The sequence below is a fragment of the Adiantum capillus-veneris genome, chromosome 5 (assembly GCF_014529385.1).
Source record: "Adiantum capillus-veneris isolate H3 chromosome 5, ASM1452938v2, whole genome shotgun sequence".
NCBI classification, from domain to species: Eukaryota; Viridiplantae; Streptophyta; class Polypodiopsida; order Polypodiales; family Pteridaceae; genus Adiantum; species Adiantum capillus-veneris.
In genome coordinates, this window is record NC_140935.1 from 119816643 (window position 1) to 120393358 (window position 576716).

At 41.2% G+C, this 576716-nt stretch overlaps 2 protein-coding genes and 2 pseudogenes across 6 annotated transcripts; 1 reads left to right on the forward strand and 3 right to left on the reverse strand.

Moving 5' to 3' along the window:
* Positions 1 to 14990: 14990 nt before the first annotated feature.
* On the reverse strand, positions 14991 to 15857 carry LOC147458000 (uncharacterized; annotated as a pseudogene).
* A 192626-nt stretch (positions 15858 to 208483) lies between these two features.
* On the reverse strand, positions 208484 to 212110 carry LOC147458001 (uncharacterized; annotated as a pseudogene).
* Positions 212111 to 419400: 207290 nt separating this feature from the next.
* Positions 419401 to 420854, forward strand: LOC147458002 (uncharacterized). The gene is made up of 2 exons (XM_086512750.1): positions 419401 to 420142; positions 420333 to 420854. The coding sequence occupies exons 1-2, from the start codon at positions 419876 to 419878 to the stop codon at positions 420513 to 420515; spliced, it is 450 nt and encodes a 149-aa protein (XP_086368876.1). The 5' UTR covers positions 419401 to 419875; the 3' UTR covers positions 420516 to 420854.
* A 141601-nt stretch (positions 420855 to 562455) lies between these two features.
* Positions 562456 to 565372, reverse strand: LOC147458003 (putative mediator of RNA polymerase II transcription subunit 26b). Of its 5 annotated transcripts, XM_086512755.1 has the most exons (9): positions 564636 to 565370; positions 564334 to 564402; positions 564037 to 564119; positions 563888 to 563949; positions 563653 to 563747; positions 563531 to 563564; positions 563167 to 563453; positions 562993 to 563071; positions 562456 to 562896 (listed from the first exon to the last, which is right to left on the reverse strand). In XM_086512755.1, exons 1-9 carry the CDS (start codon positions 565149 to 565151, stop codon positions 562793 to 562795), a joined length of 1329 nt encoding a protein of 442 aa, XP_086368881.1. In that variant the 5' UTR covers positions 565152 to 565370; the 3' UTR covers positions 562456 to 562792. The 5 variants fall into 5 exon arrangements, with proteins under 5 accessions (XP_086368881.1, XP_086368879.1, XP_086368880.1 ...); XM_086512753.1 differs by having other exon boundaries at positions 562456 to 563071; positions 563167 to 563447; positions 564636 to 565372; XM_086512754.1 differs by having other exon boundaries at positions 562456 to 563071; positions 563167 to 563447; positions 563531 to 563561; positions 564636 to 565371.
* Between the last annotated feature and the right edge of the window lie 11344 nt (positions 565373 to 576716).

Sequence of the window (576716 nt, forward strand, 5' to 3'; positions counted from 1 at the left end):
GGATCGTTCCCAACTTTAGATCCAATCTTAGAGGAAAGTCTTTCTGATAGTACTTTCGAGAAATCATACACCTATCTGACTGAAGGATTCAAGAGTGTGATCTTCAAGGAGAAAACAACCATGGGAGACGGACCATCTCAACTAGCACCAAATATGAAACTTTTGCATTTGAAATTTCAATTTGAAAATGAACAGGGTGCTAAAATTTACAAAGAGGTGTGGATCGCTATTGTGTGAAGTTAGAAGAGAGACCTATGGAGTTAAGGACATAGTTCTCGTGGACTATAGCGGCGATCGATACTTTGATGATGAGGGAACCATGTATTTAGTTGTGCAAAATACCTATATTGTGGACAACTGGGGATTAATAGGCACCAAAGATAAGATTGATGTTGAGCCTGAAGAAAAGCCGCCAAAGCTGGACATCCCTACTACAAAGCTCATGCGAGTAAATATGGCAACTTTCATCAACACTGACAATACACATGTGGGTTTGTACAAGTACAACAATGGAGAGAACATTATCTACTATAAGTGTGATGAGCCCAACATTGGGGAATTAACAGAGCAAAAATGCTTATATGTTTTCATGTACGAGGAAGGTAGAGATAGCCAAGTGATAATGCTTGATAAGTATGGACGAGGATACCCTATCATAGATCGCAAGGAGCTGGAGAGATATACGTACTTTGGAGGACCTCTTCACTAGTACTATGTCACTTCTAGCACTCATAGAATGGCTATCTCCGAAACAAGTTAAAAAATGCAAGAGAAAGTCCAATGAAAACTAGAGTGGAAGATTCATTCAGTTGATCAAATTTTTATGTACCTAGACCGTCTAGCAGTTTCTGTCGTACCTGCTCCACTTCTTCTTCTGTAAAAGGTACATGCGGGATATTTTCTAATGTGGCATCAAGAATCTCAAAATTTTTAATGTAATCTTCGAATCTATCCCTTTGTACCCTTCGGGATGATCCCGACATTGCTTTTATAGACGGCTTCCAAAAATCACTCAAATCGCCTTTAAGGGCTCTTTCTGCTCTGAAGCTCTCCATCAGCCGCTCTAGTCTTGCCGCTTTTTGTGACTTTGTCTCTTTTGCTGGCACTTGGGCAAATTCTTTCTTTCCCTTCTTTTGCTCAAGCTGGTCTTCTTGAACAGGCTCTAGCTGTCTTTTCAATCTTGTGGCAACCCTTGGTGCTCTTTGTGGCTCGTCTTCTTTGTCTTCTTTGAGCCTCAGCCAATCGTTCTGTGACGGGGGGTCAGGCCATCTTCCTTTTGCGTGCAATGCCCCATAAATCACCTTAGTGATTAGTTCTCCTGGGACAATATAAATTGGCTTCTTGTTACCCATATTCACTAGGTTGTCATGTATATATGCTGCATAATTGTTTATCTTTGGAGTGCTCTTCATCATTGCCCAACTGAATGTCATGGCAATTGCACCTAGTGGCATTCTGTACTTTTGTGGCCTCTTCGTACACATATGGAAGTATTGGTTGTACAACTCACTCATGATTACCACTTTTGGGTTGGCAATATCTTCAAAAGTGTAGTTACCTTTCTTCTTAGTGTACACCTTGACCTCATCCCTTTTTTTAGTTACACTATCTCCCATGTTGGAGAGGTCTAGTGCATCTACTACAACTTGCTCAGTGATGACTATTTCTGTTTCTGGCCTGCCTTGTAGATCGGTTACTCTGGCCACTTCATCTTCTTTGATGGTCGTCACAAACTCCCAGACTCTCTTTATGTCAATCCCTGCCGGCACTGCTTCAAAATAGTTGTGGAGATCAATCTTCTCCAAGTACCCGGCCATCTTGCTTCTTACGAACTCATTGAGTTCCCACGGTAGCATTGGTAGCTCGGTCACATTACCTTCAGTGTCTTTGAGCACTCCTTTGTAGATCTTTAGGTCGTTCGACTCTAGCAGATCTTCTTGGATCCATGTGCTGGTGGGCTTTAGTGTTCCTTCTAGTATTACGAACGGCTCCACTTCTTATAGGTAATCCTCAATGGTCATTCTTCTCTTCTTTGCCGGTGACTTCGCGGGCGGCTGCCATAGATCCTGTTGCACTCAGTAGTCCGAAGTTAGCGTTTTTTTCATATTATCTGAGAAACAGAGTTTTACCTATCCAAATGACTTGAAAATTGAAAATAAAGCTTAAAAGGAACTTGTGAAACTGTGCATGTGCTCATAGTGCAATTCTGGCCAAAATTTTCCATTTAGACATTCTACGCGTAGGATGTCTTTTTCATCAGAATTGGGTGATACTTGACATGCTGGTAGTCCTTGGCCTATGGAACATGGCTATGCTGGGATATGGATTTGGGCATCAAAAAGTGGATTTTTTGGGCTGATTCAGGCTTTAGGTCACAAATTGGGTAGAAAGTCCATAACAGGTAGCATGTGATGTCCAAATGGGTTGAAAATTGGTATATGGGCTCATTTCACCATGGCATTGGCTCCCATGATGTCACTCTTTGCACAGAAGGTCCAAATTATGCTGGAGACATCCTACGCGTAGGATGTCTATTTCATCAAAATGGCATGAGATTTGTTATGTGGGTAGTCCTTGGCCTATGGAACATGGCTATGCTCTTGGATTTGGATTTGGACAAGGATTGATGCTTGTAAGAGCCTGTGTAGTGTTTTTGGGCTCAAAAAGTGTATCTTGAAGGTGTTGGGGGTCCAAATTGATTAAAATGGCTTCAAAATTGATATATGAGATCTTGAGGATGAGGTGATTGGATCTGGAATGGACAAACATTCTCTGTAGGCCAAAAATGTCAAATAGACATCCTACGCGTAGGATGTCTACTTCATCAATTTTGCTTCTGACCACACAGATTGGTTGGTGATGTGCTTGTGAATGTGTTGTGCAAGTTTCATGTGATTTGGACAAGATTTGGTAGGTCTATGGCCCATTATTGCCTCTATGCCCTAACTTTGCATTTTTTTCATGCATATGAGGTCAATGTTGGTCCAAATGTGATGAAACTTGGTGGCTAGCATGTAAAGGTCATTCAGAAAATGTGTGTGATGAAAAATGTTGGGATTTGTGCCCAAAAAGGCCCTTGAGACATCCTACGCGTAGGATGTCTCCTGATGATTTTTTTATGGAATGTGCCACTAGTGCCTGCCCTTGGTCCCCCTGAGTCCCTTTTAAGCCTAATTTCAACAAAAAAGTCAAACGGATAGAAAGTACCTCCCTATGTGGACTTCAGAGCCTCCGAGCCATTTTCTGACTTTTGGAGTGCTTTTTGGCGATGAAATTTCTTGATGTTGGTCTCCATTGCTTCTCGATCGATCCTTGCCGTATGGTTTTTGTCGACTTTGGCTTCACCGGAGCTTCATTTGGAAATTTGTCGCTCTAGAAGCACCCATGATTGCGTTTACATGTCTTTGAATACTTTGTGGTGGTCCACCACCATAGGACTTGGTTGTTGATGGTCTAGGAAAGTCGCTCGTGAAGTTTGGTGGCAAACGGGCATGTGATTTGGCCGCGAGAGATATTTGACGCTTTGTGTGTCTGATGCCGTTTTAGCCGCTTGGGTCATTTTTTGGTCATGTGGGTCACATAGACTTGTCGAGCATGTCGAGATGCTCCTTCCCATGAATTTTGGTAGCATTTGGGCGCCTTTTCACCGATTTCCCATTTGGTGGTCTCTTGCAGGATTCTAGGAATTAGGGTTTTTCCTGATGGTTTTGTACTTCCTTTGGACATCCAAGACTGGTCTCCTATGCTAGGGTAAGATGCCGATGATGTCTCTTTGCTTTTGGGTTAGCCATTAGGTCGCCACCTCTACTTGTAGGTCTCTACCGCCCGCTTTGTGTGTGAACCCTATGCTAGTTTTCGCGACAAAACGACAAACATGCGCAAAAAGCTCAAGGTGGTGAGCTTACCTCTCATGTCTGAAGCTTGTCGGGTAGTCATGCGCGTCGTAGAAGCTGGTGGAAGGTCCGTCCGCTCTAGGTGGCAGAAGCTCTCTCCAAAAGGTCAATAGTGAAAATGAGCTAAAAATGAGGTGAAAATTTCTTATAATGGAGGTCCCCGAACCACTTTTCATGAAATTTGACATGTGCTCCCATCTTCTTGCGAGATGCGGTTTAGGCTCAAAATTTTTTTGATTTGCACTCCATTTGCTCTGTTTACTAGAAATTTGGCATTTCGGTCAAAACCTGGCCAAAACACGCTTTCCGCTCTAGTCTCATAATTGCACCCCCACTAAACCATAGGTTGTCCTATAGTCACTAATCATCCCCATATCTTTTGTTTTTCGTTAAGATCGTTTTTCACCTGCTTTTTGTATTTTTGAAGTTTTTCTGCCAAAAATTAGCAAAATTAAAAGGAAAATAGCAAATCAAACCCAAAAAATCCCCAAAAATCCTAATAAATCACAAACATCACCGCAAAACATTATATACACTCACATGCAATTTTTATGGTCGGATTTCTCCGTTTTACCAATATTTTACCCGAAAAATGGCTATTTCTACTTATATACACACACCTAGGGGCTTGATTTGGCGTTTGGCCCCATATACCTATAGATACATGTTGTATAAGGGCATATATACTTGGGTTAGTCCAAAAAAATTTGCAATCAAACAACAACCCTTAAAATAGTCGAAAATCATGCCCTTTTTTGCTCTTTCTGCTATTGGTTCTGCATTTGAGAATGCCTCCCCCCCTCCTAGCCGGAGTCCTCCCGGAGGACAAGGTATTGCCTTGAAGTATGTGCCATGCATAGGTTGAAAAATTTGTGCTAATGCTTGGCCGATTAATGTGGCCCTAATTTATGCATACTCGGTCAATGCATGGAAAAATTAATGTTGTGCAAGAGAAGGGAATAAGCCATATGCTTATTGGCATTTGTCGTCGAGGTTTCCTGTTTTCTTTGCAAGTAACAGTTGTAACTCTACTGCTCTCAGTTTTAATTGTCTTTTTTGCAAAAGGCAATCACTTTGCTGCTATTGTTGATATAACCGTAGTTGTTTCTATGGAGAGGATTGGCTTGGCCAGAATGGCCGTGGACCGTATTTCTTTTGCTGTCCATTGGTAGCTTGTTTTTGTCAGTTTTTGTAGGTGTTTTACTACTTCCTCAGTTGCCACTGTTTCGTTGCGGATCGGCATCCACTTAAGTCGGTTGTCCTTTTTCAAATGTAGCTGTCTACCTTCCGTTGTTGCTTGTACTGAAGCGAGTTCTTTTTGCTTTTGTTTTGGTATCCAAATGCGAGTAACATTTGGGTTATTACTGAGCATTTTCTTTGGGATCCATATCTGTTTTATGCCCTTGGTTTTTGGTTGAACTATCGGCTTCAGTTGAATTCTTTCGTTGCATTGTTGCTTGTCTGTCATGTCATTTCTATCCTTCTGCATCCATACTTGTTTCCCTTGTTTTGGTAATCTAGATCTTTGCATTGCGGTCGGTGACGTTGTATGTATGTAGTTAGCATGGTTGGCTTTTATCTGTCTGTTGGCCTTGGGTATCATGTTGTTCTTTGGTGTCATTCTTGCTTTTGGTTTTTTTGCCAGTGATTGCATTGCTGGCAGCAGCTGATTATTCCGGTATTGCTGAGCAAAGGCTATCAACTGTTGTTCTTGTGCATGCTAAATTTTGACTGCATTCGCATTCCAATCTATCTGCACATTGTACTCTTTTTGCCAAGGTTGTCCCAACATCATTGGGTGTTGTGTGCTTTCCTCCTCTACCACATAGAATTTGTGTGGGTAAATATATTGATGTACTTGTACATGCAATATAGTCCAGCCCAATGTTGTCAACGAGTGTGATGTACTACTTTACAACACTTGAGGAGTAGGATGAAGTTGGCCTGCGGATTTGAGCTATTGGTATAATCCGTAAGAGATCAAATTTGCTTGAGCTCCAGAATCAAGCAATGCCCTCGATTCAACTTGATTGCTACCCAGTTTGACTGCAATTATTGGCTCCACTGTGTCTTCATCCAACTTCGTTAGTCAAATGGCATTTATTTGCAATGGTGCTCCACTTTGTTGTTTTTGTCACAGAATCATCTTTTTGCAATGCGTTCTTGTGCTTCTGCTTGAGCTTCCTCTCGTACTCTCTGTTTTTCCTTCATTCGTTGTTTTCCTTGATGGATTTGTTGGAGCATCTCCTGTGTGAGTGGTAGATGATATTTCTTCAGTCGACATCCACTAATCCAGTTCGGCATTTCTTCACCTGCTAATGTAGCAAGTCTTGATAGCTCCGCTTTGTGATAGATTACTAATCACAAAGGGTCCCATCCCTCGCTTTTTAAGTTTCTTGGCATGTTGCTTCAAAGTATAAACAAGTACATAATCACCTGTTTTGAACTTTTTAGTGCGCACATGCTTGTCAAAAAACTCTTTTTGTCTTCTCTTTTTAGCATAGATTGAAGCTACAGCTCTCAAGCGGAGTTCATCTAGCTTTTCAAGATCATCTATTCTTGAAGAGAGTTCATGCCATGTCCATTCTAAGCGTTTCGCTACTCGTAGAGTTGGAATTAAAAACTCTATGGCTAGTACAACATTTAGGCCAAACACCATGTTGTACAGTGTTGTTCCTATCAATGTTTTGTAAGCTACCCTGTATGCCCAAAGTGTTGAGTGTAGCTGCTGATCCCAATCTGTTATTGACTGTGATACTATTTTCGTGAGAACCGTGCATAGTGTTTTATTTGTGGCCTCAACTTGTCCATTTGCCTGTGGATGGTATGGAGCAGATTTCCTATGTATGACCATGAATTCCTCTAGCAGATATTCAATGACTTAATTAAGAAAATGTGTCCCATGATCACTGACAATTTCTATTGGTAAACTGTATCGTACAAAAACATTCTCATACAAAAAGTGTGCAGTAGTTCGTGCATCTGCTTTTTGCGTTGCCTTGGCTTCGACCCATTTTATGAGACAGTCCGTAGCCACAATGATATATTGGGTATGGGTGCAATATGCAGGGAGTGAGATAGGTCCCACAAAATCAATGCCCCATTTTGCAAATGCTCTTGCTCCCATCATTGGCCGTAGTGGCATCTCATCTCTGTTTATCGGCACCCTGGTGCGCTGACATGCGTCACAACGCTTTACAAACTCTTCAGCATCCATGTGCAATGTAGGCCACCATATACTTGCGCAGTTAAGACAATTTTTGCCGTCTTATCGCTCGAAAAATGGCCTCCACTTATTCCGCTATGTGCATGTTCTAGAATCAGCAGATATTTGCTTTCACTTGCACAGATTCTAAGTTGATTGTCCTTTCCTCGCTTATAGAGTTGGTTCCCAATTCACTGAAAGTCACGGGCTTCCAGCTCTATAGATTTTTTTCGTGCTCTTGTTATGTTCTCAGGAAACGTCCTGGTGGTTAAGAAATCAATGATATATTGACTCCATGCAGGTGCAATGTTTACCTGAAACAATGTCGCGTGATCCACTGGTTGTTTGGAACTACATATAGTACAATTGGTAACATAAGAATGTGTGTTCTCATACATAGTTGGACAATAAACCCCTAATTGTTTCAGTCTCTGGTGTGTTTTCATTGTTGAACAATAAAATGCACAATCTTGGACATGTGCTTCTTCAAGGTAGCACTCAAATTCTTCAAGATTTATACACAATCGTAGGATTTGGTCCGATCCTAGATGATATAGCCGTCCTGCTATCAAATGGAGTTTTTTGTTTGTCGAATTTTTTGTTGTTTGGATTTGTATTCCGTATTACAGGAGCTTCCCCGTTGTGTATCCTTGAAAGATGATCCGCTCGTAGATGGGTTTTACACTTTTTGACCACCACTGTGAAGTCAAACTCTAGCAATATAATAAACTAGCGTACAATTCTCCCTGTATTGCATGGTTTATTTACCAGATACAAAAGAGCTTGATGATCTGGAAAGAACACAAATTTGTTTGCGAGCAAATAATGCCGGAATTTCTTTACAGCATAAATCATTCCTAACCCTTCTCATTCGGTGGTTGTGTAGTTCTTTTCCGCACTGTTTAACTGTTGGCTTGCATAACACACTGAAAAATCCATTGTTCTGTCTCCAGGTTGAGCCAGAATACTCCCGTTTGCATATGCAGAAGCATCAATGTAAACATGGAATATCTTTTCTCAATCCGGTGCTTTAAGTACGGGTGCTGATATAAGGTTTTCCTTCAGCTTTTGGAATGAAGTTTCACATGCCTCGGTCCAGTCTAAATTGACTACAAACGATACAGAGGTTGTGCAATGACTGCATACATGTATATGAATCTTTGATAATATCCGCAGTGTTCCATGAAGGATTGCACTTATTGCGCATTAGTGGGCTTGGGTAGGTCGACTATGACTTTGACTTTGTCTAGGTCAGTGGTATGCCATTTCTTGAGACAATGTGTCTTAAGATGCGGCCTAATTGCTTAACCATAAAGATACACTTTTCCGGGTTAAGACAGATTCAATATGTTCTGCATTTTTCAAATACCTTTTGCAAATGATCAATATGTTCCTCTCGTAGAAGAGAGTGTACACAAAGATCATCCATGTATATTTCTAAGAATATCCTCAGGTATTCTTTGAACGCGTGCGTCATTAACCTTTGGAAAGTAGCTGGGACATTAGTTAAGACAAACAGCATAACTCGATACGCATAAATTCCCCATTATGTTACAAACGTTGTTTTGTGTTGATCCTCCCTTGCAATTGCCAGTTGGTTGTATCATGAAAACTTATTCAGAAAGGAATAAGCCCGTTTTCTAGCCACCCGCTCAAGTACATATTTTGTGATTGGAAAGGGATAATTATCCCTTATGGTGGCTGAATTTACCTTTTTGAGGTTTACACACACTCGCAGTTTTTCGTTCTTTTTGGGAACTACCACAATGGGTGACACCCAATCTGTATGTTCAATTTCATAGATGAATTCAGCTTCGATCAACTTATCAATCTCCTCTTTGATTCGTTTAGCAAATGTATCATTATATGTATAAGGACGTTGTTTGCTAGGTTTTGCATCCGATTTCAAAGGAATTGTATGTTGGCATATCGATGGATCAACTCCTTTGAGGTCTTTATAGGACCATGCAAACACATCTTTATATTTCTTTAGAAGTTGTGTTAGCCGTTCTTATTCTTCAGGCTCTAAATCGTTTGCTATGTAGACCGGCTGAGGCTTTTCACCTGGTTCCGCGAGGTCTATTCTTTTTGCATTTTCTGGCCCATCGTAAGATTCTTGGTTGGTTCTTTCCCTGACTGGTGGCATCATGATGATTTTTCTGTCCTGGATGGTAAATTTCTGATAGTGTGATGGTACATTCATGTTTCCTTTCTCTGACTCCCCTTTACCATCACTATCATCTTCAGTAGTCCATATCTCACATAAAGACCGCTTCAGTTCTTGGTATTTTTTTTTACACTACAGTTTGGTCCACTCTTGGCCTCTTGTTGTTTTTTTTTTTTTTGATATTTTTATGATTTTTTTCTGTTTTAGCTTTTCGTTTTTGTTTTATCTCCTCTCGCTTTCTTTCCCTTCGATCTTTTGAGAATCTTCCTGATATTTGATATTTTACACACTCCTCTGCTTTTACAAGCATCAAATAGTGAGTTTTACCTTTTATCCTGGGCATCAGGTTCTTTCTCGCTTTGTTTCTTTCTCGATTTCTCCTATAGCGCTCCTGGCATCTAGGGTGCTGATTAGCAAAATCATAAAAGTTGATATTCTCAGTTTCCCTTCCGCACTCACTTGAGGTGTCTGAACACTCATTATCTGCATCATCATTTACTTCCAGATGTTCAGAGGAGTTATAAAATTCCTCTTGTTCTGGTGGTTCTATCGTTTCATCTTCTCTTGGTATAATGCTTACCATGTAGTAGGGTAGCACATCATAGCCATCCTTATCGCAAAATTTTGTTGTTGGACTATCTGTAGTGGTACAGACATCCAATCTTGCTAGTATGTGTTCCCATTCTAGAGGTTCCAAGGCATCTTCAGGGAAAGGTTCCGGAATATACTCCTTGTCCTCTATCGCTCTTTCTAAGACGCATTTCTCTCTTCTTAAGCTTCCACAATGTGAAGCTCCGCACATCCATGGCTCCTTTTGTTGCCCTAACCATGCTGGGGTTCACATCTTTGTAACTATGGTCTTTCAGGTGTATTTTAGTTGTTGTCTCGCCATGTCTGAGGTATATGTGGTTGTAACCCCAATCTTGGACCATCTTCATCTGTCGCTTGAATGATCTTCCCAAGATGATCTCATAATTGTTCTTTTTGTCGAAATCGACTATCGCAAATATATGCTCATACTCGATTCCACACGAAGTGACAATCACCTTTTCTAAGAGTCCTAGAGGCTTCTCCATGAACCCATCTGCCAATTGCAATTTCATTCTGGTATCTCTTAACGCTTTTTTTCTCCATTTTTTCCAGATTTCCTTGGTGACGATAGCAACTCCCACTCCACTGTCAAGAATAGCTTTGGAAACTACTCCTTGGAATTCTACTGGTAGCGTGGTGTTTCCATCTTCTCCCTCGTAATACTCTCCAACCTTGTTAAATGGTACTGGCCTAGTGTTTAGTTGAGGCTTGTCCAACTCTCGGATCCCTTCCTGTAGCTTCAAGGTGGGGTCTTTCACTCCAAATTTTTTTAGGCATTTACCTACTGTGGTCCACATGTTTGGTCGTAACCTTAGGAGTTCTGCTAATGTGATTGTGCATGCCACCGGGGTGGACAATAACTCAATCAATCCTTGTGAATCCATCACTTTGTTAGAAGAAAGTCTTTGAGATGGGATTTCTCTTACTTCAAACTTGGCCTCATACTCTCCTAGGTACGAAGGTAAAGTTTTCAGCGAGTCTGGTTGGCTGTGCCCCGAACTAATTGATCCCTGGTCTCCCCCTTGTGAATGTATCTCAAAGTTCATTTGTGACCTTGCCTCAAACTATTCAAGAGGAGGTAAGATCACATTATTCTCTTTTATCGTGTTATTCATATGGTTACTCATCTTGTTAGCCTCGTTGGCCTCACGGATTTGCTTCCACAGATCATCTAGACCGTTACAGTCCTTACCCATTTTTGTCAATGTTTTAGGTTGGAAACCGTCACTTGCCTCATCTGTTGTATTTGGCACTATGATAGGCTCTCCTCTGGACTCATAGGCATTAGTGAGTCTTTCCTTTGTTTCTACTTGTTCCTCCAAAGTTGGATGGATAGGGGTTGGAGCTGGTGCTTCATGCAAATTTGCAGGTTTACCCAGAGGGTCTTCCATAAATGATTGAGTTGTTTCAATCATCTTTTTACACATTTCCAACCTTTGTTTTTCTATTTCCCCATATGGATAAGTCATCCATCTTCCTCCTAATCCTACACTTTTGGACTCTGCTATTTCCTTGGCTGCTATGGTCGTCATGGTGTGTGAGCTTCAGCTAGCTAAATCCTCTAACCGCTCTAATCTATCCTTTGTATGTTTCAACTCCTCGGATAGAGTTGTTTGCTCTCGTTCTTTCCTGGCTTTCATATGCACCTTTCAAGCTTTCCAAGTGCTTCTTTGATTTTTCATTTCTGAACTTTGGGTATCTGTTTTTGGCTCTTCAACTATGGGTTCATTCGTCATTCTTTGAGCTTGGGCTTGTGTTACCGCCTGAATAGGTATGATTGTTTCATTTTCCGACCCTCCACTAGAAGGTACTGTTTCTAGCATGTTCAAGGTGGTTTTTGCTCCTTTGCTCGAGTTTTTAGGGCAATCGGGAATCAAATGAGTAACTCCACACTCGGTGCAATATGCGTTGACTCTAATGATTTCATCATGAGGACAGTCTCTTAGCCAATGGTCTCCACCACACTTGTAGCAGGGTCCCTTGGGTTGTTGAGGTGCTCCTTAAGCTCCTCTTTGTTGGTATGCATGTCTCTGTCCGCCCATGCCTCCGTTGGCTATGAAAAACAATGTTCGTTCATCTAAGCTATATCTTCCTTCTCCTGCTGCCTGTGCAGCTGTTGGTGGTCCTGTACTTCCTATCATGCTCCATGGTTCTGGTGTTGAGGGTTCTTCCGGTGGATAATAGACAGAGTTTGCCGCATATTCGTCGGGATCTTCATAATATGCATGCATAGGTACCAAAGCCTTATCCTCTGATTCGGTTACGGTTGGTGTGTATCTTATACAGACGACTGGTCGTAATCCTGGTAGGGGTGGTTGTTGCCCCAACACCGGTTGTGGTCTTTCTACACCTACAAGTCTTGGTAGGTTTCCTGCTTGATACCTAGGCATCGGTGCAACTTGAGGAGAAGCTACCGGAGATTGGGGAGCGTAAGGTCTCTCTCTCACATATTCCTTGTTATAATAACATTCCTCTATCCCATGGTTTCTCCATTTTTGTTCAATAGCACACCACTTGGGCTGTTTAGCCTGGGGTTTGGCGTACAAGTTAATCTTTTTTAGCACTTCATCTACAAGCTTCTCTTGGTTTACAGCTTCTTCTCCCTTCGATGTTGTCTTAGAAGACTTGCTTCCACTTTGTTGTGAAGATGAATCGTCGTCAGGGTCCTTGAACTCCCCCTCTTTGTATACCGCGCAATTGTCCACAAGGTAGAGAGCCTCCTTGGTCAATTCATTCAACGTCGTTCTCCTCTTCATATGTAAGTCTTTCTAGAGATCTGCATTCCTTAGTCCTTGGATGAATATAAGCATAAGTCTGAACTGAGTTGGCAGTTCTTCCACAGGACATAACTTAACATATCTTTTTAGTTTTAGGGTTGCCTTTCGTTTAGATTTCCCATCTTTCTTTGAATTTATGGAATTGTGAGACGGTGGAAAGGGGGAAATGGGAAAACCACCAGCACATAAACTCGATGTCTCTATATAGCTCAGTGATCTCATAGCACCCCTATCCCCTAACAATCACACATCCAGATACACAATCCGCAAACAACCAATGTGCAAGCCCGATCCCAACCAACCCTGACTAGATAGATCTGTTTGCAAAGTAGGTTCAGACAGCCTCCATCTATAACACTGTAGAGCACCATATGACATATAGGCAGTCCAATAACAATCGACACTAAAAACCCCAATCAAATCTTTGGCAAGCACATGTTTCCCTTCAATCTTGTGGATTTGAACACACCAACATCCTTATAGAGAGCACACGCTCAACACCCATCGGAAGCACACATATGTCCGACTTACTATTAAACACAAAAGCGAGAGAGAAGATTAACACTAATTTGAGAATAGAGTGGACAAATATCAAGGAAAACTCTTCATAAAAAGGTGTATGATGCTCCAAACACGCTGATGATCTCCCACTTTCAGTGCTCGATTGATTCCTTGCCTCCTTCGCTTTCGATCATCTTCACCTGATATGGCATGCCCCTTGTGAGGAAACCCCGGCCTCACCAAGCAACTGTGTGGTGAACAAAGCCGCCGACTTCCTGTACTCACTTGCTCGTTCAATCCCTCGTGACTCCAATCCCCGCCATCACGGGCATCACCCCTTGCTCATGGCCGTTCCCTCCCGTTCGTAGTCCTGGCGGCCTTCACCTTGGTGGGACCCGACTCCAAAAAAGTCCCAACTCTGCCGCGCCTTCACCCGTATCCACTGGCTTCTGGCAGCTCTTGGCGGCTCCTTCCCTGCCTTGCTATCCCTCAGGCCCTCGATATGCACCTCCAAGATGGCGCGCCCCTGTGCTATGGCCGCTCCCTGTCTTGTATAGCTGCCCGGCAGTCCCGTACTCAGGCCCCTGGCGGCGTCTCCACTAAGGCCAGCCCCTAATTCGAGTCCCTAGCTGCCTTCAACCAAAAAATAAGCCCCGCAGGTCTTGCGGCTCCTTTTACTGCACTTGGCGGCCTCTGTGCCCCCCTACAAACCTGAGCCTTCTCCCTCTTCTAGGCCAATAGCGACCTCGCTATTGGTCGCTCTCCCTCTCAACTGGCCCGACTCCCGGCTTAATGCAACTAGCGCCCCAGCCCACCAACTATTCCTCTGGCCATAACACCTGTCTTCATGCCCTCCAGATGGCTGCTTGCCTGCATGCAGGGCCTCCAAGTGCTCTCCTTGCTTTTCTTGGCACGCTACCAGATGGCGCCCTCGCTTTCAGCCGACTAAAGACTGCAGCGTTTTTCTTTTTTTTATTATGGCATCTTTTTTTTAAAAAAAAACTTATCCTCCAACTTGGTGGCCATTCCCACCAAACGCAACCGGCGGAAAACTCATGGCCGATCATTCCGCCAACACCCATGGCACGGCTTCAATGCCGATGACCAAAAAAGTTCACATAATTTCCCTTCACTTGTTGAGAAATTGCCCTGTCGATTCGAACGTTGTCTCCATTGAGAAGGCAACACGGCCACAAATCGAACATCCAAACCACTAAGACGCCATAATTAGGGTCCTGCTTGACAAAGGTCTTCAAGCACAAGGTAGCTTTGGTGCACATATCACAGCAACACTTCGCGACGATTTCCATCAAGCTTCAACACTTTGATGCTTCTCAACGTGGCAAAGCTTCGGAATGGCCTTCGACCAACTCCCAGCCACATTTAGCATACATACCCTAGCAAGTAGTGTCGCTTGTAGTCATCTCGCTCCAAATCCCATAGCATAAACTTCATGGTACTTGCATCCATGTCCCTTGCCTCCTTCCCAACCTTGTGGTATACGCATTTTCTCCTGTCACCAGTGATAGCAAAAAAACACTTGCAGTTTTGACTAGCTAGTGCTCCAACTCGGTGTACCTGTCTCCTGGCTCCATCAAATATCTGCTCAAGGTCCTTGCCATTTACCTGTAAACTGCCATGCCTCGACTTCTTGCACTTCCATAGATCGACACAGTTTGGCTGTACCATCATTGCCCACCCCCTTGTTGAGCATTTATGCTCAACCACAATATTATTTAGGTATAATAAGTCTGCACGGAGAGAATGATATAACATAGAGCTATAGACATCATAAGAAAAATGATAGTGGCTATATAGATAGGATACATATAGAGAGAAGAGAATCTGCTAATGCATCACCCGCCAGGGTCAAATGGAAAGCTCGAATCTTCCCCAAGCATGACGTAGAATCCACCTGGATCAAATATAAAGCATTGGTTGTGGACATCCACTTGTAAAATATGCCCATTGCAGAAGCTCATCTTTGCACTTGTCGGCCAATATACACGCCACCCTTCTTGCTCTTTATAGCATGGAGATTTGTCACCCTGCATCAACAAGCCCTCGTGCCAACCATAAACATGCTTTTGCTCACTTGAAGCACCTGTGCCATAAACTGCTACCATACCATCCGCTATAGAACCCTCCATATCATCATCTTTATCACATGAGCATTGAAACCTGCATAGTACACCTTGCAAAGCAACCTACAACAGCATAGCTATCAATAGCATAACATGAAGCAACAATACCCTTCTATTTGCCTCCACTTGCTGCATAGCCAAGCAAACCTGATCCCTTTGCAAACCTGTATCCCAACCCTCTGTAAACGGAACCAACGCCCCCTTCTCATACTCAAGAACATGACCTGCTGGAGCTTCAACCTGTTTGTCAAACACCTCGTCACTTGCAAGGTTGATGGCACCTTCCTCGTTGCATGGAGCCTCACTCTCATAGGCTGCACCTGAATTAGTTTCCATAGAGTCATCTGCCGAAGTTAGCTCTCCATGGCTACACACAAACTCTGGAACTTCAAAGCACACCTCTACATGCTCACCAAGGCAAGGTTGCCCCACCTCTTGTATAGACAAATCACTTTGACATACCTCTATTTCTGCTTCTAGCTCCTGCAAGTCATTCTTAAAAACCTTCTCTTCAATCAAACTAGAGGCACAATCAAACCATACCTCTTCCTCCAATAGGCACTCACTATCACAATCCATTTTATAGGGCTACTCGACTAGAAGATCGACACAAGGCATCTCCACACCTGCACTATGCGTCTCCTCGACCTTCAAATGGCTGGCAAGCAACTCGCATACATCGTTTTCAGCTTCATCTACATGAAAGACATCATAAGTTTCATACCTAGAAGACATGGACTCCATCTCCGATATGCTATCTGTGTCCAAATTACTGCTAGAGCTATGAAAATTGTCGGATTTCTCTTTTGATCTTGCCAATTCTTGGACCACTGCTGTCACCCTCGTTGTTGCTAGCTCTGGAACTCACACCTCTTCTTGAAAAACTTTTATGACCTCGCTCTCTTGAGGAAGCAAACTATGTGGCACCCTGAATATACCTCTCTGCACCTTTTGAGCCCTAACTGGCACTTCTTCTACCTCTTCTAGCTTGGCATCAGCTTCACGTGATTTGATCGCATGCATATCAACAAAAGGAGCTTTTACCTCATGATGCTCTTCAATCTGCTTGGGCTTAGGTCCACTGGCTACGGTGATTGCCGACTGTAGTAACCCTGCCTCCATCTTTTTCTTCATCTTTCAACTCTTTGCTTTGGAAATTCTGACAGCTTCATCATAAGTGCTTGGATCTTCATAATCGACTCTCTCACGAACATAGGGATGCAAGCATGATAGAAACCTTTCGAGCTTCAAATATCCCGCATTGGTTTCTTGGGTAGCAGCCGCCAAATCCCCCCAATAAGCTTCAAATTTATCAACAAAAGCATCAAAATTGGCACTTACGTCCTATTGCAAACCTTTGATCTTTGCATCTTCTTCCGAAGCCGAAACCAGCTTTCGATACCTTTGTAAGAATTGCTCGCTAAATCCGATCCAAGTCTGCTTGTGCAACTCTTCTAAGCCATCGAACCAAACTTGGTGGCGGTTCTTGAGCTTCTGAAACCATTTTCCCTTTCGCCACATTATCTCTATATCTGTTGTAATCTTCGGGGTTACCGACTATTAGATAGTGGTTCCCCTTTTCGTCTCGGAATCTATCTCCATCATCATAGACTCGAATTATCTCCAATCTTTGTGCTGGCCTCTCTTCGATACAAATGCACTTGCATCCTCGATAGTCAAAATAGACTAAGGCTCCCCTCGAGTTTGTTCCCTCTAAGAAGATCACAGTGAGCTTGGAATCATTCAAAGGATTTAGGGAGGTGCTTCCATTGGCATTGGTCCGTCATAGGTGAAACCTCCTGGCTGTTGACTACCCATCATGAAGAAAGATTTGTCTGACAAAGTGTCAGTATCACTACCTTCCTCAATAATCGGTGCTAGTGGATCTAGCCTTGCCTGAGTTACACTCTCCTCGGTGGACACTAAGCTACCTTGGTCACCTGCCACCTTCTGGTCTCTAAAAATGTATCTTCCTGATCTTAAATTCATCAAACTTATCAATGCAATTAATCACAAATCCAACCACTCACCTGGCAAAGGATCAGTCTCCGCACAACTTCTTGCTTTGTTGCTGAATATACCTGTCCACAAGCGTTTAATTTCGACAATCGAATCCAACATTTATCTGCTAGAGGTTATCTTAGTAATGATTGGTATAACTGGAGATTTAATCTCAACCACTACTGTATTTTATACATTGCTGATGTTCTGGATTAGGTCTGCTATTCTGGAACTGTACTTCCCTCAGATGTTGGTCAATTTACGCAAAAAAGTCTGAATTCAGTCTTTGATCCATCCAATGGACAAACAAGGTCCAAATTTACTTCTGAAAGAAGTTCTGAAATCCTTAAGCCAAATGGAATCTCACTGTCTAAGCCCAATCAAATTTTCTCTTCAGTAGTCCCCAATAGACATTCTACGCGTAGGATGTTTCCTGCTTTGTTTTGCCTGGATTTTTGCACTATGGAATCCCCTTCTTGTGCTGAGTCCACAGCTATTTTTACTTTTTGATTTGGACACCTGTAAGCTGGTCAATGGATGAGAAATCTGTTCCGACAGCCTGTTGCTGATCTTGATCAGTCTAATCAGCTCCAATTTGGACCAAAATTGACCAGGCGACTTGCCTCAGGGTATACAACACCTTGCTATGCCCCCAGTCAGTGTATGGCTTCAATTTCTTGCTTTAGACATCCTACGCGTAGGATGTCTTTTTCATCAAAATGGCTTCAAATTCAAAACACAGGCTCCCCTTGAGTTGCTGATCACTTTGGTATGCTCAAAATTTGGTTTGGAGTGCAAAATCACACAGAAGACATCCTATGCGTAGGATGTCTTTTTGGCCTGTTTGACCCTAGACTTGACCCACAACTTCCCTTGATGTCAGCAACCCAGTGGTACGCTTAGATTTTGGTTTGGATTTCAAAAGTCTTCAATTTTAACTGTTCTTGCCTTTTTCAGTCAAAAGTGCTAAAGTCTGCTTTGAGCCCAATTTTCTCACCCAAATGATATGAAAACCCTCCCAGTCACTCAATATATCATGCAAGTCATGCTCATGCAGCCATCTTATGGTTTTGGTCTTAAAATAATGCTTTGGCACAATTTGGGTAGGATGTCTGGCAATTTCAGTCTATCTAGCCTTATCTTGTTAAGATATGGTCAAATTTCAACTTTCGAGTTGAAATTAGGGTAAACCCCACCTTCTGAACACACTGGTCAACTCAAAATCCCAAAATTCCCACCAAATTAGCTTGTAGACATCCTACGCGTAGGATGTCTTCTGGCTTGAAATTAATTTTTTTCCTGACAGAAATGCTCTGTAGCTCTATCAGAAACACTCACACTAACTTTTGGACTTCACTTAGGCTTTCAAACACACTTTTGCGTCTTTTTGCGTCTTTTACAAACTTGTGATGACTTTACCATGCAAGTATACATGGATGAAGTGCTTCAGATCCTAAATCATGATGTCCTACTTACTCTACTCCTACTCATTATGTGAAATGGTGATAATGGTGTTTTGGTTGCTTTCTGGCCTCTCTGGACTCTCAAGCTCTCCCCTCACCGCTTCTACCACTCCAACTCCTACTCAAGAACACAACTAATACCTAAAAATATCTTAGTCTACCTAATTCTACCTAAGTCAAAGGATCTAGGCCAGACACACGCTCCCTAGACTCCCTCTAAGACCTAGAGAGTCCTCCACCCTCTGATCCTATCTAAATGTAAAACGAGACTCTTGGCAAGCCAAAAATCCATATCCTCAAGGACTAGTCTCGGTCACCTACCTAAGGTTTTCGTCCCCGACAGCGGCGCCAATGTTGCACGGATACGCCGCGACGGACGTCAGCACAACAAGAACTCACCTAACAAGATTTGTTAGCTAAGGACGAAGCTCAACCCGCAAGCGTGTGGAAGCAAGCATAGGATGGTAACCTACACTCAACCGACTCCTAACTAATTCCTACAGAGGTCTCTACCAATTGTCTAAGTCTCAGCCTTCAAGAGTGCATAAGACGAACTTCCTACAACGCTTTCTAGAGCCGAACATCCATCAAACAATCTCGAAACACCATAGAACTTGAAGGAGACCCTACTAATACCAATAGGTCACTCTCCCTAAGGTCTATGAACCAAAACCCCAGCCCAAAACACCCGCTGCAAAATCACATAGGATGTCTGGCCGAAATTTGTAGGTCTTCGTTTCCGAAACCTAAAGTGCCTAATGTGTAGCTCTACTCAATGTGTGCCTAATGTGTAGCTCTACTCAATGTGAATGCATGGATATGCTGCAATGCAAAATCGGACAACGTATGCTCACCAAATCACCATACGAAGCTCGTAGAAGGAGCTCGCAAAACTGGACCGTACGCGTGCAATGTAGGTATTGGCGCATAGCTCTTGTCGGGGGCAACACGCTGCACTTCTCCGCACTCGATTCCGACCACCGGTGCACACGTAGCGTCAAGATGAAGCTCACACTCTCTCTCGTACACAGTACGCTCACTCACAAACTTCAAAACTTGTTTTTAAAAATGACAAAAGGTTTTTTCATTAAGGTCAAAAAGTAGTATATATACCTTACAATTCTCAAACCCTAAAGTTCTAAATCAACCATCTACTCCATCTAGCTATCAAAACTGGGATACAATCTGGAAACTTCTGTAAGTCCCAATATTTACAAGGTGAAAAATCAGGTTTCGTCAATAAATGAATAATTACAAAAAATAATAATCTTCCGAGTAGTCAGTTTTCGTGGGGTGTATCCAGCTTCTAACAAGCAGGCTGATTGCTTGAGCTGTTGGTAGCACTTTTGACTGTTGTCGAGCTTTTTCTCACCATTGGTAGGTTGGCTTGCTTGGTGTGGAATGGTGTGGTGGAGTCTTTTGAGATTTACCTCTCCATTGCTTGATTGGTTTTATAGTTTGTGGATAAGATAAGTGCTCCTTTTTTTGCCAAATCCATTTCAAGTTAGTTTCCTTGCTCAGAAATTCTCTTCTCTGTGTTTTGACCTTTGGAACCTTCTTTGCTTTTCTTGGTGATGTTTTGGGCACCCGGATTTGAATCGACTTGTCCCTAAGCTGTGATTTTGGTACTCAAGTTTACCTGACTCCTTGCATGCTACTTGTAGCATTTTCTTGTCAAGACGATATAGAAGATTGATTATGGTTTGGTCTGTTGATTTCTTCCTTTCCATTCCTCCTTGCTTGGTGCAATTGGAACAATGAGTTACCCACATTTAGGTGATAGCTTGAGCTGATTTGTATTCCAATCTGGTACTACTTTGTATGTTCGCATCCAGGGAATTCCAAGAATCATCGTCTCATTCATGTGTTCATCTGGTAAGTATACAAACTGATGAGGACATGAACATCCATGTACTATCACATACAGGTTGACTACTCCCAATGTTGCTGTTGGGTTCTTGTTGCATCCTTTGATTGTCCCTATTCCTGCTATCAAAGACTGACTTGTTCCTTGTCCCCAAGGGTGAAGAGACTCTCTCTATAGTACGAGTTACCATATTGGCCTCGACTCATGATCAATCACTTGCTCGATCCAATGCACATATTCAAGAATGTGGGTAATCTGCTATGGGACCATCTGACCGGTAAGAAAAATACTTTGGGAGCCAGGGTTGACCTTAGAAATGTGGATCGTATTGAGAAATATTGGTCGCAGACAGCATCCGATGGATCAATAAAACTCCCTAAAGCGCCATGGATTTTCATAGGAGCCTAAGAACGCAAAGTAAAAGAGACCATCCGATCTGTGCGGACCCCCACTGGCATAATGCACTCGCTCCCAACGTGTTTTACTAAATAAGGAAAGATTACCGGTTTAAAGTCACACGACTGGCATAAAATGTGTCAGGTATGTTTGAAGTGGAATATATGATAGTGGAAATTGTGTAAAAAATTCGTGTGTGGACTTAATATCATTGCTAGATGTGTTTTGCAGTTTATTTTATCGGTGGCCATTGAGGGATGTTTGTCTCTTGACGTCCATAACACAATCTACAAACTTGCGAAGTTGGTGCAGTGGATCTCACAAACAGAGATCAATGTAGACTCCATACCATTCGCCAAACTAAATACTGCGGAGGTTGTGTGCATATTTAAGAAACACTTTCTTACTACCATGCTAGCCATTCGGGTGCATCTTCTTGTTCACATAGTTGATGAGGTGGAAATAGCTGGCACGGTACATTCCAGATGGATGTTCTTTTTAGAAGGTTTCATGAAAACAGTTAAGGGATATGTGTGTTGGAGCCCCATTTGTCCAACTGTTGTAATGAGCCCATCTTGTAAAGCATATCAAATTCCCATTTTATGTCAAAGACGTCTTATCATTTTGATCCATTCGTCTGGGTTATGTAAAGATTAATCAGTTAGTCGGGACTCAGATTTGTTCACACTTTGTAATAATGAGTAAGAGAATCCCATGTACATTTTTGAGCTAAGGTGACTAAAGTATAAAAGTCACCTTAGAACCATTTTTGAACAACATTTTGAATATTAATTCTGTGTCGTTCGAGCCAGAGAGGGAGAGAGAGAGAGTGTGTCTTATCCTCTTCGCTACGCGCTTCTCCCTCACCGAATTCACGACGTGACTACACCATCGCGGTAGACTCTCCAAGAGCTACGCGCCTACGCCACGCATTCACATTTTCGAGCTGTTCGCGATCGATCCTTCCTCGAGCTTGTTTTCCTTGTAAGTAGCACAAACAGTGTCTGTTTTCAACAATCAGGTGCTTTATGGAATGAGAAAGAGATTAGATACACATAGATACTCATAAACTTAAGTTTCGCCCACTTTTGGATTATGACCTGTTAGTCTATCGCGATTGTATTCGAGATAACTAGGGTTCAAATCTGGTGAGATTAGACTTATAGGTAAGTATATCCTAGTGAGAGGATGGTGCCTAGTAAGTTTGATGCGATTCCGAGTTCATTGGAAGTGTAAATGGTGTTATGAGCGTTCAGGGATAGAGTGGGTTGCATTCTACTAGAGTTAATGATTGATGCATCATAAAAGTGCGTATGTGTAGATTGGTCTCAGCCTGACAAGCTAACGAGATTGCCTACGTGCACCTACGGGTTAGTCGTGTCATCGAATGATAAGTATGTTGTCTGTGTCGTGCTCTTGAGTATGAACAGGAGAGTAGTCAAGCCCTAAAACATTGGCGCCGTTGCTGGGGACACAAGACCTTAAGTAGGGAGATCTACGTCACTTGTGTGATGGTTAGCTTACTTTAGTTTTGACTAGAGAGAGATTAAACTTTTAGAAGAAGATCCAGGATAGAGTATCTTGAGCTCTAGTGGATAGCCAGGAAGCCTGTGTCTTGCCGAGGTTCTTCGACTAGTTAGATTTAGTTAAGTAGGATAATGTGGAGTTATGGTTTTTGGTTTTGAGTGCTTGTTATACATGTGAAGAAATAGAGTAGCAAAACGCTGTAAAAACGCAAAAAAAAAAACAAAAAAGAAGAAACAATAAGGCTGTTTGCTTGCCTTGAAAGCAAAACCCACCCCATATACCCTTGAAGGGGGTGAAAAGAGTTGACATTGAAATTTATGATCCAACACTCAAGAAAACATAAAAATTGCGACCAAAACCAACAAAAAAGAAATATGTGATTGTCATAAGGAAACACTAAGTGAACCTAAAGAGGCCAAGAAGAGATATAACCATTAGCCTAGGGTAAACTAATTGTGTCCTGACGTACGACTGATGTTCACAAGTTTAAGATGAAGTGTCATCAAATTTGCATCACTTCAAGTGCAATGGAGTTGTGAATTGTCAGAGAAAAGTGAAATTTGTGAAGTGCTTGAGTTTAAGGTCAAAATAAGTCCAAACTTCATAAAACTTGGGAAATAGACTTATATGGGCACAGGGAACAAGACTATGCAAAAATAGACAAAAAATTAAGTCCCCATTGCTCTCTGCCTAGTTTATCGCGATAGACTGATGAAGGTGATGATTGACTAGCAACAAGGAAAAAACCTTTATACCACAAGTTTAACACATCAATACAAGGGTACTCACAAAAATTGAGTGAAATTGAACACCATCTTGACCACAAAACTTCAAAACTGGTGTTTAGAGTCTGAATTCAGAGACAAGGGCAAGAAGTCTTTGACCAAATGTCCAAACATTGCCAAAATTGGTCAATACACTACACAAGGGGAGGCTGAACCAACTGTGGAGAAAACTTGAGAAAAATGCTAAAAAAAGGAGAAAATGCCAAGTCTATCGCGATAGACCAGGTAAACTACTGTTGGGGAGCTTTTCTTTCAAATTTTCCCTAGGGAGAGCTTTATCAGGGCCTATATAGTAGACACACCAAAATTCAAGGCATTTAGATCACTGAAGGTCAATCTGAGGTTCAGATAGAGAATCAAGCTCTAACTGAAATACTAAAAGGGGACCAAAACCCAACCCAAGTGTGAAATTACATAATAATTAATATCTAATTCTCCTAAATGATTTTCTCATATTAAACTGATCATTTAATGTGGGGAAGTGCCAAGGGAGAAAAAGCTAGAATATTGGTTAAGCTAGCAGACCGGCCACAATAGGGATCCAAAGGAGGGAAAATAGGGATCCAAAGGGGGGTCCATCTGCAAAAGATCCATGTGCAACAATGGGCTAAAAAGACCCTAAGGTTCAGCCCATTAAGTCTTCCAAAATGCTAAGGTTCCAAAATTCAAAGGTTGTGTCCAAAGGTCAACCCTAGGGAAAATTGGATGCTTTGTGTGTGCCCTAAAAGTCTTTGCACATCCCTACATGGGAGGGGGCGGGCCCCAAAGGTAGGGGATGAGAGAGAAAGCCACACACACACACACACAGGCTCCCTTTACACAAAGGGAATGAGGGACACATGTCAGCTCCCTAGGCCAGATGTCCACAAGGTGTGCCCAATTCCTATTGGAAGACCCTTGAAGTGGACCAATGAGAATTAAGCTAGAGTAAATGTAGTTTAATTAATTTAAAAACATTTAATAAAAGAAACCAATGAGAATTAAGTCTCCTATAAGACTATTGGGCAGTCTCCCAAAGGGTCCAATGAGCATTCAGAAGCCCCATGGCTTGCCTGATTTCTATTGGCCAGGAGGCAAAGAGGTCCAATGAGAGTTTAGTTTAATTATTTAATTATCTAAAGCTCTCACAAAAGGGGAAAGGGGGACACATGTCAGAAGGCTATCACTTATGCTGCTTAATACCCATTGGCTTGACTTGGGGAGGTCCAATGAGGCAAAAGCCAGACCAAATTAGCAACAAGGGCTTGCTTAAGAGAGAGAGGGGGCTGATTTTTGCTGGGCATTGACACACACACACACACACACTCACACTTGACCATGTGTGAAGGAAGAATACTCTATCTCCTCCCAAGCTTTAATGGAGAGCTGATCACCTACTCCAAGCTTGTGAGATAGAAGCCTACATCAACACTCTCTTGGCATGTGGATGCAAATCCAACCAAGAGCCAAGCTTCAATGCATGCTCATCTCCTCTACCAAGCTAATTACTAAGCTAAGCTATGCTAATATGAATGATTATGTGAGGAGATGTACATCTTTCTCGTAAGATACTCCTTCTTCCTCTCATACCCTGCTAGCTCTCACCATCTTCGAAGGTGTGTGAGGTCTTGGGTCTGAGAACGGGGATAATTCAAGTTGTGTTTGATTAAGTGTTTTGCTTGGTGTATGAAGCTTCCATCTTCATTGCACTAGCTAGTCTTGAAGGAACACAAAGAATTGTATTGTACAATGTCTCTCTTGATGGGAGAAACCATAATACAAAGCCTTTTGGAGGGGGGACCGGCTCCATGCAAATCCGGTCCTCAATTGTTGTCAATAGCTTAATTTCTCTCTCTTTTGAAAGTATTGTTGATGTTATCTAACTAGGTGTTATGCTTTTTGTTGCTCTCTCTCCACCCAAGCACTCTTGTAATTCTCATTAGGAATCTATTCTAATGAAATGCCCACTATGTTCATGCTAATTTCCGCTACACATAAGTTATTAGGCCATTAAATGTTACATTGGTATCAGAGCTCAAGGTTTCTCTTTTTTTGCTCAAGAAGGGAGGTCCTCAAGCTAGCTACAAATGGTTGGTACTATTAATTGCCTGTGAGTAAGTAGAATAGGGATTTTTCAGCCCTGCAGTGCGCCTGCCTTTGTGCAGTTAACGGGGCATCACCGTCGAGAGCTATGGTCTTAATAGTGGAGTCCTACGGGGCTTGCCTACGGCTTATTAACCACTATTGAGCTATTAGAAGCTTGACAGGAGCCGGTGCTGTTTTGGTGTCGAAAGACCCTCTCTTCTATTCCTTGCAATTAATGGTATTCGAGCTGCGGGTACAGTAGCTTGAGTGCTTTTTCTAAAGGGGTAAAGAGGAGTAGCAACTAGGGCTTGAAGTGCCAAAGTATACCTAAAAATTTTACACCTAAAAGTTGTTAGAATGGCTGACAATAGTAAAGAGAGTGAAATTAATGTTGATAACTTTGATTTTGCTCATGAGCAAGCTACTAATGATGCTTCAATGCTTGTTAACTATCTTGTTTCTAGGCTTCAACAAGCCATGGGCAATCCATCTCTCCAAAGTGAAGTGCAACGGCAGCTCCGTGCTCACGGGATTCTTCAAGCTCATCACCATGACGAGAGAACACCTAGGAAGCCTCCTTGTGAGACTACCAAAAGAGGTCTCTCTCCGATTCGGGAAGAAGAAGAGAATCCATATGAAGGTCTCAAGAATTTACTTCTTGATGATGCATCTCCTTCCCAAAGGAGAACTCAAGAGCCTCCATCGAAGGAACGAGAAAGAAGCGAGTCTCCCGCCACCTCGACGGAGATGGCTCCACGAAGACGGCGGGCTAAACGCTCTCCATCACCACCAAAGCGGAGAAGACCATCGTATTCTTCTCCTCACCACAATTCAAAGAGGGATGATAAAAATCAAGAGAAGAAAAAGGCGAGAAAGAGGACACCCTCTTCTCCATCTTCTTCATCCTCTTCCTCTTATGAAAACTATGGTGAAGATGACAAAGATCAAGACAAGAAAAAGGCGAGAAAGAGGTCACCCTCTTCTCCACCTTCTTCAAATTCTTCACCTTCTGAAGAAAATGATGGTGCATCTTTTGAACCATCAAAAAGAAGAGACCATAGGAAATCCTATGCCGCATGGAAGAGGTCGTCCAAGCTTAAGAAATTCAAAGAGGGAGGGAAGAGCATCTCTTTCCTTACCTATGATGGCACCTTCGGTGCTACGGACAAAGTCTTGGCCTTTATCCAGCAATTCGATGCGGCGTTTGGAGATGAGGGCTTCACGGAGTCCTCTAAGCTACGCCATGTAGCTATGCACTTTCAAAAGTCCGCCAGACAATGGTGGTCTAGCCTACGAGCCAACGGAGAAGCTCCACGAACATGGAAGGCTTTAAGAGCTTCCATTATGAAGCAATTTTTGGCCACCGATGCCAAAGACAAAGTATTCACCGAATGGCGAAGCTTAAATCTCTCTCCCAATGAATCCATCCACAAATATGTAGACAAGTTTTGGGACCTACAACTCAAAGCCACTGTCTTCAAAAAGTTGGATTTTGGAGAGCAAAAGCAACAATTTTGTGCGGGCTTAACCGAAGAAATGGCGGAGTATGTCAACTCCCAAAGGCCACGTACCATATCGGCGGTAATACACCATACTATGGTGGCCTCTTGCATCAATTTCCAAGCGGGGGGTAAAAGAAATAATAAGCCCCCGGAAAACAAGGGTTCCAATGAGCCTAAGGGGAAGGACAATGTCCAAAAGTCTCCTAAGGGAAATTCCAACAAAGCTAAAGAGAAGGGAGTTTACAAAGGAAAGAATAAACTCTCTCCTGAAGAGCTTGAGCGTTATCGTAAGGATAACCGGTGTTTCAAGTGCGGCGAACAAGGGCATGCGTACCACGCTTGTCCCCAAAAGAACAACCGCCAAGATCCTCCTAGAGCTTCTTTGGTTGAAATCCAAGAGGAGGAGACTCACCAAACTCACCACAAAGGATCTCCTCTATGCCATGCTTGGGGAAAGGTAAGAGAACATGATGCTTTTATTCTCTTTGACCCTAGTTCTACTCACAATTTCATATCTATGGAGTTAGCCACCAAGCTAGGCATACAATCCTACGAGATGGGAGATATCCTACCCGCAGACAGTGCCTTCAAGGGGCAAGAAGCTTCAGTCACTCCCTTAATCGGGAAATTGAGGCTTCATGTCCAAGGCTATGTGGACAAAGAGGACTTCTTTATCTCTCCTCTCAAGCATGAGGATGTAATCCTAGGGGCACCATGGTTTGACCGCCTGGCTGCCGATGTTAAATTTCCTGAAAGGAGAATCTCCTTTAAGTTCAGGGAAAAAGACATGTATATAGATGCTAAGGAGACGGGTAACACCATCCCCATTGTACATACACCAGCTTTCAACAAGTCAATAAAGAGCTCTATTTCCGTGTACATGATTTTTGTTAAAGATTCTCAAAATGAACCTAATGCTTTAGCAAAAGAAAATAAAAGCAACCAAAAGGAATTAGAGTTATCCAATTTTCTCAAGGGGTTTCAAGATGTTTTTATTGACGACATCCCTTGTGAGCTACCTCCTAAACGAGGTAATGATGACCATGCAATTGAACTTCTTCCAGGAAGTTCACCGCCTAACAAACCTCCTTATAGAGTTTCTCAAGCTCAACAAGAGGAGATTATGCGGCAAGTGCATGAGTTAGTTGAGAAGGACATGGTTAGGCCTAGCTTATCTCCATTTTGCTCACCTGTGCTATTAGTGCAAAAGAAAGACGGCACATATCGTATGTGTGTCGACTATAGATCACTAAATAGGATCACTATCAAGAATAGGTTTCTCGTTCCACGGGTAGAAGACCTATTTGATAAGCTACAAGGATCGACCTACTTCAGTAGGATTGACCTAAAAAGTGGCTATCATCAAATAAGGATAGTTGATCAAGACATTGTAAAGACCGCATTTCGTACTACATTTGGTCTTTACGAATACATTGTCATGCCTTTTGGCTTGACCAATGCACCAGCCACATTCAACCGCTTGATGGAGAAGCTGTTCAGGCCTCATCGAACCTTCACTGGAGTGTTCTTTGATGATATTATCATCTACTCTAATTCATTGGAGGAACACAAGCAACACCTCCAGGTAATATTTCAAGTTTTAAGAGAGAATAAACTTTATGTTAATCGAAAGAAAAGTGAATTTTTCTTGCAAGAGATTCAGTATTTAGGTCACATTATCTCTCAAGATGGCATCCAAATGGATCCATCCAAGTTAGAGGTAATAAAAGGATGGCCTAAACCAAGGAATCTTCATGAACTAAGAAGCTTTATAGGTATGTGTGCATACTATAGACGCTTCATAGAAAAGTTCTCACAAATTGCGGGACCATTACATGATCTACCAAAGAAAAGTGTTAGGTATACATGGTCTGCTAAGGAGAACAATGCTTTCGAAAAGCTTAAAGAAAAGCTTATCTCTCAACATGTGCTTACACTACCGGATCTCTCAAAACCATTTGAGGTCCAATGTGATGCTTGTGGTGATTGCCTTGGAGCTATTTTGCTCCAAGAAGGGCACGCCATAGGCTATGAGAGTCGAAGGCTCGACCCTGTTGAGCAATCTCTAGGCATATACGAAAAGGAACTCCTTGCAGTTCTACATGTCTTAGACTCATGGAAGCACTATTTATTGGGGACTACTTTCATTCTGTGAACGGATCACCAAAGTCTTAAGTACTTCATGACACAGACCAAGCTCTCCGACAAACAAATGAGGTGGGCAAATTTCCTTTCGCAATTTCATTTTCATATTGCTCACATTGCTGGCAAGCATAATCAAGTAGCCGATGCACTCTCAAGACGACCGAGAGTGAATGCGGTTTCCATAGCAACTCACAATGATCTATCTTCAATGATAGACGAGTATGCTATTGATCCCGATTTTAGAGATGTGATTTCAGCCCTTGCATTAGGGAAGAAAGAAGAACCATTTACCTTACAAGATGGTTATCTTCTCTATGGCAATAGACTATGCATTACTAACTCACTACGTGAGAAAGTAATGTATGAATCTCATGCTCCACCTTATGCGGGGCATAGAGGGATTCAGTCTACCTTAAAGGGAATTGAAACATATTTCTATTAGCCTACCATGAAAGTGAACATACAAGAATATGTTTCCAAATGTGTGGTATGCCAAAAGACAAAATTTGATAGAGGGAAGCAACTTGGGTTGCTTCAACCCTTGCCAATCCCTAATTCACCATGGGAGAGCATATCCATGGATTTTATCTTTGGATTGCCTAAGTCTATCCATGGGAATACGGGAATATGGACGATAGTAGACAGGTTCAGTAAACAAGCTCATTTTATACCTGTCAAAAAGACTATCAAAGCCCATCAAATGGCAACCCTCTTCATTTCACAAATTTTCAAGTACCATGGCTTGCCAATGTCCATAGTGTCGGATAGAGATCCTAGAATGACCAGTAATTTCTGGAAGGGTCTCTTTGAGAATTTAGGAACAAGGCTAAACTTCTCTTCGGCCTATCATCCACAAACTGATGGCCAGAGTGAAATAGCTAACCTAACCATTCTCGATCTACTAAAAGCCTATGTAACGGAAGTAGATCAAAGATCCCAATGGGAGAAGTACTTACCCTTAGTAGAGTATGCTTACAATAACACTGTACATACTTCCACAGGAAAAGCACCTTTCGAGGTAATTGAGGGAAGATCAAAAAGTCCCTTGCTACTTAAGGTACATGGGAAGATCTTCGCTGCAGATGAGTATAGTCGAGACCTACAAGAATCTTTCCAAAAGATTAAGGATGCTATCTCTATCTCACAGCAAAGGCAAAAGGCTGCTGCTGACAAGCACAGAAGAGCCCAAGCCTTTAAAGAAAACGATTGGGTCTTGTTAAAGTTTCCCAAGGCTTGATTAAGGCACACGACGGGCAAGAATCCTACGGGCCACCAAAAGTACTATGCTAAACTAGCAAAAAGGTACTATGGTCCCTTCCAGATTCTTAGACCAATCAATGAGATGGCCTATCAACTTAAGTTGCCCAATCATTGGCTCATACACAATGCTTTTCATGTGAGCCTATTAAAGCCTTACAAAGGAGAGCCACCTCAAGAACCAACTATTGAAGACCCACCGGAGATCGAGGACCAAGAGGAGGTGCTGCAGCCCAAGTCCATTCTCCGACATGAAGACAAGGTATTAAGAGGCGGTAAGACTATCCGACGATATCTTATTAAGTTTAAGAATTATCCTTTCGAAGATGCTAGATGGATGCAAGGCATACAATTAAAGGATAAACTAAACCTTGTCAATGCTTACAATGCTTCCCAAGAGTAAGCAAATGTACAAAATGTTAAAAATGAACAAAATTTTTGTCTTATAAGACTCTCTTTTTCTTTATTTGTGCACAAAAATGAAGTAGTATGCATGCTTAGATCAAGTTTGCGGAGACGACGTCTCCCAAACACCAAGTAGAGCTTGTCACTCTACTATGGAAGACTGATAGGACTAATGTGCAAACATGCTTGCGGCAGCCTCAGGCTCTCAAGCGCCAAATGGACTAGTCATCCATTATGGAATGATGTCGTAGGGTAACATAGGGATCCTCTACCCGCTAAGAAAAGGACTCATGAATATGCTTTATCTTCTCTACACCATAGTCGAGGACGACTATGATTTTAAGAGAGATGTAATGTCATAATAAACAATATCTAATTCTCCTAAATGATTTTCTCATATTAAACTGATCATTTAATGTGGGGAAGTGCCAAGGGAGAAAAAGCTAGAATATTGGTTAAGCTAGCAGACCGGCCACAGTAGGGATCCAAAGGAGGGAAAATAGGGATCCAAAGGGGGGGCCATCTGCAAAAGAGCCATGTGCAACAATGGGCTAAAAAGACCCTAAGGTTCAGCCCATTAAGACTTCCAAAATGCTAAGGTTCCAAAATTCAAAGGTTGTGTGCAAAGGTCAACCCTAGGGAAAATTGGATGCTTTGTGTGTGCCCTAAAAGTCTTTGCACATCCCTACATGGGAGGGGGTGAGCCCCAAAGGTAGGGGATGAGAGAGAAAGCCACACACACACACACACAGGCTCCCTTTACACAAAGGGAATGAGGGACACATGTCAGCTCCCTAGGCCAGATGCCCACAAGGTGTGCCCAATTCCTATTGGAAGACCCTTGAAGTGGACCAATGAGAATTAAGCTAGAGTAAATGTAGTTTAATTAATTTAAAAACATTTAATAAAAGAAACCAATGAGAATTAAGTCTCCTATAAGACTATTGGGCAGTCTCCCAAAGGGTCCAATGAGCATTCAGAAGCCCCATGGCTTGCCTGATTTCTATTGGCCAGGAGGCAAAGGGGTCCAATGAGAGTTTAGTTTAATTATTTAATTACCTAAAGCTCTCACAAAAGGGGAAAGGGGGACACATGTCAGAAGGCTATCACTTATGCTCCTTAATACCCATTGGCTTGACTTGGGGAGGTCCAATGAGGCAAAAGCCAGACCAAATTAGCAACAAGGGCTTGCTTAAGAGAGAGAGGGGGCTGATTTTTGCTGGGCATTGACACACACACACACACACTCACACTTGACCATGTGTGAATGAAGAATACTCTATCTCCTCCCAAGCTTTAATGGAGAGCTGATCACCTACTCCAAGCTTGTGAGATAGAAGCCTACATCAACACTCTCTTGGCATGTGGATGCAAATCCAACCAAGAGCCAAGCTTCAATGCATGCTCATCTCCTCTACCAAGCTAATTACTAAGCTAAGCTATGCTAATATGAATGATTATGTGAGGAGATGTACATCTTTCTCGTAAGATACTCCTTCTTCCTCTCATACCCTGCTAGCTCTCACCATCTTCGAAGGTGTGTGAGGTCTTGGGTCTGAGAACGGGGATAATTCAATTTGTGTTTGATTAAGTGTTTTGCTTGGTGTATGAAGCTTCCATCTTCATTGCACTAGCTAGTCTTGAAGGAACACAAAGAATTGTATTGTACAATGTCTCTCTTGATGGGAGAAACCATAATACAAAGCCTTTTGGAGGGGGGACCGGCTCCATGCAAATCCGGTCCTCAATTGTTGTCAATAGCTTAATTTCTCTCTCTTTTGAAAGTATTGTTGATGTTATCTAACTAGGTGTTATGCTTTTTGTTGCTCTCTCTCCACCCAAGCACTCTTGTAATTCTCATTAGGAATCTATTCTAATGAAATGCCCACTATGTTCATGCTAATTTCCGCTACACATAAGTTATTAGGCCATTAAATGTTACATTGGTATCAGAGCTCAATGTTTCTCTTTTTTTGCTCAAGAAGGGAGGTCCTCAAGCTCGCTACAAATGGTTGGTACTATTAATTGCCTGTGAGTAAGTAGAATAGAGATTTTTCAGCCTTGCAGTGCGCCTGCCTTTGTGCAGTTAACGGGGCATCACCGTCGAGAGCTATGGTCTTAATAGTGGAGTCCTACGGGGCTTGCCTACGGCTTAACCACTATTGAGCTATTAGAAGCTTGACAGGAGCCGGTGCTGTTTTGGTGTCGAAAGACCCTCTCTTCTATTCCTTGCAATTAATGGTATTTGAGCTGCGGGTACAGTAGCTTGAGTGCTTTTTCTAAAGGGGTAAAGAGGAGTAGCAACTAGGGCTTGAAGTGCCAAAGTATACCTAAAAAGTTTACACCTAAAAGTTGTTAGAATGGCTGACAATAGTAAAGAGAGTGAAATTAATGTTGATAACTTTGATTTTGCTCATGAGCAAGCTACTAATGATGCTTCAATGCTTGTTAACTATCTTGTTTCTAGGCTTCAACAAGCCATGGGCAATCCATCTCTCCAAAGTGAAGTGCAACGGCAGCTCCGTGCTCACGGGATTCTTCAAGCTCATCACCATGACGAGAGAACACCTAGGAAGCCTCCTTGTGAGACTACCAAAAGAGGTCTCTCTCCGATTCGGGAAGAAGAAGAGAATCCATATGAAGGGCTCAAGAATTTACTTCTTGATGATGCATCTCCTTCCCAAAGGAGAACTCAAGAGCCTCCATCGAAGGAACGAGAAAGAAGCGAGTCTCCCGCCACCTCAACGGAGATGGCTCCACGAAGACGGCGGGTTAAACGCTCTCCATCACCACCAAAGCATGGTGATTGCGGTGATGGTGATGGTGTGTGTGTGCACTAGGCACACACAGTGCATAGTGTGTTCTTTGGTGATGTTGTGTGTGTTTAGTGTGATAGTGACCCCTCTTTATATAGGGTAGGAGGGGGGAGAAATTCTAGAATTTAGAAATGAAAAAATCATTATCTACACAAACCATGTGACTGTGGGCCCCACTTGTCTGGCTGTGTGTATATGTGCCAGAACAGCAGTCTCATGAGAGAGAGACTAAGAGAGAGAGATGGGTTGATGAAAAAAAGTGAGAGGTGACATGGAGAATAAAGTAATTACAAGAGGGGAGAGAGGGGAGTGTGTTAAGAGGTGAATCTGTGTGCAGATGTGTGTGAACACAAGAAAATCAGGTAACCACTGGGTGGGGATGGATCTGTGGGCACCTTTTTCAGTGAAACTGAATGTGTGTGAGTGTGGGGGAGGCCATCTGGCTACAATACAAGAGAGATCTCGAATTTTAGAGGGAGAGGAGGGTATTTGGATCATGGGAGAGTGTAGGAGAGAGAAAAGGGGGATGGTGTATACTATTTTGGAAGATAGGGTAAGTTGCATGTGAGTTAGGGTGCATTATTTGTGAGTTATAATGCATTATTGGTGAGAGGTGGGGTAGCTTGAGGGGAGAGAGAAAGGAGAAAGGACAAGGGGAAGAGAGAGGGGGTTGACCTTTTGAGTGGAGGAGAGGAAAAGGGACACCCGGCGGGACAACAGTGAAGAAAAAGGAGGCAAGGTGAGGATGGGCTGCCCCGCAGGCATGAGGTGGCCTATTTTACCTTTCTCATATATTTACATAATCATACTTTATTTTTTTTCTTACTTTTCCAATGCCTTTTATCACTCCCTCCCTAAGAGGAGGTTTCCATGGGGTGGGGACGAGAGAAGAGGGGTATGGGAGCTTGGCTTGTGAAAAGCCCCCATCAGTAGATAAGATCAATGAACCCTTAGATGCAATCTTGCAAGCATACGAAGGAAGATTGAAGAATAGACAGACTCTAGAGCAACGGTGGATGACATATCCATATCCAGAGATAGAAAAACAGAGACTAGAGATGTGCAAACAGCTGATTGAAACTTCACAAGCTTTACTGGAGCCTCCACCTATGGAAGCGGGAGATAGAGTAATCAAACTACCAAACAATGAAACACCTCACAAAACCGAACAAAGGATACCCGACAAGATAGAAAACGTTAAATCCTTGCCAGATGTAGAGGATGCAAGAGACGTGCCTAATAGCACTGATGAATCACTGAAAGATTTTCCACCATATTCCCCTATTGTGGAAGACAATTGGCCTAAAGAGGTATGGGAAATGGTGCAAAAAGCTCAAGAAAAATATGAGACAAAAACAGTTGAGTCGGCGCCTTTCTCGGAGTTGAACTTGAATAAGCCTCCATGGGATTTAGACGTTAAATCATTTCAAGGGGATAATGGTTCAGTTGCATCCAAAGATAGCAAACCAGAATCACTCAGAACTTTGCCATCATATATGGGGGACTATGAGGCAACGTCAGAAATTCGAAGAGTACCTTCTCAAAGAATAGGCGGGTCAAACCAATTAGACACTAAAATCCTGACAGACTTGTTGACCACTCCGGTCAATTGTACAATCACATTGGCAGAATTGTTAAAAATTAGGCCAAGCATGTGGACAGAAGTGGGCAAATGTCTTGAAAAATTTGGCATAAGGAGACCTCTTAAGTTCTTCGAAACCGAGCTTAATGACACAAAACCGAAGAGAGTCAACACTAGACCAGTGCCACTCAACAAGGTAGGAGAGTATTGTGAAGGTGAAGATGGAAATACAACCCTACCAGTTGAGTATAACGGCATAGAGACTAAGGCAATACTTGATAGTGGAGCTGGCATTGCCATTGCGAACAAAATGCTATGGGAAAAATCAGCAATACGAACAACTAGAATGAAATTGCAACTGGCGGATGGGCACATAGAAAGGCCTATAGGATTGCTTGAGGCAATTGTGGTATCTTCCTGTGGCATAGAGTACAAACATACCTTTGCCATAGTAGATTTTGGCAAGAAGAACAACTATGAAATTATCCTTGGTAGGCCATTCATGAGGCAACTCAAAATGGTCCAGGACTAGGGGTATGATTTTGTATCTAAGACATGCTGAAACTACTACACGTGTAAACATGAAAAATCATAGCGACCATGATGTCACGAGAACCCCTGTGAAAGAGTTTGACTCAGCCACCATTAGTGGATCAGAAGTCCCAGCATGGCTTTTTAAGAAAAAAGAGATATGGATGTGTGGGGCATCTCAATGTAGTGAATTTGACCACAATGAAAGGACACTAGAGAGGGTCTTGGAAGACGACGCATATATACGAGAACCTTTTCTTGAAGAGAAGCTCGAACCCCTAGAATGGTCTCAAATTTTGGCTACATTGGATGTATGCGTCAATGAAGTCACTCCCACCAAATTTTGTGATGAGAATGGCTACGATATCATACCATACTACATGTTGAGCAAAATTGTGGAGGAGGATGAGAACGATGGAGGTACTGAGAATATGAGGATCAATAAAACAGAAAGGAAACTTGAGCTTAAGATAGTGGGCTATGTGGACATCCCCACTAAAGAAATCAAGCAGGAGGGAGAAGAATTTTATGATTTTTTTGATCAAAGTGAAAACAAGGATAACGCGGATGATGAGAAGTCGGAAAATACGGAGGGAGACGACAATCAAGATCAAGACAATGACGTCTTCTACAATTTCCCAAACCAAAGTGAGAGACGCCAAAAAAGATACAAGAGTAAACGACATCATATCAGTCCACCAACCAGGTTGAGACCCATGCCGGAGTTTAAGGGTAAGACACATTTCCTTATGAACATTCATGTTGTTGATTGTGCTAAGGATAAAGTGTCAGGAAGATTTCTTAAGGTTGTTGAAGACTCAGGATTTAAGTCCAGACTGTTGAAACCTAAGAAAACCAGCAAAGCAAAAAAAAGAGTTGCAACAGAAAAACTAGATGTCTGTGGTAGTCCAATTATGACGAAAATTGAACGGAAAACAAGGTACAATGAGTTGAAACAAAAAATTAAAAATGTATGGACAACTGAAATGGAAAGTAGCGATGGAACGAACGCTAGTGATGGGAGTAAAAAGATAGATGTACCTCCTCACTATTGTAAGTACACCATTCAGGAAAGAAGATTGGTGGTTCATCAACCAATGAGGGAGCCAAAATCAAACGAGTCCTACGATGGGCCACAGAATGCCAAGAAAATAGACTTAGCAGAGCCAGGAGAAAATCCTCGACCTGCTTACATTGCCACAGATCTAGGTCGAGAAGAAGAGGACTTACTGATCAAAACACTTAAGGAATTTCGAGATGTATTTGCATGGTCGTACAAAGATTTGAAGGGAGTGAATCCTAACATTTGTGAACATTCAATCCCTCTAAAGTCTGATGCAAAGCCAAGCAAACAACGTCCATACACGTATAATGAGACATTTGCCAAAAGGATAAAAGAGGAGATAGACAAACTTATGGAGGCTGAATTTATTTATGAGATAGAGCACACGGACTAGGTGTCCCCGATAGTGGTGGTACCCAAGAAAGACGGGAAATTACGAGTGTGTGTGAATCTCAAGAAGGTAAACGCAGCAACAATAAGGGAAAACTACCCTCTTCCTATCATTGAACACGTCCTGGAACGAGTAGCAGGCAAGCAAGCCTATAGCTTTATGGACGGATTCTCTGGTTATAACCAATTGGGGGCCAAACTAGAAGATCAATACAAAAAAGCATTTGCAACAGAATGGGGCATATATGCGTTTAGGGTAATGCCATTTGGCTTGACCAATGCTCCAGCCACATTTCAAAGATTAATGACAAACGCTTTTAAAGAATACTTGCGAATATTCTTGGAGAAGACCATATAGATCATCTTAGAAAGGTATTCGAAAAATGCAGAATGTATAGGATTTTCCTCAACCCAAAAAAATATGTATTCATGGTAAGACAAGGTAAAATCTTAGGCCACATAGTGTCGGCTAATGGAATTACCACTGATGAAGACAAGGTAAAGGTGATCATAGAATTGCCAAGACCAAACACTGTACGAGAGGTACAATCATTTATGGGACATTGTGGATACTACCAACGTTTTATCTACATGTATGCTGTAATAGCAAAACCCTTGTATAGTCTAATCATGCTCTTCATTTAAACCAATGAATGTGAGGAGTCATTCCAAAAGAAGCATTGGTATCTGCACCAATTCTAAAAGCACCAGATTGGTCAAAGATCTTCCATGTACATGTAGATGCTTCGGCATTTGCAATAGGCTGTATATTAGCACAACCAGATGAGGGTAAGATGGATTTTCTAATCAGTTATGCTAGTAGACAACTCAACAGTGCAGAAAAGAATTATACTACCACTGAAAGAGAAGGATTGGGTATGATATATGCGATAAAGAAATTTCGGCATTACTTACTCGCTAACAAATTCAAATTCTTTGTGGATCCTCAGCACTCTTGTACTTAGTAAACAAACCTTGTAACACAGGACAAATTGTAAGATGGTTCATTGTGTTGCTGGAGTTTGATTTTACGGTAGTAGTTAAGAAAGGAAAAACTCATCAAAGAGCAGACCACCTTTCTCGATTATTACATGGCGAAAAAGCTACCGCGGTAGATGATGATCTCCCAGACGCATACCTGTTTAATATAGAGATGGTACCGAAATGGTCAGAGCAAATTATTCCGTTGCTGACATATGGAATGAATCTTGACGACAAACACACGGTGGAAAACGTTAGACAAGCACAAAATTACACAATGCTTGCGGGAAGAATGTACCATCATGGAAACGATGAAATTCTAAGGTTGTGTATAGGCCCAGAGGAGTACGAAGCGTATCTAGAGGAGGCCCATACACAAACAGGGGGATTCCATAGAGGAAATCAAATGATGTATTAACAACTAAGAAGACTTGGAGTGTATTGGCCAGGAATGGCAGGCGATGTAGCTAATTACATCAAGAAATGCGACTTTTGCACATCCAATACCACTGTGGATTATGCCACATTATACCAAGTGACAGTAGCACCCGCATGGAGTCATGCTATTGTGGAATATTTGACTAATAAGGAGTTGCCAAGAGATTGGTCTAAAGCCAGACAAAAGGCTTTACAAATCGAAGCGAATAGGTATACCCTCATTAGTGACCAATTGTATAAAAGAGGAACTGATGACCAGCTAAGGTTAGTTCCTCATGAAAATGACTACTTTCCATTATTGTAACAAGCTCATGCAGGCATAGCAGGAGGTCATTTTTCAGCAGAGAGAATCGTAAAAATCATTATGGTTGCAGGTATATGGTGGCCGACCATGATTCAAGATGCAGCTGAATTCGTGAAAAGGTGTGATGAATGTCAACGCACTAAGGTACTAGTTAAAAGAGACAAAATGCCTTTAAGACCAATGATGAGTGCTCGAGCATTCGCTAAATGGGGATTGGACTTTGTTGGTCCTATCACTCCACCAACATATCGTTCACAAGCACAATATATCATAGTGGCCACGGATTACATGACCAAATGGGTGGAAGCAAAAGCCACAACGAAAGCAGACGCTAGAACCACAACACAATTCTTATATGAATATGTGTTTACACGTTATGGCCTTCCAATCAAGCTGATGAGTGATAGAGGGACACACTTTGTAAATGAAGTTATCCAACATCTCTTAAATGAGTTTATGGTGATTCATCGCAAATCTGCACCCTATCATCCACAAGCCAATGGCCAAGCGGAAGCGACCAACAAAATATTCTGCACAGTTCTTACAAAACTGGTTAGTGAAACAAGAACAGATTGGGATCAGATGCTCTATTCGGCATTGTGGGCTTATCGAGTTGCGTATAAAACAACACTCAATGCTACACCATTTAATATGGTATATGGTTTAAATGCAATATTGCCTATTGACTTTTTGATCCCCACACTAAGGGTAGCCACACAATTGGACTGGATGGGGCATGAACTTTCAGAACGGTTAGAGGACCTTGAAAAATTAGATGAGTTACGACTCAATGCTGTAGCGGCCATATATGCAAAAAAAAGACAACATAAAGAGTTTTTTGACAAACATGTCAAGAACAAGGACTTTCAAACGGGCGACTATGTCTTAGTATACACCCTTAAACAGCATGCCAAAAAGCTAAGGAAAAGGGGAATGGGGCCTTATTTGATCCAAGAAATATCGTCCAGCGGAGCAGTAAAACTGTCGACACTAGATGGAAAAGAAATTCCGAACTTGATTAGTGGGTGTCGTTTAAAAAAATATCATATACCTTTAACACCGGAAATGTTGTTTCAACTGCATTATGGAAAAACCTATAGACAGGAACAACAAAGAATTCAGGACAAGGCACAACAAGAAGCAAAGGAACGGATTGCTAAACAAAAGCAGTTTCTCAGGACAATAAACATGGTTACCACAATGATGACTGACGAATATCCTCTTTCAACATCCCAAACAATCGAAGCGGATATACAAAGCGAAGAATTAGAAAAGACCATGACAGACCTTAGGGCTCAAGACGATAGCATCATTGACAACTTGGAAGATACGTGGTGTAGTCCTTACATAAAAGCTTATGCAGGCACAAAACAAGTTGAAATTTATGCATTGCTTGACATTGGAGCAAAAATGAGTGTCATCAGCTTTGAGCTCTTTCAGAAACTTGGACCAATGAGGAAAATACCAGAGACACACCGGTTGAAAGTAGCATTGGGTGATGAGGTGACCAAGTTGTGGTCTATTATAATACCAATCACAGTGCAGGCACACCCGTACACTACAAAATTCCATGTACTGCCACCAAGTAGATCAGCAACGTCGTGTATCTTAGCAGTGTCATGGATGAAAGCTAACAAGGTATTCATTGATTTGGATACTAATGAAGCACTGTTCAGAAATGAAAACTTTTCAGAACCCTTCTTATCATATAACCAATACATGTCGAGGAGGAAAAAAAAGTCAATACAACCGCAAAGATCTGCCCAACAACAAACAGAGTTTACAAGTCCAGCAACGTCTTATCAAAAATCAACAACCATGCAGGGAACCAGGAAAGTTTGGGTATGATGTACAGAGCTAACCGAGGCACAATTACATCAAAAGAGGAAATACAAAGTTTGGATAAGGCACGACAGCCTAATTCCTATAAAAAAGGGGTCAGAAGAACAGACAAAACACCGAAAGCCAGCAAAACTTCAAAGAACCATAGTCAAGAACCATAGTCAATTTGTCGAATACGCAATGGACTATATTGGTATGGCGGCCAAAATTTCCAATTCAAAACGGGCCAACAACACAAGAAGGGAGGCCAAAGATGACAATCGATGAGTTATCTACAACTGTCAAGGTCAAGCCACATCATGCAAACAACACGAGGAAACAAACAGAATCAACAACAAAAACTACAAGGATCTATAAGACCCAAGTCATCGAAGCAAAAAGAAAGAATGTTCCACCATATACGACAATATCAACTTCAAAGAAACCACATACGCCAATTCAAAACCAGTGGAAAACAATCAAACAAAGAGCGGCAGATTTACAACTACTCCTTGCAAAGAAAATCTTCCAGCCAACTCAAGCTACCACAGGAAGCCTCAACGACAAATGCCAATAAGCGAATCGCTTATACCTTCCTCTTACACTGCATAAATTCTTTCTACATGCATTGACTGCACATGCATATAGGGCTATATTACAAGGCCTGCATTAGCACGAGTTCACACCCATGCACAGCACATACCCTTGACGATACCCTGTCGTCCAGGAGGACCCCAACTAGGACGGGGGGAGTCATTCTAAATGCGGACTCATGTCATATATTAGAGGGCAATGTTTGTGAGCAATTTTTCAACCATTTTTGCGTTTTATTGTGTGATTTTGGGAAAAAGAATATGCCCTCGTAATTAATCAGAATTGGGGACCAAATCATCATTCATGAGCCCCTAGGGATGTGTATAGACAATAAAGAGAGTCAAATCTGGCCAAAAAATGTCTAAAAACAACAAAAAATAGGCCAAGGTTGACAATAATGAGAGAGAATGTACATAGACGAGAGAAAAGTGAGCTACAAAGTGTTTTGCTTTTCATTGGTATTTTTATAGGTTAGAATTGCTATTTTCGGGTTATTTTGGGATTTATTTGCTTTATTTTAGCCATTTTCTAGCAAAAATTATAGAAAAAAATCCGTAATCCAGATGGAAACACAAAAGAAGAGACGCCTGATCGGAGCAAGGTAAAGAAGACACATAAAACATAGGGACTGCAAAAGTGACAGGGCAAAATGACCACCGTCATGAAGGGACCTCCAACAGGAGAAATCTACAAAAATGGTAAAACTGGAGCAACCGAATTCCAAATCAGAAAATTTGCGAGTCTAAACCGCATCTCGCAAAAAGTTATGGCCACAGGTAAAATATGGGAAAATTTGGTGTCGGAGTCTCGATTACATATAGAGAGGCTAGGCTAGAAATCTCTCATTTGAGTCATTTTCCATAGTGAGAGAGAGAGCTCCCTACAGCAGTTGAGACTTCCAGAAGCTCATCCATCGTGCACGGTCACCAGATCGATATCAGATATGAGAGGTATGCTCGTCAACATTGACTCTAAGTGTTGTTTACTTCAGTTAGTCGCAAAACCTTGCCGGCATCACAATCACAACCTGTGCACACATACACAAAACTGGTTGTTAGAGAGACCTAGAGGCCACCAAATGGAACCAAAATGGAAAGGCACAATGCCTATAGCTTAGGGATCAAGCCTATGACCTCGGAAAGCGCGAATGAAGCCGCTCAAAAAACCCTAATTTCACAGGACCTACAAAAGGGCAACTGAACCAAGGTGATCGGAAATGAGCCAAAACTCATAGACAGCAAGCCAATAACCTCGACAAACCGACTGAAGGGTTAGACCATGAAAAAGTTTGTGAAAACGGAGCCTAAAGTCCCTATCTGACGAAGACCGCACAAAGCTTCACGATACTCTAACGAGCCGACCAAGTGACAAAATGACACCAAATTTAACAAGGTACATCCAAAAGAGGTCAACTACGAGATGGAATGTGTCCACTCAGGAAAAAAAAACTCTTCCACTAGGGCAAATGCCGGCAACAGGCCAAAAAGATGTTCAAATGGTCGTTCTTGGTGTTGTAAACACCAAAACAACAACTGACTGCTTGGATCAAAGGTCAAAAGGAAATAAAAGACAGTCGGAGTCATACAATGACCAAAAGGAACGGCGACCATCACCTAAGTGGTCTACTGCGACTCTAGGAACAACTAAGTGCTGCAAACAGGGAGTACACTCTTCTAAATTGATTAAAACTTGATGTGTGTGTCTAGGAGGGCCTATTAACACCATTGTGGTCAACTAACATCAAAAAAACTGGTAAAAATGACCAAGTACTAGTCTATCGCGATAGACTTGAATTTACAATTAAACAAGGAAATTTTGACTTTGGCTTCATGAGGGGTGCTAACAAGGAATATTAACCACCATTATCAAATCAAAGTGCAAGAGGGATCATTTTTGGCCAAATAACTTAGTCTATAGCGATAGACTTGCTACACCAATAATTGGGGGAAAGACTTTTCAAGATTTCAACAAAATAGACTTGGGGAAGCACATGAAGGCAGTACACCAAATTTGGTGACAGGATGGACTCCTATGGCAAGCTGAGAAAGACATGATGACAAATCAGAGTCAGAACATGACATCTCAAGGGTAGACAGCTAAAATTCACATGTGAAGGGTCAAGAAACCTTACATCAACTGGGAGAAGGCAGACAGATGATCACAGAGCCAAAAAAATAACAAAGTGACACTAAGTAGCAGTCTATCGCGATAGACTAAGCAGAGGGATACTAGGCCATCTTATCAAAAACTGGAATTAACAGTTGGCTTCAACATGATGCAAGAGAGCTACCCAAAATGGGAGTTGATCCAAAAATGGGTCACTTGACATTCATTTGAGGTGAAAATGGGATCAGATCATGTGCAAGGTATGAGAAACCAATTGGTGGAGGCACAACTGCAAAGTAGGACCCTTGTCAAAAAAAGGCTAGTCTATCGTGATAGACAGAGAAAAAGTTGCAAGTGAACAGATTTTCAGTTTGGGCTTATAGAGTGACCTTACATGCCCTCTGAACATACACCACACAAAATTTCAAGGCATTTGGACTTGTTCTCCTTCACCAACAACATTAATTTGAAGCCGCTAGAGTCGCACAATGGAAGATCTTGTCTATCTGCTAACATTTTACCTGAACTAATCTTGGGACTAAGAAGGCTCATCTAGATGCATGATTAAGTGGTAATCAATTTAGAAGATTAGTACTATGTTTGTGCATTAACTGTTAATTGTGAATACAGGATCTATGGATGCTTCTCCGGGAAAAAGAAAAGGCAAGAACCTGGCAACGGAAGTTGCAGTACCCTATGCACTTCTACCCAATTCCCTAAAGCCAGTAGCCACTTGGATACCTGCAGACGTGCAACAGGTAGCAGCCTTTCAGATCTATCAAGGTTCATATGTGGATGACAAAAGAAATTTAGTGGATACAGTGATGATCCCTAAGGAGGCAGAAAATTACTTGAAAAGATCACCGCAAAGGTCATGGCTCAAAAAAGTTGGCTTGTGGAACTTTGTATCACTACCACTAGTAGGGATAGATTTCAAAAGGGTACAACATCTAATTGAGACTATCCAAGAAGATGGAACTTGCAGAGTGGCAGGCATGGATAATGAAGTGATGGAGATCCAGATCACCAAAGAGATCATCAAAGAGGCATTGAAATTGTCCGATCAAGGAGCCAACATGAGAGAAAGAAGGAAAAACCTCACAGTCTACTTGCAAAAGTCCAAACTACCTTCTTTCGAACTCATAGCAAACCCGAAAGTAAGAGAACTGACACAGATCTATAGTCAATGTTTGTTGAGCTACAACAAAATACTGCCAAGATACACTACACCACACAGGAGCATCTCAACCACACTGACATGGGCTATGAGAATGACCCATGAGTTCTATATAGATCACGCGTAATATCTGTTTGAAGAAATGACAAAGCTAAAGCAGGACAAACCAAATTACATTGCAGAAGGAGAAGTCCTAACCAGAGTAATATACTAGGACATAGGCGCGGCAGCTCAGTTGCCACCTGCCCCTCATCAGAACGACTGGCTGGTATTAAGAAAGAATATCGAAGACAGATCACAAGGGAAAGTACCGGCCTCTATTAACACCATTGGAGGACGTAGGCTGGAAAGAGTAACAAGAAGTACACAAGAAAAGATGGGAGAAGAAAGAAGAACTAAAGAGGAAGATGCCCGACTAAAGAAGCGGAAAGCGAAAATGGAAAACAACACCAAGTTGCAGAAGATAGCAAAAGTGGAAAAGATGCTAGAAGGATTTGCTCTAGAGATATCTCTACGAGGAGATATAGGCGCTACTTGGAAACCTTCTAGTAGCACTTACACACTGAGAACGAAGAATAGAAACAACCCAGCTTTTGAGTTGGACTGGTTCGAGAGGTACATCCAAGAAAGAAATGCTAGGGACGAACCAGAATTGCTACTAGAAGAGGAGGATCTCCAAACTTTGAGAGATCAGTTGAGGCCAACTTCAGGAGATCAGGAAACACCACCGCCATCTCCAAGGCCACACACAAGTGAGAGGCAATCGGCCCCACCTGCTGACTCTACTTTGCATTCAAAAAGCTCACATCGTGATGAGAGAGTTTATACACCACCTAGTGAAGAAAGAAGAAGAAGAAGAAGAAAGAACAGATGGTCGCCCAAACACTGGAACCATATCACAAAGTGATAAAGGCAAGCAAAAGGAGGTGGATCAGACAAAAGATAAAGCTTCCTCCTCTCAAGAAATTGAGCTGGAAGCTACTATAGATGAAGATTTGCAGTCAATGGAGACAATACTAAACCGAACAAGACTGCATAGTCAATGGCTAGCTGATCAGAACAGGTCCAACAAAATGAGGTTACAAAAAACCCATGGAGAAGTTCAAAGACTGTAGGAGCAAAGGGAGGACACTCTAAAGCTGATCAGCATCAGAGATGCTGAGATCTTGGGGCTCAAAAGCACAGTAAATCTCCTCAAAGACAAATTACAGGAGTCTGAAGACTTCAATGCCATTTGCGAAGATACAATCAACGTATTCCTTGAAGATGTCAGTGACAGATATGAACACATCCATAAGTTGGAAAAAGAAAAGCAAGATGCGTTGGAGACAATCAAAAGTTTGCAAGTCGTCATCGATGACTTACAAATTGAAGTCAAAGATTTGAGAGCAGTAACAGATATACAAGCAAGGGAAATTGAACGAGCTAAGAAGCAAAAAACGTCGCTACCAACAACACCGGTAGTCCACCCAGAAGAAGAAGTGGCTGCACTGAGGAGGGAGCTGGAGTTGGAAAGAAAACAACGCTTAATGATAGCCGAAAGTGCGCTTAGAGCAGAAAATCAACTACAAAGGCAAATTTCAGACTTACAAAGTGAACAGCAACAAGGATCAGCTCTTGACAGTGAAATGGAAAGCATTGTTTCCAAATCACTCAGGGAAGAAAATGAAAACTTTCACATCAGGTTAAAATAGTTAGAGGAGTCTACCGCTAAAAAAGAAATGGAATTTCAAGCTCTACAAATCAATAGTAGAACAATGGCTGCGCAAATCGCAAGTCTACAAACTGCAAGGCAACACCAAGGATAGGTACGAGTGCACCTGGAGCAAGCAACAACGAATTTGGCTGGACTCGCCAAAGTATATGGGTGTCAAGATGAGTATGAAGAAGAATCAGATGAACAAGAGGCCCCAGATACACAGACTGATCAAACTGGCTCCAAAGACCAAGAAATAGAAGAAGATTCAGTCACAAAATTGGAAGAGCAAAAGCTGGCCGAGCAGATGGAAAAGCAATCAGAGATAATATGGTACAAGGCAATGCAACTAGAAAAGGAAATGCTACAAGGGCTCTCCAGATCAGGCAAAATAGCAGCAGAGCTACAAAAGGAATGGAATGCCCCTATGTTACCATATGCTCTGCTGAAATACAAAACTCTAAGCACAAGTGCCAGTGTTCAAAGGAGAAGTACAGGATTGGGAACAACAAAACACAATAGTAGACAGCCAGCCAAAGTGGAGGCGTCAATGGCTCTTGGATCATCCTAATAACCTGATCCACTTAGTCAACGCACCGCCTGAGCTGAGGAATGATAGAACTTTTTGCCCAACTCCCCGAACATACACCTACAGCCAACATAAAGCACTACAGAGCAGAAATCCAACATGGCTAAATTATCCAGTATTGCCAGGGCCAGCAGAGGGAGAGAGAATATCCGGTTCTTACATGGTGAAAATCCTTCAGGGCGCCATCGCAGAATTCGGAGGCTCTCCCGACCTATCCTGCAAGATGCTATGTAAAATAGCTCGAACCTTTTTGGCCTGTCTCACAGTCTTCTCAGAAAGCTGGACATCAGAGTATATGAATACCGAAAGAAGCATCTTAGAGCTGTCATACGATCTAAGTGGGCCACCTACAGAGCCAGTATTGTATGCCTATTTCAAACGGCTAATGTTTCTGCCAAGCTATCATCTCCAAACCTTCGAAGAAGCATTTTACACAGGCTTCTTCATTTACAAGTCAAAAATTTTTGGCCCATTAATGGCAAGCGAGTCTATGCGATATGATGCGTTTCTACATCAAATCAACCAAGAAAGCAAACAACGACAATGAAGACAAAGACGATCATGTCGTGGTAGACATGAATTAGGAGGGGGGGAGTGTTGGAGCCCCATTTGTCCAACTGTTGTAATGAGCCCATCATGTAAAGCATATCAAATTCACATTTTATGTCAAAGACTCAGATTTGTTCACACTTTGTAATAATGAGTAAGAGAACCCCATGTACATTTTTGAGCTAAGGTGACTAAAGTATAAAAGTCATCTTAGAACCATTTTTGAACAACATTTTGAATATTAATTCTGTGTCGTACAAGCCAGAGAGGGAGAGAGAGAGAGAGAGTGTGTCTTATCCTCTTCGCTACGCGCTTCTCCCTCACCGGATTCACGATGTGACTACACCATCGCGGTAGAATCTCCGAGAGCTACGCGCCCACGCCACGCATTCACATTTTCGAGCTGTTCGCGATCGATCCTTCCTCGAGCTTGTTTTGCTTGTAAGTAGCACAAACAGTGTCTGTTTTCAACAATCAGGTGCTTTATGGAATGAGAAAGAGATTAGATACTCATAAACTTAAGTTTTGCCCACTTTTGGATTATGAACTGTTAGTCTATCACAACTGTATTCGAGATAACTAGGGTTCAAATCTGGTGAGATTAGACTTATAGGTAAGTATATCCTAGTGAAAAGATGGTTCCTAGTAATTTTGATGCGATTCCGAGTTCATTGGAAGTGAAAATGGTGTTATGAGCGTTCAAGGATAGAGTGTGTTGCATTCTACCAGAGTTAATGATTGATGCATCATAAAAGTTCATATGTGTAGATTGGTCTCAGCCTGACAAGCTAACGAGATTGCCTATGTGCACCTACGTGTTAGTCGTGTCATCGGATGATAAGTATGTTGTCTGTGTCATGCTCTTGAGTATGAACAGGAGTAGTCAAGCCCTAAAACAATGTGTGTCAGAAGGCACGTCCGGAGGGTAGCATGGTAGAAGGTTGGCTGGTATCAGAGTCGCTAGTTTACATTGGAGAGTGGCTAGACGGGTTTGATAAAGCCCGGGACACGCTATGGAGAACCATAGATGATGAGCGCATATCTGGGATTGTCATGTGCAATCTCGGTGTTGAGAAGAATATGAAGAAAGATCTAGAGGCTAAAATCAATCGATTTTGGATGCTTCACAATCTAGTGATGCAAAAGTGGATTTCACAATACTAGGATGCAAAGCAAGAGCCACAAAGGACACGAATCGAGTGGAGATAGGGAAGACGACCATCGATGCATTATCCGGCGGGTCTGGAGAGCCTACCAACATTCATGAGCTTAAGATGGTTGCACAACCAATTGAAAAGTGCACAACAGTGCGGTGAAGAAGTGACTGAGGAGGAGTGGAAGTACTCTCGGGGTTGCACAAGCACAGTAAGTTTGCAATGTACGACTAGTGACTTTCTAGATGTTTGAACGGCCACTCATAATCTTTGTTGGTTGAGTATAAGTCATACACAATAGCATGGTGTAAAGGTCGGCATTTTAGGGTGGAACGGATCGACAAAAAGCGTTTTACTCAAGATTGTGGAATCAAGTTGACGACGGTCCTCGAATGCAGATCCTGTGGTGGCGGAACTCACTTACTCCGGCACGCTACAAGAGATTTTGAGGATCGATTATAGAGGATTTTTTGTGGACTTTTTTGACGTGTAATGGTTCAAGATAATCAAGGAGGGTCGCGACGCTACTGTGCGGAGAGGAGAGTCTGGTTTCCTTGAAGTGGATTCAACTAAGAAATGGATGGACCTAAGAGACATTTTCGTACTACCCGAGCATTGTGAACAAGTAAGTATGTAGATAGTTAACATCCAATTTTAGGACTTATGTGCTTGGAAGCTCTCATATAAGTTATGTGGCTCTAGCAGGTGATATTTCATCCTACAAAGTCTGCATCAAATTGGCGGTACGTCATAGAGGTAGCCCCTCGTAGTGCACGGACGTATGAGGGCTACCATGTGCCAATCACAACGGCATCAATGGAGGATATCGGAGAAGATGCTTAGTCAGAATCCGTTGAGGTGGTGCCAGATGAGCATCAAGCTACTACTCTCTATGGGGTGAATGCACAGGATCTACAAAATGAAACGGAGGACATCTGTCTAAACGAAAAGCTCTATATAGATATAGGAAGTTATGCTGAGCTATGCGAGGATGAGAGAGAGACCTCTTAAAGACATAAATATTGTATTCGAACAATTTTACTCCGTTTTATAATATATATTGTATTCACGTGGCTTTTTGTCCATTCCTGTCTATATGAATCATTGCGTCATTGTATTTAATCATCATTGCGTCCACTCCAGGTACGTATGCTCCAGGTATATTCTCACAAGCAGGGACAACGAACAGTGTGCTCCAAGTGCAATGGAGACTGAAGCTGCAATCACGAAGGAAGTGATTTGTCTCTGCTCATAGATGCTGATCGTCCCACCACAAGATCTACTTGATCGGGTGAAAGAGACACTAAGAAGCACTCTTTCATCCGATCAACTAGATCTAGTGGTGGGGCGAGCAGTATCTATGAGCAGAGACGGATCACCTTTGCAATTGCAGCTTCAGTCTCCATCACACCCGGAGCGTAGTGCTTTTACAAATTCACAAGAACTTCAACAAAATCTCGCTACACAGGAATCCCTCCTCCTTTATGAGTCCCCCTCTCTCTCTCTCTCTCTCTCTCTCTCTCTCTCCTTGTCCATGTTTTCTTCTCCATTCATTCAATATTAAGATTAAATGTTCGTGTGTTTAATGCAGGTATGGATGATGATGAGTTTCTTTCTTCTTTGTTACCCTAGCAACAGAGGTGGTACGAGGAGTGTCATCGCTCTGGATCACCACCACGTCGTTCTACTCCCTCTATTTTGGAGCATTCAACACGCTCTGAAGCTTTGGTGTCAACGCACGATCTTCACACTGGTCTAGGCACCGACGCTCTAATGGTGGCGATGTCGGTTGTTGTGGAGAAGCCACTGCTGATGCCTCGACACCGCCTCGTGTTCAACGAGTCTCTTTACCTTCCCCTTATTTGCCCGGCCCCACATCAGCCACGACATCACCATCTACGCCAGGTTTTATGCAGTTGACGGTCGTTCCTGGCTACACACCACTACCTACTCCTCCGGGAGTCACCTAGTCGACACTCCTTACTTCGGGGCCCAAACTCTAGTGGAGACACATGACATCTGTACCCCCATTGACATGCCGCTAGAGAACCCTACTGAGACACCCAGGTTCACGCACACAGGCAAGAGGGCTTGCCTTACTCCGTCGACTTTAGCGGTGGCATCATCTTGGATGATGAAGGCAAGAAGGTGATCTCGCATATGCTCCGTCTTTGCTCTTAGGTCTTTAGACACTACATACTAAACACCTGGAGTTAAGTACCAAGTGAATTAAAAGACAAAGTCATCAACATGTTGCATGAAGAGTTTTCGATGTCAACACGGGATGACCGCTTCAATGAACACATGATGAAGGTTCAAATGCACAAATACTGCAATCACAAGCGTTCTGAAGTGCAAAAATCAATAAAGCATGGGTGGAACATACCAGATTGGCTTGCCAAAGAAGATTGGAAGAATGCAAAGAAAGCAGCGCGCGATAATCCCGACAAGTGGAAGCAACAAAAGGAGGCAGCCAAAGCGCGAGTAGAGGCAGGGATCTCGCACCAGATGGGCATCATTTGAGGCCGATTTTGTAATGTTTTTGCATTTCTCTTTAAGTTTTCTAGTTTAGGGTTTAGGGGTGTTTAAATTCTAGCATAATGGATTCTTTGTATGTTTTGAACAGTGGTCGATGATAGGACGTGACCCCACACCGTACGAGCGCAAGTACGCAGACAGGAAGGGCTTAAACGCCTTGATGGACATTCTGAGTTCTTGCGGTGGCATGGTTAGTATTAGGGTTTACTCTTTTCTATTTGTTGTATTGTTTGTAAATTATATGTTTATACTTACAGAAAGCAGTCTTATTGTTTTTTTTGCAGAATCCGATAGATATGCCGCTTGGACGCGATGAGACGTCTGATTAGACGACATCAGTCTAGTCGTAGCTAGATAGCATTAGTTTCCTTTTGTCATAGCCGCTATGTATCATGAGATGACATGTATACGTCTTTTTGTAACTATTGGAAAATCATGTATATTTTCTCAATAATGACAAATGGTGTTGTAACTATTACATTTGCAAAGCTTAACAATCAAGTGATTTTGCCTATGATGTGTAAAATTGTCATTGATTTACTTTCATCAATTTACTTTTGTCAATTTTGTATCTTTATTCTGCAAACAATACTATGGATGATGGAGTTAATGGTTATATTGTCTTGTGGGTAACTACTTTGGGTCTATACCTAAGCTTGCACTTTCTTTCAAAGGTGAATCTGGGCTTATCTTGGATTCATTTAGGTTTACTCTATTATTGAAACATTCAATATGGTTGATGGGTGAATGCCCTGCCACCAAATGTTTTTACTCTCGAGCATCGCTATAAGTGTCTCTATATAAGGCTCTGCAACGTTGCTATAAGCGTCGCTATAGGTAGCCTATCAACGTCCCTATATGGGTCGCTATATAACGACCATTATAGCGACGCTCATAGCAAATTTCTCATATCAACGCTATTAGCAACTCTCTTAGCGACGTCAAGGAGTATAAAAACCCAATGTATTTAAGTCGCTAAAAACGTCATAAGTGCACACAACCTCTTGTAGTGGTACTATCACATTGAAGTTGACTACTCCCAATGTTGGTGTTGGATTCTTGTTGCATCCTTTGATTGTCACTATTCCTACTGTCAATGCTTGACTTGTTGATGTCTTGTACGTGGAATAACTGACTGCATTTACCCCAGCTCGTGTGTCGACCAAAGCATTGGTGCTATGATTGTTGAGCTGTACTTTGAGCAGGTCCATTCCGTCTAACCATTCATCATCTGATGAAACTGCATCTTTAGGAAATTCCCATTGTCAGTCATCTATTTTCAGAGTGTTGATGGAAATCGGTATCTGTTGATTCCTAAGAGCAGCTTTCCATTTGAGTACCCGAAGCCGAGCTTCCTCTTGGGCTTCATCAATAACCTACTGTTGTTTAAACCTTCTTTGCTTGGCTGCATGCATTCTTTCTAGCAGTTCATTGATTAGCGGCAAATTTTATTTCTTTAAACGGTATCCACTAATCCAATTAGCCATTGGTTCACCATTTAGGGTGGACAACTTTACTGCTCCACTTGGAGATACATCTTCAATAATAAACGGTTCGTTTCCCTTTTTCATTAACTTGGGAATGTGTTGCTTAAAGGGACTAGACTAAAACTAAGTCCCCTTTCTTGAAGATTTTTTTTATTAGATGGGAATCAATAAACTTTTTTTGTTTTCGCTTTTGTGCATAGATGTGAGCTACGACAGTTAGCCTTTGCTCATCTAGCTTCTCTAAATTTGCAAGTCTTTCTGACAATTCATGTCTAGTCCACTCAAGATCCTTAGCTACTCGTAATGTCAGCAATAGAAATTCTATGGGCAGTATGGCATCAAGACCATAAACCAGGTTAAAGGGTGTAGCATTTAAAGTTGTTTTGAGTGAAACTCGATAAGCCCATAGAGCTGCATGGAGAATCAAATTCGTCTCCCAGTCTGTCCTTCCTAAACTAACCACTTTAGTTAGTATCGAGCTAAGAATTTTGTTTGTATGCTCAGCTTGTCCGTTTTCTTGTGGGTGATAGGGAGTTGATTTGTTATGGATGACCATAAACTCATGAAGCAAATACTCAATTCCCTCATAGACGAAATGAGTTTCCTGATCACTGAAAATTTCTATTGGCAGTCCATATCTCATGAATACATACTCATATAAGAATGTGGCACTCGTTGTGGCATCATTATTTTGAGTTGCTTTAGCCTTGGCCCACTTAATCAAATAGTCTGTAGCTACAATGATATATTGAGCTTGGGTTCTATAAGCAGGTGGCTGTATCGGCCCAACAAAATCTATCCCCCATTTTGCGAAAGCTCTAGCCCCCATCATTGGTCTTAAGGGCATGCTATCTACACATGTTGGCATTTTTGCTCGTTGACAAGCATCACACCTTTGACATATTCTTTGGCATCTGCAAAAAGTGTTGGCCACCATATGCCTGCCATTAAGATTGCTCTTGCGGTGGTATCACTAGAAAAGTGACCTCCAACTAATTCAGCATGTGCTTGTTCTATAATCAGAATATACTCGTCTTCATTTGCACAAAGAAGTAAATGCTAATCTTTACCTCTCCGATAAAATTGGTTCCCAATAAGAGCATAGTCTCTTGCTTCAGTTTCAATTGCTCTTTGACAGCATTTACTCATATCCTCAGAAAATGTTCGGCTTGAAAAGTAAGTAACCAGATAGTTACTCCATTTAGGAACAGGCAACATTTGGAACGAAGTTACATGAGGGTATTGGTTTTTGTTTTTGACATTGAGGACAATCCTTTACAAAAGATCGAACATCATTCCTCATAGTCAACCAAAATACTCCAAGTCTCAAAATTTGACGCATAGTTTGGTCTTTTGCAAAGTGAAGTCCTATTGTGCTTGAATCAGGTACTGGTTTTTCTCCTTAGGATTAATGCATAAAATCAATATTCCATATCAATTTCTTTTGTATAGCCTACCAGCTAGTAATTGATACATAGCCAATTTCTCGATTAATTTGATTGTAATAGGAAGTGGTATTTGTGAATTCACTTGAGCTATTGTCATCAATGATACCATGTTTTTTGACCATCGAGGTATCATTTCCACGGAGAACAAATAGGCATCTGGTAGATAATCATCCACCCCTTTAGGTGATTCTCCTGAAATAATCCTTGACAAATGATTTGATCTTTGATGTGTAGTGCCCTTTTTTACAACCACAGTGAAATCAAATTTTGTTACCATATACATGTGGTAGTGATGTGTGTGAACACACTAGGACCGCCGGGGCATTTTTTCCCTCTTTAGGAGGTTTTTTCCCCCGTGCATTGTATATATGCCCATCACTCTAGGGCTATCTATCTTTCTATTGCACACTAAGTAACACACTCTCTATTGTGTGCCTTGAACTTCCTTCGTCTTCTCCAAGGTGTGTGTGTTCTCTGCAACCCTAATTCCAACAATTGGTATTAGATTAGGTCACGTCCTCCCGGGCTTAGTCGCCAGCTGCTCCAACACACGCCTGCTCACTTTCTCTGATTTCAGTGAGCTTTGGCAAGCGTTCGCAGGTCGACAAAAATTTTGGGAGCGCTCGAGGAGCTTGGTCTGCTCAGAATTTTGATTTGGGCTCATTTCGGCCTCCGTTTCCACTACAGGCAGTACTGCACAGGCTATTTTGTCATTTTGTGCAGAATTTCTGTCAGTGCCGTTTTCTGCATAATAGGTGCCTTATAGTCTTCTACGGTTTGTGCTATATGGCACAAGTTGTTCCCACTCCGTTTCTCCTATTTTCGGGCAGTTTTCACATCAGGTGCAACATTTACCATGGCTGACAACAACAACACAGATGTGTTCAAGATGTTTGCTGCTGAGGACAGGTTGGATGGGGACAACTACCCTATGTGGGCTTATATGATGCAACATGTTCTTGTGTCAAAGGGTGTCTGGAACATTGTGCAGGGCATTGATGTATGTCCTGGTTCTGAGGATGTAGGCGATGTTGAGGATGTTGCAGGTCTTGCTGCAAGGATTGCAGCTGTTAGAGTTGTTTTGCCTACGACAGAACAAGCTCATTGGGATGTTAAGGATGCACATGCTCATGCATTGATTGCGTTTTCTGTGAAGCGCACCATTGTTCCTCACATCCGTTCAGAAAAATTTGCAAAAGAAGCTTGGGATATTCTAGCAGGTCTTTATGCAAGCCGCAATGAGGCTAAAATTGCTTTGCTGCGTAAAGAGCTAGAGTCGAAGATTATGCATGAGGAAGATGATATGGACACTTTCCTTGCTAGTGTCAAGGATATCAATGAGCAGCTTATTTCTATAGGTGAAGTCATTTCAGACAGTTCCCTGGTGCAGACTGTTCTTGATGCCTTACCAGACTCCTACCAGACTTTTGCTAGTACTTGGAGACTGATGACCCAAGGAAATCCTCAAGTTGTCAAGTTTGATGCATTATGCACGTTGCTATTGCAAGAGTCACTTTCTAGAAAAAACAGGACTAGGCAGCGTGCAGTTGAACATGATTTTATTGCTTCTCAAAGAAAGGATGGTAACAGTAATGCAGCCACTTCTTATGGTTCTGCTGCGAGTGGCAAAAATTTTGTTCCTAATGCTTCTGCTGGTAGCACTTCGTCTGGAAATTCTGGTGATAAGGGAAAAAAGAAGATGCGTTGCCATTATTGTAAAGCTAATGATCACTTGATCAAGTCGTTCCCTAAGTTGATTCCACTGCAAATGCTGGTTCCACTACAAATGCAGCCATTGTTGAGTCTTCTGTGAAAGGAGACTATGTTGTTGATGTTGATGCAGAATGGGCTTTTAGCGCAGAGTGCACTTACAATCTTGTTGTCCATGATTCATGCTTCTCAGTTGCTGCAGATTCACATGTGTGGTATTTCGATAGTGGTGCTACAAAGCACATTACCTCACATCGTGAATTGTTTACCTCTCTCGAGTCTGTCCCTCATGGGAATTCAGTCACTTGTGCCAACAACGCCTCTTATCCAGTTCAGGGAGTTGGAAAGATTCTGCTCACTGCTGCTAATGGCAGTTCCTTCACACTTGTTGATGCACTTTATGTACCTGGGATTAAGAAGAATCTCTTGTCTGTGTTCTCACTTGCTAGACTTGGACTTGTAGTCAAATTTGTGGATGACAGATGTACAGTTCATGATCTCAATTTTGGTGATGAAATTGTTGCATCTAGGCTTTTGTGCCGTGGGCTCTATAAGATCACTTTGTATGACAAGTGTGGACAAAATTTTGCAAATGCTATTCCAGATTCAAGGGCTATTTCAGATGAAAAACTTTGGCATGCACGTTTTGGTCATCTGAATTTTGCCAGTTTGCTTCGTTTGCAGAAATCTAATATGGTTGCTTCTTTGCCGCCTCTTGAAGCACCTGTAACACATGTTTGTGAAGGCTGTATTTTGGGTAAAATGTAGCGTTCTAAGTTTCCAAAGGATGGTTCAGTTCGGGCCACATGCAGGTTGCAGCTTGTGCATAGTGATGTTTGTGGGTCCATGCAAACTCAGTCCTTGGGCAATTACCTGTACTTCGTGACTTTCATTGATGATTACTCCAGGCATGCATGGGTATTTCCGCTTAAAGCAAAGTCCGAAGTTTTTATGTACTTCAAACAATTTCTGGCTATGGCTGAAAATGTCTCGAAATTTACTATGGGCACCCTCCGTTCCGATCGAGGGAGGGAGTATATGTCTCATGAACTTAATTCACTTCTGGCTAGTCATGGGATAAAACACCAATGTACAGTGCCTTATACACCTCAGCAAAATGGTGTTGCTGAGAGGAAAAACAGGTCACTGACGGAAATGGCACGATGTATGGTCAAAAGTCAAGCTTTGCCGCATTCTTTTTGGCTTGAGGCCATCATGTGTGCCACTTATGTACTTAACAGGTGTCCTACAAAAGCTTTGCAGTCTATTATTCCATATGAAGCATGGCATGATAGAAAGCCTTCTATTGAGCACATGCGTGTTTTTGGCTGTTTGGCATATGCTTTGGTGCCACAAGTGCAGCGCAGAAAATTGGATGATAAGGCTGTCAAATGTATTTTTGTTGGTTATAGTGCTGAAAGCAAAGGTTACAGGTTGTATCATCCAAACAAAACATATTCTAGTTTTGCGGGATGTAGTGTTTGTGGAAGATTCTGTTCAGCTCTTGCTGTCATGTACTAGAGACATTAATGTAAGCTCACAGGACATTTATGACACTTTGTTGCCTCTTTTTGGTGGTGGAAATACGAATGTAAGTTCCAATGAGGCAAATGTACAGCCTATGGGGGTTTCTGAAAATGTTTTAGATCAGCCTATTACTGATGCAGATGTACATGATGTACTTGATGAGGAAAGGGCTGAAAATGAGCAGGCTAGAGGTATGCCAAAATGGTTGGTGCACACTTTGTGTGACAGTAAATTGGATGTACCTTTGTCTAGTCGTACTCATTCAAGCTCTCTCCATGCATCTTATGCATCAGATTGTTATGCTTTGGTTGTGTCTAGTTTACATGATATTGAGGAGCCTCTGTCTTTTGATGAAGCACAAAATTCAGAAAATTGGATGGCTGCCATGCAATCAGAATATGATGCACTTATAGAAAATGACACATGGACTTTATGTGATTTGTCTCCTGGCAAAAAGGCTATTGGTACGAAGTGGGTATACAAGTTGAAACGCAAGCCGGATGGTGAGATCGATCGCCATAAGGCTCGACTTGTTGCAAAGGGTTATGCACAGCAAAAAGGCATAGATTATGAAGAGACTTTTGCTCCCACTTGTCGTATGATTACTGTGTGTTTTCTATGTGCATTGGCAGCTCATTTTAGTTGGGATGTACATCAATCAGACATTGTTACTGCTTTCTTGAATGGTGACATATTTGAGGAAGTTTATGTAACGCAGCCTCGCGGTTTTGTCATAAAAGGACAAGAGGACAAAGTGTGCAGATGTAAGAAGGCTTTGTATGGGTTGAAGCAATCTCCTCGTGCTTGGTATGAGAAAGTTGACACTCATTTGGTTAAACGAGGCTTTCGTAACAGTCCAACAGAAAGCACATTGTATGTAAAGCGTGAGGGTGATGTACTTCTCATTGTGGTTCTTTATGTTGATGACTTGCTGATCCCTGGACCAAATGAGAGACGTATTTCTGAATTTAAGGCTGATTTGAATGCTACTTTCAAGATGAAAGATTTGGGGTTGTTGCATCATTACTTGGGTATACAGGTTAAGCAGTGTGATGGTGGTATTTCCTTGTGTCAGAAAAGTTACATAGAGACATTGCTATTGAGGTGGTCTGGGGCGGGCAACAAGAAGAGTGGCCTCTAAGCACCCTTCTAGGCTCCTGTGCTGCTCAATTGGGTTGGGGTTGGAAAAAACAACAAACACACACACAAATCCGCAACCTAACCCTACACAAATTTGGGGCACCACCTAGTTTTGGATGCGAACTAGGACGCGTAGAGAGAGAGAGAGAGAGAGAGAGAGAGAGAGAGAGAGAGAGAGAGAGAGAGAGAGAGAGAGAGAGAGAGAGAGAGAGAGAGAGAGAGAGAGAGATCTCGGGATGCTTTGAAATGTATCGACAGTGATCAAGCAAACACAATTATATATGTAAGAAAGAGAGAGAAGGGGGAGGGGGTGCTTGTTGCATTAATACCTTCTTACAAATCTGTCATGACCAATCAAAGTGAGATTAGTATTTTTTCAACATAGCTTGAGTAAATTACACCACAACACATCACAAGAAAAGCCACCCCAATCACTGTCTTAAGGCCAGGGGAGTCCTCTCCACCCTGTCGCTCTCTTACAGTATGTGGGATTTATGGCTAAATTGATGACAACACCCAGAGACAAGCTATCAAGAACTTAAAAAAACACCAAGACACTTACACATCATTGTTGTCCATTACTTCACGTTGGAAGAGAGACAAAGTATCCAAGCTTAGTCCAAATCCACCCTCCTTGATTCAACAAATGTTGGGCTTACACTAGTAGGAGAAATGATAGATTTCCAACTCTCAATTGAATGATCACTCTCTCTCTTACAATGGCATAGAGTTCCCTTGCTAATCACCCCTATTACAACACATGCACAGACATAAGGAAATGAGCTTCCACTCAAGAGCTCCTTTTAGAGAGGTTGAGCTTGGCTTCTCAAGCTATAGCATAGTGCTCTTGCTTATGACTCCCCCCTTTTTGTGCTAGCTACACCCTCCTTTTATAGCAGTTTTGAGGGCTAGGGTTACTCCTCTAACCATGGTTGGGTTAGATTTTCAGCACTTATCTAATTTCTTTTGCTTGGAATTATCAAGAAGTTGGTGGGATAGATGAAGAAGAGAGAGAAGAGAGAAGTGGAGGTGATAGGACTTTTCATACTAGGTTAGTGTTAGTAACTTAGTAGAGTTAGTATTTTTATTGATTTACAAATGGAATTGGATATTTACAATGGGAGTATCCATGTAGGATACAAATAAAGAAGAAAAAACTCTTAATAGGTAAGAAAACATACATTTCTTACAATGTCGATGCTCCAAGTGTCTTGAGTAGGGTCAATTTTGATGCTTGTTGATGGTCCACTAGCTTTGACAGTAAGTTTTTTCTCCACTCTTGACCTTCCTTGGGAGCCAAGGTAAGTGAACATGAGTAATCAATCACCATGATGCTATCTTTCAAGAGAAGAGGCTGAATTTTGTGGTTTTTTTTATAAATATGGGTAATATGGAAGAGAAAAAATGAGACTAGGTGGTCAATTTTGGAATGGAAGTGTGTGTAGGAGACATGAGTTCACCATAGTTTCTCTTATTCTTCAAGGTTGAGAATAAGGTGAGTAGGGTGTAGAGAGGAATGGTGAGAGAGGTGGGGATGATGAGTGGAGAGGTGTGTGTGAAAGAGGAAAATGGTAAAGTGGAAGAGGGAGTGTGGCTCCATAGCATGGGCAAACTGGGGTCCACCAATAAAATCATAGCTCACAGCTCGTAGCTCAAAAAAATATGAAAAAATTTGAGGTGAAAGTTCAGCTCACGAGCTACAACTTTTGTTTGTATCATCTTTTCAAATTCAGGGAGCATGTGATCTTTAAAATTTCAGCAAAACTGACTGTTTTTTCCACTGCACAAGGTCCTTGTGAGGTCCTTCTTTGGATGATTCTTTTGAATACCTCCAAGAGTGAGCTCCCCATGGTGCATGCATGCATTCCACATACCCTTGACCTTATTTGGTAGGTCTATAATTGAAGATATTGTTGAGATCATGATATAAGTGAATAGTACAACTAAGAAAATCAAATATTGAGGGGTCTAAAAAAATATGTACATGTCAAATATAAATAATATAGGTGGAAAAAATATAAAGGGGTCAAAATAAATCTCTCTCATTATAAGTATACCATAAAAAGATGAATATTTTTGGTGTTCTAATTTATAAAAGTAAAAAAGAATAGATAAAGGAAGGAAAAATCACAATAGTGAAAAAATATACACATAAGTAAAACTAGTTTTTTTGGATTTTTGTTGGGATGGAGTTACACCAAAAATAAGAGAATCTTGCATGAAATTATTTTTATATGGAATAAAGAGTATGCAAAATGGTAAGAAAAAATAAGGTAATGGTGAGTTAATGTACATAGCATAAATAACACACACCTAGGTATAAATATTTAAATAAATACCAAAATAATTATGAAAAATCCTTATATTTAGACCCTATATACAATGAAATATTTACACACAAATGGGCCATAATATAATTATATTTTTTATTTTTTTTATTTTTTGGCTCAACTAGCCCAGTGACTAGCTAATTGAGGGTTTTTAAGAAGATATGGGAAAAGTCCTCTAACTCACACACACCTATATATAGTGAAATGGTAGGGATAGCCACAGTGTTTGGATGATTTTGGTAGGGTGGGTTAACTCACTATGGCATTTACGGAGAGCCAAAAAACGTCTATCACTATGTAAGTTTGGACTTGAGGATTGCAAACCTATTGCCACTCCCATGGAAACAGGTTTGAAGTTGAGTCTACATGATGATGGTGATCCTACTGATGTCACTCTTTACCAAACTGCTATTGGCTGCCTCATTTATGTATGCAACACGAGGCCGGATATTCAGTTTGCAGTCTCACAGGTCAGCATATTTATGCATAGCCCAGGGTCTAAGCATTGGCAGGCTGTCAAGAGGATTTTTTGCTACCTTAGTGGCACTTTACATCTTGATTGTTTTATCCCAAGGGGGGATCAGTGCCGCCAGACTTACATGCTTTTTCGGACTCAGATTGGGCTAGTTTTTTTGACACGCGAGTGTCCACAAGTGGTTTTTGTTTCATGCTTCACAGTTCATGCATATCATGGTTGAGCAAGAAGCAACCTATTGTGGCCACTTTGAGTTGTGAGGCTGAGTACAAGGCAGTCTTCACAGCTATGGTTGAGTGTGTATGGCTCAGACGCCTTATGGCTGATTTGGGTGTTGGACAGGACACTGCCAACACTATCTACACTGACAGTCAGAGCGCATTGGCAGTTGCGAGGAACCCAGTTTTTCATGGTCGCACAAAGCACATTGAGGTGCATTACCACTATGTCAGGGAGAGGCTCTCAGTAGGAGAGATCAGCTTGGCTTATGTGCCAACATAGGACAACCTTGAAGATCTTTTCACAAAGGCATTGTATCATGAGAAGCTTGAAGCTTTCCGCAAAGCTTTGGGCTTACTCCCCTTTGTGGACTGATCCTGTCCTCAGGGCATGGCACTACCCTCTACTCATGTGCCAGCTCTCATTCACCACATCACTCTAGGGGGGATTTGTTACCATATACATGTGGTAGTGATGTGTGTGAACACACTAGGACCGTCGGGGCATTTTTTGCCTCTTTAGGAGGTTTTTTCCCCCGTGCATTGTATATACGCCCATCACTGTAGGGCTATCTATCTTTCTATTGCACACTAAGTAACACACTCTCTAGTGTGTGCCTTGATCTTCCTTCGTCTTCTCCAAGCTGTGTGTGTTTCTCTGCAACCCTAATTCCAACAAATTTTAGAATAATGATGAACCATCTCACTATTGTTCCTGTGTTATATGGCTTGTTGATCAAATACAACAAAGCTTGGTGGTCTACAAAGAACACAAACTTGTTGGCTAGTAGGTAATGTCTATACTTTTTAACGACGTAGATCATTGCTAACCCTTTTCTTTCAATGGTAATGTATTTCTTTTCTTCCATGTTCAACTGTCAGCAAGCATAAAAATAGGATTGTCAATTTTTTCGTCTCCTAGTTGACAACCTATGGAAAAATTGGAAGCATCTACATGTATGTGGAACATCTTATTCCAATCTGGTGCTTTCAATATTGGAGCTGAGGTGAGAGCTTGCTTAAGCTTCATGAAGGATTCTTCACATGCCTCGGTCCATTCAAAATGTGTAATCAAGCTATACATGGGTTTTGAAATTATAGCGTACATGTAAATGAACCGTCTGTAATATCCACAATGCCCCATGAAGGCTTGAACCCCCTTGACTGTTGTTGGTCTAGGCAAATCAGCAATGAAATGAATGTTTTCAATATCAGCATCTATGCTATTTTTAGACACTTGTATGTCTAAGAATTTTTCCTTGTCTACCCATGAATGTGCACTTTTCAAGATTTAGGCAAATCCTATAAAGTCTATATTTTTTGGATACCTTTTCGAGATGTTCAAAATGATCAGCTCGGATTGATGAATGTACGCATAGATCATCCATGTATACTTCCAAGAATTTCCTAAGATATTCTTTAAAAGCATGGCTCATCAATATTTGAAAGGTGGCTGGAGCATTAGTTAACCCAAAAGGCATAACCTAATAAGCAAAAATACCCCATTCCATTGCAAAAGCAATTTTATGATGATCTTTTGGGTCAACCAGAAGTTAATTGTATCCCGAAAATCCATCTAAGATAATGTAAGCTTCTTTTTCTGCAACTCATCTAACACATGCTCAGCGATTGGAAAAGGAAAGTTGTCTCTAATGGTGGCTGCATTTATTTTTTTGAGATTGACACACACTCATAATTTTCTATTCTTCTTGGGTACTACCACAATTGGAGACACTCAATCTGTGTGTTCAATTTCGTAAATGAATTCGGCTTCCTTTAGTTTCTCAATCTCTTCTTTGATTTTCCTGGAAAATGTTTCATTATATGTGTATGGCCTTTGTCTACTTGGTTTCGTATCATCTCTCATGTGTATGGTATGTTGAAATTTTTTTGAATCAACACCCTTGAGATCCTTGTAAGACCAGGCGAAGATATCTACGTATTCTTTTGGCAAACTTAGCAAAAGTTCTTCTTCTTCCTCTATTAGGTCGTTTGCAATGTAGGCAAGCCTAGGTTCTTCCCCTGGTTCAGCCAAGTCTATCTTTATCGCGTTTTCGGGCCCTTCGTAGGACTCGCCTTGTTTCCGTAATTCCCTAACAGGTTTTCGACTATGATTTTTCGATCTTGGAGAGTATACTTTCTGTAATGGGAGGGAACATTCATTACATGCTTACCATCCTCTTCTGTGGTTTCCATTTTGGTCGTATATATCTCCTTTAGGGACTTTTTCAACTCCTGATATTTCTTTTTTGTCTCAACTCGTGTCATGATTGGTCCCTTGTCCTATTTTTTTGGCTTTGCTTGAGTATTCTTCCTTGTTTTTCTCGATGTGTTTGACATTTTCGGATTTTTGTTTGAAGGATATCTGCCAGTCATTTTGTCCTTGACACAATCATGTGCATCTATCTGCATCAAGAATTGTGTTCTTGTTTTTACATTTCTGGTGTCTCTTTTTCGTCTATACCATTTTTTTCTTCTTGATTTCTGGTTAGGAAAGTCAAAAAAAAATTTCTCCCCTCCTTTCAAGAGTAGCTTAGCTCTCACATGTTCTGTTTCTGACCCCGAATCTTCTGAGGTAGTTGAGTAGAGTTCTAAAAAGACTTGTTGAGCTTTCATTAAGTCCATGGGTTCATCAATTTCATCTTCAATGTTGAGGAAATCATTTGGATGGGAATTATGTCGTAGTCGTCCTCATTGAAAAATTGAGTAGGCATAGACGTATTCAGACATACATCCATTGTCACTAAAATTTGAGTCCACTCAAATGGCTCAAACAAATGCTCTTGAAAGGGTTCAGGTACATAGGCTTCGTCTGTGCAATCCCTTTCTAAAATACATTCTTTTCATTTTAAGCTCCCGTTTTCTGAAGCTCCACACATCCAAATAGGAGTGTCTTTGTTTAACCAGGATGGAAGCTTAATTTCAGCCGAAGAGACTGAATCAAAATCTTGTATGGGCGTTTTCAAGACATCTCTATAAGTGTGATCTTTTAAATTGACCCTTGTTATAGATCCCACTTGCTTCAATTACAGATAATTGTTTCCCCAATCTTGGATAAGCTGTACCTGTCACATGAACGGTCTTTTCAATATGATTTTGTAATTGAGTTTTTTCCCAAAGTCTACTATGGCAAAAGTGTGTTAATATTCAATACCAGAGAAATTGACTATCACTTTTTCAAGCAGCCCTAATGGTCTTTCAATGTGTTAGTCACCCAATTGCAATTTCATTCAAGTTTTTCTAAATGGATGGTTGTCCCCAGGATTCCCATACTGCTTTTGTGGCTATGGTTATGCCTGCTCCACTATCCAGAATTGCCATGGTTTCAATGTCATTATATTTTACTGGAAGTGTTGTGTTTCCTTCTTCTCCTTTGTAGTATTCTCCAACTTTGTTCATTGAAACAAATCGAATCTCTTTGTTGTCCATTTTGTTTTTCAAATTTTGCAAAAATTTTGAGATCAACCCCGTTATCCCCACCTTCTTTAGGGTTTTATGTAGATCATTTCATAAATATGGTCTGAGTTTTAACAGTTCTCCCAAGATAAGAGTGCATTGGATGGGTGTAGACATGATTAAATGAACGTTTTCTACTTCTAGGGTCTGTTCAACTCTTTTTACTTGAGTGGTCTTACATACTATGGATTCATCTTCGTTATCTCCCAAGTAAGAGGGTAATGTTTTCAAGGTCAATGGTTTAGACATTCCTGAAGCTTCAGACCCGCAATCCCCGTACAAGGATCCTTTATAGGAGATGACTTTAAAGTTAGGCTCCCATCATTGATCTCTCTAACTTTTTCCCATAAGTGTCCTGGCCAGCCTTCCTCTACGAATGGAGTTATGTCTAAGGCATATTCGCTGTCCAACACTATAAGTTCTGGTTCTTTTGTTTCAAGATGGGGTTCTACCACCGCTCCGATTTTTTTTTTAGTGTCTCTTACCACAAGCTCCTTAGGTTTTGTGATACTTTCAAGCTTGGGTTTTTGTTTTTCCAGCATCTCTTGCGTGATTCTTACCAAATTTTGATAAGCTTCAAGCTTAGCTGCTTCCATGTCTGAAGAGGGATAGTTTTTCCATTTGTTTTTCATGTTTTGGCCTGCTTTAAGTCCCGCTTGATAAGCTTCCAAGGTTGCATTAATAGGCTCAAAAATTTTATCAACCAAAGTTGATCCTTTAGATTTCACGGTTGTTTCCTTGATTTCACTTCCGATTCTTTCATCTTTCCTAGAATAGATTTTTTGCTTTCTCCTCGATTTCAGCCCGTTGTTTTTGTTTTCTCATCTCATATCTTTTGCTTTGGCTTGTTTTGATCCTTTGAGAGGAAATTTTTGTATTTTCCAAATCATCAGAGGAGTTGTGTTTCTTTTTCTTAGCCTGGGCTCTAGTGATTACCTTGATTGGAACAATCGATTCACTCTCAGATGAGCTACTAGGTATCACTTGGATTATGTTTACTACCGTCTTACTCTTGTTTAAAGGATTTTTAGGACAATCTTTTGGGAAGTGTGCTCCCCCTTTTGCAACATTTTATGCAATAACCTTCAACTGGCTTGAGGTTTTTATGAGACTCTGGGCATTTATTTTTCCAATGATCATTTGCACCACAGTTGTGACAGTTTCCCATTCTTGGCTTGATCATGGGTCTTACCATGGGAGGTCTGACACATTGATTAGCTACATAATACATTGGTGCAAGCTCTGGTGGAGCATAAGTCATAGGTTCTTCCATTAGTGCATGGTGGATGTGAATTGTACCAATCTCCCTCTACCATTACTGTAGATGGACTAGGCTCCGCATAGGGTGTAACATGCACAAGTTTGGGAGTGCAGGTGGACCAACAGATTTTCATCCATTGTGACAACCTCAGCAGCATGCAGTTGGCTAGGAACCCAGTGTTCCATGCCAGGACCAAGCACATAGAGGTCCATTACCACTACGTTCGAGAGAGAGTGTTGGCGGGCGACATCGACTTGGTCTACGTCAGCACAGAGGAGCAGATAGCGGATATCTTTACCAAGGCCCTCAGAGCTGAGAAGCTTCGACGTTTTTGGACTATGCTTGGACTCTGCGACATGCAAAGCTCAAGGGGGAGTGCTGAGATGTCGAGCTCTACATCTTGAGCTGGCATCCAGTACGGGTCTTGTTAAGTATGGAGCCTGATTTACCCTTGTAATTTTCTGTGGTAAAAGCGTACATTTGTAAGGCCCCCATTATGAGGAGAAGCCATCGTGCGTGAAGGAAAATCACTCACCGGAAACCAAAATTTTCACGGACAAGAATCAGGGGCAACTTTAAAGGCCTCGGGGGCGGAGGCCCCTGAGACTTTTTTTTCGCCGAAATATTCTTTTTCGCCGGAATATTATGGCCGGACGGCGGTCGGAAAGTGGTTGGAAAACAACCGGTCGGTTGGCCGGTAGTCAATGGCCGATGGCCGGTGGTCGGAAGTCAATGGCCGGTGGCCGGTGGACGAATTCGAAAGCGGACTTGTCTTCTCAAGGGCTGCCACACATGGGCGGATTGGAGGGTATGATTTGGACTTATTCGCACAAGGGCGGCTACACATCGCTGTCTCTCATAAGAGAGGGCAGCCCTTTTGGCCTATAAAAGGAGGCCATTTCTACACACATTATATAGTGTGAAGTTGATGCAACAAGGTGAGTGTGAGGTGGTGAGAGTGAAGCAAGGCGGGAGCTCCATTAAGGGTATAATCCCTTTGCAAACTACTTCTTGTTTTGAAGTACTAAAGCCATTGAGTGGCTGCTTTCCCGTGGACGTAGCCCACATTGGGTGAACCACGTATATCGTGTGTACTCTCTCTCTCTCTCTCTCTCTACTCTATAATCTCGTGTATATAAATCTGTCTCTCTCCATTAAGTAATCTACTCAATTATCTATTTAGCTACGTCTTATTTCCTAACAACTGGTATCAGAGCAAGGTTTGCTCGTAGCTAAATTATCTCAAGGAAAGGATTCCTTGAATTGAGTGGGAGTTATGGCGGAGGAAGGGAAGCTCAAGATTGAGAAGTTCAACAGCAAAAACTACCAACATTGGAAGATGCAGATTGAAGACTATCTCTACCAGAAGGACCTCTATTTGCCACTAGGCGGTCTTGCGAAGAAGCCCGCAACAATGGCAGATGAAGCATGGATTGTCCTTGATCGAAAGGCACTGGGAAAAATCCGGTTAAGCTTGGCGTCAACGGTGGCCTTCAATGTTTCGGAGATGAAGACCACGGAGGACTTGATGAAGTCACTTGACGACTTCTACGAGAAACCATCGGCATCCAATAAGGTATTTCTTATGAAGCGCTTGTTCAATCTAAAGATGGCAGAGAATGGTTCAGTTGCAGAACACCTATATGACTTTAACACAAACATAAGTCAACTTCGATCAATGAAAATCAATTTCGATGACGAAGTGCGAGCTCTCCTTATACTATCATCTCTACCGGATAGTTGGGATAGCCTTGTGATGGCTGTAAGTAATTCTATCTCTGGCACAAATACTCTTAAGTTTGATGATGTTGTGGGTGTTCTTCTAAGCGAGGAAATGCGAAGGAGAAGCACAGGAGAATCATCAAGTGCTGCACTATCAGTGGAAACAAGAGGAAGGCCTAAGGAGAGGTTCAAAAACCAAAAGGGTCGTGATCGCTCAAGGCGGAGCAAGTCACGCACAAAGTCAGTTCTTGAATGTTGGAACTGCGGCAAGAAGGGCCACGTCAAGAAGGATTGCTGGTCCAAGAAGAAGAAGGAGACAGAGTCTCAAGACAACAAGCCAACATCGGAGGCCAATGTGGCAGGTAAAGTAGAGCAAGATGCTCTAATTCTCTCATTAGACAATGTGTCTAATTCCTGGATAGTAGATTCCGGGGCTTCATTCCATGCGACACCACACAAGCAACATTTCCAAGACTACACCAAAGGTAATTTTGGGTATGTATACTCGGGAGATGATGAAGCTTGTGAGATTGTCGGCAAAGGTACAGTTTCTGTCAAAACTGCTAACGGAAATGAATGGAAGCTTAAAGATGTTAGGCATGTTCCATCTCTTCGCAAAAATTTGATCTCTACAGGACAATTGGACGATGAAGGTCACAACATTGCATTCGAAAACAAACGGTGGAAGATCTCAAAGGGATATTTGGTGGTTGCCAAGGGTGAAAAAGTCGGTACACTTTACTTGTGTACTGTTAGCACGCAACCTTCAGCTTGTGCAGCAACTACAGAAGTTGACAGTGCGGTGTGGCACTACCGACTTGGGCATATGAGTGCCAAAGGAATGCAAATCCTTCAAACAAAGAAGCTTCTACTAGGTTTGAAAGAAGTGGACTTAGAGTTCTGTGAAGATTGTGTTTATGGTAAACAAAAGAGGGTAAAATTTCAAAAATCAGGAAATGAAAGAAAAAATAAAAAACTTGAGTTGGTTCATTCTGATGTTTGGGGTCCTGCAAGTACACCATCACTTGGTGGCTCATTGTACTATGTAACATTCATAGACGATGCGACTAGAAAAACATGGGTTTATGTCATGAAGAATAAATCCGATGTATTTTCCATATTTCAAAGGTGGAAAGCCTTTCTGGAGAATGAAACAGGTACCAAGGTTAAATGCCTCAGATCCGACAATGGAGGTGAATATTGCAGCCAAGCTTTTGAAAGCTTTTGTGCTAGCAATGGAATTCGGAGGCAAAGGACAACCCCAAGGACACCTCAACAAAATGGGATTTCGGAAAGGATGAACAGGACAATCATGGAACGAGCACGAAGCATGCGGCTACATGCAGGCCTACCACTTGAACTTTGGGCGGAAGTTGTAAGTACGTCTGTGTACTTAATCAATCGGTCACCCTCAACGGCATTGGATGGGGGAGTTCCAGAAGAGTCATGGACAGGTAAACCGGTGAATTATGCATTTCTCAAAGTGTTTGGGTGTGAGGCTTTCATGCACATAGATAGAAGCCTAAGATCAAAGCTAGATGCAAAGTCCAAAAAGTGTTTCTTCATTGGCTATGGAGAAGGAGACTTTGGGTATCGCCTATGGAATCCTGAAGATGGTAAAATCTTAAGGAGTAGGGATGTAATTTTTAACGAAAAAAATATATACAAAGATTACTTGGAAAGAAAACAAACAAAAGAAACAGGTGATGAGTACATGGAGCTTGAGGACGGTGAAGACTCAAGGACTGCAAACGGTGACAATGTGCAACAACGTCAACCAAATGAGGAGCCTCAGTCTATTCCCCGAAGATCTACAAGAGCAAGTAGACCTCCAGAAAGGTTTGTTCCTTCCTTCAACCATCTCTTGATCTCAGATTCTGGAGAGCCGGAATCATATGAAGAAGCTATGCAACATGAATCCAAAGAAGAATGGACGAAGAGCATGCAAGTGGAGATGGACTCACTACATCGCAACCAAACATGGGAGTTGGTTGAGTTGCCTAAAGGTAAGCGGGCACTTCAAAACAAATGGGTGTACAAGCTGAAGGAAGAAGAAGGTGGGAAGAAAAGGTACAAGTCTAGGCTTGTGGTAAAAGGTTTTTCTCAAAAGAAAGGTATTGACTTCAATGAAATATTTTCTCCTGTTGTAAAAATGAACTCAATTAGGCTTGTCTTAAGCCTTGTGGCTGCTCATGATCTAAATCTCGAGCAAATGGATGTAAATACGGCATTCCCTCACAGTGACTTAGAGGAGGAAATCTACATGCTTCAACCAAAGGGGTATGAAGTAAAAGGTAAGGAGAAAATGGTTTGCAGATTAAAGAAGAGCTTGTATGGTTTAAAGCAAGCATCAAGACAATGGTACTTGAAGTTTGATCGATGGATGTTGGATCATGGATTCACAAGAAGCAACTCGGATCACTGCGTCTACACGAAGAATTTGGGAGATGGGAAATTCATCATCCTAATGTTGTATGTTGATGACATGCTGATTGCAAGTGCTAACATGCAGGACATCAAAGACCTAAAAGAGGAGCTGTCCAAATCTTTTTCAATGAAAGATTTAGGTGCTGCAAAGAGGATACTTGGTATGAAAATATCAAGGGACAGGACGAAGAAGACAATAAAGATATCTCAAGAAGATTACATCAAGAAGGTACTAGAAAGGTTTGCAATGCAAAATGCAAAACCATTTTCTACACCTTTGGCTGGTCATTTTAAACTAACGAAGGATATGTGTCCAAAGACACAAGAGGAGATAGCCTATATGTCTAAAGTTCCATATGCTGTAGCAGTAGGTTCTCTAATGTATGCTATGGTCTGGACAAGGCCAGACATTGCACATGCAGTGGGAGTTGTGAGTAGGTTCATGGACAACCCAGGTAAAGAGCATTGGCAAGCTGTGAAGTGGATACTTAGGTATCTACAAGGGACAACAACAAATGCTTTGTATTTTGGAGGAGCTGATATTTTTCTAGAAGGGTATGCTGATGCAGATATGGCAGGTGACAAAGATACTCGAAGGAGCACTACTGGCTATGTGTTCACGGTTGGAGGCACAGAAGTAAGCTGGGCTTCAAAGCTGCAGAAAGTGGTTTCACTTTCTACCACGGAAGCAGAGTATGTAGCAATGACGGAGGCAAGCAAAGAAATTATGTGGCTTCACAGATTCTTAGAAGAGCTTGGATTCAAACAAGACAATTGTGTCTTGTACAGTGATAGCCAAAGCGCTATCCATCTTGCGAAGAACTCAGCCTTTCATTCAAGGACAAAGCACATTGAGGTGAGATATCACTTCATACGCACTCTTTTGGAAGAGGGACAACTAAAGCTAGGAAAGCTGCATACAAGTGAAAATCCTGCAGACATGTTTACAAAGGTGGTCAACAAGGAGAAGTTGAGCTTTTGCTCATCTTCAATCGGCATTCAAGGATAAGAAGCCAGAATGGAAAGCAATCACAGGTTTGGTTTGGAGATCAGTCTCCAAGTGGGAGATTGTTAAGTATGGAGCCTGATTTACCCTTGTAATTTTCTGTGGTAAAAGCGTACATTTGTAAGGCCCCCATTATGAGGAGAAGCCATCGTGCGTGAAGGAAAATCACTCACCGGAAACCAAAATTTTCACGGACAAGAATCAGGGGCAACTTTAAAGGCCTCGGGGGCGGAGGCCCCTGAGACTTTTTTTTCGCCGAAATATTCTTTTTCGCCGGAATATTATGGCCGGACGGCGGTCGGAAAGTGGTTGGAAAACAACCGGTCGGTTGGCCGGTAGTCAATGGCCGATGGCCGGTGGTCGGAAGTCAATGGCCGGTGGCCGGTGGACGAATTCGAAAGCGGACTTGTCTTCTCAAGGGCTGCCACACATGGGCGGATTGGAGGGTATGATTTGGACTTATTCGCACAAGGGCGGCTACACATCGCTGTCTCTCATAAGAGAGGGCAGCCCTTTTGGCCTATAAAAGGAGGCCATTTCTACACACATTATATAGTGTGAAGTTGATGCAACAAGGTGAGTGTGAGGTGGTGAGAGTGAAGCAAGGCGGGAGCTCCATTAAGGGTATAATCCCTTTGCAAACTACTTCTTGTTTTGAAGTACTAAAGCCATTGAGTGGCTGCTTTCCCGTGGACGTAGCCCACTTTGGGTGAACCACGTATATTGTGTGTACTCTCTCTCTCTCTCTCTACTCTATAATCTCATGTATATAAATCTGTCTCTCTCCATTAAGTAATCTACTCAATTATCTATTTAGCTACGTCTTATTTCCTAACAGTATACTGTTTTGGAAGATAGCATAAGTTGCATGTGAGTTAGGGTGCATTATTGGTGAGTTATAATGCATTATTGGTGAGAGGTGGGGTAGCTTGAGGGGAGAGAGAAAGGAGAAAGGACAAGGGGAAGAGAGAGGGGGTTGACCTTTTGAGTGGAGGAGAGGAAAAGGGACACACGGCGGGGCAACAGTGAAGAAAAAAGAGGCAAGGTGGGGATGGGCTACCCCGCAGGCATGAGGTGGCCTATTTTACCTTTCTTATATATTTACATAATCATACTTTATTTTTTTCTTACTTTTTCCAATGCTGTTTATCACTCCCTCCTTAAGAGGGGGTTTTCATGGGGTGGGGACGAGAGAAGAGGCGTATGGGAGCTTGGCTTGTGAAAAGCCCCCATCATTAGCCCTCCCCTTTTGGCTAGAGGCATTCATGTCTCTAGCTCATCTGTTTGATCATTATCGTCGGAGGTGGTGGCTGATGGTGTGTTCTCATGTGGAATGTCAATTGGTGGAGCCTGGTCAAATCGAAGAAAATAAGGTTTAAGTCGCCAACCATTTACCCTGGTTTTATGAAGTTTTCCATCAACCTCCATAAGCTAGTAGCTTCCATTGGCATACTTTTTCCTGATGATGAAAGGGCCTTCCCATTGGAGTAGGAGTTTCTTATCCTTGCGCGTGTCGAAGAGATTGTCGTAGCGGAGCACCAACATTCCTTTCTTCAATTCTTTTTTCCAGAGGTGCTCGTTAAAACTAAGCCGTCTATGCTCTTCTTGTGCTGCATAATAATTTATTGATTCTTCTCTGTCCAGCTGCAGTCTTTCCAAGTTGATGATGTGATCTCTCAAATGCATGTTGGGCTGTTGAAGCTGGCTTACCATTACTCTGAGACTTTGTAGTTGCACTTCAATGGGCAAGATTGCTTCCTTACCAAATACTAGATGATACGGTGTGAATCCCAAGGATGTACAAAATGAAGTTCTGTAGGCCCATAAAGTTGGTAGGAGATACTTATCCCAGTCTCCAGGATGATTGTTTACCTGCTTGGTAATAATTTTAGGAACCATTCCATTTACCTTTTCAACTAGGCCATTACATTGAGGGTAATATGGTGAAGAGTGCCTCCTTGTAATGCCCAGTTTCTGCATTAATTCTCCTACCAAGTCTTCTCTGAAACCTGGCCCTCTATCAGAGATGATCTCTAAAGGTATGCCAAACCTACAGCATATGTGCTCGTAGATAAATTTAGCTACCTATACCGTTGTGATTCTAGTGGTGGATGTAGCCTCTGCCCATCTAGTCATGTAGTCGACCCCCATGATAATGTAGAATTTTCCTGAGTTGGCCCTAGGTAATGTCCCAATGGCATCGATACCCCATTTTTCAAATGGGCCATATGAGAGAATAGGTGTCTGTGGTTCAGGCATAAGTGACCTAGTGCCGGCCTTTTGACACAACTTGAGTTGGCCCTAGGTAATGGCCCAATGGCATCGATACCCCATTTTTCATATGGGCCATTTGAGAGAATAGGTGTCTGTGGTTCAGGCATAAGTGACCTAGTGCCGGCCTTTTGACACAACTTACACGTTTTGCACCAATGGTGTACATCACGGTTGAGGCTAGGCCATATGAAGCCTGCTTGCAAGATTTTCGTACTTGTTATGTCTAGGGCAAAGTGACCACCACAAACCTCGTCGTGACAGCTAGCAATTACTCCCATGATTTTCTGAGAGAGAGGGACCTTCCTGAGTATTTGGTCCTTACCCTTACAGTACAAGCCGTCATTGATGAGTCGATACCTTGTGGCCTTCCGCATCAGCCATTGCTTCTGTCCCTTTGTTAAATCTGATGGGCATTCCCCTGTTTCCAAAAAATGCATGATGTCAGGCAAGGCATCACTGCCTTGAAATAGAGGGAGCTTTAGTTTTATTGCTCCAACCACCACTTCCTGTAGTCTTTCACTTGCTAGGGCATCTGCTTCTTGGTTTTGAGCCCTTGGGATATGGTGTATTTGAACTTCTTCAAACTTACCCAACAAGGTTTTTACACCACTTAAGTGAGTCCTTAAACTAGGATTCTTGCATGTCCATGCTCCATTTACTTGCCTTACCAGAAGTAGAGCATCCCCAAATACATTAAGGCGTTGTACACCTTGTGAGACGCACCATTGTAGACCCTTGGTTAGTGCTGCATACTCAGCTTCATTGTTAGAATGTGAATCTAACAATTGGCCCAACGAAAATACCATTGTCCCTTTGTCATCAAAGACCACTATGCCTGCAGCTGCTTTGTCGAACGCTCGCTTGTAGGCTCCATCAAAGTAGAGAGAGTATGCTCCTTCTACCATTGGTGGTACTGGAGGTAATCGGACTTCTCCTTCCTTAGATTGCTTCTCCTTCCCTTCAAAGACTTGGTAGGTCATGAGTCCCCCCAAACTTGCCCTTGTCGTGCTTTCTACTTGTACCGTGTAGTCAAACTCTTGCAGACGAACTAGCCATTTAGTAATTCTAGCAGACACATCCATGTGTTGTACAACATAGGGAAATATTTCATCCGTGGTTAGAATCACAAATTGCTTAGGCAGCAAATATGACCTAAACTTTGTAGTTGCAAATCTAAGAGCTAGGACTAAGTGTTCCACATGGGTGAAACCTTTCTCTCCTGCTGTCATCATTCGACTAGAGAAGTAGATTGGCCTCATGAAAGATGTCACCGTATCCTTTTGGAGTAGCACATCCCCCAATGAGTCATCACCAACACTTGAGGTGACATAGAATTTTTCATCCCACTTAGGTGGTGAGATAGTTGGCAGAGTGGCTAAGACCTCCTTTACCTTGTTGTAGTGATGTTCGCTTTCCTCGTCCCAAGTGAAAGTTGATCTTTGAGTGAGTTGTTGCAGTGGTAGAACAAGTTGTGATAGTAGATGTATGAATCTACTTAAGTACCTCACCTTCTGTAGAAAAGAGACCAGTTGACGTGCGGTCGTTGGTGAAGGTAGGGCTATGAGTGCGGACACCTTACTTGGGTCGGCGTTGATACCTTTTGCTGAAATTTCATGGCCTAGTAGAATGACTTTACTCTCCCCAATGTGGCATTTATCCACATTTAATTGCACACCTAGGCTCTGCAACCTGGCCAAACCTTCAGTTACCTTTTCTAAATGTGAAATACGGGAGCTATATATACAAAAATCATCAAAGAACACTCTTATGGATGTTCCAAAGAATGGTTGAAAAACATATGTGACATATCTTTGGAATGTGGCAGGTGCATTTGTGAGACCAAATGGCATAACCCTGTATGCAAAACAACCCCATGGCATGATAAAAGTGGTTTTTAGATGATCTTCCAAGGCTATGCGTATTTGAAAGTATCCAGAATAACCATCACAGACGGTATAGCATTCAAAACCCGCTACTTCATTCAGAATTTCATCCAAGAAAGGGAGAGGAAAGTGGTCTCTCTTTGTAGCTGCATTTAGTGGTTTGTAGTCAACACAAACCCTCCACTTACCATTCTTTTTAGGCGTCACCACTACGGGTGACACCCATTCTGAGTTTTCTACAGGATAGATGAATCCCGCCTCCAACAGTTTCCTTACCTCGGCCAAGAGTGCCTTTTCTTGTATGACCCCCAGTCGTCGTAGCTTTTGCACAACTGGTTTTACCCCTTCCTTCAGCTTAATATGATGTTCCACCACTGTAATGCCTGTGATTCTTTCATATTTGTCAATGAACAGGTTAAGAAATCCCATCAACATTTGCAAAAAACTATCTTTCTCCTCAAGTGTTAATTCCGTAGACAACATACCCTTCAACCTACTTCCTCCTAGGCCAGGTGATTTGCTCTCCTCTTCATTGGGTTGCCCTTTTGGTGATGGATCACCAGTTGTGCTTACCCTTTGTGGATCCTTCATAATGATACCCATCACATCAATGGAACTGTCACTTTCGTCGGTGGATGTGGTCTCCTCCTCAGAACTGGAAGATTCGCTAGTGGTTTCATCTGCCGATGTTTCCAGATTCATTTGCTTCTGCTTGCCAATCCTCATGTCATAGTAGATTGTCTCCCCTTTCTTACCGGTCTTGCGTAGAAGGCCAGTACCCCACTCCTATTTTGCCTTCATGGCCATCAACCATGGCCTTCCCAAAATTAGTGGATAGCCCTCCCCCTTAGTAGGCATTACAAAAACATCTACCTCTACCTCAGTGTTGAAAGCTTTGATTTTCACGGCACTTACCACACCCACACACTTTACTTTTGCATTGTTTGCCATCTTTGCCTTGCATGGAGAAGGCCTGTCAACCTCGAGCCCTAATCGAAGCATCATAGCTTCGCTCATTACACAGATTTGTGTGCCTCCATCAATGTAGGTGTTTCCAACCCTCTTTCCTTTTATGTTTACATCGACAATTGGAAGGATGTCATCCATGTTGCATCCCGAAATTGCTCCGGCTACCTTTGTTTTGGAGCGTCTTGTACTTACCATTTTAGACCATTGTCGCCTTACTTTAGGTACAAGATGTAGCAGTTGTGGCCATGTAATCTTCGGTCCTTGCTCTGCCACATCCAATGTTAGATCATAGGGCTTTGAACTTTCCCCTAGATGGAAGTTGGTGATGCCCAATTTCCGTCGTGGCCTGGATGGCCTCTTGCTAGTTTCTCCTCTCATGCTTCTCTCATCATCTGATTGTGTAGCCTTCTCCCTCCTAGCTCTTTTCACAGTCATGGCTTCAAGTGGTTCTAAAAAGGTTACCTTCTCCTTACCCTTGTCCCTCTCCTTTGCTCTGGGTGGATCCACTACTACGGCTTTTGCTTTCTCTTCTAGCCTTATGATGTTTACAGGGCAATCAGGTGGTGGGGCTGGTGGAAGAGGTGGGATGGATGCTTGTAGTGGTGTCTGGGGTGGACGTAGAATTTGTGTTGGTGGGGGTGGTGCTCGGGGTGGGGGTGTTCTTTCTCTAGGGGGTGACAATTGGTTCCTCCTACCTCCTCTATTATAGTTTTGTCGTGGTTTGGGACAATAATACATACCGTGACCGTCTTCTCCGCACTTGTAGCAATGATACTCCCTGTTTTGTCGTCGTGCTCTTCCAGGGTCTTGATCTCTTTCTTGACTCCTCCCTTGCTGTATTAAGTGGACAGACAAATTCTGCAGTTGGTCAGTAATATGGGCCAACATATCTTGTTGGTCATCTCTTACCCCAAGAGCCGGTGGTGGTGGTATGGTGGTTGTCGTAGTTGCTGGTCGACGCGATGTTCCTACTTCTGTTGATTCGGTTTCCTTGGCTTTCATTCGCAGCTTCTTGTCCTTAAGGCGAGCAATCTCAACGGCTAACTCGTACGTAGCCGGGAATCTACCTTTCACCTTCTCCTTGAGAAGCGGCCATAAGCCATGCGTGAACCGATCTTTTTTTAGGAAATTGGGTGCAGCTTCCCCCCTAGCCAGTGACTCAACCCACCGTTCCCACAAATCCACAAATTTGGACTCATAGGTGGCATATTCTAAAAGACCCTCCTGCTTCAAGTCTCTCAACTTGTCCCACAACTTTTCTGAAGTGGTACCTCCCCCAAAACGCCTCTTAAAAGCGGTTTTTAAGGGTTCCCAGTCATCCTTGGTTGCTTGTGGAAGTGCATTGTACCATGATCTAGCTTCTAGCTTCATGAGATGCTTAAAGATTCTAACCCGGGATTCATCCGTATCTTTGTTGCTCACTACACATGCTACTTCAAAGTCATCTAGGAAGTCTGTTACCAAATTCTCCCCCTTCTTTCCTTTAAATGTTGGAAATGCTACACTTGCCATGATTACTGAGAGAGAGCTAGAAAGACACACTGCTTAACTTGCAAAAGTTTTTTTCTTCTTTACAAGGAGGCGTGTATACCCTCTTATACTAGGACATAGATTAAAACTTCAAACGGTACATTGCCTTGTACCAAAGGTAAGACAAATGGTTGATCTGATGCCAGAACCTCCAAAAACCGCTCCCCACCCGGCATGGTGTCAATGACGTGCTGGTAGTGAGCCTTCAAATCCAGTATTACCTTGATTGAGCGTACACGTGTTGGTATGTGTGATCTGTCTCGAGGTAGGTTGTACTGATTCATGTGAAGCTTAGAGGTGCTTAGTCACTGTCCAAGCTTGTGGGAGAGGGTGGTGTTCTTTCCTGAAACAAACTCAGTAGATCCCTAGTTTCTCTAGTGAGAGTGTGAGCCAATGCTTCCGTTATCTGTGCTGCAGCATCAGGTGCGACTTGAAAAATGACTGTGATAATTACCTCGGTGACTTGAGTTACCCGATTCTCAAAGTAGAATAGTGTTGATTCTCTATTGTGTAGTGCTCCTTCCATTTTGTTGTTGTGGGTTGGTTGTAGGTTGCGGACATGGTTTCGACCTTCTCCTTCTTCTTCTTAGCACTTGGCCTATGTATATCCACTGGGTTTGGCGTGTTGGTTGACTCTCCCACTGCAAATCGATTACCGTTACGCCTGGCACTCGAGCTTCGATGGAGATGCGGAGTTTGTCTAGTTGTGCTTGGAGCTCTTCTTCTTCTGTCGTCCAATTAGCAAATCCTGCTAGCCATTCATCCATTCACAATAGTTTAAGGGTTTCAGTCTTGTAAACTGAAGGGTTTCATGAAAAGATCCTCAGTGGGGGCACCAAATGACGGGAGCAAAGCGAACCCCGAACCCCGACGGCCTCTAAAACATCGGGGACCGAATGGCGCGGCTCGAGCCTATCATGGTAAAGCAAACAGGGGCACCACCTTGCTTCAGCGGCTAGGACGCAAACAACACACCACCATAACAAAGTTTTCATCCAAGAGAGATGGATGCTTGGGAGTAATGATGAAGAGGAAAGGGAATGAGATCAAGTGAGAGAGAGAGAGAGAGAGAGAGAGAGAGAGAGAGAGTGAGGGAGGGGGTATAGCGGCTTAGTACTTAGGCACCACAAAAGGATGGCGAATCCGCACACCCTTCACACATACACAAGCTCACTCCAAACACAAGACTAGGTGGCGATTCCGCACACCTCACATGGGCAAAACATTGCAAGAAAACATACTCACAAAACCTCAATCTTTATTTAGAGAATAAGGCGATGAAATGGGGAGCATAGGGTAGGGGAATGAGAAGGGAGAGAGTGGTAGAGCACATGGCAGATAGGTGGGAGTTGATGGCGAAGACTTGCACGAGGATTATGGCCATCATCCTTCATTTAGTTTCCCTTCATCTTCCATAGCCAAGGGTGTAGAGGTCATGCTCAAGACAAGCATGGTGATTGCGGTGATGGTGATGGTGTGGGTGTGTGTGTGTGTGCACTAGGCACACACAATGCATAGTGTGTTCTTTGGTGATGTTGTGTGTGTCTTTAGTGTGATGGTGACCCCTCTTTATATAGGAGAGGAGGGGGGAGGAATTCTAGAATTTAGAAATAAAGAAATCATTATCTACATAGGCCATGTGACTGTGGGCCCCACTTGTCTGGCTGTGTGTATATGTGCCAGAACAGCAGTCTCATGAGAGAGAGACTAAGAGAGAGAGATGGGTTGATGAAAAAAAGTGAGAGGTGACATGGAGAATAAAGTAATTACAAGAGGGGAGAGAGGGGAGTGTGTTCAGAGGTGAATCTGTGTGCAGATGTGTGGGAACACAAGAAAAATCAGGTAACCACCGGGTGGGGATGGGTCTGTGGGCACCTTTTTCAGTGAAACTGAGTGTGTGTGAGTGTGAGGGAGGCCATCTGGCTACAAGACAAGAGAGATTTCGAATTTTAGAGAGAGAGGGGGGTATTTGGATCATGGGAGAGTGTAGGAGAGAGAAAAGGGGGGTGGGGTATACTGTTTTGGAAGATAGCATAAGTTGCATGTGAGTTAGGGTGCATTATTGGTGAGTTATAATGCATTATTGGTGAGAGGTGGGGTAGCTTGAGGGGAGAGAGAAAGGAGAAAGGACAAGGGGAAGAGAGAGGGAGTTGACCTTTTGAGTGGAGGAGAGGAAAAGGGACACACGGCGGGGCAACAGTGAAGAAAAAAGAGGCAAGGTGGGGATGGGTTACCCCGCAGGCATGAGGTGGCCTATTTTACCTTTCTTATATATTTACATAATCATACTTTATTTTTTTCTTACTTTTTCCAATGCTTTTTATCACTCCCTCCCTAAGAGGGGGTTTTCATGGGGTGGGGACGAGAGAAGAGGGGTATGGGAGCTTGGCTTGTGAAAAGCCCCCATCACCATATTCTAGAGCACCAACTCAGCATCTCAAGCACCTTTACCTATCACCCCAACCGGACCAGTCTAGGACCTTTTTGGCCTAAAAAACTGCATCACGTATACATTTCCGCTGCCACTTGCCTGCCCAGGGCCTTCATACCTGCTTTAGTCCTTTAAATTGCACCTACTAGCACCCTTTGCATTGCATAGCACACTTCCTAGCATGGATCACCTTTGGTTGCACCAACGTTTCAAAATGCAGCTCCCAGTTTGGTGCTCGTTTCAACTGCATTCACTACAACATAACCCAAAGTTATCGACACCTTATATATCGACGCCCGTGCCTTTCCACGTCCATATCGACGTTCTTACCATTCGTTGATATCTGCATCGATAACTCTGTCGATATGCCTGTGGATATAAGCGTAGAAAGAATTTGGGGGGAAAAAAGCCGAACCCGCGCGAAGGGGCCATTTTCGCCCTCAACGTGCCCATTCTCAAATCTTGGCCGAAACCTCCGCAGCAGGTATTATGCCACTCTTCCCCCCCCCCCCCCCCCCCCCCCCCCCTCCCAACCCCTCTCTCACTCTCTCTTTCTTTGTCTCTCTCTCCACATCATGTGTGTGTGTGTGTGTGTAGGAAAGAGATAGAGATAGAGAGAGAGCGGTGTGTGTGTGTGTGTGTGTGTGTGTGTGTGTGTATGTAGGAAAGAGAGAGAGAGAGAGTGGTGTGTGTGTGTTTGTGTAGGAAAGAGAGAGAGAGAGAGAGAGAGAGAGAGAGGTGTGTGTGTAGGAAAGAGAGAGAGAGAGAGAAAGAGAGAAGTGTATGTGCGTGTAGGAAATTAAAGAGAGAGAGAGAGTTATGGTTTGCGTAAAAAATTAAAATTAAAGAAACAAATGAAATGAAATGTTATATTAACTCTTCAAAAGGCCAAAGTGACCTATGAGACCAGAAAGTTACAATGTGGTAGACTGATACAAAGTCAGAATAACAAGATGACAAAATGACAAAATAAAATATAATGAAATCCTAAACTGTTGGGTGTGGACTAAGCAGCTAAAATAGCTAGCTGGGATAGGTAGATCATAGGAGATCCAACATCTTTCACTGGAGGACCCCATCAATCTCCTCCATGGTCAGTAGTCTAACCGGGGGTTGTGCATGTCGAGCTAAAGTGACCTGGATCGTCTGATGCAGCCTATGACTTCATTTCACCAGCTCAAAATACATTCGAAGCTCAACTCTCACCTTTACACATGAAAGTCCTCTAGGGAGCAACAACAGCGCCCTCATTGCTCTTAGAGACAAGCTTCCTCCTCAAAAAAGGTTGGGCGGAGGCATATAACAAGCCGTAGGTCAAACGGATAGAAGAAACACCCAAAATACAAGCCGTTTTTGAAGTCCGGTTGGGTTTTCCTACGGAAAAACGCAAACGGACTTCATAAACGTCTTCTACGCCGTAGGTCAAATCCGGTTGCGTTTTCTATGGAAAAACGCAAACGGACTTCGAAAATGGCTTCTATGCCTACCGAAACCATCCGTAGTCCATAAGGTAGTCTTAAGGCAATGTTAAGAGCGTGTATGGCAAGCCGTAGGTCAAACAGGCAGAAGAAACTTCAAATACACAAGCCGTAGGTCAAATAGGAAAAAACGGACTTCATAAATGTCTTCTGTGCCGTAGGTCAAATCCGGTTGCGGTTTTCTACGAAAAAACGCAGACGGTCTTCAGAAACTGATTCTATGCCTACCAAAACCATCCGTAGTCCATTAGGTAGTCTTTAGGCAATGTCAAGAGCGCGTATGGCAAGCCGTAGGTCAAACGGATAGAAGAAACGCCAAATACACAAGCCGTAGGTCAAATCCGATTGCGTTTTTCTACGAAAAAACGGAGACGGACTTCAGAAACTGATTCTACGCCTATCAAAACCATTCGTAGTCCATTAAGTAGTCTTAAGGCAATGTCAAGACCGTGTATGGAAATCCATAGGTTAAATGGACAGAAGAAACGTCAAATACACAAGCCGTAGGTCAAATCCGGTTGCGTTTTTCTACGAGAAAACGCAAACGGAATTCAGAAATGGCTTCTATGCCTACTGAAACCATCCGTAGACGATTAGGTAGTCTTTAGGCAATGTCAAGAGCGCGTATGGCAAGCCGTAGGTCAAACAGATAGAAGAAACGCCAAATACACAAGCCGTAGGTCAAATCTGGTTGCGTTTTTTTACGGAAAAACGCAAACGGACTTCGGAAATGGCTTCTATGCCTACCAAAACCATCCGTAGTTCATTAAGTAGTCTTAAAACAATGTCAAGAGAATGTATGGAAAGCCGTAGGTCAATGGGTTTAAATTAACGCCAAATACACAAGCCGTAGGTCAAATCTGGTTGCGTTTTTCTATAGAAAAACGCAAACAGATTTCGGAAATGACTTCTATCTATGCCTACTGAAACCATCCATAGTCCATTAGGTAGTCTTAAAGCAATGTCAAGAGCATGTATGGCAAGCCGTAGGTCAAACGGATAGAAGAAACGCCAAATACGCAAGCTGTAGGTCAAATCCGGTTGCGTTTTCTATGGAAAAATGCAACGTCTTCTATGCGTACCGAAACCATCCGTAGTTCATTAAGTAGTTTAAGCAATGTTAAGAGCATGTATGGCAAGACGTAGGTCAATGGGTTTGAATTAACTCCGAATACACAAGCCGTAGGTCAAATCCGGTTGCGTTTTTCTACAGAAAAACGCAAACGGACTTCGAAAATGGCTTCTATGCTTACTTAAACCATCCGTAGACGATTAGGTAGTCTTTAGGCAATGTCAAGAGCGCGTATAGCAAGCCGTAGGTCAAACAAATAGAAGAAACGCCAAATACATAAGCCGTAGGTCAAATCAGGTTGCGTTTTTCTATGGAAAAACGCAAACGGACTTCAGAAATGGCTTCTATGCCTACCGAAACGATCCATAGTTCATTAGGTAGTCTTAAGGCAATGACAAGAGCGTGTATGGCAAGCCGTAGGTCAAACGGACAGAAGAAACGTCAAATACACAAGCCGTAGGTCAAATCCGGTTGCGTTTTTCTACAAAAAAGCGCAGACGGTCTTCCGAAATTGAATCTATGCCTACTGAAACCATCCGTAGTCCATTAGGTAGTATTTAGGCAATGTCAAGAGCGTGTATGGCAAGCTGTAGGTCAAATAGATAGAAGAAACGCCAAATATACAAGCTGTAGGTCAAATCCGATTGCGTTTTTTTACAGAAAAACGCAGATGGACTTCGGAAACTAATTCTACGCCTACAAAAACCATCCCTATTCCATTAAGTAGTCTTAAGAAAATGTCAAGACCGTGTATGGCAAGCCGTAGGTTAAACGGACAGAAGAAACGTCAAATACACAAGCCGTAGGTCAAATCCGGTTGCGTTTTTTTACTTAAAAACGCAAACGGACTTCGGAAATGGCTTCTATGCCTACTGAAACCATCCGTAGACAATTAGGTAGTCTTTAGGCAATGTCAAGAGCGTGTATGGAAAGCTGTAGGTCAAACGGATAGAAGAAACTCCTAATACACAAGCCGTAGGTCAAATCCGGTTGCGTTTTTCTACGGAAAAACGTAAACGGACTTCGTAAATGGTTTCTATGCCTACTGAAACCATCCGTAGTTCATTAAGTAGTCTTAAAGCAATGTCAAGAGCGTGTATGGAAAGCCGTAGTTCAATGGGTTTGAATTAACGCCAAATACACAAGCTGTAGGTCAAATCCAGTTGCGTTTTTCTATGAAAAAACGCAAACAGATTTCGAAAATGACTTATATGCCTACTGAAACCATCCGTAGTCCATTAGGTAGTCTTAAAGCAATGTCAAGAGCACGTATGGCAAGCTATAGGTCAAACAGATAGAAGAAACGCCAAATACATAAGCCGTAGGTCAAATAGGAAAATAGAAAGAGAGAGAGATAGAGAAGTGGAGAGCGAGACAGAGAGAGATAGGAAAAATAGGAAAATAGAGAGATAAAGAGAGAGAGAGAGAGAGAGAGAGAGAGAGAGAGAGAGAGAGAGAGAAAGGGAGATAGCCGTTGGATGTTGAAGAAACTATGGAACTAAAAGAGGCAAAGGGGTTTTGTCCGCTACATGCATTGCCATGTACACCTGGGAGTGCACGTATGTTTCTACCCATATAGGATTTGACCAATAAAGACGAGATTTTGACCCGGTGGTATGATCTCCGTACACCTCTGGACCGAGGTGTACGGAGATTGGGCAAGACTAGAGAATGCGAGGTAGTTTACATTGTGAGGAGTATATATATTAAAACAACATTCATAATCATTGTAGATGGCAACGTCATCAACTAACATGGAGGAAAAGATTGCATGCTCGTGCACGCTCTACAAGTATCAAATCTTGCGTAAGCGTAGGATATGTAATGAGCATGTGCACAAGTACGGAGAGTTTACTAAAGAAACCGTACAGAATCTACGATACGACTCCTACGAAACGGGCATTGATTTCGTGACATGGCACCTACATCTGAGAGAGTGAGAAAAAAGATTATGCGTGAAGGTCCGACCAATATAGAGCCAAGGATGGAAGCAGAAAAGAACTTGCAAACAAAGACGACGGCATGAAGGAGATGCTGGATGCCTTCTTCCAGACAAGCGAGGAGAACGCTAAAGAAGCAGCACCAGAGGCCGTGCGCCTATCTCCTGAAGACATGTTGAGGAAGTTGGCATGTTAACCAATTTATGAAGGCGCCAACATATCGACGCTTTGTACTTGTCTGGCATTTTTGAATCTTCAGTCAGTGTACGGGTGGTCAGATGCAAGCGTCACTGCTTTGTTTAGGTACGTAATTTACAAAAGAGATTTTCCGATTTCAACGGTGGCGTGCTTGGAGAGATTTTTAATTTAATGTGGCTTAAATAGGTTGTTGCGGGAGCAACTTATCCCGGTTGGCAATGAAATGTCCCCCTCCAGGCCAGACGCAAAGCAACTATTGACCTCAGTTGGCTTGGACTACAACAAGATTCATGCATGTCCAAATGATTGCATTCTTTTTCGCAATGAATTCGCAGATTGTCTCTCGTGTCCTAAGTGCGGAGCAATGCGCTACAAACAAGATGCAGTCGGCGAGACAATGCCAGCTAAAGTGTTGTTGATCCAGAAATGCCCAACTAAAGTGTTGCTGACCCAGAAATACCCAGAAGTTCTATCCGTTTCTGACCCATAAATGCCTCGACTGTGGAGCGATGAGGAGGATGCAAGACTGGTGGGAGAGGAGCCGCAAGGGCAAGGGGTGCGGAAGAAAATGAACGACGCCATGCGATAAAAAATCATGAAGTTCTGTATACTAAATTCAGCACGATGCAAAAATGGCTTGAAAGGTACGAAGAAGAGAAAGAGAGACGCAATAGGGAGCGACAAGATTTCAGGCGAAGCCGAACGACAAGAGGTTTACCCTTGCCAGACTATCTCGCTCCTCTACCTGAATTCCCTACAATGGCATGGTTGGACAAGAAAGTGAGAGCAGCTCGACAGATCGGAGAACCCATATCTCAAGAAGAGGAAGAGTTGGCTATTGGATGTGACTGGAAGTATCATACATACATGGCACTGTGGTCGCATGGAAATCATTTCATAACACAAAAAATTGATAGCAGAAGAAACACGTTTGACATTGGTTTAATGGTTAGTTTCATGCAAAAGAGAAGGGCTAGTGCCAGAGACACAAATGAGAGCACTAGCAACCTAGATTACTGTGGTCTGCTGGTGTCAGATATCCTGAAAGTAAGCTTCAGGCGGTTTGAGAAGTTTTTGTTGGATGTGAAGTGGTTCAAGGTGATTACTTATGGTCACAATGCAACGGTACGCAAAGATGGAAACAAACTTGTGCAAATAGATTCTACAAAGGTTTGGACAGATGCGAGCAACACATTTGCTCTCCCCGAACATTGCGAGCAAGTGGTCTTTGTACCGGACCCTCAAGAGCGACAATGGTGGTTTGTGGTTCAGGTTGCTCTACGAAATAAACAAGTATTTGAAGGGCAAGATCTCCTGGAGAAAAGTCAATCATACGACGTCCATACTATTGTGACATTAGATGAGATGGCCGAAGGTATGGCAGAGGAAGCTGACAAATATATGAGGGATGATGCAGACGAGCTAGAATTGACACTTGTAGATGAAGATGCAATGGATGAAGACAATCTGCTAGAACGAGTTGGGACATAGTTATGTTTGCAATTAGAGATAGACGATGAAACGGTGCAAGATCTTATCCATGATGCCTCACTCGTCGAGGCCTAGGCCTGTAAGTGTTTATGTGAAGACGTTGATTTAAAATTAAGCTTAAAGTTAATTTAAACAACTGTGTTCTGACGCTTTATTTTAATTTCTTTGTGTAGGAATTTAGTATGGCAGACCTGTTTCTAGATCTCGCTTCTATGAGTGCAGATGCATTCATGGGCTTCGTTACACGGATGACACCTACTCAGATGGCAGAGGCTTCTCAGTACTGGGTAGCCAGAGGCATGGATACTACGCCTCCGGGCTTCATACCCGAGGGTCCGACGCCTAGGGGGGGGACGCCTATGGGTACGACGTTATGACCGCTTCGATACCTAGGGGTGGGGCAAAGGCGAGTACTTCCTCATCTCCACAGCACAGGTGCACTCGCCGATCTCGGCAATCGTTAGGTGGAGGTGGTGGTTGCTGTGGAGGAGGGTCCACAGATGCTTCGACCCCTCCTCGCTCACCACCCCTGTCCTACCCAGGCACACCTCTCAACACACCTCTTAGCACACCTCAGACACCTTGGGGGGCACACGATCCTAGTGCCTCCAAGCTCTATACTTTAAGGCATGATGGTTCTGTTGACATGGATAGAGTCGGGACTAAGATGAGACAGCGGATTCGCCAGCTTGTGGAGCTACAGTTTTCGACTAGCATTCTGACGTCTTGGGATCAACTGGAAAAGGACAAAGTCACTTACATAGTGGAGACCATCCTGAGAGAGTACCAGTCTACTCCGGGTTCTGACGTTGTTCCAAGGAGGTGGATCAAAGGTGTTGCACGGGACACCGTGAAACATTGACGAGATGCAGCTCGAAAGGCTTTCAAGACCGGCTCGCCGAAGCCTTCGGGCATCCCACACGAGACGTGGCTGCAGATCAGGGAGGATGAGCGGACAGCGGCCACGCGGTTCAGACAGCAGCGTGAGGTCGCACATATACGACAGATGACCAGGGGGACATCTCATCTTGGCAGCGGAGGCTTCGACACCTTTTGCTATGAGTTTGTGAGTTTCTAATCCAATCTTAACTATGACGTTTTTTAAAATGCGATGAATCATGTATTCTTATTACTTTAATTTTTGTATAAACGTAGAATCTTGCTATGCATCGAGCCCCGACACGTCAGGAGGAGTCAGATGGATATCACAGAGGTATCTATGAAGTATTGAATGATCTTGATGCTTCAGGAGAGCCTGTAGATTGGGCGGTCTTACAGTCTCGCTGATCGCTTGAGGTGAGATGTTAATATGTGTGAGTTGATTTAATTAAGTAAGTATATGTGAAGTAATATCAATACTAATTTTGTGAGTTGTTCTATGTGCAAGTTGTGACACCTAGTCATCAGTGGACCGGATTTCATATATATGCTTTGTGAGACACAGACACGCTTCTGTGTCTCCTTTTGTATAGACATATATATATGGTTATGATTATTGTTCAAACAGTTATTGTTTTCCTTATGGTTATGGTTATTGTCATTGTCATTGTATAGACATGGTTATTTCTCCTATTCTTGTATAGACATAGTTATGGTTCAGGTTTTGTTTATGGTTATGTTTAACTTTCTGGTTATGCCTATGGTTATTGTTAATGTTGTTTCTATTTATGATCAAAGTGGTTATATTGGTTGGTTATGGTTTTAAGTTATGGTTATGGTTCGTTATGGTTATGCTTTCAAGTTATGGTTATGGTTATTTATGGTCATTGGTCTTAAATCTCATGTGAGATCCTACATGGATAGCATGTAGGAGGAGTATACATGATATATTTCTTTTGAAACGTTTATTTAAAAACGAAGGGAACTCTGCCGAAATTTCTGCGGGAGAGCACGGTTGCTTTTGGTGATGCTCGCTTTCTTGGGCAGAGGGCAGGAAGTCTGGCTGTGGTGGCTGTGTCCATCTTTTCACTGGGCACAGGCCAGGCTACCTGCCCTCTGCCCAAGATTTTTTTTCCTGTTATAGTCGTCGATATCCGCGTCGCTATCTACGTCTATATACGCGTCGCTATCTGCGTCGCCAATAAACCATTTCCACAGGTACATCGACGCTCTTTGCGACAGTTTCATAAGGACGCATATAGTGACGCGTATAGCGACATTAAGCGTCGCTATATACGTTGATAACACCTTTTTTTGTTGTAGTGATTCTCTGCTTGCATCTCAAAATGCACACAAAACTGCGTCTAATGCATTCCCAAGCCTCTTTAAGAGGCGCTAGATTTCAAGAGGTATGGACTCACAAGACCTCAAGGGAATGGGCGTTTCAAGTGGGTAGTCAAAATTATTTCCACTCCATTCATCTGGTAGCATCTCAAGATGAAACAAAAAAATGTAGAACTCACACCCCTCACGCCTTTCAAAAGGCTCGCCAAGAATGTTGGTATTGCATAGGTAGATAAAGGGCGGTGCCAAGCTGGACTCGCAGAGTTTCAAAATGCTAATCGACGAGGAGCCTTCAAGTCACTATTGAAGATAGGATTTTTCCTAGCATCTCAAAATGTTAGTTGAAAAACAATGGCTTCCCTGAGCTCCAATATGCAGACTCCTCATGTGCTCCTACTCACGATGTTGGGCAAAAGAAAAAAAGGGACACCTCTATAGATATATAGCCCAAGAGCGTTAAAAAATCAACCTCAGCACCAAAAATTATACGAAAACCACTCTTAAAAAAACCCATTCAAAAGGCCTATGCTCCCTTGGGAATCTACAAGCACACGCCCACGGACTTACAATACATGCCGACCAATGCATGTGAAAAAAAGGCATTTCCTTTCACAATTGAATATTAAAAAACCCATAATTTCAACATAAATTCCACAATTCATAGATGCATGCCCTCCCAATCTATCTGCACACAATTTGCCACTAGGCTGCCATAGCCATAACCTTGCAGAGAACTAGTAGTAACTTGAAGATCATAACTCCAATTGGGGAGCTTTAATTCTTGAGATGAATATTGAAAAATTAATGGCAATAAATTTTAATATGATCAAAATTTAATCTATATGCCGCTACATGAAAAATTGACACGAACAGATAGTTGTCCTGACACAACTACATGTAGAGAAGACAAGGCAAGGGCAAAACCTGCATCAGAAACCATCAAGGAGGAATAAAAAACTAAAACCTAAAAATTTATGAACTTTGGCTAGATTTTTTTAATTTTATACATGATTTGTAGTTATATACAAGTCTCACTTCAAAAAACTCACTCACGAGCACTTGTAATAACCCGACATCCGACACTATGCTAGTGATTTTCCTTGCATGTACATGTGCTCGCTAAAGCAACCTTAAAAACTCACAAAAACAAATCCCACACACCCTTTTGACATCAAGTGTCATGTCCATATGTACAAATTTACAAAAAAGTGGTTCTCAAAATATGTGGAACATAGTTTGCCAACCCCATAGTCTGCTAGAGCATTCATGCTCAGCAGTAGCAAAAAAATCATGTCCACTTGGATCAAAAGTCCATATAGAATAAGCACAAAATGCATGACAAAACACCAGCCATGTCAATTCTTCCACTCCCAGTATCAAAGCATAAACCATAGGTAACACACAATTCCTCTTTAGGCATAACTCAACAGATAACTCAACCAGTTTCATATACTCATACATATCCATCTCATTTTACCCACTTTTCATTGCGCATCCATCCAATTCAACCACACCATGCTTGATAGGTAAGCTATCTTCCATGCATACCTTAGGTTCCTTAACAAGAGGACCAAACATAGTAGTATCAACTATATTCATATAGGGAATAGAAAAAAACATCTCCATAATTTTTCATATTCTCTAAAGCCTCAATATTCTCTTTATTGATCAAGGGATGGACACATATATCACTACCAATGCAATCACAAGAGTCCTCGAGAGAAATCACCTCATTAACAAGGTCCACAATAGACTCAATAGCATCAAAATTTATTGGAGAAAAGTCAACAATAGCATGCATTTCAGAAAGCTCTTCATTCACATCATTCACTTCCATATGAGTATCCTCATTGACTTGCAAATCATTCTCAACTACTTCACGTAAACCAAAGGGATACTCGACATCCACTTTCACATCACCCACATGCTCACCTTTCACATTGGACACATCAACACTGGAATCCACAACTTTATTCTCATCATGATCATTCTTCAATATATCACTAATTGCATCCTTTTCCTTCTCATTAGCTTTCACATTGGTAGAAACATCATCTTTTGTATGTGAAACACCATTGAGTGGCATAAACAACTTGGATGGCATGGTGGATACATTAATCTTAGCATTTCTCCTCATTGTATGATTTTTTTTCTTTCCCAAGAGAACCATCATAATACAATATTAAATTAGAGGATTTATTTGCATCCACATCAATGCATGGAGAAACCTTTGGCTCCATATCACCGTGCAACCCAAGCTCTTTCAATCTCTCTAGCTTCAATTCCTTATGATTTGTACTCTTTACTACATCCTCAAATGTCTTTGGCCTTTTAAGCTCAACATTCTACCTCAAATCAGCCCTCAAACTTTGCATAAACATACACATTTTAAGCATAAGAGGAGGAACATCACTTCCCAAAGCAACACACCATCTTATGCATAAAGAATTGAACTCCTTGACAAAGGCATCTACACTCTGACCATTTGTTAGTAGCAAGCTAACACAGATACCATTTTTCGGAGTTCTCTTTGTAAAACATTTATTATTTTGATAAATCGAGAATATTGTAACTCCTATTTTCTTCGATAAACTCTATAATTAATGAGTCGGGGCTATAGGCTTTCAGATTGTATCAGCCAGTCATTTTCGAGCTTTGGTAGAACTCCAGATTATTAGTTTTGACCACCCAAAAACCTTGGCTAAGGTATAAAAGCCAATTTTTGTAAGTTTTTTAGAAGTTTTGGATAAGAAATACAAAACGTGAGCTAGCGGCGCTCACTCCTCTCCTTCTCGCACTTCCTACTCCCTCCCCGGTTGTCACATTCGGATTGCATTTGTTGCATTGCAATTGCAGGTAAGATCTCTATGCATTGACGTAAGCAGTTCACTGTATTTCGTAGCTTTTAGCGTTGTCGATCTGCGGCCTAATTTCATCATAACTAGGAATTTACACTTTCAAATAAAAAACTAAGCATAGGCAGGGTATTAGGGCATCATTGCTAAGCATTTAGATGCATTTTGGGTCGAAAATGACTAGGTCAAAAATCCACTGTTGTTAATAATCACAATTTTGGAACTTGACCTAAAGTGGGGTTTGAGACCATAAGCATGTGTGCTTAGGTCTTATAAACATGTCCTAGAAGTTTCTTTACGTTTGGATGTCGTTTGATGCTATAACGGATGTGAATTGTTTGCCGATGAGCGATTGACTTTTGGTGATTTCAGTCACTTGAGTGTAGCTTGAGTTAGGTGCGAGTTGTTAGTTATTTTCCGAGACATTGACAATCTCTTGTAGCCTCTATGCACTAGTCGAGTCAGCTTCGTCTCATGGTTTGACAAAATAATCGTGGTTCTCGCTAATACTGTAATAAGATAGGATGGTGAGGTTAGACATGCGTCCCACATTTGGCGCCGTTTTCGAGGATCGAAGAGACCTAAACTAGGAAAAAACACAAGCGTCTTGTGTAGTTGTCCTTTAACTTCCTCTAGGTTTTCCTAGAGTTCAAAACTTTCTTTTAGAAATCGCATAGCTTAAGATTGTCGTCTTTTGCTATGTAGAGGTAGCTTGGAAGAAATCGTACTTGCTGAGTGCCTTTAGGATTGTTGGATTGTAGAATTAGATTAGGATTTTGAGAATGATTGGTGGAAGAGGCAAGTCTTGAGATCAGTGCTCAAAAGAACATAAAACACAAAAAAATGAGTGTTGGTGGACACTTTCCACAACCCCATTGCATGAGAATCTAGGAGTAGGGTGAGTAGGATCCGAGGTGGATTTTAGAACATTGCTCTCTCTGAAAGAATCAAGTGTGAGTTGTGATTGGAAGTTGCAAAATTTAAGGTCTACGGCTAAAAGTAGCTCGAAAAGACTCGGAACCACACAATCCGACTGGAGAGTAAGCTTAAAAGCTGTTTGAACCAGTTGGTAAACTCAAAGACGCTTCGAGGTAAAAATTTCAAGAGTTGGCCAAAACTCAGATTATTTACTTTTTCTTGACATTTTAGGCCAAATTAAGTTTTGACTTGATTTATAGGCTTAAAATAGCTCATACAAAGACTGTCTTTGAAAAAATTGCAAAAAAGTGTTCATTCTAAGCTTGAAGTTAATAATCATGATTATTAACTTTCTGCTCTAAATTGACCAAGGTTCATGTCATTGACTCATTGCATGTGTACAAACAACTTTTGTAAAGGCCTAAGAGATTTGGATCACTAAACTGGCAAAAAACTGGGTAAAAAATAAAGTTTGTACTGACTTTTTGAATCTTGAGTATAAATTGGGAGAAAATTTATCCAAACTTGTTGAAAATTGATTCTATGTTGATATGATAAACATGTGTACATGTTCAGTTGACCAAAATTTGTAACAATTTATCAGAAGTAGATAATCGTGATTATTTACATCTGCCCCATTTTTCAACCTTTTTGACCAAGTCAGTATACCACTAGCTTTAACATGTTGTAATAAGTCCACAAACCAAATTTGGTAAGATTTGGATCACTAGATTGAAAATTGTGATTAAAATTACAAAGTTAGACCATTTGACAAAAAATTGTCCAAACTTGATGAAACTTGGCTAGTGACCTTAACTTAAGGTGCTTAACAGATCTGTGTCAAAGTTGGGACAAAAAGTTTCAAAATTATAGCTAGAGTAAATAATCGCGATTATTTACATCTGCTTCAAAACTTGAGAAATTTGCAAATTTGAGTATACCACAAGGTGAAGCATATCAAGTAGACCTCACAAATCAATTTTGGTGAAATTTGGATCCCAAAAGTGAGACTTAAGCCAAATTCTCGAAATCAGAGTCTGTGGACACAAAACAGTTGATAAACTTGATAAGATTTTATCCAAACTTGTTGAAACTTGTCCAGGGACTGTAATAAGTTGTATAGTGGCCAAACCAATCCAAAAAGTACAAAAAGCTGACAAAAGTAAATAATCATGATTATTTACTTCTGCTATCCAGACACATCAATTTTGACTTTTGAACTTAGACAGTGTTAGAACAACATAATATAAAGCCACAGGCAAATTTGGGTTCAATCGGATCAAAATTGATACATGTACACTCAGTTTATAAGTTACAGATCAAACCTTTGAATTTTTTGCTAAAGTCGAATCTTAAAGTCAAATTTTGACTCCCATAGCTCGATTTGAAGTGATACACAGAGACCAATCATGAGAGTCAAAACTCTATTGTCTTTATATAAGAATAACTAACTTGATCAAATTTGTATAGGAATCAGGTTGCAGACGAAATTAGTGGCTTGACAGAAAGTTGCAATTGAATCAAGTGAAAATTGACGACAAGTCAATCCAAAGGTGAGTACTCTATCCAAGGATTCATAAGTCTATATGAACCTTAGATCTGGTCGTGTACTAGGAAATCAGGGCATACTCGAAGAAACCTCCAATAGAGTATCTATCGAAGAAAGCGTGAATCAAGGCAATTCCTTGCACACAATTTTTGAAGAAGTCTCACACACTTTTTCAGATTCAACATCCAAAATGTCTTCTTACTTTCGAAAACTGGAACGATAGTGCGCTATAAGCATATAATATTTTTTTACAAGACTAGCCATCATGGAGCCCAGATTTACTTAGACCCTAATGAGGAGTATGTTATTTGCATTGATGACCATGGTATTGAGTTCGAAGAAGAGGTTAGGGAAACCAAACAAGGAAAAATGTACATGGATCGAAACGGAACTCAATATTTATAAGTCCAAAACCCTGACGTGATAGACAAATGTGGGTTAGAAGTAAACACCATAATCCCAGATATATTAGCAAAAGAAGGACCACCAACTTTAGAATTCGAGGGATCCGATCAAGTAGACTTGAAGCCTTTGAAACGGCTTAATACGGATAATCTTAGGATCGGGGTCTATTTTTGGTAAGATAGAAACCTAAAAGATCTTTTCTGGACTTCCCATGCCAAACCAGGATAACTAACGGCCGTTAAGATCATCTATATCTTCTCAAGATCAAAGATAAGGGATCAGCGGACCTACCAACCTACCTGTTTAGGGATTGTTATAACAACAACTTTGTTATGATGACTCCTGAGGAGGTAGAACAAACCAAATACCAAGGGTATTCCATACGTGTTAAGTATGGCGCCTGATTTACCCTTGTAATTTTCTGTGTGGTAAAAGCGCACATTTGTAAGGCCCCCATTAAGAGGAGAATCCATCGTGCGTGAAGGAAAATCACTCGCCAGAAACCAAAATTTTAAAGGCCAAAAATCAGGGCAATGCCCTCGAGACTTTTTTTTTCCCTCATCGGAATATTACTTTTTGCCGGAATATTATGGCCAGACGGCGACCGAAAAGTGGTCGGAAAACAACCGTCGGTTGGCCGGTGGCCAGTAATCAATGGTTGGTGGCCGGTGGTCGGAAGTCAATGGCCGGTGGCCGAATTCAAAAGCGGACTTGTCTTCTCAAGGGCGGCCACACATGGGTGGATTGGAGGGTCCGATTTGGACTTATCTACACAAGGGTGGCTACACATGGTTGCCTCTCATGAGAGAGGGCAGCCCTTTTGGCCTATAAAAGGAGGCCATTTCTACACACATTTCATAGTGTGAAGTTGATGCAACAAGGTGAGAGTGAGGTGGTGAGAGTGAAGCAAGGCGGGAGCTCCATTAAGGGTATAATCCCTTTGTAAACTACTTCTTGTTTTGAAGTACTAAAGCCATTGAGTGGCTGCTTTCCCGTGGACGTAGCCCACATTGGGTGAGCCACGTATATCGTGTGTACTCTCTCTCTCTCTCTCTACTCTATAATCTCTTGTGTGTGAAATCTATCTCTCTCCATTAAGTAATCTACTCAAATATCTACTTAGCTACATCTTATTTCCTAATAGTATGGGATTGGATATTGAGACAATGACCAGAAACAATTCCCAAAGATGAACACCCTGAGAGATCATCTGAGAGTAATTTGAAGAAACCAGAAACCACCTCATCATGTAGAAAACCGGGTGACACTAAGGCTAGTCCAGGGCTACATGAGTCACTATTTCCAACAGATCGGTTTGAAGGACTCAAAACAGGACCAACTGCTAGAAGATCGGGAGTTGAACGAAACAGACGCGTCAGACCGGCTGATTTTCAAAAATGGGTCAGAAAATACAGTGGATCACTGGATCCATACGACCACTTAGCAAGCTTTAAGCAAGTGCTAAGAGTAGAGCATATATTCAATTTCCATACTCAATTCGAGGGGTTTGGAATGACATTAGAAGGAAAAAGATTGACATGGTTCCAAAACATTCCACCAAGGTCAATCATGGACTTGAAAAAATTAGCTCAAGGATTTGTAGCTGCTTGTTCCAAAACGGGGATCAAACATAATACGGTAGTTCAAATCTACAGCTTTAAATAGAAACATGGTGAGTCTGTTAGAGACTGTGCAACTCAAATGAAACAATACGTTGCGAGTCTATGCCTAGATCTGGAGATACCTGTAGAAGAACGACTTGTATCTTTGCTTCTAGAGGGACTGTTAAACAAAGAACTTCATGCTATACTCTATAGTAAAAAGCATACAACCCTAGAAGCGTGTGTGTCAGGCAGATGCTATTGACTTAGGAGACAATTGTGAAATTTTAAACAAAGAAGATGTCCCTAAGGATAACCAAAGCGAGAAAACAGCATCCACTAAACGAGAACAAGTGGGAACGGCTGCTACAACACCACTCTCGGCCATAGAAGGTATGCTTAAAAGGATGAACTACATGATGAACAACATGCAAAAAGCACCTATGAGGGGACCAGGACAAGGGATACCTCCACATGGACAACCAATTAGGCCACAAAAATGGTGTGCAATCGAGGGTAAATGGACCAACCATAAGACCCACGAGTGCTACTTCAGACCAAAGTATGATGGAAATGTTCAGTATGTGCCTATGAGGCCACAAGGACAACCCATGTACAGATATAAGCCTAATATGGCCCAAGCTCAAAGACCACGAATGGGTATGGAAAGACCTCAACCTGTGTTACGACAACAACCTCCGTATCCATGATATAATGCAGTGCCTGTAAAATACATGCACTCTGAAGGAGTCATAGATGAACAAGCATTAGTGCCTGTTACACCCTATGCAGAGCCTAGTCCATCTACAGTAATGGTAGAAGGAGACTGGTATAATCCACATCCACCACCAATGGAAGAAACAGTGACTTATGCTCCACCAGAGCTCGCACCAATGCGTTATGTAGCTAATCAAGGTGTCAGACCTCCCATGGTAAGACCCATGATGAAGCCAAGAACAAGAAATTGTCATAACTGTGATGCTGATGATCATTAGAAAAATGAATTTCCAGAGCCTTAAAAAAATCTCAAACCAATTGAAGCCTATTGCATACAATGTTGTAAAAAGGGAGGACACTTTTCGGAATATTGTCCAAAAAATCCTTTGAGCAAGGGTAGAACCGTAGTAAACGTGATCCAAGTGATACCTAGTAGCTCATCAGAGAGTGAACCAATTGTTCCAATCAAGATAATCACTAGAGCCCAGGCCAACAAAAAGAAACACAACTACTCTGATGATTTGGAAAATAGGAAAGTTTCTTCTCAAAGAACCAAAAGAAGCAGAAGCAAAAGATATGAGATGAGAAAACAAAAACAATGGGTTGAAATCGAGGAGAAAGCAATGAATCTATTCCAGGAAAAAGTTGAAAGAAACTAGAAGTAAATTCAAGGAAACAACCATGAAATCCGGAGGATCCATTCTGGTTGATAAAATTTTTGAGCCTATTAATGCCGCCTTGGAAGCCTACCAAGCAGGACTTAAAGCATGCCAAAACATGGAAAACAAGTGGAAAAACTGTCCTTCTCCAGACATGGAAGCAGCTAAGCTGGAAGCTTATCAGAATTTGGTAAGAATCATGCAAGAAATGCTGGAAAAACAAAAACACGAGCTTAAAAGTATCACAAAACTTGAAGATCTTGTGGTAAAAGAAACAAAAGAAAAATCCGATGTGGTGGCAGAACCCCACCTTGAACCAAACGAACCAAAGCTTATAGTGTGTGACAGCCAAGATGCCATAGACGGAAATCCATTCGTAGAGGAAAACTGGCCAGGAAACTTATGGGAAAAAGTGAGAGAGACTAATGATGGGAGCCTAATTCTAAAGTTAGCTCCTATAGAGGAAGTCTAGTTGGATAACCTACCTTCTGATATGAACATGGATGTACAATCCTTGTACGGGGATTGCGGATCGAAAGCTTCAGGAATGTCGAAACCATTGACATTGAAAACATTATCTTCTTACTTGGGAGATAACGAAGATGAATCCATCATGTGTAAGACCACTCAAGTAAAAATAGATGAACAGACCCTAGAAATAGACAACATTCATTCAATCATGTCTACACCCATCCAATGTACTCTTACCTTGGGAGAACTATTAAAACTCGTACCATACTTGTGGAATGATTTACAGAAAACCCTAGAGAAGGTGAGGATAATTGGGTTAATCTCGAAGAATTTGGGAAAATTGAAAAATGAAATGGAAAACAAAGAGATTCAATCAGTTTTCATGAACAAAGTCGGAGAATAATATGAAGGGGAAGAAGGAAACACCACCCTCCCAGTGAAATATAATGACATTGAAACCATGGTGATACTGGACAGTGGAGCTGGCATAGCCATAGCCACTAAAGCAGTATGGGAATCTTGGGGACAACCAGCCATTAGACAAACTCGAATGAAATTGCAGTTGGCTGACAGACACATTGAGAGACCATTAGGGTTGCTTGAAAAAGTGACAGTCAATTTCTGTGTAATTGAATATCAATACACTTTTGCCATAGTAGACTTTGGGAAAAAACTCAACTATGAAATCATATTGGGAAGACCTTTCATGCAACATGTACAGCTTATTCAAGATTGGGGAAATAATTATATGTACTTGAAGCAAGTGGGATCTGTAAATTTATAAGATCACACTTATAGAGATATCTTGTAAGCACTCATCCAAAAAAAATAATTGGCAGATATCCTTCAAAAAAAAACTCAAAAATGTCTCAAACATCGAGAAAAACAGGGAAGGGTACTCAAGAAAAATCATAGGATAAGAAACCACTCATGACCAAGGTCGGCGAAAAAAGAAATATCAAGAGTTTAAAAAAGCTCTAAAGGAGATATACACAACTAAAATGGAAACCACGAAAGAAGATGGTAAGGATGTAATGCATGTTCCATCCCATTACAAAAAGTATACTCTCCAAGATCGGAAAATTATAATCAAACAACCTGTTAGGGAACTACGGAAATAGGGCGAGTCTTACGAAGGACCTGAAAGCGCTAAAAGAATAGACTTGGCTGAATCAGGAGAAGAACCTAGACCTGCTTACATTGCAAATGACCTAACAGAAGAAGAAGAAAAGCTTTTGCTGAGCTTGTTAAAGGAATACGGAGATATCTTTGCTTGGTCTTACAAGGATCTCAAGGGTGTTGATCCAGAAATTTGTCAACATACCATACCCATGAGAGATGATGCGAAACCAAGTAGACAAAGACCATACAAGTATAATGAAACATTTGCCAGGAAGATAAAAGAAGAGATTGAAAAACTAAAAGAATCTGAATTCATTAATGAAATTGAACATTACGAGTGTGTGTTAATCTCAAAAAGGTGAATACAGCTACCATTAGAGACAAATTTCCTCTTCCAATAAGTGAGCATGTTTTAGAACGAGTTGCAGGCAAAGAAGCTTACAAATTCTTAGATGACTTTTCAAGATACAATCAACTTTTGGTTGACCCAAAGGATCAGCAGGTTTGATGCTTGTCCCAACGAACAAACATGCCAACACGAGTAGATAGCATGCCCTTAAGACCAATGATGGGGGCTAGAGATTTCGCAAAATGGGGTATAGATTTTGTTGGACCAATACAGCCACTTGCTTATAGAATTCAAGCTCAATATATCATTGTAGCTACGAAATATTTGACCAAGTGGACTGAGGCTAAAGCAACTCAAAATAATGATGTCAGAACCACTGTTGCATTCTTATATGAGTATGTATTCACGAGATATGGACTGCCAATACAAATTGTCAGTGATCGGGGAACTCATTTTCTCAATGAGGTAATCCAGTATTTGCTTAATGAGTTTATGGTCATCCATAACAAATCAGTTCCCTATCACCCACAAGCAAATGAACAAGCTGAGCATACAAATAAAATTCTTAGCTCGGTACTGACTAAAGTGGTTAGTTTAGGAAGGATGGATTGAGAAATGAATCTCCATGCTTCTCTATGAGCTTATCGAGTTTCATTCAAAACAACTTTAAATGCTACACCCTTTAACCTTGTTTATGGTCTTGATGCCATACTTCTAATAGAATTTCTATTATTGACATTAAGGGTAGCACAGAATCTTGAGTGGACTGGACATGAATTATCAGAAAGACTTGAAGATTTGAAAAAGCTAGATGAGCAAAGGCTAACTGCTGTAGCTCATATCTATGCACAAAAGCGAAAACAAAAACAGTTTTTTGATTCCCACTTAATCACAAAAATCTTCAAGAAAAGGGACTTAGTTTTAGTCTATTCCCTTAAGCAACACACTCCCAAGTTTAAGAAAAAGGAAAACGGACCATTTATCATTGAAGATGTATCTACAAGTGGAGCAGTAAAATTATCCACCCTAGATGGTGAGCCAATGGCTATTTAGATTAGTGGATGTTGTTTAAAGAAATACAATTTGCCACTAACCAATGAATTGCTAGAAAGAATTCATGCAACCAAAGGAAGGAATATTAAACGACATCAGGTTATTGATGAAGCCCAAGAGGAAGCTAGGCTTCGGGTACTCAAGCAGAAAGCTGCTCTCAAGAATCATTCGATACCGATTCCCATCAACACTCTGGAAATAGATGATCGACCAATGGGAATTACCTAAAGGCGTAGTTTCAACAGATGATGACTAGATAGACGGAATGGACTTGTGCATCAATGTACAACTCAACAATCATAGCACCAATGCGTTGGTTGACACATGAGCTAGAGTAAATGCAGTAAGTTATTCCACATACAAGAAGGAAACAAGTGAAGCATTGATAATAGGAATAGTTACAATCAAAGGATGCAACACGAACTCAACTCCAACATTGGGAGTAGTCAACTTGAATGTGATAGTACATGGATGTTCATGTCCTCATCAGTTTGTATGCTTATCATATGAACACATGAATGAGACGGTGATTCTTGGAATTCCCTGGATGTGAATATACAAAGCAGTACCAGATTGGGATACAAATCAGCTAAAGCTATCACCTAAAGGAGGGCAATTCATTGTTCTAATTGCAGCAAGCAAGGAGAAATGGAAAAGAAGCAATCAACAGACCAAACCACGAAGTAGTCAATCTTCTCCATCGCCTCGACAATCAAATGCTACAAATAACATGCAAGGAGTCAGGCAAATCTGGGTACCAAAAGCAGAGCTTCAGGATAAACCAATTCAGATCTAGATGCCTAAAGCTTCACTGACAAAACAAAAGAAGGTTCAGAGGGTTAAAACAGAGAGACGAGCATCCCCAAGAAAGAAACCTAACATGGAAATGGTTTGGAAGAAAAAGAAGCACTTATCTTCTCCACGAACCATAAAACCAATCAAGCAATGGCGAGTTAAGTCTCAAAAGACTCCACCACACCATGCAGCACCAATCGGATCAAGCTGCCAATGGCGGGAAAAATCTCGACAACAATCAAAAGTGCTACCAACAGCTCAAGCAATCAGTGTGTTGAAGTATCCTGATGGTACAATCAAACAGAGAGCACACAAGCTACAAGATATGCTCTTTGGAAGACATCAGCAACAAACCTCAATATCAGAAACCATTGAATTAATTACTTAAGACCCAGTTCTTGCACCGCATATTGGTTTGAATTGCATGAACTTCATAGCATGATAGAGCCAACCACGGCTATGCATAGACACAATTGTTCAACCCATGCACAGTCGTCCCGGAGTACGCCATCTAGGAGGGGTGGAAGGGCACTAAGTACTAAGTAATTAAGGGCAATGTTTGAACAAGGAGGAAAAAGTTTGATGTTAACATGTGATTTTTTGCAAAAATACCTAATAATGCCCTTATAATTCATCATCAAGGGATATACTATCAGAAAATCATCAAAAATAGTCCTTTTTGGGTTTTTTTTTTTTTAATTGATAATGAGGCTTAAATGTAGAAAAATCCAACAAAAAACAATAAAGCTATGTTTTTCAACGGATTTTCTCAATTATTGGATTTTTACTTTATATTTTTAGAGCAATTTGCTATTTTATTTGATTATTTCAAATAAACAAGTCAAAAAATAATAATAAATAGGAAGGAAGCTCATATAGAAAAACGAAAGACACGATGGTGATCAGAAAGACAAGGCGGACAAGCACAAAGTGCTTCCTAATCTCCGGGGTCATTATCGCCCGACCCTCGAAGTGCAGTCCCAAAAGGCAATCGCGACGCGGGATTGCCTTTTGGGATGGAAGATAAAATCAGAAGATGGAAGCGGGAAGCCTAAATTAGGTGGCCAGCCTACTTTTGCAAAATTCTTGCAGAATGAGCTACAGGAATCCGATCAGGGAAATTTTTGATTCTAACATAGATTTCACGGCCTAGTAGGACTAACGGGCGATTCTAGGTAAAATTGGTCCGGGAAGTCCGGGTATAGATATCCAAGGTAGGCTAAAACTATCTCATTTCCACTTGGAGCCTTTGCAGAGAGAGATTTTGGCCTCTTTCGTGCGACTTTTCAAGAGCCCACAATTGACCATTTTCAGCGCCGTCTCACATGAGACATGAGGGATAAGTTCTTTACTCGTTAATGATCCATTTTGTATGGCCGGTAGCTAGTCTAAAGCCCTAGAAAAAACCCTAGAAACCGAGCAGTGCACGAAGATCTACGACCTCAAACTGACCATAGCGGCCTGGCAGCTCGACCAAACCAGATGGGATTTGAACCATAGCATGCCCTAACATAATAGAACCTTTCTATATCATCAGTTGACCATTCGACAGGGGTCGAGGGGGTCCCCAGTAGAAAAGTTAGGTTTTTGGCAAATGCCAGAATTCCAACCTGACTCCACAGATGGCTTCCTTAGGAGGTCCATATACAATGTATATGATTGGTTTGGTGAAATCCATCAAGAAAAGCCCTCGAAAAGCAAAAAACGGATCGAAGGTTACAAAGCATCAAATTCAACATACGGGGTCAAACTGACTCCAAATGAGCCAAAATTGGACAGGTTGCTTCACGACTATGTTGCGAACAAGTCCAAAGCCTAACATGCAGTGCAGTCACAGAAAACTGTGATTTCAGAGTTCGACAAAGCACAAAGGATGCCGGCATTACCAAACTTGACAAAATTCAATTTAGGACTTGTTTTAGGTGTATATAACATGTCTAGGTCAAAATTTGTAAGTTTTGCAAAGATTTTGTCACTGTTCTAAATAATCGTAATTAATTAATTTTGCATTATTTTTTCTTGGAAATTGTCATCTCACCTCACCTGTCATGTGTACACACCTGTTACATGCCAAAAATTAAGTATGAGCCAAAATGACCACCCATTACTTGAAAAATTGTCAAAAAATGCAAAGAAGTCTTTGCAAGCCAATGTCTTGGTTATGGACCACATTTCTTGATCCAAATCACCTTATATCTCATATATAGGGTTTATACAATGCCTAGAACCAGTTTGTAACAAAAAATGTCAATTTTGGAAGAAAAGTTGATAATTGCGATTATTTACTTTCTGGTCAAAATTAGGAAGTTTTGATATTTTGCCATCATACATCCAAAGTACATGATATGTTAAGCCCACTAGCCAAGTTTGAACAAATTTGGAGCTCAAAATCTCAAATTTCCTTTATATCTATTGTTTCAGAGACTTAAAACCAAAATCTGGTACCATTTTCACCCTATGCATTTAAATGAGCCCATATTTCACCCAGTGCATGTATTTGGTATATACTTCAAGCCTATGAAGCCGAGTTTGCAAAAAGCTGAAAATTTTGCTCAGCTGTAAATAATCGCCATTATTTACTTTGGTTGCAAGTATTTGTTTTGACTTTACAGTTTTGTTCCTTGCATGTTTTTATGCATCTAAGCTAGTTCAAAAATTGATTTGAAGCAAATTGGACCAAAATTGTCAGCATTTCAACCGAAAGGACATTTCAAAGAAAATTTTGATAAATCTGCTAACTTTGTACTCTATTCACTGAACAAAAGCCATGCAAGCAGCGGAGAGGGCCAAGGGCCAAGAAGAAGCTCAACCAAAAGGAAAAGCTACAGAAACTGCCCGCAGATCAGTTGGATCCAGAATCAGTCAAAGCCGCCAAGGCATCATACCCCTCTAGAGAACAGCTAGAAGAGCATCACACTACAATCTTCATTGGCAGATTCAAGAGTGAAGAGGGGCATCAAGTGGAGTTGCAACTCCTACCCAAGAAAGTCTATGATGTAGCCGCAAAGCCAAAGACTAAAGAGGCTAACTGCAGGCTGGGACTTAGGGATTTCTACCAACAGGAGCCTTGCGGAGTGGATTTTCAGAAAGCTTACGAGCTTCTATCCACAATTAAAGAAGATGGAACCACACAGATCTCTGACACTCAGGGAAACAAGGTCGAAGTGGTCATCACTAAAGAGGTAGTGGCAGAGGCACTCAGATTTCCCACTCAAACGCAACAGAAAGACACACATGAGGTTGCAGGCACATCTCAGTTGGCAAGACAGGATGATTGGTAGTCGACGAAGTTACACTGCAAGTTAACAAATATGCAAGGCAGATGCAAGACATGATGGAGAGACTCCGTTCAGCAGCACTAAACCACAGCACAAAGGCCAAAGAGCTTGACATTGTGATCGACGCTCTCCAAGGAGAGTTAGAAGACAGGATGACTGTCATCACCGATCTTCAGAGACAAGTGCAAGAGATGAAAGCAGAAGCTGAACAACACCAGCTAGCCAGAGATCGTCATCAAAAAGAAATGGAGCTAGGTGATCTGCTCACCAAATTATCCGATGCCTGCAAAGCAAAAGACGAGCAGCTGACAGAAGTGAAAAATGAACTTCTTATGACACCCCTGTTAGCTCAAAAAATTCAAGTGCAATTAGATGTTTCCAATGCTTCTCTACAATACTCTGAATTGAGAATAAATGATTAGGCAATCTTCTTACGGAAAATCAGAGAAAATCCAGCCGTGGCTTTGATCAAAGGGACTGACAAAGTATACAAGGCACTAGAAAAGAAGAACAAAGATCTTGAGTTGGAATTAAAGCTGGAGCAATCACAGCGCAGAGACCTGGCATTGATGCGGGTCAAGAGAGAAGAAGAGCTCCTAAAGGAAATACAGAGCATAAGAGAGTTAACCAACTCCTCATAGATTGAAATCCGGATATGCAAGAAGAGGCAGGCACTTCAGAGCCGCCACAGATAGATATACCCTCGGTCTCATTTGCTGAGTTTGAGACACAGTCCACAGCAGAGCCGAGTGGTGATGAGGATTTTTAGTTTAACATCACAGATGCAGACACAATGCCAATGGTGTCCAACTATCAAAAACTGAGGAGGATGCACTGAAAGAGAAGATCACCCAAGAGGTGGATGAGCAGTGGAAAGCCGCAATGGATTGGGAGTTGAGATTTCTACACTCTGTCAACATCACTCAACTCTCTCCCAATCAGATCAATGCGCAATGGAACAATCCTTGCCATACCCTCTCATCAAAGTGGAGTTATTACAGGTAAAAGAGAGGATGTACAAAGACATGCAAGAAGATGGTGCAGATAAAGACCACCCAAAGTGGAGGTTAAGCTGGTTGAACAAGAATCCGAGATACCCGATTCTGTTCACAAGAGCACCAGAAGCTCTTCAAAAAGATCCAACTTTCTATCCTGTACCTAGAGTAAGGACATGGCAAGAGTATGAATCACTGACAAAGAAGAGGCCAACTTGGCTTAACTACCCTAGACTGCCAGCTCCACAGAGAGGACAAGCAACAGAGGAATACATGGTGAAAACCCTAATGGGCTCCATGTCTTTCTTCAAGAGTCTACCAGATCTCTCCTACGCCATGTTATATAAAATCTGGAGAATGTTGCTCACATACATCCAAGTCTTTAATGAGCGTCAGCAAGCAGGAGCCCCATGGATGTCATTTTTAGAAGGTAACAAGGGGTTATGCTATGATCTGAGTAGTCAGCCTTCCTAAGAAATTCTTTACGGCTTCTATGCCAGATGTATGTTCTTACCATCAAGCAATATGTTGGCATTTGAGGAAGCTTTCTACACTGGATTCTTCACCTCTGGCGAACGAAAATATTTGCGTCAATTATCAATAACCTTACATCCGGATTTGTAGGCTACTTAGCGGTGGAGGTGAAGAATAAAGTGACCATGCAATTTCTGCAAGTGCCAGACAAAGAAAGAAAAATCAGATACCAAAACGCACTTGATGCGCTTAAAGACCGCCTCACCAGCCGTCAACCCAAAGACTATTTCAGCCCATAAAGCTGTGTCAAGGGACGACGCAGGGGAGGAGGGGGGAATGTTAGCAGCAAGCTAACACGGACATCATTTTTCAGAGTTCTCTTTGTAAAACATTTATTATTTTGATAAATCAAGAATATTATAACTCCTATTTTCTCGGATAAACTCTGTAATTAATGACACAGGGCTACAAGCTTCCAGATTGTATTAGCCAGTCATTTCCCAGCTTTTGTAGAACTTTAGATTTTTAGTTTTGACCACCCAAAAACCTTGGCTAAGCTATAAAAGCCAATTTTTGTAAGTTTTTTAGAAGTTTTGGATAAGAAATACACAAGTGAGATAATGGCACTCACTCCTCCTTCTTGCACTTCCTACTCCCTCCCCGGTTGTCACATTGCAATTGCGTTTGTTGCATTGCAACCGCAGGTAAGAGCTCTACGCATTGACGTAAGCAGTTCATAGTATTTTGTAGCTTTTGGCGTCGCCGACCCGTGGCCTAATTTCATCATAACTAGGAATTTACACTTTCAAATAAAAAACTACGCATAGGCGGGGTATTGGGGTATCATTGCTAAGCATTTAGATGCATTCTGAGTTGAAAACGACAAGGTCAAAAATCCACTGCTGTTAATAATCACGATTTTGGAACTTGACCTAAAGTGGGGTTTGAGACCATAAGAATGTATGCTTAGGTCTTATAAACATGTCCTAGAAGTTTTGTTACGTTTGGATGTCATTTGATTCTATAACGGATGTAAATTGTTTGCCGATGAGCGATTGTCTTTTGGTGATTTGAGTCACTTGAGTGTAGCTTGAGTTGGATGCGAGTTGTTAGTTGCTTTTGAGAGATTGACAACCTCTTGTAGCCTCTATGCACTAGTCGAGTCAGCTTCGTCCCATGATTTGATAAATTATCGTGGTTCTCGCTAATACTACAATAAGATAGGATGTTGAGGTTAGACATGCGCCCCACACCATCACATTGCACAAGTCCTTCAATGGAGTGCCATACATCCGTTGGTCCTCTACCTTCTTGAGCTTCTCAAGAAAATCCTTCTTTATGCATCATAAGTCATCACCTGTGGAGGTTGAGATGATTTCAACCAAAACTCCTACTCATCATACTATATCCTTGCATCCTCTTTCAAGAAAATGAACAAAATTTTGAGCATAATCATTGGATCTTCCTTATTTGCTACAAGCAAACAAGAAAACTATATCTTATCAATGAATGCATGAGCATCCTCACCTACATGACCATAGAACCTTGGAGAATCAGTCATCATGGCCATCAAAGTTGTCAATTGAAGGTCACTTGAAGAAGATCCTTGGTGACGGGCACCAAAACACTAATGGGCAAAAGAAAAAATGGGACACCTCTATGTTATATATCCCAAGATCATTCAAATTTCAACCTCAACAACAAAAATAAACCAAAACCACTCTTTGAAAACCCCAACCAAAAGGCTTATGCTCCCTTGGAAATTAACAAGCACACGCCCACCTAAAGGGCTATAACACATAGAAGCAAAACCCTGTCAAAGCACGGATTTATAAAACACGTTGCCCAATGCATATGAAGACAAGGGAATCATCTTTCACAATTTAACATCACAAACCCACAAATTCAACATAAATTCCACAATTCATAGATGCATGCCCTCCCAATCTGTCTGCACACAATTTGCCAGTAGGCTGCCATAGCCATAACCCTGCAGAGAACTAGTCGTAACTTGAAGAGCACAACTCTAATTGGGGAACTTTAAAGCTTGCAAGAAAGATTAAAAATTGACTGTCAAGGAATCTAAAGATGAAGAAAATTGAATCTATACGTCTCTACATGCAAAATTGACGCGAACAGAGAGCTGTTCGGATACGACTACACGTATGGAAGGCAAGGCGAGGACAAAAACTGCATCACAAGCCATCAAGGAGGCACAACGAGCTAAAACCTGAAAATTTTTAAACTTTGGCTGATGAACGTTGGCTGAATGTTTTTAAAGTTTTTACATGAGTTCCAGCTATAAACAAGTCTCACTTCAAAAAACTCCCTCACAAGAACTTGTAGTAACCCGACAGCTGGCGCAATGCTAGTGACTTGCCTTGCATGTACATGTGCTTGCTAAAGCAAGATATAAAACTCACAAAAACAAAGCTCACACACCCTTTTGACATCATGCATCATGTCCATATGTACAAATTTACAAAAAACAGGGCTCTCAAAATGCACGCAACAACCTCTCAAAACGTACTCCAAACAGGCACCTCCTTCTCCTCTTCCTTTTCTTCACGGTGATTCCCTCTCCCATGATCAATGAGCACCAAGCTCTAATACCATGTCAAAATCGATGATGTGAAAGCCTAGAGACCAAGGGGAGAGAGAGAGAGAGATAGATAGATAGATAGATAGTTCTATTATCGTCCTGGGAGGTCAAATATGACCTATGGGACCAAATGAACATGTCACGTGGTGTGAGTGGAGTTCATAAGTGACTCTCGATGCTCAAAAATGGATGAAATGAGCGTCGCAATAGAGATTCCACATCGTGGTTGGGAGAGGAAGGTATGTAGGGAGAGATCATGGTTGAATATATGGGGAAAAGAGGACCTAATGTGGTCAAAAGCTTAGCACTCAAGTAGTGTGTGGTACTCACTCTCTCGCACTTGACGAGGGCATAAGGTGCAAAGTCGATGACACTCCTCGCCAGTGCCCCAACGTCGTGTCTCGCAGCGTAGAGAATGGGAGCTAAGACGAATGGAGGCAATGGTGCGGATCGCACTCAACGGGATGGGCTCAAGGATGTAGGAATGGGTTCGGTTACCTCGTTCCGAGAAGAAGAGAGATTTGTAGTTTGGGGCAACGTGTGTGGTGTAATGGCTAAAGCGAGAACCTTCGGATTTCTCCCAAGCCGTGATACATTGGCGTTGTAAGAAGGCCTCATTAACTTGGGAGTCGATCGACGTATCCTTGACCAAGTGACATTGCATCCCATCTTTCAAACCATTTCTTGATATCAAGCATCCACCCCGAACTTAGTATTTTGCTCTTGCATGTCTTTTGAACCATTTGACTTGCTTCATATGCGATTCTAGGAAGTCGATGCAAAGGGCTACATTGTGTCTTACGCATGTACTCCACAACCCTTTGCATGCCCAAGACCTCAATGGAAAGCAATCCAGACTCAAGAAGTAAGATCAAGTAGGGTGTTTGTGTCTTGACTTGGAGAAAGTTGGTGAGAAAACGCTTTTGGACATTCTCAAACTCTTTCCAAGTAGACTTCCCGATGCTTCCACCCCACACCTCCACTCCATAAAGAAGCACCGGTGTCACCAATGTGTCAAAGAGGTACTTTTTGAGAGCCCAACACTTGATCTCTCCTGCATTGCACATGTTCTCAAATGCATAATAGGCCCTCTTTCCGGCTTCCAAGTGACGCATTGCACAATCCTTCCATTTATGATTGGACGGAACCTCAAGGCCAAGGTACTTGAAGTGATCTACCACTTCAAGTTTCTCATTGTTATATACAATGCATGGATTTTCATCATTGAGGGTCTTTACAAGCATAACCTTGGTTTTGGATCCATTCACGATCAGCCCGCTATGTAGGAAAAAGCGTTCCAAGACACTCATAAGCTTTTGTGCATCTTCTAAGGTATGTGCCAAGAGCACTACATCATCGGCATAAAGCAAAAGCATGATCACCGCATTTCCAATCTTAACCTCTTCTATGCCTTCTTGCTGCATAAAATCAAGAACCATGCATTCCAATTCATCAATGAGTAGCCCAAAGAGGGTTGGAGAAAGTGGGCATCCTTGTTTGACACCAATAGTGCTTGCAAAAAATTCTAAAATTCCATCTCCCATACGTAATCGACATATCACTTTTTGGTCGAAAGACTGCATGCATAAATTCTCTCGGCACTTGAAGGCTTTGCATACGTCTCCAAAGATTTCCTTTCGGTACCATGTCAAAAGCTTTCTTGAAATCCACAAAGCAACAATATAACTTTTTTCCTTTCAATCGAGACGCTTCCATAAGAACTCGAAGAGTGACAAGGTGATCAATAGTGCTATGATGCTTTCGAAAACCTGCTTGGCCAAGTGCACGTTTGCCATTCTTTTCATCCCATTCACTTATCTTCATCTCCATGATACATCCAAATAACTTTGCCATTAAAGAACCAACCATTATAGTGCGATAGTTGTTCACATTGTTTACATCTCCTCCTTTGTGCAAAGGTTTGATCCAATTTGCACTCCAATCATGAGGCATGCCATACTGAAGTGCAAGGTTAAACATATCGCATATCCAATATCGTGTTTTCTTGCTTGTCCATTTAATCATTTCAGCCTTGACACCTTGAAGGTCACCTGCCTTGCGAGTAGCAAGTTTCTCAAGCGCGCGGCATACATCTTCAATGGTAAAGAAGGGAGACATAAACGGAAGGGAGCTACAACACTCCATCTTATCAACATTGGGTTGCTCATAGAGGTTCTTACAATGCATATACATATCCTCAAGAGTCAAGTCACCAAAGCTCTCAACGCGCTTGTCTTTTAGATTTTGCCAAAACTTGCCACATGCATGTGCTTTCTCTTGTGCTAAAAGAAGTTGTTTTTCGACTTCCCACCTTCTCCTCTTCTTTTGAACAAGTGCTTTGTATGTGTGTGAACATTCCAAGTAAACTTCCTTGTCTTTGATTACATCCAATCTTAGCAAGTGTTTTCGGGCTTGACTACATTCCATGTCAAACCATTTCTTCTTGGTGCTACCCTTCCTAGACCTTTTGCAAGACATGTGTTTCACCGAAAAGCATTCCTTCGCACAAGAGAAAATTACTTCTTTGAAACATTTCCACTTGCATTCTAATGTTGGGCTCTCTTGATGCTCTATCATGCTTAACACTTGGTCCACCATATCAGCATATATAAGTGCTCGTTTGAAGTCTAGACGTAGGTACAAATGATTCACATCATGATTGGAGGCTACATGCTCGGGCCGTGTACCACACCCGAGGTCAATACATAACATCCTATGATCCGATTCTGGATTCCATTCACCAAGTGTAAAGCTTTGTATGCATTCTAGAGTGGCTTCCGAGAACAACATATAGTCAATCACGCTAGCACCATTGTGCTTTCTACACTACAAGAGGCTATTCATATTAGCGACGCTCACACAGCGACGCTAAAAAAAAAAAAAATTCCGGCGTCGCTAATTTACAAGTAAATTTGCGACGCTCATAGCAACGCTCATAGCGACACCGGCTGGGCTAAAAAAAATAACAGAGAGCGCCCAAAAACTCAGATCTCAAATCTGAGTTTTTCGGCGCCCTCAAGCAAGGAGCAGGTAACGCTCTCCCTCTCTCTCTCTCTCTCTCTTTCTTCTCCACACATACACATACACACACACACAAGGAGAGGAAGGAGAGCCAGGTATGCTCCTTCCTTCTCCTCACTCTCATGTTCCCTTCCCCTCTTTCTCTCTCCCTCTCTCTCTCTCTCTCTCACACACACACACACACATAGTGTTTTTGAGAGAGAGAGAGAGAGAGAGAGAGAGAGAGAGAGAGAGAGAGAGAAAGAGTACAAACATAAACAAAAACGCACACACACATACATAAATAAAGAATGCACACACACATTGAGAGAGGAAAAGAGAGAGAGAGAGCATGCATAAACAAAAAACACACACATTGAGAGAGGAAAAGAGAGAAAGAACATGAATAAACAAAAAACGCACACATTGAGAGAGGAAAAGAGAGAGAAAACATGCATAAACAAAAAAACGCACACACATTGAGAGAGAAAGAGAGAGAAACTAATTTAACGTCGTAGGAAACTAATTAAAATTAAAAGACCTAAAGATCTAGCCGACGAGGAGTTGAACTCAAGACCTATTATTCAAGAGGGAAATGGCATAACCAATCTATCATACTTGGCATGGGTGATAGAAAGGTTATACCATTTATCTCTTTTTATTGGCACACACATCCACACACGCACACACACACAAGAAGAAGAGAGTTATAACGTCGTAGGAAACTATCCTAAAAGACGTTAAAGACTAGGTTAGATGTAGACTTACGTTAAATTAGATTTAGGTTTATTTAAGTTAAATTAGATTAGATTTAGGTTTATTTTTAGTTAGATTTACGTTTATTTACGCTAGATTTACGTTTATTTACGCTAGATTTAGATTTGCGTTATATTAGATTAGATTTAGGTCTCCATAGACTGCGATGCCTGCATGAAGCGGGTCAAGAAAGCCCTCAATGGAATATAGGGTATTGCTGCCTTCACTCATGGTGGGCTCCGTCGATCCAAAAGTACTGGTGAAATGTCTTCAGAAGATAGGGAAGAAGGTGGATCTTCAGGGCGGCAAGAGTCACTACATCCCCGACAATGACCATCTAGACAACCTCTAGTCATTCAACAACAACTTCAAAGTTAGTAACAAGAGCAAGAATGGTCCAAGGGCCAATTTCTGTCGTCAGATGTGGATGGAGATGAGGCAGCGTCACCGCCGGAAGTTAACTCTCACATCTTTAGTGATGAGAATGCCAACTCTTGCCGAGTTATATGAAAAATTATGTGTTAAATCAGTTTTAAGGTTCTTATAATCCCTGTTAGTTTAGTTCTTTGTTTTTAATATAACATAATTTACGTTAGATTTAGATTTATGTTATATTAGATTAGACTTGGGTTTATTTAGTTTTACCCACACACACACACACACACACAAGAAGAAGAGAGTTTTAACGTCGTAGGAAACTATCCCAAAAAACGTTAAAGATTAGGTTAGATGTAAACTTACGTTAAATTAGATTTAGGTTTATTTTTAGTTAGATTTACGCTTATTTACGTTAGATCGAGTCCACGCAAGAATTACTTACAGTTTAGGGTTTAGAGTTAGACGAACAGTGAAAAGATCTACTGTGAAAAGATGTTAAGATGCTGTGAAGTGCTACAGCTAGAGAAGAGGCAAAGGGGTTTTTTCCACTACATGCAGTATCATGTAGACGTGGGTCTGTAGATTTCTTGTACCCACAAATATAGGTATTGACCAACAAAGACGAGATTATAACCCGGTGGTTCTGATCTCCGTGCACCTCTAGACCGAGGTGTGCAGGGATTGGACATGACTAGAGAATGTGAGGTAGAGAGAGAGAGAGAGAGAGAGAGAGATAAGACGAAGAATGCCAATAGAATATTAAATTTGTTGTCCAGGTTATAAGATTTTTATCCTCATTATAAGTAGTGATGAGGATGTGGGACCGTCCAACCGAAACACCTATCTCTCAACGAGGGTCTTATGTCCTTGTAATCAATGCAATTATGTTGTGCGACGGACAAGACGTGTTTCTTTGCAGCACGTTCGCGAATTTGGCGAGTTCGATCCATCTATTATAGATCGAGTTGTTGCCAATTATAACTCGTCAGACTCTGACGCTCGCCAACAAGCAGCAATCTTGCAACCCAATAGACGTGTTCGCAGGCGCTTTGGTCAAGCAGCATATGTGAGGCCACAAGATGTAGCCTCTGACAGCTCGGGGGATGATCATGCAGAGCACATTCCCAACGAGGCAATGTTTGAGCCCGAGATTGATGAAATGATCGAGACGATCATGGATTCAGAAAGGCTTATCTATGATGATATGAAAAGTGAAGCCGATACGCCATTGTATAATGGAGCACGTATGTCTAGATTGAAAGCACTCCTGGTTCTTCTCGACAAGCAGGCAAAGTTTGGATGGAGTGACACTAGCGTCACAGCGCTTTTCATGTGATCTATTACAATTACTTTACTTTAATAAAACTCTAAATGTATAATGATCTGATAGATTTTTACACGACTGTATCGTATTTTTATGTTGTGTAGATTGCTTAAAGAGCACATACTACCAGCTGACAATGTGATGCCAGATTCCCGAGATGAAGCAAGAAAGATTTTGCGAAACTTGGGGATGGATTACAATTCTAACCACGCTTGTCCTAATGACTGCATTCTTTTCAGAGGGGAATACATGGACATGGAGAAGTGTCTGAAATGTGATTCCGAAAGATATCGAGTAGATCTCCACGGGACAAAAATTCCACAAAAGGTTTTGCGACATTTTCCTCTGCTTCCTCGCATCAAGCATTTCTTCGAATGTAAGTCCATGGCCGCCCTAGCATCATGGCATGAGGAGAATAAATCTTTGGATGGTGTGCTACGAATTCCTGCAGATTGCGCAGCCTGGAAACATATAGATGCAACATGGTCGGATTTTGCCAGGGAAGCTCGAAATTTGCGCTTAGGCCTGGCTATGGATGGCGTAAATCCATTTGGTCAAAGATCAACATCTTACAGTGTATGGCCCGTTTTCATCGTCAACTACAACATTCCCCCGTGGTTGACTACAAAGAAGGGGCACCTATGGCTAAGCTTGATTGTGCCAGGGCGATCTAAAGTGGAGAATATGGATGTGTATCTTCGTCCACTATTGGAAGAGCTACAACAATTGTGGATTGGCATAGAGGTGGTGGATATGAGCCGACACACAGGACGACGGAATGGTTTGATCAGAGGAATTCTAATGTGGACCATGCATGACTATCCCGGGCTAACAGAATGCTCAGGTGATCTATTGACACTCCTCACTCAGACACTGTAAATCTTGTTTTTTCCCATAGTTGATCTATTATCATGTGTATACATGCAGGGCTTCAAACAAGCGGATACAGAGCATGTGTCACATGTGGACCTAGACTGAATGCACGTAGGGCGCCCTCACTGAAGAAGCAAATCTACGAAGGTCATCAAGCGTTGTCGTGTTGTGACATGTACATAGTGGGAACACATGCTACAAGAGTTATCTTGTAACTTTTTAGATACATAATTATATTTCCTATAATGTACATATGCATATGTAAGTATAAAAATAAGCTTTCTATCTCATCTTATTATCTCAAGGGTAATGTATTCTTACTTTACCATCAAAAAATACTATGGGAAAAGTGTCAATAGCTCCACCTCTTTAACTTGGGGCAAAAAGCATTGATTCTTTCTTTCTACCATCTCATTATCATCTCACACCCTATCTAGATCCTATATCTAGAGTAATTTCCAATCTATATATATTCTATGTATTTTTCATATTTTTCTTATATTTCTTTTTAAATAGCTACTAGGAGGGAATCAAATCCTAGTGGGACACTAGGTGGCATGATTTCAAAGATACACTTATTTTAATGCATTATTGCAAGCATGATTACAAAACTTTGTCAAGGAGCAATGTCATGCTTTCATATGGCATGAGGTGTCCTTTGGAATCAAATGAAAGTCTAGGCTAAGGGGACCACATGAAGACTTTTGCTGCCAGAAATGGACCCTATTTTGATGAATTTTTTACACAAGGTTCCAATCCGAATTGGAAAATGATTTTAAAATGAAAATCGTAACTAATGAGCTGAAGTTTCTGCCCATATTTTTACTTTTTTATTTGGAGCTATGGTTGAGGAGATATGATCAAAATACTGGACCCCAGTCTGCCCACATCATGCAGGGACAGCTCATTTCCAACTTTTCCAATTCCTGTTCACACTCGCTCCTCTCTTCTTGTGTAAACCCTTGTGGGTTCCCTTCACCTATAAAAGGGGACCTCTTCTTCCTGAGAGGAATTCTTGAGGGAGTGAGTAGTAATGCCTAATTGTACTTAGCCCCATTAACATAAGCCCAAGCCTACACTTTCTCCTAGAGGAAGACTAGCCATTCTTGTACGCTATACTTGGAAGATCAACTCTAATCAAAGAAGGTGTTGTACTTGGCGTATCAATCAACATTGAATTCTCCCCTCTTCTTCTCTCTCCCATCAATAATGGTGCCGAAGGGTTTTAAGTAAGATGTGTTCTACATTGATGTTTTCTTGATTTCTTGTTGTTTTCATTTTCATCTCTAATCCAACATATATATATATATGTATCTAATCTCATCTCCTTAACCAAACCTATCTCTCTCATTCTTAGTAATTCATCCTCTCGAGGTTCTCTTTGCTACAGGTACATCTCTCCCCGCAGTATCCTTATTGCCTACGTGCAAGAATAGGGCTTGGGAGGGAAACTTCACATCTCTTCACTTCTCTCATATCTACATTTCTCACATACTATCCTAGATGAATAACCCACATGATGATCATTTCTATCGCTTTCACTCTGTAAAATCTATTAGAATTAACGTATGGATTAGCCGTAAAATACACTTTCAACAACGTATAGTGTTTCTCTTTGGCCCTGAAAGGCTCAATGAAATACTTCTATCACCGGATCCCATCATACTACCTCTCATAGACTATAATTTTTCTTTTGATGTAAGCGTAGTTATCTTGCTATGAACCAAGAGGATTTGTACACACAATTAATCCCAATCACTAAACAAAATATATATATTATGGTAAGCACAAAACTACAATTCCAAAGAACAATTCGTAGCCTATTTGGTCAGCCAAGATTGAATGCCATTAACTCATCCATTAACCCTTTCATATTACACATGATACGATATGACCATAGCCCTGATGTTTTCATCTTCGTATTGTTTTGACATTCTCTTTTGCGTTCTTTCTTTGTGTGTGTGAGTGCAAGAGAGAAAGAGTGAGTCTTCTTTGATTGCACTTCTTTCCAAACCCTAGTCTTCATGGCATCTATGGTTTAACTCCTTCATATATTTTTTGTTGAGTTCTCTCACAAACTCTCATAGCCATAAGCCCGGTGCTTTCCTGGCAAGACCGCAAATTTCTCGACAGCGTATCTTCCAGAGAATCATGTGTTACGCGATGGCTTTTTGGGAAGAGAGCCACCAAGGATGTCTGCACAAGCATGGTTAGAGCAAAAGGAGATGTGCGATGACGGATTGCCTCCAGGGATGAAGAGACTATCTCTATGGTACGAGTTACCATACTGGCCCCGACTCATGATCAATCACTTGCTCGATCCAATGCACATATTCAAGAATGTGGGTAATCTACTATGGGACCATCTGACCGGCAAGAAAGATACTTTGGGAGCCAGAGTTGACCTTAGAAATGTGGATCGTATGGAGCAATATTGGCCGCAAACAGCGTCTGATGGATCGATAAAACTCCCTAAAGCACCATGGATTTTCACAGGAGCCCAAGAACGCAAAGTAAAAGAGACCATTCGATCTTTGCGGACCCCCACTGGCGTAATGCACTCGCTCCGAACGTGTTTTACTACAGAAGGAAAGCTTACCGGTTTGAAGTCACACGATTGGCATAAAATGTGTCAGGTACGTTCATAGTGGACTTTAATATCATTGCATAAAATGTGGACTTCAATATCATTGCTGCACATACTTTACAGTTTTTTTTACCGGTTGCCATTGAGGGATGTTTGTCTCTCGACATCCGTAACACAATCTACAAACTTGCAAAGCTGGTGCAATGGATCTCACAAAAGGAGATCAACGTAGACTCCAAACCATTCGCCAAACTAAATGCTGCGGAGCTTGTGTGCATGTTTGAGAAACATTTTCCTACTACCATGCTAACCATTTAGGTGCATCTTCTTGTTCACATAGTCTGGAGAGCCTACCAACATTCATGAGCTTAAGATGGTTGCACAACCAATTGAAAAGCGCACAACAATGCGGTGACGAAGTGACTGAGGAAGAGTGGGAGTACTCTCGGGGTTGCGCGACCAAGGTAAGTTTGCAATGTACTACTAGCTAGTGACTTTATTTCTAAACGTTTGAACGGCCACTCATAATCTTTGTTCGTTGTAGTATAAGTCATACACAGCAGCATGGTGTAAAGGTCGACATTTTAGGGTGGAACGGATCGACAAAAAGCGTTTTACTCAATATTGTGGAATCATGGAAAAATGTGAACAGTTTAGTCGACGACGTTCCTCTGATGCAGATCCTGTGGTGGCAGAACTCACTTACTTCGGCACGCTACAAGAGATTTTGAGGATCGATTACAGAGGATTTTTTGTCAACTTGTTTGACGTGCAATGGTTCAAGATAATCATGGAGGGTCGCAATGCTACTGTGCGTAGAGGAGAGTCTGGTTTTCTTGACGTGGATTCTACTAAGAAATGGACTGACCTAAGAGACACTTTCGTACTACCCGAGCATTGTGAACAAGTAAGTATGTAAATAGTTAACATCCCCCTTTTACAAGTTATGTGCTTGAAAGCTCTCATGTAAGTTATGTGGCTCTGGCAGGTAATATTTCATCCTACAAAGTCTACATCAAACTGGTGGTACGTCATAGAGGTAGCCCCTCGTAGTGAAAGGACGTATGAAGTCTACCATGTGCCAATCACAACGGCATCAATGGAGGAGATCAGAGAAGATGCTCAATCAGAAGCCGCTGCGGTGGTGCCAGACGAGCATCAAGATGCTACTACTCTATATGGGGTGCATGCAGAGGAGCTACAAAAGGAAACAGAGGATATGTGTTTAAACGGAGAGCTCTATATAGATATAGGAAGTTATGTTGAGTTATGCGAGGATGAGAGAGAGATCTCTTAAAGCCACAAATATTGTATTTGAACAATTTTGCTCCGTGTTGTAAAAGCTCTGGCTCTCTAAGTACCTTCCATGGTGTATAACGCTCTTTTCTACTCGCGCTCACATCTTTTGATTGAAAATTTTGAGTTTTCGACTTGCCTCTTCTATCACTCAATTCATTGCAACATTGTATTTATATGCGTCATTACGTCATTGTATTTAATGGTCTTTGCGTCATTGTCTACTCTATTCATTCAATATTAAGTTTAAATATTCGTGTGTTTAATGCAGGTATGGATGATGAGGAGTTTCTTTCTTCTTTGTCACCGCAGCGGAGACAGTGGTACGGGGAGCATCATCGCTCTGGCGCATCATCGCGCGTTCCTACTCCATCCACATCTCCCTCTCTTTCGGAGCATTCGGTGCGCTCCGAAGCTTCGGTGTCGACGAGACGATCTTCACACTCGTCTAGACACCGGCGCTCTAGTGGTGGCGGTGGCGGTTGTTGTGGGGATTCTGCCGCCGATGCCTCCACACCGCCTCGTGTTCAACGAGGCTCTTTACCCTCCCCTTCTTTGCCCGCCCCCACACCAGCCACAGCATCACCATCTACACCAGGTTTTGCGCGGCTGACTGTTCCTAGCAGCTACACACCTCTACCTACTCCGCCAGGAGCCACCCCACTCGACACTCCTCGCTTCGGGGCCCAAACGCCGGTGGAGACACCTGACGTCCGTACCCCGATCGACACGCCGCTAGAGACCCCTGCTGGGACACCCAGGTTCACGCGTCACCGGCCAGAGGGCTTGCCTTACTCCGTCGACTTCAGCGGCGGCATCATCATGGATGATGACGGCAAGAAGGTGATCTCGCGCATGCGTGGTCTTTGCTCTCAGCTGTTTAGACACTACATACTAAACAAATGGAGTGAAGTACCAAGTGATTTAAAAGCCAGAGTCACCAGCATACTTCATGATGAGTTTCCCGTTCCAACACGGGATCAGCGCTTCAATGAAGACCTGATGAAGATTCGAATGTGTGAATACTGCAAACACAAGCGTTCCGAAGTGCAAAAAGCAATCAAGCATGGGTGGAACAGGCCAGATTGGCTGGCCAAAGAAGATTGGAAGAATGCGAAGAAAGCAGCGCGCGAGAATCCCGACAAGTGGAAGCAACAAAAGGATGCAGCCAGAGCGCGAGTAGAGGCAGGGAGCTTGCACCACTTGGGGAGCGGTGGATGGACATCATTTGAGGCCGATTTTGTAAGTGTTTTCGCATTGCTCTTTATGTTCGATAGTTTAGGGTTTATGAGTTTTTTAATTCCAACATAATGAAATCTTTGTATGTTTTGACAATGGTCGATGACAGGACGTGATCCCACACCGTACGAGCGCGAGTACATAGGCAGGAAGGGCTTAAATGCCCTGATGGACATTCTCAGTTCTCGCGGCGGCATGGTTAGTATTAGGGTTTACTCTTTTCTATTTTTTGTATTGTTTTATAAATGTCGTTATATGTTTATACTTACTGAAAGCTGTCTTATTGTCTTTTTTTGCAGAATCCGACAGATACGCCGCTTGGACGCGATGAGACGTCTGACTAGACGACATCAGTTTAGCCGTATCTAGATAGCATTAGTTTAGGGTTTCTCATAGCTTATGTATCATGAGACGGATTTTATACGTCTTTTAGAACCATGTATATTATTACATTTGTCACCGCAGTTTATTTTGCCAATCAATTCTTTATGCCTATGATGTTGTACAATTGTCATTATTACATTTGCCGATCAATTCATTTTGCCTATGATGTGTACAATTGTCAATTTTGCAAACAATGCGTCTTGTGGGTGACTATTTTGGGTCTATTATCTACCCTTGCACTTTTTTTAAAAAGTGAATCAAGTACAATATAGTTGATGGGTGGCAGGGCATTCAATGTCCTGTCACCAAAAAAAAATTCTCTCGGGCGTCGCTATAACCGTCGCTATTTATGGCTCTGGAGCGTCGCTATAGACTTCTGTGTAAACGTCGCTATAACTGTCGCTATGATCGTCGCTATGAGCGTCTCTATATAGCAACGATTATAGCGACACATATAGCGACGCTCTCGTAGCGACGCTATTAGTGACGGTTTTAGCGATGCCGGGGGTTATAAAAACCCAGTGTATTTCCATCGCTAACAGCGTCACAAGAGCACACAACCTCTTGTAGTGCTACATGTAAAGTCATTGGTGCCTTGCCATAGAGATACACCATTTGCAATGAGCATTCCAGTACTATTTCACATATGTAGAAGTGACTTTCCATAGTGATCCACTTCTTTTGCATCATTAGAACTTCGATTATACATGTATGAGTCATCCATTCTTCTTGAGACATGCGGCATGTCTACTTGTTGTGTGTTGTGTTGTAACATATTTGTGCGAGCATTCATGTCTCCAAAAACAATGACTTCACCTTGATCCTTGTAATGAGAAATGTCTTCCTCTAGTTCAACAAAGGGTTGATCTCTATCCATATTCAAGCAAGCATAAAAGTTGAAGTCATAGTGAGGAATGTAGCAACCGGCCACAAACATGACTTGACCATTTGGTGGGCTGATTTTCAGCCATAAGTAGCGTTTATACTTATCTTCTTTGACAATGGAAACATCTTTCAAACCCTTTTTGGTCATACATGCTACGCCTCCTTGGCCTCTTCGTTGCTTTGCATTTTTGGTCCACATCAAAGAATGCACATCGTATTTGTCAAATCCAAGAATTCGTTGCGCATCATGCTCCCATGTTTCGACAAGAAGTATCACATCGGAGTCATTGGTAAGCTCATCAATGCCAATTCCCGCATTCCATGGATACCCGTTACAATTCCAAAAGCTTATTCGCAAGCGTGAGTTGGTCTCATAGATCATGTGTCCCTATTTGTTGGGTGGACTTGCATCCTCCTTAAGTGGCTTTTCTTCTTGAGGTGATACCTTAACCTTCTTTCTTCTTTCCACATATGATTTGCGACGTGCATTTTGTTGCATAAGAGTGCGATCCTCATATACATTACAACCTGTTCCTTTGAGGTAGATCCAACCATTGTCAAGGATGATCTTTATCTTTACCTCATCAGCCATGGTACATACAATAGGTCTTTCTCCCGAGCGAGGGACTCCTTGTTTTCCAACTCGATGTGCACCATAAGCTATGATTCCTGACATGCCAAACTGTGTAGCAAAAAAATCTTCAATAGCAACGGCAAGAGATTGGGGTGTTTCCATGCTTTCCTCCTTGATTCCACGAATGACGATGTTCTTTGAGCGTTTTTGTTGTTCGTGCAATTCTTGAATGTCCACATTCTCTACATTCTTTGCTTGGACAACGGATTGCGTGATAGGAGATGTAGAAACCACATTATCCTTACATATATCAGCCCATGATTTGGATGCATTTCTCATCTCACATACATCATGTCGTATTGTATCTATTGTTTCCTCTTTCAATACATGATCACTCTCAACTTTGCTCAAGCGCTCTTTCAATACATTCATGTCAACAAGAGAGCGTTTACATTCTTGAACTTCATTCTCAAGATGCATCAAGCGTGTTGTTTGCATTTCAAGAACCTTCTTGAGGTGCTCATTCTCCACAACGAGAACTCTTAAAGTACCATTCTCCATTGCAAGTGCGCGCAACTCTTCACCTTGTTTGTTGACGGTTTCTTGTAACGAGATCAAGTAAGCCATGATCATTGCTTCCATTGTTGTAGATGATGTGGTTGGATTAGCATCCAAATTCCTTGGAGATTTTGCATCATTCTCCATGGTGAGTGTGGCTTTTCCACCCTTGCGAGTTTTGTCTGACATTGCCTTCAAGTCGGCAACAAAAACGCAAAGTTTTGACAGTTTTTTCAGTTCTGAGATGCTATTACAGCAAAGCCTTCCATTACACAGAAAAATTTTGTCTTTACATCAATGCGTAGAGGGCTTCATGCTTATATATATATATATATATATAGAGAGAGAGAGAGAGAGAGAGAGAGAGAGAGGAGAGAGATTCTCTTGAACCAATAAACTTTGGCAATGAATAACTGAATGTGTATACAATGGAGGCAAGGGATTGCTTATATAGAAACCTCATTAAATTGCCCTACCTAGACTTTGATAAAGAAGTAAACTAAATACCTAAAAGGCAAAATATATAATGGGATCACATTCGGCAGTTCACTTGAGATGCCAAAACTCTAACATCCCCACCTCAACAATGAAAAATAAGTGTGTCAAATGAACCCTTTGAAAGTGCCTATTCACTGGTGTAATTATAGTCAACAGAATTTGTTGAACATGGATATCCGCTATCTGCTCCTCTGTGCTGACGTAGACCAAGTCGATGTCGCCCGCCAACACTCGCTCTCGAACGTAGTGGTAATGGACCTCTATGTGTTTGGTCCTGGCATGGAACACTGGGTTCCTAGCCAACTGCATGCTGCTGAGGTTGTCACAATGGATGAAAATCTGTTGGTCCACCTGCACTCCCAAGTCCTCAAGTAATGTGCGTAGCCAAGCTACCTCGCACGCCGCAACTGCTGCACCTCTGTACTCGGCCTCTGTGCTCGATAAAGCAACCGTAGGCTGCTTTTTGCTGCTCCAAGTAACAGCAGCACTCCCAAAAGAGAACACGAAGCCACTCGTAGATCTCCTATCAACAATGCTACCTGCCCAATCTGCATCTGTATACCCATACAATGCTAATGGTGCATCTGCTGCATAAAACAATACGTAGTCAAGAGTCCCTTGCACATACCTAAGTGTGCGTCGTACTCCATCCAAATGTGGCTTCCTCGGAAGCTGCATGAACTGACTCTCCAAGCCTACTGTGTAGCTCAAGTCTGGCCTTGTGATAGTCAAGTAGATTAGACTACCCACCATCTTCCTGTACATATTGACATCCTCAACAACATCACCCTTCTCTGCACTCAGCTTTGCATTCACATCCAAGGGAATGGAAATCGGCTTACAATCAGCCATACCATACTTTGACAACATGTCCAAAGCATATTGTCTCTGTGACAACCATACACCCTCTGGAGTCCTGATCACCTCAATGCCAAGAAAGTAGCGCAACTCGCCCAAATCTTTCATTTCAAACTCCTGTTTGAGAAGACCCTTCACATGGTCAATCTCCATAGCATTGTCACCAACAATAATAAGGTCATCTACATATATGGTAATGACCACAATCCCCACATCACTCTCACGTACATAGAGTGAATGATCAGCATGAGCTCTCCTAAAACCAATACTGACAAGATACTTGGCAATCCTGTCATACCATGCTCTAGAGCCCTGCTTCAAACCATACAAAGCTTTGAGAAGTCTGCATACATAATCTGGGTAACCTGGATCGACATAACCAGGTGGCTGATCCATATACACTTCCTCTTGCAACTCACCATTCAAGAAGGCATTCTTTACATCCATTTGATGCATAATCCATCCTCTAGATGCAGCCACTGCTATGACAGCTCTCACTGTCGTCATCTTTGCCACTGGAGCAAAGGTCTCCTCATAGTCTATGCCATACGTTGTGCATAACCCTTTGCGACCAGCCTTGCCTTGTGACGCTCAATGTTACCATCAGCCTTATGCTTGGTTTTATACACCCATTTACAGCCAATAGCTTTCTTGCCACTTGGCAATGGCACCAACTCCCATGTGTCATTTTCTTCCAATGCAGCCATCTCTTCATTCATTGCATCATCCCAATGCACATTTCCAACTGCATCCTCAAAACATGTGGGCTCCACATCCTGTATCACCTTAGCCATGTAGGCTTGGTGATGCGCTAGATACCCATCATAAGTCAATTTCTGAACTGGATTTCTGACTCTATTGGATCTGCGCGATCCTGGGTCACTCCTTTGCCCTCTAGCATCTTCTTGTACTTTCCTTACTCCAGGTGTCCTGACAGCCGGAATTCCAAATTCCTCATCAAGACTTTGTTCAGAACCATCTGAATCCATGTCTACATGTGAAAAACCTGATGATGCATCAACCATAAAGGGAGGTTCATCAACCTTTTCCTTTCCTTTTCGTGATACATTCCCTGTACCTGTTGGTGGAGTAACCTGCGTACGTAGTCTACCATTCCATGGTTTCTCAACAGAGCCACGAGAAGAGGACTCTTGTGGTCCACTTAAAACCTGTGACTGTGGCCTCACATTTTGTACAACCACATCATCTTTTACATCAGCCCCAATAGTGCCATGTGCATTACTGTACTAGCTTCTCATCTCATCAAAGACTACATCTCTGCTCACTCGTAATTCTCGTGTAGTAGGATTGTAGCACCTGTACCCCTTTTGTTCAAGGGAAAATCCCACAAGAATACATTTCTCTGCTTTAGGATCCAATTTCCTATGCAACTCATCTGGTACATGCACGTAAGCTATGCAGCCAAACACTTTTAAGTGTGCCAAATCAGGCTTTGTACCTGTAAACTTTTCCTCAGGTGTTACATCATGCACCGCAGCTGTAGGTGTCCTGTTCATAATGTACACAGCTGTCTTTACAGCTTTAGCCCAGAAATGATGAGGCATGTTCTTCTCATTCATCAATGCACGTGCAACCTCTGCAATGTGCCTGTTTTTCCTTTCTGCGACCCCATTTTGCTGTGGAGTATATCTGCATGTAAACTGCCTGTGTATACCATGCATTCGCAGAAAATCTGAAAAATCATTGGAGAAGTACTCTCCCCCTCCATCTGACCTCAATGTCTTGATTTGCATATCTGTCTCCTTCTCAATCATGACTTTGAAGTTTTGAAAGTGACCAAACACTTCACTTTTGTTACGCATGAAGTAGACCCATACTTTCCTTGTATGGTCATCAATGAAAGAGACATAATACCTGCAACCATGTATACTTGCAGTATCGGTTGGACCCCAAACATCTGTGTGCACCACCTCAAGTGGATTTTTACATACATTGCGCTCATGTGGAAATGAGCCCTTTGACTGTTTTCCAAACTGGCATGCTGCACACACTTTATGCATACCATCCACCTTGAATTTGGGCAAACCTTTTACAATCTGTTTTTATTGCATGCTGCGCAATCTCTGCTCATTGACATGGCCAATGCGTTTGTGCCAAATGTCAACATCAGCCACAACACCTGTGCCCTGTGCAAATAATGCAGCTTTTACCTCAGGCATGTCTACATTCAGCGTAAACATTCTGCCCACACATTTGCCCTCTGTGATCAGCTTACAGCCATTCTGGAAATCTTCTACATAACAGCCATTTGGATTGAAGCGAACCTACAAACCCTGCTCAACCATTTGTCAAACAGAAACAAGATTCTTTGTAATGTTTGGGACATGAAGTACATCTGCTAAGTACTTTGATTTCCCACTCTTCGTATTTAGAGGTATGTCCCCTACATGAGCAATGGGGTGAGCTGTGTCATCTCCTGTCTGCACATAGCCTGACACATCTGGTTTGGGCATATCTCTAAACCACTCTCCACGAGACGTCATGTGATTAGAGGCACCTGAATCCACATACCAAACATCATCTTGGGTGGAATTCTCTGCAGTCATTGTATTCATTACATGTTGCATAACAAACATGCGCTCGTTTTTGCTGTCATATGCATCTCTGCTAGTAGATGCATAGTTGCTCTGTTCTCTCTTTCTACTTGCTTTTCCCTTTGGACAGTCACGTGACATGTGACCTCTTTCACCACAAGTCCAACATTCTCTACTATCTGGAGTATGTTGCTGCCTGCTTGATCCTGCACCACGACCTCTTTGACTCCCCCTACCTTGAGACTGGTTTCCCCTGCCACCTGTATTGTTTTGATTTGATTGACCTTCCAGAAATTGGCCCCTACAACCCCTTGGGCCTCGACCACGACCTCTACCTCTACCTCTGTTGGAGTTAGAATAGAAGGCCTGTTCAGAATTATTTCTGCCATGAGAAGAAGATGTGTCAAGGTTCTTCTCCTCAAGAATAAGCATAGAAATCAAATCTTGGAACACGGGGATGTCGTCTCTTGTATTCATGGAAGACCTAAAATGTACATACTCATCTCCCAGACCATTCAAGCATGCACGGACAATGTCATCGTCTTCCACTGAGACTTTAATAGATCCAAGAGCCTCAATGATACTCTTGATCTTCAAGGCATAATCATTGATTGAGAGGTTGTTCCTCTTAACCTGATTTAGCTCCGACTTTAGTTGAAGCTTCCTGGCCTTGGTGTTCACCTCGAACACTCTGCCTAAGTTTCTCCATGCAATGGCGGGGGTTTCAGCATCCTGTAGATAGCCCATCATGCCATCTGTGATGCTCATAGACAGCCAATACATCACTTTGCTCTGGCCTTGTTGCCAGTCCCTCAAAGCTTTCCTTTGTTCTGCTGTAGCATTTGCCTTGGGAATCTCTGGTTCCTTTTCATTGTCTCCTTCTACATAGTCCCAATAACCTTTTCCTTTTAGGAAATTTGTTATTCTGAACTTCCATGCAGGGTAGTTATTTTTCTCAAGCTTCTCAGTAACAATCTGACTGAAACCGTCAGACATCTTGAAGCACTAAGACAAAATAGCTGCAATCTGCAAAAACCTGCAAATCTGCTGAACCTGCTATCGTGGTTCCTGTAACGCTTTCTACACTCAACGAGTGTCCACAATCAAGCGTACATACAACCATTGTACTTGTACAGTAAATCTTTGTATATTGCACTTTGGAGACCTGTTCAGAAACTTGTCGTGGATTGCGAACGAAGGGATTGTGATGCTCTTGCTCTCTTAGCCTCTCTTGCCTGCACCAGGCTCTGATACCATGTAAAGAATGAGGATGCAAGAGAGCTACACAAGACAAGCACAAAGCACACAGAGATGGAAAGCTTCTTCTTCTTCTTCACAGAAAAGAGAGTACAAAATGACTAAGTGCTAAAGCTGAAAAGTAGCACATATGTACATGCGGTCAGTAAGTGTGAACTCGCTAGAAGCGTACTAGGCTGGCACTATAAGTGTAGTCCAGCTGTAGAATCACTGGCAGAGATCCTCCATGTCGGTCACCTAACGCGCCAGTGAGTAAATGCCGTAAGCGGCCAAGACCCGTAGTGGATGCCAGCTCAAGGTGTAGAGCTCGACATCTCAACAGGAATCACTAGTACATAGCCTATGGCAAGGTCATGAAAAGGGTTCTCCAGCTACCTGTATCACCGAAAGGATCTCCACATTTGAGAATCTCCCAACTCAATAAAACCTCACGCTATCGACCCTCATACAAATGCTTATGCAAATCTCGTATAGTCAAGTCTCAGAAATGACTATCTTCCAGACCAAGTCTCAGAAATGGCTGGGACTGCCAAATAAAACAAAGTATGGCTCCACAAAGGCGTACAATGGCAGTTTCCACAAGTAACGTACAATCCAGCAGATAATGCACTCAAACAGGTGCCAAATGGTGCATACCCATGGCAACTGCAAGTGACTCCCACTTGCCAATGTATCACTCTACTCCAGCTACTTGTACCTGTGTGAATCACCTATACATGTACCTGTCCCTGTAACCTATAACCTGTAATCCCGAATCTCGAAGCTTGAAGCTCGAAGCAGAAGGTACTCGAAGAAGATCCTCCTTGGGGCCGCCAAAAGAATGTGAGCGGGATGGAAACACACAAAACGCCTCTATAATGACCCGACACACACACTTGGGATGATACACACACACACACTATGGGGCACCACTCGGCTTACACAACCCACCTGGCCGAGACAGGGAACACACCTATGGAGCAAGAGGAGAGAGATTATCTGTTTACCCACTCCACACAGAGAGAGAGACACAAACACACCCAAAAAACTCAGCTTAAAAGAGGAGAATTTCTGATGTTTAGATACAATTGAGCTTGGTTCAACACCAATGGGGAAAATAGCTCACAGAATATAGGTAAAATATGCCAGATACAATCACAAATTGGAGCAGAAGCTTCGCTCACAGGAGAACCTTACATAGCCAAAACAACAGAAAAAATAGTGAGGAATGTGGCAAAATGGATAGCATTATCGCGTCTGGAACGGCCCAAAACCCCAGTTTACAATGTCAAAGTGCTCAAATCCGACCTCGGATGAGCAGTTTATGGCCAAAACAGGCTCCAAAATGAGCAAAAACACAGTTACGGCTGTTCCTCCTCTTCTCTCCACGTTTCTTCTGGTCTTCTCTCATTTTTTTTCAGTTTTCACACTTAGCTTTATTACTTGGGCACCCTTGGCCTTTTAGTTGACCTCAAACGGACCCTGAACATGCCAAAAAGTGACCACGCAGTGCATAGTTGTCACCTTTTTGCATCCATCCGCACACCTAGCACTCAACCTTTTTCGATAATTCATCCCACCACCACGTGAAGTGGCCCCCCAAAATATGATCCTCATGATGACCTCTCTGTATAATTATCACAAGAAAACACCCACGTTGTGTCCGTACTTATCCACGTGCAAGTCTTGACCCCATTCGACCTCCTGACGCCACTAGATGCCATCTGACGTACCTGCTTACCTTATGTCGTCGGCCTGTGGATAGCTTCCTGGAGAAGTTTTCCGCGCCACCAACTCCTCATCATTATAGAAAAAACACACTGGTACTAGTAATGGTGAAAATCGATGCACTATGTACATGATGTCCTACTTGTACACATGTGGGCCCCACGTAACCACCTGGCTCTGGAAAATGGGCAATCCTTTATTCGATGCACCATGCATGGGTATGTACATACCCGCAATCTCTTGCTCCAAAAGTACATTTATAGTAACAATGCGCACTTGTTTTCATGATAAGAGAGAGAGAGTGAGAGAGAGAGATATATATATAGTGAAATACAAAGAGAGAGAGAGAGAGAGAGAGAGAGAGAAAAAGCGTGCATAGACGACCTCTATGAGAAGGAGAAGGAGATAGCTAACTTAAAAGTCAACCTCTGCGAGTGATAGGAAGAGACAGAGAGGACACATACAGCCGAGATATCCTTTGCAACCAAGTCCCAAGGCTCCTACACGCGTTTTCGTCCATTTGAACCCCTCATAGAAAGGTATTTCCATGGTGATTTTTGTAGATGAAGACCCAAAAAGAGATAAAAACAGAGAGAGAGAGAGAGAGAGAGAGAGAGAGAGAGCTATATTTGCTGATAGTCTGTTAGGTTTGGAAGCTAAAGACTAAGAGAGATCAATGGAGAGAGTGTTAGAGATAGTATTTTGCAGAGAACGATAAAGACAAGGAGAGGGTTTTCATAGAGTGGATCACGGCGCGCTGTAGAGTGTTCTCTTTGCTTGCATTTGTGTACGCGCACCGTGATCCATACAAAAAGAGAGAGGGAGAGAAAGAGAGAGAGAGAGAGAGAGAGAGAGAGAGAGAGAGAGAGAGAGAGAGAGAGAGAGAGAAAAGTATACTACAAATGTTTTTCAATAATCTTGTGGATCACAGCACGTAGATAGCTAGAAGCCTGGCTTGAAGACAAACCCGCGCGCCGTGATCCACAAAAAAAGGGGTGGTGGGAGAGAGAGAGAGAGAGAGAGAGAGAAAGTAAGAAAGTATACTACAAATGTTTTTCAATACTCTTGTGGATCACAATGCGCGGGCAGCTAGAAGCCTAGCTTGAAGACAAACCCGCGCGCCGTGATCCACAAAAAACGGGGTGGAGAGAGAGAGAGAGAAGGGGGGGGGGGGGGGGGGGGGGGGGGGGGGAGGGGGGGGATCTAGAGAGGGAGGGGGAGAAAGAGAGAGAGAGAGAGAGAGAGAGAGAGAGAGAGAGAGAGAGAGAGAGAGAGAGAGAGAGAGAGAGAGATTGATAAGGAGATAGGGAGAGAGGGGCAGAGAGAAAGAGTGAGAGAGAGAGATAGAGAATGAGAGTTAGAGAGCGAAACAGAATGAGAGAGAGAGAGAGAGAGAGAGAGAGAGATAAGGGGAGAGAGAATTCCCCTTGTGGATCACGACGCGCAGTAGGCTATTAGCCCATGTCAAATCTGAGCCCACGCGTCGTGATCCCAAAAAAAGGAGGAGAGAGAGAGAGATATAGGGATTAGAGAGAGAGAGAGAGAGAGAGAGAGAGAGAGAGAGAATCTCTGCTTTTTTCTCTTTCAGGGTAATGGCAAGAACCAAGGCAACAATAAGGAAGGCAGGGAAAGGACCAGGGCTTGCAAAGAAAGCATGTGGAAGGTCTGCTAGTAAGGAGAAAACTTCAGGTAAACCAATGAAGATATTGAAGGGCCCAAGAATGAATAATATTCAAAGAAACATGGGTTTATTTAGGGAGATCAGGAAAGCTCAGAAATGTATTGAGCTGTGTGTCCCTAAACTTCCTTTTCAAAGAGAAGTGAGACAAATCTGTGAGGAAGCATGTCCTGGTACAATGAGGTGGAATGCAGTTGCCCTCCTGTGTCTTCAAGAAGCAACAAAAGATTTTCTTTTGGATTTTTTTTACTATTGTTGCTACTCATGCTCACCGTTTGACAATAATGGACAAGGACAGTGAGACTCTTAAGAGAGTGCGCTGGAGATATGATAAGCTCCTTATCCCTAATGAGTTTATTGATCCCAAAATGAAAGATATACTGCTAATACCACCAGGCCGGCGAGCTCAAGGGGCTAAGATTCATGAGGTTACTCATGAGGTGAACACAAGAGCCAGAGCTGAGCAAGAAGAAAGACGGCTCTCTGAAGTAGAGAAGTTAAAGAGTATACACTCTGCTGCAGCTGATGAAGAGGTCCAGAGGAGAACTTATGGGCAAGTTACCACAGAGCTAAATGAAAGAAATAATGATGTATTACACTCCATGACAGAGGGACTATTAACAAGCATTCCCCTTGCTGATGGTAGTAGGCAATTAGCACTGGATTGTGTTGATATTGGGATATTGAAAGATCAAAATGCACAAATTAGCGACACTATTGTTTATGTATGCCTAAAGTAAGTGCTCATCTCTACCTTTAAGATCTTTCTTTGTTGGTACTTGGCCTTTAATTAAATCCTTGTTTGTGATTGTAGCTTAATAAAGAGCCAGCTCCCTCAAGAAACCCAAAATGAAGTTTTTATTTTAGATCCACAAATGTCTATGCCACTCCGAATAAAGAACACCCCACACGGCACATTGGAAAGATGGTTTATACATTGTCCAATGCTCCAGGTGACAACACTGGTGTTGCCATACGAATCAGCAAATCATTGGAGCCTTGTATGTATATAATTGGACAAGCAAGTGGTATGGACTATCAACTCCATACAAGCAACACATTCAGAGATAAGAGTGTCAGTGTTCATAAAACCTTTAGTGTTTATTTGGGGAATGGTTGATGTTCTGAATATTGTTAATAATAAATAACCTTCATTTTTTACATATGTATAAAAATATTACTTCATGTCTATGGAAAACTCTGTGGAAATCATGAACTGTACAAGTCCACCTTTAAAGCTGTCAAAGTGCCTAATCAGACAGATCCAAATTCCTACGGTTGGAGATGTCTTCTCCATGCAGAGTATATGCTCCAGAGGTTTTTTGCTCTTCATCCATTTATGTCAAAGGTATTTCCTTGTAATGGTATGGTCCAACATTAGTGCTATTATTAATTAAAGTATTGACCACAAGTTAACTTGATTTTGCAGAATGCTCTAGAAAATTATACAATAGAATATTTACAAAGGTACCGCGCTTCAATGATTCAACATCTACTATCTCTTTCAACCCCAAGAATTTTAGATGCAGAGGACAGTTTTGTCGACGACCATATTATAGCTTTAACAATGATCGGTGAAGAGGTAGTCAAGCCAGTTTCCAACATCTTAAACCAAATTCCTAAAACTGACCCCATATTAGAGGAAAAGACACCGGTAAACTTTGCAGTTGGAGCGGCTGAATCCAAAGCTGGGGTTGAGCAATGTGAAGTAGACCAAGTCCCTGAAAATACAGATGTAAAACGACCTCAGAGATGAAGAATGCAACAGAGGTTCTAGTCGAAGCAGAGGAGAATAAGGGAATGTTAGGGGAGGAGGCCAATATTGCAACTCAAGGCCAGGAACAGACCACAAAACAGATTAACCATTCGGCCATGGAAACACAAGAGTCATGTACTGCATAAGCAGAAGAGGTGGATACGCTTGGCAATACACAAGGAAACATCGACACTCAACAACAAAATGTCAACATTAGAAATGACCACTATGGACTCTTTCTTCAAGTAGATATGGTTGTTCCGGTAATATCCATTGTACTTAAATAATTAATTCTTTTTTGTTTCTAACTACTTATATGTATGCACACAATGATTGAAGAGACTGATTATCTTGGATCTCAATGGATTGCTACTCCTACGACAGTCGTACACTGTACATACAGAGTTCTCTGATTTACGTAGTTTTTGCTTGGTAAATGTTAGAGTATTAATTCGACCAGGCATAAAGGAATTTTTGAATTTTTTGATTCCAAGGTTTAGGGTGGCTATCTAGTCTTCAATGCAGGCCCAAAACCTGAATCCCCTTGTTTCCATACTTTGTAATTTGGCTGAAATTCAGTGATCGGCTTTGATTTTGTGTATAGTCAAAGGAATTGTAATACCATTGCGGGACATTTCCACCCAAATAAACCTACTGTACCACTTTTCTAAAAGCCCTTTGAGAAGATCAATGTACCTTATGATGATTTCAACACTTTGTTGATTGATGACACACCACACAAGGGTTTACTTAATCCATCCGGCACTACTATATCCCCACCTTCGTTTGAAGGGCATCTTCACGATTTTTACCTAGAGGATATTTTGGTTCCATATCTGCAAGCAATGTACTTAAGCCAATTGAGCACATTGGAATTTGTACTTACAAATGTACTTAGTAATTCATTGATTATACCTTAAATTGATACTGTCTATCTGTCTATGTGTTTCGAATACTCACAGAGAGAGAGAGAGAGAGAGAGTGAGTGAGCCTTGAGCAAACACTTGATATTAAGATTAAACTAGTCAAAAATGTTACATTTCATTGAAGCCATTCAAGGATGATTACATGGGCACAATTTGAATACGGCCAGAGAGATCTCCACATAGAAAATGCTTCTCCCTTTGTTGCATTACTCTTCGTCCGTTCAGCAAGAAAGAAAATTTTACGGAGTCAATGTCAGCAGTCTCCTCCACTATGTCATGTCAAAGTTGCAAAAGATTGCATTGCTACCTTATTGTAATTACTATCATAAGATTTAGGTCTTTGTCCACCACTTCCACGTCTATGACAGCATTGTTTGCCAAACTTGCTGCTTCTTGATCCATAGGCACATAGCAACCTTCAACAATGTGAGAACGCTTGTACCAAAAGGAGATCATTAATGTCTGTGTCGCAAGCATATACTTGACAATGAAAGTGTCAAGAGAAATCTCACAACATGTGCCATCTATTTCTTTCACATACCACCCTCGATCAAGAAGCTTATCACACAAGAGGGAATCAAATGATATGCAGAGCAGCATTGTTTTAGCAACATGTACTTTGCAGGTATGAAATAACTAAACAAAGAGACCAATAGGACAAAAGTTTGCAAGTTTCACCAATTTAGTAGGTACAGATTTTCGGAGAGACCTCTGAAAATCCCTGTAGAGCCTGCTCTTCAATGCCTCACTCATTGTTGTGTCGGGAACGGGCCAATCCACAGAGTTCTAGTTGGTTGGTAGGGGAACCTTCACCAACACTCCTCTCTGATTCCTTTGATTGAGTTGGTAGAAATGGTCATAGAAGAAAATACCCTCGTCTGCAGGCTTTTGCTAGTTCTGCCAGCATATTGCAAGACTCCAATATGAGCATGGGTCAAAGAGATGAGACCTATAATGCACTCCAATGGCTCCCATTCTTCAAATGACGAAGGATAAACATTTGTGAATGTAATAGAATAGAAATAAATACAAACATCTGTATAACCTAATTATATACCTGTGATAAAAGAAGAAGAAAAACAGATTTTCATTTGAAATTAAGATAACATTTGTAGAGGAGTGCTAAATAATTAACTTACAGTTGCACTGTGGCTTATGCACCATGGAGACATCGCCGCCATTAGAAATCACATCGGAGTGAGTGAAAACATGTTGAACAAAGACTTCTTTCACAGTCTTCTTACCGACCTCGACTTTGAAATCCAGAACTCTTGCTTTCCATGCAAAACAAAATATGTTTGTTGCTTTCGAGCTTTTTCTCCTTCTTGGCTGCATAAGAACCCAAGAACCTTTGCTTATCCTCTACTCTTGCCACCTATTATCTGTAGTGAGAGAGTTTGAGATTGAGATAGTGCTTATGCTACTACATGGTCTTCTTGGAACACTAATGGTGAGGCTGGTTGGGAACAGTGTAGAGCAACCTCTAGAACTTCTTGGGAACAGTGTAGAGCAACCTCGACTTTGAAATCCAGAACTCTTACTTTCCATGCAAAACAAAATATGTTTGTTGCTTTCGAGCTTTTTCTCCTTCTTGGCTGCATAAGAACCCAAGAACCTTTGCTTATCCTCTACTCTTGCCACCTATTATCTGTAGTGAGAGAGTTTGAGATTGAGATAGTGCTTATGCTACTACATGGTCTTCTTGGAACACTAATGGTGAGGCTGGTTGGGAACAGTGTAGAGCAACCTCTAGAACTTCTTGGGCGGGTAGAAGACAAAGCCATAGGTAAAATGGAGGGAGAATGAGGTTTGAAAGCCTTTCATAAAGGTAGTGGATATCTTTTAAAGAAGAGAGAGAGCTAGCTATCAATGAGTAGTCAGGTGTCATGAACTTGACGACTACTAGTAGTGGGCCCTACTTTGTGAAACCAAGAAGTTACCTTACGAAAATGGGACAAAACTCAATATTTTAAAATCTTTTCTTTCATTTTTGTGTTGCTTTCCATGTATTTCTACGTTACCTAAGGTTGCTACTCATTGGCTGCGCCTTCTTTTCTCTCTCTTCAATAAGGCCCTACAAATGACCTCCAAAATTTCCTAATGGCGTGACATTACTCCCCCTTGGAGAAGCATTTTTGTCCTCGAAAACAAGACTGGTGATACACTAATGTTTTCCATAGTGGAATTTGTCATGGATCCTGCTATTCGCTTGATTCGAACACGGTTCAGTAGGAGGTTCAATGGAACCAAGAGTAACATCTTGATTTTCCACATTGTCTTCCATTTGCAACCTTCTTGTGTTACCAGCTCTATCCAACATAGTGTGTAGACTCCATTTAGAATGCACATGAGCATGCTAAACAAGTTATCACAACAACAAAGATGTACCCAAAAGAGTACCTCTTTTCACTTTCCATGAAAATAACTGGCTGACGTAACTTATCAGCAAAACATAATTCCTTGTCTTGTTTTCAATTTTCATTAGTAAACAACTCCATCATAACTAGTGTTCAAAGAAACTGAATTATACATGAAGAGACTAAATTTAGTCGCAAACATGCTTTAACTTATAGCAATCAAAATCCAGCTAGAGCAATAAATGATTACTGATTGGATTGCTTTGTGCTAACGTACGCACTTTGCATATCCTTTAGCACAAGATTACACTACCAAGTCATGACCTCTATTGGTGATTGTGAGATCTATGTCATGAATGTGCATTTCATTCCAATTTAGCACTTGCTAAACACTAGGGCCCATAACACCTAGTGTGCATGTATTTAGCAAAATTTGAACCCGCATATCCATGTCCTTCCTGACATTGGCCCATAATAGGATGTGAAAATCAATCACATCTAGGTACTAATAAACATGTTCATCAACAGAACAGAGCCTTGCTAGATATATAAACAACCATCCACTAAAGTTGTTTAGCAACACTTATACCTTAACAAGGGTGACTAGGTATCTAACAATTTTTGGCCACTGAAACTGTTCTTGATACGTGGTGCATAAAATGGTCTTAACCACGGAATTGACCGGCACCTAGGGACTTTGTTGCGACACGTAATTAAAATAACAGGCGCTAGTGTCGGTCCTAGAGACTCATATTCTCCACATGTAGGATATGTCTCAGGTAAGGAGGTCTGAAAAAATAACATCCTTCAAGTACGAGATGAACTTGTGTGTGGAGGTAGTTGCAAAAATTCTACGACGTGAGTGAGAGGGACCCTCATTAACCTTGCTTCACACTGGCTAAACCAAACTCCTTGAGTTCCGAGACCATGTTGTATCCCATGTGACAACATGTGCCATCACCAATCAATTTGTACTTGTATGCTCTATGCACAAAACCATACTTCTTAGACTTTTGAATGTCCTTCAGAATGATTCCTGTTAGCAAAAGCTCCTCTTCTTGAGCCAAACTTTCCCGATAATGATAAAGAGGTAAATTGGTCCTCAACACAAATAGCTCCCCAATCATGCTTTGAGCTGCTTCATATGCCTCTCCATTTAGAGCACATACAATGTGTCTGATGCTCCATGCTTCAAACTTTTTTAATAAGCCTTCAATTCTGAAACACATTTCCTTCAATGAGGTGTTCTTTCTCTTTCACACACCCAACACTTGCTTCACAATTAGCAAGGCATCACCTTTTATGCTCAACCTTCTAATTCCATGCTTCAAAAAAATGTATAATCCGGCTTCCAATGTAGCATTTTCAGCATCATTGTTACTATGTGCATCCAATTTGAACCCTCTCTTACATACTAGCTTCCCCTATGGATCATAAAGTGCTATACCCCCTCAAGCCGCATCATGGCTCTTTCTATATGAGCCATCAAAGAACAACACATGTGCATTGCTAATCTCTGGCACTTCTTCAACTACCGTTCTCACCACCTCTTCCTTAACAAGGAGGGGATTCTCCTTGTAAGTCAACAAATCAGCTAGGGTAGCTCTTGTAATGTCTTCCACTAAAAAGGGAGAACTCAAACTCTTGCAGCTCAATTACCCATTTCTTCACCACATTTGACATGTTAGTGCCATTAATTAACTGTGGCAAAAAGGTGTAGCTTGTTAAGAAAACAAAAGGTTGTGGTAGCAAGTAATGACGAAATCGTTGAGACAGGCACATATTACACTGGCCATCACTAGATCTACTTCCGAGAATTTTCTCTCTGCTACCAACTTCACTCGGCTTGCACAATACACTGGCCTCATATAATGGCTACCCTTCCCCTTTTGCAATAGCATGGCTCCAATGGCATCATCCCCTACTAATGGATTTACATAAAACACTTGCTCCCAATTAGAAGCCTGCATGGCTGAAAACCCCCCTAACACTTCTTTCACCTCTTGAAACACTTCTCACACTTGTCATCCATTGCAATGGATCATGCTTTGCCCCTTGTTGTAAAGGATAAAGGAGCTATGAAGACAATGGAATAAACCATGCCATGTACTTCACTTTGTGTATAAAGGTTGCCAATTGCTTTGTACTTCTAGGTGATGGAATTAGAAGAATAATCGACTTAACCTTGTCTAGATCAGCATCACTGCCATTTTCGGACACCATGTGGCCCAATAACTTCACCCTTGGCTGTGCTAGATGACATTTCTTTGGATTTAGTTGTCCTCCACATTCATCATATCGAGCCAATACCATCTACAGCTTCTGATGGTGTTCAGTCCTACTGCTGTAGACACAAAAGTTGTCCATAAAAGCTTTAACACAACTACCAATGAATGGTGCCAATACCCAATTTTCTCTCTCTTGATAGAAAGATGATCCATTTGCCCAACCCAAATGGCAATACCATGTAGCAATAACAACCCCATGGCGTAATGAAAGTTGTCTTTGTTCGGTCTTTAAGAGCAATCTTCAATTGAAAATAGCCTGAAAAACCATCACACACTGTACCTCTCATAACCTTCCATTGAATCCAAGATCTCATCGATGAATGGAAGAGGATACGGGTTATTCTTAGTGGCTGCATTTAAGGGTTTAAAATCTACACAAATCCTCCACTTCCATCCTTTTTTGGGCTGACTACTACTGGACTCACCCATTCTGTGGTCTCCATTGGGACTATGAACCTTGCCTTCAATAACTTGTTCACCTCTTCCCGCAAGGCTTCCATCTGCTCTTGAACCATCCTTCTTAGACTTTGCCGCACTGGCTTAGCACCTTCCTTTAGCTCTATATGCATCTCTTCCCCTTTGAACCCTCTAATATCTTCATATGAAGTAATGAACAAATCAGGAAAACCAGCCAGCATGTGCAAATATATATCCTTCTCCATGCTGAGAGGTCTCCACTGATCATGAGTGTCATCAATTCCTGCTTCTGTGACAATTCAGCCCTGGTTTGCATCAACCCTTCAATCACTTCAAAAGGCCCTTCACTTGTATCTTCAATCTCATTTGCAAATGCAAATAAACGAGGATCATGGATTTCTTTGTCCACATCAGAAGAAATGAAACATCAACATCCTCATCATTGTTGGTATTACTATCACTGTCCTCGTTAGTTAGTGCGGAATAGTCTTCATCACTAGACTCCTCTCATCTTCATAAAGTTCCTCCAGTAGTTTCCTTGTGTCCATATTATATAGCTTCTTGGCACCTATCTTTCCATAGAGGCTAATCGTACCACGTCTCCAATCTTGAACATCTCTCACTGCACGTAACCATGGTCTGAAAAATATAATAGGATATCTTCCCAACCCCGCTGGAATCACATGACAATCAACCACCACCTTTGCATCATATGCCTCCACTTCTAAGCTCTTTACAAATCCCAAAAATTTTACTTTCTGATGGTTTTTCAATCTGATATGAAAGCCTAACACCCCAGTGATTGTAAGACCCATCTTCTCAACGCATGAGTGTGTTATGACACATATCTGGGCTCCGCCATCAACATAACCTTGTTCCATATTTTTTCTTTTGTGCCACACATATACTATTGGGAAAATGTTTGGTAGCTCATCCATCACCAATACCTTCACTGAACCTCTCTCTGGTTCTTTCTCCATTGGGTTAACCATCCTCTTCCACTGTCGCTTTAGCTTAGGCACCATCTCTATAAGCTGCCCAAAAGTAACATCTATTTTCCTGCTTGTCATATCCTCCTTCAAGTCATAGCTTAATTGCCCATCCCCTAGTGGAAAATCTGAAAAATGAAACTTTAAACGAGCCCTTCTTTTCCTCTTGGGCTTGACTTCCTCGCCTTCATGGCTCTTTCCCTTCTTCTTGCTAGGACCTGGGGTGGGCATTTCTTCCTTCCTTGCCTTGTGTGTTCCTCTTCTTAATAGGCATCACTAATGTATCCCTCCAACTTTACTACCTTCTCCAAGGTGACCACACTTATCACTTTTTTCTTTCCCTTTTCCTCTTGAGTTAATCCATTGGTTCCTTCTTCTCCCTTAATTTCAATGCCATAATCATTTGACCTAGTTAGCACCTCTCTTGGAAATGGATACATATCTCCCCCAATCCTTGGTGGCTTATCACATTGTGGACTGATGTGGCCCAACACTCCGCAACTATAACACATGGACGTCTACCTCCAGACTCTACCATTGCTTTGTCCAACACCATTCCTGGGTCTTTCTTCACCTCCTGGCTGATTTGCAAGCCTCCCCCGACCTCGATTATTTCCCATATTACCTAGCATGTTTAGGCTGAGATTCTTCATTAAATCTACCACTTGCCTAATGTCTTGACTTAGCCCATCATCTTGCATTGTTGTAGTGGCCACTGCTGGCATAACCTAAGGAGTAACAGAAACCACTGGTTCATGATAAACCCCTAGCATGCGACCTTGCAAAGAATCCATAGGCTAAAATTTAGACCTCCTGGGCAAAGACTCTACTCCTAGCTGACTCATTCTTTTCAGCTTCCACTCTTTGTTCCTCGCTACATCTAGTGCATCTTCATATGTCCTAGGCTTCTTTAGCTCCACTCTCCAATGTATATTCTCCAAAAGACCAGCCAAGAACCTGTCCTTCTTTCTCATATCAAGTGGGGGTACCTATGGTGCTAAGGGTTGCACATCTGCTCCCATGCCATTGAGAACTTACGCATGTACGCATCTACTGGCTCACCTTCCCTTTGCACCGAACCCTGTACTTCTTGCCACACTTTGTCAGGATCTTCTATCTTCACAAACTCCACTTCCAATCCATGCCTTAGATTGTCCCAACTTAATCTCGCAGGTGGATCAGCCGCACGCAAGTCCTCTTCAAATTCTTTGGACCAAACTCGTGCATCACTCTTCAAACAAATGTGGAGAAGACGTAACATTTGTGTAGGATCATGAATCTAGTTGCTAACGCAAGCAACCTCCATCTTTTGCAAAAAGTCTTTCACATCTTCATCACTTGTTCCATGAAATTCTGGATAAGAGAAAGCCATGGCTACCTAAGTTTTGATTCTTTGAGAACCCCTTCTAGCACAGGTGCAAGAACCCAAACTTTTTATAGACTGAATCTCAAGAAACTTCAATGGATCTCATCTTTAGATAAGGACAAACACATGCACATCAAATGGGTTTTCATAGTTAATCATCGGAATTACAACAGGCAAAGAGGATTCTATTATCTCTCTTAATCTTCTTGGCAAGAACATAAAGACTATGCGCTACTGGAAAAAAATCTTCTGGACACATGAACATTTATCTGGATTCTTTGTGTTAAATTAAAAGGAGTGAATTGAGGTCCGTCATGATTATCCATGAAAGGCCAACCATGCCATCCCAAGAAAGCACACTTGACTAATTACCCTATGATTTTGCTAGAATTCCAGCATCATAACAGCATAAATGGCTCAAAAGACCAAAAAACCAGCCATCATAAATTCAAAAAAATTTGGCAGAGTTTCCCCAAAAGTAGAGCAATAAGAACCCAAAATATAGACTCTATATGTATGCATAACCTGCCAACAATGGAACCTGAGCATCAAGTAGGAATCACTAGTACATAGCCTATGACAAGGTCACGAAAAGGGTGCTCGAGCCATCTTATCACCGAAAGAATCTCACATTTGAGAATCTCCCAGCTCGATAAAAAAAACCTCACCATGACCCTCTCACGAAGGTTTATGAAAATATCATATAGTCAAGTCTTAGAAATGACTATCTTCCAAACCAAGTCTCAGAAATGGTTGGGACATCCAAATAAAACCAAGTACGGTTCTACAAAGGCGTACAATGGCAATATCCACAAGTAAGGTACAATACCAGACAATGTGCTCAAGCAGGCGCCAAATGATGCATATCCACAACAACTGCAAGTGACTTCCACTTGCCAGTATATCACTCTACTCCAGCTGCCTGTACCTATGTGAATCACCTGTACCTGTACCTATAAGCTGTAACTTGTAATTTGTAATCTGTAATCCCGAATCTCGAAGTTGAAGGTACTTGAAGAAGATCCTCCGTGGGGGCGCCAAAAGAATGTGAGCGGGATGGAAACACACACAATGCCTCTATAATCACCAAACACACACTCTTGGGATAATACACACACACACTATGGGGCACCACTCGGCTTACACAAGCCACCTGGCCGAGACAGGGAACACACCGATGGAGTGAGAGGAGAGAGACTATCCATTTGCCCACTCAACACAAAGGCACAAACACACAGACGCACATCCCCAAAAAAATCAGCTCAAAAGAGGAATATTTCTGATGTATAGATACAATGGGTAAAATAGCTCACACAAAATGGATGAAATATGCCAGATATAATCACAAATTGGAGCAAAGGCTTCGCTCAAAGGAGAAACTTACACAGCTAAAACAACAAAAAAACAGTGAGGAATTTTAAAAAATGGACAGTTCCATTGTGTTCGGAATGGCCAAAAACCCTAGTCTACAATATCAAAGTGCTCAAATCCAACCTCGGATGAGCAGTTTATGGCCAAAACAGACTCCAAAAACAGCAAAAATTGAGTTGCGGTTGTTCCTCCTCTTCTCTCCACACATTTTTGGTTTTTCTCTCAGGTTTTAGAGTGTCCATACTTCACTTTATCCCTTGGGCACCTTTGGCCTTTTGATTGACCTCAAACAGACCCCGAACAGGCCCAAAAATGGCTACGTAGTGCGTTTTTGTTACCCTTCTACATCCATCCACACACCTGGCACTCAACTTTTTCCAATAATGCATCCCACAATCACGTAAAGTGATCCACAAATATAGTCCTCATGATGACCTCTTTGCATAATTCATCACAGCAAAACACCCCCGTTGTGTCCTCGCTTACCATGTACAAATATTGATCCCATTCGACCTCATGATGCCACTGGATGCCATCTGATACACCTGCTTACCTCATGGCGTTGGACTGCTGATAGCTTCCTTGAGAAGTTTTATGCTCTACCATCTCCTCATTATTATAGAAAAATACACTGATACGGGTGATGATGAAAATCGATGTACTATGTACACGTTGTCCTACCTGTACACATGTGGGCCCCACGTAACCACCTGGCTCTCGAAAATGGGTAATTCTTTATTCAATGCACCATGCATGTGTATGTACATATGCACAATCACTTCTTCCAAAAAACTCCTAACAACGTGTAAGGGTAGAGACCCTGTACAGTCTATCTGCTTGGAAAAGATTATTTGTGTATATGGAAAGTACTAATGCGTTTGGAATCATGTGTTATGTTTCTCATGGCAGCGTCGCTACAAGACTAGGATCACCTACATCGCTTAGCCTTATACTAAAGGGTCATTGACTTGGGGCTTTGCTGGATCGGGGGTGTTGCATCGGTCTTCTTCTTTTTGTTAGGTTCATCTACACGGTTAGTGCATCGGGGGTTGAATGACCTACACGGCTAATGCGTCGAGGATTTTGCATTGGCTTTGCCTAAATACCTAGTGTTGGGCATCAAAGAGGCTTGGCGCCTAAACTGTTATGGTTGGTTTCTGGGCAGAAATGTTTATGCCACTTGAACATACACAGAGTGGTGTGGCCCATCAGCCAAGACCCAATATATGAGAGCATGAAAAGCCATTTCAGAACTTTTAAAAAAGAACAGACAATGATTTACTACACACTTTCGATTTCAATGCCTAGAGAAAGCCATTTATTCTTAATCCACTATTTTAGGGTGTCAACAGGGGCGGTGAGGGCCAACTAGAATGCCAATGAGAGCTTTCGTTTCAAGTAGTTTTTCTTGAGTTTTAATATGAGCCTTCTTAAGTGCCGCCTTGGCTTGATGGAGGATAACCAAGGCCTTCTCCTTGGAGAAGGTCTTTGGGAAGGTCGTGGTCATCAGGATGGGCGGGAATCGACCCAGCAAGTTCCTGAGGCGACGCTTCAAGGGCTTGGGCAAGGACAGTGGACTTCCCATGGAGGATAGATTCACCAAATGACAGGAGGGAGCTTCTGCAGGGCAGCCTCGATGCCAGGAGAATGATGAACAGGGGCAGCTGGAGTGACTTCTTCTCTTGGCCCAAGGGGGAGGGGCGGGGGACCTGGCTTTGCACGAGAGAGAGGGGTGAGGGGACATTCCAGGCAGGTGAGACGAGAGCAATCATGACAAGGGGAGGGAGGGCCCCGGCCCACCCCCCCCCCCGTGCGAGCTGAATTCTGAGCCCTCAAGGCGCCATCACTTCAGAGTTTTTCCTACTATGTTTCCGACATGGGTATTTTTGGCGTGGGGAGCTTGTCATTGGGAATCTACCATTGACATTAAGCATCACAAAGCATGGAAAGTGTTTGTTGTTGGATCAAGGTGGTGAACAAACTAAAGGTGAATGAAGGATTAGGTTCTGACATCAAGATGGGTGAACTAGGTCCTTGTTTCACCACCTTGATCGCACCCCATGCTTCATGACACCTAATCTCGGCAAATAGACACAACCCACCCCCCCTCCCCCCCCCCCCCCCCCCCCCCCCACCCCCAACATACCCAACACCAAAAAAGAGCATCACGCACTTCATGCCATTTTTAAGATGCGGAAGAAACACTAAAGTTGTAGGTAGGGTCCAAAAAATCGATACACACATAGAAGCAAAATATTGTACGATGGGTGACCGCCCCACCCCATCGGTGCTTGACGCCTAATCTAGACAATTAGAACCCCAATCGCCCCCCCCCCCCCCCCCCCCCTCTTCCAAAAAACATATTTTTCTAGCATAGCCTGTTGCTATGGCCTAACCCTAATCAGCGCTCCCTCTACTGTAATCCCGCCTGTCGTTTCTGTTTTCACCTCGCCCTGAGCGAAGTTACTCCCCCTCTCCGCCTTTGGGCGAGATGTCCGCACATGACATCTCTCCCCCCCCCAGGGCAATGTATCAACAAAGCCTCACAGCCATGGCAGTCCTCTTCGAGCAACCACCCGTCCTTGCTGCATTACAATACCCCAGGCACTAGCCAGAAGTCATTCACCCAAGCTGTCGAGGGAAGTTAGACGTTGAGCCCTATTGAAGTGTTTCTTAAATCCACACAGAATACGCTCCCTAGCGAGGTCATAAGACAGCTCGAGGAATCAAGAACTCTTAGGCACGGATTCGACTGGTTCTCACAGAATGTCCCTACCCAAGACAATGCAAACCAGTATTCATGGGCTACCGAAGGGCCTCAGCCTTGGCCTACGAAAGGACTTCCACACAGAGGAGCAGATCCTATCCTCGAGGGTCCTCACAAAGAGCAAGGCAGAATCCCTACTGAGGCAGGTGAAAGACAAGCTGAAAGAGATAAGACCACTGTCATTCGGCCTGTTGCTCAGATCAGGAAAGCATAGCAAGACCTAGAAGCTAGAGCCTTGATTGGGATGTTAGTAGGCCCTAGGCCGCCAGCGGATGTGCTTAAAGGATGGATAAAAATCAATGGGGCACCATAGGTGCAGAGGTCGAAACGATACAAGCACTACCTAAAAATCAGTATGTATTTGTGTTTAAATCTGCTGAAATGGCGTTTAAAGTTCTGAGTACTGGTCAGTGGCTAGTTAGGTCATCTCCCCTTTGCTTGTTCAAATGGAATAAGGAGTATAATCCTGAGAGAGACGCTCTGACTCATTTCCCTGTGTGGGTCGAGTTCCCCAATCTCCCCTTGCATTTTCATAATCACCTAAGACCCATTGGTGCCCAGTTAGGTAGAGTGCTAGGAGGAAGAGCAAGAGGCGATTATATCCCCTCTTGGCATCCACAGGCTCTCATTGAAATGGATATTACCAGAGACCTGCCAATTGAGATCATTATTGCCTTGGACGATGGTGAGTCATTCTCCCAACCCCTGGCCTACAAATACTTGCCTAATGTGTGCTTCCATTGTGGGGCAAAGGGGCATTTTGTCAAAGACTGCCAGGTAAAAAACCCTAAACCAGAGAAGGTTCCCACCAGTAAGCCGAAAGAAGGGGCGAACGCAGAAGCTAATGTCAACCGTAAGCCTCATCCCTCCCCCCCAACTAGGCAGACGAACAGAGGGAAATAAGAGAAGAGCAGTGATTCCAAACTTAAGGGGAAACAAGTAAACAGGTTTGCCTCCTAGCTACCTTGCCTAAATGGGAGGACTCAGAAGTGGCCGATCCTACTTGCCCTGACTCAGACTACGAGGAGGACTCCGCAGCGAGGCTGGAAAGGCAAGTCAAGGAAGCTGATTATGAGATGAAATTGGATCTAAACAAATCCGATAAAGTTGATGAAAGCAACAAGGAAAATGTGGCCCGTGTCCCATCTGTGAAGGAAACAGGGCCTGCTCCTATGGATTGCCATAAGGACAACAAGAGGGCCCATAACTCTGTATCTCAGAGTTCCCCTAAGGGAGGTCAGAACAAGAATAGGAGAGATAGGAGGGTTAATAAATGAAGCTCCTATCGTGGAATGTCAAGGGGATCTCAGACCCCCACAAAGCTCAGAAAATCAAAAACTGGGTTTTGAACTACCCGGTCGATGTCATTGGTCTACATGAGATTAAAACTACAGGAGAGGAGCTTCGGCAAAGATTGAAGACAATCTCACAAACCCTTTGCTGGCATCACTCCAACCATAACAGAGGTTCAGGAGGCACTGCGTTAGGGATCCCCCTCCACTGGAGGATACACCCTCAGAAGTCACTCGCTGGGGACCATTGGGTATCCGTGTGTATAGAAGAGTCAGTGCGTTGCACCCTTGTTTCAGTGTATGCTACAGGTTCTACTGTGGATAGAACCAAACTCTGGCAAAGTCTCACCAAAGTAGAAGGACCTGTTGTTCTTTTTGGAGATATGAACATGGTTGAAACTTCAGAAGATAGGTACAAAAGGAAGGGGACTACTATCTCCGGAACCGAAAGGGCCAGCTGGGACTTGTTGAAAAACAAGTTAGATCTCTGGGATGTAGGTGCTCCACGAGATTTCACTTGGCAAAATTATTCTCAGGGAGACAATGCCAGAAAAGCGAGACTTGACAGATGTTATCTAAGCATTCAACTTGCTAATGAATTTAATAGGGTTAAAGCCAAGCCTAGGTACACCTCTTGTGCATCAGACCACTACCTGCTGGTTATTACCCTAGATGATAAGCACACAAAGATTAGGAACCATTGGTTCCATACTGACGCAACTTTATTCAAGCTTCAGGAGGTCCAAGACCACATTAAAGCCATTTAGACTTTTTCCAAAGGAATCACCCCTGCCAAAGCCTGGTCTGAAGCAATCAAGCTGACTCAACAATATCTGATAAGATTCAGGAAAGAAGTAGCTGACATAAGGAGAGCCAGGAGAGACCTAATCTACTCAGAGCCGGTGGAACTCGAAGCCAAGAGCAAGGAAGATGAAGAAATTCAGCTCAAAATAAATATACTCAGAAAACAAATCAGATTTGAAGAGGATCTTACGATGCGTCACTCTTCCATCTTTTTCAGAGACTGGTGGGCAGGTAGAATAGACAAGCCCTCGAAAGAGATGTTCAGAAAGCCAAGAGCAAGGAAGATGAAGAAATTCAGCTCAAAATAAATATACTCAGAAAACAAATCAGATTTGAAGAGGATCTTACGATGCGTCACTCTTCCATCTTTTTCAGAGACTGGTGGGCAGGTAGAATAGACAAGCCCTCGAAAGAGATGTTCAGAAAGCTAAGGAAGAAACAGCAAAGGGAAGTGGTTCCTATGCTATCTTCCCCCCAAGGAGTATCCAGCACTCCGGAGGAAAACCTAGAGATAGCAAGGAATCATTTTGATGAGCTCTTCAACCCCTAGAGAGCCTTCACCTAGAGAAAATCAGAGCACGCAATATCATATGGGAATGTAGGAAAAGGGTCATCCCTCCTCGGATTGCTGATCAACTAGAAGCCAACATGTCAATAGAGGAAATCAAGAGAGCTATTGAATCCCTCAAAACGAATAAAACTCCAGGGATAGATGGATTGCCTGCTGAATTTTATCAGATATTCAAGGCCACTTTAGCTCCTATTTTGCTAATGATTTGGGAAGAATCTGTCCATCACAAGGCTCTCCCGAGTCCTATCAATACAGGCATCATCAAGCTGCTTCACAAGAAGGGTCCTAAAGAAATCCTTTCCAATTGGAGACCTCTGACTATGTTAACTTCGGCATACAAAATTTTTGCCAAAGCTATTGCTTTGAGAATCACTCCCACCCTCATGAACTGGCTCTCTTCCGAGCAAAAGGGTTTCATTAAGGGGAGAAGAATTCTGGAAGCTGTGATCTCCATGTGGGAAGGCATTGAATATGCCGAGGAGATAGGGCAGGATTACATTTTTGTCAAAATTGATTTTGACATAGCCTATGACAGGCTTGAGTGGTCTTTCCTCACAGAAAGCTTACTTATGATGGGTTTCGGTCCCAGACTGGTTTCTTTTGTCCAAACTCTTCTTGGGAATGCAAAAGCACGTGTTGCTATAAACTGTGGGCTATCCAAAGCTTTTCGCTTAGCAAGTTCTGTCAGGCAAGGATGCCCCCTCGCGCCCTTACTTTTTGCTATAGCAGCTGATGCCTTAAACTGGCTAATTAAAGACAGAATTCAGAACGGGACCATTAGAGGAATTACTCTGCCTAAAGGTAATCAGCAATGTCTCTCTCAGTTTGCGGATGACACTAATGGTCTGCTAAACAATGATGAAGAATCCCTCAAAGCATTTTGGGACTGTCTCAACATCTTTGCTCTGCCTCTGGCTCCAGAATCAATCACGAAAAGACAGGCATTAGAGCAGCCAGAGCACCTCTTCCTAAATGGATCCAAGATCAGGGTTGTTCAGTAATCCAAGAGGGAACCATCTTTAGATTATTGGGTATCCCTATGGGGTTCAAAGTCACTCTAGCTCAAAGGTGGAACTGGGTCAAAGAAAGATTTGCTTCCAAACTTAACAGGTGGATGGGTTTTCAAGCCTCTCTAGCAGGTAGGGGGATGGTGATCAAACATTTTCTCTCAGCGTATGTCTTATTTTTTTTGTCGTGCTGGAGACCCCCTGAGTCACACTTGGAAGATATTTCGAGAGTATGTAGGAACATCTTGTGGTCTGGGGATCCCCACAAAAGAGGATTGGCCAAAGTAAAATGGAAAGTATGTTGTTTGCCTAAGGAATTAGGGGGCTTAGGGCTCACTGACCTTAGCTCCTAGGTAGACAAACTATCATTCAAACTTATTCTTAGGGCTCTTGAGAACCCAGAACAAGAATGGGCTACACTTCTATTTCGACATCTTGACGGGTTTCAACTCAAAGGTCATAAAGGATGGCAACATATGCCTTGGGTCACGAATTTTTTCAGCCCATTCCCTACTCTCCCACAGGGTTCAGAGTTAGTGAAGACATTATGGGGAGCTTGGAATAGATACAGACAAATGATAAAAGTGAACTGGGAGTCCAAGTTCAGTTGGCCCATCAGAGCCGAAGAATCCTTATGGTGGTCCCTCCCCCCCATCCCCCCTCTGGGCACAAACCAGCTAAGGTCTGCTAGGAGAATCCATAGTAAAGGGATAAAAACTTGGAAAGACCTATGGCACTCTCAGGACCACCGGTGGTTAACGGAGGCTGAACTTATAACCAGGCACAAGCTACAGCCGTGGGAACTTAGGTTAATCATCACCAGAAGGACATTGTTTCCTCAAGACCAAATATGGACGTTATCCTGCAGAGACCAACTATCACCTAAAGCCCTATACTGGAAAGGGGGATTCAAACTGTCCCACCCACCTAGCATACCTTCAGCTCTTGAGGAGCCCCTGCCTGCCACACTGAATAGGAGATGGCGCACAAATTATGACACGAAACAGTGGAACTTTAAATTCATAAATATATGGGACAGAGGAATTCACGCCAAACATTCTATCCTTTTGTGGTTGCTACTACACAAAGCAACATGGACAGGCAAGAGAATGAAGGATATTAATATCAACAATGGTATCTGTTGCAGGTGTAGTAGAACCATAGAGGACATCCCTCATCTTTTTATCAACTGCCCTGGGTCAAGCAAAATATTGTCACCATTGATAACTGCCCTCAGTTACACCCCAAATTGGAAACAATTGCTTTTAGGAGACTCGATCAAAACCTTTGCTGCGTTGTGGAACAGAATCGGAGCTGAGTTTCTATGGATTGTGTGGAAAGATGGGAACAACAGGCTATTTGACGGTGCTTACAAGACCAATAGTCTGAGAAAATTATTTTCTAATGTCAACCTACAGGTACACCAACTGAAGCTAGACAATTGTCGTATTTACAAGGCCAACTACAAAGTCCGTAATGATTGCCTGGGGTTTTACAATGGTGCTAATCGCAGCAAAATTGAAGAGGTCCTCCTGAAGTTTCCAACGACCACCTGCATCAGATGATGGAGGAATGCAAGGCAGAGAGAGATAAGGCTGCTGAGCTATATGCTACTGGTTTGAGGCTGGTCACAAATATAGAGGAATTGATCAACAATCTATCTAATGACTAAGATCGAAGTGAAGCTGTGTTCAGTTTTGGAGCTGTCTGAGTATACCGGACTCATTAGAAACTCATTACAAGTTCTGGGTTCTATTACCATTCAACAGTTGTATTTATTAGTCACCTTGGTCTGACTCATATTTTGTAATTTTGCTCTCTCTTTAATATTATACATCTCGTGCCTTATTATGGTTTTTTTTTTTTTAAACATATTTTTTCCTTTTTTCTCACTCATTTCATGCCATTTTAAGAGGCGGGAGAAACACGAAAGTTGTAAAATCGATAAACACATAGAAGCAAAATACTATGGACCATGTCAATGAGTGCTAGCTCCGTTGGTGGGGCAAGAGCCCCTTGTGTCCAAGGTCTTGAGTTCAAACCCCCTTGACAACTTGTATGACATGTAACCCTTAAGGGTTGTTCCTCTAGTACATAAGATGGGTTGGCCATCGTTACCCAGCCAAGAAGAATCCGGGGTTGGGGGTGTGTGTGTTGTAATTTCAAACGTGTAGGTAATTCTAAAATAAAAAGTAAAAAATTGTATCTCACCTCTCCCTTCCTTTTCTCTCTCTCTCTCTCTCTCTCTCTCTCTCTCACACACACACACACACACACACATTCACACGGCAACAGTATTCATGTGAACTTCTCCCTATTCACAAGAGTTTCTGGAGATGGGTCTGGCTTGAAATGCAGCAGAGGAGGAAAGTTTGAATGTTCGTTGTGGGAACAATCCCAAGAGACCTCAAAGATCGATCAGACGAGTCTTGAACTCAAGATCTGATACAGATGGTTCTACTTTGGATTATGACACTAAAGAGGATACACAAGTTGACGTCACGAAGGTTTAGAACATCAGACAATCCACTAGGAACACTAGGAAGGTTTGCTACAAGGGTAAGAGTAGTAAAGAGGGGGGAGAGAGGGCGAGGAGCACAGAGGGAGAGAGGAGAGACGGTGGCAAGGAAAGGGAAGCCTGAGGGGAGGTGGAGGTGGCGGAGGCGGCGGCCGCATGGCCGGGACAGCAGAGAGCTGGGCCAGGAGGTGGTTGCTGAGGAAAAGGTCCACCATGTGGGGGCTCACAGTCTTGTGAGCCACTTCCACTACAAGCTGGCAAGCCTTCTTGAGCTTGGAAGCCATAGAGCGAGTAGAGCTCTTAAGCTTGGATTTGGCGACTCCCATGCGCCTCATGTAACACGAGGCCTTGCCACTTTTATTGTGCGTGAGTGACTCGCCTTCCTCTCCGGCCGCCGCCTCCAGCTGCTGCTGCCTGCCAGCTGCTGTTGATATTGTGCTCTTCGACTTACAGCCCCGCCTGCCCACATGCAGGCTCGACATTAGTGTACTCATTCCCATGCTTTGCTCGTGCACGGTGCTCTGCTCGACTCCCACATCTATCCCGCCAAAGCAGCCCAGTAGCGACGCGCTGCTACTCTGGCGCATGAGTAGCTGCTGCCTCTGCTCGCAACAGCCTGGATCCTCCTCTATTGTGTACAGGCCTCCTAGCATCCTTCCTCCTCTGTGTGTGTGCGCGCGCTCGCGTGTGAGAGAGAGAGAGAGAGAGAGAGAGAGAGAGAGAGAGCTTTGAGCTGACCAACACTACTGCCATACTTATACTGTTCTACTTGAATATAAGGCTAGAAGAGGAAGAAGAACAGAGACAGAGAGAGAGAGAGAGAGAGAGAGAGAGAGAGAGGAGAAGGCGCCACTCTCGAAGTCTCAGAGAAGAAACAGAGCATCTCAATAACTCTGTGTTACTATAGTATACTCATAATCTACATCGGCTCACACATGGACAACCATTTACTTCTTTTGTTGGAAAGAGTGTTTATGATCATCCCCCAACAAAATACCCCTTTTCAATAGCTTGGAATCTTGGATTTTAATTTCTTAGAAGTTGCTGAGCATCTTTCCCCCTTCACAAGGCTCAGTAGAACCCTAATTTGCCAAGGTTCCAACTTCCAACTTCGAGCTCGGACTTATACTAGGCCGTGTGTAGTGTAAATTTCCCAATCGAATATGATAAAACTTGGTAGTAATTCCATTGGACCTTGAATTTGAAGCTCAAAAGTTGGCTATTTTAGTTAGAAATCCCGAAAAACACCCTAGATTTTGGCATAAATTTTGGTTGTTTGATTACTTTGCCCTTTAAACAAGGTGAAAGTTCACTATGGCTTGCATAAGGCTATGAAAGAATTTGATAGTAAAATGTTTCTTTGTGGGAGAAAACAAGAAAGTGACACTAATTTTTTAATACATTTGTTATCTTGATAAAATATTATGTTTTTTCTTGAAAAAAAGTTAGCAATAAACTATTTAGAGTACTACAATATATTCCGGACACATAAAAAATAAGGTGAAGAGGCATGAATGCCTCCTAAGTTAAGGGGAGATAAGGGACAGTAAGTTTAAATACGTGCTTACAATCACATGAAATTTTTATTGTGTTTTAATATAAAATTATATTATCTATTATACATATATAATTACAAATGTTTTGTATATTACGAAAGGCCTCACTTAAATAATGTTAAAGTTGCACATTGCAATCAATATTTTGAAACAAAATAAAATGAGAAGGAAGTTTTCTTTAAAAATCAAAAAAATATTTTAGTGCTTTTTCCACAAGAAAGGATAAATTTAATAAACATAAAATATAATAGAATAAATGAATGAAATAAATTTCTATGAAGTCGTTAAATCATTAAAGAACCCTCAATCAATACTTTACAGCGCGGGATCAAGCTCCTATGAATGCACTTATTGATCCAAAAATGTGAATGCAACTTTAGAAAATAGCATTTAAAAGACCATGGTTTCTTTTCTCGGACCCACTTTTAAGCCTCTTGGAGACACTTATAGAGCAATGAAAATTGAAACACCTTCATCCATAGCGCACTAATGCCTTTAGTATGCCAATAATGTCTGAAAAAGCACTTGGAAGCATTGTAGCAAATTGAGAGAAAAAAAGGTGGAAGAGGACGAGAAAGATTGTATGTGACCCAATATTCAATAGCCCTCTTTAAAGAAAGAGGTACACAAATGTCAACACCTAGAAGAAATATTTAAAAAGAATTTTTTTGCCATGTGGCACCAATTCGTAAGCTTTATCCAATGGTTCACAATTGCACCAAAAGTTCAACGCTAAGGACTCCTTATCTAGTCCAAAAATTGCCAAGAAAATGGTCTTTACGAGCAGTGTACTAGGCCCATTTACCTTGCTAGGCCTCACTTTGCATCTCATTTTCTCAGGTTAGGGACATGGTGTTTGTGTCCACCCAAGGAGGACCTAGGCCTGAGGTTCCATACAATGAGAGAGGGACCCTCGCAAGCCACCTAGCTATGAGTGACAATGTTCTTGGTACTTATATCTTCAAATCTTAGAATAGCTACCACTATATCAACCCTTTAAAGTGCATTTATAATTGACAAGGCAAGAATGGGTTCCTTCTTGCTTTTCCATGTGACAAGAGTACTTGCACATGAAAATGTACCTACCAAGAGATGTTGCTGAGATATATTCCAAGCACGATCGACATTGACGCATCCAAACAACTCCAAGGTACATCAAGCCCATAAAAGGATGCACAGTCTAAAGAGTATCCACATAGCCATGGTGTAAGTAAAGGCATCTGCGTGTGGCTTCCTAGAAATCTACACAACCAACTCTTCCATCCGTTAACATAATTTGCATTTACCAGCTCAAATTTTTCTCACATGTAAGGCTTCCCTGAGAGTTTGTGTAACGTTTGTAGAATCCTAGTCGTCCTAGCTTCTCATCATGAGAAGAGCTCACTTGTGAGCTCTTTCCTTTGGACCAGTGCATAAAATTGTCCACCCAACCATTGGAGTCTCATGCTTGTATAATCATAGACTAGTTGTTTGCACTTGGACATGACCCAAGTCTACCGTGTGTGAGGATCCACATGTTTGTGGTCATGTGGGCCTCCTCAAATCCCATGTGAACTCCACCCTTAAACTCTAGATACACATTGTGCTTTACGCACTTATCCATGCAAGCCATCTATGCTCCATGGTCCTGATGCTATAGAAAATAGAGATTTAATGCCATGGCACTTGTTCTCACTCTCACAAGGGAAAATAATATGATCAAGGAGCTCATGGAGTTCAATTTAGCCATATAAATACAAAATCTTTTTGGTGAAGGAGACTGGCATAGATGGTCAACCCATCAATCTCATTTTGAGACATATTCCACAACAAAAGAGTAGGGTAAAACCCCCAATATTGGGACACCCCCCCTTTTATAGGATTATTGGGGTCCCAATAAAAAGAAGTATTGTGTGCTAGTAACAGTCCAACAGCCCGTGAGTGTTGACTAGCATATTGAGCGCATCACGACTTTTGAAACGTCCGGTTCGAGTTCAAGATTTTTTGGATTTTTGTCCCACCTCACCCCATTGGGCGTGTCCTGAAACATCCGTGTACTCTTATTACAAGGCGTTTTGCAAATGCCCTGTGCGCTCGCTAAATTTTTTGCCGACATAGGTTGCGCTCTTTCTGCAGGTTGCCATACATGAAAGCTGCAACTTGTGTGTAGTGGATATTGATAACATAGTGAGAATTTCATTAACAACAAGTTCCTAATTAGCATAGATAGAGTACTTAATTTGAGAAAGCAACATAGCAATTTACACCTAGCTAATCTGGCATTAATGACAATACTTGAAAAGAGATAAAAATAGAACAATTGACGACAATTGAGGACCAGATTTACATGCAGTAGGTCCCCCCTCCATAAAGGCTTTGTATTATAGCTTCTCCCATCAAAGGAGACTTTTGTACAATACAATCTTTGTGTTCCTTGATAAAACTAGTTGGTGTAATGAAGATGGAAGCTTCATACACCAAATTATACTTGTAGAACACACCTAGTGTCCCTAGCCTCAGTCCCAATACCTCACACACCTTCAAAAATGGTGAGAGCTAGCACGGAATGAGGATAGATTGAGAGGAAGAAGAGGTATCTTACGAGAAAGAAGTATTCTCCTCACATAATCACTCTAATAGCATAGCTTAGCTTAGTAATTAGCATGGTAGAGGAGATGAGCATGCCATTGAAGCTTGGCTCTTGGTTGGATTTGCATTCCATAGCCAAGAGTTGTTGGTGTAGGCCTCTACTTCTCAATGCTTGGAGAAGGAGATGGAGTTCTTCTTGCACACATGAGTTGTGTGTGTGTGTGGCAATGAGTTAGAGTAAAATGCAGCCTTCTCTCTCATCTTGGTTGACCCCTCTTGCTATTTGCTCATGCTGGCACCCCATTGGCCCCTGTAAAGCTTAGCCAATCACAAATTCGAAGCATAATTACTAGCCTTGTGACATTGTGTCCCCCTTTCCCCTTTTGTGGGAGCTTTAGGTAATTAAATAACTCAATTAAACTCTCATTGGACCTCTTAGTCTTCTGGCCAATAGGAATCATGCAAGCCGTTCGGTTGCTGAATGCTCATTGGACCCCTCGGTAGACTGCCCAATAGTCGTCTAGGGAGCCTAATTTCTATTGGTTCTTTTATCAAGCATTTTTAAATTGATTAGACTAAATTTATTCTAGCCTAATTCTCATTGGTCTACCTCTATGGCCATCCAATAGGATTTGAGGGAAGCTTGGGGGCAGCTAGCCTAGCAGCCTGACATGTGTCCAATATTCCCTTTGCGTAAAGGGGGAGCTTTGGAGTGTGTGTGTGTGTGTGTGTGTGTGTGTGTGTGTGTGTGTGTGTGTGTGTGTGTGTGTGTGTGTGTGTGTGTGTGTGTGTTTCTCTCTCATCCCCTACTATCCTGGCTCACCCCCTCCTTGATAGGGATGTGGGAATACTTTTTATTCTTCCCAAGACCATCCAATTTTCCCCTACATTGGCCTTTGGACAATGTAGGGGAAAATTGGACAATTGAATTAAAAAATTGGACATTGGCCTTTGGACAATTGAATAAAAAAATTAGGAACCTTAGCCTATGGAAGTCTTAATGTATCTGAACCTTAGGTCTTTTAAGCCCCATTGAAGCACATTGTCCTTTTGCAGACAGTCCCCCTTTGGATCCCTATTTTTCCTCCTTTGGATCCCTACAGAGACCGGTTTGGAAGCCTTACCAATATTCTAGCTTTTACTCCCCTGATACTTCCCCATATTAAATGGTCAATCTAACATGAGAAAATCATTTGGGAGAACTAGATATTAGTTTTTATGACATTACCTCTCTCTTGAAATTACCTCAACTATGAGGTATAGAAGATAGAGCCTAGTGATTAGTCCGTTTGCTAGCGGGTAGAGGATCCCTATTTTACCCTACGACACCATTCTAGAATGGATGACTAGTCCATTTGGTGCTTGAGAGCCTTAGCTGCCGCAGGCATGCCTGCACATTAGTCCGTATCAATCTTCGATAGTAGAGTGACAAGCTCTACTTGGTGTTCAGGAGACGTCGTCTCCACAAACATTATGCTAAGTATGCTACTCATTAACATGTGCACACAATAAAGAAAAAGAGAGTCTTATAAGACAAAAACTTTGTTCGTTTATACATAATTGCATTTGCTTACTGTAGGGAGTCATTAAAAGCACTGACAAGGTTTAGATTATCCTTTAATTGTATGCCTTGCATCCATCTAGCATCTTCAAAAGGATAATTTTTAAACTTGATAAGATATCATCAGATAGTCTTACCGCCTTGCAATACCTTGTCTTCGTGTCGGAGAATGGACTCGGGTTGCAGCACCTTTTCTTGGTCCTTGATCTCCAGTGGGTCTTGAATGATTGCTTCTTGATGTGGCTCTCCTTTGTAAGGCTTTAATAGGCTCATGTGGAAAGCATTGTGCGTGAGCCAATGGTTGGGCAACTTGAGTTGATGGGTCATCTCATTGATTGGCCTAAGAATTTGAATGGGACCATAGTACCTTTTTGCTCCGGGGGATTCACGCTATATAAAAAATGGGACGCCACCTGCGAGCGGACAACTTTGATAAAACCCCTATATATTACTCATAGTAGGGAATATGACCCCCCTTTCTACGCTTATACGATAATCAATGCAAAAAACTATCATACCCCTATCTTACATATAAAATTTAGGTCTCACATTCTCTAACTGAGTAAAACTAGTCAAAGGGCGTGTAGCATAGTGACTGGCAACGCACTAATGAACCACTTCTGTTGATAACTAGATGTACCCTCAATGTGTCTTAGTTTGACTTTCAAACTATGTGTTCATTTAGCATGCACTCTAGCTACTCGTCCAATTTTGACCCATCTAAATTACTCAAAAAACATGGTTATAAAGTTGTGTTAGGTTCTCCATGTAAATTTGCATCTATACAAACTCTTTATAGCTTTTATCCATCAACAAATAAACTATAATCACAAAACAAACAATTGATACAAAGCAGTGTTAGTTCTTGCATGTATCTTTGTAGCTATTGACTCACAAGTTCAAGGAAAGCCTCTTTTGGGAAGCCATAATTTTGAAACACAAAACTTCCTCTCATTTTCCCCTTTTCTCTCACCCCCCCCCCCCCCCCCCCCCCCCCCCCGGCGCGCGCGCATAAATATGATACCCCCTTCCTTATTTTAAGCTTGGGAGATAAATTGTTGGGGGCCTACCCCTAACTTATATGCTTATGTAACTTGTAAAAAAACCCCCTCCCGTGCACTTACGTGGTGAGATAAGTTTTCCATGGTGAGTCCCCCGGGCTTTTTGCTAACTTAGCATAGTACTTTTGGTGTCCTGTAGGATTCTTGCCCATTGTGTGCCTTAATTGAGCCTTGGGAAACTTGAGCAAGACCCAATCATTTTGTTTAAAGGCTAGGGCTCTTATGTGCTTATCAGCAGCAGCCTTTTGCCTTTGCTGTGAGATGGATATAGCATCCTTAATCTTTTGAAAAGATTCTTGCAAGTCTCGGCTATATTCATCTGCAGCGAAGATCTTCCCATGTACCTTGAGTAGCAGGGGACTTTTTTATCTTCCCTCTATCACCTCAAAATGTGCTTTTCCCGTGGAATTATGTATAGTGTTATTCTAAGCATACTAAGGGTAAGTACTTCTCTTATTGGGACTTTTGATCTACTTCGGCGACATAAGATTTTAGTAGACCAAGAATTGCCAGGTTAGCTATTTCACTTTGGCCATCCGTTTGGGGATGATAGGCCAAAGAGAAGTTTAGCCTTGTACCTAAATTCTCAAAGAGACCCTTCCAAAAATTACTGATCATTCTAGGATCTCTATCCGACACTATAGACATTGGCAAGCCATGGTATTTGAAGATTTGTGATATAAAGAGGGTTGCCATTGGATGGGCTTTAATAATCTTTTTGACAGGTATGAAATGTGCTTGCTTGCTAGATCTGTCTACTATCGTCCATATTCCTGTACTCCCATGGATAGACTTGGGCAATCCAAAGTTAAAATCCATGGATATGCCGTCCCATGGTGAATTAAGGACTGGAAAAGGTTGAAGCAATCCACGTTGCTTCCCTCTATCAAACTTCGTCTTTTGGCATACAACACATTTTGAAACATGCTCTTGTATGTTTGCTTTCATGGCAGGCGAATAGAAATATGTTTCTATCCCTTTTAGGGTAGACTGAATCCCTCTATGCCCTGCATAAGGAGGAGCATGAGATTGATACATTACTGTCTCACGTAGTGAGTTAGTAACGCGTAGTCTATTGCCATAGAGAAGATAACCATCTTGTTGGGTAAATGGTTCTTGCTTCTTCCCTAGTGCAAGGGCTGAAATCACATCTCTAAAATCGGGATCGATAGCGTACTCATCTATCATAGAAGATAGATCATTGTGAGTTTATATGGATACCGCATTCACTCTCGGACATCTTGACAGTGCATCCGCTATTTGATTATGCTTGCCAGCAATGTGAGCAATATGAAAATGAAATTGCGAAAGGAAACTTTCCCACCTCATTTGTTTGTCAGCGAGCTTGGTCTGCGTCATGAAATACTTAAGGCTTTGGTGATCCGTTCACAGAATGAAAGGAGTCCCCAATAGATAGTGTTTCCACAAATCTAGAGCATGTAGAACTGCTAAGAAATCCTTCTCATATATGCCTAGAGCTTGCTTAACAGGGTCGAGCCTTCGACTTTCATAGGCTATGGCGTGCCCTTCTTGGTTCAGAACAGCTCCAAGGCAATCACCACAAGCGTCACATTGGACCTCAAATGGCTTTGAGAGATCCGGTAGCGTAAGCACAGGTTTTTGAAAGCATTCTTCTCCTTGGTCGACCATATATACCTAACATTTTTCTTTGTTAGGTCATGTAATGGTCCCATGATTTGTGAGAACGTTTCTATGTAGCACCTATAGTATGCACACATACCTATAACGCTTCTTAGTTCATGCAGATTCCTTGGATTAGGCCATCCTTTTATTACCTCTAGCTTTGATGGATCCATTTGGATGCCATCTTGAGAGATAATGAGACCTAAATACTAAATCTCTTGTAAGAAAAAAACATTTTTCTTTCTATTAATATAAAGTTTTTTCTCTCGTAAAACTTGAAATATTACCTAGAGGTGTTTGTCTAATGAATTAGAGCAGATGATTATATCATCAAAGAGAACTCCAGTAAAGGTTCGGTGAGGCTTGAATAGCTTCTCCATCAAGCGTCTAAATGTGGCTGGTGCATTTATCAAGCCAAAGGGCACGACAATGTACTCCTAAAGACCAAACGTAGTGCAAAATGTGGTTTTTACAATGTCTTGATCAACTATCCTTATTTGATGGTAGCCACTTTTTAGGTCAATTCTATTGAAGTAGGTCAACCCTTGTAGCTTATCAAATAGGTCTTCTACCCGTGGAACGAGAAACCTATTCTTGATAGTGATCCTATTTAGTGCTCTATAGTCGACACACATATGATATGTGTCGTCTTTCTTTTGCACTAATAACACCGGTGAACAAAAAGGAGATGAGCTAGGCCTATCCATGCCTTTCTCAACTAACTCATGTAATTGCCGTATAATCTCCTCTTGTTGAGCTTGGGAACCTCTATAAGGAGGTTTATTAGGCGGTGAACTTCCTGGCAGAAGTTCAATTGCATGGTCTTCATTACCTCGTTTGGGAGATAGTTCACAAGGGATATCCACAATAAAAACATCTTGGAACCCTTGAGGAAATTGAATAACTCCAACTCATTTTGATTGTTTATATTGTCTTTTGCTAAAGCATTAGATCCATTTTGAGAATCTTTAACAAAAATCATGTACACGGAAATAGAGATCTTTATTGACTTGTCGAAAGCTTGCTTATGTACAAGAGGTATGGTACTACCCAACTCCTTAGCATCTATGTACATATCTTTTTCCTTGAACCTAAAATAGATTTGCCTTTCAAAAAATTGAGCATTGGTAGCCACGCGATCAAACCATGGTGCCCCTAGGATTAGATCCTCATGCTTGAGAGTAGAGATTAAGAAATCCTCCTTGTCCACATAGCTTTGGACATGGAGCCTCCATTTTCCAATTAAGGGAGTGATTGAGGCTTCTTGCCCCTTGAAAGTACCATCAGCAGGTAGGACATCTCCCATATCATAGGCTTGGATGCCTAGCTTGGTGGCCAACTTTGTGGATATGAAATTGTGAGTAGAACTAGGGTCAAAGAGAATAAAAACATCATGTTCTCTTACTATTCCCCAAGCATGGCTTAGAGGAGATCCTTTGTGATGAGCATCCTCTTCTTGAATTTCGACCAAGGTAGCTCTAGGAGGCTCATTATATGTATTCTTGTGGGGGTAAGCACGATAGGCATTCCCTTGCTCCCCGCACTTGAAACATTAGTTTTTTTTTTGATAATGCTCTAGCTCTTCAGGAGAGAGTTTATTTTTGCCTTTTTAAACTCCATTCTCTTTAGCTTTGTTGTTGTTGGCGTTGCCTTTGGGAGACTTTTGGACGTTGTCCTTCCCCTTAGGCTCGTTACGGTCCTTGTTTTCCGTGGGCTTAAGATTTCTCTTAGCCCCTTGTTGGAAGTTGATTTGTGAAGCCACCATGGTATGGTGTATGACCGCAGATATGTTGCGTGGACTTTGGGAGTTAGCATACTCTGCCATATCCTCAGTTAAACCCTCACAAAATTGTTGTTTTTGCTCTCCAAAATCCATCTTTTGAAGACAATGGCTTTGGGATGTAAATTCCAAAACTTTTCTACATATTTGTGGATATATTCATAGGGAGAGAGCTTAAAGCTTCGCCATTCGGTGAGTACTTTGTCTTTGGCATTGGTAGCCAAAAATTGTTTCCTAATAGAAGCTCTTAAAGCTTTCCATGTTTGTGGAGCTTCACTGTTTGCTTGTAGGCTACACGACCATTTCCTGGCGGACTTTTGAAAATGCATAGCTACATGGTGTAACTTAGAGGACTCCGTGAAGCCCTCATCTCCAAACGCCGCATCGAATTGTTGGATAAAGGCCAAGACTTTGTCCATAGCACGAAAAGTGCCATCATAGGTAAGGAAAGAGATGTTCTTTCCTCCCTCTTTGAACTTTTTGAGCTTGGGCGCCCTCTTCTAGGCGGCATAGGATTTAAGTGGTTCAAGAGATGCACCATCACTTTCTTTAGAAGAGGAAGAATATGAGGAGGATGGAGAAGAGGATGACTCTTTCTCGCCTTTTTCTTCCCTTGTTCCTCCTTGTCTGCACCATCACTTTCTTTGGAAGAGGAAGAGGATGAAGAAGATGGAGAAGAGGGTGACCTATTTCTCACTTTTTTCTTCTCTTGTTTTCTCTCGTCCCTCTTTGAATTATGGTGTAGAGAAGTATGCGATGGTCTTCTCCATTTAGGGGTGTTGGAGAGCATTTTTCCCGTCGTCTTCGTGGAGCCATCTCCGTTGAGGTGGTTGGAGACTCACTTCTTTCTCGTTCTGTCAGTGGGGGCTCTACCATTAAAACTTGGGTTCATCTTTGGGAAGGAAATGCGTCATCGAGTAGTAGATTTTTGAGCCCTTCGTACGGATCCTCTTCTTCTTTCCTTATAGGAGAGAGTCCTCTTTTGGAAGTCTCACTAGGAGGCTTCCTAGGTACTCTCTCTTCTTGGTGAGGAGTTTGGACAATGCCATGGGTACGAAATTGCTGTAGCACTTCACCTTGGAGGGATGGGTTGCCTAGGGCTTGTTGAAGCCTAGAAACAAGATAGTTTACAAGCAAAGGGGCATCATTAGTTTCTCTTTCATTAGCAAAAAAAAAGCTATCAACATTCATTTCAATATCTTTTCCTTACTAGCAAATTTAAGATGTAGACTTTTACTTGTACTCTGGCACTTCAAGCCCTAGTTGCTACTCCTATTTACCTTCAAAGATAAGCACTCAAGAATCTATACTAAATATTATTAATTGCAAGGAATAGAAGAGAGGGTTTAATAGAGCCAAGATAGCACCGGTTCCTGTCAAGCTTCTAATAGCTCAATAATGTTTAAGCCATAGGAAAGCCCCGTAGGACTCCATTATTAAGACCATAGCTCTCGACAGTGCCCGCTCACTGCATAAAGCAAGCGTGCTTCAAGGATGAAAAATCCCTATTCTACTTACTCTTTTGCCATTAATAACACCAACCATTTTTAGCAAGCTTGAGGACCTCCTTTCTGGAGCAATAAAAGAGAAACCAATAGCTCTGATACCCATGTAACATTTAATGCACTAGTAACTTGTGTGTAGCTGAAATTGATAGCATATTAGTGAGCATTTCATTCAGCAAGTTCCTAATGAGCATAGATAGAGTACTTAATTTGAGAAAGCAACATAGCAATTTCCACCTAGATAATTTGACATTGACAATACTTGAAAAGAGAGAAAAACAGAACAATTGACAACGGTTAAGGACCGGAACTACATGGAGTTTGTCCCCCCTCCATAAAGGCTTTGTATTATAGCTTCTCCCATCAAACGAGACTTTTGTACAATACAATATTTGTGTTCCTTGATAAAACTAGTTGGTGTAATGAAGATGGAAGCTTCATACACCAAATTATGCTTGAAAAACACACCTAGTGTCCCTAGCCTCAGTCCTCCCAAGACCTCACACACCTTCAAAAATGGTGAGAGCTAGCAGGGAACGAGGATAGATTGAGAGGAAGAAGAGGTATCTTACAAGAAAAAAGCATTCTCCTCACATACTCACTCTAATAGCATAGCTTAGCTTAGTAATGAGCATGGTCGAGGAGATGAGCATGCCATTGAAGCTTGGCTCTTAGTTGGATTTGCATTCCATAGCCAAGAGTTGTTGGTGTAGGCCTCTACTTCTCAATGCTTGGAGAAGGAGATGGAGTACTTCTTGCACACATGATTTGTGTGTGTGTGTGTGGCAATGAGTTAGAGTAAAATACAGCCTTCTCTCTCATCTTGGTCGACCCCTCTTACTATCTACTCATGCTGGCACCCCATTGGCCCCTATAAAGCTTAGCCAATCACAAATTAGAAGCATAATTGCTAGCCTTGTGACCTGTGTCCCCCTTTCCCCTTTGGTGAGAGCTTTAGGTAATTAAGTAATTCAATTAAACTCTCATTGGACCTCTTAGTCTTCTAGCCAATAGGAATCAGGCAAGCCATTGGGTTACTAAATGCTCATTGAACCCCTTGGTAGACTGTCCAATAGTCTTCTATGGAGCTTAATTTCTATTGGTTCTTTTATCAAGCATTTTTGAATTGATTAGACTAAATTTACTCTAGCCTAATTCTCATTGGTCCACCTCTATGGCTATCCAATAGGATTTGAGGAGAGGTTGGGGGCAACTGGCGTAGGAACTTGACATGTGTCCATATTCCCTTTGGGTAGAGGGGGAGCTTTGGTGTGTGTGTGTGTGTGTGTGTGTGTGTGTGTGTGTGTGTGTGTGTGTGTGTGTGTGTGTGTGTGTGTGTGTGTGTGTGTTTCTCTCTCATTCCCTACTCTCATGGCTCGCCCCTTCTTGAAAGGGGATGTGGGAAGACTTTTTAGTCTTCCCATGACCATCCAATTTTCCCCTACAGTGGCCTTTGGACAATTGAATAAAAAATCAGGAACCTTAGCCTATGGAAGTCTTAATGGAGTTGAACCTTAGGTCTTTTAAGCCCCATTGAAGCACATTTCTCTTTTGCAGACTGTCCCCTTTGGATCCCTATTTTCCCTCCTTTGGATCCCTGCAGAGACCGATCTGGCAGCCTTACCTATATTCTAGATTTTACTCCCCTGATACTTCCCTATTAAATGATGAGTTTAACATGAGAAAATCATTTGGGAAATTAGATATTAGTTTTTATGACAAAGTCTATCGAATACACTCCTGAGACCAGGAAATGAGCCACTAGAGCATCTGATAATTGGCTTCCAATTTCGGTGTCCTTAAGTTGGGGGTTTTACCCTATGAGTTCTCATGGATTATGACTCTGGAGCCACATTTTCATATGTGTCAAGACGAGTCCCACATGTGGATCATTCTTATTCTATGAGAATCATAGAATAAAGGAATCATGCCTGCATTCTCTTTTTCAGAAAATTACATGTGTAGCACTCTTATTCTATGAGAATCATGGATGCATTCTATTTTTAGAAAATTACATGCCCAAGGTTGTCTGTTTAGATATGATTATGATTCTATTTTGTGAAATCAGTCGCAAGTCAAGTACACAACCTTGTGATTAGTTGTATATTAGCAATGCACATTTTGGTAATCTTTACATACGATTCTTTTTAATAGGTGCATCCAAAGATTCCACTTATGAAGTGCTTATGCTATGAGCATTCTGATTTTCTTTTACATCATCTAAATCCACATGGTTGTTTGTGGAGATTGTACTTTTATGATGTTTATGAAGTTTTTAGCCAAGTGGACAAACAAACATGAAGAAGATTCCATATGGCAGAACACTAAGAAATGATTCTCCATTTTTGTTTTCTAGGACGAAAACTCATCTTCAAGGGGAGAGTAGTGTGAGGACAAGGGTCCTAGTAAGGCTAGGGCAAGGAGACCTATAATAGCAAGGGCTATATAGATGTTGGATGGGTTGATAGCTATATGCTAGTACTTAGGTCAAGGGACCTATGATAGCAAGGGCTATATAGCTATTTTCTCTATGTGTGTGTGTGTGTGTGTGTTTTGCAATTCAGCCTCACTCCTATTTTAGAGTATCTAAATAGTGATCTCTCTCTTTAAAGGATCTAGATTCTTGACCAATACATTATTAGGTATTTTGAGGTCTTTTGTTAATAGAGGTCTTGCTTGATGGACTATTAAAAGCCAAGCTGTCAAAGGTCCTAGCGCTTATAGTTGGCTTGCATGAGATTTTACTTACCTAAGTGAGGGGTTGTAAGATAATCATGGTTTCAAGAATATTATCATCTGTAGTTGTAGAGGCAAGGGGTCTCTCCTTTTATCTATAAACACACACATGGACACACGGACGGAGTGCTACCAAGGTCGCTTGGTAGCACTGGAACCCATGACCCGGGTCAAAGAGGTCGTCGAGTGCTCAACCAACCAAGTTAGCTCCTTTCTTGGTGACTCCTTCAAACTTTATACATAGGACGGAGAAAAAATAAAAGGTTGAAATACAAACCGAGCAGAAGTCGAAGACCAAGCTATCGAGTGTTGAGCCCGCACGCACGCACACACATACACGTAAAGATTAAGCTCTCCAAACGCCGTTGCGCTCGTTGCTGCTCCACCGTTCCTTTCCTTCCATTAGCCGATGGCTATCAAAGGTTACATCTCGTTTCTCGATGTCCTCCGATGGAAGGTAAGACAAGAAAATCCAAAGCATGGTAAGACGTGCAAGCAATATCTGTAAACAAGTCATTGAGAAGAGCAGGCGTCATGGAAAGATGGCCAAAGTTGAAGCTCCCCGAGGACGAGGCTGCTGCCTATTGGCGGGCAGGCGGGCGGGCGCTGGCAGGCCCTCGGTGGTTGGTGGTTGCTTAGCACCTCTCTCTATGCGTGGACCTTGGACTTTTTCTTAGCTTTGGCTATAAGGTGGTGTCCATATGGCATCTCCATTAGTATGAGCATCAGCTAGTTTTACGGAATCGTGACAACACATTACACGTGCATGTAGCTTATTTTCGTCCTATAGATCTCATTTCACAAAACCTCCATCAAATTTTGCAAATGTTATTGCAAATTGAAGAAACCTCTTCCCCTTAAATGTGCTCAACAAGACCTTTCTTTTGGTTCAACTGAGCTCAATCTCCCCTAATATAGTACAAGAAAACTTCCTCTCGATTTCACCATCTTCAATGTGGCCTCTCTACCCTTTTCGATGAATGTTGAGTAAACTACCTAAAACAAAATTTATAGTGAGAAGGCTCCCAGTTGAATGCATTGATGTCTAAGGGAAATACTTTCCTCCCTCCCTCCCTCCCTCCCTCTCTCTCAATTGTACATAGATTAGGTGTCAGAATATATTGTCTGGGGAGATGGGGTGAGAGCTAGCTTGGCAAGAGTGTCGCTCCTCTCACATTCACTAGAGAGCTTGCAATGACATCTAGCCACACTACATTCCTTTGTGGGGACAAAAGCCTTAAAGTGAACCTAGGAAAACCCAAGCCATGGTAATCAAAACACTGATGGCATGCACCTATTCACGTGTGAAGGAGAGATAGTGGACCATGTACCGGAATATGTGTATCTTGAAGTGACTCTTTTTAGTCCAAGATTTTCACTAGGAGGAGCACCTCATGCATGACTAGAAGCCATAAGGTCTTGGGATCTAGCCTATGCCATAGATGATTGAGCAGCTTATGGATCATATTCGTCCTAAGAGGGAATGTCATAGTGGTTTGAATAGTTTTGAGAAACCACTGATCATAATGATTTCATGTAGGATAAGGTGTAATTCCTCCTCCACACCTTCTATTGGCATAGTCGAATTGAGGCCCACATGCCTGTGGTGGTGGAGGCACTTTTCAAAGTTGTCACTTTCTGTCACTTTCTTACACAAAGTTATGGGAAATCCCTCAACAAAGGTATTCTCATAATGATCTCTTCCAAGAAAGTAACAGAAGGGAAACACGGATTTATAGTATTTCCACATGACTACTTGGATGAATTTACATGGATTGAAATTGACTAGCTTCTAGACTTCAATCATAATTGGATTTCCCCATGTTCAACTCAGAAGAGAAAAAATGAAGCATACTATTAGGATTGATGTTTTGATGATTAAGATAGAGAGGACATGAACCCAAATGTTACTCCCTTTGCCCAAAAATGGATTTTTAATGCATCATTTTCTAACATATTGTCGAGTATGGATTTATTGCTCAATCACAATACATGGATGCACACCTCTATCATGAAATAGAAGTTGTCATAAAGAAGATATTCACTTCTTCACACATGCTAAGAATAAAGATAGGAAATGGAAAAGAATTCCATGACGAGAGAGAATATGTGAGCTTTGTGATTGTGAGTGTGACATCAAGGGGCCTTAACTATGTGCAAGGTGAGAGATTTGGACTATCCCATTGAGTCTAATGGAGCAAGAGGAACAAAGATGTCTTTGACTCTTTTTTTTAGAGATGTAAAGATGCTCCATACCACTCGTATGAGAAAGACCCATATCACAAGCAAATCAAGGCCGTCCTCGTCAAACATTGAAGAATTGCTTTTTGACACATCAATGATGCATCTCTGGACCATACTATGGAAGGCATCATCAGATGATTATGAGAGGATATTTTGTCTTATAAAGCTCAGTAACTTGTTAGTTAAGCATGCTACTTTGGTGTTTTTTGTTTTTCACTCATTTTTTTAATATATGATGATATCTAACATGGTTGTAACTTGGTGCCTCATAGGCCACATTGGCCTTTTGTATACGCTAATAAATTTGTTGTTCTCTCTCTCTCTCTCTCTCTCTCTCTCTCTCTCTCTCTCACACACACACACACACACACACACACACACACACACACACACACATCAAACTTGTCTACAACACTAGACTCTAGAGATCCCAAATGCATGTTTATAGCATCAAAAGGTTGTAAAGTAAGACATACTTGAGCTTCAAATCAGGATGTTGGCAATGTACAAATTATCAATCATACTAAAAGCTAGTAGGAATTCTGGCCTACATCGGACCTTAGTAAAGCATGGAATTCTTTGGAGCATTTCTGGAGTGCAACATAAAGCTGGTTGATTAGTGGAACATGAAATGTTAATGATGGATCTTTTTTTATTTTTATTTTTTTGCAAAACTCACAATTGTGAGTGGATTATATTAACACAACCAAAAAAATTACAATTTTCTGTCATGCTCGTGACAAGCCATGACAGCTATAATGGGACATAACTACATCGGCTGATAGGGGAGCCACCCCAAGGCAACACGTCCGCTTCTTTATCCTAGCATGTTAGTCAAAGAAGTCTTGAAGGTCTTGTTCCATTCATCAGAGATTGTTTGCTTCCCAATGGCGATGATCACCCCCCTGCTTTCTTGGATTATCTCTGAGAATTTAGCTGCTATAATGGTGTTCTAAAAAATGCGGCAATTCCTTGCTTTCCAAACATGTTTGAAGTAGCAAAATCTCACTACTTGTGTAATGATAAGCAGCACTTGACTTTAATATACTTTCCCTCTTAAGAAGAGATCATTCTTGTAAAAACCAATTTTCCAGGCTATTTGAACCCATTTTCAATTTTTTCTTGCCAGGCCGCTAACTGCTGGGCATTGAAAAGATGAGCGAGATATTCACTAGCGGATCTGCATTGTGTGTAGCGATCCGGACCAATTTCCCTAGTGAGAACCTTCACGCCAGTCGGCAAGGCTCCCCATAACACCTTTCAAACAAAGAGCTTCATTCTATGTGGCCAAAGCAGGTTCCATATGTTTTGTAAAATTATTTCCCATCTTGACTTTGACCTTTGCTTGCCCCAAAATTTGTTGAGTGGAGAGAAAAAGTCCTTTGAATACCCAAGTGATAAGTACACTCCCTTGGTTTGTGGCTTCAAGAAGTGCTTGTTCTACGGCCAATGCCAAGCTTTCCAATCACTATTTGGCAAATTTGAGGTTAAACTGAATAGCTAGTTGGTTTGTTCTGTTTCGGCAAAACCTGTTGTAGTTCCAAAGTTGACCAATATGTTTGATACCTTTGTTATTAATTTGTTTGACAACTTCCCACTAGAAAGGGGCACTATATTCTAAGCATTGTGTTATGTATATAAAGGCCACACATAGTGTCATGAAATCTAATATCTAACCAACCCAAATGATTTTTTCATATTAAACTGATCATTTAATGTGCGAGAATAAACGGGAACAAGGGTTAGAATATAGACATGTGCTTACAGATCTATCTCAACATGGGGCCAATGGTAAAGGGTTCCGAATGAGATATAGTATGTCAAAGAGCCAGGCTAACGAATGGAGCTTAAAAGACCTTAGGATTATCTTCATTAAAGACCTCCAAAGGTTAGTGTTAAAAGTCCTTTGACAAGTTAGGTAAGCTAGGGATGTGCTTGATGTGGGAACCCGGCCCAAGATTGAGGTGCTTGTCGTGCTTGATGAGACTGAGATGCTTGAGATTCTTCAAGTGCTTGATGATTGAGATTCTTGAGGTGCTGTTCATGCTTAAGATGCTAGGGTTGTACTTGAGGTGAGAACCCAGCGCAACCTTGAGGGGCTTAAGGGCCGAGCTTGTGGTGAGAATTGCGCCAAGGTTGAGGGGCTTGAGGCGTCACAAAATTCAATGCATATACCTACAAGGAGGGGGCGAGCCATGCACGTAGGGGGGGTGGTTTCTTGACCACTCTCTCTCCCAAAGGGCACCCCTTGCTCAAGAGGCAAGTAGGAGACATGTCGAGCCCCTAGCTAGGTTACCCTCAAGGAGTGCCTAAAGCCTATTGGTTGGCCTCCCAAGGGGTCCAATGATAATTAAGTAGATTTAATTAATTGGTTTTGCATTTATCAAGTTCTCTCTCTCAAAGGGAAAAGGGGGACACTTGTCCCAAGGCTAGCATGCTGGCTTGATATGAATCATGCATGTGATTGGCCAGGCTTGTAGGGGTCCAATGAGCTTTAAGTTTGTGCTAGAAGAGGGGGTCAACCAAAGCAACAAGTAGAGGTCATGCTTGAGGGGTATACTCTCCCACACACACTCACACGCACTCTCATTGTGTGAAGTGCAAAGTGCAAGAGCTCAATCTCCTTCTCCAAGCTAGTAGAGAAGTTGAGAGCCTACACCAACACTCTTGGCTATGGAATGCAAATCCAACCAAGATCCATGCTTCAATGCTTAAGCTTTCCATCTTCATTACTATGCTATTATGTATGCTAGCAGGAAGAGTGATGATAAGTAAGGAACTAATTCTTTATCCTATGAAATATTTCTTCTTTGTGACATTTAATGGTCTAGTAACTTGTGTGTAGTGGAAAATAGCATGAACATAGTGAGCATTTCATTAGGATAGCTTCCTAATGAGAATAACAAGAGTGCTTGGATGGAGAGAGCAACAAAAAGCATAACACCTAGTTAGATAGCATGAACAATACTTCGAAAGAGAGAGAAATTAAGCAATTGACAACAATTGACCGGATTTGCATGGAGCCGATCCCCCCTCCAAAAGGCTTTGTATTATGGTTTCTCCCATCAAGAGAGACATTTTACAATACAATTCTTTGTGTTCCTTCAATACTAGCTAGTGCAATGAAGATGGAAACTTCATGCACTAAGAAAAAAACTTATCAAACACAACATCACTTCCCTCACGATCTCAGACACAAGACCTCACACACCTTCGAAGATGGTGAGAGCTAGCGGAGTATAAGAGTAGATTGAGAGGAAGAAGGAGTATTCTTACGAGAAAGATGTACATCTCCTCACATAATCACTCATATTAGCATAGATTAGCTTAGTAATTAGCTTGGTAGAGGAGATGAGCATGCATTGAAGCTTGGCTCTTGGTTGGATTTGCATCACAAAGGCAAGAGTTGTTGATGTAGGCCTCCCTTCTCACAAGCTTGGAGTTGGTGGTGAAGGTGGTCCGGGGCGGGCAACAAGAAGAGTGGCCTCTAAGCACCCTTCTAGGCTTCTGTGCTGCTCAACTGGGTTGGGGTTGGAAAAAACAACAAACACACACACAAACCCGCAACCTAACCCTACACAAATTTGGGGCACCACCTAGTTTTGGATGCGAACTAGGACGCGTAGAGAGAGAGAGAGAGAGAGAGAGAGAGAGAGAGAGAGAGAGAGAGAGAGAGAGAGAGAGAGAGAGAGAGAGAGAGAGAGAGAGAGAGAGAGAGCTCGTGCCGCTTTGAAATGTATCGGCTGTAATCAAGCAAACACAATTATATATGTAAGAAAGAGAGAGAAATGGGAGGGGGTGCTTATTGCATTAATACATTCTTACAAATCTGTCATGACCAATCAAAGTGAGATTAATATTTGTTCAACATATCTTGAGTAAATAACACCACAACACATCACAAGAAAAGACACCCGAATCACTGCCTTAAGGCCAGGGGAGTCCTCTCCACCCTGTCGCCCTCTTATAGTATGTGGGATTTATGGCTAAATTGATGACAACACCCAGAGACAAGCTATCAAGAACTTTAAAACACCAAGACACTTACACATCATTGTTGTCCATTACTTCACGTTGGAAGAGAGACAAAGTATCCAAGCTTAGTCCAAATCCACCCTCCTTGATTCAGCAAATGTTGGGCTTACACTAGTAGGAGAAATGATAGATTTCCTACTCTCAATTGAATGATCACTCTCTCTTACAATGGCATAGAGTTCCCTTGCTAATCACCCCTAATACAACACATGCATATGCATAAGACAATGAGCTTCCACTCAAGAGCTCCTTCTAGAGAGGTTGAGCTTGGCTTCTCAAGCTATAGCATAGTGCTCTTGCTTATGGCTCCCCCCATTTTTGTGCTAGCTACACCCTCCTTTTATAGCAATTTTGAGGACTAGGGTTACTCCTCTAACCATGGTTGGGTTAGATTTTCAGCACTTATCTAATTTCTTTTGCTTGGAATTATCAAGAAGTTGGTGGGGATAGATGAAGAAAAGAGAGAGGAGAGAAGTGGAGGTGATAGGACCTTTTCATAGTAGGTTAGTGTTAGTAAATTAGTAGAGTTAGTATTTTTATTAATTTACAAATGGAATTGGATATTTACAATGAAAGTATCCATATAGGATACAAATAAGGAAGAAAAAACTCTTAATAGGTAAGAAAATATGGATTTCTTACAATGTTGATGCTCCAAGTGTCTTGAGTAGGGTCAATTTTGACGCTTGTTGACGGTCCACTAGCTTTGACGGTACGTTTTTTCTCCACTCGACCTTCCTTGGAAGCCAAGGTAAGTGAACATGAGTAATCAATCACCATGATGCTGTCTTTCAAGAGAAGAGGCTGAATTTTATGGTTTTTTTGATAGATGGGTAATATGGATGAGGAAAAATGAGACTAGGTGGTCAATTTTGGAATGGAAGTGTGTGTAGGAGACATGAGTTCACCATGGTTTCTCTTATTCTTCAAGGTTGAGAAGAAGGTGAGTAGGGTGCAGAGAGGAGTGGTGAGAGAGGTGGGGATGATGAGTGGAGAAGTGTGTGTGAAAGAGGAAAATGATAAAGTGGAAGAGGGAGTATTGCTGCATAGCATGGGCAAACTGGGATCCACCAATAAAATCATAGCTCACAGTTCGTAGCTCAAAAAAATATAAAAAAATTTGAGGTGAAATTTCAGCTCACGAGCTACAACTTTTGTTTGTATCACCTTTTCAAATTCGGGGAGCATGTGATCTTTAAAAATTCAGCAAAACCGAGTTTTTTTTCCACTGCACAAGGTCCTTGTGAGGTCCTTCTTTGGATGATTCTTTTGAATACCTCCAAGAGTGAGCTCCCCATGGTGCATGCATGCATGCCACATACCCTTGACCTTATTTGGTAGGTCTATAATTGAAGATATTATTGAGATCATGATATAAGTGAATAGTATAACTAAGAAAATCAAATATTGAGGGGTCTAAAAAAATATGTACATGTCAAATATAAATAATATAGGTGGAAAAAATATAAAGGGGTCAAAATAAATCTCTCTCATTATAAGTCTACCATAAAAAGATGAATATTTTTGGTGGTATAATTTATGAGAGTAATAGAGAATAGATGTAGGAAGGAAAAAATGACAATAGTGAAAAAATATACACATAAATAAAACTAGTTTTTTTGGATTTTTATTGGGATAGAGTTACACCAAAAATAAGAGAAGCTTGCATGAAATTATTTTTATATGGAATAAAGAGTATGCAAAATGGTAAGAAAAAATATGGTAATGGTGAGTCAATGTACATAGCATAAATAACACACCATAGGTAGAAATATTTAAATAAATACCAAAATAATGATGAAAAATCCTTTTATTTAGGCCCTATATACAATGAAATATTTACACACAAATGGGCCATAATATACTTATAAATTTTTATTTATTTTTATTTTTTTGGCTCAACTAGCCTAGTGACTAGCTAATTGAGGGTTTTTAAGAAGATATGGGAAAAGTCCCTAACTCACACATGCCTATGTACAGTGAAATGGTAGGGATAACCAAAATGTTTGAGTGATTTGATAAGGTGAGGTAGCTTACTATGGCAATTATGGAAAGCCAAAAAACGGCTATCAGTGGTAAGCTTTCCATTAAAGCTTGAGAAGGAGAGAGAGTCTTCTTAGCTTCACACATGAGATTGTGTGAGTGTGTGTGATAATGCCTTGCAAAAATCATTTTAAATTATTTAAACTAGATTTACTCTAGCCTAATTCTCATTGGTCTACCTCCATGGCCATCCAATGGGATTTGAGTACACCTTGTGGGCATCTGGCCTAGGGAGCTGGCATGTGTCCCTCTTTCCCCTGGTGTACAAATGAAGCTTGTGAGTGTGTGTGGGTGTTTCTCTCTCATCCCCTACTTATTGGGCTCGCCCCCTCCTATGTAGGGCTTGCAAAGACTTTTTGGGACACAAACAAAGCATCCAATTCCCCTAATGTTTAACCTTTGGACACAACCTTTTAATTTTGGCACCTTAGCATTTTGGAAGTCTTAATGGGCTGAACCTTAGGGTCTTTTGAGCCCATTGTTGCACATAGCTATTTTGAAGATGGCCCCCCCCCATTGGATCCCTATTTTCTCTCCTTTGGATCCCTACTGTGGCCAGTCTGCTAGCTTAACCAATATTCTAGCTTTTTCTCCCCTAGCACTTCCTCATATTAAATGATCAGTTTAACATGAGAAAATCATTTAGGAGAATTAGATATTGATTATTATGACATTACGTCTCTCTTGAAATCATAGTCATCCTTGACTATGGGGTAGAGAAGATAAAGCATATTCATTAGTCCTTTTTGTAGCAGGTAGAGGATCCCTATGTTACCCTACGACATCGATCCAGAATGGATGACTAGTCCATTTGGCGCTTGAGAGCCTAAGCTGCCGCAAGCATGTCTGCACATTAGTCTTATGAGTCTTTCATAGTAGAGTGACAAGCTCTACTTGGTGTTCGGAACACGTCATCTCCGCAAACTTGATCTAAGCATGCATACTACTTCATTTTTGTGCACAATAAAGAAAAAGAGAGTCTTATAAGACAAAAACTTTGTTCATTTTTAAACATTTTTCCATTTGCTTACTCTAGGGAAGCATTGTAAGCATTGACAAGGTTTAGGTTATCCTTTAATTGTATGCCTTGCATCCATCTAGCATCTTCAAAAGGATAATTCTTAAACTTAATAAGATATCGTTGGATAGTCTTACCGCCTCTTAGTACCTTGTCTTCATGTCGGAGAATGGACTCAAGCTGCAACACCTCTTCTTGGTCCTCGATCTCCGGTGGGTCTTCAGTAGTTGGTTCTTAAGGTGGATCTCCTTTGTAAGGCTTTAACACTAGGTTGGTAACCTAACAGGACATAAAAGTGTCCTTTCAGGGTTTTGAAAAAAACCTCCAAAACTATAGTAGATCCACTCATTTTGTAAAATCCTTTCATGAGGTTATAGTTCAAGGCCTACTACACATGGAAAAAATAAGAAACTTGTAAAATTTCTCATCTTTTGGTCACACCAAGCCTCCAAAGTTGATGGACCATTACATTTTCATCAAAACAGTCATTTCTTATGTTTTGTTGCATAAAAATAAGATTAGGGATTTTTGTAGGACTTGAGATAAATTCCCTATTTAACTTCAATGGGTTGGTGATCAGAACATATGAGTGCTTCTCACTCACTATTTTTTGTTTTGCCAAAAGAAATAGGTAAAAAAAAGTTGAATTTTTACCAATCTACAAACCTATCATCAAAGTTTCTATAGCCACGCTCAATACAAATATTATATGCATGTTTTCTTAGTTCCCTATTGTCCTTTAGGTTCATAAGGATCCATGGAGCATGTCAAAAGAATAATACATCTCTTACCAAGGGGAATATTGGGGACAAAGATGAAGTGCTAAATACAGCAAACATGAAAAAATTGGGTTCAACATTATGAGTTGTAGAATCACATAGAAACTATTCAATATCTAGCCAAATTTGATCCTTATGACTAGATATGGTTACTATCTACAAAATTCATATAGTTGTCACAAGAAACTAACAATATTGAAAAAGCTATACTTGATATACTAGACTGTTTTGTTTTCTTCTATAATTGAAAAAATCAACCATCGTTGTGTACTATGCAAAATAGGGTATTAGGTGCCCCAAAACTTAGGGAATATTAGCTTTATGTCACAATATGCGACATAGAAAATCAAAACTGCATTTGGATATCATGAAAGTCACCAAAAAAATCATAGAAGAGCAAAGATTGGCTAAAAAACAGGATTTGACAATTTTTGTAATTTGGTCATAACTTATAACTTTGACATTTATTTATCCCTAGAAGCATCAAGACATGTTGAGGACTACTAAAGATAGGTCTCTAGCATTATAGACCTCACAATCATGAATTCTAGAGTGGTATAGTTGCAAAAAGTTGAAAAAAGCCAAAAACAGGACCCGTTTTCTCACACAGTTTAGGTTGTGAAATGTTGTGCAAGGACAAGGTTAAAGATGGAATTGATATTCCAAAAAAGTTTCAATTTTTTTTCAGCTCATGAGAAAACTTTCTAGATAGATAGAACCTCAAAATCCATTTTGAAACTCTTGATATACTTCAAGGAAAATGGTCGCTTAACATGACATAAAAGTGTCCTAGGACATAAAAGTGTCCCATTACCAACCTAGTGGTAATAGACTCACATGGAAAGCATTGTGTATGAGCCAATGATTGGGAAACTTGAGTTGATAGGCCATCTCATTGATTGGCCTAAGAATGTGGAAGGGACCATAGTAACTTTTTGCTAGTTTAGCATAGTACTTTTGGTGTCTCGTAGGATTCTTGCCTGTCGTGTGCCTTAATCGAGCCTTGGGAAATTTTAATAAGACTCAATCATTTTCTTTAAAGGCTTGGGCTCTTCTGTGCTTGTCAGCAGCAGCCTTTTGCCTTTGCTGTGAGATAGAGATAGCATCCTTAATCTTTTTGAAAAGATTCTTGTAGGTCTCGGCTATACTCATCTGCACAGTGAAGATCTTCCCATGTACCTTAAGTAGAAAGGGACTTTTTGATCTTCCCTCAATTACCTCGAAAGGTGTTTTTCTTATGGAAGTATGTACAGTGTTATTGTAAGCATACTCCACTAAGGGTAAGTACTTCTCCCATTGGGATCTTTGATCTACTTCCATTACATAGGCTTTTAGTAGATTGAGAATTGTTAGGTTAGCTATTTCACTTTTTCCATCCGTTTGCGGGTGATATGCCGAAGAGAAATTTAGCCTTGTTAGTAAATTCTCAAAGAGACACTTCCAAAAATTAGTGGTCATTCTAGGATCTCTATCTTACACTATGGACATTGGCAAGCCATGGTACTTGAAGATTTGTGAAATGAAGAGGGTTGCCATTTGATGGGATTTGATAGTGTTTTTGACAGGTATAAAATGAGCTTGTTTACTGAACGTGTCTACTATCGTCCATATTCCCGTATTCCCATGAATAGACTTAGGCAATCCAAAGATAAAATCCATGGATATGCTCTCCCATGGTGAATTAGGGATTGGCAAAGGTTAAAGCAATCCAAGTTGCTTTCCTCTATCAAACTTCGTCTTTTGGCATACCACACATTTAGAAACATACTCTTGTATGTTTGCTTTTATGGTAGGCCAATAGAAATATGTTTCAATCCCCTGTAGGGTAGATTGAATCCCTCTATGCCCTGCATAAGAAGGAGCATGAGATTCATACATTACTTTCTCACGTAGTGAACTAGTAACACATAGTCTATTGGCGTAGAGAAGATAACCATCTTGTAAAGTAAATGGTTCCTCTTTCTTCCCTAGTGCAAGGGCTGAAATCACATCTCTAAAATCTAGATCAATAACATACTCATTTATCATAGAAGATAGATCATTGTGAGTTGCTATGGAAACCGCATTCACTCTCGGCCGTCTTGAGAGTGCATCAGCTACTTGATTATGCTTGCCAGCAATGTGAGCAATATGAAAATGAAATTGTGAAAGGAAATTTTCCCAACTCATTTGTTTGTTGGAGATCTTGGTCTATGTCATGAAGTACTTAACACTAGTTCTGTAATTGGACACTTAAGTGTCCTGTTTTTCTACCAAGTTTTGGCAATTTATTTGTCAAGCTAGAAAGAATTTTTTTGCACCTTTCTTCTACCATAGATTGGTTATGAGGGAAAGAAAACACGGGATTTTTCTCCATATCCAAATAAAATCTATATGGAGAGAATTTTGATAAGTTCTAAAACATAAATTTTAGTAAAATTTCAAGCTCTTTTACCAAAAAAATCATAAAATTATTATTTCTTTTTGTAGAGATGGTCTTTTTTATGTCTATAAAAGCCAAGTGTTAGCACTTAGTGTTACAAAACAATGGAATGCACTTCAAAGATAATTTTTGAAGTCACATGCAAGCTATAGACATAATTTCATACTTGAGAACATGCTGAATAAGAGAATAATTTTGGCAGTCCAAAGGTCCCCTCATGAAATTGGTACTATTCTAGTACAATTTGACAACTACAAATGATTTTATATGTTTAAACCAAGAAACTACATATTTTTTGGGCTCCCTAACTCAATAAATCTCGTTGCTTGAACTCTATCTTGATTTTTCTATTGTGTAAAACCTCTTAAAAATCTTGAGTTCTCCATAATAACATTGAAACCAAGGTTTTAGGCACCCCAATCATGTCTGTACCATGTAATTTGATACATTTAGTTGATTTACATGGAAAGTTTGATACTATTTGAGGTTTGAATGCTTATGTCTCAAGAATGAAAATATCAAAGTTTTCTCTTATGCAATTTTGATAATTTAAAATGATCCAATAATTGTTGCATACCAAATCCCTTCTACTTGCCACCTTGTGTGCTCAACGGAAAGGGCAAGAAATGTATCACTTTTTAAAACTCACAAATACATCAAAAACATATTGTTCTTTGTATACACCGATATGCTTGAAATGACCATATCAAACACATGGAACTTTTCATTATTTTATATACTCCAAAGTCAAATTTTTTTCATATGAAACTTTCAATTATCTATAACAAAATTGTGGAAGAGTCACCTAAACTTTTCTTGAGCTTATAAAGGTGATTTCTTCAAAGCATCAATTGCAGTCTTACGAGGGTCAACTTGATGAGTATAGTTCTTGATTATGATAGATTCTAAAATGCAAGGTTATATTTTTAGAAGACCCTCTAGCTACCATATTTAAGCATATCAAGAGGGTTTTCTTAAATAAACCGTCGAATGCAAGAAGAATTTAATTTAAATTTGTTAAAAAAGGACACGTAAAGTGTCATGTTTTGGTACCAAACTAGTGTTAAGACTTTGGTGATCCGTTCGCAGAATGAAAGGAGTCCCCAATAAATAGTGCTTCCATGAGTCTAAGGCATGTAGAACTGCAAGGAGTTCCTTTCCATATATGCCTAGAGCTTGCTCAATAGGGTCAAGCCTTCGACTTTCATAGCCTATGGCGTGCCCTTCTTGAAGCAAAACAGCTCCAAGGCAATCACCACAAGCATCACATTGGACCTCAAATGGCTTTGAGAGATTTGGTATATTTGTAAGCACAAGTTGAGAGATAAATTTTTCTTAAAGCTTTTTGAAAGCATTTTTCTCCTTGGCAGACCATGTGTACCTAACATTTTTCTTTGTTAGGTCATGTAATGGTCCTACTATTAGTGAGAACTTTTCTATGAAGCATCTATAGTATGCACACATACCTATAAAGCTTCTTAATTCATGAAGATTCCTTGGTTTAGGCCATCCTTTTATTATCTCTAACTTTGATGGATCCATTTGGATGCCATCTTGAGAGATAATGTGACCTAAATACTGAATCTCTTATAAGAAAAATTCACTTTTCTTTCGATTAACATAAAGTTTATTCTCTCTTAGAGCTTGAAATATTACATGGAGGTGCTGCTTGTGTTCGTCTAATGAATTAGAGTAGATGATGATATCATCAAAGAACACTCCAGTAAATGTTCGGTGAGGCATGAATAGCTTCTCCATCAAGCAGTTGAATGTGGCTGGTGCATTGGTCAAGCCAAAAGGCATGACAATGTATTCGTACAGACAAAACGTAGTGCAAAATGCGGTCTTTACAATGTCTTGATCAACTATCCTTATGTGATGATAGCCACTTTTTAGGTCAATCCTACTGAAGTAGGTGGACCCTTGTAGCTTATCCCAACTAGGTCTTCTCCTCGGTGAACGGGAAACCTATTTTTGATAGTGATCCTATTTAGTGCTCTATAGTCAACACACATATGATATGTGCCGTCTTTCTTTCGCACTAGTAGTGGAGGAGAGAAAAATGGAGATGAGCTAGGACTAACCATGCCCTTCTCGACTAACTCATGCACTTGCTGCATAATCTCCTCTTGTTGAGCTTGAGAAACTCTATAAGGAGGTTTGTTAGGCGGTGAACGTCTTGGAAGAAGTTCAATTGCATGGCCATCATTGACTTGTTTAGGAGGTAGCTCACAAGGGATGTCTTCAATAAATACATCTTGAAACCCCTTGAGAACATTGGATAACTCAAGGGGTTTCAATATGTCTTCAATAAAGACATCTTAAAACCCCTTGAGAAAATTGGATAACTCTAATTCCTTTTGATTGTGTATAGTTTCTTTTGCTAAAACATTAGGTCCATTTTGAGAATCTTTAACAAAAATCATGTACATGGAAATAGAGCTATTTATTGACTTGTTGAAAGCTTTTGTATGTACAATGGGTATAGTGTTACCCATTTCCTTAGCATCTATATACATACCTTTTTCCCTGAACTTAAAGGAGATTCTCCTTTCAGGGATTTTAACATTGGCAGCCATGTGATCAAACCATCATGCCCCTAGAATTACATCCTCATGCTTGAGAGGAGAGATAAAGAAGTCCTCTTTTTCCACATAGCTTTGGACATGGAAACTCAATTTCTCGATTAAGGGAGTGACTGAAGATTTTTGCCCATTGAAAGCACCGTCTGTGGGTAGGACATCTCCCATCTCGTAGGCTTGTATGCCTAGCTTGGTGGCCAACTCCATAGATATAAAATTGTGAGTAAAACCAGGGTCAAAGAGAATAAAAGCATCATGTTCTCTTACCTTTCCCCAAGCATGACATAGAGGAGATCCTTTGTGGTGATTTTCCTCCTCTTGAATTTTGACCAAGGTAGCTCTAAGAGGTTCATGGAGGGTGTTCTTTTGGGGACAAGTGCGGTACGCATTCCCTTGCTCGCCGCACTTGAAACGACGGTTATCCTTGTGATAATGCTCAAGCTCTTCAGGAGAGAGTTTATTTTTGCCTTTATAAACTCCCTTCTCTTTAGCTTTGTTGGGGTTGCCCTTAGGCTTATTGGAATCCTTGTTTTCCGTGGGCTTAAAATTTCTTTTAGCCCCCGTTTGGAAATTGATTCGAGAGGCCACCATAGTATGGTGTATAACCGCCAATATGGTGCGTGGCCTTTGGAAGTTGACATACTCTGCCATTTCTTTAGTTAAGCCCACACAAAATTGTTTCTTTTGCTCTCAAAATCCAACTTTTTGAAAATAGTGGCTTTGAGTTGTAGGTCCCAAAAATTGTCTACATATTCGTGAATGGATTCGTAAGGAGAGAGCTTTAAGCTTCGCCATTCGGTGAGTACTTTGTCTTTGGCATCGATGGCCAAAAACTGCTTCATAATGGAAGATCTTAAAGCTTTCCATGTTCGTGGAGCTTCACCATTGGCCCGTAGGCTAGACCACCATTTCCTGGCACACTTTTGAAAGTGCATAGCTACATGGCATAGCTTAGAGGACTCCGTGAAGCCTCATCTTCAAACGCCGCATCGAATTGTTGGATAAAGGCCAAGACTTTGTCCGTAGCACCAAAAGTGCCATCGTAGGTAAGGAAAGAGATGCTCTTCCCTCCCTCTTTGAATTTCTTGAGCTTGGATGACCTCTTCCACGTGGCATAAGATTTCCTATGGCCTCTTATTTTTGATGGTTCAAAGATTGCACCATCACTTTCTTCAGAAGATGAAGAATTTGAGGAACATGGAGAAGAGGGTGACCTCTTTCGCGCCTTTTTCTTTCCTTGATCTTCTTTGTCTTCACCATCACTTTCATAAGAGGAAGAGGATGAAGAAGATGGAGAAGTGGGTGTTACCTTTATCGCCTTTTTCTTCTGTTGCTTTTTGTCATCCCTCTTTGAAGTATGGTGTGGAGAAGTATGTGATGGTCTCCCGAGGGTTCACCATGGAAAACTTACTGCACCACGTAAGTGCAGGGAAGGGGGGTTTTTTTACAAGTTACATAAAGCGTATAGGTTAGGGGTAGGTCCCCAATAATTTATCTCCCAATATTAAAAATAAAGGAGGGGGTATCATATTTATGAGGGGGTTGGCCCGTGTTGATTACTTGTAACGATTGGCCTCCATTGTGCACTAGAACTCGGATGAATTTTGGGGAAGTTTTTATCAGGTCACACATCAAATTGTGCATCAAGCCAGTCATAGATAAGGGTTGATTTGGAGCAAGTCAAGGGTTGATTTACACCAACTTCGGATGGGTCAGAATTGGACGAGTAGCCAAAGTGCAGGCTGATCGGACACATAATTTGAAAGTCAAACTAAGACACAGAGTACATCTAGTTATCAACAGAAGTGGTTCCTTAGTATATTGCTAGTCACTATGCTACACACTCTTTGAATACATTTTGTATATATAGTGAATACCCCGGGGATGGTCTTCTCCGTTTTGGAGGCAATGGAGAGCGTTTAGCCCGCCGTCTTTGTGGAGCCATCTCTGCCGATTAATTTCACTCTCTTTACTATTGTCAGCCATTCTAACAACTTTTAGGTGTAAACTTTTTAGGAGTACTTTGGCACTTCAAGCCCTAGTTGCTACTCCTCTTTACCCTTTAGAAAAAGCATTGAAGCTACTGTACCCGTGGCTCAAATTCCATTAATTGCAAGGAATAGAAGAGAGGGTCGTTCAACACCAAAACAACACCGGCTCTTGTCAAGCTTCTAATAGCTCAATAGTGGTGAAGCCGTAGGCAATTCCTATATGACTCCACTATTAAGACCATAGTTCTTGACGGTGATGCCCCGTTAACTGCACAAAGGCAGGCACATTGCAAGGCTGAAAAATCCCTATTCTACTTACTGCAATCAATAGTACCAATCATTTATAGCTAGCTTGAGGACCTCCTTCTTGAGCAAGAAAAGAGAAATCTTCTTCTTTGATACCAATGTAACACTTAATGGTCTAGTAACTTGTGTGTAGTGGAAAATAGCATGAACATAGTGAGCATTTCATTAGAATAGCTTCCTAATGAGAGTAGCAAGAGTGCTTGGATGGAGAGAGCAACAAAAGGCATAACACCTAGTTAGATAGCATGAACAATACTTCAAAAGAGAGAGAAATTAAGCAATTGACAACAGTTGAGGACTGGAATTGCATGGAGCCAGTCCCCCCTGAAAAAGGCTTTGTATTATGGTTTCTCGCATCAAGAGAGACATTCTACAATACAATTCTTTGTGTTCCTTCAATACTTTCTAGTACAATGAAGATGGAAACTTCATGCACTAAGCAAAACACTTATCAAACACAACATCAATTCCATCACGGTCTCAGATCCAAGACTTCACACACCTTTGAAGATGGTGAGAGCTAGCGGGCTATGAGAGTAGATTGAGAGGAGGAAGGAGTATTCTTATGAGAAAGATGTACATCTCCTCACATAATCACTCATATTAGCATAGCTTAGCTTGTTAGAGGAGATGAGCATGCATTGAAGCTTAGCTCTTGGTTGGATTTGCATCACAAAGCCAAGAGTTGTTGATGCGGGCCTCCCTTCTCACAAGCTTGGAGTAGGTGGTAAGCTTTCCATTAAAGCTTGAGAAGGAGAGAGAGTCTTCTTAGCTTCACACATGAGATTGTGTGAGTGTGAGTGTGTGTGTGTGTGTGATAATTCCTTGCAAAAATCAGCCCTCTCTCTCTCTCTCTCTCTCTTGGTCGACCCCCCTTGCTAAATGCTCATGGTATAGCCCTATTTGACCTCCCCAGGCCTAGCCAATGGAAATTAAGCAGCATAAGTGATAGCCTTCTGACATGTGTCCCCCTTTTCCCTTTTGTGAGAGATTTAGGTAATCAATAAATGCAACTAAACTCTCATTGGACCCCTTTGCCTCCTGGCCAATAGGAATCAGGCAAGCCATTGGGCTGCTGAATGCTCATTGGTCCCCTTGGGAGACTGTCCAAGAGTCTTTTAGAGAGCTTAATTCCTATTGGTTCTTTTATTAAGTGTTTTTAAATTAATTAAACTAGATTTTCTCTAGCCTAATTCTCATTGGTCCACCTCCATGGCCATCCAATAGGATTTGAGTACACCTTGTGGGCATCTGGCCTAAGGAGTTGACATGTGTCCCTCTTTACCCTTGTGTACAAATGAAGCTTGTGAGTGTGTGTGGGTGTTTCTCTCTCATCCCCTACTTATTGGGCTCGCCCCCTCCTATGTAGGGCTTGACAAAGACTTTTTGGGACACACACAAAGCATCCAATTCCCCTAATGTTTGACCTTTGGACACAACCTTTGAATTTTGGCACCTTAGCATTTTGGAAGTCTTAATGGGCCGAACCTTAGGGTCTTTTAAGCCCATTGTTTCACATAGCTCTTTTGTAGATGGACCCCCCTTTGGATCCCTATTTTCCCTCCTTTGGATCCCTACTGTGGCCAGTCTGCTATCTTAACCAATATATCAGCTTTTTCTCCCTTGGAACTCCCCCATATTAAATGATCAGTTTAACATGAGAAAATCATTTAGGATAATTAGATATTGATGATTATGAAATTCTTCCTCTTCGCTAACCTCATTTCTTGCTAGCTCTCTCCACCTTAAAATGTGTTTGAGACCTTGGGATAGTTAATGCTTTCCACAAAGTTTATGTTATGCTCGTGATGCATGAAGATTTCCATCTTCATTGCATCACCTAGGTCACAAGGAGCACAAAGATTGTATTGTACCAATTCTCTCTTTATGGGAGAAACTATAATACAAATGCCTATTGGAGGGGGGACCGGCGTCACATAAATTCGGTCTTGAACTGTTGTCATGTTCTCTAAAGTCTCTCTCTTGCAAAAGTATTGTTCATGCCAACTTAACTAAATGCTATGTTTAAGTTTCTACCATCAATTAAGTTCACCCTCTATGCTCACAAAGTAATTTCACAAAAGTGATGCTTCTAATTTTCGCTACTCTCAAAGTTCATAGGCCATTTCCATTACATTGGTATCAGAGCATTTGGTTTCTCTTTTCTTGGTTAAGAAGAGAGGTCCTTAAGTAGCCTATGAATGGTTGATTTTGCTAATTATATTAGGGTAAGTGGTACTAGGATCTATTATCGGTTTTGTTGAGGCCACTATGTGGGATATGGTGCACATCTCAGGAGCTTTGGACTTAATAATGGGGTCTTTTTAGACTTGCCTTTGGCTTTACATTATTGAGCCATAAGAAGTCTGAAAGGAGCTAGCCCTTGGCAATTTTGAAATATTAGACCCACTCCAATACTCTCTATAATTAACCACTTCAAGCCATGGGTGTAGATACTTAAGTGCTAATTTTCAAAGGCTAAAAGAAGTTGCAACTAAGGTTTTGAATTGCCAAGAGAGTAGAATGAACATTGATAACTTTGATGTTGCACATGAAGGTGCTAATGATGATGCCCCCATGTTTGTCAATTATCTTGTTTACTAGGTTGCAGCAAGCTATGGGCAACCTTGCTTTGCAAGCCGGAGTTACTCAACAACTTTGCGCTTATGGGATTTCCCTTCCTCTCCAAGAGGAGAGAGCTAAGGAGGCCACTTGAAGAGACCCCCAAAAAAGGACTCTCTCCCATACAAGAGGAGGAATCCAAACAGGAAGAAAGTAATGAAACTTTAAGCTCCTCTGAAGATGTGGCTCCACAAAGACGGCGGTCCAGATGATCGCCAACTCCTCCCAAGAGGAAACATTCAACCCACAGTCCTCCTCCTCATCACTCCGAAAGGGAAGATAGGAAACAAAGGAAGAAAAGGGCAAGAAAGAGTTCACCCTCTTCTCCTTCCTCTTCACCTTCCTCCTCTTCCGACAAAAGCTATGGCTATTCTCATAGATAATACAAGAGGGGAGGACATCACAAATCATACCGTGTATGGCAAAGGTCACAAAAAACTCAAAAAGTTCAAAGAGGGAGGAAAGAGTATCAAAGAGGTGCTACAACCCAAAACTATCATTCAACATGAAGACAAGGTACTACGACATGGTAAGATTATCCGACGATATATTATTAAGTTCAAAAATTATCCTTTTAACACTAGGTTGGTAACCTAAAAGGACATAAAAGTGTCCTTTCAGGGTTTTAGAAAAAACCTCCAAAACCATTGTAGATCCACTCATTTTGTAAAATCCTTTCATGAGGTTATAGTTCAAGGCCTACTACACATGGAAAAAATAAGAAACTTGTAAAATTTCTCATCTTTTGGTCACACCAAGCCTCCAAAGTTGATGGACTAGTACATTTTCATAAAAACAGTCATTTCTTACGTTTTGTTGCATAAAAATAAGATTAGGGATTTTTGTAGGACTTGAGATAAATTCCCTAGTTAACCTCAATGGGCTGGTGATTAGAACATATGATTGCTTCTCACTCACTATTTTTTGTTTTGCCAAAAGAAATAGGTACAAAAAAGTTGAATTTTTACCATTCTGCAAACCTATCATCAAAGTTTCTATAGCCACGCTCAATACAAATAATATATGCATGTTTTCTTAGTTCCCTATTGTCCTTTAGGTTCATAAGGAGCCGTGGATCATGTCAAAATAATAATACATCTCTTACCAAGGGGAACCTTGGGGACAAATATGAAGTGCTAAATACAGCAAACATGAAAAAACTGGGTTCAACATTATGAGTTGTGGAATCCCATAGAAACTATTCAATATCTAGCCAAATTTGATCCTCATGACTAGATATGGTTACTACCTAAAAAATGCATATAGTTGTCACAAGAAACTAACAATATTGAAAAAGCTATACTTGATATACTAGAATGTTTCGTTTTGTTCTATAATTGAAAAAATCAACCATCGTTGTCTACTATGCAAAATAGGGTATTAGGTGCCCTAAAACTTAAGGAATATTAGCTTTATGTTACAATATGCGACATATAAAATCAAAACTGTATTTGGATATTATGAAAGCCACCAAAAAAATCATAGAAGAGCTAAAATTGGCTAAAAAACAGGATTTGACAATTTTTGTAATTTGGTCATAACTTACAACTTTAACATTTATTTCTCCCTAGAAGCATCAGGACATGTTGAGGACTACTAAAGATAGTTCTCTAGCATTATAGACCTCACAAACATGAATTCTAGAGTGGTATAGTTGCAAAAAGTTGAAAAAAGCCAAAAACAGGACCCGTTTTTTCACACAGTTTAGGTTGTGAAATGTTGTGCAAGGACAAGGGTAAAGATGGAATTGATATTCCAAAAAACTGTCGAGTTTTTTTCAGCTCATGAGACAACTTTCTAGATAGATAGCACCTCAAAATCCATTTTGAAACTCTTGACATAATTCAAGGAAAATGGTCACTTAACAGGACATAAAAGTGTCCCATTACCAACCTAGTGTTAAAGATGCTAGATGGATGCAAGGAGTACAACTTAAGGATAGTATGAACCTTGTCAATGCTTACAATGCCACATTAGAGTAAGCAAATGTATAAATTTCTTTTAAATGACCAATGTTTTTGTCTTATAAGACTAGTTCTCTTTTTATTGTGCGCAAATTTAGATAGTATGCATGCTTAGAATCATGTTGGTGATGACGACGTCTCTCAAACACCAAGTTGAATTTGTCACTCTACTTGGGAGAATAAAATGGACTAAAGAGCAGACATGCTTGCGGTAGCTATGTCTCCCAAGCACCAAATGGATTAGTCATCCATCTTGAAAAGATGTCATAGGGTAAAAAGAGATCCTTTACTCGCAACATAGACTAATGACTAAGGCTTTATCTCTTCTACCTCATAGTCGAGGAAGACTATGATTTCAAGAAAGAGTTAATGTCATCAAAATCTAAAATCTAACCAACCCAAATGATTTTCTCATATTAAATTGATCATTAATTGTGGGAGAATAAATGAGAGCAAGGGTTAGAATATAGACATGTGCTTAAAGATCCATCTCAATAGGGGGCCAATGATAAAGGGGTCCAAATGAGAGATATTATGTCAAAGAGCAAGGCTAACCAATGGAGCTTAAAAGAAATTATGGTTAGCTTCATTGAAGACCTCCAAAGGTTAGTGCTAAAATTCATTTGACCTTAGGTAATCTAGGATTGTGCTTGAGGTAGGAACCCGACTTAAGCTTGAGGTGCTTGTTGTGCCTGATAATTGAGATGCTTGATTTGCTTGAAGTGATTGATAATTGAGATTCTTGAGGTTCTTTTCATGCTTGAAAAGTTAGGGCTTTACTTGAGGTGGGAACCCAACCCAAGCTTGAGGGGCTTAAGAGCGAGCTTGTGGTGAGAACTAGGCCCAAGGTTGAGGGGCTTGAGGTGTCACAAAATTCAATGCATATCCCTACAAGGAGGGGGCAATCCATGCAAGTAAGGGGGGTGGTTTCTTGACCACTCTTTCTCCCAAAGAGCACCCCTTGCTCAAGAGGCAAGTAGGACACATGTCAAGCCCCTAGCTAGTTACCCTCAATGAGTGTCCAAAGCCTATTGGTTGGCCTCCCAAGGGCTCCAATGAAATTAATTTAATTAATTGTTTTTGCATTTATCAAGTCCTCTCTCTCAAAGGGAAAAGGGGGATAGTTGTCCCCAAGGATAGCATTCTTGCTTGATATGCATCTTTCATGTGATTGGATAGGCTTGCAAGGGTCCAATGAGCTTCAAGTTTGTGCTAGAAGAGGGGGTCAACCAAAGGAAGTAGGGGGCATGCTTGAGGGGTATACTCTCCCACACACACTCACACACACTCTCATTGTGTGAAGTGCAAAGTGCAAGAGCTCTGTAATGGAATTTGCCTATTCAATTTGAGAATAGCGGAATTTAATGAGAGTACTTTCAAGAAATGATTTTGTGAGCATAGCGGGTAGACATAATTGAAGATAGAAACATAACCATAGCAATTAGTTAACTTGGCATAGACAATACTTTTGCAAGAGAGAGAGTTTAGAGAACATGACAACAGTTGAGGACCGGATTTATGTGGAGCCGGTCCCCCCTCCAATAGGCATTTGTATTATGATTTCTCCCATAAAGAGAGACTTGTTACAATACAGTCTTTGTGTTCCTTGTGACCTAGGTGATGCCATGAAGATGGAAGGCTTCATGCATCGCAAACATAACATAAACTTGAAGAAAGCTTTAACTATCCCAAGCCTCAGTCCCAAGACCTCAAACACCTTCGAAGGTGGAGAGAGCTAGCAGGGAATGAGGGTAGGGAAGAGGAAGAAGAAACATTTCGTAGGAGAAAGAATTAGTTCCTCACTTATCATACTCTTGTTGCTAGCATACATAATAGCATAGTAATGAAGAAGAAGAAGATGGCAAGCTTAAGCATTGAAGCATGGCTCTTGGTTGGATTTGCACTCCATAGCCAAGAGTGTTGGTGTAGGCTCTCAACCTCTACTTGCTTGGAGAAGGAGAGGGAGCTCTTGAACTTTTCATAGTACACAATGAGAGTGCTTGTGAGTGTGTGTGGGTGAGTATACCCCCTAAGCGCCCCCCTAGCTTGCTTGGGTCGACCCCCCCTTGTAGCTCATTCTTGAAGCTCATTGGACCCCTCCAGGCCTAGCCAATCACAAGCAGAGCCTATTACAAGCAACAGGGATAGCCTTGGGACAAGTGTCCCCCTTTCCCCTTTGAGAGAGAGAGGACTTGATAAATGCAAAAACAATTAGATAATTCAAGTAATTTATCATTGGACCCCTTTGAAGCCTAGCCAATAGGCTTCAAGCAACACATGAAGGTAACATGGGTAGGGACCTGACATGTGTCCTTGTTGCCTCTTCAAGCTGGGGCTTCCCTTGTGAGTGTGAGTGTGTGTTCTCTCTCTAATCCCTAGGAAAAGGGCTCGCCCCCCCTCTTGTAGGGATGCTTTTGACTTTAGGAGATCAAGCACCTTAGTCATCAAGCATGACAAAGCACTTGGACTAGGGGGTATTCCCACAAGCATCTCAGGCAAGCATTTCAAGGCACCTCAAGCACCTTGATCAAGCGGCAAGTCAAGCACCTCAAGCATGGAGTAAGTCAAGCACCTTAATCAAGCACCTCAAGCAGAACAAACACCTTGAGCTTGGGCCGGGTTCCCACCTCAAGCTTAGCCCTAGCTTACCTAAGGTCAAAGGACTTTTACACACATTATTGGAGGTCTTCAATGAAGCTAACCCTAAGGTCTTATGCTCCATTGGTTAGCCTTGCTCTTGATAGACCATCTCCCATTTGGGCCCCTTTACTATTGGCCCTGTGTTGAGATAGATATATAAGCACATATCTATATCTTAACACTTGTTCCCGTTTATTCTCCCACATTAAGTGATCAATTTAATATGAGAAAATCATTTGGGTTGGTTAGATATTAAATTTTATGACAAGCTTCATCTCCTTCTCCAAGCTCGTAGAGAAGTTGAGAGCCTACAGCAACACTCTTGGCTATAGAATGCAAATCCAACCAAGAGCCATGCTTCAATGCTCAAGCTTGCCATCTTCTCCATATTCATTACTATGCTATTGTGTATTCTATCAAGAAGATTGTACTGTACCAAGTCTCTCTTGATGGGTCCTCAACTGTTGTCATGTTCTCTAAACTCTCTCTCTTGCAAAAGTATTGTTCATGCCAAGCTAAAGAAATGCTATGTTTAAGTTGCTACCATCAATTAAGTTCACCCTCTATTCTCACAAAGTGATTCCACAAGAGTGCTTCTTCTACTTTGGGCTACTCTCAAAGCTCATAGGTCATTTCCATTACACATAGAGAAAGTTGACAACTTGATATTGTAATTTTATAAATAGAGGCATGTATTAGGGGGTCACAAATGAACTCTTTCTCATCCTCTTTAAAAGTGATACACCACCCTTTATCATCATCTTGCTCATTGCTCAAAGCTTTTTGAAGGTGTGGCTCACCGCGAATGGATAAGGGTGGTGAACCCCCATATTTCCATTGCCTTCAAGTTTGTTTCCGTGCCCTTCATGGTGAGGCTTTATTTTTGCATCTAGGATTGAATGGTGGCCCTACTCCCCCTAGGAGAAAATGTGCGTGCCATGGTGGATTGATGGTCAAATCTATGGTTGAGCTGCTTTGAGGGGTGGCGGCGTGCATTCCCCGGTGGTAGATGGGGACGCATGGTGGCACCTCATTCTTTCAAGGTTGCTTTGGTGGTGTTTTCTTGAATGCAGGTGCTTTGACCACCCTAATGGATTGACTCTCGGTGATATCTTCTGACTCTTCACTTCTTCTCCCATGGCTCAAGGGGCTTGCCAGCGTCAGAGTGAGAGACCTTAACAAGGTGGCGCTCCTCGGGAATGGTCACGGTGATGGGGACTATTGGCCCCACCCCTCTCGCCTTTATTGATTTGTGTTTTATTTGGGTGGTGTCCCTTCATGTGGTAGGGGTTGTGGCTCTGATGGCATCTGACTAGGACTATGTCAATTCTCCTAGCATGGGTGGCTCCCATGTCAGCCGATGTAAGCTGTATGTGTTTGGTTGTTCGGGTTGTGGTTGCTTCCCTAATTGCTAGGTTTGGTCTATGATTACATGGATCACTCTAAGCATGGATTTGCTTGTAAATATTTGAATTTCTAATTTATCTACTACTCACAATTGTGAGTTCTAAAAAAAATAAAATGATACACCACCCTTCATCATCATATCCATATCCTTACAAATGCTTTGATGATGAATGATGATATGAGAGAGTGACATTGAATCATGATATACTCCATCATACTATGGTGAAGACTAAATAGTGAATTTATGAAAACTCATAACAACCCAATATACTCTCATCTAAATATATCTCTTATTTTTGCAAATGGTCTTTGTAAGATGCAAAGAGAGGAGGTTTTCTTTGAATCTTTTCAAGCTCACTTTCAAGTCTATATTTATGGTGTGGAAAGGACAATTGTTAGACCATGTAGTGTCCATAAATGGCATTGAAATGGCTAAAGACAAGATCCAAAGTGTCTAGCATGCCAAAGAACCCACAAATGCGTATGAATTAAGATCTTGGGGTATATTAACTTTTACAAAAGATTCATTCATATTTTTGCAGCAAAGTTTATTTGGTACCTTGAATGTGAATCGGCCTTTCAATCTCTTAAAAACGACATTAGCACAAATCCCATCCTTCACAAACCAAACTGGGATGTAATTTTCATGTGAACACAGATACATCTGGAATGATGATGGATGGTATATTAGCTTAACCCAAAGGAAAGATGGATTATCCAGTATATTTGTCAAGGTTCAACAAGACATAGCAAGGAGATTCACAATGATAGAGAGGGAAGCACTGGGAATGGTTCACAATCAAGCTTTCTTTTCTTACATTTCCAGCCATGCAAATATCTCTGGCATGCTGAATTGTCACCTTCCTGCATGATATGTGAGGCTCCATACTCTTTCCTACTCTTCCTTCATCCATCTATGACTAGTAGCCCAATGCAGATGTCTAGACCATTTATATACCTAGAAATGGCCTACAAACTATGAGTCTGTCTATAACTATCAATTAGGTCTCATTAAACCCTAAATTATCCCTAAAAACATTAGGATGGATCCAAATACATGTAGCTTATATCGATAGTTGACTTGGTCTCTATCAACCGTAACCCTAAACTTATCCTAAACAAAGCCTAAACGTATCTCTAATAGAGAAATACTTGAATAAACTACGTAGAAGTAGTATAAGCAAATGGAGAGCCCATTGCTATCTCGATGGTGATAAGGCTTGCCGTCGTATCGGCCTTCAAAACAAAAACTCTCTTCCTCTTGTTCTTCTTGCTCTCTCACATCCTTCTGTTACTGCTTTCAAAAAAATCTGTCTGCCCAAAAACTATGAACACTCTCTAAAAAATGACCAAAGTATTGGGTTTTTTAGAGGCCATATGCTACTTTTAGTAAGCCCCCAAGCATCGGACACTTGTCCAATTAACTCCTAGATCTTATCATGTGAATGTGCCTCTTAATAGGCATTTCTACCACTTCTCTCTCTCTCTCTCTCTCTCTCTCTCTCTCTCTCTCTCTCTCTCTCTCTCTCTCTCTCTCTCTCTCTCTCTCTCTCTCTCTCTCTCTCTCAATGTACTTTGCTGGAAGTGTCCCCTGGCACTAGCAATATCGCTAGTAGGGCCCGCCCCTTTCTCTTCAAAAAGTTTTGCGGCCAATGCCCGTGATAACCCACCTTGCCTTAATTACCACACTAGCATCACCATTGCAAGGCCGTTGGCCGTCACCACACCGAACACCACAATCAACAGTGATGCACAAAACACCACCATCGGCACCCAACAGAGCCACCACCATCACGCACGATAGGGAGCTTACCGGGTGGACTACCATGGCTATGAGCATTGATGCCTATGGAGGGTGATTTGCCTAGGATGTATACACCACCACCTCAAGAGGGAACTTCATATGTGGGATTTCTCCCCTTCCTTCCTGCCACGTGGCAGCTCTAGCTCTCTTGGCCCTCAAAGGCCTTGCAAAACCAAAACTTCCCCCATAACTAATATACAAAAATTTCCTCTTCACTTTAATGGCTTGCTGGTTGCTATATGAGAGTTTGTTTTCCGAGCCATTAGTTTCCATCGAAAGCTCTATAATCAGGCTTCAAACTGTTTTGATTCCATCTCTCAATCACATTTTTGAGCCCTCCCACTCAGGTGTCAATAATCGAGAAAAGTCATCTCCACCTCACTAGCAGTAACTAATGCCAACTTCAATCCGCAATATATTGCCGGTCCAAGCTCCAGTTAATAGATATTGTAGAGTATCTATTACGTGTTCCAATTCTCTAGCCTTGGCACTACAGCTAAGTGCTTCTTTTTGCATCTTTTTAGTCATTAGCTGCATTTGCTTTGCATACTCATTAACCTGAATGGTGGCCTCATTTGTGATTTCCCATTCTTCAGGTTCTACACGGGCTTACAGGTTTTAGTAGATTTGATTTGCGGCTCTTTTGATGGTGCAACAAATTTTTCTTGTGGCCTTGTAGCTGGTTCAATTAATTCTTCTTGAGGCTTTGTGGCTGCCTCAACTGATTCTGCTTGGGTTGTTGTAGAAGGTCCAGGTTTAGTTTTTTTTGCTCCCTTGGGTTGTTCAAAACTGGCCTCTTCTTGTTGCTTCTCTTTGCCCTTTGCTTCCTCACCTTCATTGAATCTAGCAGTTGGTGAAGGTTATTCTGATCCGGCAAGTTCTCGGCCATCCCAAGATCATGGTATGCAATTCTTGTTAGAACTTCTGGAGCACCCATATTATATGTTATCTCCCCTTCCTTATTTGTGCTCTTGAGTGTTGTAAGCACGTATTGTGCATGATCTATTGCCTGTCTTGTTGTTGACTTCAACACTTGCGTGAAAGTAATTGCAATTGCATGATTTGCAGTTGTGTATCTTGGTGGTCTCTTTGAGAGGAAATGGAAGTGTTGATGATAAAGACGAGCTGGATCCTCCACTTGCCTTAGAATGAGATCAGAGAAGGTGGCGGAAACTGTATCGTTGGTGAATGTACTTACTGTTTTCCTATCCCTGGTCCTCATTGTCATTCCTTCTGTTGGTAGCTTCAGTGCCTCGGCCATTATGTCATTGTTGATAACCACTTCTACTTTTTGCCCCTGCTGATCCGTGATCTGAACGGATCCATATTCTTTGATTGTGGACGATAGTTCATAGGCTCTTTGGAACTCCACTCCACATGGCTCTTGGTCATAGATTTCTCAAAGTCCCGGTCTTCTATTGGCTTCTTTAGTTTTTGGCCTTGCAGCTACATCATAAACTTCCTTGGGTAGAAGTTGTAACTCTACCTGGTGTCCATCTTCACTCTTGAACCTATCGCCCGATGAAGACTGTAGTGTTGTTTTCTTCAAGGTGTTCTTTGGATAGGTAGGTTGCCTTTGCCATTTTCACAGAGCTTGGCTCCAATTTGTATGGTGGCAATTCTTGCAGCATTTCTTTCTGAGACATCCTCTTCTTTTCCTTCTCAGCCGCTTGCACTGCACCTATTAGGAGAATACAATGTCAAAGTTAGAAAATTCCCTCTGAAATTCCCTAAGTCTAAATTACTAGCAAATGATGTCCATTTTGCTTCAACTCAATTTTGGAGCATGCATAGATGCATAAAAACATGTAGAGACAAAATCATGCAATCCAGGTAAAATTTGCAACTAAAGTAAATAAATCGCAATTATTTACAACTGGAGAATTTTTCTAACTTTTTGCATTTTTGACATCATAGGCTTGACACATGTGGCATTTAGATACTCTGAGTGAAGTGTGGGCTCGTTTGAGTGCACAAAGTGAAAAATAGTGTCAGATTTAGGCTTCAGACTTTGAAAAAAGTAGATATAAAGGGCTTTTGAGGTTTTGAGATCCAGATTTGATCAAACTTGATTGGTGGGCTTGGAACATCATGTTCTTTGGTCCCATAAGGTCAAAGTTGAAATTTGAGCCCATTTTGGTAAAAAAGTAAATAATCATGATTATTAACTTTTTTCATCAAATTGAATATTTTTTGTTGCAAGGTGGTCCTAGACATGATGTAAAGCCTCTGTGTGAGATATGGGATAATTTGGATCAAAAAATGTGACAATTAACTCAAAATTTGGACAGAAGAGCCTTTAGTGCATTTTTTGACAAACTCTGAGATTTCTTGATCTTTTGGGATCATACTTGACATATGGCATGTGATAGATGTGTACAAGTAATAGATGAAGTGACAAGATAATTTTCAAGCCAAATATGCAAAAAAATAATAACGATTATTTACAGCAGTCAATTTTTTCCATGGAAAGATAATTTGATGACCTAAACATCTTTAATACATCTAAAGCAAGTCCTAAAATGAATTTGGTGTGGTTTGGTCGTGACACTTTGTGCTGTTTTTGACGCTGAAATCACGAGTTTTTGTTACTACTTAGTGTGTAGAGTTTTTTGGTCACTTTTGAAGCCATGGACTTGTCCGCTACATAGTTCTGATGTTGCTCATCCAGTTTGGACTCATTCGGAGTCAATTTGACTTCATATGTCAAATTTGATACTTTGTAGTCTTCGAGCTGTTTCTTGCTATTTGAGAGTTTTCGTTGATTGTTTTCTTGACACCATCTAGGTACATTGTGTATAGACCTTGTCTATAAGCTACCTATGGAGTCAGAATCCAATTCTGGCATGTGGCAAAAACTTAGATTATTTACTTGGGACCGCCTCGACCCCTGTGAAATGGTCATCTAGTGATATGGAAGTGTTTTACTATATAGGGGCATGCTACAGTTCAAGTCTTGTCCAACTTGGTTGAGCTGGCAGGCCGCTATGGTCGTTTTTTTGTCGTAGGCATTCGTGCACAGCTGGGATTCTAGGATTTTTTCTTGGACCTAGACTTGATACTAAATTGTATAGAGACATTCTTTATGAAGTTTAAACTTAACCCTCATGTCTCGTGTGAGACAGTGCTGAAAATGGCGACTGTGGAATCTGGGAATCTCGCGCGAAGAAGTAAGAAAGTTCTCTCCTCCAAGAGTGACTAGTGGAAATGGGGTGATTTGGGTTGCCTTGGATATCTATACTCGAACTTCCCAAACTATTTTTCCTGAGCTTCCCCTGTTAGTCCTACTAGGCCGTGAAATCTATGTTAGACTCAAAAATTTCCTCAATCGGACTTCGTTAGCTCATTCTACAAGAATTTGCAAAAGCAGGCCTTGGCGGCCTAATTTAGGCTTCCTGCTTCCATTTGTCATTTTGATTGAAACTTTTTGTGCCTATCCGCTTTGTTCTTTTGATCATCAACGTATCGTCAGTTTCTCCATCTGAGCTCATTTGCTATTTATTATTAATTTTTGACCTATTTATTAAAAAAATCAAAGAAAATAATAAAATGTACTAAAAAAGAAAAGTAAAAAATCAATAATTAAGAAAATTCATCAAAAAACGCTACATTATTACTTTTTGGTGGATTTTTCTATTTTTAGGCTCCAATATCAAGAAAAATTGATGAAAATAAGAAAAAAAATGCTATCTTTTAATGTATTTATTAATAGAATATACACTATTTACACTCATCAGGGATACACTATTTACACTCATCAGGGAGATGTTATCAGTTGAAATTACCTTGTTGATGATTTTTAAGGGAATTATTAGGTAATTTTGCAAAAATCACACATCAACATCCAACTTTTTCCTCCCTCTTCAAACATTGCCCTTAATTACTAAGGTTCCCTTCCACCCCTCCTAGATGGAGTACTGCGGGATGACTGTGTCCATAGGTTGAACAATTGTGTCTATGCATAGCCGTGGTTGGCTCTATCATGCTTTGAAGTTCAATGCAATCCAAACCTGTATATTGTGCAAGAGTTGGATCTTGAGTAAATAACTCAAGGGTTTCCGTGGTTGAGGTTTCCTGTTGATGTTTTCTAGATAGCAGATTCTATGATTTGTGTGCTCTTTTCCTGATTGTACCATTTGGATGCTTTGGCACACTAATTTCTTGAGTTCTAGGTATCAATGATGAGGGTTGCTGAGATTTAACTCTCCATTGGTATCTTGGTTTTTTGTTGATGAGCTGCTGTGGTTGACTGTTTTGAGACTTAACTTTCTACTGCTTCATCGATTTTACAGTTTGTGGAGAAGATAAATGCTCCTTTAATATTCCCATAGTCCTTCATTTGGTTCTAAAGTGTTGATGGGAATAGGAGTTTGTTGATTTTTGAAAGAAGCTTTCAACTTAAGTACCTGAAGTCGAGCTTCCTCTTGGGATTAATCAATAACCTGCTGTCATTTCATCTTTCTTTGCTTTGCTGCATGCATCTTCTTTTTCAAATCATTGGTTAGTGGCAAATGTTACTTCTTTAAGCTGCATCCACTAATCCAGTTAGCCATTGGTTCACCATCTAGAGTGGGCAACTTAACTACTCCACTTGGAGATACGTCTTCAATGATAAACGGTCCATTTCCATTCTTCTTGAATTTAGGAATGTGTTGCTTAAGGGAGTAGACTAAAACTAGGTCCCCCTTTTTGAAGATTTTTGTGACTAGATGTGAATTAAAAAATTATTTTTGCTTCTGCTTTTGTGCATAGATGTGAGCTACAGCTATTACCCTTTGCTCATCAAGATTTTCTAAATCTTCAAGCCTCTCTGATAGTTCATGTTTGGTCCACTCAAGATCTTTTGCTACCCTTAGTGTTGGCAATAGAAATTCTATTGGTAGTATGGCAGCAAGACATAAACAAGATTGAAGGGTGTAGCATTTAAAGCTGTCTTGAATGAAACTCTATAATCCCATAGAGTGGCATGTAGATTTATTTCCCAATTGGCCCATCCTAAACTAACCACTTTAGTCAATACCGAGCTAAGAATTTTATTCGTGTGGTTTGATTGTGCATTTGCTTGTGGATGATATGGAGCGGATTTGTTATGGATGACCATAAATTCATTCAGTAGATACCCAATTACCTCATTGAGAAGTGAGTTCCCCTATCACTGACAATTTCTATTGGAAGTCCATATCTTGTGAATACATTCTCATACAAGAATGCGGCTGTGGTTCTAGCATCATTCTTTTTGGTTTCCTTAGCCTTTGTCCACTTGGTCAAATAGTCCGTAGCTACAATGATACATTGAACTTGAGTTCTATAAGCGGGTGGTTAAATTAGCCCGACAAAATGTATGCCCCATTTTTCAAAAGCTCTAGCCCCCATTATTGGTCTTAAAGGCATGCTATCTACCTTGGTTGGCATTTTTGCTCATTGGAATGCATCACACCTTTGAACATATTCTTTGGCATCTGCAAAAAGTGTTGGACACTATATGCCTGCCATTAAAATTTCTCTAGTGGTGGTTTCACTAGAAAAGTGACCTCTTTCTAATCTAGCATGTGCTTGTTCTAGAGTGGGGATGTATTCATCTTCATTTGCAAAGAGACGCAAATGTTGATCCTTTCCTCTTTGATACAATTGGTTTCTAATAAGAGCATAGTCTCTTGCTTCAATTTCACTAGTTCTTTGGCGGCGTTTACTCATATCCCCTGGAAATATTCTGCTTGATAGGTAAGTAACTAGATAGTTACTTCACTTAGAAACAAGTGAAATCTGAAATAATGTCACATGAGGTATGGGTGCTTGATCCTGGCATTGAAGGCAGTTTTTCACAAATAAGTGAATATCACTTCTCATGTTGGCCAAAATACTCTAAGTCTCAAGATCCGTTGCATATTTTGGTCTTCCGCAAAGTGAAGTCCTACTATGGTAATGTGCGCTTGACTTAGGTATTCGATTTTCTCCTCAGGATTAATGCGCAACAACAATATTCCATCTTGATTTCATTTGTATAGCCTTCCAGCTAGTAATTGATACATAGCTAATTGCCCAATTAATCCAAGTGTAATAGAAGGTGGTATTTCAGAATCCACTTGAGCTATGGTCATCAATGAAACCATATTTTCCGACGAACAAGGTATCATTTCTACGGAGAATAGGTATGCATGTGGTACTTCATCGTCTACCCCTTTTGGTGGTCCCCTGAAATAATCCTTGATAAATGGTCTGCTCTTTGGTGTGTGGTGCCCTTTTTTACAACTTCAATGAAATCAAATTACAAAAGAATGATGAACCATCTCACTATTCTTCCTATGTTGCATGGGTTGTTAACCAAGTACAATAAATCTTGATGGTCCACAAAGAGCAATAATTTGTTGGCTAATAGGTAATGTCGATACTTTTTTACGGTATAGATCATCCCTAATCCTTCTCTTTTGGTGGTTGTATAGTTTTTCTCTGCCACATTCAATTGTCTACTAGGATAAGAAATAGGAAAATCAAATTTTCCATCTCTTGGTTAAGCTAATATACATCCAATGGCAAAATTGGAAGCATCAACATGTATATAGAATATCTTATTCCAATATGGTGCTTTCAATATTGGGGCTGAAGTGAGAGCTTACGCTTCAGGAAAAATTATTCACACTCATCAATCCATACAAAGAGTGTAATCAGGCCGAACATGGGTTTTGCAATTATAGCATTCATGTAAATGAATCGTTTGTAATATCCACAATGTCCCATGAAAGCTTGAACCCCTTTGACTGTTGTTAGTCTAGGCAATTCAACAATAACATAAATTTTATCCATATTATTGCTATGGCATGTTTAGACGCTATATGTCCAAGATTTTGTCCTTGTCTGCCCATAAATGTGCACTTTTCATGATTTAAGAAAATCCTATAAAGTCTACATTTTTCAAACACCTTTTTCAAATGTCCAAAATGTTCAGCTCGGATTGATATTGAGTGTACACATCAATCATCCATATATACTTCCAAGAATTTCTGAAGATATTCTTTAATACCATGGCTCATCAATCTTTGAAAGGTGGTAGGAGTATTAGTTAACCCAAAAGGCAGAACCCGATAGGCTAAAATACCCCATTCAGTTGTACAAAGGCAGTTTTATGCTGATCTTTGGGATCAACCAAAAGTTGATTGTACCCTGAAAAGCCATCTAAAAATTTGTAAGCTTATTTTCTTGCAGCTCATTCTAAAACATTCTTGGTGATTGGAAGAGGTTAGTTGTGTCTATTGGTGGCTGCATTCACTTTTTTGAGATTAAAAAACACTCTTTTTTCATTTCTCTTGGATACTACCACAATTGGAGACACCCAATCTGTGTGTTCAATTTCATAAATAAATTTTTGTTCCTTGAGATTTTCTATCACTTCTTTGATCTTTCTGGTAAATGTTTCATTATAAGTATATGGCCTTTGTCTACTTGGTTCTGCATCATCTCTCATAGGTATGGTGTGTTTAGAGATTTTTGGATGAACACACTTGAGATCCTTATAAGACCAAGCAAAGATACCTTGGTATTCTTTCAGTAAGCTTAGCAAAAGCTCTTCTTCTTCTTTAGTCAAGTCATTTGCAATGTAGACAGGTCTAGGCTCTTCTCCTGGTTCGTCTGCTAGATCTATCTTCTTTGCATTTTCAGGTCCTTCATAGGACTCACCCTGTTTTCCTAGTTCCTTGACAGGTTATTTGACTATGATCTTTCGTTCTTGGAGAGTATATTTCTTCTAATGGGATGGAACACTCATTACATCTTTACTCTCTTCCTTGGTTGTTTCCATTTCATTGGTATACATCTCCTTTAGAGCTTTCTTCAACTCTTGATATTTTTTATTTTGCTCAATCCATGTCATGGATAATTCATCCTCCTGGCGTTTAGATTTTGATTGAGTTTCCTTTCTCAATTTTGTTGATTTTTTTAATGTCCTTTTTTTGTTGTTTGAAGGATGTCTACTTTATCATTGACACAATCATGTGCCTCTATCTACATCAAAAACTGTTTCTACACCATAATCATGGCAGTTTCTAGTCCTTGGCTTAATCATGGGTCTTACCATAGGAGGTCTAACACCTTGATTAGCTACATATTACATCAGTGTAAGATATAGTGTAGCATAAGTCACAGGTTCTTCCATTGAAGGTGGATGTGAATTGTACCACTCCCCTTCTACCATTATTGTAGATGGGTTAGGCTCAACATAAGGTTTAATAGGCACTAGTACTTGTTCATCTATGACTCCTTCTGAATGCATTTTACAATACCACTCATTGGTCTCATTGTTGGTCCATTTATCCTTGATAGCACACAATTTTTGTGGCCTAATTGGTTGTCCCTATTGAGGTATCCCTTGCCCTGGTCCTCTCATAGGTTCTTTTTTTATATTACTCATCATTTTGTTCATCCTTTTGAGCATGTCTTCTATGACTGTAAGTGGTGCTACAGTAGTTGTTTTCACTTGTGTTGGTTTTGTGGATGTTGTTTTCTCACTCTGAGTATCTTTAGGGCCATCTTATTTATTGAAAATATCACAATTGTCTCCCAAGTCAATAGCATCTAATATACACTCTTCTAGGGTCATATGCTTCTTGCTATACAATATAGCATAAAGTTATTTGTTTAGAAATCCCTTTAGAAATAATGACAATAATATTTCTTATGCGGGTATTTCTAGTTTTGGGCACCTTGCAATGTATTGCTTCATCCTAGTTGCACAATCCCTAACAGACACACCTTGTTTCTGTTTGAAGCTATAGATTTGAGCTATCGTATTATGTTTGATTCCAATTTTAGGACATGCAGCTACAAACCCTTGGTCTAGTGTTTTTAAGTCCATGATTGACCTTGGTGGAATGTTTTGGAACCATGTCAATGCTTTTCCTTCTAATGTCATCCCAAATCTCTCAAATTGAGTGTGGAAATCAAATATGTGTTCTGCTCTTAGCACTTGCTTAAAGCTTGCTAAGTGGTCATATGGATCCCCAAATCCACTGTATTTTTTGACCCATTTCTAAAAATCAGCTGGTCTGACACGTCTATTTGACTAAACTCTAGTTCCCTGGCAGTTGGTCATGTCTCGAGTCCTTCAAACCAATATGTTGGAAATAGTGACTCGTGTAGCCCTGGACTGGCTTTAATGTCACTCGATTTTCTTTGTGATGAGGTGGTTTTGGGTATTTTAACATTGCTCCCAAAATATCTCTTGTGGAGTTCCTTTCTTGGAATAGCTTCTGGTCCTTGGCCCAATATCCAATCTCTTATAGAGTACCCTTGGTATTTGGTCTGTTCTACTTCCTCAGGACTCATCATAACAAAGTTATTGTTATAAAAATCCCTAAATAAGTAAGTTGGTAGATCTGTTGAACCCTTATCTTTGATTTTGAAGATATAGATGATCTTCATGGGTGTTAACTTTCCTGATTTGGCATGAGAGGTCCATAAAAGATCCTTGACGTTCCTATCCTCCCAACAATAGACACCGATCCTAGGATTATCCGTGCTAAGCCGTTTCAAAGGTTTCAGATCAACTTAATTGTATCCCTCAAATTCTAAAGTTGGTGGACCTTTTTTTGTTTCCATATTCGGAATTATGGTATTCACCTCTAACCCCCATGTATCACATCACGATTTTCACCTTTAAACACAAAGTCCCGTTTTTATCCATATACGTTTTTCCTTGTTTGTTTGCCCCAATTTCCTCTTCAAACTCTATGTCATGGTCATCAATGTGCATGGCATACTCCTCATTAGGATCCACGTAAACCTGAGCTCCATGTGTAAGAAATGCGGACTAAAATAAGAATCTAGTAGCAAGGAGAGTAGAGAGAGATACGATGCAAAGTAGATTAGTGGCAAATCAAAAACTTTAGATTAGCACACTATGAAAAAGTGATGGCGTCATCCACCCATGCACTCTCAAGGTAGAGCTTGGATGGAGATTTAGACAACTAGAGTAAGTAGGAATACAAGGGACTAACAATCCTTACACAAGGATGTGTTGTGTGTGTCAAGTTTGCACACCATTCTACCGAATTACTCATGAGAAGGACTCCTTATATAGATATAAGGGAGTCTCTAAACGCCCATGTGTAGCCTCTTTTGGGTAGACAAGTCCTCCTAGAAATCCGGCCACCGGCCAAGGGAATCTAGCAACCGACGAAAGACCACTGGCCGCCGACCACCAGCCCCCACCGGATGGCCATTTTCCGATTGTCTTCCAACTGTTTTCCGACCAAGATAATCCAACAAAAAGGACTATTCTAGCATTGCCCTTGAATTTTCTTCGTACCATCCACGATAAAAAATAGAGATATCATTAGCGCACAAAGCTGGTATCCACCAAATATATGTGCACCATTGGCCCGGGGAGGTCACCTAATTAAAATGTAACCTATCACGTGAGTTCAACAGAAGGGTATTTAAAGTTCTTGAAACTTACAAAAATATATATACAGAAGGGAATTATTTTTTCAAGTTTGAAAAAAACTTACACATTTTAAAATAAAAGGGTACATTATATACTTAACAAAGTTCATAGATAAGAGATTTTACAAACATGTCTTGAACGCACGTGATATAGTAGTTTTACACATAGTGAACCCCCCGAGACCATTGGCTTCTCCTCATATGGGGCCCTTACAAATTGTGCAGCATATATTGTGGTGGCAAAACTGAGAGAGGTGGGCATTGCAAGTATATCAATACCATGGCCATTAGTCTTATAAAAGGTGAGTATGTGCTTATATCGCACTATTGTTCCAATTCTCGAATGAGTTGAATAGGAAGATGTTTCAGATATTGAGTTGGAATAGGTGTCTGAGACTTCTTCAAAGATAGTACCCAAGTGATTTCCTTGATTCCCACTCTCTTCGGTGGATACCCTACTAGCGGTCTCTCCAAATATGCCTCGATTTGCTAGTATACGACCAGATCTAAAGTTCATATAGGCTTGTTAAGCCCTGGATTGAGTACTTACCGGTGGATTGAATTGCTATCCGTTTCTTCCACTTGATTTGAGTTCAACTGCAGTCAAGATCTCAATTCTTTGCCTGCAACCTTGTTCCTGTGTCAATTTTAACCAAGTTAACTGTTTTCTCTCAAAGACTGTACAATTTTGGCTAACTATTGTGATTGGTCTGTGTATATCACTTCAACTTGAGCTAAATGAGTCAGCAAATGATATTTTTAAATTTTAGCCTTGCAAAGAGCTAAAGGATTAATGTGCAACCTAGAAACTGAGTTAACATGTACTAATTTGGACCCGATGAAACCCAAAATTGACCAGTGGCCTTGTATTATGGTGTACTAACACTGTACAAGCTCAAAAGTCAAAAAAGTCCAAAACCCTGTCTCTGGGTCTCGACTAGTGAATAGAGGCTACAAGAGGGTGTCAATATCTTAGAGAACAACTAACAACTCGCATCTAACTCAAGCTACACTCAAGTGACAGAAATCACTATAAACCAATCGCTCACCGGTAAACAAGTCGCATCCGTTCAGTATCAAATGACATCCAAACGTAGCAAAACTTTTAGGACATGTTTATAAGACCTAAGAGTACATACTTATCGTCTCAAATTCCACTTTAGGTCAAGTGCCAAAATCGTGATTATTAACAGCAGTGGATTTTTTACCTAGTCGTTTTCGACCCAGAATGCATCTAAATGCTTAGCAATGATGCCCCAATACCCCACCTATGCTTATTTTTTATTTGAAAGTGTAAATTCCTAGTTATGATGAAATTAGACCGCGGGTCGGTGATGCCAAAATCTACGAAATACCGTGATGTGTTTACGTCAATGCGTAGAGCTCTTACCTGTGGTTGCAATGCAACAAACGCAATTGCAATGTGACAACCGAGGAGGGAGTAGGAAGCGCGAGAAGGAGAGAGGTGAGCACTGTTAACTCACGTTGTGTATGTCATTATCCAAAACTTAATAATAACTTACAAAAATTGGCTTTTATACGTTAGCCAAGGTTTTTGGTGGTCAAAACTGATAATCTGGGAGTTCTACCAAAGATGGGTAATGACAAGTTGATACAATCTGGAAGCTTGTAGCCCTCGCTCATCAATTACAAGGTTTATAAAAAAAATAGGAGTTACAATATTCCCGATTTATCAAAATAATAAGTGTTCTTACAATGAGAACTGCGAAAATGGTATCCGTGGTATCTGTGTTAGCTTCCTGCTAGCATTCCCCCCTCCTCACCTGTGTCGTCCCTTGACACAGCTTTATGGGCTGAAGTAGTCTTTGAGCTGGCGGGCGATTGGTGAGGCGGTCTTAAAGTGCTGTTAGAGCCTTTTGATATCTGATTTTCCGTTCCTTATCTAGCACTTGCAAGAATTGCATAATTACTCTGTTTTTCAGCTCCACTGCTGAGTAGCCTACAAACCTTGAGATTAGATTGGTGTTCACCGATGCAAATATCTTCATTCGCCAAGTGAAGAATCCCGTGTAGCACGCTTCCTCGAACGCCAGCATATTGTGAGAAGGTAGAAACATGCATCTAGTGTAGAAGCCATAGAGGACTTCTTCAGAAGGTTGCAGAAACCTTTGTTACCCTCAAGGAATGACATCCAAGGGGCGCCTGCTTACTCTGGCTCACTGAACACTTTAATGCAGGTGAGAAGCATTCGACATATTTTGTATAGCATAGCACATGACAAATCTGGTAGAATTTTAAAGAATGACATGGCGTCCTTTAGGGTTTTCACCATGTTGTTGGACGGATACGCCGCGACGAACGTCCGCACAGCGAGAACTCACCTAACATATAATGTCAGCTAAGGACAAAGCTTGACCCGCAGGCGCGTGGAAGCAAGCATAAGGTGTCAACCTACACTCGACCGACTCCTAAATAATTCCTACAGAGGTCTCTACCAATTGTCTAAGTCACAGCCTTCAAGAGTGCATAAGAGGAAACTTCCTACAACGCTTTCTAGAGCCGAACGTTCACCCATCAAGCAATATCAAAACACCATAGAACTTGAAGGAGACCCTACTAATACCAATAGGTTGCTCTCCCTAAGATCTATGAACCAAAACCCCAACCCAAAACACCCGGTGCAAAATCACGTAGGATGTCTGGCTGAAATCTGCAGGTCTTCGTTTCCAAAATCTAAAGTGCCTAATGTGGAGGTCTACCGTAGCCCGAGCGAGCATGAGCGAGCATACAAGAACCCGAGAGAATATCTATGATGGTGTTGTTGTTAATGCAAAAAAAATTGGATAGAGCTTCCTTTGTACATAGGTCAATATTTGAGAAAAATTGGACAGAGCTTCCTTTGTACATAGGCCAATATTTCAAAACAAACCCATTAGCCATTTAAGGCACCTCACAGGAGGATTTGAAATTCTAACCAAATTGTTATAAAGAGTGAATACTTCTCATCCACGACTCAAAACATTGGAACATCAACTCAAAATTTTCCATCAAAACATGATGAAAACCATATGAAAATAACAAGACATGAATTTCAATTCTAACATCAATGCTACGAATTTCTCAATTCTTATAATTAGTCACATTCATTGTCGATGTAGAATTTCCCCCTCCAACGCATTGTCAATGCATATGACCTAACAAGAAAACAAAGAAAAACTAATACTAGATTTTGAGAAAAATTGGACAGAGCTTCCTTTGTACATAGGTCAATATTTCAAAACAAACCCATTAGCCATTTAAGGCACCTCACAGGAGGATTTGAAATTCTAACCAAATTGTTATAAAGAGTGAATACTTATCATCCACAACTCAAAACATTGGAACATCAACTCAAAAGTTTCCATCAAAACATGATGAGAACCATATGAAAATAACAAGACATGAATTTCAATTCTAACATCAATGCTATAAATTTCTCAATTCTTATGATTAGTCACATTCATTGTCGATGTAGACTTTTCCCTTCAATGCATTGTCAATGCATATGACCTAACAAGAAAACAAAGAAAAACATAATACTAGTTTTTGAGAAAAATTGGACAGAGCTTCCTTTGTACATAGGTCAATATTTCAAAACAAACCCATTAGCCATTTAAGGCACCTCACAGGAGGATTTGAAATTCTAACCAAATTGTTATAAAGAGTGAATACTTCTCATCCACGACTCAAAACATTGGAACATCAACTCAAAAGTTTCCATCAAAACATGATGAGAACCATATGAAAATAACAAGACATGAATTTCAATTCTAACATCAATGCTACAAATTTCTCAATTCTTATGATTAGTCACATTCATTGTCGATGTAGACTTTTCCCTTCAATGCATTGTCAATGCATATGACCTAGCAAGAAAACAAAGAAAAACATAATACTAGTTTTTGAGAAAAATTGGACAGAGCTTCCTTTGTACATAGGTCAATATTTCAAAAAAAACCCATTAGCCATTTAAGGCAGCTCACAGGAGGATTTGAAATTCTAACCAAATTGTTATAAAGAGTGAATACTTCTCATCCACGACTCAAAACATTGGAACATAACATCAACTCAAAATTTTCCATCAAAACATGACAAGAACCATATGCTACAAATCCCTCAATTCTCACACTCATCGTCAATGTAGACATTCCGTCTCCGACGTGTCTCACAGATTTCAGAATCGTATCGCATGTCCGCTTCCATGCTCCGAGCCATCTCCTCAACGTAGACCGGCATGGAACTTCCAACCAACAAGAAAATGCATCATCAAGACAAAATACTAAACAAGACATAGAAACAATATCCATAAACACTTAATACCAATGTTGACATCAAAAGGATAAAAAAACATAAGTAATGTCAATGGCATAGTAAGACGTGGGCCTCACTAGTCATCAAAGGGATTGACACGCGATGGCATATCACCCTCATCATCAATATCTAAGGAGGTGGAGGGGTCCTCTCTGCTCCACTTTCTATGATGGAGTAATGGTAGCACATATCCTCAAATCAATGGCTCATCAATGTCGAGCGCAACACATGTTCGTCCTGATCCCACACAAGCCGCTAGTGCAGAGGTTGTACCACATCCAAGCTCCAAGCAAATACCTCCACGCCGACAAAGGAGCTCCACAAAGCATGCAACAAAAGAATGGCTCCATTGCAATCCACCTCGCAATGGCTCACCTGATGATGATCTAGCTTGAGAGAGCTTCGGAACATGATGCATCATAAAAGAATCCGATGACTACATGCCAAGGCGAGAAAATAGAACAATGCTCTCTGCTATGAAGCACGGTGGACGCATACCTACTCCATGAACCATAAATAGCACAGAGCAAATACACTGTAACAAAAGAGGCACGGTTAGAGAAAGCAACAACATAAATCATTAGAGTATTAATACAAAGCAAGTGTGTCACCGCAACAGGACCGCCAAAACTCTCAAAATGACCATAGGCTCCATGATGGAGTACTACAATACGTCGATGAACAACCATTTCTACAGCACGACAAAACCTCTCCACCCACCCAATGGCCTCTCCTGCTCAAAGCATTAATTATTACAAACACTTACAATGATTATTACTATCTTATGTCATTATCATAAACAAAAGGATCTCACCCGCCGTAGACACCATGATTAGAAGCTAGCCTGAATCTGCTAGCGTCGAGAATGCCAAATGAACTCCAGCACGCACATGATCCTCACTGCAAATGTCTCAGTGAGGTAGAGTAGAGGAGCCTACTAGAGACCCACCAAAGGGGAGATCCAAGAAAATGAAATCAGCAGCCCATGAAAAGACTCTCCCCGCGCGAGTATATAGTGTAGCCTCCGAACGTGCCCGTGAAAGATGCTCATATACGAGGATCCATATGGGATTCCGGACTCCCGCTCTGAAGTCTGCAGCAATGGCAATGTAGTCCCCCACTATGGCCATGCACCGTGTGTCAACAAAATTGGATATGTTTTGTAGTGGAGACTCCACAAGATAAACAAATGAGATAGTCTTCCTAGCCATGATGGTGCCAGAAGACACTGAAACATCACAACAAGATAAAATTAGTCATCTATGAAGCATATTTTTGGAAAGCATTAACAAACTTTTATAAGACATACCAGGCATTGAGCCCACATCCTCCTCTACGATCGTATCCACAAATGTTTCCTTTTCCTTTTGAGAGTTGCGTACATCTTAAACAAAACATTTTAAGTCAAAATACTACTAACTTATGGTTGTTTGGCATGCCAAAGAGTGAAACATACATGCATGTCATGCCTCTCGTCTATCTACTGGTGGATTTTGTATCACAGCATCCCGCGACATCATGTCATGCAGCTCTCTTTCACGACCAAGAACATGGTCTTTTTCCATATCTATCCACCACGGACAATTCTCAATCTCCCATGCACTCAAGGTGCGCATACTAGAGGGGTACATGCATGTGTCTTGAGTAGCCATCTGAGTCCACTGTCTTGCCAAAAAAGGCATGGCAGGCAACACATTCTTGGATACCATAAACATAAGGAATCTACAATGAACAACTAACAAGTTACATGAAGCTCATTACATAAACATAACGAATTAATAAAATTGCAATTAATAAATTTTTCACCTGAAAGACAAACGTTGTGCTGCCATTCGCAATGTATCTACCTTATTCAATGCCTGCTTCTCCACATCCTTCGTCTTTGCTCCAAGAGACACTTCAATTGGAAACAAAAAGGGCCTGGCTTCAAATTTTATCTCCTCAAAATAGAATGTGAGGGTAGAGTCATGTGGCAAAGGCACAACGCCAGGCACATCCATAAGATCTGACACAATCTGAAATGCTCTTTCAACGACTCGTGCCAAAAAACCCTCTCTAGGAAGCTACCTACAAGTCCAAAAAGAGTGAGAGAAAAAAAAGGCAGTACAACAAATTCAAGATTAATTATCAAGGGTCATCTTACATGCGGAAGACGTGATCTCCTTTCTTAAGACCATATGCACCCCTTGTAATCATGTCCGCCTCAAGCAAAGAAATCCAATGAATCTTGTTTTGAACGGGAGCATCTTGGAGTGCTATTAAGTTCAATTTCTCCAATGTAGCCCACCTATCATTACCCCATTTCAGAGACAAAACCCTTGCTAGCCAATCCATCCCAAGGTTGGTATCCACAATGTTAAATAACTGCAATATGAGTATAAAATGACAATTACTCTAATTACATATTGTACCATTTGCCACGAACAAAGGGTAGATGCAAACAAATAAAGTACCTTCCTAATACGATCTTGATATTTGTGTGTGATCTCTTGGTGAATTCTCTCCTCTTCTTTTTTGAAGTCTTCGTCAGACAAACCATGCTTCACATTCGACATTCTCTTCTCTTTCTCTTTTCTCATTTGAATCTAAAATCCAGAATAAGCAAGACTATATTAATAATCACTCACACCAATGAAAAAAGAAAGCAACTTATTTTATTCATACATCATAGACCAACTTGCCAAGGTAACGTCGAGTGAGCGGATACCAAGGCTCGGAACCTTTGGCATACTTTTTCCGTACGACGGCAATAAGATTTTGATCCTTTTCGGGTAAACCGTTTGAGTACATCACATGATCCGCCGCACAAATGTGTGTGGTATTAACGATCTCATCACGAAGATGAGTGGAAACCACACCATGAGTATTCATGCTGCATTGACATATCATGTAAGCATTCAAATATACGATAACTTAAATACTAGCAAAGTTGAACAAGCAAAACACTTACAAGTGCATTCTTTGCAAACTGCTTAGCAACGCAATCTCAGGCACTTTGGTAGGATCTATGATAGTGCACAAAACATGACAATGCTTCTCTTTAGAAGTGGAAAACCTTTCTTTAATTGCCTTTGTCCATGCTACAGTACGATGATTCCCTTCCCAAATATAGAACATGTGATTGACAAGATCTTGAAAATTTGGTTTATTTTTCAATTCACATTCGAATTCATCATTGATCTCATTCCATAGAGGTCCTCATGTTTCTTTGATCTCATCTTGAGTACACACAATAGGTAAACTTTAAACAAAATCCAAAGAATGTGAATAATGGCAAAAAGATAGAAAGTATTGACATACCTGTCACAAGGCTCTCCTCTCTTTTGTATGTCAATAAAGAGACAATAAAAGCTCCTTTTTCTGGCATATAGCCTTCTTTTGCAAAGGCAGACTTCAACCCACTAAGATCGTCTCTCAACCATCTCACCCTTGTATATGGAATCAATCTGCACAAGGGAATAGAGGGACAATCAAAGCAGCTAAATATACGTGTGCTCTCAAGCATATCTGCTCCCCTATGCATGATGATTTTTTGTTCATCCTCCATTTCTGCGGCTGCAGTAACCTCGTCCCTTATCTCCCATGGGACTATCTACCCCCCATTCTCCTCAAGGGCTAGTGTCTCATCTATCTCATGTAAAGATCCCTGCCCCATATCCATAGATAAAATCTCCTCTTCTTGTGTTTCTAGCTCCTCTACCATGATAGAAGCTTAAACCAAAGAGACTTGATCACTACTGTCCACTTGACCACAAGAGATTTGGTCACTACTCCTCCCTCTCCGGGCACGACCACGGGATCTAAGACTGATCCAACGTAAATAAACAAGTCAACATTTTTAGTAATCTTCAAAAAGAATCAGTTGTTGATGCAAACACATAATGAAACATAAAGTATTGTTATGGAATAAGAAAATGAAACAAAATTTAATATATATGTAGAGCACTATTTCAAATACTATGCATAACCCATGAGATACATCTCCAACAATTTTTTTCAACCAAGGCTATAAAATTTATTCCAACATTATTATAAAACTTTGAAAAACCTGGCAGGAGGACGCCCTCTTCGAGTAGATGAACCATTTTTGCCTGCCATCGATTGCCCTTGTCTCGTGAATTGACCTACACAAGTCATAAACTTAAACTTGCAGACATGGCATAAGTAGCTCTACAGAAAATTGTATTAGCGAAAAAACAAACGAAATGCACAATCTCTAGTTGGACATAATGATACATCATTGAACACCATTCGATAGGAAGCAATTGGCTAAGAAAACCAACTAGGGAAAAATTTCAAGCCAAGAGTTTAGTTGTTAATAGAGTCGCGCGCCGGCCTTTGGTCATTGCGACAATTTGCAAAGAGTAAATTTTTAAAAATTAGATTTTTTTAAAACACATTTTGTCCTTACACACGTGATACCACTCTGAGCACTTCTCGCACGGTCTTCCTCGATTGATAACACAATTACATCACCAAATTTAGATGTATCAGCTCCGACTAATAGCCAATAGCACTTCAACTCATCGCATGAACTCCAACACCTTCACCTATGGCCCTTGGTCTCGGCCACACTAGCTCACACACACCATATCCAAGGGAAGACACACTCGTTGAAACGGACAATCCAATGATCTCACACAAGGAGGGGAGATTAGGTCGAACCTATGAGGCCCTGCCAATTCTTGAATCTACCTCTACTCGCCCACGCGAGGAGGTACATAGAGCATGAGGTCAATGAATGTAGCTCCAACTACACATTCTCGATCCCCTCAAGCTGTCGCGTTGGCTAATTCTAGCTCTGCACGGCCGGATCTTTCATACGAGCTCAAGCTCGGCTCCATCTCATTATGTAGGTGGCTGCCCCTCCCGGTGAGATCCAATCTGTGGCGCCCCAATCTGCTTGCATCAGTGGCGCCCCAATCTGTGGCTGCCCCTCCTCAAGCTCGGCACCATCCCATTCTGTGGCGCCCCAATCTGATTGCATCACCTTGCGACCTCGGCACCGTCCCATTTTGTGGCGCCCCACTCTCTAAGGACATAGTTGTTAATTCACAACACACAAAGAATGCAGTGCCCTTTAACTGTGTGTAAGTGCTTAATGCACAACACACAAAGAATCTCTGGCAGCACAAAACGGCTTCAAGAACATTAAAAAAAGTTACCTGTGTTGTCAGTGCTAGATGCAGAGCGGAAAAACACTATCTTGAAGCAACACGAAGAGCAGCAGGGGATTCGAATTTGGGAGCTATCGCAACCAGCGCGCGCCGGCCCGCGCTCCTTGCAGCAGCGAAGAAATATTCCCCTGCGTCCTCAAACCTGCGCCCTCTGTCATGCTCTATCTGTCATGCGACGGGAGTTGAAGCTCGACAAAAACTTTTTTTGTTTAAAAACTTGGCAAACCTACATATGAGAACTTAGAAGCACTTGAGTTAGGGCAGTTACAGCGGTTACAAATTGTCTGCCCAAAGTTGCGTGCACTTGCGTGGACTCCAGACGGCGAGCTCCTATTCGGCCTGCAAAAGGTTCAACGTCCAAGAAGATGGACAGCGAAACCCCGCTGCCCAAGGTTGGGCAGGGATGGATCTCGCTACGCGACAGGTCATCGTTTAATCAATACTAAATTCAACTTGGACAGGCAAGTGTGTAAAACACGCCCGCCCACCCCAAAAAGATGGTGGGTGCCTGCCCATTGGTCTGTAACCGGCCTTAAATGGACTAAATTTGAAGGTTTTTACACGAGATTACACTTTAATTTTTAGAATTTTGTAGGTGACTATTCTCTGCTGCAATTTTGATTTATATAAAATTCTCACAAAAAACCTCTCAAATATTGTAAGTTCTTTAAAGGCCTCCAATATTTTGTCATAAATGCCGTAAAAGCTACTAGGATTTTCAAAAAATTTCCGAATATCGTGGTGACCGTCTATCATAAGAAGAGTGACTATCTATCATAAAAACATATGAGTTAATTTGAAGTAAAAAAATAGCCAACTCGAACGTGATGTGGAAAAATGGAATTTTACATGATTGATAGGAGATGTTCTTGAATGCTCCACGACTGAGGCGTCTCCACCATCACACACTGCAACTAAATCAATTAATTTTGGTCTTTTTCAATTTCCCCACTTTGTTTAATGTTTGTATTACCCAGCACCATAACTCAATTATCCTACAGTTCTTGAGAATTAATCCTATTTCTCCAACTTCCATTAGAATAGTTTTATGTAATGGCTAGGCATATCACTATCTATGGACCGCAAGGTGGCCAAAAGCTTGTTCTTATCTTTGAAAGTAGCACATATGCCTTGCTTGTAGCCTCTGTGAGACAACATTTTGAATTAACTGCTGCCTTTAATTTGCATCCCTTAACTTTAAGTGGCAATCATGTAAAAATGGAAGTAATTGAAACTTCTCCTGGTGATGAGTTTTTCCTTCTAAATCACGACCAATGTCAGTTTTTCAAGGTTCGCATTGCAGTACATGACAGTAAAATCAAGTCTACACCAGCAATAGTCGATTTGGAATCTGATGAGTTTGAGAAGCTTGGTTCTTCTAGCGTGCTTGAAATAATACGTTCAATGCCTTTGTAGAGCAATCTTTATTTGGCACTATAACAAGAAAAAAATATCATTCAAGTTCAAGAGCTGCCTGTGCATTATGATGGCTATGTTACGTTTGAGTTGCCACCTTCTGGTGACGCTAGTGGAATGATAGGGATGGATCAAAGAAATGATAGTCCCATGTGGACAGAATATGTCACATGCAGTAGTGACACTTTTCCAGGCATTGTTCGGTTCAATCGATGCTCAGGTCACTTGTGCTGTCATAACATTGATTGTCCATATTATCTAAGGACTAGATTATATAATGAGGTTCATTGGCATGGTCTACTTTCAAAGTCTTCCCCACAAGGCATGCTTACACCTGACTATGGCACCTTGATATGCAGTCATTTCTCTCAAATGCCTGAATGTGTGGCCATCTGTCCAGCAGTTATTTATTATTGTAAGCCAAGAGATAAGCAAAGTTGGACCCGATGTGTGTTACATTTAGGTGAGCATCACCATCCATGTGGAACAGGAAGGTCCAGATCAAATGAAGAAAAAGTTGCATCAGTGCTACAAACTCGTGCTTTTGCAAATCCATTTACCACAGTGAAGTGGTTGGAGCATACAATTGCTCAAGATTTTATAATGGAAAAGCTCATCATGGAGAATGCTGAGAACACCAAATGTATTGAAGACGGTGAGTTTGCTGAATTTCTTGACACAATCACGCCTTTGTCAAACAAGCGAAGGATTGAGAGAAGCTTGGAATGTGCCAAACGATCAAAAAACATAAGTGTAAAAGGTTTAGAAGTAGTGCTTGATCTAAAGAGCAAGAGTACGTATCCATACATTCACGATGTTCTTTTTCCTGGCCAACTTGGAGATGGACAACAGCCACATGTATTTAAGATGTCAACCATTGGTCCGGGAAGTGGGGTTGATCTAGTTAATAGAATGCGCCCGGGTGGAAACTTGGAACACATGTGGGTGCACTTTGGTCATGTGCATCGTGTGCATGGATGGCCAACAATGTCTGCACATGTTTATGATCCGTTTGTGCGTGAACTTCTGACAATTGCAACATGTGAATTTACTGTGGAGAATAAGTTTGCACAAATAGAGTTTTGGAGGATGCTCAATAAGGTGGTTGAAGTCCAAGGGTATGATAAGCCCGAGTTTAGAGGTTTCATGGCTGATGAAGCAAATGCAAATTGGATAGCAGTCAGAACCGTTTATTTTGGAGGTCCCAATATGGCTATGCCTGCCAAGGAACGATCATGTGTGTTCCATTGAGAGCAATCCATGATCCGCCATACTGTGAAGTGCATTAAGCCTTCCTCCCAAGAAGAACACAAGATTAAATGCCGTAATTGGAGAATTACATCTTCAGAGAATCAAGCAAAAATGTACAAGGGAGAACTTCGTTGCTATTGGAGAGCTGGGCATGCTATTGATGGAGAGGTTTCATGTCTAGAGACTTAGTTGGCTTGGTGGGATGTCAGAGTTTCACATTGGGGAGGACGATTTGTTATGCAAGATGAGTTTGGCATTGTTATCCCTAACACTAACTTGTCTGAGAGAAAACATGCTAGCATGCGGGCATGCTTTGGTTTCAAAGAAAAAATTAGTTTGTATGAAGCTGCAAGGGTAGACATGGCAATGGCAGTGCTACAAAGTGTAAAGTGTAATGCTTACCTCAAAGGTGCAAAGACATGCAGTGGTCTGGGTATACAAGACCTTGCCCAACGATTCTTTAATCGATCGTCCACAGCTTCGGGTGCTACAAAATTGGTCAATCTTACTCACTCTACGATGAAAGAAATGGGTTTGCAAAGTCCATAGATGAATAGGTCATATAGCAGGGAGAAGCGTGTGAAGAAAAAGAGGTCAATCTTTGTGGATGGTGGTGTTGTGCTAGAGGAGGATAGCCACAGACCTGATTTTGTTACAGTTACTGAACACATTAGTGGAAAAGATACAAAATATTGGCCAGAGGTGAACATTGCAAAGACGGTATGGGCAATTAGGAGAACTGAACCCGAACATAAGATGACATGTTTTGGGATTTTGCAAGATCAAACAGAGAGATGTGGAAGATTCATTAATGAAGGCTCTAATGACATTAAGAGAGGGGTTGCAACACCTTGTTATTGGGGTCGAAGAAAATATCCCTCATCTGGGTCAAATCTTGGGGGGATAGTAGAGGGTTATGTTTGGTTTTGCAATGCTAGTAACTTGCACACATGGAAAATTCATGACATGGTGGTGGGACCACCTGGACCTGCACCAGGTGTTTGGAGTGTCGTTGAGGGTACTAATCTTGTGCCATATGAGGCAAAACAACTACAAGCTAATGGATTTGTGCTTCGTCAGCAACATGGAGCAAGAGGTGTAGTTCTGAATGGGGGGATTCGAGATGCAATTAGAGTTCCAAGTGCCTTTCGACCAAGATTTAGGGATGGCAAGATTGTCAAGTGGTGATCCAAACTAACAAAGGAATTTCAGACAAGAATTGATTTGGGGACATGCTTGGTGGCAGAATTGATTAAAGAAGTTATTATTGTGTGCAATGAAACACATGTTTTCTATGTTGGCACAGAGGGCTCAAGGATAAAGGGAGTTTCATACTTGTGACATTATCAGATTTTCCAAGGTGCACTTGTGAAGATTTTCAGAAGAGAGAGTCCAAGAGGCTAACATATGTGCCATGCAAGCATATATACTATGTGTTTCTTCATGTTTTAGGTTTGGACTCTCATGCCCATGAGTTCATGCACCAAGCGGCTTTGACAAAGGTAGAGCTCTTTCAAGCTCTCGGGGAGTACGACCGAACACGCAGTAATAGATCAAGTTTTGTGCTCTAAAGTTTTTGTATGTAATTGTGGGTTTTTTTGGCCCCTTTAGCCGTGCCTTTGGGTGTGAAGGTTTTGCACTTTATGTGTTTTGTGGTCCTATGCTGAGCCTTGCTGTGCGAGAGAATATCTAAGGTTTTGAGCAAATTTTTGAGTATGTACCAATGAATTAGATGTGGATGTATGGTTCTTTTATTTGAAAAAAATCAAGATATGACTGGTTCATTTTACTACTCTATGTTCAATATCTGAACTATTGCAATATTGATATACTCTTTTCTATTGTACATATTCGCTCGGTTTCCTATTCGCTCGGAAGTATTAGCTCGGGGTTAGGGATTCCTCCCTAATGTGTAGCTCTACTCAATGTGATCGTGTGGATATGCTATAATGCAAAATTGGACAACGTATGCTCACCCAATCACCAGATGAAGATTGTAGAAGGAGCTTGCAGAACCGGACCATATGCGCGCAATGTAGGTATCGGCGCGTAGCTCTCGTCAGGGGCAACATGCTGCACTTCTCCGCACTCGATTCCGACCACCGGTGTACACGTAGCGTCAAGATGAATCTCACACTCTCGTACACAGTACGCTCACTCACAGACCTCAAACTTGTTTTTTTTAAATGACAAAAGGGTCCTTTCATTAAGGTCAAAAAGTGGTATATATACCTTACAATTCTAAAACTAAAGTTCCAAAATCAACCAACTACTCCATCTATCTATCAAAACTGGGATACAATCTGGAAACTTCTGTAAGTCCCAATATTTACAAGGTGAAAAATCAGGTTTCCTCAATAAATGAATAATTACAAAAAATGATAATCCTCCGAGTAGTTAGTCTCCGTGGGGTGTGTCCAGCTTCTAACACTCCCCCCCTCCTTGCTCATGTCATCCCCGACATGGCCGTTGATCCGCTTCTTCATTGTATGGTTGCACGCATCTTGATCAGTGATTCGTATCTTGCATGCAGGTTCATCATTGTTGGGCCGAAAATATCTGTGTTTATTGTGAAGAAGCCTGTGTAGAACGCTTTTTCAAAGGCGTGGAGGTGATAGGATGGTAGAAACATTATCCTTTGATACAGCGCATGTATCACCTCCTTCGAAGGCTGACCAGACAGATCATAGGCGCATCTATAAGTATCCTGGAAGAAAAAGATGTTGTCTGTCACCTGGCTTGGCTTGAAAGTCTCAAATACTGCTAAAAGTGTTTTGTAGATCTTCTTTATCATGATGCACATAAAGTCAGGTGAGCTAGTGAACAATTTGATGGCACCCGTTAGGGTTTTCACCATGTATTGGACACTTATTCTCTCACCTGCCTTCAAGCCCGACAGCTTAGTGTAACTCAGCCAAGTGGGTTGGCTCCTTTGCAAGATCTCCTGTGCTTTCCACGTCTTGATCCTTGGTAGAGGACAAAAGCTGAGGTTGTCTCTTATGTCTTTTGGTGCCTCTACCAAGTGGATGAGATATTGTGGGTACTTTGTGAGCCAGGCCTTCCTCCATTTTGGCTGAGAGTCAACAATTAGCCTGACCCCTTCTGGTTGTGAGGTATGTGCGTTGTAAAGTGGTACGGTTGTCTCTTCTCTTATCCGCTTGTTGATGGTGGCTGCTTCATATTTCAGCAATGGATATGGGAGAGAGGATTGAAGCCATTCCAAGTTGCTGGCGTCGATCTTCTGAATGGTCATAGACTTGAAAACCCTCTACTCCCACTCCAAGGCTTCCTTTGTCGTCTCTCTGATCTCCACCTCTATTTCTTTACACAACGTTTCTTCCTCCTCTTGTGTTAGATCCTGTGGCTCTTGAGAGGATCCTTCTAAGATTTCCTCTTGCATAGGCGTGTCCACCAAATCTGCGACATTCTCAAAATCGATGCCCTCATTGGCTGCTGGCCCTGTGCCCTGTTGCTCGCCTGCTTGATGTCCTCACAACTCCTCAATCTGCTTTAGGAGTGTTTGCTTTTCTGATTCAGCTGCTTCTCCCATATTCACGAGGAGGTCATTTAATTCGGCGTTTATTATTTTCGCCTCATCAAGCTTTATTTTCATACTTTCTATTTCCTCTTGCAGGGATTTTCGGCCTTCTTCCATTCTTGTTTGCATGACGATAGACCCTTCTGCCATCATCAATCTTTGCTTTTTCTCTAGATTCAGCTTCTTCTGAAGTTCTTGCATCTGTTCTTCATAGAGTTGACTTTCCGTAGTGATGTGAGTCGAGCTAGTAGCTTTGACTCTAGTAGGGGATGCTCGCAGCCTCTCGATGGTATGATCTTTCACTTTGAGTTGGTCCTTGAGCTCAAGGACCTCATCCTGGTTGGCTTCTTGATCTATCTCCGCCTTTTCTTTGGTGTTTCTCATGGCTTCAACTTCTTTAGACTCTTCCGCCAGCTGTAGGGTCAGGTTATCTCTTTTCCTCTCGGCATCTAGCAGTGATTTGTTGAGTTGCTGATATTCCTCTTCAACTCCTTGCATTATTTTTGTTGCTGCTTGATTTTCTTCCTCCATTGCCTGGCATCTTTGCAGTGCCCTTGCTAGGTTGGCTTATAGCTCAGCTTCTCTCTCTTTTTGCCTTTGGCTTTGTCCTTGTAGAGAATCTACTTTCAGCTTTATCTTTATTTTCGTGGCCTTGAGAGCTGCCATCTCACTTTCTGAAGCCATAGACTGCGCTCTCAACCCGGTTAGCTTTGTCATCACCACATCCCAGTTGTTGGAGGGTGGGTGCAGGTCCACTATATCTGTGTCTTTCTTTTAGTTCCACTAGCCTAATGCCTTGCTTTTGTTCCTTAGGCCCTGTGCTTGCCAAGTCAAATGCGATTGTGACAGCCTCTTCTTTTGTATATCCTGCAGCTAGCAGGTCCAAAAATGTGTGATATGAATCATCTGACTCTTGTTGCTCACTTCGAGGCTTAGCCTCTTCCTTTGGCTTCGGCTCCTGGCTTGCTCTTGCCTGTCCTCTTCCCGTTCTTCTGGTTTGTCTTCAACCTCTTTATCTTCTTGTGGAAGGATAATAGGAGGTGGTGAGGGCGGTGGTGATGGCTGTGGGTTGGGTTTAGGGCTGGCCTTAGAGATGTAGGCTTGCTCTTTAAATCTCTGTGTGCTTTAGTTTTTCTTTCTCTCTCTTGGCTCTCTTGCTCATCTAGCAATTTCTGCCATATTTTCTCCACCTCCTCCTCTGTGAAAGGTTCATGCGGTATATTCTCTGATGCGGCATCAAGAATCTCAAAATTCTTGATATAATCCTCGAGTCTATCTCTTTGCACTCTTCGAGATGATCCCAACATAGCTTCTAGATAAGGCTTCCAGAGTTCACTTAAATCACCTTTAAGGGCTCTCTCTACTCTGAAGCTCTCCATCAGCCTCTCTAATCTTGCCGCTTTTTGTGACCTTGTTTTTTTTGCAAGCACTTGGGCAAATTCCTTCTTTCCTTTCTTTTGCTCTGGTTGCTCTTCTAAAACAGGCTCTAGCCATCTTTTCAGTCTTGTGGCAACCCTTGGTGCTCTTTGTGGCTCATCTTCTTTGTCTTCTTTTAGCTTCTGAGACGGGGGTTCAGGCCACCTTCCTTTTGCGTGCAGTGCCCCATAAATCACCTTTGTGATTAGTTCTCCTGGCACAATATATGTTGGCTTCTTATTACCCATCTTTACTAGGTTGTCATGTATATACACTGCATAATTGATTATCTTTGGGGTGCCTTTCGTCATTGCCCAAGTGAATGTTGTGGCAATTGCACCTGGCGGCATTCTGTACTTTTGTGGCCGCTTCGTGCACATATGGAAGTATCGGTTGTACAACTAGCTCATGATTGCCACTCTTGGGTTTGCAATATCTTCAAAGGTGTAGTTTCCTTTCTTCTCATTGTACACCTTGACCTCATCCCTTCTTTTAGTTACACTATCCCCCTTGTTGGAGAGGTCTAGTGCATCTGCTACAACCTGCTCAGTGATGATTATTTCTGTTTCTGGCCTGCCTTGTAGATCTGTTACTTTGTCCACTCCATCTTCTTTGATGGTTGTCACAAACTCCCAGACTCTCTTTATGTCCACCCCTACCGGTACTGCTTCAAAGTAGTTGTGGAGATCAATCTTCTCCAAGTACCCAGCCATCTTGCTTCCATTGAGTTCTCGCGGCAGCATTGGTAGCTTGATGACATTGCCTTCAGTGTCTTTGAACACTTCTTGGTAGATCTTTAGGTCGTTGGACTCTAACAGATCTTCTTCGATCCATGTGCTGATGGGCTTTAGTGTTCCTTCTAGTATGACGAAGGGCTCCACTTCTTCTAGGTAATCCTTGATGGTCATTCTTTTCTTCTTTGCCGGTGACTTCGCGGCTGCCAAAGATCTTGATGCACTCAGTAGTCCAAGTTAGCGTTTTTTCCATATTAGCTGAGAAACTAAGTTTTAACTCCAAATGACTTGAAAATTGAAAATAAAGCTTAAAAGGAACTTGTGAAGTTGTGCATGTGCTCACAGTGCAAATCTGGCCAAAATTTTCCATTTAGACATCCTAGTCTTTTTCATCAGAATTGGTTCACACTTGGCATGCTGGTAGTGCATGGCTTATGGAGCATAGATATATGCTTGGATTTGGATTTGGATATCAAAAAGTGGATTTTTTGGCTGATTCAGGCTTTAGGTCACAAATTGGGTAGAAAGTCCATAATAGGTAGCAATTGATGTCCAAATGGGTTAAAAATTGGTATATGGGCTCATCGCACCATGGTATTGGCTCCCATGATGTCACTTTTTGCATAGAAGGCCTAAATTATGCTGGAGACATCCTACGCGTAAGATGTCTATTTCATCAAAATGACATGAGATTTGTTCTGTGGGTAGTCCTTGGCCTATGGAACATGGCTATGCTCTTGGATTTGGATTTGGACAAGGATTTATGCTTGTAAGAGCCTGTGTGGTGTTTTTGGGCTCTAAAAGTGTATTTTGAAGGTGTTGGGGGTCAAAAATGATTAGAATGGCTTCGAAATTGATATATGAGCTCTTGATGATGAGGTGATTGGATTTGTAATGAACAAACATGCTCTGCAGGCCCAAAAAGTCAAATAGACATCCTACGCGTAGGATGTCTACTTCACTAATTTTTGCTTCTGACCACACAGATTGCTTGTTGATGTGTTGGTGAATGTGTTGTGCAAGTTTCATGTGATTTGGACAAGATTTGGTAGGTCTATGGACCATTATTGCCTCTATGCCCTAACTTTGCGTTTTTTCATGCATATGAGATCAATTATGGTCCAAACTTAATGAGACTTGGTGGATAGCATGTAAAGGTCATTCAGAAAATGTGTATGATGAAAAATGTTGGAGTCTGTGCCCAGAAATGCCCTTGAGACATCCTACACGTAGGATGTCTCCTAATGATTTTTGCATGGTTTTTGCTCCTAGTGCCTGCCCTTGGTCCCCCTGAGTCCCTTTTAAGCCTAAATTTCAACAAAAAAGTCAAATAGATAGAGAATAACTTCCTGTGTGGACTTCAGAGACTCCGAGCCATTTTTTGACTTTTGGAGTGTTTTTTGGCGATGAAATTTCTTGATGTTGGTCTCCATAGCTTCCCGATCCCCTGGGGATCCTTGCCATATGGTTTTTGTCGATTTTGGCTTCACCGGAGCTTCATTTGGCAATTTGTCGCTCTAGAAGCACCCGTGGTTGCGTTTACATACCTTCGATGATTAGTGGTGGTCTACCACCATAGGACTTGGTTGTTGATGGTCTACGAAAGCCGCTCGGGAAGTTTGGTGGCAAACAGGCATGCGGTTTGGCCGCAAGAGCAATTTGACGCTTTGTGTTTCTGATGCTCTTTCTAAAGTTTAGTGCCGCTTCGGGTTACTTTTTGGTTATGTGGGTCACATAGACTTGTCGAGCATGTCGAGATGCTCCTACCCATGAATTTTGGTAGCATTTGGTCGCCTTTTCGCCGATTTCCCATTTGGTGGCCTCTTGAGGGTTTCTAAAAATTAGGGTTTTTTCCGATGGTTTTCTACTGCCTTTGGACATCCAAGACTGGTCTGCTAGGCTAGGGTAAGCTGCTGATGAAGTCTTGTTGCTTTTGGGTTAGCCATTGGGCCGCCGTCTCTACTTGTGGGTCACTACCGCCCGCTTTGTGTGTGAACCCTACGCTAGTTTTCGCGACAAAATGACAAACATGCGCAAAAAGCTCAAGGTGGTGAGCCTACCTCTCATGTCTGGAGCTCGTCGGGTAGTCGTACGCGTCGTAGAAGCTGCTGGAAGGTCCATCCGCTCTAGGTGGCAGAAGCTCTCTCCACAAAACAATAGTGAAAATGAGCTAAAAATGAGGTGAAAATTTCTTATAATGGAGGTCCCCGAACCACTTTTCATGAAAATTGACATGTACTCCTATCTTCTTGCGAGATGCGGTTTAGGCTCAAAAATTTCTTGATTTGGACTCCATTTGCTCTACTTACCAGAAATTTGGCATTTCGGTCAAAACCTGGCCAAAACACGCTTTCCGCTCCAGTCTCATAATTGCACCCCCACTGTACCATAGGGTGTCCTATAGTCACTGATCATCCTCATATTTTTTGTTTTTCATTACAACCGTTTTTCACCTGCTTTTTGTATTTTTGAAGTTTTTCTACCAAAAATTAGCAAAATTAAAAGGAAAATAGCAAATCAAATCCAAAAGATCCCCAAAAATCATAATAAATCACAAACATCACTGCAAAACATTATATACACTCACATGCAATTTTTATGGCCGGATTTCTCTGTTTTAGCAATATTTTGCCCGAAAAATGGTTAGTTCTACTTATATACACACACCTAGGGGCTTGATTTGGCATTTGGCCCCATATACCTATAGATACATGCTATATAAGGGAATCTATACTTGGGTTAGTCCAGAAAATTTTGCAATCAAACAACAACCCTTAAAATAGTAAAAACTCATGCCCCTTTTTTTTGCTCTTTCTGCTATTGGTTCCGCATTTGAGAATGCCTCCCCCCCTCCTAGCGGGAGTCCTCTCGGACGACAAGGTATCGCCTCGGAGTATGTGTTATGCATAGGTTGAAAAATTTGTGCTAATGCTTGGCCGATTAATGTGGCCCTATTTTATGCATACTCGATCAATGTATGGAAAAATTAATGCTGTGCAAGAGAAGGGAACAAGCAAGATGCTTATTGGCATTCGCCGTCGAGGTTTCTTGTTTTCTTTGCAATTAACAACTGTAACTCTACTGCTCTCTGTTTAATTGTCTTTTTTGCAAAAGGAAATCGCTTTGCCGCTTCCGTTGTTATAGCCGTAGTTGTTTCTATGGAGAGGATTGGCTTCGCCGGAATGGCCGTGGACCGTATTGCCTTTGCTTTCCATTGGTATTTTGCTTTTGCCGACTTTCGTAGATGTTTGGCTACTTCCTTTGTTGCTAGTGTTTTGTTGTTGATTGGCATCCACATAAGTCGGCTGCCTTTTTTCAAATACAACTGTCTGCCTTCCGTTGTTGCTTGTACTGAAGGGAGTTCCTTTTGCTTTGGTTTTGGTATCCAAATGCAAGTGACATTTGGGTTATTGCTAAGCATTTTCTTTGGTATCCATATCTGTTTTATGCCCTTGGTTTTTGGTTGAACTATCTGCTTCGGTTGAATTCTTTCGTTGCATTGTCGTTTGTTTGCTTTGTCATTTCTATCCTTATTCATCCATACTTGTTTCTCTTGTTTGGGTATCCTAGGTCTTTGCATTGCAGACGGTGACTTCGTATTTCTGTAATTAGCATGGTTGGCTTTTACCTGTCTGTTGACTTTTGGTATCATGTGGTTCTTGGTTGGCATTCGTGGTTCTTTTTCTAGTGATTGCATTGCTTGCAGCTTATTATTCCAGTATTGTTGAGCAAAGTCTATCACTTGTTGTTCATGTGCATGCTGAATTTTGACTGCATTCGCATTCCAATCTATCTGCACATTGTACTCTTTTTGCCAAGGTTGTCTCAACATCATTGGGTGTTGTGTGCTTTCATCCTCCACCACATAGAGTTTGTGTGGGTAAATATATTGATGTATTTGTACATGCAATATAGTCCATCCCAATGTTTTCAACGGGTGTTTTGTACTACTTTCTAGCACTTGAGGAGTAGGATGAAGTTAACCTGTGGATTTGAGCTATTGGTAAAAGCCGTAAGAGATCAAATTTGCTTAAGCTCCAAAATCAAGCAATGCCGTTGATTCAACTTGATTGCCGCCCACTTTGACTGCAATTATTGGCACCACTGTGTCTTCATCCAACTTCGTCAGTCGAATGGCATTGATTCGCAATGATGCTCCACTTTGATGTTGTTTTTGCAGAAGTCTTCTTTTTGCTATGCGTTCTTGTGCTTCTGCTTGAGCTTCCTCTCGTGATCTCTGTTTTTCCTTCATCCGTTGTTTTCCTTGATGGATTTGTTGGAGCATCTCCTGTGTGAGTGGTAGATGATATTTCTTCAGTTGACATCCACTAATCCAGTTCGGCATTTCTTCACCTGCTAATGTAGCAAGCTTGACAGCTCCACTTTGTGATAGATCACTAATCACAAAGGGTCCCATCCCTCTCTTTTTAATTTTCTTGGCATGTTGCTTCAAAGTATAAACAAGTACATAATCACCAGTTTTGAACTCTTTAGTGCACACATGTTTGTCAAAAAATTCTTTTTGTCTTCTCTTTTTAGCATAGATTGAAGCTACAGCTCTTAAGCGGAGTTGATCTAGCTTTTCAAGATCATGTATTCTTGAAGAGAGCTCATGCCCTGTCCATTCTAAGTGTTTCGCTACTCGTAGAGTTGGAATTAAAAACTCTATGGGTAGTATAGCATTTAGACCAATCACCATGTTGTACGGTGTTGTTCCTATCGATGTTTTGTAAGTGTTGACCGCTGGGTCAACAACACAACATAACTCAATTTTCGTACCAAAGTCTTATCTTTTGCGAGTTATGAAATGCTGCGGATTATGGATATAAACGTCATTTGTAATGAGTAGTTATTCTAGTTTCAGAAGCCGGGGTGCAATGGCACTTCCAGATTGTAAATACAAAGCCATTTGACCCTTTCAACCCCACTTTTGGTTAAAACTAAGGTAGCCTTAGTATATAAGGTACCTAGGTCATTTTGTAAAGGGACTTTTATCATAATCAAGTTTGAGCGCTGCCGTCTATTGTGTGTGAGAGAGAAAGAGAGTGAGCGTGAGCTTCATCCTCTCGCTACGCCCGGCTCGCGCAACACATTGGAGATCCGACTGCACCATTGCGGTAGGCTCGAGGAGAGCTACGCGACAACGCCAAGCATTCCCCGCGAGACGAAGCACACACGCCAACGCATCTACGAGCTATTTGTGGCCGTAAGTGTATCAAACGATGTCTGTTTTCTGCGTGCTAGTAGTCTATAGAATCGTGGCGACATAAGCTACGCATAGGTACTCATAAATTTCAGTTTCGGGCAATTTCAAAATTTGGCTCTGTCATCCTACGCGTTTTCCGCAAATGGGTTTTGAGTGAGGGTTTTCAGTGTAGAAGCTTAGGGACAGGTGTATCCTAGTGAGGGGATGGTGTTCCTTAAGTTTCGTACGAATCTGGCATGATTAGGTGAGTTACCTTCCGCATGTGTGTATGTGGCTAGGTGGTGTAGTTGAGAGCAGTGAGGTTCTTGATTGTGGTTTAGTTGGCCTTCCTGAGTGTTGTATGTGTAGGATGGTCTCAGCCTGACAAGCTTAAGAGATTTCCTCTGTGTGCCTATCGTGTCATCTGTGTCCTCGATTGACATTATGTTGATCTAGGTAGTGTTTGCATGCACTTCATGGGTGTGTGAGTATCTTTCCGTCCAACATTGGCGCCGCTGCCGGGGACACAAGGACCTAAGTAGGTTTCCTACTAACACTCATGTGATGGTTGCTTGATTTAGTTTGGGCTAAAAAAAGCATTTTTCTTAAGTGGATCCGGAAGAGGACATTCCGTGATCAAGTGGATAGCCAGGAAGCGTGTGTCTTGCCGAGGGTCTGCGACTAGATAGTTTTAGTTAGGATATGTGGATTAGAGTAGTTGTTGGTGGTTGAGTGATTTGTGAGGTGATAAAAGCGTTTACTAGTCCGTGTGTGGCAGTGAAGCGTTTTTCTACTCATAGATGCAAAACCCCATATGATTTGTAGGAGTAGCTTTAGGTAAGTGATCTAGAGCTATTCAACATTGAATTATCTGCTAAAGTGCATGATTGCATTTGAAATCACGGAAAAGTGTGCTTTTGAGGGTAAAAATGCAATAAACAAGCTTTTGTGGACATTTTTATATGACTGACTGATGCTGTGCATATAAAACAGCATTTGCAAGGGTTCTGTGAAGAAAACCTACAGTTCTGTAAACATAGACATCCTACGCGTAGGATGTCTCAAGGGGGTTTTGGAGACCAAATTTGAAAATTTTGAGTGTACCAGTGGGTTCAGAGGGTAGGTTTTACCCTAGTAACATATTGACTTGGGTGTTTTTTCCTATTTTTGTTGACCAAAAGCCAAAAGGCAGAGTCAGAAAACGTAAAATTTTAGAAAAGGCTTAAATTGAGTGTTTTTTGCATGTTTTTGCAATTGTGAAGCATACTTGCACTTGCTGAGAGCATAAGGAAGCATCAGGGACACTTCAGTCTGAAAAAATAAGTAGTAGACATCCTACGCGTAGGATGTCTACAGGGTGATCTCTGCACTTTTTGGAAAATCTGAGGTGACCAGTGTGTTCAGAAGGTAGGTTTTACCCTATTTTCACATGGAAAGGGGAACTTGACCATATCTTGACAGGATAAGGCCAGATAGACTGAAATTGCCAGACATCCTACCCAAATTGCGCCAAGGCATTATTCCAAGACCAAAACCATAGGATGACTCCATAGGCATGTTCTAAATGATGTTTTGAGTGCATGTGAGAGTTTTAAGCTCATTTGGGTGAGAAAATTGGGTTCAAAGTGGACTTTAGCACTTCTGATTGACAAAAAGAAAGAACAGCTAAAATTTGGGACTTTTGAAATCCAAACCAAAATCTAAGCATACCACTGGGTTACTGACATCAAGGGGAAGCTGTGGGACAAGTCTGGGGTCAAACAGACCAAAAAGACATCCTACGCGTAGGATGTCATATGTGTGATTTTGCACTCCAAACTTAATTTTGAGCATACCAGAGTGATCAGCACCTTAAGGAGAGTCTGTGGTTCAAATTTGGGGTAATTCTGAGCTGTTAGACATCCTACGCGTAGGATGTCTAAGGCATAATTCTGAAACCAAAATTTTACTATGACCATATCATGAGTTCATATAGCCTTAGGCAAGCCTCCTAGTCAATTTTGGTCCAAATTGGAGTTGATTTGACTTAGGAATTCATCACAACAGACATCAAGCTTTTGAAACAGATTCTTGATCATTTGACCAACCATAGGTGTCAGAATCAAAAAGTAAAAATAGCTGTGAGTTTAGCACATCAAGGGGAAGCTACAGTGCAAGTTTGAGCTGAAACAGAGCAAAAAGACATCCTACGCGTAGGATGTCTCCAGCTTGATTTAGGACTCCAAACCAACTTATGAGCACACCACTGTGATCAGCACACCAAGGAGAAGTTGGGGTGAAAATTTCGAGTCATTCTAAGCAAAAAGACATCCTACGCGTAGGATGTCTCAAGGCCATTTTTAAATCCAAATAAAAATCTGAGCATACCATTGTGTTGCTGGACTTAAGGGGAGTCTCTGGACCAAATTTTGTTAAATTCTGAGCATATAGACATACTACGCGTAGGATGTCTCCAGGCCAGATTTAGGGTCCAACTGTACTTTTGACCATACAGAAGTGTTCACAGTGTCACAGAGATCCCAAGTCTTCTTCCATTCTAAACTGCATTTCACTGTTTTGGCCATAACTTTCACAAACGGTATCGGATCGGAAAAGTTTTTATATCAAAACGTAGCTTGAGAGCGGTTCTACAGATCTTAGTGCAAAACTTGAACCAAATGGAAGCCTATGGAAACCATTTAGTTCAACGTTGAAAAAAACATCGTTTGAGGCCTCAAAATTCATCCGGAAGTCAGAGGTGTCTGAAAGCGACAATTTGCAAGAATTGTGACGAAACGGTTGCGGTTTTGGACATAGTTTCGACTTTTTCCTAACCAAAGAACTTGAACACAGTGGAATAAGTCTACCTGAACCAAGCAAAAGCTCTTAAGCCTAGAAATCATGTCTACTTTAGATTCAAACACAGCTTACACAAGCTTGGAGATCCCGACGATAGAGGAATATCCTCCCACAATGGATCTTCCAAACTTGCAATTGATAAAGATCCATCATGTTGAGAGAGTTTGGATGATTGGTCATGAGAGTGAAGGACTATATAGATACATTGACGACAATGAGGTCAATCTTTATAGGTTCTCAGATCCATACCTAGAAGAGATAACATATTACAAGCTCTTATATGTCTACACATATGGAGTTGACTGTCAATGGAGATCTATAGTTGTTGACAAGTATGGACGAGAATACAAAGTTGTAGAAAGCACAAATCCACAAACTGTACTAGAAAGAGGTGGATATTTGGTCAATGAAGGACCACAAATGCCTCCACCAAACAAGAGAATTCCTATAGGAATTCCAAGAAGAGAGCCACCAGGATTCCCTTCAAGAGCGATAACGAGAGAAGGATTGGGAGAGTCTCTAGTTAGACTTGTAGACAATCGACGAGTTAGACCATCCCAAGTCCAGAAATGGGTAAACAGAAAATACTCCGGAGATAAAGATCCGAGAGATCACGTAGCGGCTTTTAGAAGAGTGATTAGAGCAGAGGAAGTTTCAGATTTTGCGATACAGTTTGCTGGATTTGGATTGACTCTAGAAGATGATGCAGCTACATGGTTCGACTCGGTGGAAAAATGGGAATTTGAGACCCTAGATGAGCTGTTTGAGGAGTTTATTGAAGAATTCTTGCCAAAAGGCATTGCTCACAACATGGTCTCGCAAATCCATAGATTCAAACAGAAAGAGAATGAATCAGTACGCAAAGCATCATTACAACTCAAGAGATATGTTAAGCTCTGTCCGAGAGCGGAATTACCTACGCAAGCACGACTGATGCTGATCTTTATCCAGGGAATGAGAGATGAGGGCCTTCAGAAGGATCTGCATATGATAAGGAGGATGACGCTAAACGAGTTGATCAAAGAAGCTCTTTATCTAGCGGATAATTGTGAGGCATAAAAAGAAAAGGACTTAAAGAGTGAAGGAGATGACACATCCTCTCAGCACAATGTTTCACAGATAAGTGAGTCCATTGCCAAGCCAACGGCACCTATTGATCAAGAAAAGCTTATCGACGACTTGGTCAAGAGGTTGATTCCTCTTGTAAGGTCTGATTCGGGAGAGCCGAAGTGGTGTGAAATTGAGAGAAAATGGACGAACCATACGGGGGAAGAGTGCTATTATAGCATGGATAATGCTAGGGAGAGGTATGTACAACCTGTTCCAGAAGAACCTACTCCACCTAGATACATTACGGGGAATGCGTCAAGACCAGTAGGAGTTTTAAGGCCACAGCTTGTCTTAGGACAACAACTTCTGCTGCCAGGTGCTAGAAGGTCGGTAGACATGAGATACATGCCAATGATGGAAGCATCAAATAAACCAACGCCAGTACCAACTACAATGTGGTATAGCAACCAAAGTGAGTACCACCCTTCGGAGCAACAACATGTGAGAGAAACACATGGAGTGGTGAGGCCGGTACAACCTCCACCTCCTGGGTTTCAGTCTAAAGAAAGAAGGTATGAAATGGACAAAAGGACATTGCGATTCATTGCAAATAGCGGCTTATCTAGGTCAAAGATTGCTTATAGCCAACAGGAAATGCTAAAAGAATCTCCTCAACCAGAGACAGATTGTCACAAAAGTCATGACAACCACTTGGTCAAACAATGTCCTCATACAGAGATCACTGAAGTAAATGCCTATTGTCTTGAGTGTGGCATCACTCACTTGATCCCCGATTGCCCGAAAAAACCAAACCAAATCAGGAAAATCACGACAAATGTATCAGGGATTGTTCAGCTCCCTAGTAGCTCAGAAAATGAAAATGTCGTTACAGAAGTGGTTACGAGAGCACAAGATCAAAAGAAAGCTGATGAGAATCCAGAGACAAAGAACACGGAAAGTGACATGAGTCCAAAGACAGATGATGGACCAAAGACAGACGCACCTAGTCAGAAAACCAAGAGCAAACAAAATAGTTGTAAAGCTAGAAATACTAGGATGAAAGCATGCAGGGAACGAGAGCAAAAATCCCTAGCTGAGAAGCTTACCAAAGCTGAGGAGAAGATAAAACAACATGAGGAAAAGGAGGCACCTTCTCTTACACAGATGGTTAAACCTCTAGAAGAACCATCCACGGATGAGAAACCAAGAAGTGCTAGTTCAGGAGGATCTGTGTTGGTAGATAAGGTTAATGAGACATTAGATGCCCTCTTGAAAGCCTATGATGCGAGACTCAAAAACAATCAAAACCAAGAACAAAGGTGGATGACATATCCCTATACGGAACTAGAAAAGCAAAGGTTTGAAATGTGCCATAAAATGATTCAAACAGCCCAAGCTTTACTAGAACCACCAGTTGCAAAAACTGAGGATGTGATCCGTGTCATGCCTACACAAGTAATCCCACCAAACCAGGAACTAAAAGAGCCAGATTCTAGTCATAAGCACAGACCAAACCTCAAAGACCCAGCATTAGAACCAAGGATAGTACTGAATACCACGGATAACTCTTCCGAGGGATTTCACCAAGCTATACCTGAGGATTGTAAAGAGATAGATGGTCTTGACGAATTGTGGAAACAAGTCAGAGAGGCCAATGAAGCCGATGACCTAAGAAGACGAGTAGACAAGACTGGTGATGAACGAGGAGTGTTTCTACCACCAATAGAGGAATTTGAGACTGGATCTCAAATGAATCTAGACGTGAGATCGTGTTGGGGCGACAAAGGATCTGTACAATCTATGGATAGTCAACCCCATTCGCTAAGAACACTACCGTCCTACATGGGAGAGTACGAGACCAAGTCAGATGTGGTTGCAGTCCCATCACAGAGACTGTCTCCCAACAAGGCCATCGATTCAAAGGGGCTAGTAGATATTCTATCTACCCCAGTCACCTGTACAATAATGTTAGCCGAGTTGCTCAGAATAAGACCAAACATGTGGGCTAATGTGGGTGAATGTCTAGAGAAATTTGGTGTAAAAACCCCAATGACTCAAATTGAGGAAGGCATCAAAGAGCTTGAAATGCCTCAACTAAATACTAGGCCAGTGCCATTAAACAAGGTAGGCGAGTATTACAAGGGAGAAGATGGAAACACCACCCTTCCTGTGGAATTCAATGGTGTAAAAACCATGGCAATCCTTGACAGTGGAGCTGGCGTGGCCATTGCAACCAAAGAGGTTTGGAAAAAATGGGGAAAACCTCCCTTGAGATCCACACGAATGACCCTACAGCTTGCAGACGGACACAAGGAAAAGCCCCTAGGACTGCTAGAAAAAGTACTTGTTACTTCTTGTGGCATTGAATATGAACACACTTTTGCTGTTGTCGACTTTGGCAAGAAGAACAACTATGAAATCATTATGGGAAGACCATTCATGCGACAATTGAAAATGGTCCAAGATTGGGGTTATGACCATATATACCAAAGACATATGGAAACCATAACAAAGATAAACTTGAGGGACCATAGCTATAGGGATGTGACGAGAACACCGGTAGAGGAGTTTGATTCCGCCACAGTAGCAGGATCAGAACCTCCAGCTTGGTTAGGGAAGCCTAAAGAACTGTGGATGTGTGGAGCTTCACAATGTGGTAGCTTGAAACGTGAGGAATGTATCCTAGAACGGGTTATAGAGGATATGGACTATATCCCAGAACCATTTCCTGAAGAAGAGTTAGAGCCTTTTGGATGGGAACACATCTTGGCTACTCTGGACGTGTGCGCCGTGGAGGATGCTCCCACAACAAAGTTTTGTGATGAAAATGGCTATGATGTCGTTCCTTATTTTGCAGTGAGTGTAATCTAGGAAAACGAAGAAATCCAGACATCAACAAGCTCTCGAAATAAGGAGCAAACAAAGAAATGTGGAGAATCAAAAGATGAAGAAGACGACGAGTTCTATGACTCTGTAGAACACTTCAAGCTTCAAGAAGATCAACGACCCGGGAATCAATGTCATTGTTACATGAATCAGGTGCATCAAAAGTGGATTCCAAAGTCCTCCGTGAAGACACAGCCACCACAAGAATCCTCATACATGGCTCCTAATAAGGATGCAAAGACTCCACTAGGAGGAATACGACCAGAGCAACGAGCTAACAATGCTCTAATCAATGGTCTAGAAAAGTTCTCCAAGAAACTACCACCCACGAGCAAACAGATAGTAACTTTCCACTACTAGCCAAAAAATCAAGGGAAAGTAGAAGAAGTCAACCTTGCTGAGGATAGTAGCGATAGTGATGAATCTTACGACATCCCCTATCATCAACTCAGACCATCACTATCACCAACCCCTTCAACAAAAACCATGACAGGTCAAAAGAACAGGACAACAAGTCAAAGCCAAAAAGCTCGAAAAATCTGGATACCAAAAAGCCAGATCGGCCAAAAACAGATATGGATCAAGAAGACAAAGATCTCTAATGACAAATCACAAGATCCAACACCAAAACAAAAACAAGGAAAGTGTGCACGAACGGGTAAGAATATCACAAAATCGCAAGCTTTCACAACTCAGGTTTGGGCTCCAAAGAAGTTGATTCAAGCACAAAAAAGTCAGGAATTCATTTGGATTCCCAAACAACCACAGCATCAACTTTCAAATCCTGAATCCCGTCACCAACCAAGCATACAAGGGCTGAAGTCATACAAGTCAGAGTCGAGTAGCTACGCCACAAAATGAGTGAGGTGTTAGTCCCAAAGCTTCAAGTAATATTCTCTGTGGTCTAAGCGTCTTAGCTATTCTAGGTACTGCTCAAGCTGGAAGAGTTGAGCATATTTACGTTGTGTCGCTCATGCTGGTATAGGTGAGCAAAAGAGTCGAAGTTTAAGTACTTAAGTCTGGTGAAGTGAAGGAGAAGGTCCAAAAGACACTCACGTACTGAGCACAGTGAGATACGAGTGGAGAAACTTCTACATCGAAAACCCTTCTTGGAAAGGTGGAAGCTATTGAGACATATTTTGATGTCACATGTGCTACATTTATTCCTCGAAACACCCATCATCTCCTTCTTTCACATTGCATGCTTTTGTTGACAAATTTCTCATATGCATATAGAGTATCCCATAATTGGCACTTGCATCAGGCACTCTTTCCGTGTTTCACCCAAGCACTCACCTTTCATGAACATGTACTTCACGTTCAACTACTCGACTCCAATAAGAGCGTATACCAAAGGCATTTTTTTTTCCCACCGGGTTTTTTCCCTTTGGTCATCCAGGTTTTAGACCCTAATCTAAAGACACCTATCACCATCCTCTTGTACATATTCCTTCTACATCAACAATAAGGAAATGCTACTCAAATCAATTGAAAAATGAATTGGAGCACCAATTTCAGATCATAGCATACTTCTCCTCAATGGCGAGTCGAAGAATGGCCTACACTGACAAAGCTGCAGACAACACTAACAACATGATTGCACAAGAACAAAGAAATCCCCAATGAAGAAGAGCAAACTTAAAAGTAATCAGAGGATCTCAAAAGATGAATGGTTATGATGACACACGTCCGCTCTAATGGATCATAGTTCTTGTTGTGGTTCGATAAAGATACAAGCAGTGCAACAGATGAAGCCAAAACAACAGCAAAGTGTTGACCGCTGGGTCAACATCACAACATAAATCATACAAAGTTGTCATTGGCTCACAAGATCAGAAAGCCAATCACTCAATTCTACAGATTGTAGAAGTTGTTTCTGAGAATCACAAATACTCCGAATTGATAGATTTGCTGGAGTAAGTGATGGATGGAGCTTTCTCTATCCATGATGATAAGAGTCAAGTTAAACGACATTGGGTTCTTTTTGAATTTAGATCTGGCAGTAGACCTATAATGACAGAAACAGATGCTGCAGCTCGGAGTGTGGGTGTGAAAGACATAAAGTTCGCCATCAATTATGATTTTCCTGAATCATGTGAAGACTATGTACATCGGATTGGACGAACAAGACAAGCTACTGCAAAGGATATAGTCTATACTTTCTTTACAACAACAAAACGACAACAAAGACCACATCACCATCGACAATCAGGTCATGTCGGGGACGACATGAACGCGAAAGGGGGGAATGTTGACCGCTGGGTCAACAACACAACATAACTCAAGTTTCGTACCAAAGTCTTATCTTTTGCGAGTTATGAAATGCTGCGGATTATGGATATGAACGTCATTTGTAATGAGTAGTTATTCTAGTTTCAGAAGCCGGGGTGCAATGGCACTTCCAGATTGTAAATACAAAGCCATTTGACCCTTTCAACCCCATTTTTGGTTAAACCTAAGGTAGCCTTAGTATATAAGGTACCTAGGTCATTTTGTAAAGGGACTTTTATCATAATCAAGTTTGAGCGTTGCCGTCTACTGTGTGTGAGAGAGAAAGAGAGTGAGCGTGAGCTTCATCCTCTCGCTACGGCCGGCTTGCTCAACACATTGGAGATCCGACTACACCATTGCGGTAGGCTCGAGGAGAGCTACGCGACAACGCCAAGCATTCCCCGCGAGACGAAGCGCACATGCCGACGCATCTACGAGCTATTTGTGGCCGTAAGTGTATCAAACAATGTCTGTTTGAGAGCAGTGAGGTTCTTGATTGTGGTTTAGTTGGCCTTCCTGAGTGTTGTATGTGTAGGATGGTCTCAGCCTGACAAGCTTAAGAGATTTCCTCTGTGTGCCTATCGTGTCATCTGTGTCCTCGATTGACATTATGTTGATCTAGGTAGTGTTTGCATGCACTTCATGGGTGTGTGAGTAGCTTTCCGTCCAGCAGTAAGCTACCCTGTATGCCCATAGTGTTGAGTGTAGCTGCTGCTCCTAATCTGTTCTCGATTCTGACACTATTTTAGTGAGAACGGTTGTCGTTGCCATGATGAGAAAAAGAGCAGAGAAATACAAGTTAGCTTCTTTGAAGCCTACATTTTTACTGGGCAGTGACCAGGGCTTGTTAACAGGCCAAGTCTAATGATTAGTGTATGCCAGATGCGGCTTGAAAGGGCCAACAGATGCCTCAATGATGCCAAAAATGAGTATGCTTGAAGTGAGCACAGATGGGATAATATGATCTAAAACTGTAATGCATTGGAAAACTGATCTTGAATGTGATTATGAAGATTCAGAAGGGGTGCAGACTCCTTTGACATGCTTCTATGACCTAGAGCTACCAATCTGGCAGACTGACCCTAAATTTGATGATGGTGATTTAGAGAGGAATCAAACTTCTTCTCTACTAACAATCTGCGACACACAGCTCACACTAAGGCAAAATGATCATGACCTTGATGATGCTGATTCAGAGGGGGTGCATAGTGAAATGCAATCTCTTGTTGATGAATATGATTGGTTTCATTGTGCCGATGATACAGACAGGGCAATAGATGAAATTTTCAATGTGCATGCTGAACTTTGTGCTACAAAAGTGCAAATATATCTGGATGAGGGTGCAAGACTTGAAGAGGAGTTTACTGCAAATACGGTTAGTATGCATGTCATATGTGGAAATCTTGGTTTATTGTAGCAACCTAAGATGCAAGATGGAGGAACCTTCTGAAGCGGTGGACCTAGATCTTATGTACTTATTGGACGAAGCTTTGGAAGGGTTCTCAAACACAGATGCTAAGGATATCAATCAATCCAGATTCATGCATGAGCCAATTTGTACAGATGCAATAGATGATGACCTTATGCAGCTGTTGGATGATGCTTTACTTGATTTTGAGCCTCTGCAAGATAGAGAATTTCTTTCAGATGCATCTTTTGAGCCTAATGAAGAGAGTTTTGCCAGAGATTTGATGTATCCATATGTGCATGATAGGGATTCCATTACTAGTGAGAGTGAAGGTGCACTGCCAATGATTTTACCTGTGATTGATGATCGACAATTGGATCAGCCAGTTGCATAGGGGATATGGCAGTATCTGGTGCTACCTGATGCTATATGGAATATGATGTTGCCCTATGATGTAGGGATTTTGAGCTAGCTTTTGACCCAGAAGATGACAAATATATGCATGGTCCTGGGCAATTGACGTATATGCCATATGATCCAGGTGGTTTGTATGGAGATTTGTGGGTTAATGTATATTTAAACTTTATTGATTGGAAATTCTTGTATTTTCCCTATGATCCTGGAGGATGGTGCAAATTTTTTAAAGGAATGCTCACACTGGGACAGATGATTAGGTTCCCGCTTGATCTCGGGGGCTAATAAAGTGCAAAGTTCCAGATTTGAAGAGTACCAGCTATCTGTTGCAGCAGGTTGCATGGTATAAGGTTTTGTTTCTTAGATTACGTTAAGTCAGAAGAGTTTTCAGTTATGCAGTCAATAAGATTACATGGCTGGCTTCTAGTTGACTTCTTTGGATAATTGATGAAGTATCTTCATATCTATTGAGTTGGTTCTGCTAACAGAACTTGAGGTAAAGGACTTGACGGCCATTGCGTGTGCAGACAGAGTAGGGCATACTTGAGCTTGACAAGGTTCCCTTAAGAGAGCTTAATGGTCAAGCCGTGTGCATCATTAACTGGAGCACTTGAGTCTGGCGGGGTTCACTAAACAAGTTATCCATGATTGAATGCTTTGAAGATACGACAGATACAGTTGAGAGAATTTTGAGGCAGCTACCTAATGATTAAGTTAGAACATTGATGATAGGGTATAAGCCTTATTACATTTTTCGTATAGTTATGTGACTCTGATGATGGTAAGGAGCTTAAGGTACCTGTAGCAGTAGCATATGCATATTGAAGTGTTGTTGGCACAGACCGGAGACTGTGCAGGTTCAGAGGGGGTGGATGTCGTGCAGCTTCGCTGCCATGATGAGAAAAAGAGCAGAGAAATACAAGTTAGCTTCTTTGAAGCCTACATTTCTACTGGGTAGTGACCAGGGCTTGCTAACAGGCCAAGTTTAATGATTGGTGTATGCCAGATGCAGCTTAAAAAAGCCAACAGATGCCTCAATGATGCCAAAAATGAGTATGCTTGAAGTGAGCACAGATGGGATATTATGATCTAAAACTGTAGTGCTTGAAGTGCTCTACCGGCCTGTCTTTACGGCTCGTCGATTGGAGCTACGGTGAAGAAGTTATGGCAGTTTAAAGTTTAAGTCGATTGCACATCCGTACCAGATTGGGCAACTACAGCTGAGGTAACAAAATTGAAATGAATGCACGGGCCCAAAGTGCTCACTTTGTGGAGCGAATCGGTCTTTTCAGATCAGTGATCGGAGTTCCGATCGCCAAGATATTGGCCGTTAAAGATTCATCGAGGGTCGGTTCCGTACCGGTCCGGTCGGCTCGGTTGGCGTCTCAACTGGGAGTTTTGAGCTTTATCCGGGTTTTGGAAAATGGTGGAATAAGTGCTCGAGGAATATCTTTTTCACAATTGAATCTCTTGCAGTGCATTGATAGCTAAAGCTCCAGTTAAATTGAATTCCATGGCCGGCTAAATCATGATGTGCTTAACAGAGCTTTGGCCGATACATATGCCAAACAAGGAGGTTCATATTAATTTACAGTAATGCTAAAAAGATTTGGAGCCAAATGTCAAGCTTAACATCGCCTCGGTGATATGCGTGCCAATTGTGGTGCCGTTACGAAAGCACAAAAAGTTCTCTTAGTAAAAAATGTCGTCTTTTGGAATGCAATGATTGCTTGGCGATGCTTTAGTCAGCATGCATGCCCGAATGTGGTGCCCTTACAAATTCAAAAGGCCGCTCACTTAAGCCATAAGGCCGTCCAAAGTCGGTGTCCGCCCATGAACTCGAGGGGAGGGGCCGCCCATGGGATGGCCAATCAATGAAAGTGAATTATTTTTCTTAGTGTGGACAAAGAGGGAGAAAAAGATAGAGGGCAACTACGGCGCCGTCGTTGCCTCTCTTGAAAAGCATGACACTTTGGTTTTTTTAAGGAGGGGAGAAGAAAGGAAAGAAGTCATGCAAGGTTAGGGAAGAAAAAAGGAAAAGGAAGAGGAAGAGGAAGGAAGAGGAAGCGCCCAGCCCTGTGGAGAGAAAGAAGAAGAAGAAAAGAAAGAAGAGTAGGAAAGAAAGAAAAGAAGGAGAAGAGAAGAAGAAAGAAGGAAGGAAAGAAAGAAAAGAAGGAGAAGAGAAGAAGGAGGGGTTTCGCACGGCAAACTTTTTTTCGTCTTCGGTTACGACCATCACGAAGCAAGGATTCTCTCCCGCTCTCTTTCTCTAGGTAAGCAAGCTTTTCTCTCTTCCTCTCGAGCATGAACAAGAAGCAAGCCAGGTTCGAGAAAAGTCTTGTCGAGGCAAGCAAGCAAAGAGAAGCTTGTCGAGGTTAAATCGAGCAAACAAAGCGTGAAGTGATTAAAGCAAATCAAGGTCGAGAAGAGTTTGTCGAGGCTTGAGCAAGCCAAGGCTTGGTTGAAGCGAGTGCGAAGCATATAGAACGGGAAGTTGCAGCATTGTTGGTTATTATTGAAGCATGATGATCGCCACAGCGAACTTACATGAGGTTTGCAGAATCTTGAAAGTAGAAGAGACAAATAAAGCGATATGAGAGAGTTTCCATCACCGTCATCAGCTAGAGATTGATTTAATATTCTGTTAAGTCCGGTGTCGTTTAACGGCCCGGTTAATCCTGTAAATGGGAGTTTAAACTCCTAGTTAGCAGATGATCCAAGTGACGGCGCTGTTAACAGTCCGCCTTGGCTAAAGATTAAGTTTTACTCAGATGTATTAATCGATTAATTGATGATTGCGATGATTGCCAGAGTTATCAGTTGTTCTTGTTCTCTCTCTTTCACACCTCCCACAGCCATAGACCCGGCGCCTGCCCAACTCACGTAGCGAACATATATCCCCGACACCGTGCATAGTGTTTTATTTGTGGCCTCAGCTTGTCCATTTGCCTGTGGTGGATGGTATGGAGCAGATTTCCTATGTATGACCATGAATTCCTCTAGCAAATATTCAATGACTTCATTAAGAAAATGTGTCCCACGATCACTGACAATTTCTATCGGTAAATCGTATCTTACAAAAACATTCTCATACAAAAATTGTGCAGTGGTGTGTGCATCTGCTTTTTGTGTTGCCTTGGCTTCGACCCATTTTGTGAGATAGTCCGTAGCCACAATGATATATTGAGTATGGGTGCGATATGCAGGGGGTGAGATAGGTCCCACAAAATCAATGCCCCATTTTGCAAATGCTCTTGCTCCCATCATTGGCCGTAGTGGCATCTCATCTCTCTTTATCGGCACCTTGGTGTGCTGACACACGTCACAACGCTTTACAAACTCTTCAGCATCCATGTGCAATGTAGGCCACCATATTCCTGCGGTTAAGACAATTTTTGCCGTCTTATCGTCCAAAAAATGGCCTACACTTATTCCGCTATGTACATGATCTAGAATCATCAGGTATTCGCTTTCACTTGTACAGATTCTAAGTTGATTGTCCTTTCCTCGCTTATAGATTTGATTCCCAATTAACTGAAAGTCACGAGCTTCCAGTTCTATATCTTTTTTCCGTTCTCTTGTGATGTTCTCAGGGAATGTCCTGGTGGTTAAGAAATCACTGATATATTGACTCCATGCAGGTGCAATGTTTACCTGAAACAATGTCGCGTGATCCACTGGTCATTTGGCACTACATATAGTACAAGTGGTAACATAAGAATGTGTGTCCGCATACATAGTAGGCTAATAAACCCCTAACTGTCTCAGCCTCTGGTGTGTTTTCACTGTTGAACAATGAAATGCACAATCCTGGACATGTGCTTCTTCAAGGTAGCACTCGAACTCTTCCGGATTTATACATAATCGTAGGATTTGGTCCGATCCTAGATGATACAGCCGTCCTGCTATCAATTGAAATGTTTTTGTTTGTTGAATTGTTTGTTGTTTGGATCTGTATTCCGTATTATCAAACCCACTTCCAAAGGAAAGAATGCTAACAATTTCTTGAGACCATTTGCGTACCATTTCAATATTGAAAAGATAAGCATCTGGTATGTCATCATCTACTCCTTCAGGAGCTTCCCCGTTGTGTATCCTTGAAAGATGATCCGCTCGTAGATGGGTTTTACCCTTTTTGACCACCACTGTGAAGTCAAACTCTAGCAATATAATAAACCAACGTACAATTCTCCCTGTATTGCATGGTTTATTTACCAGATACAAAAGAGCTTGATGATCTATGAAGAACACAAATTTGTTTGTGAGCAAATAATGCCGAAATTTCTTTACAGCATAAATCATTCCTAACCCTTCCCGTTTGGTGGTTGTGTAGTTCTTTTCCGCACTGTTTAACTGTTGGCTTGCATAACAAACTGGAAAATCCATTGTTCCGTCTCCAGGTTGAGCCAGAATACTTCCAATGGCATATGCAGAAGCATCAATGTGAACATGGAATATCTTTTTCGAATCCGGTGCCTTAAGTACAGGTGCTGATATAAGGTTTTCCTTCAGCTTTTGGAATGAATTTTCACACTCCTCGGTCCAATCGAAATTGACTAGCAAATGATACAAAGGTTGTGCGATAACCGCATACATGTATATGAATCTTCGATAATATCCGCAGTGTCCCATGAAGGATTGCACTTGTTTCGCATTAGTAGGCCTGGGTAGGTCTACAATGACTTTGACTTTGTCTAGGTCAGTGGTTATGCCATTTCTTGAGACAATGTGTCCTAAGATGCGGCCTTGCTTAACCATGAATATACACTTTTCCGGGTTAAGATAGATTCGATATGTCCTGCATTTTTTAAAGACCTTTTGCAAATGGTCAATATGTTCCTCTTGTAGAAGAGAGTGTACACAAAGATCATCCATGTAAATTTCTAAGAATATTCTTAGGTATTCCTTGAATGCGTGCGTCATTAACCTTTGGAAAGTGGCTGGGGCATTAGTTAAGCCAAACGACATAACTCGATACTCATAAATCCCCCATTCTGTGGCAAACGCTGTTTTGTGTTGATCCTCCCTTGCTATTGCCAGTTGGTTGTATCCTGAAAACCCATCCAGAAAGGAATAAGCCCGTTTCTCGGCCACCCGCTCAAGTACATGTTCTGTGATTAGCAAGGGATAATTATCCCTTATGGTGGCTACATTTACCTTTTTGAGGTTTACACACACTCGCAGTTTTCCATTCTTTTTGGGAACTACCACAATGGGTGACACCCAATGTGTATGTTTGATTTCATAGATGAATTCATCTTCCATCAGTTTATCAATCTCTTCTTTGATTCGTTTAGCAAATGTGTCATTAAATGTATAAGGACGTTGTTTGCTAGGTTTTGCATCTGATTTCAAAGGAATTGTATGTTGGCATATCGATGGATCAACTCCTTTGAGGTCTTTATAGGACCATGCAAACACATCTTTATACTTCTTGAGAGTTGTATTAGCCATTCTTCTTCTTCAGGTTGTAAATCGTTTGCTATATAGACCGGCTGAGGTTTTTCACCTGGTTCTACAAGGTCTATCCTTTTTGCATTTTCTGGCCCATCGTAAGATTCTTGGTTGGTTCTTTCCCTGACTGGTGGTGTCATGATGATTTTTCTATCCTGGATGGTAAATTTCCGATAGTGTGATGGTACATTCATGTTTCCCTTTTCTGACTCCCTTTTACCATCACTATCTTCTTCAGTAGTCCATATCTCACGTAAAGATCGTTTCAGTTCTTGGTATTTCTATTTATGCTCCAATTTGATCATCTCTTGGTCTTTTGTTGTTTCTTTTCTTTATTTTTGAGATTTTTGTGATTTTGTTTCTATTTTAGCTTTCGTTCCTGTTTAATTTCCTCTTGCGTTCTTTCCCTTCGATCTTTTAAGAATCTTCCTAATATGTGATCTTTTACACAATCCTTTGCTTTTACAAGTATCAAATAGTGAGTTTTACCTTTTATCCTGGGCATCAGGTTCTTTCTCGCTTTGTTTACTGCTCGTTTCCTCCTATAGAGTTTCCTAAAACTTGATATTCTCGGTTTCCCTTCCACGCTCACTTGAGGTGTCTGAACACTCATTATCTGCATCATCATTTACTTCCAGATGTTCAGAGGAGTTATAAAACTTTTCTTGTTTTGGTGGTTCTACCGTCTCATCTTCTCCTGGTACAGTGCTTACCATGTAGTAAGGTAGCACATCATAGCCATCCTTATCGCAAAATTTTGTTGTTGGACTATCTATAATGGTACAGACATCCAATGTTGCTAGTATGTGTTCCCATTCTAGAGGTTCCAAGGCGTCTTCAGGGAAAGGTTTCAAAATATACTTCTTGTACTCAATTGCTCTTTCTAAGATGCATTCCTCTCTTCTTAAGCTTCCACAATGGGAAGCTCCGCACATCCATAGCTCTTTTTGTTGCCCTAACCATGCTAGGAGTTCTGATCTTGCTACTGTAGCTGAATCAAACTCTTCCACAGGTGTTTGGTTCACATCTGTATAACTATGTTCTTTTAGGTGTATTTTAGTTATTGTCTCGCCATGTCTGAGGTATATGTGGTCATAACTCCAATCTTGGACCATCTTCAATTGTCACATGAATGGTCGTCCCAAGATGATCCCATAATTGTTCTTTTTGTCGAAATCAACTATTGCAAATGTATGCTCATACTCGATTCCGCACGAAGTGACAATCATTTTTTCTAATAGTCCTAGAGGCTTCTCCATGAACCCATCTGCCAATTGGAATTTCATTATGGTCGCTCTCAAAGTTGGTTTTTCCCATTTTTTCCAGATTTCCTTAGTGGAGATAGCAACTCCCACTCCACTGTCAAGAATAGCTTTGGAAACTATTCCTTGGAATTCTACTGGTAGCGGGGTGTTTCCATCTTCTCCCTCACAATACTCTCCAACCTTGTTTAATGGTACTGGCCTAGTGTTTAATTGAGGTCTGTCCAACTCTCTGATCCCTTCCTGTAGCCTCAAGGTGGGGTCCTTCACTCCAAATTTTTCTAGGCATTTACCTACTGTGGTCCACATGTTTGGCTGTAACCTTAGGAGTTCTACTAATGTGATTGTGCATGCCACAGGTGTGGACAATAACTCAATCAATCCTCGTGAATCCATCACTTTGTTAGAAGAAAGTCTTTGAGATGGGATTGTTCTCACTTTTGATTTGGCTTCATACTCTCCTAGGTAAGAGGGTAAAGTTCTCAGCGAGTCTGGTTGGCTATGCCCCGAACTAATTGATCCTTGGTCTCCCCCTTGTGAATGTATTTCAAAGTTCATTTGTGACCTTGCCTCAAATTCTTCAACAGGAGGTAAGGTTACATTCTTTTCTTTTCTCGTGCTATTCATGTGGTTACTCATCCTATTAGCCTCGTTGGCCTCACGGGTTTGCTTCCACAGATTGTCTAAACCGTTACAGTCCTTACCCATTTCTGTCAATATTTTAGGTTGGAACCCGTCACTTGCCTCATCTGTGGTATTTGGCACTATGATAGGCTCTCCTCTGGACTCATAGGCATCATTGAGTCTTTCCTTTCTTTCTACATGTTTCTCTAAAGTTGGTTGGATAGGGGTTGGAGCCGGTGCCTCATGCCAATTTGTAGATTTACCCAGCGGGTCTTCCATCAATGATTGAGCTGTTTCGATCATCTTTTTACACATTTCCAACCTCTCTTTTTCTATTCCCGCATATGGGTAAGTCATCCACCTTTACTCTTGGGTTTGGTTCTTTTTGAGTCTAGCTTCATAAGATTTTAGAAGCGCATCCAACTGCTCATTTACCTTGTCTGCCAGTACAGATCCTCTTGATCCTGCACTTTTGGGCTCTGATGTTTCCTTGGGTGCTATGGTTGCCGTGGTGTGTGAGCTTAAGCTAGCTAGATCCTCTAACCTCTCTAATCTATCCTTTGTATGTTTCAACTCCTCGGATAGAGCTGTTTGCTCTCGTTCCTTCCTGGCTTTCATACGCGCCTTTCTAGCTTTCCAAGTGCTTCTCTGATTATTTTTTTTCTGAACTTTGGGCATCGGTTTTTGGCTCCGCAACTATGGGTTGGTTCGTCATTCTTTGAGCTTGGGCTCGTGTTACTGCCTGAATAGGTATGATTGTTTCATTTTTCGACCCTCCACTGGAAGATACTATTTCTAGCATGTTCAAGGTGGTTTTTGCTCCTTTGCTCGGGTTTTTTGGATAATCGGGAATCAAATGAGTAACTCCACACTCAGTGAAATACGTGTTGACTCTAATGATTTAATCATGAGGACAGTCTCTTAGCCAATGTTCTCCACCACACTTGTAGCAAGGTCCTTCGGGTTGTTGAGGTGCTACTTGAGCTCCCCTTTGTTGGTATGCATGTCTCTGTCCGCCCATGCCTCCGTTGGCTATGAACAACAATGTTCATTCATCTAAGCTATATCTCCCTTCTCCTGCGGCCTGTGCAGCTGTTGGTGATCCTGTACTTCCTATCATGCTCCATGGTTCCGATGTCGAGGGTTCTTCCTGTGGATAATAGACAGAGTTTGCCGCATTTCCATTGGGATCTTCATAATATGCATGCATAGGCACCAAATCCTTATCTTTTTATTCGGTTACGGTTGGTGTGTATCTTATACCGACTGGTCATAATCCTAGTAGGGTGGTTGTTGTCCCAACACCGGTTGTGGTCTTTCTACACCTACAGGTCCTGGTAGGTTGCTTGCTTGATACCTAGGCATCGGTGGAACTTGAGGAGACGCTACCTGAGCGTGGGGAGCGTAAGGTCTCTCTCTCACATACCGCTTGTTATAATAACATTCCTCTGTCCCATGGTTTGTCCATTTTTGTTCAATAACACACCACTTGGGATGTTTAGCCTGGGGTTTGGCATACAAGTTAATTTTTTTTAGCACTTCATCTACAAGCAGCTCTTGGTTTATAGCTACTTCTCCTTTCGGTGCCGTCTTAGAAGACTTGCTTCCACTTTGTTGTGAAGATGAATCGTCGTCAAGGTCCTTGAACTCTCCCTCTTTGTAGACCGCACAATTGTCCACCAGGTAAGGAGCCTCCTTGGTTAACTCATTCAACGTCGTGCTCCTTTTCATATGTAAGTCTTTCTGGAGATCTGCATTCCTTAGTCCTTGGATGAATATCAGCATGAGTCTGGATTGAGTTGGCAGTTCTTCCATAGGACAGAACTTAACATATCTTTTTAGTCTTAGGGATGCCTTTCGTACAGATTCCCCATCTTTCTGTTTGAATTTATGGATTTGTGAGATGGTATTATGAGCTATCCCCCTTTGTGAGAATTCCTCGATAAACTCGTCAAACACTTCTTCCATAGACTCAAAGTCTCTACGCTCTACAGAGGTCAAACCAAGTGGCAGCGTCATCCTCTAGGGTTAGTCCAAACCCTACAAATTGGGTAGGAAAGTCTAACACCTCTTCAGCTCTAATTACACGCACAAAGACTGCTACATGATCTCTTGGGTCTCTGCTTCCTGTGTATTTCTTGTTTACCCATTTTTGCACTTGAGAAGGTCTAATTCTCCGATGGTCTACAAACCTCGTCATTGGATCTCCACGTCCTAATCGATATACCTCCTCAGGTCTTCTGTAATAGGCTGGTTCCTCTCTTAGTGGTGCTCTTAAGCCATAATTTCTAACAGTTCTCGCCAGAGATGGTTCATCTCTTCGAACTCGTTCTATGGGTGGCCCTCCAGGCTCTGTTGACCCTTGAGTCTTTGGCTTACTCTCTCCTTGATACATTGAATAGAGTGGTGGTTCTTGCAAATCCCTTAGCCCTCGTGCGGCTTGATAACCCTCTCGGTTTTGGTCTTGCTCCATAGTTGCACTCTGTCTGAGCCATGCCTGCAATGATGGTTGGTTTGCTGGTTGGTTTTGGTTGTTGAATGCTTGCAGTCGGGTGGAATGTGAGGTAGCGTCATACTCATCAGAAAAGGGATTTGTCGACTTACTTGGGGTGTAGGTGGCTCTTGGTACTTCTTCAAGGGCATATGTTGATGCTCCTAGACCTGTTGCCCTTTCTACCTCCTCTGGGAAAATACGTTGGTATTATCGCCCGTATCTATCAACAAAAACTATACCCTTCCCCATGGCAGTTTCATAAGAGAATAAGTAAATAACCTTGTCTTTGCTTAATTCATTTACGTATGGTTATTTGCTGCGAAAGTAGGCAACTATGCCCTCACTCTCATGCTTGTAGATTCCCACGTTCTCGTTATAAGTTGGAACCCTGGTTTTTTTCTTATCATACATAAAAATAGCTCCGGGTCGATCAATGTTTGGTGGCGGTTCTTGAGCCTCTGAAACCATTTTCCCTTTCGCCACATTATCTCCATATCTGTTGTAATCTTCAAGGTTACTAACTATCAGATAGTGGTTCCCCTTTTCGTCTCGGAATCTATCTCCATCATCATAGACTCGGATTTTCTCCAATCTTTGAGCTCGCCTCTCTTCAATACAAATGCACTTGCGTCCTTGATAGTCAGAATAGAGTAGGGCTCCCCGCGAGTTTGTTCCCTCTAAGAAGATCACAATGAGTTTGGAATCATTCAAAGGATTATGGGAGGTACTTCCCCCTGGCATTGGTCCGTCGTATGTGAAACCTCCTGGCTGTTGACTACCCATCATGAAGAAATATTTGTCTGACGAAGTGTTAGTATCACTACCTTCCTCAATAATTGGAGCTAACGGATCTAGCCTTGCCTGAGTTACACTCTCTTCGGTGGACACTAAGCTACCTTGGCCACCTGCCACCTTCTGGTCTCTAACAATGTATCTTCCTGATCTTAAATTCATCAAACTTATCAATGCAATTTATCACAAATCCAACCACTCATTTGGCAAAGGATCAATCTCCACACAACTTCTTGCTTTGTTGTTGAATATACCTGTACACAAGCGTTTAATTTCAGCAATCAAATCAAAGCATTTATCTGCTAGAGGTTATCTTAGTAATGATTGGTATAATTGGAGAGTTAATCTCAACCACTACTGTATTTTATACACTTCTTATGTTCTGGATTAGGGATGCTAATCCAAAACTGTACTTCCCTCGGATGTTGGTAAAGTTATGCAAAAAAGTCTAAATTCAGTCTTTGCTCCATCAAATTGACAAACAAGGTCCAAATTCACTTCTGAAAGAAGTTATGGAACCCTTAAGCCAAATGGAATCTCACTGTCTAAGCCCAATCAAATTTTCTCTTCAGTAAGCCGCAATAGACGTCCTATGCGTAGGATGTCTCCTGCTTTGTTTTTCCTGGATTTTTGCACTATAATTTCCCCTTGATGTGCTGAGCCCACAATTGTTTTCACTTTTTGATTTGGACACCTATTAGCTGGTCAATGAGTCAAAAATCTGTTCCGACAGCTTGTTGCTGATCTTGGTCAGTCTAATCAACTCCAAATTGGACCACAATTGACCAAGAGGCTTGCCTTAGGCTATACAACACCTTGCTATGCCCACTATCAATGTCTGGCTTCAATTTCTTGCTTCATACATTCTACACGTAGGATGTCTTTTTCATCATAATGGCTTCAAACTCAAAGCACAGGCTCCCCTTGAGTTGTTGATCACTTTGGTATACTCAAAATTTGGTTTGGAGTCCAAAATCACATAGAAGACATGCTACACGTAGGATGTCTTTTTGGCCTGTTTGACCCCAGACTTGACCCACAGTTTCCCCTTGATGTCAGTAACCCAGTGGTATGCTTAGATTTTGGTTTGGATTTCAAAAGTCCTCAATTTCAGTTGTAATTGCCTTTTTCAGTCAAAAGTGCTAAAGTCCACTTTGAACCCAATTTTCTCACCCAAATGAGGTGAAACCCCTCTCAGTCACTCAATATATCATGCAAGACATGCTCATGCAGCCATCTTATGGTTTTAGTCTCAAAATAATGTTTTGGCACAATTTGGGTAGGATGTCTGGCAATTCCAATCTATCTGGCCTTATCCTGTCAAGATATGGTCAAATTTTCACTTTCCAGTTGAAATTAGGGTAAACCTCACCTTCTGAACACACTGGTCAACTCAAAATCCCAAAATTCCCACCAGATTAGCCTGTAGACATCCTACGCGTAGGATGTCTCCTGGCTTGAAATTAAAAAGAAATTTCTGACAGAAATGCTCCTGATGCTCTGTAGCTCTATCAGAAACACTCACAGTAACTTTTGGACTCCTCTTAGGCTTTCAAACACACTTTTGCGTCTTTTACAAACTTGTGGTGACTTTACCAAGCAGGTATACATGCATGAAGTGCTCTAGATCCTAAATTATGATGATCTACATACTCTACTCCTACTTATCATGCAAAATGGTGATAATGGTGTTTTGGTTGCTTTCTGGCCTCTCCGGACTCTCAAGCTCTCCTCTCACCGCTTCTACCACTCCAATTCTTACTTAAGAACTCGACTACTACCTAAAACTATCTTGGTCTACCTAGTCTACCTAAGTCAAAGGATCTAAGCTAAACATACGCTTCCTAAACTACCTCTAAGACCTAGAGAGTCCTCCACCCTCTGATCCTATCTAAATGTAAAACAAGACTTTTGGAAAGCCAAAAATCCCTATCCTCAAGGATTAGTCTCGATCACCTACCTAAGGTTTTCGTCCCTGGCAGCGGCGCCAATGTTGGACGGATACGCCGCGACGGACGTATGCACAACGAGAACTCACCTAACATATAATGCCAGCTAAGGACGAAGCTTGACCCCCAGGCACGTGGAACCAAGCATAAGGTGTCAACCTACACTCGACCGAATCCTAACTAATTCCTACAGAGGTCTCTACCAGTTGTCTAAATCACAGCCTTCAAGAGTGCATAAGAGGGAACTTCCTACAAAGCTTTCTACAACCGAACACCCATCAAGCAATCTCGAAACACCATAGAACTTGAAGGAGACCCTACTAATACCAATAGGTCGCTCTCCCTAAGGTCTATGAACCAAAACCCCAACCCAAAACACTCGGTGCAAAATCACGTAGGATGTCTGGAAAAAATCTGCAGGTCTTCGTTTCCAAAATCTAAAGTGCCTAATGTGTAGCTCTACTGAATGTGATCGCTTGGATATGTTGTAATGCAAAATCGGACAACGTATGCTCACCCAATCATCAGATGAAGCTCGTAGAAGGAGCTTGCAGAACCGGACCGTACGTGCGCAATGTAGGTATCGGTGCGTAGCTCTCGTCAGGGGCAACACGCTGCACTTCTCCGCACTCGATTCTGACCACCGGTGCACACGTAGCGTCAAGATGAAGCTCACACTCTCTCTTGTACACAGTACGCTCACTCACAGACCTCAAACTTGTTATTTTAAAATTACAAAAGGGTCCTTTCATTAAGGTCAAAAAGTGGTATATATACCTTACAATTCTAAAACTAAAGTTCCAAAATCAACCAACTACTCCATCTATCTATCAAAACTGGGATACAATCTGGAAACTTCTGTAAGTCCCAATATTTACAAGGTGAAAAATTAGGTTTCCTCAATAAATGAATAATTACAAAAAATGATAATCCTCCGAGTAGTTAGTCTCCATGGGGTGTGTCCAGCTTCTAACACATGTATTCTTCAGTCGTCGCTAGTCCCTTTTCTGGAGCGGGCACCTTGGGATAATTCAGTCAAGTTGGCCGCTTCTTTAGTAGTGTCTCATGTGCTATCCAAGTCCTTACTCTTGGTACATGACAGAAGGTGGGATCCTTTTGCAAGGCTGCAGGTGCTCTTGTGAATAGAATCAAGTACCTTGGGTTCTTGTTCATCCAGCTCAGTCTCCACTTTGGGTGGTCTTTATCTGCGCCCTCGACTTCCATGTCTGTGTAAAGTCTTTCTTTTACTTGTAGCAACTCAACTTTAATGAGAGGGTAGGGCAGGGATTGTTGGTGCCATTGCACATTTATTTGATTAGAAGTGAGTTGTGTGACATTGACAGAATGAAGTACTCTCAGCTCCCAATTCATTGCTGCCTTCGACTGCTCATCTACCTCCTGCTCATCTACCTCTTGTGTAACTTTTTCTTTCTGTGCATCTTCTTTAGCCTTTGAGAGCTGGACCATGGGCACTGTGTCTTCTTCTGTGATGGCTATCTGAAATTCTTCCTCGCTGCTTAGCTCTATTGCAACCTGTGTCTCCAAGTCAGCAAATGATACTAAGGGGATTTCTATCTGAGGTAGCTCCAAAGTGTCTGCATCTTCTTGCGTTTTTGTCCTTCCCTCTCTCAGTAGTTGGTTGACTTGTTGAGATCAGCTATATCCTTTAGCAGCTTTTCTTCTCTTTGGACCCGCATCAAGGCTAGGGTTCTACGCTGAGACTGCTCTAATTTCAGCTCCAGCTTGAGGTCTTTAATTTTATTTTCTAACGCCTTGTAGACCTCGTCTGTTCCCTTGATCGAGGCGACGATTGGATTTTCTCATATTTGTCGCAAGAATATTGCCTGATCATTGATTCTTTGTTCTGAGTACTGTAGAGAATCATTGGCCACATCTAGCTGTACCTGGATCTTTTGAGCCGCATCTGACAGTTTTGTAAGCAACTTACCCAGTTCTTCCATTTCTTTCTGTTGCTTGTCTTTTGCGAGCTGATGTTGTTTATCTTCCGCTCTTAACTCTTGCACTTGCCTCTGGAGATCGGTGATGACATTAAATCTGTCATCTAACTCTCCTTGGAGTGCGTCGATCACCTTCTCTAACTCTTTGGCCCGTGTGCTATGGCCAAGTGCTATTGAGCGAAGTCTTTCTGTCATCTCCTGCATTTGCTTAGCATATTTGTTCACTTGCAGTATGACTTTATCGTTCGATTTCCAGTCTCTGCTTTGTGTTAATTGCCTTGATGTTTTTCAGATTCTCTTACCTCTGGCTATGTCATGGCTGTTGATTGCTGCTGTTACCCTTGTGTCATTTGATCTTTTCCTTTTAAGGTATTGAGTTGTATAACAGCCTTATCTTGTTGTGTTGAGGTAGAGGGTGTTTCCTCAGCCTCTTGTTCTCTTGTGTGCTCAACTTTTGCGGAGTCCTCTTCTGATGTAGGACTAGCTACCTTTTCTGTCTCTGGCTCTTTCTCTCTTTGCTTCTCTTGAGTAGAGACATCTGCTTGTTGTGTTGTTTTCGCTGCTTCTTGATGTTCAGATTCTTGTGTAGCTTCAACTGCTTTTTCTTGTTCAGCTTCTACTTCTTTCGTTGGCTCATTTGTTGTGTCTTTAACTAGTGATCGTGGTGGGCTTGGCATTGGTTGATCTTGGTGTTCAGAGACAGGAGAAGAGATGCGTGGAGAAACATCACCTTGGGCATGTTGTGCTTCTCCTTGTGTAGTGGTTTCCTCTGCTCTCTTTTGTTGTTCTTCCGCCTCTTTTTCTTTTCTCGCCGCTTCTTTGGCTTCTTTCAACTTTAAAGCTTCTACTTCTTGGTACATCCATTCCAATACTTCAGTGGGTTCTTCAGCCTGCTTCCTGGTGTGATACTTGGTTCTTGGTCCCTTAAGGCCACCGCGCACCCACTTTTCCGGGTCCTTTCCTTGTGCTTGGTGGCTGCATTGGTATTTGTGTTTCTCTCTTTCAAACTGGGCTTGATTTTGCACACGCTCTTCTTGGTGTGCTGTCATGGCTTTTCTCTTCATTTCCTCCCTTTGTGCTCTCTTTTCTTCATTATCCGAGCTTTCACTGATGTGCCTTTCCGGCGAGCTTTCAGCAAACTCTTCATCAGATTTGTAGGATGTAATGGTGAGAAAGAAAGTTCTTGAATGGAGAGAGCAACACTAACACATTACTTCATTAACATGGCATGAGCAATACTTGTAAAAGAGAGTGAGATTTTAGAGAAATTGACACCAATAGAGGACCGGATTAGTTCGAGTCAGTCCCCTCTCCAATAGGCATTTGTATTATAGATTCTTCCATGACGGAAGACTTGTTTACAATACAACGGTTTGTGTTCCTTGAGACCTTCTTGATGAGATGAAGATGGTAAGCTTCACTCACCACGAATTAACATGGTAGCAACAATAAACATAATTAGCATGAACTTGGAAAATGCCCAGCCTCAATCCCAAGACCTCAAACACCATGAAAGGTGAGGACAGCTGGTGGGGAGTGAGGAAGAAGAGAGAAGTACAAGTAGCTAAACGAGAAAGAAATAACCCCTTGCACATATTCACTCGTAGCTCTTGTAGCATGGCTTAGCATAGTGATAATGGAGATTAGAGATATTGATAAGCAAGCATAAGAATTCTCTTGTGTGGATTTGCATCCATAGCCAAGAGCTTGTGGTAGTAGGCACCCAACTTCTCAAGCTTGGAGAAGGAGATGGAGTTCTTCACAAGAGTGTGTGAAGGGAAGAATGAGAGTGAGAGAGCTCGTGGGATGCTCAAATGAGAGGGAGAGAGAGCTAGCTAAGTCGACTCTCTTCCCTAGGCTTTCCTTGAAGCTTATTGGGCCATGTAGCCTTCTAGCCAATGAGATTTTGGCTCCCATTGGCGCAAGATGTGTAGTCTCTTGACAAGTGTCCTTCTTTCCCTCTTGTGAGGTTAAACTAGCACCCCCCTTGCTTAAGCACAGCCCTTGCTTAAGCAAGTTTCCCCCTTGCCTGCTTGAGTAATGTGCCTCTACACTTGACATGTGGCCCCTTTCCTTTCATAAGAGTATGGGTCATTGGTGAGGTGCTCACATACTATCCACCTCCCTCCTTTGCAGGGCTCGCCCCCTCATTAGTAGCAAGTAATTTGAACTTGGTAAGCAGGCAAGCCCCCTGCTTAAGCACAGCCCTAGCTTAAGCAAGCTGCCCCGTTGCCTGCTTGGACCCTAGTGACTAAAGAGTAAAAATTAAAGACTATGTCTTTAAGGCTTTTAACAATTACCTTTGGAGGATTTAATGAAGACAACCCTAAGGTCTTTTTCTCCATTGGTTAACCTTGCTCTTTGATAGACCTTTTCTCATTTGGGCCCCTTTACCATTGGCCCCGTGCTGAAATAGATCTATAAGCACATCTATATCTTAACCATTGTTCTCGTTTATTCTCTCACATTAAGTGATTAGTTTAATATGAGAAAATAATTTGGGTTGGTTAGATATTAGATTTTATGACATTACCTCCCTCTTGGAATCATAGTCATCCTCGACTATGAGGTAGAAGAGATAAAGTCGTAGTTATTGGTCAATTTTACTTAGCGGGTAGAGGATCCCTTTTTACCCTATGACGTGCGCGTATGTCACACGTGTCAATGCAAGGAACTTGCCGCGATACACTGTGTGCGAGACACAAATGGCTCCAAGCACACAACAAGCCTAAACTAGTAAGCTCAAAGATGGCGTTGGTGTGTCACTCACCGCTCTACGCTTCCTGTCGTGGAGGATTCCTCGCCGCGAAGAAGAGGGAGACACTGCTACACCACACTCAACCGCCTTGCCACCGTCGTGCCACCGCAATGCTCGATCGCACTCTCTCTCTCTCTCTCTCTCTCTCTCTCTCTCTCTCTCTCTCTCTCTCTCTCTCTCTCTCTCTCTCTCTCTCACGCATACACACACACACAAGGAGATGAAGAAGAAGAAGATGGAGATGGAGCAAGAGCACTCTTTAATTGCACAAATGGGAGAATGATTGAATTTTAGGTTTAGTTGACTTTTATATGAGCTCGTCCCATTCACACTTGGGTGCCCATGCTTAGCCAACTAATCCCTTGAATGTTCCAGTTAGAGTGCGCCTCTCATCTGCGAGATCACTCTTACCCTTTTCCTATTGGACCGACAAGCCCGGTACCTGACTCTACCAAGTAAATAATACAACGTCCGTCGTAGGTGATAGGGTGTCCGTGAGCCGTGAGGGTTAACATGCCCCCCTTCCTAATGTAGATTCCGTCCTGGGAAGCTATTGAGTTGAAGCTCGTTCGTCGAGGTGGAAGAGCTTTTGAGATGAATGTCCTTAGCCTCCTTCAGTCACTGCAAAATCAAACAACATCGGCACAATAATTGCATTCTCATAAGCAATTAAAAAACATATGCAGTTGTAGGCAGACAATTTGATTGGTAACAGAATTTTAAACCATTTGTCAGCAAAAATAAACATTAAATTGCAATATAATCAAATGCATAAACAGCTGTAAAGGTAAAAAATTAAACAAGTTTGGGGTCGCTAATTTAACGGTCGAAAGGCACTAAAGATCGACTATTAATACCATGGGTAAGCTTCTCAATTTTCTCTGGTCAATTAAGTTGTTTAATCGCGAGAGCCAAGTATTTCATGTCCAAGGGCTGACTAGAGGCTATACCTAGAAGACCTTGTAGTTAAGCTCGATAAAAGGAATTGCTCATGAAATCATCGCCTGGCTGATTACCTTTTCTTTGAGCCCCCAAAAGTCTTTTCTCATTGATTTACTTTTGATGTGTGTGCTTATTTTGTATGCCTTGGGTTTTTTGCTTTTCAAGGAAAAGCGCCCACACTGGGAACCTCTAGGGACCTAGTACCATAGGCGATACATGTGAGTGAAGTACCAAATCAAGCTGAGATTTCTCTTCCAGCTTAAGATTTTACCTTGTGGCACTTTGATTTTTTTTGTTTGTTCGTTTTTAGCATTTTAATTTTGTAACTTTGGGGGGTCATATAACACTATTACACCTCCCCAAGCTCATCACACTAGTAAACTCCCTTTATAATACTTAAGCTAAAGGTCAATAGGGACTAAGCCCACTAGAAATCCCTAGTACATTTCACACAATGCTGCCTAAATCAGATTAAGAACCTAAGTAACCATTGATTATTAGGAAGGCATTCCCCATGGTATTAAGAGAAGATCTGTAACACCTAACTTGGTCAAACTAGCTTAATTGGACTGCTTGATTTTTAAATCTAGATAAGTGATTATGACAAAAAATTACATTGAATTTAAGGTTTGGTACTAAGCAAATGCGCTGAATATTATGCTACCAATCACAATCAAAGCAGACAAACATGGATGCAAAAAAGATAAAGGGCAATGCTAATGGACAAGAAACACCTATTTGTGTTGATGGTTGCACTTGATTTGAAGTTTGAACGAGAGAAAGATTCCATGAAGGTCCAAATCCTAACAACAGCAACACGTTCCTGTACACACTATGAAACACAAGGATACCTCTAGGAGGCACATCAGTGGGAAAAAAGAACTTTGCTAATCACTAAACTCTAAAACAGAAACACTCCTATTGTACTAATCCTACCTACCTTCCATCACTCAAGTGATGAGGATTAAAGGTGTTTTATGACATAGGTTTTTGTTTCAGTGTATCGGATGTGAATGTGTAGGTCTGGGTCAATGTTTTGACTTTTATTGTGCATACTCATTTGCTAATTGCTCTTGCTCTTTACTTTTTTTCTGTTTTTTGTGAGTATAAGGCTTTATATATACATTCCCTAAGATTGAGAGATTGAGAGGTCAGGGAGGAAGGTTGAGAGGGGAGTGAGTGAATGATGACTGTCAGCAAACACCCCCCCCTTCCTTGGGTAGATCATACCATTTGAAATGTGCTCATCACCCTTTGAAACCAATCGTTCCAGTTGGTGATAGGTGAGGATTTTTGCCAGTATTTTTCTATTACCTTAGGTGCCTCGTCGAGTTGCAAGGGTGGTAAGGTACTCTCCCAGGATCGAACTTGAAGTGGTTCATCAGGTGACTGGGAGGTATGGATTCCTTTATAGCTTTATGGAGGTTCACTATTGTAGGTGGAGGCTGTGGAGAAGCTTTTACCTATATGGATGCATTACATGAGGAGCTAGAAGCTTCATGGGACTCCCCCCTTCCTGAGCTGGGTGGAACAAATTGTTCTTTCTTTGGTACCCAAACTAGCTCTAGAGTGGGTGTGTAGCATTCTGTGATTTTTTTCTTTCCACGATCGTCAATTTGTTTTGGAGCTACTGGATTGGGCGCACATGGGTCCGGTGACAAGTAAGAGCACAATCTACATTTTGGCACCCAGATTTGATCATTTCCTTGGAGAAACGTTTACCTCTATGGATGCATTACATGAGGAGATAGAAGCTTCATGGGACTCCCCCCTTCCTGAGCTAGGTGGAACAAATCGTTCTTTCTTTGGTATCCAAACTAGCTCTGGAGCAGGTGTGTAGCATTCTGTGGTTTTTTTCTTTCCACGATCATCAATTTGTTTTGGAGCTACTGGATTGGGCGCACATGGGTCTGGTGACAAGTAAGAACACAATCTACGTTTTGGCACCCAGATTTGATCATTTCCTTGGAGAAGCTTTTACCTCTATGGATGCATTACATGAGGAGCTAGAAGCTTCATGGGACTCCCCTCTTCCTGAGCTAGGTGGAACAAATCGTTCTTTCTTTGGTACCCAAACTAGCTCTGGAGCGGGTGTGTAGCATTCTGTGATTTTTTTCTTTCCACGATCGTCAATTTGTTTTGGAGCTACCGGTGACAAGTAAGAACACAATCTACGTTTTGACACCCAGATTTGATCATTTCCTTGATAGTAGCCTTGGGCTTCCAATAGTCGTTTAGGAATCCACCGCCACGTTTTCTTACATTTCTTGGAGCGAGTGGGATGTCTCTTACCAGGCTTCTGTCTTTTAGCACTAGCTGTGGTCGCTAAAGAAGCTTTAAGGACCCACTTGTATCTTTTCTTCGTTACATTAGGATGAGTCTTGTGAGAAGCTATATGCATGGCTTCTAGCATATTTAAGGGTACAAGTGGTGGCATTTCATCCCCCTCAGGTGTTACCCAGGTTGTCCCCCTATTTCCCCAAGTGTCTATGGTTGCTGCTAGGTGGACCCAATCCACATTGTCTGAATCAATCATCCCAAAGTAGTACATCCATATAAGGAGAATCTTCCCCAACATCAGTGTCCGCTTTACGCGTGTAACAATACTGCAATGGGGCCGAGTGAACTGTGGTGTCAGATCTATGATCAAATTATAAACTTGTTTCCTAGAGGATGTGCTCGACCAATTACAAGATCCACTCGAATGACAGAATCTTGGAACTGCAAGTAGACATGGTTTTTAGACCAGTCATGCACCATTTTTGCTTTCCTCATGAAAGGACGTCCTAAGATCATCTCCAATGCCATAGTGTGTTTGGAGAAATCCATAACAATGAAGGTAACTCTTATTTTATGTCCAAAGACCTTGATCTTGAGATCTTCTAGCATCCCAATAGGTTTAACAATAGACCCATTGGCCATCTTCACTACTATGGTTGTGTTCGCAAGATGAGGTCTTCCCATAGTTTCCCAACAATTTTTAGTCACAATGCTAACCCCAGTGGCACCATCAAGGATTCCCTTCACAGTTAATCCCTTAGTAGTGATTGGTATGGTCACATTGGATTCATCACCCTCAAAGTATTGTCCCAACTTGTTAACAAGTATTTCTATAGCAAGGTTCTCATCTAGGTTGGGTAGTGGATCTAAGTGTTCCTCCTCTATTGGCATCTTCGCAGCTCCATCCATCTGTGCAAATTGTGGTAGCCCAAACTTTAATTCTCCATTGAGGAAGGCTCGAAGAGGTGAGACTAGCTCAGGGTCTTTATATAGTTTGAACATGATGGTGGTTCTAACTTTTGAAGACATGAAATCCATCAATTTGGCAATGTTTAACGGCACCTTTTGGACTTCAGTCCCTTGATGTGGGGAAGATGGGATCTCCATTTCTTCGATAGGATCAGGTAGTCCCTCTATAAACATTCTTTCCATCAAGAAGTGAGTACGCCCACTTTCCCATGACTTTAAGTCACTCTCTTCTTGGACGACAGTAGGTATGGCTAAGGGTCTATGGACTTGGTGAGGTTGTTGTTGCGTAAGGAACACGGTGTCTGTAATCTGGATCTGCCTAGGTGCTGGTTCTAGATCCCTTTGGGTATCTTCCACCAAACTCCTTATTTGCTTGACTCGCTCAATCTCCTCCGTAGGGTTTGGATAAGTTCCTAAGGCTTCTTCTTGGATCCTAGCCATTGTGGCTCATGAAGATCTTCCTTGTTGGTTTCTATCTTAGTGGTCATTTTGGTCTCCATGGTTTCACCTGAATCAGAATCCTCTTCAGCGTTGTTCATATATACGGGGTCGTCAACAGTCCCTATGTTGGTCTTTGAACTAGGGTCTGACTTCGCTGCTTTTTGGGATCTCTTCCTTCGTGTTTTCTTCTTTTTCTGATATTGGCCAATTGATGCCGTGTCTCTTTCCTCAAGAATATAATTTTGTTTTTGGAGCATCGATCGTGTGAGTACGTTTACTGGTACCACAGGTGTACTTTGTGATGGCTCCTTGGTAACTTCAATCAAGTTTAATGGCGTGATCTTCGGTGCATTTGGATTATTTGTACATTGGGAAATCAAATGATCTATGCCACATTGATTACACATGAGTATCGGCATTGTAGACGTGCTCGCTTGACTGGTTTGCATTAGTGTGGAGTTCTTTTGTAGCCTAATAGGACACTCGGCTACATGATATGGACCTCCACACTCATAGCATTGAAGAAGTGGTCTCTTAGCAGTGTAATTGATATCTTGGCCTCTTGCCGCAAGAGCAGCTACTTGATAGACATGTTTGACTCGTCCCCAATAGTCCTCCATGTAGTATTGTGGACTTTCTTCAAGCACATCCATCCCATAGGAAATAGTAGGGTTTATATCTTCCTCACAGCCTTCCAAACAAGCGATAGATGACTCACAACCCACTTGATTTACTAAAGTGGTTCTCGGATGTGGTGGTTGCGGTCCTAGCACTGGAGGTGGTAAGGGTGTTGTTTGAACAACATTTTGGGCCCTAAGGACCATGTGTTGTGTTGTTTGTTCAAGAGGTGGGGCTGGCATCAATGCAGGCACTCGAGGTGTATCTGTCCATGCTAAGGTTGGTCTATTGGCCATCTCACGCTTAAATACTATGAAATCCTTAGCTTGATGACCATACCTCCCACATGCATTGCAGTTCCCATTGAATTTTACTCTAAAAGTATGGTATTCACTAGTACTATGCGATCCATAGCATACTGAGCACCATTGTTGCTCCCTTCTTGGATGCATATGATTGTTTTGCGGAGCACGATTGTCTCTAAGACTCTCTTGAATAGCCTTGGTGAGATCTGCTAAAGTCATCTCAGATATCTTTGGCTCCCTAGCAATAGGCTTTAGGGTCATTGGTTGATGCCCTGATGCTTGCGAGCTAATAGATTTAGGCTCGACAGACACTCTTTCTCCTTGAATCATTAAATTATCCTCCAATTGGATCGCATTGGTGGTGACTGCTTCCCAAGTGGTGATACCTCTAATGACTAGGCCATTGTAGATATCCTCATGTCGTAACCCCCTAATGAATCTATCAAGAAATTGGTTATTGTTGAAGCGCTCATTTGGATTACAACGAGAATTCAAATGCTTCAAGCGACTTATAAAGTCTCTCACCGACTCTCCTTCCTCTTGTTGGGCTTTCTGGATTTGAGAGGCTACACCCCAAAGCACTCCCTCTCGTATGTATTCTTTCAAGAACAGTCTCCTAAGAGTAGGGTAAATCGTTTTTTCTTCCACCCTTAGGGTTCTATACCAATCCCCTGCCTTCCCACTTAAGGTTAGGCTTAAAGCATTGCTCTTATGTAGGTCATTGTGTTCTCCTAGAGAATCACATATTTGTTCAAACACTTTGATATGCTTTCTCACATCCCCGTCTCCACTAAATTTTTGTGTGAGCTTGGCCATTTGTAATGCCTTACTTCTAGGCTCTCTATCAGGCGTGTTACACATATTCTCACCAATAGATCGACCAATAGCTTGAGCAAACGTTGCCAGGTCACCTAAGTGAGCAGGAACCGTGGGTGAAGGCGCTCCAGAGACTACATGTGGAGTAGGTATTGGCATTTGGCTTGGTGCCTAGGAAGCCCTTGGGTTCCACGTTGGGTACGATGTTGTGCCATGTGGTGGCCCAAAGTTCATATGTGTGGCCCTAGGCATAGCAGACGTCGGATGTGACATGCTAATGCTAGCCGTATAGTCCCATGGAAATAAGAGCTTGGGTGTTGTGGTTGTGGAGCATAGGTTTTTGAAACAATGGGAGGGGTAGGAACTACATGAGTGCGATGACCCATAGGTGCATACGATTGGTACACACTTGTAGGTACTGTTGTAGGCATTGAGCTACCATGTAGTGGTGCTTAACTAACAAATGAGGTCTATGGCGTGTTTCTTGGCATGCCCATCATTGGGGTAGGCATGGCAGCCGTGGTGTTATCAAGGGAAAGATGAGCTAGACTTGGAAAGGTAAAGATATCACTTGTGGGCTCAGATTGCACCGAGACCCCTGGCGAAACAACATATGGGGGATCCATCAGACTTACCGAGGGAGTCTCCATTTGCGATAAGGTCGTTGTTTAGCCTTTCCTGTATCCAAGAATCTCATGAGACTCGTTGAAGGCATGTTGATCCCCTTGTTCTGTCTCTCTAACTCAATGACCCTATGGATGACCTCACAAACTCTTTGTTGTTGAACCTCCACACTAGTAGCACCCATTGTGGATTGTAGGACATTTAACCAACCCACATGATAGGTGTGACCTGTGTATAAGTCGGTCATAGTTTTTGTTTGTAGTTCGTATTCCCAGTTCTCATTTAAGAACACTCCATCTAGGATTGAGTTGCTAGGGGTGTCCTTTGAGCTAGATGTAGTGTTGCTTTCTAGGGGTTGGCCCTTAGCGGTTGCTAAGTCAGGAGCACTCGATTGCTCTCCTAGCAAAGATATTGACATAGGACCTTTTGATTTTAACTCTGTTCGTTGCTCCGCCTTGCGTAAGCTCTCAATTTTCTTTTCCCTCTGTTGAAAGGACGCCCTTTCAACAACATTTCCACAAAGATTCCATTAAGATTCCTCAAAGATTCTAAAGATTCCACATGAAGATGGTGATGAAGTAATGAAGATGAAGATGTATGCTTCAACATGAAGATACGAGTTCATGGACGTCATCGAATATCCCGTTATTATTATTTTGAGCCATTACGGCCACTTTTGTAATGTTTACGGGAACCTCATATTTCAAATCGGCACTTGTATTTTGGCCATAGATTCTTGTATAATGAGTAAAGCCAACTGAGTTTCTTGTAATTAAGCTCTGTAGAAGCATAGAGACAATTCAGGTCATTTGGCCGGACATTAGGTTTGAAGGCTTTGTATATAAGCTGAAACCTAAGGCTTTGTAAAAAAACACATTACGTTATCTCAATTAATATACAGTCGTGGATTCTACAACACACAGTAGTGAGCTTCACACACACACACACTGTCGCGCACACTAATCACATTGCAGATATGAGAGTAGGAGCGTGTTAGCATCCAGGAGCTCTCTGTGTCGATGCAAGCAATGCAAGCCAAGGACCACATCGCGAGTCTGCCTGCTACGCGCTATATTCGGTCGTAAGTACCTCAAACGACATCCGTTCTGAATGATTGAGTAGTCGTTAGAATCAGCGCAAAAAGCTCTTCGTGTTGATGTCTTTGTAGATCAGTTCCGGACACTTTGGAAATTGTTGTTTTGAGTCTATCGCGACAGCGATTAGAGATCTTACAGTTATGGTTTTCAGGGTTTAGGTGTTTGCCCATATATGATATATCCTTGTGAGTCTTGCCCTCCGATTTCGAGTCATTCTGATATGATTTGAGACTGTTTCGAGCTTGTAGTGTTTCGTAGGATGCGTTGTCTGTTTCTTTGCTTTATGGTAGTGTTGTGGTAGGATTAGTGACTGTAGAGTGTTGTTCGTGTCTAGCTCAGGGTTGACAACCCAGAGATTGCCTCCATGCCCTAGTCGGGTCAGCTACGTCCTCGGATTGGCAGTTTGTTGGTCTGTGTTCTCGCTGTGCTCCATCGTCCGTCGCGACGTACCCGCTAACATTGGCGCCGTTACCGGGGACGAAGCGCCTAAACTAGCGTAGACCGCATCACTCGTGTTTGATAGTATAGTGTTTCTCTAGAGTTTTCTAGAGTGTTGTCACCATTTGCCTTCTTAGTGGGAAGTTAGAGAGCGGATCTCTTGACTGAGGGATAGCCAGGGAGCCTGCATCTCGCCGAGGTGGTCCACCATGAGGTTGAGATATGGTTATTTTATTTTGTTGTGTGTTTATATTAGGTTTTATGGTTTGTGTGTTTGGTTGCGAAGAACTTGAAAGAGAAAAAAAAAACGCAAAGAAAAACGCAAAAGGTAAGTAGGAGGCTGTTTGATTGCCAGAAAGCAAAAACAACCATTCAACCATCCAAAGTAGGACTTTAGGTAGTGTAGGACATCTGATGTTGATCTAGAGCAATTTTGATATGAAAATGTGCTTGAAAACACAAAAGACGGAATTGTGCTGACTATGGTAAAAGTGCTCTAAAATGGTCGTTTGAAAGCCGATTTGAGTGCTTGTTTTTGCATTGGAGACCTTAAGGTAGGGGGGAAACATAGATTTGGTCCAATCCAAAAAAAAAAAAAACTCTAAAAAACCCAAAAAAAACCAAAATCTGAAATCAAATCTGCAATTTTTAAAAAACAAAAAGTTTGACCTCAAGACCTTGTTTTGCATATGCTCTAGAGCTTGTATGTGAAATTTCAAAGCATTTGCATCAGTGCTTGTGTATCTAAGTGGGAATTTGCTTTTTTCAAGTGTAAGGAAGTGAACCGTGAAATACTTGAATCCAAAGGAAAAGAAGTCCAAATTGAATGAAACTTTGGGGACAGGCTTCTAAGGGCATTGGGAACCAAACTGTCCAAAAAAAAAAAAAAAAAATCACTTCCCAGTGGCTCTCTACTGATTCTATCGCGATAGACTGGTGAATTGGAGATAGACTCACAATCAGGAAAAACCCCTCATACCACAGGTAAAACACATCAATACAAGGCTGCTCCCAAAAATTGAGTGTACTTGGACACGTGCTTGACCACTAAACCTCAAGTCCGGTGTTTAGAGACAGACTTCAGAGACAAATTGGGTAAAGGGACTTGACCAAATTTCCAAACCTTATGAAACTTGGTATACATGATCTACAGAAGGTAGGGAACACATCTGTGAAGAGAAAATTAGAAAAAAATGTCATTTTAGCATACTTGGTGAGTCTATCGCGATAGAGTAAGAACCCAGTGATAGAAACTGATTTTTTCAAAAACCTCTGTGGCATAGCTTGGAAAGGTGCTATCAAGGACACATAAAAATTTTGAAGTCATTTGGACATCAGAAAGTGGGTCTAAGACCATTTGAGAGGATTCAGCTTGTAGAAAACACCAGATTTGGTCTAACTGACAAAGTAAAAGTCCAAACCACTTGAAAATTGGTAGGAGGACTAAGGAAAGGTGTTGGAACACAGTGGTATAGTCAAAGTTCAAGTTTGACATATAAAAGGGGTACTTGCTGAGTCTATCGCGATAGACTCAAAGCAGGGCCAAAGAAATTGAAATTTTCAAAACCCTCTGGAGCATAGCTTGTTTAGCCTCTCAGGAAACCGGTTACACACAAAATTTGGTGGATTTTGGACATTGGGAAGTCATCCTAAGTCTATTTTCTAGTGATCAGATAAACTTAGAATTCTAGAGTTGGAATTAGAGACCTAAGAAGAAGTCCAAAACAAGTGGAAATTGGTGAGCAAGGTGTACAGAGCATAGGGAACACAGTGGTGAAGAGAAATCTAGAAAATTTTCAAAACTGAAGAATCTGCTGAGTCTATCGCGATAGACTAGGGTTTTCTCACAAAAATTGAAAATTTTGAAAACTGACCTTAGGGCCTTGTTCTTCATGTTGTTGTGAGCCAATGGTTAAAATTTGAGTAAATTTGGAGTATTGTAAGTGCATCTAAGAGGATTACTTCATAAGATTTGAAAAGAGACTGTTGTTTGATGCAAGTTACAAAGGAAAAATATTCCAAATATTGGTTGAAACTTGATGAGTAGTATCTCAAGAGAAGGGGGAACTCAAATCTGTGAAAACAGTTGAAAAACTGTATCCCAGTAACACTTTGGTGAGTCTATCGCGATAGACTCAGAAATTAACTGTAGAAAAATCAAAATTCAAATCTGAATTCATATTTGGGTTCAGAAGGTCCATTATACCCTGTACACAAAGTTTGAGTGCATTTGGACATCTGCAAGGGGTACTTCGTGAGTCTATCACGATAGACAAGTCAGGAAAAAAAATTTGAGAATTTTTTTTGAAACCAAGTATACCACTGGGTTTATCGTTGCCTAAGGAGTTCACACACCAATTTTGGGCTCAAACTGACCACTTGCAAAAACATCAGATAGAGCAACTTTCCAAATTACATCTCACTATTTTGGTCATAACTTTCACATACAGACTCCGATTCCAAAACTTTTTTTTATCAAAACATAGCTTGAGAAAAGCACTACAGATCTTAGAGTAAATTGACAAAATGGTTGCCAACGGCATGTATTTTGGTCAGTTTTGAAAAAAACGCTGTTTAAGGCCTCAAAATGCGTCCGGAAGTCAGGGGTGTCTAAAACCGACAATTTGAGAGAATTGTGAGAAAACGCTCATGGTTTTGGACATAGTTTTGGATTTTCCCTGACCAAAACACTTGAACACAGTGAGAGAGGTATTACTACAGCAAGCTAGAGCTGTTAAGCCTAGAAGTAATGTCTACATCAGAATCAGACTCAACTTATACAAGCACATGGATTGCAGGGATAGATGAGCACCCGCCCAGAATAGATCTTCCAAACCTACAATACATAAAGACCAATTTTGTGGAGAGAGTTTGGAAGTATAACCATGAAAGTGAAGGACTATATAGGTATATTAATGGAAATCAATTCAACCTTTACAGTTGCTTAGAGCCTTACCCAGATAAGCTGACAGAATACAAGCTCTTATATGTCTATACATACGAGGTCGACCGACAATGGACATCTTTATTTGTTGACAAGTATGGACGAGAATATAGAGTTGTAGAAAGCACAAATCCGCGAACCAAATTAGAGATGAGTGGATATTTGGTCAGTGAAGGACCTTAGATACATCCACAAAACACAGAAACCTCTAAGAGAATTCCAAAGAGGGGACCACCACCTGGATTTCCTCCTAGAGCGATAACGAGAGATGAAATGATATGAGAGAGGAGTATGGTTCCATACTTTGCACCCCAAAGTATAAGACCATCTCAGCTTAGAAAATGGGTAAATAGAAAGTACAATGGCATAGGAGACCCATACGCCCATGTCTCGGCTTTTAAGCAAGTCCTACGAGCAGAACGAGTAGAGGACTTCCACACGCAGTATGAGGGTTTTGGACTTACATTGGAGGACAATGCACAAGCATGGTTTGAACTATTGAACCAAAGAGAGTTCACAACCATTGAGAAAATGTTGGATGAATTTGTTCAAGAATTCTCCAAGAGGGGCATAAAACATAACACCCTTACTAAGAGTCTGGAATTTAAACAAGGAAAAACAGAAACATTGCGACATGCAATACTGTGTTTCAAGCAATATGTTGCTAGATGTCCTACCCAAGAGTTACCCATGCCAGAACTTCAGATCCTATGCTTCAGCAGAGGACTTAGGAATGAGAATCTCCAAAAGGACCTATACATGAAAAGATACCAAACCTTGGAAGAGGTGACCAAAGTGGCAGTTGACCTAGTTGAGAATTGCAAATTCTATGAAGATGGTCAAAAGAAGATGAATGATGCGAGTGAGAAAAAGAAAACCGCTGATCTTGAGGATCAAAGAGGGAATCTAGGACAAAACCAAGTAAATTTTGAGGAGAAAATCATAGAGAATGTGATGCAATGCATCAACCACTCTAACAGAGTACCAGCCTATAGAATTCCTCAACAACGAAGGTGCATGACATGTGGAGGGGACCATCCGACGCAACATTGTCCTGACTATAGACCTAAGACTCCACCAGGGTTTGAGCATGTTATGTCTCAACCGCCTAGATATCATCCTGTAGCGGAATAAGTGTTCTTAAGTGAAAGACCCATAGCTACTAGAAATGCATGTGTGAGTCATGAGCTTCAAATAGAAAGATATGTGGTAGATCAGGGGCCACTTCAAGGTCAATATCAAGTATTTCCACAACAACCAATACGTCCATGTGACAGATGTGGTAGTAGTGATCACTTGATAATGGATTTTCCACACCATGATATCATGATAAATGTATATTGTAATGAGTGTGCAATCACACATATGATTTTGGATTGTCCTAAGAATCCAAGAAAGAAAGGTAAAATGCAACCACATGTTACCTTTCCTTCTACCAGCAAATCAGAGAAAGAACGAGCCACAACAAAAGGAGAGACGACAACAACAACAGAGAAAGAAACAATTAAAAAAGAACAGGTGCTTAAACAACAAGAAGATGAAAGTAAGCAAGTTGCCCCAGTAAACGTTGTCACAAGAGCACAAGAAAAAGTGCAAGAGCAGAAGCCTACAGATGGAGAGACTAGTAAGAGTTCCAAAAGCCGTAGAAACTCTAGACGAGCAATAAGGACTAGAATGAAAGCAAGACTAGAAAGGGAAAAAGGGGAAGAAAAGGCTGTTACAGCTGAGATGGAAACAACTCAAGAGCAACAGACACAGCAAAGGGAAGTTGAAACCCTTAAACCAGCTGAAGCACCCAAGAGTGCTAGTTCAGGAGGATCTGTCCTAGTGGACAAAGTGAATGAGCCTTTAGACGCAATTTTACAGGCCTATGAGGCTAGATTGGCAAATAGAAAGACCTTAGAACAAAGATGGATGACTTATCCTTATCCTGAAATAGAGAAGCAGAGGCTAGAAATGTGTAAGCAGCTCATTGAAACTGCTCAAGCATTGCTATAACCACCTCCACCAAAATTGAAGGATAGGATAGTCACCCCAGTGCACAAAGATGAGAGAATTAAAGTAGACGAATTGCCTATAGAAGAGGTGGATCATAGGGAAGAACCATTGCCAAGGTCGCAAGACTCGAGGGTAGTCCAAAATACAACAGATGAATCAATGAGGGATTTCCCACCTTATGTTCCTATAGTTGAGGAACAGTGGCCAGAGGAGTCATGGAAGGCTGTCCGAGATGCCCAAAAAAGAGAAGAGGATGCTGGACCAGCACCATTTCTTGAAATCACATTAGATAGACCACAAATGAGTGTTGATGTGAGGTCATATTATGGTGATGTAGGATTGATAGCCTCCGAAAACAGTAGACCTGCATCGTTAAGAACTTTGCCACAGTATATGGGAGATTTTGAGGCAAAGTCTGAGGTTGTGATAGTTCCATCACAGAGGCTAGGGGGGACAAAAGAATTGGACACAAAAATTTTGACTGACTTGCTATCCACGCCAGTGAAGTGCACAATTACGTTGGCAGAACTTTTGAAAATTAGACCAAGTATGTGGACGGATATAGGAAAATGCTTGGAAAAAATTGGGATCAAAAGCCCGTTAAGGTTCCTGGAAAAAGAGCTAGATGAGATCAAGAAGCCTAGATCAAATGTAAGACCGGTACCTCTGAACAAAGTAGGAGAGTACTGTGAAGGAGAAGATGGTAATGCCACTTTGCCTGTCGAGTACAATGTGATTGAAATGAAAGTTATACTTGACAGCGGAGCAGGAATTTCCATAGCAACAAAACGAATATGGGAGAAATGGGGTAGGCCCGCATTTAGAACAACCAAAATCAAATTACAGCTAGTTGATGGGCATGTGGAAAGACCCATGGGATTGCTAGAAGCGATAGTGGTGTCTTCTTGTGGTATAGAGTATGCGCATACTTTTGCCATAGTTGACTTTTGCAAGAAAAATAACTATGAAATCATCCTTGGAAGACCATTCATGAGGCAACTCAAGATGGTACAAGATTGGGGTTATGATTATCTATACTTGAGACATGCTGAAACCACAACACGTGTAAATATGAGAAATCATAGTTACCAAGATGTAACTAGAACGCCCGTGGAAGATTTTGATTCTGCAACACAAAGTGGATCAACAGACCATATGTGGATGGGCAAAAAGAAAGAAATCTGGATGTGCGGAGGATCAGAATGTAGTGACTTTGGGAGGAATGAGAATTCCTTAGAGAGGGTCTTAGAAGATGATGCTAGAGGCGTTAGAACCGCTAGAGTGGACTCAGATATTGGCTACTTTGGATGTCTATGTTAATGAGACCACACCAACAAAATTTTGCGATGAGAATGGGTATGACATAGTCCCCTACTACATGCTAAGGGTTATGGGTGAGACAGATGATGAATCTGAGTATGATTTCGAAACAGGGTTATCAGCTATGGGAATAACACAAAACCAGATACCTAGTCCGAATACTGGTCATATAGAAATAGGTGCTCTTTGCGATAAGTGTGCGATAACACACTTGATTACAAATTGTCCAAATCGAATGCATAGTACAAAGGAGGAGCCGCAAGTCAACGAAGCAAAGTTGCAGGAAGAAGGGCTAAGATCCAAAGAAGATGCTTCAGGTCCAGTGCCTACAAACGAGCAATATGAAGACTTGGAATCAATCAAAGAAGAGGTGCAGCAAGTGACAGGAAGTTCAGACACTATTGGTGACATTTCAACAACTGAAGTCGAGGAAGAAGAGCCTATGACTCTACAGGAACCAAATGCTGATTTTGTCTCTCCAAAAGACATATCAAAGGAAATGGTGGTCAAGCAGGAGCTAGAACACACAGATGAACTCAGAAGTGTGAACAATGAAGAAGAAGACGACAAGGAGTCCAGGCCAAAGATTTCTCAAGTCACTCAAGAGAACACAGGCAATCTAGTACCAAAGAAGATCAACTTTTTGCTAAGTGCACAAGACGGAGTCAAGATGAATTTTATGGCAGAAATTGATACAAATTCCACGACTAATGTCATGTCATATGGCATGTGGTTACTTCTAGGTAAGCCAAAGCTTTATGATATTCAATTAAAGGTAAATCTCTCACCATAAGTAGATGTTATAAGTATGGGGATTGCTGAAGCTACTCTCCAACTACACTCACAGAATATCAAAGAAAAATTCTTGGTGGTAGATTCTCGACAAATGGGAACACACTTGATTTTGTCCAAGCCATGGGCACAAGTCTTGGAAGACGAGCCTGAATCTTCAACAATGGTCATCACGACAAGCTATCAAGTGGCAAACAGAGGTCAAACCTACAACAGTTCAAAGATTCTTGGCTATTGAAAAAGGCAAAGCTAAAATAAGCCCACACTCTCTAGCCCAACCAATGCAAGTGCAATACAAAGCCTCTACATCAAAAGCCAAACCATCAACAAAACAATGGAAACCCAAGCAAAAAGTCTATCAACCAAAGTTTCCATCACCCGAAAGTCTCCAAAGGAAGTCAAAACAGGTCAACCAAGTGCTAGTATCCAAGGCACATATTAAAGTTAATGATCCAATTTGGATACAATCACAGGAACAACCTCAACAAGCAAAGGTAACAGGATGGATCACATCAAGCGCATCAATTACTGCACAAGGCTACAAGAAAGGAAATTCAGATGTTTGGGTCAACAAGCCCAAGATGGCAGCCTGGCGATATCCATCCCATGACAACCACTCAGTCAGGAATTAACAAAGCCGTTGTCAGGATTTTTTTGGAGCAAGGGATTGCGCATATGTACATACACATTCATGGTGCATCGAATAAAGGATTGCCCATTTTCCTTAGCCAGGTGGTTACGTGGGGCCCACATGTGTACAGGTAGGACACCATGTACATAGTGCATCGATTTTCACTATTACCAGTACCAGTGTGTTTCTTCTACAATAATGAGGAGTTTTTAGCGCGTAAAACTTCTCGAGGAAGCTATCCACGGGCCGATGACATGAGGTAAGCAGGTGCGTCAGATGGCATCTAGTGGCGTTAGGAGGCGAATGGGGTCAATACTTGCATGTGGAGAAGTACGGGCACACCGTGGATGTTTTCTTGTGATAATTATGCAGAAAGGTCATCATGAGGACCATCTTTTGGGGCCACTTCACGTGGTTGCGGGATGCATTATTGAAAAGAAATGAGTGCCAGGTGTGCGGATGATGCAAAAAGGTGACAACTATGCACTGCGAGGTCAGTTTTTGGCCTGTTCGGGGTCCGTTTGAGGTCATCTAAAAGGCCAAGGGTGCCCAATTAATAAAGCTAAGTGTGGGAACTGAAAAAATAGAGAGAAGACCAGAAAAAATGTGGAGAAGAGAGGAGGAACAGCCGCAGGTGTGTTTTTTGGGTTTTTGGAACCTGTTTTGGCCGTAAACTGCTCATCCGAGGTCGGATTTGAGCACTTTGACATTGTAGACTGGGGTTTTGGGCCGTTCCGGACGCGATGGCACTGTCCATTTTGCCAAATTCCTCACTCTTTTCCTGCTGTTTTTCTGTGTAAGTTTCTCCTACGAGCGAAGTTTCTGCTCTAGTTTGTGATTGTATCTGGCTTATTTTACCCATATTGTGTGAGCTATTTGCCCCATTGGTGTTGGCCCAAGCTCAATTGTATCTAAACATCAGAAATTCTCCTCTTTTGAGCTGAGTTTTTTGGGGGTGTGTGTATGTGTGTGTCTATGTGTGGAGTGGACAAGTGGATAGTCTCTCTCCTCTCACTCCATAGGTGTGTTTCCTGTCTCGGCCACGTGGTTGTGTAAGCCGAGTGGTGCCCCATAGTGTCTGTGTGTATCTTCCCAAGAGTGTGTGTCAGGTCATTATAGAGGCGTTCTGTGTGTTTTCATCCCGCTCACATTCTTTTGGCGCCCCCACAGAGGATCTTCTTCGAGTACCTTCTGCTTCGAGCTTCGAGCTTCGAGATTCGGGATTACAAGTTGCAAGTTGCAGATTACAGATTACAGGTTAGAGGTTACAGGTTACAGGGACAGGTACAGGTACGGGTGATTCACATAGGAACAGGTAGTAGGAGTACAACGATATACTAGCAGTGGTGTCACTTGCAGTTGTTGTGGGTATGCATGACTTGGCGCCTATTTGAGCGCATTGTCTGCTGGATTGTACGTTACTTGTGGAAACTGCCATTGTACGCATTTGTGGAGCCATACTTGGTTGTATTTGCCAGTCCCAGCCATTTCTGAGACTTGGTCTGGAAGATAGTCATTTCTGAGACTTGACTATACGCGATTTGCATTAGCCTTCGTGTGAGGGTTGATAGCGTGAGGTTTTTATTGAGCTGGGGGATTCTAAAATGTGGAGATCCTTTCGGTGATACAGGTAGCTGGAGCACCCTTTTTGTGACCTCGCCATAGGCTATGTACTAGTGAGTCCTACTTGATGCTCGGGTTCTATTGTTGACAGTTTATGCATACATATACAGTCTATATTTTGGGTTCCTACTGCTCTATTTCTGGGGAAACTCTGTCAAAAACTTTCCAAGTTATGATGGCTGGTTTTTTGGTCTTTTGAGCCATTTATGCTGTTATGCTGCTGAAATTTTGGCAAAATCAGAGGATAAGGCAGGTGTGCTTTCTTGGGAGCTTCATGGTTGGCTTTAATGGATGATCAAAATGGCCCTCAGTTCACTCCTTTTCATTTAACTCAAAGAATCCAGATTAATGTTCATGTGTAGAGGAAGATTTTTTTCCAGCAGCGCATAGTCTTTATGTTCGGGCCAAGAAGATTACGAGAGATCTTGGAATGTCCTTTGCCTGTTGTAATTCCAATGATCAACTATGAAAACTCATTTGATGTGCATGTGTTTGTCCTTATCTAAAGTCAAGCTCCATTGAAGTTTCTAGAGGTTGAGTCAGTGAAAAGTTTTGGGTTCTTGCACGTGTGTTCGAAGGGGTTCTCAAAGCATTGTAACTTGGGTAGCCATGGCTTTCTCTTATCCGGAGTTTCATGGAAGAAGTGATGAAGATGTGGAAGATTTTTTGGAAAAGATGGAGGTTGACTGCATTAGCAACCAGATTCATGACCCTATGCAGATGTTACGTCTTCTCCAAATTTTTTTGGAGAGTGATGCACGAGTCTGGTCCAAAACATTTGAAGAGGAGTTGCGTGCAGCAGATCCACTTGTAAGATTGAGTTGGGACAATCTAAGACATGGGTTGGAAGTGGAGTTTGTGAAGATAGAAGATCCTGACAAAGTATGTCAAGAAGTACAAGGTTTGGTGCAAAAGGAAGGTGAGCCAGTAGATGCGTACATATGTAAGTTCTCATTGGCATGGGAGCGGATGTGCAAGGCCTTAGCACCACAGGTACCCCCATTTGACATGATGAAGAAGGACAGGTTCTTGGCTGGTCTTTGGGAGAATATACATTGGAGAGTGGATCTAAAGAAGCCTAGGACATATGAAGATGCACTATAGGTAGCAAGGAACAAAGAGTGGAAGTTGAGGAAAATCAGCTAGTTAGGGGTGGAGTCTTTGCCCATGAGGTCTGAATTTCAGCCTATAGAGTCTTTACAAGGTCGCATGTCAGGGGTTCATCATGAACCAGTGGTTCCTGTTACTACTCAGGTTATGCCAACAGTGGTCACTACAGCAGTGCAAGATGATGGGCTAAGGCAAGACATGAGGCAAATGGTAGATTTGATGAAGAATCTCAGCGTAAACATGCTAGGTCAAGTGGGAAATAATCAAGGTCGAGGGAGGTTTGCAAATCAGCCAGGAGGTGAAGGAAGGCCTATGAATGGTGTTGGACAAAGCAATGGTAGGTTTTGGAGGCAGACGCCCACATGTTACAATTGTGGAGAGTTGGGTCACATCAGCTCGCAATGTGATAAGCCACTAAGGATGGGGGGAGACATGTATCCATTGCCAAGAGAGGTGTTAACTAGGTCAAATGATTATGGCATCGAAATTAAGGGAGACGAAGAAACCAGTGGACTGACCCAGGAGAAAAAGGGAAAGACAAAAGTGCTAAGTGTAGTCACCTTGGAGAAGGCATCAAAGCTAGAGGATACATTAGTGATGCCTATTGGGAAGAGGACCATAGAGGACAAGGAAGGAAGAAGTGCCCCAGGTCCTAGTAAGAAGAAGGGAAAGAGTCATGAAGGTGAGGATGTCAAGGACAAGAGGAAAAGGAGATCTCGTCGAAAGTTTCATGTTTCAGATTTTCCACTAGGGGATGGGCAATTAAGCTATGACTTGAAGGAGGATCTGACAAGCAGGAAGGCAGATGTTACTTTTGGGCAACTTATAGAGATGGTGCCTAAGCTAAAGCAACAGTGGAAGAGAATGGTTAACCCAATGGAGAAAGAGCCAGAGAGAGGTTCAGTAAAGGTGTTGGCAATGGATGAGCTACCAGACATTTGTCCAATAGTAGATGTGTGGCATAAAAGAAAAAATTTGGGACAAGGTTATGTGGATGGCAGAGCCCAAATATGCGTCATAACACACTCATGCGTTGAGAAGATGGGTCTCACAGTGGCTGGGGTGTCAGGTTTTCGGATCAGATTGGAAAACCATCAAAAAGTAAAATGCTTGGGTGTTGTAAAGAGCTTAGAAGTGGAGGCATATGATGCAAAGGCGGTGGTTGATTTTCATGTGATGCCAGCAGAGTTGGGAGCATATCCTATTATACTGGGAAGACCATGGTTACGTGCAGTGGGAGCTGTTCAAGATTGGCGACATGGTACGATTAGCCTCTATGGAAAGACAGGTACCAAGAAGCTTTATAATATGGACACAAGGAAACGATTAGAGGAGCTTTATGAAGATGAGGATGAGTCTAGTGATGAAGACTCTTCCATGGTGACAGATGAGTACAGTGATAGCACTACCAGCAGTGATGAGGATGCTGATGTTGCATTTCTTTTGATGGACAAAGAAATCCAAGAGTTTGTTTTAGTTGCATTTGCGAATGAGGTTGAAGATGAAAGTGAAGGGCCTTATGAAGTGATTGAAGGGCTGATGCAAACCAAGGTTGAGTTGTCAAAGAAGCAGGAATTGATGACACAAATGATCAGTGGAGACCTCTCATCTATGGAGAAGGATATATATTTGCACATGCTGGCTAGTTTTCCTGATCTGTTCATTACTTCATATGAAGATATCAGAGGGTTCAAGGGCAAAGAGATGCATATAGAGCTGAAAGAAGGTACTAAGCCAGTGTGGCAAAGGCTAAGAAGGATGGGTCAAGAGCAAATGAAAGCCTTGCGAGAAGAGGTGGACAAGTTGTTGAAGGCAGGGTTCATAGTCCCTGTGGAGACCACAGAATGGGTGAGTCCAGTTGTAGTCAGTCCAAAGAAGGATGGGAAGTGGAGAATTTGTGTAGATTTTAAACCCTTAAACGCAGCCACTAAGAAGAACCCATATCCTCTTCCATTCATCGATCAGATCTTGGATTTAGTGGCAGGTTATGAGAGGTACAGTGTGTGTGATGGTTTTTCAGGGTATTTTCAATTGAAGATTGCTCTTAAAGACCGCACAAAGACCACTTTTAGTACGCCATGGGGCTGCTATTGCTACACAGTATTGCCATTTGGGTTGTCAAATGGACCTTCCTTCTATCAAGAGAGAGCAAATTGGGTGTTGGAACCATTCATTGGTAGTTGTGTTAAAGCTTTTATGGATGACTTCTGTGTTTATAGCAGTAGGGTTGAACACCATGAGAAGCTGCAGATGGTATTGGCTCGATATGATGAATGTGGAGGACAACTAAATCCAAAGAAATGTCATTTAGCACAGCCAAGGGTGAAGTTATTGGGCCATATGGTGTCAGAAAATGGCATTGAGGCTGATCCAGATAAGGTTAAGTCTATTATTCTTCTTCCATCACCTACGAGTATGAAGCAATTGGCAACTTTTATACACAAAGTGAAGTACATGGCACGGTTTATTCCATTGTCTTCGCAGCTTCTTTATCCATTACAGCAAGTGGCAAAGCATGATCCATTGCAATGGGATGACAAGTGTGAAGAAGTGTTTCAAGAGGTGAAAGAGGTGTTAGGGGGGTTGTCAGCCATGCAGGCTCCTGATTGGGAGAAAGTGTTTTATGTAAATCCATCAGTAGGGGATGATGCCATTGGATCCATGCTATTGCAAAAGGGGAAGGGCAGCCATTATATGAGGCCAGTGTATTGTGCAAGCCGAGTGAAGTTGGTAGGGGAAAGAAAGTTATCGGAAGTAGAGCTAGTGATGGCCAGTGTAATATTTGCTTGTCGATGATTTCGTCATTACTTGCTACCACGGCGTTTTGTTTTCTTGACGAGTTATGCCTTTTTGCCACAGTTAATTAATGGTACTAACATGTCAAATGTGGTGAAGAAATGGGTAATTGAGCTGCAAGAGTTTGATTTCTCTTTTCTAGTGGAAGATAGTACAAGGGCTACCCTAGCTGATTTGTTGACCTACAAGGAGAATCCCCTTATTGTTAAGGAAGAGGTGGTGAGAAAGGTAGTTGAAGAAGTGCCACAGATCAGCAATGCACATGTGTTGTTCTTTGATGGTTCATACAGAAAGATCCATGATGCAGCTTCAGGGGGTATACCACTTTATGATCCAGAGGGGAAGCTAGTATGCAAGAGAGGGTTCAAATTGGATGCTCATAGTAACAATGAGGCTGAATATGCTACTCTGGAAGCCGGATTACACATTTGTTTGAAGCATGGGGTTCGAAGGTTGAGCATAAAAGGTGATGCCTTGTTAGTGGTGAAGCAAGTGCTGGGTGTGTGGAAGAGAAAGAACACCTCATTGAAGGAAATGTGCTTCAGAATTAAAGGCCTGTTAAAAAATTTCGAAGCATGGATCATCAGACACATTGAACGTGCTCTAAATGGAGAGGCACATGAAGCAGCTCAAGGTATGATTGTGGAGCTATTTGTTTTGAGGACCACCTTACCTCTTTATCATGGCCGGGAAAGTTTGGCTCAAGAAGAGGAGTTTCTGCTAACAGGAATCATTCCAAAGGAGATTCAGAAGTCTAAGAAGTATGGCTTTGTGTGTGGAGCATACAGGTACAAATTGATTGGTGATGTCTTATACATGAAAGGGGCTGATCTCGTGTTGAGACGTGTACCTTGGAGGGAGGAGCTTTACAGAGTGTTGGAAGAGAATCACGAAGGCGCATGTGGCGGCCATTTTGCTTTAAAGATCACCTTGCATAAGATCTTGCAAGAGGGCTATGTATGGCCCAGTTTGCACAAGGATGTTCACCATTGGTGTAGGTCTTGCAATAGGTGTCAAGCATTTGGGAAGAGAGTGTTGAAGCCAGAGCTACGAAAAACCATTATGGCATTTGATGTGTTTGAAAAGTGGGGGATTGATGCAATAGGCCCGTTACCTATCACAAGCAGGGGCAAAAGCTATATCTTGACGGCAGTGGACTATCTCTCTAGATGGGCAGAGGCTATAGCAGTAAAACAGATCACTGCAAAGGATGTGGCAAAATTTGTGTATGATGAAATATGTTGCAAGTTTGGGGTGCCATTAGAGCTACTTTCAGATAAGGGGCCAGGATTTAGAGCTAAACTGCTAGACTTCTTATGCACAAAGATGAAGATTAGGCACCAGCATACCACTCCTTATTACCTGTAGTGTAATGGCTTAAATGAAAGATTCAATGGTGAGTTGGTACAAATTCTTTCTAAAGTGACAGAGCACCAAGGAAAGAATTGGGATTTGGAATTGCCTAGTGCATTATGGGCTTACCGTACTTCGGTGAAGACAGGTACAGGGTTTACTCCATTTCATTTGGTATATGGAAAGGAAGCACTATTGCCTGTGGAGGTAGAGTTGCCTGCGGTCAAGATGTTAGAGAAGTTGCTTGGGCTGCCAAGTGATGCATTCAAAGAGAGGCTCTTGTAGTTACAAGAGGTTCAGTTGGATAGGATGAGCGCATTGGAGCATTATGGACATATGCAGGATAAGGCTTTGGCAAAGATAAATGAAAAGGTCAAAAGTAAGGGTATCAAGAAACATGACTTGGTTTTGCGCTACAACAGTAAGCTGGACAACACCTTCCAAAAGAAGTTTCAAATTAAGTGGGAAGGCCCTTTCAAGGTAGTGGAGTGTTTCCCGAATGGTACATATCAGTTGGCTAACCTGGATGGGTTTCTACATAAGTCAAGGATAAATGGATTGCGTCTTAAATTGTATCATGCCAGGTTGATGATGGTCGAGCAAGATGAGCTGTATGTGGATCAAGGAGTGTTGGTTAGGGATGAGGAGACCCGTGATGCGGCGAGTCTCATATCTCTTTTTGCTGCTGCTGATCATGAATGATCTAGCAGGCTAGGGGATGGACAAATTATGTCAGGAGTTTTTTGGAGCAAGGGATTGCGCATATGTACATACACATGCATGGTGCATCGAATAAAGGATTGCCCATTTTCCTTAGCCAGGTGGTTACGTGGGGCCCACATGTGTATAGGTAGGACACCATGTACATAGTGCATCGATTTTCACTATTACCAGTACCAGTGTGTTTTTTCTACAATAATGAGGAGTTGTTAGCACGTAAAAATTCTCGAGGAAGCTATCCGCGGGCCGACGACATGAGGTAAGCAGGTGCGTCAGATGGCATCTAGTGGCGTCAGGAGGCGAATTGGGTCAATACTTGCATGTGGAGAAGTACGGGCACACCGTGGATGTTTTCTTGTGATAATTATGCAGAAAGGTCATCATGAGGACCATCTTTTGGGGCCACTTCACGTGGTTGCGGGATGCATTATTGAAAAGAAATGAGTGCCAGGTGTGCGGATGATGCATAAAGGTGACAACTATGCACTGCGAGGTCAGTTTTTGGCCTGTTCAAGGTCCGTTTGAGGTCATCTAAAAGGCCAAGGGTGCCCAATTAATAAAGCTAAGTGTGGGAACTGAGAAAATAGAGAGAAGACCAGAAAAAATGTGGAGAAGAGAGGAGGAACAGCCGCAGGTGTGTTTTTTGGGTTTTTGGAACCTGTTTTGGCCGTAAACTGCTCATCCGAGGTCGGATTTGAGCACTTTGACATTGTAGACTGGGGTTTTGGGCCGTTCCGGACGCGATGGCACTGTCCATTTTGCCAAATTCCTCACTCTTTTCCTGCTGTTTTTCTGTGTAAGTTTCTCCTACGAGCGAAGTTTCTGCTCTAGTTTGTGATTGTATCTGGCTTATTTTACCCATATTGTGTGAGCTATTTGCCCCATTGGTGTTGGCCCAAGCTCAATTGTATCTAAACATCAGAAATTCTCCTCTTTTGAGCTGAGTTTTTTGGGGGTGTGTGTATGTGTGTGTCTATGTGTGGAGTGGACAAGTGGATAGTCTCTCTCCTCTCACTCCATAGGTGTGTTTCCTGTCTCGGCCACGTGGTTGTGTAAGCCGAGTGGTGCCCCATAGTGTCTGTGTGTATCTTCCCAAGAGTGTGTGTCAGGTCATTATAGAGGCGTTCTGTGTGTTTTCATCCCGCTCACATTCTTTTGGCGCCCCCACAGAGGATCTTCTTCGAGTACCTTCTGCTTCGAGCTTCGAGCTTCGAGATTCGGGATTACAAGTTGCAAGTTGCAGATTACAGATTACAGGTTAGAGGTTACAGGTTACACGGACAGGTACAGGTACAGGTGATTCACATAGGAACAGGTAGCAGGAGTACAACGATATACTAGCAGTGGTGTCACTTGCAGTTGTTGTGGGTATGCATGACTTGGCGCCTATTTGAGCGCATTGTCTGCTGGATTGTACGTTACTTGTGGAAACTGCCATTGTACGCATTTGTGGAGCCATACTTCGTTGTATTTGCCAGTCCCAGCCATTTCTGAGACTTGGTCTGGAAGATAGTTATTTCTGAGACTTGACTATACGCGATTTGCATTAGCCTTCGTGTGAGGGTCGATAGCGTGAGGTTTTTATTGAGCTGGGGGATTCTAAAATGTGGAGATCCTTTCGGTGATACAGGTAGCTGGAGCACCCTTTTTGTGACCTCGCCATAGGCTATGTACTAGTGAGTCCTACTTGATGCTCGGGTTCTATTGTTGACAGTTTATGCATACATATACAGTCTATATTTTGGGTTCCTAGTGCTCTATTTCTGGGGAAACTCTGTCAAAAACTTTCCAAGTTATGATGGCTGGTTTTTTGGTCTTTTGAGCCATTTATGCTGTTATGCTGCTGAAATTTTGGCAAAATCAGAGGATAAGGCAGGTGTGCTTTCTTGGGAGCTTCATGGTTGGCTTTAATGGATGATCAAAATGGCCCTCAGTTCACTCCTTTTCATTTAACTCAAAGAATCCAGATTAATGTTCATGTGTAGAGGAAGATTTTTTTCCAGCAGCGCATAGTCTTTATGTTCGGGCCAAGAAGATTACGAGAGATCTTGGAATGTCCTTTGCCTGTTGTAATTCCAATGATCAACTATGAAAACTCATTTGATGTGCATGTGTTTGTCCTTATCTAAAGTCAAGCTCCATTGAAGTTTCTAGAGGTTGAGTCAGTGAAAAGTTTTGGGTTCTTGCACGTGTGTTCGAAGGGGTTCTCAAAGCATTGTAACTTGGGTAGCCATGGCTTTCTCTTATTCGGAGTTTCATGGAAGAAGTGATGAAGATGTGGAAGATTTTTTGGAAAAGATGGAGGTTGACTGCATTAGCAACCAGATTCATGACCCTATGCAGATGTTACGTCTTCTCCAAATTTTTTTGGAGAGTGATGCACGAGTCTGGTCCAAAACATTTGAAGAGGAGTTGCGTGCAGCAGATCCACTTGTAAGATTGAGTTGGGACAATCTAAGACATGGGTTGTAAGTGGAGTTTGTGAAGATAGAAGATCCTGACAAAGTATGTCAAGAAGTACAAGGTTTGGTGCAAAAGGAAGGTGAGCCAGTAGATGCGTACATATGTAAGTTCTCATTGGCATGGGAGCGGATGTGCAAGGCCTTAGCACCACAGGTACCCCCATTTGACATGATGAAGAAGGATAGGTTCTTGGCTGGTCTTTGGGAGAATATACATTGGAGAGTGGATCTAAAGAAGCCTAGGACATATGAAGATGCACTATAGGTAGCAAGGAACAAAGAGTGGAAGTTGAGGAAAATCAGCTAGTTAGGGGTGGAGTCTTTGCCCATGAGGTCTGAATTTCAGCCTATAGAGTCTTTACAAGGTCGCATGTCAGGGGTTCATCATGAACCAGTGGTTCCTGTTACTACTCAGGTTATGCCAACAGTGGTCACTACAGCAGTGCAAGATGATGGGCTAAGACAAGACATGAGGCAAATGGTAGATTTGATGAAGAATCTCAGCCTAAACATGCTAGGTCAAGTGGGAAATAATCGAGGTCGAGGGAGGTTTGCAAATCAGCCAGGAGGTGAAGGAAGGCCTATGAATGGTGTTGGACAAAGCAATGGTAGGTTTTGGAGGCAGACGCCCACATGTTACAATTGTGGAGAGTTGGGTCACATCAGCTCGCAATGTGATAAGCCACTAAGGATGGGGGGAGACATGTATCCATTGCCAAGAGAGGTGTTAACTAGGTCAAATGATTATGGCATCGAAATTAAGGGAGACGAAGAAACCAGTGGACTGACCCAGGAGAAAAAGGGAAAGACAAAAGTGCTAAGTGTAGTCACCTTGGAGAAGGCATCAAAGCTAGAGGATACATTAGTGATGCCTATTGGGAAGAGGACCACAGAGGACAAGGAAGGAAGAAGTGCCCCAGGTCCTAGTAAGAAGAAGGGAAAGAGTCATGAAGGTGAGGATGTCAAGGCCAAGAGGAAAAGGAGATCTCGTCGAAAGTTTCATGTTTCAGATTTTCCACTAGGGGATGGGCAATTAAGCTATGACTTGAAGGAGGATCTGACAAGCAGGAAGGCAGATGTTACTTTTGGGCAACTTATAGAGATGGTGCCTAAGCTAAAGCAACAATGGAAGAGAATGGTTAACCCAATGGAGAAAGAGCCAGAGAGAGGTTCAGTAAAGGTGTTGGCAATGGATGAGCTACCAGACATTTGTCCAATAGTAGATGTGTGGCATAAAAGGAAAAATTTGGGACAAGGTTATGTGGATGGCGGAGCCCAAATATGCGTCATAACACACTCATGCGTTGAGAAGATGGGTCTCACAGTCGCTGGGGTGTCCGGTTTTCGGATCAGATTGGAAAACCATCAAAAAGTAAAATGCTTGGGTGTTGTAAAGAGCTTAGAAGTGGAGGCATATGATGCAAAGGCGCTGGTTGATTTTCATGTGATGCCAGCAGAGTTGGGAGCATATCCTATTATACTGGGAAGACCATGGTTACGTGCAGTGGGAGCTATTCAAGATTGGCGACATGGTACGATTAGCCTCTATGGAAAGACAGGTACCAAGAAGCTTTATAATATGGACACAAGGAAACGATTAGAGGAGCTTTATGAAGATGAGGATGAGTCTAGTGATGAAGACTCTTCCATGGTGACAGATGAGTACAGTGATAGCACTACCAGCAGTGATGAGGATGCTGATGTTGCATTTCTTTTGATGGACAAAGAAATCCAAGAGTTTGTTTTAGTTGCATTTGCGAATGAGGTTGAAGATGAAAGTGAAGGGCCTTATGAAGTGATTGAAGGGCTGATGCAAACCAAGGTTGAGTTGTCAAAGAAGCAGGAATTGATGACACAAATGATCAGTGGAGACCTCTCATCTATGGAGAAGGATATATATTTGCACATGCTGGCTAGTTTTCCTGATCTGTTCATTACTTCATATGAAGATATCAGAGGGTTCAAGGGCAAAGAGATGCATATAGAGCTGAAAGAAGGTACTAAGCCAGTGTGGCAAAGGCTAAGAAGGATGGGTCAAGAGCAAATGAAAGCCTTGCGAGAAGAGGTGGACAAGTTGTTGAAGGCAGGGTTCATAGTCCCTGTGGAGACCACAGAATGGGTGAGTCCAGTTGTAGTCAGTCCAAAGAAGGATGGGAAGTGGAGAATTTGTGTAGATTTTAAACCCTTAAACGCAGCCACTAAGAAGAACCCATATCCTCTTCCATTCATCGATCAGATCTTGGATTCAGTGGCAGGTTATGAGAGGTACAGTGTGTGTGATGGTTTTTCAGGGTATTTTCAATTGAAGATTGCTCTTAAAGACCGCACAAAGACCACTTTTAGTACGCCATGGGGCTGCTATTGCTACACAGTATTGCCATTTGGGTTGTCAAATGGACCTTCCTTCTATCAAGAGAGAGCAAATTGGGTGTTGGAACCATTCATTGGTAGTTGTGTTAAAGCTTTTATGGATGACTTCTGTGTTTATAGCAGTAGGGTTGAACACCATGAGAAGCTGCAGATGGTATTGGCTCGATATGATGAATGTGGAGGACAACTAAATCCAAAGAAATGTCATTTAGCACAGCCAAGGGTGAAGTTATTGGGCCATATGGTGTCAGAAAATGGCATTGAGGCTGATCCAGATAAGGTTAAGTCTATTATTCTTCTTCCATCACCTACGAGTATGAAGCAATTGGCAACTTTTATACACAAAGTGAAGTACATGGCACGGTTTATTCCATTGTCTTCGCAGCTTCTTTATCCATTACAGCAAGTGGCAAAGCATGATCCATTGCAATGGGATGACAAGTGTGAAGAAGTGTTTCAAGAGGTGAAAGAGGTGTTAGGGGGGTTGTCAGCCATGCAGGCTCCTGATTGGGAGAAAGTGTTTTATGTAAATCCATCAGTAGGGGATGATGCCATTGGATCCATGCTATTGCAAAAGGGGAAGGGCAGCCATTATATGAGGCCAGTGTATTGTGCAAGCCGAGTGAAGTTGGTAGGGGAAAGAAAGTTATCGGAAGTAGAGCTAGTGATGGCCAGTGTAATATTTGCTTGTCGATGATTTCGTCATTACTTGCTACCACGGCGTTTTGTTTTCTTGACGAGTTATGCCTTTTTGCCACAGTTAATTAATGGTACTAACATGTCAAATGTGGTGAAGAAATGGGTAATTGAGCTGCAAGAGTTTGATTTCTCTTTTCTAGTGGAAGATAGTACAAGGGCTACCCTAGCTGATTTGTTGACCTACAAGGAGAATCCCCTTATTGTTAAGGAAGAGGTGGTGAGAAAGGTAGTTGAAGAAGTGCCACAGATCAGCAATGCACATGTGTTGTTCTTTGATGGTTCATACAGAAAGATCCATGATGCAGCTTCAGGGGGTATACCACTTTATGATCCAGAGGGGAAGCTAGTATGCAAGAGAGGGTTCAAATTGGATGCTCATAGTAACAATGAGGCTGAATATGCTACTCTGGAAGCCGGATTACACATTTGTTTGAAGCATGGGGTTCGAAGGTTGAGCATAAAAGGTGATGCCTTGTTAGTGGTGAAGCAAGTGCTGGGTGTGTGGAAGAGAAAGAACACCTCATTGAAGGAAATGTGCTTCAGAATTAAAGGCCTGTTAAAAAATTTCGAAGCATGGATCATCAGACACATTGAACGTGCTCTAAATGGAGAGGCACATGAAGCAGCTCAAGGTATGATTGTGGAGCTATTTGTTTTGAGGACCACCTTACCTCTTTATCATGGCCGGGAAAGTTTGGCTCAAGAAGAGGAGTTTCTGCTAACAGGAATCATTCCAAAGGAGATTCAGAAGTCTAACAAGTATGGCTTTGTGTGTGGAGCATACAGGTACAAATTGATTGGTGATGTCTTATACATGAAAGGGGCTGATCTCGTGTTGAGACGTGTACCTTGGAGGGAGGAGCTTTACAGAGTGTTGGAAGAGAATCATGAAGGCGCATGTGGCGGCCATTTTGCTTTAAAGATCACCTTGCATAAGATCTTGCAAGAGGGCTATGTATGGCCCAGTTTGCACAAGGATGTTCACCATTGGTGTAGGTCTTGCAATAGGTGTCAAGCATTTGGGAAGAGAGTGTTGAAGCCAGAGCTACGAAAAACCATTATGGCATTTGATGTGTTTGAAAAGTGGGGGATTGATGCAATAGGCCCGTTACCTATCACAAGCAGGGGCAAAAGCTATATCTTGACGGCAGTGGACTATCTCTCTAGATGGGCAGAGGCTATAGCAGTAAAACAGATCACTGCAAAGGATGTGGCAAAATTTGTGTATGATGAAATATGTTGCAAGTTTGGGGTGCCATTAGAGCTACTTTCAGATAAGGGGCCAGGATTTAGAGCTAAACTGCTAGACTTCTTATGCACAAAGATGAAGATTAGGCACCAGCATACCACTCCTTATTACCCGTAGTGTAATGGCTTAAATGAAAGATTCAATGGTGAGTTGGTACAAATTCTTTCTAAAGTGACAGAGCACCAAGGAAAGAATTGGGATTTGGAATTGCCTAGTGCATTATGGGCTTACCGTACTTCGGTGAAGACAGGTACAGGGTTTACTCCATTTCATTTGGTATATGGAAAGGAAGCACTATTGCCTGTGGAGGTAGAGTTGCCTGCGGTCAAGATGTTAGAGAAGTTGCTTGGGCTGCCAAGTGATGCATTCAAAGAGAGGCTCTTGTAGTTACAAGAGGTTCAGTTGGATAGGATGAGCGCATTGGAGCATTATGGACATATGCAGGATAAGGCTTTGGCAAAGATAAATGAAAAGGTCAAAAGTAAGGGTATCAAGAAACATGACTTGGTTTTGCGCTACAACAGTAGTCTGGACAACACCTTCCAAAAGAAGTTTCAAATTAAGTGGGAAGGCCCTTTCAAGGTAGTGGAGTGTTTCCCGAATGGTACATATCAGTTGGCTAACCTGGATGGGTTTCTACATAAGTCAAGGATAAATGGATTGCGTCTTAAATTGTATCATGCCAGGTTGATGATGGTCGAGCAAGATGAGCTGTATGTGGATCAAGGAGTGTTGGTTAGGGATGAGGAGACACGTGATGCGGCGAGTCTCATATCTCTTTTTGCTGCTGCTGATCATGAATGATCTAGCAGGCTAGGGGATAGACAAATTATGTCAGGAGTTTTTTGGAGCAAGGGATTGCGCATATGTCCATACACATGCATGGTGCATCGAATAAAGGATTGCCCATTTTCCTTAGCCAGGTGGTTACGTGGGGCCCACATGTGTATAGGTAGGACACCATGTACATAGTGCATCGATTTTCACTATTACCAATACCAGTGTGTTTTTTCTACAATAATGAGGAGTTGTTAGCACGTAAAAATTCTCGAGGAAGCTATCCGCGGGCCGACGACATGAGGTAAGCAGGTGCGTCAGATGGCATCTAGTGGCGTCAGGAGGCGAATTGGGTCAATACTTGCATGTGGAGAAGTACGGGCACACCGTGGATGTTTTCTTGTGATAATTATGCAGAAAGGTCATCATGAGGACCATCTTTTGGGGCCACTTCACGTGGTTGCGGGATGCATTATTGAAAAGAAATGAGTGCCAGGTGTGCGGATGATGCAAAAAGGTGACAACTATGCACTGCGAGGTCAGTTTTTGGCCTGTTCAAGGTCCGTTTGAGGTCATCTAAAAGGCCAAGGGTGCCCAATTAATAAAGCTAAGTGTGGGAACTGAAAAAATAGAGAGAAGACCAGAAAAAACGTGGAGAAGAGAGGAGGAACAGCCGCAGGTGTGTTTTTTGGGTTTTTGGAACCTGTTTTGGCCGTAAACTGCTCATCCGAGGTCGGATTTGAGCACTTTGACATTGTAGACTGGGGTTTTGGGCCGTTCCGGACGCGATGGCACTGTCCATTTTGCCAAATTCCTCACTCTTTTCCTGCTGTTTTTCTGTGTAAGTTTCTCCTACGAGCGAAGTTTCTGCTCTAGTTTGTGATTGTATCTGGCTTATTTTACCCATATTGTGTGAGCTATTTGCCCCATTGGTGTTGGCCCAAGCTCAATTGTATCTAAACATCAGAAATTCTCCTCTTTTGAGCTGAGTTTTTTGGGGGTGTGTGTATGTGTGTGTCTATGTGTGGAGTGGACAAGTGGATAGTCTCTCTCCTCTCACTCCATAGGTGTGTTTCCTGTCTCGGCCACGTGGTTGTGTAAGCCGAGTGGTGCCCCATAGTGTCTGTGTGTATCTTCCCAAGAGTGTGTGTCAGGTCATTATAGAGGCGTTCTGTGTGTTTTCATCCCGCTCACATTCTTTTGGCGCCCCCACAGAGGATCTTCTTCGAGTACCTTCTGCTTCGAGCTTCGAGCTTCGAGATTCGGGATTACAAGTTGCAAGTTGCAGATTACAGATTACAGGTTAGAGGTTACAGGTTACAGGGACAGGTACAGGTACAGGTGATTCACATAGGAACAGGTAGCAGGAGTACAACGATATACTAGCAGTGGTGTCACTTGCAGTTGTTGTGGGTATGCATGACTTGGCGCCTATTTGAGCGCATTGTCTGCTGGATTGTACGTTACTTGTGGAAACTGCCATTGTACGCATTTGTGGAGCCATACTTGGTTGTATTTGCCAGACCCAGCCATTTCTGAGACTTGGTCTGGAAGATAGTCATTTCTGAGACTTGACTATACGCGATTTGCATTAGCCTTCGTGTGAGGGTCGATAGCGTGAGGTTTTTATTGAGCTGGGGGATTCTAAAATGTGGAGATCCTTTCAGTGATACAGGTAGCTGGAGCACCCTTTTTGTGACCTCGCCATAGGCTATGTACTAGTGAGTCCTACTTGATGCTCGGGTTCTATTGTTGACAGTTTATGCATACATATACAGTCTATATTTTGGGTTCCTACTGCTCTATTTCTGGGGAAACTCTGTCAAAAATTTTCCAAGTTATGATGGCTGGTTTTTTGGTCTTTTGAGCCATTTATGCTGTTATGCTGTTGAAATTTTGGCAAAATCAGAGGATAAGGCAGGTGTGCTTTCTTGGGAGCTTCATGGTTGGCTTTAATGGATGATCAAAATGGCCCTCAGTTCACTCCTTTTCATTTAACTCAAAGAATCCAGATTAATGTTCATGTGTAGAGGAAGATTTTTTTCCAGCAGCGCATAGTCTTTATGCTCGGGCCAAGAAGATTACGAGAGATCTTGGAATGTCCTTTGCCTGTTGTAATTCCAATGATCAACTATGAAAACTCATTTGATGTGCATGTGTTTGTCCTTATCTAAAGTCAAGCTCCATTGAAGTTTCTAGAGGTTGAGTCAGTGAAAAGTTTTGGGTTCTTGCACGTGTGTTCGAAGGGGTTCTCAAAGCATTGTAACTTGGGTAGCCATGGCTTTCTCTTATCCGGAGTTTCATGGAAGAAGTGATGAAGATGTGGAAGATTTTTTGGAAAAGATGGAGGTTGACTGCATTAGCAACCAGATTCATGACCCTATGCAGATGTTACGTCTTCTCCAAATTTTTTTGGAGAGTGATGCACGAGTCTGGTCCAAAACATTTGAAGAGGAGTTGCGTGCAGCAGATCCACTTGTAAGATTGAGTTGGGACAATCTAAGACATGGGTTGGAAGTGGAGTTTGTGAAGATAGAAGATCCTGACAAAGTATGTCAAGAAGTACAAGGTTTGGTGCAAAAGGAAGGTGAGCCAGTAGATGCGTACATATGTAAGTTCTCATTGGCATGGGAGCAGATGTGCAAGGCCTTAGCACCACAGGTACCCCCATTTGACATGATGAAGAAGGACAGGTTCTTGGCTGGTCTTTGGGAGAATATACATTGGAGAGTGGATCTAAAGAAGCCTAGGACATATGAAGATGCACTATAGGTAGCAAGGAACAAAGAGTGGAAGTTGAGGAAAATCAGCTAGTTAGGGGTGGAGTCTTTGCCCATGAGGTCTGAATTTCAGCCTATAGAGTCTTTACAAGGTCGCATGTCAGGGGTTCATCATGAACCAGTGGTTCCTGTTACTACTCAGGTTATGCCAACAGTGGTCACTACAGCAGTGCAAGATGATGGGCTAAGACAAGACATGAGGCAAATGGTAGATTTGATGAAGAATCTCAGCCTAAACATGCTAGGTCAAGTGGGAAATAATCGAGGTCGAGGGAGGTTTGCAAATCAGCCAGGAGGTGAAGGAAGGCCTAGGAATGGTGTTGGACAAAGCAATGGTAGGTTTTGGAGGCAGACGCCCACATGTTACAATTGTGGAGAGTTGGGTCACATCAGCTCGCAATGTGATAAGCCACTAAGGATGGGGGGAGACATGTATCCATTGCCAAGAGAGGTGTTAACTAGGTCAAATGATTATGGCATCGAAATTAAGGGAGACGAAGAAACCAGTGGACTGACCCAGGAGAAAAAGGGAAAGACAAAAGTGCTAAGTGTAGTCACCTTGGAGAAGGCATCAAAGCTAGAGGATACATTAGTGATGCCTATTGGGAAGAGGACCACAGAGGACAAGGAAGGAAGAAGTGCCCCAGGTTCTAGTAAGAAGAAGGGAAAGAGTCATGAAGGTGAGGATGTCAAGGCCAAGAGGAAAAGGAGATCTCGTCGAAAGTTTCATGTTTTAGATTTTCCACTAGGGGATGGGCAATTAAGCTATGACTTGAAGGAGGATCTGACAAGCAGGAAGGCAGATGTTACTTTTGGGCAACTTATAGAGATGGTGCCTAAGCTAAAGCAACAGTGGAAGAGAATGGTTAACCCAATGGAGAAAGAGCCAGAGAGAGGTTCAGTAAAGGTGTTGGCAATGGATGAGCTACCAGACATTTGTCCAATAGTAGATGTGTGGCATAAAAGGAAAAATTTGGGACAAGGTTATGTGGATGGCGGAGCCCAAATATGCGTCATAACACACTCATGCGTTGAGAAGATGGGTCTCACAGTCGCTGGGGTGTCCGGTTTTCGGATCAGATTGGAAAACCATCAAAAAGTAAAATGCTTGGGTGTTGTAAAGAGCTTAGAAGTGGAGGCATATGATGCAAAGGCGGTGGTTGATTTTCATGTGATGCCAGCAGAGTTGGGAGCATATCCTATTATACTGGGAAGACCATGGTTACGTGCAGTGGGAGCTATTCAAGATTGGCGACATGGTACGATTAGCCTCTATGGAAAGACAGGTACCAAGAAGCTTTATAATATGGACACAAGGAAACGATTAGAGGAGCTTTATGAAGATGAGGATGAGTCTAGTGATGAAGACTCTTCCATGGTGACAGATGAGTACAGTGATAGCACTACCAGCAGTGATGAGGATGCTGATGTTGCATTTCTTTTGATGGACAAAGAAATCCAAGAGTTTGTTTTAGTTGCATTTGCGAATGAGGTTGAAGATGAAAGTGAAGGGCCTTATGAAGTGATTGAAGGGCTGATGCAAACCAAGGTTGAGTTGTCAAAGAAGCAGGAATTGATGACACAAATGATCAGTGGAGACCTCTCATCTATGGAGAAGGATATATATTTGCACATGCTGGCTAGTTTTCCTGATCTGTTCATTACTTCATATGAAGATATCAGAGGGTTCAAGGGCAAAGAGATGCATATAGAGCTGAAAGAAGGTACTAAGCCAGTGCGGCAAAGGCTAAGAAGGATGGGTCAAGAGCAAATGAAAGCCTTGCGAGAAGAGGTGGACAAGTTGTTGAAGGCAGGGTTCATAGTCCCTGTGGAGACCACAGAATGGGTGAGTCCAGTTGTAGTCAGTCCAAAGAAGGATGGGAAGTGGAGAATTTGTGTAGATTTTAAACCCTTAAACGCAGCCACTAAGAAGAACCCATATCCTCTTCCATTCATCGATCAGATCTTGGATTCAGTGGCAGGTTATGAGAGGTACAGTGTGTGTGATGGTTTTTCAGGGTATTTTCAATTGAAGATTGCTCTTAAAGACCGCACAAAGACCACTTTTAGTACGCCATGGGGCTGCTATTGCTACACAGTATTGCCATTTGGGTTGTCAAATGGACCTTCCTTCTATCAAGAGAGAGCAAATTGGGTGTTGGAACCATTCATTGGTAGTTGTGTTAAAGCTTTTATGGATGACTTCTGTGTTTATAGCAGTAGGGTTGAACACCATGAGAAGCTGCAGATGGTATTGGCTCGATATGATGAATGTGGAGGACAACTAAATCCAAAGAAATGTCATTTAGCACAGCCAAGGGTGAAGTTATTGGGCCATATGGTGTCAGAAAATGGCATTGAGGCTGATCCAGATAAGGTTAAGTCTATTATTCTTCTTCCATCACCTACGAGTATGAAGCAATTGGCAACTTTTATACACAAAGTGAAGTACATGGCACGGTTTATTCCATTGTCTTCGCAGCTTCTTTATCCATTACAGCAAGTGGCAAAGCATGATCCATTGCAATGGGATGACAAGTGTGAAGAATTGTTTCAAGAGGTGAAAGAGGTGTTAGGGGGGTTGTCAGCCATGCAGGCTCCTGATTGGGAGAAAGTGTTTTATGTAAATCCATCAGTAGGGGATGATGCCATTGGATCCATGCTATTGCAAAAGGGGAAGGGCAGCCATTATATGAGGCCAGTGTATTGTGCAAGCCGAGTGAAGTTGGTAGGGGAAAGAAAGTTATCGGAAGTAGAGCTAGTGATGGCCAGTGTAATATTTGCTTGTCGATGATTTCGTCATTACTTGCTACCACGGCGTTTTGTTTTCTTGACGAGTTATGCCTTTTTGCCACAGTTAATTAATGGTACTAACATGTCAAATGTGGTGAAGAAATGGGTAATTGAGCTGCAAGAGTTTGATTTCTCTTTTCTAGTGGAAGATAGTACAAGGGCTACCCTAGCTGATTTGTTGACCTACAAGGAGAATCCCCTTATTGTTAAGGAAGAGGTGGTGAGAAAGGTAGTTGAAGAAGTGCCACAGATCAGCAATGCACATGTGTTGTTCTTTGATGGTTCATACAGAAAGATCCATGATGCAGCTTCAGGGGGTATACCACTTTATGATCCAGAGGGGAAGCTAGTATGCAAGAGAGGGTTCAAATTGGATGCTCATAGTAACAATGAGGCTGAATATGCTACTCTGGAAGCCGGATTACACATTTGTTTGAAGCATGGGGTTCGAAGGTTGAGCATAAAAGGTGATGCCTTGTTAGTGGTGAAGCAAGTGCTGGGTGTGTGGAAGAGAAAGAACACCTCATTGAAGGAAATGTGCTTCAGAATTAAAGGCCTGTTAAAAAATTTCGAAGCATGGATCATCAGACACATTGAACGTGCTCTAAATGGAGAGGCACATGAAGCAGCTCAAGGTATGATTGTGGAGCTATTTGTTTTGAGGACCACCTTACCTCTTTATCATGGCCGGGAAAGTTTGGCTCAAGAAGAGGAGTTTCTGCTAACAGGAATCATTCCAAATGAGATTCAGAAGTCTAAGAAGTATGGCTTTGTGTGTGGAGCATACAGGTACAAATTGATTGGTGATGTCTTATACATGAAAGGGGCTAATCTCGTGTTGAGACGTGTACCTTGGAGGGAGGAGCTTTACAGAGTGTTGGAAGAGAATCATGAAGGCGCATGTGGCGGCCATTTTGCTTTAAAGATCACCTTGCATAAGATCTTGCAAGAGGGCTATGTATGGCCCAGTTTGCACAAGGATGTTCACCATTGGTGTAGGTCTTGCAATAGGTGTCAAGCATTTGGGAAGAGAGTGTTGAAGCCAGAGCTACGAAAAACCATTATGGCATTTGATGTGTTTGAAAAGTGGGGGATTGATGCAATAGGCCCGTTACCTATCACAAGCAGGGGCAAAAGCTATATCTTGACGGCAGTGGACTATCTCTCTAGATGGGCAGAGGCTATAGCAGTAAAACAGATCACTGCAAAGGATGTGGCAAAATTTGTGTATGATGAAATATGTTGCAAGTTTGGGGTGCCATTAGAGCTACTTTCAGATAAGGGGCCAGGATTTAGAGCTAAACTGCTAGACTTCTTATGCACAAAGATGAAGATTAGGCACCAGCATACCACTCCTTATTACCCGTAGTGTAATGGCTTAAATGAAAGATTCAATGGTGAGTTGGTACAAATTCTTTCTAAAGTGACAGAGCACCAAGGAAAGAATTGGGATTTGGAATTGCCTAGTGCATTATGGGCTTACCGTACTTCGGTGAAGACAGGTACAGGGTTTACTCCATTTCATTTGGTATATGGAAAGGAAGCACTATTGCCTGTGGAGGTAGAGTTGCCTGCGGTCAAGATGTTAGAGAAGTTGCTTGGGCTGCCAAGTGATGCATTCAAAGAGAGGCTCTTGTAGTTACAAGAGGTTCAGTTGGATAGGATGAGCGCATTGGAGCATTATGGACATATGCAGGATAAGGCTTTGGCAAAGATAAATGAAAAGGTCAAAAGTAAGGGTATCAAGAAACATGACTTGGTTTTGCGCTACAACAGTAAGCTGGACAACACCTTCCAAAAGAAGTTTCAAATTAAGTGGGAAGGCCCTTTCAAGGTAGTGGAGTGTTTCCCGAATGGTACATATCAGTTGGCTAACCTGGATGGGTTTCTACATAAGTCAAGGATAAATGGATTGCGTCTTAAATTGTATCATGCCAGGTTGATGATGGTCGAGCAAGATGAGCTGTATGTGGATCAAGGAGTGTTGGTTAGGGATGAGGAGACCTGTGATGCGGCGAGTCTCATATCTCTTTTTGCTGCTGCTGATCATGAATGATCTAGTAGGCTAGGGGATAGACAAATTATGTCAGGAGTTTTTTGGAGCAAGGGATTGCGCATATGTACATACACATGCATGGTGCATCGAATAAAGGATTGCCCATTTTCCTTAGCCAGGTGGTTACGTGGGGCCCACATGTGTATAGGTAGGACACCATGTACATAGTGCATCGATTTTCACTATTACCAATACCAGTGTGTTTTTTCTACAATAATGAGGAGTTGTTAGCACGTAAAAATTCTCGAGGAAGCTATCCGCGGGCCGACGACATGAGGTAAGCAGGTGCGTCAGATGGCATCTAGTGGCGTCAGGAGGCGAATTGGGTCAATACTTGCACGTGGAGAAGTACGGGCACACCGTGGATGTTTTCTTGTGATAATTATGCAGAAAGGTCATCATGAGGACCATCTTTTGGGGCCACTTCACGTGGTTGCGGGATGCATTATTGAAAAGAAATGAGTGCCAGGTGTGCGGATGATGCAAAAAGGTGACAACTATGCACTGCGGGGTCAGTTTTTGGCCTGTTCGGGGTCCGTTTGAGGTCATCTATAAGGCCAAGGGTGCCCATGTAATAAAGCTAAGTGTGGGAACTGAAAAAATAGAGAGAAGACCAGAAAAAACGTGGAGAAGAGAGGAGGAACAGCCGCAGGTGTGTTTTTTGGGTTTTTGGAACCTGTTTTGGCCGTAAACTGCTCATCCGAGGTCGGATTTGAGCACTTTGACATTGTAGACTGGGGTTTTGGGCCGTTCCGGACGTGATGGCACTGTCCATTTTGCCAAATTCCTCACTCTTTTCCTGCTGTTTTTCTGTGTAAGTTTCTCCTACGAGCGAAGTTTCTGCTCTAGTTTGTGATTGTATCTGGCTTATTTTACCCATATTGTGTGAGCTATTTGCCCCATTGGTGTTGGCCCAAGCTCAATTGTATCTAAACATCAGAAATTCTCCTCTTTTGAGCTGAGTTTTTTGGGGGTGTGTGTATGTGTGTGTCTATGTGTGGAGTGGACAAGTGGATAGTCTCTCTCCTCTCACTCCATAGGTGTGTTTCCTGTCTCGGCCACGTGGTTGTGTAAGCCGAGTGGTGCCCCATAGTGTCTGTGTGTATCTTCCCAAGAGTGTGTGTCAGGTCATTATAGAGGCGTTCTGTGTGTTTTCATCCAGCTCACACCGTCAACGTCAATCGCATAACTCAACCAAGAGAAAGGACAGGTACAAAAAGAAAAAGAGAAGGTCTTCCATTGGACAAACCATACGACAAGTTTGGGTAATGAAATCAAAATTCTACCAGACTACCCAACAAAGTCAAGTGAAGATCACCTCAAAGCAAGTCCAAAGATTCATCCTTGTGCTTCGAGTTACTCGAAGCACAAGGATTCTATGAGGGTAACTTTCAAATCTGGTTACCTAAGGTAGTAGCTTATCAAGGAATCACCAAGGAAAAGCAAGAAACATCAAGAAATGAAGAGCAGCCACCCGCTACACCCAAGAGTACTACAACCTATAGATGGATCCCTCATCAATGACTACAAGAGCAAGGCTTTTACAAAAGTAACAGCCATATTTGGAAATTAAAGAAAAGGTACCATCAAGTCAAAGAAGAAACAAGGCAAGTGGCAAAGGACATCACACCAGGCCCAAGAACAATGTGGGTTCCAAAATCCACGATTGAGGCTCAACAACAAGAAAGATACACAACTCCTTTACAGCCTCTTAACAATAAAAAGAAAGCAACGGTAAATGCCGAGGTCACAGTTTGAAGAACACTATCTGGAAGAAGAAGACTTCATCAACCATTGCTTCAACATCAATACCTGTCTCATCAAGCAACCACAATTTGCTACCAAGGAAAGAAGAGCAGATATATGCCAATGTATTGGACAACATGGCATCTCAAACAGAAACTAACGAGAAAGGCCTAAACATCAAAAACATATGGAATTGGATTTTAGGCCGTGATCAGGTAAGTCCAAGTCGCCATTAAACCTACATGGGATAAGAGTCTAGAGTCGGGCAGCTAAGCCACTAAATGAGCAAAGTGTCAGATCCAAGCTTCAAGTTAATATTTTTCTGTGGTCTATGAGTCTAGCTAATAGGTATAAGCTCAAGCTGGAGAGTTGAGCTTACATAAAGTCATGTCGCTCAGGCTGGAAGAGGTGAGCATAAGAGTCAAAGTCCATATAATATATAAGGTGGAGAAGGCGGAGTAGTCCAAAACAAAAACACTCACGCACTTGACACATTGAGGAAGAGTGGAGAAACCTCGACAGCAAAAACCCTTCTTGTGAGTAGTGAAAGTTTTTGAAGCACTCATGCTATATGTTTTGCTTCCTACACTAACTCCATGAACAACCCATCAATACTCTTCTCTCGCACCGCATCTTGTTTAACATGCATAACTCTGTGCAAGCATATAGATGTCCCATCATTGGACATATGCATTAGGCACTCTTTTTTATTCCACCCATGCACTTACACAAACAAATGACGATGACCAAGTGGAAACAGGTTTTATAAACCTTTGCTCAACAACAATGACTCTGACTTCAAGCTACTAACACTTATCCATGTATATCAAGTCCATACTAGTAGCCATATGGCCATATGTACTTTAACTCAGCATAACTCTATAACATCAGAACCTAAGTACATATAGCTTCACATTTAATTATGACTAAAAACATTTTTTCCCACTTGGTTTTTTCCTTTAGTCTTATCCAGGTATCTAAGACCTTCATTTTGTATATAGGCTACACTTTACTTTTACTCTTTTATTTTTTATAACAACAAAAACAAGAAGAACCACGATATCCCCACACTACTAATTGCAAATCTACTGACAAGTCAAAAGGGAGAGGCAAAAAAAAACAGCTTGACAAAGCTTCAAGTCAACTTACAGGTACAACTGCGAAATAACAACCACAGGAAAAGCAAATACTAGAGCTATAATGACAACGACCTGCTGCACCAACAAGTCGATACAACCTCATGCAATTCAAGATACAACAACCAATCAGAGGGGGAGAGTTCTAGGCTTCAGATACACTACAGGTACAACTTCAAGGCAGCTTTAACATCACGCAAAGCACCCAACTACAGAAGAGGCTGCCACAACAACTTCAACCAACACCAAGACATCAAGAACTCGTCAAGGCTAGCAAAGACATAGGGTCTTGTCGGGGACGACAAGAATTCGGAGGGGGAGAGTGTTGAAAGGACACCCTTTCAACAACGTTTCCACAAAGATTCCATTAAGATTCCTCCAAGATTCTAAAGATTCCACATGAAGATGGTGATGAAGTAATGAAGATGAAGATGGATGCTGCAACATGAAGATACGAGTTCATGGATGTCATCGAATATCCCGTTATTATTATTTTGAGCCATTACGACCACTTTTGTAATGTTTACGGGAACCTCATATTTTAAATCGGCACTTGTATTTTGGCCACAGATGCTTGTATAATGAGTAAAGCCAACTCAGTTTCTTGTAATTAAGCTCTGTAGAAGCCTAGAGACAATTCAGGTCGTTTGGCCAGACATTAGGTTTGAAGGCTTTGTATATAAGCTGAAACCTAAGGCTTTGTAAAAAAACACATTACGTTATCTCAATTAATATACAGTCGTGGGTTCTGCAGCACACAGTAGTGAGCTTCACGCACACACACTGTCGCGCACACTAATCACATTGCAGATATGAGAGTAGGAGCGTGTTAGCATCAAGGAGCTCTCTGCGTCGACGCAAGCAATGCAAGCCGAGGACCACATCGCGAGTCTGCCTGCTACGAGCTATATTTGGTCGTAAGTACCTCAAACGACATCCGTTCTGAATGATTGAGTAGTCGTTAGAATCAGGGCGAGAAGCTCTTTGTGTTGATGTCTTTGTAGATCAGTTCCAGACACTTTGGAAATTGTTGTTTTGAGTCTATCGCAACAGCGATTAGAGATCTTACAGTTATGGTTTTCAGGGTTTAGGTGTTTACCCATATAGGATATATCCTTGTGAGTCTTGCCCTCCGATTTCGAGTCATTCTAAAATGATTTGAGACTGTTTCGAGCTTGTAGTGTTTCGTAGGATGCGTTGTCTATTTCTTTGCTTTATGGTAGTGTTGTGGTAGGATTAGTGACTGTAGAGTGTTGTTCGTGTCTAGCTCAGGATTGACAACCCAGAGATTGCCTCCATATCCTAGTCGGGTCAGCTACGTCCTCAAATTGACAGTTTGTTAGTCTGTGTTCTCGCTGTGCTCCATTGTTCGTCGCGGCGTACCCGCTAACACCCTCGCTACAAGGATATATCGCTCAACCTCTTGCACTTCGGCAAGGCTTCTACCATCAGGTAATATGACCTCGGAGGAGAATAACTCTAAAGAGTCAGGAGATGTGGTGAATGAAGTATTCATGTGTACATTCTCTAAGGGCATAGGGTCTACGTTGGTCATGAATGGAGAATTTACTTCTCCACCCCCCTCATTTACATCATTAGCTCCATGTTCGGAGCGAGTGGCTCTACTAAAGGTTTCCTTCAAGCGGCTAAGCACGCTCGGCCCGGACCGTGGACCCATGGCATGCATGTCCTGGCTTGAGCTATCGGGATTAGGCATTGGAAAACCCTCCATGATGTCGTAGTCAGAGGAAGAGTTACTAGCTGCTATGTTCGGGTCTTGGTTTGTACTACCTTGGATCTCCACCGAGGGCCCGGAACTTAAGGTAGGTAGATAATGAGAACTTGCGTAAGTCAAAATACTCTCTAGTTGCTCTGTCTCTAGCACACGACCAGAGCACAGATGCATGTGCCTTTGACAACTCACAAGCATCGGCGAATAACTTCGAAGGTTAACTGCTTACTTTTTTAATTGTCCGTTTTCACTCGTTTTTTTATGTTTTTTAATCTTTTTTAATGATTGGATTTTTTTATTAAAGTGTGTGATAGCTCAAAATGAGCATATCACTCAGAGGATCATAGTGTGCTTTACAGCACAACGTTCGGTCACTTGAAGCTCCGTTGGTCCTCAAAAAAGCCGATTTTTAGTTATGTGTGAAGCTAAAATAATAATTTTAAAGGACGAATGAGGCCTAAGCCTGAGTGTGAGCTTGGGCTTGGGTCTAGGAGATATTTTCGATCCCGGTCCTACCTTTAAATTTTTATTTTTTTTAAAAATTTATTATTATTATTATTATTATTTTTTAATAAAGAATAAGGTCGCTACGGCCTGTGTGAGAGCGCACACACACTCTACCTACCTACTTCCAACTAATACACCTACTGTTACACACTAACACACTCTATTATCTCTCACAGATCTACTTTCTACTTATTGTACATTACATTACATAGAACTAACAACCTTAATATTAACACCTTACGCAGAGAAAAAACACAGTACCTTTGAAAACTCCATTAATAAAAAAATACACAGTAGTAACACAAAATTCTTCTTCTCAACACACACACCCTCCTTCCTTACCTTTCTTACAATTGAAATTGCACCACAAAAGAAGCACAGAGTGCCATTCAAGCTTAGTGTATGGCATTCCCTGGCAACGGCACCAAAAATGTGCACATATGTTGCACGTGTCAATGCAAGGAACCTGCTAATACACTGTGTGCGAGCCACAAATGGCTCCAAGCACACAACAAGCCTAAACTAGTAGGCTCAAAGATGGCGTTGGTGTGTCACTCACCGCTCTACGCTTCTTGTCGTGGAGGATTCCTCGCCGCGAAGAAGAGGGACACGCTGCTATGCCGCGCTCAACCGCCTTGCCGTCGTCGTGCCGCCGCAATGCTCGATCGCACACACACACTCTCTCTCACGCATACACACACACACACACAAAGAGATGAAGAAGAAGAAGATGGAGATGGAGCAAGAGAACTCTTCAATTGCACAAATGAGAGAATGAGTGAATTTTAGGTTTAGTTGACTTTTATATGAGCTCATCCCATTCACACTTGGACGCCCATGCTTAGCTAACTAATCCCTTGAATGTTCCAGTTAGAGTGCGCCTTTCATCGACGATCACTCTTACCCTTTTCCTATTGGACCAACAAGCCCGATACCCGACTCTACCAAGTAAATAATACAACGTCCGTCGTAGGTGATAGGGTGTGCGTGAGCCGTGAGGGTTAACATATGATATCTTTCCAAGATGGATGATTAGTACATTTGGTGCTTGGGAGACATAGCTGCCACAAGAATGTCTGCTCTTTAGTCCATTTCATTCTCCCAAAGTAGAGTGACAAATTCTACTTTGTGTTTGAGAGATGTCGTTCTCACAAACATGATTCTAAGCATGCATACTATTTAAATTTGTGCACAATAAAAAGATAATTAGTCTTATAAGACAAAAAAATGTGTCATTTAAAAGAAATTTGTACGTTTGCTTATTCTAATGTAGCATTGTGAGCATTGACAAGGTTCATACTATCCTTAAGCTGTATTTCTTGCATCCATCTAGCATCTTCAAAAGGATAATTTTTGAATTTAATAAGATACCGTCAGGTAATCTTACCATGTCGTAGTACCTTGTCTTCATGCCGAAGTATAGATTCGGGTTGTAGTACCTCTTCTTGGTCTTTAACTTTGAGAGGGTCTTCAATAATTGATTCACTTGGTGGCTCTCAATTGTAGGGCTTGAGTAGGCTCACATGAAAAGCATTGTGTATGAGCCAATGGTTGGGAAACTTAAGTTGATAAGCCGTCTCATTAATGGGCTTCAAGATTTGGAAAGGACCATAGTATCTTTTTGCTAGTTTAGTATAATACTTTTGATGGCCCGTAGGATTTTTACCCGTCGTTTGCCTTAATCAAGCCTTAGGAAACTTGAGTAAGACCCAATCATTTTCTTTGAACGTTAAGACCCTTATGTGCTTGTCAAACAACAGCTTTTTGCCATTGTTGAGAGATGGATATAGCCTCCTTAATCTTTTCAAAAGATTCTTTGAGGTCACAACTATACTCATCAGCGACGAAGATCTTCCCATGTACTTTCAGTAGCAAGGGACTTTTAGGTCTTCCCTCAATAATCTCAAAAGGTACTTTTCTTGTAGAAGTATATACAATATTATTGTAGGCATACTCTACAAGAGGTAAATACTTTTCCCATTGTGATCATTGATCTACTTCGGTAACATAAGTCTTGAGTAGATCAAGTATCATAAGATTGGCTATCTTACTTTGGCCATCCATTTGTGGGCGACAGGCCGAAAAGAAATTCAATTTTGTTCCTAGATTTTCAAAGAGACCATTCCAGAAATTACTTGTCATTCTAGGATCTCTATCTGACATGATGGATGCTGGTAATCCATGGTGCTTGAAAATCTGAGCTATGAAGAGAGCTACCATTTGATGTGCCTTAATAGTCTTTTTGACAGGAATAAAGTGTGCTTGTTTGCTAAACCTATCAACTATTGTCCATATTCCCGTGTTCCCATGGATAGACTTGGGTAATCCAAAGATGAAATCCATGCATATACTCTCCCATGGTGAATTTGGGATAGGCAATGGCTGGAGTAATCCACGTTGCTTCCCTCTATCATATTTGGTCTTTTGGCATACTACAAATTTTGAAACATACTCTTGTATGTCCACTTTCATGGTAGGCTAATAGAAGTATGTCTCTACTCCTCGGAGAGTAGGTTGAATACCTCTATGCCCCGCATACGGAGGAGCATGGGATTCATACATAACTTTGTCACGAAGGGAATGTGTGACACATAGACTATTGCCGTTGGAGAGGGGGAACGGGGAACACACCCGACACACACGCAACGGCCCCTATATAGCTCAAGGTATTCACAGCACCCCTGTCCTCTCGAAAACACCTTCAAAGAAGACGATTCACACTAGCAGGTGCTCGCCTACACTTCGCCCAATGCACACACAACCTACACAAGTCTCAGAGAGCGACCACACCGATATTGGCCTCTTCCAGCTCTTCCACAACTCGACACCTCTCTCTCTTTCTCTCTCACACACACAGGGGGCCCGGGGGATGCACACGCTCACACACCGGCACCACACACCTGGGAGACGAGCAAAAAAGAAAGGGGGGAAGGGGGGAGAGACGACAACAAAAATCGGCAATGACAACTTCTTTACACACCATGTACAAAACTCATGTGGCCTGTTCTAGGTCACGCCATGGCCATCACTAATCCATACATAGGGCACACACCTCCCTCGCCACTCGACTCCGTCGGCACACACCTCGACGAGAACATTCACCGTTGGCTTTACTTCGATAACAACTCTTCCTCCTGGCCTCGCTGACTGCCTCTTTTGTAAGCCCTTTTTCTCTTCCGAGCTGCGTCCCAGCAATCCACAATCTTGTGTGGCTTCGACTCCTCGAACGTTCGAAGCTCCTCCTCGTGGTAGCTCTTGCTAGCTGCCTTCTCTGCAAGGTGCCCGCTCTTTTCGTACCGCTTCACGGACTACACCTTGTGTGGTCTCTTTTTTAAGCCATAGCGCCGGGAGCCACTCCCTATGGCCCCTTCACTCACTTTCTCTTTTAATTTCCTCTTTGCCTCGTTAGCATAGAAGTTCACTTCTTGCTTTTTTTTTTTCCCCCAAAATTGAAGTTCTAGTATTTTCCTTTATCTTCATAAAATGAGAGTTGGAATCCCCGATTCTTATGGTTCCGGTGTTCGCATGTGCACAGGCCTGCTGAATATTTGTGGCAACTTCACTTTTCTACCATCGAACCCCAAGAGTTCTGCCGCATCTCAGCCATGATTTGACTACTCCAGGTCCGCAAAACGCAAGCGAGAAAAAAATTGGCCGAATCATTTGTACACACCTCCTCGTAAACTGCATTCCACTTTGCCGAGCCGTATCTTGCTGAATGTAAATCCGATCATCGAGCTGTCACTTTTGGCTGGCCCTACATAGTGCAGACTCACTTCTAGAACCCTGGTGAGGATAAGAGACCTCCACAGAGCATGTCCATCGAGACGGTCATACCATGCCAAAACTGCCTCCCAACAAATGTTCATCGGCCCGTAACTTGCACATCCGGACCTCAATTGACAATCTGAAAAGATCGGCATGCTCCACAGCTCAAACAGTTCACGTGTATCCACTGATTCTGATTCTATTTGCCTGTCTATACCTGCCCTGTCCATCGAGGATCTGCAAAGCCTGCTAACTTCAGATTGGCATATCTTTCACACCCGGACTCCGTTTGAGGAGCCGTCTGGACCAACTTGCAAAGCATCTGGAAGACCATATTCTAGACCATCAAATCAACATCTCGGGCAGCTTCACCTGTCTATCCACATGGACCATTCTGGAGCCTTTTCGGCCTTAAAAAACCACATTAAGCATACATTTTTGATGCCACTCTCCTGTTGAGGTCTCCCACACTAGCTTTAGCCCTCTACCATGCACCTATCAGCATACATAGCGCTGCACTGCACACTTCTCAGTACGGACCAATTTACCACCCCCTTGTTAAACATTCATGTTTAACCACACGCATATGTACAAAGCTTAAAAGCTGCCACACCACACAAACACATTGTACAAACCAAAACGTGCTACCATATGTACAAAACCTGGCTTCTGCTACCCGCTACCGTTTTTCATGCGGGTTGCCCAGCCCCGTGCTTTACCCGTCATCAACCGCCTAGGTCAAACACCTTGCATTGATCCCGTCCACCTACCTGTAGCATGCTCACATAGTGCCGCATCCTAGCGCATAGCCAATCATCCACATAATTTTCCCTCGGCATGCTTCCAATGCTCCTAGCATTCATAGGCATATTGTCCACTTCCAAAAAAACAGTATCCAAAGCATCACCGCTTCCATCAGACATATTATTATTGACATGAAACATACCATGCCCTCCCTCCCAACCATATAATGCAAGATCCCCCTCAAGCAAATCCATCACCTACTCGACAGCCCACTGCACAGCTGCGTTTATCAGCATCCCCTTCAACCACCATATGAAAATTTCCTTTGACAGCTCGAACAAGTCCACATCCTTGGACTTTTCTTCATGTTCAAGAGAACCATTCCGCTTAGCGGGCAACTCTTCCAACATAGGCACCCCGGTCACCATCACTTCCATACTCACCTCCATACCTGCCTCTGTCGGCACCACCATAGTAGCAGACTTTTGCTCTCCGAAAGGAATTGTGAGCTGTAGAGGGACAGACCCTCGTATCACTTGAATTCTGGTTAAAGCTTTCCCAGCAAGCACTTTTGTCTCTTCATCCATCTCACCCACTGGGTCATCAAACCCCCAATCAACCTCATCATCCAAGTATACCTACTCAAAAGAACCCGTATCCAAGGCATCTCTCGTGCAATCCATGGCTAGCTGGAGCTCCTCTTCGTCTTTATGAGCGTCCAATTCCTCTTGCATGCCATCTTCTTCAACCTGTTCTTCCTCCTTAGCCACAATAACACTCTCCTTCTTGGGAAACTTTTGTATCTGATGTACAATCAAAGCACTTTCCATCGCTACCTTGATGAGCATCGTCATTAGCATGGTGCCGCATAGCACCCTCATCTGCATGTCTCTATTCCCAAGCTCTGACACTCTTCTGTGCTCTTCATCCATAGTGGCAACCACCACATCTTCATGCATATAATAGGGTAACCTTACCTTTACCAGCATCGACTCTTCGGATTCTGTCTCCCAGATCGTATCTCTATCCTCCTCGCTCGTTTCCCAGAAGCTTGAGCTTGTAGACTCCTCATCTTCACCATAGGCTGATTTGGTATCAGCATCATCATTCTCTAGCTGATCCACAAAAGCTTGACCATCATCGTGCCCACTTTCATCATTCAACCCCAAGCTTTTTGCATCTACCATTTGGCCCGATCTGTTACCCTTTCATACAAGCACTCCACTAGAACAGGCTCCACCTCTTCAAGTTGCACTGGACACTTAGCATCTACTAACTCCTCTACACACATGCTCTCTTTAACAAAAGGCTCATCTTCGCTGACAAGCTCCTCCACAATCGGCATAGACACTTCACCAATAGGTCATTCCCAAGGAACATAGTCAATCATAGGCCTTACCCTAACAGGCTCCACACTTCGCATCACTGGCACCATCCTCGACGAGCCCATAGAACAAATTGCTGCTTCAACATGCACACAATCTACAGGCTTTAACAAGCCTAACTCCATCTTTCTTTTCATTTTCTTGCTCTTCACCTTGGCAACTCTGACTGCCTCAGCATAAGTCTTTGGCTCTTCATCATCCACTTTATCTCAAACTCGAGGACACAGGCAAGCTAGGAATTTCTCCAGCTTGAAACCATCCGCATTGACCACTTGGGTGGCAGCAACCAGATCACTCCAACAAGCTTCAAACTTATAAAAAAAAGCATCAAAATTTCCACTTACTTCTTGTCGCAGTCCTTTAATCTTTGCATCAGCTTCAGCAGCCGACACCACTTTCCGAAACCTGTGTAGAAGTTGCTCTCGAAGACCAGCCCAATCTTGCTTATCCGCAGCTTCCAGACCATCAAACCAGGCTTTTGCTTTACCTCGCAGCACCAACGGAACTGTCTCTTGCTTTTCTTCATCACTCCACATTTTCAATGAGAGCATAAATAGCTCCAAATCTGCCAGCCACTCGTCCGCATCTTCATCACCATTGAAAATCGGACCAGCACTCTGCCACATTTTTGCTTACAAACACATCACCAAGGAGCAATCAGTGTGCTCCTCAGTGGGGGCACCAGAAGATGGAGAGGGGGAACAGGGAACACACCCGACACACACGCAACGGCCCCTATATAGCTCAGGGTATTCACAACACCCCTGTCCTCTCGAAAACACCTTCAAAGAAGACGATTCACACTAGCAGGGCCTCGCCTACACTTCGCCCAACGCACACACAACCTACACAAGTCTCAGATAGCGACCACACCGATATTGGCCTCTTCCAGCTCTTCCACAACTCGACACCTCTCTCTCTTTCTCTCTCACACACACAGGGGGCCCGGGGGATGCACACGCTCACCCACCGGCACCACACACCTGGGAGACGAGCAAAAAAGAAAGGGGGGAAGGGGGGAGAGACGACATCAAAAATCGGCAATGACAACTTCTTTACACACCATGTACAAAACTCATGTGGCCTGCTCTAGGTCGCGCCATGGCCATCACCAATCCATACAGAGGGCACACACCTCCCTCGCCACTCGACTCCGTCGGCACACGCCTCGACGGGAACATTCACCGCTGGCTTTACTTCAACAACAACTCCTCCTCCTGGCAGTCGTCGTTCACTACCTCTTTTGCAAACCCTTTTTCTCTTTCGAGCCACGTGCCAGCAATCCACAATCTTGTGTGGCTTCGACTCCTCGAATGTTCGAAGCTCCTCCTCGTGGTAGCTCTTGCTAGCTGCCTTCTCTGCAAGGTGCCCGCTCTTTTCGTACCACTTCACGGACTACACCTTGTGTGCTGGCTTCGATCGTTGAGTGCATGCGCACAAAGCTTCCTTTCTTTTTTTCCTTCCTCCAAACTCATTTCTCCCTCCCCCAAGCCAAAGAAAAAGACCCTTCTCGATAAACGTCGCCCCCCTTTTTTCACTTCACCTCCTTCTCTTTACAAGGCAAAGAAAAAGGTTTCTTTTTTAAGCCATAGCGCCGGGCGCCACTCCCTTCACTCACTTTCTCATTTATTCCCCCAAAATTGAAGTTCCAGTATTTTCCTTTATCTTCATAAAATGAGAGTTGGAATCCCTAATTCTTATGGTTCCGGTGTTCGCATGTGCACAGCCTACTGAATATTTGTGGCAGCTTCACTTTTCTACCATCGAACCCCAAGAGTTCTGCCGCATCTCAACCATGATTTGACTACTCCAGGTCTGCAAAATGGAAGCGAGAAAAAATCGGCCGAATCATTTGTACACACCTCCTCGTAAATTGCATTCCACTTTGCCGAGCCGTATCTTGCTGAATGTAAATCCGATCATCGAGCTGTCACTTTTGGCTGGCCCTACATAGTGCAGACACACTTCTAGAACCCTGGTGAGGATAAGAGACCTCCACAGGGCACGTCCATCGAGACGGTCATACCATGCCAAAACTGCCCCCCGACAAATGTTCATCGGCCCGTAACTTGCACATCCGGACCTTAATTGACAATCCGAAAAGACCGGCATGCTCCACAGCTCAAACAGTTCACGTGTATCCACTGATCATTATTCTATTTGCCTGTCTGTACCTGCCCTGTCCGTCGGGGATCTGCAAAGCCTTCTATTTTCAGACTGGCATATCTTTCACACCCGGACTCCGTTTGAGGAGCCGTCTGGACCAACTTGCAAAGCATCTCGAAGACCATATTCTAGACCATCAAATCAGCATCTCGGCCACCTTCACTTGCCTTTCCACATGGACCATTCTGGGGCCTTTTCGACCTTAAAAAACCACATTAAGCATACATTTCTGATGCCACTCTCCTGCTGAGGTCTCCCACACTATCTTTAGCCCTCTACCATGCACCTATCAGCATACATAGCGCTGCACTGCACACTTCTCAGCACGGACCAACTTTGGTTGCACCACCGTGGATAAGATAACCATCCTGCAAGGTGAATGGTTCCTCTTTCTTCCCCAAAGCAAGGGCTAATATTTTGTCTCTAAAATCAAGGTCAGTAGCATACTCATCTATCATAGAAGATAGGTCATTGTGAGTAGCAATGGACACTGCATTAACTTTTGGTCGTCGTGAAAGTGCATCAGCCACTTGATTGTGCTTACGAGCAACGTTAGCAATATGAAAATTAAATTGCGAAAGAAAATCCTCCCACCTTATTTGTTTGTCGGAGAGATTGGTTTGCGCCATGAAATAGTTGAGACTTTGGTGAATTCCCTAATAGATAGTGCTTCCATGTGTCGAGGGTATGTAGAACAGCTGAAAGCTCTTTCTCATGAATGCCCAAGACTCGTTCATCCATATTGAGTCATCTTCTCTCATATGCTATGGCATGCCCTTCTTGAAGAAAAACTGCTCCAAGGCAATCACCAAAAGCATTACATTGGACCTCAAATGGTTTTGACAGATCCGGAAGCATGAGAACTGGTTGGGAGGTAAGATTCTCCTTCAGCTTATCAAAGGCATTTTGCTCTTTAGCAGTCCATACATACTTAACGCTATTCTTAGTTAAGTCATGTAGTGGTCTTGCTATTTGAGAGAACTTTGCTATGAAACGTCTATAGTATGCGCACATACCAATAAAGCTTCTTAGCTCATGTAGATTCTTTGGGTTAGGCCATGCTTTTATTACCTCTAACTTTGATGGATCCATACGAATACCATCTTGAGAGATAATATGACCTAGGTATTGAATCTCTTCAAGGAAAAATTCGCTTTTCTTTTGGTTGAGGAAAAGCTTATTCTCCCTCAATGCTTGAAAAACCACTTGGCAATGTTGCTTATGTTCCTCTAGAGACTTGGAGTAGATGATGATATCATCAAAAAACACTCCAGTGAATTTGCAGTACGGTCTAAAAATTTTCTCCATTAGATGATTGAATGTAGCCGGTGCATTAGTCAAACCAAAAGGCATGACTAGATATTCATAAATACCAAATGTTGTGTGAAATGCGGTCTTTAAGATATCTTCATCCACTATCCTTATTTGATGATAGCCACTCTTAAGGTCAATCCTTCTGAAGTAGGTAGAGCCTTGTAGCTTATCAAACAGACCTACTCGAGGCACGGGAAATCTGTTTTTGATAGTGATATGGTTTAATGCTCGATAATCCACACACATGCGGTATGTACAATCTTTCTTCTGCACTAAAAGGACTAGAGAACAAAAGGGAGAGGAACTAGGCCTCACCATCCCTTTGTCTACCAATTCTCGTACTTGCCTCATGATCTCCTCTGTTGAGCTTGTGAGACTCGATAAGGAGGCTTGTTAGGTGGTGAGATTCCAGGAAGGAGCTCAATGTGATGATTATCATCCCCTCGTTTTGGAGGTAAGTCCATAGGGATATCATCGATGAGCACATCTTGGAATCCTTTCAGAAAATTAGACAAGTCTAACTCTTCTTGATTCCTACCATTCACTTTGATGAAACATTAGGATCTTTTGGAGACTCTTTGACAAAAATAATATACGCAGAAACTGAGCTCTTCATTAATTTATCAAAAGCAGGAGAATTTACAAGTGGAATAGTGCGACCACGCTCACTAGCATCTATATACATATTCTTTCCCCTGTAATAAGTGAAGTAAATTCTCTTTTCAGGGAACTTCATATTGGCATCCATGCGATCAAACCATGGTGCCCCTAGGATAACATCCTCATTGTTGAGAGGAGAGATGAAGAAGTCTTCTTTGTTGACATAGCTTTGGACATGAAGCCTCAACTTCCCAATCAAGGGAGTAACAAAGGCCTTTTGTCCCTTGAAAACTGCGTCAGCCGTTACCATATCTCCCATGTCAAAAGCTTGAATGCCCAACTTGGTGGCCAACTCCATTGATATGAAGTTGTGAGTAGAGCCAGGGTCAAACAAGATAAATGCATCATGCTCTCTTACCTTTCCCCAAGCATAGGAGAGTGATGAGCCTTTGCAATGAGCATCCTCTTTCGGAGCTTCGATGGTGGAAGCCCTAGGAGTCTCATTGCGAGTATTCTTCTTGGGGCAAGAACGATAGCTGTGTCCTTGCTCCCCACACTTGAAACACTTATGGTCCTTGCGAAACGCTTCAAGCTCTTCAAGAGAGACTTTGTTTTTACCTCTGTAAACTCCCTTCTCCTTGGACCGGTTGTTGTTGTTGTTGTTAGAAGTGCCTTGGGAAGAATTTTGAGCATTGGTCTTCCCCTTTGCATCATTTTTTCCTTTGTTGTCCATTGGTTTGACATTACGTCCAACCCCTTGATGGAAATTGATACGTGAATCAACCATGGTGTGATGGATTACTTTGATAATATTACCAGGCCGTTGAGAGCTGATGTGTTTGGCCATCTCTTCAGGTAATCCCGCACAGAATTGTTGCCTTTGCTCGGTAAAGTCTATCTTTTGAAAGACAGTAGCCTTGAGATGTAAATCCCAAAACTTGTATACATATTTGTGGATAGACTCATGGGAGAGAAGTTTCAAACTGCACCATCCGATAAGCACTTTTTCCTTTGCATCACTTGCAAGGAATTGCTTCATGATGGAAACTCGTTATGTTTTCCATGTCTTTGGGGCTTTGTCGTTGCCATGAAGGCTGGCCCACCATTGACGAGCTGATTTTTGAAAGTGCATAGCTACATGGCGTAGCTTGGAGGACTCTGTAAAGCCCTCGTCTCCAAAGGCTGCATCAAATTGCTAGATGAAGGCCAACACTTTGTCGGTAGCACCAAAGGTGCCATCATAAGTGAGAAAAGAGATACTCTTTCCTCCCTCCTTGAACTTCTTTAACTTTTGGGACCTTCTCCATGCAGGGAATGATTTGCGATGTCCTCCCCTCTTGTATTCTCTAGGAGAATATCCATAGCTTTCATTGAAAGAGGAGGAAGGTGAAGATGAAGGAGAAGAGGGTGACCTCTTCCTAGCCCTTTTCTTCCTTTGCTTCCTCTCTTCTCTTTTGGAATGACGAGGAGAAGGACTGTGTGTTGATCTTTTCCTCTTGGGAGGAGTAGGCGATCATCGAGACCGCTGTCTTTGTGGAGCCACATCTTCAGAGGAACTTAAATTTTCATTGCTTTCTTGCTCGTTGGATTCCTCCTCTCATATGGGAGAGAGTCTTCTTTTGGGGGTCTCTTCAAGAGGCCTCCTAAGCTCTCTCTCCTCTTGGAAAGGAAGGAAAATTCCATAAGCACGAAGTTGTTGAGTAACTTAGGCTTGCAAAGCTCACATACTATCCACCTCCCTCTTTTGCAGGGCTCTCTCCCTCATTAGTAGCAAGTACTTTGAACTTGGTAAGCAGGCCCCTTGCTTAAGCACAACCCTAGCTTAAGCAAGTTGACCCCTTGCCTGCTTGGACCTTAGTGACTAAAGAGTAAAAATTAAAGACTATGTCTTTAAGAATTTTAACGTTTACTTTGGAGGATTTAATGAAGACAACCCTAAGGTCTTTTTCTCCATTGGTTAACCTTGCTCTTTGATAGACCTTTTCTCATTTGGGACCCTTTACCATTGGCCCCGTGCTGAAATAGATCTATAAGCACATCTATATCTTAACCCTTGTTCCCGTATATTCTCCCACATTAAGTGATCAGTTTAATATGAAAAAATCATTTGGGTTGGTTAGATAGATTTTATGACATAGGATCTCTTAGCCGATCTTGTAGCTCGAGGAGATGGTTGAGCTGACACTATCCAATTGTTTTGGTATGGGGTAGGTGGTAGGTTGTTGGCCATGCCGATGGCATGGTATGCAATTCTTGTCAACACCTCTGGTGCACCCAGGTATGTAATCTTTCTTTCTTTATTCCTTTCAAAGTGGTCAAGACATATTGAGCATGGTCCACCGGTTGCTTGGTTGTTGACTTGAGGACTTGTGTGAAGGTGGTGGCAACTGCATGATTGGGCATGGTATACCTTGGTGGCCTCTTAGCCAGGAAGTGGAAGTGTTGGTGGTATAACCTGGCTAGCTCTTCCATCTGCTTGTGAATAAGGTCCGCAAAGGTGGCTGCAGCGGTTTCTTTTGTGAAAGTTCCAGCTGTCTTCCTATCCCTTGCCCTCATTGTCATTCCTTCTGTGGACAATCTGAGTGCCTTTGCCACTATTTCCTTGGTGATCCCCACTTCAACTTTGCGCCCTTGTGGGTCAAAAATCTGCACACTTCCATCTTCCTTGATCATGGAAAAAATCTCGTAAGCTTTTTGGAAGTCCACTCCGCACGGCTCTTATTCGTAGAAATCTTTGAGTCCTAGCTGTTGGTTGGCATCTTTGGTTTCGGGTTTTGCGGCAACATCATACACTTCTTTTGGTAGGAGTTGCAACTCTACGTGATGTCCCTCCTCGCTCTCGAACCTGCCAGTGAACACTGTGGTGTAATGTTCCTCAACCTGTTCCTTTGAGAGATAGGTTGCCTTGGCGGTTTTGATTGAATCTAGTCCAGTTGGTATGCTGGTAGTTCTTGCAACTTTTCTTTCTGGTTGAGCTTCTTCTTAGCCCTCTCTGCTGCTTGCATGGCTCTTGTTCAGTGACTAGAGTGTCAAAGTTACAGATTTGACAGATTTTTCTCTAAAGTGTCCTTTAGTCTGAAATGCGGATAATTTTGGTCCAATTTGCTTCAAATCAATTTTTGAACAAGCATAGATGCATAAAAACATGCAAGGAACAAAATTGTAAAGTTCAAACAAAAATTTGCAACCAAAGTAAATAATTGCGATTATTCTTTATTTGAGTAATTTTTTCAATATTTTGCAAACTTGGCATCACAGCCTTGAAGTATATACCAAATACATGCTCTGAGTGAAATATGGGCTCATTTGGATGCATAGGATGAAAATGGTACCAAATTTTGACTTTAGGTCTTTAAAACAGTAGATATAATAGAAATTTGAGAGTTTGAGCTCCAAATTGGTTCAAACTTGGCTAGTGTGCTTAACACATCATGTACTTTGGATGTATGATGGCAAAATATCAAAATTCTCCCATTTTGGCTAGAAAGTAAATAATCGCGATTATTAACTTTTCTACCAAAATCAACATTTTTTTGTTCAAATTGGTTCCTGGCATTATATAGACTCTATGTATGTGATATGACATGATTTGGATCAAAATAAGTGGTCCATAACTCAAAATTTTAGCTTGCAAAGACTTCTTTGCGTTTTTTGGCAATTTTCCAAGTTATAGATGCTCATTTTGGCTCATAATTTATTTTTGGCATGTAATAGGTATGTACACATGATAGGTGAGGTGATGATACGATTTCCAAGCAAAAATAGTGCAAAAGTAAATAATCGCGATTATCTACAGCAGTCACAATTTTCTTGCAAAACTTAAAAATTTTGACCTCAACACATTCTATACACCTAGAACAAGTCCTAAATTGAATTTGGTCAAGTTTGGTCTTGTTGGCATCACTTTGTGCTTTGTCGACTCTGAAATCACCGATTTCTGTGACTACACTGTCTATTGAGTTGGTTTGTCACTTGTGAGACTTTGGACTTGTCCACAACATAGTAGTGAAGCAACTCATCCAATTCTGGCTCATTTGGAGTCAGTTTGACCTTGTATATCGAAATTGACGCTTTGTAACCTTCAAACCGTTTTCTGCTTTTCAAGGGCTTTGCTTGACTGATTTTACAAAACCAACATATACATTGTATATAAACCTCGTATAGGCAAGCTGTCTATAGAGTCAGAACCAAATTCTGGCATCTGCCAAAAACCTAGCTTTTCTACTAGGGACCCCCTTGACCCCAACCGAATGGTCAACTAATGATATATAAAGGTTCTATTGTGTTAGGTCATGCTACAGTTCAAATCCCATCTAATTTGGTCGAGCAGACAGGTCGCTATAGTCAGTTTTTGGTCGTAGGTCTTCGTGCACTGCTCGGATTCTAGGGATTTTCAGTAAAGAACTTATCCCTCATGTCTTGTGTGGGACCGCACTGAAAACGAGCAACTGTAGACTCCGAAACGTATGCGTGAAAGAGGTCAAAAATCTCTTTCTGCAAAGGTGACAAGTGGAAATGAGGTTGTTTTAGCCTACCTGGGATATATATACCCGGACTTCCCGAACCATTTTTCCCCAGATTCCCTCCTCAGTCCTACTAGGTCGTGAAATCTATGTTACACTCAAAGATTTCCCCGATCGGATTCCTGTATCTCATTCTACAAGAATTTTGCAAAAGTAGGTATGGCCGCCTAATTTAGGCTTGCCGCTTTCATCTTTCGATTCATTGAAAAATTTTGTGCCTATCCGCCTCGTCTTTCTGATCACCACCGTGTCTTTCTTTTTTCCATCTGAGCTCCTTTGCTATTTATTATTAATTTTGACCTGTTTATTGAAAAAACCAAAGAAAATAACAAAATGTGCTAAAAAAGCAAAGTGAAAATACAATAATTAAGAAAATATTTTGAAAAATACAACTTTATTGTTTTTTGTTGGATTTCTCCATTTTTAAGTCTCTTTATCAAGAAAAATGATAAAAAATAACCAAAGATGACTATTTTCTAATGATTTTCTGATAGTATATACACTACTTACATTCATCGAGAAGATATTATCAGTGAATTCTTCCTTGATGATGAATTATAAGGGCATTACTAGGTAATTTTGCAAAAAATCACACGTTAACATTGAAACTTTTCCTCCCTCTTCAAACATTGCCGTTAATTACTTAGTGGCCTTCCAACCCTCCTAGATCGCGCGTACTCCGGGATGATTGTGTGCATGGGTTGAACAACCATGTCTATGCATAGCCGTGGTTGGCTCTATCATGCCTTGAAGTTCAATGCAATCAAAACCAGTATGTTGTGCAAGAGTTGGGTCTTGAGTAGTTAACTCAAGGGTTTTTGTGGTCGAGGTTTCCTGTTGATGTTTTCTAGATAGCAGATTCTATATTTGTGTGCTCTTTGCCTCATTGTACCATCTGGATGCTTGGCACACTAATTTCCTGAGTTGTAGGTATCAATGATAAGGATTGCTGAGATTTAACTCTCCATTGGTATCTTGGTTTTTCGTTGATGAATTCAATTCAAACCACTATGCTTTGCAAGAGGTGGGTCTTGAGTACTTAACTCAAGGGTTTCTGATGTCGAGGCTTTTTGATGTTGTCTTCCAAAGAGAAAATCTTGTAGCGGTGTTTGCTCTCTGTTTGATTGTACCATCAGGATGCTTCAACACGTTGATTCCCTGAGTTGTTAGTAGCACTTTTGACTGTTGTCGAACATTTTCTTGCCATTGGTAGGTTGGTTTGCTTAGTGTGGAATGGTGTGGTGGAGTCTTTTGAGACTTAACTCTGCACCATTTGCAAGCTAGGGGACTTGCTTGGGGTGTCAGAACCTGCCAGAAACTACCCGGGGCCCAGAAAAACTATAAAAAGACCCCCTTCCCTTCATAAAAATTTAGACTCGGAGCCTTGACACACTCTCTCTCATCTAGAGAGAACGCTATGCAGAAATCACTAGAGATTAAGCTCTAGTTGATTAACCTAAACGGTAATTAGCCTAATCCTTCTTAATTAGCAAGGCTAGATTAATCTATTTTCACAATAAATTAAATATTAAGACTATGTATACTCATAAATCCTCTCTTAATTAAATATTCTCTGTTGATTGTTGTAATTAATCTTGGAAATATTAAGCTAATTAATTATCCTATCATATTAGGACTGAAATTATCCAAATTAATCATAAATTAATGGGAAATATATTAGTTAAGCTTAGATTCAATTAAGGGAATTATCAGAGCTGCATTAGACAGTCATTAAGCTAGAAAAATTAATTTTCATAATTAATTCGGCAGAATTACATTGTTTTTAGAGAAAATTAAAGGAGAAAATAATCAAATTGATTCAAAATGTCTTGAGTTATTTATCAGAGGTTAATTATATGTTAGGGAACCCGTACTAATTATCTCAAGCTCAAATAACTAATTTATCTAATTATTTTAGTAGAAATACTCTATTTTTAGAACAAATTAAATAGGGGAAATTAACAAATTGATTCAAAATTATTTGAGTTATTTATCAGAGATTGATTATATGCTAGGTAACCATTGATGATTATGTCAAGCTCAGATAATTAATCTATCTAATTACTTTAGCAGAAATACTCTATTTTTAGAACAAATTAAATAGGGAGAAACTAGCAAATTGATTCAAAATGATATGAGTTATTGATCAGAGGTTTTTTATATGTTAGAAAACCTGTGATAATTATTTCAAGCTTAGATAATTAATTTATCTAATTACTTTAATAAAAATACTCTATTTTAAAGACAAATTAAATAGGGAAAATTAGTAAATTCATTCAAAATGCTTTGAGTTATTTATTAGTGGTTAAATATATGTTAGGGAACCCATGATAATTAGGTCAAGCTCCTATAATTAATTTATCTCATTACTTTAGTAGAAATACTCTATTTTTAGGACAAATTAAATAAGAGAAATTCTCAAATGGGTTTATATTGGTTTGAGTTATTTATCAGAGGTTAATTACATGTTAGAAAACTTGTGATAATTAGTTCAAGCTCAGATAATTAATTTATCTAATTACTTTAGCAGAAATACTCTGTTTTTAAGACAAATTAAATAGGCAAAATTAATAAATAGATTCAAATTGGTTTTATTTATTTATCAGAGGTTAAATACATGTTAAGAAACCTGTGATAATTATGTCAAACTTAGATAGGTAATTTACCTAATTACTTTAGCATAATTACTTTGTTTTTAGGACAAATTAAAAGGGAGAAATTATCAAATTGATTCAAAATATCTTGAGTTATTTATCAGAGGTTAATTATACCTTAGGAAACCCATGATAAATATGTTACCCTCAGATAATTATTTTACCTAATTATCTCGGTAAAATATATTATTTTTAGGGGAAAATAAAAGGAGGAATATAGTAAATTAATCCAAAAACATTTGATATAAATATTAGAGGTAGAACACACTTTGAGGAATCCATGATAAATATTCCAGTCTTAGAAAAATAGTTTAGGTATTTATCTTCAATAAAAGTAACCGATTTTGTGTATAAAATAGAGAAAGGAAATTAGTAAATGGATTTATCTAATTACCAAATAAGTACCTGAGATAAGTTAACATTGCATACATAAGTTAACATTGCATACGTAAGGTTAGAAAGGATAAACTGGCTGTAAATGGAAGGTAACTTCCACGAAACCAACGAGCAATGATTTTAAATAGAAAAAATGATTGAATTATGACTTATTGACCTAGGAAATAAATGTTTGACCATCCTTAAGACAGCTTGTCTCAAGACACTCTGATTCCTTGAAAATATTTTACTCTAGGTAATGAGTAATGATGAGCACGCGTGGAGTCATTACCCCGTGCTTGTTTGTGTTTGTGGATAGTACTTTCAAGTTTATCCTAGAGGAACCACCCGGTTGTATGGGCAGCCGGTTGGCGTATGGGCGCCCGGACTTTGGGTGATGGTTTTTCCACCCCGATTTTTATAAATAAGGAATGGGTGTCATTTTTCACCCTTTTATAGGTGGTCTTGAGACAAGCCAGTACTGGTTAAAGATACTTCAGAATGACAGTACCTTGTCTTAAGTCTTAAGATGTTTGTCTGCTAAAAGAATGTCTTCAATACTATTTTCAAAGGTTGTCTTAATGAAATGCAGTTGTGAAAGTTAAAAGGAATCATTGTTTTAATTGTGAAAAGAATGTGGTAGTAATTAAACAACACAGAAATCATGTGTAAGTGCGGGGTGGTAAGTGGGGAAACTTCTTTACTTGGAAGAGGAATCCACCAACGGCTGTGCCCTCACATATGTTAGGGGAAAAAAAGTGTTGGCTAAGGAAACCATAATCTAAATGATGAGTTATAGGGCCACAACTCTTTTTTTATGGTCCCGTTTCCACTGCGAGACAGGACTAGGTTTCTTTCTAGGGCTATAAACCTAAACCATTGTCAATGGTAAGGGTGAATTTCTTGGAATTTTTCTTGTTTAAGGACTCTGACTTTAGTAGGCCTGAAGACCTGTCAATGGTACCATCCCGTTTTTGGTGTCGACGGGATTGGGGTCCTTACAAGTGGTATCAGAGCATGGTTTATTAAGGTCCTGACCTTAGAAGGGTAAAAGTAGAAAAAATAGGCACAAGTTATATTGCATTTTTAATTATGGTATATTGTGAAATGAGAATTTCCCTATCAATACAGGAAAATATCCGCCAAGCTTACCAAAAGTTTGTGATTTTCAACATCATGTTCAAGGCTGCTTGCAGCTCCAATAACTTTGTACTTCACAAGAGCATCATGCAATTGTTAGATTTAATGTTTCCCCCTCCTCCTACATGGGAAATTAGCTGCTCACAGTTTGGCGGAATTTTCCTGATTGATGTGGGACAATTAGAAGGGTTGACACTCAATCTGAAAAGACTCAAGTGGGTAGAAACACTTCGGACCATCGAAGTTTTCTTCTTCAGTGGGACTAAAGATCCAGATCAGACCATTATTATAGATGGGATAGAAGTGTCACAAAATTAGTGGGTATATGATCAGGTAGCCACAGTAATATACCAGGGTAGGATCAGGCCCATGAGGGTAGGCCGAAAGTTTAAGGGACCAAAAGATGTCATATTTTTTTATCCCCTATCAGACCCACCGGTGGTGAAGAGAATGTTGATCTAGAGAATTACACATTGTATATAGTATGAGTCCATCTTGTATATAGTATGAGTCCATCTTGTACATAGTATGAGTCCATCTTGTACATAGTATGAGTCACTGTTGTATTAACCTTTGTATATACCATGGTTTTATGACATGTTTGTGTAGTTTAAGTAAGATGGTAATAATGATTGTCAGATTTTTGTTTTCATTGTTTTAAAAGTATATAGAATAGAAAACTTGCATGACAATAAAAGTAGTGTAATCACTAAAAGATTTTCATTAATTACAAACCCAGGGAAACGCAAAAAGTCTCTATACTCCCACCCAGGAAAAGAAACTACTGTTAAAACAAGTTCAACTCCCAACTTTCAAGGGAGAAGGAACCAACTTAGAACGTGATGCTGAAGCATGGCTCGATGCCATGGATGATTATTTCCTGGCAGCAGGAACTGCTTCAAAAAATCAGGCAATGTTAGGAATGTTTCGACTCACCGGAGATGCCAAACTCTTGTGGAAACAATACTGTAGAGATAACCCTTCCATTAGTCCCTCCTGGGAAAGAATGAAGCAGGCAGTGAAAGAAAGATATCTTCCTCTAGCTCACCAAGCTATTAAAATGAATGAATTCTTCGCCCTCAAACAGTTAGGGATTACTTTGGAAGAGTACTACACCAAATATGCGTCTTTACAGCGTTACGTACCACCAATGCATATGAACAACAGATTGCTTGTTTCTGTCAGAGACTAAACAAACCTTTAAGTACCCGCTTAAAAGCTATGAGACCCATCTCTTCTAAGAGATAAACACTTGCAGCTGAAGGAAACCCCCCTGCCAGGAGCTATTACAACTACAATAACTTTAGAGGAAGAGCAAGGGGAAACTATAACCAAGGAAATCAACGGAGGGCAGTGTCTGTTGCAGCCACTATAGAGCAGAACTTTCCAAACATCAGATGCTATGGATGCAATAGAATGGGACATTACAGGAGTCAATGTTCTGAGGGGAAAAATCCCCGAGTTGCTATCGGAACCACTCCTCAGACTCAGATAGGACAAGGAAATAGTCAAAGAGGTAGAGGCAATAGAGGACGAGGTAGAGGAAGAGGTAGAGGAGCCAGAGCTCATGCTGCAGTAGGAGAGCCTACCTTGCTGGATGAGGAAGATGAAAGAGATACTTTTTTTTCCGCCATTGATAACCCTAGATCTCGGCAACAGTATGCTATCATCCAAAACACTACAAACAGAGAAGCTGAAAAATTTGAACTACTTATAGATTGTGGCAGCACACACTCTTTTCTCTCCCCTAAATGTTTAAGGAAACTTAAATTGAACCAATATCCCACCAAGAAATTAGTGGTAGAACTAGAAAATGGGAAAGAGGTTCTATCTCAATTTACAACTAGGGAAGTTGAGTTTGAATTAGGGGAAACCTTGACTTCATCTTACTTTCGGACTCTACCAGTAGGAATCTATGATGGTATTCTAGGAATGGATTGGTTAATCAAAAATCAAGCCCAAATTCATTGTGCTCAAGGGAACTTAACCTTCAAAAATCACTTAGGTGAAGAAACATTAGTACAAGGATTAAATGGGAAGCCTAAGGCTCATTTAGCTAAGGCTAGTCGACTTCTGAAGGGGTTACGTAAGAGGCAACAGATCTTTGTAGTAAAACTTAATAAGGCAGATGATTCAAGGGACGAGACAACTCTAGAATGGATTAAAGAATTCTCAGATATATTTTCGGAAGATCTCTCGAATTTACCTCCTCCCAGGGATATAGACCACGAAATAGAAACCTTTCCAGGTAGTGAGCCAATTTCAAAAAGACCCTACAAAATGTCCCTCCCTGAAGCTATTGAATTAAAAGAACATCTTCGTCAGCTTATTGAACAGAGATTCATAAGACCAAGCATTTCACCTTGGGGAGCGTCTGTTCTATTCCAAAAGAAGAAGGATGGATCTTTACGTCTCTGCATCGATTATATGCGGCTTAACCAGGTATTAGTAAAGAATAAGTACCCTCTTCTTTGCATCGATGAATTGCTTGATAGATTACATGGAGCCAAAGTATTCCCAAAAATTGATCTCAGATCAGGTTACCATCAAATCCGGATTAAGGAGGCAAATATTTACAAAACTGCTTTCAACACCTGGTATGGGCATTATGAGTTCATCGTGATGCCTTTTGGTCTTACGAATACTCCAGCTACTTTTAACCGTCTCATGCAGGATATATTCAGAGAATATCTGGATGATTTTGTGTTGGTGTTTTTCGACGATATCCAGGAATTTCAATAGACCCCACAAAGATTAAAGATATAATAAACTGGCCACAACCCAAAACGGTCAGTGAAATTCAAAGATTTTTGGGCATTACAGGATGGTATAGAATCTTCGTCAAAGATTATGCAGTTATCGTCGCACCCTTGACGCAGCTACTTAAAAAGACAGCCAAACTTACATGGGGAAAAGAACAGGAGGATTGCTTCCTCAAACTAAATCAAAATCTCACATCAGCCCCTGTACTCAAACTTCCCGACTTCATTCAAGAGTTTGAAGTAGTGACAGATGCCAGTGGTCTTGCTATAGAAGGAGTTTTAAACCAAGAAGGCAGACCAGTCACCTTTATTTCGCGAAAATTAAGAATCCACGAGCTGAATTATCCAACTCATGATCTGGAACTCCTAGCTATTATCCATGCTCTAAAACTCTGGAGGCACTATGTTCTAGGAGGGAAGTTCCAGTTAATCACCGATCATCAGAGTTTAAAATGCATTTTCTCACAAGCAACACTCAACATGAGACATAGAAGATGGATAGAACTCTTACAGGAATATGACTTTGAAATAAAATATAAACCAGGGAAAGAGAATGTGGTTGCTCACGCTCTTAGCTGTAAGGTTTTTCTTGGGGCTATTTCCACAGTCGACAATCCAATCCTAAACAAGGTTAAGGAAGCTTCCCTGGAAGATAAGGATTATCAAGAACTTCTACAGGTTATCAATCAACAGGACCTAAAAGAGAAAGACAAAGACAGAATCAAGGATTATTCACTTGAGGATGGGCTTCTCTATTATAAGTATCGGATTTACATTCTTAAAAATCCAACATAAAAGGAGTTAATCCTTTATGAAGGACACAACGCTCCAATTTCCGACCATCCTGGTTATGCAAAGAACCTTAATGCCATAAGGAAAAGCTATTTCTGGCTAGGAATGAAAGGAGATATACTTCACTACATCAGACAATGTCTTTCCTGTCAAAGGATTAAGGCTGAACGAGTAATAATGCCAGGGAAACTTCAACCTCTGGACATTCCTCAAATGAAGTGGGAACTCATTAGCATGGACTTTGTAACAGGCCTTCCCACTGTTCAAGGGGGTTACGACTCCATTATGGTGGTAGTGGATATGCTGACTAAAGTATCCCATTTGATGCCTGTAAAAACAACTGACACTGCATCAGACATAAGCCTTCTCTTTATCAAAGAGATCTTCAGATTACACGGGCTTCCTAAGAGAATAGTCAGTGACAGAGATGAAAAATTCACTTCAAAATTCTGGAAAGCTTTATTTGAATCCTCAGGAACTCATCTATGTTTCAATACATCCTATCACCCTCAGACAGACAACCAGACAGAAAGAGTGAATCAAGTTATTGAAGACATCATTAGAGCCTATTGTGGTACAGAACCCCGGAAATGGATCCAATTTCTTCCTCTGGTGGAATTCGCCTATAACTCTTCCTTTCATAAAAGCATTGGGATGTCACCATTTAATGCTCTTTATGGGCATGAATGTATATCACCCCTAAACTTTCCTGACCCTACTACAAGAGTATAAGCTTCAAAGCAAATGTTGGAGGAGATGGATGCCCAAACCAAATCCATAAGACAAGACGTTCAGGCAGCCAAGGACCACCAAAAAATAGTATGCTGATAAAAAATGGTCTGATCGGGTTTTCAAACAAGGGGATAAAGTATTCCTAAGGGTACGGCCAAAAAGAAGCACTCTATCCTTGGGAAAATGCAAAAACCTAAGTCCCAGATATAATGGACCTTATGAAGTGATTAAAGTAATCAGTGATTAAGCTTACAAACTAAAATTTCCTGAGCACCTCAAGGTCCATAATGTATTCCATATCAGTCTTCTAAAACCCTATATCCCAAATCCAAATCACACTCTAGATGACGAACAGATTGTGATGCAAAAGCAGGGAATTCTTGAACTCCAACCAGATTGTATTCTCGATACTAGGGAAAGGAGTCTAAGAAACAGAGTGATCAGAGAACATTTAGTAAAATGGAAGGACTACCCCACTGAAGACGCCCCCTACGCGCATGAAGTATCACTTCGCAAAGATTTCCCCAATTTCGGTTGAGATGAGAACATCTCAATTCCTTAAGTTGGGGTGATTGTAAGGTTTCCACTTTCCGAAACCTTAAAAATTGTACAAAGCTTGTAAAATTAATTTAAAAACCACTGTTGAAGGATTCAAACACGGCTAATATAGGTATTTTTGGAATCATAAGCAGAGCTTTACTATGGTTAGTAATTTTTAGAACCAGAATCCGATAAAAATTGAAAAAGTTACAGACCCTGGAAGGTTACAAGAGGAATTGAATTAGTTAATAAAAATTGGATGATTTCAGTAATAATTATTAACAAAGACTTTCTTATCCTAAGGTTCTAGAATTAACTGATATTCCAATTTTCATCATTAGAAATCAGCAAAATTAACCAAAATCGATTTTGGAAGGTATGGGGGCAGTGTGGAGCTGGTGGGGAACCTGCCAGAGACAAATTTAGTAGCAATTGGTGCCATTTGCAAGCTGGGGGCCTGCTTGGGGTGTCAAAACCTGCCATAAGCTGCCCGGGGCCCAGAAAAACTATAAAAAGACCCCCTTCCCTTCATCAAAATTTAGACTCGGAGCCTTGACACACTCTCTCTGATCTAGAGAGAACCCTACGTAGAAATCACTAGAGATTAATCTCTAGTTGATTAACCTAAACGATAATTAGTCTAATCCTTCTTAATTAGCAAGGCTAGATTAATCTATTTTCTTAATAAATTAAAGATTAGCCCTATGTATACTCATAAATCCTCTCTTAATTAAATATACTCTTCTGATTGTTGTAATTCATCTTGGAAATATTAAGCTAATTAATTATCCTATCATATTAGGATTGAAATTATCCAAATTAATCATAAATTAATGGAAAATATATTAAGTAAGCTTAGATTAAGTTGAGGTAATTATTAGAGCTGGATTAGACAATTATTAAGCTACAAAAATTATCTTAAAATTTTCTAAGTAATTTTCATAATTAATTAGGCAAAATTACATTGTTTTTAGAGAAACTTAAAGGGAAAAATAATCAAATTGATTCAAATTGTCTTGAGTTACTTATCAGAGGTTAATTATATGTTAGAGAGCCTGTGATAGTTATGTCAAGCTCAAATAATTAATTTATCTAATTACTTTAGCAAAAACACTATGTTTTTAAGACAAATTAAATAAGGGAAACTAGCAAATAGATTCAAAATAATTTGAGTTATTTATTAGAGATTAATTATATATTAGAGAACCCATGATAATTATGTGAAGCTCAGATAATCAAGTTAATTAATTACTTTAGAAGAATTACTCTGTTTTTAGGACACATTAAATAGGAGAAATTAGTAAATAGATTCAAATTGGTTTGAGTTATTTATCAGAGGTTAATTACATGTTAGGAAACCTCTAATAATTATTTCAAGCTCAGATAATTAATTTACCTAACTACTTTAGCAAAATTACTACGTTTTTAGGACAAATTAAAAGGGGGAAATTATCAAATTGATTCAAAATGTCTTGAGTTATTTATCAAAGGTTAATTATACCTTAGGAAACCCATGATAAATATGTTAACCTCAGATAAATATTTTACCTAATTATCCCAATAAAATTACATTATATTTAGGAGAAAATAAAAGGGAGAATATAGTAAATTAATCCAAAAACCTTTGGAACACACCTTGAGAAATCTATGATAAATATATTAACCTTAGATAAATAGTTTGGGTATTTATCTTCAATAAAAGTAACCGATGTTACGTATAAAATAAAGAAAGGAAATTAGTAAATGGATTTATCTAATTACCAAATAAATACCTGAGGTCCAAAATCACCATTGAAGGGTGGAAAAATTACCTCAGTATAAATGGGTGGTATAACAAATTACTATCAGTAAAATTCAACCTAAATTAAACCTAAGCATAGGAGGGAAAGGTTATAAATCAAATTTATAAAAAATCCTAAGGATAGAACATATTCAATTGCAATTTAGGGTGAGTAATCCATTAGCCGATAGAAATTATAATTTATTAAGGCTAAAATGGAATATAGACTAAGGATATACCTAGTTAAAAGGGCTTTCCAAATTAAATGGTAATTATGGGAGATTACGTATAGCATAAATAAGTCACAGGAGGAATATCTCATCAAATTAACTATTAAAGATATCTACTTACTACAAAAATCTTTATTTTTGGAATTTTTTTTTTAAAGAAAAAAGAAGATTATTCAATTAAACTTCTAATGGATTAAGTCTTTTTATAAGGCTGCCGACATGGCTCCAAAGAGAACCAAGGGAAATCCTCTTACTGCGGAAGTGGATGTTAGCAACAAGCAAAACAAAGCCACTAATGACCATGAGGTTGGGCCTAGCCATAGGCCACCAGAGTCGACGGGCACCCGCCCCACAGCACATGGACGAGCAGTCCTAGGAGGATTTCTATTTTGTTCACTTAAAATCTTCTAAAGTTCATTTTTAAGTTAACATTGCATACGTAAGGTTAGGAAGGATAAACTGGCTATAAATAAAGGTAACTTCCACGAAACCAACGAGCAATGATTTTTAATAGGAAAGAAATGATTGGGTTATGACAGATTGACCTAGGAAAGAAATGTTTGACCATCCTTAAGACAGCTTGTCTCAAGACACCTCTGATTCCTTGGAAATATTTTACTCCAGGTAATGAGTAATGATGGAGATACCATCATGGATGAGTCGGTTTCCTCAACACGCGTGGAGTCTTTACCCCGTGCTTGTTTTTGTTTGTGGATAGTACTTTCAAGTTTATCCTAGAGTTGGCGTATGGGCGCCCGGACTTTGGGTGATGGTTTTTTCCACCCTGATTTTTATAAATAAGGAATGGGTGCCGTTTTTCACCCCTGTATAGGTGGTCTTGAGAGAAGCCAGTACTGGTCAGAGATACTTCAGAATGACAGTACCTTGTCTTAAGTCTAAAGATGTTTTTCTGCTAAAAGAATGTCTTCAATACTGTTTTCAAAGGTTTTCTTAATGAAATGCAGTTGTGAAAGTTAAAAGGAATCAATGTTTTAATTGTGAAAAGAATGCAGTAGTAATTAAACAACACAGAAATCATGTGTAAGTGCGGAGTGGTAAGTGGGGATTGACTAAGGTTGTCAATCATGGATGGGTGGACCTAATTAATCAAGTAACTATCCATTCCCACGCACTAAAACGTTTAGAAACTTCTTCACTTGGAAGAGGAATCGACCAACGGTTGTGCCCTCACATATGTTAGGGGAAAAAAAGCATTGGCTAAGGAAACCATAATCTAAATGATGAAGTTATAGGCCGAAATGTTTTTTTTATAGTCCCGTTTCCACTTAAGATTCAGAAAGTCAGTACAAACTTTAGTTTTTACCCTGTTTTTTGCCACTTTGGTGATCCAAATGTTTTGTGCCTTTATAAAAGTTGTTTGTACACATGCAATGATTCAATGGTATGAACCTTGGTCAAATCTGAGCTAAACGTTAATAATCGTGATTATTAACTTCAGGCTTGAAATGAACCAATTTTTCCCCAATTTACACTGAAGATTCAGAAAGTTAGTACAAACTTTATTTTTTACCCTGTTTTTTGCCAGTTTGGTGATCCAAATCTTGTGTGCCTTTACAAAAGTTGTTTGTATACATGCAATGAGTCAATGGTAGGTATGAACCTTGGTCAAATTTGAGCTAAAAGATAATAATCGTGATTATTAACTTCAGGTTTGAAATGAACCAATTTTTGCTTTTTTTTCAATGGACAATCTTTTCATGAGCTATTTTAAGCCTATGAATCAAGTCAAAACTTAATTTAGCCTAAAATATCAAGAAAGAGTAAATAATCTGAGTTTTGGCCAACTCTTGATATTTCTACCTCGAAGTGTCCATGAGCTTACCCACTGCTTCACACAACTTTCAAACTTACTCTCTAGTCGGATTGAGTGGTTTGGAGTCTTTTTGTACTATTTCTAGCCGTAGACCTAAAATTCTGCAACTTCCAATAACAACTCACAATGATTCTTTCAGAGAGAGCAATGTTCTGAAATCCACCTCGGATCTTACTTACCCTACTCCTAGATTCTCATGCAATGGGTTTGTGAAAAGTGTCCACAAACACTCATTTTCTTGTCTTTTATGTTATCTGAGCATTGATCTTAAGACTTGTCTCGTCTATGAATCATACTCAAAATCCTAATCTATTTCTATAATCCTACAATCCTAAAGGCACTCAGCAAGTACGATTACTTCCAAGCTACCTCTACACAGCAAAAGACGACAATCTTAGGCTATGTGGTTTCTAAAACAAAGTTTTGAACTCTAGGCGATCCTAGAGGAAGTTAAAGGATAACTTCACAAGACATTCGTGTTTTTCCCTAGTTTAGGTCTCTTCGATCCCCGGCAACGACGCCAAATGTGGGATGCGTTTCTAACCTCACTATCCTATCTTATTGCAGTACTAGCGAGAATCAGGATTAAATCATGGGATGAAGCTAACTCGACTAGTGCATAGAGGCTACAAGAGGGTGTCAATCTCTCGGAAAACAAGTAACAACTCGCATCTAACTCAAGCTACACTCAAGTGACAAAAATCACTAAAAACCAATCGCTCATCGGCAAACAAATCACATCCGTTGCAGCATCAAATGACATCCAAACATAACGAAACTTCTAAGACATGTTTATAAGACCTAAGCACACATGCTTATGGTCTCAAATTCCACTTTAGGTCAAGTGCCAAAAAATCATGATTATTAACAGCAGTGGATTTTTGATCTAGTCATTTTTAACCCAGAATGCATCTAAATGCTTAGCAATGATGCCCCAATACCCCGCCTATGCTTAGGTTTTGATTTGAAAGTGTCAATTCCTAATTATGATGAAATTAGGCCGCAAGTCGGCGATGCCAAAATCTACGAAATACCGTGATGTGTTAACGTCAATGCGTAGAGCTCTTACCTGTGGTTGCAATGCAACAAACGCGACTGTAATGTGACAACCGGGGAGGGAGTAGGAAGCGCGAGAAGGAGAGAGGTGAGCGCCGTTAGCTCACATTGTGTATTTCATTATCTAAAACTTAATAATAACTTACAAAAATTGGTTTTTATACCTTAGCCAAGGTTTTTGGTGGTCAAAACTAATAATCTGGGAGTTCCACAAAAGATGGGTAATGACACGTTGATACACTCTGGAAGCTTATAGCCCCAGCTCATCAATTACAAGGTTTATCCAAAAAAATAGGAGTTACAATATTCCCAATTTATCAAAATAATAAGTGTTTTTACAATGGGAACTCCAAAAAATGGTATCTGTGGTATTTGTGTTAGCTAGCTGCTAAGACTTGTATATTTTAGTGCCTAAATTGAATGTAAATCATTACAATGCACTAAAATTGAGCTTTGTTGAAAGACCAAAGGGTACTATTTTGAATTTATCATTGAGCTCAATATTTTTGGTTCTTGATGTGCATGTATAAATGCTTTGGCACTAACAATTGTGCATTGTTTTGAAGGGTTGTAAGAACATGTGAGCTTTCATTGATCCAAATTTCTTTGGCATAACAGTATATTGTAAATCCTGGCTATTTAGAGGCATTCAACTTCATTGTATTTAAAGTTTCAATAATCTCTAGCTCATAGCTTGCTCCAAAATTATAAAATTTCATGTGAGCTAGTGTTTGGCCAACTTGTTTGGAGCTTTAAATTGCAAAATTTGGATTTCAAGAGCCACTTCATCTCATCAAAGTTGTATATTTCTAAATCTTGGCTCGTTTTAAATTGCACATTTCATTTGAGCTAGAAATTAATCATCTTTTTATCATGCGTGAGAGGTTGTAAAAAATTAAAAATTTGATTATTTAGAAGCATTTTGATCTCTCTCATTATTTTGATGTGTATGCATAGACTTGTTACTAAAGAGCACCATGTGCATAACCAAAAGCACTTTTTCCCTTTGGGTTTTTTCCCTTTGAAATATTTGGGTATGTAAGACTCTAGCATTAGGGTTTCATTAAATTTTTTTCCGTGCATTGGCTTTCAATAAATGGCCTTTGGAGCTTTTGTTTACACTTAGCTTCAAGAAGCTTGGATTGTAAATAAAAGGATTCAAGATACTTCTCTACCAAATGGATGCTTTGCTCAACAATACTCAGAAGAGCATGAAGAGGTGAAATCCTTCCATGATAATGCTCTTTTGTTTATCTCTCCATTCTCTATCCTTGGATTTAGTGAATTTGCCTTTAAGCTATGGTTCTTTCATTTTCAAAAACTAAGCATACTAAAGTTTTAACACTTTGGTTTGTGAATATTAACTCATTCAAAATTTGGTTTTATTTGTGCTAATCATAACTAATTGGCCCTGACCTTAGGTTAATGAGGATCATTGCTCATTAGTCCTAGACTCTTAGTGATAGTCTTAATACTCCATTCATTTTGAACATGAACTAGGTTTATGATTAGGTTTTAGTCCCTTAGTCCATTTTCCATCAGCATCTTATGATGGAAGCATTAAAAAAGTGTTAAAAATGAAATAATGAAGCAAAAAAGTGTAAAAAAAAAGTAGCAAAAATGCTACTAGATGCATGAAAAGAAAATTTCTATGTTATGTTGTGCCTTGTGGGGCCTAATGCCTTATTGGCACTTGGCAGGCGAGGAGAATCACCTTGGCTCGCTTGGTCAAGGACCTAAACCAATGCCCTCGGATGATAGGGGTTAGTCGGCACCTTGGTAGGCTAGTAGATTCTTGGAACACCTCCTCGAGGGCTCAAGGAGCTGAGAGTCGTACCTAGATTTGCCTTGGGGTGGTAGCCTTGTATTGTGCTTTCCTTTTTTCTATGAATGACAAAAATAATCTTCCATGAGCTTCAAAAAAGCTGTGATAATGTACTAATAGATTAGGAGCTTTTTAATAGCCCATAGACATGATAGACTTGGATGCTTTATTAAGATTAGTCATATAGTTTTTAGGCTAGTAGGTTTATGAACTTGCATTAGCGTAGGGTCATAATTGATTGCTTGTGTTTCATGCATAAAACTGAAATTTCACGTGGTTCATGATAATTTAGGTGTTTTTTTTCTTATGTTGTTTAGTTTTTTACTATGATTGACCCATCTTTTAGAAGCAAAAATTCACTTTGCATGATTGTTCACTCTACTTCATGTTTTATTTATCCATGTTGGCCTTTGATACTCATTACTCGTATTATGTTTTGTAGCTCAACATTTCTTCTATGGACGTGCTTTCTACCATGTCTCTGTGCTCTGCTTTAGTAGCACACGAGGACATGCACCAAACTAGGAAGGGGGGAATGTTACCAACGGCTAACACATGCGACACCAATTATGCACCAAGTTGGAGATGTGCTATGGATGTGCACAATATTTCCTATTTACATTGTATAAGGTCTTGGGCTCATTGGGAGTTCCAAATTGTATATTCTAGCTAGAGAGCTCAAACTTAATCCCATAGTAGAAAGAATTGTGGTGAAAGCCTTTATGCAAGGAAGCTTCATTCTTGAGGATCCATTATTGAGAGCTCTCTCTCGAGTGTTCACTCTATGGATGGCCTAGCCTTGAGCTTAATGTCCATGCTTAGAAGGCTAGTGCTAATCCATTGTAATTAGAGAAGCATTTATTCATCTAATATCTAATTTCTTCATTAGTCTTAATTCTTCTATATTACATTATGTCATGAAGTAGTTTCACCTTCTTATTATTCTAGATTTGAGTGTGTGATGAGTTCTTGCTTATTGACTACTCCTATCCTTTTGTGAGCACTTGATTTGCGATATTTAACATATGTAAATTGGTTGATTAAGTTGGTTCTTAATCTTGTGATTAGTGTATGTGACATATTGTTTTCTTGTGTGTGGAGGGGTTTAATGAAACTCTAGCACCTTTCACTTAGTGTGTGGATGGGTTTAATGCTTGTGTGTGGATGGGTTTAATGAAACTCTAGCACCTTTCACTTAGTGTGTGTAACTTTTGATGAAGTACCTTGAATGGCATGTGGTGATTGGAGAGGCCAACACCAATGCAATTAGTGTGTGCTTGTTATGAATGTGCTTTGGGATTCTAGTCTATGGCAAGCCGGACTTTGGTGGGCTTAATGTGCATAGGTGATGCTTGATTGATGATGTGATTAGAGTTATTGATTCATGGCTAATCTCTATTGCATTGGAAGAGCTTACCAAGTTGTTAAGCACAACAAAACAAGCTTACAGACCAAATTTGGGCCAATTCTGAGCACATAGACATTATACACGTATGATGTCTCAAGGCCATATTTGAAAGTCAATTTTCACTTTTGACCACATAGGGGGTTGGACATGATGTGTTAATCTTGCTTGCAAGATTTCAGCTCATTTGGACACATACTTTTGCATTCAAAGAGAATTTTGCAGATACATGAAGGTAAAGGTTAAAAATTGATAAATTTGAGCAATTTTGACATCCAAAATTTGTTGTGACCACATATTCTTGTTGTACGTATTAAGGAGTTCCTTGGGTAGAAATCTAAGTGAATTTTGAGCCAAAAGACATTTTACGCATATAAAACCTCATAGGCGAGATCTGGGTCAAAACAAACATATGAGTATACCTCGATGTCCTAGAGCATAAAAAGTCCCTAGCCAAAATTTCATTGAATTTGGAGCTCATTTGACCTTGTAAAGGCCAGAAGATAGATCTAGAGAGATTCATGCTTGTATTGATTAAAACTTGCACAAAAAATGTCCAAATTGAATTTTGAAAGATGCTAAGAGTTGCCCAAGTGATAAAGATCCTCTAGAGTAAAAATCACTTGATTTGGCCACAGTAGACATCATACACGTAAGACGTCTCTAGCCCTAATTTGGAGGTGAAAAATCACGTTGAGATTCTAGAAGTGTTAAGCACTGTAAAGTAAGCCTAGTGAACAAGTCGCAACAAATTTGGGTCACATTTGGTCAAGATACAAGCAAAAATACTTGGTCCTGAAATTGTTTTGAGTGCTGTTTCAAGTGCATTTCATTAAAACTGTTCTAACTTTGATACACAACTTCAAATTGAGTCAGGTATAACCAGGAGAAAATCTTGAGGGTTTTAGAGCTGAATTTTCCCAGGTTTCCTAAATCCAAACTTTTAGGGTACCCAGAACCAGTATCCAGAGGTCTAAGATCACCCAGACTTGACTTCAAACTTAAGAGCTAGCACCAATTGCTCAGTTGCGCTGAAACCCTTTTCAGCAGCTGTCATCACTCTACTAGAGAAGTAGACTGGTCTCATGAGAGATGTCTTTGGGTCTTTTTGCATCAAGACAGCTCCTAGAGCTTCTGGACCTACACTAGGATTTACATAGAATAATTCACCCCATGTGGGTTGTAGGACGACAGGCAATGAGCTCAAAATGGTTTTAACTTCTTGAAAGCACCTTTCACCCTCCTCACTCCATGTCAATGTAGTGTGTTTAGTGAGCTGCTACAAAGGATAGATTTCCTGAGAAAGGAGATGTATGAATCGTCCCATGTAGCGAACCTTTTGAATGAAGGAGACTAGTTGCTTCACGTTTGAAGGAGTAGGTAAAGCTAACAATGTCTTTACCTTTTCAGGGTCAGCCTCAATACCATCTTGAGACACAACATGGCCTAGTAGAGTGACCTTGCTCTCACCTATGTGGCACTTGTCTTTATTCAATTGCCCACCCAATTGGGCCAGACGGGTGAAACCTTCATCAACCTTGGACAGATGTACTTCCCTAGAGCTGTAAATGCAAAAATCATCAATGAAGACTCGTATGGACTTACCAAAGTAAGGTTGAAACACCAAGTTCATAAACCTCTGGAAAGTAGCTGGGGCATTAGTTAAACCAAAAGGCATAACTCTATAAGCAAAACACCCCCAAGGTGTTATGAAGGTAGTCTTTCTTTGGTCTTCATCTACAATTCTGATTTGGAAGTAAACTGAGTACCCATCACACACTGTGTACCTTTCATGACCAGCCACTTCATTTAGTATTTCATCTTGAAAAGGCAAAGAAAAATGGTCCCTTTTTGTGGCTGCGTTTAGAGGCTTGTAATCCACACATACCCTCCACTTCCCATTTTTCTTTGGTGCTACCACAACTGGAGACACCCACTCAGAATCTTCCACTGGGTAGATAAATCCTGTCTTGAGTAATCTTTTTACTTCTTTTAAGAGTGCATCTTGTTGCACTAGCCCTAATCTCCTTAGCCTTTGCACCACTGGTTTGGCACCTTCCTTTAATTGGATATGGTGTTGGGTTACCGTCACTCTTTTAATGTGCTTGTAATCAGTTATAAAGAGGCCAGCATGCTTCTCTAGTACCTGTAAATAGGGTTCTCTCTCTTCTTCTAGTAGGTCCTTAGCTAGCATCTCCTCTAAGTCTGTGGCTTCTTCCTTGTTTAGAGAGTCTTGACCACCTTCTCCTTCTGGTTTTCGCAGTATTATACCCATGACTTCCAAAGAGCTAGCATCCTCCTCAGATGACTCATCCTCAGATGAAGAGCAGCTGCTTGTGCTCCATTCATCCATAGAAGTCTCCATCTCTAGGTCTTGTTGTCTACCTTGCTTCATGTCATACACAATTTTTTGTTGCTTGCCACCTACCTTATGATTTGGTCGCAACTCAAGGGAACCTATCTCCCAATCTTGCCTAGCTTTCATAGCCATAAGCCAAGGTCTTCCAAGGATTAGTGGATAGCCCTCCCCCTTAGTTGGGATCACATAAGCATCAATTGAGATTGCCACACCAAAAGCTGAAACCTTCACTCCATTAACCTTTCCCACACAAGCCACCCTTACATTATTTGCCATCTTAGCTTGTAAGGAAGTTTGCTCGTTTACTTCCAAACCCAACCTGTGCATTAATTTCTCTGTCATAACACAAATCTCCGCTCCACCATCTACGTACACATTGGAGACTCACTGACTCTTAATCTCTGCATCAATGACTGGCACGATATCCTTCATGCCTCTTGCACTAATAGACCCAACTGACTTTGCCTTAGCCCTCCTGGTGCTGACCATCTTAGACCAGGTTCTACGCATCTTTGGGGAAAGGTGGAGGATTTTCTACCATGAAATCTTTGGTCCTTGCTTACTCACATCTTCTACCAGGTCGTAAGGTATGGATCCTACCCCAAGTGGAAAGTCTTCTACTCCTATGTGCCTCCTTGACCTACTCTTCCTTTTCTTGTCTCCTATCACTTGGGAGGAACCCTCATTCCCTTTATCCTGCTCTGAAGATTCCATTTCATCAGTTCTTTGTCTCCTAACTCTCTTTATTGGCATGGCAATAACTTCCTCCATTTTTTCTTTCCCTTTATCCTTACCATTGTCAAGACTTATGACAGAGACAGCCCTGTCCTCCCCTCCCGATGGTAGTGGAGGGATCTCTGCTGGTGCTTGTGGCGGTGGAGGAGGGGGTCTCAATATTTGGATTGGTGGAGCCACGTGTGCATTTTGTCCATTTAGTGGCCTAGCTCGAGGAGGAGTGACTTGCTGGCGAGGAGGCCGTCTTTGATTACCATTTCCTTGATAGAGTCGTGGATGGGGGCAATAATACATGCCGTGACCTACCTCTCCATAGTTGTAGCAAATGTACTCACGTGCTTGCCTTTGTCCTTCTTGTCTATTTCGTTCATTTTATGGCGGGGGAGCCCTTACACCTTGAACCAGATTGATGGACAGGCTCTCTAGTTGATTGGTGATTTGTTGAAGTAATTCTTGTTGAGAGGACTCTTGGTCTGTTGCTCCTGTCCCTGCTACTACCCTTGCCGTAGGTTGAGCTAGCGGTGGAGGCTCCATTCCCCCTTGTAGTTGAGCTTGGAATTTTAACTTCCTATCCTTCTCCCTTGCATAAGTCATAGCTTTATCAAAGGTATCTGGGAATTTACCTTTTACCTTTTCTCGAAGGATGGGGTAAAGCCCTGCCAGGAAACAGTCCTTCTTTAGGCATTCTGGCGCCCTTTCTCCTTCACTTAGTGATGCACACCATTTCTCCCACAGGTTGAAAAACTTTCCTTCATAGCTTCTATAGTCATTGGGTGATGTTTGGCGTAGCTCTAAAAGCTGTCTCCATATCTCCTCTGGAGGCTCATGGCGGCGAAATTCTTCGATGAAGGCCATCTTTAAGGACTCCCAGTCTCTTCTTTCTTCAGGTGCCAAAGTTTGATACCATAATTTTGCACCTTCCCTCAAGACCAAAGGAAAGGCCCTTAACTTAGTAGCTTCTTCATCCCTTCCCGATACCAGAAAGGCCATTTCCAAATTATCCAAAAAGTCTGGAGCAACCTCCCCAGGCTTACCATAAAAATTAGGGAAGGCCATAAGTGAGAGAGTAAACAATTACACAAACAGCTCCAATTTATTTTAAAATAGAGTATGGTAATTACAATTTGGAGCTTTAGCACAACTTAGCTCAAAATAGGATGAAGATCGACACATCAAAGGAATGGTAATAGTCTAGTAAGGGTAGAATGACAGGATGAGGAGAGCTCAAGATTTCCCCAAGTCTCTCAGCTCCAAACAACATGGCTATTCTTTGCTAATAAAATATTTTTCTATCAATACAAATATTCTCACGGATATGACGCACAAAATGGAAAGGAAACATGCGGGGATCATCATTCTCATTATTGGCATCCATACATACACACAAGAGCCTAGCTTAGTTGCACCACCTTGGTACCAATGAGCCTGATCAGCCACAGAAGGTCAGCACCTCGGATCACTTCGACTCTTCCTGATGCATCTGTGAAGACGTAAGGCGTGATGGCAACACTTTGTACAATGCTGAGCCTTTTAGCAAGCAACAATTGGATGCTATTACCATAATCAGCATGACGAATGAAAGTGACACCATTAATGTGCAGCACATCATCAACTAAGATAGTTTCCTTAGATTGAGATAACTTCTTGAAAATTAGCAGCAAAGGTAGGGCAGGGAGGCTTTTCACCCGGTCTCCAAAGCACTTTGGACAATATCCAAAGTGAAACGTGGACAGGAGGTTGGCTTGGGATTGGTGGTGTCTGGATTCACAAAGTGCACTGGGAGCACTCGCAGACGGGCGGCAATCTTATAGGCAAGCCTTCGCCTCTTTGCTTCATGAGGATTTAGGGGTGAGAGTCGTGGTTGCAAGTTGGAGGTTGAAGTTGGTTGCTCACTAGCCTTTTTCTTGCCTGTAGTGGTCATGTAATCCCTTATTAATGAGATTAAGCCAAATGTTACCTTACGCTTGAGCACGCGCTGCGGCCTTGGGCCACTTAGGTGTAGAGGTGATCTTCCTCCTCTTAGTCAGCTCCTTAGGAAAGAGAGGTCTGGTGATGCTTTCTCTTCCCTTAATGTGTGTCACAGTACCTTCATGTATGTTGATGTAGAATATTTCAAGCTCGTGTGCGTTGGAGGTTTCTGGAGCACTCATAGGTTGAGAGGAGAGGTATATCAAGCTCTTCTTCTTACTCTCCTTCGTTGGCGACGATCACGAACAAGGCATGTAGAAGAACTTACTTCTTGAATTTCAATGACACTGCAACCTGGTAACAAGACCTCGATTAAAGCTTTTAAGGCCTCTAAAGCCTCCTCCTCTTCTGTTCTCCAATTTGCAAACTCCTCACGCCATTCGTCCATGTTGTAGATTGCACATCTTCATTGCTTGTGGACTGAAGGTCTGTGTAGCCCTCCTCAGTGGGGGCACCAAAATGATAGCGAGAAAAAGAGCAGTGCAATCGGGTGGCCTCTGTACTCGTGCACACTCCACAAACCACGCCTCATGCAAACAATCAAAGAACAAAACAAAGGGGGCACCACCCTAAATTAAGAGGTTTAGGGACCTCACACATAGTGCACATAGGCAAGTGAGACTTCTGGCATTATGATGGCATCAAAACATATGGCAAAACACATAGAAACGAAGCTTAGGGACCTTATGTAGCATATATATACACAAGACATCAGCTTAACAATACAACGGCATCTGATCATACATAACAAGGATATAGAGAAGCAAGCCCAGGATGGCATAATCCCTTGTCAAAAACAATCAACCCAGCAAGTAGGTATGATCCTACTAGCAACACATCAATACCTTAGAGAATGATGGCGAGGATGGTGGCCATGGAGCATGAGAGAAGACTCCTTATTTAGGTTTTAGGGCTAGTAATGTAGCATACTAGAGGGAGAGAGAGAGAGGGAGAGAGAGTAGAGCTCCATCCATAGCTCCTCGTTGTGAGCAATGTCGTCATAGCTTCATTGCTTGGTGAAGTGGGTGAAGTGTTGGTTTTGAGTGAGAGAAGGCCTCCTTATATAGGTTTCTGAGAGGGTTTAGGATTAGGGATAAACATGCTTAAATCCGCTGATTGGGGTTACTTTTTGCTTAGGGTGGTCAACAGATTGAGGTCACCTGATATGTCACCATCAAGATATTCTCTAGAGTGATGTGAGAGGGGAGGGTAAATGCTGATTTTTCTAATTGTGACACATGGGGATAAGGCCTTGACCAGCATTTAAGAGCATATAAGGTGGCTGTTGAAACTGGAGGTTCTGCACATGTCAGGGGGGGACCTGCGGGGGAGAGGTGGCAGCTGGGTCCTCCTGAATATCAAATTCTCAAAAAATCCTCAACCATGGCTTCTTTTGACATGTGTTCTTTGAAAAAATCAGCATGTCTCTTTTCAACTCAAAACTCTTTATCCCTGTTGACTCACCTTTACCATAAGATTTTCTCTTTTTCTCCTCCTGTAACTGCATTGTTGATGCCCAATCATTGCTTCTAGTAACAGTGAACTGTTACCTACCAAATACTTATGGTGCAGTAAAAAATATTTACCATGGGTAAAAAAAGTTATTGTAGGTAAAAAGTGATTTGTATTTACCATGTAGGTGAAAAATATTTACTGTAGGTAAAAAATATTTACTGTGGTAAAAAATATTTACTGTCGGTAAAAAAGTGAAAACGGAGTATGCTGTGTTGTGAGTCCACACGAACATCCTCATGTAAATTTCACTAGAAATTCACACCTAGGATGGGCTATTCTATAAGATATAGGTTGTAGGCATGCATAAGAGCTCGTTCCCACGTATCTTCTGTCCATGGCACTTTTTACTCTTTGGTGCTTGTGAAGTTGATTTTTCTTCTCTTTCGAGATCCCTTGGACTAGAGTATCCTCATCTCCCCAACAACTGACTGTGCCTTTATTGCATCTTCAAAAGGGGTCCTAACAACCATGCATCACAACCTACACTGCCAGGTGCTAGAATGCATATAGATATGAGATACACACAAATGATGGAAGTATCTAATAAATAAACACTAGTACCAACTACAACGTATTATAACAATCAAAGTGGGTACTTCCCTTCAAAGCAATAGAAGATGACAAAAACACATGGAGTGCGGAGGCCAATACAACCTCCACCTCTTGCGTTTCGACCTAAAGAGAAGGTACGAGATGGACGAAAGGACATTGTGGTTCATTGCTAATAGAGGGTTAACAAGGTCAAAGCAAGTTTACAACTAAGAGAAATTGGAAGGAAAAGATTCTCAACCAGAGGCAGATTGTCACAAAATCTGTGACACTTGGTTAAACAATGTCCTCAAACGAAGGTCACCCAAGTAAATGTCTATTGTCTAGACTGTGGTGTCATTCACTTGATCCTTGACTATCCGAAAAACCCAAATCGAGTCAAAAAGATCACAACAAATGTCTCAAGAATTGTTCAACTACCCAGTAGCTCAAAATATAAGAACGTCGTACAAGTTCAAGTAGTTACAAGAGTGCAAGCTCAAAAGAAAGCTGTTGAGAACCTAGAGGCTGCGAAAACAGAAGTTGAGGTTTCTAGAGATGGGTGAGCAAAAGACAGATGCCCCTAGTCAAAAAACCAAGATCAAACAAAACAGATGGAAAGCTAGAAAGGATAGAATAAAAGCACGTAGGGAACGAGATCAAAAATCCCTAGCTTAGAAACTTACCCAAGCTAAAGAGAAGATAAGACAACATGAGGAGAGGGTTTCACCTTTTCTTACGCAAATATATCAACCTCCAGAAGAACCATCCACAAATGAGAAACCGAGTTCAGGAGGATCAATGTTGGTTGAGAAGGTTAATGAGCATTTAGACGCCCTCCTAAAAGCCTATGAAACACGGCTCAAAAACAACCAAACACAAGAACAAAAATGGATGACATATCCATGTGCAGAACTAGAAAAGGATAAGCTTGAAATGTGCAAGAAAATGATTAAAATAGCCCAAGCTTTACTAGAACCAACAATTGGAAAGCTTGAGGGTGTGATCTTTGTCCCACCTACACCAGTAATCCCACAAAACCAAGAACAAAAAGAGCTAGATTACAGTCATAAGCACGGACCAAAGATCAAGGACCCCGCATTAGAACCAAAAATAGTGTTAAATACCACGGATAACTCTTCCAAGGAATTCACATAGCTATACCTAAGAGTTAGAGAGGCCAATGTGTTGGGGTATAAAGCCCAATGTGGTCGCCCAGGTAAGTGGGCGGGCCGCCAGGTATGTACACATATTCTTTTGTAAAAACCTAATAAGAACTCACTATGCTCTACACATTACAGTAGAGCGAGTTCACCATATCATCGTGCTCTTCTTCTCGCACTCTCTCTCGCGTCGCACTTCCGCTCGTACTCCTTCAACTGGTATCAGAGCTCAGATCGAGGCTTGAGGCAGCACTGCAGGAGGCTAGAGTCACCAGCTTAGATTGGAGTGAAATTCGACAGGCGAAGACACGGCCCCAAATCTTGGTCATCTCGGTCACCGTTCGGCTTCGACAAAGTTCTACGCAGGTCATTTTCGACTACGTGGTCTCGACGGGTGCAGATCCGACTCTGCAAATTTGGGGTTTTCGGCCTACGACTACAGGTGCTGAGGATATCGACACTCCCAGAGTGTTGATTTGTGGCTGTCTACACATCGAAGGACGACTCACAGTTCTTGGAGGCGTGTCACATACGACACGGGCGCATCTACACACAGACTGTAGGCGACATCCACTAGTTCATCAGGTAGCTTGTGTTTGCTGCTTGATATTCCAGATTTCATCTTGACATTGCAGGTACTTCCATATGGGATGTATTGTCAGAGATGATGTATGTTTGTTGAGGGTTTGCTGGCTGTGAGTCACACAGCAAACAATCGCCGCAGCGGTTACAGCATATAGTGGGAAATTTGTGGATGTATGACTGTGTGGGAAGTCTATGTACTGTCAGATTTACTGCAGCCTTTTTTGAGGGTCGAGTGAGGTTTTATTGAGCTGGGGGACTCTCGAATGTTGAGATCCTTTCGGTGATACAGGTCTTGGAGCGATCCCTCGAGCATCCTTAGATAGGCAGCTAGGATATATTGACTGTGAGTTAGACAGTTGGGATTGCATCTTTGCTTTACTGCCGTTGAGGCATTGTCACAGTCTATGCTTACAGGACACTGACAGGACAGTGAGAGACAGTACAGGTGCAGGACAGGTTTACCCGCAGCTTACAGTGTCAGAGAGACAGTGGTTTTTTGAGCTGTTTTTTGGTCTGTTTTTAGTACACCAGAGCCATTTTACAAAGGAGACTCTGCCAAAATTTCACAGAATCTGAAGCTTTCTTGGTTCATTTGACAGGTTGATATTGGTTCAGAGGTCAGTTTACAGGGGAAACTCTGCCGAATTTTTCCCAGGAAAGTAAACTACTCTAAAGCATAGCTATGGCTGGATCACAGGACACTGCTCTTTACAATATCAAGAAGCTGGATGGAACCAATTTCCCATTGTGGAAGAAGCAGATTTGGCACGTGTTGGTACAAAAGAAGCAGATAAAACCTATAAAGCTCAAGGGGATAAAACCAGAAGATATGGACGAAGATGAATGGAGCGAAATGGATGAATTGGCACTTTCTACCATTATGCTGATTTTGGCAGAAAGCGTTTACTTCAATGTAGTAGACGAGATGTCGGCTTATCAAGCATGGTTAAAGCTGAGTGATCTTTATGAGAAGCAGAGTGCAGCTTCACAGGTATACTGGCTTAAGAAGCTTGTTGACTTGAAGATGAAAGAAGAGACACCTATGTCCAATCATCTGAATGAATTCAACACAATCTACAGTCAGTTGTCAGCTCAAGGTGTCAAGTTTGATGAACCTGTTAGAGCAATGTTCCTGTTGATCACATTGCCGGAAAGTTGGGACACTTTTCGCACAGCTTTGAGTAATTCTGCACCTCCAGATGGTTTGAACATAGCAGGTGTAGAAGGAAGTCTGCTTACTGAAGAAACCAATAGAAAGACAATGGACAAAGGCAAAGGAACTGCCTTAGTTGTCAGGGGAAGGACCAAAGAAAATTACAAAGGTGGAAAGAGGAATCAGTCTCGTAGCAAGTCCCGTAGTGCTAAAGGCAAGAGTGACATAGAATGCTACCATTGTGGCAAGAAGGGTCACATGAAAAGAGACTGCAGAGAATGGAAAGCAGAAAAAGGCAAAGAGAAAGCTGAAGACCATGGTGAGAAGAACAAGTCCTCAGTGAAGATTCAAGAAATAAATGTGACAAACAGTGTTGCAGAGGATGACAGTCTAGTGTCAGGAGACATCTACTTCTTGAAGAATACAATGGACTCAGCTCTTCTTACAGCATCTGATGGAAATGCACTGAGTGAGTGGATTATAGTCTCAGGGGAATCACTTCATGTGTCTCCAAACAAGGAGTGGTTTACTTCTTATGTGACCACTAAAGATCATGTTCGGCTAGGCAATGGGCAGACATGTGAGATCTTAGGTGTTGGAGATGTTCAATTGAAGTTTCAGAATGGCTCTTCTTTCACACTGAAGAATGTGAGACATGTTCTCGTAATTACAAAGAGCTTGATCAGCACAGGTTTACTTGATGATGCTGGCTACGTCACCACTTTTGGACAGAACATGTGGAAGATATTTAAGGTTTCTATGACAGTAGCACATGGAGTAAAGTATGGAGGACTTTACATGATTTATGTATCAAATGTCTCTAAAAATGTAATCAATGTAACCGAGCAGCCGAAAGTTTCTTTGTGGCATAGCCGGTTAGGACATATGTCCAAGATGGGAATCGGAATCTTGTCTCGTTTTGGTTATTTGCCTGGCTTTTCATTTAATGATTTTGAATTCTGTGAACATTGTCTATATTGTAAGCAAACACAGCAGCCACATAAGCATAGAAGCAGTAGAAGAGATACACAGTTGGCACTTGTTCATAGTGATTTGTGTGGACCTATGCCTAACCTATCTCTAGGGGGAGCTTCTTACTTTATGACATTTATAGATGATTACTCGAGGAAAGTATGGGTTTACTTTCTCAAGCACAAGGATGAAGCGTTTAGTGTTTTCAAAACGTTTGTGACACTTGTGGAGAATCAGAGTGGCAAGAAGCTTAAATGCTTACGCACTGACAATGGTGGAGAGTATGTTTCAAAGGCCTTTCAGGACTTTTGTGAGTCAAAAGGTATAAAACGTGAACTTACTGCTCCTTACAATCCTCCTCAAAATGGTGTTGCTGAGAGGATGAATAGGACCATACAAGAGAAGGTCAGAAGTATGTTGTCTAATGCACAGCTGCCAAATGGGTTTTAGGCTGAAGCTGTATCAACAGCTGTTCATCTTGTAAATAGATCTCCTAGCAAGGTTTTGCAGAAGGATTCAGTGCCACAGATGGTATGGTCAGGCAAAATGCCCTCATACAAGCATCTCAGAGTCTTTGGATGTGAGGCATATACTCACGTTCCAAAGGAATTTAGGAACAAACTTGAGCCAAAGAGTAGAAAGTGCATCTTTCTAGGCTATGGTAATTCTGGTGAGATGGGGTACAGACTTTGGGATCCGGAATTCAGAAAGGTTGTCCGCAGCAATGATGTTCACTTTAATGAATCCAAATATCATTCTAAACCAGAGAGGGTTGAGGAGATTAGAAGAGTTGTCTTCCAAGAACATGGACCTACACGTGCAAGACAAAATGTCAGGGCTCAAGAGGAGCAAGGACATGATAGAGTGGAACCACAGGTTGTGGCTAAGCCTGAGCCACCTATTGTGCGTAGATCTGGACGTGTCACGCGACCTCCTGATAGGTTTGTTCCATCTATGAACTATGTCATGTTGACTGATTGCAATGAGCCTTCATGTTACAAGGAAGCAGTGCAAATGAAGGACTCCGGGAATTGACAATTGGCCATGCAGTCAGAGATGACAGATCTGCATAAAAACAAGACATGGAAGCTAGTTAAATTACCACAGGGCAAAAAGGATCTACCTTGTAAATGGGTTTACAGGTATAAGATCACCGCTCATGATAGCCAGCCAAATTACAAAGCAAGGCTTGTTGCCAAGGGCTTTAATCAAGAACAAGGAATTGACTTTGATGAAGTCTTCTCTCCGATGGTCAAAATGACTACATTGAGATGCTTTCTTGCATTGGTTGCCATACTAGATTTGGTGTTGCACCAAATGGATGTCAAGACAGCGTTCTTGCATGGTGATTTAGATGTGGAAATTTACATGCAGCAGCCAGAAGGGTTTGTTGAGAAAGGCAAGGAAGATTGGGTATGCCAGTTGTTAAAGAGTCTTTATGGATTAAAACAATCACCGAGGGCATGGTACCATAAATTCCACAAGTTTATGCTTTCTCAAGGCTACAAACGTAGTGAGTTCGATCACTGTCTATATACAAAGAAGGCTAAGGATGGTAGTTGGTTGATCCTTATTTTGTATGTGGATGACATGTTGATTGCTGGCAAGCACTTGGAAGAAATTTCAGCTTTGAAGTCAAAGATGGCAAAATCGTTTGCCATGAAAGACATGGGTGAGGCAAGTCATATACTTGGTATGCGCATTGAGAGAGACAGATCAAAGAAGTTGATTTGGTTATCTCAAACAGAGTATATTGACAAGGTTTTGCAACGTTTCAATATGGAGAAGGGAAAGGCACTGAGTGTTCCATTGCCACCATATGTGAAACTTAGCAAACAAGATTGTCTTGTGTCTGAGGAAGAACAGGCTGAAATGGATAAGATTCCATATGCGTCTGCAGTGGGTAGTTTGATGTATGCAATGATTGCTACTCGCCCAGACATTGCATTTGCAGTGGGAGTAGTAAGTCGATACATGTCAAACCCAGGCAAGAAACATTGGGAGGAAGTGAAAGGAATATTGAGATACCTGAAAGCTACAAAGAGTATGCGTATATGCTATGGGAGTTAGGAGCTAAGTGTAAAGGGTTTTACAGACTCAGATTATGCAGGTGACTTAGACAACCGAAGTTCTACGTCAGGGTATGTCTTTACATTGGCTGGTGGAGCAGTATCATGGCGTTCTAGATTACAAGATTGTGTTACTCAGTCTACTACAGAGGGTGAATATGTTGCAGCATCAGAGGCATGCAAAGAATCAATTTGGTTTAATCGACAAGTAACAGATTTGAGAATCAAAGAAGAGATGCCTGTGTTATATTGTGATAGTCAAAGTGCTATACAATTGGCTCGCAATCCAGTTTATCACTCAAAGACAAAGGATGTGGATGTGAAGTATCATTTCATCAGGGAAATGCTCGAGGATAAGCGACTTCAGCTTATCAAAGTTCACACCATAGAAAATCCTGCTGATCTACTTACAAAAGGGCTTCCCTCGGAGAGCTTTGCGCATTTTTGCAAGCAGTTAGGTGTAGGGTAGTACATCACTTCTCTACATCTCTTGTATATTAGCTTCTCTCACACTTAAAGTACCACATTGGACTTTAAGTGGGAGGTTGTTGGGGTATAAATCCCAATGTGGTCGCTCAGGTAAGTGGGCGGGCTGCCAGGTATGTACACATATTCTTTTGTAAAAACCTAATAAGAACTCACTATGCTCTACACATTATAGTAGAGCGAGTTCACCATATCGTCGTGCTCTTCTTCTCGCACTCTCTCTCGCGTCGCACTTCCGCTCGTACTCCTTTACAATGAAGCAAGTGAGATATGCAGACTAGTATACCAAACGAGTGATGGAAGAGGAGCGTCTCTTCCAGCAATAGAGGAATTTGAGGCTAGATCTCAAATGAGTCTAGAAGTGGAATCATGTTGGGGAGACAAAGGATCTGTACAATCTATGGACAGTCAGCCCCATCCATTAAGAACACTACCATCCTATACAAGAGAGAACGAGGCCAAGTCAGATGTTGTTGTAGTCCCATCATAGAGACTGTCTCCCAACAAGATCATCGATTCAAAAGGGCTGATAGACATTTTGTCAATAGCGCCAGTCAACTATACAATAATGTTGGCCGAGTTTCTTAGAATATGACCAAACATGTGGGCTATTGTGGGAAATTTCTTAGAAAAATTTGTTGTAAAAAACCAATGACTCAAATTGAGGAAGGGATCAAAGATCTAGAAATGCCTCAACTAAACACTAGGCTAGTGCCTTTAAACAAGGTCGGAGAGTACTATGAGGTAGAAGATGAGAACACCAATCTTCTTGTGGAATTTTCCTTGACAGTGGAGCCGGCATTTCCATCACAACAAAAGAGGTCTAGAAAACATGGGAAAAACTAGCAGTCATCAGGGCTACAAGGATGAGACTATAGCTTGCAGACGAACACATGGAAAGGCCCATAGGACTGCTAGAAAAAGAAATTATTACTTCTTGTGGCATTGAATATGAACAAACCTTTGCTATGTTTGACTTTGGCAAGAAGAACAACTATGATATCATTCTAGGAAGACCATTCATGAGACAACTGAAAATGGTCCAAGATTGGGGTTATGACTATATCTATGTGAGACATATGGAAACCACAACAAGGATAAATTTGAAGGACCATAGTTATAGGGATGTGATGATAACACCTATGGAGGAGTTTGATTCCGCTACTGTAGTAGGATCATAACTTCCCAGCACGGTTGGGTAAGCCTAAAGAACTGTGGATGTGTGGAGCTTCGCAATGCAAAATTTTAAAGCGAGAGGAAGGAATCCTAGAAAGGGAAATTTAAGATAAGGATTATATCCCAGAACCCTTTCCTGAGAAATAATTAGAGCCACTTGAATGGGAACACATCTTGGCTACTCGTGATGTGTGCGCTATTCAAGACAATCCAACAACAAATTTTTGTGATGAAAATGGCTATGATGTCGTTCCTTACTTTGCACTGAGTGTGATCCTGGAAAAAGAAGATGAAGAAGAAGATGAGTTCTACAACTCTATAGAACACTTGGAGCTTCAAGAAGAAGCAAACAACAAAAATCCAGATGAGCCTGCAGTTTGACAAAAAAACAAAACTTTAACTAATGCACGATTTTATGATTGTCTAGATCAAAGACCAAGGAAACAATGTCATTGCCACAAAAATAAAGTGCATCAAAGGCGGATTCCAAAATCCTCGATGGAAATGCAACTACAGTAAGCATCCTCATACGTGGCTCCTATACATGAAGAAAAGACTCATCAAAGAATAACAAAGCCATGTCAACGAGCTACCAATGCTCTAACCAAGTGGATATCAAAGTCATCCCAAAAACAACAATCCAAGAGCAAACAGACAGTAGTTTTCCATACCCAACGAAACCACAAAGGGAAAGTGCTAGAATGTAACCTTGTTGAGGATAATAGAAATAGTGATGATTCTTTTGACATTCTTTACCAGAAACTCAGGTCATCACCATCACTAGCAGCTTCCATGACAATCAAAGAAGGCCAAAAGAAAAGAACAACAATTTAGAACTAAAAGATTTGAGAAATCTGGATACCAAAGAGACAGATTGGCCAAAAGCAAGTATGGATCAAGAAGACGAAGATCTCTAATGAAAAATCACAAGATACAACACCAAAAGGAAAACAATCAAAGTCTACAAGAACATCTACAAAATTCACAAAGTCGCAAGCTTTCGCAAATTGAATTTGGGTTTCAAAGAAGTTGACTCAAGCACAAAGAGGTCAGGAGCTCATTTGGATTCCAAAATGGTTGAATTGTCAACTCCCAAAGTCTGAATCTCGTTGCCAACCCAGAGTACAATAGCTGAAGCAAAGACCATTGAAGACTCACAGAAAGACAAGGTGTATCCCAAAAAAAAAATCCAAACACAAACAAAGCAGGGACAAGTATGGGTTCCCAAATGAGCATCATCAATGAAACAACCAGTCATCATAAAGAAGTGGGTCCCAAAGGGAACCAATAAACCTACAATCATTGCACCGCCGCTTGAAATCTTTCAATTACTCTTACAATTATAGTACAGCTAGAAGAGAACCCGCTCTATGGAACAATGTCAAATATGAAAACCAACCACAAGGCTAAACTGGCTTACAAAGAAGCATCAAACAGATAAGTAAGCCTTCAAAAAATCTCTACAACCTTCCATCAAGCAAAGACACATGAGCTTCAAAGATAATCACATTGCTTAGAATAGGAAGCTTATACCCACATCTTGCACATCATGAATCTTTTCCATGCATTGACCATGTATGCATAATAGGGCTACATTACAAGGTCTGCATAGGCACATTTTCTGATTGCCCAAGCACAACACATACCCTTGGTGATACCCTGTCATCAAGGAGGACTCCAAATAGGAGGGGGGGGGGGGGGGGGGGGGGGGGGGGGGGGGGCATTTTTTGATTGCCCAAGCACAACACATACCCTTGGTGATACCATGTGATCAAGGAGGACTCCAAATAGGAGGGGGGGGGGGGGCATTTTTTGATTGCCCAAGCACAACACATACCCTTGGTGATACCTTGTCATCAAGGAGGGCTCCAAATAGGAGGGGGGAGGCATTCTAAATGTGGACCTAATATATGAATATAAGTGGGAAATTTTTTGTGAATTCTATTGAATTTTTGCGTTTGATTGTGACATTTTTTGACAAAATTCAGAGTATATGTCCTTATAGTAGAGTTACAAGAGGAGTACGGGGACAAAAGCCATATATGAGCCCCTAGGGAGATTGTACAATGTACATAGCATTTAGAATTCTATTGGAATGATTTTGATTTTTTGAGTTGAGTTGATTTTTTATTTTATTTTGTTATTTTTGAGATTTTTTAAAAAAGGGGGGAGAAAAAAATCCATAATCTAGGTGAAGGACACACTCAGGAGTACAAAGAGAGGAAGGTGCATGAAAAGGTCTTCAAGGGACTAAACAAAAGCACCCATCAAGTGTAAAGTTTCCTATCGAGCATTTCATGCGACTACAAGGCCATATACAAGGAGTAGATCTTTATACTATAAATCTTCTATCTTGTATGTGACTTAATGAAGCCTAACAAACAAAAGGTACTAATAGTATTGAAAAGAACAAAGGGGTCATAAATGAAAATTTAGTCACCTATCATGATAGATAAATGCAAGGGAAACCAGAGATCAAGCCCAATGCTGATTATCATCATTGGTTCTACAAGTGTTTGCTAGCCAAAAGGTGTCATAGATGCCCATCATCCTTTCTCAAGACTCAAATCCAAAAAGTTATCTTGTAAAGCCAAATGAAGCCAAGCTTTGTCAGGAGGCTATGCAAAGAGAGTACAAGCTAAGGGTTTCACCCAAGAAAAAAAGAAGGTATAACCCCTAGCTATCCAAGATGCAATTTTTTCAAATTTAAAGCCATGATAGCCATCCACATATCCTGTACATCATGTATATGAGTTTTGAAGACAAATGGTCAATGATAGCTCATCGATGGTCATCTATCACAAATTATGAAAGTTCTGGCCGTCTTCCTATCCCTTGCCCTAATTGTCATTCCTTCTGTGGGCAATCTGAGTGCCTCTGCCACTATTTCCTTGGTGATGACCACTTCAACTTTGTTCCCTTGTGGGTCAGAAATCTTCACAGTTCCATCTTCCATCATCGTGGACAAAAGCTTGTAAGCTTTTTAGAAGTCCACTCCGCACGGCTCTTGTTCGTAAAAATACCTAAGTCCTAGTCTTCGATTGGCATCTTTGGTTTTGGGCTTTGCGGAGACATTATACACTTATTTTGGTAGGATTTGTAACTCTACCTGATGTCCCTCCTTGCTCTTGAATCTGCCAGTGAACACTATGGTGTGATGCTCCTCAAGCTGTTCCTTTGAGAGCTAGGTTGCCTTGGCGGTTTTGACTGAATCGGGGTCCATTTGGTATGCGGGTAGTTGAGCTTTTTCTTGGCTCTCTCTGCTGCTTGCATGGCTCCTGTTTAATGAATAGAGTGTCAAAGCTAGCAGATTAGTTTTCTCTGAAATGTCCTTTAGTCTACAATGCTGTCAATTTTGGTCCAATTTGCTTCAAATCAATTTTTGAACAAGCATAGATGCATAAAAACATGCACGGAACAAAATTGTAAAGTTCAAACAAAAATTTGCAAGCCAAAGTAAATAATCGTGATTATTTACAACTAGGTAATTTCTCTAACTTTTTGCAAACTTGGCATCACAGGCTTGAAGTATATACCAAATAAATGCTCTGAGTGAAATATGGGCTCATTTGGATACATAGGGTTAAAATGGTACCAGATTTTGGCTTTAGGTCTCTGAAACAGTAGGATATAATGGAAAGTTGAGATTTTGAGCTCCAAATTGGTTCAAACTTGGCTAGTGAGCTTAACACATCATGTACTTTGGATGTAAAATTCCCTCACTTTGGCTAAAAAGTAAATAATCGTAATTATTAACTTTTCTACCAAAATCAATCCTTTTTTGGTACAAATTGGTCTTAGGCATTGTATAGGCCTTGTATATGTGATATGAGGTGATTTGGATCAAAAAATATGGTCCATAACTCAAAATTTGGCTTGCAAAGACTTCTTTGCGTTTTTTAGCAATTTTCCAAGTTATAAGTGCTCATTTTGGCTCATACTTGATTTTTGGCGTGTAATAGGTGTGTACACATGATAGGTGTTGTGGTGATACAATTTCCAAGCAAAAATTGTGCAAAAGTAAATAATTGCAAAACTGAAAAATTTTGACCTAAACACATTCTATACACCTAAAACAAGTCCTAAATAGAATTTGGTCAAGTTTGGTCTTGTCGGCATCACTTTGTGCTTTGTCGACTCTGAAATCACCGATTTCTGTGACTACACTGCCTATTGAGTTGGTTTGTCAGCTTTGGACTTGTCCGCAATATATTCGTGAAGTAACTTATCCAATTCTAGCTCATTTGGAGTCAGTTTGACCTCGTATGTCGAATTTGACGCTTTGTAGTCTTCGAGCTGTTTTCTGCTTTTCGAGCGCTTTGCTTGATTGATTTCACAAAACCAATCATATACATTGTATATAAACCTTGTAGGCAAGTTGTCTATGAAGTCGGAACCAAATTTTGGCATATGCCAAAAACCTAGCTTTTCTACTGGGGATCCCCTTGACCCCTGCCGAATGGTCAATTGATGATATAGAAAGGTTCTATTATGTTAGGGCATGCTACAGTTCAAATCACATATGATTTGGTCGAGCTGACAAGCCGCTATGGTCAGTTTTTGGTTGTAGGTTTTCGTGCACTGCTTGAATTCTAGGGTTTTTTCTAGGGGTTTAGACTAGCTACCAGCCGTACAAAATGGATCATTGATGAGTAAAGAACTTACCTCTCATGTCTCGTGTGAGATGGCGTTGAAAACGGGCCACTATAGACTCCGAAAAGTACGCGTGAAAGAGGTCGAAAAGCTATCTTTGCAAAGGTGACAAGTGGAAATGAGGTTGTTTTAGCCCACCTAGGATATCTATATCCGGACTTCCCAAACCATTTTTTCTCCAGATTCCCCCATTAGTCCTACTAGGAGATGAAATCTATGTTAGACTCAAAAATTTCCCCGATCGGATTCGTGTAGCTCATTCTGCAAGAATTTTGCAAAAGTGTCTGGCAGCTTAATTTAGGCTTCTCGCTTCCATCTTCCGATTTCATTGAAAATTTTAGTGCTTGTCCACCTTGTCTTTTTGATCACCATCGTGTCTTTCGTTTTTCCATCTGAGCTCCTTTGCTATTTATTATTAATTTTTGACCTGTTTATTGAAAAAATCAAAGAAAATAACAAAATGCGTTAAAAAAGCAAAGTGAAAATCCAATAATTAAGAAAATCCATTGAAAAACACAGCTTTATTGTTTTTTGTTGAATTTTTCCATTTTTAGGGTGTCATTATCAAGAAAAATGATGAAAAATAACCAAAAATGACTATTTTTTGATGATTTTCTGATAGTATATACACTATTTACACTCTTCGTGAAGATATTCTCAGTGAGTTTTCCCTTGATGATGAATTATAAGGGCATGATTAGATAATTTTACAAAAAATCACTGGTTACATCGAACTTTTTTCTCCCTCTTCAAACATTATCCTTAATTACTTAGTGCCCTTTCGCCCCTCCTAGATGGCGTACTCTGGGACGACTGTATACACGGGTTGAACAATCGTGTCTTATGCATAAATGTGGTTGGCTCTACCATGCTTTGAAGATCAATGCAATTCAAACCACTATGTTGTGCAAGAGCTGGGTCTTGAGTAATTAACTCAAGGGTTTCTGATTTCAAGGCTTTTTTATGTTGTCTTCGAAAGAGCAAATCTTGTAGCTTGTGAGCTCTCTGTTTGATTGTACCATTAGGATGCTTGAGCACACTGATTGATTGAGTTGTTGGTAGCACTATTGACTGTTGTCGAGCTTTTTCTCGCCATTGGTAGGTTGGTTTGCTTGGTGTGGAGTGGTGTGGCGGAGTTTTTTGAGACTTAACTCTCCATTGCTTGATTGGTTTTACGGTTTGTGGAGAAGATAAGTGCTCCTTTTTCTGCCAAATCCATTTTAAGTTAAGTTCCTTGCTTGGAGATACTCGTCTTTGTGTTTTGACCCTTGGAATCTTCTTTGGTTTTGTCAGTGATGTTTTGGGCACCCAGATTTGAATCGGCTTATCCTTAAGACGTGCTTTTGGTACCCAAATTTGCCTCACTCCTTGCATGCTACTTGTAGCCTTTTCTTGTTGAGAGGATGGAGAAGATTGATTACTTCGTTGTTTGGTCTGCTGATAGCTTCCTTTCCATTCCTCCTTGCTTGGTGCAATTGGAACAATGAGTTGCCTGCCTTTAGGTGATAGCTTGAGCTGATCTGTATCCCAATCTGGGAATGCTTTGTATGTCCGCATCTAGGGAATTCCAAGAATCATCGTCTCATTCATGTGTTCATCTGGTAAGCATACAAACTGATGAGGACATGAACATCCATGTACTATCATGTTCAAGTTGACGACTCCCAATGTTGGTGTTGGGTTCTCATTCATGTGTTCATCTGGTAAGCATACAAACTGATGAGGACATCAACATCCATGTACTATCATGTTCAAGTTGACTACTCCCAATGTTGTTGCATCCTTTGATTTTGTCGCTATTCCTACTTTCAATGCTTGACTTGTTGCTTTCTTGTACGTGGAATAACTGACTGCATTTACTCTAGCTTCTGTGTCAACCAAAGCATTGGTGCTATGATTGTTGAGCTGTACTTTGATGTGCAGGTCCATTCTGTCTAACCAATCATAATCTATTGAAACTGTATCTTTAGGTAATTCTCATTGTCAGTCATCTATTTCCGGAGTGTTGATGGGAATCGGTATCTGTTGATTCTTGAGAGCATCTTTCCGTTTGAGTACTCGAAGCCGAGATTCCTCTTGGGCTTCATCAATAACCCGCTGTTGTTTAATTCTCCTTTGCTTGGCTGCATGCATTCTTTCTAGCAATTCATTAGTTAGCGGAAAATTGTATTTCTTTAAATGGCATCCACTAATCCAATTAGCCATTGGTACGTTCACCATCTAGGGTGGACAATTTTATTGCTCCACTTGGAGATGTATCTTCAATGATAAACGGTCCGTTTTCCGTTTTCCTTAAACTGGGGAATGTGTTGCTTACGGGATTAGATTAGAACTAAGTCCCCTTTCTTGAAGATTTTTGTTACTAGATGGGAATCAAAAAACTTTTTTTGTTTCCGCTTTTGTGCCTAGATATGAGCTACAGCAATTAGCCTTTGCTTATCTAACTTTTCTAAATCTTCAAGTCTTTCAGATAATTTATGTCCAGTCCACTCAAGATCCTTAGCTACCCTTAATCTCGGCAATAGAAATTCTATTGACAGTATGCCATCAAGACCATAAACAAGGTTAAAGGGTATAGCATTTAAAGCTGTTTTGAATGAAACTCAATAAGCCCATAGAGCAGCAAGGAGATTCATTTCCTAGTCTGTCTTTCGTGAACTAACCACTTTAGTCAGCACCGAGCTAAGAATTTTGTTCGTATGCTCAGCTTGTCCGTTTGCTTGTGGGTGATAGGGAGCTGATTTGTTATGGATGACCATAAACTCATTAAGCAAATACTTTAATACCTCATTGAGGAAACGAGTTCCCCGGTCGTCGCGCTCGCTGACAATTTCTATTGGCAGTCCGTATCTCGTGAATACATACTCATATAAGAATGCGGCAGTGGTTCTAGCATCATTCTTTTGAGCTACTTTAACCTCGGTCCACTTGGTCAAATAGTTCGTAGCTACAATGATATATTGAGTTTGGATTCTATAAGCAGGTGGCTATATCGGCCTAACAAATCTATCCCCCACTTTGCGAAATCTCTAGCCCCCATCATTGGTCTTAAGGGCATGCTATCTACACGTGTTGTCATTTTTTCTCGTTGACAAGCATCACACCTTCAACATATTCTTTGGCATCTGAAAAAAGTGTTGGCCACCATATGCCTGCCATTAAGATTGCTCTTACGGTGGTCTCACTAGAAAAGTGACCTCCAGCTAATCCAACATGTGCTTGTTCTATAATTGGAATATACTCATCTTCATTTGCACAAAGACACAAATGTTGATCTTAACCTCTCTGATACAATTGGTTTCCAATAAGAGCATAGTCTCTTGCTTCAGTTTCAATTGCTCTTTGATGGCGTTTACTCATATCCTTCGGAAATTTTTGGCTTGATAAGTAAGTAACAAGATAATTACTCCACTTAGGAACAGGTGATATTTGAAACAATGTTACATGAGGTAGGGTGTTTGTTTTTAACATTGAGGACAATCCTTTACAAAAGATCGAACATCACTCCTCATATTAGGCCAAAATTCTCCAAGTCTCAAGATTCTTTCAATAGTTTGGTCTTCTGCAAAGTGAAGTCCTACTATGGTAATATGTGCTTGACTTGTACTAGTTTTTCTCCTCAATATTATTTCATAAAAGCAATATTCCATCTCGATTTTTTATGTATATCCTACCAGCTAGTAATTGATACATAGTGGATTACTCGATTAATCCGATTGTAATAGGAAGTCGTATTTGTGAATCCATTGAGCTATTGTCATCACTGATACCGACCATCGAGGTATCATTTCCACAGAGAACAAATAGGCATCTGGTAGATCATCGTCTACCCCTTTAGGTGATTCTCTTGAAATAATCCTTGACAAATGATTTTCTCTTTGATGTGTAGTGCCCTTTTTACTACCACAATGAAATCAAATTCCAGAAGAATGATGAACCATCTCACTATTCTTCATGTTCTGCATGGCTTGTTGACCAAATACAACAAAACTTGGTGGTCTACAAAGAACACAAACTTGTTGGTGGCTAATAGGTAATGTCTATACTTCTAACCCTTCTCTTTTCGTGGTAGTGTAATTATTTTTTTCCATGTTCAACTATTAACTAGCATAAGAAATAGGAAAGTCAATTTTTCTGTCTCCTGGTTGAGCTAGTATACAACCTATGGAAAAATTGGGAGCATCTACATGTATGTGGAATATCTTTCCAATCTGGTGCTTTCAATATTGGAGCTAAGGTGAGAGCTTGCTTAAGATTCATGAAGGATTCTTCACATGCTTTGGTCCATTCAAAGTGTGTAATCAAGCTATACATGGGTTTTGCAATTATAGCGTACATGTAAATGAACCGTGTCTAATATCCACAATGCCTGTCATAATAATCAATATCTAATTCTCCTAAATGATTTTCTCATGTTAAACTGATCATTTAATATGGGGAAGTGCTAGGGGAGAAAAAGCTAGAATATTGGTTTAGCTAGCAGACTCGCCACAGTAGGGATCCAAAGGAGGGAAATAGGGATCCAAAGGGGGGGCCATTTGCAAAAGAGCCATGTGCAACAATGGGCTAAAAGGACCCTAAGGTTCAGCCCATTAAGACTTCCAAAATGCTAAGGTTCCAAAATTCAAAGGTTGGTCCAAAGGTCAACCATGGGGGGAATTGGATGCTTTGTGTGTGTCCCAAAAGTCTTTACAAATCCCTACATAGGAGGGGGCGAGCCTTGCTTGTACGGTATGAGAGAGAAAGTCACACACACACACAAGCTCCCTTCAAACAAAGGGAATGAGGGACACATGTCAGCTCCCTAGCCCAGATGCCCACAAGTGTACCCAATTCCTATTGGATGGCCTTGGAGGTGGACCAATGAGAATTAGGCTAGAGTAAATCTAGTTTAATTAATTTAAAAACACTTAATAAAAGAACCAATAAGAATTAAGTCCTCTAGAAAAGTATTGGACAGTCTCCCAAGGGGTCCAATGAGCATTCAGCAACCCAATGGCTTGTCTGATTCCTATTGGCCAGGAGTCAAAGGGGTCCAATGAGAGTTTAGTTGAATTTGAAGTCGCAGAGCGGAGCGTGGGTTGACTCTCTCACACACACACAGTGATACACAGTGAGCTTACACAGTACACAGTACGCAGAGAACTGTTAGAAGGGTTATCTCCCAAATCCTTAGTATTCACAAAGTATAAGTTAGTATATACAAAGAGTCAGAGGTAAGTGAGTTAGGCGGGCGGCCGGCCATATCCGCATAAGAGGCCACTTGGGCTTTAATCCCAACAACCTCCCACTTAAAGTCCAATGTGGCACTTTAAGTAACTGTAAATCTATGAACATAAATGTACAAAGATTTACATGGCTGCCATCTATCCAATGCCCAATAACTCACGAAAATGCACAAAGCCCTCTCCTGGAAGTCCCTTTGTGAGTAGATCAGCAGGATTGTCCTTGGTGTGGATCTTCAGCAGTTGTATCTGCTTGTCTTCAAGTACTTCCCTAATGAAGTGATATTTGACATCAATATGCTTAGTCTTCGAATGGAACACTGGATTCTTTGCCAATTGTATAGCACTTTGACTATCACAATATAACTCTGGCATATCTACTTTGATTCCCAAGTCTGCAACCAATCTACCAAGCCAAATAGCTTCTTTGCATGCCTCATTTGCTGCAACATACTCAGCTTCTGTAGTAGACTGCGTAACACAATCTTGTAATCGAGATCGCCATGATATGGCACCTCCAGCCAATGTAAAGACATAGCCTGATGTAGATCTCCTCTTATCCAAGTCTCCTGCATAATCTGAGTCAGTGTATCCTCTGACACTCAAATCCTGACTACCATAGCATATGCGCATACTCTTTGTATGTTTTAAGTATCTCATGATACCTTTCACTGCCTCCCAATGTTTCTTGCCGGGATTTGACATATATCTGCTAACCACTCCCACTGCAAATGCAATATCCGGACGTGTAGCAATCATTGCATACATCAAACTACCCACTGCAGACGCATATGGAATCTTATCCATTTCAGCCTTTTCTTCCTCAGACACAGGACAATCTTGTTTGCTAAGTTTCACATATGGTGGCAATGGAACACTCAATGCCTTTCCCTTCTCCATATTGAAACGTTGCAAAACCTTGTCAATATACTCTGTTTGAGATAACCAAATCAACTTCTTTGATCTGTCTCTCTCAATGCGCATACCAAGTATATGACTTGCCTCACCCATGTCTTTCATGTCAAACGATTTTGCCATCTTTGACTTCAAAGCTGAAATTTCTTCCAAGTGTTTGCCAGCAATCAACATGTCATCCACATACAAAATAAGGATCAGCCAAATGCCATCCTTAGCCTTCTTTGTATATAGACAGTGATCGAACTCACTACGTTTGTAGCCTTGAGAAAGCATAAACTGGTGGAGCTTATGGTACCATGCCCTCGGTGATTGTTTTAAGCCATAAAGACTCTTTAACAACTGGCATACCAAATGTTCCATGCCTTTCTCAACAAACCCTTCTGGCTGCTGCATGTAAATTTCCACATCTAAATCACCATGCAAGAACACTGTCTTGACATCCATTTGGTGCAACACCAAATCCAATATAGCAACCAATGCAAGAAAGCATCTCAATGTAGTCATCTTGACCACTGGAGAGAAGACTTCATCAAAGTCAATGCCTTGTTCTTGCTTAAAGCCCTTGGAAACAAGCCTTGCTTTGTACTTTGGCTGACTATCATGAGCGGTGATCTTATACCTGTAAACCCATTTACATGGTAGAGCCTTTTTGCCCTGTGGTAATTTAACCAACTTCCATGTCTGGTTTTTATGCAGAGCTGTCATCTCTGACTGCATGGCCAACTGCCATTTTTTCGAGTCAACCACTTGTAATGCTTCCTTGTAACAAGATGGTTCTCCGCAATCTGTGAGCATGACATAATTTAGAGATGGCACATAACGATCAGGTGGTTTGGAGACACGCTCAGAACGTCTCACCACAACTGATTCTGCCTCTCTAGCCACTATAGGCTGTTCCTGAGCCTGACCATGCTGTCTTGATGTGCTAGCACTAGGTCCATCTTCCCTGAAGACAACTCTTCTGATCTCCTCTGTCTACTCTGGCTTAGCGTGAAACTTGGCTTCATTGAAATGCACATCATTTCTACGAATAAGCCTTCTGGACTCAGGATCCCAAAGCCAGTAACCCATCTCGTCCGATTCTCCGTAGCCAAGAAATATACACTTCTTGCTCTTTGGTTCTAACTTATTTCTGAACTCCTTAGGAATATGGCTATAAGCTTCACAACCAAAGACTCTGAGATGCTTATACGAAGGTGCCTTGCCTGTCCATAGCATCTCGGCCACAACACTCTTATCCAGAACCCTACTAGGAGACCTGTTGATCAAATGGACTGCTGTACCCACTGCTTCCGCCCAAAATCCATAAGGCAACTCAACATTTGACAACATGCTTCTGACCTTCTCTTGTATGGTCCTATTCATACGTTCTGCAACCCCATTCTGTGAAGGATTATATGGTGCAGTAAGTTCCCGCTTAATCCCTTTTGCTTCACAAAAGTCTTGAAAAGCTTTGGAAACGTACTCTCCACCATTGTCAGTTCTCAAGCACTTCAGCTTCTGACCACTCTGATTCTCCACCAGCTGCAAGAATGTCTTAAAGACCTTGAGCACCTCATCCTTGTGCTTCAAGAAGTAAACCCATACTTTGCGAGAATAGTCATCTATGAATGTACAAAAGTGCGCTGCTCCCCCTAGTGACAAACTAGGCATTGGTCCGCATAGATCACTGTGTACAAGAGCTAACCGTTCGTCCCTACGATTCCTCTTTGATCTGTGCGGTTCCTGTGTTTGCTTACCATAAACACAATGCTCACAAAACTCAAAATCTTGAAATGAAAAGCCAGGCAAATAACCATAATGAGAAAGTATTTCCATTCCTCTTTTTGACATATGTCCCAACCTACGATGCCACAGTGACACACTTGGCTGCTCAATCACATTAATTACATGGTTTTTAACCTCTGAAACATGTAAAGTGTACAGAGTTCCTGACTTGCTGCCATGTGCTACAGTCATCGAACCTTTGGAGATCTTCCAAGCGCTGTTCCCAAAAATGTCACATAACCCGCATCATCCAACTTCCCTGTACTAATCAAGCTCTTTCGGATTGCTGGAACATGTCTGACATTCTTGAGCCATAAAGAAGAGCCATTCTGAAACTTCAACTGCACATCTCCCACTCCAAGTATGTCACAAACCTGCTCATTGCCAAGTTTGACATAATCTTTAGTAGCCACATATGATGTAAACCACTCTTTGTGCGGAGAAACATGTAAAGATGCCCCTGAGTCGATAATCCAATCACTCATAGCATGTCCATCCTATGCAGTCAAGAAAACAGAATCAAGATTGCTTGTAAGGAAGATGTCACCAGCTGCTATACCAGAATCACTGTCTGAACCAGATCCTGTGACATTCACCTCTTCAATCTTCACTGAACTCTTCTTGTCATCTTGCTCAGAACTCTTTGTTTTTCCTTTTTCTTGTTTCCACTTCGTACAGTCTCGCTTCATGTGACCCTTCTTGCCACAATGGTAGCATTCTATGTCATCCTTTGACTTCGAATCACGAGACTTACTTCGGTTTTGTGCCTTCTTACCCTTCTTCTCTTTAAACTGTTGTCTCCCTCGAACAACCAAAGCACTATTGCCTTTGCCTTTGTCAATGTTCTTCCTGTTCACTTCCTCTATGAGAAAGCTGCCTTCTACATTGGCACTTGTAAGACCTTCTGGCGCGACAGAATTACTTAACGCTGTACGAAAAGTATCCCAACTGTCTGGCAAAGTGATTAAGAGAAACATAGCCTTCACTGAATCTGGAAAGACTATCTCCTGTGCTGTTAACTGGCTGAAAATTGTGTGAAATTCATTCAGATGATTTGACATGGCTGTCCCTTCCTTCATCTTCAAATCCACCAATTTCTTGAGCCAGTAAATCTGAGAAGCAGCACTTTGTTTCTCGTACATACCACATAGCTTTTGCCATATGCCATACGCTGTAGTCTCTTCTGCTACGTTGAAGTAAACATTTTCTGCCAGTGTCAGCATGATTGTGGAACAAGCTAACTCGTCAAGCTCTTCCCACTCATCTTTAGCCATACCTTCTGGTCTCTCCCCTTTGAGCTTCAGTGGCTTCACTTGTTTTTTCTGCACCAAAACCTGCCAAATCTGCTTCTTCCAGAATGGAAAGTTTGTGCCATCCAGCCTCTTTATGTTGTAAAGAGTCTCACTTTGAGAAGATGCCATATCTGCCAAACTGCTTACTCCTGAGAAAAATCCGGCAGAGTTTCCCCTGTAAACTGGCCTCTGTACACAGTAAACAAGCTGTAATCAACAAGCTGAACACCTCTCCTCAGGAACTGTCAGTATTTTGAAAATTTTTGACAGAGTCTCCCCTGTAAACTGAGCTCTGGGAACCAAAAGATAGCTCAAAAAACAATCATAAATAGCTGACCAGTGACAAATCTAAAAAATCTCTGTAATATGCTGTCCTGTAAGCATACACTGTCTCCTCTCTGGGCGATGACAGAACCTGTATCTGTCTCAAGACTGAACCCTGAACAATGCCTCAACGGCCTGACGCATAAGATGCAATCCAGTGTCTACACAAAGTCATACATCCTAGGGGATAAAAGTCGCCGAAGAGGATGCGTGTAGAGGGGTACTCCAGCAACCTAATCCACCTCACACTGGGTAACCCAGCCCCCAGTGCTTGGCTTCAAAAAACCTCACACACGACCCTCTCAGATGGCTCAGCAAACTGCCCAGAACTAGCATACATCCTATAATAGACCAATCACTGTCCTATGACCGCTGCGGCGGTCTGTCAGCTAGTGTGACTCACAACTAGCAGACCCACAATCACAGTACATCAATCTGCAATACATGCCAGTGGTGTCAAGCCGTCGTATGGCCACACCTCCCCTGGAACCTGGCAAGCACAAGAAGTAGCAATGCAGACTGCAATATATATATCTGATGATATATATGTGTACCTGGTCTATAGATGATGCTCTGAAGACGAATAAGTGATGTATGTCGATGTCGATATTGATGTCGACCACCTCCTGCTTGCCAATCTACACAAGACGGATTTCTTTGCGGCTGAAATCTATCTTCTGCTGTAGTGCTCAGAACGAAATTCTGAGGGCATAAACGGCTTCGAAAGGGAGGTAAAACCTCACGTCGCCTGCTGAAAACGCTCCCGAAACGCCGAGTGTGAATTTTCGAACTCTGGATCCAGAATCTGCCGAAAAAGTGCGCGCGCGCGATTGCGCAAATCCGCACCTAACCAAGGCTCTGATACCAATTGAAGTCGCGGAGCGGAGCGTGGGTTGACTCTCTCACACACACACAGTGATACACAGTGAGCTTACACAGTACACAGTACGCAGAGAACTGTTAGAAGGGTTATCTCCCAAATCCTTAGTATTCACAAAGTATAAGTTAGTATATACAAAGAGTCAGAGGTAAGTGAGTTAGGCGGGCGGCCGGCCATATCCGCATAAGAGGCCACTTGGGCTTTAATCCCAACAGAATTATTAAATTACCTAAAGCTCTCACAAAAGGGGAAAGGGGGACACATGTCAGAAGGCTATCACTTATGCTGCTTAATTGTCATTGGCTAGCCCTAGGGAGGTCCAATGAGAGGGTAGCATGAGAAAATAGCAAGAGGGGTCGACCAAGAGAGAGAGGGGGGCTGATTTTTGCAAGGCATTATCACACACACACTCACACAATCTCATGTGTGAAGTAAAGAAGACTCTCTCTCTCTCTTTCTCAAGCTTTAATGGAAAGCTTACCACCTACTCCAAGCTTGTGAGAAGGGAGGCCTACACCAACAACTCTTGGCTTTGTGATGCAAATCCAACCAAGAGCCAAGCTTCAATTAAAACTTGAAATATTACCTGGAGGTGTTGCTTGTGTTTGTCTAATGAATTAGAGTAGATGATAATATCATCAAAGAACACTCCAGTGAAGGTTCGATGAGTCTTGAACAGCTTCTCCATCAAGCGGTTGAATGTGGCTGGTGCATTGGTCAAGCCAAAAGGCATGACAATGTATTCGTAAAGACCAAATGTGGTGCGAAATACGGTCTTTACAATGTCTTGATCAACTATCCTTATTTGATGATAGCCACTTTTTAGGTCAATCCTATTGAAGTAGGTCGATCCTTGTAGCTTATCAAATAGGTCTTCTACCTGTGGAACGTGAAACCTATTCTTGATAGTGATCCTCTTTAGTGCTCTATAGTCGACACTCATACGATATGTGCCGTCTTTCTTTTGCACAAATAGCACAAGTTAGCAAAATGGAGATGAGCTAGGCCTAACCATGCCCTTCTCAACCCCGGGGCGGTCACTTTTTAGAATGTGTATGATATCACGTGAGTTAACCGGAGAGGATTATTAAAAGACCAAAATGTATAAAAATGTATACATACAGAGGGGGGTTGGGGTTTTTTAAATAGGCTCACAGTGTAAGTATAATATGTATATTGGGGTATTATTAATTACCTCTTGAACGCACGTGATATAGGGGTCTTTTGATAAGTGACTGCCCCGGGTTCTCAACTAACTCATGAACTTGCCGCATAATCTCCTCTTGTTGAGCAGTGTTAGCAGCAGCAAGCTAACCCATATAATGTTTTTTGGGACTTTTATTGGAAAAACACTTATTCTTTTGATAAATCGAGAATATTGTAACTCCTATTTTCCAAGTGGATATTGTAATCAACCTTCCAGATTGTACCAACTTATCCTTAGTTAGAGATCCCAAATTATTAGTTTTTGACCAAAGAAACCTTGGCTAAGGTATAAAAGCCAAGTTTTGTATGTTATTCTAAAAGTTTTGGATAATAGAAACACAGTGTGAGCTAACGGCTCTTACTTCTCTCCTTCTCGTGCTTCGTACTCCCTTCCAAGCTGTCACATTGCACTGCCATCTGTTGTGTTGCAACCGTAGGTAAGAGCTCTACGCATTGACATAAACATATCATGGTAAACTGTAGATTTTGGCATCATCAAACCGCGGCCTAATTTCATCGTAAGTAGGAATTTAAGCTAGAAAATCACAAAGTAAGCATAGGTTGGTATTGGGGCATCATTGCTAAGCATTTAAATGCATTCGGGGTCAAAAACGCACTGCTGTTAATAATCATGATTATTGCACTTCATCAAAAGTGAGGTTCGAGACTATAAGCATGTGTGCTTAGGTCTTATATACTTGTCCTAAAAATTTCGTAACATTCGGATGTCATTTGATGCTGTAACAGTCATGTTTTGTTTGTCGATTAGCGACTAGCTTTTGATGACTTAGGTCATTTGAGTGTAGCTTGTGTTAGATGCAAGTTGTCTACTGTTTTCCAAGAGATTGACACCCTCTATGGAGTAGTCGAGTTAGCTTTGTCCCATGGATTGACAATTACATTCGTGGTTCTTGCTATGTCTGCAAATAAGATAGGAGTGAGGTTAGAAACCCGTCCCACATTTGGCGCCACTATGTCGAGGACAAATAAACCTAAACTAGGGAAAACATGAGCGTATTTTGTAGTTGTCTTTTAACTTCCTCTAGGTTCACCTAGAGTTAAAACTTTCTCTTTAAGACCGCATAGCTTAAGATTGTCACCTTTTGCTCTGTAGAGGTAGCTTGGAAGTAGATTGTACTTGCTAAGTACCTTTTAAGATTGTAGGATTGTAAGATTAGGATTAATTTGAGAACGATTGATGGACAAGACAATTCCTAAGATCAATGCTCAGGAAACCATAAAAAACAAGAAAACAAGTGCTTGTGGACACTTTCCACAACCCCATTGCAAAAGAACCAAGGAGTAGGGTAAGTAGAATCCGAGGTGAGATCTCAGAACATTACTCAATCCAAAAGAATCAATTGTGAGTTGTTTATGTGAAGTTACAAAATTTCAGATCTACGGCTTGAAACAACACCAAAAGACTGTCAACCCCTGAATCCGACTGGAGATTATGCTCTAAAAGTTGTATGAAATTAGGCCAAATTATTTACTTTTTCTTGAGATTTTAGGCCAAATTAAGTTTTGACTTGACTCGGAGGCTTAAAACACGTCATAAAAAGACTGTCTAGTGAAAAATTTGTAAAAAGTGTTCATTTTAGACCAAAAGTAAATAATTGTGATTATTCATTTTCAGCTCAAAATTGACCAAGGTTAATACCAGAGACTCTATGCATGATTACCAACATCTTTTGTAAAGGCTCATAGAATTTGAATCACAAAACAGACCAAAACCTTGAGAAAAACTGAAATATGTAACTGATTGTCGAGAACTTGAGTGTGACTTGGTAAACCTTTCTCAAATTTTGTGAAACTTGACTCAAAGGCTTAGATTGAAGTGTTAAACATATTTATATGCTTAGATGACCAAAAATATGCTGGAAGTAAATAATCACGATTATTACTTTTGTCCTATTTTTCATTTTTTTGACCAACTAAGCATACCACAAGTTTTATCACGTTGTATTGAGCACATATATTAAATTTGATAAGATTTGGATCATTAAAGTGAAAATTGTGACCAGATTTGTAAAGTCAGTCTGCAAATCAATAAAATTGTTCACTTATTGAGCAAGGATTATATAGACTTGGTGAAACTTGGTTAGGGAGCTTAATTTGAGTTGCTTAATCAGTTTGTATCAACATTCTGGCAAAAAGTTGCAACAAAATTCCAGGTGTAAATAATCGCGATTATTTACTTCTACTCTGGAATTGGACAATTTTGCACAATTGAGTATACCACAAGATCAAGCATATCAAGTGGACTCCACAAATCAAATTTGGTAAAATTTGGATCACAAAAGTGAGACTTAAGCCAGATTCTTGAAAGTGATGAGGATGCTGATGTTGCATTTCTTTTGATGAACAAAGAAATCCATGGTCTGGTTTAGTTTCATTTTCAAATGAGATTGAAGATGAAAGTGAAGGGCCTTATGAAGTGATTGAAGGACTAATGCAAGCCAAGGTTGAATTGTCAAAGAAGCAAGAATTGATGACACAAATGATCTGTGGAGACCTCTCAGCTATGGAGAAGGTGGTATATTTGCACATGCTGGCTAGTTTTCCTGATTTTTTCATTGCTTCATATGAAGAGATTAGAGGGTTCAAAGGAGAAGAGATTCATATAGAGCTGAAGTAATGTGCTAAGCCAATGCGGCAAAGGCTAAGAAGGATGGGTCAAGAACAGATGGAAGCCTTGCGAGAAGAGGTGGACAAGTTATTAAAGGCAGGATTCATAGTCCAAGTGGAGACCACAGAATGGGTGATTCCAATAGTAGTCAACCCAAAGAAGGATGGAAAGTAAAGGATTTGTGTAGATTTTAAACTCTTACATGCAGCCACTAAGAAGAACCCATATCCTCTTCCATTCATCGATGAGATATTGGATTCAGTGGAAAATTATGAGAGGTACAGTGTGTGTGATGGTTTTTTAGGCTATTTTCAATTGAAGATCGCTCTTAAAGACCGAACAAAGACAAACGCCATGGGGTTGTTATTGCTATATGATATTGCCATTTGGGTTGTCAAATGGACCATCTTTCTATCAAGAGAGAGAAAATTGGGTATTGACACCATTCATTGGTAGTTGTGTTAAAGCTTTTATGGATGACTCAAGGTGTCTACAGCAGTAGGGTTGAACACCATGAGAAGTTGCAGATGGTATTCAGTAGTAGGGCTGAACACCATGAGAATTTGCAAATGTTAAAGCTTTTATGGACGACTTCTGTGTCTACAGCAGTAGGGTTGAACACCATGAGAAGCTGCAGATGGTATTCACTCGATATGATGAATGTGGATCCAAAGAAATGTCATCTAGCACAGTCGAGGGTGAATTTATTGGGCCATATGGTGTCAGAAAATGGCATTGAGGCTCATCCAGACAAGGTTAATTCTATTATTCTTCTTCCATCACCTACGTGTACAAAGCAATTGGCAACCTTTATACACAAAGTGAAGTACATGGCACGGTTTATTCCATTGTCTTCACAGCTCCTTTATCCATTACGACAAGGGGCAAAGCATGATCCATTGCAATGGGATGAAAAGTGTGAAGAAGTGTTTCAAGCGGTGAAAGAGGTGTTAGGGGGTTATCAGCCATGCAGAGTCCTGATTGGGAGCAAGTGTTGTATGTAAATCCATCAGTAGGGGATGATTCCATTAGAGCCATGCTATTGAAAAAGGGGAAGGGCAACCATTATATGAGGCCAGTGTATTGTGCAAGCCGAGTGAAGCTGGTAGCAAAAAGAAAATTCTCGGAAGTAGAGCTAGTGATGGCCTTTACAAAACAAAATGTGGAACAAAAACTGAATAATTACCTTAAAATTTTTGATAATTTTTGGAGCTACCACCGGTGAAATAGAATTTTTTTGGTGGACCCTAGTCTCTCCACTTTTCTCACAAGTAACCCATAGTCTCCTCTAATCTTCTTTCCTACTTTCATACACACACACACACACACACACACACACACACACACACACTCATTTCTCTCTATTCTTCACTCAAACATGAAACTTCCATGGTTTTCTCTCACCCTCTTCACCATTAGCCTCCCATAGCTCTCTTTTGAATCTCTACCTACATTCACCAATCTCCAAATCTCTCTCTATTACTCCCATATTACAATTTTATTATACCCTTTCAAGAATGGATAAAAATTAGAAACCTAATCATACTTGATCTCTGCAAAATGGGGGTTGTTTATGAACAAAACCCTCATTTTCTTTGTGGTGACTCAAATATGGCGGCGACCTGAAAAGAAGAAGAAGAAGAACGGTAGTCACTTTTGACAATCTATGCACGGGTGAGTCCAAGATTCCTCAAGATTCACCATCTCAAGGGGACACCCATATCATTCAACCCTCTTTTCTCATCCTTCAAGTAATTTTACCCGTTGTAAATATATTACTAACTTTTTCTAGTGATTGCTAACACTAACTACTAGCCTACTAGCACAAACACCCATTAACCCAACTCTAAAAAGCACCTTTCCTCAAGACATGTACATATAATAAAGTTCTCTCTCTCTCTCTCTCTCTCTCTCTCTCTCTCTCTCTCTCTCTCTCTCTCTCTCTCTCCCCTTAAAAATTTACTATCATCTTATCTACCATCAATTATGCGATCTCTTGATCCCACATCCATGACTCAAGCAGACAAAGAAGGCCCACAATGTTTTGATATTTAGAAAAAATCATAATCTTGATTTGTTAGCTTGTAAATAAGGATTTCCAATAATCTTAATGAGGGGTCTCCAACCTATAAAGGCCCCTCTCCTTCTTGCAAAAAGATCCTCAAGCTCTCACATAGCACCCCCACATTGTAGGCGTGAGGAGAGATTTAGGTGTAGTCATCACCTTGTGAGCTTTACATTTGGTGTGAGAGAATCTTTGATGCAACACATCCCAAAGTGAAAGGGTGTTAGTGCTTGATCTAAAAACATTATTATATATGCTCTTTCATTTTCAAAATCTGAGATTTTGGTGCTTTAAAGGCGTGTCTGGGTTCTAGAATAGTCGTCCTTTCACTTGTGCTGCGTGGTTTGGTGAATGCAAGGTGATTTGTATCTTTTAAGTTCCATTATTTGAGCTTCTTTAAGAAAGTGGTTGATGTGTTTTCATTGCCATGTTTCTTGTTCATTGTAAGAGGGTTTTTTGGCGAGAGGTTTCCCACACCCTAAGACAATGTATGTGTGCTAGCAATGTTTACCATCCACCAATTGTTTGTTTAGTTTATCCAAGCTCCGTGATAGTGTGATAGTATACAACCTTACCTTGCAAGTTGTCAATCAGGTATTTGCACAAACTCCATTGCTCTCTCTATTTCTTCCCTTTGCTCTAGCTCTCTCTTGATCTATTTGGTGTGTGTCTTGGTGTGAGATTGTTTGTGTGCGTTTTGTTGCATCTCCTCTTGGTCGTGACAAGATCTCTCTTGCGTCCTAATTTCATCCCATAACTAGGTGGTGCCCCTCACTTGTTTGGATGTGGATTTTTTTGTTTTTTTTTTCTTACTTGCAATTGTCCCAACCCCAATTGAGCAGAATGAGAGCCTTGAGGGGTGTTTAGAGGTTGCCTCTCTTGCTACCCGTATCGGACCGCCTCAATTTTGGTGCCTCCACGGAGGAGGTCTTGTATATGTTTTTGTGTAGGTTCAACCTTTAGAATAGTCAAGTAGTTTGCATGAGTTGAATTACGAGAATTTTTATGATTATTTCATTCCCATTGCAAGTCAAAAGGTACACATAATTGTTAGTACTAAGTTGCAATTTCAATGAGTAATTTATAGAATTTTGGGCCATCTTAGGCTGGCCGAGGTAAATGCTTTAGTAAATCCTTTTATTTTGCCTCTCATTAGGTACGACCTTAGTTTGGACGTCTATATTTTTGTTTTGTTTTAAGCATTAGGTCATGCATAGACCATGGATAATGACCCAAAAATAGAAGGTTTTCGCTTCCATTTCACTCACCACATTAGAATAAATGTTGCAATTAGTAGAAAGATCCATTTTCAACATATGTATTGATGTTGGGTGCCCAAAGAGTAGGATAAATTCTCGCGTCACCAAACCCTGTCATACTGCCTCTTGTTGACTATCATTGATCATTTGATGTACATATTTTTATTTTGTTGTAGAAAACATTATTGTGTAAACCTTTTAAGAAAGAAAAAAAGCGTGTGTCACTTTGAAATCAATTCAATGGAGGCCCAACACCAAATGCCAGGATACCCCCTCTTCTTTGGATAGCCTGGCAAGGATGCCAAGATGTTTCGAACAAATTTCAAAATGTCTTGCCACATAAAAAGATTGATAGGAGATGATGAATGCTTAGAAATGTTTGGGGTAGTTTTGTAGAAGGATGCTAGCACTTGGTTTGACTCTACATCTCAAGAGGTAAAGGGAAACTATAAAGAAGTCATTGATCATTTCAAGTGATACTTCTTTGATCCCCAAAACACTCAAAAGATATGGCAATATATTTTTTCTCACAAGAAAAAATATTTGGATGACTACTACATGTACAAACAAGAGTTTCTACGTCTTTTGGCTGTGTGGGTGAGAAATGTTGCTAACCCTGGTGATGGTACAGAGTTCCTAAAGAAGGAGAGGTTCATAGCCGGTCTCTTTTCCACACTCAAGATAAAAGTTGAGGTGGGTGCGCCTGCTACCTTTGATGCAGTCGAAACTAGGGCTGCTGAGAAGTATAGAAAACTCAAGTGCCTAAGGGAAGAAATTCCATTAGAGGTCCCTAGACCCAGGGAAAAATTGCAAGCATCACCATCTAGGGAGAATTTTCAGGTAGCTGAGGTGATTGAAAAGTTAAATGAATCCTTAAGCAACATGTCAATTCATCTTACACAAGCTGTAGGCCCCAAGGAACAAACAAAGAAAGACGAGGATCAAGAGCTACAACCCAAGCGAGTACTACAATGTTGGAACTGCGGGGAATCTAGGCCTAGGATGTATAGTTGTCTTTAGCCCATGGGGAGTTAGGGAGGCCTAACTTGAATTACCCAGTGCTGAATGCAGGTGAAGGAACTGGTCAACAACCAAGGCTTCTACAAAGGCCAAATGGAGCAAGACCACCTCCACAAGGAGTGGAAGGAGTTCCACCTTTACGAGATCCAAATGTGCATATAGTGGAGGTGACAAATTCAAATGAGATTGACATGAAGCAAATGGCATCAAGCGTGGCCATGGAAAAGGTAAATAGAAAGAAGGAGTCACATCACAGAGAGTGACCCAGGATGAGGCAAGAAGGCAAAGGAGACCAAAAAATCCAAGAGGACTCACGTTGTATCAACCTCGAAGACTTCCCTCATGGACATGGTATGGCTCCATACAACCGGTTGAAAGACATGAGAATTAAGGGTTCTGATATCTCATGGCCTCAGTGTCTTGCATTATATCCACAAGTTAGGAGGGATTTAATGAAGGCAATTAGCACTAGGAGAAAGGTAAATGCCTGTTGTAAAAATTGCACAAGCTGAAATGAATGAGGATATTACACATGTGCTAGATTGTTACATCAAAAAAAGGTTGATTAGGAAAGGTCTAGTGGATGGGGGTGCACAAATTTGTATCAGAGCAGAGGGACTTATGCAAAGACTAGGCATGCACATCCATGGGACACTTGAAATAAAAGTAAAAATGGTAAAAAATAGCAAGTCTAGGTGCATAGGCATTCGTAAAAAAAAATTTGTGGAGGTCTTTGGCATCAAGAAGATAGTGGATTTCTATGTTATGTCCAACGAAAGGAAATAGTTACCCATTTATCCTAGGAAGACCATGGATAATGAAAATGCAAGCTTTGCACGATTGGGAGAGTGGAAAGTTAATTTTCAAGAATGACAATCATAAGAAGGTTTTATTTTGACATGAAGGAGCAACGCCAAGAGGAGCTCCATGAAGAATCATCTCAAAGTGAGACAAAGGAAGGGCCGATAGCACTTCAGAAGAAGAAAGTAGCAGCAACATTACTAAAGAGGAGTCTTCCATTGAAGTCATGGGAGTAAGCTTTAAGCCAAGCAACCGAGAGACCTCTTGTCAATGCTTGGAAGATGTAGGTCCTCAAGAGAACCAAGGTGTGGAAGATGAAGGAATGATAGAAGGTATGCTATCAACAACACCTACAAAGAAAGAAAGAGAGGATTTCAAATGTGTGCTAAGGAAGTTTCCTAGGCTTTTTGCTAAAGACTATACAAATGTGTGTGAAGTAGATGTTGTACAATACAAGATTGAGTTAAAACCAAAGGCCACATCTAAGGCTCAAAAGCTACAAAGGCTAGGAGTTATCAAGGAGCAGGATTTACTCAAGGAGGTAAGAATGCTTTTAGCAGCATGTTTTATTTATCCAGTGAAGAATTCAGAGTGGGAGTCCCTAGTTGTGGTCACTCCCAAAAAGAATGGAAAGTGGAGGGTGTGTGTGGATTACCGTCCACTCAATGAGGCAACAAAAAGAGATCATTTTTCCCTCCCATTTCAGGATGAGATACTAAATGTGGTAGCCGGTCATGAGAAGTATATTGTGTGTGATGGATGCTCAAGCTACTTTCAAATAGGGATTGCATTGGAATATCAATTGAAAACAACCTTTGTCACTCCTTGGGATTGTTATGCTTTTAGAGTAATTTTCTTTAGCCTGACAAATGCTCCGGCAACTTTCCAATGCTTCATGAACATGGTGTTTCAAGCATTCTTTAGAAAGTCAATCAGGGTGTTTATTGATGATTTTTGCATTTATAGCTCAAAATTTTTGCATCTACAAAAGGTAGAAGAAGGTTTGAAGAAACTTTACAACATGGGAGATCAACTCAATCACGACAAATGTCACATAGGTGAGGATGAAGTGATCTTGCTCAGTCACAAAGTTTCCTATAAAGGCATTGAGCTAGATCCTTCAAACGAAAAGGCTCTTATTGAGCTACCATCACCCAAGAGTCTTAAGGAGGTCATCTCATTCATTCAAAAGGTGAAGTATATGTCACGCTTCATTCACTTAGCCTCAGAGTTACTTATTAGCACCTTGAAAAAATTGACACAAAAAGTTGAGTTTGTTTGGTCTGATGAGCTTGAAGAATATTTATGTAACATTAAAGTCATTCTGTCAGAACTACCAACACTCATTCCTCCTTGTTGGGAGTACACATTTTTTGTTATCTCTAGCATTGGGAAGGAAACAATTGGGGCTATTTTGTTACAACAAGATATCCACAAGACCAGGATGTGGCCCATCTACTTTTCTAGTAGGGTCATGAATGCTTTGGAGAGAGGCTACATGGAAGTAGAACTGATGATGCTTTCTCTCATGTTTGCGGTGAGGAAGTTTAGATCCTACTTGCTACCAAAACCTTTTGTAATTCTCACTGTAGAAAATTTGTTCCCTTGGGTGGCATCTCAAATAAAGATTAGTACTAGGATCTCAAAGTGGATATCGGAGTTGCAAGAGTTTCAATACTCTTTCAAGGTAGAAGATAGTGTGCATACACAATTGGCAGGGATTTTCACTTATAGGGTACATGAGAAGGAGATTAAGGTGCCTAAAATGAAGACCCTACCATTGCCACCACCTAAAAGTATTCCTAATGCTTTTACCTTGTTCTTTGATGGAGTTTTCTGACGAGCCATAGGAAAAGCAGGGGGAGGGCTAGTGTTGTTCAACCCAAGTGGAGAGGTGGTCATAAAAGAGAAGGTCAATCTACCAGGTTCAACTAGCAATAATGAAGCAGAGTATGGCATACTACTTCATGATTTGAAGATGTGCATCAGCCAAGGTATTCAACGTCTCATGGTAAGAGGGGATGCACTTCTCATTGTGAAGTAGATTTTAGGAATTTGGGCATGCAAGAATGAAAGCCTAAGGACAAAATTTCATGCCATTCATAGGTTGTTTAATCAGTTTGAAGAAGGGCATCTATATTGTATTCTTAGAAAAATGAAGATGCCAATTTACTTGCACAACAAACAATTACATTTTTTGAGAAAGAAGTGCAGGTAATCATGGTGGCAGAAGCTGTCAAGCAACCGAGATACTAAGGATTGGGGTCATTGGCTCCCATTATTGGCTACATTTTGGAGGGCGATTTTCCACAAGACTTCACAAAAACTCAAAAGAGGAGACACATGAAGAAGGTAAGTTCCTATCTCTTCCTAGAAGGCTCCCTCTATCAAAGAGGGAAGGATCAAGTGTGCAAAAAAGTACCAACTATTGAGGAAATTCCAGCCATTCTAGAAGGTTTGCATGAAGAAATATGTGTGGTCATTTGGCCCAAGAGTTAACCGTGAAGAAGATTTTGCTTGCAAGGTACGTTAAGCCAACTCTACATGTGGATGTCCAACATTGATGTAAACGCTGTCACAACTGTCAGGTAAATGAGAATAGAAGATTGTACATGGTCCAAGGAAAGTTGTGCTTGCAAATGGACCCTTCAAAAAGTGGGGCATTGATTCTATGTGTCCTCTGCCTAGAACAAAAAATGGTAAATTCTACATTTTGGTGGCAATAGACTATATGGCTGGGTGGGTAGAAGCACAAAGTGTGGCACGGGTAAATGGGAAAACAGTGAGCATGTTTGTCTACACTAATATGTGTTATAGATTTGGCACACCTTTGGAGATCGTTTCCAATAATGGTCCAGGGTTCATGAAGGATTTACTCACGAAAATTTGTGAAGAGCTTCAAATTTTACATTGTCATAGCACACCCTACTACCCACAATCAAATGGCTTGGTGGAGAAGGCTAATGGTGTCATTGCAGGCATCATTAGAAAGATGGCGCAAAACAAGACAAAGTTGTGGGATGACTTCTTGGATGGTGCCTTGTGGGCGTATCGAACCACATATAGAGAAGCCACAGAGTTCACGCCATTTCACTTGGTCTATGGTCAAGAGGCTTTGTAGCCTATCGAGCTCAACATTCCAACAATGTGGTTCCACATCAAAGGGACAGGAGGAGATCAAGATGCATGGATGGATTGACTTCTAACTTTAGTTGAGCTTGAGTGGAAAAGACAAGCAGCTTACGAGTGCTACAAGAGAAAAAGCTTGATAAAAAGGTTAAGGACAAGGGTATCGAGGAAGGTGGGTTGGTGTAAAGGTATGACAATCGAATTGACAATAGATTTGATGCTAAATTCAACACCAGATGGCAAGGTCCATATGTGGTCAAAAAATATTTTAATTTAAGTTACTATCAGCTCAGGAATTTAGATGGCAAGGATCATCCTAAGAAGGTTGATGGGTACAGACTAAAGCCCTACTTGAGTCGCACTCTACTAAAGAATCTGCAAGTGCATTGCTAGGAAGCTATATCATCATGTCACTCTTGTAGTTTGGTTTGTGTCAGTAGTTCAAGACAAGGTGAAGAAGAACTACAAAATGAAACTTGTTTGAGGCACAAAAGATCGCAAATATCTTGGGATTACTCTCACTGGAAAAGATGCCTTTTGATGGGACATGAATGTACTAGCATCCTGGGGGAGGGCTAAGGATAGCCATTTTTGGCTATCAAGAATTTCCATAGTGATCTACCTCACCCTACAAAAATCACCCAAACACTGTGGCTATCCCTATCTTTTTATTGCATATAGGCATGTGTGAGTTAGGGGACTTTCCCATATCTCCTTACCTCTATTGACTAGTCATTGGGCTAGTTGAGCCAAAAAAATAGATAAAAACAGAAAAACAAAAAAATATTATGGCCCATTTGTGTATAAATATTTCATTGTATATATGGCCTAGATATAGGGATTTTTTATACTTATTTTTTGTATTTATTTAATATTTCTACATAGGTGTGCGTTATTTGCCTAAGTATGTTACTCACATTACCACATTTTTTCATACCAATGTGCATACTCTTTAGTATATAAATAAATATTTTCATACCAATGTGCATACTCTTTAGTATATAAATAAATATTTTCATGCAAGCCTCTCCAAATCTTGATGTGAACCTACTCTGAGAAAAAATTACAAAAATATCTTTTACCCAGTCATTTCCTTCTTTTTTTTTCCGAGAAAAAGATCCTTCTATTAGTTACTGAAAACTGCCCATAGGGCTACATCCACCTCTGCAAGAGAGGGCTACAACAAGCATGATGGGGAGACTCTCCCAATGAAAAAAAAACAACATATATACAATGAGGCTAAATCAAGAGATGGGAGGAGGGAAGAGCCACACAAATGGACAGTAGTGCCATCTGAGCACCCCCTGGACTATGGTGTAGAAAGGCCCAGGACGCCAGAGTCGAAGGAAAGCCTCGGGGCGCTCCCGCATGCGGTCGGAGATGCCTTGTAGTCCCTCAAGCTGTCCTCTGAGAGTATGGATCAGCTCAGCTCTAGCCAAAAGTCACGAACAGTCTCTGCTCGTGGCACAAGGCGAGCCTCAAAGATGCGGAAACAGCGGGCCCACCAGATGAACCAGAGAGCTAGGCCACTAATGATCTCCCAACACTCCTCTCTCTCTCACTGCACCACTCATGTGGAGTAAGCTCTGTAGTAGTAGGATGGAGTGTAGGTCGCCCCCCCTACATCACTATCATCGTGCTGGTGGAAGATAGCTCAAACTGAAGTGTCGGGCCCGTGAGGGTGGACCAAGCCGCTGCCCCCCAAGTGTACTGTCGAGCCGTGGTGAGGGCAGGCATCAACCAAAGAACTCGTAGCCACACCTGCTGGGCCAAGGGACAGTCCCAAAGACAGTGACACTGACTCTCCACCAACTGGTCATAGGCTGCACATGCGACCGAGAGACCACTATGCACAAGCCAGCTCCCTACTGCTGTGGCTCTGTGTGCAACCAGCCACCACTGGAACAAAGTGACGCGCCTCGGCTGTCTGGAGTCCCACTGCCTCTACCAAAAGGCTGCCAAGAACTCGACTGTGAGGCCCTCCTCCTGCCAATGACGTGATGCAGCGGGGCGGGCCTCTCTCTAGGTTGCAAGTATATGACGTCCAAGCCGAGCAGTGTACTGAAAGAAGGGGACTCCTGGGCGGTTTGCAGGAGAGAAAGGGTCCCTCCATAGCCACTCACCAGGATCCCACTGTACTCGTGCCAGTGGACAACACTCCCAAGCCCATAGCCTCCAGTGTCCAGTCTCAAGAGCTACTGGGTCAGGGTCTATGACACAAGCCCTCCCACAGATGCCCACAACTCGGATCCTCTGGAAACAGCACTCTGCTAGGCCTCTACTGCAACTCGCTGTAATCGTCCCCCACCCTGAAGCTCGAAGAACAATGCTGGGACAGTCTCTGAGCAGGCCCTGACTGAAATGAGAACCTCCAGTCGTGTGAAGGCTCCCATCCACCGGGGTGCTACTGGCTTGAGAGGCGTGATCCACTCAGCTGGAACTGACTCTGAGATGTCCTGACACATACTCTGCATCCCTCTCATGCCCTGTAAGCTGGACACCCTGCACCTCCTCTGGTAAACCTGTGAACTCAAGCCAGTCACCTAGAGAGCGCGCTGGACCTACTGCCATGGGACCCCAAGAAACATGAGGCCGACTCCCAACCAAGTGGCCTCTCTGAGTGCTAACCATGGGGTTCAAGACGAGGGGCTGCCGTAGGTGCTCCTCCATGCACGTCGGTTGTCTCTGCTCTAGGCCACGCCGTAAGAGCTCCCAAGATCGAAGCAGACTCACAGCGAATCAATCCTCCAGTCTCTTGCTCAAACCAACTCGACACAACTCTATAAAGATCCGTCTGGTCGAAGGTTGCCAAGGGCCTCCTGAGGGAGGCACCCTAGCACGAAGCCTCTGCAGCAAGAGCTCCTTCTAGGGCTTCTTGCCTAGAAGAAGTCCTCTGACGATGAAATTCCCAAGAAGGGCTCTGCTCTGCTGTGCTGGATCAATGATCCCAAGCCCTCCCTGAGAACAAGGAAGTATGATGACCGACCAAGCCACCTTGGCTCGGGCAATCTGAGTGTCATGACCTGACCAAAGGAAGTTCCTGATCAGCCTCTCTACCTGGATGATACAAGAACTTGAGAAGATCCAGCAAGAAGTGATGTACCACATAGTCGCCAACAACACCTGGTTGGCAACTACTACTCTACCAGCCAGCGAAAGTCGTACTGAGCTCCAATGTAACAGCTTTCTCTTGATGGACAGGAGAAGAGAAGCAATCTACTACTCGAGGACAAGTCCAAACCAACCTGACAACCCAAGTACCGAAATACGGTCCCTGGAGGAATCCACCTGAAACCCTCTCCTTGCAATTTGGCACAGGAGCACTGCCAACCGAGAAAGCCACTGTCTTTCTCCAGTTGATCAGTGTGCCCGATGCACAGCAGAAGGTCTCCAAAGCCTGCTCACATCTGTGTAGATTGGCCTCCTGGCCCTCTAAGTACAAGGCTGAGTTGTTGGCAAACTCAGCGTCCAAAAGGTCATCTCCCCGTATAGGGAGTGCTAACCCCCTCATACCAACCTGTTGTGACACCAAAAATCTGCTCATCACCTCTGCATAGAACAGAAAAAGAAAGGGGGCAAGAGGACAATCCTGTCTGACCGATCGTGTGAGCATGAAACGCTCACCTCTACCTCCTGCCAAAAGCACCTGACTGTGAGCCTGTCTGTACAAAGCTGACACCCCTCTGATCCAAGCATCTGAGAAACCCATCTTGCGTAGAGTGCCCTCTAGAAAGTCCCAATCAACTCTGTCGTATGCCTTCTCAAAATCAAGAAGAAGAATCACAAGGTCCTCCCCACGGAGCCGTGCCAGGTCAGAAGCCTCCCAGAAAGTGAAGATGTTGTCAAGGATACTGCGTTCCTTGACAAAACCTATCTGAGTCCCATGTATAAGGCTCTCCAAAAGTGGCTGAATCCTCAAACTCAGAGCCTTGGCAAGAATTTTGTAGGCTTAGTTGAGGATGGTGATGGGGCGCCACTATCGAATCTCATCCAAGGAGCCACCCTCCTTTGGAATGAGGTAAATCAGGCCCTCACTCATGCTATCCGGAATCACTCCTGTGTGCAGAATGTAATGAAAGGCACTACAAAGATCTGGGCTAAGAAGGTCCTAGTACTCCAAGAAGAAACTGGGATTCGGCCCATCCTCACCTGGACAACTACAACGAGGTAGGGCCCTAAGAGCTGTGTGCAACTCCTCAAGCTGAAGAGACATCTCTAGCCTCTGGCGCATCTCCTCAGTCACAAGACAAGGCATCTGTGCCCAAACCTGCTCTCTACATGCACCGTGCTGCTCTGATTGGGGCTCAGGTGACAATAACTCACGGTAAAAGTCAGTAGCAACTGCACGCATATCCTCGAGCTCACAAACAACTGACCCATCGGGTCTCCTCAACTGATTGACCTTGGCATGCGAGTGCTGAGGTCCCACTATCTCAAAAAAGGCACCTGCCACTCTGTCACCCACTTGAGTCCACTGAGATGCCTATCGGTGAAAGGAAAACTCATGACGCCTCTCCTCTGTGCAAGCAAGCTCCTGTCGAGCCTGTTGTAACTGCTCCTCCAACCATGGACTGTCTGGATGCTGCTCCTGCATCCTCTGTAGTGAAGCAATGCCTCGTCTGAGACGCTACTCCTCCTCTCTCACTGCAACCTGTCGAGCCAGAGACTCCTGGAGAAAAAAGTGGCTAAGATGAGCTAGGCCTAAGGCCACTCTGTCTGCAGGTAGAGCCTGGCTGTCCATGCCCTTTGTCCAAAGAGCCTCTACCATCTTTCTGAGTGGTGAGTCCAACAAGACCCGCTCTGAGATGCTAAGCATCGTGCTCCCACTCCTCTGCCTGTCTGCCACTGTGAGGATCACTAGTGCATGGTCTCAGAAGGATGTCCCTGCCAAGATGCCCATTGATCCCCCCAAGTCACTGAAGTGGTCACTAGTGTAGAAACGATCTATCCGCGATAGATTCACGGCCACCCACTCTGCGGTCAGACCTAGAGAAGGCAAGACTCTCCGGAGGCCTCACAAAGCCAGAGTGATGCCATGTATCCGAGACCCTCAAAGTCATACACAACCTCTCCCAAGCTGCTAACTCGACTCCATGCACAGTAGCATGGCTGTCTCCAATTCTGTCAGAAGGGTCCTCCAACATGTTGAAGTCCCCCCCTACACACCAATGGCCAGCCTGTGGCAAAGACTCAACAATCTGTGACCAAAACTCTGCACGAGCACTCGCCACATTGGGCGCATAGATGTTCAGGAAGCCCACAAGGCCACCCTGAACCTGCATAGTAATCCATTGAGCCCTGCCTGGAACAATAATCCCTCTACCCACAATGGCCTGCTGCAATGAGTCCGCAATAGTCATACATACCCCACTCTGGATGACTCCTGGTCCAAAATCAGATGACCAAAAGGTATCAAATCCTCCATGCAAAATCTGACCACATCCTCGAATGCGGCTCTCAAACAGATGGTGGTTCTGTAGCATAAGGAGATCAATCTCTCCTCCCACAAGGCAACGCTAAAGCTCCTGATGCAATCGGCCCCGCTGTCGCTGAAACCTGGGCCCACCTAGTCCCTGCACGTTCCACGAGAAGATCCTCATGGGGAGCGAGAGAGAACAGATGTTGCCATAGTAGCAAGATGGGCTATCTTCGAGGCTGGCTTGGATGGGGAGTAATCCACATCTGAGCGTCGTCTAGATAGGCGAGACTATAGTGAGTGCCTAGTCCAAGCCCAAGCAGAGTGAGCCGTGCGTAAAGCAACCTCCTCTGTCCAGGAGTCCTCATGAATGTGTACATAGCAAGGCAAACACTGCGTATCAGCAAAAAAGTACACCACAATGTGCCTACATCTTGCTGAGTCTGGGGGTGTCACCGCAAACTTGGCCAGTGGCCACAACGTCTACAGTAAATCTGTAACTCCAAGTTCTCCCATGTGGTGAGAGAACTCGAGAACCTGTGTATGCAACCATCCCACCACTGAGTCGAGGGACCACTCTGTCTCGGTCCTACCACAGAGGGGGAAGGAGAAACCAACTGCTGAGTCCAAGGCCTTTGTCCCCCTAGCCGCGACGAACAAAGCATAGACCCTGAAGCAGGCTGCCTCGTGGTCTACTGCGGAATCGTCGAGAAAGCGAGTGAACCCGTAGTCGAAGAAATCCCAGTGGCGTCGGAGGTCAATGCTCGTCAGACCACAAGGGATAGTTGCAAGGGAATTTGTATGAATCTGCAGAGGGGGCCGCAAGAAGGGCTGACCCTCTCTTGCTAGGCGACTCGTGGCAAAGGCGCTGCCAAGAGATCTCCTAGCCGCTGCCGGCGAGGGACCAATCTCCTGAGTCGACTGTGAAACTGGAGCAGGAGGGGGGGGGGGAGAATGAGCTGGAGGGGGCGGGGGGGAGGAAAAGCGGGGTGGGGCGAAAGAGGTAGAGGGGCGAGGTGGGGGGTGGATGGGAGCAGAGGGCGGGGGGGGGGATAAGGAGGAGGAGGGGAACTCTGAAGGGGGGGCGGCTGGCGAGGGTGAAGCGGAGGTGGAGGCTGGAGAAGGGGGCTCCTCCTGCTCAAGAGGACCAAAGCGGTTCCCCGTGGGAACCCACTGCTGCTGATTAGGCACCTGAGGGCCACTCCGAGTGTCAGGCTGTCGCTATGGCCCCTAGCATCGATTGCCACTGGCTTGCTGCCACCCCTCCTCCGCTGGAGCCCCAGGCTCGGAGGGTGACTTTGAATCTGTGCGTTGTGCCACTGGTTGTGGCTATGGCCCAGCCTTGGCAGGCTGGGGCTGAGGCTGAGGTGCAGGTCGTGGCCTCCTCCGTGGACAGGCCTTCACTAGATGGCCCATCTGTCTACAAATGAAGCACTGGTTTGGAAGACCCGAGTACTCCACACTCTGTCTAAACCAACCCCCACTCACCCGAGGAAGAAGGATGACCTTCGGCAGCGTGTGGGTATCTCTGACCAAAACTCAAATTGAGGGGATACGAGCCGCCTTGGCAGCTACTGATGCTGCCGTACAAGGTGTCTCCAGGACAGTCCCGATGGCGGAGCCAATCCTCGAGAGAAGTGGTAGGTACTCCCTCCGTAAACCTGGAAAGCAGACTGAGATGGGAATGTCTGCCTCCTCTACTAGCACATCCGAAGTCGGGTCAAAACCATGTCGCCACTGTCGAAAGTGGGCGTGTGATGCTCGGATGGCCAGTGGACTCATAGCTATGACCTTGGAAGCCATCTCGAAGGTCTCAAACTCGATCTGGTAGTACCCCCGTCCGAGAATCTGGACATCCAAGATCTTGCCCACCTCTGCGAGAAGGCGGGCCTGGAGAAGGTCACACAGCTCTCCTCTGTTGGGTCGGGTGCTGAGAATCTTGTAAATGACCAAGGTCGCCTACAACGCTCTACCTCTGCGGCTAGGCTCGCTTGCTCTGTCGGTGAAAGAGCAAGTCGAATGGTGGGCTCAGCGGTGTCGGGCAAGGGGGCTTCGGAGGAGTCGCTCTGGGGTGGAGCATGAGCCTCCATAAGTGTCTGCTGCTCTGAAGGAGAAGGGCGGACGAGAAGGCTAACGCTTGAGAGGTCGGCAAGGAGAAACCAACTGAGAATCCACTGCCAGGCGTGAGGATAAGGGGCTGGAGCGGCGAGGGCAGCGGGCAACGAATAAGAGGGGGGGCAGCGGGTGGGGTTGCACTCTGGCTGGGCTGCGCGTAGGCTGGGTGCAAGCTCAGCAGCGCGCGCAGGCAGAGGGCAGCGCGAGGGCGAAGGCGAAGGGGGGGGGGCTATGGCACGGGGGAGCAGGAGCAGGCGGAGGGGAGGGGAACGCGCAAGAGCAGCAACGAGCCACCTTAATCTTCTTACAGATTGCTGGCCTCTGGGACGTTCAGTAAGCCAAGGATTTCCTCTCAGTTCTTTGCTTTGCGAGTCATTTCCTTTTACTAAATTACCATTTTTTACATGCATTTTTCCTTACTTCTTGTAAAGAGTCCTTAATCAATAAAACAAATGACGGTCCCCTCATTTGATTCCCTATATTTTTGTATATTTCTTCTATTTATAAATAGCTGACACTATTCTAGATTCCACAAATTGTTTATATACTAACATGTTTTTTTCCATCATATCCATATATCATATTTGTGAGTAATCCTACTCCATAAATATTTTCAAACCCACAAGAATCTATTTGGTCATGCTCTATGCAAGGAGGGGCTCACCTTTGAAGCCTTATACAAATTCAGAAAAAAGGGAGACACTAAAGACCTTTTTTGTTAAGAAAAATAGGCATTTTGGTGGGATTTTTTATATATCTCTTTCCACTCTAAATTTGAAGTGGCGATTAAAAGACAATATGTGGAGGAAGAGCTCAATAATCACCTTAAAATTTTTAATAAATTTTTGAGCTACCACAGGTGAGATAAGAATTTTTTGGTGGACCCCAGTCACAAAAAATCCATAGTCTTCTCTCACCTCCTTTCCTACTTCCACACACACACTCATTTCTTTCTATTCCTCACTCAAACCTGCAACTTCCATGGTTTTCTTGTTGAGAGAGAAAGAGAGAGCACAGAAATAGAACCCCAAAGTGTGTAGAATACACACATGAGATGATGTATATATAGAGGGGACCTGGGTGTCATATATAGAGAAGCCATATATTGAGTAGCTTCACATATAAGCTCAGCACCCCCACTCAAATAAGGGTCCCTAACTGTGGATGAAAAAACCCTTGGGGGCTCAAGGGAAAAACCCACAGCTCTATATACACCCACCGTTATATTATAAAAATCATTGAATATACAAATGTTCACGAGGAGCTACATCACTCCTTTTACAATGAATATTTTATGAGGAGCTACATCACTCCTTTTACAATGAATGTTTTATGAGGAGTTACATTACTCCTATCCTATCAAATATAATAATGAATACAAAGGTTCAATAAAGAGGTGTTTTTATGAGGAGTTACATTACTCCTATCCTATCAAATACAATAATGAATACAAAGGTTCAGTAAAGAGATGTAAAGGTTTTCGATTAGCTCGTAATCAAAAGTGTCTCCGTGAATCTGTTGTGTAGCTTGTCATCAATATCGCATCACCAAACATGTCTTCAATATAGCATCACCAAACATATCTTCATTAATCTTTTATTGTCACCAAGTTTGTCTTCATAAAATCAATTCTTTGATCAATCCTACATAGATCATAGACTCAAACAAACATAGTCATGAAATTATTAGCATCATTAGTGAAATAATTACGTTCACAATGCCATAAGAGATGGTTCGCGACGCCACTCTTTTGATGACATATATACGCACAACATATGGTACATAAATATGAAAGTAAAAGTACAAGATGTGTGATTACGTGATGCAAATGATATATGTATATACTACATAAAACAACATTTATCAACGTAGTGATGAATGAATATCATCAAAGTATTAACAAAACATCATCATTGTATCAATAAAAATGAATAAATCATCATGGTATCAATGAAAAGCATCATGATATCACCGAGAATAATCATTGTATCAACAAAACAACATCATGGCATCACCGAGAATAACCATGGTATCAACGAAACAACATCATGGTATCACCGAGAATAACCATGGTATCAACGAAACAACATCATGGTATCACTGAGAATAACCATGGTATCAACACAAAACCATCATGGTATCAATAAAAATCACCATGGAATCAACGAAATATCATCATGGTATCAACGAAATATCATCATGCTATCAACGAAAATCACCATGACCAAAGTACTAACAAAACATCATCATGGTACCTACGTCCAAAATCACTATGGTATCAACGAGAAATTATCAATAAAACGACGTAAACTATATCTCTAAAAGAATAATTATACGAGAATCAATGAACGAGTATATCATATAGCAAAAGATCATGTACCAACAGTAGCTCGATAGAATTTGGACGATCATCAACGGCTCGACTGAATCGAAATGATACGTAACTGGCTTCTGCAGCAAAGTTACGACAGTAACAAATATATGATTAATGAAGAAAAAATATAATTGAGAAGTTTTCAATTATGAGAAAAATCAAAAGCAAAAAGTAAAATTTTTCTTTTCAAACATATTCACAGTCCGCGAATGATAACCCAAAATCGGTGCATAATTTAGAGAAACTTTCTTCTGCAAAGTTATAGACCACATCGATTCCGATGGCTCAAGCGAATAGTTTCTCATCGATTCCGATACCTGCAGTGGCTAGTTTCTTCTGCAAAGTTGTAGACCACATCGATTCCAATCTCTCACGCGGGTAGTTTCTACAAATAGTTTTCAATTAGCAGAAAAATCAAAATATAAAACGAAACTTGCTTTTCACGTATGTACGCAGTCCGCGAACGATAACTCAAAATCGGTGCAGAATTTGAAAAAACTTCCTTCTGCAAAGTTGTAGACCACATCGATTTCCAACCCGCAAGCGGGTAGTTTCTGTAAAATCGGTTTTAATTAGCAGAAAAATCAAAATCATAAAACGAAACTTGCTTTTCGGACATGTACGCAGTCCGTGAATGATAACTTAAAATTGGTGCAGAATTTGAAAACATTTCCTTCTGCAAAGTTGTAAACCACATCAATTTCAATCCCTACCGCGAATAGTTTCTGCAAAATCGTTTTCAATTAGCAGGAAAATCAAAAACATAAAACGAAACTTGCTTTTCGGACATGTACGCAGTCCGTCAACCATAACTCAAAATCGGTGCAGAATTTAAAAAAACTTCCTTCTGCAAAGTTGTAGACCACATCGATTCCAGTCCGTCGCGCATGTAGTTTCTGCAAAATCATTTTCAATTAGCAGAAAAATCAAAAACAAAAAGCGGAAGTTGCTTTTTAGGCATGTACGTAGTCCGCGAACGATAACTCAAAATCAGTGAAGAATTTGAAAAAACTTCCTTCTGTAAAGTTGTAGACCACATTGATTCCGGGCCCATTCGCGAGTAGTTTCTGTAGAATCGTTTTGGATCAGGAGAAAAATTGAAAACAAAAGCGTACTGCTCTGATACCATGTTGAGAGAGAAAGAGAGAGCACAGAAATAGAACCCCAAAGTGTGTAGAATACACACATGAGATGATATATATATAGAGGGGACCTGGGTGCCATATATAGAGAAGCCATATATTGAGTAGCTTCACATATAAGCTCAACATTTCTCTCACCCTCTTGACCATTAGCCTCCCCTCTCACACCCATAGCTCTCTTTGAAGCTTTTATCTACATCCACATCTCCATATCTCTCACTATTACTCACATATTATAATTTTATTCTACCTTTTCAAGAATGCATAAAAAATGAACAACCTAACCATACTTAATCTCTACAAAATGGGGTTTTTTTAATCAACAAAACCCTCATTCCCTTTGTGGTGATTCAACTATGGCGGCGGCCTAAAAGAAAGAAGAAGAAGAACGTAGATCACTTTCGACAGTCTACGCACATGTGAGTCCAAGATTCCTCAAGGATTCACCGTCTCAAGGGTACATCCATCTCATTCACCCCTCTTTTCTCATCCTTCAAGTAATTTTACCCGTTGTAAATATATTACTAACTTTTTCTAGTGATTGCTAACACTAACTACTAACCTACTAGCACAAACACCCATTAAGCCAACTCTAAAAAGCACCTTTCCTCAAGACATGTACATATAATAAATCTCTTTCCCTCTCTCTCTCTCTCTCCCTCTCTCTCTCTCTCTCTCTCTCTCTCTCCCCCCTTAAAAATTTCCTTTCATCTTATCTACCGTCAATAGTATGTGCTCTCTTGAGCCCACATCCATGACTCAAATAGTCAAAGAAGGCCCACTATGTTTTCACATTACAAAAAAAACATAATTTTGATTTGTTAGGTTTAAATAAGGATTTTCAATAATCTTAATGAGGGTCTCTAACCTATAAATAGGCCCATCTCCTTCTTGCAAAAGGATCCCCAAGCTCTCACATAGCACCCCAACACTATTGACATGCGGAGAGATTTAGGTGTAGTCATCACCTTGTGAGATTCACACTTGGTGTGAGAGAAGCTTTGATGCTACACGTCCCAAAGTGAGAGAGTATTAGTGCTACATATGGAAACGTCGCGGGTCCTGCAAAATAGCAAAAAAAATATACTACAAGCCATGAAATGAACAAATCTGCATACCTCGAATCGCACACGCATAATCCAAGTTGAACACGAGCACAGAGAGAAAGAGAGCGTGATAGAACGAGAGCGCACATGCAGGCGCACCTCCTAGAGCGGAGTGCTACGCCCGTACGGCGAGAGAGAAGAGAGGAGAGGAGAGGAGAGGAGAGAAGAAATACACAGAAACTAGGTGCAATCTCCCCCCGTGCAAGAGTGACCATTTCTCTCTTGCACATATTTAATTTATAGATTCTTGAATGGTCAAAGTGAGTACAAACTGGCCGGCCGGTCATAAATGGCCAAAGCTCATAAAGAGCACTTGAATAATAAAAAATACATAAAACATGATATCCTTTTGAAATCGCTTAGCTCGGTCAAGCCTTTTCCACCTGTCACAACTGCAATAAATAATAAGATATCAATTCCATAACATACCTCTCCGTTGGAAAGCAACTTTCTTCAGCGAAGATAAAAATCTGCAAACAATATAGTGATTAGTATGTTGTGTCAAAAACATCACATAATAAAAGAAAAATTTATGAAATTAAACAAAATTAGCTTATGCTTGTCGTCATCCACATACTACCTATTCTAGTGTCCCATACCACTAGAATAAGCAGTATATGTCATACCCTGGTGAATCAGGATATCATTGGTCACACTCATCATTAATCTCATAATGTCAAGTCTCATCACATAAACACTGCCATATAATCACAAGATACCAAATCCCAATCCAATTCCAATTCCACAATATAAGTCCAAATCCAAATCACTGTCATTATGTACCCGGGTAACAAAATCATACCAGTTACAATGGTGGCCAGCCACCACTACAGCATGATTTTGTGATCGGTGTTGCCTAAATCGGCGAATCTACACCAATAAGACGTGCTGCCTAAACCGGAGAATCTGCACTAATGCTGCCTAAATCGGTGAATCTGCATTGGATATTGTTTAAAAAGTGTGAATCTGTAGTTTGTTGTTGTGCTGCCTAAATCGGCGAATCTGCACGAGATGAGCATTGACACACTGCCTAAATCGGCGAATCTGTGTGCATGTGACCAATGGACTAGACAAGACATAAATGAGAAAAAGTATATTTACTACGTTGTCGACATCACAGTGCAGTATATCACCAAAGGACTTACAAATGGTTGTGCACTGTCCTAGAGCATCTTAGCTCACATGAGTAGTTGCATAGCTTACTGACAAATCATCCCAACAAAAATTTCTTTCAATATAATTAGAGGGCATGACCTTAGCGGTGCAAGAGGGTATCATAAAGTCGGATAAAATATGGTTAGGGTATTAGTACAAAAGCTGTAAAAATGAGTTTGTAAAATAAAGCAAAGAGATTACTTATCTGACGTCCTCGCATTATGGCCTGCATAGGTTTTTGTGAATCCTTAAATGAGTTAGAGAGATGGAACAAGTGAAGATCATGATAAAAGTCATTTGATTACGGTCAAGCAAGACAGATACATTTATTTCTTTAAAATTGTTGTAAACGAACTAAACATAATGGTGCGGAGCAGCACTAATGTACAACAACTAGCAAAATGTAACAATGAGCTATTCGAAAGGAGAAAAACCAAAAAATCTTCACAGTTTGAGAAGTCTAACAAATTTTAAGTCCCTAGTTAAGAATGCAGGATATTTGACAATGTTGATCGATACAAGGAATCTGAGAAGAGCATGCAATAGAGTCGGGTCGTAATTAGATGAAGTTGCAAAAAGTGGTTAACCGAGCAAGCTGGCAGTAGAAGTATGAGCATAGAACATTTTGTACTAACGTGTGCTAGCATTAACCAACTGAATATAAAATGCTAATAGCATTGCTAGGAATCGCAAAGGTGTTTAAAATATCGTGCTACGTACCGAAAAAAGGTCATGCAAATAATGTCATAAAATTCCACAGATTATAAGTAAAATAATGTATGCAAATAGTGTGATGGAATCCATTGAAGATATTAGAGTTATGTAAATCTAGGTCTTATGATCACTTTATGAAGATTGATTGTGGTCGTCTCCAGCATATCATTTGATCGTTGTGTTCCAAATACTTTCTGCCTTAATTAGTGTTGTTACCCATCACAAATTTATACCATTCGTAAATATCCCTCAGTATGCTTCTAGTCTGTGCATACATTATCATCTAGTCACATTGTAATCGTCGATGGGGCATATCGTCAATGTAATTCTGAGGGGGGAGGGGGGTTATATGAGTAGAGGCTAGGGTATAGGGAAGAAGATAAAGCTACATCACATATGTCATCGTCCAGTATACTATGAGATGTGAAGGCACTTGCATTGTCTATTTAGTGATTGAGACCACTGATTAGAGTTATGAGAGTCCTCAGTTTGTTTATGCTAGAGTGGGGTAACATGAGGAGAGACATTTTGAGTGTGTGACAGTAGAGACTATACATTTAGAATAATGAGATCAAACAGACAGAATCCGGATGGATGTAATCCAAGAGATGGGTACAAAGTTAAAATCAAGTAAAGTGAAAGATGTAAAAATTAAGAGTTTAAAACATTAGACTAAAAGGATCATGATCATGTCAATGCCTAAGCATGCTCGATAATGGGCGTTGTCACAGAAAGCAGTACATCAGTCCCACTGAAGAGCGTCTTTAATGTCCATTTCTGCTATAGTGGTACGGGGGGGAAAGAGAGAGAGAGAAATGAAGTGAAAAATTATATTATTTGTCTTTAAAAGCCATGGGGTCAAACTCGTACAATCCTCATGGATCTAAGACAATGTCGAGTAGAAAATAAAATGAAGTGTAGTGAAAAAATTGAATTAAATGACTAAAATTAATATCGACAGACTCAAGTCATCATCATCATGATCATCCCAATGCCGGAGATGGTCGGCAACAGGCGACACTATCACAATAAGTTGGTCGTTGAGAAGCTTGTAGATGTCCAAGTATGCTTGGCAGCCCGGTGATGTTCGAAAGGCTATTGTATGCTTATTGGTATGTCAGTCGTTATAAGGAATCGTAGTGAAGAGCGAAATGAAAAGAAATGTTTTTATGAATCGTCTTTACAAGGGGTGTGGGATCAAACTCATAAAATCTTATGGATCGAAGACAGTGTCTAGGTACAAAATGAAACAAGGTAAAATAAAAGCTGAGGATGGCTGAGGTCGTCGGAAGATGTATTGCATCCGCTGCTGCAGAGCTTAGTCAATGCCCACCACTGTAAGCCGTCTTCAGAAAGCGAAATAGATTGAGAGACTTGGTCCTGCTTGCTAGCTAAGTGAGAGCACAGTAGTTCCACTGAGAGAGAGATGCACACCAAGTGTGACCAGTTGCAGAGAAGGAGGGTCCTCAGGGTGTTGAAAGTAGGGCCTCGAGGCCTGCTTACGAATCAGGGAGAAGAAGAGCTCTGCAAGGCAAGGCCGGGTTGGATAAGTTGGCTGTGTCGAGGGTCGAGAGGGCCCGTACAGGAGGGAGCTTTGCTCACTAGAGCAGTGAGCATGGGGTGCCGCAGTCAGTGTTGCAGGGAGTTGAAGGTTGCCATTGACAAAACATGATGCCAGAGAAACTATTGAGGGGTATGGGTTGCCAGTGCCACAGAGCAAGGGCAAGGAGGAGTGCTGAATATTTCATGAGGGAGAGGTTGACAGAGTGTGTGACAGCCGGTGGGTGTGTGTGTTTGTGGTGGTTGCTGCAGCTCCTACCACCAATCTCGGGTAGCAATGTGAGCGCCCTTGCATGGCCATCAAAAGATGATGGGTGGTGACTGCGACTCCGAGAGTTGGGGGGGGTAGGCACGGTTATAGAGAGAGGCTTATGAATGTGATAGAGAGAGAGAAAGCTCATCACCACAAGAGAGAGAGAGAGATGGCGGCTGAACAAAACCAGAGAGAGAGAGAGAGAGAGAGAGAGAGAGAGAGAGAGAGAGAGAGAGAGAGAGAGAAAGACAGACTCAGAGAGAGATAAGGAGAAGGCGCGGACGACTGGTCGAAAGAGAGCTAGAGATGGGTGGTTGGTCGAAGGTCCAAGAGCCCATGGTGCAGCCAGTTCTGATCAAGTTGGTGAGTTTGGTGCATGGCACCTCTGGGAGTCGCAGCTGTGGTTGACGAGAGTAGGAGGTGCTCGGTGGCTCTAATAAGAGAGAGGGTGATGTTGACTGGTGTGGTTGGTAGTGCTGCACCACAAGGGCCACGTCCGGATGATAGAGTTAGTTATCAAGGGAGTCTCGCTCACTAAAGGTTTCCAGCTATGGGCAGTTCACGGGTGTAAAAGGTGTGGTCGTTAGGAGTTGTTGACGAGTGAGAGAGTGAGAGAGGGATGAACAAGTGGAGTGAGAGAGAGAATATTGGGAGCAACACATGCACAGCTAGTGGTAGTAGATGGCCGCGCGCGCACGCGCGCGCGCGCGAGAGAGAGAGAGAGAGAGAGAGAGAGAGAGAGAGAGAGAGAGAGAGAGAGAGAGAGAGAGAGAGAGAGAGAGAGAGAGATCAGAGAGTGGGTTTACCACTACATGCAAGTAGGGTAATTCTTGACTGCGGGGGATGGTGGGTGACGTGTAGTCAGAGGTGATGCTACAGCTGCATGCCATGGGCGACGGGTAGGTTCCAACTGTTGCTGTAGCAATGATGGGCAATGTTGGGTTTTCATGTTGCGACCGTCTTGTGCTAGTTCATCACTTAACGAAGCTAAGGTCGAGCCCAACCCTGCATGATGCGAAGTTATGCTGAGAGCCAAAAAAAGAATAGATAAGATAGTACTGATCTCCATGCAGGGGCGGCTCCTGCGGTAGTTTGGAGGGTGCAAAACAAATTAGAAAAATGATGGCTTTTATCTTTTCGAACATGAAGATTTCTCTATCTTGCCCTTCCGTTGAGGATCTCGATTTCCTCTTCTCAGATGAGAGGTTGCCAGTTTAAAGCACATCTAATTAATCTTAGAAACCTCCAACGTCAAAACTTATTTTTTCTTCTTCTTCTTTCTCCTTCTAAAACGATTCTCACAATGTCACTTTGGGTGATCCCTATGACAAAAAACATATCCTCTTTTCCGCATTCTCCTCTTTCGACAATCTCTGTCTCTGCTTTATTTTAATTTACCCTAATCGAGATCTTAATTAAGTTAACCATGTTCTAATTCCATATTACATCACGATCCAAGTGGTTGGGAAATACAAAACAAACATATAACTTTTGATCAAGAATCAGGTTAATAAAACACAGAGTAAACACAAAAAACTTAGCTTCAGTATTTGGTCATCATGAATTGCTTCAAGGACATGCTTATTGTGCTCATAGGAGCGTATTGCTAGCTTTGATACCACTGCTACATACGAAAACGTTGTGGGTCCTGCAAAATAGCAAAAACAATATACTACAAGCCATGAAACGAACAAATCTGCATACCTCGAATTGCACACACATAATCCAAGTTGTACACGAGCACAGAGAGAAAGAGAGCGTGATAGAACGAGAGAACACGTGCAGGCGCACCTCCTAGAGCGGAGTGCTACGCCGGTACGGCGAGAGAGAAGAGAGGAGAAGAGAGAAGAAATACACAGACACTGGGTGCAATCTCCCCCCGTGCAAGAGTGACCATTTCTCTCTTGCACGTATTTAATTTATAGATTCTTGAATGGTCAAAGTGAGTACAAACTGGCCGGCCGGTCATAAATGGCCAAAGCTCATAAAGAGCACTTGAATAATAAAATATACATAAAACATGATATCCTTTTGCAATCGCTTAGCTCGGTCAAGCCTTTTCCACCTGTCACAGCTGCAATAAATAATAAGATATCAATTCCATAACAGTGAGTGCCTGATCTAAAACCACTATTGTATATACTCTTTCATTTTCCACAATCTGAGGTTTTGGTGCTTCAAAGGTGTGTCTTTGTTCTAGAATCGTCGTCCTTTCACTTGTGCCACGTGGTTTGGTGAATGCAAGGTGACTTGTATCTTTTAAGCTTGTTTGAGAAACTGGTTGATGTGTTTCCATTTCCAAGTTTCTTGTTCATTGTAAGAGGGTTTTATGGTGAGACGTTCCCCACACCCTAAGACAATGTGTGTGTGCTAGCAATGATAGTGTGATAGTATACAGCCTTACCTTACAAGTTGTCAATCAGGTATTTGCACAAACTCCATTGCTCTCTCTATTTCTTCCCTTTGCTATAGCTCTCTCTTTCTCCATTTGGTGTGTGTCTTGGTGTGAGATTCTTTGTGTGCATTTTTTTGCATCTCCTCTTGGTCGTGACAAGATCTCTCTTGCGTCCTAGTTTGCATCCTTGAGGGGTGTTTAGAGGTCGCCTCCCTTGTTGCCCGCCCCGGACCACCTCAATATCTAGAGCAAGGCATGAAGATAAAGACAACATGGTTATTGATGGAGATGATGTAGTTACAAAGTTTTACACTAGTGCTCATATGAAGGGTAAACAAATGTGTTTACTAGTGTCACTTGATCCATTTAAAGAGGAGACATATGAGGCTGAGTGGCTGCTTATTGTTCTCTACTTAAGTGCAAAAGCAAAAAGATTGGTCTAAATATGATTTCAATAAGGCATACGGGTACTCTTTGAAGGATGGATACTTGTGTAAGCATCCAAAACAAAGGGATGCAGTTCCATAAAGGTTAGTATGTGAAAAGTACACTCAAAGAAGATGATCAAGGAGTTTCATGAGAGTATATAGGCTCTTCATCGAGGTGTATGGAAAAAGATTTTCCAAACTGAAAGAAAAATATTGTTGGAAAGGAATGTACTTGAGGATGTATCTAAATATGTGGAGTCTTATGTAACCTGTCAAATGTATTTGAATGTAAAGTATTGTGATGGGTTGCAGTCTACTTTCCCAATGGTTCTAGTGGTCCTCCCCCCCGGGGAAGTCACTTATCAAAAGACCCCTATATCACGTGCATTCAAGAGGTAATTAATAATACCCCAATATACATACTATACTTACATTGTGAGCCTATTAAAAAACCCCCACCCCCCTCTGTATGTATACATTTTGTTCTTTTAATAATCCTCTCCGGTTAACTCACGTGATATCATACACATTCTAAAAACTGACCGCCCCGGGTCCTCCCGTGGGGAAATATGTAGTTTGTCATTATGTCTATGGTGGGGAAATAAGAGCAGTTAGGTGTGAGTTGGATGCTGAGGAAGTCATAGAGTTATTTTCCAGGTTGGGTATTAAACTTTCTCTCATTATTACTTAAAATATTGAAGGAGTGGTAAATCTAAGTGTGGTCATTCTCCAATCATTAAAGCTTTGGGTAAGGCTTGCAAAGGTAGACTTGGAGAGTTGCCAAGATTATTTTCTTATGATTTATGGGTTGACCGTATAACTTGTAGCTCGGTCACTGGTTATATGCCTATTTAATTGATGTATGACATGTAATGCCAATTGAGGATGTGATTCATACATGGAACATATTGCCTTGGAGGGATGGAATGAATTGGGAAGACCTTATTGATTTGTGAATGAAGCAGTTAGAAAGAAGGCCTTAGATATTGAGCTTGCGGTGTCATGATTGAAGGATGCAAGGTTGAAGAATAAAATCGAGTTTGATAAGAGTCACATGCTTAGAAAAAAATCTATTGAAAAATGTGATTAGGTGTTGGTGTATGATAGTAGTTTTGATAACCAACACTCAATAATAAGGAGGCTTACAAAGTCTAAATGGTTGGTCGATACATGTTTAAACATGTGCATGAAAATGTAACTTATACCTTCGTAAGTTAGATGGGATAGAAACATAAAAATTGATCGCAAGAAAAAGGATTAAATTGTTCCAAAAAAATGGTATGCTAATTCATTTGATGCACAATCAATTAATGAAGATGATGGGCCGGACTGTGTACAAATTGAGGATGAAATTGAAGATATGATGTCTCACAATGAGTTTTGATACTTATAAAAGACTATTGTGGCACTTTCCAAAGGATGTGCATATTTAGATGTAGTGGATGTCATGCCATGGCATGTTTACAATGTGACACTAAAGTGAGGATGAAAGTGAAGATATACTATGTCATAGTGAGTTTTGATGCATATACAAAAGACTATTGTGGCACTTGCCGAAGGATGTGCAGGTTTCAAGGAGGTCATGGCATGTTTACAATGTTAAAAAAAAAATTTGATCTCACTTTTTATGCCTTTTCATATGCAGGACCAAATGCTACAGCGTACATAATGTCATATGTGTGAAAGCCATTGACCCATTTGCAATCTTGTACACACCTTACCAAGGAGGGAATATCTTGCACGTGGAAATATGGCACATTTTTTCACATTAAAACATATATAGATATATATATATATATAGATATATATATATATATATATATATATATATATATATATATATATATATCTAAATGTACATATGTCAAGTGCATCGAGATGGCACACTCCTTTTGCCTAGAAAGTTCAATGCGATGTGATTGTCCAAAATAGCACGTTTCAATGCATAGTCATAAAGGATGTATCCAAAGTGCTTGCCAAGTGAAAAAATGAGGTTTGGCATTAAAATTTACCTCATGGGAATTTTTTCACAAATTAAGGGAATCATCCTAGCTTGTTTGGGTTTTTGTGAAAAAAATGGAACATTTTTGGGTTAAAAAGGGCCATAAAATGGGGCTTCCTCAAAGTTCCACATCACTCATGTCTCCATGACTATGAGTAAGTGGAAAGATCTTTTGAATAGTAATAATAGCACTTTAAGACTCTCTAAGAAGGGATACACATGCTTCTTCTATGGCATTGGTGCAACCAAAGTTGGTCCGACCTAGAAATGGTACCAAGTAGTGATAAGGGTGTAGACAAGGGCATGGCAGGTTGCTAGAGCAAGTATAAAGGCCATGGGTAGGCAAAGAGCAATAGAAATGTATACCTGATGTGTTCTTTAGTCCAAAGAGTCTTAAAATAGGCCAATTGGAATGGTAGGTCTAGTGCCCGACGTGGTGAGTTTGAGATGCTCTACGAGTTGGTCTAAATGGCTCCTCAAATAGAGTCCCGGGGTAAAAGATATGGTGGCCCAAATATGCAAAGCTTTGTAGATTCTTGACGGATAGGGCATGTTGGGATAGGTGGCTAGTATTGGTGTAAGGGATAGATGCAAAGTTCTTGAGTTGTGGAGCATGTAGATCCTTTTGGATCGTCAATTGGAGCCTGATCGGGCAAGATATGGCCAGTTAGATATTTACTCGGGTCAGTCATGGGTTAATTTGGTCACATTGGTAGATGTTCCATCTAGTGTTTTTTGGGTGTAGACCAAGTTTTGGAATGTAGTGTGCACTGTTTGGGGTTGATGGGATTTGATGACATGACAAACGGATTTTGGGTCGGCAAGATATTGCAAGTTGAAGTTGGGGTGTAGTTGCCCGAGGGGCGGTGGCAAATGCTTTTTATCAAATTTTGCAGCTTGAATTTGTGGGCCAAAGAATCTCAAAAAATGTCAAAGATTGGGTGACTTGTAGGTGGTAAAGTGGACATCTAGCCATGCTTGAAAGCCCAATCATAGGCTTTGTGCATGACACATTGCAATGCATTGGAGCAAGGGGAACGATGAGCTTTAGCGGCCTTGGGGGGAGTTGACCCAACGGGTGCCATGTGGCACAATGGGTTAACCCACATGCATAGGCAGGAGCCATTGATGTTAGGTATAAGGGCCAACATGACGCCCTCCTATGGGTATCAAAGGAGAGAGATATCCTTGGTGTAAGGGATAGATGCAAAGTTCTTGAGTTGTGGAGCATGCAGATCCTTTTGGATCGTCAATTGGAGCCTGATCGGGCAAGATATGGCCAGTTAGATACTTACTCGGGTCAGTCATGGGTTAATTTGGTCACATTGGTAGATGTTCCATCTAGTGTTTTTTGGGCGTAGACCAAGTTTTGGAATGTAGTGTGCACTGTTTGGGGTTGATGGGATTTGATGACATGACAAACGGATTTTGGGTCGGCAAGATATTGCAAGTTGAAGTTGGGGTGTAGTTTCTCGAGGGGCGGTGGCAAATGCTTTTTGTCAAATTTTGCAGCTTGAATTTGTGGGCCAAAGAATCTCAAAAAATGTCAAAGATTGGGTGACTTGTAGGTGGTAAAGTGGACATCTAGCCATGCTTGAAAGCCCAATCGTAGGCTTTGTGCATGACACATTGCAATGCATTGGAGCAAGGGGAACGATGAGCTTTAGCGGCCTTGGGGGGAGTTGACCCAACGGGTGCCATGTGGCACAATGGGTTAACCCACATGCATAGGCAGGAGCCATTGATGTTAGGTATAAGGGCCAACATGACGCCCTCTTATGGGTATGAAAGGAGAGAGATATCCTTGGGAGCTCTCCCATGGTTCTTGGCTGTGGTGGCCTCACGTGGTGCTGCATCAATGGTGCGTTGGACGATGCTACACGCACGCGAGCAGAGGACTTGTAGGTTTTGGTAGTGATTGAACGTGGAGTAGGTGATGATGTGGAAATGAGACCCACATGGGCGCATTCACATGGTGGGCTTGAACCCCCCCAAATCTTTTATTGAAGGAAAAATGTGCTAAGGATCAACTATGGCGTCAGGAGAAAGGGGTAAGCATATGTGTGAGAAAGGTGACAGGAAGTGCAATGTGAGAGTATTTCTTTACAAATTTACGATAAAGGCCAGAGATACCTAGAAATGATTGATCTTCATGTATAGGCTTGGGGATTGGCCAATTTTGGATGGTCTTTATCATCTTGGGGTCGGGGTGAATACCGCCACTAGAGACGATATGACCTAAGTACTCTATTGTTGTCTGAAAGAAGTGATTCTTATTAGGATTAGCATAGAGATCATGATCATGTAAAAGTGCAAAGACAGTCTGCAAATGTAGTTCATGTTCAGTGTGTGACTTACTGAAGATCAAAATATCATAAAAAAAGATAATAACAAAATGTTGCTGCTCCAAAAAGGTTTTGTTCATCATGAGGGAGAATGTTGCTAGTGCATTTGTGAGACCAAAGGGGAGTACAACAAATTCATAGTGCCCAAATTGTGTGTGAAATGTGGTCTTAAAAATATCAGCTGGGTGCATACAAATTTGATGGTACCCGGGCTTGAGGTCTATCTTGCTAACACAGAGGCACCTTTTAACTTATCAAGGAGGTCATCTACGCGGGGAATGGGGTAGAAATTCTTCACAATTATCTTATTGAGATCCCTATAGTCTTTGCACATCCTAAATGTTTTATCTTTTTCTTGGACAAATAGGACGGGAGCACCAAATGGAGAAGAGTTAGGTTTAATAAGGTCTTTTTCTAAGAGGTCAGAGACTTGGCATTGGATTTCATGTTGGTGCATGGGACTGTGACGATATGGTGCACGGTGAACAATCATCATATGCATGCAAAAATTGTTTGTGTTGAGAGGAGAGAGAGGGGGGTTGATGTGCTTCCTCAACCTGTTAACATATACCATATACGGTTTTTTGTCTTTCCTAAGTGCACGTTTAACTTGAGTATGGGAAAGGAGTGCGTGCGTTTCAAGTGTGTGGCTGCCTGTGAGAGTGTTGTGTTGACCGTGAAAAGTGACTCGTGTGCATCGTGTAGTCAATGTTAGGATTACCCTCGTGATGAAAAGGCATACCTAAAATTACATCGGTGGATTGCAATGGTGCAACAAGAAAATTACGCTTTTGGGTGTATGCACCTAAAGTGATTTCAACATCATTAACCATGTAAATCCCATTAAACCGTGTACCTTGGAATTCACTCTTCACTTTAAAGGGTGATTTTACTTTAGATAATTGTAATTTGTGTGCAAGACATTCACAAATAAATTCATTTCCATCATCGTGCAAAATAGAAATTTTTGTATCATGTATAGAAGGAGTTATTTGCAACAAAGAGTGTGGAGTAATAGGAGTACTTGTAATAGCATTGACATTAGTAGGGGAGGGATCAATAGTCCTATCATCGCAGATTTCCGTATTCATGTCAAGAGTATGAAGTTGAGCCACTTGATTGGGACATTGGCGGTTGAGAGGGCAGTTGTCCATGACATGGCCAATTCTGTGGCATCAACGACACACTATGCGAGGATGATTGGTTGTGAGAGGTGCAGTGGTGGGTGCAACCGGTGGAGATGCAAAAGTATGAGATTTTTGCCCAAATGTAGGGCATTGTGGACCAAAATTAAAGACAGTGCGTGTATTACATGGAGCAGTCAAAGCACGTGCAGGTGCAAAATTGCGAGTGGGTGGTGTCTAACAATTATTGGGGTTATACCTGCAATTATTGTTAAAGCACAAAAGATTGTTGAAAGGAGGTGGTTGATGCCACAGTGGATTAACTTGCAGCATATGTGTGATCAAATTGATCTCCTTTTCAGAATTGTGCGCCATTAGGAAGAGGCTGGGGTTTTGGAGGGCCTCTTTATTTGCCATGAGTTTATGGAGGTGATTAACATTTTGACGAATAGGTATACGCCATGTGTGCAAGAATGGTGGATGTGTAAGAGATGTGTAAGAGTGGTCAAAGCCCCAGGGGATTCACTCTTTATACAAAACAATACGCCACCTGCGAGCAGACAACTTTGATAAAACCCCTATATACGACTCATATTAGGGAATATGACCCCCCTTTCTATGGTTACACGATAATCAATGCAAAAAAATATCATACCCCTATCTTACATATAACATTTAAGTCTCGGATGATATTATTGAGTAAAATTAGTCCAAGAGCGTGTAGCATAGTGTCAAGCAACATAGTAAGGAACCACTTCTGTTGATAACTATATGTATCCTCAGTGTATCTTAGTTTCACTATCAAACTATTGCCCATTCAGACTACACTCTAGCTACTCGTCCAATTCTGACCCATCTAAATTACTCAAAAAACATGGTTATAAAGTTTTGTTAGGTTGTCCGTGTAAATTTGCATCTATACAAACTCTTTATAGCTTTCATCCCTCTAACAAAGGAACTATAGTCACAGAACAAGAAATTGTTACAAAGAAGTGTTAGTTCTTGCATGTATCTTTGTAGCTATTGACTCACAAGTTCAAGGCCCTAGACTCTTTTGGGAAGCCATGATTTTGGACCACAAAAGCTTCCTCTCATTTTCCCCTTTTCTCACCTCCCCCCCCCCACCAACAATAAATATGATACCCCCTTCCTTATTTTTAAGATTGGGAGATAAATTATTGGGGGCCTGCCTCTCACTTATACACTCATGCAACTTGTAAAAATAACCCCCTCCCCTGCACTTACGTGGTGCAGTAAGTTTTCCCTAGTGAATTCCTCAGGGTCAAAGCATGCACTTTTCCCCCCAAAAAGGAGGTGGACAATTTTATGATTTTCAGCCTTCCATAACTCCCATATATTATATCCCACTTGAGCAAAGATCATAGATCTGCAATCTACACATTGAGCTCTTTCCATAGATATGCTACATGATATGGTTTTATCCACTAGATTTTAAATTCCATTTTGGGGAGAAAACTTGAATTCAAAAAACTAGCCGTTTTGCTTGTTTGAATTCAAAAGGTGTCCTTTGATTACTTTCTTAATATGAAAGGTTTGACTTCCTTAAACTGCCAAATAAAGAGGCCCTCCTAGACCCCATTCTCTTCCTAATGCATAAGAAACTGCCTTGTAGAGAGTGGTTGGCTTCAAAGAATGGAGCTTAGCTTGAATACCGCATTGAATTCCATCTTCATACTTGATTTGCAGCGTATCTTTGAGAACATCCTCCATCATGCGCAAGAGCAGCAGGCGCTTCCAAAATCTGTCTGTGTATCGGCTCACTGGCGCGCCTTCTATCCAAGAGAAAGCGGACCAGGCACGTCGAGCCTGCAAGTAGAATTGGGGTGGAAGAAAGTTGTATTTGATTTGGCTTTGAAATTTGAGCCAAGTGGCTGGGTGGTGTGCACTATTGCGGATGACATTCCACCAAAGCAAATCCTTACCGATCACGTGGTTCATAGCACACTTGATTTTGTCCTTTTTGGAGAAGGATTAGCCAGCAAAATAATCATCAGACTGACTAAGCCAAGAAAGAACGACGTTACCGATTCTGCGCCCATCATAGCAGGAAAAAGTAAAAGCTCAACGACTGATTTTCTATTCTCCAATGTCGGCTTGGTTGTGAGAGGTGGCCTTGAGAATTTTGGCAATTCTCTTATCACTGAGCTCGGCATCGTGGTTGCATTTTTCACATTCAGCAAGTTAATGTTGGAGCTTTTGGACATCTTGTTGGAGAAGCTTGATCTGCTTGTCGGTAGAGAATGGGTCAAGCAGAAGAGAATTATCGATCGGCATGATACAGCGCGTCAAAAAATTGTGTGATGGTATGCACGATACCGTAGTCGTAGGCAAGGAAAAATTAATTGGCCACTTAGACGAGTAGCTGCAAAGCAGCTTGCAGCTGATCGAATCTGTGGCGATTAATTTTGATGGGGTAGACGTTGTCTTCTATTCGCATCAAGTAGCGGTCATAAAATGGGGGGAAGCCATCAGATCGGCAAAGAGTTGCCGAGATTGAAGAGTGATGCATAGTCCGATGGGTGTGTGTGGGAAAAGACCCTTGAGGGTTTTTCTTTTTTGCTGTTTTTGTTTTCTGTTACGCAGGTGGCACTACTGAGTGTGGAAGTGTGTGTGTGTGCGCGCGCGCGTGCCAAGGTGGTGAGAGGGGAAAAATAGCGCAAGTGAGACACTGCACGGTGTGTTTGAGCTTCTTGAAGGGGTGGTGAGAAATTGGTTGGGCTTCAATGTAGGTCCAAGAAAGAGAGAGAGTTGGAGGGTGAAGAGGCAGCATGCGCTACAGTCAGCCAAGAGTGTGTGTGTTGGTGTGGGGGGATCAAGGTGGAGAGAGTGGGGTTTTGGAAGAAGTGATTGCACATATGTACATACACATGCATGGTGCATCAAATAAAGAATTGCCCATTGTCTAGAGCCAGGTGGTTACGTGGGGCCCACATGTGTACAGTAGGACAGCGTGTACATAGTACATCAATTTTCATTATCACCAGTACCTGTGTGTTTTTTCTATAATAATGAGGATTTGGTAGTGCGTAAAACTTTGCAAGGAAGCTACCAGCGGGCCGACGCCATGAGGTAAGCAGGTGTGTCAGATGGCATCTAGTGGCGTCAAGAGGTCGAATAGGGTCAATACTTGCACGTGGTAAGCAAGGACACAACGTGGGTGTTTTCTTCTGATGAATTATGCAAAAAGTTCATCATGAGGACTGTATTTTGGGGCCACTTCACGTTATTGCAGGATAAATTATTGGAGAAAGTTGAGTGCCAGGTGTGCAGATGGATGTAGAAGGGTGACAAAAAAGCACTATGTGGCCATTTTTTGGCGTGTTCGGGGTCCGTCTCACTGAGGTCAATCAAAATGCCAAAGGTTCCCAAGGGATAAAGTGAAGTGTGGACACTAAAAAACCCAGAGAAAAAGACCAACAAAGTGTAAAGAAAAGAGGAGGAACAGCCGCAACTAAGTTTTTGTTGTTTGTGGAGCTTGTTTTTTCCATAAATTGCTCATCCGAGGTTGGATTTGAGCACTTTGATATTGTAGACTGTGGTTTTGGGCCATTCCAGACACAATGGTGCTATCCATTTTGCCAAATTTCTCACTAGTTTTCTAATGGGCTGTGTAAGTTTCTCCTGTGATGAGTAAAGGCGCTGTTCAAATTTGTGATTGTATCTAGCATATTTCATCCATATTGTGTGAGCTATTTTGCCCCATTGGTGTTGGCCCAAGATCAATTGTATCTAAACATCAAACCTCTTCCTCTTTTGAGCTGAGTTTTTTGAGTGTTTGTGTGTGTGTGTGTGTGTGTGTGTGTGTGTGTGTGTGTGTGTGTGTGTGTGTGTGTGTGTGTGTGTGAGTGTTGAGTGGGCAAATGGATAGTCTCTCTCCTATCACTCCGTCGGTGTGTTCTCTGTCCCGGTCAGGTGGGTTGTGTAAGCCGAGTAGTGCCCCATAGTGTGTGTGTGTGTGTGTGTGTGTGTGTGTCATCCCAAGAGTGTGTGCTGGGTGATTATAGAGGCGTTGTGTGTGTTTCCATCCCGCTCACATTCTTTTGGCATCCCCACAAAGGATCTTCTTCGAGTACCTTCAGCTTTGGATTACAAGTTATAGATTACAGGTTACAGGTTACAGGTACAGGTTACAAGTACAGGTACAGGTATACAGGTGATTCACACAGGTATAGGTAGCTGGAGTAGAGTGTTATACTCGCAAGTGGAAGTCACTTGCAGTTGTTGTGGGTATGCATCATTTGGAGCCTGTTTGAGGGCATTCTCTGGTATTGTACGTTACTTGTGGATACTGCCATTGTATGCCTTTGTGGAGATATACTTGGTTTTATTTGGCAGTCCCAACCATTTCTAAGACTTGGTCTGGAAGATAGTCATTTTTGAGACTTGACTATACGAGATTTGCATAAGCCTTTGTGAGAGGGTCGTGGTGAGGTTTTATTGAGCTGGGGGATTCTCAAATGTGAGATACTTTCGGTGATATAGGTGGCTGGAGCACCCTTTTCATGACCTCGCCAAGGGCTATGTACTAGTCATTCCTACTTGATGCTCGGGTTCTGTTGTTGGCAGGTTATGCATACATATATAGTCTATATTTTGGGTTCTTACTACTATACTTCTGGGGAAACTCTGCCAAAATATTTCCAAGTTGTGATGGCTAGTTTTTTGGTCTTTTGAGCCATTTATGTTGTTATGCTATTGAAATTCTGGCAAAATTAGAGGATAAGTCAGGTGTGCCTTCTTGGGAACTACATGGTTGGTTTTAATGATGGATGATCAAAACGGACCTCAATTCACTCTTTTCATTAAACACAAAGAATCCATATAAATGTTCATGTGTCCAGGAAGAATTTTTTCCAGCAACGCATAGTCTTTATGTTCGGGCCAAGAAGATTAAGAGAGATACTGGAATCCCCTTTGCCTGTTGTTGTAATATTGATGATTAATTATGAAATCTCATTTGATGTGCATGTGTTTGTTCTTATCTAAAGATGAGCTCCATTGAAGTTTCTAGGGATTGAGAAGGTAAAAAATTTTGGGTTCTTGCACCTGTGTTAAAAGGGGTTCTCAAAGCATCAAAACTTGGGTAGCCATGGCTCTCTCATTTTGGAATTTCATGGAAGAAGTGATGAAGATGTGGAAGACTTTTTAGAAAAGATGGAGGTTGGCTACATTAGCAATCAGATTCATGATCCTGTGCAAATGTTACGTCTTCTCCAGATTTGTTTGAAGAGTGATGCACGAGTTTAGTCCAAAGCATTTGAAGAGGAGTTGCGTGCGGTTGATCCACCTGTGAGATTAAGTTGGGACAACCTAAGGCATGCATTGGAAGTGGATTTTGTGAAGACAGAATATCCTGACAAAGTGTGGCAAGAAGTAAAGGGTTTGGTGCAAAGGGAAGGTGAGCCAGTACATGCGTACATACGTAAGTTTTCAATGGCATGGGAGAGGATGTGCAAGGACTTAGCACCATAGGTACCGCCACCTGACATGATGAAGAAGGATAGTTTCTTGGCTAGTCTTTGGGAGAATATACGTTGGAGAGTGGAGCTAAAGAATCCTAGGACATATAAAGATGCACTAGATGTAGACAAAGAGTGGAAGCTGAGAAGAATGAGTTAGCTAGGAGTAGAGTCTTTGCCCAGGAGGTCTGAATTTCAACCTATGGATTCTTTCCAAGGGCGCATGCAAGGGGTTCATCATGAACCAGTGGTTTCTGTTACCAGTGGTCACTACAGTAGTGCAAGATGATTGGCTAAAGCAAGACATGAGGAAAGTGGTAGATTTAATGAAGAATTTCAGCCTAAACATGCTAGGTAATGTGGGAAATTGAGGTCGGAGGAGGTTTGTAAATCAGTGAGGAGGTGAGGAAGTGGACAAAGCAATGGTAGAGCTTGGAGGCAGACGCCCACTTGTTATAGTTGAAGAGAGTTGGGCCACATCAGCCCGCAATGTGATAAGCCACCAAGGATGGGGGGAGACATGTATCCATTGCCAAGACAGGTGCTAACTAGGTCAAATGGTTATGGCATTGAAATTACGGGAAAAGAAGGAACCAATGGATTAACCCAAGAGGAAAAGGGAAAGACAACAGTGATAAGTGTGATCGCCTTGGAGAAGGTAGCAAAGCTGGACGATACATTTAGTGATGCCTATTGGGAAGAGGACCACACAGGATAAGGAACGAAGAAGTGCCCTAGGTCCTAGTAAGAAGAAGGGAAAGAGCCATGAAGACAAGGATGTCAAGGCCAAGAGGAAAAGAAGGGCTCATCGCAAGTTTCATGTTTCAGATTTTCCACTAGGGGATGTGCAATTAAGCTATGACTTGAAGGAGGATCTGACAAACAGGAAAGCAAATGTTACTTTTGGGCAGCTTATAGAGATGGTGCCTAAGCTAAAGCGACAGTGGAAGAGGATGTTTAACCCAATCGAGAAAGAACCAGAGAGAGGTTCAATGAAGGGATTGGCGATGGATGAGCTACCAGACATTTGCCCAATAGTAGATGTGTGGCACAAAAGAAAAAATTTGGGACAACGTTATGTTGATGGTGGAGCCCAAGTATGTGTCATAACACACTCATGCCTTGAGAAGATGGGAATTACAGTAACCGCGATGTCAGGCTTCCGAATCAGATTAGCAAACCATCAGAAAGTAAAATGTTTGGGTGTTGTAAAGAGCTTAGAAGTGGAGGCGTATGATTCAAAGGTGGTGGTTCATTTTCATGTGATGCCAGCGGGGTTGGGATCATATCTTATTATATTGGGTAGACCATGGTTACGTGCAGCGGGAGCCGTTCAATATTGGAGATGTGGTACGATTAGCCTCTATGAAAAGACAGGTGCCAAGAAGCTATATAATATGGACACAAGGAAATGATTGGAGGAGCTTTATGCAGATGAGGATGAGTCTAGTGATGAAATCTATTCCACAGTGTCCAACGAGGACAGTGATAGTACTACCAGCAGTGATGAGGATGTTGATGTTGCATTTCTTTCGATGGACAAATAAATCCATGAGTCTGGTTTAGTTGCATTTGCAAATGAGATTGAAGATGAAAGTGAAGGGCCTTATGAAGTGATCGAAGGGCTGATGCGAGCCAAGGTTGAATTGTCAAAGAAGCAAGAATTGATGACACAAATGATCTATGGAGACCTCTCAGCTATGGGGAAGGAGGTATATTTGCACATGATGGCTAGTTTTCCTGATTTTTTCATTGCTTCATATGAAGAGATTAGAGAGTTCAAAGGAGAAGAAAGAAGATTAGAGGACTCAAAGGAGATTAGAGGGTTCAAAGGAGAAGAAATTCATATAGAGATGAAGGAATGTGCTAAGCCAGTGCGGCAAAGGCTAAGAAGGATGGGTCAAGAACAGATGGAAGCCTTGCGAGAAGAGGTAGACAAGTTATTAAAGGCAGGGTTTATAGTCCCAGTGGAGACCACAGAATGGGTGAGTCCAGTAGTAGTCAGCCCAAAGAAGGATGGAAAGTGGAGGATTTGTGTAGATTTTAAACCCTTAAATGCAACCACTAAGAAGAACCCATATCCTCTTCCATTCATTGATCAGATCTTGGATTCAATGGGGGCAGATTATGAGAGGTACAGTGTGTGTGATGGAATTTTAGGCTATTCTCAATTGAATTAAAGACTGAACAAAGACAACTTTCATTACGCCATGGGGTTGTTATTGCTATTTGTTATTGCCACTTGGGTTGTCAAATGGACCATCTTTCTATCAAGAGAGAGAAAATTGGGTATTGGCACCATTCATTGGTAGTTGTGTTAAAGCTTTTATGGACGACTTCTGTGTCTATAGCAGTAGGGTTGAACACCATGAGAAGTTGCAGATGGTATTCGCTCGATATGATGAATGTGGAGGGCAACTAAATCCAAAGAAATGTCATCTAGCACAGCTGAGGGTGAAGTTATTGGGCCATATGGTGTCAAAAAATGGCATTGAGGCTTCTCCAGACAAGGTTAAGTCTATTATTCTTCTTCCATCACCTACGAGTACAAAGCAATTGGCAACCTTTATACACAAAGTGAAGTACATGGCGCGGTTTATTCTATTGTCTTCATAGCTCCTTTATCCATTACAACAAGTGGCAAAGCATGATCCATTGCAATCGGATGACAAGTGTGAAGAAGTGTTTCAAGAGGTGAAAGAGGTGTTAGGGGGGTTGTCAGCCATGCAGGCTCTAGATTGGGAGCAAGTATTTTATGTAAATCCATCAGTCGGGGTTGATGCCATTGGATCCATGCTATTGCAAAAGGGGAAGGGCAGCCATTATATGAGGCCAGTGTACTGTGCAAGCCGAGTGAAGTTGGTACCAGAAAGAAAATCCTCGGATGTAGAGCTAGTGATGGCTAGTGTAATATCTGCCTGTCGCGATGATTTCATCATTACTTGCTACCACGACCTTTTGTTTTTTTAACAAGTTATGCCTTTTTTCCACAATCAATTAATGGCACTAACATGTCAAATGTGTTCAAGAATGAGTATTTGAGCTGCAAGAGTTTGAGTTCTCTTTTTTAGTGGAAGACAGTACAAGAGCTACCCTAGCTGATTTGTTGACTTACAAGGAGAATCCCCTCCTTGTTAAGGAAGAGGTGGTGAGAAGGGTAGTTGAAGAAGTTCCACAAATCAACAATGCACATGTGTTGTTCTTTGATGGATCATATAGAAAGAGCCATGATGCGGCTTCAGGGGGTATAGCACTTTATGATCTAGAGGGGAAGCTAGTATGCAAAAGAGGGTTCAAATTTGGATGCTCATAGTAGCAATGAGGCTGAATATGCTACTTTGGAAGCCGGATTACACATTTTTTTGAAGCATGGGATTAGAAGGTTGAGCATAAAAGGTGATGCCTTGTTAGTTGTGAAGCAAGTGTTGAGTGTGTGGAAGAGCAAGAACACCTCATTGAAGGAAATGTGCTTCAGAATTAAAGGCCTATTAAAAAAGTTTGAAGCATGGAGCATCAGACACATTGAACGTGCTCTAAATGGAGAGGCACATGAAGCAGCTCAAAGCATGATTGGGGAGCTATTTGTGTTAAGGACCAATTTACCTCTTTAGCATGGTCTGGAAAGTTTGGCTCAATAAAAGGAGTTTTTTCTAACAGGAATCATTCCGAAGGACATTCACAAGTCTAAGAAGTATGGTTTTTTTGTGTATAGCATCCAAGTAAAAATTGATTGGTAATATCTTGTACATGAAAGGGGTTGATCTCGTGTTGAGACGTGTACCTTGGCGGGAGGAGCTTTATAGAGTGTTAGAAGAGAATCATGAAGGCGCATGTGGCGGCTATTTTTCTCTAAAGATCACCTTGCATAAGAATGTATGGCCTAGTTTGCGCAAGGATGTTCACCATTGGTGTAGGTCTTGCAATAGGTGTCAAGCATTTGGGAAGAGAGTGTTGAAGCCAGAGCTACAAAAAACCATTATGGTGTTTGATGTGTTTGAAAAGTGGGGGATTGATGCAATAGGCCTGTTACCTATCACAAATAGGGTCAAAAGCTATATTTTGACTACAGCACACTATCTCTCTAGATGGGCAAAGGCTATAGCAGTAAAACAAATCACTGTAAAGGATGTGGCAAAATTTGTGTACGATGAAATATGTTGCAAGTTTGGGGTGCCACTAGAGCTACTTTTGGACAAGGGGCCAGGATTTAGAGCTAAGCTATTAGACTTTTTATGTGCGAAGATGAATATTAGGCACCAGCATACCACTCCTTATTATCCACAATGTAATGGCTTAAATGAAAGATTCAATGGTGAGCTGGTACAAATTCTTTCGAAAGTGACAAAGAACTAAGGAAAGAATTGGGATTTGGAATTGCCTAGTGTATTATGGGCTTACCATACTTTGGTAAATATAGGTACATGGTTTACTCCATTTCATTTGGTATATGGAAAGGAAGCACTGTTGCCTATGAAAGTAGAGTTGCCTGCGGTCAAGATGTTAGAGAAGTTGCTTGGGCAGTCCAGTGATTCATTCAAAGAGAGGCTCTCACAATTACAAGAGGTTCAACTGGATAGGATGAGCGCATTGGAACATTATGGGCAGATTCAAGATAAGGCTTTAGAAAAGATAAATGAAAAGGTCAAAAGTAAGGGTATCAAGAAACATGACTTGGTTTTGCGCTACAATAGTAAACTGGACAAGACATTCCAAGAGAAGTTTCAAATTAAGTGGGAAGGCCCTTTCAAGGTAGTGGAGTGTTTTCCAAATGGTACATATTAACTAGCTAACCTAGATGGGATTCTACATAAGTCAAGGGTAAATGGATTGCGTCTTAAATTATATGATGCTAGATTAATGATGGTGGATCAAGATGAGTTGTCTCCAGAACAAGTAATGTATGTGAGGGATGAGGAGACCTATGACGTGGCGAGTCTCGTATCTCTTTTTGTTGCTGCTGATCATGAATGATCTAGTAGGCTACGGGATGGGCAAATTATGTTAGGAGTTTTTTAGAAGAAGTGATTGCACATATGTACATACACATGCATGGTGCATCAAATAAAGAATTGCCCATTGTCTAGAGCTAGGTGGTTACGTGGGGCCCGCATGTGTATAGGTAGGACATTGTGTACATAGTACATCGATTTTCATTATCACTAGTACCAGTGTGTTTTTTCTATAATAATGAGGAATTGGTAGCATGTAAAAATTCTCGAGGAAACTATTAGCGGGCCAACTCCATGAGGTAAGCAGGTGCGTCAGATGGCATCTAGTGGTGTCAGGAGGTCGAATGGGGTCAATACTTGCACGTGGTAAGCGAGGACACAATGTGGGTGTTTTCTTCTGATGAATTATGCACAAAGGTCATTATGAGGACTATATTTTGGGGCCACTTCACATGATTGCGGGATGCATTATTTGAAAAAGTTGAGTGCCCGGTGTGCGGATGGATGTAGAAGGGTGACAAAAATGCACTATGTGGCCATTTTTTGGCATGTTCGGGGTTTGTTTGAGGTCAATCAAAAGGCCAAAGGTGCCCAAGGGATAAAGTGAAGTGTGGACACTAAAAAACAAGAGAAAAATACCAGCAAAGTGTGGAGAGAAGAGGAGGAACAACCGCAACTAAAGTTTTGCTATTTTTGGAGCCTGTTTTGGCCATAAACTGGTCATCCGAGGTCGGATTTGAGCACTTTAATATAGTAGAATGGGGTTTTGGGCCGTTCTGGAAGCAATGGTGCTGCCCATTTTGCCAAATTCCTCACTGTTTTTCTACTGTTTTGGTTGTGTAAGTTTCTCCAGTGTGAGCGAAGCCTTTGTTCAAATTTGTGATTGTGTCTGGCATATTTCATCCATATTGTGTGAGCTATTTGCCCCATTGGTGTTGGCCCAAGCTCAATTGTATCTAAACATCAAACATCTTCCTCTTTTGAGCTGAGGTTTTCGGGTGTGTGTGTGTGTGTATGTGTCTGTGTTGAGTAGGCAAATGGATAGTCTCTCTCCTCTCACTCCATTGGTGTGTTCCCTGTCTCGGCCAGGTGGGTTGTGTAAGGCGAGTGGTGCCCCATAGTGTGTGTGTATATCATCCAAAGAGTGTGTGTCGGGTGATTATAGAGGCGTTGTGTTTGTTTCCATCCCGCTCACAACGGCATGAGAATGGGCTCTACATTGTGGAAATCTAGTGTGCATCACAAGAGGAGGTATGAAAACTTAGTTTTGCCATGCAATTGTGATCAGGTGTGTGATTAACTTCTTTATCCTTATTTGCTTGTAACATAGTACCAATGTCACTCACTTTGAACTTCTCTTCTATAGCTCATCTATATCCCATAAATCCATCAACCAAAACTTTGGTTCGTAGTTTTCGTAACACCTCGGGAGAGAACCATTTTTTCCACTAATGAAGTGGAGACCATCTTTGACCCTCTCCCACCACCTACTACTTTGGATGAGGGTGAGACAGAGGAGAGAGAGATCGATGATTCAAGTCCCATGGCCACCAATCTTAGCGCGAGGATGATTGCCATGATCATGATGATGAGATGGAAGATGACAAATTTGAAGATGATGAGATGGAAGATGGCAAATTTGAAGATGATGAAGCCAACACATCCACAAATGGAAATTCATTGATTTAGGAGCCATGGGTTTAGATTTAGATCAAGCTACTTGTAGAGATTGTTTGGAAGATTAATCATAAAATTTTTGTATATTTTATTCTATGAAAGTTTTTGTCGTGTCCTTCCTCTTTCTCTCTCTCTCTAATTTTTTCAAGCATGATAGTTTACTTTAATAAAGTGGGTGTTTTTAGTTTAATGATAAGATATCTCTCACTTTTTGGTACAACTATTCATAAAAAATAACAAATGGTTTGTAGTTTTCTAAGAAAAATAAAAAATTAGCATATTTTGGCTCCAAATTGTTGCGCGATAATGCTACAGGCAATAACAATAGCTATAGCCTATCTTTCTTTCTCACATCCACCTTCACACATTGTCTTCTATTGTTGTATAGAAGAGTTATGGGTGCCAGTGGAACCAGCATTTTGTGTTGTGCACACTGCAAGAGTGCTTTTGGTTCTTAAGAATTCTTTGAAGAAGCGGTCCTTTATTGTGCTCATTCTCAGCACCTCTTCATGACAAGAGAACTTGCCGCCAACACTATGTAAAGCCTTTCAGAATATGTGATGAATGCATGGATGCTTGGGGAAATGCGTGAAGCATTTGGAGGAAGAGTGCGAGTCTCTTCTATTTTTTGCACGATACATGTCCTACTTACATGTCGACATTAGTGGTACAAAGCGGTCACACAACTTGCACAATCTGATTTATCCAAATAACCTTTATTTCATGTTCCATTATCACTTTTTGCACATTTTTTCAAAGTAAAAATCATGGTCTCTAATTATTTTTTGCATGAAAAATAAAAAGTACCCAAAATTAAATATTTTAGTGCCAGTCTAAGTTTCATGGTAATAACAACAGTAATATTTGAAGCACAAAAAAAAATTCTCCCACCCCCTCTCTCTTCTTTGGCCAGCCCAATTTAGACTCTCTCTCTCTCTCTCTCTCTCTCTCTCTCTCTCTCTCTCTCTCTCTCTCTCTCTCTCTCTCTCTCTCTCTCTCTAAAAAATGCGATTAAAGACCGTGGTAAATGCTTTCAAAGTTTCATAGTGAAATTTCCAAGGTAGGGAGAGAACACTTGGTTTACCTTGTTTTGACACCAAGCACAACCATCCATGAGAACAAAGGGAAGCACTATATAAAAATAACATCCCCATGGAGTCATAAAAGTGGTTTTATTTTAATATTCAAGAGATAAGGTAAGCTAAAATTACCCTAAAAATCCATCACACACACTATACTTTTCAAGATCTGCAACACTATCTAATATGTCGTCAATAAAAGGAAGAGGATATTGACTCCCTGTTCATTGTTAATTTAGTGTGTTGTAGTAAATAAAAATCCTCCATTTTCCATTCTTTTTGGGTCAATAACAACTAGACTAACCCAATCTATAGTACTCATAGAATATATGAAATTTGCTTTGGGAAGCTTATCTACCTCTTCTTTTAGCACTTCTAGTTGTACCGACCATTCTCCTTAGCTTTTGACACAGGAGAGGAGATCCTTACATGAGTGGAACTTTTATTTCCTCTCCTTTGAAAACTATTATTTTCTCATAAAAAGTGTGTAAAAGTCAATAAATTTTTGTGATTATTCAAGCCCACACATAGCATGTTTTGAAGAAGCTTCTTCTTTTTATTAGGCTGAACTTTGGGTTGAACTTTCGGTTTCATTAAGGTAGACCAACCTACAATACCATGCTCTTTTTCTTCACAAAACAAGGAGGGAGATGTCTACATCACCATCATCGCTATAGATTGCATCACTTTCTTCATCTCCCACGTCTTCATCTTCAATAAAGTAATATTCTTTATCCTATTCCTCATCAAAATCAACATCCAATGTTGTCTAGTTTCCAAATAGAACTCTTTTTATCACATCTTCTATTGTAAACAATGATGGTATTGCATCCCTAATCTTGTATAGCTTTGGTTGCCATGGTCTTCCAAGGATGAGAGGAAAATAACCAATATCTATAGGGATAACATGGAATTTGACCAAAATATGGACATAAAAGAATAAAATTTTTTCATGGTTCTACATGACAATGCCATAAATAGTAGTGTCCACTAGAGCTATTTCTTTGAGGCGTTATTATACACACTTTCAAATGATTCCCTTTGTATGTATTGTACATATGTGCATGTAGATGGATGAAGTCATGACATGTTGGCCTTTCTTTTGTGTCCCTTGAAAATTTTTTAATAAAATATGTGCACATGCAAGGCAAGCCACCTAGAATATGATTGCTAGTGAGTTAGTTTTAGCACTAGCTAATTAGAGTTTTGTTGGGACAATCCTCTTTTGTTCCAGATTTTTTATATATCATCACATAGGTTCAATAAGAAGTATGTGTAGAGGAATTTCTTTTGATGTTTTGAGCTTTCTTTCAATCATTCAAGTGATGTATTTGAATCTTTGAAGTATGACTTATGGGTAGTTCTTAGAAGTGTTGTTTCTACGATAACTTGGATAGAAATGTGGCTTGAATAGGCATGGTGTTTGTATGTATGAAAAATGAGGGATGTTTGCTTAATATTTTAGTTTTTGTGACTTTAATAGTGGAAGGAATATCCTTTTTCCTCGAGTGCATTGATTGGCGGGTGGTCATATTTCCATGTTCGGACACATGTCTTTCATCTTCCATTGTGGTCTCCTAGGTGGAGGTGTGCCAATAAGCTCCTAGAAGACCATTTGGGTGTTGTGGTGAGGGATACTAGAGTTTTTTATCAAGTGTTTTGTGGAGTAATTCTGAGTTTTGAGCACTACTGGGGAGGATAGCTATAGAGATCTCCTATTTTGTTTTCCCATTAGTATTGTGTGCCCTCATCCCCCTCAGAATTTTTTCAAGTGACCTCCAACATATATGCTTTGGCAAAGATGGCAGCAAAGTTTTCTACATTTCATGGACATGAGGGTGAAAATCGTAAAAGGTTCATCTAGGAAATAGAAACATGTTGAGGCTTTCCGACAAGCAAGACCTTGTTGTAGTCTTGAGTACTGTGTTATTTTGCACCCTTGAAGATAATGCAAGGACTTGATTAAGGGATTATGAAGCACAATTACAAGGAGCTCAACCACCTCAAGTGATGAATTATGGTAGAGGACAACATGATTTCCTTTATCACTTTCAAAACGTAGAAGACCCAAAGAAGGTATGACAATCTACTCAGAGTCTTGTTCAAGGTGAAGAACAATGTTTCGATGCTTATGCAAAGAAATTCAATGAGCTATCGGAGAGACGAAATATTTCTTTTAGGGGCATAGAAACCTCCCATTGTGTTGAAGAAGAACAAGTTTCTTGAAATTTTTCAAGACTACTCTTGTTTGAAGGTAGGGCTGAAGTCTTTGGTTGAAGAAACCAAAGACTTCAATGACGAGGTAGTTGAAATGGAAAAAACACAAGGAGTAGAAGATTTAATGTCTAAATCATCTTGGGATAAAGCTGGATTCTAAAGTTGAAGTGAGAATTATGTACCAACCACATGCACCTACAAAAGGAGGCAAAAATATGGCATAATGGATAGATGATTTATGGAGTATGTGATACTACTTCAGGTCTTGTTGATTCTCTTTAAAGGGATATGAAAGAGGTTGTAGGTGGTATGAAGAACCATAGTGTGAATATGATGGGAGGTGGAAGAGGCCAAGGATATGGTTATGATCTTGGTTACCAAAATCATGACATAGATAGAGGTGATAGAGGAAGAGGCATGTAATTAAAGAGGGAAAATCCCCAGTGGTACTATTGTGGACAATGGGATCATAAAAGTCCTTAATGTGACAAGTCAAAGAGAATGATGGTGATATGTTTCCTCTTCCTTCTCATCTTCCTTCCCATTCTCATGACTATGGTGTTGAAATCAAAGGTGAAGTAGGACCAAGTAGCTTGAGAATTGAAGATAAGGGCAAGTCTAACGTGGTAAGTGTGATTGGAGAGAGTCAATGCTCATTCAAAAGATATGGCTATGTCCATGGACAAGATGAGTATAAGGGAACAAGGGACAAGTGATCTAGGTCCCAACCATTTAAAATAAAAAATGGGCTAAACAGGTTTATCTAATGAGAAGAAGAAGAGAAAACCTAGGAGACAATACGATGCAAGGGACTTGCCATTGGGATATTTTTAGGGCTTATTTAGTAAGTAGAAATGTTTATATTACTTTTTGTCGCCTCATGTTTTTTTGAAGTTAAAGAGGCAATGGAAGTAGGTAGTTAACCCTAATAAGAAAGAGCCTACAAGGGGAATTGTGAGAGCCTTATCTTTGAATGAGCTACCTGCATTTTTTCATGCTAGTGATGCTTGTCATAATATAAAAGTCATTGGAGAGGCTTATATTGATGGAGGATCCCAAGTATGTATTATTACTCAAGTCTGTGTAACAAAGCTAGGTCTTGACATAGTGAAGAATTTAGGCTTTTGCATCAAGCTTGCCAAGGGTGAAATGTTTGGGCATTCTGAAGGACTTGGAGGTAGAGGTGTCTCCTTGGACTTTGAGCTATGAACATACTAAGAAGTTACTAAATTGCAAAGTAAAAATGACTTGATTCCCCCTAAAACCCCTCCAAAATCTTAAAACAAGATCAAAGTCAATGTTCACTTAATTCTCGCTCACCATAGGCTTTTAAAGGCTCTTCAACCTCGGAATTCCACCTCACATAGTTTTCAAAGGCCAAAATAACTTAGATCCTAACTTGGGACCTCCTCAATATAAATTGTTGTCCAAAAATAGCCATGGCATCAAGAGGAAACTATGCTTGTGCCCTAAACACCTTGAGGTGGACGACTTTAGTACTACTTGCACTTGAAATAGTGCAAGTCGTCGGCTTCTGATTGACAAGCCCACAAGGGTGGTATCTTATGAAGTTTTGATGATGTTCATTATGGGCCTGGTGCTTAAAGATGGCATCACATAGAAAAGGATCAAAAGATTTTTGATACCACTTTGAGATTGTGACCCAAGACCATGGGTCACAACCTCAAAGACTCGAAAGCGACACCTCACTCCACCTAACCCCCGGGGGATTCACTCTATGTACAAAACGAGATGACACCTCTGCAAGCAAACAACTTTGATAAAACCCCTATATACAACTCATGTTAGAGAATATGACCCCCCTTTCTACGCTTATACAACAATCAATGCAAAGAAATACCATACCCCTATCTTATATATAGAATCTAGGTCTCACATGATCTATCTGAGTAAAACTAGTCAAAGAGCGTGTAGCATAGTGGCTGGCAACGTACTAAGGAACCACTTCTATTGATAACTACATGTATCATCATTGTGTCTTAGTTATATGTACGTTCAGCCTACACTCTAGCTACTCGTCCAATTATGACGCATCTAAATTACTAAAAAGACATGGTTATAAAGTTGAGCGAGGTTCTCCATGTAAATTTGCATCTATAAAAATTGTTTATAGCTTTCATCCCTCAACAAATGAACTATAATCACAAAACAAGCAATTGATACAAAGTAGTGTTAGTTCTTGCATGTATCTTTGTAGCTATTGACTCATAAGTTCAAGGGAAGACTCTTTTGGGAAGCCAAATTTTTAAACACAAAAATTTTCTCTCATTTTTCCCTTCTCTCACTCCCCCCCTCCCCTAAATATGATACCCCCTCCCTTATTTTTAAGCTTGGGTTATAAATTATTGGGGACCTGCCCCTAACTTATACGCTTATGTAACTTGTAGAAAAATACCCCTCCCTTGCCCTTACATGGTGCGGTAAGTTTTCCATGGTGAATCCCCCGGGACCTGACCACTCCCTCTTATAGAGCTCATAGACTCTATCTTTAGGAAACCCATATACATAGTGTACCTTCTTTAATACCAACCCTTAGTGACCATCCCCATAGACTCATAGTCATAGCTCCTACCTAAGGAACTTAGTATCGACATTTGCTTTCCGCTTGCTCTATGTCCCTTCATATAGGCCTCTCAGGTACATTAATTTGGTGTATTTCTTTTGACTCTTTGTCTTGTGCATTAGTGACTTTAGTTGTGTGCCTCTCTTGTCTCTCCTTTTCACATAGTCTCACTATGTTACTTTTAGTTGTGGATCAACCTTGGCCACGCCACAAAAATATTCAACACACACTTTTTGGAAAGTTAGAGTTCTTGTCGTCTTCAATTTTCCTTATCTTTAAAATACTAGATTATGTTAGATTAACATAATGTCTGCTTCTCAAGCTAGCCAAGTTCAATTGGAAGGATTTCTTAAAACTGGTGAAAATATTCTTATGGAAAAATAACACCAAAGACGCGATTCCATGGTAGTGGGCTCGATGGGAATCTATCGCGAGACATGTGGAGCAAGAAGGCATAGCGATTCTCAACCCTGTTATCCATGTAGAGGCCTAGTGTGCCAGATTCCTTACGGGAATCTCTGAGTGAGACCATGCATGGGCTATGATCAATATGGACGTGGTTGGAAAGGAAAAACTATTCTCTCAAGGTGACCAATGGAAAGGCCTTGAGGTGCATGACAAACAAGTTGATCGTCCCTCCGTGGTCTATAGTTAGACTCAGAGGAACAATGGGTTAGTTAGTATGGAGGTTTACTAGAGCATTGGAGGCAGTGGAGTGGGGAGATCTAGCCATATATTTCCAAAACTCCATCAATCACTAGTCCCGTTGCTCCTAAAAACATACCTATGAACTCTTTCTAGAGAGATACAGCCAGAAAGATGAACAATAAAGGACTCAAATATTTTCCCCATTTTTGGGATAGCAATATCAAAAGACAAAAAGTGATAGATTAATTGGCTTCCCAATTCATTCTCATTGGGATAGAAAGACTGCTAGCTATAAGAGTTTTGGAAGGATTGGATAACTATTGTATATAGGTGTGTGAGTCCATGTTCGAGTGGAAAGCCAAGCACTAGCCCAAGAGTAGACATTTTTGTAAACCAAAAATCAGGGATCTATGGTCTTGTCTAATTGGTTCTCCCCTCTTAACAAGCAGTGGAGAAAAGAATGGTCAGAGGCAAGATGGGTGGGGATTGCGAATAACATATGGATTCCTCAACGACCACTAGCTATGAAGATCTTTATATTGAAGGTATTATAGGAGGCTCTCCATATAGGAGTAAAGATTCATGCCAGAGGGATTGGCTCAAGTAGATGTTCTCGCCTCAAAATGGCTTGTGAAAACCTCCCTCACCTATTAAAGGAGTGCCCGGCTATTAGCGGCCTCGCAGGAAAAATTTGCAAATGGGTTCAAAGGACCTGGGAAATAGGGTTCTTCACCCGTGGCATCCACTAGGAAATATGTAAGATAGCACGTGCAAACAAAATAAATGATTTATAATTAGGTACATTTACAAAATGTACTTACATAAAGGGTTTTTTAATTGAGAACATGAAAATGCTCACACATAAGGGGTAGTTTTTTTTACAAGAATGCATACATACGAAATCCATATAATACTTGAGAATATACAGGTAAGGGATTATTTAAATACCTTTTGTTGGCGCGTACTATATGCAATTTTTACATAGTGGACTCCCCAAGGTTCTTCAAGAACGATTTGTTCCTTGGAGGGATGGTGGGCAAGTTCTTCTAGTATATGCACATAAATAGTTAGATTCTACCACTTTAAGAAAATTCGGATGTTTGAGAATGCTCATGTAATTGCTAGCTTCACAAAGATCATCCAACAAAGCAAGTAATTGATTGCATCCATTGGTAAAAGGAAGGACTCAGACGAGTGGTATTGGACCACCATTGTCGTACTGATGGGCTATACAGGAGTAAAGATTCATGCTAGAGGGTTCGCTCAAATAGATGTTCTGGATTCAAAATGGCTTGTGAGGACCTCCCTCACCTATTCAAGGAGTGTCGGGCTATTAGCGGCCTCACAATGAAAACGGGCAAATGGGTTCAAAGGACCTAGGGAATAGGGTTCTTCAAGAACGATTTTTTCCTTGGAGGGAAGGTGATGAAAAGCCAAGCTCTTTTGGTATGCACATAAATAGTTAGATTCTACTACTTTAAGCAAGTCTCGAAGTTCTGGAATTCTCCGGTGTTTGAGAATCCTCCTATAATTGCTAGCTTCACAAAGATCATCCAAGAAAGTAAGGAATTGATTGTATCCATTGGTAAAAGGAAGGACTCGAATGAGTGGTATTGGGCCACCACTACCTTATTGAGAGGCTAGAGCTAACGTGAAGATGGGTGGTCGGTTGCCTCTTGATGAGGCGTGGTACCTTATCATTGTAATCTGTTATCCCTCAAGGCTCGACACATGCTTGAGATCTCTCTAAATATTAAGTTGGGGGAATACAGTACATCCACTCAGTATTGTGAGTTTGGAAAAAAAAAACATCTCTTACATACGATGTTCGATTTGAAAACCGTATGTTTTGACTAGAACCCTAAACATGATATACTTTAAAATGCAGCCACACTTACAAAGATAGTCTTGAATGAATACAAAATTTCTTGAAAGAAGAATCCAGGTACATTATACCTTTTCAGTCGTACCACGAACATCTCGATAATACCCGATGGCGTCACTACAAACAAAGAGTTTTATATTAGTAGTGTAAAATAGCATTTTGGTCAAAAAAATCAGAGATACGCCGCAATTGCTATGCTTACAAGTTTATGGATAAGATATATTTGCCAACTCATGTACATTTACAAATTCTTGAAAGGGTCTTAATCTCTACCATGCCAAGCCTTTACACGCTTGAAGAGGCAATGGTAAGGATGAAGATGAGAGTGAGTATCCTTTCTTATCAAAGATCGACTACCTGTAAAGCAAAATATTGTCCTCAAGTCCAAGTGCTTAACTTTTGCTCCAAAAAAAGCCTAGCCTCATGGCCACTTTCTTTTAAATGACCCCTAGAAAGCTTGTTTAGTCAAAATAGCATGCCGTCAAGATCAAATGCATCATGCGTGCTTTGCTTTAACATGTCTTACATCTCTTGCCATGTGGAAAACACAAGCTTGCCCTAGTGCTCACCAAAGATGTTTCTATGAACCAATGGAGAAAAGGACAAAACTGACATTCTTGTAGGTTTTTATCGTGTCTCATTCTCATTGCTGTTCTCATCCTCTTGCTTGTAGTTGCTATTGCTTACTATCACACAGACCCTTCAATCCCTTTCCTCTTTGTCCATGCCGAACACCGGCCATAGGGCTCGGCTCTTTCTTTGGCAAGACAAGCTTGAAGTATCACTAAGGAATTTAAGTTAAACCTTCAAAATTCTACTAGCAACTAGCTTCCCATAAAATCTTGCTTGCTTTGTCTTGGATCCTATGTAGGAATAAACCTCTCTCTCTCTCTCTCTCTCTCTCTCTCTCTCTCTCATGCATGCGGCGCCCAACCGCCTGAGCTATGATCTATACGAAAACAAAAACATCCACATCGATTGTAGCATGTAACTAACAGACAATTATGCGGAAAATACAAATACTTGTTTGCTCTTTACTTTGTACCAAATAAATCCAATCTTGTACCACATAAATCTAACCAGGGGAAAAAATGTATTCTTGTGTCTTGTTTAGCCTAATATATGAAAATCTTTGATGTAACATCCACAAAGGTCTTATTATGTGAATAATAAAATTTCTTCCTTCTTTTAGCACACTATGATATGCAAAAAAAATGTAATCTGGCTTTGAAAAAGCTTGGAGTGCTTTTGTTGAATTAGAGTCCTAGTCTTTCCACTCTCACCATAAGATCTTTTAGTGAGAATCCTTGCCTTTAGTTTTCCTACTTTTTATAGAGGTGACACATGTGAATCATGTTTTTGTTCCTCTTAGCTGTAATGAGAATCACATGATAGCCCATTATGAGTTGCCTAAACAATATATTGCTCAAAAAACATGGTATTACCTTGATTGTAGAGGACAACAATGATAAGGGAGAACCAAATTATATCTAAATTTTATTATTATTGCTAATGCCTAGTGATATGACACCATTAGGAAAATGCTAAGGGGACCCATATTTTTATAAGGTATTGCCTACTATAGCTCAATCAAGATGTTAACTGAATGACACGATTCATCCAAATCTACACATACACTCAATCCATCCCTCAAAGTACACTAATTCCAAACAATCAAAGAATAGGTTTCCTACATGGGCCCTATGACTTTTCTATCAAAGTGAGGAGTTAGCATGGCCCTTGAAGCAAAAAGCTTGCACTTTGTTGAAATGATGATCCTCCAAAAGATATGCACACTCTTTTCATGTGCACCTTTGGTTTGGTCTTCATGAAAATTCCTTGCCTCTTCTCTCCTCTCATTGCTTTTGCTTTTAATGTGTTCCTCCCATCTAACAATTAGTATAGGTATTAACAAATTGGGAAGCTTTTGCATGCAACTATATATAGCATGGTGGCAATGAAAGCATAAGATAAGTGAGGGCAAAAGCTTGAGGGGAGAAAAGGATCATTGTCAACACAAACACACACACACAGACAGAGAGAGAGAGAGATCTATGAGTAATATGCAATTTTAGCTCTGCAAATTGCTCAAGATTAAGGTTGAGGAAGGAGCAACCGTAGAGACAAGCTAACTTCAGTATGCAAAGCAAAGCTCAAAGTTGATTAAAGGCTCTTTCAGAAAGATCAGACTTGTGCAGAGTTTTAGCGCAAAGTTATATTGTGGTCCACTTGGCAAGCTAGCTGATCAGGAAGGCCAAGCGCAGAGAAAGAGAGCTGAAAGGGAAAGTTGGGTTGAAGGCAGCTTTCTTATTAAAATTCATGGGAAGAGAGTTTGGATTTGAGCTCTCTGCATGGAGCTTAAGGCCAGGGGTTTCTCTGGCATTGGGAGGAATGCTAGTGGTGGTGATTATCATGGCAGCCACTGCCATCTTCTTGATTTGCTACTATTGGGCCGCGCTTGTGCGGAAGGCCATGTCTTATCCCCCCTCTTCTCCAGCTTCTCCTCCTCCGCCATCCCCTCCTCCATCGACACTTGATCAAGTATTCCCGGCCTCCGAATACAAGATTTTCATGAAGCTCACACCGGTAAGGCTGCAATGAAGTCCCCTGCACTTGCATTAACTTTTCAAGTACTTCCTTTTGCTGAGGCTTTCTGTATTTGAAAGCTTCTTCTTCAATAATATACACTGTCCGATGTTGTAATTAGTCCGGTGTTTCGATAGTTTGTGTCCTTGTATGTCCAGTGATCAGCTCATCCCTCTGTTTCGTGATGCAGCTGCGTGCGACGTGCCCACCAAGTACGGTGGTATTAATGCCGGGCGAGGACGTACCCACCTTCTTAGCAATGCCATGCCGTGCTTGCTCTATGGATACATTAAGGATGGAAGAGCAGAGGGAGAAGACAGCAGCTAACAATATGGGAGATGCTGCAGAGGTTAAGTTGGAAGTTTTTGCATGAAGCTGTGGGTAAGAGCCTCTCAGGTTCACATCGTCATTGACCGAAAGGGACTGTGTAAGATCATGATCGGCAGCTTTGTCGATCGCAAGCCTGCATCCAATATTGTAGTGCAAAACGCCTGCAAGCAATTACTGAGGATCATCATCATCAATATCATATGCCGCGTACGTCCTCAATATAATTGCTGAGCAAAGAGCTTTAATTTAATGGAAAGCTTTGAATAACCAGCAACGTTAACGTTGATCGGATTTCTGTAACTGGACGTCTACTCGACATGTGTTAATTCATCCACAATTAAATGGCTACAATATTTCTGTCGCAATAAATTTACATCCTAGACCCCTCTCTCTCGCGCTGTCTCTCTCTCTCTCTCTCTCTCTCACACACACACACACACACACACACTTCCCCTCTTGTATAAGAGGCCTTCAGTTCAAGACTCGTCTTATACATCTAGTGCGTCTCGTGGGATCGTTCCTACAATCTTAAAAATTCTCTCTCTCTCTCTCTCTCTCACATCCACTATACACTTTATACTCCCAAAAGGTTTCTGATCAACTTTTGATCACATTAGATCTTAGTTTTTCCACATTTTTTAGCCATGAGCTCTCCCTACACACATTTTTGGCCATGAGCTCTCCCTACACACTTTCCTCTCCCAAACACAATCCATTACAACACTCATTCCATAGATTTTCCTCATCCGAAGTTACTTATTAGCTCCACACAATCCATACGATATATTTCTTTTGGTCCCATAGGTCATATTTGACCATCAAGGACGATAATGAAACCTCTCTCCCTCTCTCTCTCTCTCCACCCCGAGGAACGGAATCCATAGAGTAGTCATCTCATGGTAGTCATGTACTAAATTACGACTCTCCAATAGGCACCAAACCAACCATTTGGGTTTTACATAACATGAGGCATGGATGCTCACATTATATGTAGAAGAGGAGGACATGGAGAATGATTAAGTTCCATATAGCAAGATATGTAACAAACATTTGAATTTTGTGCATGTGACCCGGAGTTCTGTCAAAAAAACCTCCATATGTATGGTATTTAACAACACATGTTTTCATTTTGTGCTTACTTGATTAAACAAGGAAAAGGGCACAATCAGCATTGGAGAGAGTTGGCACAGAAGTGATTGTATTTTTTTCATGTCTCAACTCCATGTGGCTAAGTTTGCCATTTATACAAAGTGAAGACCTATAGGTAATTTGCAATGCCCTTAAGATTATTGTGTCAGCACGAGAATAAGTGGTCTAGACCCCTCAATAAAATATGGAAAAGAACGGTTGGGGGAAGTCATGGAGAACATCTTGAAGCCAAAGTGGTCGCATTTTATAAAGATATTTTTGTGGAAGGTGATGTGGTGCTCTACCGACGGGCGTAAAGATCCAAGAAAAAGGAATTGGCTTCGAGTGTTGCTTTGGGGTGCAAGATAGCTAGTGAAGATCTGACCCACCTTTTCATGGAATGCCAGGCGATTAGAGGCTTGGCGGGGAAATTTTCCAAGTGATTCAAAGGACATGGAAGATCAGGTTCTTCAAGACTGATATGTTCCTTGGTTGTAAGAGGATGGAAAACCCTGCCCTGGTTATCTGCATTCAAACTGTCAGATACTTCTTCTTCCACCATATATGGCAGGCAAGGAACCGTCGTGTATTTGAGGGAGACCTTCAAGTAGCAAGCTTCTCAGAGATTATACAAGAAAGCAAAGTGATGGTATATACACTCAAGAGCAAGCAAGATTTGGGAGATTAGTTTAGGGCTACCCATGCCATGTTGTCAACCTGCGAGAAGTATTAGCCTAAGTGAGAGACGGTAGACATCCAGTTTGTAATATCTAGCGCTTTAACACTAGGTTGGTAACTTAACAAGACATAAAAGTGTCCTTTCAGGGTTTTGAAAAAAACCTCCAAGACCATAGTAGATCCACTCATTTTGTAAAATCCTTTCATGAGGTTATAGTTCAAGGCCTACTACACATGGAAAAAATAAGAAACTTGTAAAATTTCTCATCTTTTGGTCACACCAAGCCTCCAAAGTTGATGGACCAGTACATTTTCATCAAAACAGTCATTTCTTACGTTTTGTTGTATAAAAATAAGATTAGGGATTTTTGTAGGACTTAAGATAAATTCCCTAGTTAACTTCAATGGGTTGGTGATCAAAACATATGATTCCTTCTCACTCACTATTTTTTGTTTTGCCAAAAGAAAAAGGTACAAAAAAGTTGATTTTTTACCATTCTGCAAACCTATCGTCAAAGTTTCTATAGCCACGCTCAATACAAATAATATATGCATGTTTTCTTAGTTCCCTATTGTCCTTTAGGTTCATAAGGAGCCATGGAGCATGTCAAAAGAATAATACATCTCTTACCAAGGGGAATCTTGGGGACAAAGATGAAGTGTTAAGTACAGCAAACATGAAAAAACTGGGTTCAACATTATGAGTTGTAGAATCCCATAGAAACTATTCAATATCTAGCCAAATTTGATCCTTATGACTAGATATGGTTACTACCTACAAAATGTATGTAGTTGTCACAAGAAACTAACAATATTGAAAAAGCTATACTTGATATACTAGAGTGTTTCGTTTTTTCTATAATTGAAAGAATCAACCATCGTTGTCTACTATGCAAAATAGGGTATTAGGTGCCCCAAAACTTAAGGAATATTAGCTTTATGTTACAATATGCGACATAGAAAATCAAAACTGCATTTGGATATCATGAAAGCCACCAAAAAAATCATAGAAGAGCTAAAATTGGCTAAAAAACAAGATTTGACCATTTTTGTAATTTGGTCATAACCTACAACTTTAACATTTATTTCTCCCTAGAAGCATCAGGACATGTTGAGGACTACTAAAGATAGTTCTCTAGCATTATGGACCTTACAAACATAAATTCTAGAGTGGTATAGTTGCAGAAAGTTGAAAAAAGCCAAAAACAGGACCCGTTTTTTCACACAGTTTAGGTTGTGAAATGTTGTGCAAGGACAAGGTTAAAGATGGAATTGATATTCCAAAAAAATGTCGAGTTTTTTTCAGCTCATGAGACAACTTTCTAGACAGATAGCACCTCAAAATCCATTTTGAAACTCTTGACATAATTCAAGGAAAATGGTCACTTAACAGGACATAAAAGTGTCCCATTACCAACCTAGTGTTAAGGATTAGCTTGAGCTTGAGGCTATTTTGTAAATTCTATGTTATGCTTAATATAATCCACTCACAAATTGTGAGTTTTTTTTTGGGGTGCCAACTGCTTTTTGCAAAATGTAACTCATGATAACAGTATGTTGCTAAAACGATTTGACAATATCTTTTCTTGCACTACTTCAATTGGAGGATATGTTGAAAATCGACAAATCGACAAGGCCAATGTCCCGTAGGTTGATCGTTGTGGATATGCTTAAAACAAGTAAGCCCAACATGCTCTAGATTGTAGTTTGAAACCAAGGCATTATGATGGTTGTCCTCTTGGTATGGTATTGTCTACAAAACAGTCCTTGAAAGCTTGTTGGCCTTTTTGACACTACAATGAGTGTGTTCATGGAGAAGTGACATAGATGTTCATGGGGAGAGAGATTCTTAATCTATATGAAAATGGTAAGAGCACCACATCTCGCATATCTATTCAAAATAGAACTCGGCCAACGGGCGTGGGTAGTAACACCCCCTATATAACGTGCATTCGCGGGGTAATTAGAAAACCCCTTCTCCAATATGTTTGAATGAATAAAAGGATCTCCAATTTTGGATATTTTCCAAAATTACATATAAAGTCCTTTTATATTATTGTATCTCTATTAAATCACTTAATTCTCTTGCATTTTAAAACCCCTCCTATTGAAGTCACATAACTTACATTAACATGATTACATAGTGCACCCGTAGAGAAAGAGAAACAACCACTACAAACAGTATGCCTTGTTGCAGATGGCCTATTTCTTGTCTTCTTTGTGAGCCCCCACTATTGTGCCATGATATGAGTATGATGTATCCTCCATGAGTCATATGAGAATCTAACATGAGTCATCCATCTCATATAGCATCCAAAGCCATGTGCAAGATGCTACAAGATTGACGCAAGGGTCATCATGCAAGAGTCAAATTGATCCCCTACATCAGTGGGTTGAGCTTTGGAAGTGGAATAATGATCACCAATGATGTTGTAAGGCCTAGATGCTACCCTAGCTTTTGTATAAGGATCGCATTGTACTCACATTTTTGTATTGCAAGTTATGTACATTTCCACTTTCTCACATTATGAATGGATGATCATTGTAGTCCCCCCCCCCCCCCCCCCCAAAAAAAAAAAACAAAATAAATAAATAAAATCCAATAGGTATGAGCGTTAGGAGGATTATGTCCTTAGGTGATTGCATCTCAAAGTCTCACTCTCTCAAGCATCCATTTGGTGAGTAGTTGTAGGTCTTGGGGTGCTACTACGCGATTTGCGGGGTATGCCCAACAAAAACACACTACTAAGGACATATCCAAGAAAACCTTGGTTATTCTCATCAGGTACTACTTCATTCTAAAAGGCATATTTAATGGTTCTAACAATGCCCAAAATCAATATGCACAAAAAGTAGTGTTCTCTGAGAACTCGATTTTGAAGAATCTTCTCTCGAGATTCCAAAATTCTAAGAGGTTGGAGCTCCAAGATGTTTTGATTAGGCATGATAATTTTTTCATCGTTGAGGAGTTGATCACCAATGGAAATATAGGCTTTTAATAAGCCTACATGAAATACATAATGGACTTTGACGTGAGCTGGTAGCTTCAACTTCTAAGCTTGGGTCCCTATACACTTGATCACTTTGTAAGGACCACAATAACATGGACTAAGCTTCTTGTACTTTCCAAGTGATAAGATACTTCTCTTTGGATGAATCCGAAGAAAAACATTGTCACTTCTTTGAATCCTCTTTCGGATCTCTCACCATCCGCATACTGCTTTTGACAATCAGGAGCTACTTGAATATCCTTTCTAATGCCTTTTGTTTGATTTTCCATTTCTTCGAGCATCTTCTTAGACGCTTCCACTCTTATGGTAGGGTCAAAAAAGTTGAGTGGAGAGACACATTTTTGACCATACGAGGCACAAAATGCGGTCATACCAATGCTTTCATGATGAGAAGCATTGTAAGCATACTCCACTAGAGGTAAAAATTGTATTCATCATTTAGGCTCTCTACTGCAATAAAATCTAAGAATATCTTTGATGACTTGGTTGACTCACTTTGTTTGACCATCTAATTGAGGATGATGTGCAATACTAAATTTTAATTCCATTCCAATTGTCTTGAAGAGTGAGGTCCAAAAGTTTGAAGTGAACTTCACATCTCGATCTCTTACAATCCGTTTGGAAATCCATGCAATCTAAAACTCTCTTTAACAAATAGTTGTGCAATGTCGAAGGCGGTAAAAGTTGTCTTGAGTGGTATGAGATGCGCGACCTTTGTGAGTAGATCAATGACCACCATAAGTGAATTATATACCCCTTGTACCTTAGGTATCCAATGACAAAGTCCATACTTATACACTTCCACTTTATTTGGGGACTGTCCAGTGGTTGAAGTTTACCGAGAAGTTTAACTCTCTCAGCTTTAATCCTTTGGAATGTCAAGCATTGGCAAACATAGCGTAGCACATCTACCTTTTTTCCAATCCAATATAAAATTTTATGTACGACATTGTGAGTCTTAGCACACCCTAGGTGTCCTGAAGTAGGGCTATCATGGGCCTGAAATAAGATAGCCTTCATTAAGTTAGGGGTCCTTTGGTACATAATCTATCTCTATAATAGAGACAAGGTCCATCATGTGAGAAGTGTAACATTGAAATTATATTCTTTGATTCTCTAGATCAAACAAAAATAAGTTGCCTATGATATTGTGGATCAGATGATGCAAGTTCTTTCATTAGGAAGAGGATGGGGTCTAGGAGGGAATCTTTATTTTCCATGAGATTATGGAGGTAATTAACATTTTGACAAATAGATGCATTCCACGTGTGGAAGAATGGTGGGTGTGTAAGAGATGCGTAAGAGTGGTCAAAGGATGCACTTTTCCCCTCCAAAAAGGGGGTGGACAACTTTATGATTTTTGGCCTTCCATAACTCCTACATATGATGTCTGATTTGAGTGGATATTGTATATCTGTAATCTACACACCTAGCTCTTTCCGTAGATATGTTACATGATATGGTTTTGCCTGCTAGATTTTGAATTTCATTTTTGGGGGGAAATTTGAATTCAAATAAACTAGCCATTTTGCATGTTTGAATTCAAAATCCGTCCTTTGATTGCTTTCTTAATACTAGAGGAGGTTTGACTCCCTTAATCTGCCAAAAAAAGAGGCTCTCCTAGACCCCATTCTCTTTCTAATCTAATATTTTCAATGTCTGGCTTGTTGGGTATAGATATGAGGCTCAAAAAGGGTTTTTGATTGAGAGAATCTGCAATCGTGTTTTCCTTCCTGAGACAATAGATAACGTCAAAATAAAACTCTTGCAAAAGTTCTACCCATCACCTTTGTTGCATATTCAAGGTTGCTTGGGTGAAAATGCTACCAAACGGAAGACGCGGTGTCCCTGCAAAATACGTAAAAATAACACACTACAGACAATAAAACAATACATCTGCATACGTGACGCATCCACAAGCACAAAATCGAGGATAAACGCGAACAGAGAGATATAGAGAGCGGGAGAGAGGGAAAGGACACATGCAAGCGCACCTTCTAGAGCGGAGTGCTACGTCAACTTGGTGAGAGAGAAGAGGGGAGAGGAGAGAATAATAAGACGAGTTGGGTGCAATCTCCCCCTGTGGTGAAAGAGTGACCGTTTCCCTCTTGTACATATTTCATTTATAGATTTCTTGAATGGTCAAATTGAGTACAAACTGGCCGGTCGGACATAAATGACCAAAGCTTATAAAGAGCACTTGACTAATCAAATATACATAAAATGTAGTATTCTTATGAATAATCCATTATTTTTTGATGCTTTTGCCACCTGTCAGGTGTAATAAATGGGTAAATATCAATTACATAACATACCTCTCCATTGGAAAGCAACTGTCCTCAGTTGCAAAGATAAAAATATGCAATCAATACTTGTCAAAAAACAGTGATTAGGATTCTGTGTGAGGAACATGTCATAATAAAAGGAAGAAATTAGTAAACTAAACAACATTGTTTATGCCTGCCCGACATCCACATATTACCAATTCTAGTTTCCTATACCAATAGAATAAGTAGTATATGTCATACCTTGATGAATCAAGATATCATTGATCACACTCATCATCATCATAATCAATCCTCATCAATCCAATTCCATAAATACTTTCGTGACAGGAAAATGTCATATACCAAGTCCAAACCCATTTGAAATCCAAATCCAAATGTCCTTCATTTTGTTTACCCGGGTAACAAATTCTTACCAGTTACAGTGGTGGCCAGCCACCAGTGCAGCATGATTTTGTGATCGGTATTGCCTAAACCGGCGAAGCTACACCCGACGTGCTGCCTAAATTGGCGAATCTGCATTTGGTATTGTGTAAAAATAATGAATCTGTAAGTTATCAATGTGTTGCCTAAATTGGCGATCTACACCAAGATGAGCATTGACACACTGCCTAAATCGGCAAATCTGTGTGTCTGTGACCAATGGAGTAGACATGGCATAAAAAGTGAAAAATAAATGACCTGTTTGATATGAAATTGGAATAGACTTGAATTTGGAAGCATGTACCAAATTTTAGCGATCATCGCACACCAATTGAGCTCGTAAGTAGTAGTATGACAAGTCATCTCAGTAAGAGTCCAATCAAAGAAAATAGAACCCATGACATTAGAAACAATGGATTTTGCAACATAATGTAAACAAGTAAGGGAGCATCTAGAAAAAAAATTATTGCCTGCTGCAAAGGTGCTTGGGTATCTATAGGGGAGTGAGAATATCTACAAAAAGACTCACTTAAAATAAATCAAATATAATAAATATCAATTTATCAAATCACTATGAAACTAGAGGATTCGCACATAAGGAGATGTGGTGAAGGGTGGGGGAATTTGGAAGGGCCAAGATAAGAGAAGAGACAAGATAAGTACTTGTGGTGAATTAGATAACGTTACTTATAGGTCTAAAGATACATAGAGAGATTTTACTTATCAGAGAGAATTGTAAGGATGTTTCAAGGGGGGTATTATCAAAATGCATTAAGCAATGTCATACCTGGGGCGTGATATGAGAACATTGTATTTAGATTTATCTGCAAAATTTTTCTAAAAACAAGGCACTAAAAACAATTGTGTTAAATTCAACAACAATTTAATCATACACTAAATTTACGTGGCCAAAAGCCGAAATATCTGGAGTCTATTGATTTTAAAAATTGATAATTTGGGAGAGAATGTGTACAAAATGGGAACAATCATAGTGATAGACATACAGGGGACATGCCATGCTAACAATGAGATGTTGACATGAATGTGTGATATATCTGCTTACCATTGGCATTAAAAGTGGAATTATAAGGCACAAAGAGTGTGTGTAATCAAAATTTAGGTAAAGTCATTTGAACAGAATGCTAGATAAACATAGAACACAATTATGAACATTGTAATAACAACAACAAGAACGTATCAAGTGTATGAGTAGTTGTAGGACAACTTGTGCTCATAGAGTTTTGAGGCAATTAATTGTGGTTGAAAGTTTCATAAAAAAGCTGCTTTCCAACTCACTGACCATGTTCAATTAGAATGAAAAAATCCACTCGGGATAAGGTGCAATTCTGACGTTGGTTAGTGTATGACACTAGCGTCCAAATTATATATGAGCCCTGCCTGTTGCATTGTTCTAGTATCAGATAGATGTGTGTTCTCTAATGTAATTTTTTAATAATAATTATAAATAAATAAATAAATAAATATTTAATGCAATTGTGGATTATTATACATTGCATAATTGTGAAAAATATAACATGATTGACGTTACTTATGAGAACATAACAGTAGGGGAGGTGGCGAGGGGTTGTGAAGAGAGTGAAATGATATGAAATGCTATAGTAACTGTCTTTAAAATGCCAAAATTACCTACAAAAATAAAGTGAGAAAATCCTTGTGGATCTAATCCAATACCTGGGTACAAAAATAAAATGAATTACAATGAAAGACTAAAACAAAAAGTCTAAAATCATCAGAAGAAATGCATCCGCATCTTTGTGAATGCCCGAGGATGCCCGGCATGTTGCATTCATAGTGGGACGGGGAAGAGAGAGAGAGAGAGAGAGAGAGAGAGAGAGAGAGAGAGAGAGAGAGAGAGAGAGAGAGAGAGAGAGAGAGAGAGAGAGAGAGAGAGAGAGAGAGAGAAAGAAGAAATTAAATGTTATATTTACGGTCTCCCAGTGCGTATGGGACCAAACCCATACAAGACTTATGGATCTAAAACAATGTTCATGTACAAAATAAAATGAAGTAAAGTAAAAGCTAAAATGGACATCAATATGAAGATGGCTGACGCTAGGCGCTATTCGAGGAGGTATTAGAGGTATTACATTGGTCGCTGCGCAGAGCTATGTCAATGCCCGCTTTTGTATGTAGTCGTAGCAGAAGGGGGAGAGAGAGAGAGGGAGAGAGGATATGCGGTAAGGTCGCCAAGCCCTACCGACTCCAACCACATAGGCTACAATGCTATCGTCGTCTCCATGCGAGCGTGATGCAAAGAGGTGCTATTAGAGTGCCTTTCCAGGGGCTGCTTTAGTCTCATGCTAACACTCTTCCTCATCATGCCTGCATCGATTCTTGTCATGAGTACTATTGAGATTCTGGTAAGCTGTGAGTTTCACACGAAATAATCGGTCACTCTTCCATTGTGCTGGCGTTCCCACCTCCCGCACATTATTGCACTCATGTAAGTCTGAATGCCGTATGCAGTCATCACCGTAGCCTCGGCTTATTGAGGCTCGACCGTGCTCCTCCATGTCCTTCTGCAGTGTCTGATATTGTGTGAGAGGGTGGAGGTGATGAAAAACACACAGACAGTGATGTGTGGGGATATACAAGCTTTCCAGAATGAATAACGTGACAAATACCCCGATGGCCCGATCATTGGTGTGTGTGTGTGTGTGTGTGTGTGTGTGTAACATTTAATGGCCTAAAATCTTATGTGTAGCGGAAATTAGCATGAACATAGTGGGCATTTCATTAGAATAGATTCCTAATGAGAATTACAAGAGTGCTTGGGTGGAGAGAGCAACAAAAAGCATAACACCTAGTTAGATAGCATCGACAATACTTTCAAAAGAGAGAGCAATTAAGCTATTGACAACAGTTGAGGACCGGATTTGCTTGGAGCCGGTCCCCCCTCCAAAAGGCTTTGTATTATGGTTTCTCCCATCAAGAGAGAGATTGTACAATACAATTCTTTGTGTTCCTTCAAGACTAGCTAGTGCAATGAAGATGGAAGCTTCATACACCAAGCAAAACACTTAATCAAACACAACTTGAATTATCCCCGTTCTCAGACCCAAGACCTCACACACCTTCGAAGATGGTGAGAGCTAGCAGGGTATGAGAGTAGATTGAGAGGAAAAAGAAGTATCTTACGAGAAAGACGTACATCTCCTCACATAATCACTCATATTAGCATAGCTTAGCTTAGTAATTAGCTTGGTAGAGAAGATGAGCATGCATTGAAGCTTGGCTCTTGGTTGGATTTGCATCCACATGCCAAGAGAGTGTTGATGTAGGCTTCTATCTCACAAGCTTGGAGTAGGTGATGAGCTCTCCATTAAAGCTTGGGAGGAGATAGAGTATTCTTCCTTCACACATGGTCAAGTGTGTGTGTGTGTGTGTGTCAATGCCAAGCAAAAATCAGCCCCCCCCCTCTCTTGGGCGAGCCCTAGCTGCTAAATAGGTCTGGCTTTTGCCTCATTGGACCTCCCCAGGTCAAGCCAATAGGAATTAAGCAGCATAAGTGATAGCCTTTAGACATGTGTCCCCCTTTCCCCTTTTGTGAGAGCTTTAGATAATTAAATAATTAAACAAAACTCTCATTGGACCCCTTTGTCTCCTGGCCAATAGGAATCAGGCAAGCCATGGGGCTCCTGAATGCTCATTGGACCCTTTGGGAGACTGCCCAATAGTCTCCTAGGAGACTTATTTCTCATTGGTTTCTTTTATTAAATGTTTTTAAATTAATTAAACTACATTTACTCTAGCTTAATTCTCATTGGTCCACTTCAAGGGTCTTCCAATAGGAATTGGGCACACCTTGTGGGCATCTGGCCTAGGGAGCTGACATGTGTCCCTCATTCCCTTTGTGTAAAGGGAGCCTGTGTGTGTGTGTGTGGTTTTCTCTCTCATCCCCTAGCTTTGGGGCTCGCCCCCTCCCATGTAGGGATGTGCAAAGACTTTTAGGGCACACACAAAGCATCCAATTTTCCCTAGGGTTGACCTTTGGACTCAACCTTTGAATTTTGGAACCTTAGCATTTTGGAAGTCTTAATGGGCTGAACCTTAGAGTCTTTTTGGCCCATTGTTTCACATGGCTCTTTTGCAGATGGCCCCCCCTTTGGATCCCTATTTTCCCTCCTTTGGATCCCTACTGTGGCCGGTCTGCTAGCTTAACCAATATTCTAGCTTTTTCTCCCTTGGCACTTCCCCACATTAAATGATCAGTTTAATATGAGAAAATCATTTAGGAGAATTAGATATTGATTATTATGACATTACCTCTCTCTTGAAATCATAGTCGTCCTCGACTATGGTGTAGAGAAGATAAAGCATATGCATGAGTCCTTTTCTTAGCGGGTAGAGGATCCCTATGTTACCCTACGACATCATTCCATAATGGATGACTAGTCCATTTGGCGCTTGAGAGCCTGAGGCTGCCGCAAGCATTTCTGCACATTAGTCCTATCAGTCTTCCATAGTAGAGTGACAAGCTCTACTTGGTGTTTGGGAGACGTCGTCTCCGCAAACTTGATCTAAGCATGCATACTACTTCATTTTTGTGCACAAATAAAGAAAAAGAGAGTCTTATAAGACAAAGATTTTTGTTCATTTTTAACATTTTGTACATTTGCTTACTCTTGGGAAGCATTGTAAGCATTGACAAGGTTTAAGTTATCCTTTAATTGTATGCCTTGCATCCATCTAGCATCTTCAAAAGGATAATTCTTAAACTTAATAAGATATCGTCGGATAGTCTTACCGCCTCTTAATACCTTGTCTTCATGTCGGAGAATGGACTCGGGCTGCAGCACCTCCTCGTGGTCCTCGATCTCCGGTGGGTCTTCAATAGTTGGTTCTTGAGGTGGCTCTCCTTTGTAAGGCTTTAAGAGGCTCACATGAAAAGCATTGTGTATGAGCCAATGATTGGGCAACTTAAGTTGATAGTCCATCTCATTGATTGGCCTAAGAATCTGGAAGGGACCATAGTACCTTTTTGCTAGTTTAGCATAGTACTTTTGGTGGCCCGTAGGATTCTTGCCCGTCGTGTGCCTTAATCGAGCCTTGGGAAACTTTAACAAGACCCAATCGTTTTCTTTAAAGGCTTGGGCTCTTCTGTGCTTGTCAGCAGCAGCCTTTTGCCTTTGCTGTGAGATAGAGATAGCATCCTTAATCGTTTGGAAAGATTCTTGTAGGTCTCGGCTATACTCATCTGCAGCGAAGATCTTCCCATGTACCTTAAGTAGCAAGGGACTTTTTGATCTTCCCTCAATTACCTCGAAGGGTGCTTTTCCTGTGGAAGTATGTACAGTGTTATTGTAAGCATACTCTACTAAAGGTAAGTACTTCTCCCATTGGGATCTTTGATCTACTTCCGTTACATAGGCTTTTAGTAGATCGAGAATGGTTAGGTTAGCTATTTCACTTTGGCCATCAGTTTGTGGATGATAGGCCGAAGAGAAGTTTAGCCTTGTTCCTAAATTCTCAAAGAGACCCTTCCAGAAATTACTGGTCATTCTAGGATCTCTATCCGACACTATGGACATTGGCAAGCCATGGTACTTGAAAATTTGTGAAATGAAGAGGGTTGCCATTTGATGGGCTTTGATAGTCTTTTTGACAGGTATAAAATGAGCTTGTTTACTGAACCTGTCTACTATCGTCCATATTCCCGTATTCCCATGGATAGACTTAGGCAATCCAAAGATAAAATCCATGGATATGCTCTCCCAAGGTGAATTAGGGATTGGCAAGGGTTGAAGCAATCCAAGTTGCTTCCCTCTATCAAATTTTGTCTTTTGACATACCACACATTTGGAAACATACTCGTGTATGTTCACTTTCATGGTAGGCCAATAGAAATATGTTTCAATTCCCTTTAGGGTAGACTGAATCCCTCTATGCCCCGCATATGGGGGAGCATGAGATTCATACATTACTTTCTCACGTAGTGAGTTAGTAACGCATAGTCTATTGCCATAGAGAAGATAACCATCTTGTAAAGTAAATGGTTCTTCTTTCTTCCCTAATGCAAGGGCTGAAATCACATCTCTAAAATCGGGATCAATAGCATACTCATCTATCATTGAAGATAGATCATTGTGAGTTGCTATGGAAACCGCATTCACTCTCGGTCGTCTTGAGAGTGCATCGGCTACTTGATTATGCTTGCCAGCAATGTGAGCAATATGAAAATGAAATTGCGAAAGGAAATTTGCCCACCTCATTTGTTTGTCGGAGAGCTTGGTCTGCGTCATGAAGTACTTAAGACTTTGGTGATCCGTTCGCAGAATGAAAGGAGTCCCCAATAAATAGTGCTTCCATGAGTCTAAGGCATGTAGAACTGCAAGGAGTTCTTTTTCGTATATGCCTAGAGCTTGCTCAACAGGGTCGAGCCTTCGACTCTCATAGCCTATGGCGTGCCCTTCTTGGAGCAAAACAGCCCCAAGGCAATCACCACAAGCATCACATTGTACCTCAAATGGTTTTGAGAGATCTGGTAGTGTAAGCACAGGTTGAGAGATAAGATTTTCTTTAAGCTTTTCGAAAGCATTGTTCTCCTTAGCAGACCACGTATACGTAACATTTTTCTTTGTTAGGTCATGTAATGGTCCCGCAATTCGTGAGAACTTTTCTATGAAGCGTCTATAGTATGCACACATACCTATAAAGCTTCTTAGTTCATGAAGATTCCTTGGTTTAGGCCATCCTTTTATTACCTCTAACTTGGATGGATCCATTTGGATTCCATCTTGAGAGATAATGTGACCTAAATATTGAATCTCTTGCAAGAAAAATTCACTTTTCTTTCGATTAACATAAAGTTTATTCTCTCTTAAAACTTGAAATATTACCTGAAGGTGTTTCTTGTGTTCCTCCAATGAATTAGAGTAGATGATAATATCATCAAAGAACACTCCAGTGAAGGTTCGATGAGGCCTGAACAGCTTCTCCATCAAGCGGTTGAATGTGGCTGGTGCATTAGTCAATCCAAAAGGCATGACAATGTATTCGTAAAGACCAAATGTAGTACGAAATGCGGTCTTTACAATGTCTTGATCAACTATCCTTATTTGATGATAGCCACTTTTTAGGTCAATCCTACTGAAGTAGGTCGATCCTTGTAGCTTATCAAATAGGTCTTCTACCCGTGGAACGGGAAACCTATTTTTGATAGTGATCCTATTTAGTGCTCTATAGTCGACACACATACGATATGTGCCGTCTTTCTTTTGCACTAATAGCACAGGTGAGCAAAATGGAGATGAGCTAGGCCTAACCATGCCCTTCTCAACTAACTCATGCACTTGCCGCATAATCTCCTCTTGTTGAGCTTGAGAAACTCTATAAGGAGGTTTGTTAGGCGGTGAACTTCCTGGAAGAAGTTCAATTGCATGGTCATCATTACCTCGTTTAGGAGGTAGCTCACAAGGGATGTCGTCAATAAAGACATCTTGAAACCCCTTGAGAAAATTGAATAACTCTAATTCCTTTTGGTTGCTTTTATTTTCTTTTGCTAAAGCATTAGGTTCATTTTGAGAATCTTTAACAAAAATCATGTACACGGAAATAGAGCTCTTTATTGACTTGTTGAAAGCTGGTGTATGTACAATGGGGATGGTGTTACCCATCTCCTTAGCATCTATATACATGTCCTTTTCCCTGAACTTAAAGGAGATTCTCCTTTCAGGAAATTTAACATGGGCAGCCAGGCGGTCAAACCATGGTGCCCCTAGGATTACATCCTCATGCTTGAGAGGAGAGATAAAGAAGTCCTCTTTGTCCACATAGCCTTGGACATGAAGCCTCAATTTCCCGATTAAGGGAGTGACTGAAGCTTCGTGCCCCTTGAAGGCACTGTCTGCGGGTAGGATATCTCCCATCTCGTAGGATTGTATGCCTAGCTTGGTGGCTAACTCCATAGATATGAAATTGTGAGTAGAACCAGGGTCAAAAAGAATAAAAGCATCATGTTCTCTTACCTTTCCCCAAGCATGGCATAGAGGAGATCCTTTGTGGTGAGTTTGATGAATCTCCTCCTCTTGGATTTCAACCAAAGAAGCTCTAGGAGGATCTTGGCGGTTGTTCTTTTGGGGACAAGCGCGGTACGCATGCCCTTGTTCGCCGCACTTGAAACACCGGTTATCTTTATGATAACGCTCAAGCTCTTCAGGAGAGAGTTTATTCTTTCCTTTGTAAACTCCCTTCTCTTTAGCTTTGTTGGAATTGCCCTTAGGAGACTTTTGGACATTGTCCTTCCCCTTAGGCTCATTGGAACCCTTGTTTTCCGGGGGCTTATTATTTCTTTTACCCCCCGTTTGGAAATTGATTCGCGAGGCCACCATAGTATGGTGTATTACCGCCGATATGGTACGTGGCCTTTGGGAGTTGACATACTCCGCCATTTCTTCGGTTAAGCCCGCACAAAATTGTTGCTTTTGCTCTCCAAAATCCAACTTTTTGAAGACAGTGGCTTTGAGTTGTAGGTCCCAAAACTTGTCTACATATTTGTGGATGGATTCATTGGGAGAGAGCTTTAAGCTTCGCCATTCGGTGAGTACTTTGTCTTTGGCATCGGTGGCCAAACACTGCTTCATAATGGAAGCTCTTAAAGCCTTCCATGTTCGTGGAGCTTCACCGTTGGCTCGTAGGCTAGACCACCATTGTCTGGCGGACTTTTGAAAGTGCATAGCTACATGGCGTAGCTTAGAGGACTCCGTGAAGCCCTCATCTCCAAACGCCGCATCGAATTGCTGGATAAAGGCCAAAACTTTGTCTGTAGCACCGAAGGTGCCATCATAGGTAAGGAAAGAGATGCTCTTCCCTCCCTCTTTGAATTTCTTCAGCTTGGACGACCTCTTCCATGCGGCATAGGATTTCCTATGGCCTCTTCTTTTTGATGGTTCAAAAGTTGCACCATCACTTTCTTCAGAAGATGAAGAATTTGAAGAAGGTGGAGAAGAGGGTGACCTCTTTCTCGCCTTTTTCTTGTCTTGATCTTTGTGGTCTTCACCATAGCTTTCATAAGAGGAAGAGGATGAAGAAGATGGAGAAGAGGGTGTCCTCTTTCTCGCCTTTTTCTTCTCTTGCTTTTTATCATCCCTCTTTGGATTATGGCGTGGAGAAGAGTGTGATGGTCTTCTCCGCTTTAGTGGTGATGGAGAGCGTTTAGCCCGCTCAAATAGAAATATTGCTAAATCCTTCCCTCCTTCCCTATATAAGGAGGCCATGAGAGCTCACTTGGGGAGAGAACACACACACACACACACACACACACACACACACACACACACACACACACACACCTATCCATACACACTCTTGTGCTACATGCTTGTAGCATGAACCCTAATCACATAATCACAACACCATCATCATCACCATCACCATGCACAAAAGATGAGCACCACACCTCCACACCACTTGTAATTAAGGGTTGAAGGCACAATTTCAAGAAGAAGAAGGGTGGACACACTCATGATATTCCTCGCCATCAACTCCCATCTCTCCATTATGCCTCCTACGATCTTGTTCCCTTCTCATTTTCCTGCCATACGCTACCTATTGTATTCATCTTTTGCAAGCAATCAACACACTCCATCTTGGTGCCATACTTTGTGTCGCTTTGGATACATCTCATTGTGAGTATGGTATATTCTTGTTCCTTGCCATTTTTTTTTCGGCTTATGTTAAGGTGTGCGGATTTGCCACCACACACACACACTCTCTCTCCCTCTCATATTCCTATCATCTTGCTACTTCCATCTTAAGGTGTGCGGATTCGCCACCTTTTGTATGAGAAGTGAGCATACTTGCATGTATCCCTGACCTCGTTATCTTCCTTACTACATGCACGCGTAGCGAGCCCATTCTCATTCACTCACCACTCCTCTCACCTTATTCTCCGACCACCCCATTCCACATTTGGGCGTGGATCTTGAAATTGTTTTCCATGCATGCTTCATTGTGTATATGTATGCGTCCTAGCCGCATATCTTGCTAGGTGGTGCCCCTATTGTGTATTCCCCATGATGAGGCCATTGTGCATAGTCTTGGTGTAGAGGCCACCGGGTCTATTTTTTTCACTTCCGCCTCTCACAATAAAGTCTATCATAGTTTTTATTTTTATCCCAAGTGGAATGTATCATAGACTTTGTTGACAACAAGATTATAATTGCCGATTGAAAATCTTTGATTGTAAGCTTGCTACCATCTAATTGGCAAGCTTGTATCAATGAAAAAATCATCTCCCAATGTTAGATGTTGATGGGTATTACTTCCTCCATGTCTTGCTTGATTGTCGTAGGATTGTGTGAAAATATCTTGATGCTTTGGTAGCATAGATTGTAGCTAAAAAGTTAGAATGATGTACATGGACTTGTTTCACAATAGCCCACCTACCCTTCCCCAATTGGGGGGCTTGTAAGTGGAATATCACCCTTTCTAGTAGAAGATGAAATATTGGAGGGCTAAAAATTGATCAAGGGCTATTTCCTATGACATGGAAGGAAATACTTCTTCTAGAATTATGGAATTGTGGTAGTGGAAGCTGGATTCCCTCCTGTATTTTTACTAGGCTTTGACTACTCAATCGTCCTTTGTCGCTTGTTGGGGCTTTCTAGCCTCGTTTTACCCTTCAACTCTCTGTTAGCTATTGAACAAGTTGGATTCATTCATGTACACTAGTACCATATGCAATGGACCATATCAGCCTATGCAAATTTCTAGCATATTGGACTTTCCTTCGGTAGAGAGTGATGTGAAAGTCATGACTAACCAAAACCAAGTCATGAGTCTTTTTTTAGACTTGTTGGAACCTACGAAGGATTAATCAAAGTACCATTTATGATTGAATGAGAATAAGAACACATGACAAGAGAAGAAAACTTGATTATTGAACTAGAACTAAGAGAGTACAAAGGGGTTTTATTTATAGCCATGAAGTAAGCTGATGCATATGTAGTATAAAGTGTAGTACAACTCATTAGAGTCCAAATGCATGTGAGGAAGCATCCCTAGGAAGAGGGATCAACTCCAGATTCTAGCAGCTAATTTGGAAGTTAATACTTACATCACATCACCATCTCATGTCATGTAGTTTCATTTCATGGAATCTCATATCATGTGAATGTCCTAAGGATGGATTCATATGCTAAAATAATCCCTTTGGGGTTTAGGACATGACAAATTTAGATACAACTCATGGGTGTCAAAATGGCTCATAGGTTGCCATGTCAAAGATGGCTCATATTGTATGTCCCAAATAAATGAATCATAGGTTCTTAAAATGCTCATAATCATAATTCCATAATGACTCATAAAAACCTCTCCTCAAACTTATGATCACAACCAAGACCAAGAACTCCCATGCTATTTCCAAAGCGATATAAAAATAAGAGGTAGAGGTAATCTTATGTGATCTACAAAATGTTTGAGTTGGAGACAAACTGTGTTCTCCCTCAATCTTATTCTTCTTTCCCTTATGCAACATTTGCTTTAGTCTTCATCTTGTTATTGTTGTTGATGGTCTTTCTTTGGTTGGTCCTTGTTGAAACATCTAATTGGTGTATGACATTTTTTCCCACTGTGAGGACACTTGTTGTTCTTGTAGCAATCCTTTGAAACACATTCAAGAAATAGAATAGGTGTGGCACTTGGCCTTTGACATCGAAAGGTAGAATCCTCCCCTTAAATTGAATTGTGATTCTGTCTTATGCTTCCTCTCTTTCTCTTGTAAAGAGTTGATTTCACTCTTTAGTGTAGGTTCCTTTTCCTTTAGAATGGTGACTATGTGGTCATATTGGCTTAGTAAATCTCCTTATAGAAATGAAACATTATCATGTTGGGTATGCGGCCTTTGGTCTATGCATCAACATATGGTGTGCATTTTCTCTAGTCCGGTCACTAGCTTGTATAGCACTTATCATATGACTTCCATGTGAGGTGTACTATTATCCAAATCACTTTCTAAACATCATGGGTTGACCCACCGTTGTAGGGCCTTGCTATTTCTACTTAAGTAGTCTATCTTTTACAAAGTACTAGTATAAGTTTATGATCAATAATCTTGTTCATTTATTTTTGATATGTCTTGTGTATTGTGCCATTGGTCATTTCTATGATCACCATTACAAATTCTTCTTCAATTAATCCACCATAGGATTATCATATCATTCTCTTGAACATCACAATTGATATACATATATTTGTAACAATGCCCTTTAGTTTCATGATTAAACTAACAATGTCGTCTCCATCTTCCATGGTTAATTTATAACTTTTTTTCTTCAATATTTCTTTGCTTGATGCAAGGTACCTACCTTCTTACCCACTAAAAGTTACTATTCTTTTATTACAAATGGATCAATAATATTTCAAAATTATACAAAGTATGATAGTTTATGAATCTTAAGCATTGCTTCATAAAATTTTCTTTCGCTCTAAAAGTAGACAAATCTAAACCCTTAAAACCTAAATTGAAGCTTTAGTGGAACCTTAGACTTTTGCAAATCTTTTGAAAACTATAAGCTTTAAAAAGATTCAACTCTTTTGGCTAGAATGGATAAGATATCACATGGGATGCACATGAAGTTACATAGGGGCAATGTGGCACTCATATCAAACACGAAAGCGGCTGCTACAAGCCCTGGAAGCCTTGGAACTTGATCAAGAGGGTAGTGTAGAAGCAATAGGTGGACCTCACTAGGCTAAAATAGCACCATAGGGTGAGTTATGATGTTACTACAGGCTAGATCCTATAGCAGGTTTTAGCTACTAGCAGGCCTCTTGCTTTTGGCAAAACTTATAGAAAGACCTAGAGACCTCACTCACACACTTGAGGTGTATACTTATCTCAAGAGAAGAGGGCATCCACAAACCACTTTGAGATCAATAATGTAAGTGTGTTTACAAGTGTTATTATGCCAAATTTCCTAGGAAATTGTATGCAACTATGTTAAGTCCCTCTTTAGGTTAGAATCTCTATTGAGTACAAACCTTATTTCCTAAACAATAATAATTATGCTAATCATGTTTAGTTTATTATGCACGAATAAGATTAATTAAATAATTAGGAATGATAATTATGCTCTTAATATGCATAATGCATCATTAAAATTTCAATACATGATTCCATTTAAGAAAATTATTGACAAGTTTAATTTTGACAAGCAAAAATAACTAAACTATAGCCTAATTAGAAATAGTAAAGTTAAAATTGCACTCTTTAGTGCATGATTAAGAGATATGCATCATCAATTTTTAGCCACACAAATAATTTTTGTTCTATGACCATAGAAAGAATTCCAAAGGCCATTGGTAAAGTTATGCTACCTGATTTCACTCTTTATGTAATTTTCTAGCTAATTTTAGAGTTCTTAAGAAATATAATTTTGCATTAATTATTCATGTGATAATTAAAATTTAAACCCTTGTAATGAAAGGTTTAGTTTGGCCTTAAATTTTTTATTTTTTCTAAAAAAAAATTAGACTTTATTTACTATTTAATTTGACCAATTTTAGCTAAAATAATGCTAAAATTAGGCTTAATTTTTTTGAAAATAGCTAGAAAAATACTGATAAAAGAGCTAATTAGGAGAATCTTGAACCCTCAAATTTTTACTTATTATTAGTATAACTATATTTTAATATATATATTGAGTAAATTAATTATAAGGATAATTTAATTAATTACAGGGTGAAAGCATGTTAACTGTCGTGCTTTTTGTGCTAGTTAGAAGTTTCAAGTTAGCACATCTTCAAAAAGTTGGGCGTCCGGTAAATTTTTTACAAATAATATCAAAATTTGTCGGAGGTTGTACATTTGGATTCTTTGTTTCAAGTGCTTTCTATTGATATATCATATGTCATAGATCTTGGAGATGTATCTCAAGTTATTGTACTAATTAGCATATGTCAAAATTGTGCTAGTTAGCATTGTTCGGGACATGAAAAAGCATGACAGGTTAACATGCTTTCACCCTACAAGATAATTATGATAGATAATGCTTCCCTTTATTTTCCTATAATAATTATTAGAGAGATTATTTATTCATACAAACCCATAAATTATGAATTTATGCTAAATTTGGCCTTAAAATAAAGAAAATAAAGAGAATAAAGAGAAGAAATCACCAAAAATCATAAGAGTGCATTTGATAGGCTTAGTACATTCTTGGCTTTGCTGAACTTAAGTGCAATATCTACCATCTACATATGTTATGACACTATGTAATAGAGTTCAAGACCAACCCATAAATGACCGTGAGACTGGTCCCAACGACTTGACAACATGAGTGGAGCATGAAGAAGGGATACCAATTATATCTTTGACAAATCTTGCACAAGTTATCAATGTCATATGAGCTATACATACACATGTACATGACCATTGAAACTCAACAAAAAATCCATCTTAAGAAAAGAACTGATTGAAACGTAGGGTTTATCCCTAGAAACACAACATTTGGTTGTAACTTACGAAAGAACTATTTGGGATAGATTTGTTGACTAAGAAAGAATAATTGCTAGACCTTTTGGTATGATTTCTCTTAGAATCTCTACTTACTAGCATTGATGTCAAATGTCAATTGCTATGGCGTGAGATGATGCCTAGGGTGCACCGTTGTCACTATGATGGGAGTACGTTCACGTTGGCCCATCAAAATACGAAGGAATTCTTGTTTTGTTGTAGCATGACATGATGTCTTGGCTGGCACGACTATTGCGGTGGAAAGAGTTTGCCCAGGTTGGCTCAATGAGTTACTTGCCAAGCGGTATGCTCATGATGGTACAAAGATCCTCTTGTCCTTCCATGTTGCAAATATAGCCCAAGTTCTTCTTCTAGGTGTAGGGAAATAGGTTGGGTCAAGCCTTATGTGTTGCAGTGCTACCTTTTACCTTGTTTCATCTCATGGTATCTTATCTATCCATCTCGTTTGCCATAGATGTTGGTTATTAAGAATCAAATGAGCATCTTCTCTTGTGATAGTACACCTTTGTTTGTACTATGAGGGTTGTCTCAAGGTTTGGAAGCATCTTATTTTGCCATAGGTACATTTTGTGCTTGAGTAACGCCAAATGGGAACATCTCGTGCTCGATGCTCTTCACTTGGTGCTTGAGTTTGAAGAATTGAAGGGTTGGTGAGGATAGTACTTTTAGATCCCAATTTATGTATTGTTTACTTGATCGTTTAGGCATATCTTCAATCCATTTTGCAGGTTTTTTTGGAATCTACTAGGGTGCTTTCAAATTTGAACTCTAGTGGTGTACTTTAGTGCTTGCTTGATGTATCTCACACACTTTGTGTGGCTTTGACCTGAGTGGTAGGTAGCTCCAAGGGTTCTAGAGGGACAAACTCTATCGTCGATGTGATGGGTATGTTCTCCTTTGCCACTTGCATGTCTCTTGAGAGAATGTATTTGGCACACAATTGATCATCTTTTTCTTGGAATTCTTTCTTGTCTTGTGTTGGTTAGAGCTCCTTTGCTCTTCCATCTCATTGATCTTTACCTCATTTTGGGAATTGTGGCCATGATGCCACTTATAATCATTTGTATATGTACTTTCTCCTCCTCAAGGTCCTTCTTAAACTTTGTGATATTCTCGTTGTGTTGAGACCTTGGAGTGATTGCCATGGATGGTTCTGCTAATGGATTCATCAATAGTGTAGTGAGAGTAGATTTTACTACATTGTACAAGGCTATTAACTTCTCATGGTATTTTGATGCTCTTGTTCTACTCTTCAAGGCCTTTGCATCTCAACTTGATTTTCACTATCTTGGATGATGAGGTTTTCTATATTGATGTAGGATTCTTGGAGATCTTCTATTATTTTTCTTCCTACAGTCTATCTTGTTGTGTCTTCATCTCTCTACTTGGGTCTCTAATGATTGCTTTTTTTCTACTTGTCTTAGTAACTTCATAAAAAGAACCATGGTACCAAGCCTTCATTGGCCCCCCCTTGCTCTAGTGACTTCTCAAGACCTTCACAATGCTTTCGGCTCTGCGAGCACACCTGTAACATTTAATGGCCTAAAATCTTATGTGTAGCGGAAATTAGCATGAACATAGTGGGCATTTCATTAGAATAGATTCCTAATGAGAATTACAAGAGTGCTTGGGTGGAGAGAGCAACAAAAAGCATAACACCTAGTTAGATAGCATCGACAATACTTTCAAAAGAGAGAGCAATTAAGCTATTGACAATAGTTGAGGACCGGATTTGCTTGGAGCCGGTCCCCCCTCCAAAAGGCTTTGTATTATGGTTTCTCCCATCAAGAGAGAGATTGTACACTACAATTCTTTGTGTTCCTTCAAGACTAGCTAGTGCAATGAAGATGGAAGCTTCATACACCAAGCAAAACACTTAATCAAACACAACTTGAATTATCCCCGTTCTCAGACCCAAGACCTCACACACCTTCGAAGATGGTGAGAGCTAGCAGGGTATGAGAGTAGATTGAGAGGAAAAAGAAGTATCTTACGAGAAAGACGTACATCTCCTCACATAATCACTCATATTAGCATAGCTTAGCTTAGTAATTAGCTTGGTAGAGAAGATGAGCATGCATTGAAGCTTGGCTCTTGGTTGGATTTGCATCCACATGCCAAGAGAGTGTTGATGTAGGCTTCTATCTCACAAGCTTGGAGTAGGTGATGAGCTCTCCATTAAAGCTTGGGAGGAGATAGAGTATTCTTCCTTCACACATGGTCAAGTGTGTGTGTGTGTGTGTGTCAATGCCAAGCAAAAATCAGCCCCCCCCCTCTCTTGGGCGAGCCCTAGCTGCTAAATAGGTCTGGCTTTTGCCTCATTGGACCTCCCCAGGTCAAGCCAATAGGAATTAAGCAGCATAAGTGATAGCCTTTAGACATGTGTCCCCCTTTCCCCTTTTGTGAGAGCTTTAGATAATTAAATAATTAAACAAAACTCTCATTGGACCCGTTTGTCTCCTGGCCAATAGGAATCAGGCAAGCCATGGGGCTCTTGAATGCTCATTGGACCCTTTGGGAGACTGCCCAATAGTCTCCTAGGAGACTTATTTCTCATTGGTTTCTTTTATTAAATGTTTTTAAATTAATTAAACTACATTTACTCTAGCTTAATTCTCATTGGTCCACTTCAAGGGTCTTCCAATAGGAATTGGGCACACCTTGTGGGCATCTGGCCTAGGGAGCTGACATGTGTCCCTCATTCCCTTTGTGTAAAGGGAGCCTGTGTGTGTGTGTGTGGTTTTCTCTCTCATCCCCTAGCTTTGGGGCTCGCCCCCTCCCATGTAGGGATGTGCAAAGACTTTTAGGGCACACACAAAGCATCCAATTTTCCCTAGGGTTGACCTTTGGACTCAACCTTTGAATTTTGGAACCTTAGCATTTTGGAAGTCTTAATGGGCTGAACCTTAGAGTCTTTTTGGCCCATTGTTTCACATGGCTCTTTTGCAGATGGCCCCCCCTTTGGATCCCTATTTTCCCTCCTTTGGATCCCTACTGTGGCCGGTCTGCTAGCTTAACCAATATTCTAGCTTTTTCTCCCTTGGCACTTCCCCACATTAAATGATCAGTTTAATATGAGAAAATCATTTAGGAGAATTAGATATTGATTATTATGACATTACCTCTCTCTTGAAATCATAGTCGTCCTCGACTATGGTGTAGAGAAGATAAAGCATATGCATGAGTCCTTTTCTTAGCGGGTAGAGGATCCCTATGTTACCCTACGACATCATTCCATAATGGATGACTAGTCCATTTGGCGCTTGAGAGCCTGAGGCTGCCGCAAGCATGTCTGCACATTAGTCCTATCAGTCTTCCATAGTAGAGTGACAAGCTCTACTTGGTGTTTGGGAGACGTCGTCTCCGCAAACTTGATCTAAGCATGCATACTACTTCATTTTTGTGCACAAATAAAGAAAAAGAGAGTCTTATAAGACAAAGATTTTTGTTCATTTTTAACATTTTGTACATTTGCTTACTCTTGGGAAGCATTGTAAGCATTGACAAGGTTTAAGTTATCCTTTAATTGTATGCCTTGCATCCATCTAGCATCTTCAAAAGGATAATTCTTAAACTTAATAAGATATCGTCGGATAGTCTTACCGCCTCTTAATACCTTGTCTTCATGTCGGAGAATGGACTCGGGCTGCAGCACCTCCTCGTGGTCCTCGATCTCCGGTGGGTCTTCAATAGTTGGTTCTTGAGGTGGCTCTCCTTTGTAAGGCTTTAAGAGGCTCACATGAAAAGCATTGTGTATGAGCCAATGATTGGGCAACTTAAGTTGATAGGCCATCTCATTGATTGGCCTAAGAATCTGGAAGGGACCATAGTACCTTTTTGCTAGTTTAGCATAGTACTTTTGGTGGCCCGTAGGATTCTTGCCCGTCGTGTGCCTTAATCGAGCCTTGGGAAACTTTAACAAGACCCAATCGTTTTCTTTAAAGGCTTGGGCTCTTCTGTGCTTGTCAGCAGCAGCCTTTTGCCTTTGCTGTGAGATAGAGATAGCATCCTTAATCTTTTGGAAAGATTCTTGTAGGTCTCGGCTATACTCATCTGCAGCGAAGATCTTCCCATGTACCTTAAGTAGCAAGGGACTTTTTGATCTTCCCTCAATTACCTCGAAGGGTGCTTTTCCTGTGGAAGTATGTACAGTGCTATTGTAAGCATACTCTACTAAAGGTAAGTACTTCTCCCATTGGGATCTTTGATCTACTTCCGTTACATAGGCTTTTAGTAGATCGAGAATGGTTAGGTTAGCTATTTCACTTTGGCCATCAGTTTGTGGATGATAGGCCGAAGAGAAGTTTAGCCTTGTTCCTAAATTCTCAAAGAGACCCTTCCAGAAATTACTGGTCATTCTAGGATCTCTATCCGACACTATGGACATTGGCAAGCCATGGTACTTGAAAATTTGTGAAATGAAGAGGGTTGCCATTTGATGGGCTTTGATAGTCTTTTTGACAGGTATAAAATGAGCTTGTTTACTGAACCTGTCTACTATCGTCCATATTCCCGTATTCCCATGGATAGACTTAGGCAATCCAAAGATAAAATCCATGGATATGCTCTCCCAAGGTGAATTAGGGATTGGCAAGGGTTGAAGCAATCCAAGTTGCTTCCCTCTATCAAATTTTGTCTTTTGACATACCACACATTTGGAAACATACTCGTGTATGTTCACTTTCATGGTAGGCCAATAGAAATATGTTTCAATTCCCTTTAGGGTAGACTGAATCCCTCTATGCCCCGCATATGGGGGAGCATGAGATTCATACATTACTTTCTCACGTAGTGAGTTAGTAACGCATAGTCTATTGCCATAGAGAAGATAACCATCTTGTAAAGTAAATGGTTCTTCTTTCTTCCCTAATGCAAGGGCTGAAATCACATCTCTAAAATCGGGATCAATTGCATACTCATCTATCATTGAAGATAGATCATTGTGAGTTGCTATGGAAACCGCATTCACTCTCGGTCGTCTTGAGAGTGCATCGGCTACTTGATTATGCTTGCCAGCAATGTGAGCAATATGAAAATGAAATTGCGAAAGGAAATTTGCCCACCTCATTTGTTTGTCGGAGAGCTTGGTCTGCGTCATGAAGTACTTAAGACTTTGGTGATCCGTTCGCAGAATGAAAGGAGTCCCCAATAAATAGTGCTTCCATGAGTCTAAGGCATGTAGAACTGCAAGGAGTTCTTTTTCGTATATGCCTAGAGCTTGCTCAACAGGGTCGAGCCTTCGACTCTCATAGCCTATGGCATGCCCTTCTTGGAGCAAAACAGCCCCAAGGCAATCACCACAAGCATCACATTGGACCTCAAATGGTTTTGAGAGATCTGGTAGTGTAAGCACAGGTTGAGAGATAAGCTTTTCTTTAAGCTTTTCGAAAGCATTGTTCTCCTTAGCAGACCACGTATACCTAACATTTTTCTTTGTTAGGTCATGTAATGGTCCCGCAATTTGTGAGAACTTTTCTATGAAGCGTCTATAGTATGCACACATACCTATAAAGCTTCTTAGTTCATGAAGATTCCTTGGTTTAGGCCATCCTTTTATTACCTCTAACTTGGATGGATCCATTTGGATTCCATCTTGAGAGATAATGTGACCTAAATATTGAATCTCTTGCAAGAAAAATTCACTTTTCTTTCGATTAACATAAAGTTTATTCTCTCTTAAAACTTGAAATATTACATGGAGGTGTTGCTTGTGTTCCTCCAATGAATTAGAGTAGATGATAATATCATCAAAGAACACTCCAGTGAAGGTTTGATGAGGCCTGAACAGCTTCTCCATCAAGCGGTTGAATGTGGCTGGTGCATTAGTCAAGCCAAAAGGCATGACAATGTATTCGTAAAGACCAAATGTAGTACGAAATGCGGTCTTTACAATGTCTTGATCAACTATCCTTATTTGATGATAGCCACTTTTTAGGTCAATCCTACTAAAGTAGGTCGATCCTTGTAGCTTATCAAATAGGTCTTCTACCCGTGGAACGGGAAACCTATTTTTGATAGTGATCCTATTTAGTGCTCTATAGTCGACACACATACGATATGTGCCGTCTTTCTTTTGCACTAATAGCACAGGTGAGCAAAATGGAGATGAGCTAGGCCTAACCATGCCCTTCTCAACTAACTCATGCACTTGCCGCATAATCTCCTCTTGTTGAGCTTGAGAAACTCTATAAGGAGGTTTGTTAGGCGGTGAACTTCCTGGAAGAAGTTCAATTGCATGGTCGTCATTACCTCGTTTAGGAGGTAGCTCACAAGGGATGTCGTCAATAAAGACATCTTGAAACCCCTTGAGAAAATTGATAACTCTAATTCCTTTTGGTTGCTTTTATTTTCTTTTGCTAAAGCATTAGGTTCATTTTGAGAATCTTTAACAAAAATCATGTACACGGAAATAGAGCTCTTTATTGACTTGTTGAAAGCTGGTGTATGTACAATGGGGATGGTGTTACCCATCTCCTTAGCATCTATATACATGTCCTTTTCCCTGAACTTAAAGGAGATTCTCCTTTCAGGAAATTTAACATGGGCAGCCAGGCGGTCAAACCATGGTGCCCCTAGGATTACATCCTCATGCTTGAGAGGAGAGATAAAGAAGTCCTCTTTGTCCACATAGCCTTGGACATGAAGCCTCAATTTCCCGATTAAGGGAGTGACTGAAGCTTCTTGCCCCTTGAAGGCACTGTCTGCGGGTAGGATATCTCCCATCTCGTAGGATTGTATGCCTAGCTTGGTGGCTAACTCCATAGATATGAAATTGTGAGTAGAACCAGGGTCAAAAAGAATAAAAGCATCATGTTCTCTTACCTTTCCCCAAGCATGGCATAGAGGAGATCCTTTGTGGTGAGTTTGATGAATCTCCTCCTCTTGGATTTCAACCAAAGAAGCTCTAGGAGGATCTTGGCGGTTGTTCTTTTGGGGACAAGCGCGGTATGCATGCCCTTGTTCGCCGCACTTGAAACACCGGTTATCTTTACGATAACGCTCAAGCTCTTCAGGAGAGAGTTTATTCTTTCCTTTGTAAACTCCCTTCTCTTTAGCTTTGTTGGAATTGCCCTTAGGAGACTTTTGGACATTGTCCTTCCCCTTAGGCTCATTGGAACCCTTGTTTTCCGGGGGCTTATTATTTCTTTTACCCCCCGTTTGGAAATTGATTCGCGAGGCCACCATAGTATGGTGTATTACCGCCGATATGGTACGTGGCCTTTGGGAGTTGACATACTCCGCCATTTCTTCGGTTAAGCCCGCACAAAATTGTTGCTTTTGCTCTCCAAAATCCAACTTTTTGAAGACAGTGGCTTTGAGTTGTAGGTCCCAAAACTTGTCTACATATTTGTGGATGGATTCATTGGGAGAGAGCTTTAAGCTTCGCCATTCGGTGAGTACTTTGTCTTTGGCATCGGTGGCCAAAAACTGCTTCATAATGGAAGCTCTTAAAGCCTTCCATGTTCGTGGAGCTTCACCGTTGGCTCGTAGGCTAGACCACCATTGTCTGGCGGACTTTTGAAAGTGCATAGCTACATGGCGTAGCTTAGAGGACTCCGTGAAGCCCTCATCTCCAAACGCCGCATCGAATTGCTGGATAAAGGCCAAAACTTTGTCTGTAGCACCGAAGGTGCCATCATAGGTAAGGAAAGAGATGCTCTTCCCTCCCTCTTTGAATTTCTTCAGCTTGGACGACCTCTTCCATGCGGCATAGGATTTCCTATGGCCTCTTCTTTTTGATGGTTCAAAAGTTGCACCATCACTTTCTTCAGAAGATGAAGAATTTGAAGAAGGTGGAGAAGAGGGTGACCTCTTTCTCGCCTTTTTCTTGTCTTGATCTTTGTGGTCTTCACCATAGCTTTCATAAGAGGAAGAGGATGAAGAAGATGGAGAAGAGGGTGTCCTCTTTCTCGCCTTTTTCTTCTCTTGCTTTTTATCATCCCTCTTTGGATTATGGCGTGGAGAAGAGTGTGATGGTCTTCTCCGCTTTGGTGGTGATGGAGAGCGTTTAGCCCGCCGTCTTCGTGGAGCCATCTCCGCCGAGGTGGCGGGAGACTCGCTTCTTTCTCGTTCCTTCGGTGGAGGCTCTTGAGTTCTCCTTTGGGAAGGAGATGCATCATCAAGAAGTAAGTTCTTGAGCCCTTCATATGGATTCTCTCCTTCTTCCCGAATCGGAGAGAGACCTCTTTTGGTAGTCTCACAAGGAGGCTTCCTAGGTCTTCTCTCGTCATGGTGATGAGCTTGGAGAATCCCGTGAGCACGGAGCTGCCGTTGCACTTCACTTTGGAGAGATGGATTGCCCATGGCTTGTTGAAGCCTAGAAACAAGATAGTTAACAAGCATTGAAGCATCATTAGTAGCTTACTCATGAGCAAAATCAAAGTTATCAACATTAATTTCACTCTCTTTACTATTGTCAGCCATTCTAACAACTTTTAGGTGTAAAATTTTTAGGTGTACTTTGGCACTTCAAGCCCTAGTTGCTACTCCTCTTTACCCCTTTAGAAAAAGCACTCAAGCTACTGTACCCGCGGCTCGAATACCATTAATTGCAAGGAATAGAAGAGAGGGTCTTTCGACACCAAGACAGCACCGGCTCCTGTCAAGCTTCTAATAGCTCAATAGTGGTTAAGCCATAGGCAAGCCCCGTAGGACTCCACTATTAAGACCATAGCTCTCAACGGTGATGCCCCGTTAACTGCACAAAGGCAGGCGCACTGGAAGGCTGAAAAACCCCTATTCTACTTACTCACAGGCAATTAATAATACCAACCATTTGTAGCTAGCTTGAGGACCTCCCTTCTTGAGCAAGAAAAGAGAAACCTTGAGCTCTGATACCAATGTAACATTTAATGGCCTAAAATCTTATGTGTAGCGGAAATTAGCATGAACATAGTGGGCATTTCATTAGAATAGATTCCTAATGAGAATTACAAGAGTGCTTGGGTGGAGAGAGCAACAAAAAGCATAACACCTAGTTAGATAGCATCGACAATACTTTCAAAAGAGAGAGCAATTAAGCTATTGACAACAGTTGAGGACCGGATTTGCTTGGAGCCGGTCCCCCCTCCAAAAGGCTTTGTATTATGGTTTCTCCCATCAAGAGAGAGATTGTACAATACAATTCTTTGTGTTCCTTCAAGACTAGCTAGTGCAATGAAGATGGAAGCTTCATACACCAAGCAAAACACTTAATCAAACACAACTTGAATTATCCCCGTTCTCAGACCCAAGACCTCACACACCTTCGAAGATGGTGAGAGCTAGCAGGGTATGAGAGTAGATTGAGAGGAAAAAGAAGTATCTTACGAGAAAGACGTACATCTCCTCACATAATCACTCATATTAGCATAGCTTAGCTTAGTAATTAGCTTGGTAGAGAAGATGAGCATGCATTGAAGCTTGGCTCTTGGTTGGATTTGCATCCACATGCCAAGAGAGTGTTGATGTAGGCTTCTATCTCACAAGCTTGGAGTAGGTGATGAGCTCTCCATTAAAGCTTGGGAGGAGATAGAGTATTCTTCCTTCACACATGGTCAAGTGTGTGTGTGTGTGTGTGTCAATGCCAAGCAAAAATCAGCCCCCCCCTCTCTTGGGCGAGCCCTAGCTGCTAAATAGGTCTGGCTTTTGCCTCATTGGACCTCCCCAGGTCAAGCCAATAGGAATTAAGCAGCATAAGTGATAGCCTTTAGACATGTGTCCCCCTTTCCCCTTTTGTGAGAGCTTTAGATAATTAAATAATTAAACAAAACTCTCATTGGACCCGTTTGTCTCCTGGCCAATAGGAATCAGGCAAGCCATGGGGCTCCTGAATGCTCATTGGACCCTTTGGGAGACTGCCCAATAGTCTCCTAGGAGACTTATTTCTCATTGGTTTCTTTTATTAAATGTTTTTAAATTAATTAAACTACATTTACTCTAGCTTAATTCTCATTGGTCCACTTCAAGGGTCTTCCAATAGGAATTGGGCACACCTTGTGGGCATCTGGCCCAGGGAGCTGACATGTGTCCCTCATTCCCTTTGTGTAAAGGGAGCTTGTGTGTGTGTGTGTGGTTTTCTCTCTCATCCCCTAGCTTTGGGGCTCGCCCCCTCCCATGTAGGGATGTGCAAAGACTTTTAGGGCACACACAAAGCATCCAATTTTCCCTAGGGTTGACCTTTGGACTCAACCTTTGAATTTTGGAACCTTAGCATTTTGGAAGTCTTAATGGGCTGAACCTTAGAGTCTTTTTGGCCCATTGTTTCACATGGCTCTTTTGCAGATGGCCCCCCCTTTGGATCCCTATTTTCCCTCCTTTGGATCCCTACTGTGGCCGGTCTGCTAGCTTAACCAATATTCTAGCTTTTTCTCCCTTGGCACTTCCCCACATTAAATGATCAGTTTAATATGAGAAAATCATTTAGGAGAATTAGATATTGATTATTATGACAACACCCCTCTGTGGGAACGTGATTCCAAAAGCTCCTCTTCTTGGCCTCCAAAAAAAGACCATGGTTAGTCTGAAGACTCCCCCAAAAACACATGCAAAAATTGGTTTTTATAGGGCTCCCATCCTTTTTCAAACTTTTCTTCTTTTTTTCAACCTTCTAAAAAAAGCCCAAGTAGTAGTGCCAGCCCTAATGCCTCTTTGCGTTTTTGAAGCCCATTCCATTTCTTCTCCAAACTCTAACCAACCTTTTCCTTTTACATTTACCATGAGGAGCTTAAGCCTTTGCATCCCACGCCAAAAAAATGTCAAGTTAAAAACTTTAACATATACTTGGCACCTCTAATTGACAACCTTTAAGTGTTATGGAGAGGCATAAACATGTTTGACATGTCAAATTGAATAATGAAAGCAGATTTAAGCCTTTGCATCCCATGCCAAAAAAATGTCAAGTTAAAAACTTTAACGTATACTTGGCACCTCTAATTGAAAACCTTTAAGAGTTATGGAGAGGCATAAACATGTTTGACATGTCAAATTGAATAATGAAAGGAGATTTAGAGTTTGAGGAATTTTAGCATGGGCTATACACGACTTTTTTGGCTACAAATTTTGTGTCGGTATTGGTTTGTGTTTAAGTAATACTTGCAAATACATTTCATTTCACTCTATTTTTTATCATCATACTTAATATTTTACTATGGATGTAGGGTGCTCAATCAAAGGTTATAAAGCTTGTCCCTCATGCGGCGATGATCATTGCAAGAGTTGATAGGTGCTGTATAGGGCAAGCCACATGATGAAAATTTGTACATTTTGAGGTTGGGGAACATGGATCATGATCCATGTTTTACCACCAAATTTAGCTGTGATTGCAGGTGCTAGAAGTTCTTGTGCTTAGTTTTTTTGAAATTGGAGTAGCTTTACCCCTCTACTAGCCTCAAATAGTTTACAAATTTCTCAGATTTGATTTAATTGATGTGGCTTATATACATTTGCTGAAGATAGTAGATCATACCTTAATCTGGTGCCCAGTGGTGGCTCCAAGTGCACGTAGCAATAAAAAATACGCTCGTATGCTCTACGTCACATAGGGATGAGGCTCTCTTTATCAACTCTAGAAAATGCAAATGAGGCCTTTTTTGCCATAATTTTCCTATATGGGCTCAAGTTACATGGAATCTCAATTGCACACTTACCTTCTTTGCCATGATTTCTTGTGATGTATCAACATGTGGCTCAAATAGCTTGTCATTTGGACATCTCGTCAATGTTTGCCCTCAATTCTACAAATTTGCCTTGTTGTAAGTTGGCCAAAAAGTTGACTTGTACCAAATCTTTTGAAACTTGACATGCATGAAGCTCTTGCTTTTTTGATTCGACATTTACTTTTAGAACTTGATTTCATGTCTTTTGATTAATTTTATCAAATTTTTTATCCTATTAACTATTAAAGAAATTATTATTATTTGGCCAAAAGGTATCCAAAATTATTTTGCACACTCTTATGTATATACTCTCACTCTAAGCATCATGATTGTGCAAAATCTATCAATACGGCTCATTGTTATACTTGATAAGAGGTAAAACTAGATAAAAAGAGAATAAAAAAGCAAAAATCAAGCAAAAAATAGAACATTTTTACCACTATAAACATGAATTTGCATAATCTTGCATCTCATGATATTGAAATAGGTTGCTACTCTCCCCTTTCTATTCTAAATCGTCTCGGACAAAGGTTTGTGCAATGTGCATGGGTGAGAATACCATGCCTATGCAATGCCATGTAATGTTGCCCTATTATGCCAATGGAAGAGATGCATGGGGTAGCAATATGCTGTGCAAGATGTGGGTATTGAATGGATTATTTAGTGGTTGTTGTTGGTGATGCTTCATGTTTACTGCATGGTCATAACAAAATTATTTAAAGATGACACACTCTTTCTTGGATTGTTGGTTGTGTTGTTGGAGTACCATTTTCTTGATTTCCATGGTTTGTGATATCTTTGGTACCCACTTGGATTTGGCTGGTTGTCAACAAATCGGTTGTTTTGGTCTCCATTGCCAAATTGGCTTGGTGGATTGGAGTTGCTTGGAATGTGTCTATTTTGGAATCCATTGATACTTGGGTTAGCTTGCTTGAGGTTTTTTCTATTCCTATGGTTGCCACTTCCAAGTATAACTGCGTCAAGGTTGCTGAGCTTTTGTTGGGGGATACTATCATTTTGTTTCTTTTTTGGCTTTGGGATCAATATTTGCTTGTTTACCGTCCATAATGGACTTCTTCACCCATACCTACCTTGTGATTTGTTTGTTGAATTGTTGTACAGGTTGAGGTGGAATTGTTCTGTGAGTAGTGCGAGAGTGTGCAAGAGAGGGTAGGAGAAGGGGGAAGGGGATGAAGAACAGTACACAGCAGGTTTGGGGTTAGTGGAGAGGAAAGTGAGAGAGTGGTCAAATCTCTCCCTTTGTCTCCCTATATTCATTTAGGTGAAAGTATAAATAGGGGCGGTTTCCCACGTCCACCTGGCCTACACCCCAACAACCTCCCACTTGAAGGTCATGGTGGCCAATAGTGGCATTAGTATAGTTAGTCTATACAAAATTGATGAAGCATTGCCGAGGCTTCATCCTACACCCATAAGCTCTATAGAATGTGTAAATCGCTCCGAGGCTAGGCTCTTTGTGAGAGCATCTGCGGGGTTGTCGTCAGTGTGAACCTTGACAAGCTCGATACACTTGCCAACCAATGCATCTCGTATGACATGGTATCTGACCTCTATGTGTTTCGACTTTGAGTGAAACAATGGATTATTTGCCAAAGCAATGGCACTTTGACTATCACAATGTAGTACTGGAACCTCGTGAATGCCCAAATCTCCCACTAGACGAGCCAACCATATGGCTTCCTTTGCTGGCGTCATACACAACAACATATTCTGCCTCAGTGGTAGATGAAGACGTGAAATCTTGGAGACACGATCTCCAAGAGATAGCTTCTCCAGCAAACATGAACACATAGCCAGATGTGGATCTTCTACGATCCACACAACCCGCATAATGCGCATCCGTGTAACCTACAATAGATGCATCACTGTTTTTGAAGCGTAAACACTTGCTAGCTGTACCTTTCAAATATCTGAGGATTTTCTTCACTGCTTCCCAATGCTTCTTGCCAAGGTTTGCCATGTACCTACTAACCACTCTCACTGCATGTGCAATGTCTGGTCTTGTGTCTACCATAGCATACATCAAACTGCCAGCTGCTGAAGAATATGGTACTTTCGCCATTTCCTCTTTCTCAGCCACTGTCTTGGGAGAGTCTTCCTTGCTAAGTTTGGAGTATGCTTGCATTGGGGTACTCAATTGCTTCCCCCCCTGCATACTGAAACGTTGCAAGAATTTGTGAATGTACTTTTCTTGAGATAATTCAAGAAATCCATGTTGCCCGTCTCTCTTGATGTGCATACCAAGAAAGTGATTGGAATCTCCCAAATCTTTCATGGAAAATTGAGTGCTTAGCATATTTTTCAACTGATTGATCTCATCAATTGATTTGCCTACGATAAGCATATCATCTACATACAAGATCAAGATGATTAAAGAACCATCATTCAATCTTTTTGTGTATAAGCAGTGATCCTTTTGACTTCTTATGTAACCCTGAGACTGCATGAATTTGTCGAATTTTTGATACCATTGCCTTGAACCTTGCTTGAGGCCATAGAGTGCCTTTTTAAGTCTACAAACCAATTCTGTCCTTGTTGGTTTTTGGGTTTCACATACAAATCCCACTGGTTGGTTCATGTAGACATCTTCATCTAGATCCCCGTGAAGAAATGCTGTGTTCACATCCATTTGGACAAGTTCCATGTCCTGGATAGCAACCAAGCCAAGCACGGTGCGAAGTGTAGTCATCTTGACTACTGGAGAGAAAATCTCATCGAAATCCACACCTTTTTGTTGCTTGAAACCCTTGGCAACTAAACGAGCCTTGTATCTAGGCTCAGGATCTTCCGCTGTATACTTCTTCTTATATACCCACTTGCAAGGTAAAGAATTTTTGCCTTTTGGTAATTCAACCAAATCCCATGTCTCATTAGCCACAATCGAATTGTATTGTGATTGCATAGCCTGCTCCCACTTAACGCTATCATCCATTTGTGTAGCTTCTCTGTAGCAGGTTGTCTCTCCACTGTCAGTGACCAAAATGTGGTGTATACCCGGCTCAAACCGCTCGGGTGCACGTGATACTCTCTCAGAGATTCTCAGTAGGTGTAACACTACTGAACTGAGTTGGTTCGGAGGCTACATCCTCAAAATGAACACGTCAGTACTCAACATCTTTGATGGGCTTCTTGTGCATTTTTGATTCATTGAAAATCACATGTGAGCTAGGAATGAATTTTTTTTATTCTGGGTGCCAAAGATTATATCCCATCTCTCCGTTTGCACCATAGCCAATAAATATGCATTTGTGTGATCTGGGATCTAACTTCCGACGAAGTTCTCTGGGCACCTGTGCATATGCCTCACATCCAAATACACATAAATGCTCATAGCTTGGCCTTTTGCCAGTCCATAATTCCTCTGGAATTTTGAAATTCAAAGGAGAACTAGGTGACCTGTTGATGATGTGCACTGCTGTCAGAACAGCTTCCCCCCAAAACTCTGGAGTAAGCTTCGCCATAGACATCATAGAGACAACTCGCTCTTGAATCGTACGATTCATTCTTTCAGCTATCCCATTTTGTGCAAGTGTGTATGGAGCAGTAAACTGCCGCCGGATGCCTTTTCTATTGCAAAAATCCTTGAACTCTGTGGAGACGTATTCTCCACCATTGTCCGTGCGAAAAGCTTTGAGCTTTGTTCTTGATTGGTTCTCAACCATGGCGAAGAATTTTTGGAATGAAAACTTCTTCCTTACGCTTAAGGAGATACACCCACACCTTTCTGGTAGAATCATCTATGAACGTGAGAAAGTAGTTCGCCCCCCCTAGAGTTTTATGTGGCATTGGACCACACAAATCACTGTGCACCAAGTCTAGAGGTTCGCCTAGTTTCTTATTCAATGGCGAAGATGTCAATCTAGTCTGTTTGCCATATAGACAATGCTCACACAATGGAAAGTCCGTGTAATCTAACACATGTAAGTAGCCAAAACGTTGAAGTGTTTTCATTCCCTTTTGGCTAATATGCCCTAGTCGGCTATGCCACAACTCAGGAGACGGCAGCTCGGCAACATAGATAGAGTGTTCGTCGACACTCGAAATAAACAAAAAGTACAGGGATCCATTTTTATTGCCTTTCATCATGATAAGGTTGTTCTTGCGGATCATCCAAGAACGATTACCAAAAACTGTAGTGTAGCCAAGATCATCCAATTGCCCTATAGAAAGCAAGCTTTTCGTAAGCTTGGGCACATGTCTGACATTCTGCAGCACAAAAGTAGTGCCATTATGCATCTAAAGTTTCACATCACCAATGCCAATAATGTCAATCTCATAGGAATCACCAAGCTTGACTATTCCATGCATGGATGCATAAGAGGAAAACCACTCTCTATGCGGTGTGACATGAAAACTTGCACCAGAATCAAGGATCCAATTTTGTGCATAACCTTCATCCTGTGCAACCAAAGCATCTCGAGTGATATCTGAAGTGAAAATGAGAACATCTGAGGCATCTGCTGTCACCTCGGCATGAATCTCTGTGGGGATAATGTGCATCATTGGAGGAGGAGCATCCTCTACTGCAGTGGTAGGTATGGGAGACTCAACAATATTGAGCTCACATGATTTACAATGGAAGTCACGACTCACGGGAAGTAAATCCGACAGAGTCTCCTTTGTATGATGAGTCTAAACTCAACTCAAAATGCATAAATGTGCCAACTGCACTAATTGGGTATCTGCTGTACAAGACCATTGCTATGTGAGTGTCAACTTGGTGTCAAAAGCATAAATAACTGTCCAGATACATATCCTATGGGGAGGGTACCGTAAAGGGGAACTCCAGCTACCTGTATCACCGAAAGTGTCTCAACATTCGAACACACCCCAGCTCAAAGAAAACCTCACGCTATCGACCCTCCAAAAAAGGCTAATGCAGACACAAATGGACTAGCCACAGTCTCAGAAAGGGCTCTTCCGGTATGAGTCTCAGAAACGGCCGGGAAAAATTGCCAAAATAGCCAAAAGATGGCTCCACACGTAGTACAATGGGTAGTGTTCGCAACTCAACCTACATGAGTAAAACCACGCTCAAACAGGCACCAAGAACTGCTGCATGCAGTGAAAGTGATCCCTGCGGGGATATATGCTCTCAAAAGATCTCAGTAGCACTAGGTGTGCTCACAACAAAATTCATCTGTCAATGCATGTGTCCGCAAAGAATCTGCTGTCAAAATGACTGCCAAATCGCCTGTGAAAGTGCTGTGTCTGGTAACTTGGAGAATCTGTGAGTGAATGGGCTGAAAAACCCCTTGTAACCTGTAACCTGCGTGTCGGTGTCGTTATGTGCCGATTTTTGCCGGCTAGGCAGAAATATGCTAGTCGAATAGCCGCCAAAGGTGTCGTATCCGTAAATTGTGTCGTACAAGGCGATCGGTGCACTCGGTGCCGATGTCGGGTGTCACTCCTCTATTATAGAGGTACCTCACTCACGCATGTCGCAGGCTCGATCGTTGATCGTGGGAACGCGCTCGTCAGGGAAAAACACCCGATGTCTGGGTCGGATGTCGGAGATCCGCCACAATGAGCAGTGTCGAGCCGGTGCGCGTGAGCGGTGTCGATGTTGATGTCGCCTTCCGTCGCTGGGCGGAAGTGGCTAGCCGAGTAGCCGTAAAACGCCAATGCTCGAGCGGTCAATATCGAGTTGGATCGGTATCGATCACAGATTTTGCTCAATCTGTGAAGATTGCTCTCAAAATTTGTCGGGCTCGGTTGTTTTAGCTCGCTCGCAAGCACGGTGTCAAGCTCTCTCTCTCACTCTCTCTATCTCACAAGCTGCAAATTTCTGAGAAGCTTCCTTTTCACGAGCTCGAGGAGAGGAGTCGGGGGTCGGAGCATCAAAATGGGCTTTGTCGAGGGCTCTCTGTGGGAATCATTCCTTGCACACAAAAAAGTTTTATGGCTAAAAAAAATTGAGTTTTTATCTTTATTGCTGAGTCTATGCCAGCGTTGACGAGCAAGCACACACAGTGAGTGTGTGTGTGTGTGTGTGTGTGTAGCGTTGCTTTGAATACACACACAGGGGAGTGTGTGTGCATTGTTGTGTGTGTGTAACACACCACATGCTTGCCAATGTCCTGCTCAAATTCCACCCCAGCTCAAGCTATCGAGCTTTGCTCTGCTGCCCTTTGTCGGCTCCTCCCGACCGACTGTACACACTTTGTGTGTGTGATGCGAGATGACAAAGCACTTCTGCTCGCGTTGCCCTTTGCTAGCGCTCTGCTACAACTCTACTGCACGCTCTCAAGCTTGGTGCTGAGCTTCTGCTGCTCACGGCAGTCGAGGAGAGAGTAGATGTTTGGGGCATTCGTGCTCTCAATTAGATCAAGATGTACTGCTGCTCATGGGCCTGGCTTTTTTCTCCAAGCCTTGCAACTCCAGGTCCGATTTGCCTTCAAATTTCCCCTTTGCTCGGCCTGCTGGCCTTATCTGAACTACCCGATTCTGCCCCTTTGATTGCTCTCCTTAATTTCCTTCTCACCTACTTCTACTGCAATGTGTGTGTGTGTCTTGATCTCTGCTCGGATCTGCAGCCTAATTCTATCCTCACTGGCTGTTCCTTTTGCTTGCCTGATTCCAATCCGTTTCAGGTCAATTAGCTCGTGAGTTGCAGATGCTTTGTTCTGCTTGAGTGCCCGTCGAGTGCTCTAAGCCTTCAAATGCTTGCATAAGCTTACTTCCTTGATGCCACCTGTTGGATTCAAGCCTGCCTCGGATGCTCGCTCTCAAGCCGTTGCAGACAAGGATTCATTCCTTCGATTCTCTGCAAAACGCCAAACCGCCTCTAAATTTGCCTTCAGTTTTGCCTACTCGCTGTCTACCAAGCCTTGTTGCTTCAAGGCTTGCAATCCTGCTGCTGCTTGCAAAGGCTTGAGCAGATGCTCGACAGTTGCTGTCCAAAACTCCTTACAAATCCGATTGCCGAGCTTCAAGCTCAATTACTTCCTTGGGGTTGTTGTGTGCACGGTTAGCCGAGGCTCGGGAGTCGGGTGCCCGGAGCTCTGATACCAATTGTTGTGTGCGTAGTGCGAGAGTGTGCAAGAGAGGGTAGGAGAAGGGGATGAAGCACAGTACACAGCAGGTTTGGGGTTAGTGGAGAGGAAAGTGAGAGAGTGGTCAACTCTCTCCCTTTCTCTCCCTATATTCATTTAGGTGAAAGTATAAATAGGGGCGGTTTCCCATGGCCACCTAGCCTACACCCCAATAGTAATCATTGGTTGAGGTTCTGTAACAATGGGTTGTACCTCCCAGATATGATCACTTTGTGACAATGGAGTGACATAAGAGGTGTTGTTAAGTTTGAAGTTTAAGGTATCCTCTTGCCAATCCGGAACTGCTTTGTAAGTCCAGATCCTAAGTCAAGATCCATGGTACACCTAGGATGATTCTTTCATTAAGATTTGTATTTTCCATGACATGAATTGATGTGGGCATTGGTATTCGTCAATGTTGATTGATATATTTGACCCAAACTGACCATTGTGCCATGATTTGTAGCTTTGAGCTCTATTTGATTTGTCATTAAAGCTCCTGACATATTCATGTATGTGAAGTACTTGATGGCATTGGCTTGAGCTCCAATGTATACAAGTGCTTGCTCCGTCGATCCATCTAGAAGCTGTATTTGGATATGCAAATTCATACCTCCAAACCGATTCTTATATGTCTAGATTGCTTCAATTTGAGGAGGTGCTATTAGAGGTTGTGGAATATTTACATTGTTTTGTTATTCTTTGCTCTTTAAAATCCACAATATGCGTCCTCTTGAGCTTATGCTTGATTGTCTTGGGCCTGCTTGCTCCTTTCTGTTGCATCATGGATCTTCCCCAACATTGCCATGTTTAGTGGTAAATGATACTTTGTCAACTTGCATCCACTAATCCAGTTGGGCATCTCTTCTTCCTCTTATGTTCCAAGTTTTATGGATCCACTTGATGATATGTCGTTAATCATGAATGGGCTATTTTCTAACTTTTTGAACTTTTTGCAGTGTTGTTTTAAAGTGCAGACTAATACATAGTCACCATTTTTGGACTCCTTGTTTATTACATGTTGATTGTAAAACTCCTTCATGCATTGTTTTTGTGTATAGATGCCTCCAACAGTTCCTAAGCATGTTTCATCAAGTCTCTCAACATTATCTAACCTTTCTAATAGATTATGGCCTATCCATTCTAAGTTCTTGGCTACTCAAAGTGTGGGGATCAAGAATTTTATGGGCAATATGGCATTAAGTCAAAATACCAAGTTGAAAGGTGTCATTCCAATTGTTAAGTTTTGTAAGCTACAATATGACCATAAAGCTAAATGTAATGTACCCAACATTTTTCAATAAAAACTATTTCATTTACTTTGCAAAAGTGTTTAAGGTTTGCATTTTATCGGATTGAAAATCAGACTCTAGAACTATTAATTCTGGGCCTTATTTACTTGGAAACAATAGGTTGATATGAGAAACTCAAACCTCAAGACTATATCTAAAGATATGAGTTGACTTTTAAGAAAGGAGTAATTTTAGGGAAGAGAGAGTGATTTTAGCAAAGGAAGAGTATTTTAGGGAGGAAGGAGTAGGATGAGTATTTTTAGAGAAGCAAGAGAAGTAAGTCAAGTTTAGAGCTTCTTTTCTTGGAAACCAAGCTTTTTCAAAAATCAGGATCTCAAAATCGCACACAAGGATGCGTGTCTAAAAAAAAGAACACCAATTCAAATGGAATTTGAGAGTTTGTCATTAGGACGACTCAAAGAAAATTGTGGAAGGAGAAACGAGAGAAGATGAAAGAAAACTAGCTAAAAGAGAAAATTTCTTTAGAAACAAAGCTACAACAACCCAGGGAGCAACTAAAACATGAAAGGGAGAACAAAATTCAAACAGAGAAAGCCATGTCATCCAAAATATCATCGAGAGGTTCAATCTTTGTAGATAAATTTCTAGAACCCTTAGAGCCTCTACTACAAGTTTACGAGGCTAGAGTGAAAACCAACTAGATATTGGAACACAAACATTGCATCTTGAGGTTGAAAATTAGAGATTAGATATGTGTAAATGGCTCATAGAGACAGCTCAAGCTCCAATGGAACCAGAAAAACTAAATATTTCTCGACAAGAATCTCTTATCCACAAAAGGGACAAATAAATTGAGCACAAAGGAAACAAAACAATTGATCAAATGAAGCGTGAGACTAAAACACCATTGGTGGACACAAGGGTAGTGGCTAATATCACTGATGATTCCAAGCCATGTGATGATGCCACTTCCAAAAGTAGAAGAGCCATGGCCACAACCCTTGTGGGAGACAATATGGAATAGAAAATCTGGTAGTGCAAATTTCAAGTTTTCACCTATCAGCGAGATATATGGATCATAAGCTCTACTCTAGGGATATAAAATCTCTATATGATGATCCAGGAATGGAATTATCTGTGGAGAGAAAACCTAAAACATTAAAGACTTTGTCATCTTTCATAGGAGAGCATTGTTGGACGGATACGCCGCGATGGACGTCAGCACAGCGAGAACTCACCTAACATGTAATGACAGCTAAGGATGAAGCTCGACCCGCAGGCGCATGGAAGAAAGCATAAGGTGTCAACCTACACTCAAACGACTCCTAACTAATTCCTATAGAGGTCTATACCAATTGTCTAAGTCATAGCCTTCAAGAGTGCATAAGAGGAAACTCACCTAACATGTAATGTCAGCTAAGGATGAAGCTCGACCCGCAGGCGCGTGGAAGCAAGCATAAGGTGTCAACCTACACTCGACCGACTCCTAACTAATTCCTACAGAGGTCTCTACCAATTGTCTAAGTCACAGCCTTCAAGAGTGCATAAGAGGAAACTTCCTACAACGCTTTTTAGAGTCGAACACCCATCAAACAATCTCGAAACACCGTAGAAATTGAAGAAGATCCTACTAATACCAATAGGTCGCTCTCCCTAAGGTCTAAGAACCAAAATCCCAACCCAAAACACCTGGTGCAGAAACACGTAGGATGTCTGGCCGAAATCTGCAGGTCTTCGTTTCCAAAATCTAAAGTTCTTAATGTGTAGTTCTAATCAATGTGAACGCGTGGCTATGCTGCAATGCAAAATCGGACAACGTATGCTCACCCAAACACCCGATGAAGCTCGTAGAAAGAGCTACGAGCGGATACCTACATTGCGCGCGTACGGTCCGGGCCAATGTTGGACGGATACGCCGCGACGGATGTCAGCACAGCGAGAACTCACCTAACATGTAATGTTAGCTAAGGACGAAGATCGACCCGTAGGCGCGTGGAAGCAAGAATAAGGTGTCAACCTACACTCGACCGACTCCTAACTAATTCCTACAGAGGTCTCTACCAATTGTCTAAGTCACAGCCTTCAAGAGTGCATAAGAGAAAACTTCCTACAACGCTTTCTAGAGTCGAACACCCATCAAACAATCTCGAAACACCGTAGAACTTGAAGGAGATCCTACTAATACCAATAGGTCGCTATCCCTAAGGTCTAAGAACCAAAATCCCAACCCAAAACACCTGCAGAAACACGTAGGATGTCTGGCCGAAATCTGCAGGTCTTCGTTTCCAAAATCTAAAGTTCCTAATGTGTAGTTCTACTCAATGTGAACGCGTGGATATGCTGCAATGCAAAATCGGACAACGTATGCTCACCCAAACACCCGATGAAGCTCGTAGAAGGAGCTCGCAAAACCGGACCGTACGCGCGCAATGTAGGTATCGGCTCGTAGCTCTCGTCAGGGGCAACACGTTGTACTTTTCCACACTCGATTCCGACCACCGGAGCACACGTAGCGTCAAGATGAAGATCACACTCTCTCTCTCGTACACAGTACGCTCACTGACAGACTTCAAAACTTGTTTTTAAAAAATGAAAAAAGGTTTTTTCATTAAGGTCAAAAAGTGGTATATATACCTTACAATTCTCAAACCCTAAAGTTCCAAAATCAACCATCTACTTGATCTAACTATCAAAACTAGAATACAATCTGAAAACTTCTGTAAGTCCCAATATTTACAAGGTGAAAAATCAGGTTTTCCTCAATGAATGAATAGTTACAAAATAATAATCCTCCGAATAGTTAGATGTCGTGGGGTGTGTCCAGCTTCTAACACTCCCCCCCTCCTTGCTCATGTCGTCCCTGACATGGCCTTGATCTGCTGCTTCATTGTATCGTTTCTCGCATCTTTAGCAGTGATTCGTATTTGGCATGCAGGTTCAACATTGTTGGGCCAAAAATGTCAGTATTTATGGTGAAGAAGCCTGTGTAGAACGCTTCTTCAATATCCTGGAGGTGATAGGATGGTAGAAACATTATCCTTTGATGCAACGCATGTATCAACTCCTTGGAAGGCTGACCTGATAGATCATAAGCGCATTTGTATGTATCTTGGAAGAAAAGGATGTTGTCAGTCACCTGGCCTGTCTTGAAGGTCTCGAACACTGCTAAGATGGTTCTGCAGATTTTCCTCATCATAATGCATGTAAGGTCAAGTGAGCCAGTGAACAACTTTATGGCGCCCGTTAGGGTTTTCACCATGTATTGGACACTTATTCTCTCACCTGACTTCAAGCCCGACAACTTGGGGTAGTTCAGCCAATTGGGTTGGCTTCTTTGCAAAATTTCTTGCGCTTTCCACGTCCTAATTCTTGGTAGAGGACAGAAGCTGAGGTTGTCTCTGATATTTTTAGGTGCCTGTACCAAGTGGATTAGGTATTGTGGATACTTTGTAAGCCAGGCCTTCCTCCACTTTGGCTAAGAATCCACGATGAGCTTGACCCCTTCTGGTTTTGAGGTATCTGCATTGTAAAGAGGTACAACTGGCTCTTCTCTAATCCGCTTGTTTATGGTATCTGCCTCATATTTCAACAATGGATATGGGAGAGAGGGTTGAAGCCACTCGCGCCTAAGGTTGCTGGCGTTGATCTTATGAATGGTCATAGATTTGAAGACCCTCTGCTCCCACTCCAAGGATTCCTTTGTGGTTTCTCTGAGCTCCACCTCTATTGCTTTACGCAATTGTTCTTCCTCTTCTTGTGTTAGATCCTGAGGCTCTTGAGAGGATCCTTCTAGGATTTCCTCTTGCATAGGCATGTCCACTATATCTGCCACATTTTCTAGGTCAATGCCCTCATTGGCGGCTAGCCCTGTGCTCTCTGCCTCTCCTCCCTGCTGGCCTTTCAACTCCTCAATTTTCCTGAGGAGTTTTTGCTTTTCCATTTTAGCTTCTTCGCCCATATTTACGAGGAGGTCATTAAGTTTGGCGTTTATTCTTTCCGCCTCCTTGAGATTTCTCTTCATGCTTTCTAATTCTTCTTGCAGGGCTTTTTGGCCTTCTTCCATTCTCGTTTGCATGACTATAGAGCCTTCTGCCATCATCAATGTCTGCTTTTTCTCTAGAGTCAGCTCTTTCTGAAGTTCTTGCATTTGCTCTTCATAGAGTTGACTCTCAGTCACGATTTGAGTCGAGCTAGTAGCTCTGACTCTAGCAAGTGATGCTCGCAGCCTCTGGATGGTCTGATCTTTGACCTTGAGTTGGTCTTTGAGCTCTAAGACCTCATCCTGGCTTGCTTCTTGATCTATTTATGCTCTTTCCTTGGCGTTCCTCATGGCTTACCCTTCTTTAGATTCTTCTGCCAGCTGTAGTGTCAGATTATCTTTTTCCTTCTCGGCATCTAGCAGTGACTTGCTGAGCTGTTGACACTCTTCTTCCACTGCTTGCATTCTTTTTGCGGCTTCTTGATTGGCTTCCTCCATTGCCTGGAAGCTTTGTAGTGCTCTTGCTAAGCTGGCCTGTAGGTCAGCTTCTCTCTCCTTTTGCATTTGACTTTGTGCTTGTAGAGAATCTACTTCCATTTTGATCTTTTCTTTAGTGGCCTTGAGAGTTGTCATCTCTTTCTCTGAAGCCATGGATTGTGCTCTCAATCCTGTTAGCTTTGTCATCACCACATCCTAGTCATTGGAGGGCGGGTGCAGGTTCACTGTGTCTATAGCAATTTCCTTTAACTCCACTAGCCTGATGCCTTGCATCTGTTCTTTAGGCCTTGTCCTCGCCAAGTCGAATGCGACTATGGCGGCTTCTTCCTTCGTATATCCTGCAGCTAGCAGGTCCAAAAATGCATAGTAAGAATGTTCGAATTCTTTTTGCTCACTTTGAGGCTTAGCCTCTTCTTTCGGCTCCGGCTCTTGCCTTTTCTCTTGCTCTTCTCCTTGCCGTTCCTCTGCTTTGTCTTTAGCCTCCTTATCTTCTGGTGGGGGGCTGCTAGGAGGTGTTGAGGGCGGTGGTGATGGCTGTGGGCTGGGTTTAGGGCTTGCTAGTAGAGATGAAGGTTTGCCCTTTAAGTCACTGTCTGCTTTTGTTTTTCTTTCTCTTTCTTGGCTCTCTTGCTCATCCAGCAATTTCTGCCGTATTTGTTGTACTTCTTCCTCTGTGAAAGGGACATGTGGAATGTTCTCTGATGCAGCATCAAGAATCTCAAAATTCTTGATATAATCTTCAAATCGGTCCCTTTGCACTCTTCTGGACGATCCTGACATAGAATCTTGAGAAGGCTTCCAGAGTTCACTTAAATCACCCTTGAGGGCTCTCTCTGCTCGAAAACTCTCCATCAGCCTCTTTAGTCTTGCCGCTTTCTGTGACCTTGTTTCTTTGGCCGGCACTTGAGAAAACTCCTTCTTCCCTTTCTTCTGCTCGGGCTGCTCCTCTTGAATTGGCTCTAGCCGTCTTTTCAATCTTGTTGCCACCTTTGGTGCTCTTTGCGGCTCGTCTTCCTTGTCTTCTTTTAACCCCAGCCAATCATTCTGAGACGGGGGGTCCGGCCACCTTCCTTTTGCGTTCAGTGCTCCATAAATCACCTTGGTGATTAGTTCTCCTGGCACTATATAGGTTGGCTTCTTGTTGCCCATCTTCACTAGGTTGTCATTTATATATGCCACATAGTTGATTATCTTTGGGGTGCCTTTCGTCATTGCCCACGTGAATGTCTTGGCAATTTCACCTGGCGGCATCCTGTACTTCTGTGGCCTTTTCGTGCACATGTGGAAGTACTGGTTGTATAACTGGCTCATGATTGCCACTCTTGGGTTGGCAATGTCTTCAAAGGTGTAATTTCCCTTCTTCTCTTTGTACACCTTGACCTCATCCCTTCTTTTTGTTACACTATCCCCCTCGTTGGAGAGGTCTAGTGCATCTGCTACAACCCGCTCAGTGATTATTATCTCTATTTCAGGTCTGCCTTGTAAATCTGTTACTTTGGCCACTCCATCCTCTTTGATGCTTGTCACAAACTCCCAGACTCTCTTGGTGTCCACTCCTGTCGGTATTGCTTCAAAGTAGTTGCGGAGATCAATCTTCTCCAAGTATCCGGCCATCTTGCTTCGTACGAACTCATTGAGTTCTCTCGGTAGCATTGGTAGCTCAATAACACTGCTTTCAGTGTCTTTGAACACTCCTTGGTAGATCTTTAGGTCGTTGGACTCTAACAGATCCTCTTGTATCCATGTGCTGGTGGGCTTTAGTGTTCCTTTTGGAATGACGAAGGGTTCCACTTCTTCCAGGTAATCCTTGATGGTCATTCTCTTCTTCTTTGCCGGTGACTTTGAGGCTGCCATAGATCCTGTTGCACTCAGTAGTCCGAAGTTAGCGTTTTTTCCATATTAGCTGCGAAACTGAGTTTTACTTATCCAAATGACTTGAAAATTGAAAATGAAGCTTAAAAGGAACTTGTGAAGCTGTGCATGTGCTCACAGTGCAAATCTTGCAAAAAATTTTCATCTAGACATCCTACGCGTAGGATGTCTTTTTCATCAGAATTGGTTCATACTTGACATGCAGGTAGTGTATGGATCATGGAACATGGCTATATGCTTCGATTTGAATTTGGATATCAAAAAGTGGATTTTTTGGGCTGATTCAGGCTTTAGGTCACAATTTGGGTAGAATGTCCATCATAGGTAGCAATTGATGTCCAAATGGGTTGAAAATTGGTATATGGGCTTATTGCACCATGGTATTGGCTCCCATGATGTCATTCTTTGCACAAAAGGATAAATTTATGCTGGAGACATCCTATGGAACATGGCTATGTTCTTGGATTTGAATTTGGACAAGATTTGATGCTTGTAAGGCCCTGTGCGGTGTTTTTGGGCTCAAAAAGTATATCTTGAAGATGTTGGGGGTCAAAAATGATTAGAATGGCCTCAAACTTGATATATGGGCTCCTGATGATGAGATGATTGGATCTGTAATGATCAAACATCTCCTACTGGTCAAAAAAGTCAAATAGACATCCTACGCGTAGGATGCCTATTTCATCATTTTTTGCTTCTGACCACACAGATTGGTTGTTGATGTGTTGTGCAAGTTTCATTGGATTTGGACAAGATTTGGTAGGTCTATGGCCCATTATTGCCTCTATGCCCTAACTTTGCGTTTTTCCATGCATATGAGGTCAAATTTAGTCCAAATGTGATGAGACTTGGTGGATAGCTTGTAAATGTCATTCAGAAAATGTGCATGATGAACAATGTTGGAGTTTGTGCCCAAAAGTGCCCTTGAGACATCCTACGCGTAGGATGTCTCCTGGTGATTTTTTCATTGCTGGTGCTCCTAGTGCTTGACCTTGGCCCCCCTAAGTCCCTCTTGAGCCTAATTTCAACAAAAAAGTCAAATGGATAGAGAATAACTCCCTGTGTGGACTTCAGAGCATCCGAGCCATTTTCTTACTGCTTTTTGGTGATGAAATTTCTTGATGTTGGTCTCCATAGCTTCCCGATCCCTTGGGGATCCTTGCGGTATGGTTTTTGTTCACTTTGGCTTCAAAGGAGCTCCATTTAGCAATTTGTCGCTTTAGAAGCACCCGTGGTTGCGTTTACATACCTTTGATGATTTGTGGTGGTCTACCACCATAGAACTTGGTTGTTGATGGTCTAGGAAGGCCGCTTGTGAAGCTTGGTGGCAAACGGACTTGCGGTTTGGCTGCAAGTGCAATTTGACGCTTTGTGTGTCTCATGCCGTTTCTGAAGTTTAGTGCCACTTCAGGTAACTTTTTGGTCATGCGGGTCATATAGACTTGTTGAGCATGTCGAGATGATCCTACCCATGAATTTTGGTAGCATTTGGTCGTTGTTTCGCCGATTTCCCATTTGGTGGCCTCTTGCGGGTTTCTGGGAATTAGGGTTTTTTTTAATGGTTTCCTACTGCCTTTGGACATCCAGGACTGGTCTCCTAGACTAGGGTAAGCTGCCAATGAAGTCTTGTTGCTTTTGGGTTAGCCGTTAGGCCGCCAACTCTACTTGTAGGTCTCTACTGCCCGATTTGTGTGTGACCCCTACGCTAGTTTTCACGACATAATGACAAACATGCGCGAAAAGCTCAAGGTGGTGAGCCTACCTCTCATGTCTGGATCTCTTCGGATAGTCGTGTGCGGCGTAGAGGCTGCTGGAAGGTCTATCCGCTCTAGGTGGCAGAAGTTCTCTCCACAAAGTCAATAGTGAGAATGAGGTAAAAATGAGGTGAAAATTTCTTATAATGGAGGTCCCCGAACCACTTTTCATGAAATTTGACATGTGCTCCTATCTTCTTGCGAAATGCGGTTTAGGCTAAAAAATTTCTTGATTTGGACTCCATTTGCTGTGTTTACTAGAAATTTGGCATTTTGGTCAAAACCTGGCCAAAAAACACTTTCCGCTCCAGTCTCATAATTGCACCCCCACTGTACCATAGGTTGTCCTATAGTCACTGATCATCCCATATTTTTTGTTTTTCATTACGACTGTTTTTCACTTGCTTTTTGTATTTTTGAAGTTTTTCTGCCGAAAATTAGCAAAATTAAAAGAAAAATAGCAAATCAAATCCAAAAAATCCTCAAAAATCATAATAAATCACAAACATCACCGCAGAACACTATATATACTCGTATGCAATTTTTATGGCCAGATTTCTCCGTTTTATCAATATTATTCCCGAAAAATGGCTATTTCTACTTATATACACACACCTAGGGGCTTGATTTGGTGTTTGGCCCTATATACCTATGGATACATGCTGTATAAGGGCATCTATACTTGGGTTACTCCAGAAAATTTTGCAATCAAACAACAACCCCTAAAATAGTCAAAAATCATGCCCTTTTTTGCTGTTTCTTTTATTGGTTCCGCATTTGAGAATGCCTCCCCCCCTCCTAGTCGGAGTCCTCCCGGACGACAAGGTATTGCCTCGGATTATGTGCCGTGCATAGGTTGAAAAAGTTATGCTAATGCCTGGCCTAATAATGTGGCCCTATTTTATGCATACTTGGTCAATGCATGGAAAAATTAATGCTGTGCAAGAGAAGGGAATAAGCAAGATGCTTATTGGCATTCACCGTCGAGGTTTCCTGTTTTCTTTGCAAGTAACAGCTGTAACTCTACTGCTCTCTGTTTAATTGTCTTTTTTGCAAAAGGCACTTGCTTTGCCAACACTGTTGATAGAGTCGTAGCTGTGTCTAAGGAGAGAATTGGTTGGGCCGAAATGACTATGGACCGTATGGCCTTTGCTTTCCATTGGTATTTTGTTGCTGCTGGTTTTTGTAGATGGTTTGGCACTTTCCTTTTTGCCACTGGTTTATTGTTGATTGGTATCCAAATAAGTTGGTTTTCCTTTTTCAAATGCAGCTGTCTGCCTTCCATTGTTGCTTGTACTGAAGGGAGTTCCTTTTGCTTTTGCTTTGGTATCCAAATGTGAGTGACATTTGGGTTATGGCTATAAGCATTTTCTTTGGTATCCATATCTGTTTTATGCCCTTGGTTTGTGGTTGAACCATCTGCTTCGGTGGAATCCTTTTGTTGCATTGTTGTTTGTCTGCCATGTCATTTCGATCCTTCCGCATCCATACTTGTTTCTTTTGTTTTGGTAACCTAGATCTTTGCATTGTGGCCGGTGACTTCATATGTCTGTAAGTAGCATGGTTGTCACTTACTTGATTGTTGGTCTCGGTTATCAAGTCGTTCTTTGATGGCATTTTTGCTTTTGGCTTCTGTTCTAGTGATTGCATGGCTTGCAGCTGATCATTCTGGTATTGTTGAGAAAAGGCTATCCTGTTGTTCATGTTTATGCTGAATTTTGACTGCCTTTGCTTTCCAATCTATCTACACATTATACTCTTTTTTCCAAGGTTGCCCCAACATCATTGGGTGTTGTGTGCTTTCATCCACCACTACATAGAATTTGTGTGGGTAAAGATATTGATGTATCTGTACATGCAATATAGTCCATCCCAATCTTTTCAACGGGTGTGATGTACTACTTTCCAACACTTAAGGAGTAGGATGAAGTTGACCTGTGACTTTGAGATGTTGGTATAATCCGTAAGAGATCAAATTTGCTTGAGCCCCGGAATCAAGCAAGGCTGTTGATTCAACTTGATTGCTGCCCACTTTGACCGCAATTATTGGCTCCACTGTTTCTTGATCCAACTTCGTTAGTCGAATGGCATTGATTCGCAATGGTGGTCCATTTTGTTGTTGTTGTCGTAGAAGTCTTCTTTTTGCAATGTGTTCTTGTGCTTCTGCTTGAGCTTCCTCTCGTACTCTTTGTTTTTCCTTCATTCTTTGTTTTCCTTGATGAATTTGTTGGAGCATCTCCTGTGTGAGTGGTAGATGATATCTCTTCAGTTTACATCCACTAATCCAGTTTGGCATTTCTTCACCTGCTAATGTAGCAAGCTTGACAGCTCCACTTTGTGATAGATCACTAATCACAAATGGTCCCATCCCTCGCTTTTTAAGTTTCTTGGCATGTTGCTTCAAGGTATAAACAAGTACGTCATCACCTGTTTTGAACTCTTTAGTGCGCACATGTTTGTCAAAAAATCCTTTTTGTCTTCTCTTTTTAGCATAGATTGAAGCAACAACTCGTAAGCGGAGTTCATCTAGCTTTTCAAGATCATCAATTCTTGAAGAGAGCTCATGCCCTGTCCATTCTAAGATTTTTGCTACTCGTAGAGTTGGAATTAAAAACTCTATGGGTAGTATAGCATTTAGGCCAAACACCATGTTGTATGGTGTTGTTCCGATTGATGTTTTGTAAGCCACCCTGTATGCCCATAGTGTTGAGTGTAGCTGTTGATCCCAATCCATTCTTGATTCTGACACTATTTTAGTGAGAACCATGCATAGTGTTTTATTTGTGGCTTCAACTTGTCCATTGGCTTGTGGATCGTATGGTGAAGATTTCCTATGTATGACCATGAATTCCTCTAGCAGGTATTCAATGACTTCATTGAGAAAATGTGTCCCACGATCACTGACAATTTCTATTGGTAACTCGTAACGTACAAAAATATTCTCATACAAAAATTGTGCAGTGGTGCGTGCATCAGCTTTTTGTGCTGCCTTGGCTTCGACCCATTTTGTGAGATAGTCCGTAGCCACTATGATATATTGGGTATGGGTGCAATATGCAGGGGGTGATATAGGTCCCACAAAATCAATGCCCCATTTTGCAAATTATCTTGCTCCCATCATTGGCCGTAATGGCATCTCATCTCTTATTATTGGCAGCTTGGTGCGTTGACATGCGTCACAACACTTTACAAACTCTTCAGCATCCATGTGCAATGTAGGCCACCAAATTCCTGCTGTTAAGACAATTTTTGCCATCTTATCGCCCAAAAAATGGCCTCTACTTATTCCGCCATGTGCATGTTCTAGAATCAACAGGTATTCGCTTTCACTTGCACAGATTCTAAGTTGATTGTCCTTTCCTCGTTGATAGAGTTGGTTCCCAATTAACTGAAAGTCACGAGCTTCCCGCTCTATAGCTTTTTTCCGTGCTCTTGTGATTTTCTCAGGGAACGTCCTAGTGGTTAAGAAGTCAATGATATATTGACTCGATGCAGGTGCTATGTTTACCTGAAACAAAGTTGCGTGATCCACTGGTCGTTTGGCACTACATATAGTACAATTGGTAAAATAAGAATGTGTGTCCGCATACATAGTTGGCCAATAAACCCCTAACTGTTTCATTCTCTGGTGTGTTTTCACTGTTGAACAATGAAATGCACAACCGTGGACATGTGCCTCTTGAAGGTAGCACTCGAATTCTTCCGGATTTATACATAATCGTAGGATTAGGTCCGATCCAAGATGATACAGCCGTCCTGCTATCAAATGGAAGTTTTTTGTTTGTCGAATTGTTTGCTATTTTGATCTGCATTCCGTATTATCAAACCTACTTCCAAAGGAAAGAATGCTAACAATTTCTTGAGACCATTTGGGTACCATTTCAATATTGAAAAGATAAGCATTTGGTATGTTATCATCTACTCTTTCAGGAGCTTCCCCGTTGTGTATCCTTGAAAGATGACCCGCTCGTAGATGGGTTTTACCCTTTTTGACCACCACTGTGAAGTCAAATTCTAGCAATATAATAAACCAGCGTACGATTCTCCCTATATTTCAAGGTTTATTTACCATATACAAAAGAGCTTGATGATCTGTGAAGAATACAAATTTATTTGCGAGCAAATAATGCCGAAATTTCTTTATAGAATAAATCATTCCTAACCCTTCCCGCTCGGTGGTTGTGTAGTTCTTTTCCGCACTGTTTAACTGTCGGCTCGCATAGCAAACCGGAAAAGCCATTGTTCCGTCTCCACATTGAGCCAAAATACTTCCAATGGCATATGCTGAAGCATCAATATGCACATGGAATATCTTTTCCCAATCTGGTGCTTTTAGTACAGGTGCTGATATAAGGTTTTCCTTTAGCTTTTGGAATGAAGTTTCACACTCCTCGGTCCACTCAAAATTGATTAGCAAACGATACAGAGGTTGTGCGATAACCGCATACATGTATATGAATCTTTGATAATATCCGCATTGGCCCATGAAGGATTGCACTTGTTTCGCATTAGTAGGCTTGGGTAGGTCTACAATGACTTTGATTTTGTCTAGGTCTGTGGTTATTCCATTTCGTGAGACAATGTGTCCTAAGATGCGGCCTTGCTTAACCATGAATACACACTTTTCCGGGTTAAGATAGATTCGATACGTCCTACATTTTTCAAAGACCTTTTGCAAATGGTCGACATGCTTCTCTCGTAGAAGAGAGTGTACACAAAGATCATCCATGTAAATTTCTTAGGTATTCCTTGAATGCGTGAGTCATTAACCTTTGGAAAGTGGCTGGTGCATTAGTTAAGCCAAATGGCATAACTCGATACGCATAAATCTCCCATTCTGTGGAAAACGCTGTTTTGTGTTGATCCTCCCTTGCTATTGCTAGTTGGTTGTATCCTAAAAACCCATCCAGAAAGGAATAAGCCCGTTTCCCGGCCACTCGCTCAAGTACATGTTCTGTGATTGGCAAGGGATAATTATCCCTTATGGTTGCTGCATTCACCTTGTTGAGGTTTACACACACTCGTATTTTTTCCATTCTTTTTGGGAACTACCACAATGGGTGACACCCAATCTATATGTTCAATCTCATAGATGAATTCAGCTTCCATCAGTTTATCAATCTCTTCTTTGATTCGTTTAGCAAATGTGTCATTATATGTATAAGGACGTTGTTTGCTAGGTTTTGCATCCGATTTCAAAGGAATTGTATGTTGGCATATCGATGGATCAACTCCTTTGAGGTCTTTATAGGACCAAGCGAACACATCTTTATACTTCTTGAGAAGTTATGTTAGCTGTTCTTCCTCCTCGGGCTCTAAATCATTAGCTATATAGACCGGCTCAGGCTTTTCACCTGGTTCTACGAGGTCTATCTTTTTTGCATTTTCAGGCCCATCGTAAGATTCTTGATTGGTTCTTTCCCTGACTGGTGGTGTCATGATGATTTTTCTATCCTGGATAGTAAATTTCCGATAGTGTGATGGTACATTCATGTTCCCCTTTTCTGACTCCCCTTTCCTATACTGTCGTCTTCAATAGTCCATATATCTCTCTAAGACCGTTTCAGTTCTTGATATTTCTGTTTACGCTCCAGTTTGGTCCCCTCTTGGTCTTTTGTTGTTTCTTTTTTTGATTTTTGAGATTTTTGTGATTTTGTTTCGTTCTTAGCTTTTCGTACCTGTTTTATTTCCTCTCGCATTCTCTCTTTTCGATATTCTGAGAATCCTCCTGATATTTGATTTTTAACACAATCTTCTGCTTTTACAAGCATCAAATAGTGAGTTTTACCTTTTATCTTGGGCATCAGGTTCTTTCTCGCTTTATTTCCTGCTCGTTTCCTCCTATAGCATTCCTGGAGTCTAGGGTGTTGATTAGCAAAATCATAAAACTTGATATTCTCGATTTCATTTCCACGCTCGCTTGAGGTGTCTGAACACTCATTATCTGCTTCATCATTTACTTCCAAATGTTCAGAGGAGTTGTAAAACTCTTCTTGTTCTGGTGGTTCTACCGTCTCTTTTTCTCATGTTATAACGCTTACCATGTAATAGGGTAACACATCATAGCCATCCTTATCGCAAAATTTTGTTGTTGGACTGTCGGTAATGGTACAGACATCCAATGTTGCTAGTATGTGTTCCCATTTGAGAGGTTCCAAGGCATCTTCAGGGAAAGGTTCCGGAATATACTCTTTGTCCTCAATTGCTCTTTCTAAGACGCATTCCTCTCTTCTTAAGCTTCCACAATGTGAAGCTCCGCACATCCATAGCTCTTTTGGTTTCCCTAACCATGCTGGAAGTTCTGATCCTGCTACTGTAGCTGAATCAAACTCTTCCACAGGTGTTTGGTTCACATCTTTGTAATTATGGTCTTTTAGGTGTATTTTAGTTGTTGTCTCACCATGTCTGAGGTATATGTGGTCATAACCCCAATCTTGGACCATCTTCAATTGTCGCATGAATGGTTGTCCCAAGATGATCTCATAATTGTTCTTTTTGTCGAAATCGACTATTGCAAATGTATGCTCATACTCAATTCCGCACGAAGTGACAATCACTTTTTCTAAGAGTCCTAGAGGCTTCTCCATGAACCCATCTGCCAATTGCAATTTCATTCTGGTAGCCCTCAAAGCCGGTTTTCCCCATTTTTTCCAGATTTCCTTGGTGGCGATAGCAACTCTACTAGTAGTGTGGTGTTTCCATCTTCTCCCTTGCAATATTCTCCAACCTTGTTCAATGGTACTGGCCTAGTGTTTAGTTGAGGCCTGTCCAACTCTCTGATCCCTTCCTGTAGCTTCAAGGTGGGGTCTTTCACTCCAAATTTTTCTAGGCACTTACCTACTATGGTCCACATGTTTGGTCGTAACCTTAGGAGTTCTACTAATGTGATTGTGCATGCCACCTGAGTGGACAACAACTCAATCAATCCTTGCAAATCCATCACTTTGTTAGAAGAAAGTCTTTGAGATGGGATTGCTCTCACTTCCGACTTGGCTTTGTACTCTCCTAGGTAAGAGGGTAAAGTTCTCAGCGAATCTGGTTGGCTGTGCCCCGAACTAATTGATCCTTGGTTTCCCCCATGTGAATGTATCTCAAAGTTCATTTGCGATCTTGCCTCAAATTCTTCAATAGGAGGTAAGATCACATTATTTTCTTTTCTCGTGCTATTCATGTGGTTACTCACCCTATTAGCCTCATTGGCCTCACGGATTTTCTTCCACGGATCATCTAGACCGTTACAGTCCTTACCCATTTCTGTCAATAATTTAGGCTGGAACCCGTCACTTGTCCCATCTGTGGTATTTGGCACTAAGATAGGCTCTCCTCTGGACTCATAGGCATTAGTGAGTCTTTCCTTCGTTTGTACATGTTTCTCTAAAGTTGGTTGGATAGGGGTTGGAGCCGGTGCCTCATGCCAATTTGCAGGTTTACCCAGCGGGTCTTCCATCAATGATTGAGCTGTTTCGATCATCTTTTTACACATATCCAACCTCTGTTTTTCTATTTCTGCATATGGATAAGTCATCCACCTTTGCTTCTGGGTTTGGTTCTTTTTAAGTAGAGCATCATAAGCTTTTAGAAGTGCATCCAACTGCTCATTTACCTTGTCAGCCGGTACAGATCCTCCTGTTCCTGCACTTTTGGACTCTGCTATTTCCTTGGGTGCTATGGTTGATGTGGTGTGTGAGCTTAAGCTAGCTAGATCCTCTAACCGCTCCAATCTATCCTTTGTATATTTCAACTCCTTGGATAGGGTTGTTTGCTCTCGTTCCTTCCTGGCTTTCCTACGCGCCTTTCTAGCTTTCCAAGTGCTTCTCTGATTTCTCGTTTCTGAACTTTGGGCATCGGTTTTTGGTTCTTCAACTATGGGTTCGTTCGTCCTTCTTTGGGCTTGGGCTCGTCTTATCGCATGGATGGGTATGATTGTTTCATTTTCCAATCCTCCACTGGAAGGTATTGTTTCTAGCATGTTCAAGGTGGTTTTTGCTCCTTTGCTCGGGTTTTTAGGGCAATCGGGAATCAAATGAGTAATTCCACATTCTGGGCAATACGCATTGACTCTAATGATGTCATCATGAGGACAGTCTCTCAGCCAATGGTCTCCACCACACTTGTAATAGGGTCCCTTGGGTTGTTGAGGTGCTCCTTGATCTCCTCTTTGTTAGTAAGCATGTCTCTGTCCGCCCATGCCTCCATTGGCTATGAACATTAGTGTTCATTCATCTAAGCTATATCTTCCTTCTCCTGATGCCTGTGCAGCAGTTGGTGGTCCTGTATTTCCTATCATGCTCCATGGTTCTGGTGTCGAGGGTTCTTCCGGTGGATAATAGACAAGTTTTTCCGCATATCCATTGGGATCTTCATAATATGCATGCATAGGCACCAAAGCCTTATCCTCTGATTCAGTTATTACTGCTGGTGTGTATCTTATACCAACTGGCCGTAATCCTGGTAGGGGTGGTTGTTGTCCCAACACCGGTTGTGGTCTTTCTACACCTACAGGTCCTGGTAGGTTGCCTGCTTGATATCTAGGCATCGATGGAACTTGAGGGGAAGCTGCTGGAGCTTGGAGAGCGTAAGGTCTCTCTCTCACATATCCCTTGTTATAATAACATTCCTCAGTCCCATGGTTTGTCCATTTTTGTTCAATAGCACACCACTTGGGCTGTTTAACCTGGGATTTGGCGTACAAGTTGATCCTTTTTAGCACTTCATCTACGAGCTGCTCTTGGTTTACAGCCACTTCTCCTTTCAGTGCTGTCTTAGAAGACTTGCTTCCACTTTTTTGTGAAGACGAATCGTCATCAAGGTCCTTGAACTCCCCCTCCTTGTTTACCGCACAATTGTCCATTAGGTAAAGAGCTTCCTTGGTCAACTCATTCAACGTAGTGCTCCTCTTCATATGTATTTCTTTCTAGAGATCTGGATTCCTTAGTCCTTCGATGAATATCAGCATAAGTCTTGACTGAGTTAACAGTTCGTCAACAGGACAGAACTTAACATATCTTTTTAGTCTTAGGGCTGCCTTTCGTACAGATTCTCCATCTTTCTGTTTGAATTTATGGCTGGACGGAGTTGGCAGTTCTTCAACAGGACAGAACTTAACATATCTTTTTAGTCTTAGGGCTGCCTTTCGTACAGATTCTCCATCTTTCTGTTTGAATTTATGGATTTGTGAGACGGTATTATGAGCTATTCCCCTTGTGAGAATTCCTCGATAAACTCGTCAAACACTTCCTCCATAGACTCAAAGTCTCTACGCTCTACAGAGTCAAACCAAGTGGCAGCATCATCCCCTAGGGTTAAACCAAATCCTGCAAATTGGGTAGGAAAGTCTAACACCTCTTCGGCTCTAATTACACGCACAAAGGCTGCTACATGATCTCTTGGGTCTCTGCTTCCTGTGTATTTCTTGTTTACCCATTTTTGCACTTGAGAAGGACTAATTCTTCGATGGTCTACAAACCTCATCATTGGATCTCCCCGTTCTAATCAATATACCTCCTCAGGCCTTCTATAATAGGCTGGCTCCTCTCCCAGTGGTGCTTCTAAGCCATAATTTCTAATGGTTCTCGCTGGAGGTGGTTCTTCTCTTCGAACTAGTTCTATGGGTGGTCCTCCAGGTTTTGTCGACCCTTGAGTCTTTGGCTTACTCTCTGCCTGATACCTTGAATAGAGTGGTGGTTCTTGCAAAGCCCTTAGCCCTCGTGCAACTGGATAACCATCCCGGTTTCGGTCTTGTTCCATTGTTGCACTCTGTCGAAGCCATGCCTGCAATGATGGCTGGTTTGTTGGTTGGTCTTGGTTGTTGAATGCTTGCGGTCGGGTGGAATGTGAGGTAGCGTCATACTCACTGAAAAAGGATTCGTTGACTTGCTGGGGTGTAGGTGGCTCTTGTCGCTTCCTCAGGGGCATATGCTAATGCTCCTGGACATGTTGCCCTTTCTACCTCCTCTGGAAGAATACGTTGGTATTCTCGCTCGTATCTATCAACAAAAACTATACCCTTCCCCGTAGCAATTTCATAAGAGAATAAGTAAAGAACCTTGTCTTTGCTTAATTCGTTTACGTATGGTTCTTTGCTACGAAAGTAAGAGACTATACCCTCACTCTCATGCTTGTAGATTCCCAGGTTCTCGTTATAAGTTGGAACCCTGGTTGTTTTCTTATCATGCATAAAAATAGCTCTGGGCCGATCAATGTTTGGTGGCGGTTCTTGAGTTTCTGAAACCATTTTCCCTTTTGCCACGTTATCTCCATATTTGTTGTAATCTTCATGGTTACTAACTATTAGATAGTGGTTCCCCTTTTCATCTCGGAATATATCTCCATCATCATATACTCGGATTATCTCCAATCTCTGAGCTGGTCTCTCTTCGATACAAATTCACTTGCGTCCTCGATAGTCAGAATAGACTAGGGCTCCCCTCGAGTTTGTTCCCTCTAAGAAGATCACACTGATCTTGGAATCATTCAGAGGATTTTGGGAGGTGCTTTCTCCTTGCATAGGTTCATCATAGGTGAAACCTCCTGGCTGTTGACTATCCATCATGAAGAAAGATTTGTCTGACAAAGTGTCAGTATCACTACCTTCCTCAATAATCGGTGCTAGCAGATCTAGCCTTGCCTGAGTTACACTCTCTTCGGTAGACACTAAGCTACCTTGGTCACCTGCCACCTTCCGGTCTCTAGCAATGTATCTTCCTGATCTTAAATTCATCAAACTTATCAATGCAATTTATCACAAATCCAACCACTCACCTGGCAAAGGGTCGGTTTCTGCACAACTTCTTGCTTTGTTGTTGAATATACCTGTACACAAGCATTTTAATTTCGGTAATCGAGTCAAAGTATTTATCTGCTAGAGGTTATCTTAGTAATGATTGGTATAACTGGAGAGTTAATCTCAACCACTACTTTATTCTATACACTGCTAATGTTTTGGATTAGGTCTGCTAATCTGAAACTGTACTACCCTTAGATTGTTGGTCAATTTACGCAAAAAAGTCTGAATTCAGTCTTTGCTTTGTCAAATGGGCAAACAAGGTCCAAATTCACTTCTGAAAGAAGTTCTAGAACTCTTAAGCCAAATAGAATCTCACTGTCTATGCCAGGTCAAAATTTCTTTGCAGTATGTCTCAATAGACATCCTATGCGTAGGATGTCTCCTACTGTGTTTTGCCTGGATTTTTGCACTGTGGTTTCCCCTTGTTGTGCTGAGCCTATAGCTACTTTTACTTTTTGGTTTGGACACCTATTAGCTGGTCAATGAGTCAGAAATCTGTTCCGACAGCCTGTTGCTGATATTGATCAGTCTAATCAACTTCAATTTGGACCAAAATTGACTAGGAGGCTTGCCTTAGGCTATATAACACCTTACTATGCTCACTGTCAAAGTCTGGCTTCAATTTCTTGCTTAAGACATCCTACGCATAGGATGTCTTTTTCATCAGAATGGCTTCAAACTCAAAGCCCAGGATCCCCTTGAGTTGCTGATCACTTTGGTATACTCAAAATTTAGTTTGGAGTCCAAAATCACTCAGAAGAGATGTCCTTTTGGCCTGTTTGACCCTAGACTTGTCCCACAGCTTGCCCTTGATGTCAGTAACCCAATGGTATGCTTAGATTTTGGTTTGGATTTCAAAAGTCCCAAATTTCAGCTGTTCTTGCCTGTTTCAGTAAAAAATGCTAAAGTCCGCTTTGAACCCAATTTTCTCACGCAAATGAGGTGAAACCCCTTTCAGTCACTCAATATATCATGCAATACATGCTCATGCAGCCATCTTATGGTTTTGGTCTCAAAAATAATGTTTTGGCACTATTTGGGTAGGATGTCTGGCAATTTCAGTCTATCTGGCCTTATCCTATCAAGATATGGCCAAATTTCCACTTTCCAGTTGAAATTAGGGTAAACCTACCTTCTAAACACACTGGTCAACTCAAAATCCCAAAATTCCTCCCAGAGTAGACTGTAGACATCCTACGCGTAGGATGTCTCCTGGCTTAAAATTAATTTTTTTCCTGACAGAAATGCTTCTGATGCTCTGTAGATCTATCAGAAACACTCACAGTAACTTTTGGACTTCAATTAAGCTTTCAAACACACTTTTGAGTCTTTTTGCGTCTTTTACAAACTTGTGATGACTTTACCAAGCAAGTGTACATGCATGAAATGCTCTAGATCCTGAATCATGATGTCCTACTTACTCTACTCCTACTTATCATGTGAAATGGTGTTAATGGTGTTTTTGATTGCTTTTTGGCCTCTCCGGACTCTCAAGCTCTCCTCTCACCGCTTCTACCACTCCAACTCCTACTCTAGAACTCGACTACTACCTAAAACTATCTTGGTCTACCTAATCTACCTAAGTCGAAGGATCTAGGCCAGACACACGCTTCCTAGAATCCTCTAGGACCTAGAGCGTCCTCCACCCTCTGGTCCTATCTAAATATAAAGCGAGACTCTTGGCAAGCCAAAAATCCCAACCCTCAACGATTAGTCTCGGTCACCTACCTAAGGTTTTCGTCGCCGGTAGCGGCGCCAATGTCGGACGGATACGCCGCGACGGACGTCAGCACAGCGAGAACTCACCTAACATGTAATGTCAGCACAGCGAGAACTCACCTACACTTGACCGACTCCTAACTAATTCCTACAGAGGTCTCTACCAATTGTCTAAGTCACAGCCTTCAAGAGTGCATAAGAGGAAACTTCCTACAACGCTTTCTAGAGTCGAACACCCATCAAACAATATCGAAACACCATAGAACTTGAAGGAGATCCTACTAATACCAATAGGTTGCTCTCCCTAAGGTCTAAGAACCAAAATCCCAACCCAAAACACCTGGTGCAGAAACACGTAGGATGTCTGGCCGAAATCTGTAGGTCTTCATTTCCAAAATCTAAAGTGTCTAATGTGTAGTTCTACTCAATGTGAACGCGTGGATATGCTGCAATGCAAAATCAAATAACGTATGCTCACCCAAACACCCGATGAAGCTCGTAGAAGGAGCTCACAAAATCAGACCGTACGCGTGCAATGTAGGTATCGGCTCGTAGCTCTCGTCGGGGGCAACACGCAACACTTTTCCGCACTCAATTCGGACCACCGGAGCACACGTAGCGTCAAGATGAAGCTCACACACTCTCTCTCTCTCTCTCTCTCTCTCTCTCGTACACAGTACGCTCACTCACAGACTTCAAAACTTGTTTTTTTTAAAATGACAAAAGGTTTTTTCATTAAGGTCAAAAAGTGGTATATATACCTTACGATTCTCAAACCCCAAAGTTCCAAAATCAACCATCTACTCGATCTAACTATCAAAACTGTGATGCAATTTCGAAACTTCTGTAAGTCCCAATATTTACAAGGTGAAAAATCAGGTTTTCCTCAATGAATGAATAGTTACAAAATAATAATCCTCCGAATAGTTAGATGCCGTGGGGTGTGTCCAGCTTCTAACAAGCATGAAATAAAATTAGAGGTCAAGGTAGTGCCTTCTGAATGGAAGCCAGTTCCAAAGATGATGGACACCAAAAGCCTTCAAGACGTTATATCAACCCCTATACAATGCACGATAATTCTCTTAGAGATGCTAAAAATTAAGCCGCATTTATGGGAAGAAGTGGGAAAAAACCTAAAAAGATGGGATTGAAACTTCCTCATCAAGACATTCCCTTAGATAACACATGGGTAATACAACACAAGACAAACCAAAGGCAAATTTAGTGCATGTAAACAAGGTGGGTGATTATTGTGAAGGGGAAGAAGGAGATACCACCTTGCCATTGGAATACAAAGGAGTGAAAAGCATTGCTATATTAGATAGCAAGAATAGTGTGGCCATTTCCACAAAAGAGATTGGGAGAAATAGGGGAGGCTAGCTCTCAGAAAAACAAGAATGGAACTACAACTTGCAAATGGTTATGTAGAGAGACTGGGTAGGTATGTTGGAACAAATCATAGTGTCCTCATGCAGAATAGAGTACAAGCATACCTTTGAAATAGTGGATTTTGTCAAAAGCAACAACTTTGATGTCATTTTAGGGAGACCATTCATGTGTCAACTTAAGATGGTGCAAAAATGGGGCTATGACCACACCTACTTACGACATAAAGAGTTCATGAAGAGGTTTAGCATCAAGGACCATAGTGATAGGGATATTAGCCGAATGCCTATAGAGGACTTTGACTCAATAATGGTCAACGAGAAAGAAATACCTGGATGGTTACATACCAAAGCACTCCTTTGGATGTGTGGAGCTTGCAAATGTGAGAGCCTGGCAAGATAAGACTGCATCCTACAGAGACCAGTGGAAGACAAAGACTATATGCTAGAGCCATTTCTATAGAAATTGTTTGAACCTTTTGGCTAGGATCAGATATTGACTACGCTAGATATATGCATGAATAAAGTAACCCAACTAAATTTTGTGAAAAATGTGAGAGCCTGGCAAGATAAGACTGCATCCTACAGAGACCAGTGGAAGACAAAGACTATATGCTAGAGCCATTTCTATAGAAATTGTTTGAACCTTTTGGCTAGGATCAGATATTGACTACGCTAGATATATGCATGAATAAAGTAACCCAACTAAATTTTGTGAAAAAGAGGACTATGACATAGCACCCTTTGAAATGGTGAGTTATCTTGGGATCAAAATCAGAGACTGAGGACCTAGAGGCTTAGGAAACGGTTGAGTGCAAACACATACTTGACGAGATTCCCATTATAGGTCTGGGTGATGAAAGTGAGAAGGAATTCCAAGATTCACAAAATGATGTCCTTGAGATAGACATCAAGGACGAGTTATCAAGTAGCTCTAAAAATGAAATGAAACCAAACGAAAAAGAGGTGATCTTCTATGATTTCCCTAATAAAAAATCCGAGAGACAAGAGAGGCATCATTAAAAACAAGCAAGGTTACAAAATCATACCAAAGAAAACATATGTCTCTTTTGAAAAACAAAATGCAATATTTAATGCTTGTAGGAGCAAATGATTGTGTCAAAAACAAAATTACACAAGGATACACAATACATACTTCAACCAGGACCAATCCTAAGAAGTGAAGGAAGGTGAGACCTAAAGACACAATTAAAACCTCATCAAGAATGATCAAGGCTGAGCGCAAACAAGAATTCAAAAATTGAAGCAAACCATGAAAAAGGTTTGGGTGAGTGAGATGGAGAGTGAAGAGGGTTTGGACATGGACATATTTGGTGTACCCTCTCACTAAAGAAAAACATGATCCAAGACTAAAAGATCATAGTTCAAAAGTTGATGTGTGAACCTAAAGAACCAGGGACACCTTATGATGGACCTGAGAAAGCCCACTGAACCAGGTGGGGAACCAAATCTAGTATACATTACCATTGACCTCACAAACAAGGAAGAGCAACTATTGATATCTATGCTCAAACAATATAGAGATGTGTCTGCATGGTCATACAAGGACCTTAATGGTGTAGATACTAGAAACAAGCATTTGTCAACATACCATGTATCCCTTAATAGTGATGTGAAGCCTTGCAAACAACGTCCCTATACCTGTAACAAAACTTTTGCAAAGGATATCAAGGAGGAGTTAAATAAGTTTAAGAAAGTGGAGTTTATCTACAATTAAGAAAGTGGAGTTTATCTACAAGATTGAGCACACAGATTGGGTTTCATCAATTGTGGTAGTGTCCAAGAAGAATGGAAAATTACATGTGTGTGTGAATCTCCAAGTAGGTAAATGCTGCTACTGTCAAAGACAACTATCCCCTACCAATTCTTAATCATGTGACAGAGAGAGTGGCAGGCAAGGAAGCTTACATTTAGATGGATTTTTAGGCCACAAATAGCTTTCTATGAAGACAGAGGATCAACATATAAGATAGTATTCTCTATACAATGGGACATGTTCGTGTATCGAGTGATACCACTTGGCTTAACCAAGGCACCTATCACATTCCAAAGGCTAATGAGTCATGCATTCCAAAGGCTAATGAGTCATGCATTCAAGGAATATCTAAGTAAATTCTTAGAGATTTACATGGACAACTTATGCATGCATTCTCTCTTGAGAAACAAGCACATAGAACACTTGAAGAAGGTCTTCAAGAAATGGAGAAACTATCGTATCTACTCAAACCCAAAGAAATGTGTCTTCAAGGAAAAATAATTGGGTACATTGTGTCCAAGAATGGAATTTCCATAGATCCTGATAAGATTCAAGTGACTGTAGTGTTGGAATTAGGGTTGCAGAGAAACACACACAGCTTGGAGAAGACGAAGGAAGCTCAAGGCACACAATAGAGAGTGTGTTTCTTAGTGTGCAATGGAAAGATAGATAGCCCTAGAGTGATGGGCGTATATACAATGCACGGGGGAAAAAACCTCCTAAAGAGGGAAAAAATTCCCCGGCGGTCCTAGTGTGTTCACACACATCACTACCACATGTATATGGTAACAAATCCCCCCTGGAGTGATGCGGTGAACGAGAGTTGGCACATGAGTAAAGGGAAGTGCCATGCCCTGAGGACAGGATCAGTCCACAAAGGGGAGTAAATCCAAAGCTTTGCGGAAAGCTTCAAGCTTCTCACAAGACAATGCCTTTGTGAAAAGATCTGCAAGGTTGTCCTGTGTTGGCACATAAGCCAAGCTGATCTCTCCTGCTGAGAGCCTCTCCCTGACATAGTGGTAATGCACCTCAATGTGCTTTGTGCGAGCATGAAAAATTGGGTTCCTCGCAACTGCCAATGCACTCTGACTGTCAGTGTAGATAGCGTTGGCAGTGTCCTGTCCAACACCCAAGTCAGCCATAAGGCGTCTGAGCCATACGCACTCAACCGTAGCTGTGAAGACTGCCCTGTACTCAGCCTCACAACTCGAAGTGTCCACAGTAGGTTGCTTCTTGCTCAACCATGATATACATGAACTGCCAAGCATGAAACAAAAACCACTTGTGGACACTCGCGTGTCAAAACAACCAGCCCGATCTGAGTCCGAAAAAGCATGTAAGTCTGGCGGCAATGATCCCCCCTTGGGATAAAACAAGCCAAGATGTAAAGTGCCACTAAGGTAGCGGAAAATCCTCTTGATAGCCTGCCAATTCTTAGACCCTGGGCTATGCATAAATCTGTTGACCTGCGAGACTGCAAACTGAATATCTGGCCTCGTGTTGCATACATAAATGAGGCAGCCAACAACAGTTTGGTAAAGAGTGACATCAGTAGGATCGCCAGCATCATGTAGACTCAACTTCAAACCTGTTTCCATGGGAGTGGCAATAGGTTTGCAATCCTCAAGTCCAAACTTACATAGCAATGTCTCTATGTAACTTTTCTGACACAAGGCAATACCACCATCACACTGCTTAAACTGTATACCCAAGTAATGAAGCAACAGCCCCAAATCTTTTATCTTGAAAGTAGCATTCAAATCAGCCTTAAATTCAGCAATATGTCTCTCATTTGGTCCAGTGATCAGCAAATCATCAACATAAAGAACCACAATGAGAAATACATCATCCTCACGCTTTACATACAATGTGCTTTCTGTTGGACTGTTACGAAAGCCTCGTTTAACCAAATGAGTGTCAGCTTTCTCATACCAAGCACGAGGAGATTGCTTCAACCCATACAAAGCCTTCTTACATTTGCACACTTTGTCCTCTTGTCCTTTTATGACAAAACCGCGAGGCTGCGTTACATAAACTTCCTCAAATATGTCACCATTCAAGAAAGCAGTAACAATGTCTGATTGATGTACATCCCAACCAAAATGAGCTGCCAATGCACATAGAAAACGTACAGTAGTCATACGACAAGTGGGAGCAAAAGTCTCTTCATAATCTATGCCTTTTTGTTGTGCATAACCCTTTGCAACAAGTTGAGCCTTATGGCGATCGATCTCACCATCGGGCTTGCGTTTCAACTTGTAAACCCACTTCGTACCAATGGCCTTTTTGCCAGGAGGCAAATCACATAAAGTCCATGTGTCATTCTCTATAAGTGCATCATATTCTGATTTCATGGCAGCAATCCAATTTTCTGAATTATGTGCTTCATCAAAAGACAGAGGCTCCTCAACATCATGTAAACTAGACACAACCAAAGCATAACAATCTGATGCATAAGATGCATGGCGAGAGCCTGAACGAGTATGACTAGATAAAGGTGCATCCAATTTACTGTCACGCAAAGTGTGCACCAGCCATTTTGGCATACCTCTAGCCTGCTCATTTTCAGCCCTTTCCTCATCAAGTACATCATGTACATCTGCATCAGTAATAGGCTGTTCTAAAACATTTTCAGAAACCCCCATAGGCTGTACATTTGCCTCATTGGAACTTACATTCGTATTTCCACCACTGAAAAGAGGCAACAAAGTGTCATAAATGTCCTGTGAGCTTACATTACTGTCTCTAGTACATGACAGCAAGGGCTGAACAGAATCTTCCACAAACACTACATCCCGTGAAACCAGAATACGTTTTGTTTGCGGATGATACAACTTGTAACCTTTTCTTTCAGCACTATAACCAACAAAAATACATTTGACAGCCTTATCATCCAATTTTCTGCGCTGCACTTGTGGCACCAAAGCATATGCCAAACAGCCAAAAACACGCATGTGCTCAATAGAAGGCTTTCTATCATGCCATGCTTCATATGGAGTAATAGACTGCAAAGCTTTCGTAGGACACCTGTTAAGTACATAAGTGGCACACATGATGGCCTCAAGCCAAAAAGAATGCGGCAAAGCTTGACTTTTGACCATACATCGTGCCATTTCCGTTAGTGACCTGTTTTTCCTCTCAGCAACACCATTTTGCTGAGGTGTATAAGGCACTGTACATTGGTGTTTTATCCCACGACTAGCCAGAAATGCATTAAATTCATGAGACATATACTCCCCCCCTCGATCGGAACGGAGGGTGCCCATAGTACATTTTGAGACATTTTCAGCCATAGCCAAAAATTGTTTGAAGCACATAAAAACTTCGGACTTCGCTTTAAGCGGAAATACCCATGCATGCCTGGAGTAATCATCAATGAAAGTCACGAAGTACAGGTAATTGCCCAAGGACGGAGTTTGCATGGGCCCACAAACATCACTATGCACAAGCTGCAACCTTCATGTGGCCCTAACTGAACCATCCTTTGGAAACTTAGAACGCTGCATTTTACCCAGAATACAGCCTTCACAAACATGCTTGACAGGTGCTTCAAGAGGCGGCAAAGAAGAAACCATATCAGATTTCTGCAAACGCAGCAAACTGGCAAAATTCAGATGACCAAAACGTGCATGCCAAAGTTTTGCATCTGAAATAGCCCTTGAATCTGCAACAGCATTTGTAAAATTTTGTCCACACTTGTCATACAAAGTGAGCTTATACAGCCCACGGCACAAAAGCCGAGATGCAACAATTTCATCACCAAAACTGAGATCATGAACTGTACATCTGTCATCCACAAATTTGACTACAAGTCCAAGTCTAGCAAGTGTGGATACAGACAAGAGATTCTTCTTGATCCCAGGTACATAAAGTGCATCAACAAGTGTGAAGGAACTGCCATTAGCAGCAGTGAGCACAATCTTTCCAACTCCCTGAACTGGATAAGAGGCATTGTTGGCACAAGTGACTGAATTCCCATGAGGGACAGACTCGAGAGAGGTAAACAATTCACGATGTGAGGTAATGTGCTTTGTAGCACCACTGTCGAAATACCACACATGTGAATCTGCAGCAACTGACAAGCATGCATCATGGACAGCAGGATTGTAAGTGCACTCTGCGCTAAAAGCCCATTCTACATCAACATCAGCATCACAATCTCCTTTCACAGAAGACTCAACAATGGCTACATTTGTAGTGGAACCAGCATTTGCAGTGGAACCACCCTCTTTCTTCTTAGCCTCTTTGGCCTTCAACTTAGGACACGACTTGATCAAGTGATCATTGGCTTTACAATAATGGCAACGCATCTTCTTTTTTCCCTTATCACCAGAATTGCCAGACAAAGTGCTGCCAGCAGAATCATTAGGAACATAATTTTTGCCACTCGCAGGAGAACCATAAGAAGTGGCTACATTACTGTTACCACCCTTTCTTTGAGAAGCAATAAAAGCCTGTTCAACTGCACGCTGCCTAGTCCTGTTTTTTCTAGAAAGTGACTCTTGCAACAGCACTGTGCATAATGCATCAAACTTGACAACTTCAGGATTTCCTTGGGTCATGAGTCTCCAAGTACTAGCAAAAGTCTGGTAGGAATCTGGTAAGGCATCAAGAACAGTCTGCACAAGGGAACTGTCCGAAATGACTTCACCTGCAGAAATGAGTTGCTCATTGATATCCTTGACACTAGCAAGGAAAGTGTCCATATCATCTTCCTCATGCATAATCTTCGACTCTAGCTCTTTACGCAACAAAGCAATTTTAGCCTCATTGCGGCTTGCATAAAGACCTGCTAGAATATCCCAAGCCTGTTTTGCAGATTTTGCTGAACGGATGTGAGGAATAATGGTGCGCTTCACAGACAACGCAATCAATGCATGAGCCTGCGCATCCTTAACATCCCAACGAGCTTGTTTTGCCGTAGGCAAAACAACTCTAACAGCTGCAATCCTTGCAGCAAGACCTGCAACATCCTCAACATCGCCTACATCTTCAGAACCAGGACGTACATCAATGCCCTGCACAATGTTCCAGACACCTTTTGACACAAGAACATGTTGCATCATATAAGCCCACATAGGGTAGTTGTCCCCATCCAACCTATCCTCAGCAGCAAACATCTTGAACACATCTGTGTTGTTGTTGTCAGCCATGGTAAATGCTGCACCTGATGTGAAAACTGCCCGAAAATAGGAGAAATGGAGCGGGAACAACTTGTGCTATATAGCACAAACCGTAGAAGACTATAAGGCACCTGTTATGCAAAAAACGGCACTGACAGAAAATCTGCACAAAATGACAAAATGGCCTGTGCAGTACTGCTTGTAGTGGAAACGGAGGCCGAAATGAGCCCAAATCAAAATTCTGAGCAGACCAAGCTCTTCGAGCTATCCCAAAATATTTGTCAACCTGCGAACGCTCGCCAAAGCTCACTGAAATGGGAGAAAGTGAGCACGCATGTGCTGGAGCAGCTGGCGAGTAAGCCCGGGAGGACGTGACCTGCTCTGATACCAATTGTTGGAATTAGGGTTGCAGAGAAACACACACAGCTTGGAGAAGACGAAGGAAGCTCAAGGCACACAATAGAGAGTGTGTTTCTTAGTGTGCAATGGAAAGATAGATAGCCTTAGAGTGATGGGCGTATATACAATGCACGGGGGAAAAAACCTCCTAAAGAGGGAAAAAATGCCCCGGCGGTCCTAGTGTGTTCACACACATCACTACCACATGTATATGGTAACATGTAGCTCTATTAAGACAAAAAAAAAAAAAAGGGAGATACAAGACTTCATGGACCATTGTGAATATTATAGAAGATTCATCTATATGTATGCAATCATTGCCAAACCACTCTACACTCTTATCAAGAAAATTGAGTGGATCAATGAATGTGAAGAAGCATTCATGTTATTAAAGCGAAAAATGATTTTTGCTCCAATTTAAAAGCTCCTAATTGAACAAAGATCTTCCATGTCTATGTCAATGTATCAGCTTATCCTATAGGATGCATTTTAGCACGCAATCTAAAGAGAAGAACATGGAATTTTCTATTATTTACTCCAAGCAACAACTGAATAGTGCAAAAAAAAAAAACATGATTACAAAGAGAGAAGGGCTAGGAATGGTTTATGCTTAAAAAAATTTCAGACACTTCCTTCTCACAAATAAGTTTGTGTTATTTGTGGACCATCAAGCACTATAATACTTGGTGAGAAAACCCTCCAATACATGAGGTATTATTCGATGGTTCATTGTATTGCTTGAGTTTACTTTCACTGCGGTGGCAAAGAAAGGAACCACGTATCAAAGATCTGACCATTTGTTTAGATTGACTCAAGGAGAAGCACCTACTAGAGTTGATGATGACTTGTCAGATTCTTATCTTTTCAACATTGAGATGGTACCAAGCTAGAGTAAATATGTCATACCTTTGCTCACCATTGGATCACTATACAGATTAAAAGGTGTCCATCAATCATGGAAGGAACTAGAACACTGATGCTAATAGCTAGAAGGCTATACAAGCAAGAAAATGATGGTATATTGAGACTATGTATATATCCAAATGAGAGAAAAATGTTTCTAAGCATTCACAATGGCAAAAGTGTAAACATCTCAAAGATTAATGAGACTAGGTGTATACTATCCTAGAATGTAGAGACGTGTTCATGAAATTGGTTCATGTGAAATGTGTGCAACTAAGGCACCTATAGAACATGCGACATTGTTCAGAGTAACGGTAGCACCTAAGTGGAGTTCATACATTTTGGATTACTTAATGAAAGGAACATAACCATAGCGGGTTGAGCAAAACAAGAATGAAATCCATTCAGATAAAATCCGAGAGTTATGGGTTGATTAAGGATCATCTCTATAGAAGAGGAAGGGAAAATCAATTATGGATGTGCACCACGGAAGGTGAATACATTCTGATTGTAGAGCAAGCTCATTATGGACAAGCAAGCGGATACTTTTTTGCTCTAACAAAATCACGAAAGAAACTCTTGCTACAAGAATTTTGTGGCCTACCTTGTCCATGGATGTTGAAGAATATGTGAAGTTATGTGACAAATGTCAACGAACAAAAGTACCTATATGCTGTGACACAAAATGCCTTTACAACCTATGATGGGAATAAGGGCTTTTGCCAAGTGGGACACAGACTTATAGGACCAATAGAACCTCTTGTGTATTGTACAAATTCTCAATATATTATAGTGACCACGGACTATCTAACCAAATGGGTTGAAGCAAAATCTATCTATAGGAACGATGAAAAAACAATAGTACAATTCTTGTATGAGAATGTCTTTACAAGATATGGACTACCAATCAACTTAGTTAGTGATAGAGGGACTTGCTTCATCGATGAAGTGATAGAATTCTTGTTGGATGAGTTCACAGGAATTTATTGCATGTTAGCACCTTATCACCATCAAGATAATGGCCAAGCTGAGATCACAATATGATGGCTCCAAAACGAGTGACACAAAGCTCAAAGGATGCTTATGCCGCTCCACCTCCAAAGAAGGTGCAAAGGAAGGCATCAACTACTCCAATTTTAGCTCAAATGGAGTTATCAAAATTGCGGAAGAAGTCAAAGCCGCTCGACCGACCTCAACCATTAGAGGTAGTCGAACGCGTTGCTAATTCGGTAAGATGAATTTATAATTTTGCATTGTTATACATGATGATCAATAAGTCAAGCCTAATAATTTACTTAAACTATGTAAGAAACGTGATTATATCACAAGAAACAAGCATATGGTTTTGTAGAGTAGTGATTGTTTGATTGATGGTTACTATTTGATAAATTGCCTCTGTTTGATATTAAGAGCTAGTAAATCATGTTTGATGAATCACTTAAAGAAAAAAATTATTGAAAGAATATCTTGTTTCTAGATGGAACTTGCAATTAGCAAAGTGATTTCGTGTTTAGTGGAGAATAAGCTGAGGTTATCAACTCTCTTTTTGTCTCTTGCGGTTAGCAAGATGCCTTGCGATTATCAGGATGCCTTGCGGCTAGCAGGATGCCTTGCTGTTAGTGATTGGAAAAGTTTCACATTTTGTAGTTAGCAAATAAGTAAACCATTTGCAATGGCTCTATTGGAAAGAGAAAGTCCACAGAAAGCGGCAAACTCTTAAGCATAATTGAAATATTTATTTATTTGTTTGAATTATAGAACTGTCTTCATTAGATCATGTTTGAAAAAGAATTATTTTGGTGATGTTTGAAGGGTTGTATGAAAGAATCCGTGCTCAAAATTAATAAAGGAACATTATGTAAAAGAATGTGGTAGTAATTAGAAAACAAAAAGAACGGGTGAGTGTGATGTGGAAAGTGGGAGACTAGTATCCTAATGAATCTATGGGACCTGATTAGTCAAGTACTTTTCACAAGATTACTAGCTAGTATAGACTAAGTCTCCTATCATACTTAGGGTTTATCGATGGCAATTGTGACTCTTAAACATGGGGAAAAAGGAGTTGTTTATGGATTCTAAATATATCAATGAGATTTTATCTTTGTGTTAGGAAATAGATTCCATTAGAATCCTTGATTTATCAACCTGGCTTGTGGTGTATGACCCTTATATCCAGGATCACGATGGATCTGACCCTTACATCCACAATCACGATGGATAGTTCCTCTCTTCTATTGCTTGTATATCTACTTCATGGAAACGGAGTAGGGTGTCATCATTGGAACTTGAGAATAAAGGAAGGCCATCTATCAAGTCACCCCAATCTTCCGAGGTTAGGGACCTCACAATTGGTATCAGAGCATTAGGTTTAAAGTTTGATTTCTCAATTGTCTACATTATTCATGGGTTTGATTGCATGAACAATTTGCTTGACACTGTTATCGTGTCTATTTTCTAGCACAAATATATGGACACCGATTGTTTAACTGTCTTTAAAGAAATATATCACATTGCTTGTCAATCACCAAACTTTGAATTTTGAGAGAATGTGTTTTGCATCCTTGACAAGGTTTTTGCACCTCACGTAAATTTTGACCCACCAAATACATGGCTATACAAGTTGTTGGGTTCGTGGAGCAACCTTTGCTATCCAAGCACGTCACATTGAACACTTGGAGATAGACCTACATCAAATCAAGTGGGCTGAAGACTTGAAGTTGATTCTACACTTTCAATCTTACAAAGCACCACTGACTGTTATGGCCCTTGATGGAGTCAAAATTCGTAATCAATGGGTTTATGACAAAGTGACATCAGTTGTCCCTACCAATCAAGTTGTTATCAACAATTACACTCGACCAACCTTCAAGGAAAAAGTCTTCATTGGCTACTATGAGCTTCCTCCTGTGTTTTGTTTTCTATACCCATGGCCTAAACCACCAAAGTATTATGAAATGGTAGTTGAAGATTATTACAGTTATGGTTAAAACACTATTATGTTGCTCATTGAGCGATCTTTTGTAGACTCCTACATCACTTTTTGATGAATTTATGAATAGTGATTTTTTGCTTCAAAAGAATTATTTGATTGGTTAAGTCATTTGATTGAGTCTTAGTGGATTGGATAAGTGTTGACTTGTTAATACATGTGATTGATATAAGTTGTGATTGGTTAATTCATGTGATTAAGTTTTAATAGACTGGATAAGTCATGATTGGTAAAGTCATGTGGTCGAACTTTTAGTAGATTGGATAAGTCTAAGTCTAGAAAATACCTTAGTATTTTGAGTTATTATGAACATTAACATTCATATATGTGTACAGTCTGGAGAACCCTTACTCACTCCTATAATAGAAAACCCTCAAAACAATGCTATTTATATGAAGATTTAGGAGAAGAAGTTGTTGCTCAAACAAATGCAACCACCTTCTTTTAAAGGAGAGGGTGTTGATATTGAGAAGGATGTAGAAGTATGGATCGAAGCTATGGATGATTACTTATTGGCTACAAAGACCGCACCTGCAAACCAAGCAATGCTAGGAATGTTTTGCCTCTCAGGGGAAGAAAAACTATGGTGGAAACAACATTGTCATGACATGGGGATAATGAAAAACTCCCATAGTTTGCGGGAGATTAAACAAGTAGTGAAAGAAAAGATACTTACCTCCTACCCACGAACCTTGAAGATGAACGAGTTATTAGCTTAAAACAATATAGTTTATCATTGGAAGAGTACTACTTAAAGTTTGTAAGGCTTAGCCGTTATGCTCTGCCAATGACCATAGAGCAACAGGTAGCCCGTTTCTGTCAAGGTTTAAGACCCAGGGGATTCACTCTATATACGAAACGAGATGCCACTTGCGAGCGGACAACTTTTATAAAACCCCTATATACGACTCATATTAGGAAATACGACCCCCCTTTCTACGCTTATATGACAGTCAATGTAGAAAACTATCATACCCCTATCTTACATATAAAATTTAGGTCTCACATGATCTAAAACTAGTCCAAGAGTGTGTAGCATAGTGATTGGCACTGTACTAAAGAACCACTTTTGTTGATAACTAGATGTACCATCAATGTGTCTTAGTTTGACTTTCAAACTATGTGCCCGTTCAGCCTACACTCTAGCTACTCGTCCAATGTTGACCCATCTAGATTACTCAAAAAACATGGTTATAAAGTTGTGTTAGGTTCTTTGTGTAAATATGCATCTATACAAACTCTTTATAGCTTTCATCCCTCAACAAATGAGCTATAATCACAAAACAAGCAGTTGATACAAAGCAGTGTTAGTTCTTACATGTATCTTTGTAGCTATTGACTCACAAATTCAAGGGCAGACTCTTTTGGGAAGCCATAATTTTGAAACACAAAAACTTCCTCTCATTTTTCCCTTTTCTCACTTCTCCCCCCCATAAATATGATACCCCCACCCTTAGTTTTAAACTTGGGAGATAAATTATTGGGGGCCTGCCCCTATCCATTATACGCTTATGTAACTTGTAAAAAACTCCCCTCCCCTACACTTACGTGGTGCGGTAAGTATTCCATGGTGAATCCCCCATGGTTTAAAAGAAAAAATTATCTCACAATTAGAAGCCATGAAACCTACTACTGTGCAAGATGCTTTACTACAAGCTAAGACCTTAATGAAGGAGCAAGGGACTAGAAGAACAATTGAATAGAATTAGAGTTTTAGTGGTGCTAGATGACCAACAAGGTTTCCCAATAATAATGGACAACCACAAAGCGTCTATGCCATTAATGCACAAAATCCTTCATGCTTGGATGTTTGATGCTTTGAATGTGGAGAGTTGGGACACTACCAAAACAGAGATCCATGTATGACTAATAAAGTAGTAGTAGCAACTGAAGCAAATCAAATACACCGCCCTTCTAGACATAACGATGGACGAGGTGATGGACAAGGTAGAGGGTGAGGAAGAGCAGCCAGAGCCTTTAATAGAGATCAAGGTAGGAATGCCCATGCAAATGTAGCTATAGGAGAGCCTACCCTTGGTAAAGAAGAAGAGAGAGCAACTGTATTTGTTGTTATTCAAACACCAGCCACCCATCAAGGTAAATCTTTTAATCTTCTCATTGATTGTGACGGTATTCATTCTTTTCTATCCCCAAAATGCTTGCAAAAGTTGAACCTAAATAAAAAACAAGCTAGACCCATGACAGTAGAATTGGCTAATGAGAAAATAGTGGTTATCACAACATTTTGTGGGAACCCTTGACTTTGAATTAGGAGGATATGCTACTCCATCTTTCTTTAGAACCCTACCAGTTGGGATGTATGATGGAATTCTTGGGATGGATTGGTTATCTAAAAACCAGGCTAGCATTCACTATGGCCAAGGTAGTTTGAGCTTTAGAGATAGTCAGGCAAAGCAAATCAAAGTACAGGGAAAGAATAGGATTCCAAGGATTCAGTTAGTTAAATCAAACCATCTACTTAAGGGTATGAGGGCTAGACAACAAATATTTGTGGTCAAGTTGAATAAGATCGATCCAAAGTCAAGAGTTACAAAACCCTCTTGACTTCATGAATATATAGATGTCTTCCCTGAAGACCTCACATCTCTTTCTCCAAATCGAGAGATTGATCATGGGAAAGAGATTCTCCTAAGAAGTGAGACAGTGTCAAAGAGACCTTATAAAATGGTGCTACCAGAGGCCATTAACTTGAAGGAACAGCTTCGTCAACTTATAGAACAGGGATTTATTAGACCAAGTAAATCAAGTTGGGGAGCACCGTTACTTTTTCAAAACAAGAAAGATGGAACTTTACGACTTTGCATTGATTATAGAGGACTAAACTAAGTAATAGTTAAGAACAACTATCCTATCCCACAAATCAAAGAATTGTTGGATAGGCTACATGGTTCCAAGGTCTTCTCAAAGATAGATCTAAGGTCTGGTTATTATCAAATCAGAATAAAGGAATCAGATATTCCAAAGATAGCTTTCAATACCCGATATGGATACGAATCAATGAATTTCTAGATAGGCTACATGGTTCCAAGGTGTTCTCAAAGATAGATATAAGGTGTGGTTATTATCAAATCAAAATAAAGAAATAAAATATTCCAAAGATAGCTTTCAATACCCGATATGGACATTTTGAGTTTATAGTAATGTCATTTGGTCTGACTGATGCGCCGACTACATTCAATAGATTGATATAGGATATTTTTAGGCCGTACCTAGATGAGTTTGTTCTTGTCTTCTTTGATTATATTGTAATCTACTCAAACGATGAGGAAGAACATGAAGGCCACCTGAGAAAGGTGTTAGACATTCTTTGAGAACATAAACTATATGCAAAGATGAGCAAGTGTTCATTTTTCACTCCAAAGATTGAATATTTGGGATTTATTGTTTCGTATGAAAGAATCTTAGTGGACCTTGCTAAAGTTTGGGACATTTTTGAATGGCCATAACCATCTAATGCAAGTGAGCTTAGAGGATTGTTAGGAATGAGAGGATGGTATAGAATCTTTATAAAGGATTATGCAGTGATTGCTTCACCCTTGACGGACCTTTTGAAGAATGGAGTGAAGATAAGCTAGAAACCAATACACCAAGAAAGATTTGACCAACTTAAGCGATATGTGATCACAACACCGTGCCTAAAGCTACTAGATTTCAATCAAGCCTTTGAAGTCGTCTCACTGATGCTGGTGGAATAGTAGTTGGAGGAGTATTAGTTCAAGAAGGCAGACGAGTAGCTTTCACCTCACATAAGCTTAAGGTTCATGAAAAGAACTACCCCACCCATGACCTAAAACTATTGGCAGTCATTCACACTCTAAAGTTGTGGAGGCACTACTTACTGGGAAGGAAGTTTTGACTTATACCAACCATAAGAGCTTACAACGGATTTTCTGTTATGTAATTGATATTTACCCATTTATTGCAGTTGAGAGGTGGTAAAAGCATCAACAGATAATGGATTATGCATAAGGATATTACATTTTATGTATATTTGATTATTCAAGTGCTCTTTATGAGCTTTGGCCATTTATGTCCGGCGGGCCAATTTGTACTCAATTTGACCATTCAAGAAATCTATAAATGAAATGCGTGCAAGAGGGAAATGGTCACTCTTGCACCACTAGGGCAGATTGCACCCAGCGTCATCTTATTCTTCTCTCCTCTCCCCTCTTCTCTCTCACCAAGCCGGTGTAGGACTCCTCTCTAGGAGATGCGCTTGCACGTGTTCTTTCGCTCTCTCCCGCTCTCTATCTCTCTTTGTTCGTGTTTATCGTAAATTTTGTGCTCGTGGATGCGTTGGGTATGCAGATCTATTGTTTTATTGTCTGTAGCGTGTTATTTTACGTATTTTGCAGGGACGCCGTATCTTCCATTTGGTAGCAGTGGTATCAGAGCACGAGGCTACGATTTGGGTAACAAACAACCTAAGCATCCGAGTAAAAATCGATGATTTACCTCCAAGGAACATAGATCCTTGCAATTTTGCACTACAGATAAGTTACATAATCTCATCTCCTCCATTAAATTTTGTCTCTCTCTCCTTGGCCTATCGACAGCTATACACACACACACAAGCACACACACCCACACACCCAAACCTTCTCTCTCTCTCTCTCTCTCTCTCTCTCTCTCTCTCTCTCTCTCTCTCTCTCTCTCTCTCTCTCTCTCTCTCTCTCTCTCTCTCTCTCTCGACTCTTAGACGCCAAAAACATTCTCTCTCTCTGTCCAACTGGTGGCCACACACACATAGTGCCTATTGTACACTCTCTCTCTCTCTCTCTCTCTCTCTCTCTCTCTCTCTCTCTCTCTCTCTCTCTCTCTCTCTCTCTCTCTCTCTATCTATCTTCAGTCGTCGGCCCACACTCTCTACCTGCTCACCAACCACAACAGGCTTCTCTTTCTCTGACACTCTCTTTATCAAATATAAAGCCACCATGCAAAACTGCATAAGGCCTCACCTCCAGTCCCACACCCTCGCCACCTCATGTCGAAGATGAGCTGCAATTCTCTCGCTCCTCACTTTTTCACTCTCTCTTTTTTTACTTTGTTCCTACTCCTTTGCGGCTATGGTCTTCCACCATACACATGCACGCAAACTGTAATCGGTCAGTTCCCACTGTAGATTGACGCTCTCTCTCTCTCTCTCTCTCTCTCTCTCTCTCTCACACACACACACACACACACACACACACACACACACTGTCATAATAATCAATATCTAATTCTCCTAAATGATTTTCTCATATTAAACTGATCATTTAATGTGGGGAAGTGCCAAGGGAGAAAAAGCTAGAATATTGGTTAAGCTAGCAGACCGGCCACAGTAGGGATCCAAAGGAGGGAAAATAGGGATCCAAAGGGGGGGCCATCTGCAAAAGAGCCATGTGAAACAATGGGCCAAAAAGACTCTAAGGTTCAGCCCATTAAGACTTCCAAAATGCTAAGGTTCCAAAATTCAAAGGTTGAGTCCAAAGGTCAACCCTAGGGAAAATTGGATGCTTTGTGTGTGCCCTAAAAGTCTTTGCACATCCCTACATGGGAGGGGGCGAGCCCCAAAGCTAGGGGATGAGAGAGAAAACCACACACACACACACACAGGCTCCCTTTACACAAAGGGAATGAGGGACACATGTCAGCTCCCTAGGCCAGATGCCCACAAGGTGTGCCCAATTCCTATTGGAAGACCTTTGAAGTGGACCAATGAGAATTAAGCTAGAGTAAATGTAGTTTAATTAATTTAAAAACATTTAATAAAAGAAACCAATGAGAAATAAGTCTCCTAGGAGACTATTGGGCAGTCTCCTAAAGGGTCCAATGAGCATTCAGGAGCCCCATGGCTTGCCTGATTCCTATTGGCCAGGAGACAAAGGGGTCCAATGAGAGTTTTGTTTAATTATTTAATTATCTAAAGCTCTCACAAAAGGGGAAAGGGGGACACATGTCTAAAGGCTATCACTTATGCTGCTTAATTCCTATTGGCTTGACCTGGGGAGGTCCAATGAGGCAAAAGCCAGACCTATTTAGCAGCTAGGGCTCGCCCAAGAGAGGGGGGGGGCTGATTTTTGCTTGGCATTGACACACACACACACACTTGACCATGTGTGAAGGAAGAATACTCTATCTCCTCCCAAGCTTTAATGGAGAGCTCATCACCTACTCCAAGCTTGTGAGATAGAAGCCTACATCAACACTCTCTTGGCATGTGGATGCAAATCCAACCAAGAGCCAAGCTTCAATGCATGCTCATCTTCTCTACCAAGCTAATTACTAAGCTAAGCTATGCTAATATGAGTGATTATGTGAGGAGATGTACGTCTTTCTCGTAAGATACTTCTTTTTCCTCTCAATCTACTCTCATACCCTGCTAGCTCTCACCATCTTCGAAGGTGTGTGAGGTCTTGGGTCTGAGAACGGGGATAATTCAAGTTGTGTTTGATTAAGTGTTTTGCTTGGTGTATGAAGCTTCCATCTTCATTGCACTAGCTAGTCTTGAAGGAACACAAAGAATTGTATTGTACAATCTCTCTCTTGATGGGAGAAACCATAATACAAAGCCTTTTGGAGGGGGGGCCGGCTCCAAGCAAATCTGGTCCTCAACTGTTGTCAATAGCTTAATTGCTCTCTCTTTTGAAAGTATTGTCGATGCTATCTAACTAGGTGTTATGCTTTTTGTTGCTCTCTCCACCCAAGCACTCTTGTAATTCTCATTAGGAATCTATTCTAATGAAATGCCCACTATGTTCATGCTAATTTCCGCTACACATAAGATTTTAGGCCATTAAATGTTACATTGGTATCAGAGCTCAAGGTTTCTCTTTTCTTGCTCAAGAAGGGAGGTCCTCAAGCTAGCTACAAATGGTTGGTATTATTAATTGCCTGTGAGTAAGTAGAATAGGGATTTTTCAGCCTTGCAGTGCGCCTGCCTTTGTGCAGTTAACGGGGCATCACCGTCGAGAGCTATGGTCTTAATAGTGGAGTCCTACGGGGCTTGCCTATGGCTTAACCACTATTGAGCTATTAGAAGCTTGACAGGAGCCGGTGCTGTCTTGGTGTCGAAAGACCCTCTCTTCTATTCCTTGCAATTAATGGTATTCGAGCCGCGGGTACAGTAGCTTGAGTGCTTTTTCTAAAGGGGTAAAGAGGAGTAGCAACTAGGGCTTGAAGTGCCAAAGTACACCTAAAAAGTTTACACCTAAAAGTTGTTAGAATGGCTGACAATAGTAAAGAGAGTGAAATTAATGTTGATAACTTTGATTTTGCTCATGAGCAAGCTACTAATGATGCTTCAATGCTTGTTAACTATCTTGTTTCTAGGCTTCAACAAGCCATGGGCAGCATATATGTGCAGGCTAGCAGAAGCATGGCAAAAGGCTGGAGCAGCTAGGGAGATCATGGGCTGACAGATAGCAGCGGGAGATGTATAACTGATGCAGCTTATAGGCCAAGAAAGTCTCCAAAAGGGGCTAAATTTGGGGAACATGTGAAGGAGATGCAAAGTGCAACTTTTGGGTCCAAGAATGTAGAGCTTGAAGTGCTGAAGGAGCAGGTCTAGACAACTCATCAAACCGAGCTACGGAGCCCAAGTTATTGAAGGTTGAAGGTTCAATGTGTTGCAGATTCTTACCGGACAGGGTATCTGGGGACATGTGGCCCAAGTGGATGTCAATATACAGGCACGTAGTGCTCAATTTATGGATCCTATTTGTCTTTTCAGATTGCAGATCAGAGCCACGGATTGTAGTTTATGATCATTGAAGTTTTGTCGGGGGTAGGCTGGTGCCGACCTGACCACATGGACAATCGTGCCATCTGTCATTTTTTGGGTTGCACCAAAGATCTAGAGTAGGATATGCATCATACGGATCTAGGAGGAATTGACTTCACATCAAACGAAGCCCGGAGCAGGAAGTTAAAGCAACCTAAAGATTGGGTACATTTGTCCGGAGTTGGTCACATATGACTTTCTTGGTTTTTTGCGGCTTCGGTTCAGGGGCTCGGAGAATTGTGAATTGCGGCAAGGTTGGTGGTAGTTGGAGTTGGCTCAGTGAGTTTTTGGCCGGGAAAAAACAATTGGGGATTTTTTTTGAGGAATTTTTTTTTGTTAAAGCCATGGAGGCCATTTGATAGGAGCTGCCATGTGGCCTCTGCATTGTCCCATATGCATTGGATGGTGGCCGGGTACCGGGGTATTTAACCCAGGCCGTGAGGCCTTTGTAAACATGTAGTGGCATTTAGAAAAAGATTGTTCTTAAAGAAACCTATATTCCAGGTCCTTTGAAGTCATTTGCAAATCTTACCCGCCAGACTGTTGATCATAGGGCATTCCTTGAAAAGGTGGGAGAGGTCTTCGCTAGCCATTATGCATTGAGAATATCTATCTAGACCATTCCCCCAGATAGAGCCTTCACCCCAGTCGATAGGGCTCCCCAAAATAACCTCCAAAGAAAGACCTTCATATCATGTGGCCACTGTGGGCACCAAATGTTCTTGGTGACAGCCTCCCATCTTGATTCTAGCCATTTCATGCCCCACAGTTTATTCAATGGAGAGAACCATTCCATTGATGCCATAACTGTGTGGTATACTTGTTTGGTTTGAGGCTTAAGTGTCTGTCCTTAGGCCATCACCATGCTTTCCACTAAAACTCAAACTCACAACTAGGTAGACACCAGTTTGTTGCGGGAGCGAATCACATCACCCATAATGTGTATGCAGCACAAGCTAGATTAACATAATGTCAATCGAGGACACAAATGACACGATAGACGCACGGATGCAATCTCTTTATCTTGTCAGGCTGAGGCCATTCCACACATACAACACTGTAGAAGGCTAACTAAACCACAACCCAAAATCTCACTGCTCTCAACTACACCACCCAACCCACATACACACAAATGGAAGGAAACTCACCAAACCATGCCAGAATTGTATGAAACTTAAGGAACACCATCCCCTCACTAGGATATACCTATCCCAAAGCCTCTACACTCAAAATTCTCACTCCAAACCCATTTGCAAAAAATGCGTATGAAGACAGAGCCAAGTTTTGGAAGTGCCCAAAACTAAAATCTATGAATACCTATGCGTATCTTATGTTGCCACAATTCTAATGGCTATTTTCACGCAGAAAATAGACATCATTTGATACACTTAAGACCACAAATAGCTTGTAGATGCGGAAGCATGTTTGCTCCGTCTTGCGTGGAATGCTTGGCGTTGATGTGTAGCTCTTGCCGAGCCTATTGCAGTGGTGCAATCAGATCTCTAACATGATGAATGGGTGAGGAGTCGTGCCAGCATGAAGCTCTCTCTCTCTCTCTCTCTCTCTCTCTCTCTCTCTCTCTCTCTCTCTCTCTCTCTCTCTCTCTCTCTCTCTCTCTCTCTCTCTCTCTCTCTCTCTCTCTCTCTTTCTCTCTCTCACACAATCGATAGAAGCTTAAAACTTGATTATGATAAAGTTCTCCTTACAAAATGACCTAGGGACCTTAGGCCAAATGGCTTTGTATTTACAATCTAGAAGTGCCATTTCACCTTGGCTTCTACAAGTAGACTAGCTATTGATTACAAATGATGTTTTTAACAGTAATCCATAGCATTTCATAGCTCTAAAAAAAATAAGGCCTTGTTGAGTTATGTTGTACTATTGACCCATGGGTCAACATCCCCCCTCTGAATTCATGTCGCCCCTGACATGACCTCATTGTCAATGTTGGTGTGGTGTGTTGTCGTTTTTACTTTTGTGCTCCATTGCTTGTACATTTGTCAAACCACAACAAGAACTATGATCCATGAAAATCAGAATTGATGACGATCTTGATGTCCTTCAGTGCCAAGCCCTGAGCTTCAACATCTTTTGTTGCATTATAGGGCTTTTTCTAGATCTAAATTAAAAAAGAACCCAATTTGTTTAGCTTGACTCTTATCACTATGGATAGATAAATGTCCGTTCATTACTCACTCCAATAAATCTGCCACATTTGAGTATTTCTCAGTCTGACAAACAACTTCTACTATCTGTAGAATTGAATGGTTCACTTTTAGATCTTGTGATCTAATGAAAACTTTATAAGGATTCTGTAGAACTTGTCTGGCTAAACCTTCAACTTCTTTAGGCCAAGTTGCACTCCAATACAAAGGCTGCTTGTCAAGCCAAATTTGGGAGATAATTTTTTTAATTTGAGGTTCAAAACCCATGTCCAACATTCAATCCACCTCATCAAGGACAAGATATGTAATCCTGTGAAGGTTGGTTAGTCTACCATTTATGTCTGCTCTTCTTCGTGGGTGACTCCTTTGTTCCTGCATCAAGGTGATCAAAGTTGCATTTGCCACTGTTAGCTTTTGTGTGTCCTGTGTAAATCAATATACTACTTCTACTTGATTCATGAATTAATTAAAGCTTGACAAACCTCAATTAATTACCAAAGTTAGTAACTTGCTTCAAAAGGTCCTTATCTGACATCATTTGCAATAGATGACCATCTATGAGCTATCATTGTCCATTTTTCCCCAAACTTCATATACATGATGCATAGGTTATGTAGGTGGCTATCATGGCTTTAGATTCAAAAGATTGTATCTTTGGCTAGGGATTGGACTTTTATCCTTTCCTCTTTTTTTTCACCCTTAGCTTGTATTCTTGATTTGAACTTGTATTTGACTCTTTTTGGATTTTAGTCTCAAAAATGAATGATGGGCATCTCTTGCACTTTCAAGCTACCAAACACATGTAGAACCTATGATGATGACCAAAATTTGGCTTGATCCCTAGTTGATCCTGTAGACATCTATCATGATGGATGACTAAATTGTCATTTCTGTCCCTTTTGTTCTTGTCAGTACTGTTAGTCCCTTTGGTTTGTTAGGCTTCATTAAGTCACATACAAAATAGAAGATTTATAGTATAAAGATCTACTTCCTGTATACAGCCTTGTAGTCACGTGAAGTGTCTGATAGGCAGCTCTATACTTGATGGATGCTTTTGTTTAGTCGCATCACCAAATTTCTTTGTCCTTGTAGGCCATCCCAAATTTTTATGACCATTCTCAGTCATTTTTCAGCCTCATATTATTGTTGAAGACTGGTCAACATTCTTTCTTACCTCTGACATTATAGCATTGTGCATATGAATTTGGAGACATACCTCATAAAGTCTCATCATTTTCTTGTACCTTCTTCTTTTTGTACTGCTCAGGCATCTCTTCAGTCTTTTCTTCATATCAATTATGGATTTTTTAGTTTATTGTTTTCATGTTTTTTCTCAAAAAAACCTCCAAAAATAACTAAATAAATCCAAAAAACAACTCAACAAAAGAAAAATCATTTGAACAGAATTCTAAACGCGCATGTATATTGTAACATGTCCGTATGGGCTCATATATGGCTTTTGTCGCCATACTCCTCTTGTAACGCTATTATGAGGGCATATACTCTGAATTTTGTCAAAAAAAATTCACAATCAAACGCAAAAATTCAATGCAACTCACCAAACATTGCCCTCTAATATTCATAATATTAGTTCAGCATTTAGAATGTCTCCCCCCCTCCTATTTGGAGTCCTCCTTGACGATAGGGTATCGTCAAGGGTACGTGATGTGCTTGGGAAATAAACAATTGTGCCTATGCAGGCCTTGTAATACAGCCCTATTATGCATACACTGTCAATGCATGGAAAAAATTCATGCATACACAGTCAATGTCAATGCATGTGTAAGCTGTGGGTATAAGAAATTTTCTTATTGGCATTTGCTAGTGAGGCTTCCAATTCTAAGCAATGTGATGGTCTTTGGAGCTCCGATGTCGTTTCTTTGATTGAAGGTTGTAGAGAGATTTTTTGAAGGCTTACTTATCTGTTTGATGCTTTTTTGGAATCCATTTTAGCCTTGTTGTTTGTTGGTTTTCGTATTTATCATTGTTCCTCATCAATAGGTTCTCGCTTGAATTGAGCGACTTACTCTCATCTAATTGTATAACCGTAGGAGGAATTGAAAGAATTTAAGCGGCGGTGCAGTGATAGTAGTTTTATTGATTTCCTTGGGACCCACTTCTTTTTTATTTTACTGGCATTTTTGTTGATGCTGCTCGTTTGGAAACCCATACTTGTCCCTGCTTCATTTGTGTTTGACGAGACTTCTTTGGGATTTACCTTGTCGTTGTGTGATTCAGTAGCGGTCGTTGCTTTAGTCCTTGTACTCTTGGTTGAGGACGGGATTCAAACTTTGGGAGTTGATTCTTTAACTGTTTTGGAATCCAAACAAACTCCTGACCTCTTTGTGCTTGAATCAACTTCTTTGGAATCACTGCAAAGTAAGGAATGCCATCATAGCCATCTTTATCACAAAACTTCATTGTTGGACTATCTTGCATAGTGCACACATCCAGAGTAGCCAAGATGTGTTTCCATTCAAGTGTCTCTAATGTTTCTTCAGATAAGGATTCTAGGATATAATCCTTATCTTTGATCGCCCTTTTTGGGATACATTCCTCTTGCTTTAAGATTTTGCATTGCAAATCTCCACACATCCACAATTCCTTAGGCTTAGCCAACCATGCTGGAAGTTCTGATCTTGCTATAGTAGAAGAATCAAACTCCTCAACCAGAGTTCTTGGCACATCCTTGTAACTATGGTTCTTAAGATTTATTCTCATTGTGGTTTCTATATGTTTCAGGTAGATATGGTTATAATCCAATCCTCAACCATTTTCAATTGCCTCATGAATGGTCTTCCTAGGATGATATCATAGTTATTCTTCTTACCAAAGTCAACAATAGCAAAGGTATGCTCATACTCAATGCCGTAAGATGCAACAACTACTTTTTCTAGCATTCCTAGGGGCCTTTCTGTGTGTTCATCTACAAGCTGCAATTTCATCATGGTAGCCCTCATTACTGGTTTTTCCCTATGTTTTCCAGATTTCTTTTGTTGCAATGACAACATTAGCTCCAGTGTCAAGGATTGCCATGCTTTTTACACCTTGGAATTCCACAGGAAGAGTGGTGTTCCCATCTTCTCCCTCATAGTACTCGCCTCCCTTGTTTAATCACACTGGCCTACTGTTAAGACGAGACATTTCAAACTGTTTGATCCCTTCCTTGATTTGAGTCATTGGTTCTGTAGGCATTTTCCCACATTAGCCCACATGCTTGGTCTTATTTTGAGCAACTCGGCTAGCATTATTGAATAGGTGACTGGTGTTGACAAAATGTTTATTAGCCCCTTTTGAATCGATGACCTTGTTGGAAGACAGTCTCTGTGATGGGAATGCAACAACATATGACTTGGCCTTGTACTCTTCTGTATAGGGTGATAGTGTTCTTAGCAAATGGGGTTGATTGTCCCAGCTTCAATGGCTTTTCCTTAGGCTCTACATCAACTTTATCTTTGGTTCCTATCAATCCCTAGTCCACAATAAAGGGATTGTGTAGCACTACCAAGTACATGTCTCCTTCCTCATCAAAGTATTGATTGCCACTATAATCTACCGGCATTACGAGCTTGATCTGACTAGGTCTCTCTTCTATTTTCTCACAATAACGCTCCATACCATCTTTATAGATTTTGAAACCCTATTCATTTTCAAACTGGTATTGCAGGTGCCAAATCCTTGAAACTCACTCTCTTAAATCCCTCACCCACATAGGTATAAGGTCTCTCTAATGAGGTATTATAATATTCTCCTCTAGGATTGGATCTAAGTTTGGCAAAGGTCCTTGGTTGACACTTCCTTCTGTCGAGATGTGACTTGATTGGTCTTTAACAAAACAGGATTTGTATTCTCATATAACTTTCTTCATCGCAAATACATCAAGAAAATTACGCTTGCAAAAATTTGACATGTGACCTCTTACGATGTATCCAATCTTCCAAACAAAGATAATATGAGTTGCCTCTAATTTCCACAATGTGTACAAAAATCACTTGGTGGCTATAAGTCTACAGCCACTTAGTTAGTCAAAATTTATACCAAGCAGAATTTTATCACACATTTGACCAAAAAAATCCTATTTTGCTTGTAAATTTGCACAATTTAAATCCAAATTGAATTTTGAAAACACCACTATGCTTCTAGGGACTAGAGCTAGCTATGGTATGAATTTGGGCTGAGTCTGTGATAGAGGGACATGGATCACGATCCATGTATCCTTGTGTTAGAATGCACTAAAACTGGATACACAACTTCCTCTCAGTCCATTGATCTTTGCTATATGGTTTTTAGGTGATTTGGATCAATTTAGGTCACCCAAAAGTCAAACCCTAGGTCTGTTTGGTGGTTTTTGGACTTGGAGTACTTTTGCCCTCTTTTGACCCACTTCTTGAAGTTTTTTGGCAACCTTGGTTTTGTATATTTTGTTTGTATTGGTCTTTGCTACAAGTATGTATGGTCTCTACCCAAAAAATCAAAAAAGGTACATGGATCACAATCCATGTTCCATCATATCTGGACCCCAAATTTGGCTTAATGATTACTTGTAGTCTAAGTAGTCTACTCCATCACTTAAGAAAGAAGGAGCAATTTTAGGAAAGAGAGAGTAATTTTAGGGAGGAAGGAGTAGAAGGAGTATTTTTAGGAAACAAGAAGTATTTTGAGAGAAGTAAGTCAAGTTTAGAGCTTCTTTTCTTGGAAACCAAGCTTCTCCTAAAATTAGCATCTCAAAATCGCGTATTGGGATGAATGTTCACCAAAAAAAAAATGTATTTTTTTTTAACGACCGCTAATGCACGCGAACTTATTTCTCTCCTTTTCATTCTTCTTAGCTTCATTTTCAACACACACCCAAACACAAAAAAATTCTTAGAAGAGAAATCTCTTTTGTCTTGACGTCGGAGTTACCTTCTCTCTCTCTCAACCTCTCGCTCTCAATCCGTCTCCATCTCCAATTCCTTCTCTACCTCCATCATGTTGTCTCTCAAATTCTTGAGTTCTCTTTCTCTCTTCTCTATCTCAATATGATGGCCCCAAAACGAGTGACTCAAAGCTTGAAGGATGCTCACGCCACTCCACCTCCAAAAAAGGTGCAAAGGAAGGCATCAACTACTCCAATTGTAGCTCAAGGGGAGGTATCGACTGCGGAAGAAGTCAAAATCTCTCTATCTCAACCACAAGAGGTAATCAAATGTGTTGAAATTTTGGTAACGTGATTATATCATAAGAGAGTAGTGAAAGAATTGTTTGATTAATGGTTACTGTTTGATAAATTGTCTTTGTTTTTATATTAAGAGTTAGTTAATCATTTTTGAGAAATCACTTAAAGAAAAAAATTGCTGAAATAATATCTTGTTTCTAAATGGAATTTGCAATTAGCGAAGTGATTTTGAGGCTAGTGGAGAATAAGATAAGGTTATTAGCTCTATTTTTATCCCTTGCGGTTAGCAAGATGCCTTGCGGTTAGCAGGATGTCTTGCAGTTAGTGAGATGCTCCCTTGAGATTAGTGATTAGAAAAGTTACGCATTTCGTAGTTAGCAAATAAGTAAATCCTTCGCAAAGGCTTTGTTGGTTAGACAAAGAAAGTCAACGGAATAGCGGCAAACTCTTAAGCATAATCGAAAGATTCATTGTTTTTGTTGAATTATAGGACTGTCTTCATTAGATCATGTTTGAGAAATAATTGTTTCGGTGATGTTTGAAGGGTTGTATGGAAGAACATATGCTCGGAATTAATAAAGGAACTGTATATGTAAAACAAGGTAGTAATTAGAAAACAAGAAGAACGGGTGAGTGTGGTGTAGAAAGTGGAAGACTAGTATCCTAACGGAGCTATGTCTATGGATGGGTGGACCCAATTAGCCGGATACTTTTCACAAGATTACTAGTTAGTTTAGACCAAGTCTCTTATCCTACTTAGGGTTTAAGGATTGCTGTCATACCTCTTAAACGTGGAAAAAAAGGCATTGTTTATGGATTCTAAATATGTCAATGAGATTTCATCTTTATGTTAGGAAATAGGTTCCATTAGAATCCTTGATTTATTGACATGGCTTGTGGTGTATGACTCTTACATCCAAGATCACGATGGATAGAGGACTTCCTCTCTTTTGTTGCTCGTATTTCTACTTCATGGAAATGGAGTAGGGTGTCGTCAACGAAACTTGAGAATAAAGAAAGACCATCTATCAAGTCGTCCCAATCTTTTGAGGTTGGGGACCTCACAGAGAGATAAGTTCGCGTGTGTTAGCAACTATAAAAAAATTTATTTTTATTCTTTTTTCTTTTTTTTTCGACACGCATCCTAGTGTGCGATTTTGAGATCTTGATTTTAGAAAAAGCTTGGTTTCCAAGAAAAGAAGCTCTTAACTTGACTTACTTCTCTTGCTTCTCTAAAAATACTCATCCTGCTCCTTCCTCCCTAAAATACTCTTCCTTTCCTAAAATCACTCTCTCTTCCCTAAAATTACTCCTTTCTTAAAGGTCAACTCATATCTTTAGATATAGTCTTGAGGTTTGAGTTTCTCATATCAACCTATTGTTTCCAAGTAAATAAGGCCCATAATTAATAGTTCCAGAGTCTGATTTTCAATCCGATAAAATGCAAACCTTAAACACTTTTGCAAAGTAAATGAAATAGTTTTTATTGAAAAATGTTGGGTACATTACATTTAGCTTTATGGGCAGACTGTAGGTTATGTGGCTAATTTGCTTGATTTTTGCTTTTTTATTCTCTTTTTATCTAGTTTTACCTCTTATCAAGTATAACAATAAGCCGTATTGATAGATTTTGCACAATCATGATGCTTAGAGTGAGAGTATATACATAAGAGTGTGCAAAATAATTTTGGATACCTTTTGGCCAAATAATAATAATTTCTTTGATAGTTAATAGGATAAAAAATCTGATAAAATTAATCAAAAGACATGAAATCAAGTTTTTAAAGTAAATGTCGAATCAAAAAAGCAAGAGCTTCATGCATGTCAACTTTCAAAAGATTTGGTACAACTCAAATTTTTGTCCAACTTACAACAAGGCAAATTTGTAGAATTGAGGGCAAACATTGACGAGATGTCCAAATGACAAGCTATTTGAGCCACATGTTGATACATCACAAGCAATCAAGGCAAAGAAGGTAAGTGTGCAATTGAGATTCCATGTAACTCGAGCACATATAGGAAAATTAGGGTAAAAAAGGCCTCATTTGCATCTTCTAGAGTTGATAAAGAGAGGCTCATCCCTATGTGACATAGAGCATACGAACGTATTTTTTATTGCTACATGCACTTGGAGCCACCACTGGGCACCAGATTAAGGTATGATCTACTACCTTCAGCAAATGTATATAAGCCACACAGCACAAAAATCACCAAATTAGCCACATCAATTAAATCAAATCCGAGAAATTTGTAAACTATTTGAGGCTAGTAGAGGGGTAAAACTACTCCAATTTCAAAAAAACTAAGCACAAGAGCTTCTAGCACCTGCAATCATAGCTAAATTTTGTGGTAAAACATGGATCGTGATCCATGTTCCCCAACCTCAAAATGCACAAATTTTCATCATGTGGCTTGCCCTATACAGCACCTATCAACTCTTGCAATCATCACCGCCGCATGAGGGACAAGCTTTATAACCTTTGATTGAGCACCCTACATCCATAGTAAAATATTAAGTATGATGATATAAAATAAAGTGAAATGAAAAGTATTTGCAAGTATTACTTAAACACAAACCAATACCGACACAAAATTCGTAGCCAAAAAAGTCGTGTATAGCCCATGCTAAAATTCCTCAAACTCTAAATCTGCTTTCATTATTCAATTTGACATGTCAAACATGTTTATGCCTCTCCATAACTCTTAAAGGTTGTCAATTAGAGGTGCCAAGTATATGTTAAAGTTTTTAACTTGACATTTTTTTGGATTATGAGAGACAAAAGTAAATGCTCTTTTTTTAGTAAATAAAAGGTGGAAAATTGTAATTAACTAGAACTACCATCCAAGCCAATGCCCATCTTGATGGGCTCTTCTTCAAACTCGTGCCATTTTGTATAGACATATTTGAAATCAGGGCGATCAGAGGAAATTCTCATAATCCCATCCGTACTTGCATTCTTTGCTCCCCAATCCATAAGTCTCGCTAAACCTGGGGATTGAAATATGTGTTGTATACAGGGTGTCGTTTTCTCCTATCTTTATAACAAGAAGTTTTACATTTCAGACAGGCCTTTCCAAGTTTGTATTTGTCTCTATACAGAATGCAATTGTTGGGACATGCATGTATGGTGTTGTAATCGAGTCCAAGCTTGCTTAACATCTTTTTTAATTCATCTCTTTGTATAAGAAGGACGTTATTTGAGGGTAAGAACTTTTGAGATTGTAGCCTACAACATTTTGAGAAAACACCACATTCAGATTAAGTATTAAAACATTCAAAAATAATACAATAAACATTGACATCGGAGAAGACATTTAACTTAATAGTGCCACAACGGATGCACTCCAAGCATAACGATTTTGGAGGTTCAGAATAACTGTGGTGAGCGAGATACCTCAATTGAGAGTTTGGTAGCAGCTCCTACAAAGCGTTCTTAGGGGGTTTTTTCCAATTTTTGTCACCTCCATTCACGGGCTCGAGAAGCTCAAAAAATGGTGGGATTGTCACTGCTTGGAGATGACGCAATGGGGACCCGACACGATTTTGCATCTCATTAGCCAGGTCAGTGAGCACCGACGGCGTGGGATGCAAAGGCTTAAGCTCCTCATGGTAAATGTAAAAGGAAAAGGTTGGTTAGAGTTTGGAGAAGAAATGGAATGGGCTTCAAAAACGCAAAGAAGCATTAGGGATGGCGCTACTACTTGCCCTATAAAAACCAATTTTTGAATGTGCTTTGTGGGGGAGTCTTCAGACTAACCGCGGTCTTTTTTTGGAGGCCAACAAGAGGATCTTTTGGAAGCATGTTCCTACAGAGGGCTGTGCTCCCGGAGCCAAAAGCATTGGGAAGGTCTTGAGAAATCACTGGAGCAGGGGGGAGCCAACGACGGCTTGGTACCATGGTTCTTTTTATGAAGTTACTAAGACAAGTAGAAAAAAAGCAAGCATTATAGACCCAAGTGGAGAGATGAAGACACAACAAGATAGACTGTAGGAAGAAAAAGAATAGAGATCTCCAAGAATCCTACATCAATATACAAAACCTCATCATCCAAGATAGTGAAAATCAAGTTGAGATGCAAAGGCCTTGAAGAGTAGAACAAAGATCATCAAAATACTATGAGAAGTTAATAGCCTTGTACAATGTAGTAAAATCTACTCTCACTACACTATTGATGAATCCATTAGCAGAACCATCCATGGCAGTCACTCCAAGCTCTCAACACAATGAGAAGATCACAAAGTTTAAGAAGGAGCTTGAGGAGGAGAAAGTACATATACAAATGATTATAAGTGGCATCATGGCCACAATTCCCAAAATGAGGTAAAGATCAATGAGATGGAAGAGCAAAGGAGATCTAACCAACACAAGACAAGAAAGAATTCCAAGAAAAAGATGATCAATTGTGTGCCAAATACATGCTCTCAAGAGACATGCAAGTCGAAAAGGAGAACATACCCATCACATCAACGGTAGAGTTTGTCCCTCTAGAACCCTTGGAGCTACCTACCACTCAGGTCAAAGCCACACAAAGTGTGTGAGATACATCAAGCAAGCACTAAAGTACCACTAGAGTTCAAATTTGAAAGCACACTAGTAGATTCCAAAAAAAAACTGCAAAATGGATTGAAGATATGCCTAAACGATCAAGTAAACAATACATAAATTGGGATCTAAAAGTACTATCCTCACCAACCCTTCAATTCTTCAAACTCAAGCACCAAGTCAAGAGCATTGAGCACGAGATGTTCCCATTGCCATTACTCAAGCACAAAATGTACCTATGGCAAAATAAGATGCTTCCAAACCTTGAGACAACCCTCATAGTACAAAAAAAGGTGTACTATCACAAGAGAGGATGCTCATTTGATTCTTAAAAACCAACCTCTGTGGCAAAAGAGGTGGATAGATAAGATACCATGAGATGAAACAAGGTAAAAGGTAGCACTGCAACACATACGGCTTGACCCAACCTATTTCCCTACACCTAGAAGAAGAACTTGGGCTATATTTGCAACATGGAAGGACAAGAGGATCTTTGTACCATCATGAGCATACCGCTTGGCAAGTAACTCATTGAGCCAACCTGGGTATACTCTTTCCACCGCAATAGTCGTGCCAGCCAAGACATCATGTCATGCTACGACAAAACAAGAATTCCTTCGTATTTTGATGGGCCAACATGAACGTACTCCCATCATAGTGACAACGGTGCATCCTGAAGGTCATCTCAGGCCATAGCAATTGACACTTGACATCAATGCTAGTAAGTAGAGAGTCTAAGAGAAATCATACCAAAAGGTCTAGCAATTATTCTTTCTTAGTCAACAAATCTATCCCAAACAATCCTTTCGTAAGTTACAACCAAATGTTGTGTTTCTAGGGATAAACCCTACGTTTCAATCAGTGCTTTTCTTAAGATGGATTTTTGATTGAGTTTCAATGGTCATGTACATGTGTATGTATAGCTCATATGACATTGATAACTTGTGCAACATTTGTGGAAGATATAATTGGTATCCCTTCTTCATGCTCCACTCATGTTGTCAGGTCGTTGGGAGAAGTCTCATGGTCATTTATGGGTTGGTCTTGAACTCTATTACATAGTGTCATAACATATGTAGATGGTAGATATTGCACTTAAGTTCAACAAAGCCAAGAATGTACTACGCCTATCAAATGCACTCTTATTATTTTTGGTGATTTCTTCTCTTTATTTTCTTTATTTTAAGGCCAACTTTGGCATAAATTCATAATTTATGGGTTTGTATGAATTAAATAAGCTCTCTAATAATTATTATAGGCAAGTAAAGGGAAGCATTATCTATCATAATTATCTTGTAATTAATTAAATTATCCTTATAATTATTTTACTCAATATATATATTAAAATATAGTTATACTAATAATAAGTAAAAAATTTAAGGTTTGAAGATTCTCCTAATTAGCTCTTTTATTAGTGATTTTTCTAGAAATTACATAAAGAGTGAAATCAGGTAGCATAACTTTACCAATGGCCTTTGGAATTCTTTCTATGGTCATAGCCCAAAAAATATTTGTGTGGCTAAAACTTGATGATGCATATCTCTTAATCGTGCACAAAAGAGTACAATTTTAACTTTACTATTTCTAATTAGGCTATAGTTTAGTTATTTTTTCTTGTCAAAATTAAACTTGTCAATAATTTTCTTAAATGGAAGCATGTATTGAAATTTTAATGATGCATTATGCATATAAAGAGCATAATTATCATTCCTAATTATTTAATTAAGCTTATTCGTGCATAATAAACTAAACATGATTAGCATAATCATTCTATTGTTTAGGAAATAAGGTTTGTACTCAATAGAGACTCTAACCTAAAGAGGGACTTCACATAGTTGCATACAATTTCCTAGGAAAATTTGGTATAATAACACTTGTAAATACACTTACATTATTGATCTCAAAGTGGTTTGTGGATGCCCTCTTCTCTTGAAATAAGTATACACCTCAAGTGTGTGAGTGAGGTCTCTAAGTCTTTTTATAAGTTTTGCCAAAAGCAAGAGGCCTGCTAGAAGCTAAAACATGGTGCTATTTTAGCCTAGTGAGGTCCACCTATTGCTTCTACACTACCCTCTTGATCAAGTTCCAAGGCTTCCAGGGCTTGTAGCAGCCGCTTCCGTGTTTGATATGACTGCCACATTGCCCCTGTGTGACTTCATGTCCATCCCATGTGATATCTTATCCATTCTAGCCAATAGAGTTGAATCTTTTTAAAGCTTACAGTTTTCAAAAGATTTGCAAAATTCTAAGGTTCCATTAAAGCTTCAATTTAGGTTTTAAGGGTTTAGATTTGTCTATTTTTAGAGCAAAAGAAAATTTTATGAAGCAATGCTTAAGACTCATAAACTATCATACTTTGTCTAATTTTGAAATATTATTGATCCATTTGTAATAAAAGAATACTAACTTTTAGTGGGTAAGAAGGTAGGTACCTTGCATCAAGCAAAGCAATATTGAAGAAAAAAATTTATAAATTAACCATGGAAGATGGAGAGGACATTGTTAGTTTAATCATGAAACTAAAGGGCATTGTTACAAATATATGTATATCAATTGTGATGTTCAAGAGAATGATATGATAATCCCATGGTGGATTAATTGAAGAAGAATTTGTAATGGTGATCATAGAAATGGCCAATGGCACAATACACAAGACGTATCAAAAAGAAATGAACTAGATTATTGATCATAAACTCATACTAGTACTTTGTAAAAGATAGACTACTTAAGTAGAAATAGCAAGGCCCTACAACGGTGGGTCAACCCATGACGTTTAGAAAGTGATTTGGATAATAGTACACCTCACATGGAAGTCATATGATAAGTGCTATACAAGCTAGTGACCGGACTAGAGAAAATGCACACCATATGTTGATGCATAGACCAAAGGCCGCATACCCAACATGATAATGTTTCATTTCTATAAGGAGAATTACTAAGCCAATATGACCACATAGTCACCATTCTAAAGGAAAAGGAACCTACACTAAAGAGTGAAATCAACTCTTTACAAGAGAAAGAGAGGAAGCATAAGACAGAATCACAATTCAATTTAAGCGGAGGATTCTACATTTCGATGTCAAAGGCCAAGTGCCACACCTATTGTATTTCTTGAATGTGTTTCAAAGGATCGCTACAAGAACAACAAGTGTACTCACAGTGGGAAAAAATGTCATGCACCAATTAGATGTTTCAACAAGGACCAACCAAAGAAGAAGACCATCAACAACAATAAGAAGATGAAGACTAAAGCAAATGTTGCATAAGGGAAAGAAGAATAAGATTGAGGGAGAACACAGTTTGTCTCCAACTCAAACATTTTGTAGATCACATAAGATTACCTCTACCTCTTATTTTTATATCGCTTTGGAAATAGCATGGGAGTTCTTGGTCTTGGTTGTGATCATAAGTTTGAGGGGAGGTTTTTATCAGTCATTATGGAATTATGATTATGAGCATTTTAAGCACCTATGATTCATTTATTTGGGACATACAATATGAGCCATCTTTGACATGGCAACCTATGAGCCATTTTGACACCCATGAGTTGTATCTAAATTTGTCATGTCTTAAACCCCAAAGGGAGCATTTTAGCATATGAATCCATCCTTAGGACATTCACATGATATGAGATTCCATGAAATGAAACTACATGACATGAGATGGTGATGTGATGCAAGTATTAACTTCCAAATTAGCTGCTAGAATATGGAGCTGATCCCTCTTCCTAGGGATGCTTCCTCATATGCATTTGGACTCTAATGAGTTGTACTACACTTTATACTACATATGCATCGGCTTACTTCATGGCTACAAATAAAACCCCTTTATACTCTCTTAGTTCTAGTTCAATAATCAAGTTTTCTTCTCTTGTCATATGTTCTTATTCTCATTCAATCATAAATGGTACTTTGATTAATCCTTCGTAGGTTCCAAGTCTAAAAAAAGACTCATGACTTGGTTTTGGTTAGTCATGAATTTCACATCACTCTCTACCGAAGGAAAGTCCAGTATGCTAGAAATTTGCATAGGCTGATATGGTCCATTGCATATGGTACTAGTGTACATGAATGAATCCAACGTGTTCAATAGCTAACAGAGAGTTCTAGGGTAAAAAGAGGCTAGAAAGCCCCAACAAGCGACAAAGGACGATTGAGTAGTCAAAGCCTAGTAAAAATTCAGGAGGGAAGCCAGCTTCCACTACCACAATTCCATACTTCTAGAAGAAGTATTTCCTTCCATGTCATAGGCAATAGCCCTTGATCAAGTTTTAGCCCTCCAATATTGCATCTTCTACTAGAAAGGGTGATATTCCACTTACAAGCCCCCCAATTGGGGAAGGGTAGGTGGGCTATTGTGAAACAAGTCTATGTACATCATTCTAACTTTTTAGCTACAATCTATGCTACCAAAGCATCAAGATATTTTCACACAATCCTACGACAATCAAGCAGGACATGGAGGAAGTAATACCCATCAACATCTAACATTGGGAGATTATTTCTTCATTGATACAAGCTTGCCAATTAGATGGTAGCAAGCTTACAATCAAAAAATTTCAATCGGAAATTATAATCTTGTTGTCAACGAAGTCTATGATACATTCCACTTTGGATAAAAATAGAAACTATGATAGACTTTATTGAGAACGGGATTATAATTGCATTAATCAATAGAAAGATAATAATAGATGCACACCATCTACATAGAAGATGTGATTGCACAATCTAGACTTGAATCCATTGCTTATCCGAGGACACCCATCCACTAACTCATTGATCTGCTATACATCAACACCATAACAACTCATCATGAAATCCTATCATATCAATGTACCATGAAACACAACCATATATAATATTCAAATATCCAATTATTCATTTCTAAAACTCATGGAGATTCTTTGGGATAGGCCACTCCTTTCTCACTTTAAGCTATTGCATATCCTTCCTTATACCATCTTTAGACATAATGTGCCTTTAGAAATCTCCCTTAACTGAGCTTTGTGTTCATTAAGGGTTTTGCAGTAAATGTATTCATGTGTAAGTTCCATGCTTGCAAAAGTTCAATCATCTTGATAAATGTAGCAATGCATTAGGGTGAGTCTGAAAGGCATATATTCATATAAATCTAGATATAGTTTGTGAATATTTTTTTGCACTTTTCAAATTTTGTGATAATTACTTTGAAGATCAATCCTCCTGAATCAAGATGAGCCTTGTAGTTTATCGAACAAGTCCTCAATCCTTGGAACTGAAAACTTTTTCTTAACAGTGATTTTTTTAGTGCACGACGGTCTAGACACATTTTGTGTATAAACCATCATTATTTTGCACTAAAAGTGGGAGAACATAAAAGAAAGGGGATCGACGTTGGTCCTAACACACCCTCCTCCAACAAATCATTGATTTGTGTCATAATATCTCCTTGTTGTGCATAAGACACTCGACAAGATGGTTTGTTAGGGGGAGATCATCCACAAAAAAACTCAATTCTATGGTCATCCTTGAGAAGGAGAGAGTACCCCTCAAATGTACTCAATAAACAAGGAAGCATGCTCATCAAGAAATGCTTGTAATGACAATGTCTCTTAAGATTAGTATTATGAGGAGAGGATAGCTTTTTCTTGGTTGTACACTCTTCAAGATAATTCATATATGCCAAATTTGATTTCTTATTGATTTGTGAAAAGCTTCTTGAGATACGACCCAAACTATGATACCCTTGCTATTAGCACGAAGGGCTATCTCTTTATCAATTAATAACTCTATCAAGAAATTGTAAGTTTATTCACAGGCCTATAAATCAAATGGATATCAACAAAACATCTCCATGCTTCAAGTGAGAGATATAGAAGTTCTCTTGATTAGCATACATGGGCTCGAAGCTCTCCAATCATGGTACCTAGAGCTTCTTGTCCCTCAATTTCCATGTTCACATCCTCCAAAGGCCACATCCTAGTGGATTGGATATCCAATCCACTAGGATTGGATATCCAACTTGATAGCCATATCTTGTGAGATGAAGTTATGAGAAGATCCAAGATCAAACAATATGAAGTTGTCCTAATCATGAAGATTGTTCCAAGCATCACATACTGGAGCTCCTTGTGGCCTAAGTTGCTAACATAGATAGTTTCCCATTTTGGCTCCCTTTTTAGGGTATCTGCAATAGGGTGAGAAATTTCCCAACATCTTATACGTTTATGAGCTATCTTGCATCTCTTAAATTCACACACACACACACACACAGTGCTTGTAATTACCTTGTAAACTCCCTTCTCCTTCTTTTTACTATTGTTTCTATTGTTGCCTTTAAAGAACACATTCAATTTCTCTTCTCCTTAAGTCTTGTCTCCCTTCTCAAGAAACTTGTGTTGATGCATAATTTTTTAAAGTGAAGATCTTTAAGGCAGCCATACTATAACAAATGATTTCTAATATGTTATGTAGCTTCTATGCATTGGCATATGCTTGCATGTCTTTAATAGCACCTCCACAAAACCATTGGAGCACATCTTTCGGAGTAGAACTTGATTCAAGTCCACCCTTTGAGGAGTGTAAAACATGATTAGTTTCCTGCTATCACATTGCTCTTGCTTGTCTTTGTTAGCATCCACTACAAATACCTCTCCCATTTCTATTGTAGTTTTGTCATGTGGTGTACTTATGTTGTTCATTTCTTCTTTGTAGGATATTATTTTTACAATCCTTGCCTGCAAAACATGCATTGGATTTCTCTCCTCCTTAAGACTTGTCTCCCTTCTCCAAAAGCTTGTGCACTTGTTTTTCTAGAGTGAAGCCTTTTAGGCAACCATACTGTGAGACTTCTATGCATTGACTTGCATGTCTTTAATAACACCTCCACAAAATGCTATGGCATTTTATACATGAAGTACCCCGTTTGATAGCTTATTAATGGTTGTTTGAAGCAAAACTTGATTGAGGCTCACCTTTGACAAGCACGAAATAAGATAAGTCTCCCACTATCACCATGTCCCTGCTTATCTTTGTTAGCATGCCCATTAAAAAGATCTATCTCATTTCTATTGTAGTGAGTGTTTTTCAAGAGTGAAGCATTGGATTTCTCTCCTCCTCAAGGTTTCTCCCCCTTCTCAAGAAACTTGTGCACATATTTTTTAAGAGTGAAGATCCTTGAGGCAACCAATGTGATGGATGATTTCTAATGTGGCATTTGTGCATTGACAACATGTCTTTACTGACATTCAATGGCATTTTATATGTGATGTCTCCCCTTCAACAACTAACTAATGCATTGATTGGAGCAAAACTTGATTGTTTCAAGGAGAGTAAAACATGATTAGTTTCCCACCATCACCATGCTCTTGCTTGTCTTTGGCCCACTACAAAGACCTCTTCCATTTCTATTGTAGTTTTGTTATGTGGAGTGTACTTATCTTATAGGTTTCCTCTTTCCAAGGTACTAACTTGCTTCTACCTCTATTGTTTAGAGGTCTACTCTCTATGGTGATTGCCTCACTTAGCAATGGTAGACTTTCATATGGATGCAAATTCAAAGGATCTAATCACCAATAACCAAGATTCTTATTCCATTTTGGCATAATTTTTTTCTCTAAAGATCTCTCACTTGTGATTGATGAACAGGAAAGAGATGGGTCGTATAAAAGACTTTGGATTCCCATTGGCATAATGAAGAGAGTTTCACATTTTACTTTAGATTTGATTTCAACGTCGTGTAGCTAGTAGTAGCCAAAAAGTGATGCACTTACACTTCACATTGGTGTGAAAATAGGCACATAGAAAATACTAATTAATATGAAACGACATGTACCGGTCACCAATGTGTGTCCCAAGGTACAACATAGTACACTTTATGTTCAGATGTGGGGATTAAACTCCCCTTTTTTGGTATTGCCTTTATGGGTTCTTGTTGATTTTTTCTTTTCTTTTTTTGGTGTGTGTGTGTGGGGGGGGGGGGGGGGGGGGGGGGGGGGGGGGTGGAGATGACATAGTTGCTTGGTGGGATGAAACTCATTAGGGGGGGCGGGGGGGGGCATGTTATTTAGGCTTTGTGTCCTCCAAAGTTGTGTGTGTGTGTGTGTGTGTGTGTGTGTGTGTGTGTGTGTGTGTGTGTGTGTGTGTGTGTGTGTGTGTGTGTGTGTGTGTGTGTGTGTGTGTGTGTGTGTGTGTGTGTGTGTGTGTGTGTGTGTGTACACTAGCATACGGCGATCCATACCATGCTTTATGTTTTGGTAGATGGGATGGGTCAGAGAAAGAATGTGCCAACTCCTCTTATAAGTAGAGTATTCCAAAATCGACAAAGTCAATGCTTGTGCATAATGGTTGGTTTTCTATTCTCCATATTTGTCGGGATTAATAAAGTTTGTTAAGAATGCAAGAAAATTTTTTGGATTGCACAAGCTACAACTTTTGTGGTGTTGTTTTAGGTTCAAATCATATGCCATATGTGGCAACATTACCAGCTGAGATGCCAAAGGTGAACGTTGATGCAGCTCCAGATGCCCCCACCATGGACAGAGACATGTAATTTGACTATCAGTCAACTCCAATTGGCAGGGAAGGCTCTCCTTTGCAAGTGAGAAAACTCTAGCTTGCAAGGAAGGCTCACATGTGGCAATTGCAGCTGCTGAGGTAGAGCCCTCTGAACAGACAAAAGGTGAACCAAAACCAAAGAAAAGTGAACCAATTAAAGATGTGATGTTAAGATGATAGATTTTGTAGTGTAAGAGAGGGTGTAAGCGGTGCAATGCATGTTCATTTTGTGATGTAGATTCAGATTCTCTTGTCTTCCTTAGTGATATGGTAAAGAAGTCAAAGAAACAAAAGAAACATGTTCATGTTAATTTATTTTGGCTGCAAGATTTGGCTCTCTATAGGAATTGAATGACTTTTATTGATGTGCCTCTTTATGGTGCAGTTGGACAATTCAAAAAGATGCGAGCATCAGAGATGAACCACTCAAAGCAAAAATCTAACAAGGTTGAGGATAAGAATGATGGTGACACCTCCTTTACTCATGGCTTGTTCAGTAAAAGCATCTTAGCATGTAGAGTAAGTTTGTAGGGTCAACCTCATTGATAGTTTCATCTCTATAGCTCATGTTCATGCTCATCTGTATGTAAGTCACTTCGGTTTTGGTTTTAGGAGAAGATGGAAAAGTGACAAGCGAGTATCGCCTCCTGTGAAAAAGTCCCCCAAAAAAGGTACTACCCTCCAACAACCCATTATTATTCCCACCCCCCAAAGCCTCTTCTTTGTAAGAAATTGTGACATTGAAGACACATGGTGTCTTCACTCTCTTGTAATGACAAGAATCTTTGATTCTTTCTTTTTGAATAAAAATGAGACTTTTATGTTGACCTCCATTTATTTATCTCTCAATTTATTGCAATTTTCACTCTTGTTTTTGGTAAAAAGTGCTTAGTCTATTTGTTTTCAATGTAAAACCATGTCTTTTATTGAGATACCAAAAGAAAAGGGGACCCTCAAATTGCATGTCAAAGAAATAATAATCATCAAAGATCCACCTCCCTATATTCCAGAAATTATCACATTGCTGCCATTTAATATCCCCTCATGACCAAGTGTTAGCAACCAAATCCCTTCAAGATATTGTGAACAAAATAGACCGATGGGTCCATATGTGCATGTTTCACTTTCCAAATTCAATACGAGAGATTTGGACAGACATTCAAAGGAACAACCTTAACATGGTTCAAGCCTTTGAGCAGCAAATATTTTCCAAATACAGAGCAACTTCTACATGAATTCACTAAGAAATTCTCAAAAAGGGGAATCAAGCACAACATTGTGTCCCATTTCTATCAAAATTGTTTGAACCTTTTGGCTAGGATCAGATATTGACTACGCTAGATATATGCATGAATGAAGTAACCCCAACTAAATTTTGTGAAAAAGAGGACTATGACATAGCACCCTTTGAAATGGTGAGTTATATTGGGATCAAAATGAGAGACCAAGGACCTAGAGGCTTAGGAAAGGGTTGAGTGCAAACACATAGTTGACGAGATTCTCATTATAGTTCTGGGTGATGAAAGTGAGAAGGAATTCCAAGATTCACAAAATGATGTCCTTGAGATAGACATCAAGGACGAGTTATCAAGTAGCTCTAAAAATGAAATGAAACCAAACGAAAAAGAGGTGATCTTCTATGATTTCCCTAATAAAAAATCCGAGAGACAAGAGAGGCATCATTAAAAACAAGCAAGGATACAAAATCATACCAAAGAAAACATCTGACTCTTTTGCAAAACAAAATGCAATATTTAATGCTTGTAGGAGCAAATGATTGTGTCAAAAACAAAATTACACAAGGATACACAATACATACTTCAACCAAGACCAATCCTAAGAAGTGAAGGAAGGTAAGACCTAAAGACACAACTAAAATCTCATCAAGAATGATCAAGGGGGAGCGTAAACAAGAATTCAAAAATTGAAGCAAACCATGAAAAAGGTTTGGGTGAGTGAGATGGAGAGTGAAGAGGGTTTGGAAATGGACAGATTTGGTGTACCCTCTCACTAAAGAAAAACATGATCCAAGACTAAAAGATCATAGTTAAAAAGTTGATGTGTGAACCTAAAGAACCAGGGACACCTTATGATGGACCTGAGAAAGCCCACTGAATCGGGTGGGGAACCAAATCTAGCATACATTACCATGGACCTCACAGACAAGGAAGAGCAACTATTAATATCTATGCTCAAACAATATAGAGATGTGTTAGCATGGTCATACAAGGACCTTAATGGTGTAGATATTAGAAACAAGCATTTTTCAACATACCATGTATCCCTTAATAGTGATGTGAATCCTTGCAAACAATGTCCCTATACCTGTAACAGAACTTTTGCAAAGAAGATCAAGGAGGAGTTACATAAGCTTAAGAAAGTGGAGTTTATCTACAATTAAGAAAGTGGAGTTTATCTACAAGATTGAGCACACAGATTGGGTTTCATCAATTGAGGTAGTGTCCAAGAAGAATGGAAAATTACATGTGTGTGTGAATCTCCAAGTAGGTAAATGCTGCTACTGTCAAAGACAACTATCCCCTACCAATTCTTAATCATGTGACAGAGCGAGTGGCAGGCAAGGAAGCTTACATTTAGATGGATTTTTAGGCCACAACCAACTTGCTATGAAGACAGAGGATCAGCATATAAGATAGTATTCTCTACAGAATGGTACATGTTCGTGTATCGAGTGATACCATTTGGCTTAACCAATGCAGCTATCACATTCCAAAGGCTAATGAGTCATGCATTCAAGGAATATCTAAGACAATTCTTAGAGATTTACATGAACAACTTATGCGTGCATTCTCTCTTGAGAAACAAGCACATAGAACACTTGAACAAGATCTTCAAGAAATGGAGAAACTATCGTATCTACTCAAACCCAAAGAAATGTGTCTTCAAGGAAATATACTGGGGTACATTGTGTCCAAGAATGGAATTTCCATAGATCTTGATAAGATTCAAGTGACTGTAGCTCTATTAAGACAACAAAAAAAAAGGAAGGGAGATACAAGCCTTCATGGACCATTGTGAATATTATATAAGATTCATCTATATGTATGCAATCATTGCCAAAACAATCTACACTCTTATCAAGAAAATTGAGTGGATCAATGAATGTGAAGAAGCGTTCATGTTATTAAAGAAAAAAATGATTTTTGCTCCAATTTTAAAAGCTCCTACTTAACAAAGATCTTCCATGTCTATGTCTATGTCAATGTATCAGCTTATCCTATAGGATGCATTTTAGTATGCAATCTAAAGAGAATAACATGGAATTTTCTATAATTTACTCCAAGCAACAGGTGAATAGTGCAAAAAAAAATACATGATTACGAAGAGAGAAGGGCTAGGAATGGTTTATGCTATAAAAAAGTTCAGACACTTCCTTCTCAAAAATAAGTTCGTGTTATTTGTGGACCATCAAGCACTATAATACTTGGTGAGAAAACCCTCCAATACAAGAGGTATTATTCGATGGTTCATTGTATTGCTTGAGTTTGCTTTCACTGCGGTGGCAAAGAAAGGAACCACGTATCAAAGAGCTGACCATTTGTTTAGATTGACTCAAGGAGAAGCACCTACTAGAGTTGATGATGACTTGTTAGATTCTTATCTTTTCAACATTGAGATGGTACCAAGCTGGAGTAAATATGTCATACCTTTGCTCACCATTGGATCACTATACAGATTAAAAGGTGTCCATCAATCATGGAAGGAACTAGAACACTCATGCTAATAGCTAAAAGGCTATACAAGCAATAAAATGATGGTATATTGAGACTATGTATATATCCAAATGAGAGAAAAATGTTTCTAAGTCAAGCTCATGTGTAAAACATGGGAATTCACAATGGCAAAACCATAAACATCTCAAAGATTAATGAGACTAGGTGTATACTATCCTAGAATGTAGGGACGTGTTCATGAAATTGGTTCATGTGAAATGTGTGCAGCTAAGGCACCTATAGAACATGCGACATTGTTCAGAGTAACGGTAGCACCTAAGTGGAGCTCATACATTTTGGATTACTTGATGAAAGGAACATAACCATAGGGGGTTGAGCAAAACAAGAATGAAATCCATTCAGATAAAAGCCGAGAGTTATCGGTTGATTGAGGATCATCTCTATAGAAGAGGAAGGGAAAATCAATTATGGATGTGCACCACGGAAGGTGAATACATTCTGATTGTAGAGCAAGCTCATGCTGGACAAGCAAGCGGATACTTTTTTTCTCTAACAAAATCACGAAAGAAATTCTTGCTACAAGAGTTTCTGCCTACCTTGTCCATGGATGTTGAAGAATATGTGAAGATATGTGACAAATGTCAACGAACAAAAGTACCTATATGCTGTGAGAAAAAATGCCTTTACAGTATTTATGGAATTGGATGATGAGGATTGATTATGATGATGATGAGTGTGATCAATGATATCCTGATTCATCAAGGTATGACATATACTGCTTATTCTAGTGGTATGGGACACTAGAATTGGTAATATGTGGATGTCGGCAGGCATAAACAATGTTGTTTAGTTTACTAATTTCTTCCTTTTATTATGACATGTTCCTCACACAGAATCCTAATCACTGTTTTTTGACAAGTATTGCTTGCATATTTTTATCTTTGCAACTGAGGACAGTTGCTTTCCAATGGAGAGGTATGTTATGTAATTGATATTTACCCATTTATTACACCTGACAGGTGCCAAAAGCATCAGCAGATAATGGATTATGCATAAGAATACTACATTTTATGTATATTTGATTATTCAAGTGCTCTTTATGAGCTTTGGTCATTTATGTCTGACCGGCCAGTTTGTACTCAATTTGACCATTCAAGAAATCTATAAATGAAATACGTACAAGAGGGAAATGGTCACTCTTGTACCAAAGGGGGAGATTGCACCCAGCTCGTCTTATTCTTCTCTCCTCTCCCCTCTTCTCTCACCAAGCCGCCGTAGCACTCCGCTCTAGAAGGTGCGCCTGCATGTGTTCTTTCACTCTCTCCCGCTCTCTATCTCTCTCTGTTCGCGTTTATCGTCGATTTTTTGCTTGTGGATGCGTCACGTATGCAGATGTTAGCGGGTACGCCGCGACGAATGATGGAGCATAGCGAGAACATAGACCAACAAACTGTCAATCCAAGGACGTAGCTGACCTGACTAGGGCATGGAGACAATCTCTGGGTTATCAACCCTGAGCTAGACACGAACAACACTCTACAGTCACTAATCCTACCACAACACTACCATAAAGCAAAGAAACAGACAACACATCCTACGAAACACTACAAGCTGGAAACAGTCTCAAATCATATCGGAATGACTCGAAATCGGAGGGCAAGACTCACAAGGACATATCCTATATGGCCAAACACCTAAACCCTAAAAACTATAACTGTAAGACCCCTAATCGCTATCGCGATAGACTCAAAACAGCAATTTCCAAAGTGTCCGAAACTGATCTACAAAGACATCAACATGAAGAGCTTCTCGCCCTGATTCTAACGACTACTTGATCATTCAGATCGGATGTTGTTTGAGGTACTTAGGACCAAATATAGCTCGTAGCACGCGGGCTTGCGATGTGGTCCTCGGCTTGCATTGCTTGCGTCGACGCGGAGAGCTCCTCGATGCTAACACGCTCCTACTCTCATATCTGCAATGTGATTAGTGTGCGCGACGGTGTGTGTGCGTGAAGCTCACTACTGTGTGCTGCAAAACCCACGACTGTATATTAATTGAGATAACGTAATGTGTTTTTTACAAAGCCTTAGGTTTTAGCTTATATACAAAGCCTTCAAACCTAATGGCCGTCCAAATGACCTGAATTGTCCCTAGGCTTCTACAGAGCTTAATTACAAGAAACTGAGTTGTCTTTACTCATTATACAAGCATCTGCGGCCAAAATACAAGTGCCGACTTAAAATATGAGGTTCCCGTAAACATTACAAAAGTGGTTGTAATGGCTCAAAATAATAATAACGGGATATTCGATGACTTCCATGAACTCGTATCTTCATGTTGCAGCATCCATCTTCATCTTCATTACTTCATCACCATCTTCATGTGGAATCTTTACATAATCTTTGAGGAATCTTAATGGAATCTTAATGGAATCTTTATGGAAACGTTGTTGAAAGGGCGTCCTTTCAACACTCTCCCCCTCCGAATTCTTGTCGTCCCCGACAAGACCCTATGTCTTTGCTCGCCTTGACGAGTTCTTGATGTCTTGGTGTTGGTTGAAGTTGTTGTGGCAGCCTCTTCTGTAGTTGGTCGCTTTGCGTGATGTTAAAGCTGCCTTGAAGTTATACATGTAGTGTATTTGAAGCCTGGAACTCTCCCCCTCCGATTGGTTGTTGTATCTTGAATTGCATGAGGTTGTATCGGCTTGTTGGTGCAGCAGGTCGTTGTCATTGTAGCTCTAGTATTTGCTTTTCCTGTGGTTGTTATCTCGCAGTTGTACCTGTAAGTTGACTTGAAGCTTTGTCAAGCTGTTTTTTGGCCTCTCCCTTTTGACTTGTCAATAGATTTGCAATTAGTAGTGTGGAGATATCGTGGTTCTTCTTGTTTTTGTTGTGATAAAAAATAAAAGAGTAAAAGTAAAATATAGCGTATATACAAAATGAAGGTCTTGGATACCTGGATAACAATAAAGGGAAAAATCCAGTGGGAAAAAATATCTTTAGTCATAATTAAATGCGAGGCTATATGTACTTAGGTTCTGATGTTATAGAGTTATGCTGAGTTAAAGTACATATGGCTATATGGCTACTAGTATGGGCTTGATATACATGGATAAGTGTTAGTAGCTTGAAGTCAGAGTTGTTGTTGTTGAGAAAAGGCTTATAAAACCTGTTTCCGCTTGGTCATCGTCATTTGATTGTGTCAGTGCATGGGTGGAATAAAAAAGAGTTCCTAATGCATATGTCCAATGATGGGACATCTATATGCTTGCACAGAGTTATGCATGTTAAACACGATGCGGTGCGAGAGAAGAGTATTGACGGGTTCTTCATGGAGTTAGTGTAGCGAGCAAAACATATAGCATGAGTGCTTCAAAATCTTTCACTACTCACAAGAAGGTTTTTCGTTGTCGAGGCTTCTCCACTCTTCCTCACTGTGTCAAGTGCGTGAGTGTTTTGTTTTTACTACTCCGCCTTCTCCACCTTATATATTATATGGACTTTGACTCTTATGCTCACCTCTTCCAGCATGAGCGACATGAATTTATGTATGCTCAACTCTCCAGCTTGAGCTTATACCTATTAGCTAGACTCATAGACCACAGAAAAATATCAACTTGAAGCTTGGGTCTGACACTTTGCTCATTTAGTGGCTTAGCTGCCCGACTCTAGACTCTTATGCCATGTAAGTTTAATGGCGACTTGGACTTACCTGATCGCGGCCTGAAATCCAATTCCATATGCTTTTGATGTTTAGGCCTTTCTCGTTAGTTTCTGTTTGAGATGCCATGTTGTCCAATACATTGGCATATATCTGCTCTTCATTCCTTGGTAGAAAATTGTGGTCGCTTGAGACAGGTATTGATGTTGAAGCAATGGTTGATGAAGTCTTCTTCTTCCAGATAGTGTTCTTCAAAACTGTGACCTCTGCATTTACCGTTGCTTTCTTTTGGTTGTTAAGAGGTTGTAAAGGAGTTGTGTATCTTTCTTGTTGTTGAGTCTCAATCGCGGATTTTGGAACCCACATTGTTCTTGGGCCTGGTGTGATGTCCTTTGCCACTTGCCTTGTTTCTTCTTTGACTTGATGGTACATTTTCTTTAATTTCCAAATATGGCTGTTACTTTTGTAAAAGCCTTGCTCTTGTAGTAATTGATGAGGGATCCATCTATAGGTTGTAGTACTCTTGGGTGTAGCGGGTGGCTGCTCTTGATTTCTTGATGTTTCTTGCTTTTCCTGGGTGATTCCTTGATAAGCTACTACCTTAGGTAACCAGATTTGAAAGTTACCCTCATAGAATCCTTGTGCTTCTAGTAACTCGACTGGAATGAATCTTTGGACTAGCTTGGAGGTGATCTTCACTTGACTTTGTTGGGTAGTCGGGTAGAATTCTGATTTCATTACCCAAACTTGTCGTATGGTTTGTCCAGTGGAAGACCTTCTCTTTTGCTTTTTGTACCTATCCTTTCTCCTGGTTGAGTTATGTGATTGACGTTGATGGCTTTTTTGATTCCTGACTGAGTGGTTGTTATGGGATGGATATCCCCAGGCTGTTATCTTGGGCTTGTTGACCCAAACATCTGAATTTCCTTTCTTGTAGCCTTGTGCAATAATTGGCTCGCTTGATGTGATCCATCCTGTTACCTTTGCTTGTTGAGGTTATTCTTGTGATTGTATCCAAATTGGATCATTAACTTTAATCTCTTCCTTGGATACTAGCACTTGGTTGACCTGTTTTGACTTCCTTTGGAGACTTTCGGGCGATGGAAACTTTGGTTGATAGACTTTTTGCTTGGGTTTCCCTTGTTTTGTTGATGGTTTGGCTTTTGATGTAGAGGCTTTGTCTTGCACTTGCATTGGCTGGGCTAGAGACTGTGGGCTTACTTTAGCTTTGCCTTTTTCAATAGCCAAGAATATTTGAACTGTTGTAGGCTTGACCTCTGTTGCCACTTGATAGCTTGTTGTGATGACCATTACGGGCATTGACACAGCTCTGCGCAGCAACCGATGGCATACCTCCTCGGATAGCGTTGACGGCAGCAAAGCGAACCCCGAACCCCGACGGCCTCTAAAACACCGGGGACCAAATGGCGCGCCTCGAGCCTGTCATGGTAAAGCAAACAGGGGGCACCACCTAGCTTCAGCGGCTAGGACGCAAACAACACACCACCATAACAAAGTTTTCATCCAAGAGAGATGGATTCTTGGGAGTAATGATGAAGAGGAAAGGAAATGAGATCAAGTGAGAGAGAGAGAGAGAGAGAGAGAGAGAGAGTGAGGGAGGGGGTATAGCGGCTTCGTACTTAGGCACCACAGAAAGATGGCGAATCTGCACACCCTTCACACATACCCAAGCTCACTCCAAACACAAGACTAGGTGGCGATTCCGCACACCTCACATGGGCAAAACATTGCAGGAAAACATACTCACAAAACCTTAAGCTTTATTTAGAGAATAAGGTGATGAAATGGGGAGCATAAGGTAGGGGAATGAGAAGAGAGAGAGTGGTAGAGCACATGGCAGATAGGTGGGAGTTGATGGCGAAGACTCGCATGAGGGTTATGGCCATCATCCTTCATTTAGTTGCCCTTCATCTTCCATAGCCAAGGGTGTAGAGGTCATGCTCAAGACAAGCATGGTGATTGCGGTGATGGTGATGGTGTGGGTGTGTGTGTGTGTGTGTGCACTAGGCACACACAGTGCATAGTGTGTTCTTTGGTGATGTTGTGTGTGTATTTAGTGTGATGGTGACCCCTCTTTATATAGGGGAGGAGGGGGGAGAAATTCTAGAATTTAGAAATGAAGAAATCATTATGTACATAGGCCATGTGACTATGGGCCCCACTTGTCTAGCTGTGTGTATATGTGCCAGAACAGCAGTCTCATGAGAGAGAGACTAAGAGAGAGAGATGGGTTGATGAAAAAAAGTGAGAGGTGACATGGAGAATAAAGTAATTACAAGAGGGGAGAGAGGGGAGTGTGTTCAGAGGTGAATCTGTGTGCAGATGTGTGTGAACACAAGAAAAATCAAGTAACCACCAGGTGGGGATGGGTCTGTGGACACCTTTTTTCAGTGAAACTGAGTGTGTGTGAGTGTGGGGGAGGTTATTTAGCTACAAGACAAGATACATGGCGCCCTTTAGAGAGAGAGGGGGGTATTTGGGTCATGGGATATGATAGGAGAGAGAAAGGGGGGGTGGGGTATACTATTTTGGAAGATAGGGTAAGTTGCATGTGAGTTAGGGTGCATTATTGGTGAGTTATAATGCATTATTGGTGAGAGGTGGGGTAGCTTGAGGGGAGAGAGAAAGGAGAAAGGACAAGGGGAAGAGAGAGGGGGTTGACCTTTTGAGTGGAGGAGAGGAAAAGGGACACACGGCGGGACATCAATGAAGAAAAAGGAGGCAAGGTGGGGATGGGCTGCCCCGCAGGCATGAGGTGGCCTATTTTACCTTTCTTATATATTTACATAATCATACTTTATTTTTTTCTTACTTTTTCCAATGCCTTATATCACTCCCTCCCTAAGAGGGGGTTTTCATGGGGTGGGGACGAGAGAAGAGGGGTATGGGAGCTTGGCTTGTGAAAAGCCCCCATCAGCGCCTGGCGTCAGCCATATTCATATTGATGTCCATTTTAGCTTTTACTTTACTTCATTTTATTTTGTACCTGAACATTGTTTTAGATCCATAAGTCTTGTATGGGTTTGGTCCCATACGCACTAGAAGACCGTAAATATAACATTTCATTTCTTCTCTCTCTCTCTCTCTCTCTCTCTCTCTCTCTCTCTCTCTCTCTCTCTCTCTCTCTCTCTCTCTCTCTCTCTCTCTCTCTCTCTCTCTCTCTCTCTGTGTGTCTCTCTCTCTTCCCCGTCCCACTGTGAATGCAACATGCCGGGCATCCTCGGGCATTCACAAAGATGCGGCTGCATTTCTTCTGATGATTTTAGACTTTTAGTTTTAGTCTTTCATTGTAATTCATTTTATTTTTGTACCCATGTATTGGATTAGATCCACAAGGATTTTCTCACTTTATTTTTGTAGGTAATTTTGGCATTTTAAAGACAGTTACTATAGCATTTCATATCATTTCACTCTCTTCACAACCCCCTGCCACCTCCCCTACTGTTATGTTCTCATAAGTAACGTCAATCATGTTATATTTTTCACAATTATGCAATGTATAATAATCCACAATTGCATTAAATATATATTTATTTATTTATTTATTTATAATTATTATTTAAAAATTACATTAGAGAACACACATCTATCTGGTACTAGAACAATGCAACACGGAGGGCTCATATATAATTTGGACGCTAGTGTCATACACTAACCACCGTCACAATTGCACCTTATCCCGAGTGGATTTTTTCATTCTGATTGAACATGGTCAGTGAGTTGGAAAGCAGTTTTTTTATGAAACTTTCAACCACAATTAATTGCCTGAAAACTCTCTGAGCACAAGTTGTCCTGCAACTACTCATACACTCGATACGTTCTTGTTGTTGTTATTACAATGTTCATAATTGTGTTCCATGTTTATCTAGCATTCTTTTCAAATGACTTTACCTAAATTTTGATTACACACACTCTTTGTCCCTTGTATGTCTATCACTATGATTGTTCCCATTTTGTACACATTCTCTCCCGAATTATCAATTTTTAAAATCAATAGACTCCAGATATTTCGGCTTTTGGCCACGTAAATTCATTGTATGATTAAATTGTTGTTGAATTTAACACAATTGTTTTTAGTGCCTTGTTTTTAGAAAAATTTTGCAGATAAATCTAAATACAATGTTCTCATATCACGCCCCAGGTATGACATTGCTTAATGCATTTTGATAATACCCCTCTTGAAACATCCTTACAATTCTCTCTGATAAGTAAAGTCTCTCTATGTATCTTTAGACCTATAAGTAACGTTATCTAATTCACCACAAGTACTTATCCTGTCTCTTCTCTTATCTTGGCCCTTCCAAATTCCCCCACCCTTCCCCACATCTCCTTATGTGCGAATCCTCTAGTTTCATAGTGATTTGATAAATTGATATTTATTATATTTGATTTATTTTAAGTGAGTCTTTTTGTAGATATTCTCACGCCCCTATAGATACCCAAACACCTTTGCAGCAGTCAATAATTTTTTTTCCAGATGCTCCCTTACTTGTTTACATTATGTTACAAAATCCATTGTTTCTAATGTCATGGGTTCTATTTTCTTTGATTGGACTCTTACTGAGATGACTTGTCATACTACTACTTACATGAGCTCAATTGGTGTGCGATGATCGCTAACATTTGGTTCATGCTTCCACATTCAAGTCTATTCCAATTTCATATCAAAACAGGTCATTTATTTTTCACTTTTTATGCCATGTCTACTCCATTGGTTACAGACACACAGATTCGCCGATTTAGGCAGTGTGTCAATGCTCATCTTGGTGTAGATCGCCAATTTAGGACAGTAGCTTCTGCAATCCCCATACTTATAACATCCACTTCAGGTGAGAGATTTACCTTTATCTGAATATCATAAAGCTTTGGCTTACCTAGAAGTAACCACATGCCATATGACATGACATTAGTCGTGGAATTTGTATCAATTTCTGCCATAAAATTCATCTTGACTCCGTCTTGTGCACTTAGTGAATACTTGATTTTCTTTGGTACTAGATTGCCTGTGTTCTCTTGAGTGACTTGAGTTATCTTTGGCCTGGACTCATTGTCGTCTTCTTCTTCATTGTTCACACTTCTGAGTTCATTTGTGTGTTCTAGCTCCTACTTGACCACCATTTCCTTTGATATTTCTTTTGGAGAGACAAAATCAGCATTTGGTTCCTGTAGAGTCATAGGCTCTTCTTCCTCGACTTCAACTGTTGAAATGTCACCAATAGTGTCTGAACTTCCTATCACTTGCTGCACCTCTTCTTTGATTGATTCCAAGTCTTCATATTGCTTGTTTGTAGGCGTTGGACCTGAAGCATCTTCTTTGGATCTTAGTCCTTCTTCCTGCAACTTTGCTTCGTTGACTTGCAGCTCCTCCTTTGTACTATGCATTCGAGTTGGACAGTTTGTAATCAAGTGTGTTATCGCACACTGATCGCAAAGAGCACCTATTTCTATATGACCAGTATTCGGGCTAGGTATCTGGTTTTGTGCTATCCCCATAGCTGATAACCCTGTTTCGAACTCATACTCAGATTCGTCATCTGTCTCACCCAGAACCCTTAGCATGTAGTAGGGGACTATGTCATACCCATTCTCATCGCAAAATTTTGTTGGTGTGGTCTCATTAACACAGACATCCAAAGTAGCCAATATCTGAGTCCACTCTAGCGGTTTAAACGCCTCTTCTGGAAAAGGTTCTCTTATGTAAGCATCATCTTCTAAGACCCTCTCTAAGGCATTCTCATTTCTCCCAAAGTCACTACACTCCGATGCTCCACACATCCAGATTTGTTTCTTTTTGCCCATCCACGGATGGTCTGTTGATCCACTTTGTGTTGCAGAATCAAAATCTTCCACGGGCTTTCTAGTTACATCTTGGTAACTATGATTTCTCATATTTACACGTCTTGTGGTTTCAGCATATCTCAAGTATAGATAATCATAACCCCAATCTTGTACCATCTTGAGTTGCCTCATGAATGGTCTTCCAAGGATGATTTCATAGTTATTTTTCTTGCCAAAGTCAACTATGGCAAAAGTATGCGCATACTCTATACCACAAGAAGACACTACTATCGCTTCTAGCAATCCCATGGGTCTTTCCACATGCCCATCCGCTAACTTTAATTTTATTCTGGTTGTTCTAAAGGCGGGCCTACCCCATTTCTCCCATATTTGTTTTGTTGCTATGGCAATTCCTGCTCCGCTGTCAAGTATAGCTTTTGTTTCAATCCCATTGTACTCGACAGGCAAAGTGGCATTACCATCTTCTCCTTCACAGTACTCTCCTACTTTGTTCAGAGGTATCGGTCTTACATTTGATCTAGGCTTCTCGATCTCATCTAGCTCTTTTTCCAGGAACCTTAACGGGCTTTTGATCCCAATTTTTTACAAGCATTTTCCTATATCCGTCCACATACATGGCCTGATTTTTAAAAGTTCTGCCAACGTAATTGTGCACTTCACTAGCGTGGATAGCAAGTCAGTCAAAGTTTTTGTGTCCAATTCTTTTGTCCCTCCTAGCCTCTGTGATGGAACTCTCACAATCTCAGACATTGCCTCAAAATCTCCCATGTACTGTGGCAAAGTTCTTAACGGTGCAGGTCTACTGTCTTCGAAGGCTATCGATCCTACGTCACCATGATATGACCTAGCATCAACACTCATTTGTGGTCTATCTAATGTGATTTTAGGTAATGGTGCTGGTCCAGCATCCTCTTCTCTTTTTTGGGCATCTCGGACAGCCTTCCATAACTCCTCTGGCCACTGCTCCTCAACTATAGGAACATAGGGTGGGAAATCCCTCATTGATTCATCTTTTGTATTTTGGACTACCCTCGAGTCTTGCGACCTTGGCAGTGATTCTTCCCTATGATCCACTTCTTCTCTAGGCCGTTCGTCTACTTTCATGCTCTCGTCTTTGTGCACTGGGGTGACTATCCTATCCTTCACTTCTGGTGGAGGTGGTTCTAGCAATGCTTGAGCAGTTTCAATGAGCTGCTTACACATTTCTAGCCTCTGCTTCTCTAGTTCAGTATAAGGATAAGTCATCCATCTTTGTTCTAAGGTCTGTCTATTTGCCAATCTAGCCTCATAAGCCTGTAAAATCGCGTCTAAAGGCTCATTCACTTTGTTCACTAGGACAGATCCTCCTGAACTAGCACTCTTGGGTGCTTCAGCTGGTTTAAGGGTTTCAACTTCCCTTTGCTGTGTCTGTTGCTCTTGAGTTGTTTCCAACTCATCTGTAACAACCTTTTCTTCTCCTTTTTCCCTTTCTAGTCTCGCTTTCATTCTAGTCCTTCTTGCTCGTCTAGAGTTTCTACGGCTTTTGGAACTCTTACTAGTCTCTCCACCTGTAGGCTTCAGCTCTTGCACTTTTTCTTGTGCTCTTGTGACAATGTTTACTGGAGCAACTTGCTTACTTTCATCTTCTTGTTGTTTAAGCACCTGCTCTTTTGCAATGGTTTCTTGCTCTGTTGTTGTTGTCGTCTCTCCTTTTGTTGCGGCTCGTTCTTTCTCTGATTTGCTGGTAGAAGGAAAGGTAACATGTGGTTGCATTTTACCTTTCTTTCTTGGATTCTTAGGACAATCCAAAATCATATGTGTGATTGCACACTCATTACAATATACATTTATCATGATATCATGGTGTGGACAATCCTTAATCAAGTGATCACTACTACCACATCTGTTACATGGACGTATTGGTTGTTGTGGCCATACTTGATATTGACCTTGAAGTGGCCTCTGATTTACCACATTTCTTTCTATTTGAAGCTCATGACTCACATATGCATTTCGAGCAGTTATGGGTCTTTCACTTAAGAACACTTGTTCCGCTACAGGATGATATCTAGGAGGTTGAGACATAACATGCTCAAACCCTGGTGGAGTCTTAGGTCTATAGTCATGACAATGTTGCGTCGGATGGTCCCCTCCACATGTCATGCACCTGCGTCGTTGAGGAACTCTATAGGCTGGTACTCTGTCAGAGTGGTTGATGCGTTGCATCACATTCTCTATGATTTGCTCCTCAACATTTACTTGGTTTTGTCCTAGATTCCCTCTTTCATCCTCAAGATCAACGGTTTTCTTTTTCTCACTCGCATCATTCATCTTCTTCTGACCATCATTCATCTTCTTCTGACCATTGTCATAGAATTCGCAATTGTCAACTAGGTCAACTGCCACTTTGGTCACCTCTTCTAAGGTTTGGTATCTTTTCACGTGTAGGTCCTTTTGGAGATTCTCATTCCTAAGCCCTCTGATGAAGCGTAGGATCTGACGTTCTGGAGTGGGTAACTCTTGGGTAGGACATCTAACAACATATTGCTTGAAACGCAGTATTGCATGTCGCAATGTTTCTGTTTCGCCTTGTTTAAATTCCTGAATCTTAGGAAGGGTGTTATGTTTTATGCCCCTCTTGGTGAATTCTTGAACAAATTCATCCGACATTTTCTCAATGGTTGTGAACTCTCTCCGGTTCAATAGTTCAAACCATGCTTGTGCATTGTCCTCCAATGTAAGTCCAAAACCCTCATACTGTGTGTGGAAGTCCTCTACTCATTCTGCTCGTAGGACTTGCTTGAAAGTCGAGACATGGGTGTATGGATCTCCTATGCCATTTTACTTTCTATTTATCCATTTTCTTAGCTGAGATGGTCTTATACTTTGGGGTGCAAAGTATGGAACCATACTCCTCTCTGGTATCGTTTCATCTCTCGTTATCGCTCTAGGAGGAAATCCAGGTGGTGGTCCCCTCTTTGGAATTCTCTTAGAGGTTCCTGTGTTTGGTGGATGTATCTGAGGTCCTTCAGTGACCAAATATCCACTCATCTCTAATTTGGTTCGCGGATTTGTGCTTTCTACAGCTCTATATTCTCGTCCATACTTGTCAACAAATAAAGATGTCCATTGTCGGTTGACCTCGTATGTATAGACATATAAGAGCTTGTATTCTGTCAGCTCATCTGGGTAAGGCTCTAAGCAACTATAACGGTTGAATTGATTTCCATTAATATACCTATATAGTTCTTCACTTTCATGGTTATACGTCCAAACTCTCTCCACAAAATTGGTCTTTATGCACTGTAGGTTTGGAAAATCTATTATGGGCGGGTTCTCATCTATCCCTGCAATCCATGTGCTTGTATAGGTTGAGTATGAGTCTGATGTAGACATTACTTCTAGGCTTAATAGATCTAGCTTGTTGTAGTAATACCTCTCTCAGTGTGTTCAAGTGTTTTGGTTAGGGAAAATCCAAAATTATGTCCAAAACCGTGAGCGTTTTCTCACAATTCTCTCAAATTGTCGGTTTTAGACACCCCTGACTTCCGGATGCATTTTGAGGCCTTAAACAGCGTTTTTTTCAAAACATACCAAAATGTATGCCGTTGGCAACCAGTTTGGTTATTTTACTCTAAGATCTGTAATGCTACTCTCAAGCTACGTTTTGATAAAAAAAAAGTTTTGGTATCGGAGTCCGTGTGTGAAAGTTATGACCAAAACAGTGAGATGTAATTTGGAAAGTTGCTCTATCTGATGTTTTTGCAAGTGGTCAGTTTGAGCCCAAAATTGGTGTGTGCACTCCTTAGGCAATGATAAACCCAGTGGTATACTTGGTTTCAAAAAATTTCAAAATGTTTTTCCTGACTTGTCTATCGTGATAGACTCACCAAGTACCCCTTGCAGATGTCCAAATGCACTCAAACTTTGTGTACAGGGTATAATGGTCCTTCTGAACCCAAATATGAAGTCAGATTTGAATTTTGAATTTTCTACAGTGAATTCCTAAGTCTATCGCGATAGACTCACCAGAGTTACTGGGATACAGTTTTTCAACTGTTTTTACAGATTTGAGTTCCCCCTTCTCTTGAGATACTACTCACCAAGTTTCGACCAATTTGGAATACTTTTCCTTTGTAACTTGCATCAATCAACAGTCTCTTTTTTTATCTTGTGAAGTAATCCACTTAGATGCACTTCCAATGCTCCAAATTTACTGAAATTTTAACCATAGGCTCACAACAACATGTAGAACAAGGCCCTAAGGTCAATTTTCAAAAATTTCAATTTTTGTGAAAAAACCCTAGTCTATCGCGATAGACTCAGCCGATTCTTCAGTTTTAAAAATTTTCCAGATTTCTCTTCACCACTGTTTTCCCTATGCTTTGTACACCTTGCTCACCAATTTTCACTTGTTTTGGACTTTTTCTTAGGTCTCTTAACTCCAACTCTAGAATTCTGAGTCTATCTAATCACTAGAAAATAGACTTAGGATGACTTCCCAATGTCCAAAATCCACTAAATTTTGTGTGTAACCTCCTGAGAGGCTAAACAAGCTATGCTGCAGAGGGTTTTGAAAATTTCAATTTCTTTGGCCCTGCTTTGAGTCTATCGCGATAGACTCATCAAGTACCCCTTTTATAGGTCAAACTTGAACTTTGACTATACCACTGTGTTCCAACACCTCTCCTTAGTCCTCCTCCCAATTTTCAAGTGGTTTGGACTTTTACTTTGTCAGTTAGACCAGATCTGGTGTTTTCTACAAGTTGAATCCTCTCAAATGGTCTTAGACCCACTTTCTGATGACCAAATGACTTCAAAAATTTTATGTGTCCTTGATAGCACCTTTCCAAGCTATGCCACACAGGTTTTTGAAAAATTCAGTTTCTATCACAGGGTTCTTAGTCTATCGCGATAGACTCACCAAGTATGCTAAAATGATACTTTTTTCAAATTTTCTCTTCACAGATGTATTCCCCACCCTCTGTAGATCATGTATACCAAGTTTCACAAGGTTTGGAAATTTGGTCAAGTCCCTTTACCCAATTTGTCTCTGAACTTAGACTCTAAACACCATCCTTGAGGTTTAGTGGTTAAGCAGGTGTCCAAGTACACTCAATTTTTGGGAGCAGCCTTATATTGATGTGTTTTACCTGTGGTATGAGGGGTTTTGCCTGATTGTGATTCTATCTCCAATTCACCAGTCTATCGCGATAGACTGAGCTGAGAGCCACTGGAAAGTATTTTTTTCTCTGTTTTTGGATAGTTTGGTTCCCAATGCCCTTAGAAGCCTATCCCCAAAGTTTCATTCAATTTGGACTTCTTTTCCTTTGGATTCAAGCATTTCACAGTTCACTTCCTTACACTCGGAAAAAGAAAATTCCCACTTAGTTGCACAAGCATTGATGCAAATGCTTTGAAATTTCACATACAAGCTCTAGAGCATATGCAAAACAAGGTCTTGAGGTCAAGCTTTTTGTTTTTTTTTAATTGCAGATTTGGTTTCAGGTTTTGGTTTTTTTTGGGTTTTTTAGAGTTTTTTTTTATTATTATTGATTGGACCAAATCTGTGTTTTCCCGCTACCTTAAGGTCTCCAATGCAAAAACAAGCACTCAAATCGGCTTTCAAACGACCATTTTAGAGCACTTTTACCATAATCGGCACAATTCCGCCTTTTGTGTTTTCAAGCACATTTTCATGTCAAAATTGCTCTAGATCAACATCATATGTCCTACACTACCTAAAGTCCTACTTTGGATGGTTGAATGGTTGTTTTTGCTTTCTGGAAAGCAAACAACCTCCTGCTTACCTTTTGCGTTTTTCTTTGCGTTTTTTCTTTTTCAAGTTCTTCACAACCATAAGTCACAACCAAACACACAAACCATAAAACCTAATCTAAACACACAACAAAATAATATAACCATACCTCAACCTCATGGTGGACCACCTCGGCGAGACGCAGGCTCCCTGGCTATCCTTCAGTCAAGAGATCCGCTCTCTGACTTCCCACTAAGAAGGAAAATGGTGACAACACTCTAGAAAACTCTAGAGAAACGCTATACTATCAAACACGAGTGATGCGGTCTACGCTAGTTTAGGCGCTTCGTCCCCGGCAGCGGCGCCAATGTTAGCGGGTACGCCGCGACGGACGATGGAGCACAGCGAGAACACAGACCAACAAACTGTCAATCCGAGGACGTAGCTGACCCGACTAGGGCATGGAGACAATCTCTGGGTTGTCAACCCTGAGCTAGACACGAACAACACTCTACAGTCACTAATCCTACCACAACACTACCATAAAGCAAAGAAACAGACAACACATCCTACAAAACACTACAAGCTGGACATAGTCTCAAATCATATCGGAATGACTCGAAATCGGAGGGCAAGACTCACAAGGACATATCCTATATGGCCAAACACCTAAACCCTGAAAACTATAACTGTAAGACCTCTAATCGCTATCGCGATAGACTCAAAAAAGAAATTTCCAAAGTGTCCGAAACTGATCTACAAAGACATCAACACGAATAGCTTCTCGCCCTGATTCTACTGACTACTTGATCATTCAGATCGGATGTTGTTTGAGGTACTTACGACCAAATATAGCTCGTAGTAGGCGGGCTCGCGATGTGGTCCTCGGCTTGCATTGCTTGCGTCGACGCGAAGAGCTCCTCGATGCTAACACGCTCCTACTCTCATATCTGCAATGTGATTAGTGTGCACGACGGTGTGTGTGCGTGAAGCTCACTACTGTGTGCTGCAAAACCCACGATTGTATGTTAATTGAGATAATGTAATGTGTTTTTTACAAAGCCTTAGGTTTTAGCTTATATACAAAGCCTTCAAACCTAATGGCCGGCCAAATGACCTGAATTGTCCCTAGGCATCTACAGAGCTTAATTACAAGAAACTGAGTTGGCTTTACTCATTATACAAGCATCTGCGGCCAAAATACAAGTGCCGACTTAAAATATGAGGTTCCCGTAAACATTACAAAAGTGGCTGTAATGGCTCAAAATAATAATAACGGGATATTCGATGACGTCCATGAACTCGTATCTTCATGTTGCAGCATCCATCTTCATGTGGAATCTTTACAGAATCTTTGAGGAATCTTAATGGAATCTTTATGAAAACGTTGTTGAAAGAGCGTCCTTTCAACAGCAGATGTATTGTTTTATTGTCTGTAGCGTGTTATTTTTACATATTTTACAGGGACACCGCGTCTTCCGTTTGGTAGCATTTTAACCCAAGCAACCTTGAATATGCAACAAAGGTGATGGGTAGAACTTTTGCAAGAGTTTTATTTTGACGCTATCTATTGTCTCAGGAAGGAAAACACGATTGTAGATTCTCTTAATCAAAAACCCTTTTTGAGCCTCATATCTATACCCAACAAGCCAGTCATTGAAAATATTAGATTAGAAAGAGAATGGGGTCTAGGAGGGCCTCTTTATTTGGCAGATTAAGGGAGTCAAACCTCCCCTAGTATTAAGAAAGCAATCAAAGGACGGATTTTGAATTCAAACAGGCAAAACGGCTAGTTTATTTGAATTCAAATTTCCCCCCAAAAATGAAATTCAAAATCTAGCGGGCAAAACCATATCATGTAACATATCTATGGAAAAAGCTCGGTGTGTAGATTACAGATATACAATATCCACTCAAATCAAAGATCATATGTAGGAGTTATGGAAGGCCAAAAATCATAAAGTTGTCCACCCCCTTTTATGAGGGGCAAAGTGCATCTTTTGACCACTCTTATGCCTCTCTTACACACCCACCATTCTTCCACACGTGGCATGCATCTATTTGTCAAAATGTTAATTACCTCCATAATCTCATGGAAAATAAAGAGGCCCTCCTAGACCCCATCCTCTTCCTAATGAAAGAAGTTGTATCATCTGATCCACAGTATCATAGGCAGCTTATTTTTGTTTGATCTAGAGAATCAAAGAATATAATTTCAATGTTACACTTCTCACATGATGGACCTTGTCTCTATTATAGAGATAGGTTATGTACCAAAGGACCCCTAACTTAATGAAGGCTATCTTATTTGAGGCCCATGATAGCCCTACTTAGGGACACCTAGGGTGTGCTAAGACTCACAATGTCGTACGTAAAAGTTTATATTGGATTGGAAAAAAGGTAGATGTGCTACACTATGTTTGCCAATGCTTGACATTCCAAAGGATTAAAGCTGAGAGAGTTAAACTTCTCAATAAACTTCAACCACTGGACATTCCCCAAATAAAGTGAAAGTGTATAAGTATGGACTTTGTCATTGGATACCTATGGTACAAGGGGTATATAATTCACTTATGGTGGTCGTTGATCTACTCACAAAGGTCGCGCATCTCACACCAGTCAAGACAACCTTTACCGCCTCTGACATTGCACAACTATTTGTTAAAGAGATTTTTAGATTGCATGGATTTCCCAAACGGATTGTAAGCGATCGAGATTTGAAGTTCACTTCAAACTTTTGGATCTCACTCTTCAAGGCAATTGGAATGGAATTAAAATTTAGTATTGCACATCCTCAATTAGATGGTCAAACAAAGTGAGTCAACCAAGTCATCAAAGATATTCTTAGATTTTATTGTAGTAGAGAGCCTAAATGATGAATACAATTTTTACCTCTAGTGGAGTATGCTTACAATGCTTCTCATCATGAAAGCATTGGTATGACCCCATTTTGTGCCTCGTATGGTCAAGAATGTGTCTCTCCACTCAACTTTTTTGACCCTACCATAAGAGTGGAAGCGTCTAAGAAGATGCTGGAAGAAATGGAAAATCAAACAAAAGGCATTCGAAAGGATATTCAAGTAGCTCCGGATTGTCAAAAGCAATATGCGGATGGTGAGAGATCCGAAAGAAGATTCAAAGAAGTCACAATGTTTTTCTTCGGATTCATCCAAAGAGAAGTATCTTATCACTTGGAAAGTACAAGAAGCTTAGTCCATGTTATTGTGGTCCTTACAAAGTGATCAAGTGTATAGGGACCCAAGCTTAGAAGTTGAAGTTACCAGCTCACGTCAAAGTCCATAATGTATTTCATGTAGGCTTATTAAAAGCCTATATTTCCATTGATGATCAACTCCTCAACGATGAAAAAATTATCATGCCTAATCAAAACATCTTGGAGCTCCAACCTCTTAGAATTTTGGAATCTGGAGAGAAGATTCTTCAAAATGGAGTTCTCAGAGAACACCTTGTTCACTGGCATGACTATCCTGAGGAGGATGCAACATGGGAAGATGAAGCCACCTTAATGAAACACTACCCTCACTTTTTCTCGATAAGATGAGGACATCTCGAATCCTCAAGTTGGGGAGATTGTTATGTACCCAACATTTTTCAATAAAAACTATTTTATTTACTTTGCAAAAGTGTTTAAGGTTCGCATGGAACTATTCATTATGGCCCCTATTCACTTGGAAACAATAGGTTGATATGGGAAACTCAAACCTCAAGACTATATCTAAAGATAAGAGTTGACCTTTAAGAAAGAAGGAGCAATTTTAGGAAAGAGAGAGTAATTTTAGGGAGGAAGGAGTAGAAGGAGTATTTTTAGGAAACGAGAAGTATTTTCAGAGAAGTAAGTCAAGTTTAGAGCTTCGTTTCTTGGAAACCAAGATTCTCCTAAAATTAGCATCTCAAAATCGCGTATTGGGATGCATGTTCACCAAAAAAAAATGTTTTTTTTTTTAACGACCGCTAATGCACGCGAACTTATTTCTCTCCTTTTCATTCTTCTTAGCTTCATTTTCAACACACACCCAAACACAAAAAAATTCTTAGAAGAGAAATCTCTCTTGTCTGGACGTCGGAGTTACCTTCTCTCTCTCTCAACCTCTCACTCTCAATCCGTCTCCATCTCCAATTCCTTCTCTACCGCCATCATGTTGTCTCTCAAATTCTTGAGTTCTCTTTCTCTCTTCTCTATCTCAATTTGATGGCCCCAAAATGAGTGACTCAAAGCTTGAAGGATGCTCACGCCACTCCACCTCCAAAAAAGGTGCAAAGGAAGGCATCAACTACTCCAATTGTAGCTCAAGCGGAGGTATCGACTGCGGAAGAAGTCAAAATCTCTCAATCTCAACCACAAGAGGTAATCAAATGTGTTGAAAATTTGGTAACGTGATTATATCATAAGAGAGTAGTGAAAGAATTGTTTGATTAATGGTTACTGTTTGATAAATTGTCTTTGTTTTTATATTAAGAGTTAGTTAATCATTTTTGAGAAATCACTTAAAGAAAAAAATTGCTGAAATAATATCTTGTTTCTAGATGGAATTTGCAATTAGCGAAGTGATTTTGAGGCTAGCGGAGAATAAGATAAGGTTATTAGCTCTATTTTTATCCCTTGCGGTTAGCAAGATGCCTTGTGATTAGCAAGATGCCTTGCGGTTAGCAGGATGTCTTGCAGTTAGTGAGATGCTCCCTTGAAATTAGTGATTGGAAAAGTTACGCATTTTGCAGTTAGCAAATAAGTAAATCCTTCGCAAAGGCTTTGTTGGTTAGACAAAGAAAGTCAACGGAATAGCGGCAAACTCTTAAGCATAATCGAGAGATTCATTGTTTTTGTTGAATTATAGGACTGTCTTCATTAGATCATGTTTGAGAAATAATTGTTTCAGTGATGTTTGAAGGGTTGTATGAAAGAACATATGCTCGGAATTAATAAAGGAACTGTATATGTAAAACAAGGTAGTAATTAGAAAACAAGAAGAACGGGTGAGTGTGGTGTAGAAAGTGGAAGACTAGTATCCTAACGGAGCTATGTCTATGGATGGGTGGACCCAATTAGCCGGGTACTTTTCACAAGATTACTAGTTAGTTTAGACCAAGTCTCTTATCCTACTTAGGGTTTAAGGATTGCAGTCATACCTCTTAAACGTGGAAAAAAAGGCATTGTTTATGGATTCTAAATATGTCAATGAAATTTCATCTTTATGTTAGGAAATAGGTTCCATTAGAATCCTTGATTTATTGACATGGCTTGTGGTGTATGACTCTTACATCCAAGATCACGATGGATAGAGGACTTCCTCTCTTTTGTTGCTCGTATTTCTACTTCATGGAAATGGAGTAGGGTGTCGTCAACGGAACTTGAGAATAAAGAAAAACCATCTATCAAGTCGTCCCAATCTTTTGAGGTTGGGGACCTCACAGAGAGATAAGTTCGTGTGTGTTAGCGGCTATAAAAAAGTTTATTTTTATTCTTTTTTTCTTTTTTTTAGACACGCATCCTAGTGTGCGATTTTGAGATCCTGATTTTAGAAAAAGCTTGGTTTCCAAGAAAAGAAGCTCTTAACTTGACTTACTTCTCTTGCTTCTCTAAAAATACTCATCCTGCTCCTTCCTCCCTAAAATACTCTTCCTTTCCTAAAATCACTCTCTCTTCCCTAAAATTATGCCTTTCTTAAAGGTCAACTCATATCTTTAGATATAGTCTTGAGGTTTGAGTTTCTCATATCAACCTATTGTTTCCAAGTAAATAAGGCCCATAATTAATAGTTCCAGAGTTTGATTTTCAATCCGATAAAATGCAAACCTTAAACACTTTTGCAAAGTAAATGAAATAGTTTTTATTGAAAAATGTTGGGTACATTACATTTAGCTTTATGGGCATACTGTAGGTTACAAAATAACAATTGGAATGACACCTTTTAACTTGGTATTTGGACTTAATTCCATATTGCCCATAAAAGTATTGATCCCCACACTTTGAGTAGCCAAGAACTTAGAATGGATAGGCCATAATCTATTAGAAAGGTTAGATAATGTTGAGAGACTTGATGAAACATGCTTAGGAACTGTTGAAGGCATCTATACACAAAAACAACGCATGAAGGAGTTTCACAAAATCAACATGTAATAAACAAGGAGTCCAAAAATGGTGACTATGTATTAGTCTGCACTTTAGAACAACACTGCAAAAAGTTCAAAAAATTAGAAAATAGCCCATTCCTGATTAACGACATATCATCAAGTGGATCCATAAAACTTGGAACATGAGAGGAAGAAGAGATGCCCAACTGGATTAGTGGATGCAGGTTGACAAAGTATCATTTACCACTAAACATGGCAATGTTGGGGAAGATCCATGATGCAACAGAAAGGAGCAAGCATGCCTGAGACAATCAAGCATAAGATCAAGAGGACGCATATTGTGGATTTTAAAGAGCAAAGAATAACAAAACAATTTACATATTCCACAACCTCTAATAGCACCTCCTCAAATTGAAGCAATCTAGACATATCAGAATCGGTTTGGAGGTATGAATGTGCATATCCAAATACAGCTTCTAGATGGATCGATGGAGCAAGCACTTGTATACATTGGAGCTCAAGCCAATGCCATCAAGTACTTCACATACATGAAGATGTCAGTAGCTTTAATGACAAATCAAATAGAGCTCAAACCTACAAATCGTGGCACAATGGTCAGTTTGGGTCAAATATATCAATAAACATTGACGGATACCAATGCCCACATCAATTCATGTCATGGAAAATACAAATCTTAATGAAAGAATCATCCTAGGTGTACCATGGATCTTGACTTAGGATCTAGACTTACAAAGCAGTTCCGGATTGGCAAGAGGATACCTTAAAGTTCAAACTTAACAACACCTCTTATGTCACTCCATTGGCACAAAGTGATCATATCTGGGAGGGACAACCCATCGTTACAGAACCTCAACCAGTGATTACACCTCAGCCTGTACAACAATTCAACAAACAAATCACAAGGTAGGTACAGGTGAAGAAGTCCATTATGGCCGGTAAACAAGCAAATATTGATCCCAAAGCCAAAAAAGAAACAAAATTATAGTATCCCCCAACAAAATCTCAGCAACCTTGACACAGTTATACTTGGAAGTGGCAACCATAGGAATAGAAAAAACCTCAAGCAAGCTAACCCAAGTATCAATGGATTCCAAAATAGACACATTCCAATTTCCAAGCAACTCCAATCCACCAAGCCAATTTGGCAATGGAGACCAAAACAACCGATTTGTTGACAACCATCTCAGCATTCTCCACCAGCCAAATCCAAGTGGGTACCAAAGATATCACAAACCATGGAAATCAAGAAAATGGTACTCCAACAACACAACCAACAATCAAAGAAAGAGTGTGCCATCTTTAAATAATTTTGTTTGGACCATGCAGTAAAGATGAAGCATCACCAACAACAACCACTAAACAATCCATTCAATACCCACATCTTGCACAGCATATTGCTACCCCATGCATCTCTTCCATTGGCATAATAGGGCAACATTACATGGCATTGCATAGGCATGGTATTCTCACCCATACGCATTGCACAAACCTTTGTCCGAGACGATTTAGAATAGAAAGGGGAGAGTAGCAACCTATTGCAATATCATGAGATGCAAGATTATGAAAATTCATGTTTATAGTGTTAAAAATGTTCTATTTTTTGCTTGATTTTTGCTTTTTTATTCTCTTTTTATCTAGTTTTACCTCTTATCAAGTATAACAATGAGCCGTATTGATAGATTTTGCACAATCATGATGCTTAGAGTGAGAGTATATACATAAGAGTGTGCAAAATAATTTTGGATACCTTTTGGCCAAATAATAATAATTTCTTTGATAGTTAATAGGATAAAAAATCTGATAAAATTAATCAAAAGACATGAAATCAAGTTCTAAAAGTAAATGTCGAATCAAAAAAGCAAGAGCTTCATGCATGTCAAGTTTCAAAAGATTTGGTACAAGTCAAATTTTTGTCCAACTTACAACAAGGCAAATTTGTAGAATTGAGGGCAAACATTGACGAGATGTCCAAATGACAAGCTATTTGAGCCACATGTTGATACATCACAAGCAATCAAGGCAAAGAAGGTAAGTGTGCAATTGAGATTCCATGTAACTCGAGCACATATAGGAAAATTAGGGTAAAAAAGGCCTCATTTGCATTTTCTAGAGTTGATAAAGAGAGCCTCATCCCTATGTGACGTATAGCATACGAGCGTATTTTTTATTGCTACGTGCACCTGGAGCCACCACTGGGCACCAGATTAAGGTATGATCTACTACCTTCAGCAAATGTATATAAGCCACACAGCACAAAAATCACCAAATTAGCCACATCAATTAAATCAAATCCGAGAAATTTGTAAACTATTTGAGGCTAGTAGAGGGGTAAAACTACTCCAATTTCAAAAAAACTAAGCACAAGAGCTTCTAGCACCTGCAAGCACAGCTAAATTTGGTGGTAAAACATGGATCGTGATCCATGTTCCCCAACCTCAAAATGCACAAATTTTCCTCATGTGGCTTGCCCTATACATCACCTATCAACTCTTGCAATGATCACCGCCGCATGAGGGACAAGCTTTATAACCTTTGATTGAGCACCCTATATCCATAGTAAAATATTAAGTATGATGATAAAAAATAGAGTGAAATGAAAAGCATTTGCAAGTATTACTTAAACACAAACCAATACTGACACAAAATTCGTAGCCAAAAAAGTCGTGTATAGCCCATGCTAAAATTCCTCAAACTTTAAATCAGCTTTCATTATTCAATTTGACATGTCAAACATGTTTATGCCTCTCCATAACTCTTAAAGGTTGTCAATTAGAGGTGCCAAGTATATGTTAAAGTTTTTAACTTGACATTTTTTTGGATTATGAGAGACAAAAGTAAATGCTCTTTTTTTAGTAAATAAAAGGTGGAAAGTTGTAATTAACTAGAACTACCATCCAAGCCAATGCCCATATTAATGGGCTCTTCTTAGAACTCATGCCATTTTGTATAGATATATTTGAAATCAAGGCGATCCGAGGAAATTCTCATAATCCCATCCGTACTTTCATTCTTTGCTCCCCAATCCATAAGTCTCGCTAAACGTGGGGTTTGAAATATGTGTTGTATACAGGGTGTCGTTTGCTCCTATCTTTATAACAAGAAGTTTTACATTTTAGACAGGCCTTTCCAATTTTGTATTTGTCTCTATACAGAATACAATCGTTGGGACATGCATGTATGGTGTTGTAATCGAGTCCAAGCTTGCTTAACATCTTTTTTAATTCATCTCTATGTATAAGAAGGACGTTATTTGAGGTAAGAAATTTTGAGATTGTAGCCTACAACATTTTGAGAAAACACCACATTCAGATTAAGTATTAAAACATTCAAAAATAATACAATAAACATTGACATCGGAGAAGACATTTAACTTAATAGTGCCAAAACGGATGCACTCCAAGCATAACGATTTTGGAGGTTTAGAATAGCTGTGGTGAGGGAGATACCTCAATTGAGAGTTTGGCAGTAGTTCCTACAAAGCGGTCTTAGAGGGTTTTTTCCAATTTTTGTCACCTCGATTGACGGGCTCGAGAAGCTCAAAAAATGGTGGGATTGTCACGGCTTGTTGGAGATGACGCAATGGGGACCCGACACGATTTTGCATCTCATTAGCCAGGTCAGTGAGCACCGACGGCGTGGGATGCAAAGGCTTAAGCTCCTCATGGTAAATGTAAAAGGAAAAGGTTGGTTAGAGTTTGGAGAAGAAATGGAATGGGCTTCAAAAACGCAAAGAAGCATTAGGGCTGGCGCTACTACTTGGGCTTTTTTTAGAAGGTTGAAAAAAAAGAAGAAAAGTTTGAAAAAGGATGGGAGCCCTATAAAAACCAATTTTTGCATGTGTTTTTGGGGGAGTCTTTAGACTAACCACGGTCTTTTTTTGGAGGCCAAGAAGAGGAGCTTTTGGAATCACGTTCCCCCAAAGGGGTGTGCTCGCGGAGCCGAAAGCATTGTGAAGGTCTTGAGAAGTCACTGGAACAGGGGGGAGCCAACGAAGGCTTGGTACCATGGTTCTTTTTATGAAGTTACTAAGACAAGTAGAAAAAAGCAAGCATTAGAGACCCAAGTAGAGAGATGAAGACACAACAAGATAGACTGTAGGAAGGAAAAGAATAGAAGATCTCCAAGAATCCTACATCAATATAGAAAACCTCATCATCCAAGATAGTGAAAATCAAGTTGAGATGCAAAGGCCTTGAAGAGTAGAACAAAGATCATCAAAATACTATGAGAAGTTAATAGCCTTGTACAATGTAGTAAAATCTACTCTCACTACACTATTGATGAATCCATTAGCAGAACCATCCATGGCAGTCACTCCAAGCTCTCAACACAACGAGAAGATCACAAAGTTTAAGAAGGAGCTTGAGGAGGAGAAAGTACATATACAAATGATTATAAGTGGCATCATGGCCACAATTCCCAAAATGAGGTAAAGATCAATGAGATGGAAGAGCAAAGGAGCTCTAACCAACACAAGACAAGAAAGAAAGAAAAAGATGATCAATTGTGTGCCAAATACATGCTCTCAAGAGACATGCAAGTGGAAAAGGAGAACATACCCATCACATCAACGGTAGAGTTTGTCCCTCTAGAACCCTTGGAGCTACCTACCACTCAGGTCAAAGCCACACAAAGTGTGTGAGATACATCAAGCAAGCACTAAAGTACCACTAGAGTTCAAATTTGATAGCACACTAGTAGATTCCAAAAAAAAACTGCAAAATGGATTGAAGATATGCCTAAACGATCAAGTAAACAATACATAAATTGGGATCTAAAAGTACTATCCTCACCAACCCTTCAATTCTTCAAACTCAAGCACCAAGTGGAGAGCATCGAGCACGAGATGTTCCCATTGCCATTACTCAAGCACAAAATGTACCTATGGCAAAATAAGATGCTTCCAAACCTTGAGACAACCCTCATAGTGCAAACAAAGGTGTACTATCACAAGAGAAGATGCTCATTTGATTCTTAAAAACCAACCTTTGTGGCAAAAGAGATGGATAGATAAGATACCATGAGATGAAACAAGGTAAAAGGTAGCACTGCAACACATAAGGCTTGACCCAACCTATTTCCCTACACCTAGAAGAAGAACTTGGGCTATATTTGCAACATGGAAGGACAAGAGGATCTCTATACCATCATGAGCATACCGCTTGGCAAGTAACTCATTGAGCCAACCTGGGAAAACTCTTTCCACTGCAATAGTCGTGCCAGCCAAGACATCATGTCATGCTACGACAAAACAAGAATTCCTTCGTATTTTGATGGGCCAACGTGAACGTACTCCCATCATAGTGACAACGGTGCATCCTGAAGGTCATCTCAGGCCATAGCAATTGACACTTGACATCAATGCTAGTAAGTAGAGAGTCTAAGAGAAATCATACCAAAAGGTCTAGCAATTATTCTTTCTTAGTCAACAAATCTATCCCAAACAGTCCTTTCGTAAGTTACAACCAAATGTTGTGTTTCTAGGGATAAACCCTACTTTTCAATCAGTGCTTTTCTTAAGATGGATTTTTGATTGAGTTTCAATGGTCATGTACATGTGTATGTATAGCTCATATGACATTGATAACTTGTGCAACATTTGTGGAAGATATAATTGGTATCCCTTCTTCATGCTCCACTCATGTTGTCAGGTCGTTGGGACCAGTCTCATGGTCATTTATGGGTTGGTCTTGAACTCTATTACATAGTGTCATAACATGTGTAGATGGTAGATATTGCACTTAAGTTCAGCAAAGCCAAGAATGTACTAAGCCTATCAAATGCACTCTTATGATTTTTGGTGATTTCTTCTCTTTATTTTCTTTATTTTAAGGCCAACTTTAGCATAAATTCATAATTTATGGGTTTGTATGAATTAAATAATCTCTCTAATAATTATTATAGGCAAATAAAGGGAAGCATTATCTATCATAATTATCTTGTAATTAATTAAATTATCCTTATAATTATTTTACTCAATATATATATTAAAATATAGTTATACTAATAATAAGTAAAAATTTAAGGGTTCAAGATTCTCCTAATTAGCTCTTTTATTAGTGATTTTTCTAGCTATTTTCAAAAAAAATTAAGCCTAATTTTAGCATTATTTTAGCTAAAATTGGTCAAATTAAATAGTAAATAAAGTTTAAAATTTTTGTTAGAAATATTATAATATTTAAGGCCAAAATAAACCTTTCATTACAAGGGTTTAAATTTTAATTATCACATGAATAATTAATGCAAAATTATATTCCTTAAGAACTCTAAAATTAACTAGAAAATTACATAAAGAGTGAAATCGGGTAGCATAACTTTACCAATGGCCTTTGGAATTCTTTCTATGGTCATATCCCAAAAATTATTTGTGTGGCTAAAAATTGATGATGCATATCTCTTAATCATGCACTAAAGAGTACAATTTTAACTTTACTATTTCTAATTAGGCTATAGTTTAGTTATTTTTGCTAGTCAAAATTAAACTTGTCAATAATTTTCTTAAATGGAAGCATGTATTGAAATTTTAATGATGCATTATGCATATTAAGAGCATAATTATCATACCTAATTATTTAATTAAGCTTATTCGTGCATAATAAACTAAACATGATTAGCATAATCATTCTTGTTTAGGAATTAAGGTTTGTACTCAATAGAGATTCTAACCTAAAGAGGGACTTAACATAGTTGCATACAATTTCCTAGGAAAATTTGGCATAATAACACTTGTAAATACACTTACATTATTGATCTCAAAGTGGTTTGTGGATGCCCTCTTCTCTTGAGATAAGTATACACCTCAAGTGTGTGAGTGAGGTCTCTAGGTCTTTTTATAAGTTTTGCCAAAAGCAAGAGGCCTGCTAGAAGCTAAAACCTGCTATAGGATCTAGCCCGTAGTAACATCATAACTCACCCTATGGTGCTATTTTAGCCTAGTGAGGTCCACCTATTGCTTCTGCACTACCCTCTTGATCAAGTTCCAAGGCTTCCACGGCTTGTAGCAGCCGCTTCCGTGTTTGATATGAGTGCCACATTGCCCCTGTGTGACTTCATGTGCATCCCATGTGATATCTTATCCATTCTAGCCAATAGAGTTGAATCTTTTTAAAGCTTACAGTTTTCAAAAGATTTGCAAAAGTCTAAGGTTCCATTAAAGCTTCAATTTAGGTTTTAAGGGTTTAGATTTGTCTATTTTTAGAGCAAAAGAAAATTTTATGAAGCAATGCTTAAGATTCATAAACTATCATACTTTGTCTAATTTTGAAATATTATTGATCCATTTGTAATTAAAAAATACTAACTTTTCGTGGGTAAGAAGGTAGGTACCTTGCATCAAGCAAAGCAATATTGAAGAAAAAAAAATTATAAATTAACCATGGAAGATGGAGAGGGCGTTGTTAGTTTAATCATGAAACTAAAGGGCATTGTTACAAATATATGTATATCAATTGTGATGTTCAAGAGAATGATATGATAATCCTATGGTGGATTAATTGAAGAAGAATTTTTAAGTGATCATAGAAATGACCAATGGCGCAATACACAAGACGTATCAAAAAGAAATGAACTAGATTATTGATCATAAACTCATTCTAGTACTTTGTAAAAGATAGACTACTTAAGTAGAAATAGCAAGGCCCTAGAACGGTGGGTAAACCCATGACGTTTAGAAAGTGATTTGGATAATAGTACACCTCACATGGAAGTCATATGATAAGTGCTATACAAGCTAGTGACCAGACTAGAGAAAATGCACACCAGATGTTGATGCATAGACCAAAGGCCGCATACCCAACATGATAATGTTTCATTTCTATAAGGAGATGTACTAAGCCAATATGACCACATAGTCACCATTCTAAAGGAAAAGGAACCTACACTAAAGAGTGAAATCAACTCTTTACAAGAGAAAGAGAGGAAGCATAAGACAGAATCACAACTCAATTTAAGGGGAGGATTCTACATTTCGATGTCAAAGGCCAAGTGCCACACCTATTGTATTTCTTGAATGTGTTTCAAAGGATTGCAACAAGAACAACAAGTGTACTCACAATGGGAAAAAATGTCATGCACCAATTAGATGTTTCAACAAGGACCAACCAAAGAAGAAGACCATCAACAACAATAAGAAGATGAAGACTAAAGCAAATGTTGCATAAGGGAAAGAAGAATAAGATTGAGGGAGAACACAGTTTGTCTCCAACTCAAACATTTTGTAGATCACATAAGATTACCTCTACCTCTTATTTTTATATCGCTTTGGAAATAGCATGGGAGTTCTTGGTCTTGGTTGTGATCATAAGTTTGAGGGGAGGTTTTTATCAGTCATTATGGAATTATGATTATGAGCATTTTAAGCACCTATGATTCATTTATTTGGGACATACAATATGAGCCATCTTTGACATGGCAACCTATGAGCCATTTTGACACCCATGAGTTGTATCTAAATTTGTCATGTCTTAAACCCCAAAGGGAGCATTTTAGCATATGAATCCATCCTTAGGACATTCACATGATATGAGATTCCATGAAATGAAACTACATGACATGAGATGGTGATGTGATGCAAGTATTAACTTCCAAATTAGCTGCTAGAATCTGGAGCTGATCCCTCTTCCTAGGGATGCTTCCTCACATGCATTTGGACTCTAATGAGTTGTACTACACTTTATACTACATATGCATCAGCTTACTTCATGGCTACAAATAAAACCCCTTTGTACTCTCTTAGTTCTAGTTCAATAATCAAGTTTTCTTCTCTTGTCATGTGTTCTTATTCTCATTCAATTATAAATGGTACTTTGATTAATCCTTCGTAGGTTCCAACAAGTCCAAAAAAAGACTCATGACTTGGTTTTGGTTAGTCATGACTTTCACATCACTCTCTACCGAAGGAAAGTCCAGTATGCTAGAAATTTGCATAGGCTGATATGGTCCATTGCATTTGGTACTAGTGTACATGAATGAATCCAACTTGTTCAATAGCTAATAGAGAGTTGAAGGGTAAAAAGAGGCTAGAAAGCCCCAACAAGCGACAAAGGACGATTGAGTAGTCAAAGCCTAGTAAAAATTCAGGAGGGAAGCCAGCTTCCACTACCACAATTCCATACTTCTAGAAGAAGTATTTCCTTCCATGTCATAGGCAATAGCCCTTGATCAAGTTTTAGCCCTCCAATATTGCATCTTCTACTAGAAAGGGTGATATTCCACTTACAAGCCCAAGGAAAGGGTGATATTCCACTTCCACTCTCTACGGAAGGAAAGTCCAGTATGCTAGAAATTTGCATAGGCTGATATGGTCCATTGCATATGGTACTACTGTACATGAATGAATCCAACTTGTTCAATAGCTAACAGAGAGTTGAAGGGTAAAAAGAGGCTAGAAAGCCCCAACAAGCGACAAAGGACGATTGAGTAGTCAAAGCCTAGTAAAAATTCAGGAGGGAAGCCAGCTTCCACTACCACAATTCCATACTTCTAGAAGAAGTATTTCCTTCCATGTCATAGGCAATAGCCCTTGATCAAGTTTTAGCCCTCCAATATTACATCTTCTACTAGAAAGGGTGATATTCCACTTACAAGCCCCCCAATTGGGGAAGGGTAGGTGGGCTATTGTGAAACAAGTCTATGTACATCATTCTAACTTTTTAGCTACAATCTATGCTACCAAAGCATCAAGATATTTTCACACAATCCTACGACAATCAAGCAGGACATGGAGGAAGTAATACCCATCAACATCTAACATTGGGAGATTATTTCTTCATTGATACAAGCTTGCCAATTAGATGGTAGCAAGCTTACAATCAAAAAATTTCAATCGGAAATTATAATCTTGTTGTCAACGAAGTCTATGATACATTCCACTTTGGATAAAAATAGAAACTATGATAGACTTTATTGAGAACGGGATTATAATTGCATTAATCAATAGAAAGATAATAATAGATGCACACCATCTACATAGAAGATGTGATTGCACAATCTAGACTTGAATCCATTGCTTATCCGAGGACACCCATCCACTAACTCGTTGATCTGCTATACATCAACACCATAACAACTCATCATGAAATCCTATCATATCAATGTACCATGAAACACAACCATATATAATATTCAAATATCCAATTATTCATTTCTAAAACTCATGGAGATTCTTTGGGATAGGCCACTCCTTTCTCACTTTAAGCTATTGCATATCCTTCCTTATACCATCTTTAGACATAATGTGCCTTTAGAAATCTCCCTTAACTGAGCTTTGTGTTCATTAAGGGTTTTGCAGTAAATGTATTCATGTGTAAGTTCCATGCTTGCAAAAGTTCAATCATCTTGATAAATGTAGCAATGCATTAGGGTGAGTCTGAAAGGCATATATTCATATAAATCTAGATATAGTTTGAGAATATTTTTTTGCACTTTTCAAATTTTGTGATAATTACTTTGAAGATCAATCCTCCTGAATCAAGATGAGCCTTGTAGTTTATCGAACAAGTCCTCAATCCTTGGAACTGAAAACTTTTTCTTAACAGTGATTTTTTTAGTGCAGGACGGTCTAGACACATTTGGTGTATAAACCATCATTATTTTTTTGCACTAAAAGTGGGAGAACATAAAAGAAAGGGGATCGACGTTGGTCCTAACACACCCTCCTCCAACAAATCATTGATTTGTGTCATAATCTCTCCTTGTTGTGCATAAGACACACAACAAGATGGTTTGTTAGGGGGAGATCATCCACAAAAAACCTCAATTCTATGGTCATCCTTGAGAAGGAGAGAGTACCCCTCAAATGTACTCAATAAACAAGGAAGCATGCTCATCAAGAAATGCTTGTAATGAAAATATCTCTTAAGATTAGTATTATGAGGAGAGGATAGCTTTTTGTTGGTTGTACACTCTTCAAGATAATTCATATATGCAAAATTTGATTTCTTATTGATTTATGAAAAGCTTCTTGAGATACGACCCAAACTATGATACCCTTGCTATTAGCACGAAGGGCTATCTCTTTATCCCTATGAGAAAATTAATAACTCTATCAAGAAATTGTAAGTTTATTCACAGGCCTATAAATCAAGGAGATATCAACAAAACATCTCCATGCTTCAAGTGAGAGATATAGAAGTTCTCTTGATTAGCATACATGGGCTCGAAGCTTTCCAATCATGGTACCTAGAGCTTCTTGTCCCTCAATTTCCATGTTCACATCCTCCAAAGGCCACATCCTAGTGGATTGGATATCCAACTTGATAGCCATATCTTGTGAGATGAAGTTATGAGAAGATCCAAGATCAAAGAATATGAAGTCATCCTAATCATGAAGATTGTTCCAAGCATCACATATTGGAGCTCCTTGTGGCCAAAGTTGCTAACATAGATAGTTTCCCATTTTGGCTCCCTTTTTAGGGTATGTGCAATAGGGTGAGCAATTTCCCAACATCTTATACGTTTATGATCTATCTTGGATCTCTCAAATTCACACACACACACACACACACACACACACACAGTGCTTGTAATTACCTTGTAAACTCCCTTCTCCTTCCTTTTACTATTGTTTCTATTGTTGCCTTTAAAGAACACATTGAATTCTCTTCTCCTTAAGTCTTGTCTCCCTTCTCAAGAAACTTGTGTTGATGCATAATTTTTTAAAGTGAAGATCTTTAAGGCAGCCATACTATAACAAATGATTTCGAATATGTTATGTAGCTTCTATGCATTGACATATGCTTCCATGTCTTTAATAGCACCTCCACAAAACCATTGGAGCACATCTTTCGGAGTAGAACTTGATTCAGGTCCACCCTTTGAGGAGTGTAAAACATGATTAGTTTCCTACTATCACATTGCTCTTGCTTGTCTTTGTTAGCATCCACTACAAATACCTCTTCCATTTCTATTGTAGTTTTGTCATGTGGTGTACTTATGTTGTTCATTCCTTCTTTGTAGGATATTATTTTTACAATCCTTGCCTTCAAAACATGCATTGGATTTCTCTCCTCCTTAAGACTTGTCTCCCTTCTCCAAAAGCTTGTGCGCTTGTTTTTTTGGAGTGAAGCCTTTTAGGTAACCATACGTGAGACTTCTATGCATTGACTTGCATGTCTTTAATAACACCTCCACAAAATGCTATGGCATTTTATACATGAAGTACCCCATTTGATAGCTTATTAATGGTTGTTTGAAGCAAAACTTGATTGAGGCTCACCCTTGACAAGCACGAAATAAGATTAGTCTCCCACTATCACCATGTCCTTGCTCGTCTTTGTTAGCATGCCGATTAAAAAGATCTCTCATTTCTATTGTAGTGAGTGTTTTTCAAGAGTGAAGCATTGGATTTCTCTCCTCCTCAAGGTTTCTCCCCCTTCTCAAGAAACTTGTGCACATATTTTTTAAGAGTGAAGATCCTTGAGGCAACCAATGTGATGGATGATTTCTAATGTGGCATTTGTGCATTGACAACATGTCTTTACTGGCATTCAATGGCATTTTATATGTGATGTCTCCCCTTCAACAACTAACTAATGCATTGATTGACGCAAAACTTGATTGTTTCAAGGAGAGTAAAACGTGATTAGTTTCCCACCATCAGCATGCTCTTGCTCGTCTTTGGCCCACTACAAAGAGCTCTTCCATTTCTATTGTAGTTTTGTTATGTGGAGTGTACTTATCTTATAGGTTTCCTCTTTCCAAGGTACTAACTTGCTTCTACCTCTATTGTTTAGAGGTCTACTCTCTATGGTGATTGCCTCACTTAGCCATGGTAGACTTTCATATGGATGCAAATTCAAAGGAGCTAATCACCAATAACCAAGATTCTTATTCCATTTCGGCATAAATTTTTTCTCTAAAGATCTCACTTGTGATTGATGATAACTAAAGGAAAGAGATGGGTCATATAAAAGACTTTGGATTCCCATTGGCATAATGAAGAGAGTTTCACATTTTACTTTAGATTTGATTTCAACGTCGTGTAGCCAGTAGATGCACTTACACTTCACATTGGTATGAAAATAGGCACATAGAAAATACTAATTAATATGAAACCACACGTACTAGTCACCAATGTGTGTCCCAAGGTACAACATGTACACTTCATGTTCAGATGTGGGGATTAAACTCCCCTTTTTTGGTTTGGCCTTAATGGGTTCTTATTGATTTTTTCTTTTCTTTTTTTGGGGTGTGTGTGTGTTTAGGGGGGGGGGGGGGGGGGTGGGGGTGGAGATGACATAGCTGCTTGGTGGGATGAAACTCATTGGGGGAAGGGCGGGGGGGAGGGGAAGAAGAAGAAGAGAATTTTAACGTCGTAGGAAACTATCCCAAGAGACCGTAAAGATCTAGCCAACGAGGAGTTGGAACTCAAGACCTGTTATTCAAGAGGGAAATGGCATTGCTTCTCTTTTTGCTACTTCCAACTTCTATAACTGTATCTTGCTAAGGAGGGCCAAAATGTGAAGTGAAGATGTATGATAAGGAGTCGCTACTACCCACCTGCACTTCATAGCATAATGCCTTCTTAGAAACAGTGGGATCAATCTATGTGACCGAGTCCCAAATGTACAAGAGGAAATTTAAGTCAAGGATGGATTTCAACGCAGTTCATTCATAATCTGCTGTCCACAATTGTCACATAAATGCTCATTAATAGAAAGGATGTCACACATGAGAATAGCCATGTCTACATTGCAGAAATGACCTGATCGCAATGTTCCTGCAGCCAGACAAATATACCAAATCCCAGTATACTGGCAAGTGAAGCAGGCATTTTTACAGAAAAATCTGCAGCGGCGGCGCAATGGCGATATCAGCTATCTATATACATACGACCGGGAAATATTGGCTCCCGCGGATGGCATATCTTTACAAAATTGCTGAAGACTGCTAGGCAGCAAACTGCATTAACTACTCTAAACCCCTTTTCACAAATCTTACAATTAACAAAACATAACCTTCATCTTCTCTGAGGCTTGGCACTAGCTGGTAACCTTGCACTCAGGAAACCAGTCTTAGACAATTCTGGACTACTTGATGGTTGCATATCCCGATATTTCTTTGCTGGGATCACAGATAGAAGCTTAATCATCAGCACTGCCAACGAAGAAGAAAAATGGTCAAAAAAGGACATCTTAATCAATAAGCAAATGCACCCACCACGCACAGCATGTTGATCTTCTATCGCAATCTGCCTTTTGATGGCCCCACATGTTTTATAATCAAGAGTGGAGAGATTCTGCATAGCAGAATAACTCACATGTAAAAATTCAATGTCAAGACAGGTTAAAACTGACAAAGCACACAGAGAATATGCTAGACTCGGTTCCTCACCTGTACATAAGTTCCGGACTCCTCTTCTGCCTTTTTTACATGTTCATAAGCTAGAGACCCATTCCTAAAGACTTTCTCTGTTTCCAGAGTGCTATTTGAAGGTCTTCCAGGACCTAAACTGCCATTGCTGCTTTGTGTAGCTATACACCTACTAAATTGAACCTGCTGCCCACACGAGTTCACCTTCCTCTCCATTAATCCAGGTCTATATAGCTCATCAGATTCAACTCTGCTACTGCCCATTTCTTCAACAGCATGCCCAGTGTGTAAAGGGACTCTTACTGTACCTACATGATCAAGCAGGGCTTTTGAGACATATTGAAATAAATCCACAACATTTCAAATCAACCACAACGAAACGTACTTGCACAGCACACAGTTGCCTTGTTGGAAGACTGCTGCACGGAAGCACCCACGATCAGAGAGTGACACGTCAGATAGTTCATGTAAAATCATCTGCTGCATATATATAAAATCCACAGCTACCTTTGACAATTGGCAGGACCTCTGTGCTGAAGCTTCACTTTGCACGTTCGCATGTCTTACTGCTGAGACCTCCCTATTGGCAATATCCCCACTTGCTGCATCATGCAATAAGAACTTCAGACTAATTTAAGAGTTTGAATTTTTCTGCACACTAAACAGCCTCTACTCTAAGTATGACTGCATCAAAAGAACTAACAACAAGCAGTCCAATCACAGTAACAGAAAACAGGTGTACCACTCAAAGGCTGTGAAATCTCAGCATTTTTTACCCATTCATCAACCATGCCTTTCCAGCTCCTGATATATTCAACATTAAGAACTACAAAGCAATTAGATCTCAAAGAAGTTTGAGCCAACACAGCAAGTCATTATGTAAAAAATCACCTCACAAGTTGTTTCACCAAATTTCGTACTGGCCCTGATGGATGTTTGCGAAACTTATTGATTTCACGTCCGATTTCAGTTGCCTGTTACAGTGGCATATCCAATCAAGTTTGCCAGATACAGTTTTTCAATAACACTATCTCTAAAAGTTAATGAGGTAGCAAATAGAGATGAATAGAGACAACTAAAAAGACAAGGCTTCGGCAAACTAAAAGACCACAGAAAAGCTTTCTGCAAAATTGCCTACAGAAAACATCAGCAGTCCAGCCCACAGATTCAATCACGCTGATACCTTACCTTCAAGGTATCTACAGTAATGTCTAAATGCTCCAACGCATGTAGAGATCTCAAAAGCCCATCTTCAGACTGCATTCACAAAACACCTGTGTTGAATAGTTGCAAATGATTCACACAAGGCAACGAGCAAAGTAACCAAAAAAATGCAATGAATCAAATACACACCGTGATGAGTCATAGAAAAGAAGCATACATCTAGCCAAGAAACATAGACCTTAAATATCATCTCAACAGTCATGAAAAACACCAAAGCTGGGAGCCAAACTGAGAAAGGAGTCCTACGTAATTGCAGGACCACCAACCTGATTAGCTGAACCCATGATCTGATCTTTGATCATGCTGACATTCTGCAGGACAATACTATCCATGGCAAGGCCACGAGCAGCTTCAGGAATATCCTTGGAACTGCGCAGACATGTATCTAGCTCAATAACCTTGTCATTGCTTCGAGAATGCCTCTCAGCAGCAGAGGGTTTGGTCATAGTTCCATAGAACAGTGTATCTGCAACCTTAACCTCTCCTTGAGAAGCATCGAAGTTCCTAAGATCGTTGTCCTCTTTCCAACAAGCCTCATACGGGACTTTCTTCTCTCCATCACCTGTTGAGTTTGTTATCACCGACCCACTGATCACTGTAGCATCCACACTACGAGTGCGGGGGGACGGACATGGTCGCCTTGCAAAGAGGGCTTCAGCAATTTCACAGCGCCTGTGCTTGAATTCTGCTGGAAAATCTGCGGCGGCTAGCAAGATGGCCTGATGGATGATTGTCCATAGATCTGCCTCTGCTTGAGCGAAAAAAGATCTCCAACGCTCCATCGTAAAACCCTAGCGCTGGCAGGCGATCATGATGTCTGACATCGTAGGTGAAAGGAAGAGCTAGTGAAATTGCATTGCAATGAGAGAGCGATAAGGCACGACCGGTGCAAAGGCCGAAACCCTAGCTATGACGGTGTCTGCTGCAGATGATGAGAGTCGGTACTCAGGACTTTGATCGAGGGGACAATGGCAGCGGAGCAGGAGCAATGGTGAAAGCAACGCGCAATGCACGTGAGGAAAAGTTACAATAACAATATCAATTATTTTTTAACAATTTTTATTTCGTTTTAGAATTTCAGAGTTGGCACGTTTTTATTGGTGGTCTAGAGTGTTTTGGCCTACCAAATCTTGGCATCACCCAGAAATGATGCCCACGGTAATAAGAACCCATCAACCATCCCCTTGTTATGCAAGAGGGCCTTCATACGCTCACTAATTGCTTCCATTAGTATCGGGCAAACATCAAAATAGAGACGTGAGAGCTAGGAGGTGTGGCGTTCCTCCCCCGTTTCCTCGAGCCCTACATCAATCCTTGCAACACCTATATATCCAATGGAAAAGTGGCCGATTGTTCTGCCATGATGTCCATCGCCTCTCACAAGCTGTTATAAACTATATAAATAGGGTTGCAAAATTGCTCCAACTTTGGATCCATGAACAAGCTCTAGTCATACAAAGAAAATGGTCACTAATTATCCTTGCAAGATGCACAGGTGAGAGTCTTAGCACAAGCCGAAGAAAAACCTCCAATTCTCAGGAGTTGCCACCAATTTGCACGCACATGCACCCCTGCCTCTCTCTCTCTCTCTCTCTCTCTCTCTCTCTCTCTCTCACACACACACACACACACACACACACACACACACACAAATATGTCAAGCCCTTAGTTTATCCTCCTCTAGTCATACAAAGAAAACGGTCACTAATTATCCTTGCAAGATGCACAGGTGAGAGTCTTAGCACAAGCCGAAGAAAAACCTCCAATTCTCAGGAGTTGCCACCAATTTGAACGCACATGCACCCCTGCCCCTCTCTCTCTCTCTCTCTCTCTCTCTCTCTCTCTCTCTCTCACACACACACACACACACACACACAAATATGTCAAGCCCTTAGTTTATCCTCCCCCCCCCCAACATCTAGATCAAAGATTGTGATCCTTTGAGCAATAAAGGACTCTCTCTCTCTCTCTCTCTCTCTCTCTCTCTCTCTCTCTCTCTCTCTCTCTCTCTCTCTCTCACACACACACACACACACACACACACACACACACACACACACACTTGTACACAAAACAAGGATACACCCGAATCATTTGACACCAAGACTAGTATTCTAAACAAGAAAAATTTAAGGTTTTTAAAACCAAAATAATCCAAATCATTCGCAAGAGTCAATACATAGCAAAAAAAAGAGTCACAAAATTATCCCATCATTGGGCTTTACTCTAAGTTTGGATATGTGCTATTTGCGGCTAAGAGCATTGTAGACATCCACCTTACTTAGCACTGGCTGATGTGTGAACAGGTTTTCATTTTGGCTCAATCCAAGCACTCTCAAGTAAATGAAGTACAAGTGCTTGCAAGTGTTTTCTTGTCGGTGACATTAGGGTATGTGCAGTAGGGCTCATCCTTGATATGCACTTCATACACGACCACATGTTCGTCTCCTACATGTGACTTCACTTTGAAGACTTCATGTACATTGTCTAAGATTCATTTCTCTTCAATCACTTTGGCCTTCAAAATAAGAGCCAAACCAATTTTCTTTGTTGCTTCCTCTGAAATGAAAGTGAGAAATTTGGCTCTTATGCCATTTCTTAATATTGAAGCACTACCATCTGCTTTTGTTGCCGAAGAGGAAGCACCTCCACCCCCTGGAGAAGTCTTCATCGTAGTTGTATCCAATTGTTATATCCCATTTAACTCCACTTGAAATTTTCCTTCATATAAATGTCTCAAATTCTTCGTCTATGAGATTTGTGTCTTAATCGACTGGCCAAATTGTCAATGGATGAGCTAGCTTGGTTCTATGTGATGGCCTATCACATAACAATGAATAACATGGTTGAGATCAAATCAAAACCATTGCTCAAGTAACCCATTTAGATGTTTTCTATATACCTCAAATGGTGGTGTGGAGTCTCTTTAGCACATGCCACTATACTTTGTCCACATCTTCTTCCACCACTAGGTGTGCCACTACATGTTACACAGCTACCAAGAGGAGTTCTTTGAATTTCTCATGTAGCTTATTGACCTCTCATTCCAAAACACAAAACTTTGCCTTGTCTTTGGAACTCTCACTCCCATCTCCAATCCCTAAAGCCTCCCTGAAATTGATCTTCCTTGGGCTTCCTCAGAATGTACGGTCTCATGTTTTCGCATTGTACTCTGGTCTATGCATGGAGTCATCCTCAACATCAATCACAATGGATTGCCCTCGCTTCTATCGAATAGTTTCTTTGTCTCCTTGAAGAGGGGTGTGAGCTCTATACATGGGTGTTCTTGATGTAGCCTCATTGACTACTCTTATCACTTGTGCAAGACTAGGGGAAACTCTCCCTCGAGTCTCTCCAAAAAAGGAACCTTTCCAATATGTTTACCTTGAGAGTAAAAACTCCCTTTGTGCTTTGTAGTATTGCATTAGCCATATTTAAAGTACATGCATCATACAATGAGATTTTCCTCTTGAATTGCTTGCTTATGAGCCAGCTCCCATGCTAACACTCAACCAAGTTGGTTATTGGAGTGTTTGCTCCATTGCTACTTCTCTACATTGTTGTCACGATTCTCCCCCAATGTGCAATATGCACCTCCCACCAACTCAATTAGGAGTCCATTGCAGGGATATTCTTATCCATGAAATGCCCATTGCGCAACCATTGTCAAAGAAGACAAGCCTCTAATAGTGTTGTCTCTCTAGAGAAGGCTAAACACTAGTTTTCATACATTTCTTTAATGACTAGTGTGAGATGAAGAAACAATGTACTTTGTTGTGTGTGCCAGCATACTTTGTTTTCAATGAAAAAGACAAGATCGCTCTCGACCTTGTACAACATTGTCTTTCCAACCATTGAACATAGCACGAGATGCATTCTAATTGGCTTGTGCCTCGTCGGCCACGACTCCTTGGAAATATGCTTTCTCACATCTATGCTCCACCATAACTTGATTTATACACTTCCAAAAAAGAATTTGTGCTTCCATGTCCTCCTCTTTCATCTCACAAGTTGCAATAGTGAGGAGCAGGTGAGGAGGTTTTGCATGCTCTAAAGAGAGAAATTCATATTAGGAAATAGATTAGTAGTTGTTTTTTTAACTATTTCAAACTTTAAAAATTTGATGTTAACAAATGAAACATTGGATCATATACATGGCATGCCATGGTCACCCAGTCCGCCACCCAATGAGTGTGATCAAATTGCATCCAAAAGTGTCAACAATTTGTTACCATATACATGTGGTAGTGATGCGTGTGAACACACTTAGGACCACCGGGGCATTTTTTCCCTCACTAGGAGGTTTTTTCCCACGTGCATTGTATGTACGCCCATCACTCTAGGGCTAACTTATTTTTCCATTGCACACTAAGTAATACACTCTTTGTTGTGTGTCTTGAGCTTCCTTCATCTTCTCCAAGCTGCGTGTGTTTTCCTACAACCCTAATTCCAAAAATTGGTATCAGAGCAAGTTGCGTCCTCCTAGGCTTAGTCACCACAGCTCCAGCACACACTTGCTCACTTTCTCCAATTTATGTGGGCTTTGGCGAGCGTCGGCAAGTCAACAAATACTTCGGTAAATCTGGTTACATTTCTGATTTGGGCTCATTTCAACCTCCATTTCCACTACAAGCAGTATTGTGCGAGCTATTTCGTCACTTTGTGCAAAAAAAAAGTCATTTTCTACATAACATGTCCCTTACAGTCTTCTACAGTTTGTGCTATATAGCACGTATTGTTTCACTTCGTTTCTCCTCTTTTTGGACAGTTTTCACATTAGGTGCAGGCATTCGCCGTGGCCGACAACAACATAGATGTGTTCAAGGTGTTTACTGCTTGGGACAGACTGGATGGGGACAATTACCTTATGTGGGCTTACAAGATGCAACATGTCCTTGTGCCAAAGGGCATTTGGAACATTGTGCAGGGCATTGATGTATGTTCTGATTCTGAGGATGTATGTGATGCTGAGGACGTTGTGTTATGGATATGGGATTTGTACATTTATTACTCAAGTGCTCATTAGGAGCTACGGTCATTTGTGCCGGCCGGCCAATATGTATTCATTTTTGAGCATTCAAGAATTTATAAATGAAATACGTGCAAGAGGGAAATGCTCACTCTTGCACGGGGGGAGATTGTACCTAGTGCCTGTGTGTTTCTTCTCTCCTCTCCTCTTTTCTCTCTTGCCGTGTCGGTGTGGCACTCCGCTCTAGGAGGTGCATCTGCACGTTCTCTCTCGCTCTATCTCACTCTCTATCTCTCTTTGTTCGTGTATCGTGCGATTATGCGCTTATGAGATTGCCAGGTATGTCGATTAGTATGTTTTATGGTTTGCAGTATATTATTCTTGGTATTTGCAGGGCCTTCCGCGCTCCCATTTGTAGCAGTGGTATCAGAGCTTTGGACGAGACCTTGGAATCACAATTACCATTGAGGAAGCCATGGATCAACAAGAAATGGGATTCAAGGAATAGAGCTAAGTTTCTTTGTGTGTGTTAATTTTACTCTTATAGGGTGAAAATGTTTCTTATATGTGTACTTAAGAGAAAATTACTATCATTTTTTTTATTTTATTTTTCCTCTCCGCTAAAGAAAGATTGCATGGCTACATAATTGGTGTACAATGTCGAGCACGATTGGTATGTCTAAGCACCATAGACATTGCATATTGATTTCGATATATCGTCGATTCTGGATGATTGATGTGATAGCATAACTCAGCATAACACGTGTTTAGAAGAGACTTAATAAGCGAGAGTAGCCGTGACATGATAATTTAGGAGTTGCAAACGCTCTTTTGACCTAGTTCAAAGAAAGAAGAAGAAGAAATAATGAAGTTTTTTTTCCGATATTGGACAACGATATCAAGAGAAGCTTCCCGATTTATTTGATGAGTTTTGAACTCTTGACCTGTTCTTCAAGATATCGAGGGAATCAGTATCAAGTGGAAGAAGAAGGTTCGGGTGACTCTAGTAGAGCTTGAAGCCCTAGAACTTAAACCACACTCGATAACCCATCTACCACACTCGGATGAACTCCATCGTGCGACTCACGACTTGCAAGCTTTGAAATACATTTATATATATATAAAAACTATGTTGAAATCTCAACGCCATGACCAGTAATAGAAGCTCGCCTAACAATATCAACTCCCTTTGAGGAGGAGAACGCTCTCAGGTGCTAGGCAAGGAGAAGGAACGTTGAGGAGGCTCATGAGCCAAGCGCTATGGGCAGCTAACACACACACACAACCATCGTTATCTACAAAATCACAGTCTAACTCTTTGTCTCTCTCTCTTTCTATTGAGCAGCGCCAACCACAGTTTACATGCTCCTCTTCACCCTCGCTCTCACCCCCTACTTTCCAACCGTCACCATGCAGACTTCAAATGCCAGCGATAATGAGAGCCTTCCAGCTTTGCGACCGCATGCTGATTAACGTGCAGCAAGGATCTCTCTCTCTCTCTCTCTCTCTCTCTCTCTCTCTCTCTCTCTCTCTCTCTCTCTCTCTCTCTCTCTCTCTCTCTCTCTCTCTCTCTCTCTCTCTCTCTCTCTCTCTCTCTCTCTCTCTCTCTCTCTCTCTCTCTCTCTCTCTCTCTCTCTCTCTCTCTTAGACGCCAAAAGTTCAACCTCTCTCTATATCCAGCCGACCTGCAACCCCAAAGGATGGACTTGAATCATTCTAACAGAGTCTACTCCCTCTCGTTCTCATGCACACATCGATGAACTTGCTCTCTCTCTCTCTCTCTCTCTCTCTCTCTCTCTCTCTCTCTCTCTCTCTCTCTCTCTCTCTCTCTCTCTCTCTCTCTCTCTCTCTCTCTCTCTCTCTCTCTCTCTCTCTCTCTCTCTCTCTCTCTCTCTCTCTCAGTCGCACCGTCCAAAACTAACTCTCTCTCTTTTTTCCCCACCCCCTGGCGGCTGCGGACTGCCAACCCACAAGTACCCACAAGGGGCGGCCTCATCTACAGTCCGATTAACTGTTGTCCTCTCACATCTGCAGACACACACACACACTATCAAGTTGTCAGCCATGCGGACTCGTTGTCTACTCTACTGCAATGGCCGCTCTCTCTCTCTCTCTCTCTCTCTCTCTCTCTCTCTCTCTCTCTCTCTCTCTCTCTCTCTCTCTCTCTCTCTCTCAAACTTTCTCCAAGTTAAGACACAAACACCATATATGCTCCTACTTCTTGAGTCAGGATCTCTTCCAATTGAGGTTATGGGCATGGAAAGGGTTGTGGAGTACATGATAAAGATGCGTCAAAACCCCTCACATCAACTTCCTACAATTGCATGGGAAGCAAGCAAAAAAGTTCAAAAGACGCATAAAAGCAAGATCTTGAGCACGGGATGGATGCAAGACATAAAGAAGTGGTTTGGGAGATGGGATGCATTACACTTGCTACATGATGCTTCAATTGACTCTCAAGTGAATGAAGCTTTTCTACAACGCCAATGTATTACGGCTTGGGAGAAATCCGGTGGGTCACGCTTCATACATTACACCACCTATATTGCCCCCAACTACAAAACCATGTTCTTCGCTAAGAGAGGAAACCGTACTCACACTTACATGCTTGAGCCTATTCCCTTGTCCGCGATACGCACTATCGCAGCAGTTCGGCTTAGCTCCCATTTCCTTCGATACGAGATAGGGCGTTGGGGCAATGGAGAAGAGTCAAATCGATTGTGCACATTATGCTCACTGCAAGTTCGAGAGTCTGAGTACCACACACTACTAGAGTGCTCAGCTTTTGATCACATCCGAACTTGCTTCTCTCACATTTTCAGCCATAACTTAGACCTACACACTTTCCTCTCCCAACCAAAGTGTGGGCTCTCTATTGCGACTCTCATCACTACAATTTTGGAGCATCGAGAGTCACTCATCAGCCATACACATACTACATCACATGTAACTTTGGTCCCATAGGTCATATTTGACCTCCGAGGACGATAATAAAATCTATCTATCTATCTATCTCTCTCTCTCTCTCTCTCTCTCTCTCTCTCTCTCTCTCTCTCTCTCTCTCTCTCTCTCTCTCTCTCTCTCTCTCTCTCTCTCTCCCCCCCCCCTCTGTGTGTGTGTGTGTGTGTGTGTGTGTGTGTGTGTGTGTGTGTGTCTTCAGTTCTCACCCCACACTCCCTACCTAACTCCAACCACCATGCACACACCCACACACAAGCGCAGTCGAACTCTCTCTCACTCTTTCCCTTCCACCCATTACTCCTGCAACAACTGAACCTTCTCTCGCTCACACTCTCTTCTCGCCTGTCCAGCAGCCACCCTTTTTGCTTGGCCAACCACCAAACTGGCACACACACACACACACACACACCCAATCTCAATATCTCTATCTGCCGCGTTGGCTCACCACCATGCATTTGCCTATCTCTTTTCCCTCTCTCCCCCCTCCCCATCTAGTGATCACTTTCTCTCCCCTTTGTCTGCAAACAACTGGCGCCCACACCAGACACAATACTCACATTAGGTCAACATCTTCCAAAAGCAACCTCCTAAAACAACAGTATGAGAAAGCGAGTGACGCACGAGATTATCTTCAGTCTCTTGCCAGCATGCATCAAGCAAAAAGATGTCGCTGCTTCCATATGCGTGCATGCTCTTATGGTAAGCTCATTCTGGGGCCGAAGAGAAGGCTCAAGCCTTGCAGTTGTATCATCGAATGCAAGAGCAAGCTCTTGTTAAGCCCAACGTTTATATTCTCATGTCTTTTGAAAGCTTGCAGCGGCTTGGTTGACCTACTTCAGGGTGCCCTTACACATTCCGATGCTACTGTAGTAAGCCCTGGAGTCAGACATGGTTGTGGGGACTGATCTTGTCGATCTTTATTGCAAGTATAACCACTTAAAAGAAGGATTTAGTGTGTTTGATTGGTTATCCCACTATTGCAAACCACCCTGTCAATTTTGATAACACCCCTCTCTTATCCGCCCTATGTACTTCCCGTTGTCTACTTTCATTATCTTTTCTTAGCAACCAGACTTTGCATCCATTTCGTTCTTCATGGATTTTAAATTGTTAATGCATTTGATGTGCGATTACACTATTCTTAAATTTAACAAGAACTTGTTTTTAGTGCTTTGTGTTTGAGAAATACTTTTGCACATACAACTATGTACAATGTTCTCATATCAAAGAATCTTCTGGTATGAAAATTTTTAATACATTTTGATACTATCTGTCTAGAAAAATCATTTCAATTACACTTGGTTCGTACGCTCTTTTTATGTAATATTAGCAGGATAACTTGTGTGCTGATTCACCTTAATAACTCTCATTATCATGTACACCTTGTATTAACCAGATTTATACATGATCAATACTATTTTCATATTAGTGATTTGAAAATTATCCCAACACACTACTTGAGACAATGTTATGGCAACGATCTTATTGGTTAGACCGAATGGGAATGGCAAAATTTCTACACGTGTATTAGAGCTCCTATGCCTGAAGAGGGCAGGACTCTCCGCTCCACACCTTGTTACAGAAACTTATTGTTATTGACACGTGTATTAGAGCTCCTATGCCTGAAGAGGGCAGGACTCTCCGCTCCACAATTATGGAAATTTATGGTTATTAACACATGTCTTAGAGTGCCTACGCATTGTGAGGCAGGACTCTCCGCTTTGCAATATTTTCATGGAAATTTATGGATGTCGATACATGTGTATTAGAGTGCCTATGCCTGGTACTGCAGGACTCTCCGTGGTTACATTAAATGTGGAACTGGACCACCACATTTGGTAAGGATTGATATGAACAAATATGATGCACTGGTATGGAAAGTTGAAAAAGTGATAGATGGTAGTTTATTTGGAACAACATTACTGACCAAGGTTGCACTTCGCACCTCTGTACATTTACTTCATGCACTCCCTGAAGGGGATCGGGGAGCACCACAGACGGAGAGTGAGCGAGAGAAGGAGACACACAACACAAATATGGGTGGGGAGACTCAAAAGAGTGAGCAGCCCCCTATACACTTATGCTATGTATAAGGTATACAAGTCAGTGGGCGCCCAGACTCTGGGCGGTCGGGCAAGGCACAGACGCCTATACCCCAACAACCTCCCACTTAAAGGCGATTGTGCCTTTAAGCAAGGGAACCTAGTCTAAAGACTACAAAAGGCGAGAGTAAACCGCTCTCAACCGATGCCCACTGGCTGGCTGTGATCGTGTGCATCCGGTTGTCCTCCTCCCATGTAAGTCCATACACCACCAGACGTACCACACACGTACTGCAAGTATGTATGCAATACCTGCATATCTCCCTCGTGCACTATGCCATCATCAGTCAACAAACGACTGACAACCCCAACTGCAAATGCTCCCACTGCAGCTGCGATATCCGGTCTCAGGATCAACATCTCATATATGAGACCACCGAATGCCGATGCAATGCTAGCGGGCGCTGCTAGCTCTACGGAGCATGCATCAACATATATATCCCTGGAAATAGGCATCTCTGACTGACAAGGCGTGTCAGCCACATGCATCTCCTGATTGTCCGCAAAAGATGCATCAACCTGTCGTGCAACCTTAGAGCAAACCAGCTGCTCTAGGTGTCTGCTGGAAGACATATCCTGCACAACTATATCCCCATGCTTACTGTCGAGCATAGAAAGGAATGACTGCATAATCGCTGACATCTCAGTCTCCTCTGCAATCATCCATTGCAAACATGACCACTCAATCTGCTGTGACTCACTAGAGCTCTCATGCTCTAACTCCGTATGCATAGACTCTTGCACAATATCCTCCTGTTGTGACTCACTAGAGCAAGACCGCTCTACTTGTCTATCATGCATAGAAGTATCTCGCACAACTGACTCTCTACTTTTCTCAGTCACTAGCAAATCATGCATGTATGACTCTGTCACCTCTCTGTGTGACTGCTCAAGTCGTGCCCCAACTGTGTGCACAACGAGCTCACTACTCTGCACTCCATGCAAAGTACCCTGCAACCCATGAGCAAAAGAGACTCGCCTGCTCTCTCGCTCTCTACCTGGCTACATGATCACAGAGACAACACCGTCTCTCCCGTGGTCCACATGCAATGGGTAACCTGTACCACTCTTGGCACCTCTCGCAATCACTAGCGAACCCAAATGCATCACAAAATCTCGCTCTCGTAGCGAAATCTGACATCCACAATCTCTAAGCTGACCAATCGAGATCAAATCCCGTCTCAGATCTGGCACATAACGCACATGACGCAGGGTAAATCTCATACCATTGGGCAAGGACAAACATATGTCTCCTGCACCCTTAATGTCATACAGAACACCATCAGCCATGTGCACACAACCAAGTCTCCCACTAGAAAACGTGCTAAACCACTCACGATGCGACGTGACATGGAAAGTAGCATCTAAATCTAGTAACCAATGTGAAGACAACGTGCAATCCGATATGCAATCCGTAGACATAAGATCGTCTGAAGACAAGCTAGATGTAAATATGACATCACCATCACAAGCATACTCAGTAACCACCGTACTGATCTCACTAGCATCTGTCATGCCCAAATCTGCATCACGTATCTGTCGCCTCCGTTGTCTCAAATGCCTGAAACATCGACGCCTAATGTGCCCTCTATGTCCACAATGCCAACATGTCAAGTCTCTATGCCGTCGAGACTTGCGTGTGGGATCAATCTCTCCCATGGACATAGAAGTGGGACTAGACTCCCCTGTAGACATGGATGTCGCGTACATAGCATGTAAACTCTGCCATAAAGCATGAGTTGTAGTCTCCCTCAAGACCTGCCAGTCAACAGACTCAACCAGATGCAAACGAATCGTAGACATGGCTAACTCATCAAGATCCTGCCAATCATCATCACGCATAGAATTGGGCTTCGCCGATAAACCACGCAAGGGTTTATCCTGCCCCAAATCCGCCAATGCAACAAGCATATGTTCCTTCCAAGCAACAAAATCTACACCATCAAACTGTGTCAGACCATAACGTTGGAAGTCAAATGAAAAATCAGCCATGATGCTCGCAAAAGAGCAACCAACAATGAGTAGCAAATGTCAACCAAATCAGCCCTAAACTAGCTCGAATCGCATCAACAAAAGTCTGCAAATATGGCTGTAAAATATGGCTGCAAATCAGCCCCAAAACAGCCCCAAAATTCAGCTCTTAAACAGCTGCATAAACAAGTCACAAATGTGTCCCAAATCAGCCTACAACTCAGCCATACATGGACACCTGCAAAGAGGAAACAATGGCTGAAAACTCAGCACCCAAATAAGCCCTCAAACCTGCCTATAAACTTGTAAACCTGTAGCTGAAACCTACTGAAAAACCGCAAGCC

Coding starts and splice junctions, on each gene's coding strand:
- LOC147458002 (XM_086512750.1), top strand. CDS start 419,876: ATGGGAAGAGAGTTTGGATTTGAGCTCTCTGCATGGAGCTTAAGGCCA. Junction 420,143..420,332: donor TTTTCATGAAGCTCACACCG/GTAAGGCTGCAA, acceptor TTCGTGATGCAG/CTGCGTGCGACGTGCCCACC.
- LOC147458003 (XM_086512751.1), bottom strand. CDS start 565,151: ATGGAGCGTTGGAGATCTTTTTTCGCTCAAGCAGAGGCAGATCTATGG. Junction 563,454..563,530: donor GGCAACTGTGTGCTGTGCAA/GTACGTTTCGTT, acceptor TTGATCATGTAG/GTACAGTAAGAGTCCCTTTA. Junction 563,072..563,166: donor AGTCCGGAACTTATGTACAG/GTGAGGAACCGA, acceptor TCTGCTATGCAG/AATCTCTCCACTCTTGATTA.